The following is a 427,670-nucleotide window of genomic DNA, read 5'->3' on the forward strand; positions in this document are numbered from 1 at the left end:
GTTAACAATACCAAACTATTAATTTGTATAATGATTTTAAAAAATCCACCTCATTTTTAAGCAACACTCCAGGGTTTGCAGCATTTATTTTGAGGGCTCAAAATTTCTATAGCAATTATTTTTGGGACTCAAGGCTGGCCCAATCTATGCTCTTGATGAAGTCAAAAGCGTTATTATATCTCTGTTCAATGTAGTGCAATATAGTTCAATTTAGCTAATAATGTTCTTTCCTGATTTATGTAATGCTTGCTATGAACAAAGATAGAGGCTACTATTTAGTAGGGATGTGAATCGTTTTTTGACGATTTAAAATATCGTCCGATATATATTTTAAATCGTCAAAAATCGTTAGAGCCGCGATACAATAACAATTCCCCCGATTTATCTTCAAAAAATCGTAAATCGGGGGAAGGGGGAGGGCGGGAAAACCGGCACACTAAAACAACCCTAAAATCCACCCCAACCCTTTAAAATAAATCCCCCACCCTCCCGAACCCCCCCAAAATGCCTTAAATTACCTGGGGTCCAGAGGAAGGGTCCCGGTGTGATCTTTTACTCTCGGACCTCCATGCATTGTAGAAATGGCGCTGGCGCTACCTTTGACCTGTCATATGACAGGTCAAAGGTAGCGCCGGCGCCATTTTGTTTTTTTGTCCCCCGACGTCAGGAGCGTAGGAGATCGCTCCCGGACCCCCGCTGGACCACCAGGAACTTTTGGCCAGCTTGGGGGGCCTCCTGACCCCCACAAGACTTGCCAAAAGTCCAGCGGGGGTCTGGAACGACCTCCTGCAGTCGAATCGTGTTGCCGTACGGCCGACGCCATTTTGCGCAAAATGGCGCCATTTTCTGTACGGAAAAACGATTCGCAGTAGGAGATCATTCCGGACCCCCGCTGGACTTTTGGCAAGTCTTGTGTGGGTCAGGAGGCCCCCACAAGCTGGCCAAAAGTCCCTGGGGGTCCAGCGGGGGTCCGGGAGCGATCTCCTACGCTCCTGACTTCGGGGGACAAAAAAACATTTCTACAACGCACGGAGGTCCGAGAGTAAAAGATCACACCGGGACCCTTCCTCTGGACCCCAGGTAATTTAAGGCATTTTGGGGGGGTTCGGGAGGGTGGGGGATTTATTTTAAAGGGTCGGGGTGGGTTTTAGGGTTGTTTTAGTGTGCCGGTTTTCCCACCCTCCCCCCCCCACTGGACCCCAGGTAATTTAAGGCATTTTGGGGGGGTTCGGGAGGGTGGGGGATTTATTTTAAAGGGTCGGGGTGGGTTTTAGGGATGTTTTAGTGTGCCGGTTTTCGATTTACACAATATTTAAAAAACCCAAACTGCGACGATCCGGTTCCCTCCCCCTCCCAGCCGAAATCGATCATTAAGACGATTGATCACACGATTCACATCTCTACTATTTAGAGTATTATAAGAATAAAAGATATACAAACTTGTACAAATTTGTTTACATATCAGTAGACTTTTTGGCTCCATGGTAGAAAATAGATATAATGATGCAACCTTTTCCTATCAGTAATAAAATGTGTTGTGCTTGTAGGTAATTGCAAACAGAACCTAGGTCAGGTTGACCTGGTGATTAGTCAGGACCTAAAACCTATGGTATTTGAATAAAATGCAGAGATGTAACTGTAATTGGTCAAGGTAAGATAAAATTATTTTGTTTTGCTTTATCATGCTGCCTTCTGTTTAAAGACATTACATAAGATTGATTATAAATACTGGATTTTGAGACTGCTCACCGAGAGCCTGTTCAAAGTGTAGCTTTCTTCCATGTGCTATTTTTCCTATGTAGAGAGTACATGTCAAGTAAACTTGGTAGATTTGTACTGCAACAGATTCATTTTGTCTATTTTATTAAAGTTGTGGAAAGAATCACCAGAGCCTTTAGTAAATTAGAAATCTTAAAATCTCCACCCTCTAAAACCTGCTGTTATAGAAGATCCCCTGTATGCAGGGGGTTTCTGAGAAAGAATGAGGCAGATGTCATTGGGGCAGTGGTGCCAGCTAAGAAAGGACATGATCAAACAGGGGTCATTGAACCTCAGATGGCTCACATAGTGCTAGCACCTAGAAGCGGCAGCAGTCTACAACACAGAGCCAAGAGGATGGGGAACAGTAGCAAGCATCATTGGATGGGCTGGACAAAGGAAACCTATGGAGCAGGCAGCAACAGCTGTCTTTGTAACATGATTGGGAAGAGGGGGTAGGAGCAGAAACAGATCAAGCCTTTAGTGGAGAGGGAGAAAGCAGTATCAGATTAGAGCCTTTTTGTAGGGGTACTGGAGATGATAGTGGTGAATGAAACTGGTCTCAAACAGCATATTTTGTTGAGACTAGCATTTATAGGTTCAGTTGTTTTAGCTCTTGAAATACAACACAAACAAGGATGAATATCTGATACAGAATTAGTGTAAGCCTCAAAGATAATAATATGACAAAAAAGGAAACCAGCAATTTCAATACACATTTTTTTCTCTCTCTTATCTTCATAATTAAATCACCTCTAATAATAGTCCTGCAATGCTGAGAAGATAGCATCATTTGGGGACATCTTTGACCTCTGCAATCAGGTTTGTAAAGAAATCTGTCAAGAGGGAAAGTAGTTGGCACAGCAGAGCGTTTTAGAACCAAAACAAATTAATCCCTCCCCCCACCCACACTTCCAAATGTAAAAGAAGGCCTCTAAAAAGACTCCAGTTAAAAGATCAAATCAATTTAAAAGCAAATTATACACATTTTTTAGAGGAGAAAGATGTGTGTGTGAAAGATGATATACCAACTTGGAAAGGTTTTTCAACATAGCTAACTGCCAAGGGATCCATGGTACTGTCATCCCCACCCCAAGAATAGGCATTTCTTTCTGGCACCTCTCAGTGAATTTGAGCCAGATGATAGTCAAAAAAGTCATGTTGTTTTCTTCAGATTCTTGAGAACAGTGCAGCCCAAATCACTGAGAGCCATATGGTGTTGGAAAGGAACAGCTGTATCAGGACAGGGCCAGCAGCATTTATCGAGAGAAGGTGATGGGGAAGCCAAATTTGGAGGACGTGGAGGGGGGAACAAGCTGGTGGAGGCTAAGTGGGGAATGAATGAGAGTGGGGGAGGCTTGGAAAAGGGAATGATTGAGGGTAGGGGAGCGCAGACTTCATGGGGATGTTTCATTCCACATTAGACCCCCCCTCACTTGATCTCCAGTGGGTTTCTTAATCAAAAAAGGTAGAAAAGTATTGTACTATGGAAAGGTATAAATACAGCAATTCTAAGCCAATCATTATAGTTGTGGGTTGGGCAGGGATGTTGTTCATTGCTGCAGAACTGGTTATATAGTGTTTTTTTTGGCTCCAGAAGACATCAAAAAAGTGACCTGTATCCTCTTCCTTTCACAAACTGGCCTGCAGCAGTTTCTGTCTGGGAAGTTATATGGGCATATGTGAACCATGATGCTGAATTCCAAGCAAGTTCCTATAATTGTCCCAGAAAAAAAACCAACAGATGTTTCAATGCCTGACCAAACCAACTCATTTAAGTTCTCATATTTTCTTCGTTTTGTTATGAATTCTAGGCAAAGAATCAGAGGATTAGGTTAGGGTCAGCATCTTGCAACATTCAGGAACTGTACAATATAGAATTTAATTAAATAGCAGATGAGACAATACTGGCAAATCAGTAAAAATGTGTCCCAGCATTCATGGCATGTTAATGTTTCAGCTGTTTTCCAGATGATATCAGAGAGATGCGAGATAAGGCCTTCCGACGAAGTGAAGTGTTCACACTTTGTGCAACCCATACCCAAAGCCATTCTGGCATGCAGCGTGCTAAAAGAAACTAGAGAGAGAAAAGCAATTATAACCACATTACAATATATTTATCTACCTTTTGCACATCTGTTCTCGAGAAATAATATATTTTTTTAAAAATATGGTCAACTAGCCAACGGCTCTACTGTCACATTCTCATTTTGTAAAGTAAACTTGCTTGTGTAATCCAGGAAATGAAAGAGGTGAAGGTAGACAGCATGAGAACCGATGAAACCCCAGCAGAGGCAGAAGAGTGAGTTTATTTATTTATTTATTTATTTATCTCTTTTCTATACCGACATTCATGATAAGTATCATATCACATCGGTTTACATGGAACAATGGGGTAATAACTGTAAACAAACCATTTAACAAGAAGCAAAGTTACATTAAAACAAGGAGAGATGAACTTGGGGGGCTGAGGTAGCCGGAAAACAAAGGATAGAGGAGGTAAATAAAAATCTAACTGGCAGTGGATGTCAAGCTGCTTAAGTAGCTGGGATGACTAGGTGGCATCTTGTAGGAATAGCCAGGTCTTGAGTTTTTTTCCAAATGTTAGGAGGCAGGGTTCTAGCCTGAGGTCTGGGGGCAGGGCATTCCAAATGGCAGGTCCGGCTGGCGAGAAGGCCCGCTCTTTAGTGGCTTTTGTTTATAATGCCTCCACTAACCTCTGTTAACGCTCGTATGAACCTTTTTAACACTTTCATCACAATAATACCCACAATGCATATGGTGCAAATAACTGAAAGAGAGCACTTTTATTCTAAACCAAAAAACAATGAAAACTTTACTATCATACTTATACTGAAAGGATTATAGTAAAGGTTAAAAGGTAGGACTACATGACAGCCTGATGATACAGATATAAGCATCAAAAAATGCAGAAAGTTGAACAATTCTAAAAAGAACTAGAAAACACCATAGAAGATAAAAAAACATTTTAAAACTTAACACCATTTCGAGACAAATATACTACATTGTGGGGACGGAAGATATTGCTGATAGCAAAAAAATCTAAATTTGCAAAAATGCTTAAATGAGGAACCTCCCACCGTGATGCAACTTAGGAATGCTGTTAGTCAAATGTGGGTCATGGAAAAATACATAGACAAGATGGAGCCAAATCAGAGAGAATTAGATATTTCTGAGTATGGGATTCTAAATGACTTGCCAAATATTTAACTGCATGTATGGGAATACCACTCTAAGCTTTCACATCAAAGGGAGGGGTTGGGTGGGGACTGTTTTAAGCTGTTTCATGGTGATTTGGTAGATGTTTATCAAAAACTGGTTCAGGTAAGAAATATGGCACAATGACCTGCTTTGCCTGATGGCAGACAGGAAACCAACATCTATCAAGAAATGTGTTTGTAATTCTTTAATTAAAAAAAAAAAAAGATTTCAAAATGAACTTAACACTATAAGCAAATATACAGTGGCCCTCAAAAGTCTATACTTCCTTACATTTTTTTTCATATTTTGTGTCAGTATGTCAGCCTTGCTTGCATTTAAATGGGATCTTTTTCCACTCATGAACACACATACTACCTACTTTTCAGGACCAAAAATGTTTTATTGGGGGAACACAAAGCATCTACATATCCACCCCCCCACCCCCAAAAATAATAACTGGATACATTTCCAAACCCCTTCCCCCCCCCCATCAAGCCAATATTTGGTGAAAACATTGTTTGTAGCATTTACAGCTGTAAGCCTGTTGGGATAGGTCTTCAGTTTTACACAAATAAACTTGTTAGTATTGGACCATTCTCATTTAACAAAACTTCCAGCTCTGTCAGGTTCCTTAGTGCAAGGGACATCGATGAACAGCAATCTTTTAAGTCCTACCACTGATTTTTGATTGGGTTGAGGTGGGGGCTCTGACTGGGCCACTTCAGGACATTTTACTTTTTGTTCTTTGACCAGTCTGGCTTTTGCTGTGTGCTTTGAGTCATCATGCTGAAAGGTGAACTTCTATCCCGGAATCAGCGTTCTTGTAGAGGGCAATAGGTTTCCTCAAGGACTTTTCTCCATTCATTATCCCTATGAAGGGGTATAGAGGAGAATCTCTCAGAACACCTTAAAGCAGGGGTTCTCAACCCAGTCCTTGGGAAACACCTAGCCACTCAGGTTTTCAGGATATTTACAATGAATATGCATGAGATAGATTTGCATGCAACAGAGGCAGTGCATGCAAATCTCTCATGAATATCCTGAAAACCTGACTGGCTAGGTGTGTCCCAAGAACTGGACTGAGAACCATGGCCTTAAAAGGACTAGCTCCAGTCATCTAGCCCAGTCTACTTTAAGGGACACCCAAAGAGGGAAAGCCAAATCACAGGGCATTTTCCCTGTAGAGATGAATAAAAGCTCAGGCCCAGGGAGGAACAAGAAGCCCTGGACAGAAGGAGAAAGCAGAAGACATTAAGCTAAATCTGTATGTGTTTAAATGCATAACTCAGAGAAGTTGGTGAGATAAGCATGCTCTGTTTTCTGCCGGTTTTGTTTTTGTAAATAAAGCATTTTGTGAGAAAAAGCCAGAGTCCAGACACCTTCCCTAAGCCAAGGGCCCCTCTCATGGTATCACATATGTGGGTAGTGGTGGGATTCTGGTCTATGGCCAGCACTGACCAGAGACCCAAGCCTTAATTTCTTTCTATTTTGGGCCAGGCCTGCCTTGAAGATTTGAGTCCAGCAGGCTAAAGGGGTATATAGCCTTGCCCAGATAGAGGGAATAAAGTAATTCAGAGCTGATCAGGTTATGTTTTTCTTTTCCTCCTCCCCCCCCCCCCCCACCAGAGTTGAAAAAGGAAGTCTGTATTTTATTTTATTTTTTTTGCTTTGTTTTGCTGTGTTCTGGGATAGGGTGGTAGTCTTCTGGCATCTGAAAAGCTTCTGCTATACCATGACACATACTAAACCATCATGGAACACTTAATTCCAGGCTGTCTCAGAGAGGCAGCAGCAACTACAAACTGTTAGACATGTCCAGTGTGCCCAGCAGCAAGTCCTGCAAGAGCAAATGAACAAACAGGCTTCCTTGATACAAACGACAGAAGCTGTGCAAGCCACCTCTCCCTGACTCCTATGATAACTAAGATAATTCCAAGAGAAGACCCAGGCTGTTTCCTAGTGAACTTTGAACAAACCACCCAGTTAACAGAAAGGTGGTCCAAGTGGACTCTGGCCAATCTGGACAATTTGCAGACAGGCAGCAGTCAGGCTGCCTTACAGGCTGTTAATCGCCACCTACGTGGAGGTTAAAGCAGCCATCCTTGAACATGTGGGGTGTACTGAGAACAGTTTCAGCGCAGAGCCCTTCGGCCTTGAGAAAGTCAGTGGAATCTCTTCTCAGTTGAAGTATGTAGGATGGAAGTGGTCTGTGATGAGCAGGGGTCTCCAGCCGATGTAATCTAGGTCTCGGGGGAGCAGACCTCTGTAGTCACCCTTATAGATTTTCACACTCTGGGGCATTACAGCTTCAAGAAAGTGAAGTGTCCCTTTAAATCGGTGCTTCCCATGCCCATCACAATGCTTATTCTAAGACTAAAGGGCCCAGACCACACTGAGGCAGCAACTTTGGCCCTGTGACATAGACGCTATCTCCAAGTGTCCACCCATTCAACCTTTTGTAAGAATTCTAGTATCTGTCCCCTTAAGAAGCCTTGAGGTTAGTCTCTCATCTCTCAAAACCTACTCCCACCGCCACAGCTTAACTCCTAACTCTCTTTTATGTGCTGTCTGTTACCTCACATTCAGCCATGACTATAATGCCACTTTAAACCTTTTTGTATATGTTTTGAAAGACAAAACTCCCCTCTTTGGGTTTTCAACACATCCTCTTTTACAAGCACGGAAAAGAGGACTATAGTTCTTCCAACAACAAGGTAGGAAGAGTTCAGCAAGCCTACTAACTCTGATCTGACATATACAAACTAAACAAATTCCATGACAGTTTATGAGACTACGGTTCTAGCAACCAGTCCAGTCTGGAGTTTTTAAATACACGCTGTGCAACACAAACTAATGCTATCTAGTAACGCTGCACCCTCTGGGTTTAAATGCACCTTTGCAGAGTTTTCAGAGCCACAGTCTGCAACATTTCCCCACAAAATTTCTCATAACAACTTCCAAAACCTAGTTCAGTAACAGCGACAATGTTACACGTTTCACAGCAAAACACAGCCAATTATCACTCATGGATGCAGCAGCATAGTCAGACAACTTTCCCTATGATTTGTGTGCGCATGTTCCTCAGTCTTCCTACTGACATATAATCCTAAATTTCTTTCTTAGACCGAGTTTTCAGTCAATAACGTAAAACCTGTAAGGAGGAAAACAAACCTCTCTGCTTTAATTGTACTGCTCACTTAATTAAGGTTCCGTGATATCTGGAAGTACTCATTTTTAGGGATGTGCAGAAGGAAAACATTTGTTGCTATTCGGTATTCGTTGTGCAGGGACCCAAATCCGTTGCATCCGTTTTCATAGGGGGAAACCCGATTCATCCATTAGTTGCATTCAGTATTCGTTTTCCATTACAGTTGGGAAAAAAAAAACAAAAAACCCCACCCATCCCAACCCTTTAAATTTAATTAACTACAACCCTCCTGACGCCCCCCACCCCCAAGAGTTGCCAAAAGTCCCTGGTGGTCCAGTGGGGGTCCTGGAGCGATCTCCTGCACTCGGGCCGTCGGCTGCCAGTATTCAAAATAGCGCCGAGAGCCTTTGCTCTTGCTATGTCACAGGGGTTACACCGGTGCCATTGGTCGGCCCCTGTCACATGGTAGGAGCACAAGATGGCGTCGGCCGTCCATTGCTCCTACCATGTGACAGGGGCCGACCAATGGCACCGGTAGCCCCTGTGACATAGCAAGAGCAAAGGCTCTCGGCGCTATTTTGAATACTGGCAGCCGACGGCCCGAGTGCAGGAGATCGCTCCAGGACCCCCGCTGGACCACCAGGGACTTTTGGCAACTCTTGGGGGGGGGGGGGGGGGGGTGTCAGAAGGGTGGGAGATTTAGTTATTTTTTTTTTTTTTATATTTGCTCCTTAAGACGCACAAACAATTCAGAAATGATGTTTGTATTCGTGGGGGGATCGCGATCCGTTTCGCGAACCCACGAATAGGGACATATACGTTGCGGATTGCCAATACGTTGAAAATGAATGCACATCCCTAGTAATTTTAAGCTTTTACATTTACTGTGGACTCTTCTTCTCTGGCTTTTCCCTGACTTGTGCAGTGCAGACTTAGATTTTAAAAGCATTGATGCAGACACAGCCACATATGTTGCCTGCATAACTTTGCTATTCCTCCTCATGAGGCACAGGAGCCTGGGGGGTGGGGAAGGGGGAGCGAGAGAATGAGAGAGCGAGCGAGACTCTGTGTAGAGTCAGTCTGACACTCTCTATATATGTACCACTCTAGAGAGGAGGCACTTTGAATCTAGGCGGGTGTGGTTACAAACATATTCAGAGGTATTCATAGTAAAATTGTCAGCAGTAAAGAATTACAGCCCTTACAAGTGATGAAAAGGGGTAGATTTGTACAATGCAGCTAGCACTACAGTAATACAAATCAACTCCTTTTGTTAGACTTTTCATCAGAAATCGGGACAGGTGGAGATCAAACAGGGTCGGAGTCCAGGCAGAGGTCAAGGCAGGCTGAGAACAGCTAAGCAAGGGCAGAAATCAGCCTGAGGGAGGCTGACTGGGAGGCAAGGCTGGGCAGAGCAGGAGCACAGAGAGGGAAGACAGGATCAGGGTAAAACACACAAGCAGGAACAAGTTAAAACAAAGGCTGAACTAGAACAGGGGTGCAAGGCAGCGTACAGACAGTCTAAATAGGCCACAGGGAGCCCCAAACAGGAACCAGGGAACCGAACAAACAGGGACAAGACAGGTCCAAACAGGAAGGCCTGAAAAGGCCACACTGGGAACAAGATAAGGCAAGACTTGAAGGCCGCTAAGGCCACATGGAAACAAGGCAAGGCTTGAAAACTGTTAAGGCCACATAGAAACAAGAACAAAACACAAAGTTGGCCAGAGTAAGGGAACCAAGTTAACTTAATGACGAAGCACCACGGAATCTGAGAGAGGTTCTTAGAGGGCTGGCTTTGCTGTGTCCTGCAGCCTTCAAGGTAGCGGTTAGAGCAGGGCAGAGCGTTGCCCAGTGAGGGCCCCTGGTGGGTGGGGGGCTACCTAGCAGCCAAAATTGTGACACTAAGTAGAAATCTCTCTAAAGCACGATGTGAAATGGACATAGCTTAAGAATGCAGGCATGTCCTCCTCACTCTGTTTCTGCCTCTTCATCAGCCTTGGACTCCATGAGGCAGTTGTTTCTCCTCTCCACCTCCTTCCTTCTGCTGACAAACCCCAGGCTGCCTCATTTATTTCACTTGCCAGCCTACTCCTGCAAGCATAGGTGATGCCACCCTGTCTCCAACTGCTCCCAAATGCAATCCTCCTAGAAGCTGACTGCTAGGGCTTTTGGGAAGTGCAGTTCTTGAGGGCAGCCATCTTAAGGTATACTGGTTTAATCTAAAACAACCCTTACCAAGGGGAATTTAAAAACTTGCCATGTTTAATTAAATGCAGGGACTAGAGGAACCACTATTAATTCATCATATGGTTATAACCTGAAGGGAAGAGTGGCAGATAGGTGGCCAACTTAATTCTCCTGGAACAGTTTTTAGATGGTTTGCAGCAGTAAATATGCAAGCATTTAAGAAGCTTTCCCTAGAAACTGCCCTAGAAGTTGCTGATGCCTTCTACCAAGCCAAGTCAATGCCAGAGTACACCAGGATACAAGAGAGATGACCACTACCAAATGCTGGAGTCTGCAGTCAGGGAGCAAGGTATCTGCTGCAGACTCCAGAGACATACCAGCCATAGGACCCAGATCTATTACCATGCTTCAGTTGTGGAGAGAGACACAAACAAACAATGTCCACAGATTAGTGAAAATGATGTAAAATTAATGACACGCCATCTTTGTAACTTTGTTGATACTCTAAGCTTCTACCAGTGAATATTGGCATGGCTGAGAAATCTGACACTTTCAGTGCAGAAAGCAATAATAATGTATATATAGCTAGATACATAGTTACTTTCAGTAAAGGGCCTACAAAATAAAAGAAAGGCAGAAAAGCAACAATATGGTGGGGTTCAGTCTTATATAATCACAAATACAGCAAACTGTGGATAAATAGAATCTTTCTACTAACCCAGGATATGTTTACATATGGTATAAATATGGGTGGGATTAAGGAAAGGAAGTTACACAAATATTTTAAGTGCAGTGTAGCATTTAAAATGTATTTATTATGATGTATATGAAATCTTTGTAGCTTGCAATACCTTTTATTACACCACTGAGAGAGATACTGTAGTATAAGAGCATTTGAGATCAAGTTGATCCCTTTTTTAAATGACATCTGAAGAAAGGACCTATGTAGTCTCAAATGTTCATGTTTTAATGACATCTCTTGTTTGTCCAGTAAAAGATATCATAACATACAAAGATTTCAGTATCCAGCAAGACAACTGAAATGCTGCACTAAAGTAATCCCTGCAATACTATAAAAGTAAATTAAAAAAAATACCTGTGCTATAAAATTACGAAGATTTCCATACAGTAGATTAGACATTTATTTTTGCTAATATTGACTACTGTAATTTGCTATACCTAGGTTAACCTGCAAGTACATTATCACTTTAGATATTACAAAATTCCGCTGCCAGTCTTCTCGCTGATCGTTAAGTGTTTTGACCATATTAATTTCATTGCTTCGGCTACCAACAAAACACAGCATGGAATACAAAATATTAATTTTATGAATCAAGGTTAACAGATTCTGAGTGAATAGGAGCTCTTCACTTTCATGTTCCCCAGCATATACTTAAATCAACAAATTAGGGACTTCTAGACATCACTGTATTATGCTCATTTAAACAAAGTACGTGATTGTGTGATTTCTATTGCTGGCTCCAGACTTTGCAATAGTATGCCAGAATCCCTATGGCTGACAGCTGACTTCAAAATATTTTTAAAAAAAATCTAAAAACCTGGCTATTTAAGATTGACTTTATAGGCTATTAACCTATAATCCTAATTTTGAGACCTGAAGATATCGTTGTATTTTATTTCCTTTACTTATTTTGTTTTAATTTTTTGTATTGTTATTGTATGTTGTTACATACTTTGTATGTTTTTAATATGTAAACCGCCCTGCTTGTTCTCAGGATAGTATAAATTTGAAATAAATAAAAGAATGCACAAATATGCCTGTGAATCAAGATTTTATGGATCCTGAATTCCATCACACTAGAGATCTCCAGTTTTATTAGAGTCAGGCAGACAAACAAGGAACACAAATGCTTTATCTGCCCAGCTGCTTGAGAAGGAAATTATCTGACTGCCAAGTTCATAAGAAGTATGGAAGACTATCCCACTTAAGTTACTGTATATCAGTCTACAAAATCCAAACAAACATCTGTAAATAGAGGAAGTAAAATGAAAAATTAATATTTATAGTATATTGCTTTCAGATATTATATTCACTATTGTCTACGTACAATCACTATTCTACTGTGTCAAGTACTGGATAGTGAAGGATTTTTAAAGTTCTTTTCTGCTCATAACAGTAAACAAGGGTCAAATAATTTTCACAGTGTCATGAGCAGAGTAAACCTTGAACTGAATAGTCTATTTTCACTGGAGTAGTCTTGGGAATTTAAAAAATATATATATATTCAAATTAGAAAGCTGAAAAGAGATAATCAAGAAGTCAATGCAGGGGATACATCTGAATTCCAGAATCCTCATTGCCTACGAGAACAGTAATTCTATTTAAGTTACCTGAATAGAATGGAACCAGTATCCAGTAGTCCTTGCTGAAATCCCAAGAGTAGAAACAGCGTGATATGCATATGTTTCAGGGGAAGGTGCCATCCAGCGGTTGCTTTCCAGAAAGCCATAGTATTTAGTCTTGTTTGTAGCTATGAAAAATGGGGTTAAACTCTGAACAAAGATTCCTTTAGGAGCATACTCATACTGCAGTGCTCGACTGAAATGATCCAGATAGGCCTATACAAGTGGAAACATAGATACTTATTATAACATGAGTATATTTGCATTTTTAATAAAAAATTCTACATAGCATTTTGAAAAAAAAAAAACCCTTTATAGAATTACTTAATTTTAAAACTAGCTTCTTGTGTTGCTAAAATAGTACTGAATAAATAAGTTAATTGACTCATTTTTACCAAATGACCAAGTAAAATTCAGTGACCAGGAAAAGTAGGCTAAAATGAAGTTGAGGGTTCTATTACCGCCAGACCCCAAGTCACTACCACTGAAAAAGGTCTGCTCTGGCGGTTAGAAATCAGTTAATATTCAAAATCTAAAATTTATAAAAACAATAAAGCCTTCTACCGTTTTAAAAACTTCTTTTAAATCCCAATGTCTTTTTTTTTTTTTGTAAGCATCTTTATTGGCTCCTTACAAACAATACACAACCGTAAAGAGCAAAAAGCCCATAGCAAAAGCAAAAATTTTACAAATACCCTCCCCCCCCCCAGATACAAACACACCGCATTCACACTACACAAGCATATACACACACACAGACCCCATGGGAAAGGGTAGCAGATAAAGATAGGCGTGGAGACAGCCAAAGTCCCAAGTTTATGCCAGCAAAGAAAGTAGCCCCTAAGAGCACGGAAAGCTTTGCGAGATGCCAGTTCTTTTTGCCGGACGGCCTCTAAACGGGCAGTTTGCACCATTAGTTTTTTCCAGGGTGCTTCCACCAGTTTCCAATTAAGCAGGATAATCTTTTTTGGAGAGAATAGCCACTGCAAGGAATTTCCTACCCTTCCCTGCGGAATTTGGTCCCTCTTATCCCATAGACACAGACAGAAAGATATGCTGGACCATGAGATATGACAGCCCAGCAGTCGGTCTAGGTAACTATAGACCTGATGCCAAAAGGGTTGCAGCTTTAAAACAGCCAGTGAACATATGACAGAAGTCACCCGGGAGGAGTTTACATTTTAAGCAAAGATCGGACTCCCATAGCTTCATCTGCACACCTCTAGTTCTAGTGATATAAGATCTATGAAGTAATTTAAACTGTATTTCCCTCATGGCCAATGTCTCTTATCCTGTATGTTTGTCTTGACTAATGTGTAAGCTCTACAGAGAAGGGACTCTCTCATGCATACTGCAGAAATTACTTACCTGATAATTTCGTTTTCCTTAGTGTAGACAGATGGACTCAGGACCAATGGGTACAGTGTACTCCTGACAGCAGTTGGAGACGGATCAGATTTCAATCTGACGTCAGTCCTAGTACATATACCCCTGCAGGAAGTGCAGCTCTTCAGTATTCTCCTCGAAAAGCAAATGTGGATATATGCATGACTGCATAACTTGGATACTTGATTAACTTTATAACTTAGTTAACTTGATTAATTTGAACTGGTTGAATTGATTATAGCTGGAGACCGCCAGTGCCCTCAATCGAGAAACGTTGACACCCGGAAGGATGGGTGTCCTAATTGGAGAAAGCAAGGCTTACTCATGAATAACTTGCTCTCGGGGATGTCGCCCGAGAATTCAATGAATGATGGCAGCCGTGGGTGGGATGCCGAGTCCATCTGTCTACACTAAGGAAAACGAAGTTATCAGGTAAGTAATTTCTCCATTTCCTAGCGTGTAGCAGATGGACTCAGGACCAATGGGATGTATAAAAGTTACTCCCCAACCAGGTGGGAGGCTGCCCGTGAACCACTTAGTACTGCCCTTGCAAATGCTGTGTCCTCTCGAGCTTGAACATCCAGGTGGTAGAATCTGGAGAAGGTGTGCATGGAGGACCATGTCGCCGCCGGACAGATTTCGGCGGGTGACAGCATCTTGGTTTCCACCTGGGTTCTAGTGGAATGGGCCTTGACTTGTAAAGGCGGCGGCTTGCCTGCTTCTACGTAGGCCACCTTGATAGCTTCCTTGATCCAGCGGGCTATGGTTGCTCGTGAGGCCGCTTCCCCTTGCTTCTTCCCACTGTGAAGGACAAATAGATGGTCCGTCTTTCGTACAGATTCCGACCTTTCCAGGTATCGGACTAGGAGTCTGCCGACGTTGAGGTGGCGCAGGCTGGGAGACTCTTCCAAATTCTTATGCTCATCTGGTGATGGTAGCGAGATGGTTTGGTTGAGATGGAAGTGAGAAACCACTTTGGGGAGGAATGACGGGACCGTGCGTAACTGGATGGTGCCCACAGTGAGTCTGAGGAACGGCTCCCGGCAGGATAGTGCTTATAGTTCGGAGATACGATGGGCCAAACAGACTGCCACCAGGAAGGCTGTTTTCAGTGTTAATAGTCGGAGAGACAGGCCGTGAAGAGGTCTGAAGGAGGCTCCTGCTAAGAAATCTAGGACCAGGTTGAAGGTTCCATAAAGGACACCGGCCACTTTAGGGGTGGTCGGATCTGCTTGACTCCTTTCAGGAAGCGGGAGACATCTGGGTGAGAGGCTAGGCTGCCGCCCTCACTCTTTGTTCCGTAGCATGACAATGCGGCCACCTGTACCTTGATGGAGTTGAGAGACAATCCCTTCTGTAGGCCGTTCTGCAGGAATTCCGACTGAGCGTGGAATGATGTTGGGGTCCTCACACCAGGCTTCGAATACTCTCCAAATCCTTATGTATATTAGGGATGTGGACAACTTGCGTGCTCGGAGCAGGGTGTCAATTACTGCCCTTGAATATCCGTTCTTCCTCAGGCAAGTCTTCTCAATGGCCAGGCCGTAAGAGAATCTAGCTGGATCCTCGTGGAGGATCGGCCCTTGTTGGAGCAGAACCCTGTGTGGCGGTAGCGGGAGAGGGCTCCCTGTCAGCAGTCTTCGCATGTCTGCGTACCACGGTTTTCTTGGCCAGTCCGGGGCCACTAGAAATACTTGTCCCTTGTGGTGTTCTATCTTGTGGATGATTGCGCCCAATAGGGGCCACAGTGGGAAGGCGTATAACAGAGTCTCCTGTGGCCATGTCTGTACCAGGGCATCGATTCCCTGGGACTGAGGTTCCCATTTGCGGCTGAAGAAGCTGGGCACTTGGGCGTTGGACCGGTTTTGCCAGGAGGTCCATGGTTGGTGTTCCAACAGTTTACTATCAGTTGGAATTCTGTGGTCGCCAGTCTCCATTCTCCTGGGTCTAGACTTTCTCTGCTGAGGTAATCCACAGCGACGTTGTCTTTCCCGGTGATGTGGATGGCCAAGATCTCTTGAAGATTCACTTCCGCCCATGACATTAGGGGGGGTCTATTTCCAGAGACACCTGTTGGCTTCTGGTTCCTTCCTGACGGTTGATGTAGGCCACTGTTGTGGCGTTGTCCTGCATGACTCTGACTGATTTGTCTCTGAGTCTGTGACCGAACCGTAGGCAGGCTAGTCTGACTGCCCGGGCTTCTAGGCGAGTGATGTTCCATCCTGACTCTTCTTTGTTAGCTCCTGGCAGTGTGCTACCCATCCTCATAGGCTGGCATCCGTGGTGAGCAGAATCCAGGTTGGTGAGGATAGCCTCACTCCCTGGCTCAGATGGCCAGGGAGTGATGCTATCGTAGTTGGGTCCGAACTTTAAAGGCACCAGAACACCGGGCAGCCGCAGACAGGGAGACCACCCTCCATCACCATCGGGCCCCCTGAAATAATGAACTGTGATGAGAAAGAAAGTAAACAAAAAAAACCGAAAGGAAACCATCTGAAGCTGAGAGGGGAGGGGCAGTGTGTGTGCTCCGATTGGGAGACAAGCCGCCCCCGACGTCACTGAAGTCTGAAACGGACGTTTTAACAGCACCAGAACACCAGGCGTCGCGTGCTGTGCGTCGCATGCCAAAGGGGCGCGACAAAGGGGCACTCCCCTTTGTGTACCCCTTCGTGCATCCCGTAGTGTTAACCATTCCCCATGTTTTTTATCCCCTGTTAACAATCTCCATATTATAAATGTTTAATGTATTTGACAAAGGAAACACATAATTTCCTGCATTTTTTGTTTGAATATAAACAGATGTGATATGTAAAATCGAACACCGGTATATAAAAATTAATAAAATAAATAAATAAATAAATAGCTGAAGACATATGGTGTAGTTCTGGGACAGCAGATTCCATCGTGATAGTAGGGAGTGCTGTAGGAGTCTCATGTGAGCTCTTGCCCATGGCACTACTTCCAGTGTGGATGCCATGAGGCCGAGGACTTGGAGGTAGTCCCATGCCGTGGGACGAAGCTCGCTCAACAGGGTTTGCAACTGGGTCATTGGTGTCAAGATGACCTTGTCTTGTTTGGTGTCGAACGGAACTCCCAGGTATTCTTTAGATTGGGAGGGCTGCAGACAGCTCTTGTTTGTGTTGACCACCCACCCGAGGCTCTCCAGTAGAGTTTTGACTCTATTGGTCGCCTGGTGACTTTCTTCTGGGGATTTCGCCTGATCAGCCAATCGTCTAGATAAGGGTGTACGAGGATTCCTTCCTTCCTCAGTGTTGCTGCCACTACCACCATGATTTCAGTGAACGTCCGGGGTGCTATAGCTAACCCGAATGGTAGTGCCCGGAACTGGTAGTGGCGGTCCAGGATCATGAAGCGTAGAAAACGATGATGTTCTTGATGGACCGGAATGTGTAGGTAGGCTTCCAACAGATCCAGGGATGTAAGGAACTCTCCCGGTTGTATCGCCCTTATTAGCAAGCGTAGGGTTTCCATGCTTAAGCGAGGAATCTTCAGGTGGCGGTTGACAGACTTGAGGACCAGGATGGGCCGGAACGTTTCTTCTTTCTTGGGAACAATGAAATAGATGGAATAATGTCCAGTATTTATTTGTTGTGTGGGCACCGGTGTTATAGCCTCTGAGGCTAGTAATCTGTTCAGTGTAGCTTCCACTGCCATCCTCTTGGAAGGGTCGTGGCAGGGTGATTCCACAAACTTGTCTGGAGGGAGATGGTGGAAATCCAGGTAATATCCCTCTCGAATGATGGCTAGGACCCACTTGTCCGAAGTTATCTTGACCCATTGGTAGAATAGGGCAAGTCTGTCCCCTATGGCTTCTTCCTTTGGACGGGTTGGCTGATTTTCATTGTGGGGTGCAGCTGGGACCTGGGCCCGAGCCGGCTCCCCTTTTGTTGTGCTTTTTCCGAAAGGACTGGCTCCTGCCTGCGGGGCGAGCCGCTTGATATGTGCTTCTGTATGGGTTGAAGCGCTGTGATCCTCTGCCCCTGGAAATTTGGGGAAAGGGTCGCTGGTTTCTGTTATTCCTGTCCTCCGGTAGCCGTGGCAGTGGGGATTCACCCCATTTGTTGGCTAACTTCTCTAGTTCGCTTCCGAACAGGAGGGTTCCCTTGAAGGGCATCCTTGTGAGTCTCGTTTTGGATGATGCGTCGGCCAACCAGCTTCGGAGCCAGAGTTGTCTTCTGGCTGCCATGGCTGATGTCACTCCTCTCCAGCGGTGTGCACCAGATCAGAAGCAGCATCTGTGAGGAATGATACTGCTGTTTCCAAGGCTTCCCCGGGAGTGTTGTTCCTGGTCTGTGATAAGCAGGCTCGTGTCACCACGGCACAGTAGGCCGTGATCTGTAGGGCATAGCGGAGACGTCAAAAGACTGTTTGAGAATGGATTCCAGATGTCTGTCTTGAGCATCCTTGAGTGCTGCTCCTCCCTCAATCGAGACCGAGCAGACCATGGCATCCATGTTCGGACATGCCAGGAGATCTTTGGCAGCTGGATCCAGAGGGTACATGGCTGCCAGTGCATGCCCCCCTTTGAACGTAGTCTCCAGGGCTTCCCATTCCAGGTCAATTAGCTGCTGGACGGCTTGTAATAGTGGGAAATGACGGAAGGTCTGACGGAGTCACTCTAGGAGGGTATTCGTCTTAGGTTCCCCCGAGGCACTTGTGCCCGGGATAGCGAGCTCTTTCAAGCTGTATGTGACCAGGTCTGGAAGCTCGTCCTTGGTGAAGAAGCTCCTCATAGTTCGGTGGGGCTCAGTCCCTGGGGGGGAGTTCTCCATCCTCCAGGGGTTCTGAATCCTCATCTGAATCCTCATCTGAGTTGTCCAAGTCCCCGAATGTGGAGCTTCTGGGTGGTGGAATCGGCACAGTAAGCATGTGGCTAAGCTCATCGCTTGTGCGCACGGCACTTGGGCGCGTGACGTTGTGCGCACAAGATATTTGTGCACACGGGTTGGGCCGGCAGATAGGTCAAGATGGTGACGGCGACCACGCGGACAATATGGTGACCACCTCGGAGGGTCTCCATGTGGGAGGACCCTCGGATCTGACCAGGGTCTAGCCCTGCAAGAGCAGATCAACCCGGTGGCACTGGCACCGGCTGGCGACCTGTGCAACTCTTCGAGCTTCGGAGACCGGAGACTTTTAAATAGATTTCTACTTTACCTTGTCTTGGCGCTTCCTGGTCTCGTTCCAGGCAGTCTCCGGCTGCGAGAGGAGAGGGAAATACCTTCACCGCTGTGCTCCAAGTTGCACCTGCTGCTTCTCAGCCTCATCCAATGTCGGGGGCTAGGTCTACGCCGAGGGTCGGCCGCCGGACAGAGGCTCACCTCCGAGGGATCGTGGAAATCACCTTGGGAATTCTCAACTGGGGGAGGGACCCAAGGGGTATCACCGCAGGAGAGCGGGGCTCATCTGTAGAGGTAAAATTTCTTTGGTAAAGTACTCTTAACGCTGTATTAGCGTGCATAGAGTCCCGAACTGCTATGGAGATGGAAAATACTGAAGAGCTGCACTTCCTGCAGGGGTATATGTACTAGGACTGATGTCAGACTGAAATCTGATCCGTCTCCAACTGCTATCAGGCATACACTATACCCATTGTCCCTGAGTCCAACTGCTACATGCTAGGAAATAGTACATTACCGTGTACATCTAGTATTTCTAAAGAAATAAGTAATAGTAGTGCTGCATGCAGAAGTTAGTATCCTCCATTTTGTCACATTTAAAACTCTCTTGGGTAGAGGGGCAGTGGAAGCACTAGGCAGCCATTTAAGAGTGCCACACTATAGGGGGCAGTGTGGTGAGGGCCTCCCCGCTTCTTTTCATCCAGGCCTGGAAGATGAAGTTGTGTCACATGGGCCTGTGTGGCCGGAAGAAAGAAGCAGGAGGCAGACAAGCATCAGGTTGGCCCTGCATAGTCAGAGGAAATAAGGGTATGGAGCAGCAATGAGTAGGCCCTCAGTGGCTCCCGAAGAATTCCCAGTCACTTGCGAGAGGAGCGGTTTTCTGACCTTGAGCTGTACGCCTTCACCACTGGCTGTGGCTACTCGGAAGCTTTTTTTCTGAACAACCCTTCGCAAGGCGCCCGTTTTCAATCTTTGGGTTTCCTCTGACCGATTTACTGGATTAAAGTTTGATTTACACGTCATATACCGTGTACATCGGTTTTTCCGGGCCTCTGTCCCTCCCGACGCAGCCCATGTGGCAAAGCACGGTCCATGTCAGTGGACCGAAACCTCGCTCTAAGGATTCCTGAATAAAAAGTTGGAAACGCTTGCTTTAAGTCTTCACTTCTTTGATCAACTCACCACAAGGATCCATGAATGTCTAGTGCTATACCAGTTCTATTTATGGTTATTTGTTTTAAAATGCCTTACAAATGCTGAAACAAATCAAAATCATGCCAGTTCTGGACATTAGGCTCTAGCAAACAAGCACTGTATGGAAAGTTGATATTTTTTTTTTTAAAGTAAAAGACCTCCCCACACTGAATGTGGATATCAAAAGCTAAATTATAACTTTTTAAGATTACATCAAGATATTAGGTATAACTAAAGGAACATGTTAATTTTATTTATTCATATATGGTAGTTGATTAACCATGTACCACAACTTTCTAAAACCCCCATTAGTCTGCTGAAACTCTAGGAAATTAATGTGCTCAACATTTAGTAATTTCCAATCTGTTCTAGTGAACATATGATACGATACCTAACCATGTATTAAATGCGTTAACATTTTCCTTAAAGGGTATACTACTATTATTTTTAAAATGCTACAAGTACCATATTACCTCTTAGGATCCAATTCAATAAATTCCTAATTTAACTTTCCTAGTCAACACATTTAAAATGGCAGATGTTAAACAGTGCCTCAAAACCAGCTTGAAGGGTACACACAATATCTAGTTACCTTTGAAGCTGAATAAGCAGCCACCTGAGGTGTTGGCTTGCAGCAGGATGCCGATGAAATATTGATAATAGCTCCTTTCTTCCTACTGACCATTCCGGGTAGCACCATATGCACCATCATACTAGCAGCAGTGATGTTTACATTAATGATATCCCACAGTTTCTCCTCAGGGATCTCGGTAAAATACTCTGGGTAGTCATAAAACACACCTACGTTATTCACTAAGATGCCAATTTCTGTGTCACTTAGGGCTTTTTGAATAGGCAAGTAAATCTCTCGGCCCTTGCTGAAATCTGCTACTATAAAAACAGCTTCAACTTGATAGGTCTCCTTGATGGCTTGTGTGACATTCTCTAGCTTTACTCTGTTACGGCTAATCAAGATGATGTTAACACCGCGGCTTGCCAGTTCCTCTGCATAAGCCTTCCCGATGCCATCTGTGCCACCTGGCAAAGACAGAAAAGAGAAGTGATCATTTTAGCAAGTAATTCACAGAAAGGTTAAAACTAATCAATCATAAAATCCAACTAAACTCTTTATTTTTGTTTAATTTAGTTATTTATTTTAAAAGCTTACATCCCGCACATATTTATATATTCATGGTGGCTTACAAAAGTAAACATTCAAAATAAAAAGTTTCAGAACACATAAAATAAGAATGAAAGACCAAACTAACTCCACAGCATATATCATAAGGAGTATGCCTGTTTAAACAAATGTCTTTAGCTGCTTCCAAAATAAACTGGGACAGCTGATTAACCATATCTGCTCTGGGAGTGAGTTCCAAACGATGGGCCCCGTGATGTAGAAGGGCCAAGCCCGGGTTTCACCTAGTTGCCCACCACATACTTCCAGTAGGCCTTTGTTAGCAGAGCATGTCGTCTTTCCAGGGTGGTAAATATGTAATATGTAGTTCAGACTAGATAGAACAGGAGTATTCATTGCTTTATGAAATATTGTAGAAACTTTAAATTTAATCCTGTATTTGACTGGAAGCCAATGCAAGCTTTGTAAAATCAAGGTAATGTGTTGCCTAAAACCCATACCAGACAGGACTCGTGCTGCTGACTTTTGCAGTCTGAAGAGGTCTGAGAAGTGAATCAGGCTAACCAAGGTATAAAGCGTTACAATAGGCCAAGCTAGCAAGGACCAACACCTGAAACACAAAGCAAAAGTCTTCAACCAATAACACTGATTTTAAATGTCTCAGTAGCCAGACTTTAAATAGAGCATAATGAGTCACATTTCTGATGTGGGATTTTGTACTATCTTTGATGGGGATTTAAATATAAAGGTCCTGAACTTGCTGGACAATTAAGACAGTTAAAATAAACAAACCTTTCTTCCAAATTTCAAAACTTTTTTTTTTTTTTTTTTTTAAATTAAAAGAGTTGGCTATATATATGCTGATTGATATGTACAATTGGCAGGCTCCTGCATATTCTTAGCCATGGATGCCCTTAGGAGGGTGGGGCAAGAAGCAAAGGGGACAAGGGAGATCATTTTCCTTCCCCACCCTGGATTTTAAATGACTTTCTTTTGGTGATTATTTCTGTGATTTAGTTTTTGTACATTTCTGGATGTTATTTTATTTTTTTGTTGTGGCCACCAGCCCTGAAAATTTTTCTGTGGGCACTCATGTTGTTAAATATTCAGAAATAAGTGTTGCTTTTTGCTATTACAATACTTTAAAATTTGAAAAGCTTTTTAATCATTTACAAATCTAACATCCAAGATTTTAGGTAGTCACAGCTAATGGCTGAATTGTCAGGGGAATAGGCTTCAGACTAGTAGACCAGTGTTCAAAATCCTGCTTCTCTTACCAATACTTTGACTTTGGGCTAGTCATTTTATCACCTGTTGCTTCAGCTACCCATTTAGATTGTTAGTGATTTGGGGAAAGGTCATTTTCTGCATCTGATCTGATATGCAGCACCCTACAAAGAATGTAATATCAATTTCTAAATAAAATAAACTAAGAACATAAGAAATTGCCATGCTGGGTCAGACCAAGGGTCCATCAAGCCCATCATCCTGTTTCCAACAGAGGCCAAATCAGGCCACAAGAACCTGGCAATTACCCAAACACCAAGAAGATCCCATGCTACTGATGCAATTAATAGTAAGCTATTCCCTAAGTAAACCCACTAAACTACAGACCAATATCAAACCTACCATTCATTGCCAAAATTAGTGAAAAAATCATCCAATCCCAACTCAGTGACCACCTGGAAAGGAACATCCTACATCCCATGCAATTTGGCTTCAGGAAACAACTAAACACCGAATCCTTACTCCTATCATTAAATGAACCCGTGCTCAAAGGTTTTGACAATGGCCACAGCTACCTTCTAATCCTACTAGACTTAACAACAGCCTTCGATATGGTAAATCATTCAATACTGATGGACCGCCTCTCCGAAATCGGCTTAAATGAAAAAAAACCCTACAATGGTTCTCATCCTATCTATCACAAAGGACATACCAGGTATCAATCAACGACACCCTCTCAAAGAAAATAAACCTTGACACTGGAGTTCCCCAAGGATCCGCACTATCTGCGACGCTCTTCAACATTTATCTTCTCCCGATATGCCACGTCCTCTTAAACCTTAAACTGAATCACTTCATGTACTCATGGCTCTCTAGTTCACCTGTTGATTTGTTCCTATGCCTTCTTGCTTTCCTTTTGGTTCACTGTACCCATTCCCCCCTCCCTGTCTTTTGTAACTTCCTTCCTTCCGATAGTTCAATGTAAACAGATGTGATGTTTCGACTAACTTCGGTATAGAAGACTCTCTAAATAAATAAACAAACAAACGCTGATGACATACAAATACTTATCCCAATACACAACTCTCTGGAAGACACCTACAAAAAAAACAGCCAACTACCTCACAAAAATAAAGCAACTACTAAATAACATCAAGCTCATCCTCAACATTGACAAGACTGAAATTATCATGCTGGATAGAAAGAACAACCCTATGCACCTGCCACTTCTCAACATAATGAATCAAAACTCAGCAATCTCCCGTGTCACACATGCACGCAACCCTGGAGTAATAATTGACAAGGAACTATCATTCAGGAACCACATCTCTGCAAAAATCAAAGACGGATATCACAAACTCCTAATGCTACGACACCTAAAACCATTCCCGTCACCCAATGACTTCAGAACAGTCCTCCAACTACTTATCTTCTCCAACCTGGATTACTGCAACTCTCTGCTATTCAACTTACCTCTCACCACCATCTGACCTCTCCAAATCCTACAAAATACAGCTGCCAGAATACTCACAGGAACAAAAAAATTCGATCATATTACTCCAACCCTCATTTCACTACACTGGCTTCCAATAAAATACAGGATTGACCATAAAATATTATCCATAATACACAAAATAATATATGAAAACCAAACAAGTTGGCTTAGTACATCCATAGAACTTCACTCACCAAACCAAAATCTCTGGTCAGCGAACAAAGGTCTATTAAAAATCCCACCAACCCGGCACAAACTCACCACAACTGGGAAGAGAGCCATATCCCTAGGAAGCCCTGAACTTTGGAACTCCCTCCCCACGGACCTGAGAACACAACAAAATTTAAAAACCTTCAAAAAAGAACTAAGAACTTGGATGTTTACCAAAGCATACCAAAACACCTAATGACACTATAATAGAACAACTACACCAAAATGACTAGATTCTAGACTAAATACTAGAACGAATAAAACAGCCAGGTAACAAACGAATGAATGTAGAATGATGAAGACAAACATAATAACAAGCAAACACTCTGTTAAACATCGAACCTTTGTAAATCGTTGTGATGGCGAAACCAAACGACTGTATATAAAAGTCGATAAATAAATAAACAAACTTGATTAATAGCAGTTAATGGACTTCTCCAAGAACTTATCCAAACCTTTTTTGAACCCAGCTACACTAACTGCACTAACCACATTCTCTGGCAACAAATTCCAGAGCTTAATACTATGCATATTTTAAACTCAAGTGTACAGGGATAATCTATGAAAACAATAAAAACTTGGGTCACAGGATAATACTCACAAATTTAGATTAAATTTTATATCCACTATTTAAAAAAAAAAAAAAAAAAAAAAAAGAAACTAGCAAGAGAGCAACTACTTGAAAGTAGCATTTCCATGGAGTCACTTAAGACTAGAAAGGTGAGCAGGGAAGAATATCTGGAAAAGCTAAAAGAGACGAGGAAAGAAATCAGAAAGGCACAAGCTCAAGGGGGAGAAAGGATTGCCAAAGAGATAAAGTGAGGCGACAAAACATTTTTCAGATATTTCAGAGAAAGGAGGAAGGCCAGGGATGGTATTGTGAGATTGAAAGGGAACAAGGAGTGATGTGTGAAGATGTGGAAAAAGCAGAAATAATAAATAAATGCTTCAGTTTGGTATTTATTAAAAGACCTTGTAGGAGGAATGTTGGTGGTTCACAAGAGCGCAGATGGTTGGGGGTGGATGTCACCCCATTTGCAGAGGAGAATGTTTGGGTGGAACTGGCAAAACAGAATGAACATGGCCATGAGGCCTGGTTAGATACATTCCAGGAAACTAATGAAGCTCAGAGAGGTGCTGACAGGACCTCAGAGGGACCTGTTCAGTGGATCCTTGGAGATGGAAGTGATACTGCAAGATTGGAGAATGCTGGTTGTTGTCCCACTTCTCAAAAGTGGTAGCAGACAGGAGCCTGGAAGCTACAGGCTGCTTGGCTTTACCTTCATGGTGGCAAAATTGATGGGGACTCTGCTAAAGGAAAGGATGGTAAACTGTCTACAGTCCTGTAGGATGCAGGGTTCAATGCAACATGGTTTTAACAGAGGAAGGTTGTGTCAAATAAATCTGATTGACTTTTTTATTTGATGACCACAGAATTAGATTGAGGATGAACACTCGATGTGATTTAGTTGGATTTAAGCAGGATTTTTGATACAGTCCCACATAAGAAGCTCATGAATAGACTGAGAAGTCTAGGTGTGGAACCCAAGGGGATGAAATGCATTACAAATTGGCTAACAATTGACAATGAGTAGTGGTAAATGGAACCTACTTTGAGGAAAAAGGAGTAATAAGTGGAAAGCCTTAATGGTCAATTCTGGGCCCAGTTCTGTTAATTGTTTTTGTGGGTGATGATGTAGAGGGGATGGAGGGAGGGGGTTTTCTTTTTGCAGATGACACTAAGCTATATAAGAGTGGAAACACATGAAGGTGTAGAAAATGAGGAGCCATCTAAGAAAGCTTAAGGAATGAACAAAGGTTTGGCAGCTGAGATTTAATGTGAAGAGGTATAGAGATGTATGTGATGGGAAGTGAACAACTAATGCATTGGATCAGGAGAGAGATCTTGGGGTTATAATGTCTGATTATCTAAAGGTAGCAAGCAATGTGAGAAAGTGGTGACTACGGCTAGAGAGATGCTGGGCTGCATACATAGAGGCATAACCAACAGGAAAAAGGCCTCATTAATGGTACCGTACAGGTCATTGGTGAGGCCTTACCTGGTGTACTGTGTTCAGTTCTGGAGACCATAACTCAAAAAGGGTAGAGACAAGATAGAAGCAGTCCAGAAAAAGTCAACAAAAATGGAGTGGAGTCTTCACTGACAGACTTATGGGATGAGACTGTAGGATCTAGATATGTATACCCAAGAGGAGAGGAAAGACCGGGAAGAAACGATACAAATTTTTAAATATCAGAAAGTATTAATAATGAACATGAACAAGCATTCCTATTTTCCTTCTCTGTCCTAAGCTGGGATTGTCTAATTTTCTAGGATTTCCCTTCCCCACTTGTCAAGGAACTTGACATGGGTTCGCAGAGTGCTTGCTGTTCCTCCTTTATTGCAGTAAGTTTCTCTACTTTGTCTTATTTACTTATTTCCAACTTTTTTACACCGTACACTCAGCAAACGCTGACCAGGTACCTGGAATATTCCGTCCACTGGCAGTGTTATTGGATTCTGGGTGTCAAGCCGTCTGTCTAGCCCTATTGTCTGTGAGCTGAGCCCACAGGGTTTCATGCTGAGGACAATCATGCCCTAAAACCACAAGATATGGCAGCTCAGGAAGTATTCCCCACTTCCATAATGGTTTGCCCTGCTGGAGTTGTTAGCAGAACCCGACTAGTTGGATACTGCTGCTGGTCACCATGTACATAGGAGAGTGTTGCCTTCTTCCTGTAATTAATCTTCCCTCTCTAAGGTAGGATTTTATAGAGAGTCTTTCCACATCCTGAATGCACTAGAGTTTGATTAGAAACCTCATTCAGCTCAACTGAGATCACGAAGTCTGAAAGTCCCCCATGTGGACCATACAATAAAATCACTGCTTTTCATCTTTGCAAAAGTATGCACCCAGTCATACTCCTTCTCTTCATTCTCATGTTGGGGGACAGTCCTTGATAACGTGTTCTTTAGCTCCACAATGAGAACATGCCTGCGGGACTTGTTCTGCTTTGATTTCAACAGTTCATCATTCCCTTTCTTCCTTCAACTGCGCTCCCTCTTGCTTCAGAGACTCCTTTCTTTCTCTGATTCGGTGGTTGTCCCTGCTCTGAATGTCCTCCCTTGTCAGTGTATGCTTTAGCCTCTGTGCTGATGGTGTTACTAGGTCGACATCCATAGCTTCACTGCTCTGGTCAAATGACCTGTCCTTCCACAATTGCAACAAGTTGGGGAGCTTGGGGGCTGTGACCTAAGTATGAGACTAGAACTGTCCTTTTCTGAGGACTGTTGCTGGGATCCTGCACGTTCACTGCCATGACAGGGAGCTTGGGCAGGTTGTCTTTCTAGTTTCCGCACTAATTCTGGCATCAACTGAGCCTGATGGATAGCGTCTGCCACTTCCAGTGCTTTCTCCAGTGTGAGTCCTAGATGCCAACACACCCAATTTCACATGGGCCACTCCAGACTGTCCAAGAACTGCTCTAAGAACACTTGGATTGGTTCCTCTAGGCCTGTCCTCACCTCTGGTTGTAGCCACTTCCTTCTGGCATCTTTTAGCCAATGAAAAAGGCTTCATGGAGTTTCCCCAGGCTGTAGGGTGCGTCTTTGGAATTGTTGCTGATATGTTTCTATCGTGTATGCTGCTCTTTCAAGGATGGCAGTTTTGACATCAGAGTGGCTGGCTTTCCCAGTTGGATTGACTGCTTGAAAGGCCACTTGGCTTTTGCCAGAAAGTAGGTTTGCTGACTGGCTTCCTGCCAATCAGTCAGGTAGTTCTTTCAAAATTCTTTAAGAACACATCCGGGTCTTCACCTTAAACAGAACAGGAAGCAGAGGGTGTGCTTGTGGGTGGTGGTTTGCATTGCTCGAGCCATCTGGGTCAGTGCTGTCTGTTGTTGGCTCAACATTCCCAGTTGCTGGCCAAATTGTTCAAGTAAAGTTTGAATCCCTCTCTGGTTTTGCTGCTTCCCTTCATCAAGGGCTTGTATTACTCATGCCATGTTAACCTATTGGCTTCCTTAGTAGAAATGTTTTCTTGAAGGGATCTGCCTTATTCTGGAACATTCAAACATTTCCTTTCCCCAAGGAATAAATAAAAAGAGCAAACAAAAAAAAAAAAAATATCACACACATTCCAGGCAGAGCTATCCAACCTTAGCCTGCTGTGAACTAAACTCTGGGCTGCTACTGCAATGAGGCCCAGGAAAAAGGAGAAAAGAACATTTTCCCCATTTTTTTTTTTTGGTTCTCTACCTGGTCCATGCTTAGTGCAGAAACCCCAATTTTTACACCATATGTGAGGCTCGAGAGAAGCCCTGGGTTAGCCAGACTCAAGCCGGATGCTAGCTGTTTTCATAAACTTCTTTGTAAATGACAAGAAAATAAAACAAAAGCAGCTTAGTTTACCCTTTGCAGTTCACAAAAAGAAAGCAATATAACTAACAGTTCAGCACTATTGGGCTTCCCTAGGCTTTTTTGGGGCCTCCTCTCCCCTCCTGGACCTGCCTAGTTATTTCCCCTCCCTAGGGAACTGCCCCAGGACTCCCTGCTGCTATAAAGGTTTTAAGGTGGACTGAGCCTAAGGTGTTCTAGTGTTTTCTCCTGCATACCCGTACACAGGTGGTGAATACCCTCCTGGAGGAGGTTGTAGAGACAGAAGTTTGGTGGAGAATGAGATAAACACAAAGGGGCAGATTTTATAACCTGTGTGCGCGGGGTACATTTGTGCGCACTACCCGGCGCGAACAAACGTACACCCGATTTTATAACATGCGGGCGCAGCTGCATGCACGTTATAAAATCTGGGGTCGGTGCGCGCAAGGGGTGCACACTTGTGCACGCCGAGCCCTAGGGGAGTCCTGATGGCTTTCCCCATTCCCTCAGAGGCCGCTCCGAAACTGAAATCGGAACGGCCTCGGAGGGAACTTTCCTTCTGCTCCCTCCCACCTTCCCCTATCTAACCCGCCCCCCAACCCTACCTAAATCCCCCCCTACCTTTGTTGTGCCGGAGGCCTTGGTCCTGCCCCCGGACTGGCGCCCCGCCCCCTTCCTGCCCCTTTTTCAAACCCCGGGACATGCGCGCGTCGCTGAGCTTATGGAAAATAGGCTCGGCGCGCGCAGGAGCAGGTTTTCGGGATTGCGCGTTAGTTACACGCATAACCCTTTGAAAATCTGCCCCAGTGGATCTCTAGTGGCTAGAGGATGAAAATGATGAAATGGGGTAACCTGGGGTAATTTTAGGTGTAACATTTCTGCATGGGAGTAACCTACACAAAGCAGCAGTTACAACCTTAAACATTATGCTGAGCAGAATAAATGGACCATTTGGGTCTTTATCTGCCATCATTTAGTACAGTTACTATATATCCTAAGCCTGGAAATTAACTTGAAGATTCAAGATCTAGAATTAGAGCTTAACTATGCTTGAAGCATAGCACAAACTGAAAATCATTAACTTCAACTGTTAATTTGTTTTTTTACATAGAACGCTGATCTAGAGTGAACTGAGTGTGGCTCTCAAAAGCAGATGGATAGTGAGTGTGAATCCATGTAAATGCCTTCTAAATTATTTTTTCTTCAAAGAAAGCTAAAAGAATGTCTGCAAAGATTAATGACATTGTATGCTCAGTGAAAAGAAACTACGTTCTAGGAAATCCAGAGGAAGTATAGCTACAGTTATGCTAAGTTTTAAGCAGAACATAGAAAGATCCATAAGCTGAATTCATGACAAAGCATGTAAAAAAAATCCTGAAACTTGGGAACCAACAGACAGCTGTTTTGGTACATGCTGGGATTATGGATGCCTTGGGGTAAGTTTTTCAAAATAGCCTGCATACATACAAAGTCTGCAGATTCCTTCCCTTTGAAAAATTACCTAGGGAAAAAGTACTCACAGAGATTAATGCCCAATTTTTTTTGTGACTCAATACTCAAAATAATAAATCCAGATGGTGCCAGACACTATGATAAATACTAAATTATGAAAAAGTCTGGCTAGAAAATGAAAGTATGTATTTTGAACTGGGGAAACCTCATAAAGTACCAATACTGGGCTATATAAAGAAGCCTCTTATGGCTACTTAATCCAACTCCAATGTGCAGGTTGTTGGAGAAATTTTTTTTGTGGGCATTAATTCTCTTCAAAATAACACAAGTAGTTTTGAAAATGCATGCTATTGCCTCACCCAACCTAATCTCACCTCAGAGTCTGGCTCCTTTTCTCATGAAAAAAAAGGACATGCATTGTGGATTCCATAGGAAGGGTGGGCAATTTTAAAATAACCCATTTACCTTGGTAAATGGCTTTTGAAACTTTCCCTCCATATGACTCAATAGGTTGTTTTTCTAATTAAAATTAAAGAAGAGTATCACCATCAAAATAATTCAACAACACATAGTGCAGGCATTTAATTGTGCCCTATGTGGAAAGTATATGGTGCCAGAATGTATGGATAAGATAAAAGTGCAATGAGGGGCTGGATACCAGCAGATGCATTATGAACATAATGTTCCAGAAACCTCGGTACATCTTTTCTGTACATGCACTGTACTGAAAAGTCAGTTATTAATGTGATGAAGAAGCATCATAATAAAGAAGTAAGCACTTTTGATATTGTGTTTGACCTGTTTCAAAATGCTGATCTTTTTGAAGTATCATTATGCCATACACAGAGTGAAATTTTCAGTCATGCCTGCGGTAAAATGGTATTTGTTTGGAGGTGTTCATGTGCAGGGTTAGAACAGAGGGGCAACACTGGGCATAGTTTTGGCCAGAGAAAATATCCACAAATCTGTGGGTACATTTCCAAGGAGCAATATTCAAAGCAAAATTACCTGCATAGTGCAAACACTGTAGGTAAAACCAACCCATAAAGTTTGCACCAGTAATTTATTATTGCACCCAAGGAATGCACTGAAAATGTTGGACTCAGATTGTGCAAAAATACACTCAAGCAGCTGAAGTACCTCCAAGGATCAAAAGTGATTTTTGAGATGGTCAGCTGAAAAGTTCATGACAATTCTGTGAAACATAAGTAGCCTACAGTATGTGAAACTCTTGATATGGTGCTGCTTTAAGACAAGACACACCAACATGCTCATGAAGCAAAGCCCTTTGAGGTAATGAAATCTAGGGCATACTTGAGTTATTAGTCTATGGGGATATTTAAGGCATAAATATACTTGACGTCCTAGCAAAGATACCAAGCCACGTTAAGCACGGTATCGTTCTCAGGTAGGTTAAATCTTTTCTATCAGATTCCAACAAATCAGTTTAGGGAACTCATGCTCAGAATGGAATGTTGTACCGACTGGAATATAATATTTACCTCGCTCCCATCTGTAAAATCTTTTCCTATCTAGGTATAAATTACAGAATTTACACAGATGACATTCAATTTTTCGTACCCTATTTCATCCTCCTGGTCATCCTCCTCAGAAACGCCGAAAGGAGTTGGCATAAACACTCTACACCTGCCTCAAAAACTCTCTACTGCCAACTCATGCATAAATACAGGTACACTATACAACAAACCAAACGTGACTACTATGCTCGTAAAATTCACAATCTCCAGTATAATGCAGACTGCTACGTTTGTGATGTTTTGTATGTCTTATTTTTAATATGTATGTTTGACCTGGTAGCTGCCTTGAACCACCATGACAAATGCAGGCTATAAAGTTTTAATATAAACTGAAATCCCCCACCAAAAAAAAACATATTTATCGCGTGGTAAGTGCCTTACAACAGTGATAACGTACAGTATTTTAAATACTGCACATTATTTTGTCCCCAGTAACCTCAAAATAGTAACAAGCTGCTTTGTAAGCAAATGCATGCAAGACAGCGCATTACTAGGCAATTTCATAGTAAAGTAATATGGTTTGCCTGAAAAATTGTAAGCTGTGTTATTTTCATGAGAGTAAGCTACAACTCTGAGTTGTAGCCAACTTTCCTTGGGAGCATCGGAATGTTAATTTACATCCCAATCCTCCCAGCTCAGTGTGTGAAAGAGCCTGAACAGCCTGAACGAAATACTCCCCTCCTCCCTTCAAAGTCTAACAAAATCCCAGAGGGGTCTTGTGAGAACCCCAGTCACATACCCCCTACCACTGCCTCTTGAAGCAGCCCCAAAGCAGGAACCCTTCAAAACATAAGCTTTAATCATGTGGTGCAGGCCCCTCTCTTCCCTTCCCAACCCTGGCCCTTTGTTTAAATTCGACAACCCCCCCCCCCTCCCCGCCACCAGACCCTCACAACCCACCCCTTGTCATATATGTGAGGCCCAGAGTGACTCCTAGACTCCAGAGTCTAGGAGGCACTCCTAGACCATACACCATCCCTAAGAAAATGGAGTTGAACCCGTTTTAATAGCACTTCATCATACAACATCGAAAACTTTTCTATATCACAGAGATTTCCTCCTGAAAAACAGCAGTAATCTACACAGTCACATATTTGAATTCCTTGGCAGAAAAGAGAGCTGGGCTCTCATAATTAACAGAACGTGAGGAAGTTTCGGCGGATCAACTTACAGATTGTTTATATATCCCCTGAAGATACCTCAAGTTTGCGAAACAACGCGGATCCTGTCTTTGTAGGGATAATCTAAATTGGACAGTTGTAAATTTATCTGAACAGTTTTTTTTCTAGTTCACAAGTAGACAACGCTAATGAGATAATTTCAAGAGTGTGACAGCTTTGAATATTATGTTGTATATAACTTATTTTAATAAATTGAGTAGATGTTATTTGAAGTGAATGAGCTTAGGCAGTTTGAAAGAGTTTGGTGAAGTGGTAGTGTGTTTTTATAAAATATTTGTGACGTATTGCGCCAATTTTCTAGTTTGCAAATTTATTATAAATTATTTTTTGATACTAAATAAAACATTTTTGTAACATTATAAACATATGTATCTCTTAATTTACAATTTTTAATGCATGGATTCCTTCATGATAATGTCTCATTGGAATCATATATTTAAACTTTCATGTGGTAATATACCAGCCGATAGTTAATATCTTATGCCCCGTCTCATGATAGAAGCATAACATGTCAGCTGGCGCCATTTTCTCAGACAGTGTGGGGCCCAGAGCCTAGGGGGCACTTCAGATCGCAGTAGGGTTAGACAAGGGAGAGGATCAGGCGTGGGGTGGACTAGGGTGAGGACCTGAAGGCCAAGGGGAATTTAAACAAAAGGGCTGCCTCTAGAGGTGGTGGGATAGAGGACCCGTGCTTTTTTGGGCTGCTCTGGTCTTTTATCAAGATGGCTGAGAGATTGCCATCACGTGGCATTTGTGCGGCAACTAACATTTTAATTTTTCCCATAGTATTTTACTGCTAGGGAAAAATACCATGCAGTTTAGTAAACCCCATGGTATTTTCCTCTGGAGAAAATCCTGCAGCATAGTAAATAGATGCCTGGTTCCTTCATGCACTCTGGAAGTAGTAATCGATAGAGAAATTGTAATGCATTAAAGTACAACAGATTGTGGATTCTCAAAACACCCGAGGGGAAGTAGTGAATCCTAAGACAAAATATATTTCAGGAACAGCTGTGCTAAAGAAATCTCAAGGCACTGCCATACCCATAATATGCTGAAACACACTCATGGCATTCTTGAGGCACAAGGCTGAGATGCAGCTAATGCACCAGAATATCTTCAAGATACCAAAATAGTCTGCCAATGTCAGCACAATTTCAAGTATGTAACTGTTTAAGAGAAACCAAAAGACTCTAGGGTCACTGTAATACTGATGTCTAATGGAGGAATAAAATCAGCTTTGAAGCAGACACACTATATAGAGATAAACTTGATTAAAAGTATACAAAAGATGCCAAAAGTTTCATGGATTACTGAAATGCCATCAAAAGGTTGATCCATGGGAGTTAGAATGTCCATCAGGTCTCAGATTGCCCACACTTCAGCACACTATCACGACATACTATGCCAGAAACTTTGGTAGACAGCATCCCGGAGGCAAACATAACAACTGGAGCACAAACATATGCCTCACCCAGCTTCAGTCAACCTCACCCTCATATGGCACCTCCACACCTAACCTACATGGATTCATGAAATCCTTGAAGTGTCCAGTGCTACTGGAATGCCTGGTGCCTTTCATTTGTAGCACTGTTAATCCTTGTTACATTGTGTTATGTTAAGCCTCTCACAAACAGTGCTATTTAATCTTGCTGTCATCAGGCTTCAGAGTGGCTGGCATCATGAACATAAGTGCCATGCTGGGTCAGACCAAGATCCAACAAGCCTAGCATTCTGTTTCTGACAGTGGCCAGACCGGGTCACAAGTACCCAGCAGATCCCCAACAGTTGATCTATTTCTCGTATGTCACTCCCAGGAATAAGCATTGGTTTTCCCGTCTACCTGATTATTAACTGTTTATGGATTTTTCCTTCAGGAACTTGTCCAGTCCTCATTAATTGCCTTGACCATATCTTCCGGCAACAGATTTCATAGCTTGATTGTGTACTGATTGAAAAACTAGTTCCTACAATTTGTTTCAATATGCTGGTTGCTAGTTTCATGGAATGTCCCCTAGTCCTAGAGTTTGAAAGAGTAAAATTCCATTTCCTATTTAACCGTTACACCCCACTCATGATTTTATAAATTTCAATCATTGAGAGGGGCAGTCATTACTTTTCCATGCTAAAGAAACCTAATCTGTTTAGCCTCTCTCCATAAAAGGAATATTTCCATTCCCTTTATCATTTTCGTCATCCTTCTCTGTACTGTACATTTTCTATGTTCATTTAGAACCATAGAAATGACGGCAGAAGAAGACCAAATGGCCCATCCAGTCTGCCCAGCAAGCTTTCATACTTATTTTTCTCACACTTATCTGTTAATTCGGTGCCATCGGTGCAACAGGAACGAAGTCCTGTAGCTCCCACTCCACCACCAGCTGGACTCAGCACTCCAACTCCTCCTCAAACATTGCTGATTCCAACACTGACTGGGAGGATGGAGGGGTGGCCAAATCTTCTTCGGACCCACGAGGGTGATTAGCGACTGGCACCAGGACTGGTGGAGACTCATGGACCCCCAGCATGGATAGAGGATGTGCTCTCGTCACTGTGGCATTGCTTCAGAGGCATCACGGCAAAAGCCAGTTCATCCCTGTGCCCAGCACCGTGAATCAACAGGGACCGGTGCTGATGCTTCTTAGGCTTCCCTCAATGCTTGGCGCAGTCTTTCCCCGGTGCAGAGGTTGAAGATGACAAACCCAATGTCCTTGGCCTGGAGAAGATTGACAACTGTCGGTCTCCGGCACCCCTATCCACTGGCGACATTGATGGAACCAACAGTCCCGCCAATGTCGATGGCGTAATGTCCATCGATGTGGCTCCAGGTCCTTCAAGGCTGATGTTGCCGATGCCCTGGACTTCCTCAACCTGAAGAGATGATCTTGTTGAATCGAAGCAGACATTCCTTCGGGGTCATCTGGGTGCATAAGTGGTAACCCCGGACGTCATGCGATGCCCCCAGGCAGAGGATATGCACCTCATGAGAATCAGTGATAGACATGATCCTTGGGCACTGGGGACATCGGTGAAAATCGGACGTGGCCATGTCAGGGCGAAACAAAAAGTTTGCAAAGTTGAAAGTGATAGCGATGGGTACTGAGGCACCACCACTATGGAAGGAATCGACCGCAAAAGAAAGCTTACCTGAAACACAGAAAACCCTGACTAAGAACACTACAGGAAAAATCTGGCGACGGATCAAAGGAAAAAAAAAACCAAAAAAATGTGAAGAACAAAATGTTTTCTGCAAGGAAAAAAAACAGCAAAAGTGAGCTCAGACTGTGAGGCTTACAGTTTCGCAGAAAAGAAGAGACTAAAGAGGGATCCCGTGTGGACGCATGGTATAGGGCATACTGGTCATGCTCAGTGTTCCCAATCAAAGTTCTAGAAACTTTGACATAAGTTTTCCGCATTGGGGCTCCATCTGATGTCACCCTTGTGCGAGGACTACGACAAGTGAGATAAGCAAATTTGCAGATGATACAAAATTGTGCAGAGTAGTTAAAACACAAGCAGATTGTGATAAATTGCAGGGAGACCTTGTGAGACTGGAAAATTGGGCATCCAAATGGCAGATGAAATTTAATGTGGACAAGTGCATGGTGATGCATATAGGGAAAAATAACCCATGCTATAATTACACGATGTTGGGTTCCATATTAGGAGCTACCACCCAGGAAAGAGATCTAGGTGTCATAGTGGATAACACATTGAAATCGTCGGTTTAGTGTGCTGCGGCAGTCAAAAAAGCAAACAGAATGTTGGGAATTATTAGAAAGGGAATGGTGAATAAAACTGAAAATGTCATAATGCCTCTGTATCGCTCCATGGTGAGACCGCACCTTGAATACTGTGTACAATTCTGGTCGCCGCATCTCAAAAAAGATATAATTGTGATGGGGAAGGTACAGAGAAGGGCGACCAAAATGATAAGGGGAATGGAACAGCTCCCCTATGAGGAAAGACTAAAGAGGTTAGGACTTTTCAGCTTGGAGAAGAGACAGCTGAGGGGGGATATGATAGAGGTGTTTAAAATCATGAGAGGTCTAGAATGGGTAGATGTGAATCAGTTATTTACTCTTTCGGATAATAGAAAGACTAGGGGGCACTCCATGAAGTTAGCATGTGGCACATTTAAAACTAATTGGAGAAAGTTCTTTTTCACTCAACGCACAATTAAACTCTGGAATTTGTTGCCAGAGGATGTGGTTAGTGCAGTTAGTATAGCTGTGTTTAAAAAAGGATTGGATAAGTTCTTGGAGGAGAAGTCCATTACCTATTAATTAAGTTGACTTTGAAAATAAGCACTGCTATTACTAGCAACAGTAACATGGAATAGACTTAGTTTTTGGGTACTTGCCAGGTTCTTATGGCCTGGATTGGCCACTGTTGGAAACAGGATGCTGGGCTTGATGGACCCCTTGGTCTGACCCAGTATGGCATGTTCTTATGTTCTTATCCTGCTTGTCCTCGGAGAACCCCAAGTCCATCTTAATAATGATTTATGGCCTCTTCTTCCAGGAGCTTGTCCAAACATTTTTTAAACCCAGCTACACTATTATTAATTCCAGAGTTTAAATTATGCATCGAGTAAAAAAGTATTTTCTATTTGCCTTAAATGTATCACCCAGTAACTTCATTGCACGTGTAAACAACCCCTTCCAATCAACTCTTCTTATAGACCTATCATATTTCCCCTCAGCCATCTCTTCTCCAAACTGAAAAGCCCCAACTTCTTTAACTTTTCTTCGTAGGGAATCGTTCTAGCCCTTTTATCATTTTGGTTGCCCTTCTCTGTAGCTTTTCTAATTCCGCTATATCTTCTTTGAGATGTGGTGACCAGAACTGCTCACAGTACTTAAGGTGCAGTCGAACCACTGAGCGAGAGAAAGATATTTTGATAGTCTCCATTTTATTCTGCATTTCTTTCCTATTAATTCCTAACATTCTATTTGCAGAGGATTTTATCATATCCATGATGATGCCTAGATCCTTTTCCTGGGATGTGACTACCAATGGGGAAACTTGCATTGTGTAAATATAATTTGGGTTCCTCTTCCTTATGTGCATCACTTTGCACTTGTCCACACATATTGTCATCTGCCATTTGGATGCCAGTCTTCCAGCCTCATAAGGTCCTCTTGCAATTTCTCACAGTTCTCTTGTGATTTAACAACTTTGAATAATTTTGTATCACCAAATTTGTTAAACAGCAGCGGTCCCATCACAGGTCCCTGAGGCATTCTGCTAGTCACTTTTCTCCAATGAGAAAATTGACCATTTAGCCCTAACTCTGTTTTCTCTTTTAAACAGGTCTCAATCCACAATGGAACATTGCCTCCTATCCCATGACTTTTAATTTCCTCAAGAGGCTTTCATGAGGTACTTTGTCAAATAGTTTCTGAAAGTCCAGGTACACTATAGACTGTTGCACTTTGGGAGACATATGACCACAGTTGTAGCAATGCAACATATTTTCTAGGCCCAGGCGATTGTAACATATTCATGGGAGTCAGTAATGGACATCTGGCACCCACAAATACAGACCCTGAAGCTGCTAATGGCAGGTTTCTTGACCTATCACTTTTCCTTCGACACCGCTTAAGTTGTAAAAGGAGCTTTAGCTTTTTTTTGGAACAGCACTTAAAAGTGCTGTTGAGAGGCTGCCAAGGCAGCAGAAAGAGACAAAGGTGGAGGAGTATCCTAGTGGTTACAGCTGCTGCTATGAACCAGGGAAATCAGGGTTCAAACCCACTGCTTCTCCTTGTGACCTTGGGCAAGTCACTTTACCCTCTATTGCCTCAGGTACAAACTTACGGCCTGATTCACTAAGGCATTTCTCCCATTCCGTGTCTATGAGAAAATGCCTTGAAGAATCAGGCTCTTAGATTGTGAGGCCTTTGGGGATAGGGAAATACATTCAGGTACTGTAGGTAATCCGCTTTGAAAAGCCTGAAAGCAGAATATAAATCTAAAACTGCAAAAAGTTAGTAAAAATTAGAAAAACAAACAATCTTAAGGAAAGAGAGAGAAAGAGGGAACACAAACATGCAGTAGCTCAGACAGAGACTGAAGGGATGATGAGGGAGTGCTCCTGCCATGCTCAGTAAAGTTTTTACTGAGCTATGAGAGATGGGTTTATTCAGTGCAGTTGGAGGATGTCATACATGAGACATGGCTGCTTGTCAATAGAGAATACACTAATCACTTATCCAAAGCATTTTAACAGCTCACTTATGGGTCAGCTCTGTTGCCTGTTTTAAATGATCAGTAAAACTGATTTGGAAATATTTTTGAAGGCTCTACTGATTTTGTTAGAAGTATTGAGTGAGTCTTGAGAGAAAATATTTTGGAACCAATATTTCAGAATAAATCAAAAATTAACATGATTACTCTTTCAGACTGTCATCCAAATGTAAAGGTTTCATACCAGTAATTATAGCCCATTTTCCATACTGTTTGGAAAGATCAGTCTTGCTAACCAGCCGAGGGATGAAATACAACCGCATCATAGTGTAACATTCACATAGAAGGCTCATGCTCTTCTTGGCTGTATACCAGGCTCCAACCAAAGCCAGAGTCTCCATGTAAATATTGCAGGACTGGGCAATCTCATGAAACAAGAGATAGAAACTATCCACCGCAGCCATGGCAGTCCAAAATCTGAAAGAAGAAAGAAAGAAACATTTATAGCAAGCAGTTAAATGCTGCGAAAATTACTGTAGATCAGTATTTCCCCAACCAGTGTGCCACAGAAAAGTTAACATCCAGACCAGAGCCTGGGCTCTGCTCTCAACACCTCACAGCAATAAGAGACATCAACACCGCCTCTTAAATTTGCAGTGACGAAGTCAATACTTAATTGTATCTTTCTGTCCAATATATTCCAATTTAGCTTATAACATTCTTTACTGATCTATGCTATGTTTGTATGTTTGCTAAGAATAAAGATAGAAGGTAATATTTTAAATCATAATAAGAATGAAAAATGTTATTGTGCAAGGCTATAATACTTTATGGCTCCATCTTCAAGATGCAAGATAATTATAATTGGTAGAAAATAGATATAATGATGTGTGATCCTTTATCAGTAAACAAAATGTGCAGTGCTTATAGATGAACGATAATTGGAATTTAGGTCACGCTGACCTATTAAGTGTTAATGATCTAAGACGGGTACTGCCGACTCGTGCTGACTCCAACAGTAACTTTCAAAGCAGCGCACGCAGGCGCACATTCATCAGCCCATGTTATAAAATAGCCTGATCGTACACATGTGTGCTCATTTTCAAGTGGATGTTGCCTGTGCTCACAAATGCCACTTCTACTGCGCAAGTGGGGGAATTTAAAAAAGGCATGCACACTAACGCCATTGCCGGTTTTAACAGTTCATTCCAAGTTCACCCAGTTAAGGGATAGGACTTCCAAACCCCCCTAGTTTAGTAGTCTCCCTTCCAAACCTCACATATCTGCCTAGAATGTTTTGTTTTACAACTTACACGTCATCCATAGCAGAAAAAAAAAAAAAAGTTACACGGCAGGGGACCCCAGCACACATGAGTATTTGTGCCCAAATTTCATGGTAAAATCCCAGAATTCCCATGCCCTGCCCCTTTTTAGAAACTTTTCATTTGTGCGTGCAGCGGCAAGCATGCGCGTATCCTAACAGCGATTAAAATACGCGTGTGCCGGCCCAATATATTTGCGTATCCCCTAATGGATGCGCATGTCAGGCTTTTAAAATTCACCTTTCTGAATACAAGTCTGATTGTATAGGCACTGGGTTTGGGGGAATACCCACTGAGAACCTGTTTGAAGTGTGGTCTTCTGCCATGTGATTTTTTCCTATGTAAATATTACATGTCAAACCTGGCAGATTTTTTCTGCAACAGATTCCTTTTTGTCTATTTGAAAATTGTGGAAAGAATTACCAGGGCCTTTAGAAAACGAGAGAGAAATCTTCAAATCTCCACAGCAGCAGCTTCTTTATGACCATGTGTATAGTCACACATGCCTTTCCTTTCAAGCTACAGCATGAGCCCAGGAGTGTAGGAATTAATGGGCAGCATGCAGGGTTTGGATAGCCAGGGCCCACCTTACACAGCACCTCCTCCTAATCCTCTTTTGAGTGGTTCCAGCCTGTGTCTTATCCTCAGGTTGTGAGATGGGAGACAGTATGCACAGAGCACTGGATGTGACTCATGGAGCGCTGGTAAAAACAGCACTGGAGGAGCTCTGACAGCCAGGCAAATAAGTCAGCTGCTTGCCCCACACCACACAGATTTCTTTTTTTTTTTCCCTACATATACATAAGATTTTAGATAGTGCTGGGGAGGAGCCAGCTGTCTTGGTACATGTGGGTACCAATGACATAGGAAAATGCAGGAGGGAGAGTCTGGAAGCCAAATTTAGGGTTTTAAGTAGAAAGCTGAAATCCAGAACCTCCAGGGCAGCAGTCTCAGAAATGCTGCCCGTTCCACGCGTAGGATCCCAGAGGCAGGCAGATGTCCAGAGTCTCAATAGGCGAATGAGACGATGGTGCAGGGAAGAGGGTTTTACGTTTGTTAGGAACTGGGCCTTTTCTGAAAGGATGGGCTCCAACTTAACCAGAGTGGAACCAGGCTGCTGGCACTAATCTTTGTAAAGGAGATAGCGCAGCTTTTAAACTAGATGATGGAGGACAGCTGACAGTCGCTCAGAAGCGCATGGTTTGGAATGATGCATCTTTGAAGGATACTAAGAGAACAGGGAAAATAGGGCATCCCAGTAGGGAGGTTGCAATAAATGCCAAAGTGGACCAGGTGCCTTCAAGTAAAGTGCAGAAAGATTCCAAAATTACCCCATCAACTGATGAGCAGGCTGTTAATACAAGCAAAAACATGATTTGAAAAGTCTGTATGCTAATGCCAAAAGTCTACAAAATGAGATGGGAGAGTTAGAGAGTGTATAATACTGGATGAAAGGGAAGATATAATTGGCATGGCAGAGCCTGGTGGAAGGAGGATAACCAATGGGGCACTGAGATACCAGGGTACAAATTATATACCCAAATGATAGGATGGATCAAATTGGTGGAGGGGGTAGCAATGTATGTTAAAGAGATCATTGAGTCAAACCGGATAAAAGTTCTGCAGGAACTTCCAGGTGAAAAAGGGAATAAAACAGTAGTGGGGGTGTTTTGCCGTCTACCTGCCAGAAAGAAGTAACAGACAATGAAAGGCTAAAAGTAATTAGGGAAGCTAACAAAATCAGCAGCGCAGTAATAATGAGTGATTTCAATTACCCCAGTATTGACTGGGTGAATGTTACATCAGGACATGCTAGAGAGGTAAAGTTCCTAGATGAAATAAATGACTGCTTCATGGAGCAGCTGGTACAAGAACTAAAAAGATGGGAAACTATTTTAGACCTAGTCCTTAGTGGAACACAGGATTTGGTGAGAGAGGTAATAGTGATGGAGACACTTGACAATAGTGATCACATTATCATCAAATTTGACTTAACTAGAAGGAGCACAAAAAAGAAATCTATTGCAACAGCATTTAACGTTCACAGAGGTGACTATGAAAATGGTTAGAAAAAAAAATGAAAAGAGCAACTGCAAAGGTTAAAGAGTTTAGCTCAGGCATGGATGTTGTTTAAAAATACCATCTTGGAAGCCCAAACCAGATGTATTCCACACATCAGAAAAGGTGGAAGGAAAGGTAAAACAACTACCAGCATGGTTAAAAAGTGAGGTGAGAACAGGGCCGGTGGAAGCACTAGGCAAACTACGCAATCACCTAGGGCACCACGATCCCAGGGGCGACAGAAAGACTGGGCCGGCTGCTGCCTCACTGTTTTCCGTGTGCTGCCTGAGATGAGAAGCAGATCCACACGCAGCAATGGACAGAGTGGGAAAAACCGATGTACCTACCTCTGCAACTCCCCCCCACGAGCCGGCTTAAGAACATGCCATACTGGGTCAGACCAAGGGTCCATCAAGCCCAGCATCCTGTTTCCAACAGAGGCCAATCCAGGCCACAAGAACCTGGCAAGTACCAAAACACCAAGAAGAGTGATGGTAACTCACAGTTACCTATCTCTGTAATGGTTTCTAGGCAATAGAGAATAGTTAGTACATTCAGGAACAGGAGCCTCTAGGCGAGTACTGGTTCCGATATGCAAACTGAAATAAGAAATCACAATATTTGTATATGAAATAGCTTCTGAAATAGAAGAGAGTCTTCTGAAGGTTTTAGGAACATGGGCCCTCGAGAGGCGAGTACCGGTTCCTATCTGCAATAACTCACGATCTCCGTACCTACGATAGCATCTTAGACAGAAGAGAATCTTCAGAGTTCTAGGAACATGGGCCCTCGAGGAGTGAGTACCGGTTCCTATATGCAACTGGAATAGAAACTCACAATGTTCACATCTGCGATCGCTTCCAGTCAATGGGGAGTCTTCTGAGCGTTCAGGGACATAGGCACTCGAGAAGCGAGTATCAGATCCCGTTTTAGCAATCTGAAAACAAGAAGAGAGAGCGGGGCCCCCGAGAAGCGGGTACCCCTGGTAAGTTCGAGGAGGCAGAGCAGCGGAGAATGAAGCGGGTCGAGATGATCCCCGCAATCAATCCCTTGCTAACTCAATTCGGAAGCGGATGACGTCACTATGGGGGGACGCCCCCGAGGTTTGCGCCCTTGCTGGTACAAACTTCGGAGTGTGCGTGCACGCCCTACGTCATCAGGAACATGGTGGATCTGCAGCGTCAGGCCAGCCCCGGGACTCCGGGAAGAAACGGCGAAGAGAAGCCGCGGCAGCAACTGTCCATCAGACCCGAAGGGAGTCACCTCAGAGGTAGAGAGGGTGGAGCGAGGGCAAGAGCAGGCACGAACATAACAGGTGGCAGGCTGGGCAGAGGGCTTGTCCCTTGGCTTTTTTGCCTGGTGGTGCCATGATTTGTGCGCGTGGAGTGGCTCAAAACTCGTCTGTGCGTGTAGGTGCATGCGCCGGGAGACTTAGTTGTGCGCTCCGGGTGTGCTGACAATGTGTGTGCAGGCCGCTATTTGTGCGCTTGGCGGGATGTGCGCACAGGCCTATTTGTGCGTCCGGCACCGTTGTGCGTGCCGCTGTGCGCAGAAGTAGATTGTGCGCACAGCTCAGGTGAGCGTACAATGTGGTGGGCAAGGGGGGGGGGGGGGGGAAATGGCATAAATGACCACGTGGACAAGATGGCGACACCCCCCCCCCCCGAGGGTCTCCATGTGTGAGGACCCTTGCATCGGATTGGAGGTCTAGCCGAGGCTGCTCAACCCGATTTAACAGATGCCAGAAAGACAATCTGTGCGGCTAACTGAGCCTCGGAGACTTTAAGAGAGTTTTCTACCTTACCTTGTATTGGCGCTTCCCGGTCTCGTGCCGGGCAGTCTCCGGCTGCGGGGGGAGAGGGAATTACCTTCACCACCACGCTCAGTATTGCACCCGATGCCTCTCAGTCACTCTGGGGGCTAAGTCCACACCGGGAACCGGCTACTGGACCGAGGCTTGCCTCTGAGGGATCTCAGAAATCGCCTCAGGAATTCTTGACTAGGGGAGGGACCCTTAGGTATCACCACAGGAAAGCGGGGCTCGTCTTGTAGAAGTAAGATTTCTTTCTTCTTTGGTTTGGATTTTCTAACAATGTGCAAGTGTAGTGTCCCTAACTGCTTAGGAGACGGAGAAATACTGAAGAACTAAGCTTCCTGCACGGGTATATGTAGGCTGACATCACCTTGAAATCTGACTCCGTCTCCCATCTGCTAATCAGGAGTACACTATACCCATTGGTCCTGAGTCCATCTGCTACACACTAGGAAAATAGATTTTATGCAGATTTGTATAACATTTTTTTTTAACTGATTTGCTGTTGACTCAGGTTTTATTAATTGTTGTAAGAGGTAGAAATGTGGATTCTCTCTTTTTGATGCACTGTATATTTTTAGTTCATTGTTTTGTATGTTTTCTGTATTGTATTCATGTTAGCCTTTGTAATCCGCCAATGGCAAGTTTTTTCAGATTGGTGGAATAAGTGTTCTTAAATGAAGTGCCAGTATACATACAAATATGCACATCTTCCAGCCTCTGTTCCACACTACCATTTACCCAGTATTCCCCACCCACCTTCATCCCCTAGCCCTTTTTTTTTTTTACACAATCTCTATATCTCTTCATCTAATCCTCCCAATTCCATACATATCTTAGCAAAAAAAAAAAAAAAGTGTAAGGACTTAAATATTGAGAGATTGATATACAAACAATTTGCCTGGCAAACTTAAGGAGTTGGCCAGAGAAATTAAGGTTTTCAAATCCCCCCACCCGATTGGGTAAATTTTGTCTAGGCAAATTGTTTGCTCAAAATTTACCTGCATGAAAAAGGAGGCACGGCTAGGGACATTCCCAGGACATGACTAAACTTTCTGACCAGTGCTGATATTCAGCACTGGTCAACTAAAGATAAGAAAATAAATCTGGTGGATGAAAAGCCTGTTCTCAAGTTAGGCGGATAATTTTATCCAGCTATTCACTGGGACCTATCCAGATGTATTTTCCATTGATTATATCCAGATAACTATCAGTTGTCATATTTTAGAGACTGAAGAAGGGAGATATAATAGAAACATTCAATTACCACAGAGCTATAAATAATACAAATGAGGCAAGCTTTTTTCACTGAAGAAGAAGAAAGGTGGAAGGAACGCAAAACGATTACCGGCATGGTTAAAAGGTGAGGTGAAAGAGGCTATGTTAGCCAAAAAAAATCCTTCAAAAATTGGAAGGATTCACCTGAAGAAAACAGGATAAAGCATAAGCATTGTCAAGTTAAGTGTAAAACACTGATAAGACAGGCAAAGAGAGAATTTGAAATGAAGTTGGCTGTAGAAGCAAAAACTCATAATATTGTTTAATGGTTCAAATGGTTTTGTACTGCAACCCATCTGTTAAGAATCTGTTTCTGTTCTTACTAATGCTCAGTTACAAGTTAATGTATACTTTTGTAAACCGTTATGATGGCTCAACCGAATATCGGTATATAAAACACATCAAATAAATAAATAAATAAATAAAAACTTTTTCAAATATACCCGAAGCAAGAAACCTGTGAGGGAGTTTGTTGGACCGTTAGATGACCCAAGGGGTTAAAGGGGCTCTTAGGGAAGATAAGGCCATTGCAGAAAGACTAAATAAATTCTTTGCTTCTGTGTTTACTAATGAGGATGCTGGGCAGATACCAGTTCCGGAGATGGTTTTCAAGGGTGATGAGTCAGACGAACTGAGACAAATCACTGTGAACCTGGAAGATGTAGTAGGCCAGATTGACAAACTAAAGAGTAGCAAATCACCTGGACCAGATGGTATGCATCCTAGGGTACTGAAGGAACTAAAAAATGAAATTTCTGATCTATTAGTTAAAATTTGTAACCTATCAATAAAATCATCCATTGTACCCGAACACTGGAGGGTGGCCAATGTAACCCCAATATTTAAAAAGGGCTCCAGGGGTGATCCGGGAAACTATAGACCAGTGAGCCTGATGTCAGTGCCGGGAAAAATATTGGAAACTATTCTAAAGATCAAAATCGTAGAGCATATAGAAAGACATGTTTTAATGGAATACAGTCAACATGGATTTACTCTAGGGAAGTCTTGCCTAACAAATCTGCTTCATTTTTTTGAAGGGGTATAATAAACATGTGGATAAAGGTGAACTAGTAGATGTAGTGTATTTGGATTTTCAGAAGGCGTTTGACAAAGTCCCTCATGAGAGGCTTCTAAGAAAACTAAAAAATCATGAGATAGGAGACAATGTCGTTTCGTGGATTACAAACTGGTTAAAAGACAGGAAACAAAGAGTAGGATTAAATGGTCACTTTTCTCAGTGGAAAAGGGTAAACAGTGGAGTGCCTCAGGGATCTGTACTTGGACCGGTGCTTTTCAATATATTTATAAATGATCTGGAAAGGAATACAACGAGTGAGGTTATCAGATTTGCGGATGATACAAAATTATTCAGAGTAGTTAAATCACAAGCAGATTGTGATACATTACAGGAGGACCTTGCAAGACTGGAAGATTGGGCATCCAAATGGCAAATGAAATTTAATGTGAACAAGTGCAAGATGTTGCATATAGGGAAAAATAACCCTTGCTGTAGTTGCATGATGTTAGGTTCCATATTAGGAGCTACCACCCAGGGAAAAGATCTAAGAATCATAGTGGATATTTTGAAATAGTCAGCTCAGTGTGCTGCAGCAGTCAAAAAAATCAAACAGAATGTTAGGAATTATTAGGAAGGGAATGGATAATAAAATGGAAAATGTCATAATGCCTCTGTATCGCTCCATGGTGAGACCGCACCTTGAATATTGTGTACAATTCTGGTCTCTACATCTCAAAAAAGATATAGTTGCGATGGAGAAGGTACAGAGAAGGGTAACCAAAATGATAAAGGGGATGGAAAAGCTCCCCTATGAGGAAAGGCTGAAGAGGTTAGAGCTGTTCAGCTTGGAGAAGAGACGGCTGAGGGGGATATGATAGAGGTCTTTAAGATCATGAGATGTCTTGAACAAATAGATGTGAATCGGTTATTTACACTTTCGGATAATAGAAGGACTAGGGGGCATTCCATGAAATTAGCAAGTATCACATTTAAGACTCAACGCACAATTAAGCTCTGGAATTTGTTGCCAGAGGATGTGATTAGTGCAGTTAGTGTAGCTGGGTTCAAAAAAGGTTTGGATAAGTTCTTGGAGAAGTCCATTAACTGCTATTAAGGTTACTTAGGGAATAGCCACTGCTATTAATTGCATCAGTAGCATGGGATCTTCTTGGTGTTCGGGTACTTGCCAGGTTATTGTGGCCTGGTTTGGCCTCTGTTGGAAACAGGATGCTGGGTTTGATGGACCTTTGGTCTGACCTAGCATGGCAAGTTCTTAGTATAAGGCCATATTATGACTCTGAAAGGAATAAAAAGAACATTTCTTCATAGAAAAATTGGTGACAAAACAAATATGGTGGAGATAAAAAAAAGAAGAAGATATGAAATAAACAAAGAGGATTAATGAGAAAAGAATAGCATGGAAATTGTGGGGATCAGCAGTACTCAGGGGTGGAAGCTAGAGGGAATAGGCATAATTTAAAAGCCTTGTAATTACTCTCTGCCATAATATTCTATTGATTTTATTTATTTACTAGTTGCCTGGTGACAAACTCTAGGTGACTTACCAGACTCATATACATGTTAAATAAAGTGTTATGGAATTAAAAACAAAAACAAAAAACATTGAGGAAAGAAATGTAAATTACTTTGTGTAATTTAAGACTCTTTATCAAATTATAGGGAGAGGCATTGCTAATTTAAAGGTTATCAAATTGCTTTTAGAAATTTAAAATTTGAGAAATCTGTAGTACCTTTAGCAGACAGATCTACTGTCATGGTAATTGTCCTTGACTTAATTAAATACCCTCATTTTCGAGTCAGAACATCCACCTGAACTCTGAATAAAGACAATTATCCTATTATATAACCCTTTATCATGGAAACTACTGCTTACAGGATTTTTACCACTATCATAAATAATGATGCAGAACAGTTAGTTTTGGGTTTAGTTTCTTATGAAACAAACTAATCATGCTCTTCACAAGTAAATAATTCAGCAGCATAATCCTGGTGATTTTTTACCTTTTATATCTTCAGCGACAGGTTTAGCAATAAAATAGGCGATTAATTTCTGACTTGGCACTGTCTGAATATTCTGATGCGCTGACCGGCTGCCACTTAGCTGGCTGTTTATCCAGCTAAACATTTAAGTGAAGGGCAGGACAGAGGTATTCTGGGGTGGAGTTACTTATCCAGCCAACTTAGCCCGTTAAGTTCTGACTATGAATCAGATAAGTCTAGGATAGCTATAGCTATAAGATAGCCAAGTATATTCATCAGCACAACGCCACCACTGACTATCTCAGCCAAGTTAACTAGATAAGTTTATCTGGCTAAATTGTTCAGCTAGGGAGCATTTGAAGATGAATCTCACAGTTCAAAATATCTCTCTTCCATTGCAAAGATCAGGTTGTAGCTAACAATCAGAAGCCAATGGTATTTTTTGATTTAAAGATTTGATGTAAACAATTTAACCATCATAATGGGTTTGCATACCTAAGGAAAAATGCATTCCCAGTCTTTTGCTAAGCAACTAACATGCTTGCTACAGAAGTTACATTTAATTTAACCTTTGCTGTCACCAGGCTCACAGGGGCACAACAGAAGTGGCAGCAACAGCCTATCACATCCTTTTTTCCTTTTCACACTCTCCAGGCCAGATCCTCTTTTCCTTCACCCACCCCCTCCTGTTAGAGTTTGACAATTATTGCCAGATCTGAAACATGAAATTATTATATTTTGCAAAACAAAAGTATTTTAAACTGCAAAACTATCAAACATTCATTGCAAACAAAAGGGGCCTATTTACTAAAGGTTTCTCCCATTTTATGTCTATGGGAAAAATGCGTAGTAAATAATTCCTAAAGTAAGATGAAAGTAATAGTTACTAAATGAATATGAAAACCTGATGCTTCATTAACAATGGATCTAAAACTGGGTTTGATCTTTGGATAAGCAGAATCAATAACTAGACCCTCAGCACATACACATCACCACAACGCAATTCCTGTGGCCCACCCACGCTGCCTACCTCAAGCAGGAAGCGTTGGGATCAAATTCAAACATCAAACTCTGATCTATTCCTCCCCTTTTGTCTTACCTTGAGGCAGGCTAGCAGGCTGCTGCAGCAGAGGGAGGACGCAGCTGCACAGCAAGCAGAAACAGAAAGGAACTGCAGGACAATCTGGGCTCTTTTGGGCAAGCAAAAGAAAGACTCGCTTACAAACGAGAGCGGACTCAGCTTATTAGCTGCAAGCAGGAGAAGAAACTAAAAGGCAGCAGACCAGAACAAATTCTTTCATCTCTTCTTTCCCCTTAACTGCAGGAGGCAGGTCCGAGAACTCACTCAGGTTCTTGATTGGCTACAGGCAATCAGGAACTGGGACTGAAAGGCAGCCTAGTACATGCCAATTTATCGATGTTATGGCTAAACTTGGAGATTTTAGAAATGTGATTGCAACAGGGAGCTCGTTTAGCTATTTTTTTTTATACATTTAGCAACAGATCTGACAACTTTCTCACATTGATATCATCTCCATTGGGCTCTCTTCTGACAGAGCAGAACGGAAACAGGAACGACTTTTTTTTTTTAAACCAGAGTCCTGCCTCTTTAAACTTCCTATGTCTTTCATTTCTACCCACCAATCCCATGAGGGAAGAACCGTGAGTCAGCAGATTGTATGGAATATAGCCAATAGGAAAGTGCCAGGGGCAGGGACTAACTCTAGTAACAGGAAAGAAGGGGGGGCGAATGCCTCTGATGTGACAAACTGGGCTGAGCAAATGAAAAAAGCGAGTGTTCTGGAGGGGAAAAGAAAGGAAGCAAATGAAAGACCAAATGGTCTGTCTAATCTGCCAGCAAGGTATTCAGGGTTGTACCAGCTGCTCCATGCAGGATACCCCCGAGTAATAGCTGGATCGTGAATTACTTGATATCTGTTTCACTATTCAAAGCGCCACTATAGAGAACACACAGTTCATGTGCAGAGTGGATATGCTTCTGCAATTAACATATTAGTATTACATACCTTATTCAAAATTTAGTTACACTATAAGAAGGCAGGACTTAAAAGCTCCATGCTCCGAGATTTCACATTTTCCTTTTTAAGACGAGCAAGTAGCCATCATTTCTCCATCCTTACTGTTATGTGAACGGAATGAAAGGATAAAATATGTTGACAACGTCGCAGTCCTTTTATATACTAATTAACTAATATATGTTCTTTATCCACTTAAAATGTCATTAGAGCTCCCTTCTTTCAGCAACTCTTCTTTCCACAGCATATGACCCTTTTAAGGGACATTCAGAAGACATACACATAGATTACGCGTATAAACTTTTCTGCAGCGTATTTTATTCAATCCTTGTTTACCAGGAATTGGGATAGATACGTTCAAAATGATTTTAAATATCCTGTACGCTTAATCCTCATAGAAAGCGATTCTGTGTCCTGTATTTACATCCCTTCTGTACATGCCAAGGCTTTAGTAGCGAGTGGGATCAGATTATTATATTTCATGCTTGCCGAATTGAGGGACGAAGCTAGGACTTATGTTGCTCTGACTGCAGATTGTTAAATGCCCTTGTGCCCGCTTTCATTGGATAGGTCCGAGGGTGAAAGGTTGTTACACGCGGTGGTTTCTGGGACCTCGTGGTTGCCATGGTTACAGAAGCTTGCGGAGGTTCGTTGGGGGGAAAAGACGCTAACCGTAAGTTTAAAGAAGAATATAGACAGCGAGCACATAGATAGGAAAATTGCTATAGAAAGGTTTTTATATAAAGACAGCAAGTGTTCAGTTTATTTTTAAATGTTTAGGTGGTGAAAACTTCCAGTATTTTACTGGAATCTGCTGCATTTCTGTCCAAAGGTTTTCTCAGAATCTCCACGGTTTTTGTCCAAACTGGAGGGCTCTGCCAAGGCTGTGATGGCCAGAGCTGTCTTTTCCTCCCCCCGCTGATATTCACCGTGGATTAAGGAGATGGATTTTATTTTGCTTTAAAGTTTCATTATCCTGCTACTCCATGATATTGTTTTGAGAAGGGTAAATTGTTCCTTTTTTTTTCTTTACTTTTTGAAACCTCAGGAGCAGCAGCCTCCCCCTCCTTCTTAGTTCAGAAAACAGTATCTTACGTTTACATTTATTATTATTTTTGAATTGCCTAACACTAAAAGGACTAGGTGAATAATTAGAATACAGTCATAATATTAAAATTATAGAACAGAGTAAAACAAACAATAAGCAATAAACAAACTCATGAATAAAAAAGAACAAACATATGATAACAATCAATAAAAGGTGAAATAAAATAACATAACATTAAAAATAGGCAAGGTTAAAAAGAAAGGTTAATAGATTCACATTCTCTAATGTCAGAGGGTGGGCCCGTAATAGAAAAAGCACCCTCTCGGGTAACATGGAGTCTAGCTGCTTTTGGAGATGGAATCTTAAGGAGACCACGTTGGGAAGATCGCAACGATCTCGTAGGTTGATAGAATCTCAAAATAGCATTGGCCTAGTGGCATGTTTGATCATTTAGCAGTTTAAAAATTAACATACTGATCTTGTATTTGATTCTTTCATGAATTGGAAACCAGTGTAGTTCAATTAATGTAGACGTGATGTGATCGTTTTGTCTTAAGCCAGAGAGCAAACGCGCAGCTGAGTTTAGTAGTAAATGTAGTGGTCGTAAGGAAGTATTGGATAACCCTGTGTACAGAGAATTGCAATAGTCTGTGATAGAAAAAATAAAGGCCTGTAGGACAGTATGAAATTCAGATTATTTTCTTTCTCTGGTTTAAAACTAGTGAGGGATTCTTTTTCCAGTTTGTGTTTTTCTTCCCCACTCCCCTTTTACTTTGTGAATTCTTTTTTCTCCCACTTTTCTGAATTTTTATTTTCTTTTTTGCATTTAAGGTTGGGTGAGGTGGTTCCCCTATTTTGTGAACCTTCCTTTAATTTTGCATTTATATTTCTTTTAGTTTGCTTTTCTTAGAGTAGGGTTTCATTTGTAGCTGCCCCCCCCCCCCCCAATCCTATTTCATCTGTTCACTTGTGCTTTTATGCACATATTTCCAAACACCACTGCCTCTCTTCACTGTAGGTCTTTAGCCCCAGTGATGATAAAATAGGGAAAAACGTCAGGAAAAAGAAACGAGATGAATAAGAAGTCTAGCATTAATCTTGTCATCACAAATGGGGCTTTGCTTATTTCTGCTGACCCAAAGGAAGCATAGGGGATGCTATGTACAGTCTGCAGCACCAATTAAAACCCCAGTCACTACTGGCACCCCCAGGGGAAAGAGTATTATTCTAGTTAATATCAGGACCCAGAGGGAGCTCTGGGTGGGAACACAATTGCTGCTAGCCTCTGGGGGGAGGAGGTATCAAGATGCAGTTGTTGCCAAGCCCCAAGAGAGGAGGTTTGGGTGGGAACATGGCTATTGTTGAACCCCAGAAGAGAGGTTGGAAGGAAGTCAGAGACTTTGGGTGGGAGCACAATTATCACTGAGATTCCATGGAGGGGGGACCCAGATGCTACTGAGATCCAAGGTGGAACTTGAAGGAAGAATCTTGTCAGCACCACACAGGATTGGATTTGGGAGGGACATCACCTATCTCTAAAAGCCAGGGTGTAGTCACAGACACTGCCAAACAGCCCAAGAGAGGTGTAATGATAATTTCTATTAGAGATGTGAATCTGAACTGATATCGGATCCGATTCTGGTTCCGATTCACATCTCTAATTTCTATTGTCGCAGGCGGTTCAGGTAGGGATTTAGAGATGCTTCAGGTCACTCAGGGCCTTTTTTCTCAGGGCCTTGAGAAAAAATCTGGCAACTGGCAAAATTCTGGATGAAGCATTAAATCAACTCCTGCTTCACTCTCAGTTGCAAGTGCTACCCTCAGCATGGCTGATGCTCTGCCCAACGTGGGAGGGAATCCTGAGAGGGGCAAATACAAGAGGTGTAAAAACAAAACAAAAGAAACTTGCTTGATCCAAAGGGTGGCTCCAAGGCCAACTTAAGCGGCATTGGCCAGACCCCTAATGTCCCAAGAATTGTAGTTAGACAGACCTTGGCTATCTTGAGCAGAGGGACTATTGGACTCTCAGAAAAGCATGCCCCATCCTGGGAAAAGGTCACAGTCAAGCTTATATATTGACCCTGTTGTGGGTGGTGGACTTGCAAAACATTATAGTGTCCAGCAAGATGTAGAGAAAAGAAGTAATGAGGTCAGTTTTGAATTATGCTCAGTTTTTAAATAGGTGAATTTTCTGCTGAATTTAGTTACCAGAGAGGTTCAAATTGAGCAATGTGGTGAGTAGGAAGTTAGCCAGGTAAAGTTATTCGGTCAATTTTAACCGGGATATTCGGCAGGAATTACCTGGTTAAGTATACTGCTATCTGGTTAAAATTAGCCTGTTAAATTTATCTGGCTAACTTTAGGTCAGCCTTGGGTTCTTGGTTGTCAAATAGATTGTGTAGATGAACGGGGGCGGGAGATGAATTCTCTCATTGAAAAGAGTGGACCAGATCTCTCAGAAGATGGAGTTGGCTCTTCTGTGCTGTCCTGCTGGGAAAACTGGTTCTATTATTCCACTATTTGTTGGTGAATATTAAGGCTCTGTCCTGAGTTCTTTTCTCTCTGCACAATTTCCCTTGGTTCTCTCTCCTCCCATGTCTTCCAATACCACATTTATGCTGATGACTCCCAGATCTTTTTTTACACCAGAAATTTCACCACGAATCCAATTCCAGATTTCATCCTGCTATTCTGATATTGCTGTCTGGATGTCATGCTGCCAGCTTAAAATGACTAAGATGGAACTTCTTGTTTCTGTCTTCCCTCTTTTTCTGTCTCATCCTCCTGGTTCGTTCAACCCGTAACCTTAGGAGTCACTTTTGACACCTCTCCTCCGCTATATACATTCAAAATGCTGCTAAAGCATGTTGTTTCTTCCTCTATAACAGAACTTCAATGTAACCCCTCTTCATAAGTCATATTGGCTTCCTGTCTGCTTCTACAAATAGTTTAAGATTCTTTTATTCATCTATAAGTACATTCACTCTGCAGCTCCTTATTACCTAGGTTCTTGTTTCTCTCCCTAAACCCTTCCTTATGAACTTTGTTCATCGAGTAAATCACTTTTATTTTGTGCTCTTCTCCTCCACCGTCAACTCCAAATCCGCATTTTCCACCTTCTTGCACCGTATGATTGGGATAGACTTCCTGAGTTTGGGTGTCATGCTCCCTTTCTGGCTGTATTCAAATCACCTTTTTGAAGCTACTTTTTAATCGAGAACTGGTTAGGATTTACAATAAATGTACTTCCCATAGACTCATCATATATGTTTGTTTTGACTAGATTGAAAGCTCAATGGGGAAGGGACTGTCTCTTATGTGTATCTTTACATCTCTGTGTATGTCTGTTTCTCAGCATTCAGACAGGTTAATCGACACCAGTGGGTTATGCACCTCTACCAGAAGAAGAAGACTGAACAAAGCTGACGTCACAGTGCATTGAAATCAACCTGCCAGTATTTTCTGTCTCCAGCAGATAGTGGAAGTGCATTTATTTCCCTGCTGGGGATTGCTTGTTAAAAAAAAAATGAAAGAAAGAAAAGAAGGATTAACAAATGCACCGCTTATCTTGAGGTGATATCTTATGGTCCTATCCTCAGTTGAGTTTTCCTATGATGATATCTGGTGATCCTTCCCTCAGTCTAATACTTCGGTCTGGTAGCCAGCTTCTAGTGTGGACTTAGCTGCCAGGTCAGATTCAGCTGAGAAGCTAGAGGGTGCAGGAAGCCAAGCACGGTGGTGAAGGCAATTGCCATCTCCACCTACTGCCGGAGACTGACTCTGTACTTGGTTGGGACGAGCTGAGCTCAGGTAAAGAGTTTAAAAAAAAAAAAAAAAAGAGTCTAGAAGAGAGATTAGGGACCCCTTCTGTTTCTGGTCTCTGAGCCTTGGCAAGCCAATCCAACATGGGTTCCTGTGTCCTTGGGGGACTTGGGGAGTCACGCAGCTTGGCGGGTTGAGTTGCCCCTTGCGCTAGGCCTCACTCACAGGCTTCCTTTGGATGCTGCGTGGTAGGCCATGACGACATTCATGTGCTTTAGTCTGCGCAAGTCGCCTGCAAAAAAGTGCCTGAGACATCTGTTTGTGGCTGCGTGCCCAGGATAACCGTCTATCTGGACCATATGGTTGGACATCCAATTCTTGGGCATGCGAGGTATGGGCGTTCAACGGAGTTTATATACATATATATATATATATATATATGTATGTATATATATATTTATTTAATGAGTTTTATATACAGTCATTCGGAAAAGCCATCACAACGGTTTACAAAAGCTCAAAATGCAGGATTTTTAACAGTTGAGCAAAAAAGGATAACAGGAAGTATATTAAACATATATCTATATATGGGCATCCTAATTTTTGATTGTTCATAAGAAAATAAGAATTGCCTTACTGGGTCATACCAAAGGTCCATCAAGCCCAGTATCCTGTTTCCAACAGTGGCCAATCCAAGTCACAAGTACCTGGCAAGTACCCAAACATTAAATCTCAAGCTACCATTGCTTATTAATTAATAGCAGTTTATGGATTTTTCCTCTAGGAAATTATCCAAACCTTTTTTAAACCCAGTTACACTAACTGCTGTAACCATATCCTCTGGCAATAAATTCCAGAGCTTAACTGTTGCGCCGGGAGATAGACCCTTGGCCTGGTGCAGGATTGGTAGGCTCCCTGGTCAGACCCAGAGAGTGCCTGCCACCAGGAGGCGGAGCACAAGAGGAGACAGAGGCTAACTGGAGCTTCACCAATAGCAACCCGGGGTTCCTTCAGGTTGAGCCCTTGGTTACCTGGGCCTCCTGGTCTTAGGTGGGCCTCACAGGATCTCCAAGAGATAAAGTTCAGAGGTGTGCCCACCACAAACAAGGGTGCGCGGTCGATGTTCAGGCTAGGAAGTTCAGGAGCCAGAGAAGGCCAGAATAGAGTCTCTGAATGAAAAGCGAGGATCAAGGCCTGAGTCAAGGATAGCGTGGTCAGCCAAAGCCTGGTCAATACCAGTGGTCAGTCCGAGGATGGTCAGTCAGGCAAAGGTCAGGTTCCAGGCAGCGGTCAGACGTGGACAGGCAGAGGTCAGTTCCAGGCAGCATGCAGACATGGTCAGTTCCAGGCAGCGTGCAGACATGGTCAGTGGACAGGCAGATGTCAGATCCAGGCGGCGGTCAAACATAGTCGAAGTAACAGGCAGAGGTAGGTATCGAGAAGACAGTCCGAATGGTACTACCTGGGGAGACGCTGGAACGGGAGACGCTGGAACGGGAAGATTGGAACAAGGCACAGGAACAGGAAGTCAAACTAGCTATCACAACGTTATCGACCCGATTGCCAAGGCAAGGAAGTGCAGGCAGGCACTTCCTTTTAAGCAGCGTTCAATCAGGGCGTGCTGCGGAGCTGGTATCCGCCCCTGGCCCTTTAAGGAGCCGGGCGGTTCACATGCAGCTAGGGGCGGGGCCGACGCTAAGGAGGACGCCGAGCCCCCGCCGTGAGACCTGGTGGGAGGAGGAAGACCCGGTGACCGCCGCTGCGGGACACCGAGGCCTGGCTGAGCTCACAGCAGTAGCGGGGGAGGACGACCCGGAAGCCATCGGAGTCGAGGTGAGGTGAGCAGGCCCGGGCGCGGGCCGAGTGCGGATGGGATGCGCAACATTAACTATATGCTGAATGAAAAAGAATTTTCTTCGAATGTGAACCGTTGTGATGGCACGTCTGAACGACGGTGTAAAAAAATTGATAAATAAATAAATACTTGCTAACTTCATGGAGTACCCCCTAGTTCTATTATTTGAGAGAGTAAATATCTGATTTACATTAACGTTTTCAAGTCCTTTCATGATTTTGTAGACCTCTATCATATCCCCCCTCAGTCATCTCTTCTCCAAAGTGAACAGTCCTAACTTCCTTAGCCTTACCTCATAGGGCAGCCGTTCCATGCCACTATCATTTTTCACCCTTCTCTGTACTTTCACCTGTGCAACTATATGTTTTTTTGAGATGTGGCAACCAGAAATGCACACAGTATTCAAAATGCAGTCTTACCATGGAGTGATACAGAGGCATTATGACAGCCATTGTTTTATTTGCCATTCCCTTTCTAATAATTCCTGTCTGTTTTTTGATCACCACAGCACACTGAGCCAACAATTTCAATGTATTATCCACTATGAAGCCTAGATCTCTTTCCTGGGTGGTAACATTGTGTACCTAACTACAGCAAGGGTTATTTTTCCCTATATGCATCACTTTGCACTTGTCCATGTTAAATTTCATTTGCCATTTGGAAGCTTCCAGTCTCGTAAGGTCCTCCTGCAATTCATCACAATCTTTTTGAGATTTAACTAATTTGCTTAATTTTGTGTCCACAAATTTGATCATCTCACTCGTCGTACCCCTTTCCAGATCATTTATAAATATATTAAAAAGCACCGGTCTAAGTACAAATCCCTGAGGCACTCCACTGCTTACCTTTTTCCACTGTGAAAATTGACCATTTAATCCTACTCTCTGTTTCCTGTCTTTACACTAGCTTGCAATCCACAGAAGGACATCGCCTCCTATCCCATGACTTTTTAGTTTTCTTAGAAGCCTCTCCTGTGGGACTTTGTCGAATGCCTTCTGAAAATCCAAATACACCACATCTACTGGTTCATCTTTGTCCACGTTTATTCACTCCTTCAAAAAAATGTAGGAAACTTATGAGGCAAGACTTCCCTTGGGTAAATCCATGCTGGCTGTGTCCCATTAAGCCATATCTATCTAAATGTTTTGTGATTTTATTCTTTATAACGGTTTTCACAATTTTCCTGTCACTGAAGTCAGGCCCTCTGATCTATAGTTTCCCGGATCACCCCTGGAGCCCTTTTTAAATATCAGGGTTACATTGGCCATCTTCCAATCTTCAGGCACAATGGATTATTTTAATGATAAATTATAAATTAATTGATATAGTCTGAAATTTCATTTTTTAGTTCTTTCAGTACCCCGGGGTGTATGCCATCCACTCTAGGTGATTTTCTACTCTTCAGTTTGTCAATCTGACCTATCACATCTTCCAGGTTCACTGTGATTTTGTTCAGTTAATCTGAATCATCACCCTTGAAAACCGTCTCCGGAATGGGTATCTTCCCAACATCCTCTTCAGTAAACACTGAAGCAAAGAAATCATTTAATCTTTTTGCGATGGCCTTATCTTCCCTAAGTGCCCTTTTAACCCCTAGATCATCTAATGGTCCAACCGACTCCCTCGCAGGCTTTCTTCTTCATATATATTTTAACAAGTTTTTATTGTGAGTTTTTGCCTCTTCGGCAATTTCTTCTTAAATTCTCTCTTAGCCTGTCTTATCAATGTCTTACATTTAACTTGCCAATGCTGATGCTTCATCCTATTTTCTTCTGATGGATCCTTCTTCCAATTATTGAATGACGATCTTTTTGCTAAAATAGCCTCTTTCACCTCACTTTTTAGCCATGCTGGCAATCATTTGATCTTCCTTTCCACCTTTCTTAATGTAAGGAATACATATGGACTGTGCTTCTAGGATGGTATTTTTTAACAATGTCCACACCTGTTGCACACTTTTTACCTTTGTAGCTGCACCTTTCAATTTTTTAAAACTATTTTTCTCATTTTCTCAAAGTTTCCCTTTTGAAAGTTTAGTGCTACAGTCTTGGATTTACTTTTTGTCCCCCTTCCAGTCATTAATTCAAATTTGATCATATTATGATCACTATTGCCAAGTGGTCCCACTATGTTATCTCACCAAATCCGGTGCTCCACTGAGAATAGTTTTTGTCTCTGAAGATAAAGAAGATTTATTATTTTATGCTTTTAGCACTTTTACTATTGTTAAGGTGCTTCAGCTTGTGGCCATGCTCCTGCAGACTGCTCTCCTGTAGTGAGGCGAGCCCTGAGACTAGTTTATTTACTCCTTGCTGATTGGCAAAGTAAGGAAGTATAGTCTCTACTCTGTAAATTGGCCAATTTTGGGGGGTTTAGATTGTTACCTGCTTTCTGCAGAGTATATCTGGTGTCTGTCGCAGCTTTGAGCTGAGTGGTGTTTTTCCCACTATAACTGAGAAAGCCCATCATTGCAGCAGCTGCAGGGCAAAGCGCAACTCACTGAAAGAGCAGTTTGTTCTTTGTGCCACAGCAAATCAGAAACAGAGTTGGGCCTTTCTGATTCAGCAAAGAAGATACTTGATTTGGCTGTGAAGCAAAAGCCCTTAACTAAAGCAACTTCGGTTTCGGTGGAGCCTTCAGTGGCAGCCTTTCTCAGACGAGACGGCCATCTTGATTGACACGCTGGGAGTGGCGACATTAAAGGGGAGTTTCTATTATTAAGCTAGGCTCCTCCCAAATTACTTCCTGACTTTGATTTTTCTTCTGATTCGAAACAGGACCCCCTGGTAATAATGGTGTATTCTCTCCTGAATTTTTTAAGTTTCTACGTCAAGCTTTTAATGCTTTACAGCGGAGAGATTTTTCTGAGCCTAGACATTATGATTTGTCTGCTGACATTTTTAAATCTCAAAAGAGGAAAAGAACAGATCCTGATGAGTCTGAAACTTTTTCTGTAGATTTGTACTCTTCTCCTTAATTCAGGTTGGATGATGAAAAAGGTGGGAGCATTGTTGAATCTTTGGAGGAAGACTATTCGATAAGGAGGAAATGTCTGCTTTACTGTCACAGGTTATTGCTGCTTTGGGTCTCGAGGAGCATAAATTTGAAGAGGCTCTAGGCTGGGATCTGATCCTTAGGGGCACTCACAAAACTGCCTCTACTTATCCGCTCCATCCGGAAATTGAGGCTATGATTATGTCTGAGTGGGATTCTCCGGAGGCTGGCTATAGACGCCTGAGAAGTTTTAATAAATTGTACCCATTACCTTCTGAGGTGTTAGATCGTTTTTTTCAACAGCCTAAGGTGGATGTGACAGTTGCTGCTGTTGCTAGGAAGATTACTATTCCTGTGGAAGAAGGTGCTTTCCTTCGTGATGCTCAGGATAGAAGTTAGAGGTAGTACATAAGAATCTCTTCACTGCAGGTTCTTTGGTTCTGCAAGGAGCAGTTTGTGCGAGTTTTGTCTCCAGGTCTCTTCTTCGCTGGATTCAGCAGATGTCTGAGGTTTCTAGTTCCGCAAAACTAAGAGTCGGCGATGGCATGTATTTCTTCACGGAGAGGGTGGTGGATGCCTGGAACGCCCTTCCGGAGGAAGTGGTGAAGACCAAAACTGTGAAGGATTTCAAAGGGGCTTGGGATAAACACTGTGGATCCATAAAGCTTGGAGGATGGGAATGAAGAGAAGAGGTATGGGGGTGGCTTGTAGGAATGACGGCTAATACCTGGTGATTAATACCCTTATTTAATAAACATTCACACGGTTAATGAGACTCCAACATTGATCTATGCTTCAACAGCAAGAGGAAATGTGGAAAAGAGGATTTCATTCAGGCAACAACCAACAAGGTAACACAGTCTGGGTAAACAAATAAGCATGGGAGTAGCTTGCTTGTTGCGCGGTTACTACCCCAAACCAATTTAAGCCTGTTACTTCACTTGGAAAGCATATCCAGCACAGCTCACTGCTTCAACGGCGGGGGAATAAATTTAAAAAAAAACTGAAATAGTTCATCTTATATCAATAACGGAACCCGTCAAAGGTCCTCCATCTCATCTTACGTTCAGTGGTATCTCTATTCCTATCACTAAATCAGCAAAAAATTTGGGCATGACTATCAGTACTGATTTATCTCTAAAACAACATATATCTCTGGTAACTAAAAATTCTTTTTATAAATTGCAACATTTGAAACATCTTCGTCCACTCCTCTTTTTTCATGACTTTCGGACAATTCTACAATCACTAATCGTCTCAGGACTTGACTACTGTAATTCTCTTTATATAGGTCTTCCAGATAATACACTCCAATCACTTCAACTAATTCAAAATGCATCTGCTCGCATTCTATCAGGTTCATCAATTAGAAATCACATTACTCCAATACTTCAGTCTTTACACTGGCTACCTTTCAAATATAGAATACAATTTAAAATATTAATCATGATACATTCCCTTATTCATAATCCCAATACTGCTACTCTGTGTTCACTTCTTCGAATATATAAGCCATCCAGACATCTAAGATCAAAGAATAAAAACCTTTTAGATGTGCCATCACCCCGACAAGCATGCCTTGACATAACTCGAAAAAGAGCTTTTTCCATATCAGGTCCCTTTCTTTGGAATACTTTACCAGATTCAATAAGATCCATTTCCAATCCAAAACAATTTAAAAAATCTTTAAAAACACATTTTCAAATTGCATTCAAAATTACACTACAAAATAATCATTCAACCTTTTTCTCCTCAAATTAACATATGGCACCTTACTATTATTAATATTACTAAGTAAAAATATGTTGTATTTTTATTAATTATTGCTTTTATTTTATTTAGTATATTTTCTGTAATTTTATTAGTTTTTTTATTTTACTTTTAATCTATTTTATTATTTTTTATTTTTTCTTGAAATATTTGTACACCGTTTTGATTAAACTATGTTTGTAAACACCAATAGCCAGAGCTTAGAGGAAAAATCTCCCACCTTCACTCCAGATATTCTGGCATTTCCTCTGATTCTGTGAGTGAAGGGTTGCAGAAATAAAGCAAAGAGAAGTGATAGCGGACAACTCTGTCTGGTACCTCTACCCACTGAAAAAGTTTGAGAATACCCTGCATTGATCTTTAAACATGCCACCGGGGCCTGATATAATTTTTGTAACCAACATATGAAATAATCCCCAAAGTGCATTGCTCTCACTGTTTGAAATAGAAAGGGCCAGTGAACATAATGAAAGGCCTTTTCAGCATCCACTGAGAGGAGCAGAAAAGGAATGTTATGTGTGCGGGCCCACCAAATAGAATCTGCCGTTTTGCGTACATTGTCCGACGCCATACGCCCTGGAATGAATCCGTTCTGATCCGGATGTACCATATCTGATAGGATGCTATTCAATCTATTAGCAAGTATTTTGGCCATTAATTTCATATCAATATTTATTAAAGATATTGGACTGTACGATCCGCACACAGTTGCATTCCTTCTCGGCTTTGCCAAGATGGTAATTCCTGCTATGTTCGCGATTGGGGAGAGGGTGTCAGTGCCCCGCAAAGAATTAAACAATTTTACCAAAAGAGGGATTAACAGGTCTGCATATTTTTTATAGAAACTGGCCGTAAAGCCATCTAGTCTGGGCGACTTTCCTATTTTTAAGCTTTTGATTGCCCATGATACTTTTGCTCCATTAATTTCTTTGTCTAAAAGATCCTGCTGGGACAAAGATAGCTGAGGTACAGTAGTACCTTGTAAATACTGATCTATAGACTTTAGATCAATGTCGGTATTGGGGCGGTAAAGTTCTGTATAAAATCGCAAAAATCGTTGTCTAATATCTGTATTAGTTAACAAAATTGAAGACCTGGCTTTTCAAACAAGCCTTCCCGGACAACTCATAACCTCCTCCAATTCCTATAACAATGTTACCATTTGGTACTGTAAATAATCATTAAGTTATTTATTTTATCCCCATACAGTTCTTTTACTCCTCCCCGTTCATCTTTTCTTCCTCTCCCAGTTTTTTATACCCCTGTTTTTTGTAACTGCTTCCACCTTGCACCAGTTTAGTTCTACTGTTCGATGCACCCCCTGTTTCTATGTAAACCAGCATGATGTGACCTGGTCATGAATGCCGGTATATAAAAAATCTAAATAAATAAAAATAAAATATATCCCTTATTTGTCTTTGATTTTAACAATATTGTTCTGGGTCTGCTTAAGTTTTATTTTGCGTGCTAGAAGTTTTCCCGCCTTGTTACCCCCTTCATAGTGGGCTTGTCTTAGAAGCTCCAGTCGGTATGCAATTAAAGCAGCATCCATATCTTCCAGTTTCCGTTTACATTGGTCAAGTTGGAATAAGACTTTACTGGTATGTGTTCTCTAGTGTATATCCCCGAGTTGCTGTATCTGTGAGAGCAATTCTTTTCTATCCCCTTCCCTCTTTTTTTTTTTTTTTACAAATGCCACTCTTGCTATTAGCTTGCCACGATTGACGGTCTTTATGCAATCCCATAATACCATAGGGGTAACTTTTCCTGTATCATTTATTGTTATTTACTCCCTAATTTCTTGTCTAAGCTTAGTGCTGTATTCCTCATCTTCAAGCAGACTGTCGTTTAATCTCCAATATTGCTGGCCCATATCATAATTTGATATATTTAAAGTCATACCTATGGGTGCATGGTCAGACCATGTAATGGGTTTTATGGTTGTATGTGTAATGTAATTTATACTTCCTTATCCACCAAGAATAGATTAATTCTGGAATATGTCTGGTGAGCACGGGAAAAGAAAATATAGCTTTTTGATTTTGGGTATCTGGTCCTTCATAAGTCAACTAACCCGTGCCGGGAAATAAAGGATTTCAATATCTTGCGATATTTCCCCGAAGATGGAGCCTGTCCAGTAGAGTTATCTAATTGAGGGTTAATAGTTAAATTGAAATCTCCCCCATTATTAAAAATTCCTCTGCATTTACCTCAATGATAGTTTCCAGTTTCTGAATTAGCATCCCTTGGTTAATAAGAACATAAGAAATTGCCATGCTGGGTCAGACCAAGGGTCCATCAAGCCCAGCATCCTGTTTCCAACAGAGGCCAAACCAGGCCACAAGAACCTGGCAATTATCCAAACATTAAGAAGATCCCATGCTTCTGATGCAAATAATAGCAGTGGCTATTCCCTAAGTAAACTTGATTAATAGCCGTTAATGGACTTCTCCTGCAAGAACTTATCCAAACCTTTTTTTGAACCCAGCGTACAAATTGACAAATGTATATTTTTCTCCTCCTATTGAGATTATCAATAGTATGTACCATTCCCCTGGATCTGTGAAACAGGTCTCCATTTCAAATATAAGATCTTTCCTAATCAATATCCCCACTCCTGTGTATTTAGCCTCCCTAGTGCAGGCTGCCCAGTACTGTGATGGATATAAATCTGTTTTCAGCATATGTTCATACCTGCATTTAAGGTGCATTTCTTGTACCAGTGTGATAGATATCTGATTAAGTTTTAAGTCTGAAAGAAAAAGATGGTGTTTGCAATATGAGTTGAATCCCTTAACGTTAAGGGATAATATCTTAATGGAAGCCATTCATGTAAGTTATTGGAATACAAGAAGCTTGTGCCCTTCTCAGCCATTCAGGGTAAGGATTAGAGATGTGAATCGTGTGCCCGATCGTCTTAACGATCGGGTTCGGCTAGAGGGGGGAAAAAATCTGATCGTGGGTGATGTGAATCGGAATTGGTTCCGATTCACATCGTTATTTTTTTTCTTTAGTGAGGCCCGACCCTTTAAAATTAACCCCGAACTCCCCCCCCAAAACATTTTACGATTACCTGGTGGTCCAATGGGGGCGCGGGGACCGGTCTCCTGCTCTCGGGCCATCGGCGCTATTTTGGCTGCCACTCAAAAATGGCGCCGATGGCCCGATAAAAAAAACAAAACCCACCCAACCCTTTAAAAACGAACCCTTAGCTTCCCCCACCCTCCCGAGCCCCCCAAAACATTTTAAAATTACCTGGTGGTCTAGTGGTGGTCCCGGGAGCGATCTCCCGTTCTCGGGCCACCGGCTGCCACTCATAAAGATGGCGCCAATGGCCCTTTGCCCTTACCATGTGACAGGGTATCCGTGCCATTGGCCGCTTCCTGTCACATGGTAGGAGCACTGGATGGCCGGCGCCATCTTTAAATATGGCGGCGGCCATCTTTAAAGATGGCGCCGGCCAACCAGTGCTCCTACCATGTGACAGGGGCCGGCCAATGGCACGGATACCCTGTCATATGGTAAGGGCCATTGGCGCCATCTTTGAGTGGCAGCCGACGGCCTGAGAATGGGAGTTGGGTGGGTTTTTTTTTTTTATTGGGCCATCGGCGCCATTTTTGAGTGGCAGCCAAAATGGCGCCGATGGACCGAGAGCGGGAGATCGGTCCCCGCGCCCCCACTGGACCACCAGGTACTCGTAAAAAGCTTTGGGGGGTTTTGGGAGGGTGGGGGAAGGTAAGGGATTCGTTTTATAGGGTCGGGGTGGGTTTAGGGGCTTTTTTGGTGTGCCGGTTTTCCCCACCCTCCCACGATTTACGATTTTTGACGATAAATCGGGGGAATTTCTATTGTATCGTGACTTTTAACGATTTTTGACGATTTAAAATATATCTGACGATTGTTTTAAATCGTCAAAAAAGATTCACATCCCTAGTAAGGATACCCTTTACTCTGTGCATTGTTCCCATAATTAAGCTGATAGAAAATGGTGATCCTTCTTACATTGTGCCCCTTATGAAAGCCCTTGGTGTAGTTCCCCGTGAACCCTCTTTTCCTTATACCATCATAACGAACCCTGCTGGTTCCTCTTCCTTTAGCAGAGTAGCCCTCGTATCGTGGCTCTTCTGCCATACCTTTAGAGGATTCAGTCAACCGAGCCCCAACACTTTCAGCTGCACTATTACTAAAATAGATAGTGTTGAAATAATCATTAAAGATTTAGAATACTAATCTCCTTTTATATCAAAATAATATACTGTTTCCTGATCAGACATCTCGACTAATTTTTCTTTTGTCCATGTCATGAAAGAAGTATAATTACGTTACAGTTCCAAATAATACTCAAGTTTCTTCCCGATTAGAGTTTGTTTGTTTGTTTGTTTGTTTATTTATTTATTTATTTATTTAAAATCTTTTCTATACCGTCGTTAAGTGGGCGCCATCACAACGGTTTACATTGGGGCACATAACTATATTTTGTATAAAATGTCTAGGATTCTAACAGGTGCCATCAAAACACTGTAACATAGTATCATGATAAATATTACTTGGTGGGTGTTTTATAAATTATGTCCAGTTTTCTCTGTTTTAGCTATAATATAAAGTACTACTTAACACTTGTTCTTTGTTTAAAAATAAAAAGGAAAGAATCGGAGTATAAAAATGAGAAGCACACACATTAAGAACAAAGGTGTGTGTGTGGGAGTTTGACTGCTCATAACCTGGATTTCCCTGGGTTGGCAGTCTCCGGGTTTCGTCTAAGCCGACGTCCTCACTTGGTCACTCGTTGACAGTGGGGTGCTTCCTCCCTTCTCATGGGTGTCTTCGGTGCAGATTGGATTTCCTCAAACCCTACATAACTGGCTTCTCGCATTACAACTGTTGCTTCTTCCAGATTTTTAACTCTAAGATTCTCCTTTCAATGAAAATACAAATGGAAATAATCAGTGGTACCTAATATTGTCCTTGCGAAGAGTTTCCGTGATGCGTCTCAGTTCCTGTCGCTTTCGAATTGTGGCAGGTGACAAATCTGAATACATCATTATGTCCATACCTTGCTAGCTCCATATCGCTTGCTTTTTGGCTATGGCTACTATTTTATCCTTAATTGTATAGTCATGATAGCATGATGTCCCTTGGCCTGTTTTCCAGTCGAGGCCCTAGGGTGCAATGTGCACAGTTGATTTTCACTTCTAGACTTGGTGAGGGCGTTGGTAGATCCTGTGTTTCCAATAAGGTTTTACTGATTTTCACTACCACCTCTGTACAGTTCTGGAAGTCCGGCATTTCTGGGATGCCCCTGAACCTCAAATTGTCAGATAGAATCTCAAATTCTTTTTTGTTAGTATTTGTAAAGGTTTTGGGTGGATCCCTGGACCTGAGGCAGATGACCACGCCCACGGGGGGAAGTCCTGTGAGGGGCCACAGGTCAGGCTCAGCATAGGAGACACACACACACTAGTTCTTTTATTATACAGGATTGGTGAACCACCAGAGGTGGCAGTAGTGAGCTGGAAAGTAGCCTGGTTGGGCTTGTAGTCCCTCAGGCTCTGGAACAGCGATTCCCACAATGGCTATGCTGTAATAGAGAGAACTGATATTGTGAGTAATAGCAGGATATGCAGAGTTCAGGAATAGAGCCTCATTTATAATGTACTCACGCAGCGGTCTCTCAGTGTGGAGCACAGGAGCTGGAGTAAAGGCAGGCCGTCAAGGAGCGAGGACCTGATTCCAGGGAATAGCTCTGAGAGATAGAGATGGTAACTCACAGATGTTATATGCAGCGGTGTCTTCCTGGCAGAAGTGGAGTCCCAAGTAGCGAGTCCAGGAATATGGGCCCTCAAGGAGTGAGTATCTGTTCCAGACCATGACCTGAAAGATAAAAAGAGATAGAGACCCCGAGGAGCGGGTACCCCAAATAGAGTAGGTCCAAAGGAGGCAGAGTTGCAAGGTACGGAGAGCGAATCCCATCCGTTAGGAAACTTTTGCTAACTGGATTAGCTAGCAATCACGTAGGCCTTTTGTATCCTGGATGCGTGACGTCATCACAGGGGGATGCCCCTGAGGTTCGCGCCACTGAAGGTACTTGAAGCAGGGCCGCGCAGCGCGCACACCTCCTAAGGCAGCTGAACAGCATGGTGGGAGGCAGCGCCCAAGCCGGTCCGGGGACGCCGGAGAGGACGGCAGGCAGACACCGCGGCAGCCAAATGTCCGTCAACCGCAGGAGGAGTCACCAGAGAGGTAAGGAGGGTGGAGTGGCGACGTTGGGCAGCGACAGTCGTAACATTTTTGCAGCATTAAGTGAGCTTCCCGCGCCATTTTGAGGTCTTCTGTTAGTGCATCAACCATCGTTTCAATGTCAAATATTCGTCGACCATTCTCAGCCAATTCCTCTTTCATTTCTTCGATTGAGTTCATGATTTCTTGTTTGTTGTTATGTAAATCCTGTCGCAGTTCAGTGAACCATTTTTGCATTTCTGCTCTTGTTGGGAGCTCATCTTCTGCAAGCAGTTGATCACAGGTGTTCTCTGCATGATTTGGGCCTTCTTCCTGGAGTGCCATGATGGGTAGGTCGGCACTTCTGATCGGCTCCTGCTTTTGATAGGAATATTTACGAAAATCCAATGATTTTCGTCTCACCAACATCGAGGTGTACCGATATAGCTAGCATGTTCCCCTGTAGCTTTTTTAAGTGGAGATGCCTGTGATTCTTGGAGATTAAAGTTGTGGGAGCAGGAGCTCTAGTTCAGCCAGCCATCTGCTTCGGTGACGTCACTTCCTTCTCTGTTTTACCTTCTTTTGATAAGAAAGAGTGTAAGAAAGATCTACTGTCTTTAAGATATTTGGATGTTAGGAGATGTTTAAAACATTATCTTGAGAGAACAAAGGTTTTCCGGAAGTCAGAAAGGTTGTTTGTTCTTTTTTGTGTCCACGAAAGGGAGAAGCAGCTTCGAAGGTGTTGCGCATCCAAGCCGTGTGGGCGCTGCGGCCGGTCCCGCTCACTCGCTGCTCCCACCATGAGTGCCAGACTCACCTCCTCCGCTTCCGCTGCTAGTTTGCAGCGTCCCCGGCTCCCCGCGCACCTCTGTCAGACCAGGCCTTGCGCCAGCACTCCCGCTGGGGCTCTGCTTCCTCCTGCTCATCGACTCCGCCCCTAGGCGCGCGCGCAGCCAACGTCACTGACTTTAAAGAGCCAAGCGCGGGAGACCCGGGTCCGGCGCCCTTTGATGATGTTACCAATTTTCAGTATTTAAGGCAGGGCTCAAACCCCTGATCCCTGCCTTGACTATCGGGTCACCACAATTGTGTACAAGTTTGCCGTTGTCTCATTGCCGGTTTCAGTCTTGTTCCAGCATCCTCCTGTTCCAGTGTCTGTCTTCTAGTACCCCTCAGACTGATTCTCTGGTACTGACCTCTGCCTGATTCTGGACCACATTGCCTGCTGCCCGAATCTTGACCTCTGCCTGATTCCTCGACTACTCTTTATTTATTTTATTTATTTATTTAAGGGTTTTTATATACCACGGCTCGTTAGCAAACATCACCTCTTTAGCAAACATCACTCTTGATCTGACTTCTGGAACCTGACGTCTGCCTGTCTCCTCGATTTCTTTCGGACTGACCTTCTGGAATTGACCTCTCTTTGGCTGACTACCTGCGGACAGGCCTTTGGAACTTGACCTCTGCTGCCCTTGACCACGCCTCCTTGATTCTGGCCTTGCTCCTAGCCTTGTCATCACAGACTCTGTTCTGGCCCTCTGTGGCTCCTCCTGCCCTCTGTCCAGACATCAACCACGCTCCTCTATTCTTGGTGGGCACACCTTTGAACTTTCTTTCTGGGAGAACCTCTGAGGCCCAGCTAAGTCCAAGTGGCCTAGGTGCCTATGGGCTCCACCTGGGGGGACCTCAGACTTCCAGTGGTGAAGCTCCAGCTAGCCTCTATCTCCTCTTGTGATCCGCCTCCTGGTGCCAGGTGCCTCCTGGCACCAGGAGGCACCTGGCACCAGGTGGCAGAACCTTGGCCTGGTGCAGGGGAGGAAGTCCAGGGAGCCGTCCTCCCCTGCACCAGGCCAAGGTTCCATCCCCGAGCGCTACAGGTTGCCAAGGCCATGGACTCGGCGGAGTCCCCCGCCTCCAGAGGCCTGCCAGGGCTGGCCGCAACTGTCCAAGAGCATCGACGAGCCTTGGAATCATTGGCTTCTTCAGTTGAAGAACTCCGTTCTCAGTTGCAAGACACAACTCTAGCCAATCTTGTGGGCCTGTCGGCCTCTCTGTTACCCAGAGTATCCTTGGTTCAACCTGTTCCTTATTTTATTTATTTATTTATTTATTTATTTATTTAGAGCTTTTTTTTTATACCGACATTCATGATCCCAATCATATCGGTTTACAAGGAACAATGGTGCAATAACATTAACATCAACATCAACTTGAACAATAGGCGAAAAGTGATAGAAGTTACAATAAAACAGGGGCACTCAAACTGGGAGGAGGAAGAGCCAAAGGTATGGGTAACTCAGAGAAATAATATCTGGTAATATACTCAGGATTAACAATAATCTGACCTCTGGGCTGAATACTAACACAAATCTAAATAAGATCATATACTCAGGACTGTAATAATATCGTATATTCATGACTAAATAGTATCAGGTCTTAGAACTCGGAAATAACTAATATGGAGTCAGAGGCCATGTCAGGGCTGGGGTACATTGACTGGCGGATCATGAAGTTATTGTGGTTGAGGAGGTCATAGCTCAGGGAAGGCTTGTAGAAATAGCCACGTTTTGAGTTTCTTTCTGAATGACAGAATGCACGGTTCTTATCTAAGGTCGGGGGGCATGGCGTTCCAGATGGTTGGTGCCGCTGTCGAGAAGGCTTGATCTTTGGTGGATGAGAGGTGAGTGGATTTAGCTGGGGGTGTGTGTAGCAAGCCCTTGTAGGCTTCTCTAATGGGTCTAGAAGAGGAGTGCAACGTGAGTGGGTAGTGTATATCGATGGGTGTTCTGTTGTATATAGCTTTATGGATGATGGTGAGACACTTGTGTAGAATTCTAAAGTTTACAGGAAGCCAGTGCAAGTTTTTCAGGATGGGTGTGATGTGGTCTCTTCTGTTGGAGTTTGTTAAAATTCTGGTGGCCGAATTTTGTAGCATCTGAAGCGGTTTGGTGGTAGAGGCGGGAAGGCCTAGCAGAATCGAATTACAGTAGTCTAATTTGGAGAATATAATGGCCTGGAGTACCGATCTGAAGTCTTGAAAGTACAGGAGCGGTTTGAGTCTTTTTAGTACCTGAAGTTTGAAGAAGCAGTCTTTGTGTTGGTGATGAACTTTTTAAAATTTAACTGGTTATCAATTATAACTCCGAGGTCTCTTGCTTGGCTGGCCAAGGTGTTGGTGTGGATTGAGTGTGGGTTATCTTTGTGGTTGAGAGATATAAAGAGCATTTCTGTCTTAGACTTGTTAAGAACAAGGTTTAAGGTAGCAAGGAGGTCGTTGATATCTTGGAGACATTTGTCCCAGAACTTCAGTGTTTTTGTGAGGGATTCGGTTATTGGTATCAGGATTTGCATTGAGACCCATACCCCCGCCTTCAAAAAGAAACTTAAAACCTGGCTCTTCCAGCAAGCCTACTCCATCTCACCCCCTATCACATAATTTCCCCCTACAAATGTTTTTCTGATGTTTTTTCTGATATCCTGGTATGAACGCCTTTTTGCCTGCTGATTTGGTACTGTGCACTAACTTGTATATAGTTTCTGTTATAGTTCAATCCCATAGCATATCCCATAGCATTTACTCATTGATGTTTGTATTTCTTGTAAGGGCTCCTCCCAAATATTATTTATATGTGTCCTAGTTTACATGTTATCTGTTATTTGTAAGGGCTCCGCCCAATGGTTTTTTGTTCACTGTAAACCGATGCGATGTGCGAACGGTCATCGGTATAAAAGAAACGTTAAATAAATAAATAAATAAATAAATAAATAAATAAATTTGGACATCGTCGGCGTAAAGATAGTGTTTGAGTTTAAGATTCGTAAGCAGCTGGCAAAGGGGAAGAAGGTATAGGTTGAATAATGTAGGAGACAGAGAGGAGCCCTGTGGCACACCTCTTGTGGTGTTGATGAGCGGAAGATTACTTATTGTATCTTTACTTTGTAGCCTCTATTCGTGAGAAAGGAGTCGAACCATTTGAAGGCCGTACCTTTTATCCCGATGTCTGAAAGTCGTTTAAGGAGAGTGGAGTGATTCACCATGTCGAATGCTGCCGAGATGTCTAGGAGTATTAGAAGGAAGGAGTGACCAGAGTCCATACCCATGATGAGATGATCTGTGAGGGAGATGAGGAGGGATTCGGTGCTTAGTGCTTTGCGAAATCCGTATCGCGATGAGTAGAGAATATTGTTATCTTCCAGGTATTCTGATAATTGGGTGTTGACTATTTTTTCTGTGATCTTTGCCAGAAAAGGAAGATTGGAGATGGGGCAGAAGTTGGGTTCTCTGGGGTCTAGATTTGCTTTCTTGAGAAGGGGTTTGAGGCTGGCTATTTTTAGGACGTCTGGGAAGATTCCTTGGGATAGTGAGCAATTTACGATGTCCGCTAGGTACTTGGAGATGGAGTCTGGCACCGATAGAAGAAGCTTGGTTGGGATTTGGTCGAGTGGGTGTTAAGAGGGTTTCATTTTTTTTATTAGAGATTCAATTTCCAGGGTAGAGGTGAGTTCAAAAAATTCCAGTGAGGGTCCGAAATTTGAGGTGGGGGGGGAGCTGGAGATGTGAGCGGAGGCAGAATTGGAATGCAGGACTGTTAGTAGTTTAGAAATTTTGTTGTGGAAAAAAGTTGCCAGTTCGTTTGCCTTTGCTTGTGCCTGTTCGTCTGGGATGTGTGGGGTAGAGGTTTTTGTGAGCTCTGATACGTAGGAGAATAGAGTCTTAGGGTCAAAGACAAGGTCATGTATTCTGTGACCGTAGAAATCTTTTTTCGCTCGGAGGGTGGCGTTTCTGTAAAGGTGTAAGGTTGATTTGTACGCATTTAATTTTAATATGCTCGGGCATGGGGTCTTACGCCATTTGTTTTCTTTTTGTCTGAGGTTTCGTTTAAGTTCTGAGTTCATCGGAGAACCAAGGTTTTTTCCTAATAGGCGTCTGCTTGATTTTTCTGGCTGCCTGGGGGCATACTTTGTTCGCTATTTAATCTGTGATGCTAAGCCATGAGCGGAATGCCGAGTTGGGGTCAGAGACTTCTAGTTTGTGGAGTTCCTTTGTTAGATGCTCGCTGAGGACCTCTGGGGAGCAGGATCTCCTGTAGTGTATTGTAGACTGAGTGAGTTGTGCTTTGGGGCTTTCCTTGCTTGAGAGGGTGGTGGTGATCAGTGAGTGGTCAGACCATGGGACTGGTGTGCATTCCGGGGGGGTAGAGGGTGAGAAACTTGAGTTGATGAAGACGAGGTCGAGAATATGCCCTGCTTTATGGGTGGGCTTGTTGATGATTTGTGTGAAGCCCATGGCTTTGAGAGAGGTGAGGAATGCTTCGCAGTTAGTAGAGAGCGGGATTGAATCGACATGGAGGTTGAAGTCCCCTAAAATCAAGGCGGGGGCATCTAGGTTGATATGTTTGGCTATGATTTCGATTATGGGGGAGGCATCTGTGTCCAGGAGACCAGGTGGAGCGTAGATAAGGAGGATTTGTAGATGGTCGGATTTAAACGTGAGTCCCCATTGTATCCTTCCCGATACAATGGGGACCCACGCCTCTGTCGAGGCTTCCTCAACCAGTGCTTCATGCAATTTGCACTGCAACCCTCCTTGTTCCTGAAGGAGACTACAAAAGTAACTTTTATCCTCTCCCGCCTAGAAGGCAAAGCTCTTGCATGGGCTTCTCCGTTGTGGGAATGTTCTGACCCATGCTTTCCCAATTGTCTGAGTTCGTCTCTGTCTTCAAGCAGACCTTCGGTGACCCCAGTCGTCAAGCGGTAGCCAGCCATGATCTGCTCCACCTACATCAGGGATCCAAGACCCTCTCCGAGTATACGGCGGAGTTCAGGACCTTAGCTACCAAGCTCGGCTGGCAAGGGGATTGTCTGCAAGCCAACTTCCTAGATGGTCTCTCCAGCGCACTCAAGGATGAACTCACTGACCGTGAGACTCCCACGTCTCTAGAGGATCTAATCTCCCTCGCTGGGAAGATTGATCACAGACTCCGGTTAAGGTGCCTAAAAGTAAAGGCTTCTCGACTTCCTACTCCTTGCCCTATCCGGGCCGAAACACCTTGGCCTAAGATGACGTCGGTACCTCCACCTCTGCGGATGAACCCATGCAGGTTAACCAGGGGAAGATATCTTCTACCGAACGTCTTCGCCGACAGAAGGAAGGTCTCTGCCTTTAATGTAGCAAGTCTTATCAATGTCTTACATTTAACTTGCCAATTTTATGCATTATCCTATTTTCTTCTGTTGGATCCTTCTTCCAATTTTTGAATGAAGATCTTTTGGCTAAAATAGCTTCTTTCGCCTCCCCTTTTAAACATGCCGGTAATCGTTTTGCCTTCTTGCCACCTTTCTTAATGTGTGGAATACATCTGGACTGTGCTTCTAGGATGGTATTTTTTGACAATGACCACGCCTCTTGCACACTTTTTACTTTTGTAGCTGCTCCTTTCAGTTTTTTTCTAACTATTTTTCTCATTTTATCAGTTTCCCTTTTTGAAAGTTTAGCATGAGAGCCGTGGATTTGCTTACTGTCCCCCTTCTAGTCATTAATTCAAATTTGATCATATTATGATCACTATTGCCAAGCGGCCCCACCACCGTTACCTCTCTCACCGAATCCTGTGCTCCACTGATCTGAAATTGCTCCCTCTCTCATTCAATTAAGCTATGCAGGTGTGGTCAACTACAGTTCTAGAGAGTTTTCAAGATAGCCACAATGAACATGCATGGAAGAGATCTGCAAACAATGGAGGCAGTGCATTCAAATAAATCTTATGCGTAGTCCGTGTGGATATCCTGAAAGCTAGGCCTGTTAGTGCCTCTTGAAGAGCAGAATTGGCTACTCCTATAGGATAATTCAAAAGGTGAAGGACACTTATCTTTCACATTCTTACTATCAGTACAATGAACAATTTACTGCAGCAAATATTACAGCCAGTAAAGTTCTCTTTACTTTCCCACCAAACTACCCATTCTAAACTAAATGCTCCTCCTGGTAGATATCTGCACCTCAGGAAGAATCCCTGAATTCATGAAGCTAGCAAGCTGGTTTTGTCAACTGCTAATCAAGAGACCACAAATGTTCAAAAGTCCCAAACTATGGGTCATGACTCAAAGCGTCAACACAACTTCAACTGAGATCACAAGTGCCTTAAATCAGGGGTCCCCAACCACCGGTCCGCGGACCGGGACTGGGCCTTGGGAGTTTTTTGCCGGTCCGCGGCGCCGCTAAGCACCGGCAGGTGTGTCGCGCGCTCCCAGTCTCTCCCGCTGCCGTTGCCGCCAGGCTGTCAGCACGTTCAAGCCCAGTGGGAATGGCAGCGGTGCTAGAAGAAGCTGTGGCACCCACGGCTGGCCTTTTCTTCTTCCCGTGCCTGCCCCCCCCCTCCCGTGACCCAGAACAGGAAGTGATACACGGAGCAGTGCGCGGGAAGGAGAAAGAGCCGTGCCGCGTGATAAAGTAGCAGCGGCGGCTGCAGTGTCGGTCCCCGAGCAATTGAAGCAGCCGGTAATCGAGACAGCAGCATGAGCCTCCCGCGGCCGATGGGATTCTTCTTTCTTGATCTGCGGGGGCTGCTGCAGCTCCCATTTGTGCTCCGGGGGGGGGAGAAGAGGAAGTGAGTGAGAGAAAGAGAGAGAAGCAGCCAGCCAGCCTGTGTGTGATTGACTGGTCAGAGAGCTGATGTGTGTGTGTATGTGAGAGACAATGAAAGTGACTACTCAAGGAGATGACTGTTGTGTATGTGAGAGTGTGAGACATTAGTCAGGGAGGTGACTGATGTGTGTGTGAGAGAGAGAGAAAAAGCATGGAAGTGAGAAGTCTGGGTATGTGGGAAAGCATGGGCATAAGAAGCCTGGTGTTGTGGGGGTGAAAGAAAGCATGGGAGTGAGAAACCTGGGTGAGTGTGCATGCATGAGAGAGAGAGACTGCTTGGTAAGGTGACGGTGTGTGGGAGAGAAAAAGACTGGTGTGTATGAATGTGAGAGAATGTGATTCAGGGAATGAGAAACCTGTGCACGTGGAGAGTGAGCATGGAAATGAGAGAGACTGGTGTGTGTGTAACAGAGAGAAAGTGATTATGGGAATGAGAAGCCTGTGCATGTAAAGAGAGTGAGCATGAGAGTGAGAAACCTGGCTGTGTGTGAGACACATCATGGGAGGGAGAAGCCTGTATATCTGAAAGAGAACATGGGAGTGAGATGCTGGTGAGTGTGTGTGTGTGTGTGAGAGAGAGAGAAAGAAAGTGATTATGGGAATGAGAAGCCTGTGCATGTGGAGAGAACAAGCATGGGAGTGAGAGACTGGTGAGTGAGTGTGTGTGTGTGTGTGTGTGTGTGAGAGAGAGAGAGAGACAGAGAAAGTGATTATGAGAGTGAGAAGCCCATATATGTAAGTAGAACACGGGAGAGGGAAGCCTGTGTGTGTTGTGCGTATGGCATGAGAGAAACTGTTCAGGAAGGTGACTGGTGTGTGTGTGCCAAAGACTGTTTGGGAGATGATTGGTGTGTGAGAGTCAGAAACTGGTCATGGGGGCATGACTGGTATGGTGTGTGTGAGAGAGACATGGGCACTAAGGAAGAGGACCATAAGTATAGAGCTTAGCTTCTACTGCTGCTTCTGGTGTGTGCCACGGCCTGCAGGGAAGGGGAGTAGGAGAGCTGCTGGAGGGGGTAAGTAAAGGTGGCTTTTTAAGTTTATTTTTCTTGACTGCCATTTTAATTGTGTGATGTCTGCTTTTTTGAAATATTTTATTGGTGTTTGGAGAATGTTTAATAGTTTTTATGAGTTTTTAATTGTTGGATGTTATTCTGTTCATAGCTGTTTTGAAACATTTATTCTGCTTATTAGTATAGCTTTACAATTATTTCTGTGTGGGGATCTATAGCTGCTTGTTAGTTCTGTTTTCCTAATAAGAGGTGTATTGGTTTTTAGGACCTGATTTAATATTTGTAGTGTTGCCTTTTCATAGATAGAGTTGCTCCTGTTTGAGTGTATTCCATAATACAGGTGTAACTGTGTGCAGATTAGTTTATGTGCATTACTACAGATCCTGGGAGTATGTTAGGTCGGTTCTGTGTCTGTTACCGAGATGAGATATTTTGCTAGCATGTAAGCGTTTGTATCGGTCTTATTTGTTGTGTTTTCTCAAGAGGACATGCATTGGTGGTAAACTGCTGTCTTTTCATAAGTAGGGCTATTGAGCCTGGAAGTAGAAGGAGTTTGAGTTGATGTTACTGAGATGTCACCAGAACCAGAATATCTTTTTTGTAGGGTGAGTTGTATGGGGAATGTCATAATTCTGCTTTACATCCATTATTGTGGGTCAGGGGGGTTCCCATGGATACAAACTGTACTTTACATCTAGCCCCGTGACGATCATGGGTCAGTGTGCCATGCATGTGAGAACCTATGGTGAGTTGAGTCACATTCACATTATAAATGTCATAATTAAATGATAAGTGTGCACTAAAAATCCAACCCCTACCCCACCCCCACCCCGCCGGGCCATGGAAAAATGGTCTTGCTTGAAGCCGGTCCCTGGTGCAAAAAAGGTTGGGGACCACTGCCTTAAATAACAGCACTCTTCAGGCATCAGCATATCTGTTTTCACAGGCCTTTGGCTCCCTCCCTATTGCTTGCTAGGCATTTTTCATGACCACTGCTGGATGTTCACTATACTCTTTTTGATAATAGGTTACTAGACTATAGATTTTTCATACTTTTTATTTGTATTTTAATTTAACATTATGGTTTATGTTTTTATTTTATTTTTATCTATGTATGTTGACAGCTGTAAACCATTTTAACCAATACTTGTAAAAGCGGTATATAAACCCTTTCAAATAAATAAAGTCGTGGTATTAGTAACCTAAGTCAGCATGGGGCCTGCAGTGGCACTGCCATTGCATGGGTTTCTTTAGTAACAGGAAACCTACTAACTAGATTATTTTGTCTGAATAACAGCACTAAGAATGCAACCAAAACATCAGGATCCTGCTCAGAAAGTGGGAACTACAGACTGGAAAATGAATAGCCAATCAGGAGATCTTGTGAATGGTTCAGATAATGGAAACTCGGAGACTAAAGATACTACAAAGCAGAATGGTAACTTTTTTACTATTATTTATGAAACATGATCATCCAATCCTACTGTTTATTTTGTAGATTGAATATGCTGTGATCTATTAAATGTGCACTAAAATTAACTCACAGTCTGGTTAATATGCCGGCATAAGCTAAACAAGTACATAACATGCTAATAGTTTGCTAATGACTAATTAGGTTATCTACCAAGGTCAGCAAAGCAGAAGCTAAATTTTAAAATGCTCTTTTGTCATTTTAAAATCAGTTTCTGTTAGGGACCAATAGTAAACAGCTAGTACGCTGATCCAGTGGGCTAGCAGTTGACTACTGGGGGAGTCTGTGTCCTTAGCTTTCTCACTATCCCCCACAAAAATACTTGTAAAATGAGTGTCTTGATACTCTCTTCCATACATCAAATCAACATTAAGAGACACTACACAATCATCATAAAGATTCCCACATCACTTGATCCCCATTCCATCCACTCTGTCAACATTAAGCCCTTCTCCACCCACCCATTCAACTAAAAGAGCCCATGTATCTTGATTACGCCTCCCACCTGCTTGATTAAAAAACAAATCCTCCCCCCACCTACTCAGTTTAAAAGAACTTCTGATCCCCATCCCACTTTCTCAATATATAAGAAAATAATTCTAGAACTACATGGCAACTTGAGTATGTTTTATGATTCCATGACCTGCATATTTTTATTTATTTATTTATTTCAGATTTTTATATACCGGCATTCGAGACAGAAGTCACATCGTGCTGGTTCACATAAAACAGGGGTGCATAGTAAACATAACTATAACAATGGTGTTGAAAAGGCAGTTACATATAACAGGGTAATAAGAACTTGGCTGAGAAGGAAGAGAAAGGAAAGGTTATTAAATTCACACAGGTAAACGATAGAAGATAAGGATGACCATGGTGTATTTGGAGATTAGTTAACCGAGTTGGAGATTAGTTAACCATGTTGGAGATTAGTTAACCATGGTATAGTTGGAGATAAGGGGTGGCTTGGAGGTGTTCTATCAATTGGCGTCCGGGAAAGCTTGTGTGTGTGTATGTATGTTACAAAAACTTCTTAGGGTGTGTGGGGAACAGTGGGTGGGGTGATAGGGAGTGGAAGTTGTCTGTGTGAATGGTATGTGTGAGGTGGAAGAGGGAGAGCTGCACCTTCTCTGGTGTTTCCCAGGCCCTGCTATTAGTTTCTCATCTTTGGCTGGCAGGACCTGTTGACCCTTGCCAACTGAATGCTATGGTTCTTGGTGGCTCCTTCTCTTATTTGGATAGCAGGACTCAAGGAGCCCCCTCTAGTAATCCTGTTGCTTCCAGCTGCCAGCAGCAATTCCTCATCTTTAGCTCACAGGGCTTGGGGAACCCCAGTAGTCCTATAAATACTTATGTTTTCAGTTTGTCTGTGTCTGCCTGCTGCTACCCCTCATCTGTAATGTCAGTGTCCTAGATGGAAAAAACAAAAGCACTTTTCCCTGTATGTACCTGGATCAGTCCAGATCCTGGGTTATGTCACCAATCCAGCAGAGGGAGGCAGAGAAAACATTCTAATGACTCTGACGTATACCTTGGAGCACCATCTGCAGTCACTCAGTATTTCTCTGTCTCCCAGCAGAGGTGGACGTCCCTAACCCCTGCAGTCTGTGGTAGTTTGTTATTTTTTAGTCAGGTAGTTTAGGAGTTAATTTTTTTGCAGGCTTTCTTTTTCTTTTGAAGAAAGCCTGTTCTTTTCATTTAAGTTATTTTAAAAAAAGGTTTTATTTTTTCTTCACAGCCGTTTCACTGCCTCCCGGGAGGTTGCCAAGTCCTGGGAGGACTATCCCTCCTGGTTTTTGAGGCTGCCGGAGTTGGGGAGGTTTTGAACCCAGCAACCACTCCTGGCAGGGGTGATACCGGGGGGCCCGCCTCACTCACCCTACTTGGAGCAGCTCCTGGAGGCCGCGGCGTTTCGGTCAGGTAAAAAATAAAAATAATTCTTCACAGCTGAATCGTTGTTTACTTACCTTTTGGTGTTCGGTGGGCCTGTGCCTTTGTTTTTTGCCGGGGTTTCTTTTAGTTTTTTAGTTTATTTCATACTTTTTATTTCGCGCCATTTTTTCTTTATAATGCCGCGAGGCGCGGCCTGCCGCGCTTCTGGAGATGCGCATGTCTCTCTAGGGAGAGTCTCTGTTCATCCTGTCTCCCTGGGGGGGAAGGCTCATCAAGTTTGCTGATAAAAAAAAAAAAAAAAAGGGACTCGACCACTTCGCGCAGCCCAAAAACCTTAGCCCAGCTGCTCTCCTGTCCCAGCCTCTTTTCGCTGCAGTGCGGGAACTGAGGCACTCCTGTCTACTCTGAGGGTTGCGACACAACAAGCTATTCAGGGTGCTTCTGACCCGCCTTCGCTGTCGCCGCAGCTGGCGGTCCCTGGGGGGGACAAGCTGCGCGAAACAGGGCCATATTTATCGGCTGAAAGCCTGGAGGAGATTTCAGATTCTTCTTCTGCCTTTTCAGGGGATTTTCTTCGCAAAGCTTACAAATCTAAGAAATTTCATAAGAGACATAAGAGTCTCTCATCTGGATAGAGGTTAAAGCCATGTTCCTCAAAAAGGGCTAGTCCCATGGATTTGGGAGTGGGGTCAGCTCCGAAGCATCCCCTTCGTCAGGGTCCGGATCAGGCAATTTTTTCTTTTTCAGATGATTCTGAGCATGGCTCTTTACCTATCCCGGACAAGTCCTTGCCGGAGGGGGATTTAAATGAAGACCCTGCTTTGAGTATTAGTTCAGACCCTCATGTTGTGGATGGGGATGACCCCAAAATAGTCCACCTGTTTAGAAGAGAGGAACTTAGTCCCTTAATTCCAGCTATTTTACTGGAATTGGGTCTCGAGGTTCCAGTAAAGGATTCTCGGATGGGTGACGTTGGCCCAGCGTTGCTTGGCCTTAGAGGTCCCACGACATCATTTCCATTTCATCTTTCTCTCACTGACCTTATGTACCGGGAGTGGGATACTCCTGAGTTGGGGCTTAAGGTAGCACAAGCCATGGAAAAATTGTATCCATTACAGAGGAAGCTTTGGAAATTTTAAAATTTCCTAAGGTGGATGCTGCTGTTTCAGCCGTCACTAAGAAAACAACTATTCCAGTAACTGGGGCTACGGCTCTTAAAGATCTCCAAGATCGAAAGCTGGAGGTTCAGCTTAAGCGAATGTTTGAGGTTTCTGCTCTTGGTGTGCGGGTGGCCGGCCATGTGTAGTAGCTTGGCTTTGCGAGCTGGACTAAGATGGGTCCAGCCTTTACAAAACAATTCTTCCCTCTCTGAAGAAGAAGTTGCTCAGGCTGGTAGACTGGAAGCTACAGTTGCTTATAGTGCAGATGCTTTATATGATCTCATTAGGACCTCGGCTCGCTCTATCGTTGCTTCTGTATCGGCTCGCAGACTTCTCTGGTTGAGGAATTGGTCTGCAGACGCATCCTCCAAAGCTCAATTAGGGGCTTTACCCTTTAAGGGAAAATTATTATTTGGTAAGGAATTGGAAGATTTAATTTTGTCCCGAAGGGAAAATAAGATTCACAAATTGCCAGAGGACCGTCCTAGGCCTAGAAGCTCTTTTTCATCTCGCTCTCGTTTTCGGTCTAACAGAAGATTTCGTTCTTCTCGTCCGTCGGCTCCTCCAGCTAAACAGTTTTCAGGTATACAACAGAATTGGTCTCAGTCCTTTCGTGGCCGCCGCTTTGGTAGACCTGGAACTTCCCAAGTCTCAGGAGGCACAAAGTCTGTCCAATGAGATAAGGCTGGTCCTTTCTCCGGTTCCCGTCATAGGGGGCAGGTTGTCTCTGTTTTACGGAGAATGGGCCAGATGTACGTCGGATCAATGGGTTCTATCAGTGATAAATCAAGGTTACGCTTTAGATTTTGTTTGGCGACTTCACCACCTGTTCCTAATTTCACCGTGTTCTTCCCTACAAAAGCGTCTCATAATCCAAGACTCACTACATGGTTTAAGCGACCTAGGAGCTTTAGTTCCAGTTCCAACATCAGAACATTGGAAAGGTCGTTATTCAATTTTCTTCGTCGTTCCCAAAAAGGAAGGAACCTTTCATCCAATTCTCGATCTCAAGAGGGTCAACCGTTGTCTAAGGATTCCAAAGTTCCGGATGGAGACTCTTTGATCTGTCATAGCTTCGGTTCACAGAGGAGAATTTCTAGCATCTCTCGACCTCACCGAAGCTTATCTTCATATCTGCATTCGATCCGATCATCAGTTTCTCAGGTTTTGCATTCTAGGGCAACATTATCAATTCAGGGCTCTCCCGTTCGGATTAGCCACAGCTCCCAGAACATTTACCAAAATAATGGTTGCGGTGGCCGCTCAATTCAGGAAGAAGGGCCTGTTGGTACTTCCGTACCTGGACGACTGGATGATTCGAGCGAAGTCGGAATCTCTTTGTTATTATACAATCAACAGGGTAATCAGCCTTTTGCAGTCTCTAGGCAAACGAAGACAAGAGTCACCTATTACCTTCCCAATCTCTGGAGTTTTTGGGTGCATGGTTCGACACTCGTCAAGGGATAGTGTTCCTTAAGAACATAAGAACATGCCATACTGGGTCAGACCAAGGGTCCATCAAGCCCAGCATCCTGTTTCCAACAGTGGCCAATCCAGGCCATAAGAACCTGGCAAGTACCCAAAAACTAAGTCTATTCCATGTTACCATTGCTAATGTCAGTGGCTATTCTCTAAGTGAACTTAATAGCAGGTAATGGACTTCTCCTCCAAGAACTTATCCAATCCTTTTTTAAACACAGCTATACTAACTGCACTGACCACATCCTCTGGTAACAAATTCCAGAGTTTAATTGTGCGTTGAGTAAAAAAGAACTTTCTCCGATTAGTTTTAAATGTGCCCCATGCTAACTTCATGGAGTGCCCCCTAGTCTTTCTACTATCCGAAAGAGTAAATAACCGATTCACATCTACCCGTTCTAGACCTCTCATGATTTTAAACACCTCTATCATATCCCCCCTCAGTCGTCTCTTCTCCAAGCTGAAAAGTCCTAACCTCTTTAGTCTTTCCTCGTAGGGAAGTTGTTCCATTCCCCTTATCATTTTGTAAGCCCTTCTCTGTACCTTCTCCGTCGCAATTATATCTTTTTTGAGATGCGGCGACCAGAATTGTACACAGTATTCAAGGTGCGGTCTCACCATGGAGCGATACAGAGGCATTATGACATTTTCCGTTTTATTCACCATTCCCTTTCTAATAATTCCCAACATTCTGTTTGCTTTTTTGACTGCCGCAGCACACTGAACCGACGATTTCAATGTGTTATCCACTATGACACCTAGATCTCTTTCTTGGGTTGTAGCACCTAATATGGAACCCAACATTGTGTAATTATAGCATGGGTTATTTTTCCCTATATGCATCACCTTGCACTTATCCACATTAAATTTCATCTGCCATTTGGATGCCCAATGTTCCAGTGTCACAAGATCTTCCTGCAATTTATCACAATCTGCTTGTGATTTAACTACTCTGAACAATTTTGTGTCATCTGCAAATTTGATTATCTCACTCGTCATATTTCTTTCCAGATCATTTATAAATATATTGAAAAGTAAGGGTCCCAATACAGATCCCTGAGGTACTCCACTGCCCCTTCCACTGAGAAAATTGTCCATTTAATCCTACTATCTGTTTCCTTTTTTTATCCAGTTTGCAATCCACGAAAGGACATCGCCACCTATCCTATGACTTTTTACTTTTCCTAGAAGCCTCTCATGAGAAACTTTGTCAAATGCCTTCTGAAAATCCAAGTATACTACATCTACCGGTTCACCTTTATCCACATGTTTATTAACTCCTTCAAAAAAGTGAAGCAGATTTGTGAGGCAAGACTTGCCTTGGGTAAAGCCATGCTGACTTTGTTCCATTAAACCATGTTTTTCTATATGTTCTGTGATTTTGATGTTTAGAACACTTTCCACTATTTTTCCTGGCACTGAAGTCAGGCTAACCGGTCTGTAATTTCCCAGATCGCCCCTGGAGCCCTTTTAAAATATTGGGGTTACATTTGCTATCTTCCAGTCTTCAGGTACAATGGATGATTTTAATGATAGGTTACAAATTTTTACTAATAGGTCTGAAATTTCATTTTTTAGTTCCTTCAGAACTCTGGGGTGTATACCATCTAGTCCAAGTGATTTAGTACTCTTCAGTTTGTCAGTCAGGTCTACCACATCTTCTAGGTTCACCGTGATTTGAATCAGTCCATCTGAATCATTACCCATGAAAACCTTCTCCAGTACGAGTATCTCCCCAACATCCTCTTCAGTAAACACCGAAGCAATGAAATCATTTAATATTTCCGCGATGGCCTTATCTTCTCTAAGTGCCCCTTTAACCCCTCGATCATCTAACGGTCCAACTGACTCCCTCACAGGCTTTCTGCTTCGGACAATTTTTAAAAAGTTTTTACTGTGAGTTTTTGCCTCTACGGCCAACTTCTTTTCAAATTCTCTTTTAACCTGTCTTATCAATGTCTTACATTAAACTTGCCAACGTTTATGCATTATCCTATTTTCTTCTGTTGGATCCTTCTTCCAGTTTTTGAATGAAGATCTTTTGGCTAAAATAGCTTCTTTCACCTCTCCTTTTAACCATGCCGGTAATCGTTTTGTCTTCTTTTCACCTTAATGTGTGGAATACATCTGGACTGTGCTTCTAGAATGGTATTTTTTAACAATGACCACGCCTCTTGCACACTTTTTACTTTTATAGCTGCTCCTTTCAGTTTTTTTCTAACAATTTTTCTCATTTTATCAAAGTTTTCCTTTTGAACGTTTAGCACGAGAGCCGTGGATTTGCATATTTTTCCTCTTCCTGTCATTAATTCAAATTTGATCATATTCTGATCACTATTGCCAAGCGGCCCCACCACCGTTACCTCTCTCACCAAATCCTGTGCTCCACTGAGAATTAGATCTAAAATTGCTCCCTCTCTTGGCGGTTCCTGAACCAATTGCTCCATAAAACTATCATTTATTCCATCCAGGAACATTATCTCTCTAGCGTGTCCCAATGATACATTTACCCAGTCAATATTGGGGTAATTGAAGTCTAAAAAATTATATTAAGGAGAGTCAACACAGTAACCCGATAGGAAAACTGTAAAAAGAGGGAAACTGATCTTTAATTCAAAATATTGCCTATAGTGACGGTGTCATCAAGCCAGACATTGTGATTCAAACCCAAATCCAACCGGACTTCTAATCATTCACCATCACTTTAAGAACTCTTTAATTATTTTTATATGAAAACTATTTTTATAAAATAAAAATGTATTCAGGTGAAATAAGTAGGAGTTCTGTTTTGGCTGCGTTGAGTACCAGGTTAAGGTTGGAGAGGAGGAGATTGATGGCTTGAAGGCAGTTGTCCCAGAAATTAAGAGTTTTTGTAAGGGATTCGGTTATAGGTATTAGAATTTGAACATCGTCTGTGTAGAGATAATGTTTCAGCCCTAGATCTGTTAGTCTCATGCAGGATGTTTATCCTGTTGGACTCTATGCCATCCCGGACATAAAGCGCCACACAGCCTCCCGGGTGCTCCTCTCTGTCATTGCGATATAATTTGTACCCCAGTATAGCACTGTCCCATTGGTTGTCCTCCTTCTACCATGTCTCTGAGATTTATTTATTTATTTAACATTTTTATATACCAATTTCCATTTGTACATCGTACCGGTTTACAGATAACAGGTGGAAGGCCAATATATGGAGGCACAACCTTTACATGGAACGCATAAAACAATAATAAACATATCTTTTCAATGAAACACAAATAACATGTACAGTAAACTTTGATTAGTTGTTTAGATATTAGATAGCATAACAGTTGAGAGTCAAAAATAAATATAATATATCTAGATATATTTACACAGTAGTTATTGAAGTAGCATAGAGAGTGATAAAGTACTGTGATGAGGAGAATTAGAATTATTGAGGTTTGGAAAGAGTAAAACAAGGGTTGAGAAAGGGGGGTAGTAAAGGAAGGGGGAGGGGAGAAAGTTAGGGGAGGTTGAAGGAGGAAGGGGCAGGGTGTGGGTGTGAAAAGGAGCAGGTCAGCTTAGGTTTAGTTCACTCTAGGTGAGGAATAGGGGGAACATTAGGATGTTAAAGGATGGAGTAAGAGGTAGGATATGGTTGAGGAGTGTTTAGGTGAAGGCCTGCTGGAACAGCCAGGTTTTTAGTTTTTTTTTTTAATTTAGGCGTGGAGGTTTCTGTACGGAGGTCGTGAGGCATGGAGTTCCAAAGGGAAGGGCCAGCTAATGAGAAAGCTCTTTTAGTGGTGGAGGCTAGTTTAGTGGATTTGTGGGAAGGAAGGTGTAGCGTGCATTGATGGATCGAACGGGTTGGTCTAGTAGAGGTGTGGAGTAGGAGAGGGGGATTAAGCCAGTGAGTGTATTCATTTACTAAGGATTTGTGAATGAGAAATAGGGCTTTGTACTGTATTCTGATGCCAATTAAGTCTGTCATAATTCACTGCTATGCATTCTAGTTCTCCCATCTTACTTCTTAGACTTCTGGCATTAGCATACAAACATTTCAAAGTTTGTTTTTTTTGTTTGTATTTTCATTCTGCTTTTTAATTGATAGGGATAAGTTAGAATTTTTTAGCTCAGGTGAGTTTTTAGTTACAGGCACTTGGACTACTTTTCTTATTATTGGAACCTCACTGTCGGGATGCCCTAATTCTAATGCATCATTAGTATCTTTTGAAGATACCTCTCTCCAAACCATGCGCTGCTGAGTGACTGTCGGCTTTCCCCTTTGTTCTAGTTTAAAAGCTGCTCTCTATCTCCTTTTTAAAGGTTAGCGCCAGCAGTCTGGTTCCACTTGTGATGTCACCCATCAAAATATCAGATAAGTCGGGGTGTTGAATGAGCTTAGTCTTTAAGCCTTCAGAGACTGCCTATCATGCCTATCTAGGTTGCTTTACAAGCGCTTTAACATATCCATCTATACCCTTTGTTGGGATCATCACAAGTTTGCCGGGAGTGTTATATTGAAACATATGATCGTTAGAGTGATTTCATTCACCATCATCAGCAAAATATTTTTTATATATACACAAAAAAAATTTTTTGAAAAATTTGCCACTCTGTGTTTTCACATGTTTATGGTTCACACTGGATGGAGGAGGTTCGTTTATGATTATAATCACAATCATATCACCCCGGTGGGGATTCATGATATTTGTATATGAAACGTTCCTCTCTTTCCACAAAATTTTTTTTTGATAACACACATTAATTAACATTTGTGAATTATTGTACTCGTTTTGAGAATTGGAATTCATATAGTGATGTGATAGGTCGATTATGAAGGATTTGATTTGTGGTTTTTCATTGGCATTGTAGAAATCCTTCTTAAATCAATTTGGTGCTCATTGATAGCATTGACCTATTCAAATCAAACACACAACCTTAACACTTCAGTTAGTCAGCCAGAAGTGACTCACTGCTCTCTTGATTATCAGATGTTGGAACCTAATCAAACCAAATCACACTACCTCAACACCTTTCCAAGGTGAGTAACTGAACTGAACTTTTCAACCTTTTCACTTAGGTATACACTGCTCCTAGCTTATTTCTAGCTTTTGGCTACCTTTATTTATTTTTTTTAACACAAACACTCAGTTCTGCTTACTAGTTGCCTTACAGATTTTAAAAATAAACACACTAACTACTGCTTACTAGCTGCCTTACTGACTGACCATTTAAAAATACAAACAGTCTAACTTGTTTATTCGCTGCCTTACTGACTATTAAAAGCACAAACACACAAACACATTAAATAATATTCCCAAATAGTTAACTTTGCCCCAATACTTTTGAAAAAGACAATGTCCCAAGCAAAAACTTACTGATTCCTTTCAGCCAGCAGCAAAGGTGATCTTCTCCTCTCAGTGCTCCCACTGGATAAGCAATCAAAGCATAGAGTTTGCATTAAAGAATATATAAACAAAATGCTTTCCTCACAATTTCCAATGTGATGAGTTTTGGAAATCCGGGACGAAGCATTGGGAAATCAGCAACAGCTCATTGGTCCCTTCATTAGCCACTGATAATGTCCTTCATGGGTCACTTCATTAACACTAGTAATGTTCCAAAGCTTTTCCTCCGAGCTGTTGGTTCTCTGATTTTTAACATTTTGTTTCATGTTGCTCTTTTTAACATCTTCTGACCTTTGTCCTAGGTCTTTCTCCGGACCACTCCGCATGTGCTCGTTGAGGCCCCAACTGTCCGTTATCACATCAGCAACAAACAGATAGGTGTGCCTGAGAGGCTAAGTCCTGTTTTCCTCAAGATATCTACACAGTTAACATTCTGAGTTATTGCTCTTTCAATATATCTGATCTCAAGACTTTTTTTTTTTTATAAGCAGGCTAAGAAAAATAGCATATTGTTTCTCAGAACTTATAGGCCTTATATCAAATAATTACACTAATAATATCAGTGATTCTCTGCTCCATTACTTCTAACGCGGTACAATATTTTTTTTATTTACAATACTCTTCGGTATTTTTTTTATTTACAATACTCTTCGGTAAGCTAACTTCCTGCTTAAAATGCACACAGCACATGGCCAGCAACAGGACATCCCTGTGGTGGCATTGGTGTCTTCTAACATACTTCAGAGCCCCGTTAGAAGCATACAGCTACAAGGGTGCAGAGAGCAAGTCAGTACCTGGGACTCTGGATACACAGCAGAGGTTTCAGGAGCAGTGCAAATACAGATGGTACATGGTCGGCCTTCGGGAGCCCACACTTGAATCAGGATATGGAGGGCAAGGTCGTGCCATTGGCCACGCAGCATTCATGAACTTCGATAACACAGCATGGCAGCAAAGAGCGGCTTGGGTTCTCAGTGCACCTGGCTCAGTTGCTGGATGGGGCCCTGCCAATTGACCCCACAGTGGAGCAAAGCAGTGGGGTTTCCCATCATCCGGCACTTTTGTGGTCCATATCCATACCCCCCCCTATGTGGGCACTGGCCAGCTCCCATCCCCGAAACCAGCATGTCACACAGCCAAGGGCAGCCAGCACTGGGCAAGCAGAAGGCGGCACCGCGCCAGGAGTCCAGGAGGTCCTAGGGCATCCACCGATGATAGGCGTGTCACAAGTCAGAATGGTCACCCAAAAGGATCCAGGAACACAGCTTAATCCATAAGATTCCGGATGTAGTTGCAGCACCTAGCAGCACAGGCCTAGCCAGCCCAGAACAGTGAAGTCATCGAGGGTAAGTCAAGGAGGGATGCCGGAGTTAGCATGTGTGCTGATGGCTAGAAGATGGCATGCGATAAAAAAATTAAGCCCAAGTGCAAGCGTAGGATCAGCTCTTGCACAAGTGGTAGCATCTCGGAGTCATCCGATTTGGACTCAACAGCAGATCATAGCCCTCAGCCCCCGGCAACTGGAGCCGACGAGGCATCCAGAGGAGGACCTCTAGTGCTCACCACTTTAACCAAATTGTAGAAGAGCATTCCCAGATTCCTTTGCAGGAAGATTAGAGAGCGATCTTATATTAACATATTTCAAATCATGGAGGGAAGATGTCTGAGGGGCACAAGGAAGAAGGCAAAGGATTAGGGTGCAGCACACAGTGCTGACAGAAGAGTCCCTAGGAATATCATCAATTGAACCTGCTCCTTCCTGCAAATGATAAGTGTTGTTGGGCATGATGACTCCCTCAGTATGGCTCCATACTAAGTTATGCAGATAATATCCTTGAGGCCTCAAGGAACATGATGGCTGGGTGTGACTGAATTATGATGAGATATTCCGGGACAAGATGGAAGAAAATCGTTCATGTCCTGGGGAAGGCAAGATGACAGCCTGTGGTTGAAGGGAAAGGGAGATAGGTACCAGCAATTTGGCAAAGCACTGTCACCCATTGACCTGTCAGCTATGATCCCTTGGCTGGACCGGTACCCCAAGTGCAGAGAAGTACAATGGATTGTCCAAGATTTCCGCAAAGGATTTCACATTCCATTTCAGGGTCACCTGGAGGGGACAACTACCTCCAATGCTATATCCGTGGTGCGGACCCAAAAAACAGCAAGGCAGGAAATCTAATAAAGCCGTGAGGAAACAACAAAGAAGTAGATGCCCAATTGGGCAATTTTAACTAACATTTCCTAGCGTGTAGCCAAATGCACTCAGAACAAGTGGGTATAGTGTGCTCGTGCTAGCAGTTGGAGACGGATCTGACGTTAGCACGGGTACATATACCCCCACAGGAAGTGAGGCAATTCAGTAATTTCCATCTCCAAAGCAGTTTGGAGAGCCTGCACGATCGCTGAGCGTGTTTTCCAATACTACTTTCTATTTTCTACTTTCTATATTCTACTTACTAAACTTCTACAGGAACATCGAGCCCCACACTCCTGCGGTGATACCCTCGGGTCCCTCCCCCAGTTGAGTTTCCCGGGGTGATTTCTGCGATCCCTCTGAGGTCTAGGCCTCGGTCCGGTGGCCGAATCGCGGCAGGGATCTAGCCCCCGAGCGAGAAGGGCTTGGGTCGGGCTGAGAGGCGCCTCGGTCCCGGCGTGGACCTAGAGGCAGCGGGTGCATTTCCTCAAGCGCGGCGGTGAAGGTATTTCCCCTCTCCCCCCGCAGCTGGAGACCGCCCTGGTTCCAGCCGGGAAGCACCGAGGATCAGGTAAGGCGTACATCTCTTACTTTTGGTCTCCGAGGTACGAGGATCGGCGGCTTTGCCTGTATGTGGCACGCCGTGGAGGTCGCCATTTTGTCGGCCTTATTCAGGGATTGAGCGCATATTGTATATCATTGAGCGTATATTGCTGACCGCATATTATTGAGCGCATATTGTATATCATTGAGCGTATATTGCTGACCGCATATTATTGAGCGCATACTGTATATTATTGAGCGTATATTGCTGCCACATATTATTGAGCGCATATGGTATTGAGCGTATATTGCTGCCGCATATTATTGAGCGCATATGGTATTGAGCGTATATTGCTGCCGCATAGTATTAAGCGCATATTCTTCAGCGCTGCATTCGCAAGCCGCAATGGAACATTCGAACGCCCTGGCGTCTCCTGCGGCGGCGCCTCCTGGTTCCGGCGTGAAAGCTCTCGGCCTCTGCTCAGCATGCCAGCTTAGAGCCACGCACAGCGAGGAGCCAGACTCCCTTTGTGCCCAATGTGAGGAGGCAGTGGGAGTCTCGGGCCAGGACCAGTCTCAACAGAGGTTTGCTGACAGTTCCCCAGGGGCCACCCCGGATCTAGTGGGCAGTCTCGAACAACCTGGGATCCCGGGGGACCTGGTACCCCGACGACTAGAGACCGCTTCCATTTCCTGGGTGGATCTCTTTAAGGGGATCCATGCCTTTGTACAGATGCAATCAGCTTCCCGTCCAGGCCCTGCTGCTGCTCCAGCTGATCCTGCCCCTGGACCTTCGCGCCCTTATCGTGGGCACCCGCCTCCGGGCAGTCCGGTTCATGCGGATCCTGATGTCTCGGAGGACGAGTCCGAACCCCCCGAGGAGGGGGAACTTCCCTCGGGGATTGAGCCATATCGAACCATGAGGCGGTTCTTTCCCAAGGAAGATCTCTCCGACCTGGTTTCTCAGTGCCTGGCGGAGTTGGCTGTTACAGGCCCCAGCACTACTGTGCCGTCTACGCAGAACCCTCTGCTGGAAGGTCTTCGTCCTACAGCCCGCCATTTTTCCTTCTTGCAAGCAGCACAGCAACTGATAGATTTGGAATGGGCTGCACCAGCGGCCTCATTCAAAGGTGGTCGGGCCCTGACGGGCATGTTCCCCCTGGACCCGGCAATCAAGGAGATGCTGGCGTGCCCTCAGGTGGAAGCCTTGGTTAGCGCTGTGGTCAAGCGCACTACCATTCCAGTTGAGGGGGGGGGGCGGCCCTCAAGGAGCCTCATGACCGGCGACTGGACGCCATCCTGAAACAGACCTTTGAGGTGGCAGCTCTATCTTTGCGGATCGCAACCTGCTGCACAGTGGTGACGCGTTCCTGTTTGTCACAGGTCAGGAACAATGCTCCGGTAGCGGACATGGAGTCAGCTCTCTCGTTCCTCACGGATGCCGCATCCAACCTAGTCCGTACGACAGCCAAGGGGGTCTCATCCTCTGTAGCTGCCAGGAGGCAACTCTGGATACGGAATTGGTCAGCCGATGCTCCTTCGAAGACACGCCTCACCAGAATGCCCTTTAGGGGTTCTCTCCTGTTCGGCAGCGACCTTGATAAACTGGCCAGCACATGGGGCGCCTCTCCAGTACCTCGACTGCCGGAAGATAGGTTGAAAAGGAACCAGCGCGCCTTTCCGAGGCCCTCCAGAGGTAGAAGCTCCCAATGCTTCACTCCCTATAGGAGTCGCTACCAGGCACCTCGTCCTCAGGCCAGGAACCAGTCCTTTCGGACCAAGCAGCATAAGAGGGGAGCCGGCTCGGGTTCAGGGCCCGGCCGCGCCTCCCAATGAGAATCAGCCGGGGGACGGAGCCATAGGGGGCAGGTTAACCCTCTTCTACCCCAGATGGGTCGAGATTACGTCGGATCAGTGGGTCCTCGCCATCATCCGAGAGGGATATTATCTGGACTTCCATCACCTCCCTCCGGACAGGTTTGTGGAATCTCCGTGTCCAATCCACAAGAAGGCAGCATTGGAAGCTACCCTGGCGAGGCTCCTGTCCTTGAAAGCCATAATCCCAGTACCTGCATGGGAAATTGATTCTGGGCATTATTCCATTTATTTCATGGTACTCAAGAAAGAGGGCACTTTCCGGCCCGTACTGGACCTCAAATCAGTCAACTGATACTTAAGGGTCCCAAGGTTTCGCATGGAAACTCTGCGCTCAGTCAAGACCGCGGTACAGCCAGGAGAATTCCTCACGGCCTTAGACTTGTCAGAAGCCTACCTGCATATCCCAATCCATCCGGATCATCAGCGCTACCTACGCTTCAAGGTTCTGGACGCCACTTCCAATTCCGGGCTTTTCCCTTCGGGTTAGCCACGGCGCCGAGGACCTTCACCAAGGTGATCGTAGTGGTAGCAGCGGCGCTCAGACGGGAAAGAATCCTTGTCCATCCCTACCTAGATGATTGGCTGATCAGGGCGAAATCACGAGAGGAGAGCCATCGGGCAACCAACAGAGTGATCGCCCTTCTGGAAAGCCTGGGATGGGTAGTCAACCTAAACAAGAGTTGCCTACAGCCTTCCCAATCACTGGAATACCTGGGAGTCCAGTTCGACACCCAGGCAGACAAAGTCAGTCTCACCACCAAGAGAAGGTTAAAACTTCAGACGCGTCTCCGGTCCTTGATGGGAACCAGCCGGCCCATAGCTTGGGATTATCTGCAGGTTCTCGGCCTCATGGCATCCACCCTGGAAGTGGTACCCTGGGCAAGGGCCCATAGGAGACCTCTACAAAGCTCCCTGCTCTCTCGCTGGAGCCCCCGCTTCCGGAATTACTCCGTGCATCTACCTCTACCAGCCAGAGTGCGGACCCAGTTACGGTGGTGGTTGCAGTCCAACCACACGAGCAGGGGGTCGAAGATGTCCTCCCCCACGTGGATTCTGCTCACCACAGATGCCAGCCTGAGCGGATGGGGAGCACACTGCGAAGAACTCACCGCCCAAGGGCGGTGGAACAGAGAAGAAGCAGGGTGGAACATCAACCGTCTAGAAGCACGGGCAGTCCGGTTAGCCTGCCTGCAATTTGCTCACAGACTGCGGAACAGGGCAGTCAGAGTGATGTCCGACAACACCACCACGGTGGCATACATCAACCGTCAGGGCGGAACCAGAAGCAGACAGGTGTCCCTAGAGATAGCCCCGCTGATGGCTTGGGCAGAGGCGAATCTCCAGGACATCTCCGCCGTCCACATTGCCGGAAGGGACAACACCGCGGCAGACTTCCTCAGCAGGGAAAGCCTAAATCCGGGAGAATGGCAGCTGTCCCCCACAGCCTTCCAGATGATTGTGGATCAGTGGGGGATTCCGGACATGGACCTACTAGCGGACAGGTCCAATGCTCAAGTACCCAGATACTTCAGCCGCAAGTGAGATCCGTTCTCTCACGGGATCGACGCCCTGGTTCAGCCATGGCCTCCAGGGACCCTGCTATACGCTTTTCCTCCGTGGCCCCTGCTGGGCGCCCTTATACACAAGATTCAGAAGCACAAGGGCCTAGTTCTTCTAGTGGCACCAGACTGGCCAAGAAGACCCTGGTACACGGACATGAGAAGACTACTGGCAGGGGAGCCCCTTCCCCTGCCTCCTCTCAGGGACCTGCTACGTCAGGGTCCCATCCTCCACGAGGATCCGGCTCAATTCTCTCTTATGGTCTGGCCATTGAGAGGGCTAGACTGAAGAAAAGAGGTTACTCGGAGCCGGTGATAGATACACTCCTCCGAGCTCGCAAGTTTTCCACATCCCAGGATCTGGAGAGTATTTGAAGCCTGGTGCGACACTCATGGCATCAACCCACATGCGACCACAATCCCTATTGTTTTGGATTTCCTGCAGGATGGGCTTCAGAAGGGTCTCTCCCTCAGCTCCATCAAGGTCCAGGTGGCTGCGCTGTCTTGCTACGGTCCCCTGAGGGATAGCAAGACTATTGCCACGCACCCAGATGTTTCCCGCTTCCTGAAAGGAGTCAAGCACATTCGTCCGCCACTGAAGTGGCCAGTGCCCCTGTGGAACCTCAACATAGTTTTGGATTTCCTTGCAGGATCCACCTTCAGACCCCTTCGGGGCCTGTCTCTCCATTCTCTCACTTTGAAGATGGTGTTCCTGCTGGCAGTGTGTTCAGCACGCCGCATTTCGGAACTACAAGCGCTGTCCTGCCGTGATCCCTTTCACAGAATCACTCCAGAGGCTATCCATCTTCGCACGGTTCCCTCCTTCTTGCCTAAGGTAGTCTCACAATTTCACCTCAACCAAACCATATCCTTGCCAACCACGGCGGGTTTGAAGAAATCAGAGGAAGGGCGTTTGCTACGCCATCTCGACATCGGCAGATTGCTGCCCAGATATTTGGAAATGACAGAAGCAGTACGAAAGACGGACCATCTGTTCGTCCTTTACAGCGGGAAGAAACAAGGAGAAGCGGCCTCTCGGCCCACCATCGCCCGCTGGATTAAAGAAGTTATCAGAGCGTCTTACATAGAGGCCGGGAAGTCACCACCTCTACAAGTCAAGGCTCATTCTACCAGAGCCCAAGCAGCATCTTGGGCAGAATCTAGGATGCTGCCACCCGCAGAAATATGTAAAGCGGCGACATGGTCCTCCCTCCATACCTTCTCCAGGTTTTATCGTCTGGATGTCCAGGCCAGGGAGGACACAGCATTTGCGAGGGCAGTCCTACGCGGTCCTCAGGCAGCCTCCCACCCAGTCCGGAGTAGCTTTTGTACATCCCACTTGTTCTGAGTCCATCTGGCTACACGCTAGGAAATGTTGAGATTACTTACCTGATAATCTCGTTTTCCTTAGTGTAGACAGATGGACTCAGCATCCCACCCGGCTGCCGGTATACATGGGTTTCACCGATTCAAGGTAGGCCATGTCATTTTCTTACATAAGAGCGTCCCCTTTGCCAGGTGTCGACGCCTTCCAGTTGGGAATGCTGGCGGTCTCCAGCTACTATCAATCGGTCAGGGGAATCCTGTTTCACTATTTCATTGATCGTCAGTACACATATATGCATAACAGCTTTTGCAAGGAAGATTACTGAATTGCCTCACTTCATGTGGGGGTATATGTACCCGTGCTGACGTCAGATCCGTCTCCAACTGCTAGCACGAGCACACTATACCCACTTGTTCTGAGTCCATCTGTCTACACTAAGGAAAACGAGATTATCAGGTAAGTAATCTCAACATTATACGTCTCCACCTATTAAAGATTTGGCAAAGACTTTCTTGGGCATCTACTTCTTTGTTGTTACATCCGTGGTACGACATGCAGACATTGTACAAGCGAAATTGGACACTGAGTTGGCATTGGTACATATGGCAGATCAATTTTCACATCAGCCTTTTCAAAACATGTTCCTATCACCTTTGGCAGTTGTCCCTAAGAAAAAGCCCGGTAAGTTTTGTCTTATCCTTAACCTCTTCTACCCTCCAGGCTTGTCTGTGAATGATCAGCTTCCCCCTGAAGAGTGCTTGGTGCAATATGCATCATTTGACCATGCTATCACATTGCTCAGGAAATGCAGTGTGGGCGCCTTAATGGCCCAAGACTGATATAGAGTCAGCTTTCAGGTTGCTGCCTGTTCACCCGAGCAACTTCCCGTTGTTGGGCTTTCGGTTCTGAGACCAATACTACTTTGATAAATGCATGCCAATGGGATGTTCAGTTTCATGTGCTTACTTCAAGCTCTTCAATTCTTTCCTTCACTGAGTGACATCACAGCAGGCAGGATCAAACAACATCATACATTGCCTTAATGATTTTTTATTCATTGTGCCAAAGGAATCGGACTCATGTGCACACCAGCATTGTTGACGACTTTGGTGTTTCCCTGTCCCACAAGAAAATTGAAGGCCCATCTGCAGTAATTTGTTTTCTTGGCATAGAGTTGGATTCGATCAACATGGTTTCTTGGCTTCTGGATGACAAAGAGGTGAAACTGTGTTTAATGTTGTGGCAGGCATTGACTGCAAAGAAACTCATGCTGCGATTGGTCCAAGCTATCTTGGGGACCTTGAACTTCACCTGTCGAGTAATTCCCATGGGACAAGTTTCTTGAGGAGGTTGGCTGCCGCCACAGCCAGCATCAGTAAGCCACATCATCGGCCAAGTAAATGGGGGCATCCAGAGGCTCAGTGTTTAGACATTTAGCAGGCCTGGCTTTTTTCACAAAGGCGCACGAATTAGAGGATCCCATCAAATCCTTCCTGTTGAAGAAAATGTTGGCAGGTTGGTCGAGAAAGTTGGGGCTGACCATGGACACACAATTTCCAATTACACATGACCTGCTGGGGAGCCTATGGGTGCTCTTGGCATCCATCTGCGCTTCCAACTTTGAAACCAACCTCTTTTGCCTTGCTTTCTCACTGGCCTTTTTTGGGGCTATATGTGTGAGCAAGCTGGTCGCATCAGACAAGAACGATTCAGGTACCTGTGGCATACTTGCAGAATGTGACATGTATACCTCAAGAGTTCTATATAAAGATACACAGGTCAAAAACCGATAAGGCGGGCAAGGGTGCAATCCTTTCTTTGAAGCGGATCGAGTCATGCATTACTTGTCCTGTCCAGAATATGGAGAAGTATTTAGCCATTCAATCCTCTGGAGGCATGCTGACCAGGTCCCAATGATCAGAGATATCAGATCTCTGCTGTGCTCAGAATGTGTTAGAAGCGGGGTGTTTAGTGTGCTCTTGGGCCTCAGCCCGACCCCAGACAGATCCAGGACCGAACCGAGGGTTGACGGCGTGATCCACCATGGCAGACGGTCTTACCCTCCGCCAGGCCGGCAAGCTCCAAAGGCCAACAACAGAATGATGTTGGAAAGTGAATGGTACTCCGACCATTCCGAGCACTTTCGGACCTGCCACTTGGATCGGCATGGAGCAGCAGGCCTGGCCTGAGGTCGAGGGCAGATGGGCCTTGACACGAAGACATGGCAGACAAGGGTTGATGCGACGGCATCATGGACAAAGACTTGGGTTGATGCGATGGCATCACAGACATGACGAGGAACTTGAAATCCAAACAAGACAAGACGCAAGGCAGGAGGACATTGGCACTGTCTCTCAGGGGGCCCTACTCAGTCCATCCGCGGGACTGGTCGTGGACCACCCTGTCCCACTGCGCGCCCTACACAGCCCGAGGAGACTGGTCACGGACCACGCTGGGAGCGGGACAAGCGCAGGAAGGATCCAGGCGAGGTGGGACTCTGAAGCCGATGTCATCCGAAGCACCAACACGGCTGGCAGGACGAGACTGCTCAGGAGCTCAGGACATCAGTCCACCTGCAGGCCTCTCCAACCCGGGAAAGACGTCGTCCGAGGGAGCAGAACCGACAGGACCAGAAAGCTCAGGAGCGCAGAAGTAAACACCATAGAGGGCAGGACACCAGGAGGCGAAACACCAGGAGACGAACACCAGGACACCTGGACGAGGACCTCAGGCACGAAGACATAGCATGAAGACATAACTTGACATGGCGAGTCGAAACGAAGAGGAGCTCCACGAAGAAGACCTGACGGAGCTCTGGCAGGCAGGAGCCTCCAGAGTGAAGTAACTCCAATGCAAGGCGAAGACTGAGTGACGGAGCAGCCCTTTTATAGGGCTGGAGCAGGAAGTCCACTCCCTAGGTGGGGCCAGCACACTTCCTGTGCCTGGCCCCTTAAATCCAGCAGAGAGGCACGGCCGCGCGCCTAGGAGGAGCAGGAAGCTGGCTGTGCAGGACCGTGGACAGCGGCCTGCACAGCGTCGACGTCGGAAGGAAGCAGGCCCGAAGACGGCAGCGGCTCCAGCCGCTGCAAGAGGCCCCAGGGGCAGCTCCAGCCGCTACTCGAGCCCGGGGCTTGCGGCCTCCATGCCGCGAAGATGACATGGCATCGGCAGCGACTCCCAGCCGCAGGGAAAGTAGGAAAGTCCGCATCTTCAGCCACGGTGAAGAGGACATGCCAGGGCGGCCTCCGGGCCGCAGGAAGAACTACAATCCGCAGCTCCAACCACGCGGCAAGGCCCGACTTCGGCGGCATCCGTGCCGCGTCGGGTGAAGAGGCAGCATGGGTGAGTGCCTGCTCGCGGGAGGACCCGCGGGCAGGGTTTCATAACAGAATGGCTGTAACAAAAATGGGCCTGGATGCCGCAAAATTTACCACACACTCATTTCGAATTGTTGCGGCAAGCAGTTCAACGGTCGACACCATACAGTGGATAAGAAGTTGGAGATCTGCAGAAGTCGATATTGATGTCAGGATGGACCGGGTGAGCACAACTACTCATAATTCTTAATTGTATTTTGCAGATCCGAGCCAGGCTCAATGGACAACTTGGATTATTGGACACTCTTTTGTGCTGCTAGGAAAGCACATGTTCGTCCCACACGTTTGCCCCACACTTAGGATTGGCAACTCGTGGGTTGGTTGTGACATGGACGGGCAAGCGAGGTATGCATTGGGACCATTTGTTACCCCTTCTTCAGCAGTTGAGGGACTTGTCGGTGGCCCCGCATGCCATCACAATACATTTGGGGGGTAAAGGTGAAACAATGTGACAAGGCGATATCTAAAGCCAGAAGAATGCTGGGCTCCATAGAGAGAGGAATATCAAGTAAGAAAAGGGAAGTGATTATCCCCTTGTACATGTCCTTGGTGAGGCCTCACCTAGAGTACTGTGCTCAGTTCTGGAGACCGGATCTACAAAGGGACAGAGACAGGATGGAGGCAGTACAGAGAAGGGCGACCAAAAAGGTGGAGGATCTTCATCAAATGTCTTATGAGGAGAGATTGAAGAATCTAAATATGTACACCCTGGAAGAAAGGAGGAGCAGAGGTGATATATATACAGACTTTCAGATACTTGAAAGGTTTTTGTTTTGTTTTTTTAATTTTATTTTTATAGCATTTAACTTCTTAACAAAATTCAGCTCTTACAGAATAAGAAATGTTTCCATCAGTACAGCTTAAACAAACATACTGTTATTCCTTTAATTGTTATTAACCACATATATCATAGGAAAATGGAGTCCAATTAAGGATAACAGCAATCTAAATAGAGCAGTTAAGAAAGGAAAATTATGTCATCGAAAATCACTGTTTCAACCATCCAAAACATTTTTAATACTAGTCAATGAAGGTACTAGGAATGGGAGTCCAAATAAGATCTAAGTTGTTCCTGTGAATTAAACAAATATTTTGATTCCTGGTGTATAATCAAGCAACGGCAGGGAAACCTTAAAAGAAATTTTGCCCCTCTATCAATAACTTCTTGTCTCATGGACATACATTTCTTTCTTCTCAATTGTGTAGGGTGGGCAATATCTGGAAATATCCTGATATATTGACCAGAAAAATTTATGTTCTTATATCTAAAAAACATTCTTAATACTGAATCCCTTTCTGACTGAAAGGCAAATTGCACAATTAAAGTAGCTCTATTTTCTACATTCATTTCAAATGAACTCTCCAAAAACTGAGTGAGATTTAATTCAACCTCAGACAGTTTTACCTTGATCCTGCTTTTCTGTGTGTTGTAATTGAGGAACATAATAAGTTTTGGAAATAACAGGTAATGCATTCTCTGAAAATTTTAATATATTGATTAAATAACTTTTAAACAGATCCAATGGGGATGCTAATTTAGTCTTAGGGAAGTTCAATATTCTTAAATTAAGATTCCTAGATTGATTTTCCAGCATCTCCAATTTATCTGCTTGCATTTTTTCTGATTTCAATAAATTGACCTGTACTTTTTCCAACTCTAAAGTTTTCCCTTCTAATACATTTGTTATTCTATCCAATTCTTCTAATTTACTTTGTATTTCCACATTCTTGTTCAAAACATTATGTACCTCAGATGTTAATTTATTTATAGATGTTTGCATGAACACTATCATTGTTCCTATCTCCTCCAATGTAAATTTATTTTTAGATTTTATATTTGAACTCTCACTTATTGTTCCCAATTGGATCTCCACCTTTCCTTCCTCCATTGAAGCTTGTTTAAGATCATCCTTAAGTATAGGGGGCATCCATTTTTGGTTCCTGGAACCCTGTAAACCAGGGATCACCGAGGAGCAGGATAGATTGTCTGCTCCCTTCTGGCCACCTAATGGTGTATACACAGTTCTTATCAAAGACTCCTCACCAGGAGTCACATTCCACCCCATACCGGATGGAGGCTCAGGTGTAACTGGAGCACCAGGGCTAAGTGATATTCTGTTTGTCTGGGGGCTCAGCTCCTGCTCCTGGCCGCCCCCCCCCCCCCCCCCCCCCCCCGCGACCCCAGCTGGTGCTATGGATGGTATTGCAGAAAAACACTCCTCTATCGGTGTTTGATAAAGATCCACTGTTGGCGTAGAGGAAACAGCTTTCACTTTAGCTTTCCTCTTTGTATGGGGCATCCCAAAGAGGAAATATGAATTGTAAACAATAACCCAATAATTTTATACAATACAATACTCACGGAGAAGTTATATCTGCAAAAAACAGTGCAATATAGTCCGTCAATGCTGTTAACCAAATGGACTCTTGGCAGCTGGTTCCACAAACCGTTCCAGTCCTTCCAAGCTGTTCCAAGCTATTCTGGGCTAAGCCGGGCAAAGCCGCACGCATCCCTTGGGTGCTTGCAGGTTAGGCGTCGCGCTGGCAGCAGCATCGCGCCGCAATGACGCCACTTTTATAGTACCCTCTGGCTCCTCCCTCTAGCCCGGGACCGTGGGAAGTTCAAAGAAAGAAAAGCAAACCTGCAGGAGAGAGGAAATAATCAGGTCTCTGGAACTCAGGGTTAGCCAGCTGCCAACTTGAAAGGTTTTAATGACCCAAAGATAATGACGAACCTTTTCCATCGGGAAAAAAATCAGCAGAACCAGGGGTCACGATTTAAAACTCCAGGGAGGAAGATTCAGAACCAATATCTGGAAGTATTTCTTCACGGAGTGGGTGGTGGCTGCCTGGAATGCCTTTCCGAAAGAAGTGGTGAAGACCAGAACTGTGAAGAACTTCAAAGGGGCGTGGGATAAACACTGTGGATCTATAAAGTCTAAAGGATGTGTATGAAGAGTGGGTGGCTCGCGGGAATGATGGCTACTACCTGGAGATAATTCCAATGACGGCTATTACCTGGAGATAATATCCTTATTCAATAAACATACACACAGTTAATGCGACTCCAACATTGCTCTAAGCTTCAACGGCAAGAGGTAATGTTGGGGGGGGGGGGGGGCGGGATTTCCTTTCACAAAAAATGTGGGGAGTAGCTTGCTGGTTAAGGCGGTTACTACTCCTAACCAAATAAGCCTGATACTTCACTTTCAATTCCTATCCAGCATAGCTCTCTGCTTCAATGGCAAGGGAGAAAGTCTGATACTTCATGCATATCCATCATAGCTCTCTGCTTCAATGGCAGGGGGAATGAAGAAAAGTGAATCTATATACAGACAACAACCAACAAGGACTGAATTACATTAGACTGGGTAAACAAGCATGGGTGTAGCTTGCTTATTGCGGCGGTTACTATCCCTAACTAATTAAGCTAGATATCCACTTAGATGCAGTTCCAACACTGCTCTCTGCATTATGGCAGGGGTGGAAGGGATACAGAACCAAAAGGTTACTAAGGGCCAAGAGTAACAGATAAGTATGAGAGAGGAGAAAAAAAAAAAGAGTGCGAAGGCTTTCTGGGCAGACTGGATGGGCCGTTTGGTCTTCTTCTGCCGTCATTTCTATGTTTCTAAGACCTCAGTGAATTATCTAGCAAGCAGTTAATTATGAGAATCAAGAATGACTTGGCTAAGTTATCATCCTGGTTCCCGCATATTCATTTCTTGTGGTCTGACATTATTCCACACCCAAAATTGAACGATTTGAAATGTGGAGGACAGGGCGCAAGAAGGTCAAGCTTGAGATTGGCGTGTGGAGCTGCAAGCTTGGTGGTCACCAAATCAGGTACGAATGTGCGGAAGTCCATTGTCAAAGTTTGTTTAAGTTGGACAGTGTTCATCTTTTGGACATTGGATATGATATATTCAACAACGCCCTACAGAAGGCTTTGAAGAGACTGTTGTTGGTAGATTGATGATGGCAGCAGCTAAATGTTGGTGGGGGCATGAGGCAAGATCATGCCCTACCTCATGCCTATGGCGGTTACCTGGGCCAGTGGGGGCATTTTGAACATGATGCAGGCATGCATCACGGATTAGGCCAGTAGTGGACTGGTGTCTTGGGCGATGCATGGCTGGGCATCCATATGCTTTAGGGGGCCCTTGCTTGGGGAAAAGGTGGGTGGCCGGGGTTTTGATGCTGCCTTGCTTGGTTATTACAGCTGGTGGCGAAGGTGGTGGGGTAGCCTGGTCTTTGGCAATTACCATATCAGCTTGGGTACCAATTTTTAGGGGTATTATATATTGTTAAATAAAGCTGCGGCCTTTTTATCTAATTTCTATGTGTCTGTTGTTATTCCATTGTGTTAAAGGATATACACATTTATGGCAGTGGGTTATTAGAGGTGATGTGAAGGGTAGGTGATTTGGGAGTGAGAGGGACGTAGATGGGACACACTATAGTCGCGACTGCTAGAGTTCATGATTTATGTGCTCAAAAAACATTTTTTGCACTGAAAGCATTTTTATGAACATAATCATATTTTATGCACACAAAACATGAATTTTGTGGCAATAAATCCCGTCTGAGAAGCTCTCCTCCCATCTTAGTTAAAATGTGCATGCAGCCTGTGCAGAGCTCACATTTTAATTTGTTTGTGTGCACATTTTTAACTCCTGATATGATACTGTATCATTTACTTACTGCATCTGGAATTACATTTTTGTTTTTAGTGCCTGCATTAAGAAACTGTACTAAACTTTAGTGCACAGTCTTAATGCTGTGCTTATTACATAGGCCCCAGAAAAAGGTGGTGGAGTTGTGGGGATATAAAGAATATTAATGGAGGCTATTCCTCCAGTGAGACCCGAATATTTTGGCACTTTGCCAGCTAAATATTGATAGTACAAGTATGGAGGTATGCTTTATGTTTTCCTTATATATTAATAGAGAATTTCAAAGATGAGTATACCGGAAAGGAACCGCAATCAAAATCAAGTCAAGAGAATAATTTCAAAGAAAGTGATGATAAGTTAACAGCACATTTTCCATTCAACAAAAAAGAAGTGCAAGAGAATGGACCAAGGTATTTTTTTATTTGTATTATGACTTAGATGAGATACCTGCATCAGTAATCAAGTAGTCAAATGTTATTTGAAAATCTCAAATCTCCTATATTCATAAGATAACAGAGATGTGGCAAAACAGTAGTTTGACTATAAATGTAATTCGTTTGTCATTTAAAACTCCTTTTACTAGACAGCAAGTGGCAGTATTGTATAGTCACCAGCAACTGGCGCTGAAGGAGTTAATCTTAGACAGAACCAGCTGATGACATCATTGCTGCTGCAAGTCTAGAGAGAGTGACAGCTAACAAAAAAAAACCTGTTTGTGAAATTGTCAGCAGTGGCTAAATAAGAGAAGGACATATAGCTAGGGTTAGAATGCCAAACGTTATACAGAGTTGTCACTGCATTCAGCCATGCAGATTGGTTTAGTAAATAGTAATGTTGATATGTAATTCCTTTTCTTTTGTTCCTTGCCTGCTGCAATGCAGTTTTACACAGTATCTTTTATGTTTACTGTTCCTAATTTTTTATAATGTACTCTTTAGATTATTACTACCTTGTTTGCGACTGATTGTACCCCAGGTGAGTGAGAAGTTGGGTGATCCCCCGTGTTTTGGGTGTGTGGTCTGGGACCTGTGAGACCCCAGGTTTGTGGAGTCACAGTTCCACAGAAAATCCTCAGGGGAGAATTTTAAGAGTTGCTTATATTAAAAGGACCATATACGCAAGTATATGGTCCAAGCGTGAGCAACTCTTATTTTAAAACCAGAAAATTATATGTATATATACGCATGAGCGAGCAACAAAAGTGCAAAAAAAGGGGCAGATTTGGGGTGAGTCAGGGATATTCCTGGGTGGGGCCAACATTTATGCGTGTAAATCCCTATTTTAAAACCTGCAAATACAGCGTGCATTGGGCTGTTACCTGTGCATATTTACTTCTGCTATTTATCAAGTATAAGTCTGCAAAAAATAATTATAGCCAAAACATGGCTGAGTCAGGGGTTTGGGTAAACTGGGTGGAGTGCAGGCTGAAGAAACAAAGGGTCTTGATGACCTAGAGATAGATTGTGCAAACTGGGGTACTAATAGGTCAAACTGGTTATTTCCTTCACACATGCATGTTTTATAATGTGCTCACTTTTGCGTGTAAAAGCCAACAATTCCTAAGGAAAGATACCCAAATAACATTTCCTCACATAACTGCTTAAAATTAGGAGCAAAAATATGCACACTAGGCTTATTTTAAATAGTAACATGCACTTGCACAGAAGATTTAAAATTCTAGTGTATGTGTGCTCATGCTGACATACACACTTATGTGGGTGCACATTTGCTCGTTTAAAAGTTACCATCCCCGTCCATGTCAATTTCCATGTCAATTTCTTTCTATATAACTGCCATCCTGTTATCCTGTTAAACTGTTATCTTGTTACCCTGTTATCCTGTGGGCTTTAGATAGTCCTGCAGAGGTTGCCAAATCTTTTCCATTTCCTCAGGGGATGTCAGCCTGCTTAATACCGTCCGAAGCTTTACCAATTCCTTATAGCGCATAGGTTTTTGTCACCATCCCAGATGTTACTCCAAGTGCCTCCGGTTTCAAATTCAAGACGCTCTCCCGCACGTCAACATTACCGGCATCCTTGTACTCTACTGCGGGACGTAATGACGTAATCTTGTATGATGATTGGTGTTTGGAGAGTTTGAAGCAGGCAGTAGAGTATAAGGATACCAGTAAGATTGATGTGCGGGAGAGCGTCTTGAATTTGAAAACGGAGGCACTTGGAGGAACATCTGGGATGGTGACAAAAACCTATCGCTATAAGGAATTGGTAAAGCTTCCGACAGTATTAAGCAGGCTGACATCCCCTGAGGAAAGACCGTGAGGTCTGAAACGTCGCCCCATTGGGCGGACGATAGTATCACAAAATTTACGTTGGTATTGAATGCTTAGAGAAGCGCATGCTTTATATGATTTGGTCAAGTACAGACTTGAGCTTTCAGTGCTATTGTAGTAACACTATCTCACCAGTGTTATGAAAATATAAAACGTTTTAAAAAAATATACACTATTATATACAAGGATATGGAAAAATTGTTTGAAAATTAAAAAAAAATTTTTTTGCATACTCAAATAATAAAAAAAAGGTTGGTGGTGGATAGTTTGTGAATATAAATTGGATGCACATTGCCTGTTGGTAATGGAGATGCAGTAATGTATGAAACTTTCCACTATTACCTTTAAATATATTTTCAAAGTTTTTCATCTTTATACAGTAAAATCATAAAGTCCTAAGTGGCATTGGTTTTAACCAATTAAATTTTGAGTAATGACCAAGGGGTCATTTTCTTAGCGTATCGCATATGAAAAGGGACTTTTCGCGTGCGATAGCTTCATAGGGGCGGAGTCAGGGCGGCGTCAGCACCAGAAGAGGCGGCGTCGGGGCGGACACTGCGGAAACTTCGCTGGCGGCGATAAGGTAAGACCCGTTATCGCCACCAGTAGCACGCCCAATAGCACCACCTTTCACGAAGGCGCTATTGGGAGCGAAAGCCGGCATCGATAACTTTCACAGGCCCGCCCCCCATTACCGCCGGGATTCAGTAATCCCTGCAATATTAGAAAATCCAGCCCCAAGTGAGGTAATATAATTGAGATAGTTGATTTATATTATGAATCCCTCCATAAGATTTACATTTGTGTGGTTGACTGGTCTTTCACGTTGTTTGCACATAGACACTGGTGTATACAATGGAAGCGTGGAAACAAATATTTAGCTTTTCAGACGCACACATTGCTGACATCAAATTACAACAGTCGTTGATTTCTAACACTGATACACCTGCTAAGGAATCCTCGTGGGATGAGTTTTTGAGATTGAGTAAGAAATTAATTTGGGTTGAGTTTCATGGCACCACATTAATTGAGTACATCAAGCAACAGATTATTCCCAGGGGTTTGTGTATACAAAAAGAACCCATGTTATTTACTGAGAACAAGGAACTTATGCAAACTTGGATTGCAATATTAAATAAATGTTCTCTCGATTTAATGTTGTTAATTGTGGGCCAAGTAAAGAAATTCAGTACAGAATTGACTTTGCAAATACAAGATCAAGTTGAATTAATTAAAAAAGAGATGGAGTTAGCTAAATTTGAAGAAAAATTGCAAGGATTTAAAGATTTGCTGGAACAATTCAAGGGTGCAATTAAGGATATAAAGATTAACAAGTTTAAATGTGATCAAGCTGATTATGAAATGGAGAGAGTTTACACTTGGTGGGGAATGAAGAACAATCATGTTTCCACAAAAAATGTTCGGTTCAATTTTTCTTCGGATGATAACTCGAGTGAGTCTGAGGATCTAGAAAGCACTGGTATGGAGAACAAGGATGTAGAAGATCGTGGTAATTTTTTACCACAGCGAGGGGGAAGAGGCACACAAACTTTGTACCGAGGGCGACGGCGTTACATGGACCCAGAAGGATCAGTCAATCAAACCAGAAGTACCCAAACTCAATCAAAGAAGGATCAGCAGTGGTAAATATATCATCTACAATGCTTACCTCGTCACAATCTGAATTGCTTGATCATGGGTTGTCATTTGTACCAACTACAGCACACTCACCATTCGAGGCAAGAATTGCAATTCAACGTTTTGTATGCAAATTAAATTTGAAACTTTTCTTTTCAAATAGCTCCCATTGTGACAGTAATGATCTGTCCATGGTTCATCCCAAGTCGGTGTGGAATCCTCCTGGTCCTGGTGATCCATTCATCAAAACATTTCAACAATTGATGATACAGGATTTGAACAAATATGAAGCCAGTAAGCACAGATGGCATCATAATTTGTCACATCAGTTACTTGAGGCTTTACACTCATTGGAGAATTCGCCCCATTTGGTTATTCAGCCTGCGGACAAATGTGGGGCTGTGGTTATACAAGACAGAATTCCATATAATACAGCATTGTTGCAACATTTAAATGATACTAAGTGGGAGATCACGTGATGCAGTGAAGGGAGGGCAGACGTCTTTCTCCCTTGTCAGAGGCCTCCACCTGCATCTAGCCCCATCTGTCCTTCCTTAATGCGCTGAAATTATTTCTTTATCACTGGAGTGATTTGTGAAGGGTTGCTGGGTCCCCAGAAGCAGTGCCATGACGTCCTGAATGCAAAAAGGCAAGGAAAAAGTGAAGGGAGGGAGAGAAGGCGCGCCTGCCAGAACAGGCCGCTGATGCCGGAGAAGGGGAGACGGAGCCTTTACCAGCGGCAGCTTTAGCCGTGATCAAGGTAGCCATATAGGAGTCGATCCGCCCCGAGTTACTAATAATTTCAGTGAAATTAACGGAACTTACCACCACCTTATCTTTGTACGAGTTGCGATTCCTTCGCCGATGCAGAGCAACACATATCTGATCTCCAAGATGGCCATCAGGCCATGCTGCTGGATATCGCGGCGCTGAAAACTTCTGTGGCTCGGCAGTCAGAGCAGCTAGAGGACCTAGAAAACAGGTCTCGCCACTCTAACCTTTGATTCGTGGGGCTCTCTGAGTCACTTGGGGACAAGGAATTGGTAACGATGCTGGAAACGTGGCTGCCTACGTCTCTGGGCCTGGCTTCCTCCCTCGGGCCCCTTAGAATTGAGAGGGCACTTCGTTTGGGAGAAAAAAGATACCGCTACTGTACCCAATGTAGTGATAGCTAAAGTGCTCAACTATGCACATGAGGGGATTTTGTCTACACTGCGATCGGGCAAATCACTGATCCATGATAATCAGAAAATCCTGGTGTTTCAGGATTTCTCTGCTAGTGTGGCACAGCAGCGCAAGATCATGGCCCCACTTTGTGCTAAGCTTTATGCCATGGGAGAAAAAGGAGTTTTAGTGTATCCTGCATGCTTGAGAGTGAACATCCCCATTGGCCCCCGCTGGTTCACTGATCCGGAGGTGGTTCAAAGATATATCGCTGAGAGGGAAGCTCTTAGAAGGACCACTAAAGCAGCTACCTGAGCGGAACTGTGTCTGGCTGCAAGTTTGTCTCTCTTAAGCAGCTGTCCAGTTTTTTTGTTCTGGGACATTGTAGTGTTTGCAAGTCTGCTTTTCTTGCTGGCACCTCCAAAACTGGTATAAGGCGCATGTTCTATGTAGGTTCACTATTTATTTTTTTGAACTGTTACTTGATGGAGTACGATCCCTCAGGGGCTATATAATTGGAATACTGAGTCAGCTGACCCCTCAGTGGAGCATTCAGAGCTTCCTGGGTGTTTTGGGAAGTATTTTTTTTCTCATATTCAGAGCCTCTACACCCATCTTGGGGCACTGGAGGTTGTAGGTCTGGGGTGATTGTTTATCCTTTCCATTGCTCCTATGCGGGGGATTCCTTTCAGGTCTTATTTTGGTTCTGTGTTGCAGCTCCTGTTTTTGGCCTGTGTCAACATTAATGTAGTGGGTGGATGGGGGGTAGTATCCAGTTTTGCACTATGGTGATCTCCGCGGGTCCCTCTAAACTGTGTTGGGACTTGGTAATGATAGAGTTTGGTTTTTTTTGGGGGGGGGGGTATATTGCTAGAGGGTGTCTCCTGTGGCCTGGTGTTGGTTCATTGCATATTTGGGTTTCTTTGTGTGTGGCTTTGTCAAGGGTTACTGCCTCCTGTGAATGGGAGCCTTGGCTGGGAGGGTTCCTACCCATATTCCTTCACTATCTCTTATCAATATTCCTGACCCTTAGAGGTCACTTGTGATGGCCTCTCAGGGTTTACGAGTGGTTTCCTGGAATCTGTGCAGTATTAATTCACCCATTAAGAGAACTAAGATTTTATCAATTCTTAGAAACACTCAACTGACATAACTTTTCTACAAGAAACGCACCTCACAGACTTAGAACATCACAAATTGACAAAAACTTGGGTGGGTGCAGTCCATTACGCCTCCGCATCTACTCAATCGGCTGGCATAGCCATCTTGATACACAAGCGGCTCCCTTGCCAGATAAAAACTGAAATAAAAGACCCCTTGGGGCACTATCTTATTCTGGTAGCGGAAATACCGCAGCTTCCAGTTATACTTTGTAATGTATATGCCCCTAACAGTCCAAGTCTGGATTTCTTTTGGAGTTTATATAACCAGCTTACTCCATATATGGAGCATGATTTGATTGTTGGGGGGGGATTTTAATTGCATCCGGGATCCTCAGCTTGATAGGACTAGTGCCTGTAGTAGAGAAGGCACACAGGGTCGAGGCTTACAATTTTTGGAGACTTAGTGGACGCCTGGCGCATCTTACATCCCATGGCCAGGGATTTCACACACATTTCTAGAGCGCATGACTCTCAGGCTATTATATTCAGCGGGGTCCATGGCATCGCAGGTATATGAACAATTTCTTGCCCATTTAAATCTTCCCTACCTCACTAGGGAACAACAGACGTGGTTGAATGACCCAATAACAGAGGAGGAAGTTCGCTTGAACATCAATCAGCTAAATGTTTTAAGGCCCCGGGGCTAAATGGTTATACCACAGAATTTTATAAGACCTTGGGGGATTTAGTGGCACAGCCTCTAACAAACACCTTTAACTCCTTAATAGCCTCTGGTTCCTTCCCGGCATATATGAATAATACTCACATAACTCTCATCCATAAGCCGAGGAAGGACTCTTAATGGACAGTGGAGTGCCTCAGGGATCTGTATTGGGACCCTTACTTTTCAATATATTTATAAATGATCTGGAAAGAAATAAGACGAGTGAGATAATCAAATTTGCAGATGACACAAAATTGTTCAGAATAGTTAAATCACAAGCAGATTGTGATACATTGCAGGAAGACCTTGTGAGACTGGAAAATTGGGCATCCAAATGGACAATTTTCTCAGTGGAAGGGGCAGTGGAGTGCCTCAGGGATCGGTATTGGGACCCTTACTTTTCAATATATGTATAAATGATCTGGAAAGAAATATGACTAGTGAGATAATTAAATTTGCAGATGATACAAAATTATTCAGAGTAGTTAAATCACAAGCAGACTGATAAATTGCAGGAAGACCTTGTGAGACTGGAAAATTGGGCATCCAAATGGCAGATGAAATTTAATGTGGATAAGTGCAAGGTGATGCATATAGGGAAAAATAACCCATGCTATAATTACACAATGTTGGGTTCCATATTAGGTGCTACAACCCAAGAAAGAGATCTAGGTGTCATAGTGGATAACACATTGAAATCGTCGGTTCAGTGTGCTGCGGCAGTCAAAAAAGCAAACAGAATGTTGGGAATTATTAGAAAGGGAATGGTGAATAAAACGGAAAATGTCATAATGCCTCTGTATCGCTCCATGGTGAGACCGCACCTTGAATACTGTATACAATTCTGGTCGCCGCATCTCAAAAAAGATATAATTGCGATGGAGAAGGTACAGAGAAGGGCTACCAAAATGATAAGGGTAATGGAACAACTTCCCTACGAGGAAAGACTAAAGAGGTTAGGACTTTTCAGCTTGGAGAAGAGACGGCTGAGGGGGGATATGATAGAGGTGTTTAAAATCATGAGAGGTCTAGAACGGGTAGATGTGAATCTGTTATTTACTCTTTCGGATGTGGAACCTGCGCATTAGCCTGGCCCCTGTTTAAAACATAGTACTCACAGTTCTGTCCCACTTGTGGGTGCCAGTTTATTTCGTTGACGCTCGAGTGATGCGCAGGAATATGGGTGCTGACAGCTGCACTTGGATGTGGGCCAACAGGTGCTTCGTTGCACTGCGGGGGGAACGGGCTGCCGGTTTGAGTTAACCCTGCCAGTAGGGACTTCACCCTGACTGCCATGGATCGCTGCTGCGGCCAGCGCTTGATGACCTATTGTAGATCGTTTTCTGTTCTTGCATCGATGTTATCTAATGGGCATTGCGCAGGGACATAGCAGCCCAAGTGGCTGATGCTGTGCGGTTGTCGCCTGGACGCCGCTTTGTGATTTTTGTTCTTCTGCGTCATGGCCTTGCTTCTTTGCCTGCTTGTGATCTAGCATAGCGAGTTGTGGTGTGGCCAAGCTGATGGCCATGGAAGGATGAGTGGCCGACATGCTGTGTGATAGATCATAATCGAGGGGGGGGAGGGGGAGTCAGGAACCTGGTGTAGTTTATGAATGCAGCCGGGGGTGGGGGGTGGAAGTTTGTTGCCAATGATCGAACCTATATGGATAGGGTTGGTGGTGGGGGGCGGCCAAACAGTGTAAAGGGAGGGGCCAGGGGTTGGGGGGGGGCCAGGGGTTGGGGGGGGGGGGGCGAGCCAAGCCAGGCTCGCTCTGGCCCTGCTATAAATGCATTAAAATTTTTGAGGCTGAGAGGGGGTGGTATGGTTGCTATTTATGGAGTTAACAGCGGGGGATACATGGGGATGGCGGAAAATGTGGGGGCTATTGCAGCGATTATGTAGTGAACGGGGGGGTACATGGGGTTGGCTGCCAAGTGTTGGACCTATTGGAGCTGTAGGGGCTGGGGGCAGCATGTAACTAATAAGCATGGGAGCTAGTGAAGCAGTAGGAGCTGGGGCCAGTGTGAATATATAATAATCTGGCGGGGGCGCACCGGGGGGGGGGGGATGGCTAAGCCTGGCGGGGAATGCAGGGGACGGGCAAAAAAGGGGGGGTGCCAGGTCAGATGGCGGGGGGGGGGGGGGGAGGGATCGGCTGGTAGAAAGAGGGGGGGGCTGGGAGGGGCAGGTGGTGATTGGGAGCGGGGGCCTCTATTAATCAATTACAGCTATTGAGGGGGACCTGCATTCAGGAAAGCAAGTAAGCCGCCTCACACTATGGGCATGCTTTCCCTTTATCTACTTTATTAAATGAGCAGATGCCAGAAAACATTTAGTCGGCGGAGGCCATGGGGGGAGCCAGGAAAGGTGGGGGGGGGGGGTGCTGGGACTGAGCGGCGTTGGGTCGATGCTGTGGGGGCATGGCAGGCGGCCAGCGCCTGCTGACCACGTGGGCTGGGGGGGGGAACGGCGGCGGCGCGTGGCCATGTGGGGAGCTGGGGCCAGAACTGCGGCGGCGAGGGGCATGCGGGTCCGGGGGGGGCGCCGAGTGGACCGGAAACCTAGCGCGGGGGGGGGGCCGCAGGGGAAGGCGATTGGAGGGGGGCCCGGCGGCGCCAAATACCCAGTGGGGGGCGGGGCCAGCGGCGATTAATATTGCAGGGGGGGGGCTGCCTGCAGGGGGGGGCCGGTGGCGGCGGCGCAAGATGAAGGGGGGGCAGGGCCAGCGGCACGAAATCTCGCGGGATGGGGCAGGCCTGGCCATTATGTCACCATCTTTATCTAGTGCCATACACTCTCATTCTTCCATCTTATGTTTAGACTTCTCGTTTTTGCATACAGACACCTAAACATATTCTTTTTAACAACCTGCTTACTACAAGTTGATTTAGATCATTTGGAGTCGGTTTTTCCTATAGCCTTATTATCAGAGCAATCTAACTCCCCTCTTTAAATGGCTATCCCCTTTGTGGATATCCTGCTCTGAACTATGTGGCTCTAAACTGCTGTTGACTTTTTCCACCTTGATCTAGTTTAAAAGCTGCTCCTTTTTAAATGATAGCACCACTCAGGTTTACTCCAGCAGTAATCTTGTTTGATATATTGGCTTTGAGACTTAAAGGGAAAGCCTCTAAATTATTTATTAGGAAAGCATGTTTAATGGACAAAAACAAGTATGCCAAATACAGTCTAGGGTTTTTCAAAACATTTTAACACTTCCCACCCTGCACCCCCCCCCCCCCCCCAATATATATAATCTCTTCACAGGTTATAATTTGGGACAGCGCACTTCACAGTATATTAAGTTATATTAAAAATATCTCCCCACACTAGGGGTAGTTAAGAACTTCACAATGAGCTCTGCGAGAGAGAGAGTGAGTGTAATTATTCTAAATTTCCAGTAACCTCTTTTTCTAGCCAGGTGTTTCCAGTGATTCAAGCTTCTTCCTTTGCATTAGATCACGGGTGGCCAATTTCAGCCCTCAAGAGCCACAAACAAGTCTGATTTTCAGGCTTTCCATAATGAATATGTATAAGAGATATTTGCATACAGTGGAGGACTGGTGTTGGCCACCCCTACATTAGATTATGCAGTAGATTCAACAACCTCCAGAAAAAAAAAAGGAGGTTCAGTCTCTTTCCAATCCCATAAAATCCCTTTTATGTGTGCTTATGATAATTGCACATCAGGTGATTGTTTATATTTTTCTTGGTTCTTGGTTTCTTCAAACACAAATGTTAATATCAGCAACTGGTTTCCATTTTGGTGAAAGTAGAATCCATCCCGTCAGAATAAACTCCTTCCTTCCTAAAAACATTCTCCAGTTCCTAATGGGCCACGCGGGAACACGCATGTTATAAAATCCAGGGTCGGCGCGCGCAAGGGGGTGCACAGTTGTGCAACTTGCGTGCGCCAAATCGCACAGCCTTCCTCCATTCTCTCCAAGGTCGCTCCAAAATCGGAGCGGCCTCAGAGGGAACTTTCCTTCTGCCCCCCCCCCCCCCCACCTTCTCCTCCCTTCCCCTAACTAACCCGTCCCCCGGACCTACCTAACCCCCCACCCTTACCTTTATCCTATAAGTTGCTCCTGCCTCCGGGCAGGCGTAGGTTGCGCCGCTGTGCCTGGAGGCTCCGGCCCTGCCCCTTTTTTCAAGCCCCGAGACATACGCGTGTCCTGGGGCTTGTGTGCGGCGCCGAGCCTATGCAAAATAGGCTCGACGCGCATAACCCCCCTGCGTGCGTAAATCCAGCCGGATTTACGCGCACAGGGCTTTTAAAATCTGCCCCAATGAATATAAAGCCTTCCTCCCTGCACCATTGTCTCTCAGTCATGCATTGAGACTTCAATATTCAGCATGCCTCTGGGGTCTTGTGTGTGGAACTGGGAGCAATTTAGGGAATGCTAACTTAGAGGTTCTGAATTTTAGTTTACTATCTAGAAGCCTAAATTTATCCTCTAGAATCTTCCTCCTGCACTTTCTATGTCATATTAATTCCCATAGAAGGCTACTTAAGGAATGTTTTATCATAAATTTTAGCCTACTAAGTCAAATATTGTTTCTTAAGCCAAATTTTATTTTCTAAGTGAAAAAACTTGTAAAAAGCTTTTTTGAAAGTTGAAATTATGTGAGAGCAGACTTTGCTTTTGTGCATTTTACTGTTACTAACATAAGGCTAAGAAATGTCATTTCAGCTGTTCAAAAGCTGTAATTTATATATGCTTTCTATTTTCCAGAGCAGTTCTAATTGGTTTGGTATCACTAAGTTCATACTGTACATCCTATTAATATTTTAGGATGACTAAAAAGTTCCTGCGAGACCACTGCAAACAGCAAAAGTTATATTTGACTCCATATTTGAATGACACCCTGTACTTACATTTTAAAGGTAAGACTTTACATATAAATATATTCTGAAACATTGTCTCTGATTGGAGGATAAAGAGACATTCATATATTTTTCACCCTTGTGGAATCCTTCATATTGACACTGAGCATCTACAACCCACTGCATTTCAGGTAAGACTGTACTGTAATGAGGGCAATTATTGAAAGGATTTCCTTGGGTAAATAGTTGTTTATCTGTGGGGAAAAAAAACAACTTTGAAAATTGCTGTCCCCTCCCTTCCCGGGGGAAAATTCACACACTGCCCACAGCACACATACTTTTTTTCTAGGGAGAACATAAGTTTTTACTGAGAGTTTTTGCCTCTACAGCCAACTTCTTTTCATATTCTCTCTTAGCCTGTCTTATCAATGTCTTACATTTAACTTGCCAACGTTTATGCTTTATCCTATTTTCTTCTGTTGGATCCATCTTCCAATTTTTGAATGAAGATCTTTTGGCTAAAATAGCTTCTTTCACCTCCCCTTTTAACCATGCCGGTAATCGTTTTGCCTTCTTTCCACCTTTCTTAATGTGTGGAATACATCTGGACTGTGCTTCTAGAATGGTATTTTTTAACAATGACCACACACATTTTTTACTTTTGTAGCTGCTCCTTTCAGTTTTTTTCTAACAATTTTTCTCATTTTATCAATGTTTCCCTTTTGAAAGTTTAGCACGAGAGCCATGGATTTGCACACTGTTCCTCTTCCAGTCATTAAATCAAATTTGATCATATTATGATCACTATTGCCAAGCGGCCCCACCACCGTTACCTCTCTCACCAAGTCCTGTGCTCCACTGAGAATTAGATCTAAAATTGCTCCCTCTCTCATTGGTTCCTGAACCAATTGCTCCATAAAGCTATCATTTATTCCATCCAGGAACGTTATCTCTCTAGCGTGTCCCGATGATACATTTACCCAGTCAATATTGGGGTAATTGAAGTCTCCCATTATTACAGGCACTACCAATTTGGTTAGCTTCCCTAATTTCTCTTAGCATTTCACTGTCCGTCTCACCATCTTGACCAGGTGGACGGTAGTATACTCCTATCACTATAGTGTTCCCCGACACACAAGGGATTTCTACCCATAAAGATTCAATTTTGCATTTAGTCTCATGCAGGATGTTTATCCTGTTGGACTCTATGCCATCCCGGACATAAAGCGCCACACCGCCTCCTGGATGCTCCTCTCTGTCATTGCGATATAATTTGTACCCCGGTATAGCACTGTCCCATTGGTTATCCACCTTCCACCATGTCTCTGAGATGCCAATTAAGTCTATGTCATCATTCACTGCTGTACATTCTAATTCTCCCATCTTACTTCTTAGACTTCTGGCATTAGCATACAAACATTTCAAAGTTTGTTTTTTGTTTGTATTTTCATTCTGCTTTTTAATTGATAGGGATAAGTTAGAATTTTTTAGCTCAGGTGAGTTTTTAGTTACAGGCACTTGGCCTACTTTTCATATTAGTGGAACCTCACTGTCAGGATGCCCAAATTCTAATGCTTCATTAGTATCCTTTGAAGATACCTCTCTCCGAACCATGCGCTGCTGAGCGACTGTCGGCTTTCCCTTTTGTTCTAGTTTAAAAGCTGCTCTATCTCCTTTTTAAAGGTTAGCGCCAGCAGTTTGGTTCCACCCTGGTTAAGGTGGAGCCCATCCCTTCGGAAGAGACTCCCCCTTCCCCAAAAGGTTCCCCAGTTCCTAACAAAACTGAATCCCTCTTCCTTGCACCATCGTCTCATCCACGCATTGAGACTCCGGAGCTCTGCCTGCCTCTGGTGACCTGCGCGTGGAACAGGGAGCATTTCAGAGAATGCTACCCTGGAGGTTCTGGATTTAAGCTTTCTACCTAAGATCCTAAATTTGGCTTCCAGAACCTCCCTCCCACATTTTCCTATGTCGTTGGTGCCTACATGTACCACGACAGCCGGTTCCTCCCCAGCACTGTCTAAAATCCTATCTAGGTGACGCGTGAGGTCCGCCACCTTCGCATCAAGTAGGCATGTTACCAGGCGATCCTCTCGCCCACCAGCCACCCAGCTATCTACATTCCTAATAATCGAATCACCAACTATGACGGCCGACCTAACCTTTCCCTCCTGAGCAGTAGGCCTTGGGGAGATATCCTCAGTGCGAAAGGACTGATATGTGAGTTATCACCTAAGTACTGGCTATGTATACAGCATACCCTGTCTACTCACTATCTATAGTTTCTCTACAGCTCAGCAACCCTTGGATCATGGTTCCAGTACCTGAGGGACTTCAACCTTGCCGGGCATATAAGCTCACTACTGCCACCTCTGGTGGTTCTACTAACCTGTCTAATAAAATAATTATCTGTGTCTGTCTCCATACCCAAGCCTAGCTGGTGGTCCCTCTCAGGGTATCCTCCTGGGGGCGCTGTCATCTGCCATCGGCCCAAGGATCCACCATTCTACATTCTACTGCAGCTGAGTGCCCTCTCCAAGCACTCCGCTGATAACAGATTGTTATCTACTCCCTCTACAGGAGCTGAGCTTATCAGATGGCTACTCCCTAGCAGATCCATTACATATTGCTTACTCCGCCCATGGAGCATAACAGTTTGCTAACTCGTCCTTCACTGGAGACGTATTCAACAGATTGCTAACTCTTCCCTTCTGGAGGAGCGATTCATACAGATTGCTACTCCCTTCTGCTTGCTCCACTCATCAGCATAGCAGATTTATAACAGATTCTAATAACATGTTCACAATCACTTATACACACACACACTCATTCATACATGCTAACTCTCATTCCTCATTCTCTGACATGCTCACTTACATCTTTACTCCTCTCATTTTCCCACATACACACAGTTACACACATGCTCGCTCCTCGACCTCTTCCACACACACATGCCAACTCACCCTCACACTTCACACCCATGCTCATTCACACTTTCACTTCTCTTCCTCCCACATACACTCTCACAGACATGCTGTTTCCCCTCCCCCTCTCTGCCCTTGCACACACCCATTCACATATGCCCTCCCTCACATACACACATATATGCCCCATCACATATATACACACATAACCCTCCCCCCCCCCCCCCCCCCACACACACACACACTCACTACCTCTCCCCATCCCAAACTCACCAATAGCAGCAACCTACTCCTGCGGTTTTGGGTTTTTTTTTTCACATTAATGATTATGCCCATTTTATGTGCTCAACAATGTACATGAAACAAGATTGGGCAGTGCTACTGTGGTCAGTGCGGCTGGGGCATAAGGTACCATATCCTCCTTTCCAGAGATACCTGCTATTTTTAATCGTTGGTTGCTATTTATATTCAATTTTAAGGTAACAACATTATTGGTCACACTGACAGAATTCAATTTCCCACATATTTTGCCTTGTCCGGACACAGCCATGGACATGGGAGTGAATGGCAGAGAAAGAATCAGCCTCTGCTGCATAAATGCGCTTTCCTTTTGGACTGGGTCATAGAAGCAAACCTGTTCTTTTTCCCTAATGTCTGCATATCAGTACCCTGAACCGTAAAAAGTGAGGGCTGTCGTCTGAATCCAATTCCCCTTTTTTCCTCTTCCTGCCATCGATGCAGAGAGCGATGCTGCAATTGCATCAAAATCATGTAAGCTAATTGGTTAAGGGTAGTAATTCCCATGCCTTCTGTTAGGGTAGTAGCTGCTGCTCCAATGTGGTTACTCCCATGCACCCGTGCACCCTTTACTTAATTTCCAGCTCTAACCTTTACGGATCCACAGGGTTTATCCCATGCCTTTTTGAATTTGTTTACTGTTTTTGTCTTCACCACCTCTTGCAGAAGGGCATTCCAGACATCCACTACCTTCTCTATGAAGAAATATATCCTGACATTGATTCTGAGTCATTCCTCCTAAAGTTTCATTTCGTGACCCCCTAGTTCTACTGTTTGCTTTCTTACAGAAAAGATTTGAGGAACATGCATCATTAATACTTTTCAGGTATCTGACGGCCTCTGTTAAAGCTCCCCTGTGCCTCCTCTCTTCCAGGGTATTCATACTTAGATCCTTCAGCCTCTCCTCATAAATATTCTGATACAGACCCCACACTACTTTGGTTGCCCTTCTCTGGACTGCCTCTGTCCTCTCCCTATCCTTTTTGAGATACGTTCTCCAGAATTGAACACAGTACTCTAGGAGAGGCCTCACCAAGGACCTGTACAAGGGCATTATCACCTCTTTTTTTTCTTTCTGGTTATTCCTCTGTCTATGCAGCCCAGCATTTTTTTGGCTTTAGCTATTGCCTTACCACATTGTTTCGCTACCTTCAAATCACCACATACTATCACCCCAAGATCCCTCTCGCAGTCCGTGCACATTAGTCTTTTACGCGGTCATCATATGCAGCTCTTTTGGATCACCGCACCCCAGATGCATGACTCTGCATTTCTTGGAATTGAATCCCAGCTGCCAAGTCTTCGACCACTCTTCAAGCTTTCTTAAATCACTTTTCATTCTCTCTACTCCTTCAGGCATGTCCACTCTGTTGCAAATATTAGTATCAACTGCAATTAGACAAACTTTACCTTTCGCAATGTCTCTCACAAAGATATTGAACAGAACTGGTCCCAAAACCAATCCTGTGGCACTCCACTTGTTATGGTTGTAAGGTGCTGGAGTGGATTCTTGGGTACTGTGGTGATGGCCACTCCCATGGGGAGGAGCCCCATGAGGAACCGCAGTACTAGGCTACAGGGGCGGATTGTGGGAAAATAGTGGCCCGGGGGATTTTTCTCCATACTGGCCCATGGATACCCAATTACACATACAATTTGGTGAGTCACCAAATACAGAATAAAGGGACCATAAAATATACACAGAAATGCACAGACAAACTGAACTGGAAATCACAACAAGTTAGACTGTATGTAATGCAGCAATGGAAAAACAGAAAATACCATTATTCCTCATAAAACATTACCTGCTATTAAGTTCATTTAGAGAATAGCCACTGCCATTAGCAATGGTAACATGGAATAGACTTAGTTTTTGGGTACTGGCCAGGTTCTTATGGCCTGGATTGGCCACTGTTGGAAACAGGATGCTGGGCTTGATGGACCCTTGGTCTGACCCAGTATGGCATTTTCTTATGTTCTTAATAAAATCAAGAACTATAAAACATCACAATAGGAAAATCATACTAAAAATATATATTTCAAAACTGCAGATGAATAGAACCTCCAGTAATTTAACTCAGGGAAATTTTCAAAAATTTGTATATAACACAAATAAAATATTTCAAAAAGAGCAGACATCAAATAATATTCAATAATTAAAGCTAATAAGGATTTTAAAAAGCCCCTGCTGTCCCCTTCTGTGGGAGATCTTGATTTCCAGTCACACTGATATTGTCGAGGATTAAGAACATAAGAAAATGCCATACTGGGTCAGACCAAGGATCCATCAAGCCCAGCATCCTGTTTCCAACAGTGGCCAATCCAGGCCATAAGAACCTGGCAAGTACCCAAAAACTAAGTCTATTCCATGTAACCATTGCTAATGGCAGTGGCTATTCTCTACGTGAACTTAATAGCAGGTAATGGACTTCTCCTGCAAGAACTTATCCAATCCTTTTTTAAACACAGCTATACTAACTGCACGAACTACATTCTCTGGCAACAAATTCCAGAGTTTAATTGTGCGTTGAGTAAAAAAGAACTTTCTCCGATTAGTTTAAATGTGCCCCATGCTAACTTCATGGAGTGCCCCCTAGTCTTTCTACTATCCGAAAGAGTAAATAACCGATTCACATCTACCCGTTCTAGACCTCTCATGATTTTAAACACCTCTATTATATCCCCCCTCAGTCGTCTCTTCTCCAAGCTGAAAAGTCCTAACCTCTTTAGTCTTTCCTCATAGGGGAGTTGTTCCATTCCCCTTATCATTTTGGTAGCCCTTCTCTGTACCTTCTCCATCGCAATTATATCTTTTTTGAGATGCGGCGACCAGAATTGTACACAGTATTCAAGGTGCGGTCTCACCATGGAGCGATACAGAGGCATTATGACATTTTCCGTTTTATTCATCATTCCTTTTCTAATAATTCCCAACATTCTGTTTGCTTTTTTGACTGCTGCAGCACACTGTGTGAGAGAGAAAGGTTATCCTCTCTCTCTCACACATACTCACATGTCCATTCTCTCTCACACATACACTGTCACATACATACACATTCATGCTCTTATATCCACCATAACCTCTCACTCTCACTGACACTGACACTCTCAGGCTCTAAGACACTCTCTTCCCCTCCACACACAAACTCTTACTCCCTTGGATTTTCTCATACACACTCGTGCTCTCACACTCACTGGCTCCCTCACATACACACAAACATACCCAGGCAAGCTCCCAGTCATTCTCACACACACACACTGACCCCCAGGCAGGCTCCCATTTATTTTCATACCACTCCCTCCCCATCCCCCAGGCATGTACACATTCATTCTCACACACACAGACCCCCAGGCAGGCACCCATGCATTCACACACATATACCCCCAGGCAAAGTCCCATTCATACACATGCACACACTAAAGGCAGACCCCCCTTTCTTTTGCCAGCAACCTCGGAACCCCTCTCATTCCTCTGCTGCCACTGTCACTGCTGCCACATGGCTATTGGGGAGGTGCCGATTGCTGCTACTGACACTGAAGCCCATTCTGCTGCCTCCTCTGTGCAGGCCCCATGGGCTTCCACTTTCTCCATGCTGATCTCGTATATTGTGAGATCCACATTGAGAAAGTGCTACTCTTGTACATTACCAAAGATTACATGTGCCAATCACTAAAAAGTAAATTTTTTTTTTTTTTTGCCTTTGCTGTCTGATCTTAGTTTTCTAATTGGTTGGTCACAGGCTTTTTTTTCCCCCACATTCCCTTTCTTATTTTTTTGCCAATTCCTTTTATATTGTCTTTTTTTCTGTTTCTTTTCTCTCCATCTTCTTCACTCAAACACACAGTCAGGTTCTCATTCTCACATGCATTTCTCTCTCTCTCTCTCATACACACAGGCTCTCACTGGCACATGCTGTCTGACTCTCACACACACAGGCTCTCTCTCACTCCCACATGCTGTCTTGCTCAAGCACAGGCTCTCATTGTCACATGCTCTCTCTCATACAATCATTCATACACACACACAGGCTCTCACTGTCACATGCTGTCTCTCTCACACACACAGAGGCTCTCACATGCTGTCTCTGCAAACATTCAGATCCTCACTCCCACACACAGTCTCTCAACTCAGCTCATACACGCACGCACACACACACACTCTACAGACCCTCAGCCTCTCTCTCACCTCTGGGCCTCCTCTTCGCGGGTTGCCGCAGGATGGGCTATGCAGCGGCTCTGATCTTCTCGGGCCGCAGCGGCCCTGCTATCGGGCCTTTTCCTCTTCTCGGGCCGTTGCGACTTGGGATTCGCGGCAGCCCGTAAGCGCTGCTCCTCTTCTGCACACGCTGATGCTCTTCCTCCTTCCTGCCCATGTGGCTTCGGCAACGTTTACTTCCGGGGCTGTACAGGCAGGAAGGAGGAGGAGCATCAGCGTGTTTAAATGCGATCTTTTTCTTCGGGCCGTGGTGATGTGAGCCTCACCACGGCCCTGCCGATCTGCCTGTCGCAGCGCTGCATGAGCCTCCCTGTGCCCGGGGGCATTGGCTCCCCTTGGAATACCACTGCTTGTGGCTCTCCAGGCCCAGGCCTAGTGCTTCCACTGGCCCTGCCCGCAGGTTTCTCTTTGGGCCGCAGCGCCAGCAGACCCTCTTCTTGTCTTTGGCCGGGAAGTTTTTAAAAAAAAAAAACAAAACAAATCACGTGATGGGAGCGACCGGCCCACCGGGGTAAGCCCGATCCCCCGATAGGCCAATCCGCCCCTGCTAGGCTAGACTTTATACACGCAGACACAGAAAATTTGTGTTTATTGTACAGCTTGGTGGTGCTGTCCGAGGGGCGAACAGTAGTGAAGGTAGCCCAGCAGAGGTAGTCCAGGGGTCCTCAGCAGAGGAGGCCAGTCTCACACTCAAGTAGATGATAAGCAGCGCAGCGTAGCAGGGACAGGTCCCGGATGTAGACACAGAGTGCTGAAGCTGAAGGTGAGACAGAATGAAGCTAATACTCGCTGAAGCTGTATAGTTGAAGTCCTGGCAGGCAGAAGTAGATCAGAGACAGGCACCAGATTAGGGAGAGAAGGCCCGTGAGGTGTGAGTACCCGGTTTCCCAAAATAGGTACCTGGAATAGAGCAGAAGGGCTCCGAGAAGCGAGTACCCAGGTTAGCGATGCAATACCCTGAAGGGCAGAGAGGACTTCCTGCGGCAGCTAGGAAGCGGCAGAGCAGCTTAGACCGGAGGCAATCCAATCCGAAATATGATCCTTGCTAACTTAGTTTGTTAGCAAACGAAGGGCAGGCTAAATACCAGGATGTGATGACGTCACTCGGAGGGGATGCCCCCGAGGTTCCCGCCATGATGTGGATATAGGCGTGGGTGGTGTACGCCCTCAGGAAAATCATGGCGAACACCATCACCTTTGCTGATCGGGGGACGCCGGAGAGAGTGGCATGAAGACGCGGCAGCAGCCATCTTCCCAAGGCTTGAGGAGAGAAAAGGAAGAAAGGTGAGGCACAGAGGTCGAAGCCATCTGAGACTGACGGACGCAACAGTACCCCCCTTCAAAGGGCCCCCTCCAGACCCCTCTACCTGGTCTCATTTTTGAGGATGCGATCGATGAAATTGACGAAGCATCTCTTTATCCATGATATTAGCCAATGATTCCCAAGAGTTTTCTTCTGGTCCGTATCCCTCCCATGACAGAGGTGTTCCCAAACTCTGCCTCTCTTTCTTACATCAAGGATGGCATCAACCTTGTATTCGATGTCTTCTTCTGCATCAACTGGGGTAGGTTCAGGTGTCTTGGTGGAAAACTCGCTAAGAACAAGCGGTTTCAGCAGCGAAACATGGAATGCATTATGAATCTTCAAAGCTGGTGGGAGTTTCAGACTACACGTGAGTGAGCCCAACCGTCGGAGAATAGGAAAGGGTCCGACAAAACGAGGAGCAAATTGAGCAGATGGAAGCTTAAGTCTCAGATGTTTGGTAGAAAGCCATACCTTATCGCCAGGCTGGAATTCAGGAGCCTTGCTATGGTGAGCATCTCAGCCTTTCTTTGCTCTTTGTCCTGCTTTTTGTAGCATCTCTTTAGTCTTTCTCCAGAACTGCTGTATATCTTTGGGAGTAGATTGAGCTGCCGGGGACGAATTGGAAAGTGGAAGTGGTAAATGTGATAAAGGTTGTCGTCCGTAGACCACTTCAAAAAGAGTAGATCCAGTAGATGATGCTGGATGCGAATTGATGGCAATTTCAGCCCAGGGCAACAGTTCAACCCAATCATTCTGTCGTGAACTGACATAGGCACGGAGGAACTGTTTGAGAGTTCTATTCATTCTCTCAGTTTGGCCATTCGACTGGGGATGATACGCAGAGGTGAAGTCAAGTGTGATATCAAATTTCTTACACAAGGCTTTCCAGAACTTTGCTGTAAATTGAACTCCTCTGTCAGAAACTATATGTTTAGGCATGCCATGTAGGCGAAAGATGTGACTGATGAATAACTTAGCAAGTTCCATGGCTGATGGCAAACCAGGGAGAGCCACGAAGTGAGCCATCTTCGAAGATCGGTCAACTGTAACCCAAATGGAATTGTTACCTCCGGATAGTGGCAGGTCCACCACAAAATTTGTTGCAATATGGGTCCAGGGCTCATCCTGTGCTGGCAAGGGTTGAATCAGAGTTATGCTTTGCGTGCCTGAGCAGCAGTTCCCGTGCAACTGTTTGTATGGCTTCAGTTCTGTTTTTTCCTGCACAGCTACCAGGATCTTCTCTCTCGCACTTTTTCTTCATAATTTTTTCTCTTCTCTTCTCTTTTCTTCACTTTGGTAAATCCCCAAAAGCACTTTTAAGTGCTACCATAGCTCCAAAGACCCCAGGCTTCAAGAATTGCCAATGTGGCAAAATTATGTCCGTCACAGATGGGCATAAATATTGCTACTTGTGCCCCGGGCCAGACCATGACCAGACATTCTGCTGCGACTGTAGAAGGATGTCCCCAAAGGCCCAGAGACAGCAAGACGAAAAGATCGTCAGGCTCCAGGAGCTGGAGGGAGCCTCCTTCGGCTCGTATGCCCCAACTCATAGCTCCATGCAATCTTTTTCGGGCAGGGGAGCCCAAGAAACCTGCGGGGTAGAAGCGAGCATCATCATTGGAGCCGACTTCCAGGAAGGCCCAGGTAGGAAAGCCCCCTAGAGAGCCAGGAGGTAAGGGCGTGGGAGATAAACTGCGAAAGGGCCCTACTGTGTCAAGCGAAATGGTGCAAAATATGATAAGCGGCCATACACCGCATCCATCGAAGAAGAGTGTGTCGAACCCGGAGCAACATGTAGTTTTGACGCCCTGATGAAGCATGATGCACGACGCATGGTCTGGAACGACGCACTGTGCCCAACATAGAGTGTCGCACAACATGGAGCGTCAGAAGTATGCACCGATTGAGGCAACACCGACGCAGACGGTATTGGTGCATGTGTCGACGAAGAAGTCCCCTCCGAGGTGAAAGTCAAAGGACAAATCCTGTCATCACGAACCAGCCCATTCAACGCAGACAATGAAAGCAGCCTAGCATACTCAAGAGTGGAGGCTCTAAGGAACCGTGGCAACTGGTCCCTCAAATAATATTCATCCCGAGTGAGCTTGAGGATTCTGTGGCTTCGGAGGTGGACATTCTGCATGTCTCAGAAAGGTCTTCTTCCTCCTCAGCGATGGGCAGTGTCCATATGGGGCTTTCTGAACATAAGAAGCAGCTGCCTTATCTCCAGGAATCATTAATAAAAAGACGAAGGACATATGGTGCGGACAGGGACCTCTCTCGGCAGGGGAGAGACCCAGATTCATCTATTTTGCTGTCAGCAATCCCTCCATCTAAATCTAAGAGGCTATTAGCTCAGGGACAGGCCAGGAAGTTTCCCTGCCTCTGCAGAAGAAGAAAAAATGTTCTTCTACTAGTCCTCAAATAGAAGTTGCAGCCTCTCAGACCATGTCACAGATAATGGGAATCCTGCACTCCTTCTTTGTGACTCTTCAGAGGGGTCAACAACCTGTACCACTCATCAGAGAAGGCCTTATCGTCACACTCTATTCCCTCTTCTCCCCCACGGGACATTACGGTGGACGATGATGCAAGTGGTGATCTAAGCTCCACAAGCTCAAGACCTAGGCAAGAGCCGGTATATTTTTCTATACCCTCACCAGGTTCGTCCAGAGCTATACCTTCGGAACCCCAAGATGCCCTGCCTGAACCGTCTTCGCCTCTGGAAGACTTTTCTCATTCTAAATTCATTGAGAAGGTGGGATCTTTTTAAAGGTAGAGACCAAGAAGTTGCCAGATCCCAGGTTGGAGTGCATGGGATTCTTAAAATCATTGATGTCCCATCGGAGCTGAAAGTAACCAAACGAAAGTAGATCAGTGATATGGAAAATTTTATTAACACAACATGTGGAACACAATTGCGACTCTGGCCGAGTATTTTAAGTACTGACTTCCAGTTTGTCGAAATGCCGGTTGGCGCATAATTGAGATTCCTTTTGTAAGTCGAGTTAAATTTTGCACCTGCTGCTGAATTGAATCTCTTTGAAAAGTACGGTGTGAATAAGCACTCAATAGGTTTTGCTCACCATAAGAAAGCAGTCCCTGAGTCAGCCAGCTCGTGCGGGTGAAACTCGGCCAGAGTCGAGCAATTGTGTTCCACATGTGATAATAAAATTTTCCATATCAACGATCTACTTTCATTTGGTTGCTTTCTTGCTATGTTGGATCGGCTTCCGTGTTGCTTCTTGGGTGTTGCGAGCGTCGCTGCTCGATGCCCTCACTCCGCCCTCTTTACCTCTGTGGCGACTCCCTCCAGGTCTGATGGATGGCTGGCTGCCACGGCGTCTCCATGCCATCTCCCTCCGGCGTCCCTGGACCGGCTTGACACTGCTGATCCGCCATGTTGCCTGATGACCTAGGGCGCGCGCTCTGATTGAAGTACCAGCAAGGGCGCGAACCTCAGGGGCATCCCCCTGAGATGACGTCATCCGCTTCCAGTATTTAAAGGTCTCTATTTCGCTATCTGAGTTAGCAAGGGGTTGGGTATGGGAATGTGTCTTGCTGCCTACGGACTACTCCCCCAAGCTACTCTGCCTCCTCAGACTTACCAGAGGTACCCGCTCCTCGGGGGCCTCGCTCTTTTCTTTACTTTCAGATTACAGATAGGAACCGGTACTCTCTCCTCGAGGGCCCATGTTCCTGGACACTCTGAAGATTCTCTACTGCCTGGAAGCTATCGCTGCTACAAACAATTGTGAGTTACCATCACTCTCTCAGAGCTTTCTCCATACTCAAGCCTAGCCGGTGGTCCCTCTCGGGATATCCTCCCGGGAGCGTGGTCATCTGCCACCGGCCCAGGGATCCACCCACAACTATATCAGATTCATTACAGATTGCTAACTCCTTAGCAAGACGATATCTGAGACACTACAAGTCTGCCAACTCCTCCTTCCTTAGGAGCCAATAACATCAGATTGTTAACTCCTCGTGGAGAATACTACAAATTGTTAACTCCGCAGTCCAAATAACAGCAGATTTACATCAGATTGCTAACTCCAGTGGATCTGGCTTACAATGGGATGTTGTTAACTCCATGGATCCGGCACATCTCTCTGCCTTGCAGGCTATACCGGGCCTGGCCCAACGCATCTCAGAGCAGCAAGAAACTTTTGAGAAACCTACTGTAGCATTTCATCAGCTACACACAAAAGATATAAGGCACAGCTTCTAATCAGGAAGGTCAGTTACAGGAGGTAACTTTAAAGACTGCTGTACCACTGGCTACTCCTATTCGCTTTTCCAGAGAAATCCAGAAGACCCGGGGCTTTCTGAACCAGTGCTGCATGCACTTCACCTTACAGCCAACTTTATTTCCCACGGCTCTTTCGAAGAACACCAAATCCTGTCATACTTGGATGGAAGAGCCCTGTCGTGGGCATCTACCTTGTGGGAATGCAAGGACCCTATTTTGCAGGACATAGAAGGATTTATGGACTTGTTTAAATCCGTCTTTAATGATCCTGCTCGTATTTCTGTTGCCGGTTTTGCTTTGGTGGACTTGAAGCAAGGCAACAGATCACTGGCTGAATTCGCTATACAATTCAAGACTCTTGCAGCGGAACTTCGCTGGGACCCTAAATGTCTCAAGACTCTCTTCTGCAGAGGCCTGGATACCCGCTTAAAGGACGAGCTGGCCGCTCGCCAGACACCTGACTCGCTGGACGAATTAATAGCCTTGGCCACTGGGATTGATCACCGGCTCCGAGACAAGGTTAAGGAACTCCGGCCTAAGGTGTTACCAGGTTTGAAACAGGCTAGTACTACTCGGATGGTTCCAGTAACTTCTACTGCTGATAAAGATGAACCGATGCAACTTGGTCGTGGACACTTGACTTTCAAGGAGAGAAGATTTCGGAAGAAACGTGGCGTGTGCATGTACTGTGGTCAGCCCAGCCATGATGTCTTTACATGCCCCATTTGTCCGGGAAACGGACGCGCCTAAGTCCTGCGGGAGGACTGTTCTTGGGCCATGCTGCGTTTTCTCCTCCGCCCTCTCTTCCAGTCTCCGTGATCTGCCAACCGGCTACGGTTCAGACTCCTGCCCTGATGGACTCAGGGGCAGGAGGCAACCTTATTCTCAGACATCAAATTAGAAGATCCTTTATTGTATCACAACTTGAAGTGGGCTTTGGACGTTCCTTTACATCGCCACTTCTCCTGAAGATCTCAGTGACATCCACGGCAGTTCAATTCATGGCTGCTGATATTCATAGCGCCTTCTAAGTTCACCTTGACTTAAAGGCGTTCAACATCTATCCGCATTCACGGATTATAAACTTAGAGATATCTGTCATGTTCCATCCATTCGGAGGATGTGTCTGATGAGCCACAGCACATAATACATCCGAAGAAGATATCTCTGGCAACCAGCTACTCTGTTTCCGCTGGTAATCACACCATCTATAGAAGTGGATTTTGGACGTACCCCAACATCGCTACTTCCGCTGAAGTCTCATTGACATCCATAGCAGCTACTTATTACTGCTGAATTCTACTTCATCTCTCATCCAGCAACTTCTACTGGAGAGACATCTTTAGAAGTGGGTTTCGGACGTACCCCAACATCGCTACTTCCGCTGAAACCTCAGTGATGTCCATAGCAGCTGCTTATTACTGCTGAATTCTACTTCACCTCTCATCCAGTAACTTTTACTGGAGAGTCATCATTAGAAGTGGGTTCGGACGTACCCCAACATCGCTACTTCCGCTGAAGCCTCAGTGATGTCCATAGCAGCTACTTATTACTGCTGAATTCTACTTCATCTCTCATCCAGCAACTTCTACTGGAGAGTCATCTTTAGAAGTGGGTTTTGGACTTACCCTAACATCACCACTTCCACTGAAACCTTCAGTGACGTCCACAGCAGCTCAATCCATTACTGCTGATATCATCAATAACACTCTGCAAGATTCTTCCAAGTCTCAAGATCCACCTGTCATCAGTGCAGAAGACTACTTAGAAATTAAGATCAAAGAGATTCTGGATGTTCGTACAGAGGTAAGACTTTTGAATACCTTCTGATTTGGGAAGGCTTCGGCCCCAATATAATCTCTTGGGAGCCTCAGACAAATATCTTGGACAAAGAGATGCTTCATCAGTTCCACCTTGCGCATCCTTCCAAACCTAAGCCTGGTACCCAAAGAGGAGATTGCCCTTTGATGGACGGCTGGCTGCCATGGAGTCTCCATGCCGTCTCCCTCCAGTGTCCCCAGACAGGCTCGACGTTGCTGATCCGCCATGTTGCCTGATGACCTAGGGCGTGCGTGCGCGCAGATTGAAGTACCAGCAAGGGCGTGAACCTCAGAGGCGTCCCCCTGAGATGACGTCATCCGCTTCCAGTATTTAAAGGTCTCTATTTCGCTATCTAACTGAGTTAGCAAGGGGTTGGGTATGGGAATGTGTCTTGCTACTCTGCCTCCTCGGACTTACCAGAGGTACCTGCTCCTTGGGGGCCTCGCTCTTTTCTTTACTTTCAGATTACAGATAGGAACCGGTACTTGCTCCTCGAGGGCCCATGTTCCTGGACACTCTGAAGATTCTCTACTGCCTGGAAGCTATCGCTGCTACAAACAATTGTGAGTTACCATCGCTCTCTCAGAGCTTTCCCTGGAACCAGGTACTCACTCCTCGAGGGCCTAAACCTTTCCAGCTCCTGAGCTTCCTTGAGATCTTATGTGAGTTTTGTCATCTAGTTCTGTTCATGAACTCTGCCTACTCACTTTCTACAGTTTCTCAACAGCTCAGCCATCCTGGGATCGCTGTTCCAGTACCTGAGGGACTACAGCCCTGCTGGGCATATCAGCTCACTACTGCCACCTCTGGTGGTTTCAAAAACCTGTTTAATAAAAGAACTAATGTATGTCCATACTCAAGCCTAGCCGGTGTTCCCTCTCGGGATATCCTCCCGGGGGCATGGTCATTTGCCACCGGCCCAGGAATCCACCCACAACTATATCAGATTCATTACAGATTGCTAACTCCTTAGCAAGACGATATCTGGACACTACAAGTCTGCTGACTCCTCCTTCCTTAGGAGCCAATAACATCAGATTGTTAACTCCTCGCGGAGAATACTACAAATTGCTAACTCCGCAGTCCAAATAACAGCAGATTTACATCATTGGGACCATCGGAGCCGACTGCACTCCCTTCACATTCGGTCCTGGATGCCGTCATGGACAAAGTGTGGGAGTCGCTTTTTTCCACTCCCTCCACTTCTCAAAAGTTGGACCTGAAGTTTAGGATGCAAAAATCCTTTCATTATGGGCCAGTCCAACTACCTCACTGATCAGTGGTGGTGGACTCTGCAATGAAACGACCCAAAAAGACTAGGCTGTACTCAAACATGCCCCCAAGTAAGGATAGCAAATACCTTGATAATTTTGGCAAGAGGGTATTCCAAAATGAGATGCTTAACACCAAGATTCAACAGCATCAATTTTATATCACGCAATAATTCTATGAATACCTTCAGGAGTTGAAATCGGGAGTTGATCAGTCTGCCGACAACCAGACATGTACTCAGGTCATAGCAGACATACAGGAGGGCTTACGGCATCTGCTTCACACCATTTATGAAGCATTTGAGACATCAGCTAGGACATCAATAGCGGCCAGAAGGATGGCCTGGCTGAGGTCCAGTGCAATCCACAATGACGTCCACAAGAAGCTAGCGGATCTCCCTTGAAAGGGGGACAATTTGTTCGGTGATAAGCTTTGGGAAACGGTTTTCCCAGCTCACGGAGCAGAGTGCTGTGGTCTCCTCCCTCACATCATCCACAGAGCAAGCTTCTGCTAAACAGTTCTATCTGACATATAAGAAGCCCTTCTACCAAAGGCGCTCATACAGGCCCTGTTCGTCCTACCGATCCCCACCCTATCAACCACAGAGGCAGCAGCCACAACAGACTCAGACCCGAGGATGCACCAGAACTCAGCACCCTCAAAAGCAAACTCAGAGCAACAACCAGAATTTGCAACAGTCTTTTTGAAGTTGACTCTGCCTCAGCTACAGTTGGCAATTGGTGGCAGGCTCATGTCTTTTTCCCATGCCTGGACCCCCATAGCATCAGATCATTGGGTTCTCAGCGTTGTGTGGAATGAATACAGACTGAATTTTCGTAAGGTTCTGATATTGCCCCACCTTATTCCATCCTTCTGGGGGATGAAGGACAATGTACTTCTCCAACAGAAAGTACATTCGTTGTTCCAACAACAGACGATCCAAGTGGTGCCTCAATATTAACAGAATCATGGATTCTATTCCCAATACTTCCTCATTCCCAAAAAGAGCGGAGGGTTGCGGCTCATCTTGGACCTCTGAGCCCTCAACAAATTCATTCTGCGAGAGAAATTCAAGATGACTTCTCTCAAATCCATTCTTCCTTTTCTGCAACCCAACAACTGGATGTGTTCCTTAGATCTCAAGGATGTCTATTCCCACATTCCGATGCACCCATCTTCCTGGCACTACCTTTGTTTTCAAGTGAACACTCAACACTACCAGTACAGGGTCTTCCGTTTGGCCTGTCATCAGCACCCAGAGTATTCACAAAATGTTTACCTGTAGCTGTGGCCCACCTACACAAAAGGGGGATAAAGGTTTTTCCCTATCTAGACAAATGGTTGCTAGTGGCCTCGAATTTCAAACTGCTCCACTGACATCAGACTCAAATGATAACCTGCCTGGAAAATCTGGGCTTCATCATCAGTTATGAAAAGTCAAGCCTCAAGCCCTCTTGAACCCTTCAATTTACAGGGGCGGTCATAAACACCAACATTTGCAAAGCTTTTCTACAAGCATGTTGCAAAACCAGTCAAATCCCACAATTTGTCAAGTTCTCACAGTATTGGGGCATATGGCAGCAGCAATGTATGTGGTCCTTCATACTCACCTTCACATGTGTTGGCTCCGATGGGGTCTCAGGTCTCAATGCGACCACCCAATGTTGTCGAGGATGGTTGTGACTCAACCGATGATCCCAGACTTGGAATGGTGGCTATCACCCTTGACCCTAGAGTTGGGGGCACCGTTCCGACAACCAGCGCATCAGATAGTTATGATGACAGACGCATCCACAAGGGGCTGGGGGGGGGGGGTGCATGTGCTATACCTAAAAACACAAGGGCTTTGGTCCCCAAAAGAAAGGACTCTCCAAATCAATCTTCTGGAGCTACGAGCTATAAGGAACACCATCTATACCTTCTCCCATCTGCTAAAGGAGAAGAGAGTATTGGTCTAAACGAACAATCAGGTGGCCATGTTTTATCTAAACAAAGAAGGTGGATCTGGTTCCAAGATGCTTTGCAGGAATCAGTTCTGATTCTAGAGTGGGCACTGGCACACCTGCCAGTGATCAAGAACACAGAAGCCGACAGGCTCAGCAGAATCTTTCATCCCCATGAGTGGGAGCTGCACCAGGACGTAGTACACTTCCTGTTCAAAAGGTAAGGGATACCTTGCATAGACCTTTTTGCAACTGAGTCCAATGTGAAACTGGCAGTTTTGTCCTCTTTACCCAAGCAATCAAAGAGTTGCTCAGGATGCATTCCTACTTCCCTGGGAAGGAAGCTTGTTTTATGCATACCCTCCAATTCTGCTAATAGGTCAGGTGATTCAGAAGTCATCATGGAAAAGTCAGATCTCATCCTCATAACACTGACTTGGCCCAGTATGCCTACCTTGTGCATCTCTCCATACAGCCACCAATCCCTCTACAAAGCAGAGTGGGCTTTCTGACGCAAGAAGATGGCACGCTCCTTCATCCCATACAAGGCTCGTTATACTTGACAGCCTGGAGATTGAAAGGGAAGTACCGAGTCATGTCCCTCTGCCGATGGGAGTACAGGACATTCTCATCTCCTCCAGAAGGCTGACCATAAGGAAGAATTATGTGGGTAAATGGCACAGGTACCTACCTTAGTGTGCATCAGTATCGATCAACCCCTTGGGATCTTCACCGGAACAATTGCTGGAGTTCCTGCATTTGCTATACTCGTCTGGTCTGGCAGTATCATCCATCAGAGTACATCTCAGCGCCTTAGTGGCATACCATCCTTCCATTCAAGGGACTTCAATATCCATACATCCCTTAGTATCTCATTTCATGAGAGGTGCTTTGAAACTCCATCCTCCAGTCTCAAGCCTGACGATTCCTTGGGACATAAATCGAGTGTTGGAATCACTTATGCTTCTGAATTTTGAACCAATGCAAACCGCTTCTATGAAATTTGTCACGTGGAAGGTATTATTTCTAGAAGCAATAACCTCAGCGAGGTGAGTCAGTGAGCTTCAAGCGCTAATCCACTATCTACCTTATTTGCAATTCTACCATGACAAGTTCACCTTGTGGACCCATCCGTCTTTCCTCCCAAAGATGATATCATCTTTTCATCTGAACCAGACAATAACTTGACCAACTTTTATGAATCAGCTCCTGTGGAGGGAGGAGTTAGCAATCTGTTATGGAACGGCTCCTGTGGAAGGAGGAGTTAGCTATCTGATATGCTCAGCTCCTGTAGAGGGAGTAGTTAACAATCCGTTAAGGTATAGACTGCGGAGTTGCAATCTGTAATGAATCTGTTGCTGAAGGCTCCTGATGGGGAAGGAGTAACAATCTGTTACCAGCAGAGTGCTTGGAGGGGACACCCAGCTGTAGAGGAATGTAGATAGGTGGATCCTTGGGCCGATGGCAGATGACTGCGCCCCCAGGAGGATATCCTGAGAGGGACCACCGGCTAGGCTTGGGTATAGAGACAGACACAGATAATTCTTTTATTAGACAGGTTAGTAGAACCACCAGAGGTGGCAGTAGTGAGGTGATATGCCTGGCAGGGCTGAAGTCCCTCAGGTACTGGAACAGCAATCCCAGGATTGCTGAGCTGTAGAGAAACTATAGATAGTGAGTAAACAGAGTACGCTGTGTTCATAGCCAGAGCTAGATGACAAAACTCACATAAGGTCTTAAGGAAGCTTAGTAGCTGGAAAGGGTTAGGCCCTCGAGGAGCGAGTACCTGATTCCAGGGAAAGCTCTGAGGGAGCGATGGTAACTCACAAATGTCTGTATCTGTGATAGCTTCCAGGCAGTAGAGAATCTTCAGAGTGTTCAGGAACATGGACCCTCGAGGAGCGCGTACCGGTTCCTATGTGCAATCTGAAATAAAGAAAAGAGAGCGAGGCCCCCAAGGAGCGGGTACCCCTGGTAAGTCCGAGGAGGCAGAGTAGCTTGGGAGAAAAGCCGAAGCAATCCCCTTGCTAGCTCGATTCGTTAGTGAATACTGAGACCTTTTATATTGGAAGCGGATGATGTCATCCCAGGGGGACGCCCTTGCTGGTACATCAATCGGAGCACGCGCGCCCTACGTCATCAGGCAACATGGCAGATCCGCAGCGTCGTGCCGGTCCGGGGACGCCGGAGGGAGACGGCAAGAAGACGCCGCGGCAGCTAACCGTCCATCAGACCCGGAGGGAGTCGCCACAGAGGTAAAGAGGGCGGAGTGAGGGCGTCGAGCAGCGACAGACGCAACACCAACAATCTTTCCCAAACCACATGCATCCAGAAGGGAAAATCTGCTTCATACACTAGATTGCAAAAGAGCCCTAGCATACTATAAACAGAGAACCCATTCATCTAACAGACATTCGCTCCTTCCATCCAAATGTTCCTGGGTTACCAGTAACCAAAAGAACGTTAGCCAACTGGTTAACCAAATGTATTCATTTTTGCTACTCTTTTCAACTGGAGCGCCTCGACACAAAAGTTAAGGCGCATCAGCTAAGAGTTATGGCGACCTCTATCACCCATTTTTGCAATGTACCAGTTCAAGACATATGTAAAGCGGCAACTTGGTCCTCACTGCACACCTTCACATCTCATTACTGTTTCCAACAGCAGGCCAGATCAGATGCGACTATGGGATGGGAATTACTGCATTATGCCACTGGCACTTAGAGATGTCCACTGATTACCGGGATTCTCTGCACACTGAGTATCTGCAGCATGACCACAAGAATCACTGTCACCTAATGTCTTATCAAATAATGTGCTTCGTCTTTTCTAGCTGGGAACTCCCAGACAGCATGGCTAATTCAGCCTGCTTATCAAGGGGAAAAAAGCAAGTTTGCTTACCATAAATGGTGTTTTCTGTAGCTAGGATGATTTAGCCATGCGTCCCCACCCTCCTCCCTGGACAATCTTTAATCTTTTCTATCTGCACTTATTCCTTCTTTGCTGTTCGCTGCTTGTCCATGCTTTCTCAACAACTGAGGCAATGGAGGCAGTAGCTTGGGAACCACCGCGCCAGTGCACATAGCACAGCTCTGTATCACTCCATGGTGAGACCGCACCTTGAATACTATGTACAATTCTGGTCACTGCATCTCAAAAAAAATAGTTGTGATGGAGAAGGTACAGAGAAGGGCAGCCAAAATGATAAAGGGGATGGAACAGCTCCCCTATGAGGAAAGGTTGAAGAGGTTAGGGCTGTTCAGCTTGGAGAAGAGATGGCTGAGGGGGGATATGATAGAGGTCTTTAAGATCATGAGAGGTCTCGAATGAGTAGATGTGAATCGGTTATTTACACTTTCGGATAGTAGAAGGACTAGGGAGCATTCCATGAAGTTAGCAAGTAGCACATTTAAGACTAATCGGAGAAAATTCTTTTTTCCTCAATGCACAATTAAGCTCTGGAATTTGTTGCCAGAGGATGTGGTTAGTGCAGTTAGTGTAACTGGGTTCAAAAAAGGTTTGGATAAGTTTTTGGAGGAGAAGTCCATTAAGTGCTATTAATCAAGTTTACTTAGGGAATAGCCACTGCTATTAATTGCATCAGTAGCATGGGATCTTCTTGGTGTTTGGATAATTGCCAGGTTCTTGTGGCCTGGTTTGGCCTCTGTTGGAACAGGATGCTGGGCTTGATGGACCCTTGGTCTGACCCAGCATGGCAATTTCTTATGTTCTTATGCTCTGTATATCCGGAGAAAGGTTCCTGCCTCGGGCAGCCAGGGGATGTCCCGGACAGCGTGGCTAATTCATCCTGCTATTTATTTTTTTTAGTTAAGGCTTTTATATACCGACTTTCTTGATACAAATCAAATCAACTCGGTTTACATCGAACAAAGTGGTTAACTGTAACCAAAAAACAAGAGACACAGATTGAAGAAATAAAATAAGTTACATTATAACAAGGGTGTAAAAAAACTGGGGGTAGGAAATAAAGAGGGGAGAGCAAAGATAATTAAAGATAATCTATGGAAAACACCGTTTACAGTAAGCAAACTTGCTTTTATTCCCCTCTGTATCTCTACTCCTATGTCTTAGGATCCTCTATTTAGGGATGTTGTAAAATGTGGAGTCTAAATTTAGACACTCGGCGGTACATATTCAAAAGCATTTAGCTGGCTAATTTAGAAGTTAGACGGATACATGAATAGTTGGGCACTTATCTGGCTAAATTCTTACCATCCAATAAGATAGCTGGGTAGAATTTAGCCGGCTAACCGCTGGATGCACTAAGCTGCGATGTTTGTTTTTTCATGGAAGGGGTCCCACTATCATGGGAGGTGTTTGGCACGTTCTTTTATCTCATGGCCAGACACCGTGGGGCTAAAGAACGCAGCGAGCGACACTTTAATGTAATGGGATCCCCAAACTCACAGGTCAGTCATTGCCTTAAAGGGCCGCTGGCCCAAAAACAAAAAGTCACGTGCAAATGGGGAGGTAGAGTACGGGTTAGTCTTGACCCCCATCTCAACCCGGGGCTGCCTCCAAAATGTTAATAAAAAAAGAAAGAACTACATGGTGACAGCTCCTACCCCTCACCCCTCCAAAAAGCTAAAACAGAAAACGTGATCCTGGCCTCCCGCTGCCATGCCACCCACTCCCTGGCCACCAAGTCGCAAAGATACCCCCCATGAAAGTTTACAAAAAAAAAAGGGTACCATACTTGCCCCCCCCCCCTTCTCCCACACTGACCCCTCTGAACCTTTAAAAGGATCCAGTGAAGGGATCGTAGAGCATATAGAAAGACATGATTTAATGGAACACAGTCGACATGGATTTACCCAAGGGAAGTCTTGCCTAACAAATCTTCATTTTTTTGAAGGGGTTAATAAACATGTGGATAAAGGTGAACCGGTAGATGTAGTGTATTTGGATTTTCAGAAGGCGTTTGACAAAGTCCCTCATGAGAGGCTTCTACAAAAACTAAAAAGTCATGGGATAGGAGGCGATGTCCTTTCATGGATTACAAACTGGTTAAAAGACAGGAAACAGAGAGTAGGATTAAATGGTCAATTTTCTCAGTGGAAAAGGGTAAACAGTGGAGTACCTCAGGGATCTGTACTTGGACCGGTGATTTTCAATATATATATAAATGATCTGGAAAGGAATATGATGAGTGAGGTTATCAAATTTGCGGATGATACAAAATTATTCAGAGTAGTTAAATCACAAGCAGACTGTGATACATTACAGGAGGACCTTGCAAGATTGGAAGATTGGGCATCCAAATGATAGATGAAATTTAATGTGGACAAGTGCAAGGTGTTGCATATAGGGAAAAATAACCATTGCTGTAGTTACACGATGTTAGGTTCCATATTAGGAGCTACCACCCAGGAAAAAGATCTAGGCATCTTAGTGGATAATACTTTAAAATCGTCGGCTCAGTGTGCTGCAGCAGTCAAAAAAGCAAATAGAATGTTAGGAATTATTAGGAAGGGAATGGTTAATAAAACGGAAAATGTCATAATGCCTCTATATCGCTCCATGGTGAGACCGCGCCTTGAATACTGTGTACAATTCTGGTCGCCGCATCTCAAAAAAGATATAGTTGCGATGGAGAAGGTACAGAGAAGGGCAACCAAAATGATAAAGGGAATGGAACAGCTCCCCTATGAGGAAAGGCTGAAGAGGTTAGGGCTGTTCAACTTGGAGAAGAGATGACTGAGGGGGGATATGATAGAGGTCTTTAAGATCATGAGATCATTCTGTCCAGGTCATCATATGACCTGGACAGAATAGTGATCACACTCATTTAATATCTAGCTTTGATTAAAAACTTATGTTACCGAACCTAATGGCACCTGTGTAAACTGATAAATTTTAATAACATTATTTTTGTGCCTTACTGTAAACCGTTGTGACAGTACCCACCTTAATGACGGTATAGAAAAGATTTAAAAATAAAATCTAATACGGTCATTTATCAAAATGCTATAAGGCGTTTTTGCATGCGTTAAGCACCTTTAAGGCATGCGAAAACGCCTTTAACGCATGCGATAGCACCATAATGTATGGTGCGATGCAAATCTGAAAAAGAGGAGGAGTTAGGGGCGGGAATGGGCTGGGTTTATCGTTTTGCGAAGCCTATCGCACGGCTTTAACGCCGATTTTAGCTACACCATTTTCAGTAGCGTTAAGCCGTGCGATAGGTTGCGTTAAGGCAACCTATCGCACGGCTTAACGCTACTGAAAATGGTGTTCTTAAATGCATTCTCTCTCTCCCTCTCTCTTTCTCTCCATAGTTCCCCCAGTGGTTGTATGTAGGAAATACCTGTAGTAACTTAGTGCTTCGCATAGGTATTAGCTCAAAGTGCGATAAACTGCCTATTACCATAAAACACGCCCCTTTTTCTATCACATGCGATATTTAGTGCATTTTGATAAATCCAGGCCTAAGAGCCTTATTCAATAAATATTTTTCCATTAACACAGAATATAGAAAAATCCTTTTTGAATAAGGTCTAAATAATTAGCCCTCTATCTAAAGAGCCCCATCATTTTCCTTCAGGTTTTGCTCGAATTGAGAATCTTGAAGAGTACACAGGATTGAAATGTCTTTGGCTAGAGTGTAATGGACTGCAGAAGATTGAGAACCTGGAAGCACAGACAGAACTGCGCTGCCTCTTCATGCAACAAAATCTGCTTTATAGAATTGAGAATCTTGAACTTCTCAAGATGCTGGATTCTCTCAACCTTAGCAATAACTTTATCAGGACCATTGAAAATCTGTGTAAGTATTTCTTCTTTCTTTCTTTCTTAATACTTTTAAATTGCTTTTCCTCTGTCACAGGCAATGTACAAAGACAAAATATTTTAAAACAAAATACATCAGAGATCATATAAAGATAAATATAATAAATCATATAGAAATTAATACAATAAACAATCAGAAATAATCAAAGAAAACAAATAAATATAATCTAACAATTCAATATAACAATATTGGCATTTGATACCAGATCATGTTATAGACATCAACATGGAAAAGATAAAGTTAATTCAAAACTATTTTGAAAAAAATGGATCTTAAAAGTCATCTGAGTTTTTAATACCTGTTTTCTAGTCTGTGCTCCTTTGGGAAGAATTTCCAGAGAGCTGCAAAAGTATACATGAAAGCTTGTGATCTAGGGATGTGCTTTCATTTTTTTGTTTCATTTTGATTTAGTGTGCACTAATATTTTACATTCTCTCTCACTCTCTCTCCACTAATATTTTAGTGCACACTAAGGGGTAGATTTTAATACCTACACCAGGGCATCCATGTGCGCTCTCTACCCAGCGCGCACACATGGATACCCGTTTTTATAACATGCGCGCGCAGGTGCACACATGTTATAAAATTGGGGGTTGGCGCGCGCAAGGGACTGCACACTAGTGCATCTTGCGTTCTCTGACGCCCGTGGCCTTCCCTCGTTCCCTCCCAGGCCGCTCTGATTTCGGAGTGGCCTCGGAGGGAACTTCCTAACCTCCCTTCCCCTAGCCCTATCCTAACCCCCCCCCCCCCCCCCCCCCCCCGACCTTTGTTTTACCTCTTGCTCCTGCCTCCAGGCCTCTGGCCCCGGACCGCCCCACCCCCCTCCCCACCGCTTTTTCGAAGTCCCGGGACTTAGACGCGTCCCGAGGCTTTACGCACGTCACCGAGCCTTTTTAAAATAGGCCCGGTGCACCTTACCCTACCTACACGTGTAAATCTGAAAATCTGGCCCTAAGTGAGATGTAGTATGCATTTAATAAAACCAAAATAAAAAAAAAATTACATGATTAAAAATACAAAAACAAAAAGAAATTTATTTGGCTGCACACTGCTATTGATATTTAGTTTTAACCAGTCTAAATTCCTGTAAGATAAAACAGACAGGAAGTTTGTGCATTCTTATATTTTCTGGTACTAAACATGTTTTCTTTGAATCTTCACAGCTGAAGTTTTTTCTGGATAATAAGAAGTTGGATAAGCATTGATACATACATTTTTTTTTATTTTTTTTTTTTAGAAAAGTCTATTGATGTCTCACTGCAGGATATATTTGTAAGGGGTTTTCACCTCTTTCGTGATCAGTTTCTCTTTTTTTCCTTTTGTTTTGATATGTACGGTACTTATGTTTTGGGATTTTCCTTGGCTCTCTTCTTTATTTGTTGATCTCATCGGCCAATGGAGAATTTTTTCTTTTTCTATATTCTTTTGATGTTTGTTTTATTGGCTTTTTTTTTTTTTTGCTTTATCAAGATGTACTTGATTTATATATTGAAATGCAAATAAAAATAAAGAAAAAATCATTTTCTGATCTAAGGTTATGGCCAAGAATATATTTTAGAAGCTTGTTTTCCATGCAGTCTGGGACCTGGCCATAAAAAGCCTTATATCACTAAATCCCAGACAGAAAATCTGGCCCTAAGTGAGATGTAGTATGCATTTAATAAAACCAAAATAAAAAAAAAATTACATGATTAAAAATACAAAAACAAAAAGAAATTTATTTGGCTGCACACTGCTATTGATATTTAGTTTTAACCAGTCTAAATTCCTGTAAGATAAAACAGACAGGAAGTTTGTGCATTCTTATATTTTCTGGTACTAAACATGTTTTCTTTGAATCTTCACAGCTGAAGTTTTTTCTGGATAATAAGAAGTTGGATAAGCATTGATACATACATTTTTTTTTATTTTTTTTTTTTTAGAAAAGTCTATTGATGTCTCACTGCAGGATATATTTGTAAGGGGTTTTCACCTCTTTCGTGATCAGTTTCTCTTTTTTTCCTTTTGTTTTGATATGTACGGTACTTATGTTTTGGGATTTTCCTTGGCTCTCTTCTTTATTTGTTGATCTCATCGGCCAATGGAGAATTTTTTCTTTTTCTATATTCTTTTGATGTTTGTTTTATTGGCTTTTTTTTTTTTTGCTTTATCAAGATGTACTTGATTTATATATTGAAATGCAAATAAAAATAAAGAAAAAATCATTTTCTGATCTAAGGTTATGGCCAAGAATATATTTTAGAAGCTTGTTTTCCATGCAGTCTGGGACCTGGCCATAAAAAGCCTTATATCACTAAATCCCAGACAGATTATCTCAAAATATTTTCCATAATGCATTGGAAGCCAATAAAGTTTAACCAGAATTGGAGAAATGTGTTCCCTGAAACTGCACCAACAAATTGATCTACTACATTTTGTATCATGTTGTATACCTTATAAAATATTTAAAGGGAGTACTACAAAGAATGAATTACAATAATCCATTGGAGCATTAATTAAAGATTGAACAACCATTTGAAATCAAGAATTTGACAAATATGGTTTCAGGGATCCAACAAGGTGCAACTTAAATTAGGCTTTCCTACAAAATTGTGAGGTATGGGTAGCATTGTGAGGTAGATGGGAAGCTAAATTCCACCCCTCAAACTTGTATCTTATGTTTATAAAAGGAGAACAGTCCCACTCAAAACAGTCTGGGTGTAATAATTTTTAAATATAGTAGAGTAAGATACACACAAAGGCAGGTATTCATACAATAAAAATATATTATTTAGGAGAAATAAGATTGGTATAAGTCTGCATATTACAAAAGTAACTGTAGCAGAGAGATAGAAAGTATGTGTGTAAATGTGGATGTCCTTAATCTTCTGACTAGTTTTTTGATGGTCTGTGATGTAATAGTGACCACCTGGCCTGCTGATGATTAAGCTGCTGCGCATGCTGCAGATATTCCAGGTTCTTGTGGTCTGTATGCCCCATTATTTGGTGTTGGGCCCCTTCCAACCATGAGCGTCATTCCTTGAAAGCTAGCTTAAGCTCTTTATCTCCAATTCCATAATTCTTCTCGGCTGGGGTGAAGCGCTGAGAGAAAAATGAGCGAGGATGCAGTGTGTTTGGTATCGCTGTTTTGGCTCAGCACAGCTCCCACGCCAACATCGGAGGCGTCGACTTCGGCGATGAATGGGCGACAAGGATCGGGCCAACCCTCTTAGCTGATGCTGGCTTCGACCTTGTTCACACTGCCAACAGAGAGGGGTGGTGAAGACCAGGTTTTTTTAGGAAGGCCACTTTAAGGGTTTGAAAGGCCGTTACAGCCTCCGGAGACCACTGGGATGGATTGGCTCCTTTTCTAGTCATGGCAGTGAGTGGCGTGGTCAAAGTGGAGTAATGTTTGATAAACGCACGATAGTAATTAGTAAAGCCGAGGAAACGGCATAGTGCCTTTAATCCAGTTGGTTAAGGTCATTCTTGAATGCTTTTGGTCTTTTGAGGGTCCATCTGGAACCCCTCTTTGGAAACAATGTAGCCTAAGAAAGGCACGGATTCCTGATGAAAGGCACACTTCTCTAGTTTAGCATAGAGGTGGTTATCTCGTAATCTTCGTAGTACTTTTTCCATATCAGCCTGATGTGTCTGAAGGTCTTGAGAGAAGATTAAAATGACATCTAAGTATACCACCACGCACTGGTACAGCAGGTCTCGCAGAATTTCATTCATCATATTTTGAAATACCACTGCTGCATTGCACAAGTCGAAAGGCATGACTAAGTACTCGAAGTGTCCGTCACGGGTGTTAAAGGCTGTTTTCCATTCATCCCCGTGATGGATTCGGACCAGGTTGTAGGCCCCTTTTAGATCCAGCTTGGTAAAGATCTCGACCCCCTGGAGTCTGTCGAACAGCTCCGAAATCAGCGGTAGGGGATAACGATCCTTTATGGTAATTTCGTTGAGACCTCTGTAATCAATACAAGAGTGAAGGGATCCATCCTTCTTGCCAACAAAAAAAAAAATCCTGCACCAGCAGGAGATTTGGACGGTCTGATGAAACTTTTCTGAAGGTTTTCTTGGATGTAGGCCAACATGGCCTCCGTATCTGATAATGAGAGGGGGTATACCCTTCCCTTGGGAGGCTCTGAGTTAGGCTTCAAGTTAATTGCACTGTTGAAGGTTCTATGTGGAGGCAAGACATCTGCTGCTTGCTTGGAAAAGACATCCTGGAAGGACGCGTATTGCGGCGGTAGGCCGGGTAGAGATGGAATCATAGGCATACATGATAAGGGTGCAACTTTCTTTAGACATCGGTGATGACAGCCAGATCCCCACTGTGAAAACTCCAGCGTAGACCAGTTGAACTTGGGGGTATGCTCTTGTAGCCAGAGTAAGCTGAGTGCAACAGGGTGAATGGCTTTGTCAAGGACCAGAAAGGAAATAGTCTCAGTGTGTAGGGCCCCAGTGCGTAAGCATATAGGCTGCGTGGTAAGGGAGACTTCTCCTAGTAGCGGCTCACCATATATTGAAGATAGCAGCAGTGGAGTAACCGTGGATATAGTGGGAATCCGTAGGTGCTCTACTAATCTCTTCAGAATAAAATTCCCGCCAGCACCAGAATCCACGAGTGCAAGTGTCTGGAACTCGAGACTTCTGGAAATGAGAGACACAGGGAGAGATAGTGGAGGAGAGGGTGTAGTCAGACCTAGGAAGAGTCCTCCAGCAGATCCTAGGGTCTGCATGTTTCCCGGACAGATGGGGCAGGTTTGGACAGCATGGCCAGATTGCCCGCAGTACATGCAGATGCCCATCCGTTTACGATAACGCCTCTCTTTAGCTGTCAAATGGCTATGGCCTAGCTGCATTGGTTCGTCTTCTTCACTGGGTACAGCAGGTTGAGTGGAAGCCGTATGCATGGTTCGAGGGCGATACCTGCTTCTTAGTACTCTGTGCCTCCTGAGTTCGATCACGTATCCAGCGATCAACTCTCCCAGCTAAATCAATGAGAGATTCCAGGGTGTCTGGCAGATCACGAGCTGCTAGTTCATCCTTTATACAGGAGTTGAGACCCTCCAAGAATATAGCGCATAGGCATCCCAGGTCCCAGTGGAGTTCTGAAGACAATGTTTTAAACTCAATCTCATAGTCCGGTAGTGGTTTACTTCCTTGTTGAAGGTGTAGAAGGTTAGACCCTGCTATTGTCTGGTGTGCTGGGTCATCAAATACTGACATGAAAAGAGTCAGAAACCCGTTTAGATCGCTCAAGACTGGGTCATTGGGTTCCCAGAGGGGTGAAGCCCAGGCCAGGGCTCTTCCATCGAGTAGTGATAGGATATAAGTTTGATTTGGAAACAGCATTAGGGAAGTAGTTTGGTTACAACGAGAAGTGCATACAGCACTGGTTAATGAAGCCCCTGCACATCAGGGAGTCACCAGAGAAGCGTGAAGGGGCTGGTAGAGGCACAGTGGTCTGAACAGTAACCACTTGAGAAGAAGCAACCTTATCTGGAGCAGAAGGAGTGTTCAGTCTGGCATTCAACTGATTGAAGGCGATGGCTAGCGTCTCCAGAGACTTCTGTTGCTCGGTGATCTGCTTGGCCAAGCCAGGGATGGCCTGTAAGGCTGAGAGCTGAGCTGGGTCCATGAAGTTAGCAATCTGTTATAATTTGACTTTGAGTCGTGGGCCCTTGGTCACAACAAGAGATGGCTTTTCCCACAGGGCAGACCCCTGTTGGGGACTTGTTGAGAGAGGCTGGCTCCCAACAGTACAACACACCAAGTATGAGAGTCTTTTATTATACAGCAAGCGATGAATCAGGTCCCGAGGAGCGGGCAGACAACCTCTGCACAGAGAAGGGAGTCCCAGTTATTCAGTCTCGTAGTACTCCATTGCGTGTGAACGCCAAGAGGCTCTCTCACCAAGTTGTAATAGGAGGAAGATCCGGTAGTGGTCCACAGAGCTGGGTTCGCCATGAATCCACAGTGTAGATGGTAGGCCCGAGAGTAGGGTAGATCCGGTAGTGGTCCGCAGAGCGGGATACGCCGTGAATCCACATTGTAGATGGTAGAAGAGAGAGAAACAGGCTGGAGAGCAGGGGTAATCACTCTGATAGCAGAAGGCAGTTGTAGAGAGGGACCTCCGAGGAGCAGAGGACTGGAACCAAGGCAAGGCCCCCGAGGAGTGGGTACCTTAGGCGTCCTGAGCTGGAACAAGGCAACCCTAAAGGGTAGATTCAGAGTGTGGCAAGGCACCCGAGGAGCGGGTACCTAAGTCGTCCGAGGCAGCGACACAGAGCAGGAAGTGTCTGTAGCAAGGCGAAATCAGCAGGAAGGGAATCCTTGCTAACTTGTAGAAGGAACTGCAAGTAAGGTTTAAATACACGTAGGCAGTGACGTCATGCGGAGGGGACGCCTCCGAGATTCCCGCCATGATGCACATAAGAGAAGGGCTGGCACGCGCCTTAAGTAAGGTGTTTAAAATCATGAGAGGTCTAGAATGGGTAGATGTGAATTGGTTATTTACTCTTTCGGATAATAGAAAGACTAGGGGGCACTCATGAGGTTAGCATGTGGCACATTTAAAACTAATCGGAGAAAGTTCTTTTTTACTCAACGCACAATTAAACTCTGGAATTTGTTGCCAGAGGATGTGGTTGGTGCAGTTAGTATAGCTGTGTTTAAAAAAGGATTGGATAAGTTCTTGGAGGAGAAGTCCATTACGTGCTATTAATTAAGTTGACTTAGAAAATAGCCACTGCTATTACTAGCAACGGTAACATGGAATAGACTTAGTTTTTGGGTACTTGCCAGGTTCTTATGGCCTGGATTGGCCACTGTTGGAAACAGGATGCTGGGCTTGATGGACCCTTGGTCTGACCCAGTATGGCATGTTCTTATGTTCTTAAGTAACTTCAGAAACAAGATGGCGAACGCAATTGCCCACACTGTCCCGGGGACGCCGGGGAGTTCGGCGTTCAGAGGCGGAGGCAACCATCTTACTCAGAGTCGATGGAAAAGGGAGAAGAGAGGTGAGCAACAGAGGGAGCAGCCATCTGTGACCGGGCGCAACACCCTTGTGGCCTGTTTAGGCTTTCTTGTCTGCATCTATTTAGTCATTGTTCGTTCCCTAGTTCCTGTCTGAGCCTCCAAATGGCCCTCCTTGTCTGTTGCCTGTCTTGTATTTACCTTGATTTGCCATTGGTTCCTGTTTGCCGGTATCTGTCTATACCTTGCCCTGTTCTTGTATTCCTGTTCTATCCTTGACTTGTCCTGACTGGGTTTTCCTGTGGCCTTCCTGATTTCTTTGGGTCTCCCGGTGGCCCTTCTTGCCTGTTGGTCGAGGTCTCCCAAATGGCCTAGCATGTCTGTATATCTCTGCCTTGTCTGTGTTTCCAGTGTGGCCTATTTTGGCCTTGTTCTGTTTGCTCCTATGTTCCTTGCTTGTCTGTTTCTCTGGTTCCCGGTGGGTCTCTCAATGGCTCTCCTGCTTCGTGTGGGCCTCCCAGTGGCCCTCCTATTCCGTGTGGGCCTCCCAGTGGCCCTCCTATTCCCTATGGGCCTTCCAGTGGTCCACTTGTATCTGTCTAGGTCTCCCAGTGGCCAAGCCTTAACGAGCATTGTTTCCATGTTGTCTACCAGTGCTCTATACAACAATGTTCTTCGTCTTACCTTTGCTTGTCCAGACCTCCTGGTGGCCTATCTAGCATGTCTATACCCTGCATTGCACCCCTGTTCCAGTTTAACCCTTGTTCTTCTCAGCGTGTTTTACTTTGTTTCTGCCTGCATGTTTTACCGTGTTCCATACTTGCTCTCCATGCTTCTGCTCTGCCCAGCCTTGCCTCACCGTCCTGCCATGTGCCCCTGTCCTGCTTTTGCCTTGCCTTCCCAGTCGGCCTTCGCTGGACTGATCTTCCTTGCTGATCTGGACTGACTTCTGCCCTTGCTTTGGTGTTCACTGCCTGCCCCAACCTCTGCCTGAACATCAAACCTGCTTGAATACTGCGTGCCTTGACGACAGCCTGCCATGCAACCTTCCAAAGAAGTCCTGCCAGCTGCCAGAACCTGCAAGCTCAACTCAAGGGTGAGGTGGCCAGCCAGGCAGAAGAACCTGCCCTGCTCTACCGTGGAGCCCTATACGATTTTGTCTGGGGGAATACCTGTATCCAACCTGCCTGATGATGACAACAACTATATGCAGCCCATCCTAGATCTGCGGTGGAAGAAATCAGATTACCGCTGCCCCCTCCAATAACATGAGCTCTCACTCCATCAAGGTTACTGGCAGAAGGTCTTCATTTGGAAACATTAAACCCGGTATGTTCCATTGTTTAAAAGATAAGAACATAAGGCTTGCCATACTGGGTCAGACCAAGGGTCCATCAAGCCTAGTATCCTGTTTGCAACAGTGGCCAAGCCAGATCACAAGAACCTGGCAGGATCACAAGGGGTAGATAAATTCCAAGCTGCTTATCCCAAGAATAAGCAATGGATTTCTGCAACTCTCCCTTAATAATTGTTAATGGACTTTTCCTGCAGGAACTTGTCCAAACATTTTTTAAATGCAACTATACTAATAGCTTTCACCACATCCTCTGGCAATGAATTCCAGAGCTTAATTATGTGTTGAGTAAAAAAATTATTTTCTCTTATTAGTTTTAAATATATTACCCAGCATCTTCATTGTGTGTCCCCTGGTCTTTGTACTTTTCAAAAGAGTAAACAACTGATTAGCATTTCCTCATTCCTTTCTACTCATTATTTTATAGACCTCTATCATATTTCCCCTCGGCTATCTCTTCTCCAAGCTGAAGAGTTCTAACCTCTTTAGCCTGTCTTCATAAGGAAATTGTTCCAACCCCTTTATCATCTTGGTTGCCCTTCTCTGTACCTTTTCTAATTCTGCTATCTTTCTTGAGATGAGGTGACTGTTGCACTCGGAGGTGGACCCTTGTCCTGGAGCCATGGAGAACGGCTCCCTGGTAGGGACCAGGAAGCACCTGCCCCCAGGGGGCGGAGCACTAGAGGAGACAGAGGCTGGAATGAGCTTCACCACTGGAAGCCTGAGGTCCCTCCGGGTGGAGCCAGGCCGCTTGGACTTAGGTGGGCCTTGCAGGGTCTCCTGGAGAAATGGTAGACTGGCGTGCCTACCGCAGGGAAGGAGTGCGGTCGGGTTCAAAGCTGGAGGTCAGATGGAGCAAGGAAGACCAGAACAGCGTAGGTGATGACAAGGCAAGGGACAGAGCCAGAATCAGAAGACGTAGTCAATCAGACAAAGGTCAGATACCAGGAATCAGTACGAGAGTGGTCAATGTAGCAAGGTCAGGTTCCGGAGGTCAGACAAGGACACAGGCAGGCTCAGGTCAGAAGGCAGGCAGCAAGCAGAGTGGTCAAGGAACAGGCTGAGGTCAGAAGGCAGGCAGCAGGCAGAGTGGTCAAGAAGCAGGCCGAGGTCAGTACCAGAGAGACAGTCAGAAGATACTACCTGGGGAGACGGACAGACGAACACAGGAAGAGAAGGATGCTGGAACAGTAGGATGCAGGAACAAGGCTGGAGCAGTAGGATCCTGGAACATGGTTGGAACTAGACTGGAACGAGACTATAACAAGCTTGGAACGCAGTGACAATCTAGCAGAACAAACCCGATTGCCAAGGCAAGGAAGTGCAGACAGGAACTTCCTTAAGTAGTTCCTTCAATCAGGGCGTGCCGCGGAACTAGGACCTGCCCCTGGCCCTACAAGAGGGCGGGCGGTCCGCGTGCGCATAGGAGTGTGGCCAATGCCACGGATGATGCCGGACTCTGGCGTGAGGCCTGGTGCGGTGGAAGGCCCGACGACCACCGCCACGGGACGCTGGGGCCTAGAAGAGCTTGCTGCTGCAGCTGGGGAGGCCGACCCGGGACCTGCTGAGCTAGACAGGTGAGCAGGCCTGTGCGTGGGTTGGACGCAGACGGGGCGTTCAACAGTACCCATGCTTCTAGGCCTCCCTCCACGTGGTCATGGCTTGTCAGGGTGAATCCTATGAAAGGTTTTCAGAAGTTCCTTATCAAGGATGTTGTGGGAAGGTTGCCACAAGTTCTCCTTGGCCCCATAAACCTCCCAGGCTAGGAGGTACTCCCATTTCCCTCGATGCCGATGGACATCGAGGACTTCTCTTACCTGAAGAGATGTGTCAGGTTCTGTAGAGACCCGTGGAGGAGAGGAAACTCTACGTGAGGGCCAGGAGAGGACCAAAGGCTTTAATAACGACACATGGAACGTGTTATGAATACCCATGGCATGAGGTAGCTGGAGTTTATATGATACAGCTCCCACTCTTCAAATCACTGGAAACGGACCAATGATTTAGGAGCTAAGCGATGAGAGGGAAGTCTCAGTCTTATGTGTAGAGCGCTCAGTCACACCTTCTGGCCAAGACGGAAGAGTGGAGCGGGATGTCTATGGGCATCAGTAGTACGCTTGGAGCATTCAGCAGCTTGGGAAAGGCGCTCTTTAACTTGATTCCATACTTGATGAATGGTGTGGGCCATGGATTGCGCTGCTGGAGAAGGAACGTCAGAGGAACTGGAAAAGGCAGCCGGAGTTGTCGTCTGAATACCATGGAGAATGGAGATACGTCAGTGGCAGCCGCAACGTGGGTGTTATGTGACAGCTCAGCCCAAGATAATAGATCAGACCAGTTGTCTTGCTGATAATTCACGTAGGAGCAGAGGAATGTCTTTAAGGTCCGATTGGTCCTTTCATTTTGACCGTTGGCCTGCGGATGATAGGCCGACGTGAAACTCAGGGCAATGTTAAACTTCTTGCATAAAGCCCTCCAGTACCTGGCAGCAAACTGTGGTCCTCGGTCAGATATAGTTTCCTTTGGGAGTCCATGGAGATGGAAGATATGTTACAAAAACAACTTGGTTAATTCCGGGGTCGATGAAAGGCCTGGCAAGGGAATAAAGTGACCCATCTTCGAAAAACGGTCGATGATGACCCAGATTACGGTATTGTTCTGGGGCGAAGGCAGGTCAGTGATGAAGTCTGTTGAGATGCTGGACCATGGCTCGGTAGGTGGTGGAAGAGGTTGGAGTAGGCCCCAAGGCCTTCTGGTAGGTGGTTTCTGCTGGGCGCAGACAGGACAAGAATCCACATAATTTCAAGCATTTTGCACCATGTTGGGCCACCAATAATGTCTGTGTAGCATCTCTATGGTTCTGGCACGACCCGGGTGTCCTGCCAACTTGGAATCATGAGCCCATTTCAGAACCCGTTCACGTAATCTACGTGGAACGACTGTTTTCCCAGTAGGAACTGTAGTGGTCACAGCAAGGGATACGCAGGCAGGATTACCAAAGAAGTAAAGTGAGTGAGAAAACATTTTTCAGATACATCAGAGAAAGGAGAAAAGTTCAAAGTGGTATAGTGAAATTGAAAGGTGAAAAAGAGGACCCTGGAGAAAGACCATCGCTAGTTAATAGCGATGGTTTTCCCTGTCCTTCCTACTGCCTCTATGTTCTACCCTCTCCCAGTTACATCCCCCTTGTTGAAATGTATTTTCCAATCTTTCAGTTGTTATGTGAACCGGTATGATGTCCCCACTAATACCGGTATATAAAAGTTTCTAAATAAAATAAATAAATAATAGGAAACTGGAGGGGAGTGGAGTAGATGTAACTCAGTTTACAGAAGATAATGTGTAGGAAGAGCTAGGAAAACTAAAAGTGGACAAAGCCATGGGGCCTGATGAAGTGAATCCCAGGATACTGAGGGAGCTCAGAGATGTGCTGGCGGGTCCGCTGTGTGACCTGTTCAGTAGATCCCTAGAAATGGGAGTGGTGCCAAATGATTGGAGAAGAGTGGTGGTGGTCCCGCTTCACAAGAGTAGGAGCAGAGAGGAGGCTGGAAACTACAGGCCGGTTAGCCTCACCTAGGTGGTGGGAAAAGTAATGGAGTCACTGCTGAAAGAAAGAATAGTGAACTATCTGCAGTCGGAAGAATTGATGGAACAGAGGCAGCATGGATTCACCAGGGGAAGGTCCTGTCAGACAAATCTGATTGACTTTTTTGACTGGGTGACTAGGGAATTAGATCGAGGAAGAGCGCTCAATGTCATCTACTTGGATTTCAGCAAAGCTTTTGGTACAGTCCTGCACAGGAGGCTTGTGAATAAAATGAGAAGCTTAGGAGTGAGTACCAAGGTGGTGGCCTGGATTGCAAACTGGTTCACGGACAGAAGACAATGTGTGAAGGTAAATGGAACCTACTCTGAAGAGAGAGTGGTGTTAAGCGGAGTGCCGCTAGGATCGGTGTTGGGACCGGTCCTGTTCAATATCTTTGTGAGCGACATTGCGGACGGGATAGAAGGTAAGGGTATGTCTTTTTGCGGATGATACTAAGATCTGTAACATTGTGGACACGCAGGAAGGAGTGGAGAGAATGAGACTGGATTAAAGGAAGCTGGAACAGTGGTCAAAGATATGGCAGCTAAGATTCAATGCCAAAAAAAAGTGCAGTCATGCATATGGGGTGTGGAAATCCGAAAGAACTATATTTGATGGGGGGTGAAGGGCTGATGTGTACGGAGCAGAAGAGAAACCTTGGGGTGATAGTGTCTAATGATCTGAAGACGGCGAAACAATGTGACAAGGCGATAGCTAAAGCCTGTTACCATTTCCAGTACCGGCAGAACTTCCTCCCGATGTCAGCGTGATTCCGCATCCGGCACCCTTGTTCCCGCGACGCCAGCAGCGCGCCTTCGCCCCGCACGGGCTCGGCATTCTCCGAGGATGTCAGGAAATCATCCCTGACGCCGGAGGCGAAGTCTCGCACGAATCGCGCCTTGAACACGCCCCCTGACGTCAGACGCCGACCAACTTCAGTTTGCGCGGGAAGGGATTGACATTTAAGGAGAGCTCCTTCCTGGGCTCATCGCTTCGGCCACAGTGCGTTTGGGGAGTGTTTTTGCTGCTTACCGTGCCTGTTGCTTCAGCTCCTGACCTGGACTGTCTTATTGGATTACTCTGCCTGCTGCCTGCCTACTGGATTTGTTTGCCTTGGTTCCTCTGTCTGCTGCCTGCCCTGACCTGAACTGTCTTATTGGATTACTCTGCCTGCTGCCTGCCTACTGGATTTGTTTGCCTTGGTTCCTCTGTCTGCTGCCTGCCCTGACCTGGACTGTCTTATTGGGTTTCTCTGTCTGCTGCTTGCCCTGACCTGGACTGCGTAATTGGACTTCTCTGTCTGCTGCCTGCCCGGACCTGGACTGCCCGGCTGGATTACTCTACAGTCCGCATCCTCAGGATTGTCTCTTCTTGGTTCCTGAGAGGGTGATCTTCAGTTCCTGTGCTTCCCGGGCTCAAGGTAAGCGGTCTCGACCCAGGTTCCACTTAACCAGAGTAACAAAGCCAGAAGAATGCTGGGATGCATAGAGAGAGGAATATCTAGTAAGAGAAAGGAAGTGATGATCCCCTTGTACAGGGCCTTGGTGAGGCCTCATCTGGAGAACTCTGTTCAGTTCTGGAGACCTTATCTCCAAAGGGACAGAGGCAGGATGGAGGTGGTCCAGAGAAGGGTGACCAAAAAGGTGGATGGTCTACATAAAATGACTTATGAGGAGAGGTTGAAGAACCTAAATATGTACACCCTGGAGGAGAGGAGGAGCAGGGGTGATATGATACAGACTTTCAGATACTTGAAAGGTTTTAATGATCCATGGTCAACAACAAACTTTTTACATTGGAAAAAAATCAGTAGAACTAGGGGCCATGATTTAAAGCTCCAGGGAGGAAGACTCAGAACCAATGTAAGGAAGTATTTCTTCACAGATAGGGTGGTGGATGCCTGGAATGCCCTTCTGGAGGAAGTGGTGAAGACTAAAACTGTGAAGGATTTCAAAGGGGCATGAGATAAACACTGTGGATCCATAAAGGCTAGAGAATGGGAATGAAGAGACGAGCCATGGGGGTGGATTACTGGAGTGGAGGCTTCTACCTGGTGATACTACCCTTACTCAATAAGCCTTTGCACGGTTAATGCAACTCCAACATTGCTCTCTGCTTCAATGGCAAGGGGAAATGTGGAAAAGAGGATTTGCATTCAGATAACAACCAACAAGGACTGAACTTCACAATCTGGGTAAACAAGCGTGGGGGTAGCTTGCTTATTACGGCGGTTACTACCCTAAACCAATTAAGCCTGATACATCACTTTGAATGCATATACATCATTGCTTTCTGCTTCAACAGCAGGGGGAATTGTGGAAAAGAGGATATGCATTCAGACAACAACCAACAAGGATAGAACTTCACAATCTGGGTAAACAAGCGTGGGGATAGCTTGCTTATTACGGCGGTTACTACCCTAAACCAATTAAGCCTGATACATCACTTTGCATGCATATACAGTTTTGCTCTCTGCTTCAATGGCAGGGGGAAATATGGAAAACAGGATTTACATTCAGACAACATCCAACAAGGCATTGATCTGTACAGACTGGGTAAACAAGCATCGGCATTGATCTGTACAGACAAGCATCGGCATTGATCTGTACAGACTGGGTAAACTGGGTAAACAAGCATCGGGGTAACTTGCTTGATGTGGCAGTTACTATCCTTAACCATTAAGCCTTATGCTCACCTTTGATGCAACTCCAACCTTACTTTCTGCATCAATGAGAGGGGATGGCAGGAAATTTGAATCAACCGTTACCAACAAGGTGTTGCGTCTGTCAGTCTTCGATGGCTTCGCCCTGCCTACCTCTCTCTACTCTCGGCTCCTCGCACTCACCTTGGATTGACGGCCGCTGCGGCATCTGCCTGCTGTCCCCTCCAGCATCCCCGGAGCGGCTTTGGTGCTGCCTCCCGCCATTCTCCAAGCAAGGTACCTCTAGGGCTCGCACGCACACACTGCCCTCAGCTTTAACTTCACGTTGGTGCGAACCTCAGGGGCGTCCCCCTGTTTTGACGTCACGACATCTGGGTATTTCAGCCTTCTCAGTTAGCTAGCTCATCAAGTTAACATGGGGGAATTCTATGGATGGGATTCGCTCTTCGTTCCTAAGCTACTCTGCCCTTCGGGGTCTCTAACTTGGTCCCCGCTCCTCGGGGGCCACTCTGCTTCTTTTCCAGGTGCTAATCAGGAAAACCCGCTCCTCAAGGGCCCATGTTACCTGCTTCGTGCCTGCTACTTTAACTACTACTTGGAAGAACCACACAACAGTTTACATCAGTGAGTACAACGCTATTGAGTCTCTCTACACTAGCCTCAGGGATCAGGTACTCGCCCCTCGAGGGCCTGCTCTCCCTGCCTTGGGGCTCTCTTCTATCATCTACTTTGGGACTCTGAAAGTTCATCCTTCATTGTGCATTCATATCTCTCAGTCTCTTCCACTACAGCACTGCTTCCAGAGATCCGCTGTCCCAGCATTACCGAGAGAGACGTGCCCAGCCGGGCTCTACAACTACTACTCACTACTGCCACCTCTGGTGGCCATTCATACTGTTTAATAAAAGATTCAATCTGTGTTTGTGCATCCAGAGTCTAGCCTGACACTGTGGTCCCTCATGGGGCTTCCCTCCGTGGGCGTGGTCAGCTGCCACAGTGTCCAAGCATCCACCCAAACACCACTAACCATAACACAAGGGCCCTGAACTTGGTGGTTGATGAAACAGATAAGTATGGGAAAACAAGTGTGTAAGCTTGCTGGGCAGACTAGATTTGCCGATTGGTCTTTTTCTGCCATCATATCTATGTTTCTATGATCGATAATATAGCTAGGGACTTCAGGAACATCCTCAGGATCAAATGATCGTGACAGTTCATCAGCACAGAGGTTCTTAGAACCTGGACGAAAGCATAGGATGAAGTTAAACCATTCAAAGAAGAGTTCCCATCGGGCTTGTCGAGGATTCAGGAGTTGAGCTTCTTTAAGGTGCTCAAGGTTTTTATGGTCAGTAAAGATGGTGAACTTGTGTTGCGTCCTTTCCAGCCACTGGTGCCACTCTTGGAATGCCAGCTTGACAGCGAGGAGTTCTCGGTCACCAATGGTGTAACGTTGTTCTATAGGAGAGAACTTGTGAGAGTAAAAGGAGCAAGGTATTAATTTACCCTTGGGAGAACACTGGCTCAAGACGGCCCCTGCACCAATTGCAGAGGCGTCGACTTCAACGACAAATGGACGTCTGGGATCCGGGTGCTGAAGACATGGACCAGAACAGAAAGCTTCCTTAAGCGTCTGAAAAGCGGCTTGTGCTTTAGGAGTCCATACACGCGTGTTAGCCCCTTTCTTGGTCATGGCGGTGAGCTGAGCAGTTAGGGTAGAAAATTGGCAATGAAGCTCCAATAATAATTAGTGAAGCCAAGGAAACATTGTAAGGCCCGTAGTCCTACTGGCTGGACCCAGTCACGGATCCCCTGGACTTTCTCGGGATCCATGGAGAAATCTCGATCAGATATGATGTACCCTTAGAAGAGTAAGCGATTAAGCTCGAAGAGGCGTTTTTCTAACTTGGTGTAAAGGTGGTTTTCTCTTAGATGTTGAAGGACAATCCGAACATGATCTCAATGGGATTCAAGGTCTTTCGAAAAGATCAAGATGTCGTCAAGATATATGACTACGAAGGAATACAGGAGGTCTCTGAGAATTTCGTTCATCAGTCGTTGGAAAACTGCTGGGGCATTTCACAGCCCAAAGGGCATCACGGTATATTCATAGTGACCATCCCTCGTGTTAAATGCGGTTTTCCAGATATCTTAGGTTGGATGCATACCAGATTGTACGCACCCCTCAAATCCAACTTGGTGAAGATCCGAGCCCCGTCAAGACAGTCAAACAGCTCACTGACAAGGGGCAGGGGGTATCAGTCTTTGCGGGTTATGGCGTTGAGCCCTCTCTAGTCAATACAAGGGCGTAAACCGCCGTCCTTTTTGTTAACAAACAAAAAACCCGCACCAGCAGGAGAATCAGACGGACAAATGAACCTCTTCTCTGGGTTCTCTTTGATATACTCAGACATGGCCTGAGTCTCAAGTTGAGACTGTGGATAGGTTCTGCCCTTGGAAGGAGTTGTGCCAGGCAGGAGTTCTATGGGACAATCAAACTTGCATAACGGAGGTAAGATATCCGCTTTCTGCTTCGAGAAGGCATCTTCGAAGACAGCGTACTGAGGAAGCAAACCAGAAAGTGTAACAGACTTCATGACAGGGACTACTGGAGATACTGGACGTAAACATGTCTTCTGGCATTTAGAGCCCCACTGCACCAACTGCAGGGAACGCCAATCGAACTGGGGTTCGTAGGTCTGGAACCAGGGCAGCCCCAGGATAACTGGATGAGTGGAATGTTTTAAGACACAAAAGGACATCTCCTTCTCGTGGAGAGTACCCACAGTCAACCGAACAGCCACTGTACGGTGGGTGATGAGCCCTGGAAGATGTTGTCCTTGAATGGAGCGATGCGGAGGCTCACATCTAATTGCTGAAGAGGAATGTTCAGAAGTTTGACAATATCATCCATGATGAAGCTGCCACTTGCTCCGGTGTCGATAAGAGCAGTGGTGGCAAATGAGTGAGCCTCGATGCCCAGAGAGACTAGAAGCAGGAGTTGGGGGCCGGTGACAGTAGCGCCTAAGCTTGGGACCCCCGCCGGGCTCAGGCGTTGAAGTTTTCCGGACGAACCGGACAGAACTGCAGACGATTTCCGGAAGTGCCACAGTAAAGGCAAAGACCCTCCTTCCTCCGACAGAGGTGTTCAGTCGGGGACAGTTGCCCACGGTTCACCTCCATAGGTTCCACCACGGAAGAGGGTAATGGTGCTGGAGTCTTGACTGGAGGACTTGAGACACGCGTGGGATGAGGTGTAGGAGAGCGGGGAGCCTTTACTTCTAGGTGCCTTTGCCGGAGACTATGGTCGATCTTCCCGGTAAGGGAAATTAGGTCCTCTAGAGACATGGAAGTCTCACGGACGAGGGTTCATCTTTGAGAGCGCAGGAGAGTCCATCTAGGAAGATGGCTTGCAGACAATCGTCTTGCCACCCAAGCTCAGTGGCAAGTGTCCTAAACTCCACTGTATACTCAGAGAGAGTACAGGACCCTTGGCAAAGGTGGAGTAGGTTATGACTGGCTACAGCCTGGCGGCCTGGGTATCCGAAGGTCAGCTTGAATAGAGCAACAAACTCAGATAACTTGGAAAGTATGAGATCAGAGCATTCCCATAAGGGAGAGGCCCATGCAAGAGCCTTCCCTTCCAGGCGAGATAAAATTAAGGTCACCTTGGTGATTTCCTTCAGGAACTAGGAGAGTTGCAGTGCAAATTGCATGCAGCACTGATTAAGGAAGCCATGACAGGAGCGTGGGTCCCCATTGTATCGAGGAGGTGCAGGAAGTGCCAACGATGCTTTGGGAAGCATAGAGGCCGAGAGGCCCACAGGATTGGCCAAAGCTGTGTCTCATAGCTGGGAACGAAGTTCTTCCACCAAAGAAGCTAGCGATTCCAAAGCTTGACGATGTTCTTTGACTGTAACGGCCAAACCTGGTAGGGCCCTGGAGGTGGGAGACTCCGCTGAGTCCATGGCCTTGGCAACCTGTTGCTCTTGGAGGTGGACCCTTGTCCAAGAGCAGTGGAGAATGGCTCCCTGGTAGGGACCAGGAAGCACCTGCCCCCAGGGGGCGGAGCACTAGAGGATGAGCTTCACCACTGGAAGCCCGAGGTCCCCCCGGGTGGAGCCAGGCAACTTGGACTTAGGTGGGCCTCGCAGGGTCTCCCGGAGAGATGGTAGACTGGCGTGCCCATGGGCAGGGAAGGAGCGCGGTTGGGTTCAAAGCTGGAGGTCAGATGGAGCAAGGAAGACCAGAACAGTGTAAGCGATGACAAGGCAAGGGACAGAGCCAGAATCAGAAGACGTAGTCAATCAGGCAAAGGTCAGATACCAGGAATCAGTCCAAGAGTGGTCAACATAGCAAGATCCGGAGGTCAGACGAGGTTACAGGCAGGCTGAGGTCAGAAGGCAGGCAGCAGGCAGAGTGGTCAAGTAGCAGGCCGAGATCAGTACCAGAGAAACAGTCCGAATGTACTATCTGGGGAGATGGACAGACGAACGCTGGAACAGTAGGATGCTGGAACAAGGCTGGAGCAGTAGGATCTTGTTCCAGGCTGGAACGAGACTGGAACAAGCTTAGAACGTAGTGACAATCTAGCAGAACAAACAGATTGCCAAGGCAAGGAAGTGCAGACAGGAACCTCATTAAGTAGTTCCTTTAATCAGGGCACGCCGCAGAACCAGGACCCTCCGGGTGGTCCACACGCGCGTTACAATTTCTCACAATCCTCTTATGATATGGCAACTTTGAATAATTTTGTGTCATCAGCAAATTTGATCACCTCACTTGTTGTTCCCATTTCCAGGTCATTTATAAATATATTAAAAAGCATGGGTCCCAGAGCAGATCCCTGGGGCATTTCTATTAGGAAAATTTACCTCCAGCAAACCTCCCATTTAGAGGCAGGAACCTATCCTGGTCTCTGAAGAGGATGATCCATTGTCCACAACAGGTCAGAGGACACAACAGTCACTTGACCAGATTGCAGATTTGGTGAGAAGTTTCTTTACCTCTTTGACAAAGGAACTATCTAGCCTCTCCTCTCCACTTTTGTAGCAGCAATTCCTCAGACCAGAGTCTCAATCTGTTATGGATCTGCTCCCCCAGAGGGGAGGGAGCTAGCAATCTGTTATGGATCTGCTTCCCCAGAGGGGAGGAGTTAGCAGACTGTTAGTAATCAGTTCCTCCAGAGGAGAGGAGTTAGCAACCTGATGTAGATCTGTTCCTTCAGAGAGGAGGAGTTGCAATCTGTTATGGAATCTGCTCCCCCGAGGAGAGTAGCCAGCAGTCCGTTGTACTCCATAGACAGAGTTAGTGATCTGTTGTGGGTTGGCTCCCCACAGAGTGGCAGTCTATTATGATACCGCTCTAGTAGTGTAAGGAATGAACATTTTAATGTAAATTGGTGAATCCTTGGGCCGATGGCAGATGACAGCGCCCCCAGGAGGATATCCTGAGAGGGAGCACCGGCTATCCTGGAGTATGGAGACAAATACAGATAGTTCTTTATTAGACAGGAGGTAGAACCACCAGAGATGGCAGTAGTGAGCTGATGTGCCCGGCAGGGCTAAAGTCCCTCAGATACTGGAACTGCGATCTCCGGGTTGCTGAGCTGTAGAGAGAGACTATAGGTAGTGAGTAGACAGGATATGCTGGATACATAACCAGTAGTAGATGATACACTCACAATTGTAGATATCTGTAATGGCTTCTATGCAACAGAGAGTCTTCAGTATATTCAGAAACAGGAGCCATAGGCGAGTACTGGTTCCTATATGCAGTCTGGAATAAGAACTCACAATATGTGTGTATGAGATGGCTTCTGGAATAGAAGAGAGTCTTTGGAGGGTTTTAGGAGCATAGGCCCTCGTGCAGCGAGTACCGGTTCCTATCTGCAATATGAAATAGTAATGCACCAGATATAGGTATGCAATAGCTTCTGAGACAGAAGAGAGTTTTTGAAGGGTTTTAGGAACATGGACCCTTGTGGAGTGAGTACCGGTTCCTATCTGCAATCTGCAAAAATAACTCACGATCTCCGTACCTGTGATAACATCTTAGACAGAAGAGAGTCTTCAGAGATTAGGAACATAGGCCCTCGTGGAGCGAGTACCGGATCCTATCTGTAATAGAACTCACAGTGTTCACGTCTGCGATCGCTTCCAGGCAGTATGGAGTCTTCTGAGCATTCAGGGACGTAGGCCCTCGAGGAGCGAGTACCGGATCTCGTCTTAGCAATCTGAAATCAAGAAGCGAGAGCGGGGCCCCCGAGGAGTGGGTACCCCTAGGTAACTTTGTGGAGGCAGAGCAGCAGAGAGAGAATAATCCCCCTTGCTAACTTGATTCGTAGTTGCAAGCAAAGACCTTTTGAGTTGGAAGCGGATGACGTTACTACGGGGGGACGCCCCCGAGGTTCGCACCCTTGCCGGGGGATTCCAGGAGAAGCGGTGAGGAGAAGCCGCGGCAGCATCTGTCCGTCAGACCCGAAGGGAGTCGCCACCAAGGTAGAGAGGTGGAGCGAGGACGAGAACAGGCACGAATGCAACACAATCTCACCTATAGGAGTGAAACCATCAACAGAATCCTTAATTCAGGTTCTTCATCATCCCAGTCTCTTACAGCAGAGTCCAGTAGGTCAGAAGTAATGGATTAGTGAGTATTCCCAAAGGGGTAATGAGAAGAACCTCCCAGTTTACTTTTTTTGTCAGTGGAAGTAAGCCCATGCCATTAGATTCAGAAAAAGATTTTACAGGTATACCATCTGAACTGCTTCCAGATACTCCAGACATACCTCACCCTTAGATAACATAATCCAAGTTTGTGAAAACGAAGGCATTGATGCTTGGTGTCTGTCCATAAAGAGAAGGACACCCACTCAAAATTTCTCAATCTTCTTAAAATTTTGTAAACTCTGTCAAAGCCAGTGGCCCTTCCGGTCCACAACATATTAAAAATGAAGATGTGGAAAACACCTATTTACAGCAATCCTACAGCTCAGAGACTTGACCTCAAGTATAGAATTCAAAAGTCACCAGGGTTTGGCATCATTTAGCAGTCACACCAGTTTACAGTAGTAAAGTCTGCTAAGAAAAAACAACAAAAATGATAAGAATTCACTCAAATTCACCTCCAGGAAAAGATCACAGATGACTTGATGACTTTGGCAAGTCTTTTAAATCTCCATGCTCACTGCTTGCATTGTTATCCACTAATTCTTCATGGTGCAGTACTTCCACGACTGCATTCAAAAGCTAAAGCCTTTTCTATAATCTACAGATGGTGATAGTTATTATCTTCAACTGCTTTTAGATGTTTAAGAAGACATCTGTCACCTTCTCCAATCTGTTTGAGTTGTTTGATGCTGCTTCAGGTACCTCCTCAGCCTCAATCAAGACTCGACATATGACGTGGCTTCAAGCAAGCAGCATAAGCGAAGATGTCCATCAAGATGAACATATTTCGATTGCTATGAACTTGTAGAGCCTCCCCTGACACAGAATGATTTCCAAAACATGGCCTGTGTTAGGATTATTGTAAAGAGGATGATTGGGACTTTAGGTAAAGCTTTTTAAGATAATTAATTGTGTGGCTCAAGCACATAGTGTTTAACAAACTGGAATAACATAAAGAAGTTGATTAAGAATAATGTCTAACGACTTTGAACAATTATTGATTTTAAATGGAAAAAAAAAAGGATTTCTGAACCAATGATGAAAGTTTTAGTGGCGTAACAAGAAAATGATGCAAAACAAGTGTTATACTTATAGCCCCTTGCTGTCTTTTAAAGATCCTATAATAAATTGTTAAATAATCCCAATATAATTGCATTGGTGTGGCGTTAGTAGGGAATTTTATTATATTATTTAGCAGTAGGATTGTTGTGCAAGTATTTATTTTACCTCTGTTTTAGACTTGGTTTACATTCATATTTACTTCTTTTATCTAGCCATGTACCTCAAGAAACTAGACCCAACAAGCGTATATAACAAGCCATTTACATGTAAGCTTTATGCATGTTGGAGGGGATTGATAATACCTTTCCAGAGGTGTTGTTGACCTATTACTGCAACTTCACAAAGAACCTTTGCACTTGGAAATGACATTTTACCTGTTAATGCATTTATAAACACCATACATTCTATGAAAGAAAACGCACAACAGTTTTAAGATTTGAATAAAGTGACCCCTTTATTGGCAGAATATGTAGTCACTCAAATGTTGCAGTTGGTGCATCTTTACAAATCACTATATACAGGGACAAAATATATTACAGGACATGCTAAAGGGGCAGAACATGTAGTTTTTGTATAATACAGCAACCAAAGTCAAAAACGGCTAAAGTGCATATGCACAGAAGTTATCTTATCCTTATACAAACTGGTTAATACAGCAAAGAGCACAGAAAGGGGAAGAGGCAACCCAATATAAATAATTCCCCAGAAAAGGTACAGCAGAAGCAAACAACAAATAGGCAGCAAAGTCTTTCTAGGCCCTGGACAGTCCATGTTGAGAAAGTACACTGAAAGTGGGCCAGGCAGCAAATTTTTCTACACCTTGGACAGTCCATGTTGAGAAAGTGTATTGAAAGTGGGCCAGACAGCAAAGGTGACATTGGAGGCAGGAGGCTAGGGAGAGCATACTGGAGACAGCTGAATGAAGGCAGGAGGCCAATGATTGGAGACAGCAGAATGGAGGCAGAAGGCTGGGGAGAGAATACTGGAAGCAATAGAATGGAGGGATGCAGAATGTCAATGATTGCAGACAAAAGGCCATCCAGGTCAGCAGCCCAGCACATGGATTTTCAGCCTGGATAGGCCCATCAACCAGTCTTCCACTAGCCTGCATAAGGACTCTTCAGTCAGGACAGGCCCAGCAACCAGTCTCCCATCTAGCCAGCACAGGGACTCTTCAGCCAAGATAGGCCAGGAAGCGACTCTCCCATCTAGCCGGCACTGGGAATATTCAGCCAGGACGGGCTCAGCTGAATGAGCACTTGCAGCACTCACTGTAGTGAAGGCCTTGAAAGGTAGCATCTTCATGTACCTTTTACATCATGATGCTTCTTGCTGGGTGGTGGCATATCCTCTCGGCCATGACCCCTGGCCTCTCCTGAAAGATGTGGACTGCTTAGTGGAGTCATGGATGTCTGGGAAGAGGATGGACTTGTGGCTGGCTGCTGGAAAGACTGTCACATCTGGAACAGAGTGGAATTTATATTATTCAGAGCTGCTGACATCAAGTTGAATCCTTGTGAGATGGTAAGGTTCATGTGTTGGTTGGCTGGCCTTCCTCAAGCATATTAAATCTTCCTGCAAATTCATCTTTTGGACAGTGTGCTTCTGCAGCAGTCCATGTATGCCAGCTGTATCTGCTGCCTGCTTTGCTCCAGCATGTAGTAATGGTGGGAGTGGCGGTAGCAGCTGAAGTAGCCTCTGCACTCCAGGGTCCTTTTCAGAAGGTAGACTGATCAGCTGCTCCTCCATAGGCTGAGAGACATCCTGATGTTGCATTACATGCCAGCTGCTGTGTCTCACATCTGACCAACTGAATCTACTCTCCTCCATAAAGGTGACCAAGGTTTAAGGTGGTGTGAAAAGGAAGGGGCTCCTCCAGCACCATTCCTCTTCCTCCTCCTACTGCTGAACTGCAGGCTCTTTCTCCTCCATGTATTGTGTCTGGGCATCCGCTACCTGGTGCTTTCTCTCCTCAGACAGCCTGCAGGAATCTACTCCTTTGGGCAGCTGGGACCTGGGGCCTACCTGCTTGGACCTATGGAAACAAAAGAACAGAACATATAAGTATTAAGGATAAAAGGACAGTTTGGCATAAGATGTTCACAAATATTGAACCAAATGTGACTGTCCTATGCAAAATGCCTTACCCTAATGTTTACAAAAGATGCTATTTATTTGTCTTATTTACTTGCACTTGCTCTGCTAGTGTCTAGGGCCTTTTTCATGCTTTCAACTATGTCAGGTCCCAGCTGTTTGATCAAGTGCTGTTCCATGATAGTCAATATGATAGGGCTTGGCAATCCTCCTCCTGTCTCTCTCATGTACCTCCTGCTTGCCACCTTGTTCTTTAGCATGGCCTTTAAGGTTTGAAACCTATGTACTACCTGTTCTCTGCATCTCTTGATACTGCTACATCTGGAGATCCCCTGTGCAATTTGCTTCCAAATGGCACCCTTTGCTGCCTTGGATGTTTTAGTTATCTGGTTCCCAAACAACATGGAATAACTTGCAAGGATCCCCTAGATTAGAAGTTCATTCTTTTTAGCGCTGAGCTTAATTTATGTATTAAACGTTATAAGTCGCATGTTTCAGGGGCAGTACATGGCAGCAGTGCTCTAAGCCTCGGTCTGCTTGCTGCCTGAGGATTGGGTTGCAAGTTCCAGAGGGTTAGTGTCACTCCCTTCCTCACTCTTCTCCCACTCCCAGGCCTTCCTCCCCTAACCTGCTCTGGCTGCTTCCCCACCCTCTGGGCTCTCTCTCTAGGCCTGCCCTGCCAAGCTCCTTCCTCCAGAATTTCCTGTCTATGCCCTCTACCTCCCTCCTCCTCCTATCTTTCACCTTCTCCCTGACTCTACTCCTCTGCCTCACCTCTTTCCTACCACGCTCCCCTCTACCACTCCTGCTGTCCTCCTCCCTGTGCTGCTCCCAGCCCTCCCTCTTCTCCTCTCCTTCCTGCCACCACTCATCCCATGCATCTCCCTGTCGTGCCTACACCCACGCCTTTCATACTTCATTCTCATATCTCTCATACTCCTCTCTTCTACTCTCTAATCAACAAGGACAGACAGAATAACGAGATAAACAAAGCACAAGCTCTCATACTTCTTTCACACACAGAAAAAGACAATAGATAAAGGGTAAAGTAAACAAAGAAGAAACAAGCAAATGATACAGACATAAAACTGAGATAATCACTATGAAAGTCCTCTAACCACTCACCACTCCTGTAACTACTCACCTAACGTCTCTCACTCATCACCAACACCTGACACACCATCAAAGGAGAAGCTGCAGGAAGCAAGTTTATATAAAATAAAAAATATCATGTGACACAAAACGATGTGCAGCACAATAAAATAATGTGTGACATGATAAAATATCACATGATATAGTAACAATAAAATACCATGCAAAGAATTAATTTACTGTGGAACATGCTAATGCTAAAATTATCCTAATCATGCCCATTTTTTATCACATGGGCTATAAATCGTGGGATCTCATTTATTTTTAGTACGGCTAAGTAAATATAGGCCTTAGCTGGATAAATGCCAATATTCAGCATTATCCAGCTAAGCTAATTCAATAAGGCTAGGACAGTTATTTGATTGTTCTAAAGTTAGCTGGATAAACTGACCTGGCTAACTTAAAAATAGCTGAGTATATTGAGCGGCACAGTTTATCCTGCTAATTTCGGCAACCAGATAGAGGCTGAATATTGGTCAGTGTATTTGATGACATTTATTTCAAAGTTGCCCCTCTTCAGTTTAATTGCAGCTGTCTTAAATCTTCTAGTTCATTGCCTTGATGTTTTAACTCAGAGTCTCATATTTATTTATTTTTGTGTGTCCAGTCTGTCTTTCTTGACCAGTTTATAAGCTCCAAGGTGTTAAGCCGGTCGGCCACGGGCGCAGTGGCCACCAGCACTCACCTTTCACAGCAGCCAGTATCCAGCTCTGCTTCTGCCAGCAGGGAGGCCAGAGATGTGTCGCTTCTCTGCACGGCCTGCCCCGTGGACAGGGGGCCTTTGTTCATGGCGAGGATGCCGCCACAGGCTAAGCCCTGCCCCTGATGCTCTTTAGACGCGCGCACCGCTCTCGGCCACTTATTTAAAGGGCCCAGGGCGGGAACCCCAGGGCCGACCCCTTCGATGACGTCATTATTGAAGGGGTATTTAAACCAGCCTCTGTCTGCCAAACCCTGAGTTATCTAGTTCCACACTCTCTGGGATTCCCTTCCTGCTGATTCTACTTCGTCGCCAACGCTCTTAATTCCTGATTTCCTGCCTTGGACGTCTTAGGTACCCACTGCTCGGGGGCCTTGTCGCACTCCAGACCTTCACCCTTCGGGGTTTCCTCAGTTCCAGCATTGGACACCTCAGGTACCCGCTTCTCGGGGGCCTTGCCGCGTACTTGTTCTCCGCTCCTCGGAGGACTCTCTCTACTGTTGCCTGCACTTCTTCAGAGTGAGTACCATTGCTATCCAGCTTGTCACCTCACTGGCCTACCATCTACTGTGTGGATTCTCGGTGTACCCCGCTCTGCAGGCTACTACTGGATCTACCTCACTGGCCTACCATCTACTGTGTGGATTCTTGGCGTACCCCGCTCTGCGAACCACTACTGGATCTACCTTCTATTTTCAACTTGGTGAGAGCACCTTACAGCATCTCCCACGCTGCGGACTGCTGTGGACATTATCGCTGGACACACACCTTCCTCTGAACTGAGGTTACTACCCGCTCTTTGGGCAGTACACAGCATTTGCAGTATAATAAGTCTTCTCTCCTCTGTGGGTGTTACTGCTGGGAGTCAACCTATCATAGCAAGTCTCCACAGGGTCCACATTTCAAGCCAAATTATAACACAAGGAAAATGGACTGTTTATTATGTGTGTCTATATAGTGCTGCATACATCTTATATGCATTATACAAATAAAAATAATTAGATAGCTTTATATGTTACTCCATTTCTATGATGATCTTTTTAGTGAAAAGTATCCCCATCCCCATGCAACAATTTTCTTATGATCTTTTCTAATGACCACCACTTACCATGTTTAGTATATGTATGTGTGTATAATATATATACAAACTGAAATCCTTACAATTGGTTTCTATTATTTTTCTTCATGTCACATTTAACATTTATTTCCCCTATCCTTTCTTATTTATTTATTTATTTATTTTTAATTTTTATATACCGACATTCTTACATCCGATGTAAATCATACTCCTTGTTTTTGGCCTTTCTGGTCATAGCTGATGATGCTGTAAATCTCTCCAATATTTAAGTTTAATGGTATGCACCACTTACAGCTGGCTGAAATTAAATTGTCAAACTTGCATTAAAGAAAGCTTAAAATAAGAGAAAATTCCAGAAATATTGAACTATTGCATAAAAGTCTGAAATTTACAGAATTTGCTGATGCAGTTTTTCCAGTGTCCCTATTCTTGAGTTATAGAAATGCTTCCATTTACTCATGATCAGTGAGATGAAATCTTTTTCAAATATTTAACCATTAAGTGTTTTATTTTTTTATCTTAAAAAATGTATATCTTGCCTCTTCCACATTTCAAGGTGGGGAACAAAAGTTGCATGCATAAAATTTTCTCTCTCTGTCTCTCATTATGTTTCTATAGAGATATATATTTGTGTGTGTGTAGAAACACACACATAGTCACATACATAATTAATTATATTTGTTAATGTTTCAGCCTGTCTGACAGTTTTGAACACTCTGCAAATTGCCCATAATAAATTACATACTGTGGAAGATATAGTACATCTGCAAGAATGCCCAAGTATATGCGTCCTTGACCTTTCCCACAACATGCTGGATGATCCAAATATTTTAAGTGTTCTGGAAGTGATGCCTCATTTGGTAAGCAAAAGCATTAGTCACTTTTGTTATTATATTCTTTGTGGGCATGCAGAAAAAATCATCCACACAAGTGGGTGATGTTCTCCTAGGACAAGCAGGATGGTAGTCCTCACATGTGGGTGACATCATCTAATGGAGCCCATCATGGAAAACTTTTGTCAAATTTTCTAGAAATTTTGGCCAACAGACAGAGCATGCCCAGCTTGCTACTATCCGCATGTCCACGCGAGGTCTCCCTTCAGTTTCTTCTTTTCCGTGGTGCAGTTGCCTCATGATCCATGGAGCTCCAACTTTTTGGAATTTTTCATCGATTTATTTGGACTGTTTTTTCCAGGTCCTCGTCGGGTCCCCCCTTCGCGGTTGGTGCCTCCTTGGTACGTTAAGGCTTTCGGTCAATTATTTTTTCCAGCTTGCGGTCGATTCCCGACTTCCCATCCCACCGTGTCCATCGGTCAATGACCACATGCCAGATATTTTTCATGGATTTGACCAGTTTTCGTTGGTGCCCCCAGTGCGTGTGGACCATACCCATCACAGATCCACATGAAGTTTGAATCCTTTGCCTGGGGGCCTCGCATGACGTCTGTGGGTGCCGTCTATGCGACCAGATGACACCCAAAGGGCGTTGGGCGTGCCTCGACAAAATAGAGAAAGTTTTCGGGACCCTGAAGTCCTCCACGCCTAAGTTGCTCTCTTCGACACTTAAAGATCTCAGGAAGCTGTCTGAACCGCTCCCACTCGCGACCCCCCTGGCTAGCACCTCCAAGGACTGGGGAGGAGATCAACCCTCGAAGGTCTCTCCACTCTTCCGGACCTCGGGGTCATTGCCTTCCTCAGCGTTGAACTGCCAGTACCACTGGCCCCCATACCGCTGCCCAAGCCTCTGCCATCGATGTTAGAACCTCTGCTGGAGCATCTGGACATCCTTTGTGGCACTCTACCAACGCAACCAATGCCTGAGGGGCCCTCAATGCCCCACCGGCCACTGATGCCCTCCACCAGAGCAATCCTGATTCTTGGGTCCTCCAAGGAGGAAGATGCAGCTGGTACTGTGTTTCCTTGCCCGCGGTTTCCTGAGCCATTGCCGGATCCCTCCAGCTTACCACAGCAGTTGATCCCCCTTGATGCCAGGGGATCCATTGGTGCTGTCTGTACCCTTACGGCCCCCCAAAGCCCTCAGAGCTCAAGGCTAATGCCCCTCACAGCCCTCGCCCTCAGCATCCTGGCCCACGTGAGGAAGAAGGTCCCTATGACCCCGGGGTGAAGACTCCACAGTCTCGTCCTCAGACTACTCCGACGACCCCCTCTCAGAACCCTCTCCTCCAGAGGAGCGGCGTCAGTCACCATCCAAGGACCTATCGTTTGCGGGGTTTGTCAGGGCTATGGCTAAAGCCATCCCCTTTTAGCTCCTTACGGAAAAGGATGCACTTCAGAAGATGCTGGAAGTCCTCCAGTTCATCGATGCTCCTAAGGAAATCATGGCAGTTCCTATCCCCGATATTTTTAAGGAACTCCTCCTCCACATGTGAGAACACCCAATCTCCGTCTCCCAGTTAAAAGAAAGGCCGATGCCACCTACTTGGTGCAACAGGCCCTGGGTTTCACGAGGAGACAGCTCCCCCACCAGTCAGTAGTCATAGATTCTGCTTTAAAAAAGGCCCAGCATTCCGTACCCATGCCTCCGTCCCTCTGGGACATGAGCATAGGGAATTAGACACCATAGGAAGAAATATTTTCCAAGGCTCCATGTTGGTTGCCTGCATTGCGGCCTACCAACTCTATATGGCTCAGTACAACCAAAATTTCTGGAAGCGAGTCCAGGATTTTGCAGAGGGCCTTCCCCAGCAACAGTAGGAAGCCCTTGCCACCATTGGTCACTGGGTCTCGAAGCAGGAAAACACGAGGTACGTTCTACCTATGAAGTTTTTGAAACTGCAGCCCGCTTAGCCGCCATGGGCATCGGTGCCAGAAGGATGACTTGGCTCCAGGCCTTGGACTTCCAGCTGGAGGTCCAGGATAGGCTTGCCGACCTCCCATGTACTGGCGAAAATCTGTTTGGGGATAAGTTCTGGGATGCGATGGCGCAGCTGATGGACCATCATGATACCCTCCAGCAGCTATCCGCTAGTGCCTCAGAAGGGCCATCCTCAGCCAGGAAATCCTCCAGGCAAGGTTATTGTAAACGTTTCTACTGGCAGAGAAAGTATTACCCTCCGGCCGCTCACACTCTCCCACCAGTTCCAACGATCATCCCTGCCAGAATCGGGCCCCTAGACACCAACCAGCTCCCAAGCATGCCCCGGCCACAGGTTTTTGACTGGTGGCAAAGGAGCGTAAGTCAGCTAGCAGTTCCCCTGGCGACCGATCCCCCAGTTGGCGGCAGACTCCTCAGCTTCGCCTGTCACTGGGAAGAAATAACATCAAACCGCTGGGTCCTCTCCATCGTCCGCCAGGGGTACCATCTGCATTTCATCCGGCTCCCAGAGGCCTCTTCCCCCATTTCCATTGTGGGGTTCATCCACCCATCTGGCTGTCCTTCAAACAGAACTCTCCACCCTCCTCGCAGTGGAACCAGTCCCCTGCCTTCAACGGGGCAAGGGTTCTGCTCGAGGTATTTCCCCATTCCAAAAAAGAATGGGGCTTATGCCCCATTCTCAACCTCAGGGCGGAGAACAGTTTTCTCCTAAGAGAAAAATTCAAGATGGTCTCTCTGGGCACGCTGATCTCGCTCCTTCGAAAAGGAAACTGACTGTTCCCTCAACCTCAAGGAGGCATACGCACATATTGCGATTGTCCCTAACCAAAGGAAATACCTCCGCTTCATGGTGGTGAATGTACATTTCCAATACAAAGTGCTGCCCTTTGGGCTGGCATCTGTCCCCCTGCATCTTCACCAAATGCTTAATAGTGGTGGCTGCCTACCTCAGGCATCCATGTTTTCCTATACCTGGACGACTGACTGGTCAGGATCGACTCCTGCTCTAGGGCCTTGCAAGCTCTGGCCTTGACGGTTCAGACACTGCAGACCATGGGGTTCATTATCAACTTCCCCAAGTCGCACTTCTGTCCATCCCTTCAACTGGACTTCATAGGAGCCAGGTTGGACACGGCACAAGCGAAAGCTTTCCTTCCCAGGAACTAGGTGATTGCCTTTGCTTCGCTGGCTACCCTCGTCCGCAACAGCAGGAGAGTGTCAGCCAATTCCTGCTCCTCCTACTGGGCCACATGGCGACCTCTGTCCATGTGACTCTCTTGGCCCACCTCCACATGAGGAGTCCACAGTGGGCCTTGCGATCCCAGTGGCAGCAGACATCTCAGGATCTAGAGGCTCCCGTCACTGTCACAGATCCTTTCAGGGTATCTCTGGCCTGGTGGGAATTCCTTCCCAATCTGGAACACAGACTTCCCTTTCAGCCCACACCGTCCCAGGTGACCCTCACCACTGATGCTTCTCCTCATGGGTGGAGGGAGCCCACATGAGCATCCTACACATTCAGGGCCTTTGGACCATCACTGAAGCACGTTGCGAGATAAACCTTCTGGTGCTTCAGGCGATACTTTATGCCTTGTGGGCATTCAGATATCAGTTCTTGTCCAAGGAAGTTCTGATCAGGGCGGACAACCAGGTTGCGATGTTGTACATCAACAAACAGGAGGCACGGGCTTGTTCCTCTTCTGCCAAGAGGCAGTGCAAGTCTGGAACTGGGCCCTCTCTCAAGAGATGTATCTGTGGGTGTGTAGGACCCTCGTGTGGGCTCCCCCCACCCATGAGGCGAAGCATCGGTGATGAGAGTCACCTGGGCGGTGTGGGCTGAAAGGGAAGTCTGCGTTCCAGATTGGGGAGGAATTCCTACCAGGCCACCTCAGCTGGTCTTCCCAACCACACACGTGGTCCCTCAATCCAGCGGTGGTGGCCAACCCGTTCCACCAATAGGGTACGCCGAATGTGGACCTGTTCACCTCCCCCCCTCCCCCAGTAATCACAAGGTAAACAGATTCTGCTTCCTAATAGCGGAGAATGGCCATCTGGCCTGTGAGGCCTTCTTCCTTCACTGGGGGCAGGACCTCCTGTATGTCTACCCCCTCTTCCGCTCCTATCGAAGACTGTGTCAAAGCTTCAGCAAGTCAGGGGGACCATGGTTCTTGTGGCACCCTCTTGGCCTCGGCAACTTTGGTTCCCACTTCTCCAGGACCTGTCTATGCGTGCGCCTATTCTGCTAGGGACGGCACCCGACCTCATATCACAGAACCAGGAAACTCTGCACCACCTGAACCTCTGGGCACTGGCCCTCATGGCTTGGATGCTGAGTGCATAATCCTCCAGCCAACACAGCTCTCGGACTGTGTTTCCTGGGTTCTGATAGAATCCTGGAAACCTTAGACCAGGAAGTCCTACAGCGCGAAATGGAAGCATTTTCCCATCTGGTACGGAGGGCATGGATTAGACTGATTTTCATGCCTTCTCCCATGGCTGCTGGACTACCTGTGGCACTTATCTGAGTCTGGGCTCCAGATCAGTTCTGTCAAAGTGCATCTCAGCGCTGTCAGCATGTATCTCAGAGGTGTCGCTGGTACGCCCATTTCGGTCTGTACATAATTTCTGTACACAGGGACAGGGCAACAAGAACACTTCGATTCAGCAAAAGATTTTAAAATATAATTTATTCAGCTTTTTATAAGAAAGTCCAAGACAAGTGTTCCTGGGAGATGCAATATAAATGCCCTCTATTAGTAATAACTTGCATCTCAGTGAATCTCTGACATGTATTCAGCTTTTTATAAGAAAGTCCAAGACAAGTGTTCCTGGGAGATGCAATATAAATGCCCTCTATTAGTAATAACTTGCATCTCAGTGAATCTCTGACATGTATTCAGCTTTTTATAAGAAAGTCCAAGACAAGTGTTCCTGGGAGATGCAATATAAATGCCCTCTATTAGTAATAACTTGCATCTCAGTGAATCTCTGACATGCCCTGACTTATATAATCAAAATACACACTACCGAAGTTTCCCGAATGAATGACGTGACTGCCCAAAGACTTCTTTACAAAGATACCTTATGCTGTTGTCATGACAATCTATCATGTATAGGAAATGCTTGTGAGGACATCCTGCATTCAGTTGTAAAAATCATTCATTTACTAGTCTTTCCTGAAACCACCCTTCCATGATAAAAGTTCCTGTATCACCCTGGCTTTGATGCAATGTATTCTTCTGTTCTTCTGGTCCAGCCCCTAGTTGGCCGTTTCATGTGGGGTCTCCTCCAACTGAAGCCCCCTCTTTGGCCACTGGCAGCATCCTGGCACCTCACCGTTGTCCTGGAAAGACTGATGCGGCCTCCCTTTGAGCTGTGGCAGTCCTGCGGCATGAAGTTCCTCACCTGGAAAGTCATATTCCTGGTAGCAATCACTTCTGCTCACAGGGTCAGGGAACTTCAGGCCGTCATTACGTACGCACCGTACACAAAGTTCTTTCACGACCGTATGGTTCTGCATTCGCATCCTAAGTTCCTGCCCAAAGTGGTGACTGATTTCCACATTAACCAGTCGATTGTTTTACCCACCATTTTTCCGAGGCCACATTCCTATTCTGGTGAACGGGCTCTCCACACCCTGGACTGTAAATAGGCATTAGCCTTCTACCTAGATCGCAGGGCGAGCCACAAACAATCCACCCAGCTCTTCTTGTCATTTGATTCCAACAGACTAGGTGTGGCAGTGTGTAAACAGACCTTGTTGAACTGGCTAGTGGATTACATTGTCTTCTGCTTTCCGCAGGCAGACCTTCACCTACCCGGCACAGTAAAGGCTCACTCCTTGCGGCCATGGCAGCATCGGTGGCTCATTTGCATGCAGTCCCCATAGCGGAAATTTGCCAGGCTGCAACCTGGAGTTTTCTCCACACGTTTGTAGCTCATTATTGCCTTGACAGGGACAGCAATCAGGACAGTGCCTTTGGTCAGTCCGTCCTGCGCAACCTGTTCCAGACCTGAACCCAACTCTCTCTACTCGTGCTTCTTGTGGGACCAGACTGCCCCTATTTCCCATAGCACTGCAGTTGAGTTGTGCTCGTTGGTACCTTGTTCGGCCGCTGTTGGTTTTTTCCAGTCGAATGGGGCAGTCTGGAGGTCTGTATTCACCCACATGTGAGGACTACCATCCTGCTTGTCCCAGGAGAAAGCGCATTTGCTTACCTGTAACAGGTGTTCTCCTAGGACAGCAGGATGATAGTCCTCAGAAATCCCACCCACCTCCCCACGATGTTGGGTTCACCTTCAGTTTGTTGTTTTATTTTTTTTGCTTGTATTTTGCTATGTTATGAGACTGAAGGGGGACCTCACGTGGACTCGCTGATAGTACCAGGCTGAGCATGCTCAGTCTGCTGGCCAAAGTTTCTAGAAACTTTGACAAAAGTTTTCCGTGCCGGGCTCCATCAAATGATGTCACCCATATTTATTTATTTATTTATTTGCAGAGTTTTATATACCGTAATTCGGTAGAGCCATCATAACGGTTTACAAAATATGCAATTATCATACAAAATATGCAATTAGCATACAATCAAATGGAGTTATATGTGAGGACTACCATCCAGATGAGGACCAACGTCCTGCTGTCCTAGCAGAATACTTGTTACAGGTAAGCAACTGCGCTTTATCTGATGGCACTGAAACAGTTAATCTCATATATAGTTCTAGAAAAGCTTTTCCAGGCATGTGTATAATTTCTTATGAACCGCAACAGCTCTCTCAAAAATTGTAGAAGAGGTAATAGCTGTATATAAAAGAAAACAACAAGAAAGGCTAAAGTACCAAAAAATTATAAATAAAATGTGTCACCATGAATTACAATTTTTTATATCATTTAGTAGACCTCATACATAGGCGTAGATGTAAATGTTATTTAGCATGACATTTTACACCATTAGTATAATCATCTGTCGAAAATGAATTTTATATGCTTAGTGAGTCCAGAGTATAACAAATTAAGAATTCATATAGCATGACACTCTTCATTGCATTCATTGATATAGAACTACTTATAGCATCTTCGCATCAACAACATTCTATTTCTGAGGATAATGTAGCTATTTAGTTAGTAGTTCTATATCAATGAATGCAATGAAGAGTATCATGCTATATGAATTCTTAATTTCTTATACTCTGGACTCACTAAGCATATAAAATTCATTTTCGACCGATGATTATAGTAATGGTGTAAAACATCATGCTAAATAGCATTTACATCTACGCCTATGTATGAGGTCTACTAAATGATATAAAAAATTATAATTCACGGTGACTCATTTTGTTTATAATTTTTTGGTACTTTAGCCTTTCTTGTTATTTTATAATTTCTTATGTGCATGCCATCTCACAGAGCACCCTCAGTTCATGTTGTCCACTATGGCAGTTGAACATGATCTTTTCTGTAGCAGTACTTTGATGGAGAATTTTACTCATTTGGGAAGTATCAAATGTTTTATTTGAATTTCAGCAAAACTTTCAATACTATTTCACATAGAAGGCTCATAACTGAGTAGCCAATAGTGGTAGACTGGTTTAGAATCTGGTTGAGTGATAGAGGAAATTAGTAAAAGGAATTCACTAAATGTATTTCTGCGTCCATTGGTCTCAGATGGCTTTGTCCCACATGCCTCACCTCAATATTCGCTTTCTCCACCAGCCTCGGGAAGATGGCGACTGCCGCGTCTTCTTGACGCTTTCACAGGCGTTCCCGGAGCGGCTATGGCAAGGCTTTCCGCTATGATTCACCTGAGGGTCTCCTAGGGTGCACGCTCGCGCCCACCCTATGTCTTTATCTCAACATTGGCGCAAACCTCGGGGGCGTCCCCCTCGAGTGACGTCATATCATCCGGGTATTTAGGTTGCCCATTTGCTAACTGACTTTGAGTTAGCAGAGTTAGCAAGGATTGGATTCGTCCGGTCTAAGCTGCTCTGCCGATTCTCGCTGCTGCTGGAAGCTATCTCCACCCTCCGGGGTTCTACTAACTTGGATACCCACTCCTCAGGGGTCCTATGCTTCTTTATAGGTGCCTATCCAGTATCCAGGTACTCGCTCCTTGAGGGCCTGAGTCGTCTACCTTGGTGCCTGCTACCATTCTTCTATCTGCTGGGAACGCAACCATAACAGCTACAAGAGTTGTGAGTAAACTAACATCTACCAGTCTGTCTCACCTACAGCTCCTCATTAAAGACCTGCATTGGAGCTCCCTACACCACCATTGTGGGACGGGTCTCCTCAGCCGAAGACCCAAGACTGTTGCTGCAAGAACCTGCTCACTACTGCCACCTCTGGTGGATTCTGCAAGCTGTATAATAAAGATATCATCTCTGTGTTGTGCCTACGAGTCTAGCCTAGTACTGCAGTTCCCCATGGGCTCCTCCCCGTGGGAGTGGTCATCACTGCAGCACCTAAGAATCCACCAAACACCTCAAAACCATAACAGATTGCTAACTCCATGGATTCGGCTCAGTTCACCGCATTGCAGGCCATTCCAGGCCTGGCCCAGTGAATCTCCAAACAACAGAACTTGCTGGATAGCTTGACTGTGGCCTTTAATCTTCTGCACTCACAGATGAACACCTCTACACCCACAGGTAAAGAAGAAAAACCACCAGAAGTGACGGTTAAGACTGTTGTACCCCTCTCCGCTCCTATGCACTTCTCAGGGGAAGCTTGGAAATGTAGGGGATTTATCAACCAATGCTGAATGCATTTTGCCCTGCAACCTAACCAATTTCCCACAGCTTATGCCAAGACCACATATATCCTGTCTTATCTTAACGGAAGAGCACTGGCTTGGGCTTCTCCGCTGTGGGAGCGTGATGATCCCATTCTGAAAGATCTTACTGGGTTTTTGGAACTGTTTAGGTCTGTATTTGATGACCCTGCCTGGTAAACAACAACAGGATCTACATTAGTTCATTTGAAGCAAGGTAATAAATCTTTACCAGACTTTGCCATAGAATTTAAGACTCTGGCTTCTGAGTTAAATTGGGACTCAAAATACCTGAAGACTCTCTTCTTTGAAGGCCTGAACTCCCGGCTAAAAGACGAACTGGCGGTTCGAGAAATGCTTCAGACCTTGGAGGACCTGATGAAGTTGGCCACAAGGACTGATCACCAACTTCGGGATAAGGTTCAAGAGGTAAAGAATTCCAGGAGATCTAGCCAGGGAGAAATCAGTGTCAAAACTGTATCTAAGCCTATTCAGTCTAATCCTGTTGCTGGCGAGGAAGAACCAATGTAACTAGGCGTAGTCGCCTAACTCCGAAAGAGAGAAGAACACAAAAAAGATTGGGCCTCTGTATGTATTGTGGACGGGCCGGCCATGCTGTACAGACATGCCCTATCTGTCCGGGAAACGGGCAGACCTAAGTCCTGTGGGAGGACTCTTCTCAGGTCTAACTGCACCCTCTCCTCCACTCTCTCTTCCAGTCTCCTTGATATGCGGACCGCTTGAATAGCAGACTCTTGCCCTAGTGGACTCCAGGGCAGGAGGAAATTTTATACTAAAACATCTTGTGGAACATCTGTGGATCCCCACCACTACCATGACGTCTCCGCTTTTGTTGTCATCTATTCATGGAGAGCCTTTACTGGGTGAAGTAACTCTACTTATGGAACCAGTAAGTTTAAGGACAGGTGCTCTTCATACAGAGACTATTTTCTTCTTTGTGCTAGAGAAGGCTATGCACCCCCCTAGTACTTGGGTTACCATGGTTGCAAAAGCACATGCCTCAATTCATCTGGGCTACTCTGAAGCTGTCACGATGGGGCCAAGATTGTCATGGCAAGTGCCTGAAGGAAGTTTCTCCTATATCCTGCTTGCCAACGACCTCATTGTTACCTGGGTTGCAGCCTCAATACGCATCGTTTCAAGATGTTTTTTCTAAAGAGCCCGCTGATGAATTACCTCCACACAGATCCTATGACTGCGCTATCAACTTGAAACCGAATACTGAACCACCTAAGGGAAGGGTCTACCCCCTCTCTGTAGTAGAAAATAAAGTGATGTCTGAATACATCCAAGAAAATCTTCAAAAGGGTTTCATAAGGCCATCCAAGTCTCCTGTTGGGGCAGGTTTTTTCTTTGTGGGGAAGAAGGACGGAACTTTAAGTCCATGCATTGATTATCGTGGTCTAAACGAGATCACGGTCAAAGACTGGTATCCCTTACCACTCATCTCAGAGCTATTTGACAGACTACAAGGAGTCAAGATTTTCTCCAAGCTTGATCTTAAAGGAGCATATAACCTTGTTCACATTCATTCAGGTGTCAAATGGAAGACAGCGTTTAACACCCGGGACGGTCACTTTGAGTATTTGGTGATGTTCTTCGGTTTGTGCAACGCCCCGGCTGTCTTCCAAAATATGATGAATGACAACCTGCATGACCTACTCTACCAATGTGTCGTTGTATATCTGGACGACATCTTAATATTCTCTCAAGACCTGAATACCCACAAGGAAAATGTCAGGAAGGTTTTACAGAGACTGCGGGAGAACCGTTTATATGCAAAACTGTCCAAATGTGAATTCCACAAGGAATCTGTACCTTTCTTAGGGTACATAGTGTCTAACAAAGGGTTCCAGATGGGTCCTCAAAAGCTTGAGAGTATTCAGAAATGGACTAAACCTACTGGTCTAAAAGCTCTTAGAAGATTTCTGGGATTCACTAATTATTATAGAACCTTCATTAAGAATTACTCCTCACTGACTGTGCCATTAACAGCTCTGACAAAGAAAGGTGCCAATGTTGCCAATTGGTCTATAAAGGCAGTCACTGCATTTCAAAAGCTGAAGGACGCTTTCTCTAGCAAGCCATGTCTCTATCATCCAGATCCCGCACGCCCTTTCATCGTGGAGGTTGACGCCTCAGATATTGGCGTAGGGACTGTGCTAAGTCAGACCTGTGACTCCAAGATCCTGCGTCCATGTTCCTTTTTCTCCAGACACTTCACGCTGGCAGAAAGAAATTACGGCATAGGAGATAAAGAACTACTGGCGATAAAGATGGCGTTTGAGGAGTGGCGTCCCTGGCTTGAAGGCATTCAACATCAAATCATGGTTTTTACAGATCATAAAAACCTAGAATACCTTCGCCATGCCCAGCGTTTCAATCATAGACAGGCGAGATGGTCCCTGTTCTTTAATGGGTTTGATTTCATCTTGAAATATCGACCTGGAGATAGAAGCACCAGACCGGATGCTCTATCCCGCTCCTTCATATCTGAAGACGTACCTGATGCGCCGCAACACATCATTGACCCAGAGAGAGTCATTCTTTCTGCTACTCATCCAGTGCCCTCAGGCAAAACAATTGTGCTTAACAACCTCCGGAAGAAACTACTGGCGTGGGCTCATGACTCTAAATTGGCTGAACATCCCGGTCAACGGAGTACCCTGGCAAAGCTTCAACAGTATTACTGGTGGCCGTCAATGAAAGAGGACACGTATGCTTACTTAGCAGCCTGTACCAACTGTGCCAGACAGAAACCTCTGGCCAGACATCCTGGGGCCAACTTTAACCATTACCTGTGCCAGATGAGCCCTGGACTCACATCGCCACGGACTTTGTGGTGGACTTACCACTCTCTGGAGGCAACAATACCATCTAGGTAACAGTAGATTGTTTCTCAAAGATGGCTCAGTTTGTGGCTCTTCCTGGCTTATCTACTGCTAGTGAACTTGCAAAGCTTTTCATCAGCCACATTTTCCACCTGCATGGCTTGCCGAAACACATCGTCCATCAGCACAACTTCCAGGTAACCCATCATAAAAGCTGGTAGCTAGAGATATCTTCATCTTCGGAATCAACAGTGCTGTAATCCATCAGCACGACTTCCGAGTACCATCGTAGCAGATATCTCTAAATAAAGTCCATCGAGTCAGTGAAGATGTAGAGTGCCATCTAGCTATGGCGAGCATAGCAACCGCTATGTAACTTGTAGCTCATGAAGATGATGGAGTAGAGCGCCATCTAGAGATGGTAAACATAGCAATCGCTATGTAAGACAACAGTTGATTATAGAACTGCTGTGGATGATAAGATCCTCAAGAGAAGTGGTGGTGTACAGGAATGTCCAAAGCCCACTTCAAGTTGTGATCCAATAATAGATCTTCAAATTTAGTAAATGGACTCCTCAGGTCTTCCACGAGACATCTGAGAATAAGGTTGCCTCCTGCCCCTGAGTCCTCCAGGGCAGGAGTTCGAACCGTCACTGGTTCAGGAATCACAGAGACTGCATGAAAGAATGGAGGAGATATCGCTGTATGGCCCAAGAACGGTCCTCCCGCGGGACTCATGCCTGTCCGTTTTCCGGACGTATAGGGCACGTAGAGACATCATGGCCTGGCTGATCACAGTACATGCACAGGCCGTGCGTCCTCCGAAGTCTTCTCTCTTTTGAGGTCAAGTGACCACGACCAGGTTCCTTCGGTTCCTTTTTAATAACTCATGTCGCACAGGGCTCCCAGGAGCTCCAAGGACTGGGAGGGAACCAGTTGGGTCTTAGCCAAATTGACCAGCCCACCCAGTTGAAGAATCCGGTCCACTGCCGAGTGACAAAGAGACTCTGACTTCACCCGAATCAGCCAATCGTCCAGATAGTGATGGAGCAACAAACCTTCCTTCCGAAGTTCTGCTGCCACCACAATCATGACTTTGGTAAAGGTCCTTGGTGCCATGGCTAGCCTGAAAGGAAGAGTGCAGAACTGAAAATGGTGTCCCAGGATGGAAAACCTGAGGAATTTCTGGTGATCGGCTCGGATTCCGATGTGCAAGTTCGCTTCTGTGAGATCCAGCGACACTAGAAACTCTCTCTTGCGTACTGATGCAATGAACGACCGCAGGGTCTTCATGTGAAAGCATGGAACTCGAAGACACCTGTTGACCCTCTTTAAATCGAGAATGGGCCGGAACGTGCCTTCTTTCTCGCGCACCACGAAATAGATGGAATAGCGGCCCCTTCGCCGCTCCAAAGGCAGAACTGGTACAATGGCTCCAAGATCGAGTAGGTGCCGTAAGGTGTCCCGCACCGCCCAATACTTCTCTTAGTATGAGCATGGGGAAATGAGAAAACGATCTCGAATGTGCCAAGCAAAATCTATAGCGTAGCCGTTTCTTATCACGCTGAGGACCCACTGGTCCGTCAACTTGGTCTATTCCTCATAAAACAGAGGCAGCCTGCCTCCCATAACCGGAACAGAGGAATGGATTGGCCTCACCTCATTGGGAGACTTAATTCCTCCTGCAGCTTGGGAGGTCCCAGATCTACCGAAGTGACGCCCTCGAAAGGACTGGGACCAGGGCTGTTGTCTGCCGGAGTTATGCCTAGAGGAGGAGCCCGACAACCGGGAACACCAAACCTCCGATTTCCCCGGAAACGTGACCGGGTTGAGGGAAAACTTCTCGGCTTGGGCGTATCCTCCGGTAGGCGATGGACTTTCTTCTCCTCCAAGGACTGAATCATATCTTCTAAATCCTTCCTGAAGACAAGCTTGCCCTTAAAAGGCAGGGAACCCAACTGGCAGCCAATGGGAATGTAGAGACATATCTCTAGCTAACAAAGTCCTCATGGAATTGCTACTTTTAAAATTTTTAAGTAGCACTTTTTTAACAGTTGCGATGGAGAAGGTACATAGAAGGGCAAGCAAAATGATAAAGGGGATGGAACAGCTCCCCTATGAGGAAAGGCTGAAGAGATTAGGGCTGTTCAGCTTGGAGAAGAGACGGCTGAGGGGGGATATGATAGAGGTCTTTAAGATCATGAGAGGTCTTGAACGAGTAGATGTGAATCGGTTATTTACACTTTCGAATAATGGAAGGACTAGGGGGCATTCCATGAAGTTAGAAAGTAGCACATTTAAGACTAATTGTAGGAAATTCTTTTGAACTCAACGCACAATAAAGCTCTGGAATTTGTTGCCAGAGGATGTGGTTAGTGCAATTAGTGTAGCTGGGTTCAAAAAAGGTTTGGATAAGTTCTTGGAGGAGAAGTCCATTAACGGCTATTAATTAAATTTACTTAGGGAATAGCCACTGCTATTAATTGCATCAGTGGAATGGGATCTTCTTAGTGTTTGGGTAATTGCCAGGTTCTTGTGGCCGGGTTTGGCCTCTGTTGAAACAGGATGCTAGGCTTGATGGACCCTTGGGGGTAGATTTTAAAAGGGTTACGCGCGTAACCCTCTTAAAACACCCCTACGCGCGCCGAGCCTATTTTGTTTTAACCCAGGTAATACCTTAGGCCGGAGTTCCTTTACCTTGTCTCGAAGCTGACAGTCAATCCGAGTGGCTAAGCCTATCAGTTCTACCAGCGAGTCAGGTGTCTGACAAGCGGCCAGCTCGTCCTTCACGCGGGTATCCAGGCCTCTGCAGAAGAGACATCTAGGGTCCCAGCGAAGTTCCGCTCCAAGAGTATTAAATTCTATGGCGAATTCAGCCAAAGATCTGTTGCCTTGCTTCAAGACCACCAAAGCAAATCCGGCAACAGATGTTCGAGCAGGGTGATCAAAGATGGATTTAAATAAGTCCATAAATCCTTCTATGTACTGCAAGATAGGGTGTTTTTGTTCCCACAGCGTAGATGCCCATGATAGAGCTCTCCCATCCAAATATGAGAGGATATAGCTGGTCTTAGAAAGACCTGTGGGAAACAACGAAGGCTGTAAAGTGAAGTGTAAGCTGCACTGGTTCAAAAAGCCTCGAGTCTTCTGGAGTTCTCCGGAGAATCAAATAGGCACCGCCAGTGGAACAGCAGTCTTCAAAGTTACTTCCTGTAACTGACCTTCTTGTGTAGAAGTTGTACCTTGTATCTTTTGTGCATGAAGCTGATGAAATGCTGCAGTAAGTTTCTCCAAGTTTCTTGCTGTTCTGAGATGCGTTGAGCCAGGCCCGGTATAGCCTGCAAAGCGGAGAGGTGTGCCGGGTCCATGGTTACTAACATCCAATACCTTGAGCTGAATTCCCAGAAGTACTGCTTCTTCAGTCTTCAAGCAAAATTCACTGAGGTTTTAGGCTTCACATACCTTAAGCAAATTTACTGGAGTTAAAGGTGTCCATACCTTTAAGCTGGATTCACTGGCGTTAAAGGTGTCCCGTACTTTTAAGCCGGATTCACTGGAGTTAGCAATCTGTTATGGATCTGCTGCTCGAGTTAGCAATCTGCTAGGGAGTTAGCAATCTGTTAGCGACCTGCTGCTGGATGCTTCTGTAAAGGGAGGAATCAGCAATCTGTTGTGGGGTCGGCTGCTAGAGAGAGCTATCGGATAGGATCCTGCTGCTGGAAACTCCCACAAGGGGAGGAGCCAGCAATCTGTTGTAATAGTGCTAGCGGTAAGCAATCTGTTGGAGGGTCTGCAATGCGGATGGGAGGAGCGAGCAGATATGAATAGCAGTCTGATGGAAGTCCCTCCCCTAAGGGAGGAATAGCAATCTTTAGTGAACTGCCTCCTATGGGTCTGCTAAGGAATGGCAATGTTAATGTAGACTGCAGAGTTGGCAGTTTGTACCAGCAGAGTACTGGAGATGGTGCGCAGCTGAACAGAAGGTAAATAGGTGAATCCTTGGGCCGATGGCAGATGACAGCGCCCTCAGGAGGGAGTCCCGAGAGGGACCACCGGCTAGGCTGGAGTATGGAGACAGACACAGATAGTTCTTTATTAGATAAGCAGTATAGCCACCAGAGGTGGCAGTAGTGAGCTGGTATGCCTGGCAGGGCTGAAGTCCCTCAGAGACTGGAACTGCGATTCCTAGGTTGCTGAGCTGCAAAGAGACTGTAAATAGTGAATAGATATGCAGATATACATAGCCAGTACTAGTTGATATCTCACAAGGGTCTTGATATGGTTCAGTAGTTGGAAAGGGTTAGGCCCTCAAGGAGCGAGTACCTGGTTCCAGGGAAGCTCTGAGAGAGTGGTGATCACTCACACTAATCTGTATCTGGAATAGCTTCTAGTCAATAGAGAATCTTCAGGGTGTTCAGGAACATAGGCCCTCGAGAAGCAAGTACCGGTTCCTATATACCATCTGAAATAGTAACTCACAATGTCTGTAGATGGAATGGCCTCTGGAGAATGAGAATCTTCAGAGTATTCAGGAACATAGGCCCTCGAGGAGCGAGTGCCGGTTCCTATCTGTAGTCTGAAATAATAACTCACAATGTCTGTACCTGCGATGGCTTCTGGGCAAGGAGAATCTTCAGAGTGTTCAGGAACATAGGTCTGCGGACAGTGAGTACCGGTTCCTGTCTGTAGTCTGAAATAATAACTCATAATGTCCGTATCTTGCGATCACTTCCAGGTAATGGAGAGTCTTCAGAGAGTTTAGGAACATGGGCCCTCGAGGAACGAGTACCGGTTCCTTTCTGTAATCTGAAATAGAGAAAGAGAATGAGGCTCCCGAGGAGCGGGTACCCCTGGTAGGTCCAGAGAGGCAATGCTGCAAGAGTGAAGCGGGTCCGGAGGAATCCCGCAAACAATCCTGTGGTGCAAGATGGTGTTTGGACAGCCAAAGCTAGTCCAATCGGAGTCCTTGCTAACTTGAGTTGTTAGCAAAAGAAAAGACCTTTTATGTTGGAAGCGGATGACGTCAATACAGGGGGACGCCCCTGAGGTTCGCGCCTTGCTGGTACATAGGGTGCGCGCGCGCTCCGAAGTATGTCATCAGGAACATGGCGGATCCGCAGCGTCGAGCCGGCCCGGGGACGCCTGGGAGGAGCGGCAAGGAGGCGCCACGGCATCAAGCTGTCCATCAGACATGGAGGGAGTCACCACACAGGTAGAGCGGGTGGAGCGAGGGCAAAAGCAGGCACGAACGCAACAGTAATACACTTCAAGTTAAATTTTTAAAGAGATAAGCACTCACAAAATAGCAGATGCATATGCAAGTAGCGCTTATTCACGCTAGTGCTATTTTATAAACCTTGCACGTATGTGCACAACTGTCAGTGTGCAAATAACTTTGCTCATGTGAAAAGGGCGGATTAGGGACAGATCAAGGGCGTTCCAGGTCAGGGCCAACATTTTTGCACACAGATTGCGATTTTATAACTGTGAATGCAGCATACTTACGGCTGTTACCTGCACATATTTACTTCTGCTATTTATTAGGTGTAAGTCAGAATAAAACTCTTTGTAGAAAAATACTGACAGGGTGAGGGATCCAGGTAAACTGGGGAGAGAGGGGTGCAGGTTGAAGAACTAGAGGGCTCTTGATGACCTAGCAATAGACTGGGCAATTTGGTGGACTAATTGGTAAGATTTGTATTTATTTATTTATTTATTTATTTTTGGTTTTTTTATATACCGATCTTCTTACATTGGATGCAAATCAAACCGGTTTACAGTGAAACATTAGTTCTCACAGGACAAGCAGAATGGTTGTCCTCACAAATGGGTGACATTGAGGATGGAGCCCCAACCACGGAAAACTTCTGTCAAAGTTTCAGGAACTTTGACTGGCCCCTACTGGGCATGCCCAGCACGGCACTAACCCTGCAGCCAGCAGGGGTCTCCCTTCAGTCTTCTTTTTTCCACGCAGCAGTAGCCACGCTGTAGAAGAGCTCTTAACCACGTTCTTGACAGGAATTTCAAACTCTTAGTTTTGAAGAAAATTTGCCCCACAGGGGTCTCCCTTCGACAAATTTTCGGTCCGTGGAACTTCGGTAAGTTTTTGCCGTTGTTTGGTCGACTTCCGTCAAATTTGGCCCTCGAGGCCTGTTGTCAGTCGACAGTCCCGCGGCTAAATTTTTGGCTTTTCGCCATGGTGTCGGGGTTTCGTCTGTGTCCGGACTGTACCCGAACTATGTCAATCACAGACCCCCATGGAGTCTGTGTTTTATGTTTAGGGAGCGAGCATGATGTTCTGACTTGCACCAAATGTGCTCTAATGACACCAAAGGGTCGCAAAGCCAGAATGGAGAAGATGGGGCTCCTCTTCCACGCTCGTACCCCAACGCCATCGATTGCATCGACGTCATCGGAACCGGCACCGACGAGGTCTCATCATCATCGACAACCCTTCGGTGACCGTCCGCCTTCGGTGACCTCACGGCCATCGACTCCCGTTCCTTCCCCTGATGCTCGAGGGGATCGAAAGGAGAAACATCGCCATCGACGTCATAAGTCTCGGCCTGTCGAGGAATCGACGTCATCGACCTCCGTACAGACCGAGCCACCGCCAAAAAAGCCTCGATCAGAGGTGGCACCGTCCACTCCTGTTTCGCAGGCACCGAGGCAACCCTCACCCCCTCGGGCTTTGGGAGCCACGATTCCACCGGTGATGGTGGTCCCTCCGGCTCAGCCTCAGCCTCCCTCTCCCGTCGAGCCGGGTCTTGTTACCCCTGGTCTCCGGGCAGAACTGGACCGGCTGGTCCAGGAGGCCATCGACAAGGCGATGCAACGATTCCAACCTCCTCCGGCACCGAGGGTGGAACCGGCCACCGAGCCGATTGCAGCAGCACTGGCTCCGTTGCTAAACCGGATGGAAGCGCTCATGACAGCCCTTCCACCGGTGATACCTGTGTCACCGACACCGGCAAGACCGCTGTCACTGACAGGTTTTTCATCAGGTGGAGAAACACCGTATCGAATTCCCCCTTCGGGGATAGTTCCATCGGTGCCAAGTCGTCCCTCGCCACCGATTTTGTCCTCGGGGGCGATACGCACCTCTGCTCCACCGAGGTTTTCGATGCCGGCACCGATTCCATCGAGAACGATAGCGGTTCCTTCGGTGCCCACACCGGCACCGATACCAACACCGATTCCATCGAGGATTTTCTCGATGCCCTCGGTGACTCCAACCAATATTTCGGAGCCTCAACCTGGGCCCTCAGGGGTTCAGCCCCCTCGAGGTCCTACAACTCATCACCAAGATCCTTATGACACTTGGGGTGATGATACCTCTACTGACACCGATGATTTGCCTTCACCACCCTCTCCTGCAGAGAGTAGAAAGCGTTCTCCCCCTGAGGACCTCTCTTTCATAAATTTTGTGAAGGAAATGTCAGAGTTGGTTCCTTTCCAACTCCAATCTGAACAAGATGACAGGCACCAGATGATGGAATTGCTCCAATTCCTGGATGCCCCTAAAATCATCACTTCTATTCCCATTCATCAGGTTTTTCTAGACCTCCTTAAAAAGAATTGGGAATCTCCTGGAACTGTTTCCCCGGTCAACAAAAAAGCTGACTCTACATATCTTGTACAGTTAGCTCCTGGTTTTCAAAAACCTCAATTAGACCACCATTCCGTAGTCGTAGAATCCGCTCAAAAGAAAGCTAAACGACTGAAGCCACACTCTTCCATGCCTCCTACTAAGGAAAACAAATTCCTAGATAGTATAGGTAGGAAGGTATATCAAGGAGCTATGCTGATTTCCAGAATAGCTTCTTATCAGCTTTATATGACTCAATATAATAGGGTCATCCTGAAACAGATGCAGGAATACACGGATGCCTTGCCTGAACAGTTCCAGCCACAGCTTCAATCCCTCCTGAATAAAGGATTTGAAGCTGGGAAGCACGAAGTAAGAACAGCTTATGACATCTTCGATGCTTCCACTAGAATTTCTGCCACAGCCATCTCAGCCAGACGCTGGGCTTGCCTTAAGTCATCTGACCTGCGACTAGAAGTTCAGGAAAGGCTATCTGATTTACCCTGCCTAGGGGATAATTTGTTTGGTGAACAAATTCAACAAATTGTTGCTGAATTAAAGGATCATCATGAGACACTTAAACAGCTCTCATCTATTCCTCCTGACTTGCCTTCTAAACAACCGTTTAGGAAGGACTCCAAAAAGTCTTTCTTCCGGCCACGAAGGTATTATCCCCCTTCAACCAAGTCTAGGCCTGCAAGGTCTTATCGTAAGACTCAACCTCACCAGACACACAAACAAAAGCCAACAGCAGCTCCACCACCTGGCCCTGCTGCAGGTTTTTGACTTTCACCTGGAGAGCATTTACCAAACCCCTCTTCCAACTATACCAGTAGGAGGACGGCTGTGCCACTTCCTAGGAAGGTGGCAACACATCACCACAGATCAATGGGTTATAACAATCATTGCACAGGGTTACCACCTCAACTTCCAGTCTCTCCCTCCCAACTCCCCACCTCTGCAGGCGTGGAGACACACCGATCACTCTACTCTTTTAGAGCAAGAAGTTTCTCTTCTCCTACAATCAAACGCTGTAAAACCCGTTCCTCACTTACAACAAGGGCTAGGGTTCTACTCCAGGTACTTCCTGATCCCAAAAAAGTCGGGAGGACTTCGTCCAATCCTAGACCTACGGGCTCTCAACAAGTACCTTTACAAGGAGAAATTCAAGATGGTAACCCTGGGCTCGCTACTCCCCCTACTACAAAGAGGGGATTGGCTATGCTCTCTAGACCTGAAAGACGCATATACCCACATTGCGATCACACAATCTCATCACAAACACCTGCGTTTTCTGGTAGGCCAAAACCACTACCAATACCGAGTACTACCTTTTGGCCTGGCATCCGCACCACGAGTCTTTACCAAATGTCTCGTCATGGTAGCAGCATTCCTCAGGAAGGAAGGTGTCCACGTCTACCCCTACCTGGACGATTGGTTAGTCAGGGCCCCAACCCAGCAAATGGCTCGGTCCTCCCTGACTCTAACAATTCAAACATTACTTTCTCTAGGGTTTCTTGTCAATTACGAGAAATCCTACTTAGTCCCATCTCAAACCTTATCCTTCATTGGGGCAGACTTGGACACCTTACAAGCAAAGGCCTACCTTCCTCATCAAAGAGCAATAGCTCTTGTGTCCCTAGCTCGCCAGCTGCAGTCTCAACACACAGCCACTGCTCGCCAATTCCTCGTTCTCCTGGGACACATGGCCTCCTCAGTCCATGTAACTCCCATGGCTCGTCTGGCCATGAGAGTCACACAATGGACTCTAAGACAACAATGGACTCAGGCTCTTCAGCCTCTGACCTCCCTTGTTACAATCACAAATGCACTCCGGCTGTCTCTTGTCTGGTGGACAAATCAATTCAAACTCCTACAGGGCTTGCCCTTTCTTCCACCAGATCCCCAGGTAATCCTCACCGCCGACGCTTCCAACATCGGTTGGGGAGCCCATGTAAACAATCTACAGACTCAAGGATTCTGGTCACTAGAGGAAGCCAAACACCAGATAAATTTCCTGGAGTTGAAAGCAATCCGTTATGCTCTCAGGACTTTTCAAGATTGCCTTTCGAATCAAGCAATCTTAATTCAGACAGACAATCAGGTGGCCATGTGGTACATCAACAAGCAGGGAGGCACAGGCTCCTTCCTTCTGTGTCAGGAAGCTGCGCAGATTTGGGCAGAAGCCCTCTCCCGCTCCATGTACCTCAGAGCCACCTATCTGCCGGGAGTACACAATGTACTGGCAGACCAGCTGAGCCGTGTCTTCCAACCACACGAGTGGTCACTCAATCCTTCGGTAGCGACCTCTCTGTTTCACAAGTGGGGTTATCCCCACATAGACCTTTTTGCGTCCCCTCAGAACCACAAAGTGGACAATTACTGCTCTCTCATTCGGAGCCAGCACTCTCGGCCAAGGGATGCATTCACCCTCACGTGGACAACCGGTCTGCTCTATGCATTCCCTCCACTTCCTCTTCTGTCGAAGACTCTCGTGAAGCTGCGCCAGGACAGGGGAACTATGATCCTGATAGCACCGCACTGGCCACGCCAAGTGTGGTTTCCCATTCTTCAGGATCTCTCAATCCGCAGTCACATTCCTCTGGGACAGGACCCGCATCTGCTCACTCAAAACGACGGATGCCTCCTCCATCCCAACCTCCAAGCCTTGTCCCTGACGGCATGGATGTTGAAAGGTTAGTCCTTCAGCCATTCAACCTTTCAGATTCCGTTTCTCGTGTCCTGATAGCTTCACGAAAGCCTTCCACAAGAAATCTTATTCATACAAATGGAAAAGGTATACATCATGGTGTACTTCTCAGTCACTTGATCCCCTTTCCTGTCCAATCTCTAACTTCTTGGACTATTTATGGCATCTATCAGAATCAGGTCTAAAGACCTCTTCCATTAGAATGCATGTCAGTGCAGTAGCCGCCTTCCATAAAGGTATCGGGGGTGTCCCTATTTCAGTACAACCCCTTGTAACACGCTTCCTTAAAGGCTTGCTTCATTTGAAGCCACCTTTACGTCCTCCGGCCCCATCTTGGGACCTTAATCTGGTTCTTGGTCGCCTTATGAAGCCACCATTCGAACCTCTCCACTCCTGTGACCTGAAATATCTCACATGGAAAGTGTTATTCCTTTTGGCTATCACTTCAGCTCGCAGGGTTAGTGAATTACAGGCCCTAGTTACCTATCCGCCTTACACTAAACTCCTGCAGGACCGGGCGGTACTCCGCACTCACCCTAAATTTTTACCTAAGGTAGTTTCGGAGTTTCATATCAATCAATCCATCATACTACCTATCTTCTTTCCCAGGCCCCACTCCAACTCTGGGGAACAGACTCTGCATACCCTAGACTGTAAACGGGCTCTAGCTTTTTATCTAGACCGTACAGTTTCTCACAGGAAGAGCACTCAGTTATTCATCTCTTTCCATCCTAACAAGTTAGGACAACCTGTGGGTAAGCAGGCTCTCTCCTCCTGGTTGGCGGACTGCATTTCTTTTTGCTATCAGCAAGCTGGCATTCCTTTCCAAGACCATGTCAAAGCACACTCTGTGAGGCCATGGCGACTTCAGTAGCACACCTTTGATCGGTGCCGCTTCCTGACATCTGCAAAGCTGCAACCTGGAGTTCCCTCCATACCTTTGCAGCCCACTATTGTTTGGATAAAGCTGGAAGACAGGATTCCATCTTCGGCCAATCTGTCTTGCGTAACCTTTTTCCAACTTGATGTACCAATACCCTTCCACCTCCCGGTAGGGTGCGGATGCCCTTTACCAAATTCCACCCCAGTTGTTGTGCCTGTTGCACGCCGTTGGGTGCATTTGGTGCAAGTCAGGACATCCTCAGCTCGGTACTCACCCATTTGTGAGGACAACCATCCTGCTTGTCCTGTGAGAAAGCAAATGTTGCTTACCTGATGTAACAGGTGTTCTCACAGGACAGCAGGATGTTAGTCCTCACGAAACCCGCCCGCCACCCCGCGGTGTTGGGTTCGTTTATTTTATTTTTCGGCACTGCCTGTAGCTATAAAAACAAGACTGAAGGGAGACCCCTGCTGGCTGCAGGGTTAGTGCCGTGCTGGGCATGCCCAGTAGGGGCCAGTCAAAGTTCCTGAAACTTTGACAGAAGTTTTCCGTGGTTGGGGCTCCATCCTCGATGTCACCCATTTGTGAGGACTAACATCCTGCTGTCCTGTGAGAACACCTGTTACATCAGGTAAGCAACATTTGCTAACTTGCCTGAGAGCATTACATAGAACGAAGAACATAGAACATAGAGCAACATAATGCTTGAGAGCATTACATAGAACGAGGAATATATAAAAAACTTTTTGTAACATGGTGTTAAAATAAACTTTTATACAAGGCTAATGCAAAAAACCGTTGACTTTAAATGAAAGCAGTCGGAGAATCATTTATTTATTTATTTATTTATTTATTTAAAGGCTTTTATATACCGGAGTTCATGCACTAGTGCATACCACTTCGGTTTACACAGAACAAGGAACAGAAAATTACATCAAACAGATTGAACAATTAAACAAATATACAATTACATCCAACGATTGGGTATAAATAACATGGCTAACTTAGTAGGAACTTAGAGTTTGAGGTAAAGGAGAGAAATAGTACCAAGTGGTAACAGAACAATGTTAATAGCTAAATAATAAATATAAATAGTAAATACATTTATATTTGCCTCAATTGAGAATTGCCTCAATTGAGATAGGGTGCCAGGGGAGGAGGTCGGGGGCGGGCGCGGGGAGGGGAGAAGGGGATAAGGGGAATTGTAATTTCCTTTACACACGCATGTTATATAATGTGCACACTTACACATGTAAAAGCTGACAAGTCCTAAGGAAAATACGGAAATAATCTTTCGTCGTGTAACTACTTTAATTTAGGAGCACACATACGTGTGAAGAGATGTATTTTATATAATGCACTTGCATTTCCTCAGAAAATATAAAATTCATGCGCATATGGGCTCAAACATAATTGTTTTATAGTTATTGTCCCTGGAGATAATTTTCAAAAGGACTTAGAAATGGGCTTGACACGCATAAATGCACATTTTTTAAATTGCTATGATATATGTTATTGAATTGTCAATAGGTTTTTCACGTGTCTGCACTTTAAGCATGTAAATGGGCTTATGAAAATTGCTACGATATTATGTTACTTTTACGTGTGTAACTCCTTGGAAAATTACCTACTCAGTACCGTATTTTCCGGCGTATAAGACGACTTTTTAACCCCTGAAAATTTTCTCAGAAGTCGGGGGTCATCTTATACGCCGGGTATCGTCTTATAGGGCAGCGCTTCTCACCGGTGTGTCACCAAGCACCTGCAGGTGTGTCGCGTGCTCCTGGTCTCTCCCGCTGCTCTTCCTTCCCTGCTGCTGTTGCCGCTGGGCTATCAGCACGTTCAAGCCCAGCGGGAACGGCAGCGGTGCAAAAAAAAAAAAAAGCTGTGGCATCCGCGGCTGGCCTTTTCTTCTTCCCGCCTCCCCCCTCCCCCTCCCCTCTGACCCGGAACAGGAAGTGATACGCGGTGCGCGGGAAGGAGAAAGAGCCGTGCCGCATGAAAAAATAGCAGCGGCGACAGCAGCATCGGCCCCCGAGCAATCGAAGCAGCTGATAATAGGGAAAGGAGACAGCAGCGTGAGCCTCCCGCGGCCGATGGGATTCTTCTTTCTTGGCCTGCGGGGGCTGGAGGAGGAGGCTGCAGCAGCTACCATTTGTGCTCGGGGGGCGGGGGAAGGGAGAGGAAGTGAGTGAGAGAGAGAGAAGCAGCCAGCCTGTGTGTAAGTGAGAGAATGCATTTGATTGAGAGCATGTGTGTGATTGAGAGAAACTGGTCAGAGAGCTCATGTGTATGTATATGTGAGAGACAATGAAAGTGACTGCTCAGAGAGATGACTGATGTGTATGTGAGTGTGAGAGAGAGAAAAAGCATGGAAGTGAGAAATCTGGGTATGTGAGAAAGCATGGGAGTAAGAAGCCTGATTATGTGAGAGAGAGCATGGGAGTAAGAAGCCTGATTATGTGAGAGAGAGCATGGGAGTCGGAGGGCTGTGTGTGTGTGCGTGCATGAGAGAGAGACTGGTTGATAAGGTGACGGTGTGTGTGAGAGAAAGACTGGTGTGTGTGAATGTGAGAGAAAGAATGTGATTCAGGGAATGAGAAGCCTGTGCACGTGGAGAGCGAGCATGGAAATGAGAGAGAGAGACTGGTGTGTGTGTGTGTGTGTGTGTGTGTGTGTGTGTGTGTGAGACAGAGAAAGTGATTATGAGAGTGAGAAGCCCGTATATGTATGGTAAGCAGAACACGGGAGTGGGAAGCCTGTGTGTGTGTATGGCATGAGAGAAACTGTTCAGGAAGGTGTCTGGTGTGTGTGTGTCAAAGACTGTTTGGGAAATGATTGGTGTGTGAGAGACAGAAACTGGTCATGGGGACATGACTGGTATGGTGTGTGTGTGAGAGACATGGGCCCTAAGGAAGAGGAAGAGGAATAGGAGAGCTGCTGGAGGGGGTAAGTAAAGGTGGCTTTTTAAGTTTATTTTTCTTGATTGACTGCCATTTTAATTATTTAATATTATGTGATGTGTCTGCTTTTTTGAAATATTTTATTGGTATTTGGAGAATGTTTAATAGTTTTTATGAGTTTTTAATTGTTGGATGTTATTCTGTTCATAGCTGTTTTGAAACATTTATTCTGCTTATTAGTATAGTTTTACAATTATTTCTGTGTGGGGATCTCTAGCTGCTTGCTAGTTCTGTTTTCCTAATAAGAGGTGTATTGGTTTTTAGGGCCTGATATACGGTATTTGTAGTGTTGCCCTTTCATAGATAGGGTTGCTCCTGTTTGAGTGTAAAATTTTTTTTTTCTTAAAAATGTGTATAAAAAGGGGGGGTCGTCTTATATGCTGGAAAGTTAGCCAAGTATGAGGTATATTCATAACTCACCATTTATCTGGATAACTTCTGAGTTGTCTATCAAAATTGTTATGGCCGCCGGTTGCGGCGGTGCGCGACCAGGGTCAGGCACTCACCCTGCCTTCGGGCCGCTTCAGAAGTGCCTGCAGGAGCAGGCAGCGGCCTCAAACGCTCTCCTTGCGGCCGTTGCCGCCACTGAACCCTGGCCGCATTGCCGGCCCGCCTTCCTGCTGACTTCGCCCCCGCCGGGCCTCATAGAGAAGTGCGACTGCTGCCTGGATTTAAAGGGGCCAAGACAGGAAATGGTCATGGCCTCTCCCTGGGACTCCTCCCTGGTTTTCTGTATGGTCTGCTTCTCAGACCTTGCCTTGGTATCTTGGCTCCTCGTCTGGTGTTGTTCCTGAGCTCCGAGTTCCAGTTCCTGTCTTGTTACTGTTCTCCGCTGTTTGTGCTCCTCGGTTTTGTTCCCGTCCTTCCGGTCCCAGCTTCTGCTTCTCCCCTCGTTGGACGGATTCTTCTGGCTTTGACCCCTGGACTGGCTTCCGACCATTCTTCTGGCTTCGACCCCTGTACCAGCTTCCGACCGTTCTTCTGGCTTCGACTACTGGACCGCTTTCGATCATCCTTCTGGCCTCGACCCCTGGACTGGCTTACGACCTGCTGGAGGTGCCAGCTGTCTGGATTCCATGACCTGCAGGAGGTGCCTGCATCCAGACCTTTCTCCTGTCCTCAGGAGCTCAATTTAGTTCAAGCGGCCTGGATCCCTATGGGCTCCACCCGGGGGGGGATCGCGGGCTTCCAGAGACAAAGTACTTGTTGGCTCCTGTTTTATCTAGCCTCGCCTTCCGATGGTAGGGAGCTAAGAGGGTTTAATCTCTCAGGTAGCGCCAACTCTACCTCGGACAATGGGTCCACCTTCAGATCCGTAACAGAAATGGTTTTGAATATTGGCTTCTATATGTTTTTCTGATTATTTTTATGTGTGTAATTTTATATCATTTATATTAATATTTAATTTATTTGTTTTTAATGTTGATCACTTTGACATTTGAAGTGAAATTGTACTAAATCAAGTTAAAAATAAACTAAACTCTTCCTAGAAACTGGATTTCTAGACCTATAAGCCAAATCTCTGTTGTGTTTGTGGCATCGTATGGACCCTTAGTCGCTGTGGAGATGATTCCTCCCACAGGGTGGGGCCCCGTGGGGAACCACAGCGATAGACTAGACTCAGATAGCAGACACGGATTGCGTGCCCCGACTGGCCACAATACAGCATAACCACATGCATTTGCGAAAACGTCTCTCCTTGGAAGTTAAATGGCTTCGGCCTAGTTGCATAGGCTCTTCCTCCTCTAAGGATGCAGACGGTAAGCTGGAAGCAATAGGTACAAGTTTAGGATGGTTAGCCCCCACTGTAGACTTTCGTGGACTCTTAGCCTCCTGAGTTCAGTCTCTGATTTTTTTTTAAATTTTATTTTTATTGAAATTTCACATTTTTTAAACAGAAATAAGATATTACATTCTTATCAGGAATAACAAATTATAATAATCATATTACCTTATTTATCATTAAAAGAAATCTAATGAGGAACAAAAAGCATGAGAATAAAAAAGGTTCAAACAAACAAGAAAAACTGGAGCTTACAGAGGGAAAAATTATACGACAATCACTTGATGCTATCAATCCCTTATTTAATTCCTTCCCCCTATTGCACAGATTCTTAAGAGTGTGTGTCCAAATATGTTCGTAATTGTTCAGGGAAAATAAAACCATATCTGTTATTTTGATGTCTTATTAAACACCTGCAGGGATATCTCAGTTGGAATTGTGCCCCTCTAGACAATACCTCAGATCGCATCTCTATAAACCTTTTTCGTCTCAACTGTGTTAGACGAGCTATGTCTGGGAATATCCTGATAGATTGCCCGTAGAAAATGGACTTCTGTTGCTTAAAGTGCATTTTTAACACAGTATCCCTATCTGATTGTGATATAAATTGGACCAGCAGTATAGCTGTAGTGTTAATTCTGGACTCAAAAGATTTTTCAAGAAAATCAGTTAAGTTCAGTTCTTCAGGAGTCTCACCATTCTTTTCCTTATTCTCACCCTCTGTTTGTGGTAAGTAATATAATTTACTTAATTTGGGTACATTTTCCTCAGAATACTTCAAAATATTCTTCAAATAACTGTAAAATAAAGCCAAAGGTGTTATTAAATGACTTTTTGGGAAGTTCAATAATCTTAAATTACACTTCTTCATCTGATTTTCTAGTATCTCTATTTTACTTTCGTGTTCTTCTTCTGACTTAATTAAATTGGACTGAATTTTTTGAATATCCCCTAGTTGTTTATCCATTATATTAACACTTTTCTCTATTTGATCTACTTTTTCCTGAACTTGATTATTTTGCTTGAAAGCTTCCTGGACTGTATTTGCCAATTTGTTTATCGATATTTGCATTTCAAGCATCATAGATCCCAATTCATCTATTGAAAATTTTTTTGGAACAATAACAGTAACATTCTCGTTGCTATCCATACATAATTGAGCAACACTTCCTCTTTTCTGTTGCAATAGTCCTCCCTTCTCTTCTGCATTAATCAATGAAGTTTCTTTAAATTCTGTTGGGGTATGATCTTCTATATCCTCCACAACTATAGATCTCTTAACAATATCTCCCTGAAAGAGAGAATCTTGTAAAGAGATATTTAAATCCACCTCAGATTCTGCAGATGGAGGAACCGGCTTCTCCGGGGCACCCGGGGTTAATGATGTCTCAAATGCCTCGTTATCCACAACCTGCTCCTGGGTTGGACTACTAGCAGCCCTACCGGGTGTAATAGTGGGGTTGATGTGAAAACAGTCTGTGATTGTAGACTGAAGCATATTACTAGGATTTATTGAAGAGGTAGAGTCTCTCATCCTTGCTTTCCTCTTGGTATGAGGCATAGCAATACAGAGAATTAGTCTCTAAATCACAGAAGATTTTACTCTGCTTCCACTTTGCAGCAAGTTTACTCTGTTTGTTCGCCTATGTCTCAAACCGGCCGCATCAACTAGGCAAAATTCCTGGCTCCAAACCGCTCCAAACCGGGCTAAGCCGGGCAAAGTCGCGCACCCCTTGACCTGCGCGCGGCTTAACCGTCGCGCCGGCGTAGGCTAGATTTTATTTGCCTACCCGGCTCCTCCTCCACGTCGCGGCGTCCTCAGCACTGCCCAGGGATTGGTCGGCAAGTTTGGAGGAAAATTCAAGCTGGGCTCTCACAGCCGGGAACCCAAACGAGGAAATGCTGCGGCAGTGTCCCGCCGGCGTAGGCTAGATTTTATTTGCTTACCCGGCTCCTCCTCCACGTCGCAGCATCCTCAGCACTGCCCAGGGATTGGTCGGCAAATTTGGAGGAAAATTCAAGCTGGGCTCTCACAGCCGGGAACCCAAACGAGGAGAAATGCTGCGGCAGTGTCCCGCCGGCGTAGGCTAGATTTTATTTGCCTACCCGGCTCCTCCTCCACGTCGCGGCGTCCTCAGCACTGCCCAGGGATTGGTCGGCAAGTTTGGAGGAAAATTCAAGCTGGGCTCTCACAGCCGGGAACCCAAACGAGGAAACTGGATTTCTAGACCTATAAGCCAAATCTCTGTTGTGTTTGTGGCATCGTATGGACCCTTAGTCCATACGATGGACTCGCTGTGGAGATGACTCCTCCCACGGGGTGGGGCCCCGTGGGGAACCACAGCGATAGGCTAGACTCAGATAGCAGACACGGATTGCGTGCCCCGACTGGCCACAATACAGCATAACCACATGCATTTGCGAAAACGTCTCTCCTTGGAAGTTAAATGGCTTCGGCCTAGTTGCATAGGCTCTTCTTCCTCTAAGGATGCAGACGGTAAGCTGGAAGCAATAGGTACAAGTTTAGGATGGTTAGCCCCCACTGTAGACTTTCGTGGACTCTTAGCCTCCTGAGTTCAGTCTCTGATGTGGCGGTCAATTCTCCCAGCCAGCTCCATCAGGGACTCAAGGGTATCAAACAAATCACGAACCACTAATTCGGCCTTTAAGCAAGAGTTGAGGCCCTCCATGAATATGGCATGTAAGCATCCAGTGTCCCAATGTAGTTCGGATGCTAAAGTCTTAAATTCGATTGCAAAGTCTGTAAGTGGCTTGTTACCTTGCTGAAGATTGAGCAAAGCAGATCCAGCAACAGTCTGGCGAGCCGGGTCATCAAAAACAGACTTAAAAAGTTTTAGGAATCATGGTAGGTCATTATGGATAGGATCTTCACGTTCCCATAATGGTGAAGCCCAAGCCAGGGCTTGTCCCTCTAGAAACGATAGGATCTAGGTAGTCTTGGAAGCTTCAGTGGGAAAGAGGGTAGGCTGTAATGAAAAATGCATGCTGCATTGATTAACAAAACCTCTACACATCTTGGCTTCACCCGTAAAGCGGGTAGGTGTGGATAAAGGGTAGAGTGGTCTTGAGGGTTACCACTGGAAATAGCAACTCCTTCACAGGAGGAGCTGAAGAATTCAGTTGAGGATGTAACTGATTGAAGGCAGTAGCTAGGCTCTCCAAAGACTTTTGTTGTTCCGTGATCTGCTGGGCTAGGCCAGGGATGGCCTGCAGGGCCGCGAGCTGGAGTTAGCAATCTGTTGTGTTTGTGGCATAATGTGGACCCTTAGTCGCTTGGAGATGACTCCTCCCACAGGGAGGGGCCCTGTGGGGAACCACAGCAATAGGCTAGACTCAGATAGCAGACACGTAGTGGATGGAAGGCTTTATTGTACTGCTGTAGATAGATGGTATGAAGCAGGAAGGCAAGGCACTGACGTCCGCAAAGTGCCAATACATTCAGACAGTCTCAGATGTAGAATTCTCACCCAGATGGTCAAGATAGGTGGAAGCCCGCAGTGCGGGTAAAGCCAAGCCTGGTGGGTGGAGTTGGACCACCGGATCATAGAGATACTCTCAGGAGCGTAGTGCGGACATCTTGCTGGTAATAGAGATAGTGGGACCGAAGGTCCGAGGTGCAGGATACCCAGACCGATAAGCCTTCGAGGAGCGAGTACCTGATAGTCCAGAGGATCCTGAAATAAATAAAGAGAGAGAGACCCCCGAGGAGCGGTTGTCTAGTTAGTAGAGGCCCTGAAGGGTGGTTGGAAGTGAGAGACCCCCGAGGAGCGGGTGCCTAGAGCTTCGTAAGGAGCGAGGCCATGGAGCATAGAGAGGAGTCTAAGCATGCAGAGAGAGGTCAGAGTAGCTAAACCGAAGTCCTTGCTGACTCAATGGTGGTAGCGAAACAGAGGCTTTAAATACCCGGAGGTATTGACATCATGCGGTGGTGATGCCCCCCGAGGTTCCCGCCATGACGTGTATTTGAGCGTAGGCAAAGTGCGCGCGCGTGCCCTAGGAGGCCATGGGAATGAGCATGGCGGATTGGAAAGCCCATGCTGAGCTGGAGACGCTAAGGCACTTGGCACCAGAGGCAGCCATCTTGCCCAAGGAGGAGGAAAAGGGAAGAAAAAAGGTAAGGCAGAGTAGTCGCAGTCATCTGCGACCGACGGACGCAACAATCTCTAATCTCTTCATACTCAGATATTGTGATTAAAACTTGATTTGGAGACTACTTGTTGAGAGCGTGGACCCTGCAACTGAGGGAGGAGTTGACCCTGCCTGAAAGTAGACCTCCTCAGGTCACTCCCGTCAGTAGGCTGGATGGGAAACGGAGGCCAGCTAGAGATTCGCCAATACCGGCCCTGGTACCCTTGGGTACCAGGGCCGGCTGGTCTTAGGTGGGCCTCTGCATGGAGGATCCCATGGAGGACGACCCAATAGTAACTCAAGTCAGATCCGAAGCGACGGTCAAACAGGTGGAGATGCTCTTCATCAAGATTCAAGCCAGAGAATCAGGGCAGGCATTGAAACTCGTAGTCAGGATTCAAGTTAGAGGTCAGGGCAGGTGGTGAAACTTGTAGTCAGGATACAAGCCAGAGGTCAGGGCAGGCGGCGAAACTCTTAGTCAGGATTCAAGCCAGGGGTCAGAAGCCAGAAGGTCCGTCCAAGGAAAGGCGAGAAGAAGAACAGGAGAAAGTCCGGAGAGAAGGGAGGTTGAGAGCAGGAACGTTAGGGACAGGAACACTGGAAACAGGAATGCTGAAAGCAGAACGTCGCTCGAGAGCAAAGGGACCTGTTGACAAGGCAAGTTCTGAATGTCAAGGATAGAATGTACATGGTTTTAGTCACGCTGTCCGGAAATAAGGAGGATTGAAGATGAAAGTGCATACTGCACTGATGAAGGAACCCCCGGCACTGGCGGGGGTCGCCAGCATAGCGTGGAGGGGTTGGCAGCGGGATTGCCTGGTGAGTGGGTTCCAGCATCATTGGAGGAGTCGGTGCTGGTGAATGAGTTGCATGAGCAGTGACCACAGAATCCAAGCGGGCGTTGAGATGCTCCATGGAGGACGCCAAGGACTCTAAAACTTGCTGTTGCTTCAGAATCTTCTGGGGCAAGCCTGGAATGGCTTGCCGTGCTGAAGTCTCCGCCGCATCTATGGCCTTGGTTTACTGTTATGGTTCTGAGAGGTGGATCCCTTGTCCGAGGTGGAGTTGACGCCACCTGTGGAGGAACTCCCACAGGTCCCCACCGTCGGAAGGCGAGGCTGGGATGAAGCAGAGACCCCGCAGGAGCTTCACCACTACCAGCCCACATTCCCCTTGGGTTGAGCCCTTGGGTGCTGGGGCTAGCTGGACTTACATGGGGTCTCTGAATGTGGGTGAAGAGCTGGAATGGATTCCCTGATCTGGGACCAGAAGTGGGCGACAGTCTGAAGCGAAGAGTGAGGGCCGAAGCGGACCTGGACCCAACAACAGAAGACCTGGTGTGGGTCAGGACTAGAAGATGGACTCCCAGGTGCTGGGTCGAACCAGGCAGCAGAAAGCAGAGTCGAGTTCCAGGCAAAAGGTCAGGACAGGCGGCGATATTCGAAGTCGGGTTCAAGGCGAAAGGTCAGATTCTAGGAGAGTCAAGTAGTGCGAAGAATCCAGGAGCGATCCTCTGAGGAGGAACAGGACACACGGACAAAGAGCCAAGAAACCTTAAATGGAGCAGAGCCAGGAGACACCCGTGGGAGGGACCGCGGCAATTTCCTGTCGTGGTCCCTTTAAATGTAGAGCAGGGCCGTGCGCGCAGCTCTAAGGAGGTCCGGCGGGGGAGGAACCAGCACAGGAAGAGCAGGCAGGCCCTGAGACGCGGCCTAGCTGTGCGGCAGTTGGAACATCTGAGAGGAGCCATGCCGGGGACTGCTGCCTGCCGCAGCTAGCGAGCCCAGAGCAGTAGGCCCGCGCTGGTAAGCGGCAGGCGCCAGTTGCGGAACACCGCGGCCAGCGGCCATAACAAATGCGACGGATGCGTCGCCCGACACTTCACGTGATGACCAGAATTGGACTGAGTCTTTGAGGCCAACGCAGGAATCCGATCAATGCAAATCGGCTGATGAATTGCGTTGACCAACTCAGACATAGGAAGATGTATCAGTCGGTGTCGGACCATGCTTCCAGGATGCCGACACATCCAACTCCGATGCATGCGTCGAAGCTAATGAAAACTAAGAAATCGACACATTCAACACAAAAACACCATGTGTTGAAGACTTTGGCCTTAGGACAGTTACACCGATCTAAGGATCTACCTATGGGGTATACTATCTCTGATCTAGAAGGTTCCACCGGCTCAGATGCTGATACCCCTCGCATTCCAAAGCACTCCTCTTTATCAACTTCAGACAAACATCACGCTAAAAATACCCACAAGAGGGCACACACCAGGGAACCCTTGGACTGCCCTTCAAAGCGGGGTGTGAAGTCATCTTCCCCTAGAAGGGGTCAAGACAGCTCTCCACCAGCTAAGAAGAAGAAAACATCTGCGATTTCCACCCAAGGGTTACAAGCTGCAGCCTCTCAATTGCTGTCCCAAATTATGGGGATTCTTCAAACCTTCTTTGACACATTAGTATCCTCTCAGAATCCACAACCCCCCTCTAGCCCATCAGCAGGGGAATCGGAACATTCCATTATCTCTTCCCCGCCCAGCTTACAATCAGAGGATGAGGAGCAAATATTGGAGCCGAGCCTGCCGGGACCGGGACCAACCGAAGATCCTATTTGTTCCTGTCTACCCTCCCCCAAGTCTTCACTAAGTTTACCATCAGACCCTCCGAAGGAGCCACTGGAACCATCCTCATTCCCGGAGGATCTCTCATACCCCAGGTTTATAGAGAAGGTGGGAACCACATTAAACTTGGAAACCAAAAAACTCTCAGATCCTAGGGAAGACATGCACAGGCTACTCAAGATTTTTGACATAGCCCTGGAACCAACGTCCTATTCAGTATTGGATGGTGTAATGGAAAGAACATGGGAGTCACCTTTCTCAGTGCCCCCTACTTCCAAGAAGACATCTAAAATTCAGAATACGGAAATTGGCATATTATGGTGCAGACCACCTACCACATGCATCTGTTGTGGTCAAGTCTGTGATGAAGAAAGCCAGGAAAACCAGGCTCTATTCAAACACTCCTCCGGGGAAAGATAGTTTGTTGTATTTTGGACATCGAGTTGTGGACCCTTGGTCTCTACAAGAGATGACACCTCACACAGGGCAGAGCCCTGCGGGGACTTGTATAGGCTAGCTCAAGGCAGAGATGGACACAGAGAATATAGTCTTTATTGTACTGCAATGTTGATGGTAATGTTCCGTCTGGAAGCTGCAGCATAGAGAATGCAGTCATTCAGTCTCACTAGGTCCCGAGAGGGAGATGGGGCCGGTAGTGGTCTGCGGAGCGGGGCAGGCCGAGAACCCAGGCCGAGATGGCAGGCCAGCGAAAGTAGATCTGGTAGTGGTCCGCGATGCGGGGTAGGCCGAGAATCTACGTTGAGAGAGAGATGAGACAATGCAGAGACAGATCTGGAGCGGTAGTACTCACTCTGATGTTGGCAGTTGTAATTGGGGACCCCCGAAGGGCGGAGGTCTGGGACGAAACAAGGTCCCCGAGGAGCGGGTACCTTAGGCGTCCTTGTTGGTAATAGGCAACCCCGGAGGGTATGGAGGAGCAAGGCAAGGCCCCTGAGAAGTGGGTACCTAAGTTGTCCTGGAGCGAGGGTACAAAGAGCGGGAGCATCTGGTAACGGGAAGAGATCAGCATAGAGAATCCCTTGCTAAGTCGTAGTTGTGGTTGTGAAAAGCATTTAAATATCCAAGGCTCGTGACGTCATGCGGTGAGGATACCCTCGAAGTTCACGCCATGACGCACGTAAAAGATGGGGCTGCTTGCGCGTGCTCTAAGTGATCCCAGGAGAAAGATGGCGAACGCCGTCGCCCATGCCGGGCCGGGGACACCGGAGGGGTCGGCATGGAGAAGCGTAGGCAGCCACCTTCCCGAAAGGAACTGAGTCAGGCAAAAAAAAGGTGAGCAACAGAGGGCGCAGCTGTCTGCGATCGACAGGTGCAACATAGTTGATATCTGGATGATTTTGGGGAAAAGGTATTCCAGGGTGCAATGCTCAACGCGAAAATCCAGCAGCACCAATTCTACATAATGCAGTATTTTTATGAATGTCTTCAAAAAATGAAGTCTGATACACAACAGCCTGCAGCAGATATCCCGTAGAAACAAGGTATAGCGGTCATGGAAGAAGGATTGTGTCATCTACTTTGCACAATTTTCAAAGGATTTGATACCTCAGACCGCACTTCGGTGGCAACCATTGCGGCCAGAAGAATGGAATGGCTCCAGGCAAGCACAATTCGTGAGGAGGTCCATGACAAACTAGCAGACCTTCCATGTAAAGGGGATACCCTTTTCAGAGAAAAGCTTAAGGAAACGGTATCCCAGCTCAAAGAGCAGAGCATGACAGTTTCATCACTCACATTGCCCACTGATCAAACTGATGAAGCATTACTATCCAGCCTATCAGAAACCATTTTATCCTAGTTGCTCCTATAGGCCATTCTCCTCCTATAGGCCTCCGCAATATCAACAAAAATCACAGTCACAGCATACCCAATCTCGAGAATGGAATCATTCTCAGCGAACTTCAAAGCCACCACATCCCGCAAGTCAAAAATGCCAGCAGTATTGTTTTGAGCCTGAACAGTCAATAGCTACAAATACTCGTAGGCGGATCCCTTCTTTTCTTTTTTCAGGAATGGGATCGGATCATATCAGATCGTTGGGTCCTCCACATCATAAAGAATGGTTACTGCCTAAAATTCCGTACAAATTCCTCTGTTATTGCACCTACCTCCGCTTTCACGAAAGGAAGGGGATATTCCCCTCCTCCTGCGGAAATCCAATCGCTACTTCATCAACAAACGATTCAAGTGCTGCCACGTTATCGACAGCTCCATGGATTTTCTTCCCAATACTTCCTCATTCCCAAGAAAAGTGGAGGCTTGCATCCGATTCTGGACCTCCAGGCCTTGAATCGATATTTTCGTCAGAAGAAGTTCAAGATGACTTCGCTGAAAACCATTTAACCTTTTCTACAACCCAACGACTGGATGTGTTCTTTAGATCTGAAGGATGCATATACTCACAAACCAATGCACTCTTCTTCCTGGTGCTACTTTTGTTTTCAAGTCAGTACCCAGCACTATCAGTACAAGTCCTACCATTTGGCCTCTCTTCGGCACCCAGGGTATTCACAAAATGTCTAGCAATAGCTGTGGCCCACCTTCGGAAACAGGGAATAAAGCTTTTTCCCTACCTGGACGATTGACTACTTGTAACACAAAATCCAGAACTGATTCGTGCCCATCAAAATCAGACAATAACTTGCTTGGAAAGACTAGGCTTCATCATAAATTATGAAAAGTCGCATTTCGACCTTCTCAAACCCTACAATTTATAGGTGCAATCATAAACACTCGCCTTTGCAAAGCTTTTCTTCCAGAGGACAGGATTCGCACCTTTCAGAACCTGGCCTCAACACTAAAACTCCTTCCACATCCCACACCTGGGCAAGTCCTCACCGTATTGGGTTACGTGGCAGCGGCGATGTATGTAGATCCTCACACACACCTTCACATGCGCCATTTGCAGTGGGGTCTGAGACCGCTAACCTTGACTTAGCCAATGTTATCAGATGTGGATTGGTGGCTGAGTCCTGGTGTCTTACATATGGGCGCACCTTTCCGAACCCTGGCTCATCAGATAGTGCTAACTACAGATGCCTCCACGAAGGGATGAGGCGCACACATCTTGCACTTCAAAATACAAGGCCTTTGGTCCCCCACCGAAAAATCATTCCAGATCAACTTACTACAACTTCGCGCCATATGATATGCAATCTGCACCTTCTCACACATTCTTCAACACAAAACAGTGAATGGTATACATGGACAATCAAGTGGCCATGTTCTACATAAACAAAGAAGGCAGGTCTGGTTCCAAGATTCTATGCAAGAATTCAGTATTGACAATGGAATGGGCACTAGGTCACTCAATACGACTGCAGATGACCTACTTTCCAAGAATAAGAAATACAGAGGCCAACCACCTCAGCAGAATCTTTCACCCCCACGAATGGGAACTGCACTGAGACATAAAATACTCCCTGTTTCAGAGATGGGGAACACTCCGCATAGGTCTCTTTACAACCAAGTACAACACAAAGCTACACAAGTTCTGCTCTCTATATCCAAGCAAATGAAGACTGGCTCAAGACGCTTTTCTGCTCAAGTGGACGGGGAACCTATTGTACGCATTCCCTCCAATCCCATTAATAATTCGAGAAAATCAGAAATGCATCACGGATGAGTCGGATCTCATCCTCATAGCCCAGGCAGCCCTGGTATGCCTACCTCATGCATCTCTCTATACAATGACCGATCCTTCTACCAAGTAGATCGAACCTTCTAACGTAGGAGAGGGGAACACTGCTTCACCCCATGCAAGACTCCCTTCACTTGACAGCATGGAGATTGAAAGGGAAGTACTAAGCCATCTTCCAATTTTGATGGAAATTAAGGACATCTCTTTAAAAAAGTTGTCAACGAGGAAACATTTTGCAGCTAAATGGCATAGATATCGCCACTGGTGTAGGTCAGTAGCACTTGACCCTTTTCATTCTTCACGGAAACAGATACTCAAATGCCTACATTTACTGTACATTTCTGGACTAGCGGTTTCCTCCATAAGAGTGCACCTCAGTGCTGTAGCGGCATACCATCCTTCCATACAGGGAGCCTCCATATCCACTCACCCCATCATAACTTGTTTCATGACAAGCGCCTTGAGACTCCGGCCCCCCAACCACACGGCCAACCGTACCTTGGGACCTAAATGTAGTCTTGGAAGTGCTGTTGCTCCCACCTTTCGAACCAATAGAAACATCTTCTTTGAAATTTCTCACATGGAAAGTATTATTCCTGGTAGCAATAACCTCGGCTCGACGAGAGCAAACTTCAGGCACTAGTTCACTATTCTTCTTACCTACAGTTCTATCACGATAAGGTCACCTTTGAACTCATCCATCCTTTCTTCCAAAGGTAGTTTCAGTTTTTCATTTGACTCAGTCCATAACATTGCCAACTTTCTTCCCTAAACCACATTCAAACAGTCGGGAAGCTTTACTGCACACGTTGGATTGTAAAAGAGTGTTAGCCTACTATAAACAAAAGACTAACACTCCAAAGAGGCACTGCCAGCTCTTTCTTTCCTTCAACCCAAATGTACCTGGATTACCAGTGACTAAACAGACTCTAGCAAACTGGCTAACTCAATGCATTCACTTCTGCTATTCTACCAAATCTGAGCATTTGACTTCTAAGGTCAAAGCCCATCAATTGAGGGCTATGTCTGCTTCAATCACCCACCTTAGACATGTGCCTGTTCAAGAAATTTGCAAAGCAGTGACATGGTCTTCACTACCTATGTTCAATTCATACTATTGCCTTCAACTAATTCTTAAGACTATCCACACATTGCAGGGATACGCTGCACAAACAACCCTATGTAGATCCAAACATATAGACTGTTTGCAAAATGAGTATCCTGTGCTTTGACTCCCTAGCTAGGGACTCCCAGACAACATGGCTAATTCAGCCTGCTTATCTGCTAGAAAAAGCAAATTTGCTTACAGTAAAGGTGGGGAAAGTTCAGGTCTATTAACAGTAGATAGCAGGATGAATTAGCCATGCGAACCCACCCATTTCCCTGGACAGTCTCTTCCATTCTGCCTGCTCTATGTGCTTTCTATATGCTGCTGTTTCTTTGCTGTCCACTCAACTGAGAGCAGAGAGTCAGTCGCGCGGGAAGGCACAGTGCAGGCATGCAGAAGTGAAGTTTTCAATGTTCTGAGAATTTCCCACACCAGGCCGGCAGGGGGCGCTCCCAGACAGCATGGCCCGCCTTTACTGTAAGGAAATTTGCTTACAGTAAAGGTGGGGTAAGTTCAGGTCTATTAACAGTAGATAGCAGGATGAATTAGCCATGTGAACCCACCCACGTCCCTGGACAGTCTCTACCATTCTGCCTGCTCTATGTGCTTTCTATATGCTCTTGTTTCTTTGCTGTCCAGTCAACTGAGAACAGAGAGTCAGTAGCGCGGGAAGGCACCGTGCAGGCATGTAGAAGTGAAGTTTTCAATGTTCTATGAGAATTTCCTACACCAGGCCGCCAGGGGGCGCTCCCAGACAGCATGGCTAATTCATCCTGCTATCTAAGGAAAACACCGTTTACGGTAAGCAAACTTGATTTTTGTATATAGTTATTTTTCTAGACTTTCCTTTCCCTCCACTTCTTATCAACAAGTTTTATATGTATTAATATTTTGATATAATTTTATAAATGCTATTGGGCAGATTTTAAATGCTCAACACGCATAAATTCCAACCTTTACATGCGTGGCCAGGCCTTACGTGTGCTGGGCAAATTTTCCAAGAGGCCCAGCCACGTGCGTAAAGGCCGGTATGCGCTTAAGTGCCAGGTCTCTTGGAAGGGGTAGGGAGGGGCAGGGAGCAGGCCAGGACAGCGCTGTTCATTGCTGTTTTGGAGCCTCGTGCGCTGGCAGGCTGCCGGCGCGCACAACTTCAGATTGGGCCCTGAAGTAAGTTTAAAGACAAAAAAAAGGAAAAAGGTAGGACTTAGGGGTTGGAGAGGGGAAGGGAGGCTAGGGTAGGGGGTTGGGAAGTTCCCTCCCAGTCCCCTCCTTAATTGGAGTGTACTAGGAGAGAACTGGGGAAGGCCGGGATTATAAAATCTGGCGCGCATGTGTGCGCAGCTCCCAGATTTCAAAACATGTGCGCGTATTTTATAAAATCAGCACATCCATGTGTGTACGCACTTCTTTAAAAATCTACCTCTGTATTTGTAACCTATTGCCTATGTTTTTTCTGTAGCATGCTAGGTGTCATGTCACCCCAGTGTCAAGAATCTTTTAGGACAGCCTATTGAACTCACACACCCACACACTGGCCTGCATATAGTTATGCATCCTGCTTTTTTCAATAACCGCTATTTTCCTCTCTTCTTCCCTATTAGCAGCCTGAGTTCAGCTACCGAACATAATGATGGCAAGATTAGTCAAAGCTCTTCTCAGTGTCCCTAGGTGAGCCTTAACCTACACATATAGTTTAGCAGAATCCTGGATTTTTCTGCAAAAGCAAGGATTCACCCCTATATTCATCAAAATGCTATAAATTTTGCATGAATAATGCCTGTGATAACAAAAATATTTGACTTACCACAACACCCCCATCTGCACCCCTGTTCCATGGTCAGACCACTCCCTCATCAAATCCTTCCTCTCCATAAAGACCCCTATCTCAAATCACCCTTTTCCCAACAACACTATTAATTATAGAAAATCCTGCCCCAGCGATGATCTTATCGCTGCCTTCTCCAACTCCATCCACAAGCTTGACTGCTCTAATCCCAATGCTGCAATTGAAACCTGGAGCAACCTCACCCTGGACATTGCAGATAAACACTGCCCAATCATCAGACGTGAGCTAAACCTTACGGCCAAAAACCTCAAACCTTGGTACACAGCAGAACTGAAACAGAAAAAGAACGATCTCAGACAAAAAGAGAGAGCCTGGCGGAAAGACCCATCTCCTCAGAAAATTTCCATCTTTAAATCCGCACTTCACATATACAGATCCTCTACCCTCAATGCCAAACGTAACTTCTTCTCTGCAAGAATACATGACTATATCTACAATCCGAAAACTCTTGTCTCATACGTTTCCAAACTCAACAAATCCGACCCCTCCCCATCCCCGATAAAGAAGCAAAGAACAAAAGTGAACTATTGGCTCATTACTTCCATAATAAAATATGTAATATCCTCCTCAGATTCCCTCCCAAACCTCTTCATACTGTGCATAACCCCCTCTCTGCACCTGCTGCCCTAGACTCTCTTGAGCTCACTTCATCCATCAAAATCACATCCATCCTCAAAAAGATGAAACCCGCTTCCCCTCCCTCAGACACCATACCCACAAAAGCCTTACTTTTGATATCAGACACCATAGCCAAACCATTAGCTACCATCATAAACTGCTCTCTCTCTTCAGGCATTGTTCCTAACCCCCTTAAGCATGTGGTGATCAAACCCCTTCTTAGAAAACCCACCTTAGACCCTCAAGACCCTGCTATTGGCCCATCTCTAACCTCCCCTTCATTTCAAAAATCATGGAGAAAGTGGTCAATTCCCAGCTAACGAACTCCCTTGAAGAAAATAATATACTCCACCCCTCACAATTCGGTTTCCGAAAGCACCTTAATACAGAAACCCTGCTTCTTTCCCTTTCTGATCACCTCAAAAGAGGTATGGACCAAGGACATTGCTTCATCCTTGCCCTCCTGGACATCTCTGCTGCTTTCGATACCGTAAGCCACACCCAACTCCTCTCCCGTCTCACTGACATCGGCCTCTCAGGCACTGCTCTTAGCTGGTTCTCCTCCTATCTCTCTAACAGACAATACTCTGTTAAAATAGGCAATGCTGAATCCTCCTTCCATGCCCTCTCCCAAGGAGTTCCCCAAGGCTCCTCCCTCTCATCTATCCTCTTCAATATCTACCTCCTCCCCCTCTGCAATCTCCTAACAGATCTTGGTCTCAAGTTCTACCTTTACGCAGATGATGTTCAAATCATTATCCCTGTTCGTGACTCCCTCACCAATGCCCTTGAATTCTGGAAGAACTGTCTTGCCTCCATAAATACCCTACTCTCCAATCTCCACCTCACCCTTAACTCCGCAAAAACCGAACTGCTCTTCATCTCACAACATATTCCCCTAATCCCAATATTGCAAATGATCCTGCCTTTAATTCCTGCCTTACGCAACCCTGTGCACGAAACCTTGGGGTGCAACTCGACCAGCAATTGAACCTAAAAAAACATATTAGTAAAATCCTCAAGGAAGGCTATTATAAACTCAACGTCATGAAAAACCTAAAACCCTTACTGCACACTAATGACTTCCACACCGTCATTCAAGCCACCCTCGCTTCAAAACTTGACTACTGCAACTCACTCCTTTTAGGCCTCCCCTCCACCTCTCTAAAACCTCTGCAACTTCTGCAGAATACAATAGCACGGACTTTATCTAATGCCCGCAAATACGACTATATCACTCCTATCCTCAAAGAATTGCACTGGCTCCCTATTCCTTCCCGTATCGTTTATAACAGTGGTCCCCAAACCTGTCCTGGAGGGCCACCAGCCAGTCGGGTTTTTGGGATATCCACAATGAATATGCATGAGAGAAAATTTGCATGTTACGGAGGCAGTGCATGCAAATTTTCTCTCATGCATATTCATTGAGGATATCCCAAAAACCCGACTGGCTGGTGGCCCTCCAGGACAGGTTTGGGTACCACTGGTTTATAAAACCCTCACCATAATCCACAAAGCCATACACATTCACAACTCCAGTTGGCTTGAAGAACCATTCCAACCCAAACGCTCGAAGCGACTCACTAGAGCATCCAACAATGGGACCCTTCATGTGCCCACCTTAAAACACGCTCACCTCGCATCCACAAGGGAACAAGCTATTTCCATATCTGGACCTACTCATTGGAACTCCCTTCCCGCTAACCTACGGCTCGAAACATGTCCCTCCAAATTCAGAACTAACCTCAAGACATGGCTATTTAAACAAGCATACCCCAACAACCTCAGCTCCGCCTCCCTCTCTGCCTGACATGCCAGCTTTCCTAATACGCTGTGTAGTTTCCCTGTTACACCTTTTTTAAAGACCCGGTTGTATTTGTAATTACAATTTCAGCTACCCTACTGTTGTGATTGTGATCCCATTTATAACTACAGTTGAGTATATATTTGCCTTATTATTAGTTGTTTTGCTCTCTGGTTCGTTTATCCTTCCTTCGCTAAACTTTCTGTTCCTATTTATCCCTTGTTGCCCCCTTTCCTGTTCAATGTAATTTCCTCTTCATTGTTTCAATGTAAACCGATATGATGTCGTCACGAATATCGGTATAGAAAAGTTTATAAATAAATATAAATAAATATTTTAGTGCTTTGCATAGGTATTTTACTGCAACGTGTATTGAATTTTTCACGCCCGCGATATTTTGATGCACTCTCTAACTGGGCACTATCAAGGTAGGGCGAGAGAACATTGTAGAAATTTCAGCTTTGTGTATCTTTTCTCATTCCAAATCACATGAAATCTTTATTGATGTGTACTGTGCTGTTCATATGTCTGCCTATGCATGTAAAACTAGCCCCAAAAATCCTAGACTACCACCAAAACCTCACGTCGAGTTACTAGATGACCCTCCTATAGTGGTATAAATAGATGATTAATATGTGTGTCACCCCAAATGCTCTCTCTCTCCACTCCATTCCACTCTACCTCTCCCTCCCCTTGCCCGAAACGGCATTTGTGAAAAATCCCGTTTCAAGCATAACGCACAGCTGAGACAGGTCATAACACTAGGAAAAAAGGTGTAGTTATTTACAGCATTATTACCCGCGATAGCATGTATAACACATGCATTGCGCTATCGCACACAGCGTTACCATATCTCATTTTCATTTCTCTGCCCAAACTGCTCCCAAAATCCACCCACCCATTAAAGTTTGCAAATTTGCATACGTAGCACGCGCTGTGATAAATAATGCATGCGTTATAGTGTTATCGCCCTAACATGATTTGATAAATGGCACTGTAAGGTGGTTTAGTAGAGTAGCCTAATGGTTAGAACAGCAGGCTACAAACCAGGGAAGCCAGGGTTCAAATCCCACTGCCACTCGTGTGATCTCAGGCAAATCACTTTACCCTCCACTTCCTCAGGTACAAATTTAGGGGGTCATTTTAAATGTATTCTTACTATGCTGGTGCTGCTCTGTACAAATGCACCTTTTGCACACCTGGTCCCAACCTCCCCACCCATTCCCTTATATTTTAATATTAATGATTAAAATATCATGAGTTAAACAGAGAAAATGGAGAAATTACTTACCTGACAATTTCGTTTTCCTTAGACAGATGGACTCAGGACCAATGGGTATAGTGGTACTCCTGTTAGCAGTTGGAGACGGATCAGATTTCAATCTGACGTCAGCCCCTAGTACATATACCCCTGCAGGAAGTGCAGCTCTTAGGTATTCTTCCTTGAAAAGCATTGTGGATATACGTGTGACTGACTGATTAACTTAATATGGTTAACTTAAATAACTTTGTTAGAACGTTAAAAACTTGATTAACTTGATTAACTTGAACTGGTTGATTGACTATAGCTGGAGACCGCCAGTGTACTCAACCGGAAAGCGTCGACACCCGGCAGGGTGGATGCCCTAGGTAAATGAAAACATGGCCAACCCTTGATTCATTGAAAAACCATGTATTACAGCAGTCGAGGGTGGGATGCTGAGTCCATCTGTCTACACTAAGGAAAACGAAATTATCAGGTAAGTAATTTCTCCATTTCTTAGTGTGTAGCAGATGGACTCAGGACCAATGGGATGTATAAAAGCTACTCCCGAACTGGGTGGGAGGCTGCCCGTGGCCCACTTAGGATTGCCCTTGCAAATGCTGTGTCCTCCCGAGCCTGAACATCCAGACGGTAGAATCTGGAGAAGGTATGGATAGAGGACTATGTTGCTGCCCTGCAGATCTCGGCAGGTGACAGCATTCTAGTTTCTGCCCAGGAAACCGCCTGGGCTCTGGTAGAATGGGCCTTGACCTGTAGAGGTGGTGGTTTTCCTGCTTCTACGTAGGCCGCTTTGATGACTTCCTTGATCCAGCGGGCAATGGTTGCCCGTGAGGCCGCTTCCCCTTGCCTCTTCCTGCTGTGAAGGACGAAAAGGTGGTCCGTCTTTCGTACTGGTTCCGACAATTCCAGGTATCTGGATAGGAGTCTGCCGATGTCGAGATGGCGTAGACTACGGGCTTCTTCCGACTTCTTCGAGCCGTCCATCGTAGGTAGTGAGATGGTTTGGTTAAGGTGGAAGTGTGAGACCACTTTGGGGAGGAAGGAGGGAACCGTGCGTAGTTGAATGGTCCCCGGGGTGAGTCTGAGGAATGGCTCACGGCAGGACAGTGCCTGTAGCTCTGAGATGCGGCGGGCCAAACACACGGCCAGCAAGAACACTGTCTTTAAGGTTAACAGACAGAGGGACAGGCCACGGAGGGGTCTGAAGGCAGATCCCGCTAGGAACTCCAAGACGAGGTTGAGGTTCCACAGGGGCACTGGCCACTTTAGTGGTGGGCGAATGTGTTTGACTCCTTTCAGGAAGCGTGATACATCTGGGTGCGAGGCTATGCTGTCGTCCTCGCTCCTGGAGCCGTAGCATGACAATGCGGCTACCTGTACCTTGATGGAGTTGAGGGACAGACCCTTCTGTAGTCCATTCTGTAAGAATTCTAGAATCATGGGAACTTTAGAGGAGCGTGGTTTGACGTTGTGGTCTTCGCACCAGGCCTCAAAGACTCTCCAGGTCCTTATGTATGTTAGAGATGTGGAGAACTTGCGTGCTCAGAGGAGAGTATCTATTACTGCCCCCGAGTATCCCCTCTTTCTCAGGTGGGCCCTCTCAATGGCCAGACCGTAAGAGAGAATTGAGCTAGATCCTCGTGGAGGATGGGACCTTGTTGTAGCAGGTCTCTGTGTGGAAGCAGGGGTAGTGGGTTCCCTGCCAGTAGTCTTCTCATGTCTGCGTACCAGGGTCTTCTTGGTCAGTCCGGGGCCACCAGAAGAACTAGCCCCCTGTGCCGCTGAATCTTGTGAATGATTGCACCTAGCAAGGGCCACGGAGGGAAGGCGTATAGCAGGGTCCCCGGTGGCCAGGCCTGTACCAGGGCATCGATCCCCTGGGACTGCGGATCCCGCCTGCGGCTGAAGTATCTGGGTACTTGAGCATTGGATCTGCTTGCTAGAAGGTCCATGTCTGGAGTCCCCCACCGATTCACTATCATCTTGAAGGCTGTGGGTGACAGCTTCCATTCTCCTGCGTTTAGACTTTCCCTGCTGAGGAAGTCTGCCGTGATGTTGTCCTTTCTGGTGATGTGTACGGCAGAGATGTCCTGGAGATTTGCTTCCGCCCAAGCCATCAGAGGGTCTATTTCTAAGGACACCTGTTGGCTTCTGGTTCCGCCCTGCCGGTTGATGTAGGCCACCGTCGTGGCATTGTCTGACATCACTCTGACTGCTTTGTCTCGAAGTCTGTGGGCAAACCGCAGGCAGGCTAATCTGACTGCCCGTGCTTCTAGGTGGTTGATGTTCCACCCCGCCTCTTCTTCGTTCCACCGCCCTTGGGCGGTTAGCTCTTCGCAGTGTGCTCCCCACCCGTGTAGACTGGCATCTGTGGTGAGCAGGGTCCAGGTTGGGGAGGATAGTCTTGATCCCCGGCTCTTGTGGCTGATCTGTAGCCACCATCGTAGCTGGGTCCGGACTCTGGCCGGTAGTGGTAGACGTACGGTGTGGTTCTGGGATCGTGGACTCCACCGTGATAGAAGTGAGCGTTGCAGGGGCCTCATGTGGGCTTGCGCCCATGGCACCACTTCCAGTGTGGATGCCATTAGTCTGAGGACTTGCAGGTAATCCCATGCTGTGGGACGGGAGGCGCTCAGCAAGGTCTGGAGCCGGTTCCACAGCTTTGATCTCCTTGTAGGGGTCAGGCTGACCTTGTCTTCCTTGGTGTCAAATCGGACTCCTAGGTATTCCAGCGACTGCGAGGGCTGTAGGGAGCTCTTGTTTGTATTGACTACCCAACCTAGGCTTTCCAGTAGAGTTATGACTCTGCTGGTTGCTTGGTGGCTTTCCTCCGGTGATTTTGCTTTGATCAGCCAATCGTCCAGGTAGGGATGAATGAGGATTCCTTCCTTCCTGAGTGTTGTCGCCACCACTACTATTACCTTGATGAACGTCCGGGGTGCAGTGGCTAACCCGAAGGGTAGTGATGATTCAGGACCTTGAAGCGTAGGTAGCGCTGGTGTTCCTGATGAATTGGGATGTGTAGGTAGGCCTCCGACAGGTCCAGGGATGTGAGGAACTCTCCTGGTTGTATTGCATGTATGACTGATCGTAGGGTTTCCATGCGGAAGCGTGGGATCCTTAGGTGTCGGTTGACCGACTTGAGGTCCAGGATGGGTCTGAATGTACCCTCTTTCTTGGGTATGATAAAGTAGATGGAGTAATGTCCAGTATTTATTTCCCGTGTAGGTACCGGGGTTATGGTCTTGAGAGCCAGAAGTCTGGTCAGTGTAGCTTCCACTGCCGCCCTCTTGTGGGGGTCGTGGCAGGGAGATTCCACGAACTTGTCCGGAGGGGTTTAAAAGAAGTCCAGGTAGTACCTCTCTCGGATGATGGCTAGGACCCACTTGTCTGAAGTTATCTCGACCCATCTGTGGTAGAATAGGGTTAGCCTGTCCCCTATGGCTTCTTCCCTTGGATGGGTTGGCTGAATCTCATTGTGGGGTATGGCTGGGGCCTGGACCTGAGCTGGTTCCCCTCTTGCTGTGCTTGTTCCGAAAGGACTGGTTCCTGCCCGTAGGGCGGGGCGCTTGATAGTTGCTCTTGTAAGGGTTGAAGCGCTGTGAGCTTCTGCCTCTGGAGGACCTGGGGAAGGGACGCTGGTTTCTCTTCGTCTTGTCTTCCGGCAAGCGAGGGTAATGGGGAGTCGCCCCATTTGTTGGCCAGTTTTTCTAGTTCACTGCCAAAGAGGAGGGATCCTTTGAAGGGCAATCTCGTGAGGCGTGTCTTGGAGGAGGCGTCAGCCGACCAATTTCGAAGCCAGAGTTGTCTCCTGGCTGCCACTGTGGACGACACTCCTCTGGCTGCAGTGCACACTAGATCGGAAGCCGCGTCAGTGAGGAATGATAGTGCTGATTCCATGTCTTCTCCCGGGGTGTTGTTCCTGGCTTGGGATAAACAGGAACGTGTCACCACGGTGCAGCAGGCCGCAATCTGCAGGGACATGGCTGCCACCTCAAATGATTGTTTTAGTATGGCTTCCAGGCGCCGGTCGTGTGCATCCTTGAGCGCCGCTCCTCCCTCCACTGGGATGGTGGTGCGCTTAGCGACCGCGCAGATTATGGTGTCCACTCTAGGGCACGCCAGAAGTTCCTTGGTCACTGAGTCCAGGGAGTACATGGCCGACAAGGCTCGACCTCCTTTGAATGAGGACTCCGGAGCATTCCATTCCATGTCAATTAGCTGTTGTGCCTGTAAGAGAGGAAAATGGCGAGACGTCTGTCGAAGGCCCTCCAGCAGGGGGTTCATTCTAGGTTCCCCCGTGGTGCCTTGGCCCGGGATAGCGAGCTCCGATAGGCATTGGGATACAAGGTCCGGAAGCTCATCCTTTGTGAAGAAGTATCTCATGGTTCGGTGTGGCTCCGTTCCTGAGGGGAGTTCCCCCTCCTCAAGGGGCTCGACTTCCTCTTCGGAGAAATCCGTGTCCCTGTAGGTGGGGCTTCTGGGTGGTGGGAGCCTGTGCCTAGGCCTCGAGGGTCCTGGGGCATGAGGGTCTTCCGGTGGCGCATATGGCTGTTCCGCCTGGGGTTCAGTTTGCATTTTGACAAAGGCGTGAATCCCCTTAAACAACTCCACCCAAGAGATCGACGCTGCGTCTAAGTTGAGGGGCGCCGGTTCCCTGGGGGTCCCCGTCTGTGGGGTGGATTCACTTGGGCCTGCTAGGTCCGGGGTGCCCCCTGAGGAGCTAGCACTGGGCCCTGGGTGGGGCTGGCCCTGACCTGGATCTCCCAGGGCCTCCTCACAGTGTGCGCATAGCACGTCTGCTTCCTCGCTCTGTGCGGCTCTGATGTGGCATGCTGGGCAGAGGCCTTGAGCTTTTATTCCTGTTTCTGGAGGTGCCATTTCTGTGGACGCGTAAGCTCTTATGCGCTCCATTGCGTCTGATATGTGCGCCTAGCTGTAGATGTGCGCCTTGTTGTGTGCGCATAACTTATGCGCGTAAGGTTTTATGTGCGCCTAAGATTAGGCGCACAAGTAATTTTGTGCGCTTAGCTTTATTTGTGCGCTCGGAACGGACGGCGGGCGGCGCGGCGAACAGTGCCAAGATGGCAACGGCGAGCATGCGGGCAATATGGTGACCTCGGAGGGTCTCCACGTGGGCAGACCCTGGAACAGCCGGGGCCTAGCCCTGCTAGGGCGGATCAACCCGGTAGCACAGGTTCCGATTGCCGACCTGCGCTCCTCCTCGATCTTCGGAGACCGGCTTAAAGTAGAAGATTTCCACCTTACCTTGTCTTCGGCGCTTCCCGGTTTCGCTCCGGGCAGTCTCCGGCTGCGGGGGGAGAGGGCAAATACCTTCACTGCCGCGCTCAAGGGGTGCACCCGCTGCCTCTCAGCCGCGCCCGGGATCGGGGGCTAAGTCCTCGCCGCGATTCGGCCTCTGGACCGAGGCTGCCTCTATGCCGCGCCCGAGGATTCGGGGGCTAGGTCCCTGCCGCGAATCGGCCACCGGACCGAGCCTCACCTCCGAGGGACCACGGAAATCACCTCGGGAAACTCAACTGGGGGAGGGACCCGAGGGTATCACCGCAGGAGTGCAGGGCTCGTCTTCAGGTAGGTTTCTTCTTTAAATTTCGGGTTTTGTTCTTTAATTTTGGTCTAACGCTCTGAGAGCGTGCAGATAGTCCCTAACTGCTATGGAGACAGAAAATACTGAAGAGCTGCACTTCCTGCAGGGGTATATGTACTAGGGGCTGACGTCAGATTGAAATCTGATCAGTCTCCAACTGCTAACACGAGTACACTATACCCATTGGTCCTGAGTCCATCTGCTACACGCTAGGAAAGACTGTATTTGCTCTATGTATGAAAATATTTTTGGTCTCATGGGTTCTATATCTTTGCTTGCAGCATGTGCTCAATTTGATGGGAAATGAAGTAATTAAGAAAATTTCAAATTATAGAAAAACATGCATTGTTCGATTAAAACACCTAACTTACTTGGATGATAGACCAGTATTTCCTAAAGACAGGTAAGAAATGGTGAAATATTTTGGAGAAAATGAACTAGAATTCTGTCAGGTTCGTTCTTCTACTGCACAAACTTGAGTTCCCCAAGAAGAAACCAACCATTTCATCATTGATTACATCATTATAAAGCACAAAAATAAACTATGATTATGGTCTTATTATGCAAATTTTTGTTCCAGTATGATAGTATGACCAGTTTCAATTCTATTCAATTTCTAACATCTCTTGTCAAGTCACATGGTCATTTACCATGCTGCCTCAATAACCTTATCATTGCAGATTTGGACCTTTATGAAAGGCAGTAAGAAGTACAATCCTTCCCACTTTTCAAGCAATAATCTATCAAGTTGTTAGAGATGAGAGAAGCTTTCTCCTTTTTAAAAATTCCAATGTAGTACTACGATAATGATTTCCATATTGAATTATAAGGAGAACTGTTGGGAAGCTTATTGTGACCTACTATTAATTATAGATTGGGGATGATCAAAAAGTCACTTAGCAGGTAAAATCAATTTATTTGTATTATGATTTAAATCAAATGTAATAAAACTAAGCAATCATGAATATGCCCAGAAGAAATTTTAAAAAATTAACAATTCATAAGAAAAAATACAATGGCAATAATAACCAAGTCCCCATCAAAACAAAAAAAAAAGAATGTACATAAAATAAAGCAGCGGTTCTCAACCGGTGTGTTGCGGCACACCAGTGTGTCGCCAAGCTGTCACGCACTTCCTGGTCTCCCGCTCTTCCCTCCCTCTCCTCACCCCAGCGAGACGCGTACAGTTCTTCAACAAACTCTGCTGCTGTTCCTGCCCATGCTATCAGCACTTTCAAGCCCAGAGAGGAACGGCAGCAGTGTTTGTGGAAGCCAGCAACAGCAGCATAGCCTTTTCTTTGTCCCGCCCCTGTGGTCCGGAAGAGGAAGTGATGTTTACCAGGCACGCGGGAAGAAAAAAGGGCCATGCTGCCGCTGTCAAATTCATGTCCCAAGTCTCTCCCCCAGTGGTAAGAAGGCAGCAATCAGCTGTTTGTCTGTGCTGCAATCATCACGACGCAATACAGTCAGCTGAGAATGTAGTCGTGGCAATTTCTTGCCACGCAGCTGATTGGGAAATCCGTCGATTAGCTGCCTTGGGTCTGCGGCATTTAACTTTTTTTTTTTTAATATGATCCCTGCTCCAGACCTACGGGTCCTGCTGATGTCAGCAGGATTGTGGCCTAAATTGTAAGGCCCCCCCAATGCCTTCTGCAGCTCTCCTCTCTCCTCGTAGTGGCACTAGGCTCAGAGACTATGTCCGCTCAAGCCCTTCCCCTTGGGAATACTTCCTGCCTCTTCTCAGCCTGCGATCAACTGGCTCCTGCCGATCAAAACACAGCCTCTTCATACCGTGGGGAGCCTGTCATTGGCTTCCCGAGGTTCTGCACATCCACGGCCTACAGCCGCTATTCTCAGCCCCTCCTCCCTGCACCCTCTGTACCATGGGAACTTCCCCTGGCTCCTGCAGCTAGAATCGCAGCCTTTCTGCTCTTGGCCACTCACCCATGCAACCAACAGAGAGAGACGGTCACTGAATCCCGCAGCCCTTGCATATCATGGCTACTCAACGGATTTCCCAAATAGCCGCATGGCAGGAAATCCCCGCAGCCACATTCTAGCTGACTACTCTGTGCTGCGATGATCACAGCACAGGCAAACAGCTGAGTGCTGCCTTCTTATCGCTGCAGGCCGGGGGAGTCACTACTGCTGCAGTTCTCAACTTGTCACGACTACTTTAATACCCGTTTTTGGTCAATTCCCTTCGAGTTTGGCCCTTGTGGCCTACTGGCCGTCGACTGCACCGCAGCTCAATTTTTCAAAGGCCATGGCGTCGGGGTTCCGTTGGTGCCCGGACTGTACTCGCACCATGTCCATAATAGACCCTCATAAAGTCTGTGTAATGTGCCCCTTGGGTGCGAGCATGATGTCCTGACTTGCACCAAATGTGCCTTAATGACACCAAAAGTTCACAAAGCCAGAATGGAGAAAATGGAACTTCTCTTTCATTCCCAAACTCTGACACCGTCTATTGCATCAACGTCGTCCAAACCGGTGCTGTCCACTTCGCGCCAGTATCGGGCACTGGCCGGTGACCGTCCGGCGTCGACAACTTCCTGGCCATCAACTACCTCTACTCCCCCTCAGGACCGAGGGGATCGTAGAGAGAAACATCGGCATCGACACCGAAAGCCTCGGACCATCGATGAAGGAAAATCATCGACTTCGCCATTGTCCGAGCCGCCATCGAAGAAACTGCGTCCAGAAAAGGTGTCAACCTTTTTCCCGTCGATAGCAGGGCTGAATTAGCCATGCTGTCATGGGATCTGTCAATCAGGTCCGGGAGGCGGAGCTTGTCAAAGCAGAGATTAGAGTTTTGCTCTCTGCGGCTGCACATGTGTTCCTACGCAGGAAAGTAATGGAATCTCCTCAGTCTGTTCTTTCCACGCACGGGATCGCACGCGGAGCTGTTCTTCTCCTCAGCGTTAATAATTAAACATGTCAAAATCGGGGTTTAAACCCTGTAATTGCGGCAAGGTAATGTCGATCACGGATGGCCATGACTGATGTTACCAATGCCTGGGGCCAGATCGCAATCATGAAGATTGCGAATTTTGTTCAAGGATGTCTCCGAGAGCCCTGAAACAACAGGCCTACAGGCTTCAGGAACTTTTTGCCTCCCCGGATCCATCGGAAGCTCATTCGTCACCTGGCCCCGCTATCTTACTGGCTCCCTCAAAGAAGAGGGCATCATCATGGGATCCTCAGTCCTCCAATCTTGGAGGTAAGGACTTGGTGGACCGGCAAAGGCCATTGAATTTTAAATAATCCATAGAGCCAGAATTGCTGGCGCAGGAGACAATGGTGACCAAAATTTTGGCGCTAGAACGTCTGCACCTAAGATGCCTTATGCGCATAAAACAACAACGGCGCATAAAACAACAACGGCGCATAACACATCCGTGCCTGAAAAAGTATCAGCGCACAAGACTGCGTACATGGCGCCGAAGACACTTGTGCGCATGGCGCCGAAGGATCCTGCGCGCACTGCGCACAAAACTTTGGCGCGTAGGGCGCCGAAAACATCTGCGCGCAAGGCGTTGACGACATCTGTGCGCACGGCGCCGAGGACACTTAAGCGCACAGCGCCGAAGACTTCTACACGCACAGCGCTGGAGACATCGGTGCCGATAACTCTTGTGCGCATGGAGCCAAAAAGATATGTGCACAAGTCTACATACAGGCGAAAGCCTTCCTCCCCCAGGATCGCGCTTTCACCATAGCATCTCTGGCGCATCACCTACAGACTCGAGTATCTTCAACTGCTCATCATTTCCTCATACTGTTGAGTCACATGGAGTCCTCAGTGCATGTCACTCCGATAGCTCGCCTAGCCATGAGGGTGTTGCAGTGGACCTTAAAATGTCAGTGGATTCAAGCTTGTCAGCCAATGTCCAGCATTATCCAGGTTAACAAACAGCTCCGTCTGTCACTAGCCTGGTGGATACACCACTCCAATCTCATTCAAGGCCTTCCATTTCACGCTCCAGATCCTCAAATTACCTTAACAGACGCATCCAACCTCGGGTGGGGTGCACATGTAGGTGACCTGCAGACTCAGGGAACCTGGTCTCCAGAGGAAGCCAAACACCAGATAAATTTCCTGGAGCTACGGGCGATCAGATATGCCCTCAAGGCTTTTCAGGATTGCCTATCAAACAAAGCCATCTTGATTCAAACCGACAATCAGGTTGCAATGTGGTACATCAACAAACAAGGGGGAACGGGCTCCTACCTTCTGTGTCAGGAAGCTATACAGATATGGGCATGGGCCCTTTCCCACGCGATGTACCTCAAGACAACCTACTTGCCGGGAGTGGACAATCTTTTGGCAGACAAGCTGAGTCGCACTTTTCATCTGCACGAGTGGTCTCTCAACCCCACGATAGCGGACACGATATTCCAACGCTGGGGTTACCCCTGCATAGATCTCTTTGCATCGGTTCACAATCACAAAGTAGACAACTTCTGTTCTCTCATTCACAGTCACCACTCGCAACCGAGAGATGCCTTCGCCCTCTCCTGGGCCAGCGGTCTCCTTTATGCGTACCCTCCACTTCCTCTCATAGACTCTAGTAAAGCTCCGGCAGGACAAGGATTGGAAACCACACGCCAGGTGTGGTTTCCAATCCTCTAGGACCTTTCAGTACGCCAACACATTCCTCTGGGGAAGGATCCGCTTCTGATAACTCAGAACAACGGATGCCTGCGCCACCCCAACCTCCAGGCTCTGTCTCTGATGGCCTGGAGGTTGAAAGGTTAATACTCCAACCTTTTAACCTTTCAGAGTCGGTATCCCGAGTCCTGGTGGCTTCACGAAAGCCTTCAACGAGAAGGTCTTATTGCTATAAATGGAAGAGGTTTACGGTCTATTGCACCTCCATGTCCATAGACCCCTTCACTTGTTCCACTGCGAGGTTCTTAGATTATCTCTGGCACCTGTCAAGAGTTAGGCCTAAAAGCGTCCTCTATCAGAGTGCATGTTAGTGCAGTGTCTGCGTACCATAAGGGTATAGGAGATGTCTCCATCTCAACACAACCCTTAGTATCACGTTTCATGAGAGGCATGCTCCATTTAAAACCTCCACTGCGCCTTCCTGCCCCTGCTTGGGACCTTAATGTGGTTCTGGGACGGCTCATGAATCCTCCATTTGAGCCTCTCCACTCCTGTGATCTCCACTATCTTACCTGGAAGGTAGTTTTCCTTCTTGCGATCACGTCCGCTAACAGAGTTAGTGAATTACAGGCATTAGTTACCTACCCGCCGTACACTAAACTCCTGCATGATAGGGTAGTGATCCGCACTCACCCTAAATTTTTACCAAAGGTAGTGTCGGAATTTCATATCAATCAATCCATCATCCTGACTACCTTTTTTCCCAGGCCTCATTCCAATCCAGGAGAGCAGGCTCTGCATTCTTTAGACTGCAAACGTGCTCTAGCCTTCTATTTAGAACGCACTTCAGCCCACAGGAAATCCACTCAATTGTTTGTTTCGTTCAATACCATCAAACTGGGCAACCCTGTGGGAAAGCAGACCCTCTCCTCCTGGTTGGCGGACTGTATCTGCTTTTGCTACCAGCAAGCAGGCATTCCGCTACAAGACCGTGTGAAAGCACACTCTATCAGGGCCACACCGCCATCAGTAGCGCACCTCCGTCCGGTGCCGCTTGCTGACATATGTAAGGCTGCTACCTGGAGCTCTCTCCATACTTTTGCAGCCCATTATTGCTTAGATAAGGCTGGAAGACAAGATTCCATCTTTGGCCAGTCTGTTCTACACAACTTATTTTCAGTTTAACTTACCAACATGCATTTGGTGTATTGCTTGGGCATCCTCAGCTCTGTATTCACCCATATGTGAGAACTACCATCCTGCTGTCCTGTGAGAACACCTGTTACAGGTAAGCAACTCTGATCTGGAAAGGGGTACGACAAGTGAGGTGATCAAATTTGTGAACAACACAAAATTATGCAGTGTAGTTAAATCTCAAGCAGATTGTGATAAATTGCAGGAGCACCTTGTGAGACTGCAAGATTGGGCTTCCAAATGGCAGATGTTTAACATAGACAAGTGCAAAGTGATGCATATAGGGAAAAATAACCCTTGCTATAGTTACACAATGTTAGGTTATGTCTTAGGAGTTAACTCCTAGGAAAGAGATCTAGGCATCATAGTAGATAATACATTGAAATTGTCAGCCCAGTGTGCTGTGGTGATCAAAAAAGCAAACAATCTTAGGAATTATTAGGAAGGGAATGGAAAATAAAACAGAGGATGTCATAATGCCTCTGTATAGCTCCATGGTAAGACTGCACCTTGAATACCGTGTGCAGAGAAGGGCGGCCAAAATGATATGGAGCATGGAACGGCTGCCCTATGAGGAAAGGCTAAAGAAGTTAGGGCTGTTCAGTTTGGAGAAGATAACTGAGGGGGGGATAGGATAGAAGTCTACAAAATCATGAAAGGACTTGAACAAGTTAATGTAAATCGATTATTTACTCTCTCTCAGATAATGGGGGCACACCATGAAGTTAGCAAGTAGCTCATTTAAAACAAATTGAAGAAACTTTTTTTTTCACTCAGCGCATAGTTAAGCTCTGGAATTCATTGCCAGAGGATTTGGTTACAGTAGTTAGTGTAATGTGCTTAAAAAAGGTTTGGATAAGTTCCTAGAGGTTAAATCCATAAACTGCTATTATGATATTTAATAAGCAATAGTAGCTTGTGATCTATCTAATGTTTTGGTGCCTGCCAGGTACATGTGACTTAGATTGGCCACTGTTGGAAACAGGATACTGACCTAGTATGGCATTTCTTATGTTCTCATGTTATGTTCTTGGACTTCAAAAGGGCCTGGGATAGACTCTATGGTAGGGATGTGAATCGTTTTCCATATCGTCTTAACGATAGAAATCGTGTGGCAGGGCAAGAAAATCGTCTTAGGCACGATTTTTTAGTTAAAAAATCGTTAAAAATCGTTTTTTCCGATTAGTGCGCACTAACTCGAGTTAGTGCGCACTAACGGGAGTTAGTGCGCACTAACTGGGAGTTAGTGCGCACTAACTGGGAGTTAGTGCGCACTAACTGGGAGTTAGTGCGCACTAACTGAAAATGATACAATTTGACACTTTTCAGGTCAGTTAAGGTCAGTTTAGGAATGAATATGTATTCCTATTGGCTGCCCTCTTATTTATTCATGTTACCAAGTTTCCTACTGACAGTATATGGGGGATGGGAAATGGAAACAGTTGGTAGCTTGACAAAACAAGTAATGTGATCAGTCAATGTGACTAGAACTTGTGCCCTAACCCTGATACCAGGGGTATTGTGATCTTCCTGCACACAGTGCCCTATCCCTATTAATACCAGGAGTGTTGTGATCTTCCTGCACACAGTGCCCTATCCCTAATACCAGGGGTGTTGTGATCTTCCTGCACACAGTGCCCTATTCCTGATACTGGGGGTGTTGTGATCTTCCTGCACACAGTGCCCTATTCCTGATACCGGGGGTGTTGTGATCTTCTTGCACACATCCCGATATCAGGGATAGGGCACTGCATGCAGGAAGATCACAACACTCCTGGTATTAATAGGGATAGGGCACTGCATGCAGGAAGATCACAACACTCCTGGTATTAATAGGGATAGGGCACTGCATGCAGGAAGATCACAACACCCCTGGTATCAGGGATAGGGCACTGTGTGCAGGAAGATCACAATACCCCGGAGGAGTGAGGGTCAGGCAGCTCCCCCCTGTCTGTGAAGCCAGCCTCTCACTAGTAATGCAGGGAGGGAGCTGTCTCAGACTTCACCATCCTCCCCCCCCCCCTTACCCACACACCATTCACTAGCTGGGACATGGGGGAAGTCAGGAGTGAGGGTCAGGCAGCTCCCCCCTGTCTGTGAAGCCAGCCTCTCACTAGTAATGCAGGGAGGGAGCTGTCTCAGACTTCACCATCCACCCCCCCCCCCCCTCACCCACACACCATTCACTAGCTGGGACATGGGGGAAGTCAGGAGTGAGGGACAGGCAGCTCCCCCCTGTCTGTGAAGCCAGCCTCTCACTAGTAATGCAGGGAGGGAGCTGTCTCAGACTTCACCATCCTCCCCCCCCCTCACCCACACACCATTCACTAGCTGGGACATGGGGGAAGTCAGGAGTGAGGGTCAGGCAGCTCCCCCCTGTCTGCGAAGCCAGCCTCTCACTAGTAATGCAGGGAGGGAGCTGTCTCAGACTTCACCATCCTCCCCCCCCCTCACCCACACACCATTCACTAGCTGGGACATGGGGGAAGTCAGGAGTGAGGGTCAGGCAGCTCCCCCCTGTCTGTGAAGCCAGCCTCTCACTAGTAATGCAGGGAGGGAGCTGTCTCAGACTTCACCATCCTCCCCCCCCCTCACCCACACACCATTCACTAGCTGGGACATGGGGGAAGTCAGGAGTGAGGGTCAGGCAGCTCCCCCCTGTCTGTGAAGCCAGCCTCTCACTAGTAATGCAGGGAGGGAGCTGTCTCAGACTTCACCATCCTCCACCCCCCCTCACCCACACACCATTCACTAGCTGGGACATGGGGGAAGTCAGGAGTGAGGGTCAGGCAGCTCCCCCCTGTCTGTGAAGCCAGCCTCTCACTAGTAATGCAGGGAGGGAGCTGTCTCAGACTTCACCATCCTCCCCCCCCCCTCACCCACACACCATTCACTAGCTGGGACATGGGGGAAGTCAGGAGTGAGGGTCAGGCAGCTCCCCCCTGTCTGCGAAGCCAGCCTCTCACTAGTAATGCAGGGAGGGAGCTGTCTCAGACTGGTATCAGGGTTAGGGCACTGTGTGCAGGAAGATCACAACACTCCTGGTATTAATAGGGATAGGGCACTGTAAGAGATGACTGTAGTAGATTGAATAAAGATCTGATGTTTCTGCTCTCCTCACACCAAACAAAAACAACACACAAGCAGAGAAGCCCTTCTTACAAAGCTGAGCTAGTGAGTTAAGTAGGAGGAAAAGTAAACATACTGGTGCCAGTGTGGCTACTTAAAAAATACACTTACCAACAATCAATTACATATATTTGAACTGTGTACAGTTCCAGCCAGGACCACCTTTCTAAAATGCACAGTGATTGGCAAATTCAACATGCACTAGCATTTCAGGTGCCTGCTAACAAAAATAATAAACAAACAAGTTCTAGTCACGTGAGTGCTGATCATTACATTACTTTTTTTGTCAAGCTTCCAACTGTTTCCATTTCACATCCCCCCAACCATATTGGTAACATCAATAGATAAGAGCACAGCCAGCCAATAGGAATACATACATACATATTCATTCCTAAGTGACCTTTACTGACCTGGGAAGTGTGAACACTTTGTTTCATTTTCTGTTGGTGTTCGTTAGTTTCCAGTTCCATTTCCCATCCCCCCAACCATCACCTCAGTGGTAACCTTGGTAATATCAATAGATAAGAGGGCAGCCAGCCAATAGGAACACATATTCATTCCTAACTGACCTTCAGTGACCTGGAAAGTGTTTATTTGTATCATTTTCAGTTAGTGCGCACTAAATCGAGTTAGTGCGCACTAACACGATTTAACGATTTTTAACGATAAATCGTTAGAATTTCTATTGTATCGTGATCTATAACGATTTAAGACGATATAAACATTATCGGACGATAATTTTAATCGTTGAAAAACGATTCACATCCCTACTCTATGGATCCCTAAGGAGCTAGATTCAGAGTCATGGGGATTAACAGTAGTGAGGAAGAAATCAATAAAGGACTTTGGGATGGACTCTATGGATTCCTAAGGAGCTAAAACTAAGAGACATGGGGGGTAGCAGTAAAAAATTAATGACACTGGGTGAGAAAATGTAACCCTAATGATACAGTAAGGGCCCAGACTAAAGGTCTGTGAATCCAATTCAAATAAGATTGCGGGGCAGACTGGATGGACCATCTGGTCTTTTTCTGCCATCAACTTTTATGTTTCTATATTTCTAGTTTCTATGTTTCTAAATATTAATATCTTAAGCAAGCTAAAGTTTATGGCATGTTTTGTTATCACCCATGCTACAGAACTTTCTTTAAGGAAAACTGGTGCTTAGTGGCCTGGACGTTAGAGATAGGAATTGTTGTTATTTTCTTAATGTTATGTCCTGCCAAATCTGATAAATAAAAGTCTATTTCTGAGGAGAATACACATTGTCTTTCCCTGACTTAGGATTACAATTAAGGTGGGAAGGCAGCTGGCAGTGTCTTATTTATTTATTTATTTGCAGTTTTTATATACCACATTTGTTTAGTAACCTCACATCGGTTTACATAGAACAGAAACTTGCAGCAGTGCTAAAGCAAACAGGAGGTTAGCATCAGCGCATTACAAATGAAGAGTTTAACCAAGTAATAAATAGATAGATCTCTGCACCATCTAAACCTGCTTACAACAGGACAGAGTTTTCCTACCAGAAGTTTGGATCCAGAGATTGATGTCTCAAGTGCGTCAGTTGATGAACACCATACACCTGACAGATACGTGGCTTGATGGTAGCTACCCTGGAAATGGTGCCATGGGCAAAGGGTGCATATGCATCCTCTTCAGTGCTGTCTTCTATCTTGTTGGAACCCACAGTCACAGGATTATGCAGTTCAGCTCTACTTGTCAATGGAAATCTGCTCCTACCTCCAGTGGTGGTTGCAGGAGGATCATCTGAGAAAGGGAATTCCCTTGTCCTCTCCGGCTTGGTTGGTACTCATGACAGATGCGAGTCTCCACGGCTGGGGGGCTCACTATCTGTAGTTAATGTCCCAGGAGTGCTGAAATGCCAAAACTTCCCACTAGAACATCAATCGCCTGGAGGATCGGGCGGTACGGCTGGCATGCTTGCAGTTCAGCCACAGACTGCGGAATCAAGCAGTTCGCGTGATGTTGGCCTGCGCGTCAACAGTGGCCTATATCAATTGCCAAGAAGGAACCAAAAGCCAGCAAGTGTTGTAGGAAATAGATCAGTTGATGTAATGGGCAGAAGGTGATCTGCAGATGATCTCGGCCTCTCGCATTGCAGGAAAAGACAACGTCAGAGCAGACTTCTCATCAGGGAGAGTTTGGACCCAGGAGAGTAGGTGTTGTCAGCCAAGGTGTTTCAGCTGATAGTGGATCTCTGGGGCCTTCTTTCCTAGACCTACTGGCAACTTCTCAAAATGTGAAGGTTTCTCACAGGACAAGCAGGATGGTAGTACTCACATATGGGTGACATCACAGGATGGAGCCCAATCACGGAACACTTTTGTCAAAGTTTCCAGAACTTTGACTGGCCCCTACTGGGCATGCCCAGCATGGCACTAACCCTGCAGCCAGCAGGGGTCCCCCTTCAGTCTTCTTTTTTTCCGCTCAGCAGTAGCCTCGCGGTTAAGGAGCTCTGTAGAGATTCCTGACAGGAATTTTCCTCACGGAATTATTAAAATTTAAATTGCCCCACAGGGGTCCCCCTGTTAACTTTTATCAAGCCGCGGTACTCCGGTAAGTTTCTACCCGTTTTCCGTCTATTACCATCGAGTTTGGCCCTCGTGGCCTACTGGCCGTCGACAGTACTGCGGCTCGATTTTTTTCTATGGCCATGGCGTCAGGGTTCCGTCGGTGCCCGGACTGGACTCGTACCATGTCCATTACAGACCTCCGTAAAGTCTGTGTAATGTGTCTTGGACGAGAGCACGATGTCTTGACCTGCACCAAATGTGCCCTAATGTCACCAAAAGGTCGCAAGGCCAGAATGGAGAAGATGGAACTTCTCTTTCGTGCTCAAACCCCGACTCCGTCCATTGCATCGACATTGTCTGAACTGGCACAGTCAACTTCGCGCCAGCATTGACCACTGGCCAGTGACCGCCCAGCATCGACGACTTCTCGGCCATCGACACTCTCTACTCCCTCTCAAGACCGAGGGGATTGTAGGGAGAAACATCGCCATCAGCACCGAAAGACTCGGACCATTGAGGGAGCGAAATCATCAACCTCGCTATTGTCCGAGCCGCCGACGAAGAAAACCCCATCCAGAAAAGGCCCCGACCTTTTCGGCGACTGGGTCACCAAGGCAACCCTCCCCTGATTGGGGCATCGGGAGCCGCGACTCCGCCTTTAACGGTGGTCCCTCCGGCTATGCCTCTGCCTCCTTCTGTTCTGGAGCCGGGGCTGCTTGCTCCAGGTCTCCGAGAAGAACTGGACCGGATGGTTCAGGAGGCCATCGACAAGGCGATGCAATGACTCCATGTTCCCCCAGCACCGACACCGGTGCCGATAGTGGAACCGACCACCGACCCGATTCCAGCAGCGTTGGCACCGCTGCTATCCAGGATGGAAGCGCTTATCACTGCTTTTCCACCGATGTACCCTGGGTCATCGATGGCTCCGGTGCCCTCCCTGCATGCTCTGTCATCGGGAGGAGAAACACCGTTCCGCATCCCTCCATCGGGAGTTCTGCCTCAGCCATCGAGACTGATACAGCCATCGCCACCGATTCTATCGGTGCCGATACGTCCATCGTCGCCATCGAGCCATCCATCGATGCCTGCGCCGAGACCTTCGATGCCTTCATCGGTGCCTCCAGTAATTCCTTCGATTCCTTCAGAGCCTAGACTGGGGCCTTCAGGTATCCAACCACCCTGTCCCCCTCTAGTTCCTAGAGGGACAGGTGCTGATCCTTATGATACCTGGACTGATGACTCCTCATCAGACACCGATGACTTACTATCACCACCTTCACCCACTGAGAGTAGAAAGCGTTCTCCTCCAGAGGACCTTTCTTTCATAAATTTTGTGAAAGAAATGTCTGAATTGGTTCCCTTCCAATTACAGACTGAACAGGACGATAGACATCAGATGATGGAGTTGCTCCAATTCCTTTATGCTCCCAAGGAAATAACCTCCATCCCTGTCCACCAAATTCTTCTGGACCTCCTCCAGAAGAACTGGGAACATCCTGTCTCCGTTGCACCAGTCCACAGAAAAGCTGGCACTACCTATTTGGTGCAGTCAGCTCCAGGTTTTCAAAAACCTCAATTGGATCACCAATCTGTGGTAGATGAATCTGCACAGAAGAGAGCAAAAAGATCAAAATCTCACACTTCTTTTCCCCCTGGAAAGGAGCAGAAGTTTCTAGATGCCATTGGTCTCCGAGTCTTCCAAGGATCAATGCTCATCTCTCGAATAGCCGCTTACCAACTTTATATGACCCAATATAATAGGGTCATCTTTAAGGAGCTACAAGACCTGACAGACTCCATGCCTCAGCCACTTCAAGAACAGCTACAAACCCTACTTAATAAGGGTTTTGAGGCAGGCAAACATGAGATCAGAAAATCTTATGACATCTTTGACACTGCAACCAGGGTATCTGCAGCTGTTATTTCAGCAAGACGATGGGCCTGGCTCAAATCTTCAGACCTTCGACCTGAAGTCCAGGACAGATTGTCCAACCTCCCCTGTGTTGGAGACAATCTATTTGGAGAGCAGATTCAAAAGACAGTGGCTGAATTAAAGTACCATCACGAGACCCTAAGACAGCTCTCTCTGATACCTTCGGATTACTCTTCCAAACAGCCCTTCCAGAAGGACTCTAAAAAGTCTTTCTTCCGTCTGAAGAATTCCTACCCGCCACCAACCAGATCCCGTTCTGTGAGACCATTTCTAAAAACACAGTCTCGTCAGACTCGGAAACAAAAGCCACAAACAGCCCCCCAGCCAGGCCCTGCTTCTGGCTTTTGACTCTCGCATAGAGGGCAGCAGCCAGCTTCCATTACCCCACATACCAGTGGGAGGTCGATTGTGCCATTTCAACAACAGGTGGCACTCAGTCACCTCAGACCAGTGAGTTTTAGCGATAATTGCTCAAGGATATCATCTCAATTTTCTCTCTATCCCACCAGATTCCCCACCTCTAAGGACGTGGAAAACATCCGACCATTCATTGCTCCTGGAACAGGAGGTCTCCCTCCTTTTCCAGTCCAGACCAATAGAACCAGTACCATCCCCTCAGCAAGGCCTCGGGTTCTATTCCCGGTACTTTTTAATCCCCAAAAGATCGGGAGGCATTCGTCCAATTCTAGATCTACGAGCCCTAAACAAGTACCTCCAGAGAGAAAAGTTCAAGATGGTAACTTTGGGCTCACTTCTTCCTCTTCTACAAAGAAGACACTGGCTCTGCTTTCTAGACCTCCAGGACGCATACACTCATATTGCAAAACTCCATCTCATTGCAAATACCTGAGGTTTCTCGTAGTCCCCAAGCACTATCAGTACCAAGTGCTTCCATTCGGCCTCGCATCTGCACCACGAGTCTTCACAAAATGCCTCATGGTTGCAGCCTTCCTCAGGATTCAAGGTGTTCACGTCTACCCCTATCTGGACAATTGGTTAATCAGGGCTCTGACTCAGCAAGCCGCTCTGTCTTCCCTACATCTCACCTTAAACACTCTAATTTCACTCGGATTTCTCGTCAATTACGACAAATCCTGCTTAGTCCCATCTCAAACCTTATCGTTCATTGGGGCAGACTTGGATACCTTGCAGGCAAAGGCTTTTCTGCCTCGACAACAAGCTCTCACTCTTGTGTCTCTGGCGCATCAGCTGCGGTCTCAACATTCAACGACTGCACATTGTTTTCTCATCCTCCTGGGACACATGGCGTCCTCAGTTCAGGTCACCCCAATGGCTCATTTGGCCATGAGAGTCATGCAGTGGACTCTAAGGTCGCAATGGACTCAATCCCTTCAGCCCCTGTCGACCATTGTCCACGTAACCGACTCCCTCCGTCTCTCTCTCGCCTGGTGGACAAATCAGACCAATCTTCTACAGGGCTTGCCCTTTCAGGCGCCAGACCCTCAAATAATTCTCAACACCGACGCTTCCAACTTCGGATGGGGAGCCCACGTAGCCGATCTGCAGACACAAGGTTCTTGGTCTCCAGAGAAAGCCAAACACCAGATAAATTTCCTGGAGCTGCGAGCAATGCGATACGCTCTCAGAGTATTTCAGGATCGCCTATCCAATCTAGTCATCCTGATCCAGACGGACAACCAGGTGGCCATGTGGTACATCAACAAACAGGGAGGAACAGGCTCCTACCTTCTGTGTCAGGAAGCTGCACAGATATGGGTGGAGGCCCTCTCCCACTCGATGTACCTCAGGGCCACCTACTTGCCGGGAGTGGACAATGTGTTGGCAGAGAAGTTGAGTCGTGCCTTCCAACCACATGAGTGGTCTCTAAACCCCTCAGTAGCGAACACCATCTTCCAAAAATGGGGTTATCCTCAAATAGACCTCTTTGCATCACTCTGGAATCGCAAAGTAGGCAATTTCTGCTCTCTCACTCACAGCCAACATTATTTACCAAGAGATGCGTTCTCCCTATCATGGGTAACCGGTCTCCTATACGCATTCCCTCCACTTCCACTTTTCTCAAAGACTCTCGTGAAGTTACGTCAGGACAAGGGAACTATGATCCTGATAGCTCCCCACTGGCCCCACCAGGTGTGGTTTCCAATGCTTCAGGATCTCTCCATTTGCAGGCACATTCCTTTGGGAACAGACCCGATTCTAATCACTCAAAACAATGGATGCCTTCGCCACCCCAATTTTCAAGCCTTGTCCCTGACAGCATGGATGTTGAAAGGCTAATCCTTCAACCTCTTAACCTTTCTGATCCAGTTTCAAGGAAGCTTTCCACGAGAAAATCTTACTCTTACAAATGGAACAGGTTCGCGTCATGGTGCTCTTCTCAGGCCCTTGATCCCTTTACCTGTCCAATCCCGAAGTTTCTAGACTATCTCTGGCACTTGTCAGAGTCAGGTCTAAAAACTTCCTCCATCAGAATGCATGTCAGTGCGGTAGCCATCTTCCATAAAGGTGTCGGGGATGTCCCTATATCAGTGCAACCCCTTGTTACACAATTTCTGAAGGGATTGCTTCATCTCAAGCCTCCGCTGCGTCCTCCAGCCCCTTCTTGGGACCTCAACCTAGTTTTGGGTCGGCTCATGAAACCACCATTCGAGCCTCTTCATTCCTGCGATCTAACATGAAAAGTGATTTTCCTCTTGGCTATCACTTCCGCTCGCAGAGTTAGTGAGTTACAGGCACTAGTTACCTATCCGCCTTACACTAAACTTCTGCAGGACCGGGCAGTACTCCGCACTCACCCTAAATTCCTACCTAAAGTAGTTTCGGAGTTTCATCTCAATCAATTCATCATACTACCTACCTTTTTCCCCAGGCCCCATTCCTATCCAGGAGAGCAGGCTCTGCATACCCTTGACTGTAAACGCGCTCTAGCTTTCTACCTAGACCGTACAGCTGCCCACAGAAAGAGCACTCAGTTGTTTGTCTCTTTCCATTCTAACACATTGGGACAGCCTGTGGGTAAGCAGACTCTCTCCTCCTGGCTAGCGGACTGCATATCCTTTTGCTATCAGCAAGCGGGCATTCCACTTCAAGACCGTGTTAAAGCACACTCTGTAAGGGCTATGGCGACTTCAGTAGCACACCTACGATCGGTGCCACTTCCCGACATTTGTAGGGCTGCCACCTGGAGTTCTCTCCATAATTTTACAGCCCACTATTGCTTAGACAAAGCCGGAGGACAAGCTTCCATCTTCGGCCAGTCTGTATTGCATAACCTATTTACAACGTGATGTACCAACACCCTTCCGCCTACCCGGTGGGGTTCAGGATGCCCTCTCCCAAATTCCAACCCAGCTTTGTGCCTCGGGCACGTCCCTGGGTACATTTGGTGCATGTCCGGACATTTTCAGCTCGGTACTCACCCATATGTGAGGACTACCATCCTGCTTGTCCTGTGAGAAAGCAAATGTTGCTTACCTGTAACAGGTGTTCTCACAGGACAGCAGGATGTTAGTCCTCACGAAACCTGCCCGCCGCCCCGCAGTGTTGGGTTCGTTTTCTTATTATATTTTTTGGCACTGCCTGTAGCTTTGTAACAAGACTGAAGAGGGACCCCTTGCTGCCTGCAGGTTTAGTGCCATACTGGGCATGCCCAGTAGGGGCCAGTCAAAGTTCTGGAAACTTTGACAAAAGAGTTCCATGATTGGGCTCCATCCTGTGATGTCACCCATATGTGAGGACTAACATCCTGCTGTCCTGTGAGAACACCTGTTACAGGTAAGCAACATTTGCTTTCTCACTTCTACAGTCGCAGAAGTGATCCGTGGTCCCTGGGAATAGATGCTGTCGTACAGGTCTGGCTGGAAGACAGAGTGCTTTATGCCTTTCCTTCATGGCCCTTGCTGGGTAGGATGATTCGCAAAATCAAAGGCCACAGGGGGCTAGTACTCCTGGTGGCGCTGGACTGGCCCAGGCATCCGTGGTATGTGGATTTGCGATGACTCTTGGTGGAGGCCCCCCTTTGTCTTCCACCACACATGGATCTGCTTCAGCAGGGACCGGTTCTTCACGAGGATCAGACTCAATTCTGTCTTACGGTTTGGCCCTTGGCAGGGCTCTGCAGTGATTGCCACTTTACTGCGCGCTCGCAAGTTCTCCACTTCCTTGGCTTATGTGTGGGTTTGGAGAGTTTTTGAGGCCTAGTGTGAGGAGCGGGGTGTTCTTCCTCATTCAGTTAAGATCCCTCTCATTCTGGATTTTTTGCAGGATGGATTGAATAAAGGCGTGGCCCTTAATTCCTTGAAGGTGCTGGTTGTGGCTCTTGCCTGTTTCAGAGGCCTGGTGAATGGGGTTTCCTTGTCATCTCATTCTGATGTGGCCCATTTTTTTGAAGGAGTTTTTGAAGCACCTTGAGGTTATTGGTTCCATTGTGGAGTCTTAATTTGGTGTTGGACTTTTTAGCGGGCCCTAAGTTCCAACCACTGAGTAGTCTTTCCATATGGTGTTGACTTTGAAGACTGTTCCTGGTAGCTATATGTTCTGTGCATCAGATTTCTGAGCTGCAGGTCTTGTCTTGCCAGGTGACTCTGGAGGCATTACAGCTGTGTACTCCATCCTTCTTGCCCAAGGTAGTCTCGGATTTTCATTTGAATCAGCCCATCTCCTTGCCATCCCTGGATAAGGTCGGGATGCAGAGGAGTTTCGTCTTTTGCGCTTTTGAATGTTAAGCATCTTGTCATACAGTATCTGGTGGTCTCTGAGTCTTTTCAAAAGACGGATCGCCTGTTTGTTCTCTATGCCGGGAGTAAGCAGGGTGCTTCGGCTTCACGAGCTACCATAGCTCGTTGGATTAAGGAGGTGGTCACAGTCACATATGTGGATGCTGGAAAGCTGTTGCCTACTCAGGATAGGGCCCATTCCATTAGGGCTCAGGCAGTGTCATTGGTGGAGGTTAATTTGTTGTCGCCCACTGATATCTATCGAGCTGCGATCTGGGCCTCCTTACACACTTTTTCCAGATTTTATCGTCTGGATGTGCAGGCCTGAGAGGATGCAGCCTTTGCACGTGCAGTGTTGACTGGACTGCGGGCAGCCTCCCACCCTGTTAGGGAGCAGCTTTGGTACATCCCACTGGTCCTGAGGCTATCTGTCTACATGCTAGGAAATGGAGAAATTACTTACTTGATAATTTTGTTTTCCTTAGTGTTGACAGATTGATTCAGCCTCCCACCCTCAGCTGTCGCATGAGTGTGTCTGTAGTCCTCTTGTGGGGCTATGGGTCCCAGGGGTTTATGGTAAGTGTTCATCCAGTCCCTAGCTTGGGGTACCTAGAATCTTATGTGAGTTCAGTGTTTATGGTTGGTTGAGAACAGTTCTAGTTATCTGTTTTTAATCATGTTTTTAATCATGTTTTTTTGCTAGTCTGTCCACAATTGCTTTTACACAATGTTAGGTTCTATCATAAGAACATAAGAAAATGCCATACTGGGTCAGACCAAGGGTCCATCAAGCCCAGCATCCTGTTTCCAACAGTGGCCAATCCAGGCCATAAGAACCTGGCAAGTATCCAAAAACTAAGTCTATTCCATGTAACCATTGCTAATGGCAGTGGCTATTCTCTAAGTGAACTTAATAGCAGGTAATGGACTTAGTAGTTACCACCCAGAAAAGAGATCTAGGCGTCAAAGTGGATAATACAGGGTGACCCATGGAAAAGTAGCCTGCCTCCAATGCACTGGTATTGGAGGCGGGCTACTTTTCCATGGGTCACTCTGTACATTGAAATCATTGGCCCAGTGTGCTGTGGCGATCAAAAAAGCAAACAGAATGTTAGGAATTATTAAGAAGGGAATGGAAAATAAAACGGAGGATGTCATAATGCCTCTATATTACTCCATGGTGAGACCGCACCTTGAATACTGTGTGCAGTTCTGGTCACCACATCTCAAAAAGGATATAGCTGCACTGGAGAAAGTGCAGAGAAGGGTGACCAAAATGATAAGGGACATGGAAATGCTGCCCTATAAGGAAAGGCTAAAGAAATTAGGGCTGTCTACAAAATCATGAAAGGACTGTAAATTGGTTATTTATTCTCTCAGATAATAGAAGGACCAGGGGGCACTCCATGAATTAGCAAGTAGCTCATTTAAAACAAATTGAAGACAATTTTTTTTCACTCACCGCATAGTTAAGCTCTGGAATTCATTGCCAGAGGATTTGGTTACAGTAGTTAGTGTAATGGGCTTAAAAAAGGTTTGGATACGTTCCTAGAGGTTAAATCCATAAACTGCTATTTCGGTAATTAATAAGCAATAGTAGCTTTTGATCTATCCAATGTTTTGGTACCTGCCAGGTACATGTCACTTGGATTGGCCACTGTTGGAAACAGGATACTGGGCTTGATGGATCCTTGGTCTGACCCCGTATGGCATATTGTATGTTCTTAAAAGAATACTATAGAAAAAAGACCCAAAAAATAGCAAAAAGGAAATGAACTCAACAGGTTAATATATATTCTGCTATAATATGAAGCTCTTGTCCCATCTCTTAATGAAAATATAATGTGACCATTAGGGATGTGAATCGTGTGCCCAATCGTCTTAATGATCAAAATCGTCTGGCAAGAGAAGAAAATCATGTTTGGCACGATTTTCTAGTTAAAAAATCGTTTTTTCCGATTAGTGCGCACTAACCAATGTTAGTGCGCATTAACAGAAAATGATACAATTTGACACTTTTCAGGTCAGTTAAGGTCAGTTTAGGAATGAATATGTATTCCTATTGGCTGCCCTCTTATTTATTCATGTTACCAAGGTTCCCACTGACAATATATGGGGGATGGGAAATGGAAACAGTTGGTAGCTTGACAAAAAAAGTAATGTGATCAGTCAATGTGACTAGAACTTGTGCCCTAGCCCTGATACCGGGAGTGTTGTGATCTTCCTGCACGCAGTGCCCTATCCCTGATACCAGGGGTGTTGTGATCTTCCTGCATGCAGTGCCCTATCCCTAATACCAGGAGTGTTGTGATCTTCCTGCACACAGTGCCCTATCCCTGATACCGGGAGTGTTGTGATCTTCCTGCACTCGGTGCCATATCCCTGATACTGGGAGTGTTGTGATCTTCCTGCACACAGTGCCCTATCCCTGATACTGGGAGTGTTGTGATCTTCCTGCACGCGGTGCCCTAACCCTGATACCGGGAGTGTTGTGATCTTCCTGCACACAGTGCCCTATCCCTGATACCGGGAGTGTTGTGATCTTCCTGCACTCAGTGCCATATCCCTGATACTGGGAGTGTTGTGATCTTCCTGCACACAGTGCCCTATCCCTGATACCAGGGGTGTTGTGATCTTCCTGCATGCAGTGCCCTATCCCTGATACTGGGAGTGTTGTGATCTTCCTGCACGCAGTGCCCTAACCCTGATACCGGGAGTGTTGTGATCTTCCTGCATGCAGTGTCCTATCCCTAATACCAGGAGTGTTGTGATCTTCCTGCACACAGTGCCCTATCCCTGATACTGGGAGTGTTGTGATCTTCCTGCACTCAGTGCCATATCCCTGATACTGGGAGTGTTGTGATCTTCCTGCACACAGTGCCCTATCCCTGATACCAGGGGTGTTGTGATCTTCCTGCATGCAGTGCCCTATCCCTAATACCAGGAGTGTTGTGATCTTCCTGCACACAGTGCCCTATCCCTGATACCGGGAGTGTTGTGATCTTCCTGCACACAGTGCCCTATCTCTGGTACAGGGAGTGTTGTGATCTTCCTGCACTCAGTGCCCTATCCTTGATACCGGGAGTGTTGTGATCTTCCTGCACACAGTGCCCTAACCCTGATACCGGGAGTGTACCTTAAAAAAAAAAAAATGTTGCCTCGTCCTATCAAAAGCAGAGAGGGACTTTTAAATTCCCTGCTCCTCAGGCGCCGCGCTGACTTATCTAGACCTCCGCCGCCACCGCTGCTGCTGTGATTGTGAGGAGGGAGGCCTGCGCGATCGGCACCCAGACCCGTCAGGGTAAGGCCATCCAACTCCCCCTTGCCCCCGGCGAGTCCAGCCACCGATCACGCCGCCTAGACAGCTAGCCGCGCCACTCATCAACGCGGCTCTCTAAGTCCCGCCTACCTTAAAAAAAGAAGTTGTCTCGTCCTATCAAAAGCAGAGAGGGACTTTTAAATTCCCTGCTCTTCAGGCGTCGCGCGTCTGCGTCGCACGCCGAAGGTGCACGACAAAGGGGCAGGCCCCTTTGTGCGCCCCTTCGTGCAGCCCCGGAGTAAAACCTTATTCCTACAGTCCTGTTTTCTAAAGTCTTCGCCTCCTATCTAACTTCGAGTTCACTCTATCATCCCCTTTCTTCAGTGGCTACCCATCTCTGACCCCGCTGCTTATCGAGACTTCCTGGTCGGTGCTACATTGTGAGAAAAACCCAGCTCAACCGAACAGACTGCAGACTGTTTTGACTCCCATTATCCAAAGGACCACGTTTATCCTTTATTTGCACCCAATCCAATTGGAAACCAGCAAGAAACGTAGCTTCAAATTCAAATTCATAAAGATTTGGAAACCTAGGAGATGTCACCCAGAAACAACATTATCCACTCAGTTTAGGGACTTTTAAAGTCAGGGCCCTCCCGCAATAAAAGGGCCTGCCCCTGCTTTTCGCCCGTACGTACAGTCCCATTAAAAAAAAAAAAAAATTCTAATTTTGCTAAAACTCAAGAGATCTACAGAATTGCTTGTCACTGTGCACCAATCGGAAATGATCACTCGCCACATTCCCACTATCAAACACTTCAACGCGAACCATAAACTGGCTAGATTTCTCCAACACTCACCATTAATCAGAAAATTAACTCCCATTATGGTAGCACCTATCACTCAAATGTTAGGTCTAATAACTTTCTCTATTTTTCTTTTAAATACACAATCACTACTAAAAAAGGTCACACTTCTAAGCGATATTCTCACAGAAGAAAAGCCAGACATATGTGCGATCACCGAATCATGGCTAAAAGATACCGACACAGCCATAATAAATCAACTACCCACTGACACATACAATGTTTTTTCCATTCCAAGGAACAAAAAGAAAGGTGGAGGTATTCTCCTGGCTGCCAAAAAGAAATTTAACCTTACAGTTCAAACTACTTCCCCCTCTTTCAAAATAGAGACTGGCCTTTTCAAATCCAAGGAACTTCAAATTTGCCTGATCTACTCCCCCCCCCAGCATACTTGAAAGTAACCCATCTCTCCTTACAGAATTTATTACCAAAAACATCGATATACACCTCCCTACAATTATACTCGGGGATTTGAACTTACACTTTGATCGCAACTCACTAACCCCAGCCTGCGAAGCATTAATGACCTCTCTTAATGCCCTAGGCTTTCAACAAGCTGTGACCAACCCGACTCACAAAGCTGGTCATACCCTTGATGTTATTTTTACTAACTCCCTTATTGAAACAAAACATCCCCGCTGCACTCCTATTCCTTGGTCTGACCACTTCCGGATTGATACTTCCTGCACAATAAAGCACTCACCAACTAATGTTCACAGCAAAAAAACTATCTACTTCCGAAAACAAGGTCAAACAGATGAAATTAATAATGTGATATCAGAAGATCTCAAAAATTTAGATCTCACAGACGCAGAAACAGCTACCTCATCTTGGTTTAAAATTACCAGTAACATAGCAGAGAATCTCTGTCCCATACAATCCAAAGAAATCAACTCTGAAAAGATAATAAAAAAAAAAACCCTTGGTATACTCCCGATCTAAAAGCAATGAAAATGGAGCTACATAAAACAGAAAAAGAATGGCGCAGAAACCAAAATTCTACTACTTTATTAAAATTCAAATCATTGCTACACAAATATCGCCAAACCACCGATAAAACGAAGAAAGATTTCTACGCTGCCAGAATCCACCAATATCAATTCAACCCTCAAGCACTCTTCCAATATGTCAAAAGCCTTGTAACTGCTCCAGCTCACACCAGCCCAAACAACGACGATGATTCAAAATGTGAGGAACTAGCTATGTTCTTTTATAACAAAATACATTCTATTCTAACGTGATTTAAGTCACAAATTGCACCGAACTCAAACCTTAACTTCAACTCCACCCACATCAGCAATCCCACTTACTATCCCGCTCCTTCACACACCAAGCTACATCAGCCACTCAAAATAAATCCGAAACAAAGCTAACTAATCTTGAGATCACTACCGGTATTGAAGTTGAGTCAATTCTAAAGAAAATGAAACCAGCTTTCCACCCCACAGACATCTTGCCCACCAAGACTCTTCTTTCAATACGTTCTACAATAGCAAAACCTATTGCAAAGATTCTTAACAAATCCATCACCACAGGCATAACTCCTATGATGAAAAAATCTAACCTAGATTCATCTGATCCAGCAAACTTTCGTCCAGTATCAAACCTACCCTTCCTTTCAAAAATTATGGAAAGAGTTATCAACAAACAACTAACTGATTATTTAGATGAACATCAACTACTCTTCCCATCCCAATATGGGTTCAGAAAATACCACAGCACGGAAACGCTTTTGATATCACTTTCAGAGGTGCTACTAAAAGCGTTAGATGCTGGAAAATCATATCTCATCGCCCTTCTCGATATATCAGCTGCATTCGACACGGTAAATCACAACACCCTCATTATCCGCCTCTCTGAAATAGGTATCTCTGGCTCGGCACTACTATGGTTTGTCATTCCTAAGCAACAGATCTTACAGTGTTAGATGTGGACGAAGTGAATCCAAGCCAAGAAATCTCTCTCAAGGAGTCTCCCAAGGATCTTCACTCTCCTCTACATTATTTAATATTTACCTTACACCATTATGCCGGCTACTTTCAAAACTGGGTCTTCAACACTTCATCTACGCAGATGATGTTCAGATACTCATACCTATTACCAGCACAATTACAAATGCCCTGAACACTTGGAAGGCAGCTTTATTAGAAATTAAAACAATTCTCATGGACAACCAATTGGCGATCAATACCAATAAAACTGAGCTTACCATAATTTCACCTCCAAAAAATACACCACTGAGCAACACTGGTCTTACACAAGACATCTCCACTATGACACAGCAAGTACGCAGCCTTGGTATCATCATTGACAGCAATCTCACGTTTAAAAAATTCATCGCGGATACGGTTAAAAATGGTTTCTTTAAGCTACACACACTTAAACGTATTAAACCTCTCTTATACCAATATGACTTCCGCACAGTCTTACAAGCAACTATTTTATCAAAGATTGATTACTGCAATGCACTGCTACTAGGTCTTCCTAAAGCTACAATTCAACCATTGCAAATGTTACAAAATGCAGCTGCCCGCATTATCACTGACACAAGCCGCCACGAGCACATTACTCCAGCACTTCAGTCTTTGCACTGGCTACCCGTGGCTTCCAGGATAATATATAAATCCATAACGCTTATACATAAAGCCATTCACAACAGAGATATGCACTGGTTCACCGATCATCTACAATTCAAAACATCAATCCGCCCAACTAGATTCCAGCATTTAGCTAAACTGAAGATCCCCGCGCCTAATCTAACCAATCTTTCTACTACGAAAGAACAATCATTCATCATTGCTGGATCAACAATATGGAACACCATGCCCTCTGAATTACACCAGGAACTTTGCCACTAAAAATTTAAACAAAACCTAAAAACTTGGTTATTCAAAAAAGCCTACTATTAATGAACTGAGTCCTCTACTATTCATCCTAATTTATTTTCACAGTCACTCATATATTGATTTTTATGCTAGTCATACAAAGTTATACATGGTATTGTATTATTTCAGTTGCTATGTTATATTGTAAAGCGCAATGCTGAATTAATGTTTGAATGTAAACCGAGGTGATGTTACCTACATGCCCCGGTATATAAAAAAATCTGTAAATAAATAAATAAGGAAAACAAAATTATCAGGTAAGTAATTTCTCCATTTTTTAATTTTTAATCTGGTAGGACCATTTTTTACTATTTCACCTACATCTTTTATGAATCTCAAGAGTATTTTGTTGGTTTTTCTTATGATTCTACAATGGGAATGGTGAATTTTTGAAATATCACATTTGCTTCATTTGTTCTGGTTTTCTGGCAAGCTATGTGTTTAAAGTTGTATAAAGCACTGTAAGATAATTTTGTTCATTTCTGCTAGAGCATGTGCAGAAGCTTGGATCAAGGGTGGTCGAAAAGCAGAGAAAGAAGAAATGGAAAAGTGGGAGACAAAAGAAAGAAAGAAGATCCAAAAGAGTATTGATGCATTGATGAAGATTAGACAACAAGCTGAAGAGAAAAAAAGAAAAAATAAGATGGAAGAAAGAGGTATTGTTTTGTATATCTCTACAATTTTCATCAGCGGGCTAGATTTCAGTTTATTTTTGAATAATGACTTGAAAATTGTGTTTTCCTTAAATTTAAGGTCTTATGTTTTTCCAAAGTTATAAATGTAATTTCAGATATAAATCTGTATAGATTTTAGTGTTCTTCCTAATATTTTGATATAGCTTACTCCTTGCTTATTGATATCACAAAAGTATTTGTTGTTAATAGCAAAATAATTTGCATGTTTGGGATAGAGTATTCTCCAAGGACAAGCAGGATGGCTCCTTGCACAAGGGTGACATCATCTGATGGAACCTGGCACGGAAAACTTATGTCAAAGTTTCTAAAACTTTGACTGAGCCTCACTGAGCATGTCCACACATTTTATTTATTTATTTATTTCAGATTTTTATATACCGATATTCTTGCATAAAATGTAAATCAAACCGGTTTACATAGAACAGTATGAGCAGGAAATATAATTCCTTTGTCTAATACAATAAACGTTTATAATTAATCTATTTAACATGTTAAAGACAAAGATAAAAACTTGGGGGAAAGGGTTAGTTACAAAGATATTATTGAATAAGGCACCAAGGGTTGCACAAAGGGGAAATGTATTATACCATGCGGCCACGCGAGATCCCTTCAGTTTCCTCAGAGCCTTTCTTTGGTATTTTTGAACTTTGAATTCCCGTAGGATTTTTCAGCTTTTCGTTGTGAGATCCCATGGTCTTTCCATAGTATCCCTAGGTAGGTTAGTTCCCTCCGGGCAGCAGTGCCCATCAGAAATCAGTCACCCCACCATTGAATTCAATTTAGCATCCCTTTTATTTCGAGTTAACAGGTCTTCAGGATTTCAGTGATGTCCCTGATGCTTGAGAACCATGCCTATCACAGACTGGAAGGCTTATCTGCATACCATTCCCAGCAGTCCCCAGAAGAGGATTTCAGAGGTCACAGCAAGTGATCCAGGCTTCGAACTCCACAGCTCCAGCTTCCAGGTCCATTAGGCTCAACACATAAAAATGTGTGTCATGGGGGTAACATGAATGGCTGCGGCCATGTGGCCCAGCAGCTGCCAAGCTGATGTCTGTTGATGCTTTTGGATCTCTGCTGCAATGGCCATCAAGGTGACAGCCCTTTGCTGCAGGAGGAAGACTGCTTGAGTCGTGTCTAGTGTCATGCGTACAGTTTTCTTGGCCTGAAACATGGACTTAATCAGCCAGTCATCCAGATAGGGAAACACATGTACCTCAAGCCTCTGTAGGTGCATCGCCACCACAGATAAGCATATTGTGAAGACGTGGGGTGGATGCGAGCCCAAAAGCAGAATGCAATACTGAAGGTGCAAGTTTCCTACCACAAATCTGAGATACTTTCTGTGACTTGGGAAGATCTCAATGTGAGTGTAGCCATTCTTTAGATCGAGAGAGCATAGCCAGTCCCCTTTTTGCAGGAAGGGGATCGAGGTTTCCAGGGAAATCATCTTGAACTTTTCTTTTTTTAGAAACTTGTTAAAGGCCCTGAGGAATAGGATGGGATGGAGTCCCCCTGTTTTCTTTGGAATCAGGAAATACCTGGAGTAAAATCCATGCCCACTGTGCCCTGGTAAAATGAGCTTGACTGCTCTGGCCATTAACAGGGAGGAGATCTCTGAAAGCAGTACTTCCTGTTTAGGAAGGGTATTAGGGTGCAAGGGTATTAGGTGCCCTAGGCGAACCTTCTGCCTTGCACCCACCCACCCGCCATTGCACCAGCCCCTACTGGCTCGAGTCAAACTCAAGCCAATTAGTCAGGTCGGGTGAGGACAGGATGGGTCACTCATCGGTCGGCAGCAAGAGAGAAGAGACAGCCACTGCTGTGGTGGCAGTTCTGCAGCTACTGGCAGGATATTTCAACCACATCCAATGAGCGACCTGTCTCGCTTACCCAATACAGACTATTAGCTCGAGTCAAACTAGTTTGACTTGAGCTGGTAGGAGGCAGCACGACAGACGGGTCACTTGGTGAAATATCCTGCTGGCAGCTGTTGAGCTGCCACTACTGCTGCCACGGCAGTGGCTGTCTCTTCTCTCTTGCTGCCTTGGCTATTGCCCTTGGGACCCTGGCACCCTAGGCCACCGCCTAGTTCGCCCAGTGCTTCTGCCGGCCTTGTTCATGTTGTCCTACAAGCCCCCAAGATGGGCTCAGAGGGCTATTTGAAGGGACGCCCAATAGATTTAATTTGTGTCTTCTCCAAACAATTCTGAGAACCTATTCATCCAAGGTTATACTGGGTCACCTGCATTTTGGTCCAGTCTCCTGTTCCTGTGCTCCTCCCCTGGCTCTGTTTCTGCTCCTGCCCTTGGACTCCCTCCCCGGTTTTTGACTCCTGCCTGGTACTTCGTCTATGCTTGACCTCCGCCTGCCCTGACCTCCAGCTTGTCTCTTTGTCCTGCCTGTTTGCTGCTTGCCCTGACCTCTGGCCTGTTCCTGGTATCGCCTGTCTGCCGCCTACCTCGACCTTGCCTGACTGATGCCGTGTTGTCTTTTCCTTGGACTCCTTGACATGAGAGACCCTCACCTAAGTCCTGCTGGCCCTGGCACCCATGGCCTCAACCTGCAGGGAACATGGGCTGGTAAAGGTGAAGCTCCAGTTAAGTATTCTCCACCTGCATCACCTCCCGGTGTTGAGGATCACCAGGGGCCTTCACTTGGTGGTGATATCAACCTTGTCTCGGCTCAAGGATCCACATATGCAACAGGTTGCTAAGGCCATGGACCCAGCGGATCTGAGTGGTCTTCAAGCCATCCCCGGTTTGGCTCAGCGGCTCCAGCAACAGCAACAGTGCCTGGATGTCCTAGCAGCCATGGTGAAACATCTAGTGAATCGCCTGTACTCAGCACCAATGCTCAGTGCCCCCCCACCTATGCCCATGGCAGCACCGGTTCACGCTGCATCCCTCCACCTCCCGGCACCTCCTCGCTATGTCAGAGACCTGAAACAGTGCCGCGGCTTCCTGAACCATTGCTTCATGCATTTCTCCTTGCAACCAGCCCAATTTACTAGTGACCAGATCAAGACCACCTTTATTCTGTCACTTCTCGATGGCAAGGCCCTAGCTTAGGCCTCCCCCCTGTGGGAACACGGGGATTCCCTTCTCCTGGATTTTACGTGCTTCGTACAGACCTTTAAGCAGGTCTTTGATGAACCCGGACAGCAGTCCGCGGCCACCTCTGATCTTCTTCACCTCCGCCAGGGATCACGCCCCTTGGTGGAGTATGCCGTGGAGTTCCGCACCTTAGCTTTGGAACTAGGGTGTGTTACCACTCACGATCAGCAGGGTCCCGGGCTCTTGGTGTTTCCAGCGCGCAGCATCACCGACAGGCAGCAGCATCACACTACGCGCCTCAGGCTGAGGCTCCACCCCCTTTAAGCATGTCATACCCAGAAGTCCGGCAAATTGCGTGGGAGAACTTCAGTACTTAAAGCCCCGACTTCAGCATAATCTCGCCTCAGCTACAGGCTATCTTGTGCTGGTACTCTTCTCGGATTCTGTTGTTTTGCTGCCTGACTTGGTTTGCCTTCTTGTTTATTCTCTTGCCTTGCTGCCTGCCTTGACCTGGACCGGACTTGGATACTCTTGCCTCGCTGCTTGCCTCGACATGGACCGGACTTGGATTACTCTTGCCTTGCTGCCTGCCTGCCTCGACCCGGACCGGACTACTCTTGCCTCGCTGCTTGCCTCGATCCAGATCGGACTTGGATTACTCTTGCTTTGCTGTCTACCTCAACCCGGACTGGATTTGGACTAGTCCTGTTTTTCACTAGCTGGGTGGACATCACCATTCCTACCGCCTGAGATCCTTCCCTTTGGCCTAAAGTAAGACTGTTAACCATCAAGGATTCACTAAATCGGAACAGTTAGCTGAGGCCATGTATCCCTTGGATTTAACAGCACTACAGGCCATTCCCGGGTTAGCTTCCCGCATCCAGCAGCAGCAGGGGGAGCTTAATCAAGTCACAGGAGTACTGGAAAGACTGGTGGCAAAAATGGATGCATTGTCAGTCTCAAACCCGGCCGCGCCAATCCCTCCCCCCCATAGTACGTCTAGCTCCCCCACCACGATTCAACGGAATCTGCAGCTATGTCGGGCGTTTATCAACCAGTGTCATATGCACTTCTCTCTCTAGCCAGCAGTATTCACTATGGATAGAACCAAGGTCACCTTTATTTTGTCGCTATTGGAGGGACCGGCCTTGGCCTGGGCCTCTTCTTTTTGGGAACGAGAGGACCCACTTTTGGACAATTTAACTCAATTCTTGAGAGACTTTCGGCTAATCTTTGATGAACCCAGCCGTTCTGCTTCAGCATCAGAAGAATTACTTCAAATAAGACAGGGGTCTCGCTCAGTGGGGGAATACGCAGTTCAATTTCGTACATTAGCCGCTGAATTACGTTGGGGAGAGGACAATCTCACGGCCATTTTTCGACAAGGACTTTCTGAAATTATTAAAGATCAACTGGCAGGCCGTGATATACCCGACAATTTGGAGGAATTAATTCGTCTGGCCATACGATTGGATCTATGAGTTCAGGAACGCTCTCAAGAGAGAGGCATGTGCAACGACCAGTTCACCTGGTGCCAACCTTTCAGCAACCTCTTATGAACCCTCGGGTTTTGGAGACTCCAGCAGCATCCGAGGAACCTATGCAAATCAACCGATGTCACATCACTCCTCAGGAACGGCAGAGGTGTAAACTGAACAATCTCTGTTTATATTGTGCGGGACCGGGACACTTCGCTAACAAATGTCCGAATAAGTCAGGAAACTCTCGGGCCTAGGCTTGGTGGGAGAGGCCTCCCTGGGTCCATTCAGCCCCTTTCCACAGATTCTGATTCCTGTAGCCTTAAAGTTTGGACAAGAGACCCTTCAATGTCAGGCCTTTGTAGACTCCGGAGCTGTAGGCAACTTCATCGAGGAGCAATTGGTCAACAGATTCCATATTCTCACCGAGACTCTCAAAACTCCTTTGGTAGTCTCATCCGTTTCCGGACAACCCATTGGAGAAAGGATTACCACCATAACTCAATCCGTCAACATGACTACGGGAATACTTCATCACGAAACCATCCAATTATTCATTCTGCCTTCTTCGGTCAACCAGATTATTTTAGGACTACCCTGGTTGAGACAACACCAACCCCACTTAGACTGGGGGAACTTGCAACTGGCTAAATTGAGCTCTCACTGTCAACGCAACTGTTTAACAATCGTTCATCCACCCAACATTATCACTTCTGATTCCACAAAGATTCCAGCTGCCTTACCCAAGCACTATGCAGAATTTATTGATGTTTTAGCAAACAACAAGCCGAAACCCTTTCACCACATCGTTCTTATGATTGTAAAATCAAATTACTGCCAGGTAAAGAGCCCCCCAGGGGGAGAGTTTATATCTTATCAGAACCAGAATCGAGAGCCATGACACAATATATCCAAGAAAATCTGGCAAGAGGATTCCTTAAACCTTCCTCCTCCCCGGCGGAAGCAGGATTTTTTTTTGTCAAAAAGAAAGATGGCTCATTACTGCCGTCTATCGACTATAGAGGACTAAATGCTATAATTAAGAAAAACCGGTATCCAATTCCTTTAATTTCAGAACTTTTTGATCGTCTAAAAGGAGCCCAAAATTTCACTAAGCTCGATCTGCGAGGAGCCGATAATTTAGTCCGAATTTGGGAACAGGATGAATGGAAAACAGCCTTTAACACGCATGATGGACACTACGAGTATCGTTTGGCCTATGTAATGCTCCGGCAGTCTTTCAGAACATGATTAATGACATTTTTTGTGATCTGCTATATTCCCATGTCATTGTTTATCTGGATGACATTCTGATTTTTTCTAAAGATCAACAACAACACCAACATCATGTCAAGCAAGTATTACAACGCCTCCGAGACAACAAATTATTTGTTAAATTGGACAAATGTCTTTTCCATCAGGAGGAGCTACCTTTCCTGGGGTATATTGTTTCAAAAGAAGGCCTACGCATGGATCCGGAGAAACTTAAAGCCATTTTGGACTCAACCCACAGGACTGAAGGCCTTACAAAGATTTTTGCGGTTTTCCAACTATTATTGCCAATTCATTTCAGACTACTCCACGTTGGTAGCCCCCCTTACTCCCTTAACAAAGAAAAAAGCCCCAATTCATAACTGGCCCGTGGAAGCCATCCAGGCATTTCAACAGCTAAAACAGGAATTTACCAAAAATCCATGCCTTATACGACCTGATCCAGCAAAGCCTTTCATTGTGGAGGTTGATGCCTCAACCGTAGGGGTTGGAGCTATTCTATTACAACCCTCGGACTCTGGAACAATACTCACATGTGCCTATTTTTCCAAAATATTTTTTCTCCAGCGGAGAGAAATTGTGCCATAGGAGAAAGAGAATTACTGGCAATCAAGGCAGCATTGGAGGAGTGGAGACATCTTCTAGAGGGGGCCAAATATACTGTCAAGATCTATACAGATCACAAGAATCTCGCCTACCTATCACAGGCACAACGTTTAAATCCCAGACAAGCTCGCTGGGCATTGTTTTTTAGTTGGATTGACTTCAAGATACATTTTCGGGCCGCTGAGAAAAATGTTAGAGCAGATGCATTGTCTCGAAGTTTCATTCCAGAGGATACTCTGGAACCATGTCGCCATATAATTGACCCAGCCAGGATAATGGTGGCAGCCACTTTTACGGTTCCGGTGGGGAAAACAGTAGTACCTAAGCGACTTCGACAAAAAGTTCTTCAATGTGCTCACAACTCCCAGTATGCGGGACATCCTGGGATTAACAGAACTAGAGACCTTGTCTCACGTTCTTATTGGTGGCCACGATGGAGATCTGATGTGAAAACTACGTGGACTCCTGTTCTACATGCGCTGCCCAAAAGGTTCCGTGACAGTGGGCGGCTGGACTACTGCAACCTCTGTCTATTCCAAAGATACCCTGGTCACAGATTGCCACAGACTTTATAACTGACCTTCCTCCGTCTGAGGGGAATACGGTGATTTGGGTGGTTATTGACTGATTTTCTAGAATGGCCCATTTTATCCCACTCCCTGGACTACCCTCTGCCTCAGAATTGGCCCAACTCTTCGTACAACACATTTTCCGTATCCATGGGCTACTCTCTAGTATTGTGTTAGACAAAGGAGTGCAATTTACAGCAAAATTTTGGAGAGGATTGTGCAAGAAATTTCAGATCAAGTTAGAATTTTCATCAGCTTATCATCCTCAGTCCAACGGATTAACTGAATGCACCAACCAGTCTCTTAAAACCTTCTTACGATGCTATGTGAATCAAAGACACGATGACTGGGCATCCCTGTTACCTTGGGCTGAACTATCACATAATAACCATGTTACCCAAGCAAGTGAAACCTCACCTTTCTTTTTAGTCTTCGGGAGACATCCGCGGATTCCACTTCCCATTGCTATACCCTCATCCTGTCCGACCGTGGACAAAACAGGGCAATCTATGACCAAACTCTGGGAGGAGACGCGAAAACTGCTGCTACGAACTTCCAGTAAAATCAAGAAACAGGCTGACTAAAGGAGGAGAAAGGGACCTTCCCTTCAACCAGGAGATTTGGTGTGGTTAAACACTAAGAACCTCAAGTTACATACCCCATCTCTAAAATTTGCCCCTAAGTACATTGGACCGTTTCTGGTGATTAAACAGATAAATGAAGTCGCCTTCAAACTCCAGTTGCCTCCCACTCTTCGTATCCATAATGTGTTTCACATCTCTTTACTTAAACCGGCAGTATTGTCCTGGCCCTCTAAGAGAATCAAGAAAATGACTCCCTCTTTGAAACAAGACGACACACAATATGAGATTAAAGAAATATTGGACTCCAGGAAACTTAGAGGAAGAATACAATATTTAATTGCATGGAAAAATTTTGGTCCTGAGGAGAATTCTTGGGAGCCACATGAGAATATCCAAGCATCTCATTTACTTCGACAGTTTCACCAAAGATTTCCTGATAAACCTGGTCTGGGCAACCGGAGGAGAGAGCCTTGCGGGGGAGGTACTGTTACCACTCACGATCAGCAGGGTCCCGGGCTCTCGGCGTTTCCAGCGCGCGGCATCACCGACAGGCAGCGGCATCACACTACGCGCCTCGGGCTGAGGCTCCACCCCCTTTAAGCGCGTCATCCCCAGAAGTCCGGCAAATTGCGCGGGGGAACTTCAGTACTTAAAGCCCTGACTTCAGCATAACCTCGCCTCAGCTATAGGCTATCTTGTGCTGGTGCTCTTCTCGGATTCTGTTGTTTCGCTGCCTGACTTGTTTTGCCTTCCCGTTTATTCTCTTGCCTTGCTGCCTGCCTCGACCCGGACCGGACTTGGATACTCTTGCCTTGCTGCCTGCCTCGACCCGGACCGGACTTGGATACTCTTGCCTCGCTGCTTGCCTCGACCCGGACCGGACTTGGATTACTCTTGCCTTGCTGTCTGCCTCTACCCAGACCGGACTTGAATTACTCTTGCCTTTGCTGCCTGCCTCTACCTGGACCGGACTTGGATTACTCTTGCCTTGACCCGGACCGGACTTGGATTGCTCTTGCCTTGCTGCCTGCCTTGACCCGGACCGGACTTGGATTACTCTTGCTTTGCTGTCTACCTCAACCCGGACTGGATTTGGACTAGTCCTGTTGTCTTTCACTGGCTGGGTGGATATCACCATTCCTACCGCATGAGATCCTTCCTAACCATCAAGGATTCACTAAATTGTAACAGGGTGGCGTGAGGACAGTCTTTGTAGAATTTTCCTGGAGGGTCTGGCCTCGAGAATCAAGGACGAACTGGCTGCCTGGGAGCTTCCAGAAGACTTAGATGCTCTCATCGACCTTCCGGGCGAATCGACCGCCGCCTCCAACAACACCTGTGGGAACTGAAACCAGGCCGTAAGGCCATCCCTCTTGCGCCATCCTTCTCCCGGCCCCTAGCTCTATCTCCTCTATCTGAGCCAGCCTAGACTTGGGGAGAGGAACCCATGCAGGTCGGTCGCAGTCACCTCACCCCAGAGGAAAAACAGCGGTGTCTGACCTTGGGCTTATGCCTCTACTATGCTGGCAAGGGTGACATGCTGGCCCAGTGTACTGAGAGGCCAGGAAACTCCAGAGCCTAGGTGTCATGGGGGAGATGACCCTAGGCTGCGTTAACTCTGCTCCCCAGTGCACCGCTTCTGTAACTCTTATCCACCCCGAGGGCTCATTTTCCACGCAGGCCTTCATTGACTCTGGAGCTGGAGGGAACCTTATTCTTTTGGACTTAGTCAAGCAACTGAATCTTCCAGTAATCCCCAGGACACTACCGCTAGTGATCTCCTCCATCCAAGGGGACCCATTACTGGGTCAGGTTACCCACGTCACCACCCAGGTGAAGCTTCACACTGCAATCCTCAACGAGAAGGAGATTTCATTCTTTGTCTTGGAGAAGGCGATCCATCCAATGGTGCTGGGGCTCCCATGGCTTCAGAGAAACTTTCCCTGCATTGATTGGGAGACATTGCAGCTGGCATCCTGGGGCCCCAATTGCCACACGACCTGTCTCCACGACATGCCCCGACCCAGGCTTCTACATGCCACTATGTCTTCGGTCCTGCCCGCACAATATGCAAACTTCACGGACGTATTCTCCAAGGAGAAGGAGGAGACACTCCCCGAACACCTTCCATTCGACTGCGCCATAGACCTCCTTCCGGACTCCATGCCCCCCCCCAGGGCCGAGTATACCCGCTGTTGCTCCCCGAGACCCAGGCTATGTCTCGGTACATTCGGGAAAACCCTGACAAGGGGCTTCATCCACCCTTCCACCTCGCCCGCGGGTGCCAGCTTCTTCTTCATGGCAAAAAAGGACGGCACTCTGAGACCTTGCATTGACTACCGGGGGTTAAATGCCATCACCTGTAGGGACAGATACCCGCTTCCTCTCATTCCGGAGCTGCTGGACCGCCTCCAAGGGGTGAAGATATTCACTAAACTGGACCTCTGCGGGGCCTATAAACTTTTGCGCATCAAACCCAGGGACGAATGGAAAACCGCTTTCAACACACGAGATGGCCACTACGAATACTTAGTAATGCGCTTCGACATATGCAACGCCCCGCGGTTTTCCAGAATCTCATGAACGAGGTCTTTTGCGATATGCTACACACCAGTGTTATCGTCTACCTGGATGACATTCTCATTTACTCCAAGGACTTGCCCACGCATCGCCTGGAGGTTCAACATGTCCTGCAATGCCAGCGTGAGCACTGGCTCCGCCAAATTGGAGAAATGTCTTTTTAAACGGGAGTCACTCCCCTTCCTGGAGTTCATTGTTTCCACTGCAGGCTTTCACATGGACTCGGAGAAGGTTTCTGGTATCTGGGAGTGGCCCCAGCCCTCTGGGCTTCGCGCCTTGTAATGCTTCCTTGGCTTCACCAATTTCTATAGACATTTTATTCCCCAGTACTCGCGCCTGGTGGTGCCCGTCACCACTCTTACTAAGAAGGGAGCCGACGCAAGACATTGGCCACCTGAGGCTCTCACAGCCTTTAAGGAGTTTAAAGCAGGCCTTCCTCCAAGAGACCTGCCTCACACATCTGAACCCCTCACGTCCATTTGTGGTGGAGGTGGATGCGGATGCCTCTGATATAGCTGTGGGGCCATTCTCAATCAACACTCCAGTAAAGGTACCTTGTTGCCCTGTTCCTAGTTAAGAAATTAAGAACATAAGAAATAGCCATGCTGGGTCAGACTAAGAGTCCATCAAACCAAGAATCCTGTTTTCAACAGAGGCCAAACCAGGTCACAAGAACCTGGTGATTACCCAAACACTAAGAAGATCCCATGCTACTGATGCAATTAATTAGTCACTAACCAACCTCTTTCCCTTTTCAAAAATACACCAACTGAAACATACAAGGGAATGCTTGTTTGGTGGTAATCTTGTACGGAGGTTATTCAATGAGGGTAACCGATTTACAGTTATCCTCTCCTTAGCCTCCGTTTATTATTCTTTTATTAAGTTGAACAATGTCTCTAAAGTTGCTCTTTTTTGTAATTTTTCAATTTTTCTTAAAATCCCTTCTCCCCTGCTGCTTTTCCGTCCCACTACTGTTTTATTTTATACTTATTAAGGTCGTCGCCTCTAGTAGTGTCTCATGGGTATGGAGCTGCATGTCCGACACGGGCCATGTTTCGGCACAATGTGCCTGCTTCAGGGACTATGGGAGAATATACTGTGTCCTATACAGGGTTTCACAGCATGGCAGTAAACCTTCAATATATAGAAAAAATTAAATTTTAACAACAAAAACTTCTAAGAACTTCATTTCACATTCATTAATAACACTTAAATTCTTACCCACCTTACCATTTAAGACTTATTTATTCAAAGCTTCTTCTGTTTGACGTGCGACGCCTTCTGTGCTTGCCTGGGCGTCAGGTCTATTCTAGCTGTTTTTATAAGCCTGCCTAGGGAATCTACCTCCTACTCTCTGCCAAACCGAGGCTATCTCCGGTGTGTATAATGAAGCTGATTGATTTTTCACTGACTTATATATGATCCTGGCCACTTGTATGTGTGATCCTGACCACTGAATGTATCTAAATTTAGTCAATGAAGGTCCTTACTACGGGAAATAAAATGTTCCTGCTTGTGACTGTACTGAATAATGTAGTTTTTAACAGTTTTTGTGTTTTCGGCGCTAGCGGACCTGATGGGGGACTGCATTTGATTGACAACGTGTTTCTTCATGTCGGGCGGACCTGGTGGGAAACTTGTTCTCACCGCGTTCGCTAATACTGCTTTGGTTTTTTTTCTTCTTCTAAGAGGGCGTCATTTATTGACAGAGGGCGTTTCCCAGGCGGGGCTGTTCATCAGATGCAGTCTCCCATTAGGTCCGCTAATGCTGAAAATAAAAACTATTAAAAACTAGTAAAAATTACCGCTTGTGATTTAACTACTCTGAATAATTTTGTATCATCCGCAAATTTCCACACATCAGGGAAAGTTACATTCTGTGGGTCAATAAGCTCTGAACCAAAACTTCCAGATTGAAATGGCACCCCTGATGGATGGGATCCAGACTCCCCTTGAACTCCCTTTTGCCCAGTAGCTTCTGCCATACCAGATTGTGGCATGACAGTCACTGGCTCTGAATTTTGTTGTAAAGACTGAGAGTTAACTTCAGGAGAGCCCGGAGCAGTGTGAGGTAACAGCTGTTGGCTAGGACTCTCTAAGGATCTCGATTGAAAAGGAAATCTCAGGAATAGAATTTCACATAAATTGACTTACCCTTCGAGCCACATGTGAATCCATGGGTCCTCTCACGACTGACAAACCAGGAGATGATGTCAAGATTTTAGTCTTCCTCTTCCTGCCCATATACCTTCCAGGAAAAAAACATAAAAAAAACAGATCAAAAATGTTAGAAGGGGCACGCCAGCGACTGCGCGCTGCAGCCTCTCAGAATTTATCGAGTTCTCTGTCCCCCAATGATGACATCAACAGAGTCTGGGAGTGTCCCACGGTGCAGCAGGACTCAGGTGGAAGAGGCCCTTGATTCAGTCCTCAAGCCAACCTCCCGAAACAGAAGGGAAATCTCTCAAAATTCCTCCAAAGTAAATGGCAGCCTCTCGGAATTTATCTGGTCCTCAGTCCCCCAATGATAACGTCATCTGGGATGGGGAGTGTCCCGTGGCACAGCAGGGCTCAGGTGGAAGAGGCCCTTGATTCAATCCTCCAGCTAACGTCCCGAAACAGGAGGGAGTTCTCACAGGACAAGCAGGATGGTAGACCTCACATATGGGTACATCACAGGATGGAGCCCAATCACGGAACACTTTTGTCAAAGTTTCTAGAACTTTGATTGGCACCTACTGGGCATGCTCGCATGGCACTAAACCTGCAGCCAGCAGGGGGTCCCTCTTCAGTCTTCTTTTTTCCGCGCAGCAGTTATCACTCGGGTTAAGGAGCTCCACAGAGATTCCTGACAGGAATTTTCCTCACGGAATTACTAAAAACTTTCATACCCCACAGGGGTCCCTCCTTCAAATTTTCTGTCTCCACGGTACTCCGGTAAGTTTTTACCCATTTTTGGTCGATTCCCCGTCGAGTTTGACCCTCGCGGCCTACTAGCCGTCGACCGTACCACAGCTCAATTTTTTTCAGAGGCCATGGTGTCGGGGTTCCGTCGGTGCCCGCACTGTACTCGCACCATGTCCATAACAGACCCTCATAAAGTCTGTGTAATGTGTCTTGGGTGCGAATATGATGTCTTGACCTGCACCAAATGTGCCTTAATGACACCTAAAGGTCGCAAAGCCAGAATGGAGAAGATGGAACTTCTCTTCCATTCTCAGACCCCGACGCCGGCGATTGCATCGATGTCGTCCAAACCGGCACCATCCATTTCGCGCCAGTATCGGCCACCGGCTGCTGATCGCCCGGCGTTGAAGACTTCTCGGCCTTTGACTTCCTCTACCCCCCCTCAGGACCGAGGGGATCGTAGAGAGAAACATCAGCATCGACACCGGAAGTCTCGGACCATCGAGGAAGGAAAGTCATCAACCTCGCCATCGTCCGAGCCACCATCAAAGAAACCCTGTCCAGAAAAGGCACCGACCCTTTCTGCGACCGGGTCACCGAGGCAACCCTCACCCGGACGGGTATCGGGAGCCACGACTCCGCCTTTAACGGCAGTCCCTCCGGCTATGCCTCTGCCTCCTTCTTCCCTTCCAGAGCCGGGGCTGCTTGCTCCAGGTCTCCATGAAGAACTGGACCGGATGGATCAGGAGGCCATCGATAAGGCGATGCACAGACTCCAAGGTCCCTCAGCGCCGAAATCGGTGCCAGTCGCGGAACCGACCATCGATCCCATTCCGGCAGCATTGGCACCGCTGCTCTCGAAGATGGAAGCGCTTCTAGCCGCTTTTCTACAGATGGATCCCGGGTCACCGATGGCTCCAGTGCCTTCCCCGCTTACCCTGTCATTGGGAGGGGAAACACCGTTCCGCATTCCTCCATCGGGAGTCCTGCTGATGCCTCAACCATCGATGCCGATGCGCCCATCGGCACCACCGATCCATCCATCGATGCCCTCGCTGCCTTCATCGGTGCCTCCAGTATTTCCCTCGATGCCTTCGGAGTCTAGACCGGGACTTTCAGGAATACCATCATCCCGTCCTTCTCAGGTTCCTAGTGAGGCAGGTGCTGATCCTTATGACACCTGGACCGATGATTCTTCTCAAGACACCGATGACTTGCCATCGCCACATTCTCCTACTGAAAGCAGGAAGCGTTCCCCTCCAGAGGACCTATCCTTCATAAATTTTGTGAAGGAAATGTCTGAATTGGTTTCCTTCCAATTGCAGACTGAACAAGATGACAGACATCAAATGATGGAGTTGTTACAATTCCTGGATGCTCCCAAGAAAATAACCTCCATCCCTATTCACCAGGTTCTTTTGGATCTTCTCAAAAAGAACTGGGAATACTCTGGTTCTGTTGCCCCAGTCAACAGATAAGCTGATACCACTTATTTGGTCCAGTCAGCCCCAGGGTTCCAGAAACCTCAGCTGGATCACCAATCTGTGGTTGTAGAATCTGCCCAAAAGAGGGCAAAAAGAGCAAAACCTCACTCTTTCTTTCCCCCAGGTAAGGAACAGAAATTCCTGGATGCCATTGGTCGGCATGTCTTCCAGGGATGAATGCTTATCTCTCGAATAGCCTCCTACCAGCTGTATATGACCCAGTACAACAGGGTCTTGTTCAAGCAGATACAGGATTTAGCAGAGTCCCTGCCTCAGCAATTCCAGGAACAACTTCTAACCCTAGCATATAAGGGTTTTGAAGCAGGGAAGCATGAAATAAGATCCTAGTATGATATCTTTGACACCGCTTCCAGGGTATCTGCAACTGCTATTTCTGCAAGAAGATGGGCCTGGCTTAAGTCTTCGGACTTGCGCCCTGAAGTACAAGACATTATCTGATCTGCCCTGCATAGGTGACAATCCATTTGGCGAGCAGATTCAGTGGACAGTGGCGGAACTCAAGGACCATCATGAGACCCTTCGCCAGCTCTCTCTGATGCCTTCTGTGTATTCCTCCAAACAGCCTTTTAGGAAGGATACTAAAAAGTCATTCTTCCGTCCAAAGAAGTCCTATCCACCACAGTCTAGGACTCGTTCCACGAGACCTTTCCAAAAGACCTAGTCTCGTCAACCTCATAAACAAAAGCCACAAACAGCTCCTCAGCCAGGCCCTGCTTCTGGTTTTTGACTCCTGCATAGAGAGCAGCAGCCAGTTTCCACTGCCTCAGATACCAGTGGGAGGTCGATTGTGCCATTTCAACAACAGGTGGCACACAATCACCTCAGACCAGTGGGTCTCTGCCATAATCTCTCACTGTTATCGCCTGAACTTTCTCTCCATTCCACCGGACTCCCCACCTCTACTGGCGTGGAGAACATCCGACCACTCACTACTCCTGGAGCAGGACGTCTCCCTCCTCCTCCAGTCCAGAGCAATAGAACCAGTACCTTACTCTCAACAAGGCCTAGGATTCTATTCCCGGCACTTTCTAATCCCCCAAAAATCGGGCTGCGTTCGTCCAATCCTAGACCTCCGTGCCCTCAACAAGTACCTCCAACGAGAAAAGTTCAAGATGGTAACCTTGGGTTCCCTCCTTCCTCTTCTGCAAAGAGGAGACTGGCTCTGCTCTCTCAATCTCCAAGATGCGTACACACACATTGCGATAAATCCATCTCATCGCAGGTTCCTGAGATTTCTAGTAGGCACTATCAATACCGAGTTCTCCCATTTGGCCTGGCATCTGCACCACAAGTCTCCAATCCTGTGATCTTCGCTATTTCACATGGAAAGTGATTTTCCTTTTAGCAATCACATCTGCTCGCAGAGTTAGTGAGTTACAGGCCCTAGTTACCTATCCGCCTTACACTAAACTTCTGCAGGACCGGGCAGTACTCCTCACTCACCCTAAGTTCTTACCTAAAGTAGTATCAGAGTTTCACATTAATCAATCCATTATACTACCTACCTTCTTTCCCAGGCCTCACTCCAATCCAGGAGAACAGGCTCTGCATACCTACAGGTGCTAAAAAGACTAAAACCTCTTCTGTACTTTCAGGACTTCAGAACTGTCCTCCAGGCCATTATATTCTCCAAGTTAGACTATTGCAACTCTATTCTGCTAGGTCTCCCCGCCTTTTCCACCAAACCTCTTCAGATGCTTCAAAACGCGGCCGCTAGAATCCTAATAAATACCAACAGAAAAGATCACATCACGTTCATCCTCAAAAATCTGCACTGGCTACCTATAAGCTTTAGAATCCTACACAAGTCCCTCACCATCATTCACAAAACCATTCACAACCAGATCCCCATCGATCTTTAATGCCCACTCAGACTCCACACCTCTTCAAGACCCATCAGAGAAGCTTACAAAGGATCTCTCCACGCCCCGCCAACCAAATCCACCCTTCATGCAGCCACTAGAGAACGGCCTTCTCGACAGCGGGGCCAGCTATCTGGAATGCTATTCCCCTTGATCTCAGACAAGAACCCTGCCTATAGATATTCAGAAAAAAACTCAAGACCTGGCTGTTTCAACAAGCCTTCTCTTAACTCAGGCCCTCCTCAGCTATAGTCATATACCAATAACTTATATTCAATGCACTCCACTTCCAACATTGTAAATGATTTTATTGTTATAGTTACTGAGTTACCTTCTGCTACTGGCTCCTCTTCTCCCCAGTTCCAGTACCCTTGTTTTAATGTAACTTTTGCCTTTTCTTCTATGTTTAAGTTAATGTTACAACCCCGGTTCCTTGTAAACAGATATGATATGATCTGTATCATGAATGTCGGTATAAAAAAGCACTAAATAATAATAATAATAATACTCTTGATTGTAAATGTGCTCTAGCATTCTATCTAGACCGTACAGCTGCCCATAGGAAAAGCACTCAATTGTTTGTCTCTTTCCATTCCATAAAATTGGGGCAGCCTGTGGGTAAGCAGACTCTCTCCTCCTGGCTAGTAGACTGCATATGCTTTTGCTATCAGCAAGCAGGCATTCCACTTCAAGACCGTGTTAAAGCACACTCTGTGAGGGCCATGGCAACTTCAGTAGCGCACCTACGCTCGGTGCCGCTTCCTGACATTTGTAGGGCTGCTACCTGGAGTTCTCTCCATAACTTTACAGCCCATTATTGCTTAGACAAGGCCGGAAGACAAGATTCCATCTTCGGCCAGTCTGTCTTGCGCAACCTTTTTACAACTTGATGTACCAACACCCTTCCGCCTGCCTGTTAGGGTGCAGGATGCCCTCTACCAAATTCCACCCCAGTCCTTGTGCCTATAACACATCTTGGGTACATTTGGTGCATTTCTCGGACATCCTCAGCTCGGTACTCACCCATATGTGAAGACTACCATCCTGCTTGTCCTGTGAGAAAGCAAATGTTGCTTACCTGTAATAGGTGTTCTCACAGGACAGCAGGATGTTAGTCCTCATGAAACCCGCCCGCCATCCCGCGGTGTTGGGTTCGTTGCGTTTTCTTATTTTATTTTTCGGCACTTCCTGTAGCTTTAAACAAGACTGAAGAGGAACTCCTGCTGGCTGCAGGTTTAGTGCCATGCTGGGCATGCCCAGTAGGTGCCAGTCAAAGTTCTAGAAACTTTGACAAAAGTGTTCCGTGATTGGGCTCCATCCTGTGATGTCACCCATTTGTGAGGACTAACATCCTGCTGTCCTGTGAGAACACCTGTTACAGGTAAGCAACATTTGCTGTCTCTGAAACTCATCCCAATGTATTAAACTTGTTACTCAAAAAATACAGTTAAACTCCCAGATGGTATAAAAGCAAATCAAATTTGAGCCACAGCAACTTCCATAACTCACTTAAAAGATGTGCCCATTTTAGATATCTGCAGAGCAGCCACTTGGTCTTCTTTGCATGCCTTCACATCACATTACTGTCTTAAGTAGCAAAATCAATCTGATGCAGCAGTAGGAGAAGCAGTATTACACTTCGCAACCAAAACTTAAGCTGTCCACAATCTTCATAAATTCCTTCCCATATGAGTATTCCAGTTTAAGCACTAGCAACTTGAAGGAATAATGTGCTCTAGAATTCACAGCTGGGGACTCCCATAAAGCATGGCTAATTCAGCCTGCTTATCTATGGGAAAAAGCAAGTTTGCTTACCATAAACAGTGTTTTCCATAGATAGCAGGATGAATTAGCCATGTATCCCTACCCTCCTCTCTGGACAGCTAAAACTCCAACTATATCTCTATCCTGTTCTTTAACTGAACCGGGGAGGAGAATCATGGCACAGAGACACAGCTCTGTATTAGTTGAGAGGATTCCGCATCGGACCACCCAGGTGGACATCCCATAAAGCATGGCTAATTCATCCTGCTGACTACAGAAACAGCATTAACGGTAAGCAAACTTGCTTTTTTCTATCCCTGTTTTGGAGAGTTATTATGCATGTGTATGGGCATCGACCCCTGTTATATAAATATTTTACCGCATTCCTTATGGTGGAAAGCATAAAAATATATGGTCACATGCATTGAGTACTTTTCGCTCTACTAATATACATGTTTCATAGGGGTAATTTTCAAAAGGTTCCAGCACATTAAATTGGAAATTAGGTAAATAGCACGTATGTGCAAGTAGTATTTTGTAAATGTTTGAAGTATGCATGTACTAGCAATGTCATATATAAATATAAACAAAAAAGGGGACAGATTAAGGGTGTTCTGGTAGTTCGAAAATAAATTTCTTTTTTGTGAGTGGTATACATGCCTATATTACCAAACTTATACAAACACTTTTATACCTTGTAATTTTATTGCAGAATGAAATCACACATGTCTTTTGTTTTCTGTTCTTGAATTGGAGATCTGCATTAAGTGGTGGGGATTGGGGTGAAGCGATGGAGAGTTAAAGTGAACTGGTGGAGGCAAACCAATTAAAAGTACGCAGACAAGTAAATATTTTCATACGTGGAGTGTGTGCATATTTTATATAATACCTACATCCATATATAAACTATGGTATATTCACACACATTGCAATTATTTTATGCAAAATATGCACATGTACGTTTATTAAATAGGTATAGAAAATATGTGGCTCTCCGCCTTAAAAAATGTGCACAAATTGAACATGCACATCCTTTTGGGGCAGAGATATATGGTATTTTATAAACAACTAGCGGACCCCTGCCACGCGTTGCAGTGGCTGAGTCAGATTCTTTGCCCTCCCTGCCCCTTCCCCTTGCTCATTTAGCTCACTCACTCATCCTCTTCCCCCTTGGTCATTCCCCCCCTCTTCCCCCTTGGTCATTCCCCCCCCCCCCTTCCCTCCCCTGTCCCCACTCCAACTCTGTCCCCTCACACTCACCTCTCCCCTCATTCTTCCTCCCCTGACAGTTACCTCCCTCCTCATTCTCCCTCCCCTCACTGTCACCTTGGTGACTCCCCACCTGGTGAGGGCTGTTTTGTAACCTTTCGGAGATGGTGCACATTTTGTGTATGTGTTTGTGTGTGCCCTCCCCCTTTGCACCCCAAAGTAATCCCCACAGAAACGTTGTGTTTATATAAGCCTCCCCTACCCTCCCTTCCCCCCCACCAGGCCGACGAAATAGACTAACCCACAAGAGTTGCAGAATCTCAGAACTGCCCCCTGGCCCCCCCCTCTCCAAACATGGACGCAAGAACATCCCCACGCTCCCCCCCCCCCTGCAGGCCCGACGATACCTTTCAAAAATGGTAGTCGGCGGAGCGGGCGTTCGTTCCGGCATGGAAATATTGGCGCCGGGCCCTCGAGGTGGAGCAATGGGAGCGGTTGTCTCGCTCAGATAATAAGGGCGAAGGTGCGCCGGTTGCCATTTCAGAAAATGGCGTCGATGGGCCCTCGCCCTTACTATGTCATATGGGCTACTGCCACTATTGGCGTTCCCGGGTGTCCTAGTAAGGGAAAGAGCCGTCGGCGCCATTTTGATTGCTGGCAGCCGACAGCCGTAGTGTATGCGATGTGTCCCAGAGCGGTGTTGCTCCCCCCCCCCCCCCACTGGAGCAGCCCGAACTATTCTGCAGTTTTCCATGCTTTCGGAGGTTGAGGGCAGCAAGTAGAAAAGTCATGTGCATGAGGGGTGTGAGGAGGGTGTTTGTGTTTGAGTTCGTAGGGTGTGGGAATTGAAAACATGTGGCATGTGAGTGGCCTCCCGGTGTAGCATGCTGGTATTTAGTGGGGTTTTGTGTGTTTTTTGAGGGTGTGTGAAATAAGTACAATTGGCATGTGTGAGGAGGGTGGATTTGTGTCTGCTCGGAGGGTGTGTGAATTGCAAACATTGGTCACGTGTGTGTGGGGTGTGAGCGTTTGTGCAAGGTGTAAGAGGTTCCGCTTACGTCAACCAGATGTCGCTGTTTTGTGGATCCAAATTTTAAAACTTTTTTACCAGCCCCTGGTGTGACATATATGTAATGTAAGTGTAGAAGATCCTTGCCGTATGTGAGGTGAAACTTGTGTCCAAATTTGAACACAATCGGTTAAGTGGTTGCTGAGATTAGCGATTTGGTACAAACTATTTAACATTTTTATTTATATAGATGTGGCTCTTGCACCTCAGCTATATACTGTGTGGCAACTGAGCTGAGAGTCTACCGGCACTTAGTATTCATTTATTCAGTGCTCTGTCAGTAATAGGACCAATCTCTGCTCAGAACTGAGGGATACGTTTTTTGAAATGAAAATGGATTTGGCCAAAGTGCTTGGGGAGGGGGATTCCATGCTACCAGATTTGGGTTATTGTTTATGAAGAAGGGAAGAGAGGCAGATTTGGAGTCACAATACTTTTTCTTTTTAATGAAGAATAGAAGGGGGATTGAGAGGTGGGGTTTGAGGCCACTGAACTTGAGGGGGTTTTTAAGAAGGAAGGAAGGTGGACAAGAGGGGTGGTTTAGGGCTGCTGCACTTGGGTGGTGAGGGGAAGTTTATGAAGAAGGGAAGGAGGATCATGGGGGTTACAGGACCCTCTCCTCTCTATACACCTTTTACTGGTTTTGGAAATGCAGAAGGGGACTGCTTACTGCTTTTCTTTTTCTAAACTTAAACAGTTAGTACTGATATTCAGTGCTAATTTTCTAGGTTTGTAAATCTAGCAGGTCAAATTTTGACTGGCTAGATATAGACAAACATTTATTAGAAAACTTTGCTGGTTATGTTCAGTTGAATATTTGCATTGATAACCATGTAAAAATTAGCCAGATCCACTCAGCAGGTTTTTTAATATTGCCTCTATATGTTTTTCTGTAGAAGAATTTCCTGTATTAAATGACAATGCAACTAATAGTACTGAAGTGAATCCAAGTCATTCTGACCAGCAGCAACCAGAACAAAAACTCCTGAATGTTGTAAAGGAAAATGTGAAGGGCTGTGAAGACTGTTTTGATAAAATATCAAGTGAAGAAGAACTTAAGGATATACCGGATAATGAAACTAACAAAACTCAGCAGAAACAAAAAGAATCTAGTGCCCAAGAAGACTTCATTTCTACTGAAAAAGGTATGGGACTGACTGAAGAGTGGAAAGAAAAAGAAAAGTTCAACAAAGAGGATGCTTTTACTCCTCATGTAACTGACACACATATAGCTGCAGCAGATGATGGAAACAAGCAAGATAAGAATCCAAATAATCATATTGTAATATTTCTTTGGTATGATGTTTTGTAGTTTAAAGTCAAATTTGATTTGTTTATTATGAGCATCAAATGATTTCCAGAATAGATCACAATGAAATTAACTATATAGTTTAAAAACTCTAATTATACTGACAAAAGCCCTTAGCCATCAAAAAATATTTGAACATGAAGATACATTATGTATATGTAGACTCCAAGAGGTCAATATTCAGATGGTTTGTTTGTCTAAGTTCAGGTCTGAGCCAGACAAACTGTGGACTTTTAATTTCTTGCTTATCTGAATGGCTTCAGTTTATCCAGTTAAAAGTTTAGCCAGATAGAAGTTAGCCAGATGTTAGAGGCAATCTGGAGGATATCTGGCTAACTCATCCAGTTAAGTCTAGCCATACTAGAGAGCATTCCTAATGTGAGCCAATTAAGTTTAAATCACTATATTCAGTGGAGTACCTAACTGGTAGTGCTCTAATGAATATCTTTGGTAGTTTATTTGGCTAACTTTAGATATATTTTCCACTTGTCACACTGCTGAATATTGACCTCCAAAGCTTTTGACTGAAAAGGCTGATTAGGTAACAACCAATAAGCTCTGCCTTACCTGAGCAAAACAGAGTAAAGACTTTCTGAGCATGTGTAGGAGTTTCCACTCTCCAGCCCTACACAAGTCTCCTGAGTCTTTTTTTCCTTGACATTTTCACTATCCGTTTTTGTTTATTTTCTCTTTTCTCATCAAGTCTCCTTACCATTCAGGCAGTGCAGGAAATATAGCCATAAGATGGTGACAACATATCTTCACAAGATCTATCTGAAATACCTGGGACATAATTCAGACTGTGAAAACTGTGAAACTTGTGCCAGGATGTCACTGAGGGTGATCAAGTATCGGCAATTGAAATGATTTTCTGAGGCCTCTTCCCTGGAGGGAAAATAGCTTCAAGCTTCAAAGAGGCCCGAGTCTCATAGGCATAACAGCAAAAAGTCTTCTTCTTTCTCCTACTGCCAACAGGATAGGAAGAGATCCACATTAAGAAAGAAAGTGGGACAAAAATTATTAAAGCATTTGGAGGAATCTCCTACAATGCCGACAAATTCGGCATCCTTGCTGCATGCACCAAAGTCACCTGCAGGTTAAGTCGGCATTGATTTTGACGGCACCAAGAGAACTGGGGTTAAGGGCTGCCCAGGTCATGATAGAGTAAGGCTGGATCATGATTCAGTAATAGTTGTCCTTCTGCTCTATCAGTCAAGAACACATGGGTTTAGTTCCCTCATCCAGCAATTGGAGGCAGAGTTGTTTTATTTTTTTCTTTTTTGATAACATCACCTCTGTGTATGTCATGCATGGAACCAGATACAGCCAGTGTTCTCTGCCTCCAGCTATTGGATAGATGATTGTGAATAAGCTTCAACCCAGTTTTTTAATTGAAGAGAATTTTTATGACTATTTCATGGTTGTGATATAGCCCTTAAACTTGTTTTGAATCAAATTTATCTTAATGGCCAAGCTCCTGTGGATTGTTATCTGCAGTGATGCGAGCCAGGACAGCAATGCAGCTCACTACCCATCTGATGGGGTTTGTTTTCTCTGGGAGAGCACTACATGTGTAGTTTGAGCAGGCCCTTTTCAAAAAAGGGATTGTCTGCTTACTCTCTGAGCTGAAATGCTTGTGGAGGCCAAGCTCCTGCAATTAATAAGCCTTGAAGCGAAGTGTGCCGTTGACAATTTGAAAGCTCACGACCTCTTGTCAGGACTCAAAGGGAGCCCACTAACTCAAGGGCTTCCTTCCTGGCTCCTATCCCTTGAATGTAGTAATAGGTTGAGCAATAAAAGACAGTTGACAAGAGAAAGTCACACTCTCTTTTATTATTCAAACTGCCTTTAACCTTTTTCAAGGCAGAAAAAGAACCAGAGCTTTCAGCTGCCTAAGGTAAGTTATATAGGCTATAATTTAAAAAAAAAAAAATAGAAAAAAAGAAAGGGAAACAATACTTTCAGTTTGTATTAAGAATGGTTTTCTAAGGCTAGGAGATATTTTCTGAGGATTGCCATGTGCCAGTTCACATGTCTGAGTGTTGTGCTCTCTGTGACCAATAAAAGGCAGCAGTGTCTGACAGCACATTTATTTATTTATTTATTTATTTATTTATTTATTTAAGAACTTTTAATATACCAATGTTCGTGGAGCACATCACACCGGTTTACAAATAACTCGGAAAGGAGGAATTACAATGAACGAGGAGAGGGGAAGAGGGGCAGATAAAAGAAAGAGGGGAAGAGGGGGTGGGAAAATAGGAGAGAGGTAGAAAAGATAGGGCAGAAGGCGAGAAGAGAGAGGCAACCATGGTAACTCAGGTAACTTACAAAAAATTATATACAAAGGTAAATTGAAAAACTTATAATAAAAATAACTTTACATCACATCAATTTAAAGCACATAGTGTTCAGCTTGCAAATGCGATGATAAAACAGAGCAAATTTACCATCTGGGTTCTTACTAGCCTAAATTTAGTGCATAAGTATATTTTAAACTCACAGAGATAATTCCAGAGAGACAGCAACTAACAGCAGTTTCTTCTGTTGTGTTTGAAATGCTGCCATCTTGAGTGCTCTTAAGCAATTACAGGTTCTGCACAGCCGCATAGATTAAAAACAAGGATCCTCTACTATTTCTCTCCAAGTGCTGGGACAAATTGATCATTGCCAGCAGTCCTGCCTCTGGGGGATTTTCTCCCCCAGATCCTTACGATTCCTAAACAAAGTAATAATAATTCTGAGCAATAGGATGTCTCAATAGCCATCTGTTTCACTAAGTTGAAATTTAGGTATGAAAAATTCTGCCAATTGAGATTCAGTTCTGAGAGGGACACAGAATGCATCCATAGCCTTTCCACTCCATGCAGAACTGGAGATTAAACTACTTTCAAAATGGACCTTCCCCACAGGTAAAGTAATGTATGTTTTAAGACACAGGTTGCTTCCAGATTCTTACTACTGAGCAGGAAATCATCTAGCCTTGTGGAAGGAGGTGCTGCATGTAAGGAATTATGCTTTGCTTTTTTTTTTCCATAAAATATCTGTGCAGATGGCATCTGCACTAGTAGGGTGGAAAGAGCTCTATTAAACAGAAATCTGCAGCCTTTTGATAGAGGACAGACTCTGCACAGCTTGAATCCACAGTTGGCTAGCATTTTGTCAAGGTTAATGAATTTCTTAGTTCTTCAAGAACACTAGCACATTAGAAGTTAGAAGGCTTCCATGACTCAGGTGTTAGGTTGCTGGTTCTTGCTTCAAATTGCATCCCTGCAAATGCCTTGCAAAGAGAGATAATTTGGTGAGATACTTGAAAGACTAGACTTGTGTCAATGAATCAAAACCACAGAGACTTCCTGAGGATAGGTTAAATATTAGAGTTTACAGAGGGTGCCAGAAAACCTAGAACAAATGTTTTTACAAAAAGTGGATCCACATTACCAGAGACTAGTAAGTCTTGGATATGCCCTAGAATTGGTTTCCCCAACACTTTCATGTTTTTTTTTTTTATCATGTATCTCACCAGCGAAGACAATTGCTATACTAGCAATACTACACAAATTAATAAAGCCAATACTGCTATGTTCAGCATTTCAAAAGCAAGAGCAAGGATGTTAATCATTTGTTATGTTTTTGTTTGGAAGTAAACCCTGAGCCGAGATGAGAGATGACTCTGCCCACAGGGAGGAGCCCCGTGGGCCTCACCATCAGTAGGCTTGGTCTCTAATGCACTGAACACCACGGAAGAGAGACTTTTGTTATAGAAGAGAGAGGGAGAGTAGCACAGTTCTGAGCAATGGGGAATCCCCAGGTGGTGTCGCAGATGAAGGAAGTCCTGATAGTGGCCCACGAGCGGGGTACGCCAGGAAGTTCCCTCAGGCAGTAGGAATACCTCAGGTACAGATCCGGTAGTGGCCCGCAGTGCGGGGTATGCCGAGGAATCTGAGCTGATGATGAAGACTGACGTAAAGGCAGCTGAGGGAATTAGCAGATGAAGCGGTAGAATCATGCAGCTCGAGATATGCAGGAAAGGCTTTGCTGAAGAGAAGCGGTAGTGGCCTGTGGCATGGGGTACGCCGCAGAAGATCCCAGCAAGCGGCAAGTTGTAGTCAGAATAGTACTCACAGATGGAAGTCCCAGCGAAGCTCCGAGGCAGTGGGTCAGCAGAATTACCAGCAGTCAGGCCCTTCGAGTAGCGGATAGCTAGGAGCGCAGAAGGGCCCTGAGGAGTGGGTATCCAGGACACCGTAGACCCACGGAGGAAACTGGAACAGGAAGTCCAAGTGTCGAGCGGATTCAGCAATGAGGAAACTCCTTGCTAACTCATCTTAGCACAGGAGCGGTAGGCTTAAGTACAGAGGTGCACTGACATCATCGGGAGGGGACGCCGCCGAGGTTCCCGCCATGACATGTACTTAGGAGGCCCTTGCGCGCACGCCTAAGTAATACCATATCCAAGATGGTGCTCGACAGCGCCCATACTGTCCCGGGAATGCCAGGGAGGTCGGCGTTGGCTGGCGGATGCCGCCACTCATCCTAGGATTGACGGTGCAGGGAAAAAAGAGGTGAGCATGAGAGGTCACAGCCATATGTGACCGACGGGCGTAACATCATTATACTTTGAAATTCCAAAAGATATATATTAAAAAAAGGGATTGACTCTTACAAACCAATTCAGGGTTTCATATGTATCTGAATTTGCTAGACCTATCAGAGCAATAAATTAAAATAGACTATAATACTGAATTTCCATTTAAAAATATAGGGTCAGCAATGTGATTTCACGCTCCTTTTAAATTCAGAACTGCATTTTCATGTTTTGTCTTTGGCTAGAGTCACAAATAAAACTGTTTAATGCTAGCGGCCTGATGCTCAAAAGCATTTAAATATTTAATACTGAACTTTATGCATGTAAAAGCATTTTTCATGGAAGAAGGCTTTTGAAATTTGCTATAACATATGCCTTTGATTTGTCAGTAGGTTTTTGCCCGCATTAGGAGAAGTCCATAAACTGCTATTAATCAATAGGGAATAGCCACTGCTTTTTGCTGGCATTAGAAACATGGGATCTATTTAATGTTTGGGTACTTGCCAGGTACTTATGACTTGGATTGGCCACTGTTAGAAACAGGATACTGGGCTTGATGGACCCTTGTTCTGACCCATTATGGCATATCTTATGTTCTTATGTAACTTACTATGGTAGAATTCTATATTTGCATGTATAATTAAAATAAAAATCACCTAAAAATATTGGTAAGGTTTTTGTTGGTGTACAAACTCCCAGAATGTTGCAGAGGGGAATATTTATTTATTTATTTGCAGGTTTTATATACCGACATTTGTTTAGTAACATCACATCGATTTACAATTAACATGACGACTAGCAACATCACTGGATTATCTAGATTGGAAATTAAGACAACAGATGCCCATTTTAAAAGATTGGGGTTCCTTTTGCCAGAACCGTTTCGCTCACAGTTGAGCAAAGTGATAGAGAACAGGGTACAAAAATCAGTTAGAGTCAAAGGTCATAAAGCTATCATTTCTCCATTTTCAGTCAGTGATTAGTAGAGGAAGAGTAAGTATACTATGCAACTATGCAACAGCAGTAGCAAACATAAATAAACAAGAGGGTACCTGGAGCCAAAGAGTTTCAGAGGTAATGGAGCTACTATTTGCATGGTAGGAAAAAAAATCTGCTACGGCTTTCAGCATAACACATTGCACGTCAGGAGAATGGGCAAACAGATTTTTTGAGTCAAAATATGAAGGCCAAAGTGTTAGGCCATTGGGCATGCAAGCAGAAAATTTAAAAAATGTGGAGAACCATAGATGGTTCTAACAGCAACCCACCAAAACACAAAGGCAAGAAGGTTCTTCAGCCAACAAAAAGACTATGAATGCGCTGATACAGTAGTGGTCAAGGAAAACATTGCTTTATGCTTTCTTCCCACCTTGGCCATTAATAGGCCATGTAATAAAGAAGCTCAGAAGAAGTAGGTATATGAGGTCCTAGTGGCACCACACTGGCCATGAAGACCATGGTATGCTGATCTAAGCAGGCTGATAGTGGAGCGACTATTGCATTTTTAAGGCATAGGGGGTCTCCTTCACCAGGGATCAGTAGTAATGGGAAACTCATCTTCGTTCTCACTTATGGCATAGCTATTGAGTGGGCGAGAATGGCCAAGAAGGGATTCAAACCATCAGTTATTAGAACAAGGTTAAGTTTTAAAGAGAATGCAACAATGAGAATTTGTGAGAATATGGCAAGTTTTTGCAATATATTGTAGACAGATTAACTGTTCGCCATGGTGTTACAAATAGGAGATATTCTGACATTCTTACAGAAAAGTCTCAACAAGGTCTTGGCCTTGAATTATTTAAAGTTACAAGTTGCAGCGATTTTTTGCATTAAGGGGAAAGCTTAATTAGACATCTATATTGTCTCACAAGGAGGTGTAACGCTTTTCAACAAGGAGTTAAAACGCCTTAATCCTACATTGTGCTCTATGATACTGTTATGGAATTTGAATTTAGCAGTACATGCATTAGCAAACCCTTCTTATGAGCCATTAGAATAAACAACTCGGAAGGATTTGACATTGAAAACTGCGTTTTATTGTCCATTACCTCAGCAAGATGCATTTTGGAGTTGATCTTTGTCTTGCAAAGCTCCCTTTTTAAGGTTTTGTAAGGAATCTGTAATGGTGAGACCTGTTACATAAGGTAGTTTCCACATTCCATTTAAATCAGCACATAATATTTTATATCTATCTATCTATATTTATTTGTTTATTTATTTGGCATGTTTTATATTCTACAATTTCGTTAACAAGATAGATGCTGAGGACAGTATTACATACATGAAACAATAATAAAATATTAAAACAATGCATCTTTTGATGAGAAGGATTGCAGAGGCCTACAATCTTTAAAGTTCTTAGATGTCAGGAAATGTGTAAGAGAATATTTAAAGATGACAAATGAGTTTCTTAATTGATAGATTGTGTTATTAAGTGGCACACACAAGGGGGAGACCACCTCAAAGGCAACCATCTCAAGATGGATTAAGAAAGCCATAGTATCTGCATATTTACTATAGGGCTGCAATTGCCGAAAGGCATCAGGACCCAAACGACAAAAGCATAGGCTTCATCAAGAGCGGAAAAACCCGCAGTAAATCCAGTTCATATGGGTAAAGGGGTAACTTGGACAACTCTAGGTCTATTTGCCAAACATTATAGGTTGGATGTTCTTGTGAGATATGATGCTAAGTTTGGGACAGCTGTCTTAAGAGTGAATTTGCAATCCACCCACCCGATGTAATGAGGCTTTGATATATCCCACATGTTCTTGACTAGTGAAGCAGAAGGACAAGCAAGGAGAAATTAAGACTTACCTTATTTTTCGCTTCATAAGATGCACTTTTTTTCCCCAAAAGTGGGGGGAAAATGTCTGTGCGTCTTATGGAGTGAATGTAGCGTCTCTCCCTCTCGCGCGCTGTCCCCCTCCTCCTCCTCCCAGCTCAGCCCAATCAGCATGGTGGCGCAGGTCAAATGCAAGAAACATTTTATCATAAATCACTGAACTATACCATGAACTAAAAAAGTAAAGGTTTGTGTCATGTGTCCTCTATCCCAGGCAGTATATTACCCTCATGATTTTCTAAAATATCTAAACAAATGAGAAGGAAATGGCCTGTACTAACCATAAACGTTGATGCCATGTATCGTCTTCTGCAGGCAGAGCTTGAGCTCCCTGACGGTCTGCTGTTCCCGGGGTGCATCTTACTGCGAAGGTCGGCGTGGCGCCGGTCAAACATCAGCTGTTTGAACCACGTGGGCTACGGAGGCCCCTCCAGTTCAAACAGCTCTCTGCCGGTCTGCTGTTCCCGGGGTGCATCTTACTGCGAAGGTCGGTGTGGCGCAGGTCAAATGCCAGCTGTTTAAACTGGAGGGGCCTCCATAGCCCACGCGGTTCAAACAGCTGATGTTTGACCTGCGCCATGCCAACCTTCGCAGTAAGATGCACCCTGGGAACAGAAGACCGGCAGGGAGCTCAAGCTCTGCCGGCAGAAGACGATACATGGCATCAAAGTTTATGATTAGTACAGGCCATTTCTTTCTCATTTGTTTAGATAATTAGAAAATCATGAGGGTAATATACTGCCTGGGATAGAGGACACATGACATAAACCTTTACTTTTTTAGTTCATAGTATAGTTCAGTGATTTATGATAAAATGTTTCTTGCATATGAAGCAATGTGGATTTTTAGAACTGATTAGCAGTTTTTGACAGCTGAAATTAATGAAAAGCAAATAGAATTACTGCCTGTGCTGATTAAGTGGCTACCTGTTGAAATATTAGGCGCAAATTGCTCTCCTAATCAATGTAATATAGCCCTAACTATTTATTATTGAACTTTGGAGCAGTCATGAAAGTTTAAAATAACTGGTGTGAGAGAGCTGTGTGTATGAGGGAGAGAGTCTGAGTATGTGATTGTCAGTGGGTATGTGTATATGTGAGGGACAGCCAGTGAGTGAGTGTGGGGGGGGGGGGGGAGAGTTTGTATGTGCGAGAGCATGTGTGGGAGTGGGGGAGAGCCTGTGTGTATGTGGGGAGGGGAGCCTATGTATGTATGTGAGGGAGAGAAAACCAGTGAGTGTGAGTACCTGTGTGGATGTTCTCTGCCTTACTATAAAAAACAAAACTGAAAAAATATCCCACAGATGGCCACCAGGAGAGAGCTCTGTACAGAGCTCGTCATGAGGCCAAAATTTTTTTTTCTTATTTTCCTCCTCTAAGTCCTAGGTGCGTCTTATAGTGCGAAGAAAAAGGTACTTGATAATTTCCTATCCTTTACTTCTGCTATACCAGTCAAGAAGCCCACTCTGGAATGTGCAAATTGGGCTACCTCTATGAGAGTGAGATCTGATTGACTAAATGTTATAAATTGTAAGAAGAAAAGAAAAAGATTAATAAAAGGGGAAAATGGTTTGAGGAGAATTTTCATTCCTTCAAAGATTTTGTAAGACTATCTTTCTTAGTTAAAAGTGCTTCTCATAGTGTAAGTTGATGATTTATCTCAAAGTATAGATATTACATTTTTGTGTTTTTTGTTGAGATTAAGTCAAAATTTTACATTTCAGGTATTACATTTTTGTGTTTGCTAGTTGCTATAATTTAAATTTAGCTTTGACAGTAGTTTACTGGCTGTATCTGGTTCCATGCATGATATACATACTGGTGATTTCATCAAAAAAGAAAAAATAAAACAACTCTGCCTCTAACTGCCAGATGAGAGGACTAAATCCACACGGCCGGATTTTAAAACCCCAGCGCGTGTAAATCCCGTAGTTTATGTGCGTGGCAGCTTTACGCACGTCGGGCCCATTTTCAAATGGGTCCGACCACGCGTGTAAACCCCGGGATGCGAGTAAGTGCCAGGGCCTGAAAAGGGGGCAGAGCGGGGCGGGCCAGGACAGCGTCATTCCTTGCTGTCCTGGAGCTTCACGCGCTGGTCGGACCCTGAAGAAACTTGCGAAACAAAAGGAAAAAAAATTAAAAATGGGTTTTAGAGAGTGGGGAGGAGAGGGGAAGGGTGGTTAGGGTAAGGAGTAGGGTAAAGGGTAGGAAAGGGGTAGGAAAGTTCCCTCCCAGTCCGCTCCTAAATTGGAGCAGACTGGGAGGAAACTGGGGGAGCCCGATCTTGTCGCCACGATCTCGTCCCAGGTGCGTGTCGCCTTGGATTTTCTAACATTCGCGCGTCCATATGGAAAAACAAAGAGGAATAAGATGATGGAAAAATAATGAGAGACTGGGAATGGGAGAGCTAGAGGGGGTTTGGGGTAGGAGATGAAAAACTGGTACATAGGTGAGAGTGGAAAACAGAGAATCTGAGAAGAGGGTGAAAATTAATTCTGAGTGGATAGAAAGGCAAAGAAGAGAGAAATGGAAAAAGAAAAGGAAGAAAAGCTGGAACTTCCACACAGAACCACTTAGAAAACAGTCAACATGAGGAAGTGACATCATTCCCCATGCAAGAAGCCTAATTTGAGGGCTCCGATCCTATCAGCCCTAAATAGTGCTGCCAGCGAACAATAGAGCCAGATAAAGAAACTCTTGAGCTATCTAAAACCTCTCTGACTAAACCACCGATGTCGGCGAAATGCAAACTCACAGATTTGAGGAAATATTTCTATCAGAAGGGAGGTGAGGATACCGAGGATGGCTGATCCAAAATGGCAGCGGCTGCCATAGACGAAATGGGGGAGATAGACGCTGATACACGTGAGAGTGATAGTGAATGTCCGACCGGGGCAGAATTGAGGAATTGGTTCTGTGAATTAAGGCAGGACCTTAAAAACTACAAAACGGAGATCTATGCATTAATCGCTGACCTTCGGGAGGATACCACCGAGAACGGCAGAAGAACTGATGAGGCGGAAGTGCGGCTTGACACGCAGGGCGAAGACTGGCTCAGTCTGCGGTGGGACCACGAGGCTCTGCAGGCGTACTCTAGAGCCTTATCAGACAAATTGGAGGACCTTGAATATCGCAGTAGACGCACTAATATCTGCATCAGGGGAGTCCCTGACACAGAGGACTATGATGATTGCCTAGTGGTCGTGGAACGAATTTCTGTTTTTTTCCTCGGCCTGACCGAGTATACTGAGGGAAGTGACAAACCCGAGGTCAGGATCGAGAGGGCTCATAGAACGCTAGGGCCCAAGATTGCAAATAGGCCACGTGATATTGTGGTTTGTTATCACTCCTTCACCCAAAAGGAGAAAATCTTTAACGCCGCAAGAAAGCAACGCACCTGGCAATGGGAGGAGCACGAGATTGGAATTTTTGTGGATCTGGCTGCGGCTACCCTAAAGAAGCAGCAAGCATTTCGCTGCATCACAACAAAATTGTCTGAGGCCAATATAAGATATTGGTGGCTTTTTCCTGGGGGTTTGTCATTCCAACTGCAGGGAGTGACTCATCACGTCAATACAGTCGAAGAGGCAGCAGCGATTATGGGAGAGCATGGCCTATCCGTGGAGATACCACTCATGGAAACTCGGTCAGAATTAGCAGCAAAAACTATCAACACTCCAATACCTCGGTGGCAGAGGGCGCAGAAGGGTCGATGGAGATTGCAGAGGAATCCAACGGTGGTGGATCGGAATGAGGTCCCAGCATTAAGTTCGATCTACAGACCGGGCTGTGCCAGCCAGATACTTATAGATGTATCACTGACTTGGTCAGATTCGGAACTTTATATGTTTGGTTGTAAGCAGTTGAACATATAATTAGGGGCTCACAGCTTATTATTATCTATCTCAAGGCAATTCAGTTACCATGTGTGGGGGGATCGATGGAGGCACTGTGGGGTATGGCTACAGTTCCTCCTCACTTTCTCTGGGATAAGGGTATTTTATCCCAGGCTATGGAAACACGGGGATGGGGAGGAGGAGGGAGGGGTAGATTTTCTACTCTAAACTTGTTTGCATTCCTACACGAAACTAGGGGCTCTTCTTGGTCCATGATAGTAGCACAAGAAATTATCATATTGGGAAATGTGCCAGAGGATATTTATGTTTGGGGCATACTGCTGACCCACGTGATACTGCTCACCATTAGTAGAGATCCTTTGGAGACAATAATGGGACAGTCCCACTTAGCAAGAGGAAGGAGGGTTTTTGTATAGATGATGGTGACTCTAAAATTTCTTTCCCTCAATGTTAAGGGCCTTAACACACCTCGCAAGTGTAGCTTATTGTTTAAGGAAATAGGGCGCTTGCAGACAGACGTGGTGTTTCTACAGGAGACACATTTGCGAAGGCGTCATCAGGGGTTTGATGAAGTCAGCTAAATACCCGCACCAATTTTGGGCGGCCACTTCCCCAACCACCAAATATACCGGAGTAGGTATTTTGATACACAAGGACCTGCATTTCGAATTGCAAGAGTCTTTTTCTGATCCTGAGGGTCGATTTGTTATAGTTAAAATCATTTTGGGGGAGGAAGTGTTTTCATTAATGTCTCTGTATGGACCAAATATGCATAAAGATAAATTCTACAGATCTCTCAACCAATTATTGGCAACTAAATTGGAGGGTTAAACAGTGGTTGGGGGGGATTTTAATATAACCCTCAATCCCAGATTGGACACTTCCACAGGACAGAGTAATGATCCCAAATCAGCTAGAGTAGCTCTGAAAGCGTTGATAAATAATCAGGGGCTGGCGGATGTCTGGAGGGTTCGGTGTCCTACAGCGCGCAATTATACTTTCTACTCTAATCCACATGATAGTTACTCACAACTGGACATGATGCTGAGTAGCAAAAGCCTACTTTCCAGGGTGTTAGCTGTGGACATCGAGCCTATCCTTTGGTCTGATCATGCCCCAATTTGGATCTCCATTCGTCTTCAAGAATATGGTAAGGGCCAAAAATACTGGAGATTTAATGATTCACTGTTAAAAGATGCCAATTTTGTTTCTCACATACAGGATGACATACAGGACTATCTAATTAATGACACAGGGGAAGTGAGTTGGTGATGGTATGGGAGTGTCTAAAGGTAGTTCTCCAGGGTAAATTTATAGCAAGGGCAGCGTTTTTGAAAAAGCAAAGGGAACAATCTAGGGCTCACCTACTCCTGCAGCTTAAAGATTTGGAGCAAGCTCATAAGCGCCTGGGATCCCCTCGAGTCCCGTATGCCCAAATAGCTGATATCCGACGTCAAATAGAGTCTATGGACTCGGCGTCATTGGCTCACCAAATGGAACTTCTGTAGCAGAAGTACTTCGAGGGGGGAAATAAAGCTGGGAGATAGTTAGCCCATGCTTTAAAGAAGCAGCAGGCGCAATCCATTATTGTAAAGATAAAACATCCAGATGGCACTATGGTGACAGACAATAAATCTATTTGACAATGTTTTCATCAGTTTTATTCAGATCTATATGCCCCAGATGCCATGATTAGTGCAGAGGTCATTTCTAGCTATCTGGACTCTCTGATTGTACAGGAGCTTACTGATGCGCAACAATTCATGCTAGACAAAGACATCTCTGAGCTTGAAATTTTAGCGGCTATAAAGTCCCTGAAACCGGGGAAGTCACCTGGACTGGACGGGTACACGGGTAAATTTTATCAGGCCTTTGCCCAAACTTTAGCACCAGTCTTAGTAAAATATTACAAAGCACTGCGGGAAGGGGCACTCTTATCTTCCGTGGCCAATACCGCCGGCATCAATGTGCTAGCCAAGCCAGGGCGAGACCCCACATTGTGTGGCTCATATAGACCAATTTCGTTAATAAATCTTGATTTAAAAATCCTGGCTAAAATTCTAGCAACACGAATGAATAGCTTTATAGCTCATCTTATCCACCTGGATCAAGCTGGTTTTATATCAGGGAGATAGGCGAGTGATAACATTCAAAAAATATTGGATATGATGGGGTGGGTTAAAAGACAGGATATTCATGCACTGGCTCTCTCAGTTGATGCCGAGAAAGCCTTTGACATGGTGCATTGGCCATATCTCTTTGCCTTATTGAGGAAAATGAAATTTGGGGACCATTTTATGCACTGGCTGCAGCAATTGTATAGGTAGCCCCTAGAATGCATCAAAGTCAATGGAGGATACTCGAATTCCTTCCCGGTGAGGCGCGGAACGCGGCAAGGTTGTCCACTGTCCCCAATATTATTTGCTATCTTCCTCGAAACTCTAGCTATTAGAATACGGCGGAACCCAAATATTAAAGGTATCACGTTGGGCCGTTTCTCTTCGAAGTTGTCCTTATTTGCGGATGACATTATGCTTACCCTTACGGATCCGGATTCCTCATTGCCAAACTTAATTACAGAAATGGATAATTTCAGCAAAGTGTCTGGATTCCGCATAAACTGGGAGAAGTCCGAGATTCTCAACATTAATCTACCGCCCTCTATGGAAGCACAGTTGCGTAGCCATTTTAAATTTAAATGGGCTCGTCAAAAGATAAAATATTTAGGTATCTATATTAGTGTACACAGAACCTATTTCATATCAATTATGATACCTTGTGGGCTAAAGTGTTGTTAGACCTAGAAGAGTGGAATAGATACAGGATATCATGGCTCGGCAGGATAGCTGCCATTAAAATGACAGTTTTGCCAAAATTATTGTACTTGTTTCAGTCACTACCTATAGCAATCCCGAAGCCTGTGTTAGCTAAATGGCAGAAGCGGATAATGAAGTACATTTGGGAAGGTAAGAGGCCGAGGGTAACTAGATCCACTCTTTTTCTGTTCCGCCAACAAGGGGGGCTGGGTGTACCGAACCCTGAAAGATATTATATGGCAGCGAAATTTAAGATGTTGGTAGAGTGGCACAGGACTCACGATATTAAACCTTGGGTGCAATTCAGCCAACAGTTAATGGGAACTGTGCTACTCACTAGTATCCTTTGGCAACCTAAATCCACTTGGTGTTTCAGACCGGGAGATGTACTACCACCATCTATGTTATGCTCCTTGGACCTCTGGGAAGCTAAGCGGCATTTATTGGTGGGACTAAAAGAGTATCATCAGAGTACATATTTGTATGCCAACTGCAAGTTCCCCTCAGGATACACTAATCCAGCGTTTAAGACATGGAAATTGAAGGGTATACAAACCTGGGGTTCACTGTGGGGCGGGTAAAATATGATACCATTCTCGGAGCTACAGACTAAATTTAACCTCCATAATGCGGATACACTTCCATATTTGCAATTACGTCATTTTGCATATACTTCTGCACTCTGAGATTCTCTCAAACAAGATAAATCTGCCTTTGAGGTATTATGCCAGAAGGCTGATCAGGCTACCAAATTGTTGTCCCAAATCTATTCCCTATTGGGGAGCCAGACCTTCAGCAAGACTAAACAAATATTAGCCTGGGAAACCGACCTTCAATGTACCCTAACCCAGAAAGAAAGGGAAGAGATATTTGGGCGAATGGGAAAGGGCCTCATCGCAGCTTCTATGCTAGAAAATGCATTTAAATTGTTATACCGCTGACATTATTGCCCGGCTAAACTGCACAAATTGAAGCCAGATATATCTGATAAATGTTGGAGGGGATGCTCACAAAGGGGAGACTACTTTCACATGTGGTGGTCTTGCGTATTGATTGGTGACTTTTGGCGTGAGGTTGGGCTCTGGCTAAGCCAGCTGTTCCAGATTTCGATATCCCTTAAACCCAGACAAGCTTTATTAGGCCAATCTATGCCGCAGTTAGGGGATTACGATAATAGGTTGCTTTCTTTTATCCTCACAGCTGCTCGGCTTCACATAGCGCAGCGGTGGAAGGAGAGTCAATTACCCAATGTAGGAGGAATTCAATCCAAGCTCAAGAAAATCTATACTTTAGCGGAAATTACTGCTCATCTCCACAAATCATATGGGAAGTTTGCGAGAATCTGGAGCACTTACAGAGTATGGCGGGGGATCTCCTAGAATACCATAGCATAGGGAACCATGTTCCTTATATTTGTGGACAGCTACTGGAGCGAAATGTTTCAATGTAGGAGTCATTGGGGTAGGATATAGGGGAGGGGGGGGGGGGGGAAGGGAAAAATTAAATAACGGCAACACATTTCAATAACGGCCACACAATTTCATGTTTACTGTTTAATGGCAGCAGTCCCCTTGGCTGTTCGCCCAAGCTTACCCCTGAAAAGCCTCAGGGTCACCCACACAGTCTTACCCCATGGATGCGTCCATTTCCGCAACGCAAAGGAACTGTTGTCCGAATAATTGCACTATTTTATAACTTGCGTAATTCATATACACTATGTAAATTTGTACATAATTCTTATACTGTAAGCACCCTCTCCTGCTTTTGCCCATCTCTCCAGTTAGAATTTGTTTAAACTATCTTTCTCTAACAGCCTAGTTCCACATTCCCTGTTATAATGTAACTTTTGTTCTTGTTTGCTCTGTTAATTGGTTCTCCCTAGTTTATTGTAAACCGGTACGATAGGACCTGGTCTTGAGCATCGGTATATTAAAAGAATTTAAATAAATAAATAAATAAATAAATAAATAATGTTTAATACATATGGTTTAATACAATATACGTATCATAGGATGCAGAAGTTGATTGGCTTGTTCTTTTGATTGTTGCACTTGTATTCATACTCACTTTTATACTTGCTAATCTATGTGATGTGTACTATGTATCATTGTTGCTTTAATAAAATATTTAAATATAAAAAAAAAGAAAACAGTCAACATAAGCCCCAAAAAATTGAGATTGCCACCATAGAACAAAACGAACAAACGAAAATGCACCACCTGTTAGAGAGACAGGTATTGTTATCTTTCAGTCACTGCTCAGCTTCCTTCACAGTATTTATAACTATGGTCTTGCCCTGGGCAAAAATCTTCAGCTTCACTGGGTACAGCCAGGCATATTGCAGATTCAGCTTTTCCAGGTCTTTTTTGATCCCAGCTAAAGCCTGCCACTTTCGCTGTAAATCCATGGAGAAATCTAGGAAAAATATAATTCTGCTGCCTTGAAATGACAAGTCTTTCAGCTCCCAAGCTGCAGTGAGAATTTTATTTTTTATCAGTATAATTATGAAGCTTTAAAATAACCGCCCATGGGTGATTTCCATTTGCCGGTGCAGGTGCCAAAGCATGATGAGCCCTGTCAAGTTTAATGGCTGCTCCATCAACCTCGAGGCACAGGAAAGTCAGCATCCATATCGAGAAAAATGCTATCGTGTCGGCTCCCTCCACATGTTCTGGAACAGCCAAGATGCGAATATTACATCGGCGTGACCAGTTTTCTAGGTCATCTAGCTTCTCGAGAAGTGCCTTGTAATTGCGATCCACCTTGTCCACTTTGGTGCTCAGCAAAGACATTGCCATTTCCATTTCCGCCATCTTGGTGAGTCACACCACAATTTTCTTGGTCCAACTTCACCAAGTCAGCCACCTTCTCAACGATGATACCCAAGTAGGAATCTAATTTATGAGAAAGTTTCTCAGAAAATTGCTCCATTAGGTCCCAGATAAAAGCCGCTTGCTCCAGCAGTACTGCCGCTAAGTTTTCAGAGTCACTGTCTGAGGCCGAATCCTCCACCTCAGACGGCCGCTGGCTTTGCAATTTCAGGGCAGCTTTAGAATGTAAAGAGCCTTTTTCGGCCCACAACTCAGGGATCGATCTTTTACTTGCCTCCTTAGCAGACGACATACCAGCAGAAGGGTAAAAGAGGCGGCAGCCTGATTAATTAGGACAGCAAAAGCGGGAGCTAAGCCAATACACACCTCTTTTCTTCAGCGCATAACCAGAAGTCAGCCTGGTCTTTATTGATGATGTCAGGCTGGGGAGGCAGCTCATGGCAGCAGCATATTTTCTGATGCACCACCAACTTCAACAGTCACCCTACACCCCTGCCTGGCAGGATCCCAAGGGGTAGATAAACTCAAAGCTGTTTACCCCAAGAATAAGCAGTAGATTTCTGCAACTCTCCCTTAATTGTTAATGGACTTTTCCTCCAGGAACTTGTCCAAACCTTTTTTTAATGCAGCTATACTAGTAGCTTTCACCACATCCTCTAGCAACTAATTCCAGAGCTTAATTATGCATTGAGTAAAAAAATATTTTCTCTTATTAGTTTTAAATCTATTACCCAGTAACTTCATTATGTGTCCCCTAGCCTTTGTATTTTTCAAAAGAGTAAACAACTCATTAATGTTTACTCATTCCATTCCACTCATTATTTTATAGACCTCTATCATAGGTCTATGATAGAGCCCTCTGTTCTCCAAGCTGAAGAATCCTAACCTCTTTAGTCTTTCTTGATAGGGGATTGCACAGTGCATTTTGTTTCCAGCATGACTTTTATCCTATGCCATCCTTAACATATAGCGACACCTTTATACCAATTTGACCTTTCATGAAAGCTGGGATATCTCCTTGTTCTCAAAAGGCCTTAAAAATCCGCTCCTTTTCTCCTACTTACAAAGTAGAAATATCTGGCTGGTGCAGCAGATTCCTGGACAAGTCTTCTACACCCAATTACTGGGTTATTAATTTTCCTGGACCATTGACTATGAGCTAGATCTCTCCTGGAACTACTCCATCAGGCAAAGAGATCAACCATTCTCTCAAAGAGAAGAAAAGCAAATTACTCTTCCTCCTCCAGGATCCCAGGGAGCCACACCTTTGCTACCTTTCCCTTGCTTCTCTGGATGATGTTTCATCCTTGTAATTCATGCAATCACCTTTATAATCTTTGGATACAGACCCACTCTGTAGGGGATGGACCCTAACTAACACTCACAAAATGAATACAAACCCATGTAATGTCCTTCTGGAAGATTCCATATTATAAACATATACATAACAACTTTCAAAAGCCCATTTGCCCGCATTAAATGCACTTAATGCAGGTAAAACCTATTGACAATTCAGTAGCATATATTGTAGCCCATTTACACATATAAAGTGCATTTACATATGTAAACCAGTTTTAAACATGTAAATGCTTTTGAAAATCACGCCCATAATGAGACCTAGTCAGCCTTACATATGATATCTTATATGCACTTTATTATAGATCAACTATCCAGATTTTTTGGCTGTAAAGATAAGCAAGAATATTTTGTTGGTCTTTTTATCAGCAGGAGATGAATGTGGTAAATACTTCATACAACCTGCATATGGCACGTTAAATACTGTAATTAGAGATTCAGTCCTATCCATAAGGGGACTCATAGAATGGCCTGACTTCAAGACTCTGGTCTAAGGGAGGATGTACAAGACAGTTTTTCATATGTTCACTGCATAGGAGACAATCAGTTAGCATAGGAGTTGCAAGTAGCCTCCCCTCAAAAAAGAAGTCTTGCCTTTTTAACATCCCAAACTTGGCTGGCACATCTAACATGCTGTGGCTGCTGCTGCTGCTCCTGCTTCCAGCTTGAGCCCTCTTCCCTCCTCCCCCTTCTTCTTGTGGCCCTTGTAGTTGAAAAATGCAATGTTTGAACCTCAAGGGTCTGTATTTATGGAGCAGTTCAGACATCTAATGTTTCAACTACAGGGGCCACACAAGGGAGGAGGGGAAAGAAGATCAAGCAGAAAGTAGCAGCTGTCACAGATGCAGCCAGGGCTAGAGTGGTGGGTAGGTAAGTTAGAAGTTCCCGGAGGGTGGGAGGGGAGAAGAGAGAGATTTCGGAGAAAGCAGGGCTGAGAAATTGGTTAGGGAAAAGGGAAAGAAAGGAAGAATGGAGTTGGGAGAGAAGACACTCAAGGATTGGGGATCAAGATTGGGATTTACGGTAAGTAGAAATTTGGGACTCTGAATTTGGGTTTGAGAGAGTGGAAGTAAGAACAGGGACTTGGTGACTCAGAATAGGAATTTGGGGTAACAGTGGGGACTCGGTAATTGGTTTGGTATGAGTGTTGGAGTGTTAGATGGGGTAATAAAAGAGGGATGAAGCAGGGGCGTGGGGTGACTGCTAATGTTAGTGGTGCACTAGAAAACTTGTTACAGCAATGTTGAAAGCCTCTGGGATCACATTTTGAGTATACTGTGTTTCCAGCAGAAGAAAGGGGGTTCTGATGGTACCGAGTGAGTGGGAGGGTTAGGGGTGGGGTGGGAGGAGGGAAAGAAGGGGGCATTATTTGCACAATTTGGCAAACCAAGGAGGGAGCAGGTGGAGGGGGCAGGCCGAGAGGACCCCCACCAGATTTACTTTTAAAAGTGCTTTCGGTAGGATTTGTTTTGGTGGTGCTCAGCTCAGGAAAGCCCATTTTTGACATTGGTTGGGGATGGAGGAATTGGGCCACTGGCCTGCATGGCACATTTTTTTCCTCTGTCACCACTTAACCAGCTATATTCAAAAGAATATAGCTGGTTAAGTGTAAGGTTATCAGGGAGCACATTCCCTGGTAACTTTAGGCCTGCTCCAGATGATGACTAGAGTTAGCCAAAAAAATTATTCAGCTAACACCTAATACTGGAGTTAGCTGGATAGGTTTCCCAACTAACTTGTGCCTTCCCTGGAATACCCTGAAATACCCATTACTTATTCAGATACATTTTAGCTGGATAATGTCTTATCTGGCTAAAAATTAGCCGAATAAGTAGCAGGGACACTGAAAACTCAGCATTGGAAATTATCTAGCTAAATGTCTTTGAATATTGGCCTCAAAACTGTATTACATATTTTCTTCAGGCTTTATTTAAAAAAAATTGAAATATACACAACAATCTGCACAAAGAATGAAGAAAATTTGTAATACAGTTTTATTTCAACAGTGAAATATGCACCCAACCATGAAACTGGATTGCAAATCCACCAATATGCTCCACCTAATCTCCCCTTTTCCCCTTTCCCCCTTCCCATGATGCTCAACACCCCCTGTCTATTGCTCCCCACCTCCTCTTTCTTCCTCTTCTTCTCCCACCACAGCCTCTTCCCCACTTCTCTCAGCAGGTTAGTCCTCAGGCTTATCTGAGTCAACAAAAAATTCTCCCTAGCTTGCTCAAACCTGAAGATTAACATGTTGGGGGAAGGGAGAGCGACATGGAGACTCCTACTCAGGAAGGCTTCCCCCCCCCCCCCACCCACCAAAGAAAACTGCATGTACAAATGCATATTCTTATGGTTGCTTTTAAGCAGCATTATCCACCATGGTTACAGTGTAACCTACCTTCAGGTTGAGATTGGAGAGAGGCGTTCAATACCTGGTAATCTGGAGACTGCAGCAGGTTTCCCAGTATGGCTGCTGCTTTAGCAATTACGGTGGTCAGCACTGGCAAACTCAGAGCTGCTAAGCACGAGGCAGAGACACACATCAAATCCTCTGTGCCTGCTATGGCACTTCTAACTGATTGGCTCCAGAATCATAGCAAAAAAAAAACAAACCCAAAAATGGCACTAATGCCAGTGTGCACAAACAGAAGAAATTCAGCTTTGCCTCTGACCTGCCTGCCTCAGCAATGTCTAACATCATCCATGAAAACCCAACATGTCACCCTTCATGATGCGCTAACATGTAATGTGGGGCCTTCACTGATGACGGCAAGAAGCAATGGTTGCAACTGATACCAGGCCAGTAGTGGAGGTGGGACCATGAGGCTGGAGGTGTAACAGCTGCTCTTGGGGGAGGGAGCTAAGAAAGGATTACCATGGTGGAACTTCATACCCTAGTGATGATGGCATTTCAGGATGATGATGCACGACATAACTGGTTTTTAAGTTGCTGATGTTTGTGCACCACTGTGTACTATAGAAGTTAGACCAAGGGCTATGCTAGTGAAGTGAAAGATCTGGAGGACTAGAAAGAGGATGAGAAGCAGTGGAAAGGGATGGAGATGCTGTGAAAGGGGAGAAAGGATAGGAATGAGCCGTGGATATGTTGAAATAAGGATAATAGGAGTCTGGGTAAAGAATAAGAAACAGAACAAAGGGTCTGGAGGCCCAGGAGGAAATGCGTGACAGAAGGAGCTGGAATTAGTGAGAGTTTGAGAGGCAGAGGAAGGTAGATGGGATGAATTCAAAGGGTGGAAATGGGGAACTAGGGAGTAAGTGAAAGACAAAGAGGAAATAGGCTGAGGAAGGTGTGAGCGAGAGACGGGGCTGGGGAGGGATTGTAAGTGGGAGATAGCAAGCTGGTAAGTAGAGTGAAAAATGAGAGATGGGGAAGAAGGAAGAGTGAAATTTATTTATGAATGGATGAAGAGTCAGAGAATAGAGAAATGGAGAAAAAAAGATTAAGGGGATTAATATCAGAGTCAGATATAGGGAAAGAAGAGAGGAAGACAGACTGAGACAGAAGAAATAGAAAATGGAAATGAGAACCTTGGAAAAGAACTTAGGAGAAGCCTAAAAAGAGAGACCAGGACCAACCCAATTAAAAAAAAAAAAAAGAAATGCCCAGATCAAAAAGAAAAAAAAGAAAATGAGGTACATATACAGAGTCATTTAGCCATATAATTCAGCATATTTGGGCACATATCCAGGTAAATGTTAGCTGTAGAACCCTGCACACAGAAATTTAAGAAAAAATTGAAAACTTGGCTTTTCAAACAGGCCTTTTCATAACTCCCCCCCATCCCGACCAAGTCAAGCCTCCAATCAACTGTATACTTTTATAAATGTCAAATATCCTGAACAAAATTTCTCTCATGTTCCATGTTTCACCTATGTTTTTACATTATTTATTTAGAAATGTATTTTAATTTTTTGTTTCTCACCTTATGCACCCTAAGCATCCCCAGGCCCATATATTCCCTTATTTTTCCAGACCTCCTCCAAGTTATCCCCACTGAAATTGTAACTTTTACTTATAATGTTGAGATGTAATTTCCTTTTCTTTTACTTTCACAACGTTTATCTATATGTTCCTTGTAAACCGATGTGATGTGCAAACAAACGTCGGTATAAAAAAGCTTTAAATAAATACAATATATATTATTCAGCTAAAATTTAGCCAGATGACTTAGGGGCATTTCAGGGAGGAGTTATACGTCTAACTCCAATATTCATCCATTTAACTTATCCCACTAAGTCTGGTTTTGCTGTAGAGCTATCCTAAAGTTAGGTGGATAAAGTTATCTAAATAACTAAGTTTGCCACCTATATTCAGTAATGTGGCTGCACTTAAAATTGCCTCCTCTGATACATCCTTTTTTTCGCAGAAAGCAGTTAAGAAATGACAGTAGTATACATATAAAAGGGATGATGAAGATTTAAAAAGCTGGAACACATCAAAATTTTCAAATTGCTCCTAATCTTTTTACCAAGCTGAACAATTGTTATTAAAGCTCTGTTGTTAAAGCTGGGAATTAGCAATCTGTTATTAGAGCTCTGTTGTTAAAGCTGAGAGATAGCAATCTGTTATTAACGGAGTTGCTGGAGATAGCAATCTGTTATATTTAGAATAGTTGTGGGTGGATCCTTGGACCAGTGGCAGGTGACCACGCCCTCGGGGGAGCTCCCAAAAGGGACCACTGGTCAGGCTTAGTGTAGCTAGCCTTCCATCAACCCCGGAGGGAGTCGCCAACGAGGTAAGGTGGGCGGAGCAGAAATGTCGGACAGCGACAGACACAACAGTACCCCCCTTCAAAGGACAATCTCCTCTCCGGGTACCAGGCTTGGGTTTTGAAGGATGCACGAGATGGAATCGACGAAGGATCTCTTTATCCAAGATATTGGTCTGAGGCTCCCAAAGTGTGCTTCGGGGCCGGAACCTTCCCATCTCAGAAGATATTCAAAAGTATTGCCTCTTTTACGAACATCCAGTATCTCTTAGATTTTGATCTCAAGTCATCTTCTGCAATGATGACAGGTGGATCTTGAGATTTGGAAGACAATTCGCTGAGTATGGATGGTTTCAAAAAAATGAAATGTGGAATGCGTTATGGATAGTAAGACCAGGTGGTAGCTTCAGACGGTAGGTGACTTCTCCAATACGTTGAACTGGGTATGGTCCCACGTAGCAAGGAGCAAATTGAGAGGAGAGCAGATAGTCTGAGGTGCTGGGTTGACAACCAGACCTTGTCTCCTGGCTTGAAGATTGGAGCTTGTGCAAGGTGCGCATCGTAGTACTTCTTAGCACGTTCACTCGCTTAATTAGCATGTCCTTGGTCTGAAGCCACAGTCTATGGATAACATCAGCAGTGGTTTAAGCTGCTGGGGACATCACTGAATGCTTCAGTGGAAGTGGCAGTGTTAGGGAATGTCCAAGAACCACTTCAAATGGTGACAGTCCAGTACATATTGCTGGATGAGAATTGATGGCATAGCCAGTGGATACGGACTGAGTAGTTATCAAGAGTATCCTCTTCGGGTCAATATGTGCATATTCCTCCATAAGGAAAGAGCATAACAGAGATACTCTAAGGTATTATGATCTGTGAATACGGTTATTTGATGTTGAGCGCCTTCGAGCCAAGGTGAATGTTGAAGGTGTATGAATATTAGCAGCAATGGGTAGGGCTGCTGGGGACGTCATTGCGTTCTTCCATAGAAGTGGCAGTATTGAGAAACCCACTTCAAGTTGTAGTGCAATAGTGGATCTTCTGAATTGGCGAGAGGACTCCTCAGATATTCCAATAGAATTTTGAGAATAAAGTTGCCTCCTACCCCTGAGTCCACCAGGGCAGGAGTCTGAACCGAACTCGGTCCGTAGGTCAAAGAGACTGGGAGAGAATGCGGAGGAGAAGACGCAGCACAGCCCAAGAACAGTCCTCCTGCAGGACTCAGGCCCGTCTGTTTCCCGGACGAATAGAGCATGTAGAGACATCATGGCCAGGCTGACCACAGTTCATGCAAAGGCTGCGCTTCTTCCAAAATCGTCTCTCTTTAGAAATCAAATGTCCATGACCAAGTTGCATCAGTTCATCTTTATCAGCAGTAGAATTTACTGGAACCTTTCGAGGTATAGGTATAGAGCTAGCCTGATTCAACTGAGATAACATCTTAGGCCAGAGTTCCTTCAACTTGTCCCGGAGCCGGTGATCAATCCGAGTGGCCAAGGCTACTAATTCGTCCAGCAAGTCAGGTGTTTTGCAAGCAGCCAGCTCGTCTTTTAAACGGGTATCCAGGCCTCTGCAAAAGAGAGTCTTGAGACATTTAGGGTTCCAGCAGAGTTCTGCCGCAAGAGTTTTAAATTCTATGGTAAATTCAGCCAATGATCTGTTGCCTTGCTTCAATTCCACCAAAGCAAAACCGGCTACAGAAGTTCGAGCAGGGTCATCGAAAACGGATTTAAATAAGTCGATAAATCTTTCTATGTCCTGCAAAATTGGGTCCTTGTGTTCCCACAAGGTAGATGCCCAAGACAAGGCCCTACCATCCAAGTAAGAAAAGATGTAGGTAGTCTTGGAGAAAGCAGTAGGAAATAAAGATGGTTGTAAGGTAAAGTGCATGCAGCACTGGTTTAAAAAACCCCGGGTCTTCTGTATTTCTCCGGAGAAGCGGAGCGGAGCCACCAGTAGTACAGCAGTCTTTAAAGTTACCTCCTGTAACTGACCTTCATGGTTAGAAGCAGTGCTTTGAACCTTCTGTGTGTGTAGCTGATGAAAAGCTGAAGTAAGTTTTTCCAAGGCGTCCTGTTGTTCCGCAGTGCGCTGGGCCAGGCCCGGTATAGCCTGTAAAGCATTGAGTTGTGCTGGATCCATGTAGTTAGCCAAAACCCTGGAGTCAAGCCGGATCCATGGAGTTAGCCGGAACCCTGGAGACAAGCCGGATCCATGGAGTTAGCAATCTGTTATTAAAGCTCTGTTGTTAAAGCTGGGAATTAGCAAGCTGTTATTAGAGCTTTGTTGTTAAAGCTGAGAGATAGCAATCTGTTATTAACTGAGTTGCTGGAGATAGCAATCTGTTATATTTAGAATAGTTGTGGGTGGATCCTTGGACCAGTGGCAGGTGACCACGCCCTCGGGGGAGCTCCCGAGAGGGACCACTGGTCAGGCTTAGTGTAGGAGACAGACATACACTAGTTCTTTTATTAGACAATATATTAAACCACCAGAGGTGGCAGTAGTGAGCTGAAAGCGCCCTGCTGGGCTATAGTCCCTCAGGTACTGGAACAGTGATCCCAAGGTGGCTGAGCTGTAGAGAAACTAAGAAAGTGAGTAGGCAAGACATGCAGAGTTCAGGAGCCAGTCCTTGATGTTAACACTCACACAATAATCTCTTGAGGCAGCCCAGGAGTTGGTATGCATTAGGCCCTCGAGGAGCGAGTACCTGGTTCCAGGGAAAGCTCTGAGAGATAGATAGAAACTCACTGATGTTATAAGCAACAAAGACTTCTTGGTAAGCAGTATATTAAATCACCCAAGGTGGTAGAAGTGAGATGGACTACAGCCCGGCTGGGCTGTAGTCCCTCAGGTATTAGAACAGCGATCCCAAGGTGGCTGAGCTGTAGAGAAACTAAGAAAGTGAGTACATAGCATATGCAGTATTCTGGGACAAGTCCATGATGATAACACTCACACCATAGTCTCTAGAGGCAGCCCAGGAGTTGGAATGCACTAGGCCCTCGAGGAGTGAGTACCTGGTCCCAGGGAAAGCTCTGAGAGGTAGATGGAAACTCACTAATGTTGTAAGCAGAGATGACGTCTTAGCAGAATTGGTATTCAGGAGCTGGTCCGGGACGTGGGCCTTGAAGAGCGAGTACCGGTTCCAGACTGTGACCTGAAAAGAAAAAGAGAGAGCGAGGCCCCCGAGGAGTGGGTACCTCTAGTGAAGTCCAAAGAGGCAGAGTAGCTAGGTTTGCGGAGAGCGAGTCCCATCCGCAACGATACCCGGAGGTAGTGAATCCCCTTGCTAACTCGTCTTGTTAGCGAAAACTGAGACCTTAAATATCTGGAGCTGATGATGTTATCTCAGGGGGATGCCCCTGAGATTCATGCCAACGCCGGTACATCAGTCGGGCCGTGGGCGCCCTTAGGCATCTGGTCAACATGGCGGCTTTCAGCGTCGAGCCGGTCCGGGAACGCCGGAGGAGGACAGCCTGGAGACACCGCAGCAGCTAGCCTTCCATCAACCCCGGAAGGAGTCGCCAACAAGGGTAAGGTGGGCGGAGCAGAGATGTCGGACAGCGACGGACACAACAATTCTGCTAAAATTGAAAGTAACTGGGTGTTGCTCTTGTAAGATTGTGTAGTATATTGTGCTAACCTATCACTTCAAACTCAATAATTCTTGATGCTGTTTTTATTTTTCTGGGATGAAAAAGTAGAGAAAGGCAGGTGATGGGAGTTTTTCTTTTTTTAATTTAATTTTGGCCTGTATGTTTAGCTAGTATAATCTGTTTATGGAAATCGAGAAATAATTCTATGATTTTCCTAAATAGATCATGGTAGGTAGCTATATCAACAAAAATGAATAACATAAAGAGCAAAGTTCAGTAATGATATGTTTTATTTCTTAGATTCACCAAAGAAGATGTCTATCCAAGGTGCATTAGTTACTGAACTGAGCGAAGAAGAGGTAGAAACTATTCCACTGGAGATCCAGCAAAACCTCTGCATTGATGTATGTACCATACAACAAAATAATATTATTTATAGTCTGATATAATTTGGATTTATATTTAATTTAAATTTAATTTAATTTATATTCAACTTTTCAGGCACTTTAAAGTAGATTATATCCATATAGAATCTAAAGGTGATTTTAAGTTTAAGAGGACAAAAGGGAGGAGAAATAGCCAAGGGAGGAGAAATAGCCTAAGGGAGGAGAAATAGCCTAGTAGTTAGAGCAGTGGACTGTGAACCAGGAGACCAGGGTTCAAGTCCTGCTGTCGCTCCTTGTGACCTTGGGCAAGTCACTTTACCCTCCATTGCCTCAGGTACAAAAACTTAGATTGTAAGCCCTCTAGGGATAGAGAAATACAGTACCTGAATGTAAACCAGTGTGATATCTCAATTGAGATCAAATGTCGGTATATAAAAATAAAAAAATAAATACATTTTCTAAGATGTTATTCAGGTAAACATGTTTACCTGAATAAAAATGGTTTTTCAAATGGGGGAGCTCCAAGATGGCCTCACACTAAGGGACATCGCTCCGTCATTTCCCTTCTTGCCTTTTAAATTTGTATTTTCTATACGATCTTACCATTTTTGCTATGGGTAAGAGGAAGGGCAAGGCAAGAGTGTTCTCAGAAGTTTCCAAAATTTTAACTCCAACCGGGCCTGATGGATAAACACATCTTCTGGAGACAGGATCTTCCCTTAAACTCCATTGGAGCGTTTTTGTGCGGCTCGCCAACGAAAGGTCTGTCGACGGCTGCCCCAGACCTTAAGTCATTTTTTATGCTGGAAATGCGCCAGATTCTCCACAACTTGGGCCCCCCGCGGCCGGCACTGACAGGAATGTTTTGCCTTCATTGCGCCTGGATGACATCACAACACCGGTTAATTCGGCATCAGTAAGAGCTAGAATGGTGGAGCTGAGATGCGGAGTTGAAGGCTGGTGTGTGCTGGGAGCCAAATCTTTGCCTGCTTCTTTTTCTCCTATTACCTGTTATGTAAGAAAGCATACACGTCTTTCCTTACCTGGACAACTGGCTCATCAAGAGCCAATCCAAGCAAGGAGCTCTCGACGCTCTCAATCTCACTATCAATCTGCTACACTCGTTGGGATTTCTCATCAATTACCAAAAATCCCACCTGACTCCATCTCATTTCCTGACTTTCATCGGAGCACATTTGGACACCACAATGGCAAAGGCCTTCCTGCCCAATGACTGCGCAGAAACACTTTCCAAGCTAGCTACATCTCTGCGCACAAAATACTCAGCTTCAGCCCACCAATTCTTAATGTTGCTGGACCACATGGCTTCCACAGTCCACATCACTCCTGTGGCCAGTCTGGCTATGAGAATAACTCAATGGACTTTGAAATCTCAGTGGCTTCAAGCCACTCAACCTCTGTCATCCCAGATTTATGTAACCCACCAGCTACATCAATCACTTCTCTGGTGGACAAACAAAGCCAACTTGCTAACAGGTCTACACTTCCAGCAACCAGTTACACAAGTGACCTTAACCACGGATGCCTCCAATTGGTTGGGAAGCTCACGTGAACAATCTTCAAACTCAAGGTATTTGGACGAGGCTCGAAGCAACATTTCAGATCAACTTCCTAGAGCTTTGATCTATACGTTATGCCCTATATGCGTTAAAGGACTGCTTTTCACACAAGACTGTTCTCATACAAATGGACAACACAGTTGCAATATGGTACTTGAACAAACAGGGCGGCACAGGCTCTTATCTTCTCTGCCAAGAGGCTGCACAAATCTGGTCCTGGGCCCTTGTACACTCCATGCATCTATGGGCCACTTATTTAGCAGGCATACAGAACGTACTAGCAGATCACCTCAGTCAACAGTTCCATCCCCACGAGTGATCTCTGGATCCTGTGGTAACGAACAGAATCTTCCAGCACTGGGGTCATCCAACAATCAACCTCTTTACACAAAGTGAACAGATTCTGCTCCCTGCACAAGCAACAAAACAAGTTACCCATGGATGCCTTGGCTCACCCCTGGAGCACAGGCCTCCTATACGCGTATCCCCCAAAACCGCTGATAGTCAAAACTCTCATGAAACTACAATAGGACAAAGGGTCAATGATACGCATAGCCCCGTATTGGCCCTGACAAGTATGACTTCCCATGCTTCTTGACCTCTCTATCAGAGAACCCATTCGCCTGGGCACAGCGCCCATTCTCATAACTCAAAACCAAGACATGTTATGCCATCCGAATCTTCAGACCCTATCCCTCACAGCCTGGATGGTGAAAGCTTGATCCTGCAACTGCTCAACCTTTCAACCAATGTCTCTCAAGTGCTTGTAGCTTCACGAAAGCCTTCCAAAATGATTACCGTCATGGTTAAAAGGTGAAGTGAAAGAGGCTATTTTAGCCAAAACAACATCCTTCAAAAATTGGAAGAAGGATCCACTGAAGAAAATAGGATAAAACATTGAAAAGACAGGCGAAGAGAGAATTTGAAATGAAGTTGGCCAAGGAGGCAAAACTCATAATAAAAACTTTTTAAAATATATCCGAAGCAAGAAACCTGTGAGGGAGTCGGTTGGACCTTTAGATGACCGAGGGGTTAAAGGGGCTCTTAGGGAAGATAAGGCCATTGCAGAAAGACTAAATTAATTCTTTGCTTCCGTGTTTACTAATGAGGATGTTGGGGAGACACAAGTTCCGGAGATGGTTTTCAGGGGTGATGAGTCAGACGAACTGAATGAAATCACTGTGAACCTGGAAGATGTAGTAGGCCAGATTGACAAACTAAAGAGTAGCAAATCACCTGGACCGGATGGTATGCATCCTAGGGTACTGAAGGAATTAAAAAATGAAATTTCTGATGTACTGGTTAAAATTTGTAACCTATCATTAAAATCATCCATTGTACCTGAAGACTGGAGGGTGGCCAATGTAACCCCAAAATTTAAAAAAGGCTCCAGGGGCGATCTGGGTAACTATAGATCAGTGAGCCTGACTTCAGTGCCGGGAAAAATAGTGGAAACTATTCTAAGATCAAAATCGTAGAGCATATAGAAAGACATGGTTTAATGGAACACAGTCAACATGGATTTACCCAAGGGAAGTCTTGCCTAACAAATCTGCTTCATTTTTTTTTTTCTAGTAGAAAACGTTTTTATTGAGTTATATGGCATAGTAATGTACAATGGTCTGGGGGAGCTGGAGCTCTGAACCCCCGCCAGACAAAACACAAAGTCGGAGTCAAGAAAACCTTTCAGAACCCCCCCCCCCCCCTTTTCATGACGATAAGTCCTTCGTACAGTCTAGTCAGGCAATATCCAGCTATTAAACAAGTGGGGCGGCTGGCAGTCTTAGTCATTGAGTATCAGGCTGCTGGAGCGATGCGGCAAGGCTTGTAAATAAGGATCCTAGATCTCCAGAAACTTTCAATGTAACTGAGGTGACGCTCGAGAACACAGATCATCCATGCACTTCATGTGATGAAGGTGGTTACATCAAGTCCAAAAGGAAGAATTGTCGGCAGTCCGCCAATTCAAACAAAATTCCGCCAAACCAACAAGTCCGCCAAACCAACAAAATTACTCTCTCCACATGCACAGGCTTCTCATTCCCATAATCACTTTCTCTCTCTTACACACACATGCACCAGTTTCTCTCTCATTCCCATACTCGCTCTCTCCACATGTACAGGCTTCTCATTCCCTTAATCACCTTCTTTCTCTCACATACATACACCCCAGTCTCTCTCTCTCTCTCACACACCGTCACCTTACCATGCATGCACACACACACAGGCTTCCCACTCCCATGCTCTCTCTCACATATACAGGCTTCTTAGTCCCATGCTTTCTTTCACACACACATCCCCACAACACCAGGCTTCTTACTCCCATGCTTTCTCACATACCCATATTTCTCACTTCCTTGCTTTTTTCTCTCTCTCTCACACACACACACACACACACACACACACACCAGTCACCTCCCTAACCAATCTCTCACTCTCTCACACACACTCCAGTCATCTCCCTGACCAGTCACTTTTATTGTCTCTCACATATATACACATCACCTCTCTGACCAGTTTCTCTCAATCACACACATGCTGTCTCTCACACACTTACACACATGCTCTCAATTACACACATGCTCTCAATCAAATATATGCTCTCAATCACACACATATTCTCTCACTTACACACAGGCTGGCTGTCTTCTGGCAGCTGCTACAGCCTCCTCCAGCCCCCTGCAGGCCAAGAAAGAAGAATCCCATCGGCCACGGGAGGCTTATACTGCTGTCTCCTTTGCCGATTGCCGGCTGCTTCGATTGCTTAGGGCCACACTACTGCTCAGGGGCTGATACTGCTGCCGCTGTTACTTTTCCATGCGGCACGGCTCTTTCTTCTTCCCTCGCACTGCACTGCATATCATTTCCTGTTCCGGGGCAGGCGCGGCTTCAACGTGCTATTAGCCCGGCAGCAACGGCAGCAGGGAAGGAAGAGCAGCGGGAGAGACCGGAAGCACGCAACACACTGGTGTGTCGTGACACACCGGTTGAGAAGCGCTGCTTTAGACTGTAAACGTGCACTTGCATTTTACCTAGACCGCACTGCAGTCCATAGAAAATCAACCCAACTCTTTGTTTCTTTCAATAAAAACAAACCAGGAGTTGCAGTGGGCAAACAAACTCTCTCCAATTGGCTAACAGACTGTATTGAATTCTGCTATAACAAAGCAGGCTTTTCTCTCCAGGGACGAGTGAAGGCACACTCAGTGAGAGCTATGGCAAATTCAGTAGCATACTATTGTTCAGTACTGATTACTGAGATCTATAAAACTGCAACATGGAGCTCTCTTCACACATTTGCAGCACATTACTCCTCGACAAGGATGGACGTCAAGTCTCTGCCTTTGGCCAATCCGTCTTGAAGAACTTATTTCCAGCATAATCCCAACTCCTTCCACATCCAATCTGCTGTGATTTTCAGGCTGCCTCATTTTTCCCAACAGTGCACCAGTTGTTGTGCCTGTTGCACAAGTTGTACGCTGTTGGTCCAAACAAATATGAGTCAGTCTGTAGCTTGCTAATCGCCCATATGTGAGGACTACCATCCTGCTTGTCCTGGGAGAAAGCAGAGTTGCTTACCTGTAACAGGTGTTCTCCCAAGACAGCAGGATGTAGTCCTCACGAAACCCACCCGCCACCCCGTGGAGTAGGGTCTGAAACGTTTTATTATTTTATTTTTTCGCTCTCACCTTTTGCTACAAATGAGACTGAAGGGAGACCCCTCTGGCTACAGGGATTATGGCATGCTGGGCATGCTCAGTGTGCCAGTCAAAAGTTCTAGAAACTTTGACAGAAAAGTTTTCCGTGATAGGGCTCCGTCTAGTGACATCACCCACATGTGAGGACTACATTCTGCTGTCCTGGAAGAACACCTGTTACAGGTAAGCAATTCTGCTTTATTTACATCTGTTTATTCATACTACCTCCCTACCTAGCAATGGAAAACGTTTTATAATTCGTTCAATAATGCTGACGAAGAGAATGATTTTGTCTCATTGGCGTAACGATAAAATCCCTTCTTATGGAGCTTGGAAGGAGGCTATGACCCACCATGCAGCTTTGGAGCTTTTGAGACGTCAAGAATTGCATGGTCATAGATCATTATTGTATTTGCAGGGATACTCTTCTTTATGGGCAAAAGTATCTAAGAAGAATTAGGAGATGGGGTTTGATCTGTCAGATTTAAGATTGTGTTAAATCTGCTTCTTTTAGTCGGATCTAGTGTGTGAAGTGTATAACTGGTATGTATGGTGTGAGTGAGGTTTGATGCTGGATTGGAGAGTGTTAAAAATACATGTTAAAATGTAATGAGATATACAGTTGTATAGGAAGAATATGGAATGTTGATATTTTTGACAATCTTGTCATGTGATTATATTGGACATTTTATATTTTGTAATGTTGGTTCTCACATAATAAAAATTAAGTTTAAAAAAAAAGAATAATTTCCATTATTTTACCTTCACTAAAGTCAGGCTTACCAGTCTATTTTATATACTGTTTGATGCACATTATAGTCCTAACTTATCTGGCTAATTTAGAAAGTATATTCAGCAGCACAGCTATGCCGCTGAATATACCTGAATAAATTTTAGTTAGCCGAATATAACTTATCTGGCTAACTTTAGACCTGCTATCCAGTAGGTCTAACTTATTCGGTTAACCTAATTGGATAAATGCAAATATTGGCACTTATCCGGGTAAGTTAACTGGATAAGTAGTTCTCCCTGAACCTCCCATATCCCACCTACAAGTTATCCGGCTAAATACTTAGCCGATTAAATATTTATCTGGCTAAGTGGCGACCTCTGATCATAGCCAGATATTCAGCAGCCGCCACTTAGCTGGATACATTGCTACTTATCTGGCTAAGTAATGTTGAATATTGGCCTCTGACTGTTTAGGTCTGTAAATACTATTGGAAAATTGTATTAGAAAAGATATTGCAAGCCAAGAAGGACTGGAATCTTTCAAATCCCAATATGGCCTGCCCATGAAATAGGTAGATGAACCCAGTCTCAAATACAGAAATGACTGGAAGGAAATTGGCCTGCAAAAGATTTTTTTTAAAATGGACTACTTTAATCCCCATGTATTTAAATCCTTTTTCCTGTACGTACCCGGATCAGTCCAGACAGTGGGTTGAGCCTCCTTTCCAGCAGGTGGAGACAGACTAAAACTTGCAGGATGCCCTATATCAGGACAGAGCCTATCCTCTCACTCTTCAGTATTCGTCTGTCTCCAACAGGTGCAGCATCTCCCCTTCGGTTCTCTGCTGTAGGCTAGTTAGCCTCTTCTTTCTCTTTAGGCTCAAGCAAGTACTTCTTTTGGTTCTTGTTTAAAAAAAAAAAAAAAAAAAAAAAGGATCTCTGAAGGAAATTTCTGCCTTCTTTAGTGCTTTTCTGTTTTTTGTGTGGGAGATGTCCATCTCCCAGCTCTTGCCCGGCTCATGGGGGCTTGTCCCCTTTTGCAGGAGGGGGTTCCCTGCATAGCGTGGACGCTTCCAGGTGTGGGGACCGACGCTCTCTGGACCTCGTTCCCCCTCTGGCTGCCGAGAGGGTTTTGAACCCGCTGCTGCGCTCAGTAAAAAAAAAAAAAAAAAAAAGGAGTTAAAAGGTGTTAAACTTTCAATAAGTTGCAGGTACTCACCTACCTCTAACTTATTTGCAGCAGTTGACCAGCTTTTTTATTTTTTTCTGGTCAGAGTAGGGCTAGTACCGGCAGTCAGAGAAGCAGAAGGCAGCAGGTTTCCCGCCTGCTCTCTCCTGCTGTGCAGGCTGTCAATCAAGCTTTTTTTCAACTTTTTTTTCTTCAGCCGAGGTTTAGCTATGTCCCGGCTGACAGCCTGTCTTTCTTGTGGGCTGTCCTCTTCGTGTTTTTCGCGGCAGGGCCTCTGCACTGCTTGCCTGCCGGGTAGGGAAGGTCCTTCCTCGGCAGGACAAGCAAATTTAGCCCGGGGCTCCACTCCTCCCGGCATGGCTAGGCCTTTCCCGTGTCGGCAGAGTCCGGGAACGGCCATCTTGGATTTTTCAGCGGGGCCGATTTCAGTGCTCCCTGGGGCTGGGGGGCTGGATTTTTTTGATTGAACTTCCGATTTGGCCCCTGCGGGTCCCCAGGAGGGGGGTCCTGACCTTCCCTCGCCCCCCCCCCACCCCCCCAGCAAATCCAGGGTCCCTTTTTCCGCGGATTTCGTCCTCCTCATGCACAAATCTTATCTAGCTAGCCTGCATGAGCTGGATGAAAGCCCCCCCCCGGCCAAAAATCCCTCGTTCAGCGCCGTTGACCACTGGACCGGCCGCGGAGCCTCAGGGACCAGTTCGGGTGCGAGTGTCCTGGGGGTTCCCCCCCCCCCCGGTGTCTCCCGGGTCCTCGGACCCCGCTGTTTCCTTGGATTCAGCGGATGCCCCCCCTGTAGAGGGGGATGATCCCAGAGCCCTTCGTCTTTTTCGTAAGGAGGAGTTAGAGCACCTCCTCCCTTTTGTTTTGGAGGAGCTGGGTCTGGAAAGTCCCTCCGTGGATAATCTCATGGCCTTACTCCCTAAGGATATGAACCCGGTTTTGGGAGGGCCCAGGGCTCTGGCCTCGGCCTTTCCCTTCCACCCCATGCTTAAGCTCCTTATCCTGCGGGAATGGGAGGCTCCTGAGGGTGCGCTCCGGATGGGGCGTGCGATGGTTAAGCTCTATCCCCTCCCGGAAGAGGGCTTGGATCTGTTGCGATATCCGTCGGTGGATTCTTATGTTTCTGCAGTGGCCAAGCACACCACGATTCCGGTGGAAGGTTCCACGGCCTTGAAGGATTCACAAGATTGTAAGCTGGAGGCTCACCTAAAGCACATCTTCGACGTCCTAGCCCTCGGGGTTCGGGCGTCTTGCTGTAGCAGTCTCATGATGCGGGCGGGCCTCCAGTGGGTCCAACAGTTACTCTGCGCCCGGGAGCTTCCGCCAGGTGAGGCAGAACAAGCCGAACGTCTGGAGGCAGTAATCGCTTACGTGTCAGACGCCCTCTACGATTTGGTCCATGTGCAGGCGAAGGCGATGGTTTCAGCAGTGGCTGCCCAGAGGCTCTTTGGCTACGCCACTGGTTGGCTGATCAGTCCTCGAAGACCCGGCTGGGCTCTTTGGCGAGGACCTCGACAAGCTTATGGACTCCTTGGCTGACAACAAGGTCCATAAGCTTCCAGAGGACCGCCCTAAGTCTTCTCGGTCCTTCGCGACCTCTCACTTTCGTTTCAGGGGTCAGCGTCGCTCCGCCTCTCGCGGGCGGGGCAGTGCTGCGAGGGGGTCTTCTCGTGCGCAGTCCTGGTCGCAGTCCTTTTGTAGCAGGCGGCCCTTTTGCGAGGGCCAGCCCGTGCGTACCACCGCTAAACCTGCCACGCAATGAAGTTCAGCCGACCCATTCCTCGGTTCCTTACCTCGGCGGACGCCTCTCCCTGTTTTTCAAAGAATGGGTCAAAATCACATTGGATCAGTGGGTCCTCGACATTATCAGAGACAGGTACGCTTTCGACCTCGTCAGGGAACTTCCAGATCTCTTTCTGTTCTCACCTTGCGGCCGGGCCAAGAGGGACGCAGTGTTCCAGACTCTCTCCAAGCTTCTGGATCTGGGGGTGGTGGTCACAGTCCCAAAAGGGGAAATTGGCGCCAGCCAGTATTCTATTTACTTCACCGTGCCCAAAAAGGATGGGTCCTTCCGCCCAATCCTAGACCTCAAGAGGGTCAATCGGGCCCTCAAGATCCCCCACTTCCGCATGGAAACCCTGCGGGCGGTCATTGCGGCGGTCCGTCCCGGAGAGTTCCTTGCTTCCCTCGATCTCACAGAAGCATATTTTCATATTCCCATCCACCGCGACGACCAGAAGTATCTTCGATTCCACATTCTCAACCAGGACTTCCAGTTTCGAGTTCTCCCCTTCGGCCTCGCGACCGCTCCTCGCACCTTCACGAAGGTCATGGTAGTAGTGGCAGTGGCCTTGCGCCGGGAGGGGATTCTCGTCCATCCCTATCTGGACGATTGGCTCATCAGGGCCAAGTCGGAGACCTCTTGCCGGTGGGCGGTGGATCGCGTCTTAGAGCTCCTTGCCTCTCTCGGGTGGATAGTGAACTTTTCCAAGAGCAAGTTTCAGCCCTCCCAGGAGTTGGAATTTCTGGGAGCACACTTTGACACCCGAGTAGGCAAGGTATTCTTACCTCGGGCGCGAGCCCTCAAGCTGATCGATCAGGTCCAGAATCTGATTGCGCTATCTTCCCCGACAGCCTGGGATTATCTCCAAGTCCTGGGCTCCATGGCTTCTACCATCGATCTGATCCCCTGGGCCTTTGCTCATATGCATCCGTTACAGAAAACTTTGCTGTCTCGTTGGCAACCAATGTCGGAGCAGTTCCACGTAGTCCTTCCGTTCTTGGAGTCTACTACCGATGAATTACAGTGGTGGCTGTCTCTTCCTCATCTCCTGCAAGGGATGCCTCTTCAAGCACCACAGTGGACGATAGTAACCACGGACGCCAGCCTGTTGGGCTGGGGTGCGGTCTGCCTTTCTCAGTCCACCCAGGGGACATGGTCCCAGACTCAGTCGCGCTGGCACATCAATCAACTGGAAACTTTGGCGGTCCGCCTGGCCCTTCAGGAGTTCCTTCCCCTGATCCGCGGCAAGGCAGTACGAGTCCTGTCCGACAACTCCACCACAGTCGCCTACATCAATCGCAAAGGGGGCACTCGCAGTCCCCTGGTAGCCTTAGAAGCCAGCCGCCTCTTCGCCTGGGCGGAGCGTCACCTACAGTGCCTTGCGGCCTCTCACATCGCCGGAAAAGACAATGTTCAAGCCGACTTCCTCAGCCGGCAGTCGCTCAATCTGGGAGAGTGGGAGCTCTCGGACGCGGCCATGGCTCTGATAGTGGACAGGTGGGGTCCTCCTCACCTCGACCTCATGGCGACTCTGCGCAATGCAAAGGCTAAATCGGTTCTTCAGCTGCTGGAGGGAGCATGGCGCAGAGGGCGTGGATGCTCTGACTCTCCCTTGGCCAGCGGATGTCCTTCTGTACGTGTTTCCCCCGTGGCCTCTGGTAGGAAAAATTCTCAGGAGAATCGAACTCCACCGGGGTCCGGTGATTCTCGTCGCTCCCGAGTGGCCGCGAAGGCCGTGGTTCATGGATCTCATCAATCTAGCAGTGGATGGGCCCCTGCGCCTCAATCATCTACCTCGTCTCCTCCGGCAGGGGCCTGTATTTTTTGACCAGGCCGATTGCTTCTGTCTAGCGGCCTGGCTTTTGAACGGCGGCGCTTGAGGCGCAAAGGTTATAGGGAGGAGGTCATCTCCACCCTGCTGCGAGCCCGGAAGCAGTCGACTTCTCTGGCCTATGTGCGCATCTGGAAGGTCTTTGAGTACGCAAGTACGGAGGCGGGTGTCCCGGCGCACTCTGCCTCGATAGCTTTGGTTCTTTCTTTTCTTCAGAAGGGTCTCTCTAAGGGTCTCTCCTTCAGTTCCTTATGCGTTCAAATCTCTGCACTCGGCTCTCTCCTGGGTCGGGTGGATGGTCATGCCTTAGCTGCTCCCCGGACGTGATTCGTTTCCTGAGGGGTGTTAGACACCTCCGCCCCCCCCCCCCCTCCCGGGCCACGTGTCCATCTTGGAGTCTCAACCTGGTCCTTCGTGCTCTTTGTGCGGCTCCCTTTGAGCCTCTTCACCAAGCTATGCTCAAGGATCTTACTCTTAAGACTGTCTTTCTAGTCTCTATTTCCTCTGCTCGTCGTATTTCCGAGCTTCAGGTGCTGTCCTGTCGGGAGCCCTTCTTGCGTTTTTCTGATTCCGGGGTCTCTCTCAGGACGGTTCCTTCCTTCTTGCCTAAGGTTGTCTCTGCCTTTCATGTCAACCAGTCGGTAGAACTCCCCGCGTTCTCTCCGGAGGAGATTGCGGGTACGGCTGGGGGCGACCTCCGTCAGCTGGATGTCAAGTGAGTCTTGCTTCGTTATCTTCAAGTCACCAATGACTTCCGCGTATCAGACCATCTCTTCGTCTTTTGGGGTGGTCCCAACCGGGCTAAGCAGGCTTCTAAGACCACCATTGCGCGGTGGTTGAAAGAAGCCATTTCCTCGGCATATCTTTGTCAAGGTCGTCCGCTTCCTGAGGGTCTGAAAACCCATTCTCTCCGTTCTCAGGCTACTTCGAGGGCAGAGAGTCAGTCTATCTCCCCGCAGGAGATTTGCAGGGCTGCCACTTGGACATCTCTGCACACTTTTGCTCGGCACTACCGTCTGGATGTCCACACCCCGGTGTTCGGTTCCTTTGGGCGGCAAGTGCTTCGAGCGGGACTGTCTCGGTCCCACCCAGTTTAGGGAAGCTTTGGTACATCCCACTGTCTGGACTGATCCGGGTACGTACAGGAAAGGAAAATTAGTTCTTACCTGTTAATTTTCGTTCCTGTAGTACCACGGATCAGTCCAGACGCCCTTCCCTGTCTGTCTTCTGTCCTCTCGAAGCTTGTTTTCTTGCAGGTCTGCAGATTTTCATATTTTCCTTGGTGCAAGATTACTGAGCATTTACACCGGAAGCCTTGGTGGTTATTTTATACCAAGTTTGCAAGTATGCAAGAGCGTATAGGTATACCATGCTTCTACATTAATCTATGGTTGCTCCGTTGAGCTTTTTGTTACTTGCTTGATCCTATTCTTGGGTTTATTGTTTTATGCTTTTACATACGTTATACTGAAGGGTGAGAGGATAGGCTCTGTCCTGATATAGGGCATCCTGCAAGTTTTTGTCTGTCTCCACCTGCTGGAAAGGAGGCTCAACCCACTGTCTGGACTGATCTGTGGTACTACAGGAACGAAAATTAACAGGTAAGAACTAATTTTCCTTTTAGCAATTTTAAAATTATGATTACCTTCTACATCTTTCCAAGTGTGGTCTAAAGTCTAACTCCATTAGAGTTCATTTTAGTGCAACTGGCACTTATCTCCACCATGTAGAAAGTAAACTTATCTCTGTGTAGGCTTTAGTTGTCAGATTTATGAAGGGACTGCTTGATTTATGAGGGAATCTCTTTAGTTGAAGCTTTCCATCAAGCCTCCTGCTGTGTCTTGGGGCTTCAACTTGGCACTTGCCCAGCTGATGAAAGCTTCTTTTGAGCCATTAGATTCCTGTGAGCAGAAATATCTGACATGGAGGATCATATTTTTGGTGGTGGTCATTTTGGCACACAGAGTCAGGGAAGTCCAAGCTCTAGTGACTGATTTATACTACGTTTTTTCCATAATAGGGTGGTTCTGCGCACAGATCCTAAATTTCTGCCTAACGAAGTTTCAAATTTCCATCTTAACCAGTCAGTCATCTTTCCAACATTTTTGCCCAGGCCATAAGTCCTTGAATTTGTTGTCAGCGGATATGGTGAAAGCTGGTAGTGTAGCTACGTTTAAAAATGGTTTGGACAAGTTCCTGGAGGAAAAGTCCATAAACCATTTTTAAGGTGAAGTTGCAGATATCCATTACTTCTTTTTGGGATAAGTAGTTTGGAATCTATCTACCTACTTGTGACCTGAATTGGCCACTGTTGAAAACAGGATACTGGGCTTGATGGACCCTTGGTCTGACCCAGTATGGCAAGTCTTATGTTCTTATGTTCTAAGGTGATCTAGCCTTTTATCTGGAGAGGTCTGAGGCCTATAGAAAGTCCACCCAGATTTTTGTTTCTTTTGACCCCACCACAAACCTGGAACTGCCATTGCCAAATGTTTAACTTAGGTGGACAAAAGCACCGAATATGAATCTTATAGACATTTGTGAGAGCAAAGATGAAAAATACAGCAGGATACTATGCCACCTTCCTAGAATGGTTATGTTTGTGAAGTTTCAAGTGTTACTGTTCTTTTAAATGTATTTCTGATTTTATTATTTAGGATTTACCAGATTTGGAAGATGTAGATGTTAGTGAGTTCTTTGCAATAGATGAGGCTTTAACCAATAAGGTAAGTGGTCTATATTATTGCTGTGTTTCTTTGTGATTTAGGAGCAATAGCACCAATTATCAAGGCTGCAGTCTTGGTTACTGTCCATTCACAAATCTTTAATGTACATTCATAATCTAATTATCTGTGAAAACAAATCTATCTAAAGTGAAGCATATCTCTCACATTTACTTATGTTATGATTGGATCCAAAATGGCTGGGTAGCATGCAGGGTAGGAAAGTGTATGGGAAAAAAGTTAGTTCAGTTCATTCATTCAGTTTATTTGGCTCAGGAACTCATTTTCTGTGGTTCGAGGCCAATAAAAAACTATTTGTGTCATTCAGATATCCATTTTCCATTAGAGTTAATAGTGGAAGCAATGCATCCTGTTTTGAGCTCTAAAACTGAGATATTCCACCTAAGTTTAGGGAAATTTGCAGGCAGACAGCAACAGAAAGAAGAGCATTTCAAGAGACCAAGGGTGGGGCAAAGAAGCACTATGAATGGCATGTAATAGGGCAAATTTGGAAGATGTAGATGTTAGTGAGTTCTTTGCAATAGATGAGGCTTTAACCAATCTGGCTAGGTCTGGCTAGACTACTCTCTACTATCGTTAGCCATTATTAATTAATAACTGTCCTTTCTCTTCCTTCTTCACCAAGTTCTAGCCACCCTGTTACATGTAACTGCCTTTTCCGCACCAATGTTCTAGTTTATGTTTATTATGCACTCCCGTTTTAAGTGAACCAGCATGATGTGACTGCTGTCTCGAATGCCGGTATATAAAAATCCGAAATAAATAAATAAAATAAAAATCATCCCATAGGCATCAACACCCCAAGATACTAAAAAGGAGGCAAAGGGCACCATCAGCAGTGGAAAGAACACCCAAGACACTACAAGAGGAGCAAAGGGCACAATCAACCATGGCAAAAACACCCCAGGGAATCATGAAAGGGGGAAAGGGCAACATCAACAGTGGCATGAACACCCCAAGGCACCATGAGAGGTACAAAACAATGCCAGAAGTGACAGGGGTTTCCCAAGGCACCATGAAAGGAACTGGAGCAGGCCAGGTTGTAGTAACACAGAGGCCAATAAACCAAGAGAGGGGCATGATGGAAGAAGCGGGCAGGGCAGCAACAATGGTACAATAGCATAGTAAATAGCTGAACCAGGAGAGAGGCAGAGCACAATGAGCAGACCGGACAGCAGTGGCAAAGGTGGCAATGGCAAAAACACAGCAAAGCACTGAGAGCAAAAAATATGGGCATTGATGACTGTAGCTGTGCCACTGATATGGACATTCATAAAAACCTCGCAGCATGGGGTACATTTTAAAGGAGACCAACTTTTCCACCAGTTCTGGTGCCAGCAGTGAATGATATGGACTCATGATCTCTCCTGCCATTGAGAATACCCATTCACTTGGTTCACTGGTTGATGGGTAGGAAAGGAAAAAGGAAATGCTGGGTCACCTTGGCTAGGTCTAGCTAGACTACATTCTTGTGTGCCCACTATGCAACTGATCAGTAGCTATGTTCTCAATGAACTCTGCGAGGATTGAAATTTGTGCAAGGGTATCCTGTGCTGGAGGAAATATGTTCTGCTGCAAACTATTATAGCTATGATCTTTATGAAGCAAGTCAGTGCTATGGTGATAATAGGGTTAGGAGTAGGGGCTTGTGGATAAAAGTAGAGGAGGAAGTGGTAGCTGACAGTGCGGCTCATGCTGACACTAGTGTGTGAGGCTCCCACTCTATCCTGAGCTGCATTCCCATTGTCCCTCTGCCTCTGGTGCTCCTATTCCTTTGCCTTGACCATCAGTGTGTCCTTTTGGTAAATTAGAGCATTGGACTGGATCCATGGGTCTCACAGCATGGCTAGCATAGCTCAGTGAGGAGTTTGATCCTAGTTTGTATTGCTGCTACAAGAAGTCCACAAGCAGCAACACCTGTGATGCCAGTTCCTGTTATGCCAGAAATCCTCTAACTACTTATTCAAGTGATTGATTATGGGGATGACCTCACCCAGTCTGGCTCTTCTGGAACTAAGATCTTCTGGGGTATCCTTGATGGGCTTCAGCAGTTTAAATATTTTTCCCACATGTAACCAATCATGGTGTCACAGGGGCGATCCACATGTATGACAGTTCCCAGAGACTGTTATGAAGGACTGTCTGATGCTCCACTAACCGCTGCAGCATCGAATAGATAGAATTCCATCTGGTGCTTACATCCTGAATCAGCTGATGAAGAGGCACCTCCATTGCTTCTATCCAGATAATGTTTATTTGCCAATGTAATTCCAATTTTCAAAAAGGGCTCCAAGGTGATCCAGAAAATTATAGACTGGTGAATCTGACATAGATGCAGGAGAAAGGAGAAAGAGGAGAAGAAATGATGAAAGAAGAGAAGGTATAAAGAATAGGGAGAGGGGAAAGAAAGAAAAAAGCAGAAGGGAATAGAAAAATGAAAAGAACATATTAAAATATCCTCTGCTGAATGAAAGAGACAAAGGAAGAGAGAGAACTGAAACAGAAAAGAAAACAAGATGCAGAAAGAAGAAAAAGGAATACAGAGAATGAGAAAAGATGCTGAGCCAGAAAATCAAGCTAAAAAACATCAAAGCTTGGAAACTTTATCTAATAAAGAATATTAATTAAGAAGAAAGCAATTTCCTGGGGTTGAGAGAGAAGAAAGAGAAAATGTCTATTCTATCTTACTACAGAATCCTGCCCTCTCCCCCTCTTTCTTGCGCCAGGTTTTCTCTTTTTTTCTGAGTTCACGTGTGGCAGTTCTTATGCTTTCATTGTACCATTGATTTAGGTGTTTTGTGTTTTTTATTGTCTTTTTGATGGTGGGGTTTATGTTGTTTGCTATGGTTTTGGTGATGATAATTCTAACAAGATTTGATTTGTACACTGCAGTCTCTGCTAGCTGCATTGAACAAATCAACTCCTTTTCATCACTTATAAAGTCTAAAATTCTTTAATGATATCAATTTTACAATGAATATCTCTGAATGTGTCTGTAACAACACCCTTCCCAAACCACCTCCCAAAAGTTCACTTCAAATCAAAGTGCCCCCTTACAATGGTCCATATATAGAGTATCAGACTGAGCCTTATAAAGATGCTCTCTCTCCCCCCCCCCCCCCCGATGTTCATCGGATTCCTGTGCTTACCGAGAAGCTGTAGCAAAGTGGCATGGTTTGCAGATGACACAAAATTGTTCAGAGTAGTTAAATCACAAGCAGATTGTGATAAATTGCAGGAAGACCCTGTGAGACTGGAAAATTGGGCATCCAAATGGCAGATGAAATTTAATGTGGATAAGTGCAAGGTGATGCATATAGGGAAAAATAACCCATGCTATAGTTACACAATGTTGGGTTCCATATTAGGTGCTACAACCCAAGAAAGATCTAGGTGTCATAGTGGATAACACATTGAAATCATCGCTTCAGTGTGCTGCGGCAGTCAAAAAAGCAAACAGAATGTTGGGAATTATTAGAAAGGGAATGGTGAAAAAAAAACGGAAAATGTCATAATGCCTCTGTATCGCTCCATGCTGAGACCGCACCTTGAATACTGTGTACAATTCTGGTTGCCGCATCTCAAAAAAGATATAATAGTGATGGAAGAAGGTACAGAGAAGGGCTACCAAAATGATAAGGGGAATGGAACAACTCCCCTATGAGGAAAGACTAAAGAGGTTAGGACTTTTCAGCTTGGAGAAGATACGACTGAGGGGGGATATGATAGAGATGTTTAAAATCATGAGAGGTCTAGAATGGGTAGATGTGAATCGGTTATTTACTCTTTCGGATAGTAGAAAGACTAGGGGGCTCTCCATGAAGTTAGCATGGGGCACATTTAAAACTAATCGGAGAAAGTTCTTTTTTACTCAATGTACAATTAAACTCTGGAATTTGTTGCCAGAGGATGTGGTTAGTGCAGTTAGTATAGCTGTGTTTAAAAAAGGATTGGATAAGTTCTTGAAGGAGAAGTCCATTACCAGTTATTAATTGAGTTTACTAGCAATGGTAACATGGAATAGACTTAGATTTTGGGTACGTGCCAGGTTCTTATGGCCTGGATTGGCCACTGTTGGAAACAGGATGCTGGGCTTGATGGACCCTTTGTCTGACCCAGTATGGCATGTTCTTATGTTCTAATAGGACCCTGAAACAGTTCATTCGGGCCTATGTGAGTTGCCATCAGAATAACTGGGCCGAACTGTTACCATGGGCTGAATTCGCCATTAATTCTCATCCAGCAATATCAACTGGATCAACACCATTTGAAGTGGTATATGGACGTTTACCATCACCGCCACTTCCACTGAAGCTCTCAGTGATGTCCCCAGTAGCTCAGTCCACTTCTGAAGAAATCCATCAGTTATGGACTCAGACGAAAGCAATGCTACTCAAAGCGAGTGATCGAGCCAAAAGGTTCTATGATGCTCATCATTCCAAAGCGCCTGTCTTTCAAACTGGTGACAAAGTCTGGCTATCCACTAAGCACCTTAGACTGAAGTTACCCTCCTCTCGATTTGCTCCTCGCTACGTTGGACCATTTCCAATTCTCCGATGTCTTGGCAATGTTACCTTCAGTCTGAAGTTACCACCTGGACTGAACATCCATAACGCTTTTCATTTTTCACTTCTGAAACCACTCATCATCAATGAATTCTCTTCCAAATCTCGGGAACTATCTTACATCAATGCAGAGGATGATCTAGAATGCAAGGCAAAGCCATTCTTGATGTCCGCAAATGAGGCAAAACCTGGGAATACCTTCTATCATGGGAAGGTTTTGGCCCCAAAGAAAATTCTTGGGAGCCTCTGGCTAATATCCTTGACAAAGAGATGCTCCATCAATTTCATCTCTCGCATCCTTGGAAACCAAAACCTGGTACCCGCAGAGGAGATTGCCCTTTGAAGGGGGGTACTGTTGCAACCGTCCCTTCCCAACCGCTCACTCCACCTATCTTTCTTTCCTGGCACCTCCTCTTGCTGTTGATGGACGCCTGGCTGCTGCGTCGTCTGCCTGCCATCCTCTCCGGCGTCCCCGGACCGGCTTGGGCGCTGCCTCCCGCCATGCTCCGCCTGTACCTTAGAGCGCGTGCACCACGCAGCCCTCACTCTTATTTCCTACTTGGCGCAAACCTCAAGGGCGTCCCCCTGTGATGACGTCACGCTGCCCGGATATTTAAAGCCTACTTTATTTGCTAGCCTTTGAGTTAGCAAGGGGATTCTTTACGGATGGGATTCGCTCTCCGTACCCAGCTACTCTGCCTCCAATCTACCATTGGACTCTTAACGCTAACGGGGTACCTGCTCCTCGGAGGCCTCACTTGCTTTTTAGGTCGCTATCAGGAAACCGGTACTCGCTCCTTGAGGGCCCATGTTCCCGGACTCGCTGCCTGCTCCTACCTTCTCTTCTGCCTGGAAGGATTTGCTATCTTCAACACCAGTGAGTACTACCATATTCATTTCAGAGCTGTTCCCTGGAACTAGGTACTCACTCCTCGAGGGCCTGCCTCCATTCCAGCCCTGGTGCCATCTCCTACATGGAACCGTTGTGTGAGTACATCACCTTCAAGCCTCTCAGCTCTCAGGGATCAGGTACTCGCTCCTCGAGGGCCTGCTCTACCTATCCTGGGGTTCTCCATACTGGGGCTTGTGCATATTCCACTGTACTCATTATTCTCAGTTCTTTCCACTACAGCACTGCTACTGGAGGAGTCGCTGTTCCAGCGCCTGAGGGAGAGGAGTCGCTGTTCCAGCGCCTGAGGGATAGTAGCCCAGCCGGGCTACTTCAACTTCTCACCACTGCCACCTCTGGTGGCTTCACCACATTGTTTAATAAAAGATCAATCTCTGTGTTTGTGTGTCCTAAGCTGAGCCTGACCTGCCCCTCAAGGGACTTCCCCCCGTGGGCATGGTCAGCTGCCACAGCGTCCAAGGGTCCACCCAAACCTCACTAATTATAACACTTTTATCATCAGTTGAAGTACTATCTGCCCATATCTCACTCCTGCCTGCAGAAGGGGAGTTCTCAAGGCCTTTCCAGGCAGCAGAGAGCACCCAAGCCACAGCTGGCTCCCCAACCTAGCTCCACCATGAGGTTTTGACTTGCTGGGAGGGAGCAAGAGCCAACCAGCCATCCCGTGCCCTGGGACCCCCCTGGTTGGAGATTAGCTACGATTCTTTGTGGATCGATGGCCAGGCATCACCTCAGATCAGTGGGTTCTGTCCATTGTGCGCCAGGGATACAAGCTGAATCTGCTGGGTGTTCCACCATATTCTGCTCTGAGCCCTTTTTGGGGGCCACCACCATGCCAGGAGACAGAGCCCTCCACCCTAATAACAGCCAGGGTGGTCAAGCCTGTCCCACCAGAGCTTTTGGGATGGGGGTTCTACTCCTGGTATTTTCTGATTCCAAAGAAAACTGGGGACCTCTGTCCCATCCTGGATCTCAGAACCATGAACAAGTTTCTAAAGAGAGAAAGGTTCAAGATGATCTCTCTCGGCACCCTGATTCTCCTCTTGCAAAAAGGAGACTGTGTCTGTTCTCTTGACTTGAAGGATGCCTATACCCACATCGAGATCTTCCAAGGTCACAAGAAGTATCTACAGTTTGTGGTGGGTGAACGCCACTTTCAGTACCACGTGTTTCCATTGGTCTCCTCACCATGGACTTTTTCCCGTCGATAGCAGGACTGAATTAGCCATGCTGTCATGGAATCTGTCAATCAGGTCCGGGAGGCGGAGCTTGTCAAAGCAGAGATTCGAGTTTTGCTCTCTGCGGCTGTGCATGTGTTCCCGCGCAGGAAAGTAACGGAATCTGCTCAGTCTGTTCTTTCCGCACGTGGGATCGCATGCGGAGCTGTTCGTCTCCTCAGCAAAACAAAAAATTAAATGTCAAAATCGGGGTTTAAACCCTATAATTGCGGCAAGGTAATATCGGTCACAGATGGTCATGACCAATGTTACCGTTGCCTGGGGCCAGATCACAATCGTGAGGATTGTGAGTTTTGTTTGAGGATGTCTCCGAGAGCCCTGAAACAACGGGCCTACAGGCTTCAAGAACTTTTGGCCTCACCGGAACCTTCAGAGGCTCACTTGTCACCTGGCCCCGCTATCTTATCGACTCCCTCAAAAAAGAGGGCATCATCATGGGATCCTCAGTCCTCCAATCTTGGAGGTAAGGACTTGGCGAGCCGGCAAAGGCCATCGGATTTGAAACAATCCATAGAGCCAGAATCACTGGCTTAGGCGCCTAAGATGCCATACGTGCCTGAAGAAGTATCAGCGCACAAGTCTGCTACGACCATGGTGCCGAAGACATCTGCGCGCACGGCGCCGAAGACACGCACACACCGCCAGAGACATTGGCGTTGATAACTATTGTGCGCATGGAGCCAAAAAGATAGGCGCACAAGTCTAGATCGGCACACAAGTCCAAATCGACGCACCTGAGATGGAACACCCATCTCAGATAATACAACATGGGTTAAAACGACGACGTGGACACTCACAGAGGTCTTCCTCCACCTCTCCATCCATAACCCCACCTCGTTCGGGTACTTCCCTTTCTTTGAGAGCTACTTCGACAGAGTTTACCATAAAAAGTAGAAAGCAATCATCATCTTCACGTAGAAGTCAGACAGACTCGTTGTCACACTATTATCATAAGCACTCTCGGCACTCCCACCACAAAAGGTCAGCAAAGAGGAGTGCAACATGGGAAATAAGCCCTTCGACTTCTAAATCATCTCATGTACCACCTTTAAATATCTTCTCCCACAGAGAGGTAAATCAAGTTGCTTCCTCTAACGCTTCTGCAGCTTCAGAGGATTTGATGGACATAATATGTGAAAAGAAACAGAAAGACCATAAAGTATCTAGTACTTTACCTCAGACCACTCCAATGCAACCTAAAGCATGCGAGTCACAAGAACCAGATGATCGTACAATAATGCCCCCTCAGACAAAAGAGGCATTCTATCAATTGTCCCAATCCTTAGCAGGATTTTTATGAAACACTTCAGTCATCATTCAAAATGTCTAATCTTGCCTCTGTCAGTTCTCCGGAACATAAGAGACAGACTGATAGAGAACAGTTGGTGGAGCCTCCAACATCTCCCATAGTGAACCGACCAACTTTACCGAATTATAAACAGGATACATCTTTTGATTCTCCTTCACCGCAAACATCCCCATCATCATCTACGGGATTCCCATCGGATCCGCAGGAACAACCTCAGGAGCCGTATTCCCCTCCGGAAGACCTTACATACCCAAATTTTCTGGAAAAATTGGGTACAATACTGCATCTAGAGGTCCAAAAAGAGACAGACCCTAAATCAGAAACCCTTGGTCTCCTAAAGATTTTTGATACTCCAGGAGAACCAACGTCTCTTCCACCACAAGAACTTCTACATTCCATCTTACAGAAATCCTGGGAAACACCTTACGCAATCTCAGCGGTTTCCAGAAAGACGGATATAAAATTCCGTATCAGGAAAGCATCACCATACTCTATACCACAATTACCTCATGCTTCAATTGTAGTAGAGTCGGCGATGCAAAGATTTAAGAAAACGAAATGGCATTCCTCATACCCACCAGGCAAAGACAACAAATATTTGGATGAGTTTGGCAGAAAAATATACCATAACTCAATGTTGAATGCCCGAATTATGCACCATCAATTCTACATGGTACAATACCTATATGAGTGCATACAAGCTATAAAAGGTATGTTGTCTTCAACTGCGGATCAGATACCTCCGCCTCTTCATGACATGGAAGAGTGTTCTCGACATTTTTTGAGGTCTATCTCTGAAGCATATGAAACATCTTCCAGGGTATCTGCAACAGCCATTGCAGCCCGAAGACTAGCATGGTTACGCTCAAGTTCAATACGTGAAGATTTACACAAGAAACTAACAAACCTCCCATGTACAGGAGATAACCTGTTCGGAGAACGATTCCAGGACACAGTAGGTAACTGAAGGAGGAAGCTCTAGCAGTACAATCATTAACATCACAACCCCACTATTCGACCATGCATCGTTATATGGGATCTACTCGTCGACAATCATATGCCAGGAGACCTTACAGGTCTTACCAGTCCTTTCGTACACAGACATACCCATCTTACCAGCATCCTGCTCCACAACAGAATACCTCCAACCAACGTAGAGGTAAAGCACGTAACCAGAGACAGCAGGCACAACAGCTGGCTACTGCAGTAAAATCGACTCCATCTTTTTAGTTACCCAGCCACCATCACAGCATCAAGCACCACCCGGCAGGATTCATTCTTGCCTGGCAGCCTGGGAGAGGATAACATCCGATCAATGGGTTTTGGAGATAGTATGGCACGGTTACCAACTCCAGTTTGTCACAAAACCCATATTACCTCATCTTTCCACTCTCAAGATTCACAACTTCCAACCACAACTGGGGGAGGAAATTGCTTTACTTCGCAAACAACAAGCAATTTGACAAATTTCCCCAGGGATCCAATCAGTAGGATTTTATTCCCCATACTTCCTCATACCCAAGAATTCGAGTGGCCTTCGTCCCATACTAGACCTATGGGAATTAAACAAATTTCTCACCAAAGAGAAATTCAAAATGGTATCATTGAAATCAATCCTTCCTCTGATTCAAACCAATGATTGGATGTGTTCCATTGATCTGAAGGATGCTTACACACACATTTCAATCCACCCATCCTCGTGGTGTTACCTATGCTTCTGCTACAAGAATCAACACTACCAGTACAAAGTTCTCCCCTTCGGACTATCAGCTGCACCCAGGGTTTTCACCAATGCATGGTTGTGTTGGTGGCTCATCTCAGACAACAAGGTATAAACATCTTTCCATATCTGGACGATTGGCTCATAATCGCCCCAGCTCCAAACATCTTACTCTATCACCTCCATCGGGTGATACAATGCTTGCAGGAATTAGGATTGGTGATCAATTTTCAAAAATCACACCTACAACAGACACAACAGCTACAATTCACAGGAGCATGCCTGGACACCATTTGCAACCGGGCATACCTACCAAACGACAGAATATCACACTTCCGTCACCTTCTAAATGGATTGAACCATACTCTGAGACCTTTGGCGAGACAAGTTTTAGTAGTCCTAGGCCACATGACGGCGACTATTTTCACGGTTCCCAACACCAGGCCACACATGAGAAGCCTGCAATGGGGCTTGAAATGTCAATGGAAACAACACTCGCAACCATTGACACAGAAGGTATCGTTGACCTCCGAGATGAGAAAGGACATAACATGGTGGCTCCTGGAATCCACCCTGTCCAAGGGAGCATTGTTCAGTTCCCCTCCTCACAATGCAGTCTTAACCACAAATGCGTCTCACAAGGGCTGGGGTGCACACCTCGAAATTTACGAAACACAAGGGTTATGGACAATCTCGGAACAGAACCTGCAAATAAATTTATTGGAACTCAGAGCAATTCGAAATGCATTACATGTGTTCCAAGACCACCTGAAGGCCCGCAGGGTCATGATCTACACGGACAATCAAGTGGCAATGTTTTACATCAACAAACAAGGAGGATCTGGTTCATGGTCCCTCTGCAAGGAGACCCTGACAATCTTCGAACACGCTCACAGAAATTGCATACATCTGCAAGCAACTTATCTACCAGGCGTGGCAAATACAAGAGCGGACAGGTTAAGCCGCATCTTTCACCCTCACGAATGGGCACTCAATACAGAAATAGCCCAAGACATAGTCATGCAGTGGGGGACAACTTCAATAGATCTCTTTGCAACGGAGATCAATGCTCAAGTTCCCAAATTCTGCTCGATAAGACCAAGCCAATTCAGGACTGCTCAAGATGCCTTCCTCATTCCGTGGACGACAGGCCTCCTATACGCCTTTCCTCCCATACCACTCATAACAAGGACAATTCAAAAGGGCATAGCAGACAAAGCTCAACTGATACTCATCGCCCCGGCCTGGCCGAGGCAACCATGATACAGTTTCCTTCTCAGACTATCCATCATGGATCCAATTCGGTTACCGAATCGACAAGTTCTTCTCTGCCAAGACCAAGGGATGCTTCTACACCCGCTGTACTCATCTCTACATTTGACAGCGTGGAGATTGAGAGGCTCCTTTTAACAGAACAGGGAGTTTCCACTTCGACACAATTTATTTTGCTAGAATCCAGGAAACTCCCAACAAGGAAAAACTATAGATATAAATGGAAACGATACTCGACCTGGTGCACTTCTAACAGGGTACCACCATTAGCCTGTTCACCTGAGTTACTCATTGATTATCTACATACACTGTACACAGCTGGTCTTGCAACCTCATCCATTAGAGTTCATCTCAGTGCCATAGCGGCATATCACAGACCACTTAACAATATTCCTATTTCCAATCACCCCTTACTATCTCGTTTCATCAAGGGGTTAACTCACCTTCGTCCTCCGATCTCTAAGCCTCCAGTTCCGTGGAACCTCAACATAGTTCTGGAACAGCTCATGCTTTTCCCGTTTGAACCCATGGACTCGGCACATATTAAATACCTCACATGGAAAGTTGTATTCCTGGTTGCAGTAACATCGGCACGAAGAGTTAGTGAATTACAGGCCTTGGTCCATTATTCTCCATATTTACAATTTCATCACCAAAAGATAGTTCTCCGAACTCACCCATCCTTCCTACCAAAAGTGATTTCATAATTCCATCTCAATCAGACCATGGAATTACCCACCTTTTTCTCTAAACCTCATGCAAATGATAGGGAAAAACTACTAGATACACTAGATTGCAAAAGAGCCTTAGCATACTACAAAGAGAGAACAAACTCGGACTCCCGAGTTTCTCATCTCTTTGTCTCCTTTGACCCAAAGGCAGCTGGATTACCAGTAGCTAAACGCACCATCTCCAGCTGGATAGCGCAGTGCATCAGATTCTGTTACGACAAACAGAAACTACAACTACATTCAGAGCCTAAAGCTCACCAAGTCAGATGTAGCAGCCTCATTGGCACACCTAAAGAATGTGCAACCCATAGACATTTGTAAGGCAGCAACATGATCATCGCTTCATACCTTCACATCTCACCACTGCCTTGATCAACAGGCAGCCACTGATGCGAAGATAGGGCAAGCAATCCTGCAATCTCTATCCTCATATCCACGGTGACCGCCACACTGTCAAAGATCACGTACAAATATATATATCATAAACAATGTGATCGGGAGCTTGGGACTCCCATGACAGCATGGCTAATTCAGCCCTGCTAATCGACGGGAAAAAGCAAGTTTACTTACCATAAACGGTGTTTCTGTAGATAGCAGGATGAAATAGCCATGCTGACCCACCCTCCTCCCTGGCAGTCACCTAGTCTTCGACTACACTTCAGCTTAATCACCGACTGAAGAGATTCCGTTACTTTCCTGTGCGGGAACACACGCACAGTCACAGAGAGCAAAACTCTAATTTCTGCTTTGACAAGCTCTGCCTCCCGGACCTGATTGACAGATCCCATGACAGCATGGCTAATTCATCCTGCTATCTATGGAAACACCGTTTACGGGCAGCAAACTTGCTTTTACCAAGTGCCAGGCTATACTGGGGGCACACCTGCACAGGTTAGGAGTACAGGTTTTCCCTTACCTGGACGCTACCCGGGTGGGGGTAATGCGTTCCCTGCACTTTACCATCCAGGTGCTGGAGTCCTTAAATTTGTTTTTTATCAACTATCCGAAGTCCATCGGTGCATCTGGACTTCATCGGAGCCTTGCTGGTCACAAAGTAGGCAAAAGCTTTGCTACCTCACAGCTGGGCTCTGTTCTTGGCATCCGTGGCCTAGGTGGTACAGTGGAGCCAATGGGTCTCAGCCAGGCATATGCTGCGACTGCTTTGACACATGGCCACTACCATCCATGTTATTCCCCTTGCACATTTGCATATCCGCAGGCCCCAGTGGACTCTGAGGTCTCAGTGGCATCAGGCTAATCAGAGCTTTGGGGTTCACATCCAGGTGATGCAGTCTCTCCAGGACTCGCTGTCTTGGTGGAAGACACTTTCTGACCTAGAGTGAAGGGTGCCATTTCAGCGCCTCCCCCCCCCCCCCATGCAGTCGTGCTCATCATGGACACCTCTCATCTTGGGTGGGGAGCCCATGTGCAGGATCTCCACACCCAAGGCCTGTGGTTGCCCAGGAAGTACTATGCCAGATCAAATTCCTGGATCTCCGACTGATCAGGTATTCCGAGATCGGTTGACTGGCAAGATGGTCTTGATACATATCAACAACCAAGTCGCGATGTTGTATATCAACAAGTAGGGTGACACAAGATTGTTTCTCCTGTGCCAGGAAGTGGTTCAGATCTGGTCCTAGGCCCTGTACCAAGAGATGGTGCTACACGCCATGTACTTGGCCGGAACAGATAATGTGATTGCGGATCAGTTCGTCGAGCATTCCAGCCCCCCCTGAGCCAGTCGGTAGTGAACTGGATCTTCTGTCTATGAGGAATCCTGGACATGGATCTCTTTGCACCCCCCAGCAACCACAAGGTGGCTCAGTTCTGCTCTCTGTATCAAATGGACAGTTTCCCAGTCTTGAATTACTTTGTCCATAGCTAGGGCCAGGGCCTTCTGTACACATATCCTCCAATCCTGCTAGTGTCGAAGACTCTTTTGAATCTTCGCCAGGACCAGGGTACCATGATCCTGGTGGCCCTGCACTGGCCAAGGCAGGTCTGGGTCCCACTTCTGCAGTATCTTTCTGTCTGGGAAAGCCTTGGGACTTCCCCGGATCTTTCATGACCAGGTGGTTCTCCAGACGCACCCTAAGTTCCTACCAAAGGTGGTGATGGAGTTCCATCTTAATCAGTCAATTGTCCTGCCTACCTTCTTTCCCAAGCCCCATTTATATCAAGGTGAGCAGGCCTTGAACAGTCTGGATTGTAAGAGGGCTTTAGCCTTCTGTCTGAAGTGCACAGAAGGTCATAGACAATCCGCGCATCTCTTCCTTTCTTTTGACAAAAATAGATTGGGAGTTGCCGTTGGTAAGCAGACACTGACCAACTAGTTAGCGGACTGCATCTTGTTCTGTTTCACATAGGCGGGACTGCAGCTTGGAGGTCATGTCAAGGCTCATTCTATCAGAGCCATGGCGACTTTGTGGCCCACTTGAAGGTAGTTTTTATGAATGAGATTTGCAATGCTGCGACATGGAGTTGCCTTCACATGTTCGCCACTCACTATTGTCTGGATAGGGATGGCCAACGTGACAGTAATTTCAACCAGTCTGTTCTCAGGAATCTCTTTCAGCTCTAAACCCAACTCTTCCTTCCTTGGGCCCTTTTTTGTGGGTTCAGGCTGTCTCCTTCTGTTACCAATGACACCGCTGTTGTTGTGCCCGTTGGCACATGGTTAGGTGTCTGTTGGTCATTTGGTTTCGGAGACAGCCTGTAACTAGGATTCACCCATGTGTGAGGACTACCATCCTGCGTGTCGTAGGAGAAAGCAGAGTTGCTTACCTGTAACAGGTATTCTAGGACAGCAGGATGTCAGTTCTCACGAAACCTGCCCGCCACCCTGTGGAGCTGGGTTTCTCCTATGTTTGTCATTTTATTTTTTTGTAATTCTAATTTATGAGACTGGTGAGGGACCCCGTGTGGATGCATGGATTAAGGCATGCTGAGCATGCTCAGTGTACCAAAGTTCTAAAAACTTTGACAGAAGTTTTCCATGCCAGGCTCCAACTAATGATGTCACTCATGTGTGAGGTCTAACATCCTGCTGTCCTAGGAGAACACCTGTTGCAGGTAAGCAACTCTGCTATATTTCTGCTATTTCTTCATCTTTGTCCACACCTTGCTCCTTTCAGTCTTACTATGTCACCTCTGCTTTTCCTTCTTTCCCTGATATATCTTTAAAAAGTTTTGTCACCAAACGTTTTCTCTTTGGTGATCTTTAAGTCCACTCACCAGTTATTCTTTCCTATTTCCCTCTCTTTCAGTTGCTTTGTACTTTTTGAATTTTGATCTTTTTTTTTTTATTTTATTTTCTCAGCCACCACCTTGGAGAACTATATTGGTTTCCTTTTTATTTTACTTTAATTTACTCTTTTTGCATAAAGGTTTGTCACCTTTGTTATAGCTCGGCCCATGGTTGTTCTACTTCACCCATCTTCTATCAGCCTTCTAGCTCCTTCTTGAGGTAAGTTGCCATTTTACCAGTGTCTGTGTTTTTGAAATCCAGGTCCTTGATCTTCATGTGATTTCCTTCCCTCTTGGCAGTTATATCAAACCATACTGTCTGATGATCACTGGCCCCAGTGAACATTTACTCAGACATTTCAGATACTCTATTTGTGAGTATTCGATCCAGTCTTGCTCCTCCCCTCATGAGTTCCATTTCCATTTGTCTGAGCATAGCCACTTGAAGGGCATCCACAATTTCTCTACTTCTTGTAGATTTTGCAGCAGAGATACTCCAGTCCACATCCAGCAGATTAAATCTCCATTGAGCAGCACTTTTCCATTCCTTCCCACCTTTTGGATGTCTTCAGCAAAATCTCTAACCAGTTCTGTCTGATTCAGAAGCCAATAGACCACACCAGTGTAAATGGAAGTGGCCAACAGTGCTTCTTTGTTATTTATTTATTTAACATATTTTATATACCGCTCAGAATCTATCGAAACGGTTCACAACAAGTAAAAGTTAACACATCATATATTATAAAATTAACATACAGTATACAACTAATAACTAATCTTTCTCCAGCTAAAATTACTATTAAAATATTACTAAAAACGTAGCTCCTATCATGTCCTACAACACTCCAGATTCTCCTTCAGTGTGTAAAACATATCTAAAATCCTAATAAAATTCTAAAACATGGCTTCATTCAAATCCTACATCATTCCTACTTTTCTCCTTTAATACATCAAACATGTCTAAAATTAATACCTACTTTTATTAAAGTAAAATTTTTGTATAGACTTAATAACCACTATCTGCTTTAAGAGGTAGATCTTCAAAAAATACGCGATCGCGTACTTTTGTTCGCGCACCAGGCGCAAACAAAAGTACGCTGCCTGTTCCCTTCGAGGCTGCTCCGATTTCGGAGCGGCCTCGGAGGGAACTTTCCTTCGCCCTCCCCCCACCTTCCCCTTCCTTCCCCTACCTAAACCCACCCCCCTTACCTTTGTTTCATGATTTATGCCTGCTAAAAGCAGACGTAAATCAGCGTGCGCCAGCCGGCTGTCCCGCTCCGTGTTCCGGTCCCGGGGGCTGGTCCGGAGGCGATGGCCACGCCCCCGGAACGCCCCAGGGCCGAAACCATGCCCGCGTCGCCGCCCCCGAAACGCCGTGTCATTCCGACGTGTCCCGGGGCTCTGCGCGAGCCGGTGGCCTATGCAAAATAGGCGCGCGAAGGCCCTGCGAGCGTAAATCCGGGAGGATTTACACGCGCAGAGGTTTTAAAATCCATCCCTAAATGTCCTCTTCTGCCTCCTTAAAACAAATTTGATCTCAGTATTTCCAACAGTAAATTGAATTATTCTGTATAGGCTTTATTTATTTAAGTTCTTTTAATATACCGATGCTCAAGACAAGGTCTTATCGTACCGGTTTACTATAAACAAGGGGGGGAAACCACTTAACACAGGAAGCGAAAGTTACATTAAAACAGGGAAGTAGAACATGGGTGTTTGAAGAAAAGGGATAGATTAACTATTTCTATTCTAAATGTATAGAAGAGCAGGTAAGCAAGGAGCAGTTGCTTATCTGGTAAACTTAAATACAAATTTACATAGTGGAGTTCAAAAAGTTTAAAAAGTTTACTAAAGACCTGGTTCTTTAGTAAAGAACCAGGTCTTAAGTTCCCGCTTAAACTTTTTAAAGTTTGGTTCTAGCATCAGCGGAGCTGGGAGTGAGTTCCAAATTCCTGGGCCAGCTAAAGATAACGCTCTTTCTCTGACCTGATTAAGATGTGCTGACTGAACTGTTGGTAAGGAAAGCAAGCCCTTATTTTTGATGTAAAGAACTATGCATCCCTCTTTTTCTGTCTGTTCTATCCTTTCTGAACAGTTTATAGCCTGGTAGGGCTGAATCCCATTCATGAGATTCATTGAATCATGTTTCTGTAAAAACAACAATATCCAAGTCCACCTCTACCATTAGGGCCTGCAGATCTGGAATTTTATTGCCCAGACTATGAACATTTATGCTCATAGCTTTCCAGCTTTTCTCATTTAGCTTGCTGCTCTAACTGAACATCTTTTCTGCCCTTTTGTTTAAAAGTGGACAACTGAATTGATTTTTGTTAATTTCTCCATCCACTTCCTGTATTTGTTGGGGATGACATTCCAACTTCTTCCTTCCACTGCCGACCTTTAGTTTAAATGCCTAGTGTCAAATGATCTGAAGTTTTCACTTAGGATCCTTTTTCCTGCCGTGGTCCAGATATAGGCCATCTTTTCAATACAACTTTTTACTGTTCCATACACAGCGCCAACCCCCAGTATATTGTGACGATTTGCCACTTCCAGGAAGGTCCGGTGCTCCTCTTGCTTACTGGCTTCTCCAGGCAGGTCCCCTCTGCAGAACTCCACAGCAGAATAAATGCTCCAGCCCCCAGCATGAGCCTCCGGTGCTCTTACAGGGCTTGCGCAAGGACTAGAAAGTCCCCCTGCAGCAGGTCCAAACCAACTCCCAACAAATTAAGCACAGAAATGCAGTTTGTCTCTCAAAACAGTCTTTTTCCAGTTCCAAAGAAATAAACACCACAAGTCACAAAACCCCACCCAAACGCACAGGGTAAAAACCTCCGCTTGGCCTTCCAGCCAACAAAACACTGCCCTGCTCAGTGGTAGCACAACTCCCCCCAACTCCCCTCAGTTGTGCTGCAGGCCATGGTCTTCTCAATCCTTAAAACAAAATCACCACGTGACCACAGGCTTAAACAAAACAGTCAAAAACTCCAGAGTAATCTCTCACTCTGTCTCCATGTCTGTGTCCTGAGCTTCCTCTGCAGAGACCTCCAACTCCATGGCCTCCTCCTTGTCTGAGGAGATGAACTTTTCTTCCAGCTCCCCCTTGTCCTTAATCATTGGCACAAGTGTGTGCCTCTCCCTGGTGCCCTGCTCAGCTGCGTAATCAAGCCTCTCCTGCCCCCATTGGTTCTGCTGAGGCTCAAAGAACCTGGGAAGGGTAGTTTTTGTTTGGCTCGCAAGCAGCTTCTTCTGTCTGGCCCTACTCCGGAACCCCCCCAGGAGGTGATCCGGATCAGATTTTCCTCCCTTAAGACAGCCTGCACTTCATCACAATATCCAATACCCTCTTCCAGGTTTTGAGCCATGTTGTGAAACTATCTATAAGTCTTAGCCTTTGCTTCCCCTTTCCATGAACAGGTAACACGTCTGAAAAGGCAATAATCTTTGCCATATGCCCAACCTGCTTCATCAGAGTCTGGAAATCTCTTTGTACAGTTTGAATGCTGTTTCTAGCAACGTCATTGGTCCCCAAATGGATGACATTATTGATTTTAGAGTCCTTACTTTTTTCATTTATTGCATTGACTATCTGGATTGCATTTCTATCAGCTGAAGATCCTGGAAGGCATTAAACTATTGTGTTTCCCTCAAAATTAGTCTGAAAAATTACAAGTTAACTTTCATGAATGAATCGGACATAGTGACGGTAATTTTATAACTGTGTAGGTAGGGATAAAACTTTAAATGCAGACTTTACCCCATATTTTCAAAGCAAACTTATGCACATAAGTTCATGTTACAAATGCCCTAGTATGCACACAAACTCCCTACACAAAGTTATGCCTGATCTAGTGAGAGTGTAACTTGTGCATGCTAACTTTATACAACTTTTCAAAAGAATTTACTCACTTAAAACTGGATTTTACACATGTAAATGGACTTTACCTATGTAAGTGGGCTTTTGAAAATTGCTACAATATCTGCCATTGAATTGTCAATAGTTTTATCCGCGTCAAGGGCAGATTTTCAAAGGGTTACGTGCGTAACCCCGAAAACCTGCTCCTGCGTGCACTGAGCCTATTTTGCATAGGCTCGGCGACACGCACAAGCCCCGGGACGTGCATATGTCCCAGGGCTTTGAAAAAGGGGTGGGGTCATGGGCGGGGCGCCGATCCAGGGGCAGGACCAAGGCCTCCAGCACAGTGGCTGTGCCGGGGGATGGCGCACCAGCAGCTGGCTGGCGTGCGCAAGTTCCGCCTGCCAGAGGCAGGCGGAACTATTGACAACAAGGTGGGGGGGGGGGGGAATTTAGATAGGGCTGGGGGGTGGGTTAGATGGGGGAAGGTGGGGGGGGAGCGGAAGGAAAGTTGCCTCCAAGGCCGCTCCGATTTCGGAGCGGCCTCGGAGGGAACGGGGAAAGCCATCGGGGCTCCCCTAGGGCTCGGCGCGCACAAAGTGCACAAGTGTGCACCCCCTTGCGCGCGCTGACCCCAGATTTTATAACATGCGCGCAGCAGAGCACGTATGTTATAAAATCAGGTGTACATTTGTGCGCGCCAGGTAACGCGCACAAATGTACCCCGCGCGCTGTTTCTAAAATCTGCCTCTCAGTGCACTTAACGTGAGTAAGTGGCTTTTGAAAACTGCTACTATGCTACATTTACATGTGTAACTCCTTGGAAAAAAAAAGTAGAAGTCTCAAATCCATCTCCTGAAATGCCTCTCCCCAATGTGTGTAAAAGTTGTATTCATATAAATGGCTTTAAAAATTGCTAATGTATCAACTTTCTGCATAACAAGTGAGGCCTTTGGATGTATTCATGGAGATTTCCATGGTGATGCAATAAATTATATAAATTCTAGCAAAATTATATTATTGACTTGAATTGCTAGTTTTGATTACCTTTATGTAGTTTAATCTAGTCTGCATTATATATTTATAGATGTTTTATTCACTGTTATTGCAGAAAGTGTGCCCCATGAAGATCGAAATTATTTCTGGAGACAGTGATAGCGGAAATTCTGAATGGGAAGAAAATTATGAATCATCATCACAGAAACCAATGCTAAAGGAAACTGCAACAGATACCTCTTCAAACATATTTAGAAAGCCTAGTCATAATCAGGAAACTCCAAGCCCTATTACAGCAGAAAACATAATAGAGCAAAATAAAGATTTAACGTGCGAAAAGGAAGCAGAAATGGATCAATTAAAAACTTTGGAACCATTGATACAAAAATTCAGTGTTGAAGATGTGGACGAGGTAATAATGACATCTGAACAGAATGAGTCAGGCAGAGCAACCCATCCTAATATGAATAACGAGAACAATAAGATTTCTTCCATTTTTTCTGGTAAGATATTTTTAAATGAATGGTAATAAAAAAATACAGCACAAATAAAAGTGTTAAAGTAACTGATTAATATTTCAATTTCTAATTTGCAAAATATAATATACAAAAGTAAAACTGCAACAATTCAAGGAGAAAGAATTATCTGATCCCCTAGGGCAGGGGTCGGGAACCCATGGCTCGCGAGCCAGATATGGCTCTTTTGAGGGCTGCATCTGGCTCGCAGACAAGTGTCGCCATACTTCGCGGTTCCCCGCTGACCCAGCTGCTCCCCGGTCCTCCGCCGCCCGGGCTTAAAATGCTGTCAGCCCGGGCGGAACGCGGCAGGACAGCTGGAGTCAGCGGCACCGGCGTGCTCTCTTCTCCTCCCCCCCCCGCGGCCCGGAAGAGGAAGTGGAGAGCATCGGGTGCCTGCGCGGGAAGAAGAGACCACACTAGCGTGGTCTCTTCTTCCGCGCAGGCACCCGATGCTCACCACTTCCTCTTCCGGGCCGCGGGGGGGAGGAGAAGAGAGCACGCCGACTGGAGTCATCCGGGTGCCTGCGCGGGAGTCATCGGGTGTCAGCCGGGTGCCAGCGCTGGAGTCATCGGGTGCCTGCGCGGGTCTTCCCGCGCAGGCACCCGATGCTCTCCACTTCCTCTTCCGGGCCGCGGGAAGAAGAGAGCACGCCGGTGCTCTCTTCTTCCCGCGGCCCGGAAGAGGAAGTGGAGAGCATCGGGTGCCTGCGCGGGAAGACCCGCGCAGGCACCCGGCTGACACCCGATGACTCCCGCGCAGGCACCCGGATGACTCCAGTCGGCGTGCTCTCTTCTCCTCCCCCCCGCGGCCCGGAAGAGGAAGTGGAGAGCATCGGGTGCCTGCGCGGGAAGACCCGCGCAGGCACGCTAGTGTCCGACGGGAAGAAGACTGCAGCGCGGCTCGGAGGAAAATGAAAATCTTCAACCACGGCCGATGGGACTCCGCCTTCGCCTCCGCGAGGGCTGAAAATGAAGGAGGTTAGCGTTGGGAGGTGGCTGCTGCTGCCGCGAGTTCCCGGGGGGGGGGGGGGGAAGGGGGAGAGAGAGAGTGAATGAATGAGCGAGCAAGCATGTGTGTTTGAGATCCTGTGTGTGTGAGTGAGAGATTGCATGTATGTGAATGATTGAGAGCCTGTATATGTGAAAGAGAGTATGTCTGTGATTGAGATCCTGCCTGTGAGAGAGAGAGCATGAATGTAAGTTTACCATTGGGAACCTGTATGTGTAAGTTTGTAATTGAAAACCTGTTTGTTTGAAAGAGTATGTGTGTATGATTGAGATCCTTTGTGTGTGAGAGAGATCATGTGTATGTATGATTAAGAGCCTGTGTGTATAAGTAAGAGAGAGATCATGTGTGTCTGTGTCTGATTGACAGCTGGTTTAGGTGATGGAGCATGTGAGTATGTGATTGAGAGCCTGTGTTTAAATGAGAGAGAGAGACCATGTGTGTCTGTGTGATTGAGAGCTGATTTAGGTGAGGGAGCATGTGAGTATGTGATTGAGAGCCTGTGTTTAAATGAGAGAAAGAGAGGACATGTTTGTAAGCATGTGAATGAGAGTCTGTGTGTGAGAGAAAAAGACAGCATGTATTTATGTGATTGAAAGCCTGTGTGTGTGTAAGCGTGAAAAGATAGACAGCATGTGTGTAAATGTGTAATTAAGAGCCTATATAAGTGAGAGAGAAAAAACATTTGTATATGTGAGTGACTGAGAGCATGTGTGTATAGGTGTGTCATTGAGAGCCAGAGTGAGAGAGAGCGCTGGTATGTGACTGAGAGAGGAGAAAGTTCCAAGCAAACCACCCCACCTCCTGCTAATTCAGAACAATCTCAGGACACCTGGATATCAAACGTTCCCAGGTATGCAGAGCAAAAAAATTTTTGTATCCTTATTATTTTTCATTACTGGATCTTTGTGTCTGCTATTTTGAAATATTTTGTTGGTATCTGGAAATGTTTTATATGAGTTTTTAATTATTGGATATTCCACTCATCAGCTGTTTCGAAATATGTTCTTTTTGTTAGTACAGTTTTACTGCTGATGATTTTATATTTCTTGATTTGTTTTATAAGGATGTGTGATGTTTCTTTTTTCCTTTGTTACACTGCATACAGAGACTCTGGCTTGTTGCAGTTTCCAATTCAGTTTTTGTCTGCATGCTTCTTGTTATGCGTTTTGGTCTCTTTATTCTATGTTAAGTGAGGGACAGCACGTGATTCAGGTGAGGTTTTCTGCTGGCGTGTAGTTTCTGTGTAGGACTCTATAGCAGCCTGACTTGGTCCGTTTTCCTAATAGGAGATGTATTGGTGTCTTAAGGCCTGGTGTAATATTTTCAGAGACTTATTGTACTTTAAAAGTGTGATCTTACATAAAATGCACACATTTACTTGTATTTAGTTTTAAACATATTGTATGGCTCTCATGGAATTACATTTTAAAATATGTGGCGTTTATGGCTCTCTCAGCCAAAAAGGTTCCTGACCCCTGCCCTAGGGTCTTCTCAAACTGGGAGCTATAGAAAGGGCATCACCCAATGGGACTCCATTGATCAAGGCTACAAAGAAGAGATCACCCACAGTTTCCACGTCTCACTAGTTCTTCTCCTTACCTTACTTTCTTTGCTTTCTCACCCCAGGTAATTGTCCTGCTCTTCGCTTTTATCCACCCGAAAATTCCTATATTTTCTTACCCCCATGCCTCCTATCCTCTCTGCTTTTCCCCTTTCAACTGCTGCTGTGGAATATGGAAGGATGCAAATCTGACAAGAGGCAGGGTGTGGGAAATGGAATCCCTGTCTTTCCCTCTAGGAGAGATTACCCACCAACTCTTGGTGTCTTTCCCTTCATATAACATTATTGTCACAGTCAGGCAAGTTGGGATCATGGATTATACCAGAGGAGCGGCACAGGACTTCAGGATAGGACTAGAGACCGTCTTCTGCCTGGACCAGCCACTTCCCCCTCAAGTTGAGCCCTCAGGTTCTGGTGGCTGGCAGGACTTAGCTGGAACAGGAGACATAGTGGGCCTTGAAAGCAGGCAAGGTTAGATTCAGGCAGGGCTGCAGACATGGGCTGGAACCAAGAGCAAGACTTGGGCTGGAGGCAAGGCTGGTTCTGAAAGCAGGCAGGAGGTAGGAACTGGAGATAAGGGCCTGAACTGGTAGCAAAGCCTGGGACTGGAGACAGGGCAAGGAAAGGACAAGGACAGGACTAGAACAAGCAAACAATAAACAAGAAGGTCCGAACAGGCCATGAGGCTGGGCTAGGCAAACCTAGAAAGGCCGCAAGGCAGGACAGGAAGGCCAAAGAGGTCACTGAGCAAAGCAGAAAAGCCAAGAAGGCTACAGGGAGGGCTGAAAGGCAACAGAGCAAGGCAGAAAAGCAAAAGCTAGGTGGGCCAATGCAGAGTCAGAGTAACTCGATGAAGAGGCAAGAAGTGCATTGGTCTGGAACTATTGTGTCATGTGATCAGCGAGGAGGTGGCTAGAGCAGCTGTGAGAAAGGCTCACTGATGACCTCTGCTGGCAGGGGCTCTGTGTAGCAGGCAGGATCATGACACTCATTGACCATGTAAGATACAGCTTTTTTTCCTTTTCTTTTTATTAGCAACATATAATTTTGCTTTACAAAAGAATTTACAACAAAATGATTATATTTTCTCTTTCTAAGGACACCCAAACTTCCTCCCAGGATAGGAGTAACATTATTTCCTGAACATACCCAGATCAGTCCAGACAAGCGGGTTTTATTCATCCCTACCAGCAGATGGAGGTAGAGAACAAAACTTTGGGCACTGCCAAATATACGAGAGTGCCACCTGCAGTCCCTCAGTATTTCTCTACCTCCAGCATATGGTAGAGGTGCTAACCCTGCAGTACTGACTGACTGGATATTTTAAGGAAGATTGCTCCCCGAGATGGCAGGCTCCTGCAAGAAAGGTTGTCCCTCGGGTTGAGCCGGGCGAATGGGGGGTTGGATACCATTGGCCAGCTTCAGCCCACAACCCCAGGACCCTTGACAGCCAGTGGTCTGGTACCCTCAGAGGGCCCGAAGCCCCTCCGCCTGCCCAGGACAGGGAAGTACCCTTACTTTTATTTTTGTGCTTTCTTGTGTGTCTGGGCCTTTAAATCTTTGTTGTAAAAAAAAAAAAAAAAGCTCCTGTCTGCTTTTGCAACAGCAGCCGCATGTGAGCAGGCTGTGCGGCCTAGAAAGCCTCAGCGAGATCGTCGGGTGCAGGCTGGGCAGTAAGTGGGGGATCATTCGGAGGAGGGTGGTCCCGGAAAGAGCAGATTCAGTCCGGTGGGGGCTGGCTATACTCCCGAACGAGTCACACTGCTTTCAGTCGCGGCAGCGGCCTGTTCACTGCGCAGGTGGGAAATTCTTGGGGCAGTGTGCCCTCTTCAGGATTTGACAGCTGCCGTGTGATGCACCCCTCCTCCTCGCGATCCGGGCCACATGTAAGCGTGGGAAGCATAGGATTGCCTGCTTGGATTTTTATTCTGCCTTGCTTTATTTCTTGGTGCTGTTATGACAAACAAGGAGCTCAGAGAGATCTGCAGGGCCTGTGGTAGCCCGTCAGTTGGCCTGAATGACCTCCTCCTGTGCACGAAGTGTGCTGGGGGGGGGGGGGGTCTGAAAGGCAAGCAAAGCCACGGAGGCATTCGCAGACTGCGGCAGTGGTGCTGGGATCACAGGAGGGAGTGTCTATGGCGCAGAAGCAGAACTGGATAGGGGGGCTTCTTCCCGGGGTTCCGGGGGGTCCCCGCCACTCCTGTCTCCCATGGTTCGACCTGGGGAAAAAGGTCTGGATGTCTCGGGCCCTAGCAGCCCCAAGCGCCCTTCAGGGGCCGCAGAGGGGGTTTCGCCCAAATTCGTATTTTTACTGCACGAGGCCTTCCTGGCTAGGCAGGCAGGTAAGTGCGGTGTCACAGAAGGCCCAAGAAGGAAGGCATGTTCCGACCTATCCTAGACCTGAAGAAAGTCAACCACAGTTTAATTAGCAACATATAATTTTGCTTTACAAAAGAATTTATAGCAAAATGATTATATTTTCTCTTTCTAAGGACACCCAAACTTCCTCCCAGGATAGGAGTAAAATTGTTTCCACATATAACATGTAATTCTTTATTGTATAGAGGTAGATATTCAAAGGGGTTTGCCAGATAATCTTTGAGTTAGCTGAACTCCAAAGTTTAAATAACTGGCCCCTCTAACTGGATACATTTTATATGGCTATGTTATCCTGGCTAAGCTATCCTGAGCATCCTTCACAGCCACACCTCCCTCTACCGGGGATGGTGGTACATTTTATGACAGAATATACCATGGCATCCACCTTAGGGAAATGCAACTGCTCTCTGGCCTGTGGATCCAAGAGGATCCACAGGCCAGAGATCCTGCTAAGACACATCCTCCTTTTAAAGGATGCTTCTGGCACATTCCATTCCAGATCAATCAACTCCTGGATTGCATCCAATAAACAAGAAACCTTGCAAAGGGTGACCAAGATAGGCTTCTTCTTCTGCGTCCCCAAGGAGTCAGGCCCAGCAACTCAGAGGGTCTTCAGAGTCTGAGATATCATATCTGGCAACTAATCTCTCTGCAAATTGCTTCTTGTTGCACCTTGGTAGCTCGGGCTAGCTTGTAGCTTTGTCAAGAGCCTGGTGGTGTTGGTTATGATTTAGAACCTCTGGTAGAAATGGGGGCAACCTTCTTGGCTGATGCAAGTTGTGAATTGGTAAACACAGCTGCCAGAGGAGCTGCTTCAGTTATTGCAGCCAGACAGCCATGGCTGTGCAACTGGTCCGCAGATACTATTTCAAAGTCCAATCTGACTAAGCTGCCTTTCAAAGGCTCACTTTTGTTTGGCAGTGAATTGGAAAAAATGGCAAGTAAATGGGAGGAGACCCAGGTCTTGTGTTTGCTGGAGGATAAGAAGCCAGTTTCCAGGACTTCTCGGGAAAGTGGCTGCTCTCGAGACTACCAGCATTTTCAGCCTTATAGGAGAGGTTCTTCCCAGAGATCCTTTCCCTTATGTAGATCTCAGTCCTTTCACCCCTGAGGTCCTCTACAGGCTCCAGAGGCAGAGCCCCTCGGAGCTCACCTGGTGGTGCAAGAGATAGGTGGTAGTCTATCCCAGTTTTATCACAGATGGCCCCAGATTACTTCGATCAATGGGTTCTCGAAGTAGTTCGGAGCGGCTATGCTCTAGAATTTCTTTGCATTCCTTTGGATGCCTTCATGGTCTCTCCATGCAACTCCCCTCAGAAGAGGGTAGAAGTGGAAGCGACATTACAACGGCTGTTGATTCTGAAAGTGGTTATCCTTATTCCCGAATCGCAGCAAAATACTGGCCAATATTCCATTTTATTTTGTCATGCCCAAGAAAAAGGGTCATTCCAGCCCATTCTGGATCTTAAGGGAGTCAACTAACATCTACAAGTCATGCATTTCGGGATGGAAACAGTGCACTCTGTCATATGACAGTTCAAGTAGGGGAGTACCTCATGTGTCTGGATCTGATGGAGGCATATTTGCATATTCCCATCCTGCAGGAACATCAGCATTTCCTCTGATTTGCCATCTTGGATCATCATTACCTGCTTCAGACTAGCTATGGCGCCCAGGACCTTTTCCAAGGTCATCGTAGTGGTAGCGGCGGCCCTTCACAAGGAGGATATTTTTGTTCACCCATATCTGGATAACTGGTTGATTCGAGCCAAGACATTGGAAGAGAGTCTTCACATTTCCCGAGGTGTGGTTTCCTTGCTACAGAACTAGGCTGGGTGGTGAATCTGGCCAAGAGCAATTTGCAGCCATCTCAGACCCTGGAGTATCTTGGGGTTTGATTCAATACAAGACAGGGAAGAGTGTTTCTTCCAGAGTCTTGGATCCACTTGTTGATGCTGCAAATCCAATCCCTGTGGAACGCTGTTCGTCTGACCATGTAATCTTATCTACAGGACCAGAGGGTGATGGCTGCCACATTAGTAGTAGTTCCCTGGATGAGGGCAGATATGCACCCTCTTCAGCACGCCTTGCTCTCCCAATGCAGTCTGCAGTTGCAGAACTGTGCAGAGAGACTGCTCCTTCCATTAGAGGCGAAATCCCAGTTGAACTGGTGGTTACACGTGGACCACCTCAGGAAGGGAATTTCCCTGATGACAGGTTGGTACTTATGACAGATACGAGCCTCCAGGGCTCAGACTCAGGTTTTGGTGATGCAAAGGCGCTGGAATGCAGTCGGACGCAATGGAACATCAACAGATTGGAGGCACAAGCAGTTCAGTTGATGTGCTTGCAGTTTGCCAAGCAGCTAGAGGCTCGGGCAGTCCATATGTCCGACAATGTGACAACAATGTCTAACAATCATAGTTAGAACCAAGAGTTGACAGGTGTCAGAGGAGATAGATGCGTTCATGCTATGGGCTGAGCAACATCTCCTAAGCATATCAGTCTCTCATATTGCCAGAAAGGAAAATATCATAACTGATTTCCTCAGCAGGAGAAGCTTGGACCCAGCAGAATGGGAGCTGGTGAACGAGGCGTTTCAGCTCCTGGAAGACCACTGGGGCCTAGCAGATCTGGTCCTGTTGGTGAACTTCAACAACATGAAAGTTTCATGCTTCTTCAGTCATAGGCAGGAGCCAAACTTGATGGGCATAAATGCTCTCATTCAGGAGTGGCCACATGGTGCCCTGCTGTATGTGTTCCCGCCCTGGCCTTTGGTAGGCAGACTGATATAGAAGATTGCAAGTGAAATCAACACCTTCCTTTTAGTGGCTCCAGATTGGGCTCGAAGACCATGGTACGCCGATCTCCAGAGATTTCTTATGGGCAGTCCCTTCTGGCTACCATCTCAGACAGATCTGTTATAACAGGGCCCATTCTGCATGAGGATTTGGGTCGGTTCTGTCTTATAGTTTGGCCATTGAAAGAGCTTGGTTCTTGAAACACGGTTATTCACCTTCTGTAATTTCCACTCTTCTTCGTGCCCAGAAATTTTCTACTTCTCTAGCTTACTTTAGAGTTTGGAGGGGTTTTGAGGCCTGGCGATCTGAGCGAGGTACTCATCTACTCAAGGTGGATATTCCTTTGATTTTGGAATTTTTACAGGATGGCTTGCTTAAGGGCTTAGCCCTTAATACCTTGAAGGTTCAAGTTCAGGCCCTGGCTTGTTACAAGGGAAGAGTCAATGGAGGGGCTTTGTTTTCCCATCTGGATGAGTCCCATTTCTTGCGGGGAGTTAAACATCTTTGCCCCCCGTTGCAGCTTCTGGTGCCTTTGTGGGATCTTAACTTGGCTCTCGAGTTCTTGTCAGGTCCTACTTTTTGACCACTGCATACTCTTTCCTTGTGGCTGCTTACTTTTAAGACAGTTTTTCAGGTAGCAGTCTGTTCTTGCCTGCCGTGAGCCTTTTCTCCAGGTGCAGTTCAGCTTCGAACTGTGCCTTCCTTCATGCCCAAAGTGGTTTCGGACTTTCATTTGAATCATTCCATTTCTCTGCCTGCCTTGGACAAGGCCAGAGTGAAGCTGCGTTCCTTGGATGTCAAGCATCACTTACTGCACTACTTTGAGGTGACTAAGACTGTTTGGAAGTCTGATCGACTGTTTGTGCTCCATGGTGGAGGTAAGCAGGGAGCACTAGCAAGGTGGGCAACGATTGCCTGCTGGGTTAAGGAGGTCATTACGGCAGCCTATGTGGTTGCTGAGGTTGTCTTACTGAAACAGATTAGACTGCATTATATGAGAGCTCAGGCAGTATTGTGGGCGAAACTTTGTTGTCATCTGCTGAAATTTGCCAAGCAGCAACATGGACATCTTTGCACACCTTCTCCAAGCATTACTACTTGGATGTTAGGGCTAGGGAGGATGCCGGTTTTGACTGGGCCGCTGGCAGCCTCCTACCCTTAGCTTTTGTAAATCTCACTCATTGGGATGGACATACCCAAACATCAAGGAAGAAGAAATTACTACTTACCTGATAATTTACTTTCCTTTAGTGAAGGGTAGGTCAATCCCAGACCTGCCCTCAGCTGCTGGATTTGATTTTGTGGTTAGCCTTCTGAGGGCGAGCGATGCAGAGTATGATTCCAGATCTTCATTGATAACTGGTAAGTGGCTTCTCTAATTCTTTGTTTGCTAGATATGCTCCTTCCTTTGGCTGAGTTCAGTGTTCCAGTTGGTTGAGAAACACGAATGGTTGCCTGTTGCTAATAATGTTCAAGTTAAAGAAGGTTTGTCCACATTTTGGCCTGATGTCAGGGTAGGACTATATAGCTGTGAGGTCAGTTTTTGCTCCATTTCCATCTGCTGGCGGAGGTGCATAACCCACTCGTTGGGATTGATCTACTCTTCACTAAAGGAAAGGAAATTACCAGGCAAATAGTAATTTCTCCATTAACTAGGTGTTTGTGGGGAATGGTTATGTTTTCAATATTAGCTCACATACAAGTAGCACAATACACAGGAATGGCATGGTGGGGCTCTAAACCACTGTTCAAGGTAATAGGCTGAGGATGGGGATTATTATGCCCAAAAACAAACCTAGAGGCCTATCCTGGTGTCACAGTTATTCATCTGCTTCTCTGCCTGGTCTGCCATCATTTACTTTACTTCTCAGTCTGCCACTATCTGCTTCACTTCCTGATCCACTGCCATCTACTCAGCCTAGTACCGGATTGCAAGCTTTAACACATGAAGCAGAAATCCAGGCTTTCTTTCCCTTTACTTTTACTGCTGTTGGTGAAGTAAGCATAATTTTGTAGGTCCTTTCTAAAGCACTTGTCTGGAGGAAGATTCAGATTAAGACAGAATCACCAGGCTGATTTACTTGTGCAATGTTGAATCAAGGTTTTTGGCAATACAACACTGACCTGTTGAGATGTCTTAGAAATAGCTTCAGTTAATACTTTATAATATGAATTCATCAAATCTGTTAATCAAGAGCTGGGGGTGTCTGCATGAGCTGTACAGATAATCACCTCAAATGGACTCAAACCGGTGGGCCAGGCTGCAGTACTCCTAATGCTAAACAAGACGGCTGGCAATACCTCTGGCTAGGGTAACCCAGTTTTTCTAGAATTTTAGCCAGTCTAGTTATAATAGTTTGATTCTTTTTTTCAACTTGGCCAGAAGAATGGGGGTGATCAGGACAGTTGAGTCTTTGTCATATCCATAGCAGTAGTCATTTGTTCAGTTACTTTATTATGAAATGCAGGTTCTTGGTCACTTGTCAGTGCATTCAGGTACACCCCACCTAGATATGTTTTTCCTGCAGTGTAGCTGCAGAACTGCAAGAGCCTCAAGGCACTAGCTATAAGCCATCTTTGCTATATGTTGAAATTAAACTTTAAAAAAATAAAAGCTAAAGAATAAACCTTTTGTATATCAAAATTGTGCACAGCCATTTTCCAGTGTTGCAGAGTAAAGATTTCTCACATAATTTATTTCTCTAATTTTGCAGGGAATAGTACTCAGAAGAAGAAGGAACAGCTGGCAGAGATTGAAGGATTATTAGTGCCTGAATCACAACCAGACAATGAAGACCTTGAGTATGGACTAGATTAAACACAGAATTTAAACTACTGCATATATTGTATTTGTTTTTACAAACAGGAACATTCCATGTTATATGGTCATAATGTTTTTTCGTATCTATTACTTTAATTATTAATGATTTTCTTTCTATAGTCTAACAAAGATTGATATGATTTTTTAATAGTTTTGCAAACAGGAGTGTAATAGATTCACTTCATCCTGGCAACCTATTTGTACTCTGCATGGAATAGAAGGTTGATCTTGGTTTGTTTCTTGGCTCAGTATCAGACTAATCAGTCTAGCTGAGTCTTAAAGTGCTGTTGGAGTAGAACTCCTATACCATGAGGGAAGGTTGAGCAAAGTACTGCTCTTACAGTCATATTTATGATCAATTAAAGCTCAGCAATAGAAATAGCTCTCAAGTAAGCGGCCTCTTACTCTCTTGACCACAGGAGGTTACAGTGACTATATGTGGAAGGAGATATGGGAGAGCAATGGCAACATTTAAAAAAAAAAGATCATTTTATGATTTATTATGAAAGCCTGATGAGAAAGAAACAAGAACAGAGCATTTTTTAAGGGAGAGTAAATAGAAAAAAATACAATAACAGTTTGTGTAATGCATTTTTATCATTCTTGCACTTTTTAAATATATAAAAATAGTTTTACAACTAACATGTTATTTTGTTCATTGAAAGCAATTGACTCATATCAAACTGCTTTTAAGTTAAAATAAAAAATAACTGTTTATTGCAGTTTTTGTTTGTGGTGCTTAAAGTTTATATTTCTTTTATGAAAGTGGCCTTACTTTTAACACTCTAGTACCTGTCTCTCATGCCTCTGATACCACCACAGAGGCCTGACTGTTACTGTTCTGCCATCCTTCCATGGCTAGACTAAAATGTATGAGCATGGGAATTTTTGTGTCTCCATGTTGTTTGTTGTTGTTTATTTCTTGATAATACTGGGTTGCTTAATTTTCTCCAGGAAAGAAAATTATATTTTTTCTTTCACATTCTCCTCTTCCTCCACCTATTGCATTGTTTGTTTTATTCGAACTCATCTAAAATGATTCCAGCCTGGTTTTCCCTTCCAGTTTGTTTCTTGGTTGAACTGGGATGTTTTGTCCCCAGAACAAAAATGTGAAAAAGACAAAAAATACAGGAGATTACTACTACCACAGCATCTATTCTAAAGTTCTTTTATTTCTACCCATTCACAGTCCCGGTCTGGTTCTCCCATTGTGTTTATTGAGTATACTCAGGGCCAGTGAAGGGGATTAGGTGTCCTAGGTGAACCTTCTACCTTGTGCCAACCCCCCCCCCCCCAGTCATGCTGCCCGGCCTAGGTGTACACAGTGAGCTTCGCCACCAGCTCTGACAAAGGCTCGCTTGGCTGGCCAACAACATGTCTGGTCCTAGTGGAGGAGAGGTGGCAGGTGAGGAAGGTCTGGGGCCATGGGGCTCAGCTTGCCCCGTTCTCCCCCATAGTTGGAGACAGGATGCTGGACTCAATGGAGATTGGTCTAACCCAGCATAGCATGTCTTGTTCTTACTCTAACAAAGATAATAGAATAATTGATTTAACTACTCTGAATAATTTTGTATCATCTGCAAATTTGATTACCTCGCTCGTCGAATTCCTTTCCAGATCATTTATAAATATATTGAAAAGCATGGGTCCCAGTACTGATCCCCGAGGCACTCCACTGCCCACTCCCCTCCACTGAGAAAATTGTCCATTTAATCCTACTCTCTGTTTCCTGTCTTTTAGCCAGTTTGTAATCCACAAAAGGACATCTCCACCTATCCCATGACTTTTTACTTTTCCTAGAAGCCTCTCATGAGGAACTTTGTCAAATGCCTTTTGAAAATCCAAATACACTACATCTATCGGTTCACCTTTATCTTCATGATTATTAAACTCTTCAAAAAAGTAAAGCAGATTTGTGAGGCAAGACTTGCCTAGGGTAAAGCCATGCTGCCTTTGTTCCATTAAACCATATCTTTCTACATGTTCCGTGATTTTGATATTTAGAACACTTTCCTCTATTTTTCCTGGCACTGAAGTCAGGCTAACTGGTCTGTAGTTTCCCGGATTGCCCCTGGAGCCCTTTTAAAATATTGGGGTTACATTAGCCACCCTCTGGTCTTCAGGTACAATGGATGATTTTAATGATAAGTTACAAATTTTTACTAATAGATCTGAAATTTCATTTTTTTAGTTCCTTCAGAACCCTGTGGTGTATACCATCTGGTCCAAGTGATTTACTACTCTTCAGTTTGTCAATCAGGCCTACCACATCTTCTAGGTTCATCGTGATTTGGTTCAGTCCATCTGAATCATTAACCATGAAAACCTTCTCCAGTACGGGTACCTCCCCAACATCCTCTTCAGTAAACACAGAAGCAGAGAAATTGTTTAATCTTTCCACGATGGCCTTATCTTCTCTAAGTGCCTCTTTAACCCCTCGATCATCTAACGGTCCAACTGACTCCCTCACAGGCTTTCTGCTTTGGATATATTTTTTTAAAGTTTTTACTGTGATTTTTTGCCTCTAATGCCAACTGCTTTTCAAATTCTCTCTTAGACTCTCTTATCAATGTCTTACATTTAACTTGCCAATGCTTATGCTTTATCCTATTTCTTCTGTTGGATCCTTCTTCCAATTTTCGAATCAAGATCTCTTGGCTAAAATAGCCTCTTTCACCTCACCTTTTAATCATGCCAGTAGTCGTTTTGCCTTCCTTCCATCTTTCTTAGTGTGTGGGGAATACATCTGGACTGAGCTTCTAGGGTGGTATTTTTTTTTTTTTAACAATGTCCACGCCTCTTGCATACTTTTTACTTTTGTAGCTGCTCCTTTCAGTTTTTTTCTAACTATTTTTCTCATTTTATCAAAGTTTCCCTTTTAAAGTTTAGCACTAGAGCCGTGGATTTGCTTACTGTCCCCCTTCCAGTCATTAATTCAAATTTAATCATATTATGATCACTATTGCCAAGCGGCTGTTGCATCGGAGGTGGACCCTAGGGCCGAGGTGGGGTTGACACAACCCGTAGGTAAGGACCTATGGGTCCCACCATCGGCAGGCAGAGTGGACTGATAGGCAGAGGCTGCTGGAACTTCACCTATACCAGCCCTCGTTCCCCGCAGGTTGAGCCTTTGGGTGCTGGGGCCAGCAGGACTTAGGTGGGCCTCTGTATGTCGTTGTGGTAGGAGTTGGTTCAGCCCAAAGACAGCAGGTGACAGATGGTACAGTCTTACTCCAGACTGGGTAATGTCCTGGAAACTCGGGCGCCAATAGAACAAAGGCAGACAGGGGACGCTAGAGTAAACGCAGGCCGAAGCCTGGAGAAACCACGTCCAGGGAGTAAGCTGAAGAGGCGTCCAATGATAGGCATGAGTCAGAGCTGGCGGCAATCCAAAGACAGTGGCAAGCAAGGCAGAGGTCTGGTCACGGAGACGGTCAAAAGCGTAGTCAAGCAAGGCAGAGGTCTGATCCCGATATGGTCAAAAGCGTAGTCAGGCAAAGCGGAGTTCTGGGTCTGGAGATAGGCAATGCGTAGTCAGACGAAGCAGAGGTCTGGGTCAGGAGATAGGCAATGCGTAGTCGGATGAAGCAGAGGTCTGGGTCAGGAGATAGGTGATGCGTAGTCAGATGAAGCAGAGGTCTGGGTCTGGAGATAGGCAGTAGCGTAGTCAGGCGAAGCAGAGGTCAGGGTCTGGAGATAGGCAGTAGCGTAGTCAGGCGAAGCAAAGTCAAAGTCCATGTAGTCAGTCCGAAGCATGAAGCAGGGTAGGAACGAAGAGACAGGAACCAGGAACAATGAGGAACAGGAATGCAGGGATGAGATGAATCTCTAGGAAGCAACGAGTACTCGACCAGCGAGGAGACCTGTTGCAAAGGCAATGCTAGGAAGCAGAGCCTGAGTTTAAATACTGTAGTTTGGTTGACGTCATCATCCAGGGCCACGGATAGGTTCCCGCCGTGGTCCCTACTTAATGATCAGAGATGCACACGCCTAGGGAGGGGCGAGGCGCGAGTAACAGCATCTCTCTGCGGGCCACACGGAAAGTCCTGATGAGTAGTGGTAGCAGGACTGGGAACGCCGGGGACTGTGGCAGAGCCGGAGGCACTGGGGGAGGCCTGAGGATGGAGCTAACTGCCCACCGCCGCCAGCGAGGAGGAACCAGAGGCTGTAGAAAAGTGAGGGGGCCATGCCACGTCTGCCACTGACGGCACGCGTAACAGCAGCCCCACCACCGTTACCTCTCTCACCAAATCCTGTGCTGCACTGAGAATTAGATCTAAAATTGCTCCCTCTCTCATCAGTTCCTGAACAAATTGCTCCAAAAAAAGTGTCATTTATTCCATCTAGGAACTTTCTCTCTGTAGCATGTCCCGATAATACATTTACCCAGTCAATATTGCCGTAATTGAAATCTCCCATTATTACTGCACTACCAATTTGATTAGCTTCCCTAATTTCTCTTAGCATGTCGCTGTCTGTCTCACCATCTTGGCCAGGTAGACTGCAGTATACTCCTATCACTATACTCTTCCCCAACACACAAGGGATTTCTACCCATAAAGATTCAATTGTGCATTTAGTCTCATACAGGATGTTTATCCTGTTGGACTCTATGCTATCCTGGACATAAAGCGCCACACTGCCTCCCGGATGCTCCTCTCTGTCACTGCGATATAATTTGTACCCCGGTATAGCACTGTCCCATTGGTTATCCTCCTTCCACCATGTCTCTGAGATGCCAATTAAGTCTATGTCATCATTCACTGCTATACTGTGGACAGTCTTAAAAAGAAAAGATGGCACTTCCATTTATATTGTTATGGTCTTAAGGCCTCCAACTCAGACAGAGGAACTTATCAGAGATCTAGCCAAAGACATCCAAAAGATGGGAAGGGAGAGGTACCATTGCTTCTTGGGACTCTTAGCCTCCTGAGTCCGATCTCAAATGCGGCAGTCAATTCTTCCAGCCAATTCGATGAGACTCCAGGGTGTCAAGCAAATCACGAGCCACCAATTCGTCCTTCAGGCAAGAGTTGAGACCCTCCAAGAAAATAGCACGCAAACATCCCAAGTCCTAATGGAGTTCGGATGCCAAAGTTTTAAATTCAATCACATAGTCTGGTAAAGGCTTGTTCCCTTGCTGGAGGTGCAGCAGGGTGGACCCTGCAATCGTCTGACAAGCTGGGTCATCAAATACTGACTTGAAGAGGGCTAGGAAGCCGGGCAAATCATTCAGAATAGGTTCACTATATTCCCAGAGCGGTGAAGCCCAGGCCAGGGCTCTTCCATCGAGTAACGATAGGATGTAGGTGGTCTTGGCAATAACTGTGGGGAAGCAGTTCGGTTGCAAAGAAAAATGCATACTACATTGGTTAATGAAGCCCCTACACATCCATGCATCCCCAGAAAAGCGTGTAGGAGCAGACAGGAGTACCGTAGTCTTGACAGTAACCACTGAAGGTGAAGCGTCTTTATCTGGAATCGTTGGAGTATTCAGTCGGGCATTCAACTGGTTGAAGGCGACGGCTAGAGTCTCTAAGGACTTCTGTTGCTCGGTGATCCGCTGGGCCAGGCTAGAGATGGCCTCTAAGGCTGAGAGCTGAGCTGGGTCCATGGAGTTAGCAATCTGTTGTGGTTGTGACATGGTTATGGACCCTTGGTTGCTGTGTCGATGACTCCTCCCAAAGGGGAAACACAGCAATAGGCTGACTCTACAGTAAGCAACACAAGGAGAATGGAAGCTTTTATTATACAGCAATAGAGCAATGCCCGTGGAGCGAGCAGCTCTCCTCAGCCACTGAGTAGTCTCCGATGACAGTTTTCAATCCAGGTACTGGTATTATATGTGCAGAGTAGGTCTCACCCGATGCTGGGAAGTGAAGGGTCCGATAGCGGTCTGCTGAGCGGGGCAGGCCGAGAACCCAGTCACAGGAGGTGTAGCCAGTGATGACAGATCCGATAGTGGTCCGCAGAGCGGAGTATGCCGAGAATCTGGTCTGTGGTGAGACAAGATCGAGAGACTGAAGAATGAAGTACTCACAAGGCTGGTAATGCTGGTAATGCTGCCGAGGATATAGCTTCTGCAGTAGTGAAGGTAGAGAGGCAGACCGGGATGCTGGTGCCTTGGTCCTTGAGAAGCAGGTAATCCAAGAAGTAGTCAGGAGCGGGCAAGGCCCTCGTGGAGCGAGTATCTAGACGTTCTTCAGAGCAGGGTAACCTGAAGAGGAAAGATAGAAGCAAGGCCCTCGAAGAGCGGGTGCCTTGAGCGTCTGCTGAGCGAGAAACCCTGGAAAGTAGGTAGGAGCGGCAGGGCATACGAGGAGCGAGTACCCAGAGCATCCTTAGGATCAGCGTAACCCTGGAGGATTGTAGGAGTAGGCACTCTCAGCGTGCGTCTTAGAAGCGGTCAAAATTATCTGGACTGGAATCCTTGCTAACTCGTAGTAGTGTTGGAGATCGGAGGCTAAGTACCCGGAAGTAGTGATGTCATGTGGTAGGGACGCCCCCGAGGTTCCTGCCATGACGTATTCAAAGGAGAGGGCGGTGCGCACGCATGCCCTAGGAGGCCTCAGTGAGAACATGGTGAACACAATCGCCCATGCCGGTCCGGGGATGGCGAGGTGAAGCGGAGGCAGCCATCTTTCCCAGAGGAGAAGAGAGAGAGAAAAAAAGAGGTGAGACAGAGAGGTTGCAGCCGTCTGCAACCGACTGGCGCAACAGTAATCTACTAAAGGACATTGCCACCTATCCCATGACCTTTTACTTTTCCTAGAAGCCTCTCATGAGGAACTTTGTCAAACGTCTTCTGAAAATCTAAATACACATCTACCAGTTCACCTTTATCTACATGTTTATTAACTCCTTCAAAAAAAAAAAGTGAAGCAGATTTGTGAGGCAAGACTTGCCTTGGGTAAAGCCATGCTGACTTTGTTCCATTAAACCATGTCTTTCTATATGTTCTGTGATTTTGATATTTAGAACACTTTCCACTATTTTTCCTGGCACTGAATTCAGGCTAACTGGTCTGTAGTTTCTGGGATCACCCCTGGAAACCTTTTTAAATATTGGGGTTACATTAACTACCCTCCAGTCTTCAGGTACAATGGATAATTTATCCCCCAAATCATTCACCCTAATAGCCCATGGGAGGAAGCATATAAACTCAAATAGCACAGCTGTATCAGGAAGAGATGTTAGAAGAGTTGGGTGGAGAGGGGTAAGGGGGTACATTGCCTCACAAAAAATATGCATTTCTTTGTTCATCTTCCCTCAAATGCTGAATTTCTGCTTCCATCCTCACTCCCTTCTTAGCTCCCCAGCCTGGGCATTCACTCTGTGGCCATCAGAGCTGTATCAGTTGGGCTAGCAACACAGTGAGTGGACATGAGTGCATGCTTCCATGTCTGGGACTGCTGGATCATTTCCAGCTCCCTCATTCAGCACGTGACCTCTGGGGCTTCCATACTAAGGACAAGAAACACCATGTGCAAGTATGGCCCTGGGGCTGGGCAGCCAGGGTTCAGGGCAGGCCGATGGTGAAGCAACTCACCTGTATGCTGCAGGAATGAGGCTGCTCCAAGTCTGAATCTGTATCAGAAGTGCTGAAAGGGATGGGAAAGAAGGAATGGTCCTAGGGAACAGAGATGTGCCTAGGCTTTGGGAAGGTAGTCTAAGATTGGGGAGGAATAGGTGTAGGGTAACCAACTGTCCAGTTTTGGACTGGACAACCCGGTTTTGCAGCCAGTTGTACAGGGTTGGATTACAATGGTGACTGGAGACTTGAAAACCTGGTTAAACAAGAGTTGATCGAACACTTGCCAGTAGCCAATCAGCTGCCTACTCTTTTGCTTTTGGCAGCTTGCACAGCCACAGAAGAGAGAGGAGAAAAGCATATTGCTTGCCCAGAGCATTTTTCATCTCTGAACTTCCCTGGCATCTTCTCCTCTCTCAATTCAGTAGGCTCAGTCTAAGTTACTCACTAAGACCCTCCTGCCTTGACAGCTCATTCAGTCTCAGGTGGTCTACAAAGCCTGCCCTGTCGCAGTTGCCTCATGATGTGTCTGCCTGGGTGGTGCCCATCAACGCACAATGCCAGGGATCCATCCCGGAGCTAAACACAGCACACATGCTGTGACACCATCACTGTCTGAGTCTCCCACCTCAGCTTACACCCAGTCCACTGCTGCAGCTCTCCTCTCCAACTTCAGCATACATGTACGGTTGCCTTGATATTGCCTTGCACGCCTCCCTCCCACCATAGTCCCTTGGCTGTCTCGGTTTCAGGACTCCCATCCTGTCCCTCAAGGTTGGTACACCCTTAGCCTCCCTCCCCCCCATAGGCCCACAATCACTTTGCTGCTGCTGCTACACTTATTTACGGTCTGCCTCCCTCCCATGAGAGGCACGTCTCCTCTCAATCTATTTGCCTCCCTCAGGCTCAGTCAATCACCTCATGCTGCCATGTGTTTTCTGTCGTCGCTCCTGCTGCTGCAGCCAGAGGAGCCAGCAGTCAGTTAAAAAGTTTATAGTGTAAAAAAAATTGAGGAAAACCAAAAAGCCTTAGCAAGTTAGTGGTATGTACAAAACATGTGGTATATACAAGTGTAGCGACTCCCCATTTTTCCCTTGATCACTCTTCCTGTCCCTCCATTTATAACAGTAATTTATATAACATCTGTGTCACTGAAATATATGTAAGAGGAAGTGTGTGCCAATGAGAGCATGTCATAGCTTGTGTGTGAGAGTGAGAATGTACGTGAGACAGCCTATGAGGGAGCGTGTATGTGATAGAGCATTTGAGGGCATATGTTTCAGAGGGGGTGAGTGTCAGTCAGTGTGTCTGTCCATATAAGAGAGAGGGAGTGACTGTGTGTATGAGAGAATATGTGTGTGTGTATATGAGAGGAGAAAATGTGTGTGTCCCCCCCTTCACCTCCTCTCATCCCCCAATAATCCATGACAATTATGGGGTGGACTGGAAATCAAAGGTTCTAAAATCTTGTTAGTTTTATTTATGGGGTGTTATTTGTTGGGTCTACTAATTCAAAATATTTTATTGGTGTTTGGGAATTTTATAAACATTTTTTAAGTTTAAATGAGTTTTTAATTATTGGATGTTCTATTCATCTGTTTTGAAATATTACTTTTATTAGTATGGTTTTACTATTATAATTCATGTTTTATACTTCTTGATTTTATATTTTGATGTTTTATGAGAAATGGTGATGTTTCTGTTTTTCCATTATTGCACTGCATACAGAGTCCAGCTTGTTGGGGTTCCAGTTCAGTTTTTGTCTGCATGATTCTATTTAAACTTTATGATCTCTTTATTCTATATTTAGAGAGGAATTTTACTATCGGGCTGATACTAAATTGCTCTCCCGTGACTTTTACTGTATCAGCCCGTATGCAAATGAGGGCCCGCGGTTGTTGAGCCTTTAAAACAGGGGTCGGGAACCCATGGCTCGCGAGCCAGATATGGCTCTTTTGAGGGCTGCATCTGGCTCGCAGACAAGTGTCGCCATACTTCGCGGTTCCCCGCTGACCCAGCTGCTCCCCGGTCCTCCGCCGCCCGGGCTTAAAATGCTGTCAGCCCGGGCGGAACGCGGCAGGACAGCTGGAGTCAGCGGCACCGGCGTGCTCTCTTCTCCCCCCCCGCGGCCCGGAAGAGGAAGTGGAGAGCATCGGGTGCCTGCGCGGGAAGAAGAGACCACACTAGCGTGGTCTCTTCTTCCGCGCAGGCACCCGATGCTCACCACTTCCTCTTCCGGGCCGCGGGGGGGGAGGAGAAGAGAGCACGCCGACTGGAGTCATCCGGGTGCCTGCGCGGGAGTCATCGGGTGTCAGCCGGGTGCCAGCGCTGGAGTCATCGGGTGCCTGCGCGGGTCTTCCCGCGCAGGCACCCGATGCTCTCCACTTCCTCTTCCGGGCCGCGGGAAGAAGAGAGCACGCCGGTGCTCTCTTCTTCCCGCGGCCCGGAAGAGGAAGTGGAGAGCATCGGGTGCCTGCGCGGGAAGACCCGCGCAGGCACGCTAGTGTCCGACGGGAAGAAGACTTCAGCGCGGCTCGGAGGAAAATGAAAATCTTCAACCGCGGCCGATGGGACTCCGCCTTCGCCTCCACGAGGGCTGAAAATGAAGGAGGTTAGCGTTGGGAGGTGGCTGCTGCTGCCGCGAGTTCCCGGGGGGGGGAAGGGGGAGAGAGAGAGTGAATGAATGAGCGAGCAAGCATGTGTGTTTGAGATCCTGTGTGTGTGAGTGAGAGATTGCATGTATGTGAATGATTGAGAGCCTGTATATGTGAAAGAGAGTATGTCTGTGATTGAGATCCTGCCTGTGAGAGAGAGAGCATGAATGTAAGTTTACCATTGGGAACCTGTATGTGTAAGTTTGTAATTGAAAACCTGTTTGTTTGAAAGAGTATGTGTGTATGATTGAGATCCTTTGTGTGTGAGAGAGATCATGTGTATGTATGATTAAGAGCCTGTGTGTATAAGTAAGAGAGAGATCATGTGTGTCTGTGTCTGATTGACAGCTGGTTTAGGTGATGGAGCATGTGAGTATGTGATTGAGAGCCTGTGTTTAAATGAGAGAGAGAGAGACCATGTGTGTCTGTGTGATTGAGAGCTGATTTAGGTGAGGGAGCATGTGAGTATGTGATTGAGAGCCTGTGTTTAAATGAGAGAGAGAGACCATGTGTGTATGTGTGTGATTGAGAGCTGATTTAGGTGAGGGAGCATGTGAGTATGTGATTGAGAGCCTGTGTGTAAATGAGAGAAAGAGAGGACATGTTTGTAAGCATGTGAATGAGAGTCTGTGTGTGAGAGAAAAAGACAGCATGTATTTATGTGATTGAAAGCCTGTGTGTGTGTAAGCGTGAAAAGATAGACAGCATGTGTGTAAATGTGTAATTAAGAGCCTATATAAGTGAGAGAGAAAAAACATTTGTATATGTGAGTGACTGAGAGCATGTGTGTATAGGTGTGTCATTGAGAGCCAGTGTGAGAGAGAGCGCTGGTATGTGACTGAGAGAGGAGAAAGTTCCAAGCAAACCACCCCACCTCCTGCTAATTCAGAACAATCTCAGGACACCTGGATATCAAACGTTCCCAGGTATGCAGAGCAAAAACATTTTTGTATCCTTATTGTTTTTCATTACTGGATCTTTGTGTCTGCTATTTTGAAATATTTTGTTGGTATCTGGAAATGTTTTATATGAGTTTTTAATTATTGGATATTCCACTCATCAGCTGTTTCGAAATATGTTCTTTTTGTTAGTACAGTTTTACTGCTGATGATTTTATATTTCTTGATTTGTTTTATAAGGATGTGTGATGTTTCTTTTTTCCTTTGTTACACTGCATACAGAGACTCTGGCTTGTTGCAGTTTCCAATTCAGTTTTTGTCTGCATGCTTCTAGTTATGCGTTTTGGTCTCTTTATTCTATGTTAGGTGAGGGACAGCACGTGATTCAGGTGAGGTTTTCTGCTGGCGTGTAGTTTCTGTGTAGGACTCTATAGCAGCCTGACTTGGTCCGTTTTCCTAATAGGAGATGTATTGGTGTCTTAAGGCCTGGTGTAATATTTTCAGAGACTTATTGTACTTTAAAAGTGTGATCTTACATAAAATGCACACATTTACTTGTATTTAGTTTTAAACATATTGTATGGCTCTCATGGAATTACATTTTAAAATGTGGCGTTTATGGCTCTCTCAGCCAAAAAGGTTCCTGACCCCTGCTTTAAAATCAGCTTCAAGTTGCTGCCCCAAATACAGAGAGGTCCAATACCAAATTTAGTAAGAATAAATTTATTTCTGCATATAAAAGCAATTAGGTGACCTCTGGTGGGACCCGAAGTAAGAGCTCCATCTTTTTCAGAGCTCTGCCTGCATGTATGTCAGTGAGCGCTGGCTTTTTATAGGTAAAACATACAATGATCTCTAATAGGACTCCATAGAGTATCAAGTACCACGTGTCTTGTGTCCAAATAAGACAGGCTAATTCTAAGTTGCCCTGTACCCCCCTCCCACCTCGAGATCCAATTAAGCCTAGATAAGACCCACGTGTCTGCTGAATACTGTCAATCTTCTGGTAGTTCTTTGTCCTGTCAGTCTTTCATTCTCTTGATCAGACTCTTAATCTCAGGGGGATCTCCAGTTACACTGGGCCCCTCAGTCAAGCCAGTATTCTGTGAGACCATGGCCTTGTCCATGTGCTCTGTGTGATCTCATGACCCTCCGTCATATTTGCACAGCTCAAGATATATTCCAGATGTCTATTCAAGCTCGGGTCAGTCTGAGTTCTTCATAGCCAGAGTCTGTTACCCAGACTCCTTTCTGGCTTAGGCCAAGCTGCAATCTCTGTGTTGATTTCAGACTTCAGGCACACATATCTCATGGTAAAAAGAGGCGCTAGGGACCCTAGCGCTTCCCTAGCGCCTCTTTTTTGACAGGAACGGCGGCTGTCAGCAAGTTTGACAGCCAACGCTCAATTTTGCCGGTGTCGGTTCTCAAACCCACTGACAGCCATGGGTTCATAAACCGGACGCCGGCAAAATTGAGCGTTTGGTTTTCAACCCGCGAGCCAGTTTTAATTTTTAAATTTTTAATTATTTTTAACTTTTGGGACCTCAGACTTAATATCGCCATGATATTAAGTCGGAGGATGTACAGAAAAGCAGTTTTTACTGCTTTTCTGTGCACTTTCCTGGTGCCGGCAGAAATTAACGCCTACCTTTGGGTAGGTGCTAATTTCTGAAAGTAAAATGTGTGGCTTTGCTGCACATTTTACTTATTGAATCGTGCGGGAATAACTAATAGGGTCATCAAAATGCATTTGCAGTTTCGGGGGGGGGTTGGACGCGTGTTTGACATGCTATTACCCCTTACTGAATAAGGGGCAAAGCTAGCGCGTCGAAAACGCGCGTCCAAACGCGGGTTAACAGTGCGCTCCACTGGAGCGCACTATACTGTATTGGCCTGTATATTAGTACAGTCATGGCTTTCTGAGAGCCAGGTCCACACCCAACATGTTTTAATAGGCCTAATATATGGGTTCCACGTGACAAGATATAGAATGTGTGCTAATTTATGCAAAAGAGGGGGAGGGAATAAACATCACTAACCCCTTTCAAGAATTCAATCATGGTCTGTGGAAAAAGCAACCCTAGGGGTTGAGCAGATCAGGTCAGAATGGGGAACTGGAGAAAAGAGAGCGAGATTAGAAGAAAGTGAGAGAAAAAGGGAGTTCAGAAGCATGGATGGGCTTGGGGGAGACTGTTGGGAAGGGGAGAGAGACTGTTGAGAATTGGCTGGGAGCAGGAAAATGTGGCTGGGAGAGTGGCGTGATGTGGATTAGATGGGGTGATAAGGGAGTATGAAAGACTCATTGCTTCCCTAGCAATTTTTATTTACAAACATTTGATATTCTATTTTCTAGGAAGGGCCTCAAAGCAGATTACAATCAGTTTTAATAGCAAGAACACTGGCAATTACAGAAGTTGTAATATTAAGATGCAGTCAGCATTGCATAAATGTCTAGGTATAATGAACTTTGTTACTAATAGACAGGCTGGTTGAACAGCTATGCTTTTTCTTTTCAGAACGTGAGGTAGCTTGGGTTAGTAAAAATGGGTCGTGGCTGCATAGCTTGGCCATGTTTTGTTTTCTTCTTTTTTTGGCCAGGTCAGGGCAATGTGTGTTAATTTGAGCACCCCCAATCATTCTGAAAGTTGGCTCATATCTCACAGACTGCCATAAACCAATCAGATACTATTCCATACACGACAATGTGTGACAGTTTGGATAAAGCGCAGTTGCTTACCTGTAAGAGGTGTTCTCTTAGGACAGCAGGATGTTAGTCCTCACGTGTGGGTGACATCATCTGATGGAGCCCGGCACAGAAAACTTATCAAAGTTTCTGAAAGCTTTGACCAGCACATTGAGCATGCCCAGCATTCCGCTATCCGAGCGTCCACGCGAGGTCCCCCTTCAGTCTCGTAATATAGATGAAAAAATACGAGCGAAAAATAAAACAACAAACCGGAAAGAGAACCCAACCCCATGGGGAGGCAGGTGGGAGTCCTGAGGACTACCATCCTGCTGTCCTAGGAGAACACCTGTTACTGGTAAGCAACTGCGCTTTCTCCTAGGACAAGCAGGATGGTAGTCCTCACATGTGGGTGAATACCAATCTCCAAACTATCCCCGTAGCAGGAGAGATGAATAGCAACCAAACAAGGTGCTAACGGGCACAACACAACTGCAGTGCTGTAGGTTGGTAGGGGACTGTCTGGTTCCCACAGAAGCATGAAGAGTTGGGTTCAAGCCTGGAACAGGTTGCGCAGGATGGATTGACCAAAGGCACTGTCCTGACGTCCATCCTTGCCCAAGCACTAATGAGCTGCAAACGTGTGAAGAGAATTCTAGGTTGCAGATCGGCAAATTTCAAATAACAGGGACTGCACGTAAATGCACCACCGATGTCCCATAGCCTGCACAGAGGGGGCCTTTACTCTGCCAACTAGCAGAAGGTCTGCCTGTGCATAGCAAAAGGCAATGCAATCCACCAGCTAGTCAACAAGGTTTGTTTACCCACCGCCACTCCCAGCCTGTTGAAATCAAAGGTCTCGAAGAGCTGGGTGGACAGCCTGTGGCCGGCAGTGCGATCTAGATAGAAAGCCAAGGCCCTCCTATAATCCAAGGTATGAAGAGCCCATTCCCCCCCGAGTGGGAATGAGGCCTCGGAAAGAAAGTGGGTAAAACGATGGACTGATTGATATGAAAATCAGTTACAACCTTGGGCAGAAACTTAGGATGTGTACGCAAGACCACACGATCATGGAAGAACCTCATGTATGGTGGGTATGTAACCAGAGCCTGAAGCTCACTGACCCTACGAGCCAAAGTAATAACAACTAGGAATATCACTTTCCAGGTGAAGAATTTCAGGTCGCAGGACTGTAGCGGTTCAAAAGGAGGGTGCATTAGCCATATAAGGACAACATGGAGTCCCAGGATGAAACTGGAGGCTGAAGAGGAGGCTTCAACTGGAGGAGGCCCCGCATGAAACAGCCTACTAAAGGTGTGCCAGTAACACCCCGATGAAATGCATTGACAGTGCTAAGGTGAACCCTGACTGAGCTGATTTGAAGCCCAGACTCAGAGATGCCACAGGTAGTCCAACAGCCAGGGAAGGGAGCATGAGAAAGGATATAAAATCATGTCCTATGCACCAGATGGAAAATCCCTTCCACTTCAGGATTTAGGACTTCCTGGTGGAAGGCTTTTGAGATGCCATCAGAACCTGGGAGACAGTCGAGAGCGCCAAAGGCTGGAGAACCACACATTCAACATCCAAGCCATCAGGGCCAATGCCCAGAGGTTCGGATGGCACAGAGCACCCTGATTCTGCGAGATGAGATCGGGCGCCGTCCCCAGCCGGATGGGTGCCCGCACTGATAGGTCCTGCAGAAGTGGGAACCAGACCTGTTCGGGTGAATAGGGTGCCACGAGTATCATGATCCCCCTGTCCTGCTGGAGCTTCAGCAGTGTCCTCAAGAGGAGCAGTAGAAGAGGGTACTCATACAGCAGACCCCCCCCTTCTCCAGTGGAGGGAGAAAGCATTGCAGGCCAGATGTCCCCCCCCTCCCCCAAACATCAGGGAGCAGAACCTGCTCACCTTGTGGTTATGCGGGGAGGCGAAGAGGTTCATATCCGGCGTAGCCCATTGGCAAAATAGCTCAGCCGCTACCTTTGGGGAGGGACCACTTGTGTGGCTGGAAGGAGCGGCTTAAATGGTCCGCCAGTACACTGAAATGACCTGGCAAGTGTCGCTCGCAAAGACATCCCCTGTGAAAGGGCTCCTCATAGCAGAGGAGGAATGAACCTGTGCCACCCTGCTTGTTGATACACCACATTGCTACCTTGTTGTCCGTCCGGAGGAGGACTTCCTTGTGTGACAACTGGTCCCTGAATGCCCACAAGGCATAACGGATCGCCCGAAGTTCCAGGAAATTTATTTGACAACGGGCTTTGCAGGTAGTCCAGAGACCCTGTCTGTGAATACCATCCACATGGGTTCCCCAGCCCTGAGGAGAGGCATCAGTGGTGATGATCACCTGAGGTGGAGCACTCTGGAAGGGAAGTCCCCTCTCCAAGTTGGAGAGATCTTCCCACCAGGACAGAGACACTCGCAGAGGATCCGTGACTGCAACAGGAGTCTCAAGGTCCTGGGAGGCCTGTCGCCATTGCGACCGTAAGGTCCACTGAGCCCTCCGCATGCACAGGTGAGCAAGCGGGGTAACATGGATGGAGGCTGCCATGTGACCTAGCAGGCGGAGGAGGCAGGCATCTGCCAGCTGCTGTGGATAGAAGTGGCCAGAAAAGGGCAAGAGCCCAATCCCTAGGCAGAAATGCTCTGTCCTGCACCATATCCAACCTGTCCCCTATGAAGTCCAGCTGAGGAGACGGGCAGAGGGAAAGACTTTGAGTAGTTGATAACGAACCCCAAAGTCTGTAGCACCTGTACTGTCAGGGCCAGAGCACTCAGGGCCCCCGCCCTGGAGTCGCTCTTGATCAACCAGTTGTCAAGGTACGGGAAGACATGTACCATTCGACGTCTGAGTTAGGCCACCATTATCACCAGACATTTGGTGAATACACGGGGGTGGAAGCCAACCCGAAGGGCAGCACTCTGTATTAGTAATGAGCCGGCCCCACCACAAAGCGGAGGTACTTCCTGTGGCTGGGGAAAATGGCTATGTGAGCGTTTGCCTCCTTGAGGTTGAGGAAGCAAAGCCAATCTCCTCTTTTGAAGAGGGGAATCAGTGTGTCCAGAGAGACCATCTTGAACTTTTCTCTTATGAGAAACTTGTTCAGCGCACTGTCCAAGCCACCATTCCACTTCAGAATGAGGAAATACCTCGAACAGAACTCTCAGCCCTGCTGGGAGCGAGGAACCGGCTCTACCACGCCTGCTGTTAGGAGGGCGGAGAGCCATGTTTGAAGTATGACCTGATGGGCGGCAAACCCCGTGATGGACATGGGGGGAAAGGTCTCTGGGAGTTGGCTGAAGTTGAGATGGTACCCCTGATGGATGATAGAGAGGACCCATCAGTCTGAAGTGATCTCTTCCCAGCGATGGGCGAAGCCGAGGAGCCTGCCTCCTACTGGGGGATCTGGCGTCAGGACACGGTCGACTGACATCCGCTTTCTCACCGCCAGTCAAAACCTCATGGCTGGGACTTACTGGGGTGCCGGCTAGGGTCTTGGTGCTCGCTGCTGGCGAGGACGGCCCCCTGGAGCCAGTGTGTGGCATACGAGCCCGGGAAACCAGAAGATATTATTTCCTCTGCTTGCAAAAAGGCTTTCAGGATCCTGGCTTAGAAGATTTCCTGGCCAAGAACGAGCTTTGGAGACCCTAGCGGACAGCTGTTGGTGTCATGATAATTCAGTTGCACTACCGCATCCCGGACTTTATCCCCGAAGAGGGGAGGTTGGCTAGCCTTTCTTGGATATCTGGATGGAGTCAGGCTCTGAGCCACGCCATCCTCCGGGCGCAGATGCCCATCGCGGCCACTGTCTCAAAGACAGCATAGCACCTCATACTTGTCAGCATCTAGACTCAGTAGGACAATGGCCAAGAGTGCCTCCTGCTGTTGTTAAGGCAGGCCCTCCGCAAAATCCTGGACCCATTTCCAGAGGTTGCGATTATACTGGGTCATGTATAGCCGATAGGTGGCAATGCATGCGACTAGCATAGCACCTTGGAAGACCTTCCTGCCCAAGGCATCAAGCTCCCTATGCTCTCGCCCCGGGGGGAGGGGGGCAGACTCCACAACCACTGATTGGTGGGGGGAGGTGCTGCTTCTTGAACCCCACAGCCTGCTACACCAAACAGGTGACATCAGCCTTCCTGCTGATGCAGGAGATAGATATGGGGTGCTCCCACATCCTCCGGCGGAGATCCTTGACGATGTTGTAGATGGGAACCACCCCAATCTCCTTCATGGCGATGACAAACTGGAGTACTTCTAGCATTTTGTCTCACGCATCCTCCTCTGTGAGCAACTGAAAGGGGATGACTTCAGCCATGGCCCTTACAAACCCCGCAAAGGACAGATCCTCGGGGGGTGACCGACATCATTCTTCCAGCAGGAAGGGCTCCGAGAGGAGGTCGTCCAAATACTCAGAGGATAACTCCATAGAATCATCTCCCCAAGGGTCGTAAGGTCTTTTCTCCTCACTAGGGCCAACGTGGCAGGGGCAAGGCAGTCAGGGGTATCAGTCCTGGGCTCCGATGGTCTCAGAGGCCGCAAAGGTACTGTGGGAATTGACGGTTCTCCTGGCATCAAGGGACTGGATGTGGAAGACCAGATGGGCCTGGTCTCGGAACCACGGCATCGCCCATCTCTTCCTCCTCGGAGGACCTGAGGATCGAGATCACTCCGGTGGAGGGCTGTGGTGGATTTTGAGGAATCAAGGGTCCCACAGGCACCAGCTGCGTCGGTAGAGCACCTAAAAGGACATCCAGATGCTCCAGCAAGGGTGCTAAAACAGACGGTGGGGGCTCAGGCACCAGTATGGGGGCACACAGCTCAAGGTTCTCAAGCACCTTGAACACGGCAGACTACTCCCTGGAGTCCAGCTCAGCCAGGACTGAAGGAGGGGGACAAGGCGTCACCGGCTCTTCCTCAGGTTCCCGAGGTGGTACGATGCCCAGCATAGATATCAGTGGGGAAAACCTAGGACTACTGGGGGCATTGAGGATAGTGCCCCCGATGGCCAGTGTCACTTCGGTGGCATAACGACAGCCACCGGTGCCACACCGGAACATGTGCCGACAGCAACAGATGACAACGCTTGTGTGATCTTCCCCAGTGCTTGGCCTGGTCTTTCTCTGGTGCCGAGGAAGAGGATCCCGATGTCCAAGAGAGTGGTGAGATCATTAAGGTCTCTCACCATCCCCGCGATCCTTAGAAGGCCCAGCTAGAGGAATGGAGAGGTAAAGCCCGTCGAGAGGCTCCCTGCAACCTCTTGGAGTCAAGGGATCCGAAGCAGGGGTAGATGGAGCAGAATTTGGTGCTTCGAAAAGGTTTTCCATCTTATCAAGGCATGCCCGACTGCCTTTGGGGGTCATCTGGTCACACAGATGACACCCACGGACGTTGTGTGAGGCCCCCAGGCAGAGGATGCAAACCTCATGTGGATCCATGATAGACATGGTCTGGGGGCACCGACGAAAATCGGTCGATGCCTTGAAGAACACACCCGATCACCGTGCGGCAAGGCATCTGGATTGACCGCAAGTTAGAGGAAAAAGGCAAGAAAAAACCTACCAACCAAGGAGGCACAGATTATGAAGGGGGCCCCAATGAGGAGATGAAGAAAACCCCAAACTTTGTCAAGAAAAATGAAAGAATAAAGGAGCTCCACAAACCACGAGGCAACTGCACCGCGAAAAAGAAGAGAGTAAAGGGGGACTTCGTGTGGACGCGCAGATAGCAGCATGCTGGGCAAAGCTTCTAGAAACTTTGAGAAACGTTTGCCGTGCCGGGCTCCAGCAGATGTCATCCATACGTGAGGATTACCATCCTGCTTGTCCTAGGAGAATATCTGCTTCCAAGGCCTCTAAGGAAATGCAGAGAACAGGTGAAATCATCTGATGTAAAAGGTAAGTACTTGCAGTATGCACGTTCAAAAAAATACACATCTCCTTTAAGGCTAGTTGATTTATGGTTTAAGTATTTATACTTGTCTCTAGAGAGTTTACATTGCCAAAAGCTGTTATCCAAGAGCAAAAATATGTTAAGTCTTGGAGAGCAATATTCAAAAGCTATTTAGTCAGGTAAAAAGGCTGTCTGAAAACTGCCCACCCTGTACACAGGTAAAAGTGTGCAAGAGAATCAAGAAAAGCAGGTGTGAACAGAAGTGGGGTTAGGTTGGGGGAAGCAACAATGTACATAATTTGGCATTTTGAAAGATATGCACACTGTTTTTCAGGGGAAAAAATTATCAGTTGAAAAAGCAAGTGCAAACCTCTGCAAGTACTTTTTCCTAGGTAATTTTCAAAAGGGGAGTATGCACATACTTTGATTTTGAAAGCTGATTAAAGTCCATGGTGAAAATTGCCTTCTTAATCACCAATTACATGTTCAAAGGAGCATATGTAGAGTTTCACTGGATTACTTCTGGTTTCCAAGGGTGAGGTTCTTTGGTTACTTTCAGTGTGTATTTTTTCAGATTAGGACAGTGTGAAAAAAAAGCCTGCACCACTTCCTGCTTCACCAAACAGTAACAATGAATTTCTTCAAGGTCCACACATTTCATGGCTAGGTCTGTCAAGGAGGAGTCCAAGTCAGCTGAAGAGGTAGTTTGCAGCACTAGCTTCTTTAAACATTGGCTGTAACTGTTAGTAACAAACCTAACTTGGTCAACCATAAAATTAAATGTATTTAGTTCCAAAGTAGCCATAGGAATATTTTTCTTGAGAATTTGGGTTATTTTTCTGGCAGGAACTGTATGGTCCAACTCCATGTCTACTCTAAGTGAAGGATGCTTCTTGCATACAGCACCCCAAAGCTCTTCAGTAATTGCTGGAATATATTTGTCCAGGCGCTCACAGAAAATATCTAAAAAAGTGAAGGCTTCTCTGTCTGGTTTCAGCAGTTCCATGAACACATCATTAGATAGGCTGGCATAAAAGACCCCCAAAGAAGATAATTTAGGACAACTCCTCAAAATCTCTTTGATTGTTTCTGGTGTTACATTACATACTAGTGTGCGGTTGTTGATGAAGAAGCTGCGCAAGTTTGGGCTGTTATCAGCTATTGATCTAACCAGTGCATCATCAAGAGTGAATGGCATTTTCCGAAAATCAATGTGTTGAAGATTTATCTGGTTTTCACTGCAACACACATTTTGGATGCTGTCTAGGATGTCCTGGCCAGAGTAGAAATATGGGTTCTCACCTCTGCATATGATACACAGTTTCTTCAATCTGTAGTTCTTTATAGCCAAACTGTTCAAAACTTGGATAACATTTCTTCGATTTGTTTCCTTTGATTGATCAAATACAATTTTCAAGTGTTTGATTTGACTCCCAAACTGATGTAAAACATGCAACATAAAGCCTTCACTGTTGGAATCAAAGCTGAAAACAAGAATTTAAAATGTTATTTAAAAATACCATATTTATTCTCAAAAGCATCATATTTTGAGTGACTGTCATGGCTACTTTCAATGACTTGATCATTTATTTACTTATTTCTTCTTTTGTATTCCTTAAGTTCTTTTTTTTTGTGCCTATGGCTCTGCCACCAGAGTTCTAAACTTTGGAAACTTTCCTAAACAGCTGAAAAAAAAAATCTGGCATTGTGATTTGTCAGGTAGCATTGTGGGTCAAAATCTCAAAATCCTGGAGTGTCAAGAATGGCAAGGCTTGATGCCATCATAAAGGGCTATATAAAGGAGATTTTTTAATAAAGACACAAAAGTGCAACACAGTGTATTGTACCAAACAGCATTCATAAACAAAAGGTTCAGCTTAGGAACAAGGCTGGATTTAGGATTTTAGCCCTCAACGACAATAATATTTTAAAGTATGTGTAACCGTGAATGGAGTGTTCCCCCAGGAATAGGACATCACACAGCCCTAAGCATCTCTAGCCCCTCCTAGCAGCATCCATTCACCTCTTTCCTATGCCCCCTCTTTCTCTTCTTTTCCCTCTTCCCCTCTGCCACCTCTCTTCCCTGTCCCAAGTCTCCCTATCTCTCCCCCTGCATACTTCTCTCTCTCTGCTCAGTGTTCCTCTTTTTATTCTCCCCTCCACTCAGCTGAACATGGATCCTCTCCCTTTAGCCACAGCGAGCAACTGTGAGTGGCTCTGGAAATACATCTGACTTTGTCCTTTGGCAGCAGCAAAAGCTGTTCCTACACATAGCTCCTACTTTTTTCTTTTGCAAGCAGGGGCAACTACGATACACACAGCACCTGTGCCTAGTCTGGGTTATTAGATTATGTTGTACTGCATGCCTGTCTCTGCCTGCACCCTCTCCTGTCATGGGGTTTGCTGTGGGAATGAACCATGCACAGGCAGGTTGACAGCACTACAGCAAACACCTCTCAGTGTCATTTTGGTATCTCTGGTCACAGCCAGCTGAGAGAGGAGGATGAAGTGCTAAAAACACAGATGACAGGGAACCCCTTTCAGACCAGTGACTAGGCACTTTTTAGGCATGTATTCATAGAAAATCCTGCCACGATTAGGCATCTTTCTCAGGCCTGTGGCAATGTAAGTGAGAAACTTAAGAAATGCATCTCTTACAATACCTTCTGATTTATAGTGGGTTCACTGCTCTAAGGGCATATACAAGTTAAGCTCTCGCACACTTCCCTGAGAACTCATGCACATTTATGCTGACTAAGCATGAGAGGGTGGGAAAAATAGAAATAGTTTAAATATACTGCTGGAAAAAAATAAAATCAAAATAGGTAAAATGGTTATATACAGAACACAGCCACACACAAAGAACTGTATTAAAGGGACCAGGACACGTAGAAGGACAGTCATTCTGTGGACAAACCAGCCCTGATGCTCAAGCCACGCCTCTCACCATGCAGGACTAGCATAATACAATTTACTATAGTCCTGGGGAAAAAAAAAGGTGAATTTACCATGGCAACATGACTGCAGTAAATTAATTCCTGTTAGTGCACTGTAACAAATAGTAGGGCAATACCTAATGAGGTCATTATCCTACCATTTACCTATTTTGCATGCTAAATTTATCACTAGCAGCCCTGCATTAGGAATTAGTACATAAGGCACTATATGAAGCATGTTAAAAATAACACTCCTTAGTTTACAGATCCTTAAATGAGTACAGTTTATACCCATTAGGTCATAATGAAACTGTATGTCAGGCACACAAACATTTTAATAACCAAAAAAAAAGCAGAAGCACCAAAAATCATTGGCACATGACTCATTGTGCACAAACCTGATGAAGGTAATTTAATTCTCCAAAGCTATTCATAGAAACATGACAGCAGAAAAAGACCAAATGGCCCATCCAGTCTGTCCATCCATCCAATTAATTTAGCTTTATAATTTTCATCAATTCCTGTATTTAGGCCATGCTTTCTTGAATTCAGATACTGCTTTTGCCTCCACCATTTCCACTGAGAGTACCCTCTCTGTAAAGAAATATTTCCTAAGACCACTCCTGAATCTATCCCCTTTCAACCTCATCGCATGACTCCTTGTTCTAGAGTCTCCTCTCCATTGAAAGAGGCTCACCTCCTGTGCATGGAAACCTTTGAGATATTTGAATGTCTCTATCATATCTCCACTCTCTTGCCTTTCCTCTAGGGTATACATGTTTAGATCTTTAACTCTACCCCATACGCTATAGAACAGACCACTGACCATTTTAGTAGCCACCCTCGGCACGGACTCCCATCCTGTTTATATCCTTTTGAAGGTGCGGCCTCCAGAATTATACTCAGTATTCTCACAGGACAAGCAGGATGGTTGTCCTCACAAATGGGTGACATCGAGGATGGAGCCCACCACGGAAAACTTCTGTCAAAGTTTAAACAGAACTTTGACTGGCCCCTACTGGGCATGCCCAGCAAGGCACTGACCCTGCAGCCAGCAGGGGTCTCCCTTCAGTCTTCTTTTTTCCGCGCAGCAGTTGCCACGCGGTGAAAGGAGCTCTCTAACCACGTTCCTGACAGGAATTTGGAAGTTAATTTCCTAAGAAAATTTGCCCCTCAGGGGTCTCCCTTCGACAAATTTTTAGTCATCTTACGGAACCCGGTAAGTTTTTTGCCTTTTTCCATCGACTACCGTCGAATTTGGCCCTTGAGGCCTGTTGGCACTTACCGATCCCCAGCCTAAATTTTGGCTTCAGGCCATGGCAACGGGGTTCCGCCGTTGTCCGGATTGTACCCGGACTATGTCCATCACAGACCCCCACAGGGTTTGTGTGATGTGTTTGGGTAGTGAGCATGATGTCCTGACTTGCACCAAATGTGCCTTAATGACACCCAAGGGTCGCAAAGCCAGGATGGAGAAGATGGGGCTCCTCTTCCATGCACCCACCCCAACGCCATCGATAGCATAGACGTCATCGGAACCGGCACCGTCGAAGTTGTACCATCATCGTCAACCCTCCGGTGACCGCCCGCCATCGATCGCTTCTCGGCCGTCGACTCCCGTCCCTTCCCCGGATGGGCGAGGGGATCGGAAGGAAAAGCACCGCTATCGACGGCACAAATCTCGGCCTGTCGAGGATCCACAGCCATCGACCTCTGCTCAAGCCGAGCCACCGACAAAGAAGCCACGAACAGACCGGACACCCTCCACGTCTCGTTCGCAGGCATCGAGGAAACCCTCACCCTCCCGGGGTGCGGGGGCCGTGATCCCACCGGTTACGGTGGTCCCTCCGGCCCTGCCTCAGCCTCCTTCTCCCGTCGAGCCGGGTATGGTTACCCCTGGTCTCCGGGCAGAACTGGACCGGCTGGTCCAGGAGGCCATCGAGAAAGCGATGAAGAAATTGCAACCTCCATCGGCACCGTCTCCGGCACCGGTTCCAGTGCCGCCCCCGGCACCGACACCGGCACCGGCTTCGCCACCGAGGAGGGAACCGACCACCGAGCCGTTTATACAAGCGCTAGCACCGCTACTGAGCCGCATGGAGGCGCTCATGACGGCCCTTCCATCGGTGATTCCAGTGCCATCGACAACACCACCGTCTCCGACTGGATTTTCATCGGCAGGAGAAACACCGTTCCGGATTCCCCCTTCCGGGGTGGTTCCATCGGTGCCTTCTGGTATATCTCCACCGATATATCCTTCGGTTCCATCCATTCCACGCCAGGCACAGATTCCATCGACAGCACCGAAGCCATCGATGCCATTTCTGGTTCCACCTACGGCACCGATTCCACCTCGGTTTCCATCGATGCCTTTAGAGCCTCAGCCAGGTCCATCAGGGTTACAAACCCCACTTGATCCCTACGATACCTGGGGTGATGATGATGATACATCTTCTGACACGGATTTACCTTCGCCTCCATCTCCTACAGAGAGTAGAAAAAGATCTCCTCCTGAGGATCTATCTTTCATTAACTTTGTGAAAGAGATGTCAGAAGTTGTACCTTTTCAACTACAATCTGAAGCTGATGACAGACACCAGATGATGGAACTCCTTCAATTTCTGGATGCTCCAAAAATCATCGCTTCCATCCCTATACACCAGGTGTTTTTGGATCTGCTCAAGAAAAACTGGGAATCTCCTTCATCAGTGTCCCCAGTTAACAAAAAAGCTGACTCCACCTACCTTGTCCAGTCAGCACCAGGTTTCCAAAAACCTCAACTGGATCATCGCTCTGTTGTGGTTGAGTCCGCGCAGAAGAAGGCCAAGCGTCTTAAGCCACACTCTTCTACTCCACCTACCAGGGACAACAAGTTCCTAGATAGTGTTGGACGGAAAGTCTATCATGGAGCTATGTTGATTTCACGCATAGCTTCATATCAACTTTATATGACTCAGTACAACAGAGCCATCCTTAAGCAGATGCAAGACTATGCTGACACGTTACCAGACCAATACCAACCGCAGCTTCAAGCCCTTCTTCACAAGGGATTTGAGGCAGGGAAGCACGAGATTCGGACTGCCTACGACATATTCGATGCTTCCACAAAAGTTTCAGCCACAGCCATCTCAGCCAGACGTTGGGCTTGGTTAAAATCATCCAACCTTCGCCCAGAGGTTCAGGATCGTCTTGCTAATTTACCCTGCTTAGGCGATAATTTGTTTGGAGAGCAAATTCAGCAGATTGTGGCGGAGTTGAAAGACCACCATGAGACGTTGAAACAACTCTCATCTGTCCCACCTGAGCTGACCTCCAAGCAACCGCAAAAGAAAGACTCTAAGAAGTCATTCTTTCGACCACGCCGTTATTACCCTCCATCGGCCAGGCCTCGTCCAGCTCGATCCTCTACTAGGCCTCAGCCGCGTCAGCCTAGGAAACAAAGGCCTACTGTAGCCCCTCCTCCTGGGCCTGCGGCTGGCCTTTGACTCCCCTGTAGGGAACACATGCCAAACCCCTCTTCCGGACATCCCTGTAGGAGGTCGACTGTACCATTTTCTACAACCTTGGTTGCAGATCACCTCAGATCAGTGGGTGCTAACAATTATCGCACAGGGTTACCACCTCAACTTCATAACTCTTCCGGCAGACTCCCCGCCTCTTCAAGCGTGGAGTCTATCCACCCATTTGGCTCAATTACAACAGGAAGTATCCCTTCTTCTGCAATCAAATGCTATAGAACCCGTTCCTCCCTCTCAACGAGGCAAGGGATTCTATTCCAGATACTTCCTAATACCAAAGAAATCAGGGGGACTACGTCCCATTTTGGACCTTCGAGCCCTCAACAAATACCTTCAAAAAGAGAAGTTCAAAATGGTAACCCTAGGTGCGCTGCTCCCTCTGCTTCAAAGAGGGGATTGGCTGTGCTCTCTCGACCTCAAGGACGCTTATACCCATATTGCGATCACACAATCCCATCGCAAATATCTGCGGTTTCTAGTAGGCCACGAACATTATCAATACCGTGTCCTCCCTTTCGGTCTAGCTTCTGCCCCACGAGTCTTTACCAAATGTCTCGTAGTGGTAGCAGCATTCCTCAGGAAGGAAGGTGTCCACGTCTACCCATACCTGGACGATTGGCTAATCAGGGCCTCCACCCAACAGATAGCTCAATCCTCCCTAAAATTGACAATTCAAACACTCCTTTCCTTAGGGTTTCTCGTCAATTACGAGAAATCTTGCTTAGTCCCGTCTCAAACCTTATCCTTCATTGGGGCAGACTTGGACACCTTACAGGCAAAGGCTTACCTTCCTCTTCAGAGGGTCCACACCCTAATGTCCCTGGCTCGCCAGCTCCAGTCTCAGAACACTGCCACGGCTCGCCAGTTCCTCATTCTCCTAGGGCACATGGCATCCTCGGTTCAAGTCACTCCCATGACCCGACTAGCCATGAGAGTAACACAATGGACTCTACGACACCAATGGATTCAAGCTTTTCAGCCTCTGTCCTCCATAGTCACAGTCACACAAGTGCTGCGCCTATCCTTAACCTGGTGGACGACTCAGGTCAACCTCCTTCAGGGCTTACCCTTTCTTCCACCGGATCCGCAAGTAATCCTAACCACCGACGCTTCTCACATCGGTTGGGGAGCCCATGTGGACGACTTTCAAACCCAAGGGTTATGGTCCAAAGAGGAAGCCGAACACCAGATAAATTTCCTGGAACTTCGAGCAATCCGCTGTGCGCTCCGCACTTTCAAAGATCATCTCTTTCATCAGATAATCTTAATCCAGACGGACAACCAAGTGGCCATGTGGTACATAAACAAGCAGGGAGGCACAGGCTCCTTCCTTCTGTGTCAGGAAGCTGCGCAGATCTGGGCGGAAGCCCTCTCCCACTCCATGTACCTCAGGGCCACTTACCTGCCGGGAGTAGACAATGTATTGGCAGACCAGCTGAGCCGTGTCTTCCAACCACACGAGTGGTCACTCGATCCTCTGGTAGCGACCTCTCTGTTTCACAAGTGGGGTTCTCCCCGCATAGACCTCTTTGCGTCCCCTCAGAACCACAAAGTGGACGATTACTGCTCTCTCATTCGGAGCCAGCACTCTCGGCCGAGGGATGCATTCTCCCTCAAGTGGACAACCGGTCTGCTCTATGCATTCCCTCCACTTCCTCTTGTGTCAAAGACTCTCGTGAAGCTACGCCAGGACGGGGGAACCATGATCCTGATAGCACCTTACTGGCCACGCCAAGTATGGTTTCCAATACTCCAGGATCTCTCCATCCGCAGGCACATTCCTCTGGGAAAGGACCCGCATCTGCTCACTCAAAACGACGGATGCCTCCTCCATCCCAACCTCCAAGCCTTGTCCCTGACGGCATGGATGTTGAAAGGTTAGTCCTTCAGCCTTTCAACCTTTCAGATTCCGTTTCTCGGGTCCTGATAGCTTCACGAAAGCCTTCCACAAGAAAGTCTTACTCATACAAATGGAAAAGGTACACATCATGGTGCACTTCTCAGTCCCTTGATCCCCTTTCCTGTCCAATCTCCAAATTCTTGGACTATTTATGGCATCTCTCTGAATCAGGTCTTAAAACCTCTTCTATCAGAATGCATGTCAGTGCGGTAGCCGCCTTCCATAAAGGTGTACAGGGTGTCCCTATTTCAGTACAACCCCTAGTAACACGTTTTCTTAAAGGCTTGCTCCATCTGAAGCCACCCTTACGTCCTCCGGCCCCATCTTGGGACCTTAACCTGGTTCTTGGTCGTCTCATGAAACCTCCTTTCGAACCTCTGCACTCCTGTGCGTTAAAGTATCTCACATGGAAAGTGTTATTCCTTTTGGCTATCACTTCAGCTCGCAGGGTTAGTGAATTGCAGGCCCTAGTTACCTACCCGCCTTACACTAAGCTCCTGCAGGACCGGGCGGTACTCCGCACTCACCCTAAATTTTTACCTAAGGTAGTTTCTGAGTTTCATATTAATCAATCCATCATACTACCTATCTTTTTTCCCAGGCCCCACTCCAACTCCGGGGAACAGACTCTGCATACCCTAGACTGCAAACGAGCTCTAGCTTTTTATCTAGACCGTACAGTTGCTCACAGGAAGAGCACTCAATTATTTGTCTCTTTTCATCCTAACAAGTTAGGACATCCTGTGGGTAAGCAGGCTCTTTCCTCCTGGTTGGCGGACTGCATTTCTTTTTGCTATCAGCAAGCTGGCATTCCCTTTCAAGACCGTGTAAAAGCACACTCTGTGAGGGCCATGGCGACGTCAGTGGCACACCTTCGATCGGTGCCGCTTCCTGACATCTGCAGGGCTGCAACCTGGAGTTCTCTCCATACCTTTGCAGCCCACTATTGTTTGGACAAAGCTGGAAGACAGGACTCCATCTTCGGCCAATCTGTCTTGCGTAACCTTTTTCCAACGTGACGTACCAACACCCTTCCACCTTCCCGGTAGGGTGCGGATGCCCTTTACCAAATTCCACCCCAGTTGTAGTGCCTGTTGCACGTCATTGGGTGCATTTGGTGCAAGTCAGGACATCCTCAGCTCGGTACTCACCCATTTGTGAGGACAACCATCCTGCTTGTCCTGTGAGAAAGCAAATGTTGCTTACCTGATGTAACAGGTGTTCTCACAGGACAGCAGGATGTTAGTCCTCACGAAACCCGCCCGCCACCCCGCGGTGTTGGGTTTGTTTTGTTTTCCTTTTTAGGCACTGCCTGTAGCTTTGAAAATCAGACTGAAGGGAGACCCCTGCTGGCTGCAGGGTCAGTGCCTTGCTGGGCATGCCCAGTAGGGGCCAGTCAAAGTTCTGTTTAAACTTTGACAGAAGTTTTCCGTGGTGGGCTCCATCCTCGATGTCACCCATTTGTGAGGACTAACATCCTGCTGTCCTGTGAGAACACCTGTTACATCAGGTAAGCAACATTTGCTTTCCAAGTGAGGTCTCACCAAGCACCTACACGGGGCAATATCACCTCCCTTTTTCTGCTGACCATTCCTCTCCCTATGCAGCCCAGCATCTTTCTGGCTTTTAGTATCACTTTATCCACCTCTATGGCCACCTTAAGATCATCAGATACAATCATCCCCTGATCCCGCTCTTCCTTTATGCTTAAAAGAATTTTACCTCCTTTACTGTGCCTTTCACAAATATTATTAGACTAGGTCTGTACAGTATCATTTGCAACTTGTTGACTTTTATTTCTAAACTATCCATAACACATTTTAGGGGGTGGGCTGGGGAGTAGCAACTCTGAAATTCCTTTCTGAGGTCTCTTGTGCTTATTGAGACGACTCTTCAGCTGAAATGTTTGCATTCACATAGACACACCCAGCGGGGGAGGGAAACGTTACAGGAACCAACGATAGGCCTATAAAATAAAAGCCAGTTTCTGTCTGTCACACACTCTTTCAAAAATAGGAGTCTGAGGTCAAAGTCTCTTGCCAAGTTTTAATCCAATTGCCATGCAACTATACGACCAGCCAGCAGCTCAGTTTGCTGAAAGAGCTTTCTGCACATAGATGCACAATGTAAATACCTCCTCCGGAAATTCTGTGTGCATATTAAACTAAAATGTTCACATTTTAAATTCTATCATTTGATGGGCATTCTTCTAGTTTAAAATAAAAGCGGCATTGGGGGATGTTTTGAAATATATTTTCATTATGATAACAAAGAGCCCTGCAGCAGATCTTTCAGTCCCCAGGAGGAAGACTAGAGCAGCACCTGATGATTTATATCCTTTGTACAGTATTCTTAAACTATTTTTGTCCTCTTTTGACAGACTAAGAAATCTACCCTTAATATTTGTACCTACAGTAGCTATTGAAGGTGAACCTTTTTAGAAATACTACTTAATCCTAGAAGCTTTTACTTACCTGATCTCTGTGAAATTCCAAACAGAGCTGGTGCAGACTGCAGCAGCCCAGCGCTTACACACTTGGAAGACTGTGTGCCTGTCCCTGAGAGAGAGATGGTAAAATATTTGGGCGAGTATTTCCTCAGGGACATAATTCCAGACTTCTGCCATTGGATGGCTCAGGCCTTAATTTGATCTCTCACTCAAGTCAGTTTCCAGGCACCCTGTTCCATAAATATGAATGTTAGTGAAATAAAAATGTATTAACTATGAGGAAGCTGGCCCACCTTAGTTTACAGAAGCAAAACCATCTACACCAGAGAGTCTAATACACTTGGTCCTTAAGACCTTTGATTGAGTCTGTTTTATAGGATATCCCAAACATGCAACTTAATTTGATTTTAAGGCTAAATGTAGTCAAATATAGCAGACAAATATTCATTACAGATAATCTGAAAACCAGATGCACTCCTTTTTATTACTGAAAAACAGATGTAATAGAAGAAGTTTTTTTTAAACAAAGTTGTTCACTCATTTTATAGCCCATTTTTCAGTTCTTCATGATATTTGATTTTCTGTCTCTTCATAGAATAGGCATGTGCATAGTCAAAAATGTGTTTTACTTTGCTCATTTGTTTCATATGTCGCAGTCATTCATTCAGTTCCTTTCAAAAGAAAAAAACAATTTTCATTATTCATTTGATTCATTAATTCATTTACCATTATATTAAAAGGGGGAAGCAATGCAGCCTTTTTTGGGCTCTCAAAATTGTGTTTTCTAATAATTTCTAATTAAACTGGTGGGTATACATCATCAGAAGGGCAAAGGCATGCCAATGCATCAAGACTAATGTCAATGTGGCACCAAAAGTGGCAAGAAGAGCCCAAGGACCCGCAATGGGGCAAAAAACAGTACCAGCAGTTGCAGGAGTTCTCCAAGGCACCATCAGAGGCGCAAAGCAGTAGCAAGAGTGATCAGAACTCCCCAAGGCTCCCAAAGTGGGGCAAAAGGTACCAACAGTGGCATAAACACTCCAAGGTAAAACAAAAGAAGCAAAGCAACAACAGGTGTGGCACGAACATCTCAAGGTACCATGAAGGGGTAAAAAAGCACCAAGAGAGGCAACCCCTCACCAACGCAGTAAAAAAAGAGGGTCAAAGCAACTGAAAGAGTAGCATGAAGACCTCAAAGCATAATGAGAGTCACAAAGCAACCACCCAGCATGGCAAGAACATTCCAAATGAGGGGAAAAGAGCACCAACCAACTTGGTAGAAAGGGAGACACCAGAGTAAATGCCTGGAGGAGGCCTGATGTCATTTCCATAAACCATCAGTAAGTGAAAGAGCTGACTGTTCAGGCTTGGGGTTGGTCTTCACTGGAGGCTAAGATACTAATGACTAGAGGAATAAAATTATTTTTAGCCACTAGCTGTTTAATATCCTGTAAAATCAGGAAATCGAGGGCAAGATTCTTCTTCTGAATCAGTTTTTGAAAATACTGCCTCCATTATCTCAAAAGCAGTAATCAGCAGAGGAGTATGGTGCTGGTTCTGGGTGCTACAATTCTGCAGCCCTTGCTGTTTGATGTGATATAATCCAGCAAAGGCTAAAATACTAGATGAGAACCATAAAGGAATGGAGTTTGAAGAAAATGTCCATTAAAGATAGCTACTGGTAGAACCAGCGGTTTATCAGTGGAAGCTGCACAAACTGAGCAAGTCTCAGTGGTATCACAGAAACAGGGAAATTTGATGGCAGAAAAAGACCATATGGCCTATCTAGTCTGCCCATCCATCCACTAATTCAGCTGTACAATCCCTATTGCTTCCTCACAGATCCCCTCTGTTTATCCCATGCTTTCTTGAATTCAGATACTGTTCTTATCTCTACCACTTCTAAAGGGATGCTGTTCCATGCAGCCACTACCCTCGCTATAAAGAAATATTTCCTTAGATTACTCCTCTTTCTATCCCCTTTCAACCTCATCTAATGACCCTTTGCTCTAGAGACTCCTTTCCCATGCTGTGATTGGATGGCATAGGGAGAGGAGGTGAGGCACAGCACAGCCCTCTTTTCCCAGTGGCTCTGCAGATCTCCACAGCAAGGATTCTCTGAGTCGTGCTTCTTCCCCCTCTCTCTGTGCTGTGATTGGATGGCATGGAGTGAGGAGGCGGGGAAAGTGCCGCTCTCAGTTCCCTGTGGCTCCCCCATTCTCTGTAGCAATGGCTCTCTTAATCCCACCCCCTCCCTCATAGCTGCTGGGCCAGGAACCAAGAGAGAGGCTGCAGTGAGCCTGCCAAGACAGCTATAGGCAAAGTGGAGAAGGTGGAGAAACAAACAGATGGAGGTACAGGGTAGAGACAGGCAAGAGACAGAGGGGACAGAGACAAAAGGGGAGGAACATGGGAGGATTCAGATACAGAGGGAGGGCTTAGAGGGTTATAGGGGATCACACTCAGTCCAGCCAATAGCTGCAGCTGTCTGGGAAGTTGCTCTGTAGGCTGTACCTTCCTTTCTCAGGACTCACTATGGACCCACATCTTGTGCCTTAGCAACTTGGAATTTGCCTGGTATTAAACAAAAACATAGTGTGTTGCAGTGACCCCCCCCCCCTCCCCTTTTCTGCCCATGCCCGTATCCCCCTTCCTGGCCCTTTCCCTGCCCAGTATCCCCTGCTCCAAACCCAGTCTTCCCCCCACTAATTATTTTCTCCCTGCTCCCGTCAGGGCTGTTGCTGGGCTGCCCAGTGCCCCAGACTGCGGGGAGAGAGGGGTAGTACCTCTCGGATGATTATGACTGGCTAGTTGAGCCAGCAGCCACATAGGGACTAAGAAGTGCTTGTTTCACTACAATGGTGGCATGCAGCACTGGTGCTCAGCCCCCCCCCCCCCCCCCCCGATGAGGTGCATTAGTGCCCCCCCAGGCCTGGCAGCATGGGCAATTGTTTGCCCTTCTTGACAGCCCTGGCTCCCCTCTCCTTTCCCCCTTCCCTGCCCAGCATGTTTCTGACCCTCTGAGATTGTGGGTGAGAGAGAGAATGTATGTAAGAGAAAATGAAAATATATGCATATGAGAGAGAGAAAAGAAAATGTGTTCCCCCACAATAATCCACGAGATAAAACACAGGGAACAGCTGCATGGCAGGGGTGTCCCTTCTTTGCCCTGAGAGGGTAGAAGACAAACTGTTGCCTGTGTGGAGTCTGTTATGGTTATTGGTGTTTCGGTGGATCCTTGGACACTGTGGCAGCTGACCACGCCCACGGGGGGCAGTCCCATGAGGGACCACGGTGTCAGGCTAGACTCTGGACACACAAACACAGATTGAATCTTTATTTAAACAGTTTTAGAAACCACCAGAGCTGGCAGTAGTGAGTAGTAGATGCTGAGCCCAGCTGGGCAAGTATCCCACAGGACGCTGGAACAGCAGATCCTCTGCTTGGCTGTGCTGTAGTGGAAAGAGACCGAGTGTTATGAGTACACAGTGAGAAATATACAGAGTCCCAGGTAGAATAGGTGAAGCTCTGAGACAGGGAGAACAGGCCCTCGAGGAGCGAGTACCTGATCCCTTAGAGCAGGGAGACTCAGTGATATTGTACTCACACAGCGGTTCCACAAGAGAGGTCTGGCACTGGAACAGAGGGCAGGCCCTCGAAGAGCGAGTACCTGGTTCCTGGGAAGCAGTACTGTGGAATAGATGGTAGTTGTACTCACAGCAACAGGAGCCTCCTCCAACGCCTCGGGCTTGCTTCACAGCATGGCTGCTGTCCCTGGTCCTGCCTCCTTAGGCACGAGGCCGCGCCTCCTTCTTGGATTTAAAGGGCCAGTCCTCCTGATGACCTCATCGTGGGAGTTCCTCTTCAGCCCTATAAAGGGCCCTGCCTTCAGTTCATCTTTGCCTTCGCAAGGAGCTAGTCCTCCTTAGGACTTCTCGAATCTCAGCTTCTCCTAGGCACTCTGTTTCTTCGTGGGATCCCGTGTCTTCGTCTTGGTCTCTCTTCTGATCCTGTGTCTTTGTCATGATGTTCCTGATCTTCACATCCAGATGCCTCTTCTCTTCATCCTGTGTCTTCGTTGATTTATTTAAACATTTTTCTCTACCGGTATTAGTGGTAACATCATATCGGCTTACATCTGAACTGAAGGTTGAAAATACATCTAACAAGGACAAGGGTAGGGGATACAGTAAACGAAAGGGAAAGAAGCTGGAATATTGGCAGGAACAGAGGTCAAACTGAAAAAACTTAAATTAAACCAAGATATGTAGCTTGCTGAATATTTACATGGAATAATATATTATGATATTTGCAGTATTTTAAAGAGTACATTCATATTCTGATATTTGCAGTATTTTGAAAAGTACATCCATATTCTGATTCACAGGATATATATTAGAAAATGTAGAAATGGCAGGATTTAAGGTATAATTGGGTAATTGCAATAATTTAGAGGTGTGCGGTCATATCGAGTTCTAGTAGAGGGAGCATTTGGCTCTTGTTTTGGTGCAGCTGGGGGAGGTAGCACAGTAGAGAAGTGGTTTAGTGGATTAGAAACACCATGTTGCTAGTCAGGGTAAGCCTGTTTGAAGAGCCAGGTCTTTAATTTATTTTGATATTCTGATGTTCCTGATCTTCACATCCAGGTGCCTCTTCTCTTCATCCTGTGTCTGCGTTGATGTCCTGATCTTCACACTGTGTCTTTGTTGATGTCCTGATCTTCACATCCAGATGCCTCTTCGTTGATGTCCTGATCTTCACATCCAGATGCCTCTTCTCTTCGGCAGCGCAAGCCTCAAGAACTTTCATTTTGATCCTCAAGCTTCAGGTTCCCAGCTCAGAGTTATCACTCCGAGCTTCCTTTCTCTGAGCAATCCACTCTGAGTTCATTTCTCCAAGCTTTGGATCCTGAGGTTCTGTTCTTAATCCTTATCCTGACCTGGTCTCTGAAGTTCCTCTTGTCTGCTTCAGTCCATGCCTGAGATCCTGCCTGAACCTGCTCCAATCCTGCGTGGCCGTGCCTTGCCCGGGTGTGGAGGGCACGCCTCGGTGCAGGCCTCATCTGAATCTTCGCCATGTTCGGATTTGAAATCCATCGCTTCGCCTGGAGTCTGCTTTGCCATCTGCGTGGTCCGCGACCTGCCTTGAGTGGCTTGTAGGGCACGTGGAGAGGCAGTACTTTTTCAGTACTCACCATCATCTTGAACTCTAAATAACTGAGTCGATGTCAGAGTTTGGAGTCTGCTTTGCCTCCAACGTGGTCTGTGACCTGCCTTGATTGGCTGTGTAGGGCGTGTGGCATGGCAGTACTTCTTCAGTATTCTCCTTTATTCGAAACCCCATCTGAATCTTCAAGCAACACCCTGAAACCTCATCTGAGTCTTTGTTTCAGTCCATTTGTCCGCCTGTCGCATCTACCGTTCCCTATGGCAGGTCCGAAAGGGCTATCGAGTGGCTGGAGGGCTAGTCCAGAGACCAACATTGCATTGCTGGGTCTCTCTGATGCGTTCAGGTTCGGCAGAGGCCAGGGTCCTGCATCTCCAGCCTGTCGGCCCATGCTTGGGCACTCCTCGCCTGCGTCAGCACTTCCCGGAGCTCCTCTACGGGCACGTCATGGCTCAAGGGTACACTTCACCTCCCCGGCAGCGGGATCGCTCCCCAGTGCTCCCCGCAACACTTTTCTTATATCTTTGAAACAATTGTTTGTTTGCTCCTTTAGTGTCTCTTTAGTCTCTTTCTTTCTCTGTCTCTCTGCTTTTCTCTGTAATGTTGTTAGTTCTAGTTTAGCTAGACATTTATAGTGAGTGTACACTTAGTGAAAAGGAATCTTCATCCCCTCTACTGCTGCTAGCATGCTTAGTTTGACAGATTACTGTTAGCAGAGGTGGCTAGAGTGATTAGAAGGGCTCTGATTTTCGGTTTCTCCATTGGAATCAGAATATCTATTGAGGTTTCCTTCCCCACAGCTTCCCTTCCTGGTGTGCTCCCCCTCACAATCTCCTCGATGGCCTTCAGTTCCCTCTCCTCAAAGCGCCTAGGTGAGTCTCCCTTCAATATATCGATATCAGGTTTAGAGGAAAGTCCAGTCATAATTTCAGTTCTTCGAGGACTCACCTCTATTGACGCTGTATCTGGAGGGATAGGAGACGGGGTGGGGGGGGGGGGGGGTCGTTGTTGCACAGGGCTTAAGGTGATCTCATCAGCCAACAACACCGTGGCCCGCTCTGCTTCAGCTATTGTAGCGGCTGCTTCCTCCGGCTTCGTTCCGGCTGCGGCGGCAAAAGATGTCTCAATTTTCGTCTGCTGATTCTCAAACACCGGCAACAAGGAAGCTGCTTCTCTTAGTTTAGCTTTTCTTTTGGAGTGTGGCATTTTTCTCCAGTAGAGGTAAGTTAATTCAGGAAAGCCAAGGAATTATGGTGGTTTGAAGGAAGGCGGCTTCTTTAAAAGAATTGTAGAGTAAAGTGAGTAATACCTGGAATGTTTTGGAGATCTGAGAGGAAAAAGTGGATAACGCTGGCGTAGTGGAATTGCCATTTTGTAAGAACATTGGGAATTGAGAAACCACGGAAAAATAGTGGTACGAGATGAGTAGAAAAGATTCTGAAGGAGCTGAGATATGAGATGAATAGTGAATTATCTATGTGAAGTGAAACGCGACACTAGGTGGACACTTTTGAATACGGAAGTAGAGTTATACGACAGCAGGGATTATTGTAAACACGGATATGGGGAAATAAGAACATTAATGAAGAGACGTGAAGAAGAAAACAACTGAGGAAGCCTTATGGGGCGAAACAAGGGTCCTTGTAGGGATATTGAACATAATATTAATATTGTGTGATTATATTGTATAGGAGAAAAATATAGAAAGAATGCCCAAGTTGTCTAGATAAACAAATGTAATATCGGTGTGATATTTTGTGTTAAGGGATATGGGCTGTGATTTTAAATGTGTCCCGATGAGGACAGAAAGTATGAGTGAGTGGATGAATGTAGTGTGAATTTTAGGGGGGGTTGTTTATTAATGAGATATGATAATCTATTTAATGTAGAAATATTGCATACTCTGTGTCCTTAGTGTCATATAGTAAATGTATATGTTTTATACTGTTTGTTTACAATGAAACAAAATAATTTGTATAAATAAATTTATGGGGAATTAAGTGGATTATATGATTATATGTAGGGTCCACTATTAGTATTGACCATAATTACCATCAGAAATCAAGTTGGATTCTCTGTTTATCTGGGCTAAGAAAGTAATCATTTGAAAAAGTGTTTATCTTCACAAATAATTTTTCCCCTTATTTATTTATTATTTTCCAGGGATACAATGTTCCTTTCACCCTTAGCTATTATGTATTTAAATCAGGGTTACTTCTCAGTTTCACCCTAGTGAGAATGGGAGCTTAGCGAATATGATATGTTTCACTCACACTTTCTCTCAATCAGTCTCATTTCTCTACAGATTGACATCTATTCACATGGATAAATCATCATTTAGAAATTAACTGTCCTATCCTGAGCCTAAACCTTACCTTTGGTTCAAATTTCTATAAACATTTTCACTAAATCACTCATATTTATTCTCTCTCTCTCATATATAACCGTGTGCCTGTCCTCTCTGTGATTAATTTGGTGTTTTACTGGCACCTTAGAGCAGTCTCAGAATAGAGATCAGGTAAGACATCTTCTGCTCTCTCATTTACTGGATTCTAATGTCACATCTCTCCTATCAGCTTAGCATGAAACTCTTAGGTTACCATGGATACGCTACACTGACAGTTTCCAGCAGCTCCTAGGTTCCAGCGTGGGCTATGACAGCCCCAATCAGCTTTTACTGAGAGCTGGAGATGGGAACCCTGAAACTCTATACTGTGACAGCCAACTTTACCAAAAATTTATTTTTAAAACATATTCTCAGCTATTATATTAAAAAAGAAAAAGGTTATCCTGCCCCCTTCTTTACCTTAACCACCAGGATCATTCCTACAGTAAATATTCTGGAGGAAAAGTTAAAGGGTTTCCATGAGCATGAGGAAATGAAAGCAGAGGTTTGCAGTATGAGGACTCCTTGCAGCAGCAGGTACAAGTGAGACTGAAACCTCTGAGAGAAAACAACACTCACATGCTTGCCACACTTTGTGATTATCAATTGAAAGGGAGTCTTGCCCTCCTGTCCCAGTGTCTTACATACATGAAGAAGATGCTGGTAACTATGAGTGTGTGAAGAACAAGAGCACTAGAGGCAGAGACACAGTGGGGATGTAGCATGGGAAGGAATGGCCATCCCAGATATTAGTGCAAGCACAAGCAGTACCCTGTCAGCCAACACTTCCTCCCCAACCTTAGTATGCTAAAGCCACATTGTCTGCAAAGAACCATCTCTCCTGACATGCCAAAGCTAAGGCAGCTGGCAAAACAGATCCTCAGCCCACCCTAGCAAAGGAGATCCCAGCGGAAATGCCTTTTTGACATGCTATCTCACAGAACCCATCAAGGACCTGGATACAGATGCATTGGCTTATTAGGCACACAAGTTCACAGTCTGGCCAGACCTAGTCAGTTTGGCTCAGCACTATTCATCAACTAGCGTGCCTAGTAACTGTGTCTTTTCAAAGGCAGGGACATAATGAGCCCTCATCGTTTAAGGCTGTTACCAGACTTGATTGAAAAGTCGGTCTTTTTGAAAATCAAATCTGCCTTTGCTGGCTTTCCAGATTTTCCATGCGAGGTCTGGCTCCTCTGCCATTCCTTCCTGCTATGCCCCAGATATACCACTTTGGGGGTGATGCTGCCATTCTACCTCCCTACCATACCCCTGGATGTATCACCTTAGTGGCCATGCTACTACTATGCCTACTTACTATGCCTGATGTACCAGCATGGAAAGTTTGGTGTCTCCATGTTGTTTATTTGGATCTCAGCCTAGTTTTCTTGTCCTACTTTTTCCTTTGTCCCCAGAACAAGTTTCTCTTCTTACCCTACCATTTTTTGGATTTCTGTCTTGCTGTCTAGGTCTTTGTGCTGTTTGCAATGGACCGCATGCTATGCTTTGGGGGTTTTGCTGACTTTGTGCTGTTTGCGATTCTCAACATTATGTCTTTTGAGTCAGCACTCATTGGCATATATTAGCTCTACAATTACCACAGTTACTGAAATAACAGATGGAACCATAACTGATTTAATTAGCTATTCATAGTTTCACTGTACCAGCTGTGTATACTTAAGAAATGCATGGCTTAATCTCTGACAGAAGCATATGCTACTGGTAAGATTAAGCAAGTAGCCATGCTTTTGACTATGACAGGCACTACCTATTCCAGCTGTCTTCAAACTTCTTTTCAAGTCTCCTTCACTTATGGCACTTGCCAACTCTTGGGTATTGCCCTAGTCATCTGTTGCTGTGCATGCTTGCTGTGCCACTCCTTGGGTTTTTGATACAATTCTTCCTCCTATTTCAGCCTTCGAGGAACACCATGGGGGCTTTTTGGCTATTCTTCTTGCCTCATTGTTCTGCTCCTACTATTTCAGTTTTTAAATCGCCAGTGGCATTGCTGCTGCCACAGCTCCAAACCAGTATTGGTACCTTAGGGTGCTTACTCTGCTGTTCTGGCTATTATTCAAATCCCTTCTCCTGTGGTATCTACCAAATCTTGGTCTTGCCCTGGCCATTGAAGCTTTACACAGGCCTTACCCACCAAATTATCTTTAACATTTTCATGCCTTGGACATTTTCTTCAAACTCTGTTCCCTTACAGTATTTCTGATTATTGGTCTCATCTAGTATTTAGCCACAGCAAAAAGGCAAAGTTTGTAGAAGTTCAAGACCATGCTCCTCCATGATTACGGTTTCTGAAATAAAAGAGGCAGTATTTGCAAAAACTGATTCACATGAAGAAATCAAGTCCAGGGTTTTCCTGAATCACAATTATTGAACAGCTAGTAGCTAAAGAGTATTTGGTGCCTAGTCAGTAACATCTTAGCCTCCAGTGAAAACCAAGCCTGAACAGCCATCTCCTTTACCTAATAATGCCATTTGGAAATATCAGGCTTCCTCCAGCGATTTTCTCTGACTTCTCCCAGCCTAGGGCTTTCTACCAATTTGGCTGGAGCCATGTGCCCCTCATTTGGAGCCTTGGAGTTTTCTTGCCCCACTGGGTGGTTGCTTTGTACCTCTTTTGATGCTTTGGGGTCCTCATACTACTCCTTTCAGCTGCTTTGACCCTCTATCACTGTTTTCTTTTCCCTTAATGGTGCTTTGAGCTGTTCATGCTATACTTGGTGCTGCTTTGTCCCTCTCTTGGCAGGTTCATGCAACCATTGTTAGTGCCCTTTGCCCCGTTTTGCAGGCTTGGGATGATCTGGTCATTCTTGCTGCTGTTTGGTCCTTTGATAGGGCCTTGGAGAATTCCTGCCACTGCTGGTACCATTTTGCCCCATTGTGGGTTCTTTGGGCGCTTCATGCCATTTTTGGTGCCATGTTCACTTATCTTCACACTTCTGATGATGTCTATCCACCAGTTTTATTAGAAATAATTAGAGAAAACAATTTTGGAGCCCATAATAGGCTGCACTACTTTCACTATAATGGCAAACAAATGAATGAATAAACAATTTTTTTTGTTTGAACTGAACCAAATGAAATGAAACAAACAAAGCAAAACAAATTTTTCGATTCTGTACATCCCTAGTATCCTTTGTCTCTGGCAGCTGTGAAGCCTGGTCTAGCAAGAAGATAAGGAAACCCAAATTGCTGCAATCAGAGTTTGCTAACACATGTACATTTCAGCCACATCAGTGGGGAAGCATGTTACAGGCAGACATGTGATACTTGCAAGGTGAGATCAACCATTTTGTCGACAATTGTTCTACCTGCAATGAACATGCACACAAGCAGCAGAAGAAAACCTGTGTCATCACAGGACACATCAACGTGGCCTTGGCAGATTGTTAGCAGGACTTATCTAACTATGCTGGGAAAGAGTTCCTATTGATAGTTTATCATTATTCAGACTTTTGGGAAAGTGAATAGCTACAAGGCTAATCTGTGGAAGCCATGATCAAATGTTGGCAAGACAGACAGTTTGCACATTATCGTTAACCAGATAAAGGGCTTCAATTTGCATATATGCAACCAGAGTCTGTCTTTGTGGTGGGCGACCTGGGCGGTCACGATTAGGGATGTGCATTCGTTTCATATGTTTCCCATTACATGTCAATTAGATGTGCATTTGTTTCATATTACATGCGTGTATAGGAAACGGATGAAACGAATGCATATCCCTAGTTGCTATGAGTGCCATACTGTGCCTGGTAACTGCTAGCAGCAAATGCAGCAACATTAATGGGGTTCCTTTCCTTCTGGCTCTGCTTACACCTGCTCCAGCTCAGGATCCTCCTCTCCCCTATTATCTACCGGCACCAGAGATTCAACATGGGTGGGGGGGGGGGGGGGGGGGGGGGGCGCCATCAGTTAAGGAAGGGGGCACTTTTTGCCCAGGGCACCATGTGCCCTAAATCTAGCCCTACATAGTAACATTGTAAATTAAAGCATATAAATACCAAAAGGTTCATCCAGTCTGCCCAGCAAGGTGTTTAGGGTTGTAATTGCTACTCCATGCAGATTACCCACATGCAGAAACTTGAAACAGTTTGCAACTGATTAGGAGTATGAGCATGTCACTGCATCACCACAGTACCCACAAGCTAATGGCAAAGCTGAATCATCTATGAAGATAATGAAAAACCTATGCAAGAAGGCAAAAAGGAGATGGTAAAGATCCATGGAAAGCTATGTTCCATTGGAGAAACACAAAGAGAAGGTATAGATAGCAGTCCAGCACAGTGCCTAATGTCAAGGAGTCTGAAGACCTCATTGCCAGTAGCCAGTAAACTAGTTGAGCCCTGCATGATACAAAGTGTGACACAAGAGGCAAGTCTTTAAATCAAGCTATGAGGTATCTGCTAGGGATTTTCCCCAAGTTTAATACTGGTGAGCAATCCATTGAATATCTGTAAAATTATTACCAGGAGATTGATAAGAGGAGAAGGCTAGGTACTTGTATGCAAAAGGTCATACCCCATACATATCTGATGGACATTGAAAGAACTCTCTATCATAGTCCATCTGCAAGTGGCTGAACAGCCAATATCTCAAGGCTGCTGTGGACAGCACACCCACACAGCTCAACCAAAGGGCCAAGCAATCCCTTGAGTGCAAAATAAATACCCAAGCATGGGGGAGTAGAGAATCTGTGGGAAACTGTACTGATGGGAACCCAAAGCAAGCAGGCACATTTGTTGGAAGTATGGGGCCAAGCATGTTGGTTCGTAAAGATAATAGCCCACTGATATCAGACAGACAGACAGCAGCTGCATGCAGAGAAAAGCCCAAGCTACACTTGCAGAGTAGACACTCAAAGCCTCCTAAGAGACATTTTACAATAGAAAGTTTTGCAAAAATACCTACAGTACCTGAATGTAACCCACTTTGAAGTGTCTGAAAAGTGGAATATAAATCAAATAAAGTGCTGAAAAAGAAAAAGAGAGGTTACAGATGTTAAACAATCAGCCACAAGTTGGCATCAACCTGTATTTCACTTTTTTCTACTTCCTGTCTCTGTTGTTACTTTGACTGTGTATGCTGCTGACTGGGTAATGTGGCATGGTTCCTGTTTTTCTTTCTACATATGAAACAAAAATAAAATTTCAACCATCCTAACCTAAAACCTTGGCTTGAAGACATGCCACAATTCCGTCAAGCCAACCGCCCCACCAGAAACTCCCTTGCTGGCACTCTCCAAACCCCCTCACTTAAAGTTGGGCACCTTACCGCTACCAGGGAGAGAGCCTTCTCCATTGCGGGCCCTACCCTCTGGAACTCCCTACCCGCCAAACTCCGCTTAGAACCATCCATGAGCCACTTCAAAAAAGGAATCAAGACATGGCTCTTTAAACAAGCCTACCCCAATTCCACCCAATCCTATCCAATGTCCTCCTGAACCACCTCAATCCCAACCTAGCCCACTACCTCTCTCCCATCCCCCCCTCTCCCACCCCTCTCTATCTCTCCTCTCTCCTTTGCCTACTCCCCCACGCCACCATCAATTTCTCCCTGAAAACTATCACCGTCTGTACCCGGTTCCCACCACCCCCGTCTCGCCCCCCCTCCCTCCCTACCCCCCCCCCCCCCTTAATCGTTCCTACGTGCACCTGCCCATGTCCTACTGTAAATAAGTTTCATATACTAAATATCCCAAGTGCACATGCCAACTAACCTTGTATATTGGTTCTTTTTGTAACGCTGCCTGTCTGACTCTCCTCTCCTTTGTATATCACCCAGTTAACCCCTCCCCTGTTTATTGTAATTTCCTTTCCTTTCTCAGTTATTTGTAAACCGACATGATGTGTCCTACGAATGCCGGTATAAAAAAAAAGTTTTAAATAAATAAATAAATAAAACAAAACCATGATGAAAAGCAATACTTAGTGCAGCTATTTCTTGTTATACAGGCCAATGTGTTACAGTTTTGAAGTGCTAGTGGTTCTTTAACTTTGTGTCGCTGTCAGGACTTGGCATGCTCATTTTCATGGTGCAGGGCTTGCATTTCTTTTCTACTTGGTAGTACAGGTGCACCACTGGCCACCAATGTCCCTCTAGCCCTAACCCCTCATAACTTGAAATGTAGTGAACTAGGGCAGTATTTCCTAACATGGTTCTTGAAATCTTAGCAGCACTTGTTTATGGAAATATTCTATGCACATTCATTGTGAATGGCCTGAAAACCAGACTGGCTGAGTGGTCCTTCAGATTAGGAGACTAGTCCACAAGATGATAAATCCTGATGGGAAGGGGGGTTGCTTTCAAGGAAATCTGGATTATTTGTAATTTTATTATATTTTTTAATTAGAACAGCATGAAGATATAAATAGGAATTATAATAATCAATTCATGAGAAGATTAGTGTTTGTAAAACCAACTGAAAATCATTAACTTCTAAAAAAAAAAGCTTCCGTCATCTCAACACTTGTAATTTATAATACACTAATTTTACTAATTTCTGTACATGAGCTTTCATACTTAATATCAAGGATTACCCCTAAACCATGGGCTTCCTAGACAATTGGGATTTCCTGTCCATCAAACCTAAACATAGGTAACTCAGAGTGAAGCGATAACCTAGTTAAATAGATGTTTTCTGTTTTAGTCACATTTAATGAGAGCCTATTATGGTGCATTCATTTTTTAATTGCATGCAATTACATCTCTAGTTCTTTTAAAGAGAACTAAGAATTTCTAACTGGGAAAAAAAAAACTGTATGTACATCATCAGCAAAGATCTTAAAGCTTAGGCCAAGACCTTCAAGCAATTTGCACAACAGCAATAAATACACATTAAATAAATGTGGCAGAGAGCAAGGATCCCGAGATACTCCATTTTTTTACATCAATCCAAGTCAAACTCCCATTGTCAGAAGTCAACCTGTATTTTCGGTCACTAAGAAATGATTTAAACCAGTCCAGCACTATACTTTTTATACCTAATTCAGCTAAGCATGTCAAGAATATCTGCTAGTCAACTGTGTCAAAGGCTGCCGAAACATCTAACAGCATTAATAAATACAACTGACCTTAGTCAAAGCCTCTCCAGATTGTGTCTAATAGAAAGCAACAAAATCTCTGTGCTATGATTTTTCCTAAATCCATGTTGGCTTAAGTTTAAAAGTGCATTATCCTCCAGATAGTTGTTTATGCATAGCTTTTTCAACGATTTTAGCTAAAAATGACAACAAGGACATGGGCCTGTAATGGGTCAGATGACTTGGATCTAAGTTAGAGGCTTTTAAGATTGGGTGAAGATGTTTTTGTTTTGTTTTTTTTTAATTGGACTGGAAGTGTGCCTTCAGTCATTGATTAATTTACTATCTTGGCTATATATGGAATAATATTTTCTTGATTAGTCTACTATGGACCTACTTGTATATTATTAAGCAAACAAAAGGATGAGTTCGATTTCCTCACTATATTTTGAACTTCAATTTGGGACACTGATTATTCAAAAGCCTCCCATCGGGATACTAACGTAAAACTGTTTCTCTAATCAAACATACTACTTCTCTACGTTTTGATGGAAACAATTAGCCATTGCATTCCCATCTGGTATGTTTATGCCCTGGTTATTGCTATTGATAGCAGTCAAATTTTTAACTGTTAAAAAACGAGATTTTGCATTGAATCTAGTATTGTGGATTTTCCTAGTATAAGATTTTAACTAAGGATTGTTTTTAACTAAGGAACTGGGTTTAAAAGTCTCCAGGTTAATGGATGATTTTTTCTTTCGCCATTTGCACTCAAATTTCCTTAACAACCTTCTCTCTTCCCTTAAAGTTGTAGAGAACCAGGAGAGCTTTCTTTTTATGGCTCCTCAATTTATTAAAGGACTGGAGAAGAGAAATCTCATCTGTTAACTGCAGGGAGATTTTTTTTTCCCCAATTCTCCACTGTAGTCCTGGTCGATTCATAATTTAATTGTTCTAAGGACTTAGAAAAACATTTTTTTAGTTTTTCTAGATCAGCCCGCTGATGCCTAGAAATAGTTGTATTTTCTCCTGTAGGGTAATGCTACTGCCTAGGATGTAATATAACTTGGACAAGACTATGGTCCGACCATTATTTTCAAACTATCCCTCTCACGGTTAAAAAACCATTTAAAATTCACAAAAAGTGCAAAGTGCATAGGGCCTTGGACTATCTGGGCCTCTAATGCTTCTAAAAGCATTTCACAATGTACTGGTAAAAAAGGATCATCAGCATGAAGATTAAAAGTGCCTAATTCTATGGTTGATTCTGGATTAACTTGTATATCTGTTAAAGGTAACTTAAAAATCCGGGAGGGCAGTGGGCAGTATACTAAACATACATTCACATTTTTTGACCCCATAACCAGTACCTCAATTGCTGGACAAATCACAGAAAATTCAAAAGATTTTTTGTTTATTATTAGGCCACACTCTCTCCATCCTGACCTTGGAAAACCAGCATACAGAATTCAAGATATTTTCCCACATACACATTTATAAACAATGAGTTCCCTATTCAGAAGCATTTAGCCAGCTAACTCAGAAGTAGGTTTTATAAAATAAATAGAGACCATAAAAGCACATACAAAAGAGATAATACTATCATATAACCCTGAAGGAAATATCACAGGGCTGACCCCAGGATCACCAGAAGGAAAGTCAGATAATAGAGCCCCCATCAGGCCTAGTGACTGGGAGGTGGAAGGAAACTCTGAGGGTGGGACCTCATGGAGATGGGCAGCCCAGGGTCTCTCCCAGCTAAACACAGGCGGAGTAATAAGAGACAGAGACAGCCACAGAGGAGCAGCTCTGCAGCAGAGAAGACGGTAAGAGCTATACAGAAGCTGCCATGCCGCTGAAGAAGCCTTGGAAGATTGTCAGTTGAGGACAACAGGACCACTAACCAGCTAAGGTAACTGAAGAGTTTGCAGTGTGGTGGAAAAACACGGAGAACGCTCTGGAGAGAGAGAGACTTTGTTACAAAGCCATTTGCTTACTGAGTTGTTCTTGACACTTATGGGTGGGAAGTGAGACAGTGCTGGTCAAACTGAAGGGAGGTTTTTACATAGACTACTGATGATGAGCTTTGGGAACCAAAAAGAGCTTTGGAACTGTGGTGATGGGGATAAAGAATATGTGTCGTCAGCAGTGTTATAGTCTTGGACTATGAAGGCTGCTTTCTGCAATACTAATATCTGAGCTGTGGTACGGTATTTTGGCCTCCCATAATAAGGTAAGACAGAACAGTCTCAGCCACAGAAGCTAATGGCAATTGACAGGAGTGTCCTGTAGACAGGATGAAATTCTGAGTAAGAAATAAACAGAGACAATTCATGTCTGGCGCATTTTAATAGAACTGAACATTGGGAACACATTAGGAATAACCCAAATACTGATATAGAATGGCATGTTCAACTCTTTCTGGAGGTTTTCCAGACATTTGGGACTAGGATCCTGCATTGAGTAAGCAGCAGGAGAAGCAAAAGTTGAGTTCTGATAGAGGAATATCATTCAAGGGGTGCAGATGTCACTGTGATTGGTTACTGATTGTGCATTGTGCAATTACAGGGCTGTTGCTCTCCTTTTGATGCAGGTCTTTATTATCCTTGATATGGCTGGCATGGTGCTCAAAAAATACATGTCTGTATAAGCTAATGGGCCTTCGAACACCTGTTTAGTTTGGTACAAAATGTTTAGCCTCAACATCTGTATGTAGTACATTAGCTAACACAAATCTTGGTATCTGACATCCTTACAATGTGCACAGCACAGGATTCAAAGTCTTTTTTTGTTCCACCTCTTCGAATGGCAGAACCCGGTATTGGAAATGCTGATGACCCACCAGGAAATGCAGAAACGTGCGATGAGGAGGGAATATTGGAATGTGAGTGTAAGCGTCTTGTAGATCCAGAGAACAGAGCCAGTCTCCTGCTTGAAGAAGGGGAAGCATGGTGCCTAAGGAGACCATTCTGAATTTTTCTTTCCGTAGAAATTTGTTGAGATTGCGGAGGTCTAAGATGGGACATAGGCCTCCCATTTTCTTTGAAATGAGGAAATAACAGGAGTAGAATCCTCTGCCCTGCTGAGGTCGGAGAACTGGTTCCACAGCCCTGGCTCTCAGAAGGGTGGATAATTCTGTGTTTCTTTGATGACTGAGGCAGAAATCTAGTAAGCTTGCTTTCCATTGGTCACAGCCCTCGTTTAGGGCTATAAGTTGGGGACAGGTGATTATAGACATGGACAGTAACTTTAGAACAAGCATGAGGGCAAACATACACTGGAACTTTAATTCATGTGGCCATTTATGCACATATGATATAAAATACGACTACCACACATATGTATGCCCCTAATTTTAAACAGTAACTCAAACAAATGTAAATGGATTATCTTCCTTAAGAAATTGGCAGCTTTAACGTGCGCAGTGGTTTTTAAAAAATGCTCGCATAAGAGACATTCCCAATTTTACCATTAGTCGACCAGTTTGCTCAGACCATCTGGAGATCAACTTGACCCCTCTGGTTCTTCAGCCTGCACCGCCCCCACCCCCCCTCCCAGTTGACCCAGATCCCTCACCCAGTCGATTTTAGCCTAAACTGAGAGTTATGAAGATTTACATCTCCTCAGAAGCAAAAGTAAACATACATGCATAACAGTCCACCACGTTCTGTGACAGCCGGTTTTAAAAGAAACCGGGCCTTCTCCACAGCCGGACCTTCACTATGGAATTCTATTCCCCCGGATCTGAGACAAGAACCATGCCTGCCTACCTACATTCAGAAAAAGGCTTAAGACTTGGCTATTTAAGCAATCCTTCCCAGATCCCAATTGAATGACAGCAATATCTTATAAGAGACTTCACAATATAATGTAAATAGTTAATCCTAACTGCTCGGTTATCTTGCTCTAATTCTCTCCCCAGTTATATAAGCCTTGTTGTAATGTAACTTTATGACTTCTTTGCACTTGTTAATGTTTCGTATCTGCGTTCAAACCCCCTTGTTATATGTAAACCAGCATGATGTGATTTTTAATCACGAATGCCGGTATAGAAAAACTCTAAATAAATAAAAACAGGAACATACCTACCTCTGTACATATGTTCCTAATTTATGGGTCCCAGTTACATTTAATTGAGTTTATGAAAGTTCTCTTTAATAGTTTTCCTGTATACTTGTGTTAATGTATTCTGCCTTGAGGTGACTGTTTTAATGTATTTCCGCCCTGGAGGCGACTGTTCAGTTCCTTGTAAACCGGTGCGATATGTATTCTTTACAGGAACATCGGTATATAAAAATTATAAATAAATAAAATACGGAGTTTCACATGTAATTGTTGGCCCAACCCTGGAATGCCCATGCAACGCCCTAACTCCACCCCTTTTTATTTTGCTCGAGCATGTGCATATCTGTGCATAATTTGCAGCTTTAAAAATATGCATTGCTCATTCATGGCCCAGAAACTCGTGTAAATAGGCCTTTTCATGTAAGCTATGCTTTAAAATTTCACCCCATAATGTTCAGAGACTGGACTAGTCAATCATGTATCTATGCACTAGTTGTGTGTTGCTAAAGGCTGATCACCATTGCAGGTACTGCGTTCTAGGAGGGCAGGTAGCTACAACAGGACAGCCTCATTTCAGGGGTCAGGCATTTTATAGTTTGTGTTTATGGTACTCCTACTAGGTTATGCCAAAAGGTGTGCGACATTGATGCTGCTTGTCTTCTTCTAAAGAGTTATATCTCTTAAGAACATGCCATACTGGGTCAGACCAAGGGTCCATCAAGCCCAGCATCCTGTCTCCAACAGTGGCCAATCCAGACCATAAGAACCTGCCAAGTTCCCAAAAACGAAGTCTATCCCATGTTACTGTTCCTAGTAATAGCAGTGGCTATTTTCTAAGTCAACTTAATTAATAGCAGGTAATGGACTTCTCCTCCAAGAACTTATCCAATCCTTTTTTAAACACAGCTACACTAACTGCACTAACCACATCCCCTGGCAACAAATTCCAGAGTTTAATTGTGCATTGAGTGAAAAAGAACTTTCTCCGATTAGTTTTAAATGTGCCACATGCTGACTTCATGGAGTGCCCCCTAGTCTTTCTATTATCCGAAAGAGTAAATAACCAATTCACATTTACCCGTTCTAGACCTCTCGTGATTTTAAACACCTCTATCATATCCTCCCTCAGCAGTCTCTTCTCCAGTTGAAAAGTCCTAACCTCTTTAGTCTTTCCTCATGGGGGAGCTGTTCCATCACCTTTATCATTTTGGTTGTCCTTCTCTGTACCTTTACCATTGCAACTATATCTTTTTTGAGATGCGGAGACCAGAATTGTACACAGTATTCGAGGTGCGGTCTCACCATGGAGCGATACAGAGGCATTATGACATTTTCCGTTTTATTCACCATTCACTTTCTAATAATTCCCAACATTCTGTTTGCTTTCTTGACTGCCACAGCACACTGAACCAACAATTTCAATGTGTTATCCACTATGACGCCTAGATCTCTTTCTTGGGTGGTAGCTCCTAACATGGAACCTAACATTGTGTAACTATAGCATGGGTTATTTTTCCCTATATGCATCACCTTGCACTTATCCACATTAAATTTCATCCGCCATTTGGATGCCCAATTTTCCAGTCTCACAAGGTCTTCCTGCAATTTATCACAATCCGCTTGTGATTTAACTACTCTGAACAATTTTGTATCATCTGCAAATTTTATTATCTCACTCGTATTTCTTTCCAGATCATTTATAAATATATTGAAAAGTAAGGGTCCCAATACAGATCCCTGAGGCACTCCACTGCCCACTCCCTTCCACTGAGAAAATTGTCCATTTAATCCTACTCTCTGTTTCCTGTCTTTTAGCCAGTTTGCAATCCAAGAAAGGACATCACCACCTATCCCATGACTTTTTACTTTTCCTAGAAGCCTCTCATGAGGAACTTTGTCAAACGCCTTCTGAAAATCCAAATATACTACATCTACCGGTTCACCTTTATTTGTATGTTTATTAACTCCTTCAATGAATATGCATGAAATGATCTGCATATAATGAATTTCATGATATACAAATTTGTCTCATGTATATTTATTGTGGATACGCTGAAAAAACCTGACTTGCTATGGGGGCCCCAAGGTAGGTTTGGAAGCCCTGCCTTAATGCTACATATCACTCCTTTAGTCCAGAGTTGGCCAACTCTAATTCTCGAGAGCCACAAACAGGCCCGGTTTTCAAGATATCTACAATGAATAGACATGACATAAACTTGCATACAGTGGACACAGTGCATGCAAATCTCTCTCATGAAAATTTGTTGTGGATGTCCTGAAAACCTGCACTGTTTGTGGCTCCTGAGGACTGGAGTTGGCCAGCCCTGCTTTAGTCCATCACTCTCCGCTCTCCAGCAGGAGGGAAAAAAGGGAGATCTGATTCAAATTCTGGGTACCAATATGCAGCAGATATTAAGACAAAAGTACAGGACTGTTTCTACAGCCAAGTCCAAAAGCAGAGCATGTTCAAGCAGCAGCATTGTGTGAATTATCAAGAAGACTGCACACCCTGTAAAAATGTTGCTAGCAGTAATTTGGTTATGGGTTTCACAGTTGCTTGGTTTTGATATTTAATAGAACTACCCTTAATATAAGGCTTGGAGGTAACCTGCATGGAGTAGAAGTTACTACCATAAGATGCATGCTGGCCAGACTGGATGGACCATTTGGTCTTTTGCTGCCATTATGTAACCTAATCAGGATGTTAGTCAGCAATTCAAAACATTGATGGATGACATTGTATAAACCACAGGCTGTAGCCTACATTCCTTTTTAGCATGGGGTTTCTGTGTCTGTGTCTTTCACTGTCGAGGCATATACACTATTTGCCTAGGTGCAAATGAACATGTTAGCTTGGACCCCTGTGTATGGGGCAAACACCATTTCCTTGTGTCAAGCCACCTATAAATCTATTGTATATGACACTTCGTGCCATACACTAAGTTTCAGAGTAGGAGGCATATCAATTCATGTGGCTAGCTCCTTGAAGGATAGTTTTTCATACTTGCATTCAGAAGCAAAGCACATGGAGCAATAATGTGGAGTGCTGTCATTGACCGATCTTGTTTTTCCCTTAGGGCTGCTGGCTTTGTCTATGCCTATATGCTACAGGGAGAAACCATTTTGCTTCACAATACTCCTACCTCTATCAGATGTTCTATCTTATAGAAAATCATTCTTAAGTAAATGACCTTACATTGCAGTAGGGGTGAAGTTACATCACTGCTCCATTGCTGTAGCGGAAGGGAGCAAATTGCAGGCAGTCTAACCGGACTGCTCGTGCCTCTAGACGGTTGATGTTCCACCCTGACTCTTCTCTGTTCCACCGCCCTTGTGCGGTGAGTTCTTCGCAGTGTGCGCCCCAGCTGCTCAGGCTGGCATCTGTGGTGAGCAGAGTCCACGTGGGGGAGGACATCTTCGACCCCCTGCTCGTGTGGTTGGACTGCAACCACCACCGTAACCGAGTCCTCACTCTGGCTGGCAGAGGTAGGTGCATGGAATAATTCCGGAAGCAGGGGCTCCAGCGAGAGAGCAGGGAGCGTTGTAGAGGTCTCATATGGGCCCTTGCCCAGGGTACCACTTCCAGGGTGGATGCCATGAGGCCGAGAACCTGCAAATAATCCCAAGCTATGGGCCGGCTGGCTCCCATCAAGGACCGGAGACGCGTCTGAAGTTTTAACCTTCTCCTGGTAGTGAGACTGACTTTGTCTGCCTGGGTGTCGAACTGTATTCCCAGGTATTCCAGCGATTGGGAAGGCTGTAGGCAACTCTTGTTGAGGTTGACTACCCATCCCAGGCTTTCTAGAAGGGCGATCACTGTCGGTTGCCCGATGGCTCTCCTCTCGTGACTTCGCCCTGATCAGTCAATCGTCTAGGTAGGGATGGACAAGGATTCCTTCCCGTCTGAGCGCCGCTGCTACCACTACGACCACCTTGGTGAAGGTCCGCGGTGCCGTGGCTAATCCGAAGGGCAGAGCCCGGAATTGGAAGTGGCTTCCCAGAACCTTGAAGCGTAGGTAGCGCTGATGATCTGGATGGATCGGGATATGCAGGTAGGCTTCTGACAAGTATAAAGCCGTGAGGAATTCTCCTGGCTGTACTGCGGTCTTGACTGAGTGCAGAGTTTCCATGCGAAACCTCGGGACCCGTAAGTATCGATTGACTGACTTGAGGTCCAATACGGGCCGGAAAGTGCACTCTTTCTTGGGTACCATGAAATAAATGGAATAGTGTCCAGAATTCATTTCCCATGCAGGTACTGGGCTGATGGCTTTCAAGGACAGGAGCCTCGCCAGGGTAGCTTCCAATGCTGCCTTCTTGTGTATGGGACATGAAGATTCCACAAACTTGTCCGGAGGCAGATGATGAAAGTCCAGATAATACCCCTCTCGGATGATGGCGAGGACCCACTGGTCCGACGTAATCTCGACCCATCTGGGGTAGAAGAGGATTAACCTGCCCCCTATGGCTCCGCCCCCCAGATGGATCGGCTGATTCTCATTGTGAGGCACGGCCGGGACCTGAACCCGAGCTGGCTCCCCTCTTGCGCTGCTTGGTCCGAAAAGACTGGTTCCTGGCCTGAGGACGAGGTGCCTGGTAGCGACTCCTATAGGGAGTGAAGCGCTGGGAGCTTCTACCTCTGGAGGGCCTTGGAAAGGCGCGCTGGTTCCTTCTGAACCGATCTTCCGGCAGTCGAGGTACTGGAGAGGCGCCCCAGGTGCTGGCCAGTTTATCAAGGTCGCTGCCGAACAGGAAAGAACCCCTAAAGGGCATTCTGGTGAGGCGTGTCTTCGAAGGAGCTTCAGCTGACCAATTCCATATCCAGAGCTGCCTCCTGGCGGCTACGGAGGATGAGACCCCCTTGGCTGTTGTACGGACTAGGTCTGATGCAGCATCCGTGAGGAACGAGAGAGTTGACTCCATGTCTGTTGCTGGAGCATTGTTCCTGACCTGTGACAAACAGGAGCGCGTCACCACTGTGCAGCAGGTTGCGATCCGCAAAGATAGAGCTGCCACCTCAAAGGTCTGTTTCAGAATGGCGTCCAGTCGCCGGTCATGAGGCTCCTTGAGGGCCCCCCCCCCTCAACTGGAATGGTAGTGAACTTGACCACAGCGCTAACCAAGGCGTCCACCTGAGGGCACGCCAGCATCTCCTTGATTGCCGGTTCCAGGGGGTACATGCCCGTCAGGGCCCGACCCCCTTTGAATGAGGCCGCTGGTGCAGCCCATTCCAAATCTATCAGTTGCTGTACTGCTTGCAAGAAGGGAAAATGGCGGGCTGTAGGACGAAGACCTTCCAGCAGAGGGTTCTGCGTAGATGGCACCATAGTGCTGGGGCCTGTAATAGCCAACTCCGCCAGGCACTGAGATACCAGGTCGGAGAGATCCTCCTTAGGGAAGAACTGCCTCATGGTTCGATATGGCTCAATCCCTGAGGGAAGTTCCCCCTCCTCCGGGGGTTCGGACTCATCCTCCGAGACATCAGGGTCCACCTGAACCGGACTGCTCAGAGGCGGGTGCCCATGATAAGGGCGCGAAGGTCCAGGGGCAGGATCGGCTGGAGTAACAACAGCAGCAGCCGCAGCAGCAGCAGGGCCTGGACGGGAAGCTGACTGCATCTGTACAAAAGCATGGATCCCCTTAAAGAGATCCACCCAGGAAATGGAAGCGGTCTCTAGTCGTCGGGGTACCAGGTCCCCCGGGATCCCAGGTTGGTCGAGACTGCCCGCTAGATCCGGGGTGGCCCCTGGGGAACTGTCAGCAAACCTCGGTTGAGACTGGTCCTGGCCCAAGGCTCCCACTGCCTCCTCACATTGGGCACAAAGGGAGTCTGGCTCTTCACTGTGCGTGGCTCTAAGCTGGCATGCTGAGCAGAGGCAGAGGGCTTTAATGCCAGAATCAGGAGGCGCCGCCGCTGAAGACACTGAGGCGTTCTGTTTCATCGCGGCATGGGAATGTAGCGCTGAGGAATATACGCCCAATACAATATGCGCTCAATAATATGCGGCAGCAATATACGCTTAATACAACAGGCGCTCAATAATATACGGCAGCAATATGCGCTTAATACAACAGGCGCTTAACAATATGCGGCAGCAATATGCGCTTAATACAACAGGCGCTTAACAATATGCGGCAGCAATATGCGCTTAATACAACAGGTGCTCAATAATATGCGGCAGCAATATACGCTCAATGATATCCAATATGCGCTCATTAGTATGCGGTCAGCAACATACGTTCAATGATATACAATATGCGCTTAGTCATAGACAGGCGCCTATCATGGGCGCTCAATACCTGAACAAGGCCAACAAAATGGCGCCCTCCACGGCGTGCCGCCTACAGGCCACGCCGCCGATCCTTGTACCTCGGAGACCAAAAAGTAAGAGATGTGCGCCTTACCTGATCCTCGGCACTTCCCGGCTGTAACCCGGGCGGTCTCCGGCTGCGGGGAGAGAGGGTAAGTACCTTCACCGCCGTGCTTGAGGAATTTCACCCACTGCCTCTGAGCCGCCGAACTCGTCTCGCTCGGGGCTAAGTCCACGCCGGGACCGAGGCACCTCTCAGCCCGACCCGAGCCCTTCACGCTTGGGGGCTAGATCCCTGCCGCGATTCGGCCACCGGACCGAGGCCTAGACCTCCGAGGGATCGCGGAAATCACCCCGGGAAACTCAACTGGGGGAGGGACCCTAGGGTATCACCGCAGGAGTGCGGGGCTCGATGTTCCTGGAGAAATTTTAGTAAGTAGAATAGAGAAAGTAGAAAATAGAAAGTAGTAGTGGAAAACACGCTCTGCGAGCGTGCAGGCTCTCCAAACTGCTTTGGAGACGGAAATTACTGAGTTGCTACGCTTCCTGTGGGGGTATATATACCCGTGCTGACGTCAGATCAGTCTCCAACTGCTAGCACGAGCATACTATACCCATTCATTCTGAGTCCATCTGGCTACACGCTAGGAAAACTTTATTTTTTTGACATTAAACCATAATGTCAAAAACTGATAGCATGTGTGCCATGGAGGCTCCCCTTCTCACCCACCACTACTATGCAACTCATACCTGTCACCATCTGTGTCCAGTTCTTCTGGCACGCCTTTGAACACGTCAGTGGCTCCTTCACTGGGGTCAGGGTTATTGGGCAGGAACTCCTCCTCCAGTCTGATCTTTTGATTCTTGTGATCTTCTCCTTCAGCTGGACCTTTAAGTCATGCTATCTATGGGAAACTTGGTCCACCATTCTTGGACTGCCACTGTGCTTGGCGATGATCTTCTCCCAAATCTTCTGGCAGATGACTGTCTTTTCAGCCCCAACAAAATGATGATGGAGTTTGCTCACACACCCTCTATTAGCAGCTTATTCTCGTCATGGGAAAACTTCCATCAAGTATCTGCTGCCTGCCCTCGGCTTAGCTGCCTGCTGATGGGGGTTGCCACGTCTGCTAATGGCGAGGAACTATCCCCTCTCCCACACCCCGCTCCATTCCCTTCTTCCCCCTCCTTTTACCCCTGCTCTGTCCACTGGTCCTCCCACTCACTAAGCTCTCTCTGCCTTCCCTGCCGTTCTCCTCCCAGCAGACCGACTTCAGCCATCCACCTCACTTCACAACTCTCCGGCCCTCCTCCTCATTTCGATATTCCCTATCTGCACTCAATACCCTCAAAGCCCTTATTACTGGCCATCCTCCTTTGCATGCACACACACAGTCTTATCATACTCAAACAAAAAAAGGACACAGAAACAAGACACACAGGCAGACAAGTCAATAGAAAAGGAAAGAGAGAAAGGAATACAAATAAGACAGCAGGCAAAGCACTCAGGTAAATCAGAAAAACCTTCTCCACTTTCACCGTACTCCTGCGATGCTGCAACAACCCTCAAAGGAGCAGCTGCACAAAGCAGGGTTTTATAGTCCAGAAACGCCCAATGCACTATTTTTCCACAGTATACTAAGCATGCCCACTTTTTTGTTGCACAAAAGTTTGATCAGCATACAATATATAGAGATTTTAATGCAGCTAAGTCAATAGACCCATTAATTTGCGTTTGGCTCTAGCATGACTCAGCTTCTGGACTTGGCCCACAATGATAGAACGGTGTTATCAAATTGGAAACTGTTAAGAGCTTTTGGTGGTGGACACCCACTCAAGATAAGCTGTCATTAAATATTCCAAAAACTAAAGTTATTACTCTTTAATTAGCACGTGTTAGTGTTCAGGTAATTGTGAGGGTGTGGCAAAAGCATTGGGCAATAATGCGGTGTTAGGGGGGAGGGGATGGGTAGCATGCAAGTTGGCCTCAAACAAACAACCTATAATACACACAGGGGTGGATTCCCGATGACTACCGGCCCAGGGATTCACTGCCCAGGAGATACCACGTGGTCTGCCGAACGCGGCTCTGTCACAGCCGTGCCCGGCAGACCACGTGATTAGAGCGACTGGCCCACCGGGGCAATGCCCGATCCCCCGATAGGCCAATCCACCCCTGAATACACACAATGGCCTGCAAATAATTTCTAAATATTGAAAAGGGAGGCTGAAAGAATAGAGCCTCTCAGGACACCAGAGGTCATTGCATACCATGATGAAATATGAGAGCCACAGCTAAATAGGTAAAACACCAGTTTTAAAAAAACATTAAAAAAAAAAAAACAAAACCAACAACCTTTCCCTGAAATGTTCAGCCCGAGATCATTAGTACAACAAAATGCTGTGGTTCAGGGTGTTAAAGACCACAAAGGTGTCGAGTAACACCAATCTACAGCTAATACATCTCTGTGGAACGCACTCCCTGAACAACTCAGACTGGAGACGTCCACCCAGTCCTTTTAAAAAAATAAAAAATTCTAAAAACCTGGCTATTCCAAAAAACCTTTCAGCCCTCAAATCTAACTCCCCACCCCCCCTCCTCATACCCACCCCAACCTCACAACAAGAGAAAGATCACAATCCCAATTAACCCCTAGACATGTACAGACTCCCTTCCCTCTGTAAACAACAAGATATGCTCACCTCCCTATGTAACCATAATTATTGACCTGCTGAGCTGTTGAATCAAATCGCCGTTAAGCGTTTGAATCAATTCTGTTTCAATGTTCACCACTGCTAAAATGTAAGTGTACTAACTGCTGATTTGCTAAACGTAATTGCAGTAACTGCTGATTTGCCTCTGTTCCATGTAAAATAGTAAGACACGCTCGTCCTACTATTTCTTCACGCCAACATGTAAACCGATGTGATGTACCCCAATGTCGGTATACAAAAGCAAATAAATAAAATACCAGAGTGAGATTGAAGCTAAATAGCATCAGTGTCAGCATGTTTCAGTTGGAATCTGAATTGGACACCATGCTCATCCAGGAACTCCAGGGAGCTGTCTGAGAATAACTATTTTGACTACTTTTGCAACAAATAGACTCAATGAAAATCAGATGAAATTTGGCAGGACCTGTGAGGTTAAGATGGGGAATTTTTCAGTGTTGGACAGATTGGTGCTTACTTAGGGAGTGAGAGCTGAGCAAGGATGCATTCAGCAGGGATGCTAGGGGGCCACTAATTGCATCTCTTAAGACCTTTTAACACCACTGTGTCACATGCACTTAGAGAACAAGTAGAGGAATTCATGAATTTCAAACACTTAGGAGATAGTTCACCTAAAAAAAAAAAAAAAAAAGGTAAGAGCTGTGATGACAAACCCACAACCAGATCCAAAGGACATGCCTCCTTGCTTATTTTATATATAGAACATGGCCAAGTGATTGTCTATCTGGATCAAGATTTTCTTGTGGAAGAGCAGGTGGGAAAAAGCTTCTAATGCATACAGGATAGCCTGCAGTTTCAGAAGGTTGATTTGCAGATTGCTTTCTGCTTCAGACTATACTCCTTAGGTCCATGAAGCACCAGTGTACACTCTTCAATCTCTGATGGAAGTATCAGTGGTTAGCACTACTTGAGCTGAAACACACAGCAGAAGTCCTAAGACCAGAACTTCCAGGTGTATCCACCATTGCAAAGCAATTCCACCACAATTGGAGCAATTATCTCACTGATCCTGGAGGGTCCTTTGGTTTTCACCTGTGGGGCCTTCAATCAGAGGAACTACATGGACTGCCACCGCCATGTGGCCTAGCAGGATAAGGACAGTCCTGATGCAGATGTGAACTCATGAGGCCCTTTAAAGTCCCAGGCTTCGACTGGTAGGAAGGCTTTCTCCTGAAACAAGTCAATCCAGATCCATATGAACTAGATCTCAGGGATGGGATCAAGATGGATTTTAGAAAATTGATGATGAATCCCAAGGACTGAAGTAGCTTGAGTCATCATGGGAAAGGCTTCAGGGTGCCTGCTGGGGAGGGCCTATCACCAATCAATTGTCCAGGTATAGAAAAACAGACTATGCTTCTGCAGCTGTGCTGTAATGCCTGCCTGGCATTTTGTGAACACACTCACAGTGGCTGAGAGGCTGCATGCATGCCCTTCACTACAAATCTGAAAAATCCCCAATGAGTGCATATGAACAAATGGCAGAATTATCTGGAGTGAACTCATCTCGACTCTCTCTTGGTTCAGCATTTTGTTCAAATTCTACAAATCCAGAATAGGCTTTTGCCCACCCAACATCTTGGGGATCAAGACATACTAAGAATACAACCCCATGCCACACTCCTGAGGAGGAACAGGTTCTATGGCCTTATGACATAGAAGGGATATTACTTCAAGCTTTAGCTGAACTGGAAAACACATTTACCAGCTTTAGGGAGGGTACAGAAAGTATAAACTAGCCATACTCCACAATTGTTAGTCCCCACTTACCCTTCATAATGTCACCCCATTCCAGCAAGGCCTGGATCCGTTGGAAAACTTGGACCCTCAGTAGTATAGTACACCTTATAGGAGTAGCCTATGTTGCTTCACCCAACATTATGTATTCCCATAATTTGTTATCCCAGATTATTTCCCTGTTCATGGTTTTGTTACCCAGGTTATCCAAGTTATTTCTACCCTGTTCATTGTAAAACAAGACTTTGTCTCTGTTAATGTCGCTAGTTGTAATGTAAACCGAAGTGATAATTAATCTTGTTAATTGAACCTCGGTATATAAAAGTTATAAATAAATAAATAAATAGCCCAGGTATAGTGTCCTAAACCATCTCCTCCTGGGGGAGGGGTGAAGATTACTTCCCCAACCACTCCCTGGGGTTCAGAGACCACCAAACCCTGGAATTTCCCCAGGGGCCGTTATGGTCTTGGTCACTTGCCAGCATCTCATCAGGGCTTTCCAGCAGAGAGGGGAAGGATGACACCAAAAAGTCCTCTCTCCTGGGCTTTTGGCCTGCAAGGCTGTTTCATTTATTAGGTGAGGCACATCAGTGATTCCTTAGTACCCTTGTTTGGGGCTTACTCAGGGGCAGGCTTATGCCTAGCTGCCTCTGCTTCTTTCCTTTTTTAAGCTGAGAAAATAAAATAGGGGTCCTAAATTCAAAACTGGGTGAAAATGGAAAAAACACACCTATTCTACCTAGAATTAAGTAGAATAAATTAATCCCTTCCCTTTTAAATGGACAAGGGGTTGAGAGAGAAGCAGACTAGGGCTGGTGCTGTGACTCAAGGCAATAACTTTAAGGAAGGAGAACAAAAGAATGATAAAAGGAAAAAAAAGGTTACCTTGAGCCAACAGCAGTAGAAGTTTTCTCCAAGGCTTCCTTCTCTCTTTGCTGGGCACCAGGTCTCACCAAGCAAAAGCAAAAAAGGGGAAAAACCCCACAAAGAATCCTCTTTTCAGCCAAGGAATCCAACCAGTGGCATACTAAGGGGGAGGGGGGCACGAGGGGGGCAGTTTGCCCCGGGTAAGAACAGGGGGTTGGGGTGCCATTGCCACCAGCAGGGAGATCCCGCGACAGTGCCGAGCCATGATTTGATTTCCTGGTGGGGTTCCCACTCCCCGCCAGCGCAAGCGAGCTCCTACGAAAGAAGAGGCCAGCGGCAGAACGCGTGCCTGTGGCGCCGCCATTTCCCGGGAGCCGGCGGCAGAAGCCGGGGGCTTGCAGTGCCGCCAAAGAAGCGAGAGACGGGCCCTGTTGAGAGTAAGAGTCAGAGAGAGAGAGAGTGTGTGTGTATGAGCGTGGTGTGTGCTTGTGCATCTACGAGAGGATGCATGTGTGAGAGAGAAATGGAGGTATTGTGGGGGTGGGTGTCACACACACACTCTCTCTCTCTCTCACCAAGTGTATGTGTGTGAGAGTCAGAGTGCGCATATTTTGTTTGTGTCCGTGTGTCGTGAACCGGGGGTATACACACACACAATCTGTGTGCCACAGGGATGGAGAGCGGGTGATTTCTAAAATCCTTATTAGTTTTAAATTACTGGGTGCTATTTGATGTCTGCTGTTTTTGAAATATCGATGCTTAAGGTGGTGCACGCCCAACTTCAATTACCTATCTGGGGGTCTTCCAATCCCTTCCCAAGAGTTAACAGCTTAACCATACTTTATTACACTGGTTTAAAAAAAAAAAAAAAGTTGAGTTCCTGCTTCTGAGTGTCTGCTTAGCCCTGAATATATTTGCAGTAGCGCTATAGAAGTGTCTGGAATACAACAGAGATGTTTCACTCTTCTTGTTAATATCGTTACATTATCAAATAATGGCTGCATACCTTCACTACGTTGCTTTCCTTCAGATGGATGCCGCACTCTACTTCCTGGATACCAGTGGTGACGTCCAAGGCCAACTCATTTTTTTTCTTATAGGCTGTGGCTGTGCTTTTTCTTTACCCTTGCACTTGAGTGGCTAACGTGGGTCAGCTGCCAAAAGCAGCCAATAAGAACTAAATGTTAACAACTCATTCTACTGCTGTGAAAGGTGAGACCGGAAAGGGTGACTAATACTTAGCAGAAGGGAATGTTTCACCGTTGTTATTCAGCTGCCCTGTACTACAAATCGCAGCCTTCTGTACAGGAAAAACAAAAAGTTTAGTTCACTTGCTTGTTAAATGTATTACTTGCCTACTGATTTCTGAAGATTACGCTTACAAACTAAAGTCACAGCAGTAAGATTGCTGTATATACTGTACAAAACATGCAGTGGCATGACTTCTGTTAACCTGGTTTCAGAATTATTTTATTTACATTTTATCTAAAAGCAGCAGACAAATATTGACTTTTACAATTCTTCCTGCCCCTGTTTTGATCAATGTATAAATTGTAATAACTTCATCTTTCTATAAAATATGCCAATTAATGTAACACCAGTAGTATACCTAAAGTATTTGGCACCCGTGGTGGATACTTTCTTTGGCACCACCGCCCCTAGGTGCACTTTTCTGTTCCCCTCTCCCTTACACAGGCGCCCTCTCTCTTGCACACACTTTCCACACCCCTACACACAGGCTACCTCCATTTTTCTCTCACACATACCACCCTGCACACAGGTACCCTCTCTCCCACCCACATACAGACCTGCTTTCACACACACGAAGACACAAACATTCTCTCTCACTCCCACCCTGCTCCCCATCACAGGCACAGCAGCAACTTTCTCCTTCATCCTCCCCAACAGATGGGAACTCTTCATTTTTCTTGAGAGCACAGGAAGTGGTACAGCTCCGCTTCCTGCACCTGGGGTGGGGTGGGGGCAGTACTGTTGCTGTTCCACTTGCACTCAAACGCCGATGCTGCCTCTTCCTGCTATGATCCGGGTCACGTGCTGATCTTCTTCCCAATTTGGGTCATGACTACATGGCCTTTCCTTGTTCCTGCCTGTGTAAATCCACCACTTCCTCTTCCAGTGTTGCGCTGGAAGTGGATTCTTGGGCTGAGGTGGAGTTGACGCAACCCGTAGGCAAGGGACCACAGGTCCCCACCATCAGCAGGGGGAGTGGGCTGAAACTAGATGCCACTGGAGCTTCACCTATACCAGCCCACGTTCCCCTCGGGTTGAGGCTATGGGTACCGGCAGGACTTAGGCGGGCCTCGGGATAGAGCATTAGAGACAAGCGGTTCAGCCCAGAGCCAGCAGGTGGCAGAGTTCTACCCTGGATGGGTTGTGGAACTGAAACTCAGGCACCAAGGAACCTGGAGTGACTGAGGGTGCCTGAGCAAGGAAAGGCCGAAGCCCTAAGAGTCCACGTCCAGAGGAAAGTAGAAGAGGCATCACAGTAGAACTTGGATAGAGGCTGGCGGCCACAGGAAGGTGTAGCAAGCAACGTAGAACTCTGGACGAGAAAGAGTCTATTGTGAGGTTATCCGTAGCAATGGTCAGGGCACGGAGAAGGCAGGCATGGTCAGACGTAGCAGAAGTCAAGGCACAGAGAGGGCAGGCAGGCAGAGGGCAGGCTTGGAGAAGGCAATGAGGTCAGACAGACAGACAGGTCAGAACCAAGTAGTCAATCCAACACTTAACGAGACAGAAGAGACGAGCAGGAACCAGGAACTTGGAGAACAGGAACACGGAGCAAGGAAGACACAGGTAGCAACGAGTACGAGGAGACCTGTTGCAAAGGCAACGCTTAGGAGCGCTGCCTGAGCTTTTATGCGATGAAGGAACTGACATCAGCATCCGGGTCCGCGGCCAGGTTCCCACTGCGGACACTTTAAAAGACTTACATGGTGCACGCACCCAGGGGGAGGCGCCGTGCTGCTAATGGTGTCTCTCCACGGCCCATGCGGAGAGGCCCGGAGGATGGAAGCATCCCGGCTGGAAGTCCCACGAAGCGGCGCAGAGCCAGAGGCGCCGGCGGGGGTCCGAGGCCGGAGTTGGCAGCCCACCGCTGCCAGCTATGAAGAGCTGGAGCCTTGAGTCTTAGCAAATAGGTGAGAGGACCGCACCGCAGGTGGCAAGCGTAACATCCAGGACACACGGGTGGGAAGAAGAAAAGGCTAGGCAGCTGCCGGCCCCAGATCCATAGCACTCCAGGCGGCCGCCTAGTGCTTAGAACATAAGAACATAAGAAAATGCCATACTGGGTCAGACCAAGGGTCCATCAAGCCCAGCATCCTGTTTCCAACAATGGCCAATCCAGGCCATAAGAACCTGGCAAGTACCCAAAAACTAAGTCTATTCCATGTTACCATTGCTAATGGCAGTGGCTATTCTCTAAGTGAACTTAATAGCAGGTAATGGACTTCTCCTCCAAGAACTTATCCAATCCTTTTTTAAACACAGCTATACTAAATGCACTAACCACATCCTCTGGCAACAAATTCCAGAGTTTAATTGTGCGTTGAGTAAAAAAGAACTTTCTCCGATTAGTTTTAAATGTGCCCCATGCTAACTTCATGGAGTGCCCCCTAGTCTTTCTACTATCCGAAAGAGTAAATAACTGATTCACATTAACCCGTTCTAAACCTCTCATGATTTTAAACATCTCTATCATATCCCCCCTCAGTCATCTCTTCTCCAAGCTGAAAAGTCCCAACCTCTTCAGTTTTCCTCATAGGGGAGCTGTTCCATTCCCCTTATTTTGGTAGCCCTTCTCTGTACCTTCTCCATCGCAATTATATCTTTATTGAGATGCGGTGACCAGAATTGTACACAGTATTCAAGGCGTGGTCTCACCATGGAGCGATACAGAGGCATTATGATATTTTCCGTTTTATTCACCATTCCCTTTCTAATAATTCCCAACATTCTGTTTGCTTTTTTGACTGCCGCAGCACACTGAACCGACGATTTCAATGTGTTATCCACTATGACACCTAGATCTCTTTCTTGGGTTGTAGCACCTAATATGGAACCCAACATTGTGTAATTATAGCATGAGTTATTTTTCCCTATATGCATCACCTTGCACTTATCCATATTAAATTTCATCTGCCATTTGGATGCCCAATTTTCCAGTCTCACAAGGTCTTCCTGCAATTTATCAAAATCTGCTTGTGATTTAACTACTCTGAACAATTTTGTGTCATCTGCAAATTTGATTATGTCACTCGTCGTATTTCTTTCCAGATCATTTATAAATATATTGAAAAGTAAGGGTCCCAATACAGATCCCTGAGGCACTCCACTGTCCACTCCCTTCCACTGAGAAAATTGTCCATTTAATCCTACTCTCTGTTTCCTGTCTTTTAGCCAGTTTGCAATCCATGAAAGGACATCGCCACCTATCCCATGACTTTTTACTTTTCCTAGAAGCCTCTCATGAGGAACTTTGTCAAACGCCTTCTGAAAATCCAAGTATACTATATCTACCGGTTCACCTTTCTCCACAAGTTTATTAACTCCTTCAAAAAAGTGAAGCAGATTTGTGAGGCAAGACTTGCCCTGGGTAAAGCCATGCTGACTTTGTTCCATTAAACCATATCTTTCTATATGTTCTGTGATTTTGATGTTTAGAACACTTTCCACTATTTTTCCTGGCACTGAAGTCAGACTAACTGGTCTGTAGTTTCCCGGATCGCCCCTTGAGCCTTTTTTAAATATTGGGGTTACATTTGCTATCCTCCAGTCTTCAGGTACAATGGATGATTTTAATGATAAGTTACAAATTTTTACTAATAGGTCTGAAATTTCATTTTTTAGTTCCTTCAGAACTCTGGGGTGTATACCATCCGGTCCAGGTGATTTACTACTCTTCAGTTTGTCAATCAGGCCTACCACATCTTCTAGGTTCACCGTGATTTGATTCAGTCCATCTGAATCATTACCCATGAAAACCTTCTCCATTACGGGTACCTCCCCAACATCCTCATCAGTAAACACCGAAGCAAAGAAATCATTTAATCTTTCCACGATGGCCTTATCTTCTCTAAGTGCCCTTTTAACCCCTCGATCATCTAACGGTCCAACTGACTCCCTCACAGGCTTTCTGCTTCGGATATATTTTAAAAAGTTTTTACTGTGAGTTTTTTCCTCTACGGCCAACTTCTTTTCAAATTCTCTCTTAGCCTGTCTTATAAATGTCTTACATTTAACTTGCCAACGTTTATGCTTTATCCTATTTTCTTCTGTTGGATCCTTCTTCCAATTTTTGAATGAAGATCTTTTGGCTAAAATAGCTTCTTTCACCTCCCCTTTTAACCATGCCGGTAATCGTTATGCCTTCTTTCCACCTTTCTTAATGTCTGGAATACATCTGGACTGTGCTTCTAGGATGGTATTTTTTAACAATGACCACGCCTCTTGCACACTTTTTACTTTTGTAGCTGCTCCTTTCAGTTTTTTTCTAACAATTTTTCTCATTGTATCAGTTTCCCTTTTGAAAGTTTAGCACGAGAGCCTTGGATTTGCACACGGTTCCTCTTCCAGTCATTAAATCAAATTTGATCATATTATGATCACTATTGCCAAGCGGCCCCACCACCGCTTCCACTGACCCTGCCACCGCTTGCGGCCTCCCTCTTCTCCCATGAGTGGGATGGGCTCTGATAGTGGCCCGGCGGTCTTCCTCTTCTGCCAGCCAGGAGGGTGCCCACCTTCCTTTTCCTCTCACGGCCGCTGACCTCCTGGCAGGCACCCCCCCATCCTGGCTGTCACCTGGGGCAGACCGCACCTCTGCACCCACCCTCCCCCAATTAGCATGCCACTGTGTAACCACTTGCCAAAATGGACCATGTTTGTTCCTTAGTTCTGCCTTAGCCGCGGGGAGTTACTGAAAGGGGTGGAGGTTTCTGATGATAGGTTTGAATTTCACCTGGTCAGTCTGAATATTTAACATTAATTTCAGAGTTTCCTCAGTAGTTTGAGGAGGAAACATGGAGGAAGTGCCCCCCCCCCCCCAAATGATCCAGGTGGAGGTACAGGGCTTCCATTAAGTGAGGAAGGCAGAGCATCAAAACTTGGGGAGGGTAAAATTCCCCTTAGTCACTAGTGAAGCCCATCCCTCTAGCGGCAGGAAAAAAAAGAGATGGACCCAGGGCTGCCAGCGCAGCCCATCTCACCAGCAATCGACTGAGGAGGAGAGGGCCAGATGGGAGCACAGTGCTGGAACTGTCACCAGTACGTAAATCTCAGGGGATTTGTCTAGGGTGTCTAAAACCTTTTCACTGGCCCTGTGCAGGTGAGAGTGCTGAATTATGCCCCCTCTCTGTGCCCCCCCCCCCCCCCCCCATCGATATGCCCTCCCCATCTGCACCTCCAAAACTAAGCAGGCAAACTGCACCTATGGTTCTTTGGTAAGTTGAGGTGCCGGTGTGTTGGGAGGGTGCACGTTCCCTTATTTCTGTCCCCTCTGTCCTTTGTGAGTGGGGGGTATTCTGGGTAAGTAGTAATGGGGTGCTGATGTTGCTCTCTTGTCTTCTGAGGACTTAGAGCAGATCTATGCACTAGAAAGTCAGGGAGTGACCTAATATGACAATATGGGTCTCCAGTAGGTGTTTTCCAGGACTCTGGAGGCAAACTATTGCAATCTACCTTGTGTAGAATTATAGATACAAGGAGATAATGTCCCTTTAACTCATGAGTTTCCCTTTCCCATCACAATGTGCATTTTAAGTGTAATGGGCCTAGACCACACTGAGGCACTAAATTAGACGCTGGGGATATAAACTACATCTCTTAAGTTTCTATCCAGTCAACCTTTTGTAACATCTCTAGTACTTGTCCTTTTAAGCAGCACTGCAGCTGGACTCTCATCCCTTAATAAGTCACACAGCCACAGTTTAATTCTTAAAGTTTTTCTGTTTTATTTGCTGTCTGTTACGGACGCGCTTTTGCTGCCTTGAACACCCAGATTGAACATACAGGCGGGCCCTCAAGGCAGCGGGAAGGTCCACGAACGGCGTGCAAGATGCTGCTTTAGTGCCCAGCTCAAAGTGTCCTTGGTGGACCTTCCCGCTGTCTTGAGTTCCCAAGCTGGACGGCCAGGACGTGACTTCGGGCGTTCATGGACCCATGCACTGTTGTATGTACGTGCCCGACCTCAGCTCTAACGCCTATGTCATATCCAGCTGTGTCTGACCCCTGCTGTAACAATCCCTGTCCCATGGACTGGTGTATGTACGTGCCCGACCTCAGCTCTAACGGCTATGTCATATCCAGCTGTGACTGACCCCTGCTCTAACAATCCCTGTCCCATGCACTGGTGTATGTACGTGCCCGACCTCAGCTCTAACGCCTATGTCATATCCAGCTGTGACTGACCCCTGCTCTAACAATCCCTGTCCCATGCACTGGTGTATGTACGTGCCCGACCTCAGCTCTAACGCCTATGTCATATCCAGCTGTGACTGACCCCTGCTCTAACAATCCCTGTCCCATGCACTGGTGTATGTACGTGCCCGACCTCAGCTCTAACGCCTATGTCATATCCAGCTGTGACTGACCCCTGCTCTAACAATGCCTGTCCCATGCACTGGTGTATGTACGTGCCCGACCTCAGCTCTAATGCCCATGTCATATCCTTTGTCGGACTTCATGTGGATAAAGGTGAACTGGTAGATGTAGTGTATTTGGATTTTCAAAAGGCGTTTGACAAAGCCCCTCATGAGAGGCTTCTACGAAAACTAAAAAGTCTTGGGATATGAGGCGATGTCCTTTCGTGGATTACAAACTGGTTAAAAGACAGGAAACAGAGAATAGGATTAAATGGTCAATTTTCTCAGTGGAAAAGGGTAAACAGTGGAGTGCCTCAGGGATCTGTACTTGGACTGGTGCTTTTCAATATATATATATATAAATGATCTGGAAAGGAATACGACGAGTGAGGTTATCAAATTTTAGGGATGTGAATCGTTTTTTGACGATTTAAAATATTGTCCGATATATTTTAAATCGTCAAAAATCGTTAGAGCCGCGATACAATAACAATTCCCCCGATTTATCGTCAAAAAAATCGTAAATCAGGGGAAGGGGGAGGGCAGGAAAACCGGCACACTAAAACAACCATAAAACCCACCCCGACCCTTTAAAATAAATCCCCCACCCTCCCGAACCCCCCAAAATGCCTTAAATTACCTGGAGTCCAGAGGAAGGGTCCCGGTGTGATCTTTTACTCTCGGACCTCCGGTGCTTGTAGAAATGGCGCCGGCGCTACCTTTGGTTTTTCCGTATGGAAAAACGATTCGCGGCAGGAGATCACTCCCGGACCCCCGCTGGACCCCCAGGGACTTTTGGCCAGCTTGGGGGGGGCCTCCTGACCCCCACAAGACTTGCCAAAAGTCCAGCGGGGGTCCGGAACGACCTCCTGCAGTCAAATCGTGTTGTCTACGGCCGGCGCCATTTTGCGCAAAATGGCGGCACAAAATGGCAAAGGTAGCGCCGGCGCCATTTCTACAACACACGGAGGTCCGAGAGTAAAAGATCACACCGGGACCCTTCCTCTGGACCCCAGGTAATTTAAGGCATTTTGGGGGGGTTCGGGAGGGTGGGGGATTTATTTTAAAGGGTCGGGGTGGGTTTTAGGGTTGTTTTAGTGTGCCGGTTTTCCCGCCCTCCCCCCGACTGGACCCCAGGTAATTTAAGGCATTTTGGGGGGGGTTCGGGAGGGTGGGAGATTTATTTTAAAGGGTCGGGGTGGGTTTTAGGGATGTTTTAGTGTGCCGGTTTGCGATTTACACGATTTTCACGATATTTAAAAAACCCAAACGGCGACGATCCGATTCCCTCCCCCTCCCAGCCGAAATCGATCGTTAAGACGATCAATCACACGATTCACATCTCTATCAAATTTGCAGATGATACAAAATTATTCAGAGTAGTTAAATCACAAGCAGACTGTGATACATTGCAGGAGGACCTTGCAAGACTTGAAGATTGGGCATCCAAATGGCAGATGAAATTTAATGAGGACAAGTGCAAGGTGTTGCATATAGGGAAAAATAACCATTGCTGCAGTTACACGATGTTAGGTTCCATATTAGGAGCTACCACCCAGGAAAAAGATCTAGGCTTCATAGTGGATAATACTTTAAAATCGTCAGCTCAGTGTGCTGCAGCAGTCAAAAAAGCAAATAGAATGTTAGGATTAGGAAGGGAATGGTTAATAGAACGGAAAATGTCATAATGCCTCTATATCGCTCCATGGTGAGACCACACCTTGAGTACTGTGTTCAATTCTGGTCGCCGCATCTCAAAAAAGATATAGTTGCGATGGAGAAGGTACAGAGAAGGGCAACCAAAATGATAAAAGGGGATGGAACAGCTTCCCTATGAGGAAAGGCTGAAGAGATTAGGGCTTTTCAGCTTGGAGAAGAGATGGCTGAGGGGGGATATAATAGAGGTCTCTAAGATCATGAGAGGTCTTGAACGAGTAGATGTGACTCGGTTATTTTCACTTTCGAATAATAGAAGGACTAGGGGGCATTCCATGAAGTTAGCAAGTAGCACATTTAAGACTAATCGGAGAAAATTCTTTTTCACTCAACGCACAATAAAGCTCTGGAATTTGTTGCCATGGGAATGTGGTTAGTGCAGTTAGTGTAGCTGGGTTTATAAAAGGTTTGGATAAGTTCTTGGAGAAGTCCATTACCTGCTCTTAAACAAGTTGACTTAGAAAATAGCCACTGCTATTACTAACATCACTAGCATGGGATATACTTAGTTTTTGGGTCCTTGTAACCTGGATTGGCCACCGTTGGAAACAGGATGCTGGGCTTGATGGACCCTTGGTCTGACCCAATATGGCAATTTCTTATGTTCTTATGGACCCAGATTTCTGGCTAGTTGCACAACCCTTTCTTTGACAATGACATTATGGAAATAGGCTATTATATCACTTGGCATGTTCTGGTATTGATTCCCAAGTGCTCTATGTGCTCTTTATAGCTTAATTGTAGGCACTGGATATGAGGACTCCTCTGCTCCTAAAATCATGGAAAAGATACTATGTACCGTCTCAAAACAGTCCCCAGATTCATCTATTTCCTATGTTCCTTGGACCTGAGATTTGCGCTACTAGACCTGTTTTCTCGGTCCTTAAGTTTCTCTTTCAGGTCACTTGTGTGACATTTACCAATGCTTTCCAACATTCAGAGAGATCAGCAGCTTGGTCATCAAGAAGAGTTTCTGTTTCCTCAAGTCTCTGGCCCAACTCAGTGATGTCTCTCCGCAGCTCATTAACTATAACTCCAAATTCTTTTTTTATGCCGACCATATCTTGCCGGACCTCGGCGAACCAATGTGCAAACTCTGCTCTCATCAGCAAACAAGAGCCATCTCCGCTCGCAGGAGCGAGATACAGGCGTCAGTAGCAGCCGGCTCGCAGACCACCACAATCTCCTTATGGCCATCTTCCTCCACTTCTCACCCACCCAGTTGCGCAGCGCATCTCCCAGTTCGTAAGGGAGAAGTGTTTTAAATCAGGTCTTACTTCCTTCTGTGACATTGCCAGCCTTTGTAGCAACATGAGTGCTATCCTTGGGGTTTTGCAAGGGGCTTAAGTGCACATCCATAGCTAAAGATTACAGTCTGGTATGGGACACCAGATTCAAGTTACCATCTCCTAGGGTGATGTCATTTCTTCCCAAAGCATGCCTTTTCTAGAACATTCTCTGGAACTATTATGGTTGATGGTGGACACACAGACATTTAAAAAGCTACTAAAAACATTTTTGTTTCAAGATGCCTCTGAATTAGATGTTTAGATTTCTTTCGTTGATCATTATTGGTTTGTATACACCTGGCAAATTCACTTATCTTTTGTATTTGTTGATTTTATGTTTTATTTCTTGTGTAGACAGATAGAGCCAGAAGTGGGTTATGCGCCTCTACCAACCAATGGAGATGGAGCAAAGCTGACATCACGGTATATATACCCCTGCACAGACATCAGTCCACCAGTATTCTCCATTTCCAGTAGACGGTGGACATGCATCTCTCTACTGGGGATTACTTCAAGTTTTTAGAAGGAGAAAAGGAGGAAAATTTATTTCCCCCCTCTCCTGGGGTGATACCATATGGTCCCCTCCCTCAGTTGAGAATTCTTGAGGTGATATTTATTTGATCCCTCCTTCAGATTAGTGCCTTGGTCCAGTAGCTGGTTTTCAGCCAGCGTGGACTTAACTGAAAATAGCTGAAAGGCAAGCAGGTGCAGGAAACTGAGCATGGCGGTGAAGGTATATGCCCTCTCCCCCTGCAGCCAGAGACCAAATGACCAAATCTGTACTTGAGCTCATCCCAGCTGAGCTCAAGTAAAGATTAAAAAAAACAAAACAAAAAAGCAGAGAAGGGGTTTGGTTTTTAGGGATTCCTCTTTCCTTCGGTCTCTGTGCTTGGCTTGCTGATCTGAGGTTTGTTCCCACCTCCGGAGGAGCTTGGGGTCTGTGGGCAGCCTGGCAGGTAGAAAAGCCATTTTTGGCTAGGCCCTGCTCTCAGGTTTTCCTTGCTCACGGTGTGGTAAGCTGCAGTGGTGTTTCATGTGCTTTTCTTGTGCATTAGGCTGCCCTCTTCAGTTCCGGTTTGTGTGTCCAGCTGTGCATCCATTTCAGACGCTTAGTTGGGCGCCCCGTTGGGCATCCAGTGATAGGGGTATCTGAGCATTTATACACACATGCTTACCTACGTGGCCTTGTGGAAGCTCAATTTTTAGGTACTCATAAAAGCACAGGGTTGTACGCCTAAATTTTGGACGCCTAGGTTTTGCAGTACAGATACAAGCTGGACGCATACTTCTCAGTTGCCTGTTAGAGTATACTGACAGACTGATGGCACCTATAGTGAAGAAACCTAAGCGCCTTACCCTCTTTGCTGCTTATCATATTCAGGCATCTCAGCCTGGCATTCCCTCTAACTTGTGTTAGCGCTGCTTGAAAGCTCAGGGGGAAATGCCTTAGTCTTATTTTACTAAGCCTGGTTCTTCCCAGCCTGATGCGGGCCTGGGTAGAGTTGCCAAAAGGGTCTCCTGACTCTGGAGGTCCCCTGTGGTTTGTCAGTGGGGGAAGGTAGTTCAGTAGTCACAAGACAGGTACCCCCCTGGTTTTGTACTCAAAAACTGTGTTAATATGATGTATCAACAAGCAGAAATTAAACAAACATCATATCTATAAGATGAAAAACGTTTCATGCCATATACTTTATCAGGTGAATGTGGATACCTCATATCAAATGAGCTTCTTTATATTTAGAAAGAATGCTCACAAACAGGTGTTTGTAGCTTTAAGGCTGCTACTTTCCAGTCTATCGCAGTACTCTAAGACTGGGTAACCTTCTTTTAATCATTGGTGACCACATTAATTTTTTTTAACTGTTAGTTTTTACAGAGACGAGACACTTATTGCGTAGCGTTGCATAGCGCAGCGTTGTTTGGACAGCATTTGACAACAGCGGCCCTACCCGGTACGTGTTTCGGGGGCTTCGTCAGGGGTGGTAAAAATTTTGCGGTGTGTTCTTTAGGACTGTCCCGCCGTATACTCTGCTGCTCGGTCTCCTGCCTTAGTTAAAGCTGAGACCGAGCAGCAGAGCATATGGCGGGACAGTCCTAAAGAACACACCGCAAAATTTTTACCACCCCTGACGAAGCCCACGAAACGCGTACCGTGTCGGGCCGGTGTTGTCAAATGCTGTCCAAACAAAGCTACACTACACAATGATAAGTGTCTCGTCTCTGTAAAAACTACTAACAGTGAAAAAAATGAATGTGGTTACCAATGATTAAAAGAAGGTTACCCAGTCTTAGAGTACTGAGATAAATTGAAAAGTAGCAGCCTTAAAGCTACAACCACCTGTTTGTGAGCATTCTAAATATAAAGAAGCTCATTTGATATATGAGGTATCCACACATTTTCACCTAAGTATATGGCATGAAATGTTTTTCAGCTTATAGACCCCCCTGGTTTTGACATAGATCCCTCTGCCTTTTCTTGGATGGATTATTATTATTATTATTATTTTTTTTTTTTTTTAAGGATTGCAGACTTTTCTTCAGGTGCAGTCCTCACCCCAACCAATCTTATCAGGTCAGTCACAGGCGGTGAAATCCCGCACGCCTGGTGCTGCAGCTAAGCATCTGAGTATGCCTAGATCAATTGCCAGCCTTCCCAATGGGGATCCAGATGCATGGATAATGAAGCTGATCCTTACTCCCTGAAGGATGAGGAAATTCCTCCAAGATTGGAGCCATAGAGAACTATGTTGTGGTTCTTTCATAAGGATGAGTTACTAGCTCTGATTTCCCAGAGACTTTGAAGATGCTGAGAGTTCCTGTGGCTGAATCCATGTCTGAGCCAAAGAAAGATCCCATTTTGATTTCTTTGTGGAAAGCTTTGTGTTTCTTATGTTATTTACACTTTCGGATAATAGAAGGACTAGGGGGCATTCCATGAAGTTAGCAAGTAGCACATTTAAGACTAATCAGAGAAAATTCTTTTTCACTCAACGCACAATTAAGCTCTGGAATTTGTGGCCAGAGGATGTGGTTGGTGTAGCTGGATTCAAAAAAGGTTTGGATAAGTTTTTGGAGGAGAAGTCTATTAACTGCTATTAATGAAGTTTACTTAGGGAATAGCCACTGCTATTAATTGCATAAGTAGCATGGGATCTTCTTGGTGTTTGGGTAATTGCCAGGTTCTTGTGGCCTGGTTTGGCCTCTGTTGGAAACAGGATGCTGGGCTTGATGGACCTTTGGTCTGACCCAGCATGGCAATTTCTTATGCTCTTATGTTCCTGATTATGGAGGCCATTCAAGAACTGATTGATCTTGAATGGAGCACCCCGGAAGCTAATTTCAAAGGGGAATGAGTCTTGGAAGTACTGAACCCGCTGGATCCAATGGCGAGAGAGCAATTACGTTTTCCAAAAATAGATGTGCTTGTCACCAATAGGATGACTATTCCCATAGAGGGAGGAGCGAGCAAGCTTTTGAAGCAATAGTAGTGACTTTGCAGATAAGCTTCTTGTTCTCTGATGGTTCGCTCTTATTTACTTCTCTCTCAGGTCATCGATTAACCTAGTGTGAATTCTAGGGCACTGATGGAACTGTTAGCTGTCTTTTTGGCAGATGTCGGGTGCGATTTAGTTCGCTCTTCAGCCAGAGCGGCGGCTTCGGTAATAGTGGCCAGGCGTCAGTTATGATTGAGAAACTGGTCAGCCAATGCAACCTCCAAGTCTAACCTTACAAAATTTCCCTTTAAAGGCTCATTCTTGTTTGGGAGCGACTCCTTGTGGTCTGTTTTGGATTTTTTAGCGGGCCCTACTTTTCGACCGATGTGCACCCTCTTATTGCAGTTACTGACCTTGAAAACAGCAATTTGGTGCATTGAGTATCCGAACTGCAGGCCTTGTCAGGAACCAGTCCTTTGAGTGCGAGTGACTCTGGGAGTGATACAGCTGTGTACTGTTCCTTCTTTTTTGCCAAAAGTGGTTTTGGATTTTCACTTGAATCAGTCCATTTACCTGCCATCTTTGGACAAGGAAAGAAATGCAGAGGAATATCACCTGTTGCGGCCCTTGAATGTCAAGAGACATATCTTGAGGTATATGGAGGTTTCTAACCCTGTCAGGAAGATGGATCACCTATTTGTTCTCCATGGTGGAAGTAAACAGTGTGAGCCGGCTTTGCAGGCTACAATAGCTCGCTGGATTAAGGAGGTAGTCATGGCCGCGTATGTGGATGCTGAGCAGCCGTTGCCTAGTCAGGTTAGAGCTCATTCCACTAGGGCTCAGGCAGTGTTATGGGTGATTGTTAGATTCTCTCCCATAGACATTTGCTGAGCTGCAATGTGGTCATCCTTACACACCTTTTCCACAATTTTATCTGGATATGCAGGGCTAGGAGGACACAGCCTTTGCACATGCAGTTTTGACTGAACCACGGGTAGCCCCTTGCCCTGTTCAGGAGTAGCTTTGGTACATCCCACTTGTTCTGGATCCACCTGTCTAAACACTAAGAAATGAGAAATTACTACTTACCTGATAATTTCCTTTTCTTTAGTATAGACAGGTGGATCCACCTTCCTGCCCTTGGCTGCTAGAAGGGTGTGCTATTGTCCTCTTGTGTGGCTGAGTGTTCCATGGGTTAAGTGTAAGTGTTAATCCAGTCCCTAGACTATTGTGAATACATTCTTTGTTTGAGCTCAGTGTTTTCCTGTTGGCTGGGTGCTGGAATGGTTATCTGTTAATAATTAAGTTGTGTTAATCTGATCACAGTTGGATTTTGCAGACAATACTGGCGGGCTGATGTCAGTACAGGGGTGTGTGTGTATATATACAGTGATGTCAGCTTTGCTTCATCATCTCCATCTGCTGGTCGAGGTGCATAACCCACTTGTTTTGGATCCACCTGTCTATACTAAAGAAAAGGAAATTATCAGGTAAGTAGTAATTTTTCATTGTACACCACTGTGAACCTCTGAGTGAGTTATAAATCTTTTAAATAAATAAAATAAAACTAAATAGTTCACAATGACTACATGATTCTTTTCCTGTGTCGTTATGCAGAACCCTGCATAGGAAAAATATTCTTAACTATACATTTATTACTTTGTACTTGTCCATCTTAAATTTAATCTGCCATCTGGATACCCCGTTCCTCTACTGGACAAAGTCTGGCTGCACTTCATTACAGTCCACTTTTGTTTAGGTGCTTGAATATTTTTGTACCATCACTTCTTTTGTTGCTGGCTTTTCCAAATCATTAATCAATAAGTTAACCAACACTAGTCCCGGTACAGATTTCAGAGGCACTCCACTATTTACCTCTCTCCATTAGAAAAATTGGCCATCCTATCTTTAAACCAGTAACCAATACACATTGCCTCCTAGGCCATGATTTTTTAATTTACTGAGTCCTCTCTTATATATGAGGGATTTTTCCTAATGCCTTCTGAAAATCCAAATATACTATATCGACTGACTCACCTTTATCAACATGTACATTTTCTTGCAGCATGCACTGAACTACACTGCCTATAAAACTTTGCTCATGGGTAAAAATATACAATTTAATCTCTATTACATTTTATGAATATTTACGCTTAACTGTAGTACTTTTTTTTTTTTTAAATCATTATTCAATTTTCATTCAAACTTCTTTAAACAAAATATATATAAGTAATGATGACATCAAAATAATCAATTACATATTTCAAACATTACTTACAATGAATACCTGTGTCTCAATTACTGTCTGATAAAACGGGGGAGAAACATATTATTACAAGAAATTAAATAGTACTTTAGGAAAGGAGAGAGATCTTTAACTTTCTTTTGGGCCATCTAGACTACCTCCTACAATCTTTTTATCTTGTAGAAACGTCTCCAAATGTAAAGGGTCAGAAAAACTGTATCTATTTCCTTGAAAAGGAACATAACAAATACAAGGATATCTCAAAAAGAAAGTAGCCCCAATTATTATCAATTTTACTTTCAAGGCAAGGAAATGTCTCCTCCTAGCCTGAGTGGCTCTTGAGACATCAGGAAATATAAATATTTTCTGACCACAAAAATATAGATCTTTATGCTTAAGAAAATAACTGTAGTACATTTTTATAGTTTTCAAATACATGCATGAATAAGGCTACAAATAAATACTTTTGAAAGACAATTTGTATAAATAGCTGAAGGGGAGATTTCAGAAACAGAAATATCAAACCCTCTTAATTTGGTAATTTTCTTATGCCTCTGGGCCTTGACTGACAAGAGAAATAAAACATTCTAAGTGCTACTCACAGGGACTGAACTCTGATGCATTTCCGGTCATATCATTGAAACTGGAAGCAAAGGAAAAGTGGTACTTATCTGCTAATTTTCATTCCAGTAATACCACAGATCAGTCCAGACAAGTGGGGTTTTATTCATCCCTACCTGCAGATGGAGGTAGAGAACAAAATTTTGGGCACTGCCCCATATTTGAGAGTGCCACCTGCAGTCCCTCAGTATTACTCGATACCCAAGCCAAGATAAGTAAATTAAAGTGCGACTCCGAAAATGGATACCCCTGACCAACTGGAAACCAATGTAAAAACAGTAATTGAAAAATTTCGGCCAAAAATGGCAATGCTGCTTTGCGAACAAAACTACAGCAGTCTTTCAGCATAGATTCTCAGGGCAGGCCTCTAGACTGATCTATGGTATTACAGGAATGAAAATTAGCTGGTAAGTACCAATGTTCCTTTCCTGAACATACCCAGATCAGTCCAGACAAGTGGGATGCACCAAAGACCTCCTACACTGGGCAGGAACCCGAAAGACCCGCTCGAAGAACACTCTCCCCAAAAGAGACTGCCTCCGGGTCCCACACATCCAAACGATAGTGCTTGGTGAAAGCGTATAATGAAGACCACACTGTGGCTCTACATATCTCCTTGTGGAGACACTAACTGACACTCAGCCCAAGACGTTGCCTAAGCCCAAGTCGAATGTGCCCGAAGTCCCCCCGGAACCAGTCTTCCCTTGGAGACATACGAAGCCACAATGGTCTCTTTTATCCACAGAGACAAAGAAGAGTTTGACGCCTTCTCTTCCTTCTTTGCACCCCCAAAGAGGACGAATGATCAGAGCGTCGGAACTTGTTAGTGACCTTCAAGTAGCACAATATCATTAGTCTCATATCCAAAAGATGGAGATCCTGATCTATCGAGGGATCCAGAGATCAATCCAGAAACCAAGGCAACTCCATGGTTTGGTTCACATGAAAACTGAACACCACTTTGGGAAGGAATGAAGGCACAGTTTGTAAAGACACCTTGTCCAATGAAATCTGCAGAAATGGATCACGACAAGAAAGCGCCTGCAACTCTGAAATCCTCCTAGCCGAACAGATAGCGACCAAAAAGACCATCTTCAGAGTGAGGCTTTTCAAAGACGTGCGACTCAAAGGCTCGAAGGGCTCCTCGTAAAGGACCTTCAACACGAGATTGAGATTCCACTCCGGACAAATATTATGCAGAGGTGGACAGAGATGCTTGACTCCCCATAAAAAACGCACCACATCCAGATGAGAAGCCAAAACTTTCCCTGTACTCTCCCCTCTGAGACAACCTAAGGCTGAAACCTGGACTCGAAGCGAACTATAGGCCAACCCCTTGGATAAGCCCTCCTGCAAAAAGGACAAAATATGAGAAACTGAAGCCCTAAGAGAGTCCAGCCCCTGTTGTCCACACTAGGTCTCAAAAAACTTCCATACTCTAGAATAAGCCAATGAGGTAGCAGGACGACTTGCTTGCAGAAGCGTAGCAATCACTGGATCGGAATAACCTCTCACACAACCGCCTCCTCTCAAAACCAGGCCGCGAGACAGAAGCAATCCTCCTGAACCGAAAATATGGGACCCTGATGCAACAGACTCGGTAACTGGGACAGTCGAACAGGTCCATCCACTGCTAGCCGAAGTAGGTCCATGAACCAAGGATGACGAGGCCACTCCGGAGCCACCACTACAACCGCCCCCCAGATAACTTTCTGTCCGTCTGAGTACCCTTGCTAAAGAGGCCACGGAGGAAAAACATACAGAAGAATTCCGGTCAACCACGGGCATCGATCCCCACCGCCCCGGACTCCCTTAGACGGCTGAAGAACCTCTGCATCTTGGCATTGAGATTTGTCGCCATAAGATCGAACTGAGGAGTCCCCCACCGATTACAGAGGAGACTCCAGGCTTCTGGAGACAGCTCTCACTCCCCCGGATCCAACTTCTGCCTGCTGAGGTTATCCTCCTGGACGTTGTTGACTCCTGCTACGTGGGAGGCGGCGATCCCCTTGAGATGGGCCTCTGCCCACTCGAATAACAGTCGAGCCTCCTGTGCTACCACTGGACTCTTGGTTCCTCCCTGGTAGTTGATGTAAGCCACCGTGGTTGAATTGTCCGAAAAAATTCATATCATCCGACCGCGGACCAAGGGTAGAAACTCCATCAGAGCCCTGCACACTGCTCTCGTCTCCAGTCGATTGATGGACCATGCCTGATCCGTCGTCGACCAAAGAATCTGCGCCGACTTGCCCAGGCACACCGCTCCCCAGCCGCGAAGACTGGCATCCGTGGTGACCACCACCCAATCCAGGACCTCAAGAAGCATTCCCCTCTCCAGATTTCTGTGCGTCATCCACCAGGCCAGACTGGACCTGGCAGAATCCGTCAGAGACAGGGGCAGAAAGTATTGCTTTGACAGAGGATTCCAGCGCGACAGCAACGCTATCTGAAGGGGCCTCAAATGAGCAAAAGCCCACGGTACCAGTTCCAACATGGACGCCATAGAGCCCAGGACCTGCAAATAATCCCAGACCTTTGGCTGCAGTAGATGAAGTAGCCGAGCTATCTGCTCCTGGATTTTGTTCAACCTGTCGTCCATAAGAAACACCCTGCCCCGCAAGGTGTCAAAACGGGCTCCCAAGTACTCGAGGATATGAGATGGCAGCAGATGACTCTTCTGCACATTGATGATCCAGCCCAGAAATTCCAGGAAAGACCTCACGCGGTCCACAGACCACACACACTCTTCCAGCGACTTCGCCCGAATCAGCCTGTCATCCAGGTAAGGGTGCACCAACAACCCCTCCTGTCGCAGGGCAGCAGTCACTACCACCATCACCTTCATGAAGGTACGCGGGGCAGTGGCCAGACCGAAGGGAAGCGCTTGAAACCGATAGTGTTGCCCCAACACCATGAACCTGAGGAATGTCTGATGTTCCTGACGGATGGGGATATGAAGACAAGCTTCGGTGAGATCCAGAGACACCAAAAACTCTCCATTCCTTACTGCCGCAATTACGGCATGTAACGTCTCCATCCAAAAACGTGGTACCTTCAAAGTCTGGTTGAACTTTTTTAGATCCAGGATAGATCGGAAAGTGCCCTCCTATTTTGGCACCACAAAATAGATGGAATACCTGCTTGTCCCTGTTCAGCAACCAGCACCGGCAGCACCGCCTGCAGACTTAACATCTGAAGCGTTTCCTGGACCGCTGCCTGCTTGTTTCGGGAAAGACAGCGCGACTCCAGAAAGGCCGACCTGAGAAGGCGAGCAAATTCTAAGGCGTGACCCTCTCTCATTATGCTTAATACCCACCGGCCGGATGTTATTTTGGTCCACTCACCGTAAAACCGGGCCAGCCTGCCCCCAATTACCAGAGACGCACCCTGGGTGGCTCCGCTTCTAGATGACCTGCCAGTCCCTCAAAAGGACTGCTGTCTATGCGAAGCCTGTCTTGGAACAGAGGTCCCTGAGGATCTTGCCAGACGAAAACGCCTTGACTCCCGAAAACGAGGCAGAGAGGAGAAAGACTTTCTGATCGACTTCCGATCCTCCAGCAGTCTATTTCCTTTCGTCTCCCCTAGTGACTTCATCAGTCGATCCAGATCCTCACCAAACAAAAGCTTTCTCTGAAAAGGCAAATTACAAAGTTGTGAATTCGACGAAAGATCAGCCGACCAATTTCGCAACCACAAATGACATCGGGCCGCAACCAATGAGACCATACCGCGAGAGCCTTGGTCCGCACCAGGCCATACAAGGCATCAGCGCCATATGCAACCCCAGCTTCCAGTCAAGACGCCTGGGCAGGGGACAGGATCCCAGAGGCAGTCTGTTCCTGTGGCTTCTGGATCCAACACAAACAGGCCCACTGCATAAGGCTGGCACAGACCGGCGCTCGCAGGCCTAATCCGAGAACCTCGAAGGCTCGCTTGAGGTGCACCTCCAGCTTCCGATCTTGAATATCCTTCAGAGCGGAAGCTCCAGACACTGGGATGGTCGTCTTGGTGACCAGGTTAACCTGTATACCGCACTCTCTCTCCTGCTTAGCCAGGAAGGCTTCGTGCATGAGCAGCACAAATTCAGGTGAACCCCCCCCAGGGGTCCCATAGGGCGCTTGGGGCTGCTAGAACCTGCACCATCCTGATCCTCCGGCTTCTGCTGAGACTTCGATGAAGGAAGCGGTGGCAGGGACCCCCCCGAACCCTCGGGGCGGCACCCCCCCCCCCCCAATCTGGCTCCGCTTCCGCGGCCATAGCCACTCCTTCCTGCAAGCCTAGTGTCGCCGCCGCCGTTCTTGCACCATTCTGGGGCTTTAACATTTTACTTGACACCCCTTCTCCCCCTCCTGCACACGCTGTGCAGAGGAGACGTTTATTAAGAGGAGCCATCCGACTCCCACAAGCTCGGCAAACCTCCCCGAGCTATTTTTCTACCATCCTCCAATCCCTTGCACCTTTTTTTTTTTCAAAACACAATCACCAGCAATGCCGTGGCCAGGATCGCGGCAACACAGCCGGGATCGCGGGGGGTGGGGTGCACCACATGGCCGCCCAAGAAACAGCAGAGGGCGCCTAGCCTACAGAAAGTTTCCTGCTGGTGTGCTTAGCAGGCCGCCAAAAAAAAAAAAAACGACCGAAAATCACGCGATTCAAACGGCAAGGCAAAGAAACATAAACCGGAGATACTGGCTCCCAACTGGAGCCTGACTCTGCCGACAGTGATCCCACTCTGCCAGATCACAAGTAGGCCCGCCCCCGACTGCCTGACCGACCACTCAGCTGAAGCTTGAGCTGCCTCTGCCGCAACATAGCTTTTTTTTTTTTTTAAACTCAGAGCCTTAAAGGCCCTGCAGAATAAAATGAATTAATAAAAAAAAGGGTATTTCTCTTTTTGAGCTGGCGGAGGGGCTTCGGGTGTGGTTAATTGGGTCCCGGGGTTGCAGGCTGAACTGGCCAGGGGTATCCAACCCCCTGTTCGTCTGGCTCCACCCAAGGGATGGCCCTTGTACAGGAACCTGCCACCTCGGGGAGCAAATTTCTTCCTTAACAAAACCAGTCAGACAGGACTGCAGGGTTAGCGCCTCTACCATCTGCTGGAGGTAGAGAAATACTGAGGGACTGCAGGTGGCACTCTCGAATATGTGGCAGTGCCCAAAGTTTTGTTCTCTACCTCCATCTGCTGGTAGGGATGAATAAAACCCCACTTGTCTGGATTGATCTGGATATGTTCAGGCACCTCTGTTTCAGGCTCAAGTAGAGTTAGTAATAAAGGTACCAATTTTTCGTGGCAATAATTCATCCAAAAGACTGAAATATAAAAATAGATGGCTGCTGCGAAAAGCTCAAAATTAAAACTGCTGTTACATGGCACAAGATTCTAACATGTTGCAGCTAGCGACAGAAATGACTGCTTCTGCCCCAAAACAACCTCCTCATGCACTGTGGCATCTTCAAAGGCAGGAGCCTATGGGCCACATCTTACCCAAAGTGCAATTTCATCTGGCCAGCAGTGCCTGGATGTTAGTGTTGCTAGTGCCGTGAAGAGAGACCTGAACTGCAGTGGTATCAGTGATATGAAGCAGGAGGCCCAGGCTGTAGCCACCACAGTATGAGGAAGTGGAGGGAGATGCTAGGCAGGTAGGGAGGGAGGAAGGCGGCCAGATGCTGGGAAGGTAGCTGAAGACAGAGATGGGAGAGGAATGGAAGAGAATGTGACACACAAATACACAAACCTAACATTTATTGACCCTCCATGGGGAAAGGGGCAGGGTTCCCCAGTTGCCAACTTCCATAAATTTGGAAATATTAATGCTATCACTATCTGGCACACTCCTGAGAACCTTTCCCCTCCCCCACAATTTCAAATCATGTAAAGTGCCAGACCTGGTTACCCTCCTTCCCACCCTCATTAAAAACTGTAAGAGGACTCCTTTCCCACTGATTTGAAATGTTTTTCATTTTTATTTATTTAAGCATTTATAAACTGCCCACTGCAAAGTTTTAGGCAATGTACAAAAGAAGAAACATTCATAAAATTAGAGAAAACTGAAGCAATCACAAGAACATAATAAAATTGATACTTGACGACTGTACCACAACTTCATTAAGGGGCAGATTTTCAAAGGGATAATCATGTACCCCCCGAAAACCTGCCCCAAGCTCCCCCTGCGCCCGCCGAGCCTATGTTGCATAGGCAGCCGGCGCGCGCATAAGTCCCAGGGCTTTCCTGGGAGGGCGTGTTGGGGGCGGTGTGTCAAGGCCGGCGAGTCATCAGGGGTGGTCTGGGGGTGGGGCCGTGGGCATTGTTCCGGCCCGGGGACATGGCTGTGGCCTCCGGACTGGAACATGGCGCGCCGGGGGGTGGGAATTACTTAGGGCCGGGGGGGGTGGGTTAGGTAGGGGAAGGCGGAGGGAACGAGGTAGGATGTGCGGCTCAGCGCACGCAGGCTGCCGATTTTGCGCAACCTTGTGCGCGCCGACCCCGGATTTTAAAAGATACGCGCGTATCTATTAAAATCAGTATATTCTTGTTGGCGCCGGTCGCGAGAACAAAAGTACGCGCGGGCGTACTTTTTAAAATCTGCTCCTAAGCGTCCTTTAATCATGCAGTTGCTTGCTGAAAAAGAAATAGTTTCAGCAATTAAATGAAGGTCTTTGTGCAATTTCACAGATGTTCCATAAAATTAGCACATCCACTGAAAAAGCTGTCACTATCTCAGCCAACCACACCTGATGCACAGATGTAACTTTGAGCAGCCCATGCTGTGACGACTGTAACACTTGTTGGATGCTAAATATGTAACATTTTATTTATCCAAGAAAATTATTCTAGGTTCAATATTCTGTGCACCAGCAAAGCAGTCTTATACATGCTTTGTCACTGCACCAGCAGGCAGTATAACTCAAGCAAAATAGGAGCAAAATGAATCAGGTGGCTAAATTATATAGTATCTGTAGCACTACATATAAACAGAATTGAAATAATCAAGTAGTGGTAAAATTAGGACCTGTACAACTGATCTAAAATCTGAAAGACCCAGTAACATTCCAAGCCCACAAAGTAAACAAAATTTGCAAAATCCGCCTCTAACCATTCCTTTAATATACTCATGGAATATGAGATATGAATCAATCATAACACCAAAAGCCTTTCCATGTGGTAACACTGGTAGCTTGGTGTCATTAAGGCGAAGTGAAGAGGGCACTGGATTAATGCTAGATCTTTGTAACGCAATAATCTTGGTCTTTGTTAAATTTAGAGCAAGTTTATTGTGCAAACGTCACTGCTTCACTGCTGAAAGACAAACAAATGGAATTAGATGTTTCGATTCAAGACAATTGGATGGAACTAATGAACTGTATATCAACATACAGTCTTTAGTTCATGCAAAGCCTTGCCAGTAACCAGCAAGACAGTGATTAATATTAAACAGGAATGCAGACACTGCAAATCCATGAGAAATAACAGAAGTGAGGGGATATCAGGGCAGAAAGTAGAGTTGCTTACCTGTAACAGGTGTTCTTCAAGGACAGCAGGATGGCAGTCCTCACACATGGGTGACATCATTGGATGGAACACAGCATGGAAAATTTATGTGAAAATTTCTAAAACCTTGACTTAGCCTCTCTGAGCACACTCAGCATGCATTACATCATGTAGCTATGCAGTCTTATAATATAGAATTGAGGAACAAAAAACCAAACAAAACCCACAAAGTAGAAACCCAAATCCATAGGGTGGCGGGTGGGTTTCATGAGTACTGTCATCTTGATTTCCTCGGAGAACATCTGTTACAGGTAAGCAACTCTGCTTCTCTGAGGACAGCAGTCCTTACACATGGATGAATCCCTATCATTAGTTTTCCCCCCATATTAAAAGGGGACCAACAAAACACCAAAATAGTGTCAACAGGTACAACAACTAATTTTGGTGGTGGTAAAGGAGAGGGCAGCCTAAACAGAAAAAACGGGCTCTAGGTAGGAACAGAGTTGAGTTCCACACCTCTAAAAAGTTCCGAAGGACAGGATTAGTCAAACCTACTGTCACGTTAGCCATCCCTATCCAAACAGTAATGCGATGTGAATGAGTAGATGAAACTCCATGTCACAGCCCTGGAGATATCCTCCATGGGAACTGCTTGCAAGTGGGCCACTGACCCTGCCATGGCTCGATCAGAGTGGGCCCTTGACTTGGCCCCCAAGATGCAATCCTGCCTGGATGTAACAGAAGGAGATGCAGCCAATTGGAAAGCATCTTCTTGGCAACAGCAATCCACAACTTGTTCTGATCAAAAGAAAAAGAGCGGGCTCTGTCCACTCCAGATAGAAGGCTAAGGCTCTTTTGTAGTCCAAACTGTGCAGGGCTCATTCGCCTTGGTGTGAATGAGGCCTAGAAAAAAAATGTTGGCAGGACAATAAGACTGGCTAAGCTAGAAGTCCGATACCGCAATAGGCAGGAACTTAGGATGCCTGCGCAAGACCACCCTATCATGAAAAAAATTTGTATATGGTGGATATAGTCACTAAGACCTGGGGCTCACTGACCATATGAGCTGAAGTAACCATCACCAAAAATATGACCTTCCAGGTCAGGTACTTCAGGTCACAGGAGCACAGGCTCAAAGGAAGCTTTCATATTGAGATCCTAGGACACTGCAGGAGGCCTTAAGGAAGGCTTGAACTGAAGCAGACCTCACATGAACCGAACAACTATAGACTGTACAGAGATCAGTTTACCTTCTACACCATGGTGATATGTGCCAATAGCACTCTGGTGAACCCTAAACGGAGTTAGCCTTAAGACCAGACTCAAAGGTGTAGAAGGTAGTCAAGCAGTTTTTGTGTGGAGCAGGAGCATTTTTCATGTAGTTTGAGCCTTCTGCTCAAACTACATGAAAAATCTCCTCCACTTCAGTGCATAGGACTTTCTAGTGGTAGGCTTTCTGGAAGATACCAGGACCCAAGATACATCTTCTGAGAGATCGAGTTGTTATAGGACCAGTCTCTCAACATTCAGGAGTGAATGACAGAGTCTGGAAGTTGGGATGCCGTAATCTGCCTCAATCCTGGATGATGAAATCTGGGGAAGTTCCCAGCCTGATCGGTTTCCTGGTAGACATCTCCCAAAGGAGTGGAAACCAGACCTGTCTCATTCAATGGGGTACTATGAGGATCATAGTCCATTTGTCCTAGCGAACCTTCACAAAGTCTTGGTCACCAGGAGAGTTGGAGGATACATGTACAGGAGGCCCTCACCCCAGTGATGAGTGAAGACGTCATGAGGCTGGTTTGTTGTGCAACCTGTACAGAGCAGAACTGAGAACTTCTCTGTTCCAAGGCTTGATCTTGTGGTAACACACGAGGCTCCATGGCATCCAGCATGGATGTGTGGTATAATGCATGTTCAGCATGTTCAGAGAGGCTCAGTCAAAGTTCTAGAAACTTTGTCATAAGCTTTCTGTGCTGGGTTCCATCCAATGATGTCACCCATAAGTGAGAACTGCCATCCTGCTTGTCCTTGGGGAAACACTTTTCCCAATCCTCACCTGATGTGATCTTTCATAAAGAAATGATTGAAACTAGGACTATATAGAACCAAAAATCTTACATTCTCTCAGAAGATAGAGGAGAATTTGATGGTCTAATGTGTCAAATGCTGTGGAAATGTCAACTAAAACAAGTACATAACTCTTTCCACCATCAAATCCTTCTAATAATGTCAAAACTGGAAAGCAGCAGGGTTTCGGTGGTGAGGGATTTCCTGAAGCCAAACTGGAATTGTCCAAAATCTGGTGTTCCTGCCCGAAATAGCAGCATCAAGAATTCAAGAAACTTTGCAACAAAAGGTAACAAAGAAATATCCTATGTGGCCCTTGTCTTAAAATGTTTGAGGACCTGCTGTTCAAATTACCATGAATGATAGAAAAGCTACCCAAAACTAGAGCCAGACTTGATTTAGAAGTTAGTGAGCCATAAAATTTAGAGAATAAAAAAATATATATATCTTTAAGCTGTTACCCAAGATACTTAGTAAAGAAGATTTTTTTCTAACATAGAAACATAGAAATGATGACAGAAGAAGACCAGTCTGCCCAGCAAGCTTCACACTTCTTTTTTCTCATACTTATCTGTTTCTCTTGGCTCTTAGTAACCTTTGGTTCTATTTCCCTTCCACCCCCACCATTAATGTAGAGAGCAGTGATGGAGCTGCATCCAAGTGAAATATCAAGCTTGATTAGTTAGGGGTAGTAACCACCGCAATAAGCAAGCTACACCCATGCTTATTTGTTTTATCCAGACTATGTTATTCAGCCCTTATTGGTTGTTTTTCTTCTCCCCTGCCATTGAAGCAGAGAGCTATGCTGGATATGCGTGACGTATTAGTTTTTCTTCTCCCCTGCCGTTGAAGCAGAGAGCTATGCTACCAGTTTAGGGAAATGGCAATGTCGTTATAACAATGAAAATAAAACAACACTAAAAGGTAGATTTAAAAGTCATGCGTGCACAAAAATGGCCATTTACACGTGTAAGTGGCCCAAGTGGGAGCTACACAAATTTTAAATAGCCAAGAAGGGTGTATGTACATTGATGTATGCACTCCCAGAAGAAGTGGGCAGAAAAGGGACAGGGCATGGGTGTTCCACAGGAGCCAGCACGGACGTGTGTAGCCTTTAATTTTCCTCAGCCAACACATGTAATATATATACTTTGCTACTGCTCCTTGTTAGGCAGCAGGAGCCCATCGGCAGGTGGGGGGGGGGGGGGGGGGAGAGGAGAGAGAGACTGTTTATAAGGCTCAGATTATAGGCACTTTGATTCAGGGTGAGTTTTCTAAGTGATGAAAAGGAGTTGATTTGTACATTGCAGCTAGCAGTTACTACATTATACAAATCAACTCCTTTTCATCACTTATAAAGGTCAAAAATTCTTTAATGAGGTCAATTTTACAATGGATACCTCTGAATGTGTCTGTAACAATTAGGGATGTGCAATTGTTTTTCCTGAATTAGGCAATGTCAACAAAATTGCCTAATTCGGAATGGTTCGGGAGAACCGAAAAAACGATTGCATTTTTCAGAAATTTTGGAAAAAATTAATTTTTGAGTTAGTACGTGCTAATGGGAGTTAGTGTGCGCCAACTCTGCCAGGCAAATCAGGGCCCCCGAAAAAAAACAAACAGCGGGAAAAACAAATTTCCTGCGAGGGGGACGAAATTTTTACCCGAAGCACATCTCTAGTAACAATATCCCCCTAACCCCAACCCACCTCCCAAAAACTCACCCTGAATCAAAGTGCCCCCTTACAATGGTCAATACAGAGTATCTGACTGAGCCTTATAAAGAGTTTCTCTCTCTCCCCCCCCCGATGGACTCCTGCACCTAACAAGAAGCAGTAGCAAACAGGCGCACGTATCTTTGTGCATACAGCTCCAGTCATGCGCGCATGGCGTGTATTTTATAACCTAAAATAGTGTATATTTTTGTGCGTGGCGAGATACTCACATTTATGGGTGTTCAAGCGGCCCTTTTAAAATCTACCTTTTATTTGGGAAGACACAGTGATACAAGTCACAATACGAAATTGCCTAAGATCCATCAATGAACTGGCATTAAATATTAGTAAGAGCAATTTAATAATTCCCAGTGGAATGTCTTTGGTGGACTTTCCAATATCTTTTAAATTTCAGGACTGTACGCTAAAAATATCAACTTCAGTAGGAAATCCAGTTCAGTTTGAATGCAATCTATCATCAAAGGAACAAAAAAAAAAAATGTAGTGACAAATGTATTTATCAAGTTCCGAGCAATGCGAGGCTTAAAACCATTCCTAAGTACAAATAATTTTAGACCATAATTCAATCCTTAGTTATAACTAAATTGGACTTTTGTAATTCATTGTACATAGGGCTTCCAGCATACATGTTAAAAGGCTTACACACAGTC

At 45.7% G+C, this 427,670-nt stretch overlaps 3 protein-coding genes across 12 annotated transcripts; 1 reads left to right on the forward strand and 2 right to left on the reverse strand.

Annotated features, from left to right (window-relative positions):
- Positions 1-3,621: 3,621 nt before the first annotated feature.
- Positions 3,622-51,186, reverse strand: HSDL1 (hydroxysteroid dehydrogenase like 1). Of its 3 annotated transcripts, none has more exons than XM_029608673.1 (5): positions 50,732-51,186; positions 39,456-39,688; positions 20,996-21,441; positions 12,671-12,898; positions 3,622-3,835 (listed from the first exon to the last, which is right to left on the reverse strand). In XM_029608673.1, exons 2-5 carry the CDS (start codon positions 39,673-39,675, stop codon positions 3,707-3,709), a joined length of 1,023 nt encoding a protein of 340 aa, XP_029464533.1. In that variant the 5' UTR covers positions 39,676-39,688; positions 50,732-51,186; the 3' UTR covers positions 3,622-3,706. The 3 variants fall into 3 exon arrangements, with proteins under 3 accessions (XP_029464533.1, XP_029464532.1, XP_029464534.1); XM_029608672.1 differs by lacking the exon at positions 50,732-51,186 and adding an exon at positions 49,804-50,266; XM_029608674.1 differs by lacking the exon at positions 50,732-51,186 and adding an exon at positions 49,735-49,747.
- DNAAF1 (dynein axonemal assembly factor 1) lies at positions 50,458-338,576 on the forward strand. 3 transcript variants are annotated; one of them, XM_029608670.1, is made up of 13 exons: positions 50,458-50,566; positions 78,344-78,484; positions 104,250-104,385; positions 115,691-115,782; positions 140,322-140,543; positions 168,586-168,752; positions 219,242-219,363; positions 244,568-244,734; positions 266,134-266,382; positions 293,471-293,574; positions 307,027-307,095; positions 327,075-327,462; positions 337,942-338,576. In XM_029608670.1, exons 1-13 carry the CDS (start codon positions 50,530-50,532, stop codon positions 338,043-338,045), a joined length of 1,998 nt encoding a protein of 665 aa, XP_029464530.1. In that variant the 5' UTR covers positions 50,458-50,529; the 3' UTR covers positions 338,046-338,576. The 3 variants fall into 3 exon arrangements, with proteins under 3 accessions (XP_029464530.1, XP_029464529.1, XP_029464531.1); XM_029608669.1 differs by lacking the exon at positions 50,458-50,566 and adding an exon at positions 51,263-51,413; XM_029608671.1 differs by lacking the exons at positions 50,458-50,566; positions 266,134-266,382 and adding an exon at positions 51,263-51,413.
- A 12,923-nt stretch (positions 338,577-351,499) lies between these two features.
- On the reverse strand, positions 351,500-399,972 carry FBXL8 (F-box and leucine rich repeat protein 8). Of its 6 annotated transcripts, XM_029608676.1 has the most exons (4): positions 399,823-399,932; positions 380,998-381,053; positions 368,543-368,747; positions 351,500-359,198 (listed from the first exon to the last, which is right to left on the reverse strand). In XM_029608676.1, the coding sequence occupies exons 3-4, from the start codon at positions 368,692-368,694 to the stop codon at positions 358,223-358,225; spliced, it is 1,128 nt and encodes a 375-aa protein (XP_029464536.1). In that variant the 5' UTR covers positions 368,695-368,747; positions 380,998-381,053; positions 399,823-399,932; the 3' UTR covers positions 351,500-358,222. The 6 variants fall into 6 exon arrangements, with proteins under 6 accessions (XP_029464536.1, XP_029464541.1, XP_029464538.1 ...); XM_029608681.1 differs by lacking the exon at positions 368,543-368,747 and having other exon boundaries at positions 399,823-399,929; XM_029608678.1 differs by lacking the exon at positions 380,998-381,053 and having other exon boundaries at positions 399,823-399,913.
- Between the last annotated feature and the right edge of the window lie 27,698 nt (positions 399,973-427,670).

This window comes from Rhinatrema bivittatum, chromosome 7 (genome assembly GCF_901001135.1).
Source record: "Rhinatrema bivittatum chromosome 7, aRhiBiv1.1, whole genome shotgun sequence".
NCBI classification, from domain to species: Eukaryota; Metazoa; Chordata; class Amphibia; order Gymnophiona; family Rhinatrematidae; genus Rhinatrema; species Rhinatrema bivittatum.

Coding starts and splice junctions, on each gene's coding strand:
- FBXL8 (XM_029608675.1), bottom strand. CDS start 399,310: ATGCACAAGCACACACCACGCTCATACACACACACTCTCTCTCTCTCT. Junction 359,199..398,834: donor TCTACTGCTGTTGGCTCAAG/GTAACCTTTTTT, acceptor TCTTGTTTTCAG/CTTTGATTCCAACAGTGAAG.
- HSDL1 (XM_029608673.1), bottom strand. CDS start 39,675: ATGGCTGCGGTGGATAGTTTCTATCTCTTGTTTCATGAGATTGCCCAG. Junction 12,899..20,995: donor CTGCTTATTCAGCTTCAAAG/GTAACTAGATAT, acceptor CCACTTGTATAG/GCCTATCTGGATCATTTCAG. Junction 3,836..12,670: donor ACTGGTTCCATTCTATTCAG/GTAACTTAAATA, acceptor TTCTCTCTCTAG/TTTCTTTTAGCACGCTGCAT.
- DNAAF1 (XM_029608669.1), top strand. CDS start 51,365: ATGGTTACAGAAGCTTGCGGAGGTTCGTTGGGGGGAAAAGACGCTAAC. Junction 115,783..140,321: donor CCTGTACTTACATTTTAAAG/GTAAGACTTTAC, acceptor ATTTTCCTTCAG/GTTTTGCTCGAATTGAGAAT. Junction 168,753..219,241: donor TGGAAGTGATGCCTCATTTG/GTAAGCAAAAGC, acceptor CTTTGCTTGCAG/CATGTGCTCAATTTGATGGG.